This window comes from Myotis daubentonii, chromosome 12 (assembly GCF_963259705.1).
Source record: "Myotis daubentonii chromosome 12, mMyoDau2.1, whole genome shotgun sequence".
NCBI lineage: Eukaryota > Metazoa > Chordata > Mammalia > Chiroptera > Vespertilionidae > Myotis > Myotis daubentonii.
Window position 1 is genome coordinate 43250213 of NC_081851.1, and position 505000 is coordinate 43755212.

At 39.5% G+C, this 505000-nt stretch overlaps 5 protein-coding genes and 1 long non-coding RNA gene across 23 annotated transcripts in view; 2 read left to right on the forward strand and 4 right to left on the reverse strand.

Annotated features, from left to right (window-relative positions):
* Positions 1–47310: 47310 nt before the first annotated feature.
* LOC132213813 (uncharacterized) lies at positions 47311–77212 on the forward strand. Of its 2 annotated transcripts, none has more exons than XR_009448069.1 (3): positions 47311–47624; positions 67940–68113; positions 75710–77212. It is a non-coding gene; the product is annotated as an uncharacterized LOC132213813 (long non-coding RNA). The 2 variants fall into 2 exon arrangements; XR_009448070.1 differs by lacking the exon at positions 75710–77212 and adding an exon at positions 73812–75185.
* An 18085-nt stretch (positions 77213–95297) lies between these two features.
* Positions 95298–97679, reverse strand: LOC132213690 (ATP synthase membrane subunit K, mitochondrial-like). Its single transcript, XM_059660655.1, has 2 exons — positions 97419–97679; positions 95298–95431 (listed from the first exon to the last, which is right to left on the reverse strand). Exons 1-2 carry the CDS (start codon positions 97591–97593, stop codon positions 95298–95300), a joined length of 309 nt encoding a protein of 102 aa, XP_059516638.1. The 5' UTR covers positions 97594–97679.
* A 26222-nt stretch (positions 97680–123901) lies between these two features.
* Positions 123902–142698, reverse strand: MDH1 (malate dehydrogenase 1). The gene is made up of 9 exons (XM_059659669.1): positions 142539–142698; positions 137331–137429; positions 136672–136768; positions 134450–134625; positions 131975–132097; positions 126401–126577; positions 125800–125913; positions 125137–125226; positions 123902–124244 (listed from the first exon to the last, which is right to left on the reverse strand). The coding sequence occupies exons 1-9, from the start codon at positions 142539–142541 to the stop codon at positions 124119–124121; spliced, it is 1005 nt and encodes a 334-aa protein (XP_059515652.1). The 5' UTR covers positions 142542–142698; the 3' UTR covers positions 123902–124118.
* Positions 142699–142700: 2 nt separating this feature from the next.
* Positions 142701–415498, forward strand: WDPCP (WD repeat containing planar cell polarity effector). Of its 3 annotated transcripts, XM_059659666.1 has the most exons (18): positions 142701–143364; positions 207217–207301; positions 213422–213469; positions 214283–214333; positions 215855–215925; positions 216298–216357; positions 237708–237822; positions 240096–240229; positions 243605–243796; positions 257001–257610; positions 272981–273169; positions 276522–276645; positions 300478–300541; positions 329308–329410; positions 384671–384833; positions 399555–399613; positions 402697–402728; positions 415105–415498. In XM_059659666.1, exons 2-18 carry the CDS (start codon positions 207241–207243, stop codon positions 415153–415155), a joined length of 2127 nt encoding a protein of 708 aa, XP_059515649.1. In that variant the 5' UTR covers positions 142701–143364; positions 207217–207240; the 3' UTR covers positions 415156–415498. The 3 variants fall into 3 exon arrangements, with proteins under 3 accessions (XP_059515649.1, XP_059515650.1, XP_059515651.1); XM_059659667.1 differs by lacking the exon at positions 399555–399613; XM_059659668.1 differs by lacking the exons at positions 399555–399613; positions 402697–402728.
* A 38802-nt stretch (positions 415499–454300) lies between these two features.
* Positions 454301–461296, reverse strand: OTX1 (orthodenticle homeobox 1). Of its 2 annotated transcripts, XM_059659670.1 has the most exons (5): positions 461112–461296; positions 460658–460724; positions 458925–459125; positions 457832–457983; positions 454301–456560 (listed from the first exon to the last, which is right to left on the reverse strand). In XM_059659670.1, the coding sequence occupies exons 3-5, from the start codon at positions 459019–459021 to the stop codon at positions 455742–455744; spliced, it is 1068 nt and encodes a 355-aa protein (XP_059515653.1). In that variant the 5' UTR covers positions 459022–459125; positions 460658–460724; positions 461112–461296; the 3' UTR covers positions 454301–455741. The 2 variants fall into 2 exon arrangements, with proteins under 2 accessions (XP_059515653.1, XP_059515654.1); XM_059659671.1 differs by lacking the exons at positions 460658–460724; positions 461112–461296 and adding an exon at positions 459791–460631.
* Positions 461297–465472: 4176 nt separating this feature from the next.
* The window catches only part of EHBP1 (EH domain binding protein 1), a 326529-nt gene continuing 287001 nt past the window's right edge, over positions 465473–505000 (reverse strand). For all 14 annotated transcript variants that reach the window (XM_059659691.1, XM_059659690.1, XM_059659693.1 and 11 more), the window contains 4 exons: positions 474233–474332; positions 473045–473118; positions 466733–466847; positions 465473–466527 (listed from right to left, as the gene is read on the reverse strand). In XM_059659691.1, the coding sequence (XP_059515674.1) occupies positions 466437–466527; positions 466733–466847; positions 473045–473118; positions 474233–474332 (380 nt within the window). In that variant the 3' untranslated portion in view covers positions 465473–466436. The remainder of the gene's footprint in view (positions 466528–466732; positions 466848–473044; positions 473119–474232; positions 474333–505000) is intronic.

A 505000-nucleotide genomic window follows, 5' to 3' on the forward strand; every position in this document is an offset into this window, starting at 1 on the left:
GAACTTGATAGAAATGCAAATTCTTAGGGCTCACTACAGAAACTCTAGGAGACACAGGAAGCTGTGTTTTAATACGGCCTCTCCAGGAGATTGTGACCATGGGGCTAGGATGGCAGACAGCTTAATACCCTCTGCCTGCTGGAAACTCCAGCCACCTGACCTGTAAAGGAACTGAGGGCCTCATAGCCATTAGTAGGATACAGGAAATTACATGCAATTAATCAACTCAGTAATTTAAGGGAAGTTAAACTAGCTGATCAGTCTGCAGGGGTGACTTCTATAGTGAGAAATAATCAAACAGAAAATAACTTTAATCTTAATAGCAGTCCCGTTAGCTCCCCCCAATAAAAATTGTTCAAGGGTACACCAGTAATAAGTAACAAAACCAATATTTAAACCTAGGGCTATCAGCCTCCAAGTCTTCTCTCTTACCTGCCATCTTTTAAAAAACTGTTTTAAATTGTGATATAAAATACACACAGAAAATTGTATCAGCAGCACCTGTGTGCCTCTCTCTTCCCCCTGTAGGTAACCATTATCTTTACTCATGATAATTGTTTCCTTGCTTTTCTGTATTAAACCACATCTATAAGTACTGTATTCTAAAAAGCAGTATTTTTACTGTTTGAACTTCACATGAAATAAATTATACTGTTTATACCTTCTTTTGCATGTTTGTGGCATTTATCCATGTTGTTGTATGTAACATTCTTTGTTCATTTTTGTTGCAATATAATATTTCATTGAGTGAATAATAAATATCTTATTTATCCTGCAATTCATTCTTTTTTCATTCCCACTGACACTGTCCTAATTCAGGCATTCATTAAATGATTTCTTATATTTAAGTTATCCCAGTAGTCCCTGACTGTTCTTCTCAATTTCAGGCTCTCCCCAACTGCCACCAAACTAATCTTCTGAAGATCAACATGAATCATGTCCCTTCTGTTAAAAGAAGTTATAGAAGCAAAGGAAGAAGAAAGGCTGAGAGGTAGGCAGTGACACATTATTCTGGGCTTTGGAGACCATTTTAAGGATTTTGTTTTTCATTCCAAGGGCATTGAAAAGCCCTATCTGGCTGATAATATTTGATTTTCTAAGCTTAGAGACTCATTCCCGAGAGTCCATAGACCATCAGATTAGACCCCTTTGAAAATGATGCCTGAAAATATCCAACCAAATTGTCTAGACCAGTGGTCGGCAAACTCATTAGTCAACAGAGCCAAATGTCAACAGTACAATGATTGAAATTTCTTTTGAGAGTCAAATTTTTTAAACTTAAACTATATAGGTAGGTACATTGTTATTAACTTAATTAGGGTATTCCTAAGCCTTTGCTAAAAACGTCCTCAATCTGAGGGGTCGACCTCAGCGAACATACCCCCCCACTTCTTCTAACACCACTTCTTCAAAATAGACTAGCCCAGGCCGAAAACCGACTTCTGCGCATGGGCCACGAAGTTTCAATCACACTGTACGTGTGTGCCGGCACGTGGTATTTTGTGGAAGAGCCACACTTAAGGGGCCAAAGAACCGCATGTGGCTCGCGAGCTGCGGTTTGCCGACCACTGGTCTACACCCTCCTTAAGCTCCATCCCATGGCCCTTTGGGATTCCTACTGGATAAGTTCTCTCAGCCCCACCCCCTTCTGTTGCCAATTCTCTCCTTCATTTCTCTGTAATCAACTGTTAAGTTCAGGTGTTATTTTGCTGGTCAATTCATTTTGTTCATTAGATTCCAGGGGAGGGAAAATTTTACGTTTACTCTCTTAAGGTCCTTTTGGCTGGTCCTTGAGAATTAATTTGACATAAGATAGATCCAACAGGAGAAAAGCATACCAATTTATTTAATGACACAGGAGCCTTTATAAGGAATGAAGAACCAGAGAAATGGCAGAACCTACTTGCTTTTTTATTAGGTTGAATAAAGAGAGGTAACTATAGAAAAGTGATTAAACAATGTGGGGAGCCTAAAAGAAGATAAGAATTATTTTAGCAAAGTCTGTTTTTACAGAATTCTCTTGGTCCTAATTTCTTGTCCTTGATAATAAGAATGCTATTTTCCTTCTGGTATAGGGAGAACATCTCTCATATAGAAATTTCATTTTCTGCTTTTAAGAAAAATAAGTAAAGTCAGAGTGTTTCTCTTGAATATTCTGTATTTCCAAATGCCTTTAACTCAAAACAGTTAATATGCCAGAGTGGCATATTTTGGGTAGTATGTTCTGAACTCCTTCAGTTCCTAGCATACTGCACAGAGGGCATGTAAGTTAATGTATCTATAATAATAATAAAAGCATAATATGCATATTGACCAAATGGCTGAACAGCAGAACGACCATCCAGATGACCATGCTATGACACCCATTGGCGCCAGGCCACCCAAGGCAGGTGCAATACTATTGGTTGGGGACACTGCCATCGCCCTATGATCACCCCAAAGAGGGTGGCCCAGGCTACCGGCCGGAGGGGCGATCAATCAGGGGTTCCACGATAGCCCTAAAGAGGGAGTCCCTGGCCACCAACCAATGGGCTGCGGTGGGTGGTCAGGGCCTCCCTCTGCAGGGTGCTCGATTGTGGGGCTCCCGGACTGTGAGAGGGCGCAGGCTGGGCTGAGGAACCCCCTCTCCCCCCAGTGCACGCATTTCATGTACCGGGCCTTAGTATATTAATAAAAGGCCTGACTTTGTACATTGCAGTAGTGAACTGTTAATTATGCTAAAAAAACAGTAAATTAAAGAAAATTAGCTAAAAATGTACTAAAAATCATAAGATTTAGCTCAAAAATCTCAAAATCTCACTTAAGTGCCTAGGTGAATGACATTTTAAGTGTCTTAACAAACACTGCCAATTCATACTGTTGTATATAATGAGAATTACAAAATGTTAGACAAGAATGGACCTCCATAGCTATAGACATAGTTACAGACTATAATTTTAGTGCAGGTGTTGGCAAACTTTTTCTGTAAAGGGCTAGACAGTAAATATGTTCAGCTTTTCAGACCATACGTTCTCTGCCAAAATTACTCAACTCTGGCTTTGTAGGTTGAAAGCAGCCATAGGCAATATAATATGTAAGTGGTTGGGCCCGGCTTTGTTCCATTACATTTTTATTGGCAGCAGGTTACATTTTGCCCATAGGCTGTAGTTTGCCAACCACCGCCTTAGTGTATAATTTTAGTCCTCACTGCTGTTTGTAGTTTTGTTTTCAGTATTTTTTAGAGATCTAATTTACATTGAATAAAATGAAGCAGTTCTTAGGTGTACATTTTGATTAGTTTTTGACAAATGTATTCACCTATGTAATAACCATTCTAATCAAGGCGAAGAACATTAACCATTCCCACAGAAAGTGCCTTCAAACGCCTTTTTAGTCAACCCCCGCCCCCACCCCCAGAGGTTAGTCGCTCTTCTGATTTCTATTCCCATTGATTATTTTTGCCTGTTATTGAACTTCATATAAGTAAAATTATACCACGTCTGTATGACTGAGTGTATGGCTTCTTTCACTCAACTAGTTTGTGAGATTTGTCCAAGTTGTTGAGGGCATGCATAGTTCATTCTTTTTTTTTTTAATTGCTGAATAGTATTCTGTGGTATGAGTATACCACAGCTTGTATGAATATACCTGTTATTAATGTCCTAGGACTGTCATGAGAAATTACCACAAATTTTGCAGCTTAAAACAACAGAAATTTATTCTCACAGCTTTGGAGGCCACAAGCCCCAAATCCAGGTGTCGTCAGGGCCATGCTCCCCCTGAAGACTCTAGCAGACAAATCCTTCCTTGCTTCTTCCAGCTCTGGTGGCTCCGGGTGTTCTTTGGCTTGTGACCATCTGACTCCATCCCCTGCCTCTGTCTTCACATGGCCTTTTCCTCTGTTTCTGTGTCTTTCTTCTCTGCTCTCTCTTATATGTGCCCACTCTAATTGGGAATGATCTCACCTCAAGATCTTTAATTATAGCTTCAAAGATCTTTTTTTCTAAATAAGGTCACATGTACAGGTTTCAAGAGGACATATCTTTTGGGGACCCATTCTTCAACCCACCACAATATCATAGCTTATTTATCCAGTCACCTTATAACAGACATCTGAATTATTATTTTTTTCTATTATGAATAAAGCTGCTATTAATATTCTGTACACTCGTACAAGGTTTTATGTAGATATGTTTTCAGCTTCATAGTTTTTGATTTCTACTCCTAATTATCTTAATGTAAGATACGATTAATATCTTTTTAGTGATAATTACCCATAATAACATTTTTAATTCTGACAGGAATTATTGTAAGAATTGGTCAACCCAAATACACCTGACTTAAATATTTGTATAACTGAAAACACAATACTGCCAAGAGATAAGATATGGAATTCTAATAGGTATCTTTGTTTTTGTTTCTTAAAATACTATCAAGAAACAAATAAGTTTCAGATTAGGAAATTTTGATTTTAACTCTTTAAAATAACAGCAATACTTGATTAAAGTAAAAAACAAACATGCTTGACTACATTCTGTCAGTTCTTTTGTTACTATAAAATTCATTAATTCTTGCAGTCATCACCTAGGCTAAATTTGGGGACATTTATCTCATTATGGGCATCACTAATACCGACCATTCCACTGGTATGGGATTTAAATGCAGCTCCTTAATAAACTAACAAATAAAGCCATTTATCCTGATGTCTCTCTTAGATTCTAATAGGGTCAACCTTAACAAAACTCCTCGAACATGGTTTAGAGGCTTTCTGCGTATGTGGCTAGCTACCTCTCTACAATGAAAACTTCTTGGAGGGAAGGGACTTCCCTGTCTCATTCATCTGTGTATCCTCCAACTACAGACACAGCTCAATACTTTCTTAGCCTTGTGTTTCCTGACTAAATAGTGGCTGTGGATAAAAGATAAGAAGATGCTGATAACTTTACTCTTCATTGTAATTTCCACTAATGCTGAACAGTTCCTGTTAATGAACTGTCTTAGGAATTGTTTTAATAAACAATTCCTTTTTAAAAAAATATATTTTCATTTTTTAAAGTAATTCTTTATTGTTAAAAGTATTACGTATGTCCCCTTTTCCCCTTTTTAAATCTATTAGAAATCTATCTAATATTATTTATTACACTGATGGTTTCTTATTGAATATTTGCTTCATTTATTCAGCAATTCTAGGAACTGGTGATTGGCTACAGTATTCATTTATAAAAACAATTTGAAACACTACATAGGCCCTGATGGTACTTGGCAAGTGTAAGAGAGAAAAGCATACAGTTCTCATTATACTTTCTAGACAGCTTAAAAAATGTCCTGTAAAATAGTTTGATATTTTAAAAATAGGAACAAAATTTTGTAATGTCATTACCACCTCAGTCTTTTGCAATGTCTATAAATAAAAAATCTTACTTAATTTTTTTGAAAAGTGTAGCTAGAGCTCTTATTTTGGAATGCAATTACTTTGAAACTTTTGAGTGAATAAATTTGGAATTTTTACTAATTTTAATTTTTACAGTATTCTGCTCCTTTTATTTTTAATTTTAATACACCTATCTACGAAATCAGAGTTGGCAAACATAGTCTATTGAAATCATAATTTCTTCATTTTTGACACAATTACCCATAGGATGAGGTTTAACAGAAGAGAGTGATAACACTGTCAAATGTTAGGTAGTGTAACTTAATATGCATATTTTAAAAAGATACATAAGTGCTATTTTCAAACGATTTCAAAATCAAATTAGGCATTTTAAAGGTATTTCATAGCTAGCATTATTTATCAAATTGTATTAGTATCCAGACTTTTTACTCTCCTTTACTAGTTTGGGAATATTTTCAGCTACAAATAACAGAATAACACACGAATAGATCTTAAGCAAGAGGGGTTTATTTGTCTAACATAGAAGTCCAGAATGAGGTGCTTGTTGGCATTGATTTAGCAGTTTAATGTAAGGGCTTAGATTGGTATCTCTGTGATTTCCTTTGTCTTCATTCATAGTCACAAGATGAACGTAAAAGCTCCAAATATCAAAACCATTTTCAAAGGCAGAAAGCATAGGACACTACTGACAGAGCTTTTGACTTGCTTCTTTTGTTTTTGTGTGTGTGTGTTGTGTTTTGTTTTGTTTTTACTAGAAAAGACACATCTTTTTCAAATCATCTATCCAACAGTTCCCCTTGAATTTCATTGACCATAATGGTTTCCCCAGCTACATATGAGGCTGGGAAAATAAGTGTCCACTTCCACCTCTGTAATTAGAGAGAGGCAAGGGAGAATAGGTTGGGACCGACTTTTGGGTAACCATCACATCTTGCATGTACTATGTGCTGGGTAACCATTTGTTGAATGAATTAAAAAGTGATTCACATTGTTCAACAGAGCTAAAATTCAGGTATACACCTACTCTTTCATTATCTTTCCTATTAAATTTACATTTTCATTTTCTTATTTGTTCAGAAATATTAGGAGAAATCCTTCATTGTACAACTTATCAGCAAACATTTTTTAAGCTTGTGGAATACACTAGTTCTATGACATAGCTAGCTTTATTTTGCTCTGATTTCCAGCCAGAGATACCCTGGCATGGATTTTACATAAGCTCCTGTCACATGTGACAAGGAGATAGGTCTGAAGAAGAAGGGATTAGAAGAACAGAACTATTCCATCAAGAATTCTTTTAAGTCATTCTAAGTGCTCACCTACATTAGTTTGCAAAAGTGGGATCTGGCTACCTGGCAGTTAGAAGCATAAGGTCACATACACAGAGCTAGGATATGAGCAATTAATTGGCTTGTTCTCCAGGACATGTCGATGCCTCCAAATATCTGGAATAGGAACAGAAAAAGATGTTTCTCTTTAATGTGCTTGGAAAGGTATGGTGCCAGCCCTATTCTGGATATGAAAAGAGAATTGAGGCAGATAAAATTTTATAGTTAGACACAATTGCATTACCAAGTGCAGTAACATCTAGGATAAACCTGTTTTTAAATGAAACCTCCCCCCCCCCCGCCCCCTGCAAAAAAAAGCAGCTATTTCAATTAAATGCCAACTTTTCTCACATGTGCTTTTCTGGTGATAGAAGAGATGTGAAAATAGAAGATTGAGAGAACAGTGTGAAATTAAATATAAAAGCATTGTATTTAATTGTCAGAGATGCTAAGTATCTATCTAATACTAAACACTGAAATTGTGTGCATTTGTGTTCAATAATCTGTATGCCCAAAGCATATCTGAAAATGCCTTACATGTAGTTGAACACTGAATTTAGTATCTGCTGAGATTTAGGGAGATCTCAGGTCTGAACTGTAATCTTCTCAGTAATATCAATTAAGTGAGCTAGTAGGGAAATAACTTGTTTTTTCTTATTGTCTGCTGTAGACTGAATATTTGTGTCCTGCCAAAATTTATATGTTGAAACATGATCCCCAATGTGATGGTATTTGGAGGTGGGGCCTTTGAGAGGTGATTATGTCATGAAGGTGGAGCCCTTGTGAATGGGACTGGTTCTCTTGTAAAAGACACCGCAGAAAGTTCCCTCCCCATTTTCAGCATGTGAGGACACAGTGAAAAGGAAGGCCTATGGACCAAGGAAGCAGAATCTAGCTAGACACTGAATCTGCCAGTGCCTTGAACTCGAATTTAGCCTCAAAAACTGTGAGAAATAAATTTCTGTTGTGTCTAAGTCCAGTCTGTGGTATTTTATTATAGCAGTCTGAATGGACTAATTTTGTAAAAGTAATGAAACATAATAAAATAAATGTAATGTTTGAATAGTAATTTCTATATTAAAAGCTATTTAAAAAGTACCCAGAAAAATAATTTTAAACACCCAGGAAAAGAAAGAGGTAGAGGTTACAGCAGATGGTAAGTCCTGGAAAATTATGTAGCTTACCACTCAAAGTTACTAAGGCAAAGAGCCAAGTTTTCCAACTTTTGGTATATGCTAGTTCTGTATTACTCAACAATGTAGTATGAAATTATGATATTTTGGGGCTTACACTATACCAGTTCTGACAAAAAGAAATACCATGCTATTTTTAGCATATATGCCATGTTTATTGTTTGCAATACATTTAAAAGTTTATTGCAGGCAATAAATCTGATGACCAAATTTATTTTTTCAGTATTGAATCGAAAACTCTTTTTTCTTATGTTTGAAATTCATAGATCACACTCACAGCATTGTCTGCTCTCAGGGTTGGTGTGTCTGCCAATGAATGAATGCCAGAGTGAAAATGTCAGAATCTCATGAGACATAGTTCCCTAAATTTAGAAGCTGAATAATAAATTTCCATTGGTAGTTGATGATAAACATCAGTAGTTTGAAAAACAAATGCTGGTGCACAGGCACAGCCTCTTCTGACCACCTTTTTGAAGTGTTTTACTCTAGATAGTTTTTAAGGCTTGGGCTTTTGAAATGTCAGAATCTCTAGAAATGTTATAAAAGGATCTACAACAGGTCCTGGAATGATTTTGTTTCATTATAATGTTGATGAGAGAGAAAAAAAAGAATTGATTACTTGGCCAGGGCCATTGTCTCTGTGGAATTTTCCCATTCTCCCATGTCTGTGTGGGTCTTCTCTGGGCCTTCCGGTTTCCTCCCACACCCCAAAGATGTGCACTCAAGGTAAACTATTGTGTGTAATTGTCCCAATCTGAGTGAGTGTGGGTGTGGATGTGGGTGTGAATGCCCTGAGATGGACGGGCATCCTATTCAGAGTGGGTTCCTGCCTGATGTCCTGAGCTGCTGGGAAAGGCTCTGGCTGCTCACCACCCTGAACTAGAATAAGCAGGTTGGAAAATGATTATCTTACTTGTTTTTATTAATCTTCCTGAAATGTATGTATAGGTCACATTTATTTCAATGTTTAATATTGGAAGTGTTTTGGGTCTGTATTTAGAAGTTTGGTGATGTTTCTGTGACCAGAAATATGCTGTAGGAATTTATCTCTGGTTTACATCAAGTAACCTATGGTAAAATTGGTTTCATTATATGTCTTTTCACTTAAAATTGCAGTTTCCAAGACCTATCAATGGTGTTCAGTGAGGACTTACTGTAACTACAAGAAACCTTGAATATTTTGTGTTACGGCAATGTGAAAGAGTTCACTTCCTGAACAGGTGCAAGTAGTGTTTCCATTGCTTAGAGTTTGGGTAGAATGATCCATGCTTAGAGTAATGTCCTAAACTGCCTCCAGTAATTGGTTAAGAATGTGCTAAAGAATTAGACTTTTTCTGAACTCTTGTTCTTTTTCTTATAGGGGGAAGAAACAGAATACATTTCCACATTTCTTGTTTTTTAATCCATATAGGCTAACAATAATATAGACAACTTTTCTGATATACATTTGCTAGACTAGATGCAATGCAGCAAAATTCTTAGGTGAGAAATTGTTCTATACTGTATAATTTTTAAAACATCATTATCATTAGGAAATGTTCCTCTAAGAAACTCAGTCCAGTATTCCTCACAATGCTTTACCTTTAATCAGAGGTAGATTGAGGTCAGCAAGGCAGTTCTTTGGTATATTACTCAGGAAATCTGTAAACCTTATTGTGAAACTAAAATATCACTGGATATATTATATAAAGAAATCTGTGTGAATGGTGTTGGCTGTTTATATGTTGACTAGAGGCCCAGTGCGTGAAATCCGTGCACGGATAGGGTCCCTAGGCCTGGCTGGTGATCACGGCCGATAGGGGCCTTCCTGCTGCTAGCTGGGGCCTTCCTTCCCTGGCTGCCTTCCTTTGTTCCACATCGCCCCCTGGTGGTCAGTGCACATCATAATGAGTGATCAAACTCCCGGTCTCCTGGTCGAACTCAGGAGGGGACACATTGCATATTAGCCTTTTATATATACAGATGTTTTGATAAGCTACTTGGTGCTGGTGACTGGGACCTCCCCACAGCATGCATGCTGAGAATAATAAACCACCTTAATGCCAATGACAGGATATACAAGTTTAAAGTTAAAACTAAGTTGCTCAGGACAATAGAGAAGAAGCAATGTGTTGTTCCTTGCTATTTGTGGTGGTTTTAAGATATGTCCATAAATTCTTTGATAATTCTCCCTTGAAGAGGTGGTGCTGTTGTAGGTGGCAGGGATGGCACCATGTGTCTGACCAGTGGGATCAGACTGAACCTGGTTTCAGCAACCTCGGTACTTGGGTCTGGCTAGGACAGAATTCAGAGCAAGACCCAAACTGTAAGAGAATATTTATTTAGTAAATTACAGAGGTGGAAGAAGTGATTCCTAGAAGAAATGGGCTTAGGAATCAAGTTATGAAGGTAAACGAAGGGCCCTTAGGAGTGGGAAGCTAATGGTAACTTTCCTAGGGTAGGAGGGGGGAGATGGAGAAGGGAAAGTGAAAGGCAAGCCTGTGCTCCTGGGAGAGAGTGAACTGGGTCCTCCATCCTAAGAGTTTTAAGAGTGTAGATTTTAGGGGAGGTCCCAGGGGAAGATCTCAATAGAATATTCAGCAGTTTCCCACATGTGTCCATTCAGGGCTGTGATCTCCACTGATTGATTGGCTAGCACCAGGACAGGGGGTCATTATTCAATGCAGCTAGTCCTGAGGTCAGCCATGGCTGGTTTTGTTGCTCATCTGAGCCTGGAGTTGAAACACAACTTGAGGCATAGATGTTATCTCTAGAGAGGAGAGGTCAGGGGGTCCAAACCTCCTGATGAGTGATTTGCTAGGGGAGGAAAAGCCACCCTCAGGGCAAGGTCCCACCTACAATTGATTGTTCATTGCTAGGCACCTGGGGCCTTCCATGCTGATGACCTCTGTATCTGGCCCATCTTCCTTGCTCTGCTCATGTCTGTCTAACTGCCCACAGCATCGCTTACCATCTCCCTCTTTCCCCAGCTTAAGTGTGGGCTGGACTTTATATAGTTACATAGGTAACTATGGATAGGTACTATCTATATCATTATTATTCTATAAAAGAGAACATATTAATACTTCTTTATAAAGATATCTATTCTTGCTTAATTCTTCTAACCAGAGATTTCTTCTGGAATAAAAAAATGCTCTTTAAGTTAAATGGAAAAAGTAAATAAACACTTAGTATTGTTTAATATACAACAATGGAGAAGAAACAGGATAAGTACATTGGCATAAATATAGTCATGTGGCTATTCCTAAACCAGTCTGTTTCCAAAAGAATATACTATCAGGTTTAGGATCAGATTTTCTTGATTGAGTTGGACTTAATCAGGGCCTGCCTCAGTTGCCCAGATCAGTTCCTTCAACCAGATCACTGATGCACAATGTCAAGAGGAGGGATAGATGTGGAAGATATGACCTCAGTGTCTGCTACACAAATGGAAGCCAGTATTAAGGGATAAATGATAAATGGTAAAGTACAAATATGAAATGGGACAATTCAGAGTTGGGTATTGGCTAGAGCATGGCTTTTTGTATGATCTGGTCCGTTTGACCACATGAGAAATAGAGACTTCAACAACCAATATCTGACATTTTAACCTAATATTTCATCTGTATGTATGATTCAACAAATGCCTTTAATCATAATTCAGTTCACTTAAGGTCCTTTACCATCATTTCTCAAAAATTAAATTTTCTGATAGCATTTAGGATTAAAAATGTAATGTGACACATATATGTATATATACAAATATGTATATACTAGAGGCCCAGTGCACAAATTTGTGCACAGGTGGGGTCCCTTGGCCTGGTCGGTGATTAGGCCTATTGGGGGGCCGACCAGGCAGGGGGAGGGACCCCAGGAGGTTGGCTGGCTGAGGGGGAGGGGCTGTGGGAGGTTAGCCAACCAGCCGGGGGGAGGGGCTGTGGAGGCTGGCCATCTGCGGGAGGAAGGGGCTGCAGGAGGTTGGCCGGCCAGCGGGGGGGCAGAAGGACCATAGGAGGTTGGTCAGCCAGCCCCCTAATCAGGGCTGATGGGGGGCTGGCCAGCTGGGGGGAGTGGCTGCAGGAGGTTGGCTATGGGAGTGCACTGACCACCAGGGGGAAGCTCCTGCATTGAGTGTCTGCCCCCTGGTGGTCAGTGCACATCATAGCGACTAGTCGACCGATTGTTCTGGTCATTCTGGTCGTTCAGTCATAATGGTTGCTTAAGCTTTTAGATATATAGATATATTATAAAAGTACAAAGTATTTTACAAATTTGAGAATTTTAATAATTTTTTATTTAGGTTGTCAATAACATTTATAGAGTCCAGTGTAGACATAGTGCATTATATAGAATTTCCATTTATTAAGTCATTTTTAGTCAGACCCGTGACTACCAGGGGTGCATACACAGAATGTTAAGAGCATAGATATGGGAGCTCATGTAGGGTCCTAAAATTTCATTTTAATCACCATTGAAAATGTATAATTATATATTTTTTTAAATCAATAAATAAAATATATTTTTAAAAATGTTTTTCTTTTTATTATCCTAATACCTTTGGAATCATTTTGGCAAGGCATTTACATTACAAAATTAAAAGGAGCGGAGTATACTTCTTGACTAGCATATAGGCTTCTTCTAAGGTGGTTCTGCTTTGCTTTCACTGTTATTCAAATCCCAGATGTCACAAGTTCTTTGGAGTGATTTTTCTAAAACATAATCTGATCATGTTGCTCTTCTGCTTAAAACCCATCAGCTGCCACTCATAGCCCTTGGGTTTGATTCCAAACTCCTTAGCTCAGCGACAAGGGCCATCAGGAGAAACCCCTACTTGCCTTTCCATTTTCTTCTCTGACTTAAACTTCCTTACTCCATTATCCAACCACACAGTTTTCCAAATCCACCAGGCTTTTTCACACTTTTCCCAGGAGCGCCTTATATCCCCCTTACCTCCTAATCAGTTCTTTTCTTTAGGATGCTCTTCTAGTTTAGATCTCCCTCCTATGACTGGGTTGATGTCTGTCATTGCACTATCCACAGCATATTGGTTGAAGATGTCTATTTACCTATTCTTTTTCCCACTAATGAACCATTTCATCTTCACCTTTATATTTTCCCCCAGAACTCAATACAATACTTCGCAGCTTAATAAACATTAATTGGCTAAATGAATGAACTTTTTTTCTTAAATTTGTTAGTAATCACAATAGCTATAATTTGGTAAGCAGCTTTTTCATGCAGTTACTGTAGTAGATGCTTTACATTATTTATCTTATTTAATTTTCACAGTTGTCATCTAAGAAAGAATAACTCCTCTCATTTTTACAGGTGAGGAAATGGGCTTAGAGGAGTTCAGTGATTTATCTCAAATTAAGTAACAGAGCTGGGATCAACTCCAAGTCTGTCAGGTTTCAAATTTTTGCTTTCTTTTTCCACACAACAGCTCCTTAGGTATTTCTCCTCAGGTATTAGAAGGTCCTCCCTAATACCTAAGTGTGAAAAGGGTGCCAATCTAGTGTCATTCCAGGCAGATATTCAGGCAGTAAGCAATGTTCCAAAATGAGCAGACATCATTTCCATGGTTTAGGAAAAGAATCCTAGTCAGAAGCTAGAAGTATAGGAAATAGGATTCAATCTTTCAGGAGTCAAGATCCAGAGATAGATCAGCTGTCCAGCCAAGTGGACTGGGGCTTGGTGTAAGACTCCATCCCAAGAAATGAATTGGACTACTAAGGGAGGAACTTGAAGTAATTGAAACTTAACCAACTTGGCAGGGTTAGGGAGTAACATATGGCCACTCATGGCTTACCAGATACAAGGCTTATGACCATAAGGTTACTCTAAGTCTACTTATGATACATTGAATCTCCTACCCTACACCAGAAATTGAGTAATGATATGTGGTGGTAAATGGTGGATCTCAGTGAAGTTCAGAATTGGCACATCCTGTCTCCACGGTGAATCAGACAGTGAATCAAGAGGGGGAAAAATGTGCTGAGCAGCTTCCTAGATGAGGAATTCATGGCAAACAATTGCTAAATCCGTGTTTAAGAAGAGAAAGTTACTTCTTTTTTATCCTAACTTAATCCTTCCTGAATAAAAAAAAGAAAATGTCCTTAATTACAGTCTGTATTGACATTTCTTTCTTGTCTTATTATGTGTAAAGTAAACCTAAAGGATGTATACTAAAAAGAATCTGATTATTTCTTATTTCCACTAAAAAAAATATTTGCCCTTACTAAAAGGTCTTCTTTTTCTTAGAGATAGTTTAAGTTTTAAGTTATTTTTCTCCTGTTGTTAAGTTTTATGTAATACTAGAGGCCCGGTGCATGAAATTTGTGCGGGGGGTGGGGGGGTGGGGTGGTGTGAGGGCTCAGCCAAGCCTGTGCCCTTTCACAGTCCAGGAACCCTCAGGGGATGTCTGACTACATTTTTAAAAAATCACCCTGTACTTAATTTTCTTACTAACTCTTCCTTTTAAACTCCCCTCTCACATTCTGTTTCTTCTTTTTATTTAACTATTTTCCTGGCCTCACCCCATTTTAGCATCCTTCTCTTTCCTGCTCTCTTTCCTTCCCTCCCTTTGAATCTCCCTCCCTCCCTCCTTTCTCTCCCTTCATTCCCTGTGTCTGTCTCCTTCTTACTCCCTCCTTCCCCCCATTCGCCTTTCCCTTGTGAGCCTGAACCCTGTCTCCCTCCCTCCTTCCCTATTATTACCCCTCTGCCCCCCGCCATGTTCACTGGTTTCTCTTTTAAACCTTCCCCATTCCTCTCTGGGACCTACCTGCTTCTAGCCCTGCCTGAGCACACTTTGATATTAAAGCTTCTGTTTGGGGGGCATTAACCTCCAGCCCTGGCCAGGCCTTCACTGCCCCCCTCCTTCCCTGGCCTCCCCACCGCCATCCTCCTCCCATTCCCTGCCCGGAACACCCCAACTTCTAGTCAACCATGTACACTTAACTTGCCACCAACCTCACCCTGGCCAGTGTCTTTGGGGTCCAGCCCTCAGTGACGAAAGCGGTACCCTCCTTAGTGTCCGACTCCGTCCCAGCTAAGCTGTGCCTCTCCTCCCAGCGCAGGTGCCCAGTCCAGCGAGAGTGGCCAAGGCCTGCGCAGCCGGGGGCTGCTGCCACAGAGAAGGAACACCTCCGCCTGGAAGGCCTCTGACTATCCACCCCTCTGTCCCAACGGCTCCCCGCTCCATGCCGCCTGTGCCCTGCCCCTCAATGGGCAGGCTGCTCTGCCCCCCTGCGGTCACCACCTCCTCCTGCGTGCAGCCCCGCATTTCCTTCCCTTTTCCATTCCTGTGTCTTTTTCTTGTTCCCTTTCTGTATTTCTGTTTCTCCTCTCGGCCTGTCTGCATGCAGGCCTGCCTTCCTCTCCCTCTCCTTTCTTATCTCCTCCTATCATGTCCTATCCTACCTACTCTGGGCCTTGCAGCTGCCTGAGCAGAGGGTGGGGATGCAGCCTGCTGAACGTTCGTTACGTGATGGCATCCCAGACAATTTGCATATTCCTCTATTATTAGTATAGATGTTCTCTTTTGATGACTTATTTTAAAAGCCCTGTACATTGGTAGGGCCTTCCTTTACTTTATCATTAGTCAGCTCTTGCCTAATTCTAAGTCTCTACGGTACTCTTCTTCCCTCAGCTACTTGGTGCTAACCATGAGCCCAACTTACCCTACTGTCCAATCCAGATCTTGAACAGATATTTAAAGAGCTGTAGCTCAATGATGCAGGGTTCAGCATGTCACCTTTGTTGCTAGTCCAGTTCTTGACTACTTGCCCAAGTTATGATTAGCAAAGAAAGAAATGAGATTTGAAAATGTGAAGTCAACCAAGGAAGTAGAATTTGTATGCACTTAATCATTTTTGAAACCATTTGCAGAATTGGTATAACACAAAGAAAGCAGGATGTTTCTTCTTCTTCTTTTTTTGTTTTAAGTTGTACATCTAAACAACTGAACTATGGTAGTTTGGTTTCTTAGGTAAAAATAAAAATTTCCTTTCGATAATATTCATACTGATTATAATGAATAATGATACAAGTGCATAAGATAGGACTGTATCTGTATTTAGCATTAGGAAGAAAGTAAGTCATTAAAAGAGTTCTGAGAGAAACCCTAAGGATGTGGCTGCAAACAGTTTTCACAGACCTCCCACCACTGCTAAGTCTGTTAAGTATTGAACCATATGTTCTTGTCAAGTGTAAAAATATGAAGTTGGAAAATTTACTAAGAAAAATTCTCCTGTTTCCCATTATATCTGTTGATCAGACTCCTAGTGGAAAGTGCATTGACTAATGTCTTGAGAGTCGTACTCATCAATGGCATATTGCTCATTTTTGTTTTTTGTAATACTTGACTGTACTAGAATAGAATGCTCTGGAAAATTACACTACTGGGTTGTACATGACTTGAAGGGTTGCGTAATTATTCTGGTTATAAAGTGTTGCAACATATGTCTGCAGATGTGGTAAATATCATGAGTTCAAGCAAAGGTTAAAAAAAAAAGCAAATAATATAATATTGGCCCCCCCAATTTTATTACTCAAAAAGACTTAGTAAACAGATTTTGTCCCATGTTTATTTATTATTTAAAATATTTGCTATCACATTAATTCACAGAAGTTGGATTTTGGTCAGTCCTCAAGTTTTCCCCTAATTTCATTCAATGTTGCTCTGATGTATGCTTGTTATAAATTTATCTTTTAAAGTAGTCTGTTATGGAACAACCAATAAATATAAGTCACACATTTGATTCTACAAAATTTTAGAAGAGGTGTGTTTAAATAAAAATTACTTTGATCTAAATTAAAAATAAATTCTCTTCAATCATTTTATATTTAACCTTTTTTGTTCAATAGTTTTATCAATAGGTATAGGTAGAGGTTCATTTTTGTACTCTACTTACTTAAATATGCTTTGCTTGTGGTATTGGAATCCAGATGACCCTGGGCAAAATTATAAAGCAGGTAATGTTTGTTTTGGATGTCTGCCTCTTCTTTCCTGAAGTCACCTTTGCCTTTTGGGCCCTATCTCAGACATTCTATCCTAATTTTTTTTTCAGTTCCAAGTACCTCATTCTGTGAGATCATGAGTACCCCAATTTCTTTCCCCAGTTTAAATTTACCTGTCCTATGTTGATTTTCCTTAGGATCTCAGGATATACTAGTTCATGTAATTAAAAAAAATAAGTCAAAGTATATGTACTCATCTGAGAGGGCTAGAATAACCATGAATCAGGGAATATAAGAATTTACCAGAAATAATTCCCTTTCATCAACTATATTGTCCTGATCATTCCTTTACTAGATATATATATTTACTGAGCACCTGTATGTGCCAGAAACTGTTCTAGGCACTTAGAATACATTGGGTAACAAAGGATAAAATTCACTGTGCTTTTGGTACTCACATCTGTATAATTTTTTTTTATCTCTTTAGAGTATGAGCCATTCTTTTCCATATTATAAGTGGAAAAAAATAGCATCTAATAGCATCAGTGCATGCAATTCGGGTTTTTTGTTGTTGTTGTTTGTTTTTTGCAGACTGTTTCCTCTGATCATGCTCTGTCACATATGTATTACTTGATGAAACACAACTAGTGTCTCAGATGTGTCCAGTTAAGGGACAGTCAGTGACAGACTTGCTTCTCACCATATTAAAAACAAGGTGAGAGGCTGATAGGTTAAAGTTCACCATTTTCATGGAGTGAGGATGGAGAGCAGGATCTCACGAGGCTGTGCTCATATCCGTACTTGGTACCAGCAGTATCATGAACAAATCCTAGGCATTAAAATTTCTCCAGGAATCATGAAGGTTTGGATTAAAGTATTTACTCAGGTACTTTCTTCAAAATTGCATAAAGCTATCCTACAGACTATCCATAATGGGACTGAATTTTTTATTCAAATATTCATTTTCTGCTTAATTGACTATCACACAGAGAAACAAAATGAAATGGGAACATAAAAAATTTTAAGTAAGGAATTTGTCTGTGGAAAGCACCTACCTCTTTTTTAAAACATTTACCTAAAGCCAGGTCAGTGTGATTAATCTTGTTTTCAAAACATGAAGCTGTGCTACCAAATGTGTGCTCTGGTTTTCCTGATAAGTATGTATATATTATGACTATTCTGTCTTGATGTATTCTTTTTTTAAAAAGTATCTTTGTCTTGCTACACAATCATATAAAAACCCAATGGTAAACAATTTAAGTTTCTCCAGGTAAACTAAATTTAAAACTTGTAAGGTTCAAATTAAGGGACAAAAATGAATCTAAGAGGATTTTAGTGGTTCTTTTGCTTCAGGTAAGTTGAAGAGTGTATGCATCAGGAAGATACCTAATTTTAAGATGGAAAAAAAAAAAAGAGGAGAACAGAGGAATATGATAAACCTTTCCTAAAATATAGCACTCTAGAAAAAAATTTATCTGCATGAGTTTTGCCTTAAGAACTTTATAAATATTAAAATAGAATAGTCAGTGTATATAATTCATTTTTTATGGAGTCTTAACTTATAAATGCCTGTTAGGATCCTTTAACAATACTGACAAAAAGAATGACACTCAACCCTTCTTCAGTAATGAATGAGCTCAGCTCTCCACACAGAGAGGGAGAAGCAGTGGCTGTAAACTCACACTAAGTAGCCAGCTTAGGTGTGTACAAAAGAAGCAGACGGGGGTATAGGGGTTAAAATATATATACATCTATATAATAGTTTTCCTCTTTCTAAGTTCTTCTAGTTAGGCTAATAATGAAATTAAGAGACAGATTAACAGGAGAAAATTAAATTTTAATACATGTTAATGGGGAATTTACATAAGCATGAAAATTCTAATAACAGTGAGGCAAAATTGAGTATATATGACATTTTGGGCAAAGGAAAAACAGTTTAGGGGATAGGATCTTAGATTTTAGAAGTGAGAATGCGTGATTTACAGGTAGTGGAGGCAGAGAGGAACATACATGTCATGTAATTTCTTGCTAGGCAACTCAGAAACAATGGGACACAGGGTGTCTAGCGAACAGGCCCCTGACTGAAGCCCTCCTGTTTACCATACCTAATTCAAAGTAGGCTAAGGTGAACATCCTAAGATTTTCTTTCTGAAGCAGGTTTTTCTGTCTGAATCTTTTGGGCAGGAAAGGGGAGAGAGTCAAAGGTTTTCTGAGTCTTTTGTTTCTTTTTCTTTTAAAATATTTATTGTTGAGCCCTAACCGGTTTGGCTTGGTGGATGGAGCGTCAGCCTGCGGACTGAAGGGTCCCAGGTTCGATTCCGGTCAAGGGCATGTACCTGAGTTGCGGGCACATCCCCAGTAGGGGGTGTGCAGGGGGCAGCTGATTGATGTTTCTCTCTCATTGATGTTTCTAACTCTTTATCCCTCTCCCTTCCTCTCTGTAAAAAATCAATAAAATATATATTTAAAAAAATAAAAAAATATTTATTGTTGAAAGTATTACAGATGTCTCCTTTGTTTCCCCTCCATTCATCTCCCTCCTGCCCCTTCCCCAGGCCTTCACCACATTATTGTCTGAGTCCATGGGTTATGCGTATATGCATATAAGTTATTTGGTTAACCTCTTCCTGCCTCTTCCCCCCCTTCCCTCTGAAATACATCAGTCTATTACATGCTTCAATGTCTCTAGGTCTGTTTTGTTCATCAGTGTATTTTGTTCATTAGATTCCACATACAAGTAAGATCATGTGATACTGTCTTTCTCTGACTAGCTTATTTTGCTTAGCATAATATTCTCTGGGTCCCTCCATGCTGTATTAAAGGGTAAGAGATCCTTCTTTTTTACAGCTGCATAGTATTCCATTGCAAAAAATGTACCACCGTTTTTTAATCCATTCTTCTCCACATGGGTTGTTTTCAGATCTTAGCTATCCTATAAAATAAAAGCGTAATATGCAAATTGACCAAACAGCAGAACAACCAGTTGGCAGGGGGTGGGGCTGGTGAGCAGGCAGCACCAGGCCAGCCAAGACGCATGCGAGCCAGCAGAGGGAGGGGACAGCAATGGTGGGGGGGCAGCAACCAGCATCAGCGGAGGGGCAATGGGGGAGGGGGCAGGCCTTGCTGGCTGGCACCGTCCCCTGATCAGCCACCTGGTCACCTCCCACAGAGGGAGGCCGGCAGTGGCAGCAGCGGGGTGATGGGGGCAGCGTGGTCCCCTAATCAGCCTGCCTGGTTGCCTCCCACAGAGGGAGGCCAGACTGTGGCTTAGCTGTCAGTAGGACATCCCCTGAGGGCTCCCAGACTGTGAGAGGGCACAGGCTGGGCTGAGGGACCCCCCGAGTGCACAATTTTCGTGCACGGGGCCTCTAGTCTATACGTTTAAAAGCCCAAGCGACTGTTGTGATCAGTGGTAGTTTGTGCGCTCCCACTGCCAACCTCCTGCGGCCGGCCAACCTCCCATGGTCCCTCCCCCTGACCAGCTGGGGGGTCAGTGCACTCCCACAGCCAACCTCCCACGGCCGGCCAACCTCCTGCAGTCCCTTCCCCCAGTCCCTGTCCCCAGTCAGCCCCGATTGGGACTGGGCAAGATGGCCCTGAACGGCCCTGATTGCTGGCCAGGCCAAGGAGCCCCACCTGTGCATGAATTCATGCACCAGGCCTCTAGTTGTAAATAATGCTGCTATGAACATAGGGATGCATATATTCTTTCTGATTGGTGTTTCAGGCTTCTTAGGATATATTCCTAGAAGTGGGATCATTGGGTCAAAAGGCTGTTCCATTTTTAATTTTTTGAGGAAACTCCACACTATTTTCCATAGTGATTGTTCTAGTCTGCATTCCCACCAGCAGTTTACTAGGGTTCCTTTTTCTCCACATCCTCACCAGCTCTTATTGTTTGTTGATTTATTGATGGCAGCCATTCTGGCAGGTGTGAGGTCGTACCTCAATATCTTTGTAATTTGTATCTCTGGTAATTAGTGACATTGAGCATTTTTTCATATGTCTCTTGGCCATTGTGATGTCCTATCTGGGAAAAGTGTCTATTTAGGTGCTCTGCCCATTTTTTTAATTGCATTGCATTGAATCTGTATATTGCTTTAGGTACTAAGTACATTTTAACAATTAATCCCTCCAACTCATGAGCAAGATTTATTCTTCCATTTATTTGTATTTCTTTCTTCAATGTCATAATTTTCAGAGTACAGGTCTTTTACTTTTTTGGATAAATTATTTTTAGGTATTTTTTCTTTTTAATGCAATTATAAATGGTATTATTTTTTTAATTTCTCCTTCTGATCATTCATTATTGGTGTATAGAAATGCAACAGACCTCTGTATATTGATTTTATATCCTGCAACTTTACTAAATGTGTTTATTAGATCTAATATTTTTGTGTAGTCTTTAAGGTGTTCTACATATAGTATTATGTCACCTGTATATAATGAGAGTTTTACTTTTTCCTTTATGATTTGGGTGTCTTTTTATTTCTTTTTCTTGTCTGTTTGCTGTCACTGGGACTTATAATACTATGAGTAACAGTGGTGATAGTGGACATCTTTGTCTTGTTCCTGATCTTAGATGGAAAGCTTTCAGCTTTTCACCATTGAGTACATTAGCTGTGGGTTTGTCGTATATAGCCTTTATTATGTTAGTATGTGTTCCTTCTATACCCACTTTAAGATAGGCTGTGTTTCTTGAAGACAGAGACTATATTTTATTTACCTCTGTTTTCCTAGAACCTAACATAATAATGGTACATTGCCTAGAGTAAGCACTCAATAAATAATGCTAATGAATAAAAAACTACCACTGAGTACCTCTCAAAAATGCATGAAATAAAGGAGTTTTTACTGCTACTGGGGAAAGTTAAATGTGCCCTCTACTTGGACATTGTACTTATCTTCTCTCTACCATTCACCCCTTGGGCATGCCTGGGAATAATTGGCATGCTGATAGCTTGGGCATGATGCCATCAGTAGTAACACTGTTCCTATTAAATGGAATATCTTGGGTCAGAAGGGAAAAGAGATAGTCAAGTTTTTGGCTCATGACTATCAAGTATCCTAGAGAGTGCCTAGCATGTACTAGGCACTTAATTTAAATTCGTTCCTTCCTTTAGGATGGCTCTGTGCAGTTTTGAAGGGGCACCTGTGTAAGCATTTTAATCTAAATGTTCAGGAGAAATTTTAATACCTAGGATTTGTTCATGATATTGCTGGTGTCACGCACGTATGATGAGCACAGCCTCATGAGATTCTGCTCTGCAATCTTGCTCCATGAAAATGGTGAACTTTAACTTGTCAGCCTCTCATTTTGTTTTTCCTATATTTTGAAGCAAGTCTTTCACTGACTGTCCATTTAAATGACCACACCTGACACTAAATTGTGTTTCATCAAGTAATACAGACATGACATAAAGCATAGTCAGAGGAAACAGTATGCAAATAACACCCAAACTGCATGCACTGATACTATAACTTAAAGTATGAAAAAGAATGATTCATACTCTCAAGTCAGCTGACATCTATCCCATTCCAACATTTCTGGTACATATATTTGGCATATGCAACTTCTCCTGCGTGAACAGGCATATGTAATGGCAAATACGTGACGGTTGTGGAATGACTATACACAGCAAGTAACTACGTGACACTTTAGAGCTAGTCCAAGTCCTGACATTTGGACTGGGATTGAGTACAAAAATGATATAGGAAAGAAAAAGTATCATGCTGTTAAGGGTGTAGCTTTGAAGAAATAATTTAGGGGAAATAGCACTAATTGAACTGGCTCAAAGATCAATACACTTCTCTCAAACTAATTCTGTAACAGACCTAATTCTCCAGGTTTTCAATGTTGGCTCAATTCCAGCTGTGGTAGAGATCCCATCATTTTTGAAGTGGTTTTCTTTGTAGAGAAAGAATATAAGATGACTAGTGGATCTGGTTGTCAGGTCCCACATATTGTTTTTTTGTTTTGTTCTTTTTTAGAGCCTAAAAGTTACACTGGAGTCTACCTATTTTCTTTATCGCTTCCATTCTGCCTGAAGTTAGTTACCATAATAAATGTTGTTCTCCAAGCAGTGCATATATTATCCGTCACTGCTGGGAAACAAAGAAAGATGTGTTGTTCTGGGAAGACTGCTATTGTTAAACAAAGCAGGGGGCGTCTTGAATTAGAGCTCAGGGGCTGATTAAAACACTATGATGCTCTTCCTAAAGTTGCATTTTACTTGTTACACTTCAGCCTCTCCCTCTGATTAGGCCAAGTATGTCCTTGGGAGTTGTGTGCTTAGAAGAAAAAAACACTTAACAAGAAAAATATCTACTTCTCTGTAATTGAGGATAATAATGTTCAGCCTGGCTCACCAGCAGGGTATCCTTCTAGTGAAGAGCAGAATAAGCCTTCTATCTGTCCTTTCCAGATTATATTCTAGCAGCCATAGTCCCCCATGGCCCACAAGAGAACCCTTTCCACTAGCTTTTCTTTCTTCTTATTTTTTTAATTCTCACCGAAGGATATTTTTCCATTTATTTTTAGAGAGAGTGGAAGAGAGGGAAAGACAGACAGAAATATCGATGTGAGAGAGACACACATTGATTGGTTGCCTCCTGCATGAGCCCCGACATGGCCCTGACCCGGGGAGGAGCCTGCAACCAAGGTACGTGCCCTTGACCTGAATTGAACCCGGGACCCTTTCGTTCGCAGGCTGACACTCTATCCACTGAGCCAAACTGGCTAGAGCTCCATTAGCTTTACTACAGTGACTGGAAGTTTCATACAGGGTGGATCGAAAGACACTATATTCATTTATAAAACAGAAATGTATTGAGCCAGCCTTCCTATGAACCAAGTACTATATGCAGGATTGGAAAGATCATTGACTGCCAGTCACTCTTTGACATAACACATATGCAATACAGAAGGACACAGATGTGCATAGCTGAAAACCTGAGTGCAGAAGCACAGAGCTGGAAATAAATATAAAAGACAAAGTTTCCTAGGTTGCATGGCACCCAGAAAATAGTTGTGGGTATCTTGTAGGTAAAGTAGTTGGGGGAAAGATGGTGAGCACCTTGAGGGCCGGAGCCCTGTGTTATTTATCTTCGTAAACCTATAACCTATTTGATGAATTATTATAAAACTATGTCAAAGGTTAGGACAATGTCTTGATCCCAATAACTGGTTCTTGGAATCTTTTTGAAAAAAGAGGTGAGAGGATAATTCAGACACACAGATCTTATTTATCAGGTAGCCAGACTAAGCTTTAAAGTTCCATGCTCACCCAGTGGATTAGAAGTTGAAGCTGAATAAGGTTTTTTTCATCAGCGTTTTTGCCCATCTGAGAAAGTGATTTTGAAAGACTCTCTTGTACAACTGCCTTCCGTTTTTGCACTCAAGAATGGAAAGCATTTACCATTTATTCCTCACAAGGTAATTAATCAACATCTAGGCTTATTCTCTGCCCCAAGGAAATACACCCTTGCAGAGAGATCACAGTTTGTTCTCAGGCAGGAGGTGTGGGTCCCTCCCTGCTCCACAAGGGCTAACCAGGCCTCCCCCACCACAGCAGCAGCTTGTTGCCTCTGAGGCTCATGTGAAACCAGAAGATGCCAGGACAAGCATTTGCCTTATTCCTCAGCAATTTTACTTTGGCTCCTTACCAACGTAAAGGCTATAATTACCTAAGCACTATAAAATCCTATCTTTTACTGCAGGAATGGAAGTGAGACTTTAACCTATTGTTCCCTGAGTCTCCTCCAAAATTTATGTTTTATGGTTTGAGGCCATAGCAATTCATCCTACCATTATGCAGCCATTTATACAGCAGTTTACACATTTTGGAAAACAGTTCTAGTATTTTTCACAGTTCTCTAGAATTTTATGTAAGTAGAAACATACAGCATGTACTCTTTTTTGTCTGGCTTCTTTCACTCAGCATAATTATTTTGAGATTCATTCACACTGTTGTGTGTATCAATAGTTTATTCCTTTTATTGCTGCATAATATTCCATTTTATGGATGTACCGTAATTTGTCTATTCATTGACCTGTTGATGGACATTTAGGTTGTTTTACATTCACATCAGCAGAGTATGAGAATTCCAGGTGGTCAGCGTCCTTACTAATACTTGGTATGGCCATTTTTAAAATGTTATACATTCTAATAGATGTGGTTTTAATTTGCATTTTGTGATTTTAATTTCCCTAATGACTAATGATGTTGAATATCTTTTTTACCATCTGTATATCTTTTTTGGTAAAGTGGTTATTCACATCTTCTGTCCATGTTTGTTCTGGTTGGTTGTATTCCTATTACTGAGTTTTGAGAGTTCTTTATGTATTCTGGATACAAGTCCTTTTTATGATGTGTGATTTGCAAATATTTCCTCTCTGTGACTTGCCTTTTCTTTTTTTTTAAAATTATAAACAAAAGTTTATTTAGGAAGCCACAAAGGTAGAGGAAGCGAGCATAGAAGAAATGGGCTCAGGAAACAAGTTACAGAGCAAGAGAAGGGCCCTTGGAGCTTAGGAGAAAGAGAGGCAAGGAAAATGTGTCTGTGGGAGGGGGGTGGAGAAAGGTGCCTGCCCTCCACAGAGAGCCACCAGTTGCTTGCCTTTTCTTCCTCTTAACAGTATCTTTCAAAAAGATTTAAAATTTTATCAATCATTTATTTTATTGAGCAACTTGTGTGGTTTTGTTTCTATTTTCCAATACTAATGCCTGGGCCTCTTCCCTTAAGACCCTTATTCAGTTAGTCTGGAAAGAGGTTTGGGCATTTGAGCTTTTATAAAACTTCATCTGTGATTTTGTTGTGCAGCTACTGTAAAGAATACTTGAGAGAAAAAAAGTTTTCTCTGTGGCTATTTCTTCATTTTACATTTGCCCCGTGATAATAACCTGGTTCCATTGATTCTCAGACTGATTTTAAACATTTTGTGTCATAAAAAAACTTTTGTTATTATATTTGGCTTGAAAGTTATTTTTGTAATATTTTTTGCCCTATGTAATTTCTGACCTATCATTTCCTGGACTTTACTGATCTCATCTAATTATGTCTTATTTATTTTGTATTTAACCATGACATATTTTTATTAGAGTAAGAGGCCTTTTTAATTTGAGGTTCAATTTTTCCCAGACTTCTAACATAATATTTTTTAAAGTCTCTAAAATATACAATCACTTATTACATTTATAATTCTTTATATCATTATTTTCTAAACAATACTCACATTTTTATCAGTTTCCAATGCTAAAACAAAATGTTAAGTCCTGGCCTGTGTTTCCCAATGGTCAAAGCGCTGGCCCACACACTGAAGAGTCTTGGATTTGTTTCTGGTCCAGGGCAAGTACCTGGGCTGCAAGTTCAATACTTGGCCCTGGGGCAGGTTCAGGAGGCAACCAATCAATGTGTTTCTCTCACATTGATGTTTCTCTCTCTCTCTCTCTTTCTCTCTCTGCCTCCCTTCCACTCTCTCTAAGAAAAATCAATGGAAAAAATATCCTTGGGTGAGGATTAACAATAACAACAACAAAATTTAAAGATTTTTAAAGTTGTTTTCTCTATCATACTAATGTTAAGCTGAATTATGTAATTATATTTTGATCAGTATAATGGCACTGTTTGGTTGATCTCAAAAATATTTTTGTATTGTCCCTGAAATTTCTCTAGGTCTTTTTATTCAACAGTCATTCATTTGTTTCTATAAGTAAAAAAGAAATATTTCTTTCAATATCTTGTACAAATATATTTAGGAATTATTTTATTTTATTTTATTTTATTTTTAAAATATATTTTATTGATTTTTTACAGAGAGGAAGGGAGAGAGATAGAGAGCTAGAAACGTCGATGAGAGAGACATCAATCAGCTGCCTCCTGCACATCTCCTACTGGGGATGTGCCCGCAACCCAGGTACATGCCCTTAACCGGAATCGAACCTGGGACCTTTCAGTCCGCAAGCCGACGCTCTATCCACTGAGCCAAACCGGTTTCGGCAGGAATTATTTTATTGAAGTATAATATATATACACATAAAAGTACAAAATTCATAAGTGCTCAACTTGATAAATTTTTACACAATGAACATATCCATATTGTCTCCACTTACATCAAGAATAAACCACTACTGTCACCTCAGAAATCCCCTCCTTGTACCTTCCTACTCACTCTCCCTGCTCTCTAAATGGTAATTATTCTCCTGACTTCTAACTCAATAAATTAGTTTTGCCTATTTTTAAATTAAATTTGTTGGGGGTGGTATTGGTTAACAGGATCATATAGGTTTCAGGTGTAGATTTCTATGAAATAAGATCTGAATATTGCACTGTGTGCTCACCACCCAAGATGAAATCTACTTCCGTCGCCATTTATTAGGCCTCCTTCACCCCTTCGCCCCCTTCCCTCTGGCAACTACTACACTGTAGTTTGTTTCTATGAGTTTCAGTTTTATATCCTGTTTCTGAATGTCATATAAACATCAAAACAAAATATATTTCTGTGTCTGGCTTCTTTCATTTAACATAATGCTTTTGAGATTCTCAATGTTGTTGCATTTATCACTGGTTTGTTTCTTTTAGTTGCCGTATAGTATTCTATTGTATGAATATATCTCAACCCATTTTTCCATTATATTGTTGATAGGCATTTGGATTGTTTCCAGTTTCTGACTATTGTAAACATTTGTAAATGTCTTTTGGTACACATATATACACTTTTATTGAATACATATGCAGTAGTCAAACTATGTAAAGAAATAAGTGCTATTGGTTTCTCTGAAGATTCTTTTGGATTTTATATATTTAATCATAACTATGAATAAGCAATCACTTTTCTTTCATTCTAATATTTATTATATATTTTTCCTGACTTATTGTATTGGCCAAGCCCTTCAGAAAAATAGTGGATAACAATGGTAACAGTGGGAATCTTTGCCTTATTCCCAATCTCAGGAGAAAAGATTTCAATATCTCAAATTTCGTATGATGTTTGCTGTAGGTATTTTGTAACTATCACTTATCAAGTTAATGAACTTCCCTTCTATACCTAATTTGTTAAGAGGCTGTTGTTTATTTTTTATTTTTCTATCATGATTAATTATTGAATTTTAAAATTTTTGATGCTCTTTCTGTATATATTGAATTAAGCATATAAATGCTATCACTTATTTTATTAATGTCATGAATTATATTGATTGAATTTCAAATATTAACCAACATTGCATTTCTGAACAAATTCAACTTCATTGTGACATATTCTCCTATTATGCATCACTGGCTAATAAATATTTTGTTTAGTATTTTTGCATCTGTCTTGAAAGAGATTTGCTTGCAGTTTTCCTTATTTGTATTGTCCCTGTGAGGTCTTGGTATTAGATTATGTTGGTCTCATTAAAGAAGTTGGCGCCCTGGCTGAGTTGCTCCGTGGTTGGAGCGCCATTCTGTCCACTAAAAGGTTGCAGATTCCATTCCTGGTCAGGGCACATATCTAGATTTCAGGTTCGATCCAGGGTCAAGGTGCATACAGGAGGCAACTGATTTGTTTCTCACATGCATGGTTCTCTCTCTCCCTCTTTCTCTGTCTCTGTCTCTCTCTCTCTCTCCCTCCCTCCCTCCCCCTCTCTCTAAAAAGTAATAAAAACATATCCTCAAGTGAGGATTAAAAAAAAAATTCTAGAGAACACAAACTAATCTATAATGATAGGAAACAGATCACTTGTTGCCTGGGGATGGGGTAGGGTGGGACGGGAAGGGTTATTACGAAGGGATATGAGGAAACTTCTGTGGGTGATCCATCTGTTCATTATCTTTATTGTGGTGGTGGTTTCAGAAGTGCATTAATATGTTAACACTTGTATTGACACTTTATATATATGAAGTTTATTGTATGCTTATTATGCCTCGGTAAAGCTGTTTTATTTTTTCATAAGTAACAGTCCTACCTTGGAGTGTAGAAACACAACAGAGTAACATAATCTCATTGTCAAAAGTTAATATTGGGGCATATTTACTTTCAGTCTAATTTCTTTATAAATATACTTTAAAACATATCTGAAATAAAACTTTATGTGTTCTTTTTGATTCCCATGATGTGCAGGCAAGATGAGAACCACTGCTTTAGCTGCTGTTTTTCTCACATCTCTGTGAGCAGAGAAAGCTAATCTTTTGGGTTAGCTGGGAAGTGCTTTGGCAGAACTGCCTGCCCTGTTCTCAGCCTCCACTCAGTCATTTGTATTTATTGGCTCCCTACCGTGCAGTGTGCACTGGGCCAGGTACCAGAATATTGCTGCAAATAAGATGGACAGCCTTCATGGCTTACTGGAGCAAAGGATGGCTAGGGGTGCTATTCCCACCCATAGCAGTTCTAACCAAATATCTGTTAGGCAACCTGGCTCTGATGTAGCTGAGAGTTTTATGACTCATCAGGCTGTTCATTCCTGGTGGAGCTTCTCTGCGATGGAAAGCACAAACATGGCTACACCTTCCTCCACAGAGGAGTTAATGTCGTGAGGGGTTTCTCATGCAGACGGAGAGACACATTGAGCCAAAAGTTTAACCTGCCAGCATGTGCCTTCGTTTTAGCTCCTGCTCTGAGACTTGATCAATATTCTAGAGTAACCCTGCAATTTCTTGAAGATATTGAATTTCTATCTTGGGGACAATGTTACCTAGAAGCCTGAGGCATGTGAGGAGGCCAAACATTTAGCTGAAGGAAAAAATGGGGCACCTGCCAAATTCTTTTTCCAAGCCCTTAAGGCCCTAGTTCAGATCACACCCCACAGCCTTACAACTAGGAGGGACTCTCTACCCTGCCTGGGGCTGGATGCATTTGTAGCAGGACACTCGACTGTGCAAGTGCAGGGCAATAGCCAGCTCCTTCATAAGCTGTGTCTAGCTGCTTCCCTCTCAAGCCCGTGTACTTGAGCCCACTGGCCTCAAACTCAAGATCCTCCCACCTCACAAAGGGTTGCAACATTCTTCCCAACTCCTTTTCCTTCAGGTTTTCAGCTGAAATGTTGTTTCCTCATGGAAGCCTTCTCTGTCCTTCCAGACCTAGTTAGATTCCTCTGTGAAACACTGTGAAGGCCTACTGAACTATTCCTTTGTGCATTTTACGATGATCAGTATTTATGTAGTTTTTTAAAAAATATTTTTTATTAACTTCAGAGAGGAAGGGAGAGGGAGAGATAGAAACATCAATGATGAGAGAGAATCATTGATCGGCCGCCTCCTGTACGCCCCACATGGAGATCGAGCTCGAAACCCAGACATGTGCCCTGACCGGGAATAGAACTGTGACCTCCTGGTTCATGCTCAGCCACTGAGCCATGCCGGCTGAGCATATTTACGTAGTTTGATCTTACGTATCAACCTCTAGACTGTAAACTTCTTGAGATCAGGGACTGTTTAACATTCTATCCTTCATGTCCAACAAATGCCCTACACTTAGTTCTTCCCACACATATTTGTTGAATAGATGAACTGCCTTGGCCTAGTTTAGGACTCCTCCTTTTTAGCAAAGCAGCTCTTTTAATTTTCCATTTTTTACTCACCATGTCCCCCACCCTGTCCTAAACCAACATGAGCCCCAAGAGAATCTGGGCTAGGGAAGGAGTCTGAATGACAAATATAACACTGGAACCAGAAAAGCCATGCCCTTCTGGTGACTCAAACTTTGTTTATGGTCCAAACTCTTCCTCCAAGCTCTTCCCTTAGGATGGATTTCTTTCCTCCACAAGGTCTCTTGGCCCTTCCCCCAAATACGTGCGTCCCTGCCCGAGCACATTCTTCATCAATAGAGTCAGGGCTGTGGAGAGGCAGTTCCTGGAATCTGTTACTGCAGTGTTTGTGACGTTCTCACATTCCAACCCATTTAGAAACTTTGAAGCCATAGTTTTCTTTTTAACTACTTACCATATTTCCTGATTGCCTGGTTAATGATAATTCAAAATCACATATGTCTGAAAACCTTGAGTATTCTTGAAAACTCAGTTTTCATTGTGATCTTCTAGGATCACCCAGGCAACTTTCTCAGAGGCTGTAAGGTCTGTGCAGAGATATAACTGCTGCGCCTCTGGAGGGCAGATCTTACTCTCATGTTCAAATCAGCGGTGAGGATAGCGTCACCTTTGGGATCATAGACTGGCCCCTGGCTGGCCCTGTAAACCCTATTATTAAATAACTATTTTTCTTTTTCTGAAGAAAAATAATTTCCATGTTCTCTATTATAGAGTTGATAGGATACATACTTATTACATGGAGCCAAAGATTAAATAATTCTCAGGGTGACTGTTTAATAAGTAAGGGGTTTCATTTGGGGGTGATGAAAATATTTTGGAACTAGATAGAGGTGATAGTTTCCAACATTGTGCATTTAAAAGTCATGGAATTGTTAACTTTAAAATGGTTAATTTTGCCGTAACCGGTTTGGCACGGTGGATGGAGCATCGGCCTGTGGACTGAAGGGTCCCAGGTTCGATTCTGGTCAAGGGCATGTACCTTGGTTGTGGACACATCCCTAGTGGGGGGTGTGCAGGAGGCAGCTGGTTGATGTTTCTCTCTCATCGATGTTTCTAACTCTCTGTCCCTCTCCCTTCCTCTCTATAAAAAAATCAATAAAATATATATTTTTTAAAGTGGTTACTTTTATGTAATATGAATTTTACCTCAATAAAAAATATTAACAATTATTCTCAGGAAACATAAGACTTTCTCTCATGGGAAAAGTCTAATAATTTTAGTCAGTCATCACTGAGGTCATAGAATTCCCTGGAAATGTGGGTGGGCATTTGTACCCACCTCTACCCCCCACCCCAGGTATCATTTGAAGCCAGCTAGATTTAATCTACTACTTAAAGATTATGTTTTTTAAAACAACTTCTAGCAGCAAATTGTTGGCACAGAGGAATAGCCATAATGGAAGAAAATGAAAATAACTCCTGACTAGTCTCTGAAGATAGACTTTATAAGGCTATTTTTCTACTTAACTTTGTTTTGTTAATCAAAATATTTTTTGTTGTTGTTACATTTCAGAATATATGGGATAGATTTTGGTTTCATGAAGTTTTAGTCATACTAAATTAACAGTATATTCATTTTGGATTAATTTCTCAAGCTATGATGCTATTTTCACTGAAAATGAATTCATTTATTCAAGCAACAAGTATTTTTGAGTACCTTCTATGTGTCAATCAGGATATTAGATGCTAGAAATACAGAGATTAATATGGCACACCCCCCACTCAAAAATTTATGATCTAATCACATTAATTATGTAGATGATCATGTTTCAAATATAGAAAGCTATATCAGAAGATGCAGGTGAGCATCATAGTGTCAAGAGCTTGTTTGTCATGGTCACTGCAGACTCCCTAGCATCCATAATAGGTCTGGGCACATTGAAGAAACTCAGTAAATATTTTTTGATAAGTGAATGAAGCTTTCCACAGATTATGTTCTATTTTTCAGTTTTATGTGGTTCTTATAGAGTCTAGCTTTAACTCAAACCAGAAATGCCTAATTTATTGGCTATAATCTGGAAAGGATAATGAGTGCATTCTTTCTTACCCTCCTCTTACCCAGTGTGCAAATATCATTGCCATGTCAAATGTTTAGGTTGTCTGCTTTTAATTTATTTATCCTTCTCACATAAGTGGGCTGAGGGCCACAGAAAAACACCCGTGGGAAAGGCATCCATCCTCCTCTGTAGCCTCCTCACTCTTCTCTGTCATTAACTCCTCTCTCTTTTCCAAAGATTCTCACTTCCACACCAGCCTCTACTCTCAGCCCAGGCCCTTGGACTTAGTGGCCTGGTTTTGAGCTGCTTGCCCTGATTTGCCCCATTCAAGGAAACGCTAATCCTGCCCTGAAAGAAGTGGCGATCTTGAAATGGTCCTGAAGAACCAGGTTAAGACTTTTACTAATATCCCTATTTGTTTGATGCATGTGTTGTTGTTTTTTAAAGGTTAGTACTATTGCCTAGGAATTAGCAACTAGGGCCCAGTCCCAAACAAGATGGGTTAATACCATGCATTCATTGTAAGACAGTTACCAACAGTGTTGACAGCACACCTTTTCCAAGAGTCCTAAAATGGTCTGAACTAACTGATTTATCCCTATCATTATCTCACCCATCCATCCCACGCTTGGACTATGTTAGGAAGATACTAGAAGGAGGGAGACTGTCAGGCTTGTTCATCGCCTTTGAGGAAGAAGGGGAGACTTGCTCTCCTACCGCAAGCCAATGGGCAGGAGAGGAGCAGGAGAGCACAGTAAAAACAGTGATGCCCTAGCCAGTTGCTCAGTGGTTAGAGCCCTTTATGGTCGGCCCTTAGATTGAAGGGTCCCGAGTTCAATTCCAGTGAAGGGCACGTACCTCAGTTGCAGGCTTGATCCTGCCCTGGTCAGGGTGCATGCGGGAGGCAACCAGTCAATGTGTCTCTCACATAGATGTTTCTCTCTCTGTCTATCCCCTCCCTTCTACTCTCTTGGAAAAAAAATATCAATGGAAAAAATACCTTTGGGTGAGGATTAACAAAACAAAATAAGAAGAAGCCCAGTGATAAGAGACTGTGAGATGTACCATCCAGGGTCTGGGTGGTGGCTGTCTGTGGAATAGGTGGAGCTGGGTGGCATCTTCCTCTTGTGGAGTACAAGTGTGAGTTCTTCAGAGGCAAGACCTGGCCACTGCAGAGAACTCATACATGTTCTCTGTATGAGAACAAGGAAAGCAGAATTTGGGGGACTATCACACAGAGGGCATCTAAAGAACCACAGTGTTAACCAGAGAGAAGTGGCAACCCACTGAGAGAGGAAGAGATCCTTGTCTGGGTCAGTCGCCTGTCCTGCCCAACACTGCAGAGTTCAGCTTTGGACGAGGAAAGGGGAGTGACATCTTAGAACCAGGCTCTCTAGTAATGGGGGCCCCTAGTCAGTTCTCATTTTACCAGGAGGGGAAATGAGATTTCAATTGAGAATGAGATTAAAATCTTTAAATAGAGTTGTAATAACCAAAATGAGTAGCCGTTATGGAATCTGAATGTTAGGAATCTATTTTTCCTGGAAGTTCTAGAAATTGTTAGGGTCAGGAAGGGGGAGATTCCAGAGTTCTGTTGAAAGCAAGGGTTGGAGAAAAATAAATTCCTTTCATGTCTAAATCCTCTGAGTTGAGACCTAATCAAGCCTTCCTGAAATAGAGTTATATCAGTTGATAGGCAATAATGGCTATCAGCTTCAACTCTGGATGGCACATTCAGCTCTCAAGCAGGACTACTTTCATGAGTGCAGCCTCACAGGATCTCCATGCTTAGGATTTAATATTTTGTGATCATCATCTTGAAATTTTTAATACTTTCATCTTCAAAGTTGTGTTTTATAAATGAAATCTGATGGAGTGGTAAAGCATGTGCCCAGGGCTTGGAGCCTTGGCCCACGCACAATCCCACCACTCAACACCTCCCTGGATGGGTTCTCCACTGCCCACCCCCATGTTTCCTGATTCCCAGCGTCCCATCCAGCTTCCCCCTCACCACCCCCTGGCAACAGTGGCTGCTGCCGTTTGCCCTTCTGTGCAGGGCCAGTGTGCAGGCACAGGAAAGTTGGAGTCAGGCAGACATGGGCAGTGTCATTCCCACTTTGGGCTGATAGTTCCACAGCATGTTGGACAAGACTTGGCAGAATGAGCCTCTAGCAGACTATCCCTGATTCAGGAGCCTACTGCATCCGGGGTCTCTTTCCATTATAGGTTGGGGCCAGTAGGCCAATAGGAAGGGAGAGACTTTTCACCCCTGACTGGCATTGATCTAGTGACTGCAGGAGGGGACCCAGCAGTTGGTGGTCCATCTGGGTCCTGCTTGAGGGTCCATTCACTGCACCAGAATTCCCATGCCTGAGGGAGCCCTACATTAGCAAAGTAAAAACACTGCATTGTAAGGGGTTGATAGAGAAAGTGGGAGAAAATAAAAAGATTTATAATTTAGTCTCTTTAACAACACAAAATTTCTATTTTTCCAATGAAAAGCCCATTTTCGTTTTGTTCCAGGCCCTACAGTTATAAAGCTGGTCCTGCTCTCAAGTCTCCTTTCCCCAGAGAAGGGTTAATTTCCTATTGTGAGTGTCCTGCACCTGGCTGTCGTCTCCTTAAGTTGTTATAGGCCCTGGCTGGATAGCTTAGCATTGTCCCCATACACCAAGTTTGTGGGTTCCATCCCCTGTCAGGTTGTATACAAGAACCAACCAATGAATGCATAAATAAGTGGAGCAACAAAAATTGATGTCTCTCTATCTCCTTTCCTCTGTCTCTCTAAAATCAATCAGTAAATTTTTTCTGAAAAAATTGTTGTAGTAACAAGGCAACATGCAACAATTTAGAGAATATAGAAGTTTTACAAAGCACTATTTCTATCATTCCAACCAAGTACAGTCAAACAAGCTTATGTTTTTAAAAAATGAATATATATTATCCTTGAGCGGAGGATGGTAACGGAGGATGGGGATGGGAGACATCTGTAATACTGTCCTCAGTATTGATATGGGCCAACCTAGTTAAGAGTTGTTAAATATTTAGGACAAATGAATAACATTCTGGATTCCAGTTCATTGATGCAGAATATAACACAAAGCCAAAACAACGTTTGGGGCAAATTAGAAAGAAAAATTTCCCCCATTTGAGGTTCATGTTACAACTAAGAGATTATCTCTTCCTCATTAAGCAAAACTAATTGAAAATGCCTTGCAGTTGAATACTTAATCTTCTATCTGAGGTTTTACTGTGTTTTTTTTTTTGTGTTTTTTTTTACAGGAAATGCATTGGGAATTATCTTGTCTGTGACCTAAATTAGTGCATAGGAACCTTTTCTCCAAGGGAAATTCTCAAAGAAGGGGTAGGATATTTTGCTCTTTAATTACTAGTTTTCTAGGTAGTGAGTGTACAAATTATATTTTCCCTGTTGTGTATGTGTATTGGGTTTCACTAATGAACATTGGTAATCTGTGTACTATTTTTTAAGTAATAACTTAAAATAAATTGAAAACATTGATTAAAGCCAAGACTAGGATGTTGGCTTTTCAAACAACCTATTGGTATTTAAAAGTGTGTGCCTGTGAGATGCTGTTGGCAAGAACAATTTCATGAAATCAGAAAAAAAAATCTTAAGCATTATGTCGTCGTGATCCACACAGTTGGAAATTTGCTCACTGAGATCAACTTTTGTTGTTTTATTTCTGTTACTCATCTCTTAAATATTTTCTCTTCCTAATTCATTTTCCCAATTGTAGTAGAGGCTGCCAGATGTGCATCCCCCCTCCTTCCACTATAATAAAAAACACATGGTTGGCCAGCTATGCTATATGTCCTTTCTTTTCCTGCTATTAGATATGGTCATGTGAGTAAAAACCTCCGTGGCCCATAAAAACCTCTCATACATGCTTCTCTAGGATGATAGCCTGCCTCCAAGATGACCCCCAATGATGCTTGACTCTGGCATTTATATCCCTATGTAATCACTTCCTCCACTGCATATGGCTGACCTATATAACCAATAGGATATTGCAGAGATTGTGGAATGTGATTTCCAAGTCTAGGTCATAAAAGACATTGTGCTTTCATCTTGCACTTTTATTAGTAGATCACTTTCTCTGAGGCAGCCAGCGGCCATGTCATGAAGATACTCAAACATCCCAGTAGAGAGGCCTGTGCAACAGGCCTGTGCAAACATCCCAGTAGAGAGACAAGGAATTGAGGCCACCTGCTAAAAACTAGCACTAAGTGAGCCACATTGGAAGTAAATACGTACTTCAGCCCTAGTAGAGCCTTCATATGACTGTAACCATAGCAGACACTTGATGGCAAACTCGTTGAAAGACCTCGAGCCATAATTATTCAGCTAAGTTACTTTGAAATTCCTGCCCCACAGAAACTGAGATAATAAGTATTAAATTCTTTGTTTTATGCTACTAAATTTGTTATGCAGGAATAGATAAATGACACATCTAGTCAACTGGATGCCGATGCTCATGGCAGTCTTGGCAGCCACATGTTAAGGAGTATACAGCTGTCATTAACTCAGGTTCCTGAATGACCATGTAGAGGAGAGCCTTCTCCTCTAGGTTCTCCACTCCCTACACCAACCTGGACTTTTGAGAGAGAAATAAACTTCTTTATAGCCATTACATTTTGGGGTCTAAATTTTGCAATAGGTTTTTCTATCCTGACTAAAACACCAACTTTGCATTTTATTTCTTTCTTACATTATTATGTATCTATGAAGATATTATTCCTCTGAGCAAGGATTATTTTGGTAATTAAAAATTAAGACATGTGATTAAGCCAGCCGGTGTGGCTCAGCGGTTGAGCATCGACCTATGAACCAGGGGGTCATGGTTTGATTTCCAGTCAGGGCACATGCCCAGGTTGCAGGCTTGATCCCCCACTCTGGGGCATGCAGGAGGCAGCCAATGACTGATGCTCTCTCATCATTGATGTTTCTATCTCTCTCTCCCTCTCCCTTCCTCTATGAAATCAATAAAAATGTACATTTTTTTAAAAGACATGTTATTAAATATTCAGAGTGATGGTTGCCAGAGGGATTGAGAAGTACACATGGTAGTTACAAAACAGTCATGGGGATGTAAAGTACAGCATAGGAAATATAGTAAATAATATTGTATGGTGCCATACAATATTGGGGGGACAACTTCGTAAAGTATATGACTGCCTAACTGCTACTAGTATGTGGTACACCTGACAAAAGATAATGCAAAACTTTTAAAGAAAGAAATAGACTAGAAGATTCTATATCATAAAGATAACTTTTGTCACCAATGGAATCTACAGAATCAATACAATCTCAATCAAATCTCCAATAGACTTTTTAAAAGTAGAACCTCATCGTTATATTCTAAAATTTATATGGAAATACAAAGGATCCAAAAAAAGCCAAGTCATTCTTCAAGAGGACGAATAAGTTTAGGTGACTTTGGCTACAGATTTCAAGACATTAAAACATTAGTTCTTAAGATAGTGTAGTATTGGTGCTGGATAGAAAAATAAATCAATGGAACAGAAACAAAGCCCCAAAGTAGACACTGGCATATATAGAAAATAGATAAAATTCTGAAAGAAATAAAGACTAATAAGTCAGAGGCAAAATTAAAGCCTTTGAAAGGTAATGTAGGAAAATATCTTCATGGCAACAGAGTCCAGAAGAATTTCTTCAACTAAGCACAAGAAAGTCAAACATAGAGGAAAAGATTGAAATGCAAATTATATTAAATGAAGAACTTCTGATCATCAAAAGACATCATAAAAAGAGTGCAAAGACAAACTACAAACCAGAAGATATTTGAAGCACGTGCTACTAAAATTTAATATCTAGAATATATAAGAGCTGTACAAATCAGTAAGAAAATGACAAAATATGCAGTAATGAAGTGGGCAAGAAACCATTTAACCAAACATTTAACAAAAGAAGAAATTTAAATGGCCCATAAACTCATGAAAACATGTTTAACCTACGTAGTTATCAATGAAATGCAGATGCAATGAAATACCATTTCATACCCCATCAGACTGACAAAATTTTAAAAAATAGACAAATGCCATATCTTGGTGAGCATTTATATTAATGGGAACTCAGCTGTGCTGGTGAGAGTATTTATGGGCACAAGATCTTGGAAAAATAGCTTGACACTACTTCATAAACATGGATAGAGGCATACTTTACAACATAGGAATTCCACTGCTATGTATGTACCCCAGTAACTTTCTCATGTTCATCAGGAGATATACAGAACATTCATGGAAGCATTTACAATAGCCCTTGTATTAGTCAAGGTTCTCAAGAGAAACAGAATCAATAGTGTGTGTGTGTGTGTGTGTGTGTGTGTGTGTGTGTGTGTGTGTGTGTGTAGAAGGGGAGAGGGGGGGAGAGAGAGAGAGAGAGAGAGAGAGAGAGAGAGAGAGAGAGAGAGAGAGAGAGAGAGAGAGATTTTAAGGAATTGGCTCATGGCATTGTGGAGGCTTGACAAGTCCAAAACCTGATGGGGGAGGCCAGCAGGCCGAAGACTCAGGAAAGAGCTGCAGTTTGAGTCTAGAGGCTATTTGCTGGCAAACAAGGCAGGGCCAGTGTACCACATGAAGTCAAAGGCGATCTGCTGAACTCGCTCTTGCTCTGGAGAGGAGAGTGCTGTATTCTATTGAGGCTTTTAACTGATTGGATGAGATCTACTCACATTATGGAGTGCAATCTGCTTTACTCAGAGTACGCAAATTTAAGTTTAAATCTTGTCCAAAAACACCCACACAGAAACATTCAGATATCTGGTCACCATGGCCCAGCCACGTTAACTAAAATTAGCTATCAAAGCTCCAAACTAGAAACACCTAAATGTCCATCAGTGGTAGACTATATGACAAGCTACAGTAAATTAGGACATACATATAATGAAATACTAAATTGCTGTTGGGGTAAGCAGAATTTTAAATAGGCCCTTATGATATCTACCCGTGCTGTTACTGTCTGTGTAATCTCTCCTGAATGCAGGCAGAACTTATGACTTGCTTCTAACAAACAGAATGTGACAAAAGTCATAATGTTACTCTCTTGATTAGGTTATGCTATATGGCAAAAGTGATGAGCTATCATGCCCATGGTTGTGTGTGTTTCTCTATTTATGTGTTTATATGTATACATACATATATACAAACAAATATATCTGTCTATGTCCATATTTATTTAAGTATAAATATATAAATATGTAAGTATGTAAGTATATAACTATATATATAGACTCCACTCTCCTGCTGGCTTTGAAGAAGCAAACTTCCATGAATTTTAAAGCTGCAAAAAAGAAAATGAATTCTGCCAGGAACCTGAATAAGGTTGGAAGCAGATTCTTTCCCAGTTAAGCCTTCAGATAAGAATGCAGCCTGGCCGAAACCGGTTTGGCTCAGTGGATAGAGCGTCGGCCTGTGGACTGAAGGGTCCCAGGTTCGATTCCGGTCAAGGGCATGTACCTGGGTTGCGGGCACATCCCCGGTAGGAGATGTGCAGGAGGCGGCTGATCGATGTTTCTCTCCCATCGATGTTTCTAACTCTCTATCTCTCTCCCTTCCTCTCTGTAAAAAATCAATAAAAATATTAAAAAAAAAAAGGAATGCAGCCTGGCTAACCCCTTGACTGCAGCCCTGTGGGGCCCTGAGTAGAGGATCCAGTTAGGTCACACCTGGACTCTTGACCCTATGGAAAATGTGAGATAATAAATGTGGGATGGTTTAAGGCACCACATTTGTGGTAACTTGTTATATGGCATATAAAATTAGTAGTGCACTACACAGAAATAAAAATCAAGTCTACAGATACATGTGTCAATATAGATGAATCTTGTAAACATAATGTTGAGCTAAAGAAGCAAGTCATAAAAAATACAGACAGTATGATTCTATTTTCCTGATGTTTAAAAACAGATAAAACCCAATCAATATGCAACTTAGGGAGGCATACATAAGGGGTAAAGTTATAAAGAAAAGCAAAGAAAAAATTACAAAAGACAGGGAGTAGGTTATTCTGGAAGAGAGTACAGGACACACCGAGCTTCTAAGATGTTAGCAATGTTCTATTTCATAACCAGAGCTCGCTTTATAATTATATACATATACTTTTCTGTATATGTATGTTTTATAGTGAACCTAACATAATATTAAAAACAATTTAATGTATAAGATATACAGAGAGCATTCCTCTACTTATGACGAGCTTCCCACACCCTCCAGTCCAATCTCCCCCTCCTTATGGTGGAATGACTTGAGGTCAGACAAACCTAAATTCACATCTTAATTCTGTCACTTCCTTGCTGTATGATTTTCATGCGGAGCTATAAGATCAATATCCAGACTCCAAACCTTCCAGGTGAAAGGGCTAATTAAGCAACAGATGAAAATTCATCACTTTGTTCAGTGAAAATATAAAATCAACATTTACGAGTTCTAGCTATGTACATTAACACTGTGTGCATATTTTTTTAACTAAAGTGATAGTAATAACCCAACAGTGTAGAGAGACTGGCACTCATATGTTGCTGGTAGCATTGCAAATTTATAGTCTTTCAGTGGAATAGGTTTAATCATATAAGAAGTATAAAGTAGTACGTTAAAGAATTGCTATTCTTTGACTCAGGATTTCTAGTTTGGGAAATTTAAGGTTATATAAGAAAATAATCTTAAAAAGTCAGAGTTGAGCCAATGTGTACAATAATGTTTAAGGCAGAAATACTTATTTTAAAAAAACCCAAAACAATTCAAATTCCTTATTCTTTGTAAATTCTCAAAGTGTAGCATATTGACAATAGAAATAATATGATAAAAATATGTCTTGTATTGGTATATGGATATATTAAACAATACAAAATGAACAACCAGAACTAAGTAGGCTGTCTGTATCTTCAGAAGTATTAAAAATACCTTCAGAAGTATTGTAAATATCAGAGATAGTTGATATAAATAGTTGTGTTAGGTTTATGGGACTATTCAATGAAGTGATTATGATTTTTAAAATAAGTAGGTACACATTTAATCTGACAGAATATATTTAATGATGGAATTTCAGGCAGTGTTATAGACAGATGGTGAAACTATTTGTGCAGGAGGTGGGGGTGGCTAGGGGAAAGGGGGACCTAAAATCTCACCAAATGGGAAGTTTCTATAATCAGAGGGGTTTTTTCTGGGCTGTGCAGGCTGTGGAGCGAAAAGGGGAGACTCATACGGAAGACTTCTTTAGGATATAAGCCGGTTTCTTTGTTTTTTTTGTATTTATTTTTATAAAGCAATTGCAACTTAATTATTTACTTCAGTATATAAGAGAGACCCACAGCTTTCCAGAGTCTGAATCCTGTGTGCCTTGGTCTGACTAACTTGTTTCATTCCAACATTGAGAGAATTCTGAAAAGTGTAACAATGGAAGAACATAATTATTCAGAGAAGGGTGTCCAATTGCTTTGATGGCAGCAACATTAAGGTAATTATGTTCTGAGTCCTAATTCAGTAATTAATTTTAATAATTAAGTGTATTAGTATATTAAAGCAAAAAAAAAGAAATGAAGTGTCATTTGCAAGCACAGACCAGTATAAAAGAAGGCCAGGGAGCAAGAGGAGACTACATAGCTACTGCAGCTTTCGGATTAGAGTAGATTAGAAACAAGGGAGAAGGCATGGCTTCCTTCATTTGAGTTAATACAGTATTCTGCTTAGAGAGAAAGTGACTACAGTTAGAAGTGTGTTATGCATCCAAAAGCACTAAGACTTCCACAGGTTACCTCTTTTCTATCTCAGTTTTTGCCATTATAAAATAAAACGAGAAATGACCCTATCTCCATCATCTCTTCGTACCCCCACTATTCATACATCTGAAACATATTATGAATATAAATTAGAGTAATGGATGATTTTTTATAACATGTTGTACGAAAGTTTCCCAGTCATCAAGTGGCTTATTACACTTTAATCAAGGCTTCCTTCAAGATTTCTACACAAGTATTTTTTCAGAGATTTTTTTAAATCACTAAGAGTGACAAATGGTGAATGCATTTTTAAATTTTCCATGGTATTAAAATTGTAAGAAATATAAAAATATCACATAGACAATGAGTTTTTACCTTTAAGCAGCTCATGACTTTTAAAAAGATGCTTTTAATATCACAAGGTCTACAATGTAAGCTCCCTAATAAGGTCACTTGGTATCAAGTTGCTCAGCTGTGCGCATGACCTTTCAAATAGAACTTGATCTCTAAATGCTGTGAACTGTCACCCAAGTATTCCTAATTTGGGATTAAATTTCATATACATTATTTGAGAAGCCAACATAATACCAACAAAATAATTTTCAAAAAATCCTATTCCTTTTTCCCAGACATATCTTAATATATGTAAAGGGTGTCCCCCAAAAATGTATTCATACTTTAACAGCTGATAGGTCAATTTTGAAAATGAAATGTATTTTAATAAACACTGCCTTTATAATTATTCAAAGTGTGTGTATACATTTTGGAGGGTACCCTATATATATATATGTAATATGTATACTTTAAGTTGCAGTATTTAAAAATCCCTTTAGAATCTAAAGTTTAGATAACGTCACAAACTATTCAAATGAATTAATGTCTTTCCAGCAGCTGTTCTTCCATTTTCCCTGGCAGCATCAGGTGGCAGGGACAGGCAGTAACCAAATCTATTAGCGTTACGTGTGACTGAGAGATCACTGATGACCTTACTGAAGTAGTTGGATCTGATACTCTGAGAGTGATCAAATAGGAAAGCCATGTAGCAGGCTGCACATACCACACTCGCACCAAGCTTCATTTAGTGTATGGCTTGACATTTTGTTGGGATAACAGCTTGCAGGAAAGGTGAACAGTTCCAGAGAAAAGTGTTGGGGTTGAACAGATCTAGATTCAAATTCTAGCCCATCACAACTCCTCAGAGCTTTGTTCACTCATCTGTATCAAGAAAATACAAATACCAATTTCACAGGGTTATTTGAGGATTAAAAGGATGTAAATGATCTAGTTAGCATAAAAATAGAAGCTCAAGAAATGTCAGTTCCCTTTCTCTCATTAGCTTGGGTCATTTTGGCCTTATTAAATTTTCACTCCATTTTCAGTTATGTCATTCTTTGATTCTTTAGTTAACGAGATGCAGTTGATAGTATTGTGTTCTGTATTGTTAATGGAAGGCCTGAGTATAAAGTTTCCCTGGTGCTGCTTGGTTCATTGCACAGACATTCTACAAGGGCATGCATAGTCTGTGTTATTGTGCAGAGCATACAATAAACAATGGATTAACATTTTTTTCATTTTTTATGTGTTTTGTTTTTTTGTTGTTGTTTTTTTGCTCTGGGGTGATGTGTTGATGATCTAAAGATAATCTTATTAATATTATTAGAATTTTGTAGATTTTAAAAAAGGAAGCCTTGCCCTGGCCAGTAATCTAAATGGTTAGAGCACTGGCCCCTTGCACTGAAAGGTCACGGGACAGATCGGGGCCAGGCCAACTGGTGGGGAGGAGCCACAGGAGGTTGGCCACCAGCCCCACCCCCGATAAGGGCTGGGTTGGCATTGGGGCAAGAGAGGCTGCTGAAGGTTGGCTGGCTGGCCCTGCCCCCAATCGGGGTAGGGGTGCCAATCAGGGGTGGGGTCGGCCAGGGGGAGGGGTTGAGGGAGGTTGGCAGGCTAGGGGGAGGGGCCGCAGGAGGTTGGCTGTGGGAACACACTGACCACCAAGGGGCAGCTCCTGCCTTGAGCATCTGCCCCCTGGTGGTCAGTGCACATTATAGCAACCGGTGAACTGGTCATTCGTTTGTTCAGTTGTTTAGTTGCTTAGGCTTTTATATATATAGATGGTTATTTTCTGTGCTAAGAGGGAGTAATCTTTTGCTTTATATTTTATGCTTTTCTTAACTGTTTAACTTTTAAAAATAAGTACATCTCTTTAAAAAAATCAAAGTTGTTATTCTTTTGAAAGATAAAATCATTGATTTCCCACTAATCCAGCTTCTGGTTAAAAGTTAAAAAGTTACATTTTTAAGCAACTAAATATTAAGAGGAAACAAGTATAACTATTCTAATTGCCCAGGTGAACCAGCAAAATTTAAGATGCAGTGCATCAAAGCCAGAAATCACTCAAAGTAGGCAAGCAAAGAAAAGAAATAAACATTTAGCTATAGTGAAATCATAAGACTGATTTTGCTAAGGCCATTTCCTGATCATGAAACAATTATGTAAAACGTTTATTTATTACATTTGGTTACCAGAGATCCTGGGGAGAAAACCAGCCTAACTAAACAAACAAAAGGCCCCAGGGGCCCAAGATTGTTTCTCTAGCTAGTTTTTGTGTCACAAAAGGTGCCCTGGTTAATGCTTAGTCTCAGTGTTTTACAGCAAACTAAGAGGGGTTGCATAATATAAGAAACTTGTTACTGATCATTAGAGTGAACCTTTGGTCAGAAAATGGGCAGAAAGTAGACACAGTTACTACAAACAATATCTGCCAGTCACCAAATGCAAAGTTCTATTGGTTACACCTTTAGATGACAGCTAAAAAAACAGAGAATCATTCTCTTCCCATGCAGAATATATTCTGTGACTTAAAAACGAACAGCAGACAATACTTGGCAGGAGGAAAATTCACTTAGATAGCAAATTCACTAATTTAAGGTACCTATTTATAAGGTGACTAGAGGCCCGGTGCACAAATTCGTGCACAGGTGGGGTCCGGCTGGGGGGAGGGGCCGAGGGCAGTTGGCCAGCCGGCCCCGCCCCCTGGTCAAACTCCCAGTCGAGGGGATAATTTGCATATTAACGTTTTATGATATAGGATAGAAGAAAGATTAACGCCTCAATTACTTAAAGTGATAAAGGTTGTGCAATAAACTCATGACGTATGAAAATCAACTTAAAACACTAATGACTTATATCCAGGGAGGCCTATATTTCTTTACGTGAAAAGAAATATGAAGTGTGGTGAGAATGTGGAGAAATGGGAACATTTATACACTTCTAGTGGGAGTATGAATTGGTACAACCACTTTGGAAAAGTGTTTGGCAGCATCTCCTAATGCTGAATATACACATACCCTATTACCCAGCCATTCTACTACTAGGTATATACTTAACAGAAATGCATCTATATGTACAGCAAAAGATGTATTTGAGAATGTTTGTAGCAGCACTTTTTCTAATAGCCTCAAAATGTAAATGACCCCAAATCCCATCAACAGTAGAATGGGTAAATTATAGAATGATCACACAGTGGAATACTGGACAGCAATGAAGATGAACGAGCTACAACTCTATACAACAATGTGAATGACTCTCATAAACATAATATTGATCAAGGGAAGCCAGGCACAATGTAGTGTATACTTGTATGAATCCATTTGTATGAATTTCAAATACAGGCAAAACAAATCTATGAAGTTAGAAGTCAGGATAGTGGTTATCCTTGGGATTAACATTGTGTAAAAGGCATGAGGGAGATTTCTGGGGGTTGCTGATGTTCTCTTTCTTGCTCTGCGTGTCGGTTAGATGAGTAGCATCCAAACCTGTAGAGAATTTTTAGAAGAGTTTATTTGAGCCAAACTGAAAACATATGCCGGGCACAAGATCTCAAATGCTCCAGAAAATAATAGTTTGTAGCTTCTTTTCTGCATTGAAGAGGGAAAGTACGTGGAGGTGAGAAAGCAAGGCGGGGATTTGGTTACAAGATAGTTTACAAGATTATGTATTCTCTTGAGGGTTAACACCCCCTTGAGGGGTATTACTTCTGACATCTCAAAGGTTTGTTAACCTAGATGCACAAGAACAATGGACAGGACTGGCTTAAAATTGTTCACTACAAAAGTTATGGGTCTAGGGCATGACTACCCACTGTGACCTGCCCAGTTAGGAATTAATGAACAGATCACCCATAGAACCCTCTTCCCTTTTTTAAGTCCATAGATTTGTGTGTATAATTTGTGAAAATTCAATAAGTTGTATACCTAAGATGCATGTACTATTATGTTTATTTGTTTTACTTTAATAAAAAGTGGGTAATACAATCACCTCCATGAATCAGGCTGAAAAAGGGTTTTCACCAGAATATTGAGATTTCACAGAGTTTTCAAACTCAGAGGCAAGGCAGGTAATGCAAATAAGTAAAGCCAGATGCAATACCATGGGGTCTGGTGTTGGGAACTAGATAGAAATTCAAATTATCAGACCCCAACCCAGATCTACTGAATCAGAAACTCTGGGAATGGAACCAGTAATCTGAGTTTTAACAAGTCCTCCAGTTTTAACAAGCTTTCTTCTGATGCATGGTCATGTATGAGAATCACTCACCTAGATGTATTCTAAATCAAAACAGTTTTTTAAAAATCATGTGAGCTTTAAAAAATCCTCTGGCCAGATTTGGCCACAGGTCACTAATTTGTAACTTGTGATGAGAATAAACTGAAAGGGCAAAAACTTAAATTATCTGTATAATTATACCAATTCTGTATTTCCTTTTTCTAAAAAATAATGATAATAATAATATGTGGGAATGCTCTTGCCTCAGTTTTATCCTCCCTAGAATTCAGGTATATTTAGGCAGGCCTGGGGCCTGGTGGGTGTCGGCCTTCTGGAATTCTATTTATAAAACAACTCTAGCAACCTACAGGAAAGAACTACTCCCAATGGAAGAAAGAATCAAAGGTACAGAGGTTGCTTTAGAGCAGTAGATGAAGTTGAACATGTCTGAGTACATCATGGTGAATGCCACTCAGATTGTTTGCAGTTCAGCCTGCAGACTCATTCATTCTTTCAACAGATAGCTTTCGAGCACCAACCTAGTCTGTCCCCAAGCCCTGTGACCCCCAGGGTGGCTGTATATAACACTTAGTAAAAGCTAAAGGAATTGTTTTTTCTGTCTTGCTTTGTTTTTGTTTTGCAAATCTTAGGTCATGGAGAATGTAGCTTTATCTGTGACATGATTCTTGGGGCCAGGGGCAGCAGTGCTGGTGCCAGGACCCTCAACACCTCTGATTCCCTTGAAGTTGGACTTTGGGCCCTGGAGGCTCCTTGCACACATCAGCAGCTGCAACAGTGGTAGCATTGCCTTTGGTGGGCTGTGGTGACCTGGCTTGGAACATTGGCAGTAGCTGCTTACATCAGGCAAGGAGGATTGTAATTTGGCAGCTGGCAGAACTGTGCTTGGAGCACACCTGAGACATCCCGGAACACCCTGACCTATTGGAAGTGGGGGATGAACCTCCAGCAGAGGTAGGGAAATGTTATTTTGGAGCTTTGGTTGTTACTCTATGTAACATATGTTACACATAGAAGAATACTGAGTCCTTAAGGGAATCTATGACTTGGTTTTGGTCTTGGCAACATTTAAAGAAATTACATGTTGCTTCTTGTGATAAGGTTGAGGTAATGTGAGTGCAACGAACATGGTAGACTCAAAGATTAAATCTCAACATTTGGTTTTCTTTTTTTAAATAAAAAAGAAATCCAGCAAGATTATTATAGGTTCTGGGACATGAGGTTTTTAAAAAAATCTCAGCACATATTCCTAATTTTTTTTCCTCTTTCAAAACATCCCTACACAATGAAACAACCTGTAAAATGAAACAACATGTTGACGAGCTGTTCTTTGGCCCTGGCAGGCAGCTTATTGCGTATTGAAAAGGAAAAAGAACTTTGGAAACAGCCACTCCTTTTCTGACAGAATTGTGAGAGATTGATGCCCTTTTCTTCATTTCTGCAGTGCCTATCTGCTGCAGATTTTCAGATACTTCCTAAAATCCCAAATTGAATTCTATTAAAAACATACTTGTTGTTCTTTCCCAAAACATGCTTGGGAATTTGAAGACCACAAGTCTCTGTAAGACAAGGAATGCGCCTGAGTAACCAGCATTTCACTGTAAGAGTCTAGTTGCTTTATTGCACTTAACTCAGTGTTTTCCGCACCCAATGAGCAAGGTGTTTGGTATGTCAACATTCCAACTAGATAGCAACACCTTGCAGATTTCTGATTTTATGGTGGAGGCATTGTTTTTTGATTACTATTTATTGAAAACCAACTTTTTAAGCCCAGGCAAATGGAAAGAATGACTTTGTTTTGATACTTTAGTTCTAACCAACCCAACCTATCCACAGTGGAATGTGGGTTGTGGCATGGGGGAAGACATCAGGAGATTTGAGTTCCATCCAGCCCTGTTTTCATGGATAAGTCAATTCCCACTATGGGGCTCCGTTTCACTATTGGTAAAATTGGAGGTGGGGCAAATTGGCCCAAAGTTCTGTAATTAGTCCAGAGTTCTGAGGGGAGAGTTCTGAAATTTTTTTTCATTTGACTTTTTAATTTGATTTTTAGAGAGAAAGGAAAGGAGAGAGAGAGAGAGAGAGAGAAAGAAAGAGAGAGAAAGAGAGATGGAGATGAAAGCAAAACATCAATGGGCTGCTTCGTACATGCCCCCTACAGGTAATCAAGCCCACAACCTGGGCATGTGCCCTGACCAGGAATCTGTGTGTGTGTGTGTGTGTGTGTGTGTGTGTGTGTGTGTGTGTGTGTGTGCGCAAGGAACGACGACCAACCAACTGAGTCACACTTTAACCTTTAGATTATGAGAACACTCCCTGAAAGATTCTAATGATTGATTAAATATTTGAAAGAAAAATCACTTTGAGAGGACTCTCAGAGTCTATTGATATTATAGATTTCTTCTTTATAGAGAGTTGGGTACAAGTGACTGATGTTGTTACCAGTCAATCAGTAGTTTGTTTCTATATTAAATTAATAGAATTTAGTCTCTTGGAACGTAAGTTAATAATAAGAATATCAAACATTTATTGAATTATGTTTTCACTCCTTCGGACTCTCGCCTGTCCTATTTATACACCCTCCCCCCAAACCTTTTTTACACATGGCCTTATACTTGGGTTATCAAATTAATCGCAAGTATGGTTCTTCTCACATTACTTTCCTGTCAAAAGCCTTAATAACTCTGTTTACCACAATATAAAATACAAGCTCCTCATGGCATACAAGGTCCTGTGCCATCTGACCTACCCAGCTTCCCATCCTCATGTCTCGGAAATGTTCATATTCTGGCTTTGTGCCTTTGTCCTGCTGGTTCTTGCTTCCTATTTCCACCTGTTCAGATTCTACCTATTTTTAAAGTTTAAGGCCAGGATTCTGCTCCCAGCTGTTCTTGGTCTCTCTCAGGTGCAGGCAATCTATCTTTTTTCTGAACTTCTGTGGCAACTTAGCTTCATATTTCTCATAGCAGTTATTACGTTCTACTCTACATTTTAGATATTTAAGTTCATATCTTATATTCCTTACTAGATAATCAATTTCATGAAGTCAGAACAATATCTGTTCTGTATTGCTATTCCGCAAAGTACCTGGCACATAGTAGTTCCTCCACAAATGTTTGTTCAATGGATAAATGATATTGTAGTTACCATGGAAATCTGAACTTATCCCAACACTTTCAACAAAATTAGAACCACTCACAGGGAATTTTTTAAATTGAGAAATTTCTCCATTTACCATCTCTCATCTATCTATCTATCTATCTATCTGTCTGTCTATCTATCTATCTATCTATCTATCTGTCGATATCAGCTTATATCTGATTTTTTTAAGGAAAATTTGGAAAAAAAGAAAAATGTGAAAGATATAAAAACTACAGGTTTTTCAAATAATTAGTATCCAGTTCCTTTCCTTCAAGCCTTGTGCTGTAGTCAGCTTTCAAAAGCTGTCGTGCTGTAGTCAGCTTTCATGATTTAGATCCACATGAGTTTGTGTACTGTGATGCTCAAATATTTGTTAAAGCTTATGTAACTCTATGAGAAAGATCAACACTAACTCTGTAGGTGCTGCATACCAGTTTTGATCCAGTGAGATGAAGCACTGCTATATGTGGGGCACTGAAAAAGTTATGGCCTTGTTTTTGGGGGGTTGATGGGACCAAGAGTCCATCAACTCAATGGAACCATAAAAAGAATGAAGCACTGATACATGCTACAATGTGGATGAACCTTGAGAACATTAGAAGTAAAAGAAGCCAGGTTCAAAAGGCCACATATTATACTAGAGGCCTGGTGCTTGGGATTTGAGCACTGGTGGGGGACATGGCCTGCGGGGATTGGCCCGCTGTGGGAGCGCAGCTCATCCAGGTCAGCCGAGTGGCTGTGGACCCGCCCTCTGAGTGGCTGCTCCCTGGTCTGGCATTTTCCATGGATCCGGAGCACTCACCTCTCCAGGGGACCTGGTCAGGGCCAGGCCCAGGGACAATAGCACTGAGAGGTGGCGGAATAGGCCTCAGTCCTGCAGTGGCCACAAACCCGCCTTCCAGACTCTGGGGTCAGGTCTGCAAGCCCAGCGGTGTCCTTGTGCAGCCTGCAGTCATCCGGAGGAGGCAGCAGGGAGCAAGGAGGAGGAGCCTGGGCAAGAAGGCAATGATCGCAGCCTGGGTTCCTGCTCGTTGGCCCAGGGTTCACAGCGGGAGCAGCCGCTCATCCTGGTCAGCCAAGTGGTGCTGCCACTGTGATAGCACACTGATCACCAGCAGACAGCTCCTACGTTGAGTGTCTTCCCCCTGGTGGTCAGTGCACGTCATAGTGACTGGTCGACCAGTTGTTCTGGTAGTTCTGGTCTTTCCGTTGTTTGGTCGCTGGGCTTTTACTATATAGGATGATTCCATTTATATGAAACTTTCAGAATAGATAAATCCATAGAGATAGATAAATAGATAAATAGATAAATCCAAAGTAGATTCTTGGTTGGCAGCTGCTCGGGGTAGGGAGTAGGGAATGAAATGAGAGTGATGGCTAAAAGATGTGTGGTTTCTTTTTGAAGTAATTAGAAGAGAGATTGTTCCACGACGTGACCTCTGTCTTTCCCACAAGCTGAACCTGGGCCAGAACGGAAGTCGCTTTCCACAAACCCCTCCTAGAGGTTGTCTGATCATAATTGACTCCTGTAATGTGCTGGTTCCTGGAACAGCTGGTTGTTTGTCCTGACCTGGTCAGCATGTAAGGTAATTGCTGTGTCTGGTAGCATTTACGTACTAGTACCCGTGACATTCCCCCACTTTACCCTGTATACTAGTAATTCTCTGGTGCCTGCCAAGTGGTGCCAGGATCCACTTCATCTTTCAGCCACCCAAGATATGCCTCACATGTAAGTTTCCCTTAGGAAATGCTACTAATTACCAGACTGGAGTGGCCAATCTCTTCCTTCAGTCTTTCCCTGCCCTCCACTTATGGAGTCTTTCCCTGCCTAGCATTTTCAATGTTGGGGCTTTTCCTTGGGTCTTGTGTATACTAACAGGTTTGGACTTCATTAGAGGTTATAGTTGCACAACTTTGTGAATATACTAAAAACCATTAAATTGTACACTTTAGAGGGGTGAATATTATGGTAAGTAAATAAAAAAATACCAATAGAAGATTCTGTACAAGGAGGTTTTCCAGAGGTTTTGTCCAGCCAGTACTGAAGAGTAAAAAGATGGTAGTTGTTGAGACTTCACTATACTTGCTCTTAATGCTCACTGTGTTTTATGATAGTTGAGCAGAGATCTGCCAAATGCTTCTTCCCTCCTTGTATGGGCTGAAAATAAAAGTCCATAGCTGCTGGGTCCCAGTGAAATAAAACCTTTATTTGTGTGTTGCCTTGTAATTTTTCAAGTACTTTCATCTTCATTAATTCATCTGAGTCTTATGTTTTATTCTAAACATATTTATACTAGGGGCCCGGTGCACGAAATTCGTGCACTGGGTGTGTGTGGGGGAGTGTCCCTCAGCCCAGCTTGCCCCCTCTCACATACTGGGAGCCCTCAGGCGTTGACCCCCATCACCCTCCGATCTCCTGATCGGCCCCTTGCCCAGGACTGACGCCTCTGCCAGAGGTGTCAGGCTTGGACAGGGGACCCCCATCTCCCCCCGATCACTGGCTCTGGCCCCCGCCCAGGCCTGAGGCCTCTGGCCCAGGAATCATGCCTGGGCAGGGGACCCCCATCTCCCTCTGATCGCTTGCTCCACCCCCCGCCCAAGCCTGACGCCTCTGACCCAGGCTTCAGGCCTGGGCAAGGGGACCATCATATCCCCCCAATCCCCGGCTCCGCCCCCCACCCAGGCCTGATGCCTCGGCCAGAGGAGTTGACCCTCATCACCCTCCGATCACCAATCACCAGATCGGCCCCTTGACCAGGCCTGAGGCCTCTGGCCTAGGCGTCCAGCCCGGGCAGCGGGGACCCGCAGCTGCAGCGGCCCCGCGATCGTGGGCTACGCTTTAGGCCCAGGCAAGGGACCCCTAGCTCCCGGGACTGCCAGCTTCGACCATGCCCAGCTCCCATCGCTGGCTCCACCCCTACTTCCTGCTATCACTGGCCAGGGCAGCAAAGGCGCCTGATTCTCCCGATCATGGCCCCAGGGCCGCCTTTGCCCTGCCCCCCAGCTCTTAGCTCCCCCCTGGGTTTCCGATCACTGTCAGTGGCAGGGGGCTTCCTCCTGCTTTCCCTTTCGCCTCCCTGCATTGTGCCTACATATGCAAATTAGCCGCCATCTTGTTGGCAGTTAACTGCCAATCTTAGTTGGCAGTTAACTGCCAATCATAGTTGGCAGTTAATTTGCATATAGCCCTGATTAGCCAATGAAAAGGGTATCGTCGTACGCCAATTACCATTTTTCTCTTTTATTAGATAAGATTTTATATCTATTTATTTATAATCATTCATCCATCATGAAAATGGAAAAATTCTATTTCTTATAGATGCAGTATATTTCTATAAGATTTCTTTGCTGACCCTTTCTTTGCTTCATTCCCCCCATACTAATCTATTGTACCCATGTATGTCCACTTTTCCTGACTTCATGTTTCTGCTTTTCGAGCCTTATTTTTCAAGATGGTGATTTGTTCTTCATCTTTTCCTCTTCTTATGATTTATATCCATAAATTTTTTTCTTTGAAATCATTTTGGCTAGATGACTCCAAAAATATTCAATTATAACCTATGTAATGGCAGTTGCTGCACTATTTTGAGCATTTTTATTGTAGAACCATTTGTTAAATAATTTTGTAAGATTTTTCTGTTTTATATTTAATATAAACTATATTTATTTATATTTATTATTTTATTTTCTGTAGCCTCTTATGGATTTTTAATACTCACATTTATTATTTATTCTTTTATAAATATGCATCTCCTTTAAGAGTTCTTTGACTATCATACTATTTAGGTCCTCAATACTTTACCTTCCATTGATTATCCTTTATCATATCTTCTGCAAAGATCTGCAAAGATATCCCTCTTCTATTTATCTTGGACAGATGGAATTTGAAGCTTGGTCTCCAATTATTGCATTTCCTTTCAGAGTGTATGCCGGTTATATTCTTTATATCGTCAGTGCGATTGAATTCCTCTTTTAATTTTATTGGCATCCATACCTGCTCATCCTGCTCATTCTCTATTTGTTTTAAGTGCTCACACTCCTTTCATGGCCAAATGATGCCATTATAGCAATAATTGCAAAACATCCCCTTTTGTAGCTTCCACCTAAGTTTCTTGGATTTGGCCTGCACTTTCTGGAGAGAGGATCTACACACAACATCATAAAGGCCTATAGTCACATAAAGCCTTAGCTAGCTCCCTTTGTTCCTCATGTTTTCCTTGAGCACGGAATTTGGTTCATGTGCCCCCGTGACATCCTCACCTATTTCACAGTTTACCTGGCACTTTTCTGCTCTTCATAGTCTTAATGAGAAAATTATCACTGGTCTATGGCACAAGATGTTTCTGTTTCTAAACAGAACAAATAATCTTCCTATTACCTTCCTTGCGCATCTTAACCCTTCTCTCTCTAGTCCCTTTTCTTTTGTTTATCCATACCATTTGACTACATGTCTGAATTCTTCATTAAACTGCAAGCTCTTTTGAAGAAAGCAAACAGATTGGATTCATTTTGGCTACCTTCCACATTCTCCCTCCCACCGCCGCTGTGTATAACACTCAGCACAGTACATTATTCATTATAATAATTCAGCAAGATATTTGTTAAATAAGATTTTTAAAATATTTTGTTTTACTTAAGTTTATCAGTTAGCTATGTCTCACTTCTTGCCATACCACTGGAACTTTTGTCTGACTTTCTTCTCTTTGGCTACTTTTTCTAAGAGTATTTCTGTAAAACTGCATTATTATGGGTACAGGTTGCCTTTTGGGGTGATGAAAATGCCTTGGAACTAGTTAGAGGTGATAGTTGCTTAACATAGTATAATGAATGCAACTGAATTGTACATTTTTTAAAAGTTAATGGTTAATTTATGGTATGTGGATTTTATCTCAATTTAAAAACTGCATAACTATGAGTTAGTCATGCAAAGAGCCTCCGTTTTGTAAACAGTCTTTCTTATCTTTTAAAATGCTACTAACACTTTCTTTCATGGTCTTGGATATTTCACCTTTATCCCACATGTCATTAAAAACAAGAGCCAAAGGTTGGTCCCGGTAACTAACGGTTTGTGGAACTCATCAGAGAGATCATCAACATTTAATCATAAGTTAATTTTTAGCTATAGTTCCTACTGGTAAGTCATTCTCCTTTTAACCTTTTAATGATACTCTCCCATTAGTGCCCATTCTTTCTTTTTCCTTTTTTCAGTATCCTTTCTTGCTCTAGAACAGTGGTCACCAACCTTTCGGACCTCATGGACCATCAGTGGTCCATGGACCACCGGTTGACGACTGCTGCTCTAGAATTAATTCCATAAAGAATTTTGCCTTATCACAGTGAGTCACCTGTCTTCTGGAAACTATAAAAAAGACTAGAGGCCCAGTGCATGAAATTCATGCACGGTTAGGGTTCCTAGCAGCTGCCGGCCGGGGCCTCCCTTCCCCTGGCTGCCTGTCACCACCACAAGCCAGGACAGGGCCAGCCAGGGGGAGGGGTCATGGGCGGTTAGCCAGCTGGCCCCACCTCCTGGTCAAACTCCCGATCGAGGGGGCATTTTGCATATTAGGCTTTTATTATATAGGATAGTACTACCAGAGGACTGTGATCATTATGAAATTCTTTGTTCCTCATACTGACTTGACCATTCCTACATCTTTTAAATTTTTTTTTCTTTTTTATTATTAGTTAAGGTATTACAAATGTGTCCTCATCCCCCCCATTAACCCCCAACCTCCCCCCCCACACACAAACTCATGCTCCCTTCCCCCTGTTGTCCATGTCCATTGGTTTGGCTTATATACATGTATACAAGTCCTTCGGTTGATCTCTTCCCCTTACCCCCTCCCTCCCCTACTTTCCTTCTGGGGATTGATAGCCTGATCGCTGTTTCTCAGTCTTTGGGTCTTCTAAATTTTTTAATAAAAAATCCAGAAACAGAAGAGAGAGAGTTTTCCTCCCTGTGGATTTTTGGAGTCAGGCAGCCTTGTTCTGTCACATACTAGCTGTATGATCTTGAGTCAGTCATTTGGGCAAGTCATTTTCTTCATGTGAAAACTGTGGAAACAGTAGTACCTACCTCCCAAGGTCCTTGTGAAAACTGAGTAAGATAATGTGTATAAATGTCCCTTTGGGGAACACACATGCATGTATATGGGTGTCTGTGTTCACACTTATTCCCTTTCTGGTTCTCCCCTAGCATCAGAAAGTACTCCACCTTATTCATTACAAAAACTAAGCTACAGTTGCTTCTTTTGCTCCCTGTCTGGGGGTATGGCTCTTTTTCCCATTCCTTCTATGCATAAACAAATGCCTGTCAAAAAAGTACCGAGGTGGAAAGAGTGAGCATGGACCATAGTTGATGAATTTTAGTATTATAAAAAAAATATCATACACAGGAAGAAAAGCAAAAAGCCACCTCTCTTTGACAAAATTTATAATTCCTCTTTGTGGTCTTTATTTTTTTAGAGCATTTTTTTTTCATTGCGCAAAATGTTATAGAGAACTTAAAAATATTGTGCAGAAATTTGGTTATACTGTTCTATTCCTTTAACGTAGGGAGGAGGGAAAGCCTTGAACTGCCGATGAAAATTATTCTGCATGTTAAATAAGAAAATAGAAATATGATTGTGCAATATTTCTGATTTGTTTTTGGAATGGAGGTGAAATTTCCTGATCTGTTAGCAGCAAGGTTCAGGGAAAGAGGTCTGGATTGGAGATCAAGAGATGCAGGTTCTGACTTTGCCACTAACCGAATGACCTTGGACAGGCCATTTCTCCTAGCTAGGTCTATTAATTCGTCTGAAAAATATAAACACTGAATCACTCCCTCCCCCCACCACCACCACCACCTCTTATTACTCAAAAGTTGCTTTTCCACAGAACAGCTCTGCTCTCCAGGAATTTAAAATATAGGGTGGCCCCCAAAATATATACACACACTTTTTTTTTTTCAAATTAAATCTTTATTGTTCAGATTATTACAGTTGTTCCTCTTTTTTTCCCCACATAGCTCCCCTCCACCCAGTTCCCACCCCACCTTCTGCCCTTACCCCTGCCACTGTCCTCATTCATAGGTGTATGATTTTTGTCCAGTCTCTTCCCGCACCCCCCACACACACACCCCTTTCCCCCTGAGAATTGTCAGTCCACTTTCTTTCTATGTCCCTGATTCTATTATATTCACCCGTTTATTCTGTTCATCAAATTATTTATCTTCTTAAAGGATATCTTTCAGCATTTCATATAATACTGGTTTGGTGGTGATGAACTCCTTTAGCTTTTTCTTATCTGTGAAGCTCTTTATCTGACCTTCAATTCTGAATGATAGCTTTGCTGGGTAAAGTAATCTTGGTTGTAGGTTCTTGCTATTCATCATTTTGAATATTTCTTGCCACTCCCTTCTGGCCTGCATAGTTTCTGTTGAGAAATCAGCTGACAGTCGTATGGGTACTCCCTTGTAGGTAACTAACTTTTTCTTTTGCTGCTTTTAAGATTCTCTCTTTGTCTTTTGCCCTTGGCATTTTAATTATGATGTGTCTTGGTGTGGTCCTCTTTGGATTCCTTTTGTTTGGGGTTCTCTGTGCTTCCTGGACTTGTAAGTCTATTTCTTTCACCAGGTAGGGGAAGTTTTCTGTCATTATTTCTTCAAATAGGTTTTCAATATCTTGCTCTCTCTCCTCTTCTGGCACCCCTATAATTCGGATGTTGGTATGCTTGAAGTTGTCCCAGAGGCTCTTACACTGTCTTCATATTTTTGGATTCTTTTTTCTTTTTGTTTTCCCAGTTGGGCGTTTTTTGCTTCTTCATATTTCAAATCTTTGACTTGATTCTTGGGATCCTCTAGTCTGCTGTTGGGTCTCTGTATAATATTTTTTATTTCAGTCAGTGTATGCTTAATTTCTAGTTGGTCCTTTTTCATATCCTCGAGGGTCTCACTAAATTTATCGGCGGTTTCTAGAAAATTCTTGAAAAACCTTATACAGTGCCGGCAGCCGGGGTTGGTTCTTAATAGAGATTGCATGAATAATTAGATGAAGAGTAAGTTTATTGTAAGTTGTAAAGTATTTTCAGTTTGTGTTCATGAAACTGTCATTTACATACCCTGACATCGTGGAGTACACATGGAAACATGAGTAGAAGCCAACCAAGTTTGGGAGTCCTGGGCACCAGGTTAAGTTAGAAGAAAGCTGGCATTAGCTGAGGCCCATCAAATACCTATGAGCAAACACCTCTGACCTGATTTTGGTGCAGAGCTGACTTATATAATAGCCAGGATGCCTCCCCTCATGACACCCTTTCGAAGTAGACAGATAGGGTACCTTCATTGACATTTTATAGATTCATTGCAACAAATAAATCAAGGCATTGAATGGCTACTCCATTTATGCAGTCCTGCCCATTCTCCTTGACTCTTGTTTCTGAATCAGTGTTTGAATTATAAAAGCAGCGATTGTCGATGTAGATTCTTAAATAGAGAGATGCCTGTTTTGTTTTTGTTTTTTAAAACACTGTACATAATTTTTTTTAAAATAAAGAAAAAAACAAAAAAGTTGATGAAAACAAAAAAGAAGAAAAAGCTTTTTGCTTCAGGGCTTTCTGTTCAAATGTCCCTATTACCTATCACTTGAAATGTCAGGTGAGATATAACTTTGCTAGTTACATTTCAGGCTGTAGTTAATGACTATTGTAAAGTGTGGCAGCCTGGTCAGAGAGCTGTTAACTGTTTCTGACCAGGAGGATTTCAGCTTAAAAATCCATAAGGTAATTTAGATGTTCCATTCTTGGCATTCATTTCTGTGGGTTGTATTAATATTTAGTGTTTTGTTCTGATTATTTTATTTGTTCTCCTGATTGTTTAAATACTCTGCAAATGATTACCATCCCTAGCAGCAGTTCTCAAAAAACTAGAGCATGTACATTAGAGACCTTGGGACTTTTATGTTCAAGAGTTCAGTTTTTATTTTTTTCAGAAATAACTTCAATGGAAAAAGACACACTGGGATTACAATATTGTTTTCTATCTTGGAAAAAAATAATGAGGAGGGTAAGTTGAAATTTGGCATAGCATAGGGTAAGCCATGGCAGTTATTTCATTTTGGTTAAAACCCTACATGCTACAAAATTAGCTTGGGAATCTGCCTTGAGAATGGACTAAAAAGAAATTGAGGATAATATATATCAATTCCATTCAGCATTTTTTTAACCTTGGATTTTTTTCTTTTTAGTTTGAGATTATTTTTTACTTATCATTTTTTTTATTGTTGACAGTATTACAGATGTCCCCCATTTTCCTCCCTTTGGACTCCTATGCCCCTGTCCTTACTCCATCCCAGGCCTTCCCCATGTAATTGTCTGTGTCCATGGGCTATGCATATATACATATATATTCTTAGGTTAAAATCTTCCCATCCTCTCAACCCCCTCCCCTCTGAGATCTGTCAGTCTGTTCCATGTATCCATGTCTCTGGACCTATTTCATTCATCAGTTTATTTTGTCCATTAGATTCCACATATAAGTAAGATCATGTGATATTTGTCTTTCTCTGGCTGGCTTATTTTACTTAGCATAATAATTTCCAGGTCCATCCATGCTGTGGCAAAGGGTAAGAGATTCTTCTTTTTTACAGCAGCATGGTGTTCCATGGTGTAAATGTACCACAGCTTTTTCATCCACTCATCTACTGGTGAACACTTGGACTGTTTCCATATCTTACCTATTGTAAATAATGCTGCTATGAACATATGGGTGCATATATTCTTTCTAGTTGGTGTTTTGGGATTCTTAGGATATATAACCAGAAGTGGGATCACTGGGTCAAATGGCAGTTCCATTTTTAATATTTTGAGGAATCTCCATACTGTTTTCCACAGTGGCTTCCCCAATCTGCATTCCCATCAGCAGTGTACTAGGATTCCCTTTTCTCCACATCCTCACTGGCACTTGTTGTTTTAGGAATTTTTTTAAAGTAATGGTACAAATAATAGAAAAGATTCAGAATACCAAAATAAAACAAAACCCCAAACAGTATGTTACCCTCTTTGATGTAAGAAACATCCAAACCTGTGGAGTTTATTTGAGCCAAACTGATGGCATATGCCAGAGTGCAAGATCTCAAATGCTCCAGAGAACAACCAGTTTGGCAGGTGTAAAGGAAAGGGGACCCTCACAATAGTTGGTGAGGTTGCAGAGGGCTGTTTTGATGCTCTCAGTTTATTGGGAGTAGGAAGATGATTATACAGGGTAGGCAAAAGTATGTTTACAGTAGTTCATATGGAAAATAATACAATAATCAAGAACAATACAAGAATAAACTCTGTGTTTCGTGTACTCACAACTGTAAACCTACTTTTATCTCGTGTGTATATGTGTTAAGTAACACCCAGGCTGGTACATACATTCAGACATATGAAAGAACATTTGATTAAGCATTCTATGTTTTAACAGTCCTTCTCAGGGAGCTCAAGAGAATATCTAAATAAGCACCTTTCAAAAACATGATTCAGCCCAGCCGGTATGGCTTAGCAGTTGAACATCGACCTATGGACCACTAGGTCATGGTTCTATTCCTGGTCAGGGCACATGCCCAGGTTGCAGGCTCTATCCCCAGTGTGGGGCATGCAGAAGGCAGCTGATCAACGATTCTCTCTCATCATTGATGTTTCTATCTCTCGCTCCCTCTCCCTCTCTGAAATCAATAAAAATATTTTTAAATGATTCATTTACTTTTAACTTCCTCTAAATATATTCAGTTAATTACTAGACTCTCTCATCTGCTGGGAATGTCTTGAGTAGGAGCCACCCACACTGTTAGTATAATATAATCATTTCAAAAACCAAGTGATTATTTCAGTTTTGAATAATTGGTTCAGACTGATATTTTTCTCTTTTTTTTCAGGTGTTTAGTGAATGGTTCTAATGAGGTTAGAGCAAAGTCAATCACATTTGTTTCTGTTATACCAGAGGAAAATATTTCAGATCATCTTCTAATTATTGGGATGACAGTGAAATCCCCCCCATGGCCTCTTCCCTGTCCTAATCTGTATCCTCCTACTTGTTGTCTGCCCTTCAGTTTGGGGGCAGTGGACAGTACTCTGAATGAACTGGTCTTATTTGAGAGATTATAGATCTTTCTCTCTGTTTTTACCCCTCCCTTCCACTCTCTCTTTAAAAAAAAAAAGAATCAATGGGAAAAATAGGGATGGGGTTGCAACAGGTCATGTTGAATCTAGACCTCAACTGACTAGAAGTAATCACACTTTTCCCTGAATTCATAATTTATCTCTACCCCTCTGGTGGCATTTTTAAAGATAAATACCTGAGTTATAATTTTTTTTCCTTGTAGCCTAAATATTCCTTGAGGGCAAAGCCATGCCTGATTCAGTTTTGAATCCGTCAAAAACTTTAGCCAAATACTAAAGTGACGCAAAGAAGCCATTTAATAAACATGTGGCTGACTGTGTAAAGGTCACATAAGTAGGTGTACATGAACTGACCCTGTCAACCCCATACTGCATTATCCCTTTCTCTTCAGCATAGTCTCTTTCTATCTATGGCACATATACCTCTTCTCTGCTTCTCATTGTAATAATAATATTATTGCAAGTGGCACAGAGAGGTTAACTAACCCACCTGGAGACACACAGCTAATAAGACACAAAGCCAGGGTTTGAACCTAGGCAGTTTGACCTGAGATTTCATACTTTTAATGACTGTACCATTCTTGATGTAGTATCAGACACATGGGGGCTCAATAAACACCCATCTGTTAGTCTCAGCTGCATTTGAGAGGAACTCCAGATTCACAACTAAATTACTCTAAGAAAAAAAGGCTTATTCTCATTTTGCTTTCTTGTGGCCAACCTAGCAGTCCTTTAGAGTGTGGGCATGCCCAATGACTAATGGAGAAATAGTCAGTCATAAGTACAGTCACAAAACCAATTAGTTAAAATTAGAATGAACATCTAAAGGGATCCCCATCAGAAAATGTGAAGAATAACTGTTTTAATTCTATCACTGTCAGTTGCTTTTGAGAGAAAGGGGATGTGACTTGTTATTTTCCTCGGTAAGATTTTTTTATCTGGATATTATTTTTAATTTTATTTAAACACCAGCCCATATTTCTGGCTTCACCTCTAACCCCAATACTTTCAGTAGAGGAAATTATCAGTGCTAACAAAAAAGAGAAGAGGTGGCAATAATCTGAAATGACAAATTGCACTGAATGGTCGAAAGTTCGATTTGGGTCAAGGGTACATATCTCAGTTGCAGGCTCCATCCCTGGCCCTGGTCAGGGCACATGTGGGAGACAACCAATCAATATGTCTCTCTCACATCGATGTTTCTCTCTGTCTCTACTCCTCCCTTCCACTCTCTCTCAAAAAAAAAAAAAAATCAATGGAAAAAATATCTTCGGGGGAAGATTAACAAAATAAAATAAAATAAATAAAATAAAATAAAATAAAATAAAATAAAATAAAATAAATAAAATAAAATAAAATAAAATAAAATAAATAAAATAAATAAAATAAAATAAAATAAAATAAAATAAAATAAATAAAATAAAATAAAATAAAATAAATAAAATAAAATAAAATAAAATAAAATAAAATAAAATAAATAAAATAATAAAATAAAATAAAATAATAAAATAAAATAAAATAAATAAAATAAAATAAAATAAAACAATAAAATAAATAAAATAAAATAAATAAAATAAAATAAAATAAAATAAAATAAAATGACAAATTACTCAGACATAATTTATTTTGTCTTTGGAATGCAATCAGAGATTACACTCACTTGTTGCCAGCAGTCTTGGCCGATAAGAGGTTACAGCTTCATTGGGTAACATACAGGAACAGGCCATAGAAAATCCACTCAATAACTGAGGATTAAAAATGAATTCATATTATAGAAACATATATACTTAATTGTAATAACATTAATACTTTTCATGTCTGATTCCTATAACATGTTTGGTTATATACTAGATATTTTTATTTTCTTTAAATGGATTTTGAGTATATTTGAATTCATTTAATAATATTGAGTGCCTATTAGTGCTAGGCACTGTTCTTGGTGCTTAGGATACATCAGTGAGCAAAACAAAGATCCCAGGCTACAGGGACTTTATAGTCCAGCTTTAGATTAACTGCAGTAGTTTTGGTATTGGAACTCACATTGTAAGTTTATTCATTGAAGGCTTGGGTGTTTGATATACAAGAATGATATAAATTTTTAGCACAGTTCCAAATTACCAGGCACTTTTTATTCTCAAGAGTTCCCTTAATTAATACATTCAACAATAAAAAATACATGCAACAGTCCCAGTGTATAGAATGGCCCTGTCTTGGTACAATTTGAACCTGATCTTAAGAGATCCCTTCATCACCCCATAGATCATCACAAAACCAAGTTAATTAGAACTGTAGTTCTAATTCTTCTTACCACTAAGGACTCTTTTTAATTTTATGCTCTATGTTTTGAAAAATTTAATGCTTTAAACAAATCTCATTTACTTTAAACAAATCACACTTACTAAGTAATAACACATTTGTTTTCTCTTGTATATACCATTTCTGCTACTTCTGTAGTAGGTAACAGAAACCCCCAGCAGTTAGGAGTGAAGGAGGGATATAGATCTAAAGGATAGATTGAGCACAGGCATATTTCTGCTCGGTACTCTGACACACCCGTCTTCCACCTTAGGGGCCCTTGTTTGGGGCTGTTGCAGTGTGTGTGTTTGGCTGGGAAGACTGAAGAGATAGATGGTGGTGATAGACGTCATTGTGTTTTTCAGGGTACCCTTTCATAAGAATCACAGTATAATTGGTGTATTCGTTCTTAGGGCGGCCATAACAAATGACCACAAACTTGGTGGCTTAAAACAATAGAAATTTATTCTCTCACAGTTCTGGAGGCCAGAAATCTGACGTGAAGGACTGTGCTCCCTCCAAGGCTCTCGAGGAGAATTCTCCTTGCCTTTTCCAGCTTCTGGTTGCTCCATATTTTACTTGATTTGTGACAGCATAACTCCAGTCTTTGCCTGTCTTCACATGGCCTACTCCTCCTCTTCAACTGTGTTTTCTTTTCCGCTATCTCTTATAAGGATACTTGTCATTGGACTTAGGGCCCACCCAGCTAATGCAGGATGACTGTATCTTAATATCCTAAACTTAATTACATCTGCAGAGACCCTTTTTCCAAATAAGGGCACATTCACAGTCCCACGAGTTGCTACATGAACATATCTTTTAGAGGGCTATCATTCAACCCACGACAATTGGGTAGGAAAAAACAAAACAAACAAACAAACAAAAAAATCAAAATATTAGGTAATTGTTTTTTAATTCTCCCCACTTCCCCAATATCACATTCTTTGCTCTTGTCTAAGATATCTGGCTACCACTGCTTCAGCTCCCAATCAAATGTTGCCACTGGACTTGAGCTCTGCTCTTGACTCCATGATCTGGTTCCTCCTTTTGGTTCTCACCTTGTCTTAACTCCTAGAGTAACTCTTAGTATTGTCTCTTGCATGAATGACTTCTACTGATGTTGAAGCCTGTCCATGATGCCACCTGCTATGCTCAGCATGGCTTGCTACCCCCTTGGCCATTCTTATAACCAGTACATCATACCCATAGTGTTTCAGTTGGCCAAGTCCTTGTTTTATAAGGGCATAACCCAGTGACCTTCCAAGAGTTCTCCAAATATCCTGGGTGAAGCTAGAAACCACTGCCTCCCTAGAGTTGTGCTCATAAAGATTTATAACCCCATTTATTAATATGGAGCTATACTCCCCTGTGGTGATGGAAAGCAGGTGTTTGCCAGAGCCTTACTATTCCATGGATTCCTTTTATCCTGGAGTTCTTTTCACTCAAAAGGACTGCTGCTGACTGCTTGGGACTTACCCTATAAAAAAATAGATTTCAAACATAGTTTGAAATAGACCCATCTTGTTTCTTTCTTGTCCAAATTTCACATTCCATTTTTCTTGTTTATCTTTTGCTCTCTTGGTGATGATGCTCCCTTTTATCCTCCCTTCATAATGAAGCGATTATAATTTTTCCTTTGAAAATAAATTTCATCATAGTTTATTCCCTGTTTTCCAGCTCATTTGTTTTTCCATATGACTCAGATCTTAGCTAAGAATTTTATTAGCTCCAAAGTGTGATGCACTGTAATTCTTCTTGAAACTGAAAGGTATGGAAGCAAATCTAGCCTTTGGCCTGCGATTCTTATACTAGAATCCTAAAACTGAGTGTATCACATGATTTTGACAGACTTACATGCTGATCTTTCCCCCCACCAAAGAGGGGTCCAGAGACTTCATACTTCAATCACCAATATAACTTTTGTGCCATAAAGACACATAAGAATGCAAGTATTGTGAAAATTACTTGTTATTCAGATATTGAAGTTTATAGTCTGGCTTTGCATTATTGCTTTATAAGTCCTTTTAAGAAATCTTATAATTAAGGGAATGTGGAGATGTCAATTTGATCAAAACATCAAATTACTACCAGAATGGGATAATAAGATACTTTTTGCAGAGTGCTAATGCGAATATCATTACAATGTATTATATTAACTGGGCTTCCAATTATGGGCATTCTACCTAGTTCAGTAGACTGAGCACTAGATTGGTATTGAAGTACTTCTAAATTCTAACTTCAGTTTTACTGCTGGTTGGCTGTGTATAAGTAAACCATTTGTTGTTTCTTTGCCTTTGACCTTGTAAAATATGAAAGTAGAAAAAGAGTAAGACTTGGCCATTTAAGTTCATAATATCTAATTTGAGGAATTCTTGGCTGGAGGGTCAATTCTTGGCTCCAGGACTAGTTTTTATTTCCTAATAAAGTACTCATGTGGCAGCACATCCATAGCATTTCTCCTCCTTGTTCCCAGGCTTCCCTTCACCCACTCCCAGCCTCTTCCAAACGAGGCTCATAGAACAATAGCAACTGTCCTTAGAACCAAGTATGCGAACTACTCAAATAGATTTTGTTATTTTTTGCAAATTTATTCAGATAGCTTTTATGCTTCTTTTCTCAAGTTAGGTTGCCCAAACATATAGATTATTTCAGAGGATAATACTAGTAAAAGTTTTAAAATAGTGATGAGAATACCACAAAATGATCAAGTTAAGAACTAAAATTCTTTTACCCATAGAATGGGAAACTTATCTGGGGTAGGGATGAGCTATTTGTAGTCAGCTTCAACTGTGAAAGATTGTTTTATAAATAATGACTTTGTGTCTTATCCCCAAAGATTAGGACCAGAATAAAGTATTCATGAGGGAATTATGCTAGATTCAGGTAGAGAGGTCTATTAAAGATACCAGTCACATAGTTAACTTCTCTAAAGAAAAGAAAAAAAGATCTTGATCTGATCTGTTGCAGCTATCCCAGCATCAGAGAAGTGAATGGTCACTTCACAGCTCTTCACAGCTATCAGCTTCCTAGAGTGTAAATACCTCCTGAAGAAATTTGTAGCCTCGTTTAGTGTCTTCCTTCAGCCTCTTTTAATTCTTGCAGCAAGAAAATATTAATGCTGCATAAAAGCTCCTCTGTGCATTTAAGTTTGCTTCCTTTTTCTTCTGGAAAGGGAGGTCAGATGATCACTACACCCTGTGACATGCTTTGAACACTATATCCCTGTACCGTTGCCTTTCTTCCTTTCACTGGCCCCCCCTAATCCTAATGATTGTTGTTGCCCCTTTGATTTGATGGTGAATGGCAATTCTGACACCCCCTGGCCCTGAAAAGTAGGGAATTCTTGACTTTATCTTTGCACTAATAATTTAAATGCAATGGAATGTATGAGCAGAAGTAGGTCATTTTTTTTCTTTTGCAGATCACCAATTGCAAGATTTCTTTTCATAAGAACCAGTATATCAATTTTCTATTGGAAATACATTTTTAAAAGCACAAAAAAATTTAATCTCAAGCTCTACAGCTGTCAGAGAGATGAATGGCTAATCTGTTTGAAACAGCTGCCAGCAAATAAGAGGACCAAGTATCATTTCTCTCCTTGGTGAACTATCAGGCTTCTCTTGATGAATCTGGCATGTTACATGTGGCTGAAGTAGCTTCTCATTGTCAGGAACTGGTACAAACAGTTGTTTCTCTACCAATGGCTTATAATCTTGTTACCTAGGATGGAAGGATATTCTGAGTTGCTGCAGAGTACTTCATGCAGAGAATTGAATAAATTGCTGTTTTGTATTTATTTATTAAGGTGAAATTTACATGACATAAAACGTAGCCATTTTAAAGTAAACAATTCAGTAACATTTCATACATTCACAACATTGTTAAACCACCATTCATATTGAGTTCCAAAATATTTTTCTTGCCCCATAAAGACATCCTATACCTAACTACCTCCAGGCTCTGGCAACCATCAGTCTGCTCTCTGTCTCTATGAGTTTGTCTGTGCTGTATATTTCGTACAAATGGACTCATACAATATGTGACCTATCTGGCTTCTTTCACTTAACACATGTTCAAGGTTCATCTACTTTGTACCATGTATCAGCATTACATTCCTTTTTTATGATTGAACTAGAGGCCCAGTGCACGAAATTCATGCACTCGGTGGGGGTAGGGGCGTCCCTCAGCCCAGCCCGTACCCTCTCACAGTCGAACATCCTTAGTGCTGCCGCAGAGGTGGGAGAGGCTCCCACCACCGCCGCTGCGCTTGCCAGTCGTGAGCCCAGCTTCTGGCGCACTGACCACCAGGGGGCAGCTCCTGCATTGAGCATCTTTCCCCTGGTGGTCAGTGCACATCATAGTGACCAGTTCTTCCTCCATTTAGTTGATTTACATATTAGCCTTTTATTATATAGGATAATGTTTCATTATATGTTGATACCACAATTTATCCATTCATTCATCGATGAGTTGTTTTCACCTTTTGGCTATTGTGAATACTGCTGCTATGGACATTTATGTACATGCATTTGAGTACCTCTTTGCAATTCCTTTGTTTTTATACCTAGGAGTGAAACCACTGGGTCATACAATAATTCCATGTTTAACCTTTTGAGGAACGTTCAAACTGTTTTCCTACATTTACTTCTGAAAGGGAAAACCACAGCATTAATGAAATGAATTTGTCTTAGCAGGAGGAGCACAGCGCTCTAAATCTCTGAGGAGAATTCTGGAAAATCAAAGGGCACAGAACTGACTTGCCTCTGCTCCTGGATAGACAGAACCAAAATACACCCTGAATAAGGAAAGTAAGCACGGTCTCCATGAAGTACCAGGGGAAGAAATCTCAAATCATCCCCAAACTCCAGGTATGTTTTTGCAGTGGTTTCTTTGAGATGCTTCAATCAGTGCAGAATTATTGCCTTTTGGCCATGTTGCTACTATAATTAGCTGCAACCCAATTAAGAGAATTGCTAAAGGAAGAAGCCAATTCTGATGACGTTTATTCTGAGAAAAACCTGAAAAACAGTGTAAGGTTGCCAGAAGTCAGGTTTGTTCGGTTTCTTTCTGTCAGCATAAGGATCCACACTTTGACTAATTTTATGCAAGTTAATTGGTTAATTAATGTTTGATTAATTGTAACAATTTAATTATCATTGAATTATTACATAGGAAGTTATTTGCCTAAAAAGTTACTCTGTTGTTGATAAATTGGAAGAAGACTAATCTAATTTGCCTGTTGTAGAAATAGACTTATCTTTTTAAAAAATCCATGCCTATGTTCAGTTTTCTGAATGTCCCCATAGACATTTCCTTTTGTGATATTGATCTCAAAGATACAGTGGGGGCACTGGATGATATACACCCCACACCCATCCTATAGTGCTCATTAAAGGTAACATTACACTGTCTGATGTAGCAGACAGTTTACCATCCCTGTAACCCTATGCTTGATCAAGCGCTGCTGGTCGTGGTGTGCAATGGAATGACAACCATAACAGAGTTAAGTTGGAAGGAATTACAAACAAAAATCCTACTCTTTTTTGGAGGTTTCATTGAAGACCACCTAGCTGAGGTAATGTGCCCAAATACTGCACCCAGAAAATGAGCTCATCCATCATGGATTTTGCCATGTTCTAATTCAGAATTACCCCTGAGAATTACATAGCTATTACAGCCTGAGTGGCATGGCTGCCAGAGAATAAATCCTCAGAGAACCCTGGGTAGTCCGAGTCAGAGGAACCGCTCCTTGGCTGCTAATCCACTGTGCTAGAATAGTTCAGCCCTGATCCCTGACATTATGCTGCCTGAGTCACATGCTGTTGGAGATTGCTTCAAGTTTAAGTCGAAAGGCCAAAAGAGGACAGAGAGGTATGGCAGTTGGGGCTCCTCAGATGCACTCTTTGGTCAGATAGCATAGGAACAGATTAGGGAGAACAGACTGTGTGGAATCTCCTTCCTCGTGTGGAAAAAGACTTCTCCTTGAGGCAGGCTCCCAAATTCCTGAGAAGGGAATAATGATTATGTCTGTGGAGAAATAAAATGTCCCTGAAGTGGAATGTTTGAACCCAGTCACACATAAATGGTGGTAGCAACCAGGAGAGAGCCTGACACTTTAGGCTTCAACCATATTCAGGAGGATTTGGTTCATAGAAGAATTTACTACAAACCTTAAATCCAGTCTCTCTCGGGTTATCATCTTGATTTACTAAGCTAATTAGACCCGTAAAGTTTGATGAACATATTCTAAGAACAGAAGAAATTTGCATGAGAGTCAATAGTCTCTCAGAAATTTATCTTCTTGAGCTGTTAAAAAAAAGAACACCTCTTAATATATTAAGCTACTCTTGATATTTTTTAAAACCTTGAGAAATGTATCTTATCCAAGTTGATAACTCACAGCGATATTTTTAGATGATGCTTGCGTGCACTGCTTGCATAAACTTAGCCCAGCCTCCACCTCATATTAGAGCTAGTCAGGTGATGTCGTTTCAGCTGGCACACACAGCCCTTCCTTTTTGCTAGAGTGGAAGGCAAGTTCTTGGTAAACGTGCAAGGCTCATAAGACTAATGAAAGTTGCTTTGGCCCTTAATGAGATTCCGTTTCATTAAACCAAAATAGGAACCAGGGCATCACATCGACCTTGTGAAAGTTCCAAGAATTATTCTTGTCTTCAGTTCAAGGAAAATGAATTGCAGGACCTCAACAAAAACAGAAATCCATAAATGTTTTCATACCCACTAATCCTGTATTCTAACCCCAGCAGAAGTACCAAGGGAGTTTTGTAGAAGGGAAGTCTGGTTTCTCCAGTATTGGTCTCTAAAGGTCAGGACGTGTTTCAGCTTCTATCAGTAAACTTACTATCAATCCACAGACACAGTGTTTACTTCACCCTTTAAAAGCTATTTCTGTAACACATCTATTTCCAGCTTCTCAGTCTATGACTATAATGGAAAGTATCCATCCTTCCAGGTTATACCAAAATTAGGACAGCATTCTCTCCTACCAGCCTCCTTGCTGGAGTCACTTCTCTCAAAGGGCTCTCAACTATATCTGAAACTTTACTTGTGCTATTTTATAGATAAAGCTCTAAAAGAGAGCACCCATGCATCCCCCTCTGGACTTCTTCCCCCCCCCCCCCCCCCCCCGCTTAATCCTCAATCAAGGATATTTTTTCCATTGACTTTAGATAGATTAGAAGGAAGAGAGGGAGGGGAGGAGGAAGAGAGAGACATAGAAACATCAATGTGGGCGGGGATTGGGGATAGAACCTGCAACCCAGGTACGTACCTGTGACTGGGAATTGAACCCCAGGCGTTTGGTGTACAGGCAAATGCTCTAACCACTTAGAAATACTATCCAGGGCCATCTCTGGGCTTCTTAACTTACTGCTTTAACCTTCAGAAAAGTTCTGCTATCATGAGCTCAGTTCTCCCCATTGATGTCCACTGTTGTCCCACTTCAGCTTCAGGAAAGAAACGTTTTCCCTTGGTCCAAAATCAACATCTTAATCATGCTTCCTACTTCTTTGTTGGGGCTAAAATTCAGATAAAATGTCTTTCCAGGCTAGGGTCCCTTACCCCAGGGCCTCAAATGCTGGTTGTTTCCCTCTCTGAGCTTCTGTTGTCTCTGCTGCCATTCCTGACAAAACAAAACAAAACAGAGGCTTGATGTTGCTGCTACCCTGGGCAGAGTTCACTACCAATCTGAGCCTGCTCAGAGCCTCTCAATACCTCAAAGTCCAGGGCCAAATGGGTCCCTGATCCTGAGAGAGATAGAAGCTTCTCCTTTTATAGTTTATCATTTCCATTTTTTTCTACATGGGGATTATCTACTTTCTAGGATGACTGATGGTGGGAATATCCATTCTCTAAAGAAAAAGCCTATATTCATTTAATCATTAATTGAGCCTGGGGATGAGGATGAGGATGGAGGAGAGAAAAGGCACCTAAATATTTCATAAGGTTTTCAAATAAGGAGCTATTCATTTTTTATCTTACTTAATAATAGACAAACATGCAAATTGATGTCCCTCCATTACACCCACCAGCCAATCAGAGCAACTATGCAAAGTAACCCAACAAAGATGGCAGTTAATTTGCATACATAGGCACCCAGCAGCCTGGGTCCCTGGCCTGGGTCCAGGGAAAATCATTGGCACCCAGGTCACTCCAAGGTAGGCCCCGTGTGGGACCTGAGCAGCCTAGGAAGGGCCTGAGCCAGGGGGCTCCTGGGAGGGCCAAGCCAGCGATCGGAGCCAAAGGGGCCCCTGCCAAAGCCTAAAGCCTGGGCCAGAGGCTTTAGGCCTGGGCAAGGGCGGAGCCAGTGATCGGAGGAAGCTGGGGGTCTGCTGCCCAGGCCTAAAGCCTGGGCCAGAGGCTTTAGGCCTGGGCAGGGCGGAGCCGGCTATTGGAGTATCTGGAGGTCACCTGCCCAGCTTGGCTTTAGGCCTGGGCAGAGGCCGAGCCGGTGATCGGTGTGAACTACAGAGGAAATACCTTTTCTGACCACTCATTGGCTAAGCTCCCTGTATGCCACTGGTAATATTCTTAGTAACTTGGGTAATAAGAATCCCAAAAGGTGATCTAGGGTTTTTCCACCTCACTCCTGGAGAAAAAAAGAAGGTCCGCTGCTGGAGGGCTAAGAAATGTCATATTCTGACCTAGCCGGTTTGGCTCAGTGGATAATGCCTCAGCCTGCCAACCGCAGGGTCTGGGTTCAATTCTAACCAAGGGCATGCACCTAGGTTGCAGACTCCTCCCTGGCCGGGACCCAGGTCAAGGCTCTGTTTTTCCCTTTCTCTTCCACATTCTCTAAAAATCAATGGAAACATATCCTCAGGTGAGGATAAAAATAAAATAAAAAAAGAAATGTCATATCCTATGAAAGACACATCTTTAAAATGCCTAAAGAAAGTTGTCATTTTTTCATGGTGAAGGGACTGCAGTCCGTGTTGATGAAAACACGTTGGTGGCTGCAGTGACTGGCAGTGGCTGCAGCAGCGGGGTGATGGGGCTGGTGCCTTCCCCTGATCAGCCCGGTCGCCTCCCACAAAGGGAGGACAGACTGTGGCTTAGACCCGCTCCCCAAGGGGAGCAGGGATCAGGCCTAAGCCATCAGTAGGACATCCCCTGAGGGCTCCCAGTATGTGAGAGGGGGCAGGCTGGGCTGACGGACCCCCCCCCACATGAATTTCGTGCACCAGGCCCCTAGTGTTAATATAAAAATGTAGGGTTAAATACGTAAGGACAACCATTAGCAATATTAAAGACGGGAATCAAAGCACTAGATAGGAGAGAAAAGGAATAATAAAAATTTTACCATCTAGCAAAAATCAGGAAAGGAAAAATATGCAAACAAGAAAACATAAAAAGTTGGAAATAAAATATGAAAGGCATACCATATCCTTCTTCATTATTCATCTGGATTCATCTTTCCTCTCTCACACCCCATGTTTGTGTGGTTGATTTTTCCTTGGAAATAACTCTTGCATCTGGCTTTTTTCATTCCAACTACCACCCTTCTCATTCCCTTGGTCCTGTACTAATGCAGTAGCTCTAGCACAATGTATCCTACCTTGGCCTCACCACAGCAACTAGAGCAGTCATCATAAACATACTATTACACCCCTGCTCAAAAGGGCTCCCCATTCCTAACCATATACCCTTCTTATCTGATTTTCAAGACCTTCTATAATCTGACCCCAGCTAACTGTGTTTATCAATTCTAAAATATATTTTTAAAAATAAAAAGAACACTTAAAATATCTCTGAAATCAGAGTGCATCTTATTATTGATGGCGATCATGACATCAAAGATTTGATAAAATATGGTTCTTTTCTCAGTCCTTGCTTGGCTACAGGACACCTCTTTCTAGAAAACAGAACTTCTCATGTTGCTGTGCTATGATTCTTTCACAGGTCCAAACTTTTATTCAGACATTTTCCTCTGCCTGAGTGTTTCTCTCCCACAGCCTCCCTTCCTAAATGAGCCCATCTTTGTTCACTATCTCAGCTGGAATCAACCTTCCCTTTGAATCCTCTGAGTTGTTTTTTGTGGTTTTTTTTGGGGGGGGGGAGAGGAGGGGGCATGTTATAATTCCAGCAACTCTTATCACATAGTTCCTTTCAGTTAAATACTTGTGTACATATTTGGTCTGTACACAGGACTGCTAGAGTCCTGCAAATCCTTGAGAAGGCAGCTAAAATTGTGACATTTTCTGAAAGTCTATAGGTTTGTTTTGCTAATGCAATCCAGGACATTTCAAATAGTTTCTTTAAAAATCTGTGTCAGTAAGAGCTGTGAGTCAGAGGCCAGAAAACCATGGGATCAGCAAGAGATAAGATGCCCAGCTGGGATGGGGAGCTGCTAAGAGTGGCTGCTCTATGGGCAGGACTCACTGATTGGCCCTGTTCCTGGGAGTAGCCATTGCAAAGGTCAAGCTCTGAAAAAACATGTTGCTTAGAGTTTGCCAGCCTCTCCACCACCCTGTATTTCATCATGATGTCTTGAAAGGGTGGGGCCGAGTGACAGACTCTTAGTTTTTCAGTTTACCCTTCCCTCAGGAAGTCCAGATGAGACTGCAAGTCTAAGAACCCTGAGTTACCTCAACTGGCACCCACAGGGAAACTCTGAATGTAACCCAGCCCTGTTGGTGGGAGTAGCCTGGAAAGAGGACTGACTACGTGTGCACGTCATCGTCTGTGTATAATTCTTCTCTGTCGTTACTCATTTTGAATTCTCCCAAGTTATATGCATAAACCTTTGCTGCAATACATTTATAGGGATTTCTCCCAGTAGACTTTTATGGCCACAAGAAGATAAAAATTTGTTCAAATATTTTCTTGTTATTGCCATGATATTCTGTGGCTAAATTTTAAATGACTTGTGAAATTTCCTGCTCATTTATCCTCCCTAAGGCTAATGCCATTTTCAGTAAGGGTGTCCCAGTTGACCAACTTTCCGTGGGTAATCTCTCCAGCCTCAGTTTCTACCAGCTGAGGGGTTAGATTCAGAAGCTTGAAGCCCCTGCCAGCTTCAGCATTCTAACATCTGCTCGGGACTCTTCATAACCCACCTCCCAGGTTATTTAATGAGTTTGAAGCTCACTTTTCTCTGAGGCAAAGTGTGATCTGGGCATGTCCCTTGAAAGCCTTCCATAGGATATGACTGCTCTCCATGACTTCACACCAGAAGGCCTTGAGTAAAGATCACTATTGAGCTGATTTTGCCAAAAGAAACAGTTTTGTTTTAAGAATGTTTTCCTTCCCCAGTCGATGTGGCTCAGTTGGTCGAATGTGGTCCCATGCACTAAGAAGTTGCTGGTTTGATTCCGGTCACGGCACATGCTAGGGTTGCAGGCTCGATGACTGTTTCTCTCTTGTTGATGTTTTTCTCTCTCCCTTGCCCTTCTTCTCTCTCTAAAAAATCAATGAAAACATAAAAAAGAATGTTTCCTCACTTAAAAAGTCTTAAGTGGTTATTACAGACAATGTATACAATATAGAAAACTATAAAGAAGGAAATAAGAATCACTTAAACTCTGACCTCTCATTATTAATACTATGGCATGTATCCTTACAATAATTTTTCTTTCCATCTATAATCACATGATTTTAAAATGTTTGATAGAAAATCGGAACCATACTTTTCAAGCTGAGTTAATATCCTGGGTGCTGGTTATATGACTGTGTTCATTATGTGAAAATACAATGAACTATACACTCATGATAAGTGTACTATTTTGTATGCATGATGTACTTCAATAAAACATCTAAATAAACATTTTATATTAATAAACTGAATTAGACACAGGAAGATCCATCTCTGTTAAGACTAGTGGTTCTTTTCGAGATCTACCAGATTTAGCAAATAAAAATACAGGATGCCCAGTTAAAGTTGAATTTCACATAAACAACAAATTATTTTTTAGTATAAGTATGTCCCATGTAATATTTGGGACATGTTTATACTAAAACAGTGTTCATTGCTTATCTGGAAGTCAAAGATACTGACCATCCTGAATTTTATCTGGCAGCCCTAGTCTTAAATCTTCTAAATATATATATTTTATTTAATGAGAAAGTAAAAACGGATATGTATTAAATGGTATATATTCAGGACATATAGTCTTAGAAGGAAATATTAAAATGTGTAAGTAAAGTGTAGGAGACAGAACTGAGAAAATAAGTGCTCTAGTTTTTAATTTTCTTTATTCCTCCTTCATTTCATACCTCTCTTCTGTTGTGTTTGATTTCTCATTCCCACATTCATGTCAATAAAAAGGAGACAAATAAGCCAAAGAGATAAGATAGTGTCAAAATAATTTACGCTTTCATTTATTGAGTTTGAATTTGCAGCTCTGTTGCTGCCGTTTCTGAAAATTTCATTTCTGACTTGTCTGTGTTCTTGTTTCCTATTTTTTAGTAAAAATATAACTGTTTTCTATTTCACTCTTTTTCAGAACTCTGTAACCTTTGCCCAGATGGAAGTTGAACCCTTCGCAGTATAATCAGTGTTTTTTTTTTTTTAAGGCTAAACTTGAAAAATCTACTTATTGATCTCAGACAGGTCATTTTCCCCTTTTCTCTTTCCAACAGTGTTAACTCATATGTGCCTGGTACATTTCAACTATGGTTCTTACAATTGGTAGCTTTGAACCAAGTTTTCAGAATCCATCTCACTTCCTTTTCTATGCTTCCCACTCTTAAAGGTGAGGAAATTCCAATACAAATTATTTAGTACAACTAGACTCTGTCAGTAAATGGAATCAAGTCCCAAAGGTTTTATGCTTTGACACATTTCCATTATATATGGGTGGTAATAAAGTGAAATTATTTCCTGCTTCCCCAAAGGCTTCCAGGTCATAATTTTGAACACCCAGAGTGTTACCACTTTAGAGTAAAATTCTCAAATCAAAAAGCATTTAAGCAGTAAGTACATCTCCTAAAATACTTGAGAAGAGGATGAAGGAGAAAAAGAAGGAAACTGCATATCATAAGGTGTCTCAACAAACCATATTTGGAACCATTGCTTTAACTTTCTTTTAGAAAGTTAGTGGTTTTTCTGCAATATTGCCAACTAATGTATATTTCTGCTTGAATCACTTCACTAATTGTTGATCCAGTGATTTCTAAATGATTCCAGGCAACAACTTTTACTAATTATTTTTCACATAGGTGATTGAATTGACTGGTTATCTTGTTGTCATGGAGACTAAACCTTTTAAAAATTATATACTAGTATATAATTTATATATATTACTCCTGTGTTAATAACTTTTACTATTAGCAGTTACCTTCACTAAGGAGGGAAGGCAGAATGATAAAGGCCTAATACATATGTGCACAGGAGAATTTAAAAATGCACAAAGACACATTAGCATGAAAGCATCACAAATTATGCAAAAGAAAGCATTATGAAACCATATTGGTATAGATACATAAATCAAATAGCTCTGAATTTTTCAGTAAACTTCTTTCATAAGCAAAACCACAATGAGATATCACCTGACACCTGTCAGAATGGCTATCATCAATAAGTCAACAAGTGTTGGCGAGGATGTGCACTATTGATGGGAATGTAGATTGGTGCAGCTACTGTGGAAAACAGTATGGAGTTTCCTCAAAGAATTAAATATGAATCGCCCACAGATGATTCCAGGATCTGGTGGCATTTGCTTCTTGGTCACCACCAAACTCGACCAGAAAAAAAAAAAATTGAAAATGGAACTGCCTTTTGACCCACGATCCCACTTCTGGGAATACATCCTAAGAAACCCGAAACACTAATTCAAAAGAATATATGCACCCCTATGTTCATTGCAGCATTATTTACAATAGTCAAGATCTCAAACAGCCTAAGTACCCATCAGTAGATGAGTGGATAAAAAAGCTGTGGTGCATTTACACAATGAAATATCACTCAGCAGTAAAAAAAAAAAAAAAAAAAAAAAAAAAAAAGGAAATCTTACCTTTTGTAACAGCATGGATGAACCTGAAGATTATTATGCTAAGTGAAATAAGGCAGTCAGAGAAAGACAAGTATCATCTGATTTCACTTATATGCGGAATCGAATGAATGAAATAAACTAACAAACAAAATAGGAACAGAGGCATGGATACATGGAACAGACTGACAGCCATCAGAGGGGAGGGTGGTTGGGGGACTGGATGAAAGAAGGTGAAGGGATTAAGCAAACAAAACAAAACAAAACAAAAAACACCACAAAACATATATGCATAACACATAGACAACAATGTGGTGATAGCCAGAGGAAAAGGAGGATGAGGGGTAAGGGGAGGTGGGCAAAAGAGGCAAGGAGGAATGGGGGTGGAAAGAGACTTAGCTTGGGAGGCTGGGAGAATGATGCTGTGTGCAGATGATGTTTTATTGAGCTGTACACTTGAAACTTGTATGGTTTTGTGAACCAATGTTAACCCAATAGATTCAATTTAAAAATAAATTAATTTTTAAAAACTTCCTTCATAAGCATTACTAAAGGTCTGTTAATCAATAGAAGACTTATACAATTGCAGAACCTTTAACAAGTCTAATAGTATTTTCAAGTCTAATAATTCTCCTGTAAATGCAATTAAATAAGCTCCGAGGAATGTGCTGGGTTGTTAACAATTACCAGTTACTTGCCCTTGTAGTCTAACATTCCTATAACATAAAAGGTCTCAAAAGTCTGTCCCCACCTACTTTTCCAATCTTATTTACTGTAACTCCCTCGCCTGCCTTGAGTTATTTCTGGCCAGGTCTCTTTGTTGGCTCTAGAAAAAGTCTCCATCCCCCTGCCAGAGTGCCACCTTCTTCACTTCCTCCCTGCTGGCCAAAATACTTCCCACTGGCCATGCCCAGCTCAAAATCCACCACCTTCATTAAATCACATCTGCCCACTCTAGTCGACAGGCATCTTTTCTTTTGCCTGGCTGTATTATTAAATTACTGTCTATACCACTAATGTGGTATTTAATTAACATACTAGAGGCCCAGTGCACAACATTCATGCTGGGGTGGCGGGGGGGCGTCTCTCAGCCTGGTCTGCGCCCTCTCGCAGTCCAGGACCCCTCAGCAGATATCCCCCGAGGGGTCCTTAGTGCCAGCCATGAGTTGGCTTCTGGTTGAGTGGCGCTCCCCCGTGGGAGCACACTGACCACAAGAGGGTAGCTCCTGCATTGAGCGTCTGCCCCCTGGTGGTCAGTGTGTGTCATAGTGACTGGTCATTCTGCCGTTCGGTCAATTTGCATATTAGCCTTTTATTATATAGGACTAGCTTACACCATCTTCTGCAGCATTTCCTTAGAGTTCATATTCATGGGTTTGTGAACATACTTTTATACATTATAAAGCATCATACCAGGGTAAATATATTATTGTCTTCATTAACTAGTTTATAGCCCCCCTTAGATGAGGATTGTGCATACATTTTTTTTGCATGACATCTAGGAGAGCAGTGCATACTCCATGGCCCCTCAATTAAAATCTTCTGATGAATGAATGCATGGAAGACCAGCAGAATTGGAGGTAAACCACCAAAGTTCGCATTTGTCACTTTTTACCTGTCTGAATTTGAACTAGTTATTTAGTCTTTGTGTCTCAGTTTTCTTATCTGCAAAATGAGGATAATAATGGTATCTACTTCATAGAGATGCTTTGAGAATTAAATAAATTCATACATGTAAAGCCCATAAAATAGCTTGCTTAGTGCATAACAAGTACTCGATAAATATTAGCTATTTGAATGAATAAATAAAACAGGATAGGTTACAATGAAAATCTAGAGAAAACAATGGCTACTTTTTGTTACACCTGGAACCATGATTATAAAATGACATGTAGTATATATGAATGTAAAGGGAAATTAGTATATATCTTTGAGATATAAGGCAGGATGTATATAGTTATTCCTGGAGAGATTCTTCAGAATGGAGTTTATATTCTGTACTAGAGGCCCGGTGCACAAAAATTTGTGCACTCAGGAGGGAGGGGTATCCCTCAGCCCAGCCTGTGCCCTCTCACAGTCTGGGACCCCTCAGGGGATGACCACCTGCTGGCTTAAGCCTGTTCCCCGGGGTATTGGGCCTAAGCTGGCAAATCAGACATCCCTCTGGCAGCCCGGCAGCCCTCGGGGGATGTCCACTTGCCAGTGGGGAGCAGACCTAAGCTACAGTCGGACATCCTTAGCACTGCTGAGGAGGCAGGAGAGGCTCCCACCACCACCGCTGTACTGGCAGCCATCAGCCTGGCTTGTGGCTGAGCAGAGCTCCCCCATGTGGGAGCGCACTGACCACCAGAGGGCAGCTCCTGCATTGAGTGTCTGCGCCCTGGTGGTCAGTGTGTGTCACAGTGACCAGTCATTCCTAGTCTTTCTGCTGTTAGGGTCAGTTTGCATATTACCCTTTTACTATATAGGATAGAGGCCTGTTGCATGGGTGGGAGCCAGCTGGTTTGCCCTGAAGGGTGATCCGGATCAGGGTGGGGGTCCCGCTTGGGTGCCTGGCCAGCCTGGGTGAGGGGCTGATGGCTGTTTGCAGCTGGTCACACCCCCTTCAGGGTGAGGGTCCCCACTGGGGTGCCTAGCCAGCCTGGATGAATGGCTGATGGCTGTTTTCAGGCTGGCCACACCCCTTTCAGGGTGGGGGTCCCCACTGGGGTGCCTGGCCAGTCTGGGTGAGGGGCTGAGGGCTGTTTTCAGGCTGGCCTGCAACTGAAGCTCCCAGCCTCTCCGTTTTTTCTTTTTTTCTTTTTTATTCTGGGATTTATTTACCTTCTATAATTGAAACTCTGTTGCCTTCACTGGCGCTCCCAGCTCTGAGGCCATGGCTGGCTGAAAGCAGGTATCTGGGGTTTGTTTAGCTTCTATAATCGAAACTTTGTTGCTTTTGGAGCTGTTGCTTTCGGAGCTTAGAGCAGGCCACAGCAGGCAGGGAACCTTGGTTTCCTCCATCACTGGAGCAAGCAAGTCTCCTGCTCGCTTCAGCTGCGTGGCTGCCGGCCGCCATCTTTGTTGGCAGTTAATTTGCATATCTCGATTAGCCAATGGGAAGCATAGCGGAGGTATGGTTAATTACCCTTTTTGTCTTTTATTAGATAGGATTAGTTACTTTGCATTTTTAAACTAAAATTTACATAAGGTTTATGTAAAGGAAATTTTAGTACACTCATTTTTTTAGACATCACATTATTTTTAGATTGAATAAACAATTTTGCTGAATATTCCTGACCTTGGTTTACATTGACTAGATGATAGTACTTAAAAGCAGCAATTAATTCTAGATGATTTGCTCATGATAACTGTATTGACCTACTTTTGTATAATAATGGGTAAATTTTTAAATATAAATTTATAACAACTTCATGCTGAACTTTTTGAAAAATATTTATTTCTAAACTTTTATCTAGGCTAACTTAGCAAGTTACATATTTTCTTTTATACTATTTAAATTTATATGATTATAAAATAATTCTGTGTGTGTATAACAGATTCCCAGCATTAATTTCCAACACATATAACAACCCTAAATTCTTTTGATTTTTATTGCTCTGTAGAGCCATCTGCTGGTCAATGGTGTGTTTTCATATATACTATAAAAAATAAAAAAAAAAGTGTTTGCATAAATCAGGTTCTAACAAGATCAGATTCTCCCCATAGGGATTTGTAACTCAAACAAAACTTGCAGAAAATATTCTTCCAGATATCAAAATGAGAGCAATTTGGCAATAGGAAATGGAGAAAATAATCCCATTTAGAAAATGAGTAGATTTTATATTTTGGGAAATTATTTCATTCCTCAACAAGTTTTTATAAACTTCTTCCCACTAGTAAGATAGAAATATATATATTTAAATATATAATATATATTTTATAGTATATAATTTTAATAATATTTATATATCAATATCTTTCTACTTATTAAAATTAATAACAAAGTGAACTGAAACCTTATATTTATTCTTATTTTGTATAACAACTAAATTTCTGTCACTTTTAGTTAACATTTCTCTTTCAGCATCACTATGAAATTATAGCCTTTAATAGTCTTAACTTGTTCCAATTAACCATTATTGTTATCATCAATTCTTTTTAGATGCTTAAATGTTTGCAATCTGTTCAGATGAAGCTCGTTTTTGTAGTTTCGTTTGTCCTCTGAACACTTAGTTCCTTATTTCTGGCAAAAATCTGATGTCTCAGACCCAACATAATATCTCCTGCCCCCAAATTATGAAGTCAGCTATCCTCCAAGAATCCTGGTTCATATTAATGGAAAATAGTATTGGAGACTAAAATCTGAGTGCTAAGGGAGCCGTCATGAGGTAGTTGTGAACAAAAATGCCATTGTTGATGTTACTGTTATTCATGGCAGAGCTACATAAATAAATATATTTTTAAGGTTATGCATATGCATTTCTTTTTCCGCAGTTGATATACAGTGTTATGTTTCTATACTTTTTTATAATATGTGGCCGGGGAGTTTCTATTACCATGACATTCCCTTGTAATTTAACTTGCCATTTCTGGTAGATACTTCTGCCTTCAACAGCTCTGCAATGGGAGCATTACAGATAAATTTTACATATATCCACAACTATTAACTTAGAGCAACATGCTTAATGTTTTGTAACATGGATTGCCAAAATGCAGTGGGCCAAGGTTGTTAGTTACTGGGATGGTGTTAAAAGATCAAAGAGCCAGGATTTAAATAGGGATTGAATACCCAGCTCTAAGTAAATCACTTGACCTCATTGTGCCTCAGTTTTCTCATTTGTAAAATTATGATCATTAACCTTTGCAACTGAGTTTAACAGTTTTAACTATGGTTTTACAATAATTTTCTTTCCCACCTACTCCACCAGCTTATTTTGCAAGTTAGCAAAAATAACCAATTAGAAGTACTTTAAGCAGTGTGGAAACAGGCCGAACAAATGAAAGGGACAGATGGTCTCTTGACCATCCTTTGTTCATAGTTTCACTCAGCCAAATCTGCCTATTCCTACTCATGCTACCATTCTTGACCTCTTTAAACACTCATTCTGAGGTTTCCACCACCATCAGAAGTGCAAAGATGATAGGTACATACAGTAATAGGATACTGCTTACATCTGTCTTAGGTCTTCCTGAAAGGTCTGTGCTGGTTGCCTTGTAATGATTTTTTATGACATCAATTCTTGCTTCTGTGTTGTACGGTATGCTAATAAATTCAAGTTGGCCCCTTGGCAAGGAAGGTTAAATAGAACCTGGTAATACCTGGAGACCTTCATTTTGTATGACATTGAACAACTGATTAAGTAACCTTGAATAAGCCAAGAACTAACAGAGAATAATGGGAAAATGTCGAGTAAGGCCTTACTCTTTTTAAAAAATCTTATTGCCAAAACCGGTTTGGCTCAGTGGATAGAGCGTCAGCCTGCGGACTGAGAGGTCCCGGGTTCGATTCCGGTCAAGGGCATGTACCTGGGTTGCGGGCACATCCCCGGTGGGGGATGTGCAGGAGGCAGCTGATCGATGTTTCTCTCTCATCGATGTTTCTGACTCTATCTCTCTCTCCCTTCCTCTCTGTGAAAAATCAATAAAATATATATATAATTTAAAAATGCTTATTTAGCCCTAGCTGGTTTGGCTCAGTGGATAGAGTGTCGGCCTGTGGACTGAAGGGTCCTGGGTTTGATTCTGGTCAAGGCCACATGCCTGGGTTGCAGGCTCGATTCCCAGTAGAGGGCATGCAAGAGGCAGCCGATCAATGATTCTCTCTCATCATTGATGTTTCTATCTCTCTCCATTTCCCTTCCTCTCTGAAATCAATAAAAATATTTTTAAATGCTTATTTATTTTATAGTTTCTTGAGGTGCAAAATTAGGTTGTTTATTTCATATCTTTCTTGTTCATAATATAGGCATTTATTGCTATAAACTTCCTTCCTAGAATAATTTTTTTCTGTATCCCATAAGTTTTGCTATGTTGTATTTCCATTTTTATTTGTCTGAAGATATTTTTTATTTTTATTTTGATTTACTCTGTGACTCCCATTGGTTGTTTAATAGTATGTTATTTAATCTCCACATATTTGTGAATTCTTGTAATTGATTTTTAGTTTCATACCATTGTGGTCAGAAAAGATGCTTGATATAATTTGTCTTCTTCAATTTACTAAGACTTGTTTTGTAGCCTAACATAAGATCTATCCTGGACATTGTTCCATGTGCGCTTGAAAAGGATATGTATTCTGTTGTTTTTGGGTGGAATATTCTATAAATGTTTAAGTTCATCTGATCTAATGTGTCATTTAAGTCTAATGTTTCCTCGTTCATTTCCTGTCTGGTTGATGTATCTATTGATGAAAGTGAGGTATTGAAGTTTCCTACTATTCTTGTATTGCTATCTATTTCTCCTTTTAGATCTCCTAATATTTGCTTGGTATATTTAGGTGCCCCTATGTTGAGTGTGAAACCAGATGTCAACCGAGTCCAGAGCTCATGCTGCCTGTCAACACCCAGCCAAAAAGCAGAGACAGGGATTGGGTTATAAGTGCGTGTTTAATAAGATCAGATGCTGGAATCTGGGAAGGTGGCTGGTAAAAACCCTAACATCCGCCTTCCACTTAATCTTGTTAGGAGTAAGCTTATACTGTACAGGGGAATCATGGGAGGGAATGTGGGTAAGGAGCACAAAGGGGATCCTGGTGATTTCTGGCCCTGGAATTTGAATCCTTGTGGGAAGTCTTTGGTCTCGATGAATGTAGTCGTTGCTAGTTCCCAGAACAGGATGGTCAGAGTTCTGAAACCGGTCAAGCGGTGATGGGGTGTACATCATCCTGGTGTTTCTGAGACTTAATCGATCAGAATCTGTGTTCCTGGTGGCCAGGTGTGTAAGTTCAGGGCTGGGTTAAAAGCTTCTTTGTTCTTGTGTGGTCAACTGAGAACTGCAACAAAATCTTAGCCAGAACATATATAGTTGATTAATCAATTATTTACACTGCAACATGGAACAGAACCACAGCCATCTGCAACATGGAACAGAAACTCTGAACACTGGCCCTCCTGGCTCTGCTGAATTCCCAGCTGCCCCTCTTTCAGGAATGGCTTGGGACATTGCCAATACAATCTTCTACTACCTCTCATCTTCCTGTGAGGGCTTCTGAAAATTCCTATTTCAGCAATGCCCAAGAACCCACTCTCAGGAACAACTGAGGTATTCCACCGGAGAGAGAGAAAAACGTCAATGTGAGAGAGAACATCAATTGGTCACCACCTGCACGTGTCCTGACCAGGTAATCGAACCCCCAACCTAGGTATGTGCCCTGGGAATCAAATCTGCAACCTTTCAGTACACAGAATGACTCTCCCACCAACTGAGCCACACCAGCCAGGGGTCATGGGTATTTTTTTTAAGTTATAGGGCACTGATATCTTTTTTAATCTTCCTAGGTAATTCTAATGTGCATCCATGATCGAGGAAAAAATGGCAAACATTTAGGACTGAGTATAGTTTAGACTAAAAACCAGAGTAGAGAGAGTGCATGATAATATATAATAGCCTTTTATTTTCTGTGTCCACTCCCCCTAATAAAAAGAAAAGGGAAAACCCTAACCGGTTTGGCTCAGTGGATAGAGCGCCGGCCTGCGGACTGAAGGGTCCCAGGTTTGATTCCAGTCAAGGTCATGTACCTTGGTTGCGGGCACATCCCCAGTAGGGGGTGTGTAAGAGGCAGCTGATTGATGTTTCTAACTTTCTATCCCTCTTCCTTCCTCTCTGTAAAAAATCAATAAAATATATTTTTAAAAAAAAAAGAAAGAAAAGAGAACAAGAGATTGAAGATCAATCAGGAAGAGAATTAAATCAAGGATAGAGGCTTTACTTCAGAACCATCCCCTTTTTCACTGTATATGTGCCACCCACCTACAGTTAAAGCCCAGAATAAAAGAGTATAATAGAAATACCCAGAAAGCTTTGAGGCAATCCCAGCAAAGAGACTGTAGAACTCTTAGAGAAGCCCTGAGTTTAGTGAGTTTGAGCCAGGATTCTGAGAAACTCACTGCCTGGGAGGTAGATGAGCCATGCTGAGAAGGGGTGTGTAGGCAGATGGGCCTCAGAGGCACTTGGCAGATCCTCATACTCCAGGTGGTTCTGGAAGACACTGAAAGTTCCTGAGCTCCCAATGGAGGTGAAAAAGTGATGAGAGATCCAGAGGACAAAGAAAACAACAACCTTGGGTTGGGGCTCAGAAACACCCACAAGACCAGGGCGGGTGCGAACTTGCTGTACTCTCATGTTGACAAAGGCTGGCACAAGAACTAGATACCCCTGCCCTATACTAGGGTAAACTCAGGGTAAAAACAGCACGATTTGAGTATTTACTACATTTTAAGCCAAACTGACTGAGTTGAAATGAAGAGGTAAGACTGAGTGTTTTCTACCATCAAGAAAAGTGAGAATCCAAGAGCTAAATAGAATTCAGTTATAGCACCCCTGTTCTGTACATTTTAAACCGCTGTAGTACTCCTTTTTCAAAACGTTTTTATATTATGTAAAGTTCCCCTCTGTAGCTTTTCTTTTTCAGAAATGATTAGACTCATGCCTTTTTTATTCTATGTGATAAACTTTGATCACTTTGTGAAATTTCCCAAAGCCCCTGGGAAGTTTTCGTTACTACATATAAGTTTATATAGTAATCTGGAGAAAAAGAAAACAAAAAATGTTAAACCTGTCATAGTTGCAGCCAAAGAGAGAAGGAGTGATCTAAAGTCAATCACATTATTCTTTTTTTAAGAAATATATTTTGTTGATTTTTTACAGAGAGGAAGGGAGAGGGATAGAGGGTTAGAAACATCGATGAGAAAGAAACATCGATCAGCTGCCTCCTGCACACCCCCTACTGGGAATGTGCCCACAACCAAGATACATGCCCTTGACCAGAATCAAACCCGGGACCCTTCAGTCTGCAGGCTGAAGCTCTATCCACTGAGCCAAACCAGTTAGGGCACATTATTCATTTTATCCATGAGAAGAAACACTTGTTTTCCAGTTACTGGATTCAAACTACTGGGGCTCTGGGACTTGATGTGGGTTGGGTTTCTGGAAACCAGTGCTAAGATTTGAAATGGTGCAGGTCTGGCCCAAGGTTTTATGGACATGAAACAATTGGAAAAGCAAGAACAATATTCAAGGGAAAAGTCAGACCTGGGAACTCATAAAGTAGACTCAGCCTTGCATCCAACAGGAACAAGGCAGAAAGGCCAAACCCACTGCAAATGGAACAAACGGATTCATGGGGACAATTAGATGGAAGTTTGGTAAGATTACCTAGAAAGGGAAGCTGAGTGTCAGGCCCTTATAGAGTTTCCCCTGTGTTTGGTGGTGAAGTTGTTGTGGGGGTCAAGTTTGTTGACACGGGAAGAACTTTCTCCAATAAAACTTTCTCTAGAGGTACAGACATATGGTAGAAAGTGTTCTCTTAGCTTCACAACAATGAGTAATGGGTTTGGAGTAATGGGTTTTGGTAGGCTATGGTTTGAGGAGCGGGAGCATGGAGATGCCCCTTCAGATGTCCTGTTAAGAGAGCCTTTTGTAGAGAGCATGCTGACCCACAGTCTCCAGTGGCTCCTATTCAATGACTGGGCCAGTGGGTGTACTCAAGTTAGACCATTCTTATCTGATTCCTCCAATAGGCAAGTTTGGCACAGGGACTCCTCAGCAGCCTGGCCAAAACTTGTAGAGAACTGCACTGCATTCTACCCAATCTTCCTTACCTTTCTCCTTTCATATGTATCAGACCTACACTGTGGTCTGATACAAGCGCTTCCTACTTATTCCTTCTTCCTTTTCACTTTATCCTTCTCAAGCATTTCCCCAACTAATCTGTTGCATATCTACTCACGTCTTGGCCTCTGCTTAAACAGTTCTCTTTGGCACAGTTGTCCAAGTGGGTTTGTTACCTTAACATCTCCTTTCCATCCTAACCCTCTTCCCCTGAACACAAACATTTACATACATATATATTTATCAAGCATTTACTATGTGTCAGGTGCTGTGCTAATTAATTTACATTCATTATCTTGTTTAAATCTTGCAGTCACCTTATGAGGTAAATACCATAATTGGTAATGTTTTAAGATGAGAAAAATGAAATAAAGGCTGAATAACTCATTCAATATGACATTACTAACATAAAACTGGGCTGATATACCAGGCTAGCCTTGGCTCTGGATGTGACACTCTTATAGCTGAGCTAAATAGCTTTTAAGTGGCAGCTGCAGGCATTTATCAAGAGCACCAGGAAGAAATCTTAAAAGTTCTCGTCACAAGAAAAAATTTGTAACTGGAGTTATTATGGTGATCATTTTGCAATATATACAAATGTGGCATCATTATGATATACATCTAAAACTAACATGTTAAATGTCAATTATACCTCATTTTAAAAAAATCCTCACCTGAGAGTATGTTCATTGATTTGAGAGAGAGAAAGAAGGGAGAGAGAGCCACTTGGCCTGGAGGTCAAACCCTCCCTGGTATTAGCTACAACAATCAAGGTTTAACTATAAGACTGCGAACAAAGACCACTAGGGGGTGCACCAAGGAAGCATAACAAAATGCGGAGACAAAGAAACAGGACAAAATTGTCAATGGAAGATATAGAGTTCAGAACCACACTTTTAAGGTCTCTCAAGAACTGTTTAGAAGCCGCTGATAAACTTTATGAGATCTACAAGAAAACTAATGAGACCCTCGATCTTATATTGGGGAACCAACTAGAAATTAAGCATACATGGACTGAAATAACGAATATTATACAGACTCCCGACAGCAGACCAGAGGAGCGCAAGAATCAAGTCAATGATTTGAAATGCGAGGAAGCAAAAAACACACAACCGGAAAAGCAAAATGAAAAAAGAATCCAAAAATGCAAGGATAGTGTAAGGAGCCTCTGGGACAGCTTCAAGCGCACCAACATCAGAATTATAGGGGTGCCAGAAGATGAGAGAGACCAAGATATTGAAAACCTATTTGAAGAAATAATGACAGAAAACTTCCCCCACCTGGTGAAAGAAATGGACTTACAGGTCCAAGAAGCGCGGAGAACCCCAAACAAAAGGAATCCAAAGAGGACCACACCAAGACACATCATAATTAAAATGCCAAGAGCAAAAGATAAAGAGAGAATCTTAAAAACAGCAAGAGAAAGTAATTCAGTTACCTACAAGGGAGTACCCATACGACTGTCAGCTGATTTCTCAACAGAAACTTTGCAGGCCAGAAGGGAGTGGCAAGAAATATTCAAAGTGATGAATACCAAGAACCTACAACCAAAATTACTTTATCCAGCAAAGCTATCATTCAGAACTGAAGGTCAGATAAAGAGCTTCACAGATAAGGAAAAGCTAAAGGAGTTCATCACCACCAAACCAGGATTATATGAAATGCTGAAAGGTATCCTTTAAGAAGAGGAAGAGGAAGAAAAAGGTAAAGATACAAATTATGAACAACAAATATGCATCTATCAACAAGTGAATCTAAGAATCAAGTGAATAAATAATCTGATGAACAGAATGAACTGTTGATTATAATAGAATCAGGGACATAGAAAGGGAATGGACTGACTATTCTTGCAGGGGAAAGGGTGTGGGAGATGCGGGAAGAGACTGGACAAAAATCGTGCACCTATGGATGAGGACAGTGGGTGGGGAGTGAGGGTGGAGGGTGGGGCGGGAACTGGGAGGAGGGGAGTTATTGGGGGGGAAAAAAGAGGAACAAATGTAATAATCTGAACAATAAAGATTTAATTAAGAAAAAAAAAGAAGGGAGAGAGAGAGAAATATCAATATGAGAGAGAAACATCAGTTTGTTTAACAGAGTCCTTCCTGGGATGTGTCAGCTGTTTTGCAGCCATGTACTTTTCTGCTCCATTTCTGTGATGGGGTAATCAGCCCTATGTACTGACTATGCAGAAAGGTCACTTGGATCCAGTCGTGAGAGAGAGAGATAGCAGAGAGTACAAAAAAAAACAACCCAAAACATTCCTAACAGAATTGAGTATTTTCATTAAATTGAGTATTTTAATCAAAAGAAGGCCTTAAAAATGATGTCTATTGTTATTTATTATTATTCGAGACACTGTGGAAATATGTAACCTAGTATTCCCAAAGTCAGGGGTTATACATGCCCAAATAACAATAATTTGCACACACACCCCATCCTGTGTAATGGCAGGAAGTCTAGTTCTTTTCTGATATGAGTGTTTCTGGGAATCCCTGGAAAATGCTGACAAATTCCATAAGTCTGAACTGCTTTTTGTTGATCATCTCAACCGGCCGGCTTACTCTGCCCACTGCTTCCCTCTTTTCAGGCCACCTCTCACTAACTTTTTAAAAATCCTCACCTGAGAATGTATATTTTCAGAGAGAGGAAGAGAGGAGGGAGCGGGTAGAGAGAGAGCGAGAGAAAGAAACATTGATTCAGAGAGAAACAGATAATCTGCCCTGACCAGGGATAGAACCACAACCCAGTTATGTGTCTTGAGCGGGAATTGAACCCACAACCTTTTGGTGCACAGGATGATGCTCCATCCAGCTGAGCTATACCTCAATTTGTTAAAAAAGAGCATCAAGACTTGTGTCCAGAAGCTCCAGAAGCCTCTCTAGGTTTTCCCACCTGCCTTCCTCTTTTTCTGAAATTCTCTCCTCTGTTTCCACCCATTGCCTTCTGCCTGGCCATTTCGGGTGGACCCTTAGCTGAAGTATCTGACTGATTTTGATTGGTACTATCTCTGGCTGCCTTTATTTTGATTTTGTTTTGTCCCTGGGGTTCTTTTGATCACCCCATTTACTCTGCAGATCAAAGCCCAGTTCTATTTTCACCCTGAGCCCAACCCATGTCCTCAGCATACTGCCTTTCTTCTTCCTCCACCTTTCACTCCCCAAACCCTCTTCACCATTAAGCAGCAATTTCTTGTGAAATCATACTGATTAAAAATGGAGGACAGCTGGTTGCAAGCCCCCAAATAATTGAAAAACAGGTACTCAACAAAAACTTGTACATAATGGTTATAGCAGCATTATTGATAATAGGCAAAAAGTGGAAACAACCTAAATGTTCATTAATTGATGAATGGATAAACAAAATGTGGTATATACAGTTGAATCTCATTATTTATGGTAGTTATGTTCTATAAGTCACCATGAGCACTGAATTAACAAATACTGAACTATTGCTTATAGAGAAAATACAGTTAGGTTCCTGCTATCCTGTATATCATTGATTCATTAACATTGAACTCATGGCCAATAGCACTATAACTCATCCCAGAATGAAGCTTATCTAACACACTAGAGGCCCGGTGCATGAATTTGTGCATGGGTGGGGTCCCTCTGGGTGGCCTGAAGGAATCGGGCCAAAACCCACAGTCCAACGCCACCTACAGCTCCTACCTGCTGCTCCCACTCATCTCAGCCCCACTGTGCCTGCTGTGGCTCACACCCAATCAGTCCCAATCGAGAGAGGCTCAGGCTGCCACAGCAGTGCTCACCAGCCATGAGCCCTGGTCTGGCACCCTCCCAAAGGGAGTGGCCTGCATTATTGGGCTGAAACTGGCTCTCCGACATCCCCCAAGGGGTCCCGGATTGCGAGAGGGTGCAGGCCAGGCTGAGGGACCCCACCAGTGCACGATCAGGCTGGGGAGGGACAGTGGGAGGGCTCCAGGGCATGTCTGGCCCATCTCGCTCAGTCCTGATCAGCCAGACCCCAGCAGCAAGCTAACCTACCGGTCAGAGTATCTGCCCCCCTGGTGGTCAGTGCGTGTCATAGCAACTGGTCGACCAGTTGACTGTCTGCCCCCTGATGGTCAGTGCACGTCATAGTGAGGGGTTGAGCAGCCTTAGCATATCATTAGCATATTATGCTTTGATTAGTTGTTCGGTGGTTCTGCCGTTCGGTCTATTTGCATATTACCCTTTTATTATATAGGATAGGCATCAGGCATCATGTTGGGATTAAATATACAGGATTTTATTAGTAAGGGTACCTGTGAAAGAAAATGAGGAAGAAGCCCCCAAAAGCTGGGAAAGCCATCAATTCATGAAACAAGTCTGAGTCCAGGAGAAGGAGAGAGGGAAGAAAGGTTCAGCAAGGCTGTTGGGGAATCCTTATGCCAAAGTAGTCATCAGAAGATGCCTCTGTCTCCCACCAGTGGGCCTGCCTTAGTATTCCTGCAGCATTCTGTCACTGGCTGGGAGCAGCCTATGGGAAGCATCATCTTAGAACAAATTTAATGATGGCTTTCAGAGCAGAGGATCTGGGCCCTCCATCAGTTACAGTGGTAGCTGGAGGTCTGATAGACACATTCTCACGGCAGTCTCGGGGTGGGAGAGGACTATGCCAGCAGAAGGAAGAGGTTACTAACTGCCCTTCTGGACACTCTGAGGACTACTTTAGTCTCCAAAAAACTTGCTGCTGAGCCTGAGTGGGGACAGAATTAAGGGTTCCAGTTATGCAATGGGCATCACCTCTTTCACTCCCTTCTCTGCACAATGTTTTATGCTTGGCATTGGCAACCAGGCCTGCTAATTTCCTCAGAAGTAGTAACTTTTTTAGCCTTTTTCTTCCCCCTCCCTACCCCTCCCCCCCGTTTTGACAGTTTTCTTTCTTTTTCCTTTTTTCTAGTTCTCTCTCTTTCTCGCCTCTCACACTTCTGCCTTAGATTTGCCCTATTACCCCAAGTAATAGGAGGTTGCTAACCCTTGTTATTTACAATGTTAACTCAGTCCAAGGGTGAATGTGATTAATCACCTCAGATGCCATATCTCACCAGATATCTGATGCTGACGTAGGTTGATAAAGGGCAGATGGGAACATGGTATCCAGCATCTCATTTTCTCTTTCCCTGTCTCTTAAAATATATTTCTGTTGATTTCAGAGAGGAAGGGAGAGGGAGATAGAAACATCAAAGATGATAGAGAACCATTGATTGGCTGCCTCCCGCACGCCCCACACTGGGAATCAAACCCTGACCTCCTGGTTCATAGGTTGAAGCTCAATCACACCAGCCAGGCTCTTTCCTCTTTTTTTAACCACCTCCCTCTACCCATCCACATACACATTCACTCTTACGTACTCACTTTCATATAATCTTCCTGTTGCATTGTGATTTTGCTGCCTCGCAGCAACCCTAAGAGTTAGGTATCACTGTCATCCCCTTTTTACAGTTGAGGAATATGAGGCTTAGAGAAGATAAAAGTTGCCCTGAGTTCACACAGCTGGTAGGTAGCAGACCAGGATTCAAAGCAGGGGCTCCATGTACTGTCATGCAGGCTATGCACTGGACAAGTCCTGGGATAACCGTTCAGACCATGAAGTGCTCATTGGATTTTGCAGGGCAGGAGTTATATTTTTGATTTCAGAGAGGAGGGGGGGCGGGGAGAGAGAGATAGAAACATCAATGATGAGAGAGAATCATTGACCGGCTGCCTCCTGCACGCCCCCTTTTGGGGATCGGGCCCACAACCCAGGCATGTTCCCTGACTGGAATCAAACCACTGATCAACACTGGCCGGCGAGGGCAGGAGTCTTGGCAAGCCAGAGGGCTTAGGCACATTATTGGACTTTTGAGTAAATGTGTGCAATGAGAAGAACTTTTGAAATGTGTATAACATATTATGTATTCTTTAAATTAAAAATTATAGAAGAATCAGGTGGCTTCGATTGCCTTTAAGCACATATCCATGTTGTGTGTAGACTTTTTACTACTTTGCACTGTGTAGGCTTTCGTGGCTGTGTATATCCTGCCAGATTTCACAGTTTGGAGTTCCAAAGGGAAAGGGTAGAGTTCAGAGAAGTCAGTGTCAACTCTTTCCGCTAATATTTGCCTGAGTGTGGATGTTGGGACACTGTGATCTACTTCATACCAGAAAAGAACAAATGTCTTGCTGACCTATGCATCCTGGAGAAGTTTACCTGACACCTGCCAGGTTTTGAGCCTTTTAGATCACTAGGATCTGGCTGATAGGATGCTGGCAGCAGTTTCCAAAGCCCATGTTTTCCCTCCTGGGAAAGAAGAATTATTCTAGAGAGCAATTAGTGCTCTTAAAATTATACCAGCACTAATTTATGCATGATACACCAAAGTCAGATTTAGATCTGATGCCTGCCTATTAGCATCTCCCACGAAATAGGCAGTGTGTAGAAAAGAAAAGGAGGGACAACACTTTTCAGTTTGTCCTGTTAAGGAGGGGGCATAGGGCGTGTGATAAACAAATCTTCCACCATCCCATCCCCACTCACTCCGGGATTGCCAGCAGGGGAGGAAAGCACAGATAGCTTGATCTTGAGTCTTGCTGATGAATGTACTATATTTACATTATAAATAAAAAGTGTGATTTCACAGTTCTTATCAATAGCCTGGTTTTCTAAGGTACAGATCTGGATTTTCTTCTGGAGTAGACAGTGGTTCTCTTGGGGTGGGGGTGTAGTATTATGAATGATTCTTTAGTTGTGCTAAAGTCAAATCCAGGAAAATCAAGATAATGTGAGCTAAAACTTTTCTGCTGGTTGTTGTTGTTGTAAAAGGCTTGGTTTCTTTTGTGTTGTCTTTTTAGATTTTTTTAGTGTTCCTGGGGACACTGCCACTGGAATTTTGAGGCTTGGGAATAGTGGGAGTAGGGTTGTAGGAGCCAGTGAGAGACCACCCAGAGCCATAGGGAGAGATGACCAGGGACAGCCAATGACTCCCTGCAAAGGAAAGGTGACCTGCAGGCTCCAGGAACAGAGATACCTGACATCTCTTTGTGTCCTCTTTTCTTGCCTTATAATGGCCACCCATCTGTTGCCTCCTCCTCCACCAAAACCTTTAAGTCATCACATATAGACTTAGGAGAGCACTCACTGCCTTAGGGGATGCAGGTTTCAGAATAAAGAGAGGGTTCCATGTCCTGGAGAAGCAGTAGACAGGTAGATAAAAATGGGGAGTAGGAAGGAGTCCAGAATGTGCAAATACCTCCTGAGAGACCTAAGAAACGTGCAACCTGGGTGGGATTTCTAGCTGTGCAGCACAGGGCTCAGTAGATCACTTGGGATATTAGGTAGAAAGCCTGGAGAACGTGAAGACAATGACTCTGTTCCTGTATATTTTCCCTGTACCACCCTGTTCCCCATCTGACCTTGCAAAAGACACTCAAGGAGTGGGGTGGGAGAGGGCATTAAGTTTAATGTAGCTCTGAAAAAAGAAAGACATAACAAGGGGAAAACAACAGAACGTTTCTGAACGAACTGCTTTTACTAGTAGATGTGCATAATCAAACTACCCCTTGTAAAGTAAGGAAGAGGGGGAGCAACCAGACCTATCAGCAGTCAGCTGTTATTGTTAAAATGTTACCAAAACATCATTTCAGTGTTCCAGCCACTAAGCCAGAAGGCACAGGGCTGTTTGCTCAGGGGAATTTTCCAATCGCTTTGTTTGCAGTGTGAAGTATTTGCCTGTCCCAGCACCCCTGCCAGTCCTGTCCTGCCCTCAAGGACAGGCCTATTGCCAGCCTCACCCCCTGGTGAATAAATGGGTGTGTGAACATCAGTGGCCAAATTCTGAGCTATGACAATGTCAGTGAGAGACCACACACAAAACACAGGTAAGTTTGCTCAGGAGCCCACACCATTTGTTGTTGAAGTGTGATTGACATATCATAAGCAGCACTTATTTAAAGTGTACAATTCATTAAGTTTTAACAGATGCATGCACCCCTGAAATCATTACAATCAAGATAGGACCGCACCATTTTAATAAACATGCATGGATGTTTCTAGGAGACGGTTTCTTTTTGAGCCAAGACACTATCTCATCAAATGAAATCAACTTCCTAAAAATATTTATTTTTTTAACAAAAAGCATCTGCTTTGTGACTATCTAAGCTCCCTTTTTCTGTACATCTGTTTGGCTCTATCAGTGGGATTCGTGGCAAGTTTCCAATGTTGATTTCCTTGATTCTCCAGCAGAGAACGTCTGTGGAACGTGGAAAGTGTGGACATCTTTGTGTGGGGTAGCATTCATGGTAAGGTTCCAGCATGCTCAGCGTGGGCTCTCACAGTGATAAGCAGATGAAAGTGGTGGGGAAGAAACAGAAGGAAATGGAAAATGCCCGGCAATGAGCAACTTGGCTGTAGCAGGAACTTCAAAAGGCCCCAGCAGCCAGTGATCACACTCTGAGAGTCATTAGCACGCAGAACTAAGCAATTTCCAGCCTGAAGGCGGGAGCACAAAATCCAGTCCTGCGGAATCATGTAAGAAAAGAATTCACCAGAAACAGTAGGGAAGTTTGAAAAGGAATAAAGCATTTCTTTCAAACTGGAGTTTTAAACATACAGAGGAGAGCAATTCCATGTTCTCAGTCACGCATCTCTGTTTTCAGAGCTGCTCTGTTTCTGAAACACAGCAACTGGCCCCAGCAAAGAGAAATGAAAACACAGCAGGCACTGAAATCAGCCTTCTAAATCCTAACTCCTTCCTGCTGTACAGCTCAAAATCTCTGTTTGAATTTGCAGGTTTTTGAACTCTTGCATTTTAGAAGAGTATCACTAGACAGAGGAAAGAAAGTATTTTCAAGGAAGGAAAGTGTCTGAAGTGTTCTACTACTCATTGGAATAACATTAACATGGAAGGGGTATTTTGTAAAGGTCCTTAGTATATAAAATTATGTCTTCACTTTGGAACACAGAAGCCTTTGTGTAAATATACTTCCTGGAATTTCTTAGACTGACAGTCACTATGGCCACACTACCACATGTTATGCAGATGTCTGCCCAAAACCAGTTGTTGATTTCAAATCACAGTTGCTAAAGATTTGGCTTAACACAGAGGAAAAAACACCACCAAACCATAACATTTCTTTTTATTCTATTGAGTACACAGGGGTCTGCCTCCCTCTATAAAGAAGGCTATACCTTTCCTCTCACATCAAACTTATATGGAGAATTATCTGTGCATATTCCCTTCATGTCCTCTCCTAAGCCCCTTACATGCTACTGAAATTGTTCTTACCAACTCTCCATAACTTCTTAGTTGCCAAATCTAATAGTTTATTTGCAGTCTTCATTCTTCTTCTTCTTTTTTTTAAAAATATATTTTATTGATTTTTTACAGAGAGGAAGGGAGAGAGATAGAGAGAGTTAGAAACATCGATGAGAGAGAAACATCGATCAGCTGCCTCCCGCACATCTCCCATTGGGGATGTGCCCGCAACCCAGGTACATGCCCTTGACCGGAATCGAACCTGGGACCTTTCAGTCCGCAGGCCGACGCTCTATCCACTGAGCCAAACTGGTTTCGGGAGTCTTCATTCTTCTTGATCTTTCTGTAGCACTTGTATAGTTCACCACTATTATGCATAGGTTTAATTGTATCTTTCCCAAATTTATATGTTAAAGTTTTAACCCTCATATTTCAGCATGTGACCTTAGTTGGAAGTATGGCCATTACAGATATAATTAGTTAAGATGAGGTCATGCTGGAGTGGGGTGGGCCCCTAATTTAATATGACTGGCGTTATGATAAAAAGGGAAGATTTGGAGACAGACATACAAAGAGGGAAGATTATAAGAAGAGATATAAGAAGAATGCCATATAAAGGCAGAGATCAGGGTGATGCATCTACAAGCCAAGGAAAGCCAAAGATGGCCAACAAAGTAATAGAAGCTGCCAGAAAATCATGGAACAGATCCTCCCCTTACAGCCCTCAAAAGGAACCAACCCTGCCAACACCTTGATCTCAGACTTCTAACCTCCAGAAGTATGAGACAATAAATTTCTGTTGTTTAAGCCACCCAGTTTGTAGTACTTTTTTTTCCCCCCAGGTTCATAATTTATTGTACAAATTGAGTATCACATGATGAGTTGACATTAGCTTCTCCAGGCATGGGGAATTAACAGATGAGGTACAGTTTATAATCTTTTCATGTTGCTTTCACAGCTGGAGTTTTTTTTTGTTTGTTTTTTTTGTTTTGTTTTGTTTTTTTACAGAGAGGAAGGGAGAGATAGAGAGTTAGAAACATCAATGAGAGAGAGACATCAATCAGCTGCCTCCTGCACACCCACTACTGGGGATGTGCCCGCAACCCAGGTACATGCCCTTGACCGGAATCGAACCTGGGACCTTTCAGTCCGCAGGCTGACGCTCTATCCACTGAGCCAAACCGGTTTCGGCCACAGCTGGAGTTTTTTTGGACCTTAACTTGAAGTATAAAATCAGCAAAGCAATGCCTCCATATGTAGCCATTACACAATTCATTCTACCTGTGAGAGTATAAGAGTTGAAATATTTTTTGATACCAGTGAACTGGAATTGGGCATCAGCTTCTGGACCTGCCATGATTTCAATCTCGCTAAAAAGCACGAATTCCGCAGGCTGTGTCCTTCAACGTCCGTCCGTAGCTACCCCTCAGCCCGCCGGAAGAAGCGCTTCTGTAGTACTTTTTTACAGCAACCCTAGGAAACTAATACAACCAACTTTCGGTGAAACTCTCTTATCCCAGGGTTTCTGATAGAGCACACTCCTTGAGGTCCCTTTAGTTTTCTGATCATTTATTTTCTTTTCCATCCATTTCGCTTTCTCTCTCTAGTCCATAAATGTCTGTGTTTCCTAGAATTTCATCTTTATTCTCTCCATGGAGAGGCAGCATAACTTACACATGTTCTGGAGTCAGCCCTTTTTGCTGGGTGACATTGGGCAATGTGTTTCATCGTTCTGTTAATTCAGTTTCTCCAACTGCAAATCAATATTTTCTATTGAGAGAGTTGTTTTAAGGAATAAATTACTTCCTATATATAAAATGCAGAATATGTAAGTGTTCAATAGACACTGGCTATAATCAGTGTGTTCTCTCCTTATTTCCATATCTTCTCTTTCATAATCTCAGCTTCTATTCTTATAGTGGACATTTGTTATTCTTTTTGACCACACTCCACATTTAACCCTCTTCCCACTTTAAGAGGCCCTGCCTCCTATTAAAGCAGCCATATTGATAGTCACAGTTCCAGCCTCCCTTGCAGCTAGAACATAGACATTTCAACTATACCCACACCAAACTGAGTTGGAAGCTAGTGCAGGAATAAGGAGCCATTCATGGAGCACTTCTGGCAAAGGTGGAAATAGCACTTCCAATGTCTTAGGCAGCAATGACAGAGGTTGATGATAGTGTCCAATGCCATGTGTTGAGTGTTGGTGGTACCAGCAGGCCCAGCCCTGCACTGTGATTTGAGAATTGCTCTTTGTTGTAAGGTCTCTGAGCTTGGTTATTTTGTCTTTCTAGAGATTCTGTGAGCTACCTATTCTCTCCAATAAGTTATTTTTCCTGCTTAAACTAATCAGGGCTGGTTTCTGTTGTTTGTAACCAAGAATCTTGCTGGATACAACTTTGGTTTCAAAGACCATTTGTATACCGATGATTCCCAAACTTAGATCTTTAGCCTCTACTTATCACTTGGCATTCATTCTGGACCTCTCCATCTGTATATTCTAAAGATGACTTGAGGATGAAAAGAGGATAAAGTAGATAAAGATGATCAAATACCTGCTAAAGGAAGTAAAATAGATTTCAGGGGGGTAGTACACAGATGTTGAGTTATAATCTTTTACACTTGAAATTTATATAAAGTTATTAACCAATGTTATCCCAATAAATTTAATTTAAAGATAAATAAAATTTTAAAAATGACCTTGAAACAAACATATGCATAACCAAATGTAATGATTTAGTTATCTCAAATCTCTCAAAACTGTATTTTCTGTTCAGTGGGATTACCAGATGCACAAATGTCCCTTTCAGTATAGCTTGGGTTAAGTGTGAGATGGGTATTCATATTGGGCAAATGTTCTATCAACTTTGAAAACTAGGGAAAAAAAATATTTCCATTGAAAACATGAAAAAATCAACAAATAGATGAAATCAACATTAATTACCAAATTGAAACATTCCAGTTTTAGCTTTTCCACAATAACATGTCACAAATATTTTTTATCAAAATATAAGGTAAAAGCCCATTATTATAATATCCAATATTACAATAACCTCCCCCAATTTTTTAGTAACATAATACCCAACTTAGAAACCTAAGTCACTCTATACTCCAGCCAAGTCTTATAAATCCCAAATATAAAATCTTAAAACCTCCCTAGGGCACCCTTTTGTCCTTTCTCCATTTCTGTTGCTAGTTTAATCATCTTTCATCTGTAATCTGCAGTTGCCACCTTATGGGGGATTCTATTTCTGCTTCCTCCCTACCCTCTCAGTCTGGGCCAGGCTGGGAGCCAGTATACATTAACTATTGCTCTCTTCTCTTACTTTCCCTTCCAGAGATCTATATCTAGTCCTAGGTTAGGGAAGGAGTACATTGTATTACTTGTTTATAAGATCATGTCGTTTCTAAATATTGATTTCAAGTCTAAACCAGAGCTCTTGAAGAACTTGATGTCTTTGTTCTCTGATTGCTGGATAAATAAATTTCCCCAAATAATAGTACTCCTTTGTGTAGGGCCAAAGTTGGGAGAGGGCAGCAGACATACACAGGGGACCTATCATTTAATAGTTAAAACTGTTATCTCACTGCATCCCAGCTGCTCTCCAGAATCTCTCATCTGCAGAAAGTATATGTGTGAAAGAAGCCCAAGAAAGCAGTCCACAGATTGTTGAATCTTAGGCCAGGAACTCACCAAATGAAATAGTCAGTGGAGCTGTTCACCTTCGGGTATATAGTGGCCAATGAGCCTTTGATCTCTCCACAACAGTGGCATCTGTGGGGAAGGGCTCGAGAGGCCATTTGGAGGATAAAGAGCACTGTTTTTGGATTCCTGAAGGAAGCTAACATTTTCTGGATACCCTACTTTTGGGATACAATTCTCCATGAATGTTTTCACACTTCTGTACTACCTGGGCCTCCTAAACAAAGAGGACTGGCAAACTTGGTTAAAGAATGATTTAGTGGCAAATTGCTTAGGAAATTAGAGATAGAATATTGCTCTGGAAAGAGTTAAAGACTTATTTTCCAGGAGTCACTTGCCCCTCTCTCCTGGAGACATTTGCTTACATTACAGAGTAAAGATAATCTATCATCTATCTATCTATCTATCATCTATCTATCTATCTATCTATCTATCTATCTATCTATCTATCTATCATCTGTCTACCTATCTAGCTATCATCCATCTACACTAGTACATATCAGCAGCCTTATATAAGCTCCAAGTCTCATAATTTGCGGGTTCTTTTCCTGTGGTGCAACCCTGTTGCACAAACATTGTTGCATTAAGCTTTTACCATGTTGTCCTGTGGGGATTGGAGCTTAGGAAACCAGTGCTAAGCTCTGTAGGTAATAAATGTCTGTTCTCTGATCCAGACATCTTGTATTGCCTATCAGAATATGAATAAATATATATATATATATCCTGTATATACATAAACATACATAGATACACACATACATATGAAGACCATGTGGCAAACCTAGCACTATTTAATTCAGTCCTCAAAAAAACCTTTAAGTGGTATGAACTATTATTACCACTTTACAGATGATGAAATTAAAGTTCAGTGAAGTAGTTATTTGCCTAAGGTCAATTTGCCAGGTGGCAGAGCTGTGTTTCAAATCCAGTTATTTAACACTAAAATATATGCTCTTTGCACTGATTCTTCATTCTCAGCTATTGACTTGTGGCACAAAGGGCAGGTCACTTGTCCTCTTTATGCCTCAGTTTCCCCATATTTACTGTGAAAGATTAGATTGTATGACCACAAGCTCACTGCAATTCTATCATTTTAAGATTCTATGCTTTCCCTCCTGCCTTGTTTGCAAGTTCTCCCTATGGGCACCCTCTTCTCTTGACAACTCTTCTATTATGGATTCCTGAGCACAAAATATACACCCTTACTAGTATATTCAAGTCTTTGTCTAGCTACCAACTTCCATTCATCAAGGTCCTATTGATTTGTCAAGACACAGCAATCATTAGGAGAGCCTGGTGACTGCTCTCCAACAGCATCCACTGTCTGCAGTATTCATTTAACCTGTAAAGCACTTGGCTTCTATTACTTCTATTTTGTTTGTTTCATAGATACTTGCCGGAGTCCATTCATTGTCCTCACTAGCTGAGTTTAGACAGAGACCCCTCCAAAAGCTAGTAGCCCTTGAAAGTCCTAGTAAAGGTCAGGGCTTGAAAGTCCTAGCAAAGGTCAGGGCTGTGCACCACCCAGTTAATCTAGGAACCACTCAGTTAATTTAGGTAATAATAGTTGAAGCATCCCCACCTTAGTTCACTTAATTCCTTAGATACTTATGTAGATCCTTGTTGATTATTGTTAATCAGATACTCTGCCTACTCCCGGAAATCTATTGATGAGCTAATCAGATACTTTGTCTATTCCTAGACATTGTTTGCTGATCTGTGTGTCATTGAAACCTCCTTACCCCAAGGGCTACTCCAGATCAATAAAAGATTGGAGCAGCCTGAGCAGTGGGGGAAGTCCTTCGGGACTTGCCCGCCTGGTCCTCCAATATTGCAAAATTATCTCGTGTCTTTTTCTCTCATTTGTTGTGCGGCTCCTCTTTCAGATGCCGAACCCTACTCCATGCAGAACGTGGAGGGAGTCTTACTCGACAGATACTTCAAAACACAACATCAGTGTGTAGGTATTTATTTTCATGGCATCTTGCATTTGAATAGGTACTTAGGTTTGACAATAGAAAGTTGTAACAGGAAGAAAATGTGTGTGGGTTTTGTGTGCATGTGCATGTGTGTGTGTTTTAAAGATGATTCGCGCAATATATATATATCACAAAAGATAACAGAAATATCCTTTTGTTTTATTTAAACACTAGAGGCCCAGTGCACGGATTCATGCACTGGTGGGGTCCCTCGGTCTGGCTTGTGCCCTCTCACAATCCAGAATCCCTTGGGTGGATGTTGGACTGCCGGTTTCAGCCCGATCCCTGCAGGCCAGGCCAAGGGCCTCTAGTATACATATAAGATCTTTGGTTAATCTCTTTCTGTACCCCCCTTTATTCCCCCTTTCCTCTGAGATCCATAGGTCTGTTCCATGCTTCCATGCCTGTGCACTGAGCATCTGCTCCCTGGTGGTCAGTGCATGTCATAGCTACCAGTTGAACAGTCAGACACTTAGCAGATTAGCCTTTTATATATATAGATTAATACTTACAGCCAGTAAATATGTTCATTCTGCCATTATCTCAACAAGTATGTATTAAGTCCTACTCTTTGCCATGTTGGTGTTGGGAAAACAGTCATAAACAAATAAATGTGGCCCTGGCCTTTAAAAAGTTTACAATCGTCCTGGCTGGGTGGCTCAGTTGGTTGGAGTGTCATCCTGTACACCAAATTGGTGGGTTTGATTCCAGATCAGAGCATGTGCAGCAGGCAGCCAATCAATGTTTCTTTCTCTCTTTGTCTCCTCTCTCTCTCTCTCTGCCTCTCTCTCTCTCTCTCTCTTCTTCCCTTATTCCCTCCTTCCCTCCCTCCCTTTTCTCTTCCCCTCTCTGAACTTATCCTCAGTTGAGGATTAAAAAACATTTTAGTGAGAGGTGGCCTGAAAAGAGGGAAGCAGTATGCCAGAGCAAGCCGGCCAGTTGACATAATTAACAAAAAGCAGTTAGAGCAGCGGTTCTCAACCTGTGGGTTACGACCCCTTTGGGGGTCGAACGACCCTTTCACAGGGGTCACCTAAGACCATCCTGCATATCAGATATTTACATTGCAATTCATAACAGTAGCAAAACTACAGTTATGAAGTAGCAACAAAGATAATTTTATGGTTGGGGGTCACAACATGAGGAACTGTATTTAAAGGGCCAGGAGGTTGAGAACCACTGAGTTAGAGCGTACAGAATCTGTCAGCTTTTCCCTGGGGTTTCCAGAAACACTCATATCAGAGAACCCAATAAACAACTTGCCTTCCTACCATTACACAAAATGGGTGTGTGTGTGTGTGTGTGTGTGTGTGCGCGCGCACACGCGCGCGCAAATTGTTGGTATTTGGGCATGTAAAGGGAACTACTAGGCTACATGTATTTCCAGTGTCTCGATTTAATAATAAACAAGGGTTAGCATCATTTTTAAGGACTCCTTTTGATTAAAATACTCAATTCTGTTTTGAATGGCTTCTTCTTTTGTATTCTCTACTGTCTGTCCTATGAAGCTACTTTCTCTCACTACTGGATCCAAGTGACCTTTCTGCATAGTCAGTACACAGGGCTGATTACTCCACCACAGAAATGGAGCAAAAAACTATTTGGCTGCAAAACAGCTGACACATCCCAGGAACGACTTTCTTAGACCACCCACTCAGTCTTTTTCCAGGAGTGCATTTTGACATTGGATGGGGATTATCCAGGGCAGAGATCATCTGGAGCTTGGTCACTCTCCTTACACTAGTACAGGGTGTATGCGAAGCAACTCTATCTAAGCCATTTAAAACACACACTGTTTTTTTAACCAAGTGCCATAATCAGAGTTACAATGTGAAGCAATTGCTCTACTTAGGGCAATGGAGATGTAGAACACTACTCAGACCCAGAGAACAATGAGCATAATTATATTATTTCTGATAGCTCTTTTAAAGTTCTTATGTACTAACTCCATCATCCTTCATTTCTGGGTCTGTTTTTATCAACCAATTTTTTTCTGGGTTATGAGTCACACTTTCCTGTCATTGATTGTCTAGTAATTTTTATTGGACATTTCACATTACTGGATTGCTGGATATTGTTTTATTCCTGTAAAGAGAGTTTGATTTTGTTCTGCCAGGAGGTTATTTGCAGATTACCTTGATCTTTTCCAGACTTGCTGTGAAGGTTTTCTTAGGACATGTCTAGCATAGCCTTATTGCATATAGGTCTAGTTTAGCCCCACTATAAAGGTTTGACCTATCTGAGGTCTCTACTGAACCCCTCACAAGGTATTTCCAATCTGGTTGGTGGGAACCTGATTTAGTCTCAATGCTGTATGAATTTTGGGAACTATTTGGCTTACAGTTTCCCAGTAATTGTTTTTTCTCAGTTCTTTGTCCAGCCTCAGGGAATTTCATCCTTTGTATGTACAGACTGATAGTCAACATCTTAAAAGGACCTTTATGCAGGTCTCTGGATCTGTTTCTCTGCGAAACTCCCTCCTCTCCACTATTAATGATCCCTGTCTGCCCAACTCAGCAAGACAGGGATCATTAATGGTGGAGAGGAGGGAGTTCGCCCTCCTGAGCCACTGCCAAGAAATTACTTTTAGAAGTAAATACAGGGCAATGGTAGGGTTTATCTTTTTGATTCATTCTCTTGGATATAGTACGACATTGCCTATTTTCTCCAATGTCTTAAAACAATTGTTTCTTTTTTTGTAAAATTATCTAAATTTTTTACTTTATAGAGGATGAGGAAGAGTATAGATCTGTAGCAGTTACTCTTTTAAGGGCCATAGTCATACATTCAAAGTCCCTAATCAGGGATTTGATTATACCAGTGTACTTGACATACTAAATATATATAATTTCAGAGAGGGAAAAATAGAGATATCAATGATGAGAGAGAATCATTGATTGGCTGCCTCCTGCATGCCCCACACTGAGGATTGAGGCCACAACCTGGGCATGTGCCCTGACTGGTAATCAAACTATGACCTCTGGTTCATAAGTCGATGCTCAACCACTGAGGCACACCAGCCAGGTTGTACTCTATGTTTTGGCTGAGAACAAATAGACCAAGATCTATAGTCCACACTGAATTGCCCTTAAATTATCAACCAGGTACTACCAGTAGTTTAGCTTGGAGTAAATTTGTCTGTTTACCTTCAGCCAACTTCAATGCACTTCTGAATCCCTTCATCCTCAGGTTCCTGCAGTCTTTATTCTTTCTTGCTATCAAAACCTTTTTCTCAGAAAGTCTAAAACATTTTAAAAGGAAATGAAGCTCCAGTGCTGATCAATTTCAGCAGATGGCAGAGAATTTGAGACAGGCAAGAGAGCCATCTGAATTTCACAAATCTTGGGACCCACTTTCACCCAGAGGGTATGCCATCGAAGTTGGTGGATACCACATACAAAGCTCCAAAGTTAACTGGACTGTGTGTGTGTGTGTGTGTGTGTGTGTGTGTGTGTGTGTGTAACTTCCACTAGCTAATGTTCCGTTCTTGCCAGAACTTCACAGAAGCAGCTCTGAAAATGTCATGCCAGTATCCATGTATAGAACCTTTGGCCTCTTGCTCAATTCAATATTGCATTATCTGAATAAACCATCCCTCAGAATTGCAACATTTAGGTCACTGATTGAGCCAGACTATGGATTTATATAATCTCTGTCTTCTTATGAAGCTAAGCCTTAGTAACGCATGGCCAGATAATAAACCTGTGAAAATCAGCCTGATGTAAACCATGTGTTCATGGAAATCTTCTACATTCTTTAAGGCTCAGCTAAAATACCACTCCTGCAAGAAGCTGTGATGGTTGCTTTTGCATGTCAACTTGGCGAGGCAATAGTTCTGAGTTATTTATCAAGTACTAATTAATCTAGATGTTGCTGTGAAGCTATTTTGTAGATTAATTTTGTGATTAATATCTACGATCAATTGACTTTAAGTTGGGATAATGTGGATATGCCTCATGTAATCTCTTGAAGGCCTTAAGAGTAACAACAGGTTTACTGGAACAGAAATTCTGCCTCAATCCTGCAACATTAAGTCCTGCCTGAGTTGCCATCCTGCCAGTCTGCCTTGTGTATATTTTAGACTTGTCAGCCCCCACATCACACGAGCCAGTTCCTTAAAAGAAATCTCTGACTTTGTATATTTATAACATATGTTACACACATTTTATGTATATATATATAGTAGGTTCTGTGTCTCTGGAGAACCCTGACTGAAACAAGAAGCCTTCTCTGACATTTCTAGCCCAGAGTGATAGTGATTTCTCCTTCCTCTAGCTTAGCACCTTTATTTTCATGATCTCATGTTCTTCTATCCCCAAATATATAATGGCATATATTTATAACACATCCCGCATAGACTAAGTAGTTATAATTAGGAGACTCAAAATTACAGTGGCTTAATCAAAAGTTTTATTGTCTCTCTCAGCATTTAGAAGGGTGAGCCATCCAGGTTGAACGGGTGGCTCTGCTACACACGGTCAAAAGGGACCCAGGATCCATATGGTTATTCTGCTCCCTCATGAGTGTTGTTCTTTCTGATGATGGTCCAAAGTTTACCTCTTGGTATTTGAGGGAGATTTCCAAAGACCTGTGAGTTTAAGTCCACTGGACTGCTCCAAGTTCCCCACACTTCATCTTTTATCCCACGTAGCAAGACATTTTGGCAAGACATTTGCAAAGTATTTAATGTTGCTTCACAACCTTACCAACAATACTATAATTGTAATAATTTATCTTTCCATCATAGAGTTTTCCAACCCCACCGCACCGTACCTCTCAGTGCATGAGAACTATGCAAAGGAACTGTCCCCTTCCCTCACCCCAGCACGAGGGAAACTCTAGCAGCTGCTCAGTTGCTACGAAAACTGTTTGATGGTTACCAAGAAGGACCTCCAGGAAACCATCAGTCTGGCTAAAGGTCAGCATGAGAAATAAAAGCATCAGTTCAGGATCCTTCTCACTTCACTTCCTCCTATTTTTACTTACAGCTGCATCAGTTACTAGTATACTTAGACCCGTTTCCCTGCATTCCCGTTATCTCTCCAAAAGCCAGGTAAAATGACTATACAGGTCATACAAAACAAGGAAAGTAGCCATGGGAAACGTTAGTGCTAAACTCACTGGTAAGGGTAGGTCCTAAAAGGGTGATAGAGGGAACCACCTCCTCCCGTCTTCAAAATGCTTTCCAATGGGATAAAGCCATTCACTAAGGCAGAGGTTCTCAAAGTATGGCCGCTGGACCCGCAGTGTAAGCATCGCTGGGGAATTTGTTAGAAATGCAAATGATTGGGTCCTAACACAAACCTACTGAATCATACACTTGGGGAACAGAGCCCAGCAATCTGTGTTTTAGTAAGTCCTCCAGGTGACTGACTCAAGTAAAGTCTGAGAACTACTGTACTGATAAATCTGGGGAAACTCCCTCATCATCCCAACTTGAGCAAAGGTCTTAGAAGTAGCATCCAAAATGGATACCCCAATACCTCATTCCAGATCCATAAAGGAAGCCACAGCCCTTGCTGGTGTCTTGGCTGTCTATATCAATGTCTCCGAGAGTCTACCTGGAGCACCTTCTAGTTTCTCTTTTAGTCCTTGCTTGTCATTCCTGATCCCTTTGCTTCAGACTTGGTTCGGGCCTCTATGGCCAAACCCTCTGTATCTGTTGCCTTATCTGCTCTGTCTCTTTGGTTTCTGAACCAACCTCTTCCCTCAATCCTGTCTCTGTTTTCCATTTGCTCCAACTCCTGCAGCTATTGGTCAGCTCTGCTCCAGTCCAGACCCCACACTTTCTGGGAAAGGCAGTCAGAATGCCAGATTAAATTGTTTCTCTAAAAAAAAAAAAATCAAGTTACTAGGCTGGGCAATAAGGGGAGTGATTATCCAGTATTTCTTTGGAAAACGGTTTGGCAGTTCTTCAGAAAATTAAAGAGCTATTATATGGCCCAGCAATTTCATTCCTAGGTATATATCTGAGAGAATTGAAAACATATCTGTAATAACAAAAGCATAATATGCTAATTAGACCAGACATCCTTCCAGACGACCTTCTGAATGAAGCCGGGGCTATGAGGGAAGCCCGGAAGCCCGGAAGCCGGAGGGGAGCCTGGGTCCCGGGTGCCAGAGGGAAGCCGGTGCTGGCAGCTGGGGGAAGGAAGGCCTACTCTTGCATGAATTTCATGCATTGGGCCTCTAGTCTATATATATAAAGGCCTAAGCAACCATTACAACTGATCAACCAAACAACCGGTCCATTGGTTGCTATGATGCCCACTGACCACCAAGGGGGAGACGCTTAATGCAGGAGCTGCCCCCTGGTGGTCAATCTTCTCCCACAGCCAACTTCTTGCGGCCCAGGGCCGGCCAACCTCCAGTGGTCCTTCCCCCTGGCTGGCCGAGGGACCCCATCCATGCATGAATTCGTGCACTGGGCCTCTAGTATTCTCATAAAAACTTGTACACAAATGTTCATAGCAGTACTATTCACAGTAGCCAAAAGATAGAAAAGAAACCCTAAATGTCAATCAACTGATGAATGAATAAATAAAGTGTTGCATATACGCCCAATGGAATATTAATAAACCATAAAAGAGAATGAAGTACTACTATTACATTCAACAACATGTATGAACTTTAAAAGCATGCTAAGTGAAAGGAGTCAGACACAAAAGGTCACAGATTGTATGATTCCATTTATATGAATAGGCAGAATAGGCAAATCTGTAGAAACATTAAGAGTTATCAGGATGCAGGGAAGAGAGAATAGGGGCTAACTGCTAAAAGGTATGGGGTTTCTTTTCTGAGATGATGGAAATATTCTAGGATTAGATAATGGTGATTGTTGCAATTGGTGAATATACTGATGTGCACTTTATTTATTATTTAATTTTATTTTTAAAATATATTTTCATTGATTTCAGAGAGGAAGGAAGAAGGAGAGAGAGAAACATCAATGATGAGAGAGAATCATTGATCCACTGCCTCTTGCACACCCTCTACTGGGGATCAAGCTCGCAACCTAGGCACGTGCCCTGACCAGGAATCGAACTGCGACCTCCTGGTTTATAGGTTGATGCTCAACTACTGAGCCATGCCAGTCGGGCTGATGTGCACTTTAAAATAGTGAATTTTATGTTTATGAGATATATATTAATTGTAAAAATACTATAAAAGGAAAAATAAGTAAGTGTTGTATTTGGGTTTCAAATAGTAACTGACACCTAGCAACTAATGAACAGGAAAACATGTGAAATGCATAGAGCAATTAGTGCCTGGAAGGTTTTTTCTTGCTAGGCTGCCCCTTTCCTGCTCTTTTAGAGAGTAGGCCTATGTAAGATATTTTTATTTGCCTACAACTGTTGACATTTCCAGGTTGTTGGCTTCTGGGATATATAAGGCCATCTTCTTGCAGGGATCACTTTTTTCTCCCGCCATCTGTGTTCACAATCTCTCTGTGCCTGGTGCTCATGTACATGTAATGATCCCCTGGAAAGAAAATACAAGGAAAGCAGCAGGTTGGAGAAGCCATTTTGACTGGTGTGAAGTGATATCTCATTGTGATTTTAATTTGCATCTTGCTGAGAATTAGTGACATTGAGCATCTTTTCATGTCTATTGGCCATCTGTATGTCTTCTTTAGAGAAGTGTCTATTCAGACCCTTTGCCCATTTTTTTTAAAACTTTTTTTTTTGTTTTGTTTTGTTTGTTTGTTTTATTATCTTCACCTGAGGATTTTTTAAAAAATATATTTATTGATTTTTTACAGAGAGGAAGGGAGAGAGATAGAGAGTTAGAAACATCGATGAGAGAGAAACATCGATCAGCTGCCTCCTGCACATCTCCCACTGGGGATGTGCCCGCAACCCAGGTACATGCCCTTGACCGGAATCGAACCTGGGACCTTTCAGTCCGCAGGCCGACGCTCTATCCACTGAGCCAAACCGGTTTTGGCTCCCATTTTTTTTTTTAATTGGATTGTTTGTTTTCTTGGTGTTGAGGTGTAAAAGTTCTTTATAAATTTTGGATATTAACCCCTTATCTGATGTATCACTGATGAATATGTTCTCCCATTCAGTGAGTTGTTTTATCATTTTGTTGGTAGTTTTTTGTTGTTGTTTTTCTTGCTGTGCAAAATCTTTTTAGTTTGATGTAGAACTATTTATTTATTTTTAATGATGTTTCCCTTGTCCAAGGAGATATATCAGAAAAAAAATATTGCTACAAGAAATGTCCGAAATTTTACTGCCGATGTTTTCTTCTAAGATTTTTATAGTTTTGAGTCTTACATTTAAGCCTTTAATCCAATTTTAGTTTATTCTTGTGTAAGATACAAGAAGATGGTCTAGTTTCATTTTATTTTATGTAGCTGACCAATTTTCCCAACACAATTCATTGAATAGATTGTATTTACCCCATTGTATGTTCTTGCCTTATTTGTCAATTATTGACCATAAATATGTGGGTTTATTTCTGGGCACTCTATTCTATTACATTGATTTATGTCCATTTTTATGCCAGTATCATGCTCTTTTGATTCCTATGGCCTTATGTGATTCCTACAACTTTGTTATTCTTTCTCAATATTGTTGTGGTTATTCAGTGTCTTTTGTGGTTCCATATACATTTTAAAAATATTTGTTCTAGTTCTGTTAAAAAAGCCATTAGTATATTGAAAAGAATTGTGTTGCATCTTAGAAAGGGCCCAGAGTGCCCAAAACTACAAGTGTGAACACTTAGATAAGGATTCCATCTGGACACCGATATGAGTGGAACCTCTACACCTGGTGGGCTATAAGAACTCAGAGCTCCACCCTAGCCTGTTTTGCTCAATGGATAGAGCTTCATCCCTCAGACTGAAGGGCCCAGGGTTCGAATTGGTGAAGGGCATGTACTTTGGTCTCAGGCTCAATCCCCAGCCCTGGTTGGAGCCCGTGTGGGAGGCAACCAATAGATAAGTCTCTCTCACATTGATATTTCTATCTCTCTCTCCTTCCTCTCTGAAATCAATAAAAATACATTACAAAAAAAAAAGAAAAAAAAAAAAGAACTCAGAGCTCCAACCACCCAACATTAGAGCTTGGCTGTACCACAGGTCATGCTTGGAGCCCTGTCTGACTTCCACTCCACTAGGCACATGCTGCCATTGTACCCACCTTGCTGGAGATCATGCCTGCCTCTCTACCTTTAAACTTCATCAGTGGCTGGGACTTTGCACCGGATGCTCTCTCTGCTTGCTTCTATCACATAAGCTCCCTCTCTATGTACAACCTGCATGCAACTCCTTTGGCTTATTGGGGAGGTCTCCCCTAGTAAACCTGGCATTGTGGAAAGACACGAACATGTATGAGTGGCTCCTTTTGGGGATGCTCCCTGGCTCACCACACTTGCCCAGTTAGGAATTTGTGATCAGACCATCCTGTGTGGTTACTTTCACTGAGCATGTCAGTTCTGCCATGTGGCCCCACTGATCTTGTCATGTTTATTACATAGCCCCTTTTTTATTCAAACTATAAAACATTACAGTTATGATTTCAGACAGTTTCTTTGTGCTTGTCTAATGTAATCATTGACTAGACTATAAAAAATTGTCCATTAAATGCTCCTTGACTAAATTACCAAATATCATGACTATCATGACTCTATATCATAACAATCTTAAGGAAAGTTAAGAATATATGTATGTATGAGCTTTGTGTTTTGAATTAAAATTGTCTGTTAGAAGTCCTGTTCTTGGGAAATCGAAAAAATTTCAGGATTTGAGACTAAAGTCCTAGAAAACAAAATGGGGTAATCAAGATCAAATAAAGAAAGTTATCCCTTATGGAGATAGTCACCAACTGTGTTATTTAATGAATTCCTAGACTTCTCATGTGAACCAGTTCCATGGTGCTTGCATTAAAATCAATAATAATTATTAAAAGTTCATTAGGGCCCTGGCCGGCGTGGTTCAGTTGGTTGGGCATCATCCCATGCACTGAAAGGTGGCTGGTTTGATTCCCCAGTCAGGGCACATGTCCCAGTTTCAGGCTCAATTCCCAGTAGGTGCCTGCAGAAGGCAGCCAATAGAATGTTTTTCTCTCTCCCCCTCCCTCCCTTCCTCTCTCTCAAAAAATCAATTAAAGATATATTTTTTACAAAGTCCATTAAATATAAAGCATGGTGCTAGGCCATTAGAGAAGATATAGATACTGCCCTCAGGTGCTAAAGTCAAATGGTATAGGACCTAAATCCATAGAAAAGAAAACAATAATAGCAGTTAGGGTTCAAAGGGAGGCAGTATTGCAAGGCAACATGATTAGTGGCCACATGAGTTAATTATACTAAAAATATCTGTGGAAGTTTTGAGGAGGAAGAATCACTTCAGCTTAGAGATTTATAGAGATAGTGACAATTGAACCAAGTATTGAAGGGTAGGAGGGATATGGATAAATGGCCGTAAAGAAGTATGGGCATTTAAAGCCTTGAAATTCCTTCTGTTATTTATTTTTTTTTTTTTTTAAGGAAGCTGTTGGGTAATTTATGTGGATGATCTGAGCTACCTATGACCCAGCATACTGATATCAGCTTAAAACTCTTCTCTGTCCTTCATTCTTTTTTCTTATTCCCTAAATGGTCAGCAGGTGGACATGGGTTGGGGAAAAGAGCATTGGTCAAGAAAGAAAGAGGGCCAGAGAATAAAGAAACTCCTCCTGGGATAGCTGATAGTGGTCTGTGTAATTTTACCTCTCAACATGGATCAGTGTGGAAACAAACCCTCCTCACAACATACAATTTAAAGCCAATTTAAAACCTAATGATTATCCCTCTTTTATCAAGAGTAACACGTTTTGAAAAGGGCTGTGGTGCCTGTGCTTGGAAAAGTGAACGAAGGGCATGCGGAATTGGGATAACTAGAGCCCAAGGGTATCGGGGGAGAGATTGCTCCAGCATGCCTGGTAATCAGAGACTAAGTGATGAAGACAGGGGATAATCACTTATCATTTACATTTGTGGCAAATAAATTCGGAAGAAAACAAAGTAGGCCTGACACCTGGGCAATTAAATTCTTAATAATAAATTAGTGATTACACCTGACTGTATTGAAGGAACACAATGAAGTCCATTTCTACCTAAGTTGCAGATAGCACCTCCCTTTAAGCTATTAAATTCAAAGACGCAGTTTCCCCTCAGGAAATCAAGCATCTTCCCCGCCTTCCCAGTTCTCCACTCCACGCTGGCTTTTTATTCTAAGTTTTTATTCTAAGCACTTGCTTGAGCATTTTGGAGAATCTTCTTCTCAACGGGATGTTGGTATCTGAGCAGAGAAGAAAATTGTTCCATTTCCAACTCAAAGGTGATTGTATTTACATAAGCTCCTCTTTCATTTAAATCTATCTTAATCCTCAAGGATTTAGTAACTAAAATGCAAATGCATTTTTTTAATAAATGAAAAAAAGCATAAGAGACAACAAATAGTTCAGAGGAAGAATTTTAACAAATCACCTCTTTATTTTCATGTTGTCTTGCCTAAAAGTGGTGTGGTTTCAAGATATCTGTATTTTTCCAATATACACATGAAATAATTTCATCTGAAAGAACAATGTCATCATTTTAATCTTACTTTTCCATCTCTAAGTTCAAGATCATTCTGAAAATTTTTTGAATTTGATAGCTGAGTTGAAAGGCAACTGGTCTACATTATTGCTCCAACAAAGACATTAAACCATGGTTCATTATTATCTGATTAAGTTTTAAAAGCATGACCAGTGTAGATTTTTTTTCTTCCTAATGTGCAAGAATTTATTCTGCATGTTGCATGGCTTAGTTGAAAGTTCTTAAAAATTTCTTCCCTAGTGAAGTACTAGTTGCCCCCAGTTCTGCACAAGAGGACCCACCAACAGAGCAGAGACGTGGCAAAAGCTCCTGGTTTGCATTCATTTCTAACCTTACTTGCTTTCCCATTTAATTGAGCCCACTTTTCCTTGGGTATGTTGGAGAATGTATGCATTGTAATTTTATTTAGTTCTTTGCACAGTATCACTACTATCTTTATTTGTATATATTTTTCTTTATAATATTTTTTTCTTTTCTGCATAGGATGCTGTGTTTAAGTACTGTGAACAAAAAAGGGCTGTGTAATAAACCTGACAAACTACGGGGGTGGGAGTGGGGAGGCTACACGGCAGGCCTGACAAGCTCAGTGACCTAAAGTAACCACAAAGAACAGTCTGATCACAAATTCCTAGCTAGTTGGTCAGTGGGTAATTATATTCTAGGCCTCTAGCTTCCTTAGCAAAGGTCCATTTTACCTTAACTGAGCCCTGTCCATTGTTCTTTTTTTTATATATATAATATATTTTATTGATTTTTTACAGAGAGGAAGGGAGAGAGATAGTCAGAAACATCGACGAGCGAGAAACATCGATCAGCTGCCTCCTGCACACTCCCTACTGGAGATGTGCCCGCAACCAAGGTACATGCCCTTGACCAGAATTGAACCTGGGACCCTTCAGTCCGCAGACCGACGCTCTATCCACTGAGCCAAACCGGTTTCGGCAATGTTCTTATGCATCTAGAATAACATACCTTTGAAACATTAGAGTAATTTTCTTTTCCAGACCCCTCGAAGGCACAATTGCAGGCACCAGAGCACAAGACTACCAGAGATAGAGATCATAGAACCCCTCATTATTATCTTTCCCCCCTGCATATCATCTCTATACTGTAAATGTTAATTATCATTTAACCTTTTTTATATAACTATATTTATATAATAACTATATTTATATAATAACTATATTTATATAATAACTATTCTGTACCCAGCAATGTAAAAGAAGTTTGTGCTTCTTCATTTTGCTTTTTATCCAGTCCTAGAAATACCCACCTCCCCCTCCACACACTTTGCTATCTCCTGCCATCTTAATCTACCACCAGTGGGTTTTCTGTACCTTCCTTACGTTTTCTCCTTTGATTCTAAGCGCATTAAAGGAACTGCAAAACTGCCATTTTCCAGAGCAGCGGTCGCCAACCAGTGGTTCGCGGGTCACTGTTGGTCCATGAGGTACAAAAGGTTGACGACTGCTGTTTCAGAGCATTTTCTCAATCTGATGAGATCTTGCTTCTGGGCATGTCCTCAAAAATTTGGCTAAAACAAACTCTTATAAAACTTTCCTATAGGCTTGGATGTTCTTTCTTGTGGACAGTCCTTCTACCATATTTGTATTATAATACGAGGGGAAGGAAGTAGAGTAATATGGCCTCTTTTCACTGAAGATAAGCAAAACTGTCCACTAATGAACATTATTGGCAATACCAAAGGCACTAGAATATTAAAATTATTTTTCTTTGATATTCTTATTGTAAGCTATTGTGTAAAGGATATATAAAGTACTCAGATTAGACTTTCTTTCCCATGTTAAAAACATCTATAAAATTTCACTAGACTAGTTTGGTACCTTAGCAATGGATCGAACAATTTCCTTCTCTCACTAAGCACAATGTAAGTAGTGAAAATGACATAGTAGGCAGTTAGATGGGCATGAGTAGAGTAGGAATGAGAGGCCAGGTATGGAAGGTCACCAGGACGGAGAGCCCCATGCCTAGCAACAGGCAAAACTGGGAGGACAAGTATGGTAGGGTGGGAACTCACCCCCAGGGCGGCCTTTCCTCCCCTAGCATGTTGCTAGTCATGTGGTTTAGACCCCCTTAGAGGAGGAACAAGGAGGCCAGAGAAAAGCCTCATATGACTCCCATCCAAACTCTTGTAAGACCACTCCCTTAAGCATTAAGCCCTCAAGAAAATGAGGTTCTCACCCACATAAAATCATCTTAGGTGTAAGACCTCAGGTCTGTTGACCACAGAGACTGAGTTTTGGTCAAACTACAGATAACATCTAGGCCTCAGTTGTGTTTCAGTTGCAGGCCCAGAAAAGGGTGTGTGTGTGTGGGGGGGGGGGGGGGCCTGGGGGGGGTTACACACCATGGCTGACATCAGGACTAGCTGCATGACTAATGATCCCTTGCCCTAGTGCAGACCAATCAGTGGAGACCACCACCCTGAGGAGACACGCCTGGAAAGCTGATGAATATTCTATTGAGATCCTCCCCTGAGACCTCAGATAAAAGCCCTAAGACCATGGTCAGCAAACTGCGGCTTGCGAGCCACATGCGGCTCTTTGGCCCCTTGAGTGTGGCTCTTCCTAAGCCTTAGGAGTACCCTAATTTAGTTAATAACAATGTACTTACCTATATAGTTTAAGTTTAAAAAATTTGGCTCTCTAAAGAAATTTCAGTAGTTGCACTGTTGATATTTGGCTCTGTTGACTAATGAGTTTGCCTACCACTGCCTTAAGAGAAGGAACCAGTTCTCTCTCTCTCTCTCTCTCTTGTTCTTTCCTGCCTGCACCTTTCCTCCTCTCCTTCTTAGCTGAACTGAAGGACTGAGGTCTAATATCTGGTCCTATTTTGCTGTTAACAAAAAGGATTAACATTTGTTTTTTACCTACTAAGTCTCAAGCACCTATGTAAGTATTATCTAATTTAATTGTACCACAATCCTATGTAGGTATTATTAACCTTATGAAAACCCAAGATGCTATAATAGTGTCAATACGGCCCATAAAAAAAGTACCAGCCATTTTTTTTTTAGACTGTTTTTCAAAGTGTGGACCGTGTGTGTTTCTGGGTGGTCCAAAATTCAGGCAAGCTGTGTCCCAATAAACTCATATCTTGTATCAGGATAAGGTGAGGGTTTAGCACTAAGTGGTTTCTGCTTACTTCCCCAACTCCATTTTGAGCCCCTTTATCCAACCCCACAGTTTGCTCCAGGTCTATGGCCTTTTCTTTTCTGGAAGAGGAAGAGTTCTTTTCAAGCAAAATGCTTTTCCATTTATTTCCTTTGTGGGGGTGAAGAAGGAATTTCCCCTCTCTCCTCTTATTCTTTAGGTCTAGGCCTGAAATATCAACTCCACAGAAAGCCTTAAAGAACCATTCCTATTTTAGTGGATCCTCACCCTTACTTTCTTAACATTTGCACTATTTCCTCCAAAAAATGTATTGTAATTGTAAGTGTGTTGTTTATAGTACGTCAAGCAAAGATAGAACTGAACAGTGTACCTGGGACTCACACAGTGCTTTGCACTGACTAATTTCTCTGTTGAACAGGGGAATATTGACTCTGAGAGGTTTTATTCTGGAAATTTCCCAGCTCAAGCCTGAGAATATTATTATTAAGGTAATTCCAAGCCTGAAAAAAGGTAATGTCATGAATTCAGTTTTGTACTGACATAAATAAGAAAGCTTATTCTCAGGGCCATAAAACAAGAGAAGAAACAGGAGTGGGAAAGCATGCAGACATAAATCATGTACAGAACCAGGTTTAATGCCCTCTCCCTTTGAGCATAAAATAATAGTGCTCCTCTGGGCTTCATTAGAACTCAGTAAGGCCAAGTGGATGAGTAGAGTGAATAACAATGATACTCTGCCCAGATCCCTTTAGCACCCACACTCCCACCCCCTTAAGCTTTCTTTTGCTTCCCAAAGTCAGCACCTGGGGTTCTTTTGTGGAGGATTGAGCCTGGGCTGCTAGAGGCTGTCTTGCTGGCAGCACAGAGAGTGGGAGATGTCTGGAAAAAACCACCACCCATTCCTTTAACCCATGACTGAGAGGTTGGGGAGTATGAAAGCACTGGGCCCCTCACCTCAGGACAAGAGTCCCTGACTTGATCAGGTTGGAGTCATGATGGCTGGATGCACCATTGCTTGGCTTCCTCCTTTTCTCTGCCCCTGGTCTTCCCTCTTCCTTAGGGATTTCTCCTGGGAGCATTGCCCTATTAAGTTACATGCACTCAAATTCTGGGAACCTCAGCTTAAGATCTACAGCTGGAGAACTAATCTTAAGACAGTGGGACAGATGTTTTTAGAATTTTCCTTCTTAATCAATAAGCACAGATTGACTATTTATAATGCACTGTAGAGAAACAGAGATCATTAGAAGAACAAAAAAATAGCAAAATAAAGTTCTGTAACTATGAAAGTTAATAGCTGTCCAAGTAGTTTAATGCAGCAAGAGTGAAGGCACATTGGGGACAGGGAATGGCAGTTAAAGATGGGCTAGGAAGTGTCACTTGAGGCCAGATTATGATAGGTATTGAAGTGATGCTAGGAAATTTAAAAGAGACAAAAAAAAAAAAAAACACAACTAACAAAGAAATCAAGCCCTTACAATTGCTCTCCATTTAATCCTCACAAAAACCTTATGAAGGAGATACTGTTATTATCCTCATTTTGTAACTAAGAGAATCATAGGGACACCTACAAAGAGCTAGGATCTAAACCCAGGTTTGTCTGATTTCCGAGCACATGGGTTTTCTGTTCTACAGAAAATGGGAAGTAAAATATCATCCTTAACCAGTAGCTCCAGTGCAAAGTCTGGATTGGACTGGGGAAGGAATAGACTCCAAAATGAGCTCATTTCCATCTCTATTTTTTTTTAAAAAAATATATATATTATTGATTTTTCACAGAGAGGAAAGGAGAGGGATAGAGAGTTAGAAACATCAATGAGAGAGAAACATCGATCAGCTGCCTCCTACACACCTCCTACTGGGGATGTGCCCACAACCAAGGTACATGCCCCTGGCCGGAATTGAACCTGGGACCCTTCAGTCCACAGGCCGATGCTCTATCCACTGAGCCAAACCGGTTAGGGCTCCCATCTCTATTGCAGTAGTCTTTTTGAAGTGATGATGGGGACCTGGACCAAAGCAATGGTGGTAGGGATATAAAGAAACTGGATGATTTAAACACATCTGTGCTGCTTGAAACTCAACTGCATTACCCGGGTCAGACTGTTGGTTTGATTCAGCTCTAGGTCACAAGTATATTCCTACTGAGTTAGAGGGCAATAGAATTCATTCATTCAGTAAATATTCAACACTCACTATATTTTTAAGAAACTGTGTGATGGGTGATACCAATTAGGGGACATTAATGGGAAAATGTCTCAAAGCCTACATACTCCTATTGAGTCAATAACCCTTTTAGGTTGTATCAGAACCAATGGACATTCAGAAATCAAAACATGGATACATTTCTTGTTCTGTTAAGGTTGTTTAAAGCCAAGAAGATCATAAAAATTATGAGTTCTTATCCTAATTTCAAAGGGACAACTAAGAACCTTGTGGAGAGCGGCTATAGCGTTTGGACAGGTTCAAGCCTCGGACTGATGAGAGGGCACGGTCCTCTCATGGCAAAGCCTCGTGCAGGTCCCCCACAATTATAGCCCAAGGCTATGGTTGTAAGCTTGACCTTATGGTCCGAACCTGTGGTCCCAGGCGGCTGAGTGATGTGGGCTGCAGGAGGTGCAGCAAGTGCTGCCAGAACAAAGCTTGATAGAGTTCTCAGGTGCATGCAACTAAGTAGATTCGAAACTGGCAAGAACATTGTAAACATCTTGACCATGCCTTGCTTTGCCTCTTGGGATCTGACTATAAAATAAAGACTCGGCTTTCAGGCTGTGGCACTGTCTCTCCATCTGAGAACAGTGTCCTACCTAGCCCCAGCTATATTCTCTTGTCTGTTTTCTTTAATCCTTCACCGCCCCTCCTCAAGTTCACCACTGGCTGTGCTGAGTGCGGTTCAAACCTGTTCTGTTGCTTTTTGTTTCTCGTAGCCAAATTCTTAAGCTTATATACTAAAAAGGTACCTTTTGTCTGACCAGTGTGGCTCATGGTTGAACATCAACCAATGAACCAGGATATCACGGTTCAATTCTCAGTCAGGGCACATGCCTGGGTTGTGGGCTCGAACCCCAGTAGCGGTGTGAAGGAGGCAGCCAACCAATGATACTCTTTCATCATTGATGTTTTATCTCTCTCTCCTTCTCCTCCCTTTCCTCTCTGAAAGATATATATATATATATGTATATATATATATATATATATATATATATATATATATATATATACACATACATATATATATATATATTTAAAACATCTAGTTTTTAAAAATTTTATCCCACATATACACGTAAGCATGTCTCAAATAACCTACTTACAAATATAGTTCAGCATCTTTATAGTAGTAAAAAATTGTAAAGAACCTAAAAGTCCATTAACAGGTGAACAGCTATATAAATATGATATAGCCATTCAATAGAATATTATACAGCTGTTCAAATGAATGAGGCAGCTCATTAATATAGCTCTAAGATATATTGAGGGTGGAAAATAGCAAAGTGCAGAATAATGTATTAAATATGATTTATGTACAAAAACATTACAAATACCCAAATACATACATACTTGGGTTGTACACTGAATATTTCTGTACTGTAGACAAGGAAACAAAAATGGGGTGTAAGTGGGTGAGATTCAGGTAAGTAAAAGAAAGTTCACTGTATATCTCTTCACTGTATATTCCTTCCTGGAAGGATTAAAAAAAGTTCCCAAAGTGTTTATCCTTGGGAGGACGGTTTTTAGTTTTCATTTAACACAATTTCACTGATTTTCTGACATGTATTATTTTTACATAAAATGATTTAACTGGCAGTATGGTTATAGGGTTTTTCTCTCTATGCTTATCATTAAGGAAACATATCGACTTTTTTTTTTTTTTTTAAGCCATCGCTGGCCATTTTTGTCTGTTTAGGAGACGTTAACCGGGGTCATGATCTGCATAGGCCAAGGTTTATTAGCCTAAGGTTTTTTTTATTCAGATTGTACCTTTTCTGGAACATTTTGAATCCAACTTTATTGCTTTAAAACGTAAGATCCTTAGCTCTATAATTCACCCATGTGTCATTTCTTCAAGTTCTAGTAAAATGCTTATGAAAGGCCTGGGCTTTTCACAAGCATTTTTCATGCTGCTTAAGGGCACGATTCCCTGGGCCTGGACTCTGTTCATTAAGAGAGGAGGCAATAAGCTGCTTTGTTCTCTTGTTACGGTGACAGAACTAAATAGCATAAAGAGATAATAAATTTTCATGAGGATTCAAACACAAAAGCACAGTTGGTGAGAAATCACATTTCTGTAAGTAATCTACCAGGTCTCTCCAAAGTGTATTACCGTTTCATTTGTGTATGTGATCCCTGATTTTGAAGGATTGGTGAGGTTAATTTACAGAATGAAATTAATAGGCTATTTTACACAAATGGATAATAAAGTAGAGATGAACACCTTTTGGAGTTAATTTAGCTTATATTGTATCTTCATGTAACATTTTCTTCTTACTTTTACATGAAATTACCTTATCTTTATGCTTCCAATTAATTTCTCTTCTCAAGATATGCTTAACTTTTCTTCTTTCTTGGCTTATATAAAAAGTGAAGAGAAGGTAATGACAGGAAGCCAACGGAGAGGAGCAAGCACATGTTCTTCCTCAGCCTCGTTTCCCTCTAGCATCCTTCACTGGCAGACTTTTAACAAGGAGCAGGGAGGGACTGGTAGAGAAATGCTTGCAGAGTTCCAGACCCAGTGTCATAAGCAGAGTGTGGAAGAATGTATTTGGAACCGAGAGAATATACAATTTTTAAATTAAACCTATATGAAATTTTATTTTTAATGCATCTAATTAATAGGACTTATAAAAGTACTTTCCACTCATTTTTTCTTTTCTACATATGGAATATGAGATATAGGTAATTTAAAATAACATCCAACCAACTTTTTGAGCACCCACGCAGCACTATATATTAGGCCCTGGGAGATTTATATTGTCTTCTAGAGGCCCAGTGCACAGAAATTTGTGCACTCGGGGGGAAGGGGGGGGGCCCTCAGCCCGGCCTGTGCCCTCTTGCAGTCTGGGACCCCTTGGGAGATAACGACCTGCTGGCTTAGGCCTGCTCCCGGGTGGCAGAGGGCAGGCCCAATCCCTAGGTGCAGCCCCTGGTCGGGCTCAGAGCAGGGCTGATTGGGGAGTTGGGGTGCCGCCCCCTGTCATGCACAGAGCAGGGCGGATTGGGAGATTGCGATGCCACCCTCAGTCACGCTCAGGGTAGGGCCAATTGGGGGGTTGGGGCACCACCCCCTGTCACACTCAAGGCAGGGTCGATGGGGAGGTTGCTGCGCCACCCCACCACGCACAGAGCAGGGCAGATCAGGGGGTTGGGGCGCTGCCCCCTGTCGCGCACAGAGCAGGGCCCATCAGGGGGTTGGGGAGCTCCCCCCTGTCACGCACAGAGCAGGGCCCATCAGGGGTTTGGGGAGCTCCCCCATCACGCATAGAGCAGGGCCAATCAGGGGGTTGAGGAGCTCCCCCCTGTCACTCACACAGTAGGGCCGATAGGGGAGTTGGGGCACTGCCCCCTGTCACCCACAGAGCAGGGCCGATGGGGAGGTTATGGCTCTACCCCATCACACACAGAGCAGGGCCCGTGGGGGGTGGGGGCTTGGGGCGCCGCCCTCTATCACCCACAGAGCAGGGCCGATCAGGGGGTTGGGGCGCCGCCACTCACACTCAGGGCAGGGCCAATGGGGAGGTTACGGCTCTACCCTGTCACACACAGAGCAGGGCCCGTTGGGGGGGAGGTTAGGGCGCCGCACCCTGTCACACACAGAGCCGCAGGGCGATCAGGGGGTTGGGGAGCTCCCCCCTATCAGGCACAGGGCAGGGCTGATCAGGGTAGAGGGTTGGGTGCCTTCCCCTGTCACGAACAGAGCAGGGCGGATAGGGAGGTTGTGGCCCTGCCACATCACACACAGAGCCGCAGGGCCATCAGGGGGGTTAGGTGCTGCCCCGTCACGCTGATTCCTGTGCTGGGAGGCCTCGCGGCTCCGCCGATCCCGGTGCTGGGAGGCATATTACCCTTTTACTATATAGGATAGAGGCCTGATGCATGGGTGGGGGCTGGCTGGTTTGCCCTGAAGGGTGTCCTGGATCAGGGTGGGGGCCCCCACTGGTGTGCCTGGCCAGCCTGGATGAGGGGCTGAGGGCTGTTTTCAGGCTGGGACTGAAACTCCCAACTGCTCCTTTTTTTCTTTATTCTGGGCCAGCTTTAGCTTTGGCTCCAGCTCTTAGGCCTCCACTGCTGAAAGCAGGTATCTGGTTTGTTTGGGTTCTATAATCGAAACTCTGTATCAACTCCAGCTCTGAGATCCCGGCTCGCTGAAAGCTGGTTTCTGGGGATTTGTTTAGCTTCTATATTTGTTACAATGTTTCCAACTGCAAGCTCAGAGGCCGGCAAGGCAGGCGGGGAACATTGGAGTCCTCCATCACTGAAGCAAGCAAGCCTCATGTTAGCTTCCAGATGCCTGGCTGCCGGCCGCCATCTTGGCTGGCAGTTAATTTGCATATCACCCTGATTAGCCAGTGGGAAGGGTAGCGGTTGTATGCTAATTACCATGTTTCTCTTTTATTAGATAGGATTATGTAAAAGTTAAATACAAGGACAAAAGGATGGACAATTCCTGTCCTCATGGATTTTGGGGGGAAAAATACCTTTTTTTTTTTAAACAGCACTCACTGTGTTTCGAGTAATAAGCTTAGATTGAGAAAAATCCCACGAGCATAAATTCCTGTGGCAGCTATTGGTTGTGAGATGAAAAGATTCCTTATGTGCTTTAGAGGAATACCTCAAGGGAAGACTTATTACCTTTTTCTTCTATCATGAAAATGATTCTTCTAATTTCATGCAACGGTATTAAACTATTAACAGAGTATTGTCTGTAACCTATTTAACAGCTAATGTTAAAATCAAATTATACACAAAGCATGAACTAACTTTTAAGTTTTTAAAAATATAATTGTTGTTTAATTAGCTAAAAAAGGTAAGGTTTAAAAATATATTCTGGAGTAGATTGATTGATTATCAAAGACTGACTTTTCTATTCTATTTAAATATAAGAGAATTATGCCTTGCCTTGTGACATTTTTCATCTTTATTGCCTTCCTCTGGCTTAAAAAAAAGTCACAACCCCTTCAGCAAGCTAGGAAACATACAAGTTTGTTTTCTGAATGAATAGAAACAAAATATTAGTTAAAAATTAGAGTCTGATTCATCTTCACTTGAATATATATTTTATTTAGGATGTTGCAACACTAACACCATGTTAATAAACCGTCACAAATTTGTACCGAGAAGCACACAATCTTTAAAATGTGCTGTTTTTTCACAAGTGATTTAAGTATAGTATTATTATTACTTGGTACTAGAGTCAAAGACGACTTTTAGCTTCTTCAGCTTTGGGGTATCTAGTAACATCGAAATGATTGTCTAGTCAGGCAGAGGAAAGAAATTCAAAAGCAGTTTCTTTTTCTTCTGATAGTTCCTTTGCAGTAAGATCCATCTTCTCACGTGAGAAATCATTAATAGGGAGACCTTCAACAATCTTCCATGTCTTATTCTGTTTGAAAATAATTGCAAATAAGAGATTTACAATTACTGATCCTCTAGCAAGTAACAACTTAGTTTGAACTTCAATCTGTTTTAAAGTCTGATTCTAAAGAAGCAAATCAAAACCCAGATCTTAATTGACAGATAATTTTGATACAAACTCAACACTTGATTTTAAAACTTACTGACTGTAGAAAAAAATTGTTTAAATGAAGATTAATTAGCAGACAAAAAAACTAATGATTTTATAATTATAATAAACAGCAACAATATTGCGAACTTTTGCTTCATTTAGAAGATAGTACTTGTAGGTATCCAATATTAGAGGCATAACAAAATATGTCTAGTGGGAGGAGTTGAATCTTGCTTTCCAGATTAATTTCAGTCTTTTATTGATCTGAAGTTGTGCTTTATACGACTTTGAAGCTGAGAACATTTTCTAATTTAGTAAAGGAACAATTTTCTAGATTACATTATGCCATCCTATATAATAAAAGCCTAATATGCAAATTGACCAAACAGCAGAAAGACCAGTGGAAGGACCAGTCACTATGATGCACACTGACCACCAGGGGGCAGACCCTCAATGCAGGAGCTGCCCCCAGCCCGCAGGCCTCAGGCCAGCCAAGGTGGGGGCCCCCAATTGCCCCACAAAGGAAGGCAACTGGTAGGGGGGTGGGAGTGGGGAGTTTGGAGGGCGGGGCTGGCGAGTGGCTGGCCAGGCACTGCCCACTTGCTGCTCTCCCCCCCCCCCCCCAGTCACCCCACAGATTGGCCCTGCCAGCCAGGCCTAGGGACCCTACCCATGCACAAATTTTGTGCATTGGGCCTCTAATTATTAATAAAAACATACAATTACTTTCCCAGTAGGGAAAGGGGGAAATAATTCCCAAATACCTTACCTTGATTGTAACGGGGAACGAGTACAGCAGATCATCGGGAACACCATAGGAGTTGCCGTCAGAGATAATGCCCATGGACACGAACTCTCCCTGAAAAAACAACAATTTTTACATTCTCATGGTACTTAGGAATTAGTTTATATAACCAACTAACACATGGACTAATGAAATTAAAACAGGTGACACATTCTTACTATATGCATAACTTCATTACTGTATAAGGAAACATCACCAGGCACTTCTATGACAGGGTAACTTTCTTAGATATTATCTCATTCCACTCTTCCAATCAATGTATGAAGTAGGTCCAAGAAACAAAATCCTCATTTCGTAAATGATGAAACTATGACCCAATATAGGCTTTAAGATGGAAAAATGTCTCCCCTACCATGTGTGCTAAGTACTTTATAAATGTGTGTGTGTGTGTGTGTGTGTGTGTGTGTGTGTGTGTATATAATCATCTCACTTATCCCTTACAACCCATGTAAAAGATGACAAGACAGCTCAGAAAGGTTAGATAACTTCTCCAGGGTTACTCAGCTAGTGGACAGCTAAGCCAGGATATGAACCTAACCTGCCTGACTGCTAAGGTTATGTGCTTGCACATTACAGCATAGAGGACAAAAGTGAAAGAAAGGCCTGTGCAAACCACTGAGTCCTCACCTCTGGGGTCCCAAACCAGATGTCCCTGATGTGGTCACAGATGGCTTTCGCAGCAGACATCGCACTGGATAGTTTTCGAGCCTTGATGACAGCAGCGCCACGCTGCTGCACAGTCTGGGTAGAGTGGACAAAGACAGCAGTGTTACTTGATCATGACAGCAGCATTTTCCTCAATTCCAAACTGATCCTGGGGTGAAAGACTGCAACCATAGCTTAATGTGTCCCCTCCAAAATCAGGCAACTACCCAATGTTGGCCTTACTAACCCATTTTAGTTATAAGTACCAGTCTTGTTAAAAAAGAGAAAACTATAAATCTCCACAGAGAGTTTACCATATTTCATTCAAAAAATTTGATCTCTGTATAAAGATAACCAGATGACTATCGATGCTGGCTACCACACAACAGATTAGATCAGAATGGATCATGACTGGCATGGTAGGACCCCAAAACAAAGTGTGCAGTCATTAGACAACTGAAGAAGACCTGCTCTCCTTGTGTCCCTCCCTTCCCCGAGCCCTGGAGCACAGCAGGTCAGTAATGTGGCATCTCTCAGAGTTCTTTATGCTTGGCTGTTATGCAAGCTCCCAGATTTTTCTTACTGTGATGAATTCTCCCTTGAGCCAGCTGTCATTTTTCAGAGCTTCATAAACACCAACTTCCTTTCCTTGCAGTTTCACTTTGGCATGGTTGACATCTGGATACTGAGTTGAGGAATGGTTTCCCCAGATAATGACATTCTTTACATCCTCAGAAGTCACACCAAGTTTAAGAGCAATCTAGTTAAACAGAAAACAAATACATTACTTACATAAAGCTTTTTATTTCAAACTGTGACCTGTTTGTTTAAGAGTAGAGAGCATCATACAGTTTATGGTTAACTTATTAGTATAGTGGGTTTATCAAATATAAAACACAAAGCAAGAGGTGAATATTGCTTGAATATGTAAATGTGACCCTAGTTTTGTTGTTATTACTTACTTAGAGACTTGCCTTAGCACTTCTGAGCAATTAGGTATTTAGAAAGTTTCTATTGGCTGAAATGTTTATTATACACCAAATATAAATGAACTAATTTTCAAAAATTCCTAAATATGAAAATTTTACAGTTGGAAGGGACTTAGATGAACAAAGTCTGACTGTCCTGGTTTTACAGACTAGGAAACTGAAGGAAAGAGTTTAAAATAACAAAATGCTAAAATTATAAACAGATGTAACAATCTCTAGCTGGAAGTTCAGAAAGCACTTTAGAATCCCGTAGGCCTTGTGGTTACATGAACATCAATTATATAGTACAGTGACCACAGAAAGGGTTTAAAAGTTATGTTTTGAAAGATTTAAGTAAAACCAGTTGTTTGATTTCCCTGATAAGGTAATATGCAGAAAAAACATTATGGTTAGTTATGTGCATAATTTGTTCCTAATTAGACAGAAGAATTTATGATGAACCAGAAAGAAATGTTGCAAAAAGGAATTTTTAAAAGCTGATGTGTTAGGGTGACACTGTGGGTGATTTTTCTTTCCTTATTATAATCATGGGAGAAAAAAAACAGTTGTGTCAGAGTCCATAGCTTTTGAATATTAAATAAAAGCAGCACTGCATCGAAGTTCCTTTTGAGCATTAACCATATAAGAAAGGGAAAACACTCTCGTATTTTAAAGAAATTTTAAAAACGAGGATGGTAATAGCCCCAGACTGGAAACAACCCCAAAGTCTTTGAAGAACAGTTAAACAAACGGTGGAACCTCCATACAATGAAAGAAACAGAGTAAATGGAAAAATAAGTGTAAGTGGAACATACAACAACTTGGATGGATATTAAAGGCATTAAACTGAGTGAATAAAAGCTAATCTCAAAAGATTACTTGCCCCATGATTCCATTTTTGTAACATTCTCAAAATGACAGAGGTACAGAGATGGAGAACAGATAAAGGTTTTCTGTGTTTTTAGGAGTTCTTTTGTGGGTTATGGGACAGTTCTGTTTTGACTATGGTGGTTATTTATAGTAATCTATATATATGATTAAAGGTCATAGAATCATTCATAAAGACATACAAAAAGGTAAGCACGGCAGAAATCTGAGTAACTCGTTAGCGGTAATGTGTGTAGTCTAGTCAACTTCCTGCTTTAATAATGCCATAGAGTTATGTAAGATGGCACCACTGAGTAAAGCCCGTGATAGGTACATGGGATTCTCTGTACTATTTTTGCAACTTCTTCTACATCTATAATTATTCCAAAATTAGAAAGTAAAAAACAATAAAAACACAATTAACCAAACAACAAAATAAGGATGAAAAAGACCATTACCTAAAATGTTTGCAATGACTTTACTCATCTCACACTAATTTACTAAGTTAAGAAGTAAATTGTTTTTACTTTCATTATGACCCTTAAAATAAGTTGAGACTGCTTTAAAGAGATTTTTTTAAAATATATTTTTATTGATTTCAGAGAGGATGGGAAAGGGTGAGACAGAAACATGAATGAGATAATCATTGACTGGCTGCCTCCTGCACACCCCCTACTGGGGATTGAGCCCACAACCAGGCACGTGCCCTTGACTGGAATCGAACCTGGGACCCTTAAGTCCATAGGCTGATGCTCTATTCACTGAGTCAAATCAGCTAGGGCTTTAAAAATATTTTTTAATTGATTGATTTTAGAGACAGAGAGGAAGGCGGGAGGGAGAGAACGGGAGGGGGCGAGAGAGAGAGACACCAATTGGTTACCTCCAGAGACTGAACCCAAAACCCAGGTACGTGCCCTGACCGGCAACCTTTTGGTGCATAAGACAACACTCAACCAACTGAGCCATTCTGGCTGGGCTCATTGGTTGATTCTTATATGTGCCCTGACTGAGGATCGAACTCACAACCCTGGCATATCAGGACGATGCTCTAACACTAATCTACCCCACTAGTGCGAGGAGCCTGTTTTCTTAAATCTTAAAATAGTTAGATAATTTTAAGAATTAACTTAAAATCCTTAAGGATTTTTTACTTTTTAAATTCCTTCTGATCTAAACCCTGCTTCATCTAGAGTTCTGCAAGTATTGCTATCGTATCAGTCTTCACGAATCAGCTGGATGGCTGGTTTCTGGGGAACCCAGCTACTGACCTGCTTCCTGGCTGGGGCAGAGTGGTGTGCCATGCAATGAGTACCATTTTCTCTGTGTGCCATGATCTGAAAGGACTTGGGACGAACTGCCCTATTTATATTTAGCTGTCATTGTAGAGAAAAAGGAAAATTTATACCTGGGCAAGTAAGCCAAGATGTATATTCTCAAGAACTCAGAACATTCTGTTGAACGTCAGCTTCAGCTGCTCCGAAGTACAGTGAAGACCGACTGCCTCTAGTCTAGGCCTCTCCTCCCCACAGGAGGCTCCCCTTGCTTCTTTGCCCTGTTGCCTGCCCGCCTCTTGTTCTTTTGATCTCTTGAGCTAATCCACTTCTGTCAGGACAGCAAAGTCCAGTACTTGGCACCCAGCAGATGTAAATTCTGAATATCATTCATGTCAGAGCTGGTTTAAATTAACACGTATGCAGGACAGCAGTTTCTTGTTCCCTTACACACTTTTGTACCTGCCACACAGATCTATTAAATCGTTTTTTACTAATTCTCCAGCCCTAGCAATTTTCTTCCTCTGATGCCAGCTAACTGGTTTCACTGCCAAATTACCTTGTCAGCAGACACATAAGCAGTTCTGGGTTGCAAATACACAGGGGAGTTCTGCAGGTGATAAACAACTGCTGGGAAGCTAAGTCCTCTGAATTCCAAAACAAATCATGTATGACTGACTAGTAACCATTCACGTAAGAAAAATTCCTCTTTGGGTTTGTTATTTGTCACTGGATTAAAGAAGAAACTGCTTCTTCAGAAACTTTCTAAAAGTCGTCACTGTGCCAGGCTGGCATGGAACACTTGCCAAAAGTTAAAGTTTGATGAGACAGCTTCTTCTTCCCTCTTTCCTCATTCAGACTTTCACCCCTACAAGGAAAATGGTTTCAGGCACTGGGACAAAGCGTCACTCAGTAGTACCTTTGGAAGCAGTGTTTTCCAGTGCCTGCCTCCATCAAGGCCTCAGGTGAAACAGCAAAGATGGGAAATTTGTTGGTGGTGTCATTTTACCTTTTTCTCCTTCTTACAATGAAATTAAGTAACCATCCAGAATCTACAACGGCAACACCTATATCTTTTCCTTAATTGTGAAATAGTACATGTTCTATAGTACCCAAATTAGAGGCCATGCCACTCTTCTGGGCCAGTGTCTATAGTCCCCAAATCCCCTGCCTCCAGTCATTCAAATTCCTATTTCTTCCCAGCCACCAGACTCTGGCTAAATAATAAGGAAAAGGACCCAGCCCACAGCCTAAATCTTCTCAGGAATTATTTGCAATTTAAGTCTGTTATCCAAGAACCTTCTAAATTAACTGGAATATTCAGGGAGATATTTCTGAGGTATGGCTCTTCTCAACTCTTGCATATATCCCTCTTAATACTAAAAATTAATAGAAGCCAACCTTTATTGAGTTTTACAATGTGACAGGCACCACCATAAGGGCTTAACATAGATCTTATCTCATTTTACCCATATAACTACTGTGAGATAGATACAATTATTATTCCATTTTATGGTTTGAATATACTTTCTCAAGATGACACAGCTAGTAAGTTGACATAGGTCACTTGATCCCATTATGTAAGAATATACACAAGGGTTTGAACTTTGGCAAATCTAGGTGGCACCATCATTTATTAGCTATATGACTTTAAGCAGGTTCCCTGACTTTCCTGGGCTTCAGGTTTCTTATCTGTAAAATAGTGATGATAATGGATATTTCATATGGTTCCTATAAGAATTAAATGGTTGTGAGGGGGTGGGTGGGAGCATGGAGGGGGGCCCATGAGGGATAAAGAGGGAACATCTATAATACTTTCAACAATAAAGATAAAATTTAAAAAAAGAATCAAATGGCAAATTACATGTAAAGTCTTTAGCTTAGAGTAGAAGTTTAACAAATTATCTTCTCTTTCCCTGGTCTGAAAGATCAATTCTCAGCATACAGCAGACCTCACATCATCTTTTGGTAAAAATAGTTTTCTTGAAACTAAACAAAGTTGTCTTCTCTAGAAGAGGACTACATTCATACACCTACCTGGCAGTGATGACCTGTGGATAAGGAGGGATGGCCAGAAAATGACTGGGGAAGAGAAAGAGCTTATGTCCCAGAACTAGAATTTTGCCACGACTTCTGGGCATCAGCATTGTCTAGATCTGAGAAAGCCCAGGAAACCAGCACAGATGAGTAGCATGGCCTTTAATTTTTAAAAAAGCTATGGCTAATACCCAGGTTACTAGCCCCTTGGCATAATGTAAGGCTCCAAGGGGTAAGAAAAAAATGATGATAAAACTTAGCAAAGTAGTGAAAAGTAGGACATTTTATGGAAACATAAATATTAAAAAGACATAAAATTAAAAATGAGAATATAAAATTAACAATTAAAAATCTGAACTTGATTGCTTGGTTATAGGGGAAAAGGAAGCAGAACCACCCAAATACATAAAGCTAAAGATTTCATTTTACAATCTCCTTTATATCTGACAAAAAACAAAACAAAACCCTAAATATGTACCATTATGTGAATTATCTATACTAGTGAATACTTTTAAACCACTATCTTAAGAGGACATTAGCAACAACATTTAATTACAGGTAGCAAATGAAATATACTTGAGAAAATTAAGTAGGAAGTTCAGCTATGGTCTTTATAAAACCAGATTTAAAGACTCCGTAACAAATTGGAATAGCTTCCTTCTAAGCAAAAACAACAAAAAAAGCACAAACTAAGCTTCATCGCCTTTAAAAGTGAAAGAAAAGCCCGGCCAGGTGTGGCTCAGTGGTTGAGCATCGACCTATGAACCAGAAGATCACGGGTTCATTCCCGGTCAGCATACAGGCCTGGATTGCAGCTCGCTCCCCAGTGGGGGGTGTACAGGAGGCAGCAGGTTAATGATTCTTTCCCATCACTGATGTTTCTATCTTTCTCTCCCTCTCCCTTTCTCTCTGAAATTAATAAAAATATATTTAAAAAATATAAAAAGACAAAAAGAGAGAAAAAGGTTTTATAAAGTTGAACATTCATGAGACTTTAAAAGGCATTTTTCTTACCTGAGCTTTAGCTCGGTTATGATCCAAACGAGTCAAGCAACTGAAGTTCTCCTTGGGGATGGATGGTGCCGACTTAGAGGCAGTCAGGCAGTTGGTATTGGCTGGGTTTCCCACCACGATGACCTAGGATATAACCCATTACAGCCATTATAGACCATATTCTGCTTAACTAAACTGTCTCAGCATGACCGACAAACGTGTAACATGTTGCCTTTGTATCAAGTTTGTGCCAGGTAAATATGTAGTTTACAGTTTAGCTTCTTGTAGGTTTCTATCCTCCCTTCTGAAAACTTCCCCCCTCCCCCCCTGTTAGGATACCCTGTGACTACTGAAAACATTTCTTTAATAAAACCACCATTATATATATATATGTATGTCTTTTCAGGTAGCGCTGCTGTCCAAGATCTAAGTTACATGTCTGTCTGTTTTGTTTTGTGCCAAAATAGACAGCATTTATCTACTTGTCATAAAGAAAAAGTAATCTGAGGCTCTATCTCTGAGTTTGATTTATTGATAAAATTTTCCTTCTTATAAAAGTAGTCCAAGAAAGAAATTCTACTCAAGCAGTTTACTTTCCGACAATGATTTGTTTTTATGAATGAAAAGTGTTTTTCCATCTTGCTAATCCTATGAATTAATGGAGATATTTGCCAAAAATACAGATTTCCAAGTCCCATCCATTCTATATCTACTAAATCAATCTTTAGGAAAAAGCATTTTAGGCTTTTTTTTTTTTTAAATAGGGGAGACATGGGATATACTGAATTACAATACAGTATAGGAAAATGTATACAGGGACTTTTAAGTTTTAAAAATCTCTAATGAAATGATCATTTTTAAAAACGGTGGCCTGACTGGTGTGGTTCAGTGGTTGAGCATAGATCTATGAACCAGGAAGTCATGGTTTGATTCCTGGTCAGGGCACATGCCCTGATTATAGGCTCGATCCTCAGTAGGGGGTGTGCAAGAGGCAGTTGATCAGTGATTCTCTCTCATCATTGATGTTTCTTTCTCTTTCTCCCTGTCCCTTCCTTTCTGAAATAAATAAATAAATATATATTAAAAAAAACAAAACTGCCCTGACCAGTTTGGCTCAGTGGATAGAGCGTCAGCCTGCGGACTGAAAGGTCCCAGGTTTGATTCAGGCCAAGGGCATGTACCTTGGTTGCGGGCACATCCCCAGTAGGAGGTGTGCAAGAGGCAGCTGATCGATGTTTCTCTCTCATTGATGTTTCTAACTCTCTATCCCTCTCTCTTCGTCTCTGTGAAAAATCAATAAAATATATTTAAACAAACAAACAAACAAACCAACACTGTGAAATAATATCAAACTTAAAGAAAAGATGAAAGTATATTAAAGAGACTAACTCCCACATCTCCTTTACCCAGATGCTCTAATTTGCTAATTTGCTCTATTTCTCTCCCTCTCTTTACCCCATCCCTATCCCTTAGTGTTTTATTTTTGGCCCACTTGAGAGTAAGCTGCAGACATGATATCTTATGCCCCTAAGTATTCCATATCAGTGTGCATGTCCCCCAAAAGGACACTTGGCTGAAGGGCGACTACTGTGCAAATAGTACTACAACTCCAAGCAGCCTATATTTTAGCAATCCAAACAACCTTATAATTTTATGAACCAATGTCACCCCAATAAATTAAATTAAAAAACAAACAAACAAAACAAATAACCTTGTAATTTTTTACTAAGAGGTCTTTGGATTTCTACTCAGCTCATCTCTATTATTTTCTGCTAATGATTACAGAAAATAAAAGTTAATTATTTAAAATGAAGTCTACAGAAAGCAAACAATCAGATGTCTATGAAGTATTATAATAGAATATTATAACTCGCAACTTTAAAAATCTTATAAATTTATTTTGCCTTTCTCTGAAGTCAGAATACAGAAGTAGTATATCAAAATCAACAAAACCTCTAACCAGCAAACCTTCTCCTGTTGGTAAAAGGAGGCTTCCTTGCAATATCAAGACAAATTTAGGAACTAAAATAGTTTGATCATAAGGAGAACAGAAAGTCACAGACTCAACTCCTCGAGACAAGCATATCACAGAATGGAGAAAATCTGAGCATTCAGAAGCCACCATCTTCTGATGCTAAGAATGCAGTTTACAGCCACCTCCCTCTACAATCTCACACAACCCAACTGTCTGAATATTCCCACAGTTAAAAGGCACGAGAAAATTCTGTGCCTTGTGGATTTATAAAATAATATTAAAGTTACAAGTAACAGTAATAAGCAAAATATTTTCAAGCACCTCTAAATATAGATTTCTACACCATCAGAGGAAAACCCAGAAAGGGAGAGCTTATCAAGCAAAACTCTGTATCTGTATTTACTGGCTATTGCATAGACTGGGGGTGGGAAGCAAACAATTTTGTTGAACTTAAATGCTGAGAGCAGAAGTTTCAAATGCTAATAATGAAAAGCCCTATCAAATACTACTGCATTCGTCACCTTAACTGACTTCTTGGCATATTTGTCCAAGGCGGCACCCTGGGATTTGAAGATTTTCACATTAGCCTTGAGTAAATCTTTCCTCTCCATGCCATCCCTTCTTGGCATGGAGCCCACAAGAACAGCCACATCCAAGTCTTTGAAGGCAACCTCTTCTTTATCCGTTGCGATGACATCTGTGAACAACATGGCAATAAATATGCAAATACTTAAACACCAAAGTCTGAGGTTTTCTTTTTCATATTGAATCTATCCAGTAACTCCTTCATTTTGTAGCAAATGTTTCTTTTACATGTCACATTGATAAAAAATTTTAGGGGCCTAAGAAAGACAATTTAGAATTCAACAATAACACCAGCAGAAATGTCAATATGTTTATTTTATTTTCCTATGTAAATAATTATCTCAATTTCAAAAATTATGATACAAAGGTATAGTATGATAACTTTCAAGGCAACATTTGTTATTCAGGCTAATAATCACAGATAACACAAAAAAGAAATTAATTCACCTAATCTGTAAGTTAAAATTACTTTAAGTATTAAAAGTAATTAAAAAGGTCATGACTAGAGTTATTGACTGAATGTTTGTGTCCTCCACAAAATCCCTTTGTTGAAACTAGCCCTCCTTGTGATGGCATTAAGAGGTGAGGCCTTTGGAAGGTGATTAGGTCATGAGGGTGAAGCCTTCACGAACGGGATTAGTGTCCTTAGCACTGCCTCATCCCTTTCACCATGCAGGGCGGGGAGACGGTGGCCATCTATGATCCAAGAATTGGGCTCTCATCAGACACCCAACCTGCTGGCTCTTTGTTCCCTGACTTCCCAGCCTCCAGAGCTGTGAGAAATAAGTTTCTGTAGTTTATAAACCTCTCAGTCTATAGTATTTTTGTTAAAACAGCCCCAATGGACTAAGACAACCAGGATTAAGCATACATTTTTAGACAAAGTCAGGCTGCTAGAAGCCCCCAAATAGGTATATGTATGAACTCTAGATGGAGAAAAATAAATCCATCTTTTTCCCAGCCATACATTTTTATTTGCTGAGCCTTCCCTCCTGTCATACTCACAGTTGAGCAAGGACAAGCTGACTGGAACATGTGCCCATTAGAGAGCAGAAGGAACTCATCATAGAATGGAATAAAAATGGGGAAAAAGCAACATAGGAAGTTTATTTGGAAACAGGTGAAGAGCTTGGGTAGGGTAATGTGCTTTCTTACATAATTGTGCAACCTAATGATTTAGATGGCAGTATCCTTTCTAATAAATGTTTATTGAACATATACATGAATTCTGAACATGGCTTCCTTGGGTATATATTTTGCTTTGTGCAAACTTTTAGAAAAGTATTATTAATTAAATCCTCATCAAAAGAAAAAGATCATGATAAAGGTAAAGCTAAACAGTCAAATTAGTTTATGATTTGACTTAATATTTTAATAAACCTTTCAATCACATTGAAGATTTCTGTCTTACGTTTATATAATAGTTCAATGATTCTCAAAGGCTCTTTCTTATCAGAACCTTGGTGGACTTTTTCAAACTATGTAGTAGATGATTATCACAATTTATACTATGTCTCATCAGATGACTGGCAGATGGGATGGGACTATCTATATATGAGGGATCAACCCATATCCAGCCACATAGCAGCATATGGCTCTGGAAGACAGAGTTAAAAAAAGTTCTCCATTACAGGATGCTACTATTACTATTTAAATAGACTTTAAATAACAACACAGTGTAGACAATTTCAGGTGTACAACCCTTGTGCAATACTATAGTTAATTAGTAAAATCTATAATAATAAAAGTATAATACGCTAATTAAACCTGACGCCCTTCTGGACGAAGCTGGGGCTGCGAGGGAAGCCGGATCCCAGGTTCCAGAGGGAAGCCAGAAGCCAGGGAAGGAAGGCCTACTCTTGCACGAATTTCATGTATCAGGCCTCTAGTAAGTTATATATAAGCATGGTGGATAAAAGTATAGTCTTTTACTTTACACTGGTTATTTCCCGCTTTTACCCTTATTTATTCTTGGTATATAATTATACTTACTTATTTTTGATATACATCTTACCAAGTAGTTGAAATTTTAGAAACAAAGCCAAACGACATTTATGAAATAATTTCAAATTGACAGGTTAACAAAAATCTGAAATCTAGTTTTTGAAAGACATAAAATACTAAAAAAAATCCCTCTCTCTTCCACTCTCTAACGTACCTTTCAGGAGGGGAAGGGCACAGTCTTGCAGTTCCATTAGGACACCGTCCAGGACACCCATCATGGGAGTGATATCCAACAGCACAAGAATTATAGGCTGTCAAATAAATAGCAAGTTCAGTATCTGTCAGTGTAGGTTATGTCATTTAGTCACAAAAAAAGACGTTTTAAAAAGTTTTTGCTTATTTGGTGTATATGTGTATAATTCCCACTAATTCGTCATAATTATTTTAGGTCAGGTATCTAGTATGATGCCACTTTTGGAAAAATGAATGCTATAAAACCAGCAATGGCTGCTAACAGATATAGTAAGAGGAATCACTAATACTGAATTTTAAAGGAGAGATACATGGAATACATAAATACATGGAAGAAATATCAAACTGAAGTGACATGGCACCTGTATTTGTAGATCTGATTTGAGTTTATGAAAAGCTAAGTACAGTATTTGGCATGAAGGAAGAATTCACTATCCATGGATGAAGAAAATGGATAAATGAACACTTTAGAATGTATAAATACACATTTATAGCAGTGTGCCTAGTACATTAATTGGGATTACCCATTCCTTCACCATTTAAAACTTTCTTTGCACTACATAAATGCAGGGCTTTATTGACAATCTTATTAGTTTAAGATTTATAGGCAGTTGCCCTTACCTGGTCTTTACCAAAGACAGATCCATTTCCGATACTGTACAGCAGTGAATATGCGATTTGACCAGCTGCTCCAGTCACAAGGACTCTGACTGGTTCAGGCTGTAATGAAAGAGACCCATTAACATCTTATTAAAAAGTGCTATTTTACCCTAAGGATATTCAGGAGTTTCTCTATAGTAAGACAACAACATACTTTAAAAGTTAATGCAAAATTTTAAAGTCTCTTTGTGTGTGGATTAGTAGAAAACTAACTTATCCCAGACCTGTCCCAGGAAATTCAGTGTACACAAATTAGCTAAGCAACTTCTTGAACCTATGTCCTTTGGCTGCATATTTAGGTGGCATCATTTAACTCTTACTGTTATACTGGATTTACTTACGTAATCTCATCCATCTTTTAAAGGACATTTTACCACTAAAATAGGCCTACCAATGTTGAAGTGCATTATGTGGTGATTCAAACCCTGGCGGCCATTAGAACCCTACATATTCTCTTACGTAAATAACTCCCCACTTTTATCTGCTCAACAGAATCTTTTACACCAGGAAAAGGAGTGACAGTGGTTAAAATTTTCCATTCACAATGAGCCTAAAAGTTTTAATAAAATTATTAATCATGATTCAACTTATCTACTTGGTTGAGGAAAAAGAAGCCTTTATTTTTTGAGAAAAATGAGAAAATAATAACATCTTAATTATTAGTATAATAAGTTTTAATATTAAATAACAACAGCAACATGTAATGACAATTGACAACCTGATTCCAAAGGGAAATGAATTTTTAAAAGGGAGGAAGGGGGAAAAGTACAAAGAGCACACCTGTTACAAGAGAGAAGTTGCTTTATAGATCTCAACAGACCCCAAACAAAATAGGAACATGTGTACAAAAACAACTAATATTCAAAGTGATGATCCCAAGTCATGAAAATAAATTAAGCTCAGAGAAAATTAAGCTCAAAGAATTAAAAAGAGAAATAATTCTATTAAAAAGACCTAACAAAAATGTTTGGAAACAATGGATAAGTTTAAGTAGATGGAAAGTTCAATCAAGTGGATTATTCCTTTGACAATGCTGGGTAAATGGACGTCTACTTGACACCTCTATTTCTACTTGTATGAGAGAAGTGGCCTACTGATTAGGATAGAAGCATTTGATTTTTTTTAATATTTAGAATTCCCTCTTCCAGAGGAGACATGCCTCTGGGATGGGAGGAGACTACCACCTTGAAGAATCTTTCTAACTTTCCAACCCTCACCTCTGAAGTTCAGGAAATAAGGGCCAAGTTGTAGAGAAATGAATCTGATCATAGCAGACTATGAGTGCAATTTCTTCCTCAAACATGTGACCAGGATAGGAATGGAAAAAAAGGAGAAAACTATGGAGGTTTCTCCCTGATTTCCCATGTCTCTTCCCCATCCATATCTCTAAATATAGAATACGATAATTCCCCAAATAAACAAATTTTAATGCAAACACACATCTATGTACCCAAGTAGATTTTTGATTCATAAAGAACATTGTATATGGTTACTTTCTATAATATGGCATTCGCATGTTTTTAATTTTGTCATTTCCCCTTCTCCACTTGGAGTAGGTGAGAAAAAGGGAGTAAGAAATTATTCCTCTTCCCTCTTTAGAATGCAAACTCCTTAATGACAGGGGCCTTGTCTATTTTATTTATTGTTGTATTCCAACTACCTAGAACAATGCCCTGAACACAACTGGAACGCAATTACTGAAGGAATAGCTGGATCTTGTAAAATTACTACCAAAAACTTGGAACTGTAAAATAATTGTTGGGAAGCAAACCTAACACACTTCAAAAAGGTATTTAAGATATTTTATTACTATATACTTTGAATACAGCATTGAGAGAGTTGGAAACTTAGTGACCACCGTAGTCCCTGGTATAGTTAGCAAAATTATTTTTGGTCACTAGTTCCAATGATATATATAGTCTTATAAATCAATGGATGAACTGTTCTCACTTCATTTATTAAGCAATATACCACTGAACCTCTATTATGTGCCTGGTACTATTTTAGGGTTAGAGAGGCAGTAGATTGTAGTAAAGAGATGGCTTTTAGACTAGACTTCTGGATTCAAATCCTGACTCCACAACTCATTAGGTGTATCGTTATGTTCCTGACAAGTTCCCTACAGTGAAATGGAGATAATAGCAGCTGCTTAACAAATAAGGTAGTTTAAGGATTAAGAATTAACATACAAAGCATTAATAACAGTGTGTAGCAAGAGCTATAATTATAGATCTCTGTTGCCACAGAATTTTCCTTTAAGGATTCTCATAGCCTGTGGTTTCCTATTTACATGTCTGTTATTTTCTACTAGACTGTGAACCACTTCCACCCCCCACACTGGTCCATTTCAGACTGTGAACTGAAAGTGGTCCACCTTGGACTCAAATTTGCAGTCCATAGAGTGCTCAACAAATATTTGTTGACTGAATGAAAATAAGCATTAAGAAAACTATGAACACATACTACTTCAGTGCAAAGCAAGTTGGGATAAGAAATGAGGGGGAAGCCCTAGCTGGTTTGGCTCAATGGATACAACGTCAGCCTGCGGACTGAAGGGTCCCAGGTTCGATTCCAGCCAAGGGCACATGCCTGGGTTGTGGGCTCAATCCCCAGTAGGGGGCGTGCAGGAGGCAGCCAATCAATGATTCTCATCATTGATGTTTCTATCGCTCTCTCCCTCTCCCTTCCTCTCTAAAATCAATAAAATATATATATTAAAAAAAAGAAAGAAATGAGGGGGAAGTAAATATCACTATCTGTAAAGCTTAATCTCCCAGAAAGTCAGGCAGATGGTTATAACAGAACGATGCAATCAATTTTAGGTATTAATTTTAGCTATTAAAAAGATGTGTTCACAGTATCACAGTCCTTAGTGAAGGCTCTGTAGCCAACTAATGAACAGCTAGTAATTCTACCTCAGCAGTTACCTTCTGTACCTTTGAGTAAATTATTTTCACAGGTAGGTAATTCCATCTTGTTAAGAGTAGCATGAAGCCCTAGTTAGTGTCTGAATGTTTGATGATCAAAAGGGAAAGAACAAACTGCACATCTGGTTCTCTGCTCTTCAGAGCATTACTGTTGAAAAGCAGGAGGGTGGGAGATTCCCGCGGACTTTTCACAAAGTTACAGTGTGAAGACAGGTTACTATTCTTTGCTTAGATATCTGGGCAGTTTGCCAAGATCCAAAGAAGAAATGTCTTTGCTCTTGGCAGGGCACTAATGACCTTCCTACAGATGCAGGCTCTGTCTACACATGTGTTCAAGTCTCACTTGTAAAGCTTGAATTTAAGTGTTCCTTCTGCTATTCTACAGAAACACCCATGTATTCTTTTGCTTTCTAATTTATATATATTTCTGTAACATAAAAGACAAACAGTATTATTCTGATTTCTTCATATAGTTTATTCTTACTGTCACTTCCTATGGAGGAGGAATGCAAGCAAAGAATTGACTCCTTTAAAAAAATTTTTGCTTTGAATAGCTTACAGAAGATGGCTCTTTTCTAGCTCAGTGATTGTTCATACACTCTCCTGCGAAGGCAAGGAGATTCTGAGTCATGTGAGAATTTGCTGTCAGTTTCAGCAACTGGACAGGAGGATTGGTCCTCATAGAGGTCTCTGTGTTATCTGGTGCTCAGTGACCTTCCAGGGGTGAGGCTGGCTTGATCTACCGCATAGCAAATCAACACAAGAATGGGGATTCAAGATCTCTCTGTGACCTTGGGAAAATCATTTGACCTCACCAGGCTATATTTTAAGATTAAAGAATCTCCAAATTCCCTTCCAATTCTAGAATTCCAATATTCTGAATTGCAAGGAATAAAGCTATCAGTCATATAAATGCTGATACCATACTTTAGTTTATATTTGCAGCATGAGCTTGCACCTTTATCTAGAACCTCAGCTACTAAAAACAAAACTTCAGAATGACCTGCTAAGTATCTGTATGACACAATACGGTAAAATGGAAAGAGTGCGAGACCCTTGAAGGCAAACTGTTGTGTGACCTTGAGCAAACCACATTCTCTTTGGGGTTCAATAAACTCAATTTTAAGATCTGAAGTGGGGAGATTTGTCAAAATAACCTTTAAAAGGTTCCATCAATTTTAAAATTATAAAGTCTGAAGTTCTCTGATAATAAACCTCTGCTTTCTTGCCAAGATTAGGTCAGGAACCAATGAACCATTATTTAAATGATTGATTACGTTATTTGATGAAATAAGTTAAGAAATCTAGGTTTAACTGAGAATTAGTAGCTGTCCCTACTTTTCAACTTGGTCTATCAATAGCATTTTCAGGTTCTGGAAAATTTCCAATTCATTCAAATATTTTCCCACACTCCCCACCCATTTCAGTATTTTGAGATAACGGAGGAAAAATAGTCTCAACTATAAATACAAGTACTGAGGCAATTTTTCAGTGTGATGTCAAATGTCACCTTCAAACAGCGGGCAGATCATTACTACGTCAGAGTTCCCTCACCATCCCCCCTTCTCCTTTCAGCAGAGACAAGGTTACGTGGTAATCTACGCATCCAGATCTTCATGACACGATGGTTAAGTTGTGTAACATTTAAAAGTAGTAGCTCTCGATTTCAAAACATACAGATCAGTAAAGAATATCTGCACCAGTTATTGGGCTACTGATGCTGTCACTGCAGCACGTCCCAGTATTACACAGGATCAATGAGCAGGTTTTAAATGACATTAAATTAGATATGGCTGAAACTCGTCTCCCGAAAGCGTAGATCGTAATCTGGAGCACCAGGTAAACACTATCTTTACAGTCGAGGGCCTTCGGCTTTCAAGGGCTTTCTGACAAAAGCCCTTAAAAACACTGTGGGCATAAGAGTAGAAAAAAGGTTAGGGAGCCCCCCACCCCCTCCCAGTATCAAACCCCATTTCTTGCTTGGAGACAATCCACCGCTTCATATTTTTGTACCCCCGCCATGCAGCAGGACTGAGATCGCACCTTCCCAAGGACCCCCGCCCCAGGTGGAAAACAACCCCTTCCCAATTACTGGGTCACTGCGACAGTCCTCAGAAGATGAGTCGGGGTTTCCCAAAGGGCGCGAAGGACAGTGCTTTGCACAGCCATCCCCCAAAAGTCCTCCAAGCGCAAGAATCTCCACATAAGGGAATAAAGGCATAATCTAGGGTCCCACACTCACCATGATTGGAAACTGCGCGGACAATTCCAGCACCTGCACAATGAGACTCGGGGAGACAGGTCACCTCTACGGTGGGGCCGAATGGGGAAGAGCGAGCGCCGAGAAAGAGAGAGAAAAAGGCTCCGCTCCCGACCGCGACGCCCTCTGGGAATTGTAGTTTAGGCTGCCCCGATTCCAGCGCAGTCTCCAACCGAATTTCTTCAGGTGTTGGACTACACTTCCCGAGGCCACAGTGACGTCTCACGCTCTTCTCTCTGCGCTTCTCGTCGGTGGAAAAGTAGTCCCCGGGGGCGAGCCGCTGTGATTGGAGAACCGCGACCGGCGGATGGTTTGGGCAGCAGATGGTGGCGGGGGGGCGGCGTGCGTAAATGGAGGGAGTGGAGTCAGACCACTGAGCTACCTCACCCACACGTGAGCCCCTGAGACTTTATCCAACCCCCGGGGTCAATGTGGGAGGTAAAGAGACCTTCCGCTACGCACGGCCCCTCTCGACCCGGAAACACAATCTTTTAAAAAACTATTAACACTCTGGAGGGGCGGGAGGAATTGACGTGTCCGGAAGACTGGATGGCTTCTAGTGTTGCTAAGCGACGAGGCTGGGTAGTGAACGCATTCACGGGCCGCGGGGGGGACCCTGAGAAATCAGTGGCTGCAGCTGCTCGGAGACACTAGGCTAGACCGAGCCAGCGCGCCGCGCCCTCCCGGGTCCCACTTCCCTAGCCAGGGGACCCTGCACCCCAGGGAGTGTCCGGCGACGAAGTGAGGGGTTTGCGGGACGCCCCGTCTGAGGCTCCGGAGCCACGCGTCTTCCCCACTCCGGAGGCAGGTAAGCCGGGGCCGGAGGACAAGGGGTTTTTCTTTAAACTTTAGGGTCCGGGATGCAATTGTGCGCTGTCCAGCGTTGCCTTCTCTACCCGAGTGTTGATACCCCGGGCGGGTGCCGGTCGCCGGTCCTTCTCCGCTCAGAATTCCGTAGGGTCCCCTCCGCGCAGTTGTAAGATGCAACTCTTTTAAGTTAAATGACAAAAACTGAACGCCTGGTTTGTGGGAGGTGAACCCCTCCGGTCCTGGAGCTCATGGTCCACGGATCTAACTTTTTCTCTACGCCCTTTGTGGATGTTGACAATTTTGCCCATTCTCTTTTGGAAACGGTTCTCTAAACCATCTTTACCTTAAAATGACGCCACACCTGCATTTCTGAGGAAAGCGTGGGAGTGGAATGAGAGACACTGATTGTTTCAGGCAGTCTCAGCTGGTGAGACAACTTAAGAGGTTTTCATTTATAATTAATGCTGCCCAAGAGAATTGCTGTGCTCGCTGAAACCCTGCTTCACGTGGATTTAAAAATGAAGACGTATTGTTCTGCAATAGCATGTATGTAATGAATATGAATGAAATATCTATACCAGATAACAGTATAACTTCTGCTTTTCCTTTATCGTTGGTAAATGAACTCTAAGTGGTGTCTTTCAGTTTTTTTGTTCTTCAGTTTTGGAGGGTTTGCTGTTGTGGGAAAGAAAAATAATACCTTACTTTTCAACTTGATCTATCAATAGCATTTATGGCCGAATGACTCTCTCCCCCTTGAATTGCTTTCAGCCATACTTTTCTGGTTTTCCTCTTACGTTACTGCTTGTTTGCTCCCTCCCAGTGTTCCTTGCAAGTTCTTTTTACTTCTGACCTCTTAACACTGCAGTGCCTGTATTCTTTGCATGAGTTGCATGGTCGTGGTTTCAAACGCCACTTCTATGTCAGAAAACTCCCAACATGCAAACATATTCTTTAAGTTCCTGATTTTTTTTTTTTTAAAAAAAGGTTCTAGAACTGTGTTGCGCAAGACTGTAGAAGTGGTTTTTAAAATTTTAATTAACAAAAATGAACTAAAATTAAAAATCCATTTCATGAGTCACACTAACTACATTTCAAGTGCTCAGTAAGTAACCCGTGTGACAGAATGTGGAATATTTCCCTCATCACAGAAAGTTCTGTTGCACAGCTGCAAGGATTTAGTGGAAACAAGGCATCAACCAGAGCAGGAGCAGCTGCAACATGTTTTTGTTGGGGCATTTCTTTTGGCATGTGTTCCCGATAGAGTGCATAGCTGTTTCTGATACTGACTGACTACACAGGAAGAGTCCTGTCAGAGGCAAGAAAGAAACCCAATTCTTGTCGCAACCACTAACTTTTTATCGTGGAAGAACACACATTAGCAGTCTTTGTGTGTCAGTTTGAAAGAATGTTTACAAACATTACATTATCTTGGCTCTTGAGCAAGCCCAAGTCTTCAGGAGGTTTGGGAAAGAAGAGTCATTCCCTGGGTAACACTGAGCATCATTTGTCCACTATTTTAGAATACTTTTGTCCCTGGAAAAGCATGTGCTATATGTAGAGGCTTGAAATAGCGTGACAGGTGTAGACTCTATCAATAATGGGGGTTAGGAGAGAAATTCAGTTGGGTGTCTATATTTTAATGTGTGTAACATCCACGGTACAATGAATACCCTTTTTGTAGTCTGAGTTCAGTTAAGAAAAAGAAATATACAGGTTATTTGAAAATTGAATATGGTGAATTGTTAAGCAGAACAAGAGAAGGAATGGTTAACTATTCAATGGAGTAAAAGAGCTCTCAGTCTAAGGGTCCAAGCAGTAGCAGATGCAAAGTGTAGTTTCTCCTTTTAGGATGTGGAAGCAAAATCCCATGGGAGAGAGCTCGTCTTCCTAAAATATGGAAACAGACGTCTTCGGAAAGGGCATATCTGCCATGGCTACATGGTCTGTAGAAGTGACCACTGTCAGGGGAGACTGGGACCTGAGGCCACAGCTGGAACCTGTCTCTTCCCAAAGCCCTTGGCTTTCATGTTGAATAATAATAATGGAGGGCCGGAATCTGGAAGGGAAGTGTCTCTGTTGCTACCTCCTTACAGGGTCATTCCATTGCCCTCTCTTAAGGTGGTGGAGGAGAAATGTTTAGAGTCTCATTCCAGAGTCACAAAGCAGGGCAAAGGAAGGTAGATTTAGAGCTGAGAGATAATCAATTGATAATTGGCACACTCGTATGCCCAACACCTAATTTCTACAACTGTTAGGCATTTTGCCATATTTACTTTATCATATATCTATATATCATTTCATTCCTCAGCCTAATGATCACTCTTAGTTTTAAATTTTGGATTTAAAAGTTATCTACAAAACTAATTTTTGATTTAAAAAAATCACAGTAGTTGGGATGAGGATTGACTGGGAATGGGTATAAAGGAAATTTTTTGGTGACAATAATGTTCTATGCCTTGGTAGGAGTTTGGGTTACAGAGGCATACGCATTTGTACAAATCTGCAAATGGTACACTTAAGATTTGTGCATTTCATGTTTGTAAATTTTATTTAAGAACCATTAAAATTTAATTTAAACTCTAGTTAATGGTAGATATGGTAAAGTATTTAGGGGTGACACATACTTATGCCTGCAACTTTCTTTGAAATTTATTAAACATATAAGATGAATTGATGGATGTATAGACAGGTGAATAGTTATATACATAAAAAATAAAATATAGATAAAGCAAATATAGTAATAAGAGGAAATACTGTATAGTAAAATGTTAATTGTAGAATCTAGGTGCTGTTCACTGTATAGTACTTTCAGTGTTTCTGTATCAATGATAAGATTGATAATTTCCTTGAGTTCAGAGACTGCCTTACACATTTGTACATACTTCATAGAACACAACATGATATCTTCACAGTGGGTATAAGCAAAATGCCTTTAAAATTTCCACTGTGGAAGTTGGAAAAATAATATCAGCTTAATGAACCTAATCAGTTTCAAACTTTCCTAGCTTAGCAGAAACTTTACAAATATAAATTAAACTAAATATTGGAAAATGATTGGAAGAAGTTGCAAAATACTGAGCATATTAATAACTTTATAGATATAATTGGACACTTTAATAAAATTTTATATATTATCAATTTTTTGGTAAATACCGTATTATTAAATTATTTATCAAATCATTTAGTTAAATTATCAGGCTCAACCTTAAGCACAGTTTAGAATATAAAATATATACTTAGCGAAATTATCTTTTGTTCCAGTGTGATGTATTACCTAGTATGCTTGGTTTGCCTGGAGAATATTCAGTAATTGGCTCCATCTAAATGGACTTACTGAGAACTGTAGATAGAGGCCCCCCAAATGGGCATAAATTTCATAATCTTGCTGCAGGCCTTAGAATTTATGTTGCAAAATGCTTATTATAAATGTAAGAAGTTGCAAACTGTCCCCCAAACATGGGATTGAGTGGGTAAGGATTGCCCTTCAAAGATTGCTTCTGAATCTAAATTCCCTGCTTCTTTTTTATTGAACATTTCAGTGCCTTAGTTCCCAAATCTGTTTTTGTAATACCCTCCTATATTTGCTGCTTAATTTTAAAGAATTGTGGCACATAGGGAATTTCATTATTTATGTGTCCAATTTAAAATATAGACTCTGGAAATGAATCAGGTTTTTATGACTGACAGCTGGGGTTTGTCATGTGACGTCTTCCTTGGTCTGCTAGTTCATATAAAAAGGACTTTAAGGGAGGTGTTATTTTTCTAGGCCCTCATAAATTTAATTATATTGTATTACATTTTACAAAAAGCATATATATATGTGTGTGTGTGTGTGTATGAGTTTATAGTATATGGTGAATACATATTGAACATATATGTAATTTACTCTTGAAGTAGAATGAATATTATGCTCATTTTACAGTTTAGGCATGTCATTTTCAAAGGTACAAGCTCTTCCAGCCATGCTTAGGAAACTAAGACCTTCTTATTCATTTCTTAAAACCACATATCCCCTCTCACATTTTTAAATTAACATTTAAAATGCATCATGTTTATACAGTTGTAAAGGTTCTAATTTTCAACTTACTATAAATTATTGAATTTTTAAACAAAACTGTCCTTCAAAAAATATCCAATGTAATCTAAATATCTTACTATGACCATCCATTGAAAAAATAGGTAAATATTTTTTCTTTGACATTTAGAAGTAGAGGTTTCTATTCATCCTTAATCTCAAACTTCCAATACATTTCCCTGCATAATTTTATTTTACTTTAATAGATTTTCATACTAAAAAACTCTTTTATGATCATACTATCATCATTTTTATCACAAAAATATGAATATAAATTGAAATCAAATTTTTGTTTTTTTAATCTGTCACAGCTATAAGTGTAATGAACTTTGTATCATTACAATTCTTAGTGTAGACAATCTATCAAAACAAATACATTACAAATTTAGATACCTCCTCTCTCCTAACAGCTTCATATGCCTACCAGTGTGTTTTTTAGTTCCTACTTTCTTTTTGATAAATAGAATTTCCTCCTCTTTCTTGCAAGCTCACCTATTTTAAATTTACTGCAGAATTGTTAGAATAATCACTTCTGACAGCAAATATATGGGTTTTCTATACCAAACAATGATCCGGTTTTCCTCAGACACCAACTGGATGTTCTACAATTCATTTCAATTCTGACCATATGGGAGTTAGCAAGACCTCCAGGTTAAGGGTTCAGTCCCACAAGACTGCCCTCACTTCAGAGCCATCACAAGTCCAGGTCTCCCCTCCCTTACTTCTTGACCAACTGGCTATAAATTGGAAGTTTCTATGATCCCACCTCAGGTTCAGTAATTTGCTAGAATGGCTCATAGAACTGAGAAAACAGTTTATTTACTATTGCTGTTTTATCATAAAACGTATACTTCAGGAACAGCCAAGTGGAAGAGATGTATAGAGCAAGGCATGGGGGAGGGGTACGGAAACTTCCATGCTTTCTCTGGGCGTGTCACCCTCCCAACACCTTGATGCGTTCAGAAACCCTTCAGTTCTCCAAACCCTGTAGTTGAGAAATTATCTCATTATATCGGCATACTTCATTAAACCATTGGCCATTATTGATGAACTCACTCCCCAGCTGCTCTCTCCTCTTCAGAGACCCTGAGGTGCAGCTGAAAGTTCCAACTCTCTAATCAGGCCTTGGTCTTTCTGGAGACTAGCACCCATCCTGCAGGTACCTAGGAGCACTTCAGCCAAGACTCATCTCATACCGAAGGCACTCATCACTCAGGAAACGCCAAGAGTTTTAAATGTTCTTGTGCCAGAAACCAGGATGCAGATACACATTGCCAGCTAGACCCTCTAGGGCAGCGGTTCTCAACCTGTGGGTCGCGACCCCTTTGGGGGTCGAACGACCCTTTCACAGGAGTTGCCTAAGACCATCCGAAAACACATATGTAATTACATATTGTTTTTGTGATTAATCACTATGCTTTAATTATGTTCATTTTGTTACAATGAAAATACATCCTGCATATCAGATATTTACATTACGATTCATAACAGGAGCAAAATTATAGTTATGAAGTAGCAACGAAAATAATTTTATGGTTGGGGGTCACCACAACATGAGGAACTGTATTAAAGGGTCGTGGCATTAGGAAGGTTGAGAACCACTGCTCTAGGGTCACCACTTAGGGAACCCACCCTCTCCCCCAGCCATACTGACAAGGGGCGCTGGCCACAGGATCTTCCAATGAAAAGGATTAATATGTGTTCTGAAAACCATGATTCTTCTTCAACTACCTGCCAGAGCAGAGCCTTACTTTGTCTTAGACAATGTAAGCTAATTGATTTACTTTGAGTTATTTTCAGAATATTAATATGTGACATTTATTTTGATTTATTTTAAATAGTAATGCTGAAAATTGGTATAAAACTAGGTCAAGGATTTCAATAATTTAATATCTTGCATTATTCACTAAAAATATTGTGAAACCATGACTGTTAAGTCTGTTGTATGAATTTGGCCTGATTAAGTGGTATAAACGTAACTCAGAATATTTTCTTATAGTTTTCTGTTATCACAGCATCATCATTTAATATTATTCTTGAAAGAGCTATTCAGCACTTTGTGAATATCTGTGTAGACTAGCAGTTCGCATTTCCAGAAGCCAGAACTAGACTTCCCACAATGTACAATTTGCCTTTGAAAATTTCCTGCATTGAGTATCAATTTTTCATGTATTCTTGTTATTTAATATGACTGAAATATTAATAATTGCTTAAAGTACAGTATTTCAGTTAATTCCATGTATAATTAAAAAATTTAAATACATTAACATTTCACAACATAGTCTGTGATTGGGATTAGGACTGTTTGTGTTTGCTGTTCAAATACTCAGTATAATATTTGATATTTGGATAAAATGCCGCTTTTCATATCAAGTATATTTGTTTAAAATTTTAGAGGGGATATACTAGGGATCTTGGAAAATTTGCATTTAACATAAAATTATTTGATTATTTTCAGATATTAAAAATACAGGGCAGTTGTTTGGACTCTCACAGGTTTCAGTGACCATTAGATTGTGCAGGTTTGCATCCTTTAATGATATGTTTCTTTTTCTGTCATAGATAAAACATTTGATCTCTAGGTCATGCTGGAAATGAGATAAAGGGAGGGAAAAGGTAGATGAGACATCCTCTCAATTATTTTTTAGAGAACATAAAACTATCCCATTTCCTTTAAGCAGACACCCAAATGATTAACTTTATTTCACAAGAAGAAACACATCTTTATTTTAAAGTACAATACTTTCCTTGTACATCGTGTGAATTCTTAACTGTGTTGGCATTTTAAAAGCTGTCTAACAGAACCAACTATTTACAACAAGCCCAGGCCAGCCAGAACCACTTTAGAAGGGCACATAGACTCACTGAAGTTAAAACTACCACAAGGTAAGATTATTCAAGAGACATGAAGTCTGGCTTTTGACTTCAGGAAATATCACTTTGGAAATTGTTCTCTAGGTAGGATTAAATATGAAAGTTTGAAATATGCACTAAAATGAATTAAGTTACCATACTGAATAGAACTGATTACAAAGGAATTTTTGAAAAGCATTTTAGTTACTATTATTTGAAACTACTTTGAAATGCTTTAGAGTAAAAGCTTTAAAAGATCATGGTCTTTTCTGATTATGAAAATCTGATATTATTATTATTTTAAAATCTTTATTGTTGTAAGTATTACATATGTCCCTCCCCCCCCCCCATTGACCCCCTCTGGCCTGCCCCTGTGATTTTATTATTATAAGTTGATTATGAGAAAGCTATTAACTTGTGGTACGTATTCAATCTATGTCAAATAAAAAAGATAAAAATTGCTTAACTGCATGCCTATGAAAAGAAAATAAACTCTTAATGCCAAATTAATTGTGCTGTTCATTGTAACTCTCACAGCTAGGTGAGAGTTAAAATACAGAAGTCAGGATTCATAGTTATTTTCTAGATTCTTAGTCTAATTGGTGGAAATAATTATCCATTTAATATTAGGATAGTTCTCAATTTTATACCGTCTATAGCATATATATGTGCATATACACATATGCACATTCTGTATGCTGTGTGCTATGTATGTGAATAGTAATGTAAGTTTATATATACTAAGTATTGTATAAGACATATAGCCTACAGTATATGTATACTGTGTACTATGTAGTATATATGTGTGCGTATATATACATATATATAGTGTGCATGTGTAGAGAGACAGACATAGTGTCTAGTAGAGAACACTGCATTTCTAGGTTATTTCTGTCATGTAATATAAAGAAATAATTACTGTATCAGTAATACTAAGTCTCTTTGGTTAGAGCAGTTCTAAGCATCTCTCCTTTGTCATATTTTTAAATATTGTATTATAGAATTATTGGTAGCAGTGGTATATATTCGTCTTTTCATTTTAAAGAGAATATGATCATGACTTTTATACAAATATAAAATGAACATGAGTCAAATATTTTATTTAACTCATTAATTATGATATTATGATATTGTTGCCAGTTTGAAGTACCACATATTTATAGTCTAATAAGGAATGCTGAAATGAATTTACAAGTCAATGTAGAATAGGCAAAATTGATTACTATGCACTGGACAATAATCAGGACCAATTTGCATTTCTGTAGATAGGAATCATTTGTATTATTATCAATTTTCTACAAGTTAACCTCTCTCTTTACAGACTTATTTAAAAAGCCTTGACAATGACAGACAAATGGCTGGGCTAGCCTAGGCACCCATTAAATTTCACTCTTTCACAATTTTCCGTACTATCAGTACTGATTTTTTCCTCTGGTACTTATATTAGCTTGATTTTAGTAATTGCAAGAAAGAAACTGTTTTATGTCCACAGAATTATTTCAGTTTAATCATGTAAATTCTCTGAGGGTGTGCACCCCAAAATGCATAAACCTATAAATCAATAATATGATATTCTAGGTATACATGCAAAAGTTGGATGGTTAAAGCCTGTTTTCTGCTTCAGAAAGTAGAAAAAATAGGGATTTTTATCAATTTAATCTTATTTTATTTGCAGTGGAGGAGCCAACTATTTGAAGGAATCCAACAATGAATACTTTTCAAAAGCATGAGTCCTCTTCTAATGCAATTAATTCCTCCTTGGCTTATTTGTTTTGTGAGAGCTTTGTACATCAGATTTTAAGTAAGGTATAACTAACTGCAAAATAATTAGAAGCACTGAACTATAAGAGAATCAATAATGTTATTTTTGTGAAATCTTTATATTGTACGATTTTTTTCAGATGTTTGCTCCCTTGCCAATCATTTATGCTCTCCATTTTATAATAACAATATAGTAGAGCTAACAGTTGCATATCCTTCTTATTTGGGGGGAATATTAAATATGGTGAGGTAGGATCTACCTGTCTACTTCTGGTAGTTAGACTGTGAATGAATCAGACAATCTTTCTCAGGACACTGACTCTTAAGGAAATGATGTTAAATTGCTTAGATGACACAGCTGTGGAGAGTATGCCTGTATGAGGGTGGAGAATGGGGATGAGTATTCAGTGGGTTCCAAGGCTATGGGATCTGAGTATATGATTTAGAATTTTCATCATACCTTGACTACTTTGTTTTTTTCTGGAGCCTGATTCTCTAAGTTTCCATTGATTCTGTGATCTACCTGGTTTTCATGCAATAAGTTTCTTTTCGGTTAAAGTTAACTGGAGTTAGTTTCTCTTTATTAAACAAATGAAAAGAAAAAAAACAAAACTCTAGTAGAAGAAACAGCCAAGTACATGGTTATTTTTCTAGGTATATGATCATTATCACATTTACATAAGACAAAGTGAAGTGTATTGTATGTGAGGAAAAATAGAACTAATGCTGATACAATTTAGCTTGCTAAATTATAATCTGATAGACTACATGAATCAACTTATGGAATAAGAGTGACAACTATGAATATATAATTTGAATTATTATAATCCATCTTTTACCTATGGTTACATATCCAAGAATATCCTTTGAATATTTAAAACATTTCTGGCATCTTAAAATGTTAGCTGCTTCTAGTAATAGTGGAGTAGCTCATATTGAACTAATCCTCCTGCAAAAAACCATTATAAATTCTGGACAAAACACAAAAAACCCACAACTCTCTGGAGGCACTGGAGAGTGACCATAAGAAGGAAGAATTTGAAGGGAAGTCAACACTTGGAAAGAGAGAATAACATTGTACAAACAAAAATGAGACTTTGTTGCCAGCAAAAAAATGCTAAAGGTAGTTCTTCAGGCTAAAGGGAAAGGATACCAGATTGAAAGTTGATCATCTGGAGGAATGAAGAGCACCAGAAATGGAAACTATGTTGCTATTATTAATTCCATTTTGCCCTGAGGAAAGTGAGGCATGGTGGTGTTAAATAATTTATTCAAGATTTTATAACTAATAAGTATCAGAGCCAAGATTTGAACCCAGGATGCCTGACTTTAGAGCTTGTCCTCCTAACTCCTAGATTATACTTCCTCAGAAAATGAAACCTAAGTTAAGCTTCATGATCAGTATATTGCAAGTAAAATGTGCTATATGAATAACACTAAGGTAAAGTATTTGTTAAAATATGAAATACGAGAAACCTTCAATTCCCATTTTTAATGTACTTGGTATTCTATTTTCCCCATATATAATCTACACACTTTACTCTCTCCTATGTAAACTTGATAATGATCATCTACCTATATGCATTTCCTTGGTCAATCCCTGGGCAGATAATTTCTATCCCACATTCTTCATCTGTTGGCTTTATTTGTCCTTTAGCCCTTTCTTTACTCTCATGGCTACTTTTTGCAATATACCTGCCTGAAAAACAAGAGCTTCCCATAGCCTAGAGTAGGACGATTAAGTGCAGTGTTGGTGAGATGAAGGCTGAGAGGAAGAGGGAAGAATCACACTGTTTGGTAGGGAAGGACATAAGCATATTTTGAATTCCTTCTGTGTATCAGGTCCTTAAAAACATTCCATATTTTTGCCCTCTACTATTTCTGTTTGGTGATATATTATGTAGTTATATTTTCAAGCTTTTTTTTTTGTTAAATAGCAAATAACTTTTTTTCCCCTAAGTTAACATCAGTAGATGAGTGGATAAAAAGTTATGCTACATTTACACCATGGAATACTATCCTATATAATAAAAGCCTAGGTGGCGTCATGCCCTCGCACGATGTCATCACAAGAGGGCCACCACAAGATGGCTGCCCTCACGTCATCCAATATGGCTGCCACAAGATGGCGGGCAGGGGAGGGCAGTTGGGGGCGATCAGACTGGCAGGGGAGGACAGTTGGGGACAAACTGGCCAACAGGGGATGACAGTTGGGGGTGATCAGGCCAGCAGGGGAGTGGTTAGGGGGCGATCAGGCTGATAGGCAGAAGTGGTTAGGGGCAGTCAGGCAGGCAGACAGGCGAGCGGTTAGGAGCCAGCAGTCCCAGATTGCGAGAGGGATGTCTGACTGCTGGTTTAGGCCCATAGGGATTGGGCCTAAACTGGCAGTTGGACATTCCCCAAGGGGTCCCAGATTGGAAAGCGTGCAGGCCTGGCTGAGGGACACCCCTCCTGTGCATGAATTTTGTGCACTGGGCCTCTAGTGTAGCTATAAAAAAGAAGGCTCTCTTACCCTTTTCTATAGCATGGATGGACCCGGAGAGTATTATGCTAAGTGAAATAAGCCAGTCAGAGAAAGACAAATATCCCATGATCTCATTTACATGTGGAACCTAGTGAACTGGTTGAATAAACTGATGAATAAAATAGGTCCAGAGCCATAGATGCATGGGAACAGACTGACAGATCTTAGAGCAGCCGTGGGCAAACTACGGCCCGCGGGCCGGATCCGGCCCATTTGAAATGAATAAAACTAAAAAAAAAAAGACCGTACCCTTTTATGTAATGATGTTTACTTTGAATTTATATTAGTTCACACAAACACTCCATCCATGCTTTTGTTCCGGCCCTCCGGTCCAGTTTAAGAACTCATTGTGGCCCTCGAGTCAAAAAGTTTGCCCACCCTGTCTTAGAGGGAAGGGGAATGGGTAGAATGGGAAGAGATTAACCAAAGAACTTGTATTCATATATGCATAGCCCCTGGACACAGACAATAATGTGGTGAAAGCCTGAAGTGGGGGAGGCGTTGGTTGGAGGGGGAAATGGGGGATACCTGTAATACTGTCAACAATAAAAAATACTTAAAAACATTTTATTGCAATATATAGAACAAAAGTGATATTTATATGGATGTTTTTGTAAGTTCACATTTGTAATGTTTGTATCAAGTCAATGAGATTAATCATGTTTGCTAAAAGCAAAGTTTGGAAATAAGAATTGTAGATAATTTTGATCTTAGCTTTCACACCCAGTTATTTCTATATGATTTTAGTTGCTCAGTATTGAGATAAATGATGAAAAATGGCCCTACTAACAGAGGGGTGGAGAGACAATCATGCAACCACATCCCCACTCCTTTTCTTGGGTTTATCTTAAGTGGTTATAATTACATACAGATTAGACACTTGAGGTTTAAGGCATATGAGAGAGTCTGAAGGGTCTTTTTGAATTGTTCACTTGGGTTACCTCCTCTATTGTAGTCAGGTAGCTTATTTTGAGGGAAAGAGCCTTGTGTGTTTGGGACCCAAAAGAAGCTGGAGAGGCTAAGCTTAGAAAGGTGTGGGATCAGTGAAGTTGAAGAACTTGGAAAAGTACATGCAGGGGTTTGCAGGCCAAGTAGAAAGGACAACAGATGGGAATTTTAAATGGATTTGATGCTGGAGAGGGGCAGGATTCATCTTAAAGGATCTGCCTGCAGCACCGAGAAGGTATTGGATATAGATTAGTTGGGGAGGTGGTAATTAGTTGTGTTGGTGGCAGATAGTGGTGGCGCTGGAGATGGAGAGAAGTAGACAATCAGAAATAGACAGGACGGTGGGTGATGGTTATATTTGCACTTGTGGATAGTGAGAGAGAGAGAGGTGTTTTTAGTTTATCAACCTTCTTTCTTAACTTTTAAATTGTGTTTGTAGTTTTTTTATTCATTACTAGTGGCCCGGTGCATGAAATTCATGCACATCAAAAGGGAATTAATTAGAGGAAATATTTTAATATTGCTATTTGTCCTTTCTCTATAATAGAAGTGTCCAGCCAGTCCCACCCACATTGGGTGACACCAAGACTCAACTGGCCCCACTCCCATCAAGCCCTGCTGGGCAGGCGACACAGCCTCACGTCCCAGCACCAGGGGGGCGTGGCCTCAGGTCCCGCGGCCCCAGCATGATGGCGTGTCAACCATTTTCATATTAGCTCATTATTATGTAGGATGCCCAACCAGGTTTACAACTTTTTGCTATAGTTGTATAACTTGTGATAGAAATTAGTGCTTTTCAAATATAGATGCTTAACTAATGTGGGATTCCTGGTTATATATATACTAGGGGCCCGGTGCACGAAATTCGTGCACTGGGTGTGTGTGTGTGGTGGGGGAGTGTCCCTCAGCCCAGCCTGCCCCCTCTCACATACTGGGAGCCCTCAGGCGTTGACCCCCATCACCCTCAGGCCTGGGCAGGGGACCCTCATTTCCCCCCATCACTGGTTCTGCCCCCAGCCCAGGCCTTATGCCTCTGGCCCAGGCATCAGGCCTGGGCAGGGGACCCCCAGACCCCTCCGATTGCTGGCTCTGCCCCTTACCCAGGCCTGATGCCTTGGCCAGAGGCGTAGACCCCCATCACCCTCCGATCGCCTGATTGGCCCCTTGCCCAGGCCTGACGCCTCCGCCAGAGGTGTCAGGCTTGGACAGGGGACCCCCATCTCCCCCCAATCACTGGCTCTGGCCCCCGCCCAGGCCTGAGGCCTCTGGCCCAGGAATCATGACTGGGCAGGGGACCCCCATCTCCCTCTGATCGCTTGCTCCACCCCCTGCCCAAGCCTGACGCCTCTGACCCAGGCTTCAGGCCTGGGCAAGGGGACCATCATATCCCCCCAATCCCCGGCTCCGCCCCCCGCCCAGGCCTGATGCCTCGGCCAGAGGAGTTGACCCTCAGCACCCTCCGATCACCAATCACCGGATCGGCCCCTTGACCAGGCCTGAGGCCTCTGGCAGAGGTGTCAGGCCTGGGCAGGGGACCCCCAGTTCCCCGCGGTTGCAGGCTCCGCCCCTGCCCAGGCCTAACGCCTCTGGCCTAGGCGTCCTGCCCGGGCAGCAGGGACCCGCAGCTGCAGCGGCCCCGCGATCGTGGGCTCCGCTTTAGGCCCAGGCAAGGGACCCCTAGCTCCTGGGACTGCCAGCTTCGACCGTGCCCAGCTCCCATCGCTGGCTCCACCCCTACTTCCTGCTATCACTGGCCAGGGCGGAAAAGGCACCTGATTCTCCGATCATGGCTGGGGGGCAGGGCAAAGGCGGCCCCAGGGCCTCCTTTGCCCTGCCCCCCATCTCTTAGCCCCCCCCTGGGTTTCCGATTAGTGGCAGGGGGCTTCTTCCTGCTTTCCCTTTTGCCTCCCTGCATTGTGCCTACGTATGCAAATTAACTGCCATCTTGTTGGCAGTTAACTACCAATCTTAGTTGGCAGTTAATTTGCATATAGCCCTGATTAGCCAATGAAAAGGGTAGCATCGTACGCCAATTACCATTTTTCTCTTTTATTAGTGTAGATACCAGTTTCCTGCTTGCTTTTTAGGTCAGGTAGTAATATAATAATTTATTAAATCTTTGAGATTTTACAATGAGCAAGGCACTGATTAGACCAGTGGTTCTCCACCTGTGGGTCGCAACCCCTTTGGGGGTCGAACGACCCTTTCCCAGGGGTCGCCTAAGACCATCGGAAAACACATATATAATTACATATTGTTTTTGTGATTAATCACTATGCTTTAATTGTGTTCAATTTGTAACAATGAAATTGGGGGACACCACAACATGAGGAACTGTATTAAAGGGTCTCGGCATTAGGAAGGTTGAGAACCACTGGATTAGACACTGTGAGCAATTCAAAAATGAATTGAACGTAGGCACAATGCTGACTCACTGGCACCTTATTTTCCTTAGATGGTTCCTGGATGTCTTACTACAAATTCATACTGTGGGGTTGGAATATTCCTTTAATTTCCTCAGTTTATTTAAAATATTTACTCTGTATCTTCAGGGTTTATATCTTCTAGCCTATTTTTTATTGGTTCTGACCAGTGGTCATCCCTACATTCATTTAAACTCTTATTGAACTTAATTGTGCTTTTGACCATGTTTCATAAATGACAAGTTCATTGGTTTCTGCTCATTAAAAAATACAATACTAACTTTTTACAAGGGGTCTTAAAGACAATCTTCTATAAGTTTTGAGGGTTGCAGTTTTTAATTCTAATATTTTAGGATTTAATACTTATTCCATACTCAGCCTGTTTGTGGCCATTCAGTCTTAGGATAAATGCTAACCCATTTTGCTTTTGTCATTTAGACAGAAGTAGTCTTTTTTTATCTATATTTTTACAAAAAATGGTATCTTCTTGATTGTGTTAATTGCTGCTAAAGGGACTTTGAGCAGGTCTGTTATTTCCTTTTTGGCTTATTTGATGGTAATTTCAGTCAATTATCTGTGTCATGGCTGAAAATACTTATCTAACACTGGGCCTAGAACCAGTTCTTAAGTATTTATTATTTCCCTTTGGATAATTCTTATCCATTGGTAACACTTAGGAATTTAATTATAACTAGTTTGTAACCACCTATTAAATATGTGCTAAATGAAACCTGAAAGACTTCCTAAAATTTCTCTTTTGTTTCTATTTTTAAAAAGTGTGTTGCTAAGTATCCTATTTTTTGTAATATATTTTGGTTTTTTTCCTTTACTTTTCTAGAGGTAAAAGTTAGGTTAGTGGGCAAGTAACTTTCAGAATCATTGAATCTAATGTCCTACCTTCAGCATTCTGTGTCCCAATGGAATTTTCTTAATTAAGCACTTTTCTAAGTTTTCTGTTTGTTTATTTTTATAAATTCTTTTGAATGATAAATATTAACTCAGTTCTTTTAGCATCACACGATGCCTGTCATTGAACTTTTAGATTTAAAAAAGATCAGTTAACTCATCTTTAATTAGGCCTTTGCTTGTTTGTACTTGATTTTCTATCCAAACAATCATATTTCTTGTTTGTGTTTTAATTTTTGTTTTGGAAAAGCAAATCATCTCTATCTTTAGGACGTGAAAGTTTTTGTGTAGTTTATGGTCTTCTGAATTTCCTAACCACTATTTCTTCTTAAATGACTATGGCTAAATTTGAGATCTTATGTAAGTTAATAGTTTCCCAAAGTTAATAGCTGAGTGCAGGTGTAGGCTTTAATAACTTCAGAAGTATAAATGCTATAGACTTAGAAAAAACTTCATTTGAAATTTTAATTATTTAAATTTCTTCTATCCTTACATTTTTATAAATTTTGAATAACAAAATTTTCATTTTACTCCTTTTGATTGATGATGGCAGGCATTGAAGAAAAAGTTCACTGTGCCCTTGGTTAGCTGAAGTCAGGTTCATGTTTACAGTAAGAAGAAAATTCACTTCCTATTATGAGAAGGATGCTCCCCACAGACAGTTAATTAACTACTGGATGAAAAAGTCAAAGACTCAGGGCTTAGTTTACAACAAGCCTGGATCTGGGAGATGCCAGCAAAGCAGAGACTATGGCTGGAACTGAATCAGTGTTGGCAAGGAGTCCCAGAAACATGCACTGCACATCTGCTGAATCCAATATTCCAGAAACCACAGACTACAGAATTCTAATAGGGAACTCCCAAAGCATGCCTACATGTTCAAATGCTATAAGATTACCATGCTAAGTTAGATTACTGTCAACTAATGAAGTGAAAAATTAAAAATTCCAATTATATTCTTGACAAGTTGACCTTTTCTGATGAAGCACCTTTCTTCCTGCATGGCACTATTGTCTATCACATGTTATTGTGTTTGGTGTACAGAAAAGCCTTCAAAAATTTGGCAACATGAGAATCTTCAAAAGTTTATATTTGGTGTGCTACTAGGAAGTCCTGCCTTATTGGTCCTCTCTTTTCTTCTTTTTTTGTTTTGTTAATCCTCACCCAAGGATATTTTTCCATTGATTTTTAGGGAGAGTGGAAGAGAGAGGGAAAGAGAGAGAGAAACATTGATGTGAGAGAAACACATCGATTGGTTGCCTCCTGCATAAGCCCTGACCAGGGCCCGGGACTGGGAAGGAGCCTGCAACCCAGGTACATGCCCTTGACTGAAATCGAACCCAGGATCTTTTGGTCTGCAGGTCGATGCTCTATTCACTGAACCAAACCACCTAGGGCTGGCCCTCCCTTTTTTATTGAGAAATAATTCACATATATAATTCACCCTTTTAAAGTATACAGTTCAGTGGTTTTTAGTATACTCATGACGTTTGCAACCATCACCACTATCTAAGTCAGAAGATTTTCATCATCTCAAAAAGAAATTTCATAGCAGACATTCCCTATTTTTCCTTCGTGCTAGTTCCTGGCAATGAATCTTTTTGTCTCTATGGATTTACATAGTCTATATGGTTTGTATAAATGGGATTATACAATCTGTGGCCTTTTGTGTCTTTGAATTTTTTTTTTTTTAAGAATCTACAAATCAGTGATGGATCTTATTTAGCAGTATTTTAGAATTTTTTTCATTTTCACATTGCAGTAATTAATTAAATAATACCCTTTTTCAACAAGACAGAACAACTGTTATTATGAAATGCATGTGCGACAGTTTCAGCATGACACTTTCTCAGACTAGTGGATCACTAGAGGAGGTCTTCTTACTTGCCTTCTTCCCTCACCTGTTCTATCTTCATTAGACTTTTCTTTGTGAGGTCGTGTGAAAACTATTTTATATGTATCAAAACCTTTTTCTTTGGCCCTAGCCAGTTTGGCTCAGTGGATAGAGTGTCAGCCTGCGAACTGAAGGGTCCTAGGTTCAGTTCCGGTCAGGGGCACATGCTCAGGTTGTGGGCTCGATCCCCAGTGGGGAGTGTGCAGGAGGCAGCCGATCAATGGTTCTCTCTCATCGTTGATGTTTCTCTCTCTCTCTCTCTCTCTCTCTCTCTCTCTCTCTCTCTCCCTCCCTCCCTCCCTCCCTCCCTCCCTCCCTCCCTCCCTCCCTCTTCCTTCTTCTCTGAAATCAGTAAACGTATATTTAAAAAGAAAAAAAACAAACAAAACCTTTTTCTTTGGATGATTGTAAGACCAGAATTACAAATGCAATTTTTTCAGTCACTGAAACCGCAGTAGGCTATATATGTGTATGTATATGTGTGTAATTGTGTATATACCAGGGGTGGGCAAACTTTTTGACTCAAGGGCCACAATGGGTTCTTAAACTGGACCGGAGGGCCGGAACAAAAGCATGGATGGAGTGTTTGTGTGAACTAATATAAATTCAAAGTAAACATCATTACATAAAAGGGTACGGTCTTTTTTTTTTTTTTTTTAGTTTTATTCATTTCAAACGGGCCGGATCCGACCCGCGGGCCGTAGTTTGCCCACGGCTGGTCTATACCTACATAAATTTCCTAGCTCTGACCCTTAAGAGGGCCTGGAAGCAATGACAGTCTAGTAACAGTGAATATACTAGTGCTTGCTCAGATCTTGGTTTCTAAATATCATTTTCCATTAAAAGGAATCAGCACTCCTTGGAGAAATGGCTGCTTGTGCCAGAAATCAATGAAGTGTTGAAAGAATGATAAAAACCATGTTAAAAGTACACAGGCTTGAAGGAGCTCTCCCAGCCAAATCAGTAACATGTTGAACATCAAAACAAATGATAGATTGAACTCATTGAATACATTGAAATGCATGAGTACATACTGATGTAAATAAATGAATAAATAAATGGGGTTAAATGGAATGCTCTATGTTATAGGAGAATACCAACTAATAAATCTAGATAAATGTTGGAATTTGAAAATCACCTTTGGCAACCCTCATAGTAATAACTGCTTTAGGCAAAATCATCAATGGATGCTGTAACTAGTGAGTGAAAGGTTGATGAGAAGCAGGATATTTGCATAGTTTCAAAATATCTTCCTACAAAATACTTATTATGTTTTAATAAGTATCAAATACTTATTAACTTTACTGAGGGAAATTTTGGTAGGTGCCATCTTAACCAGGTGATAGAAATTACCAACCCCAATAATGGGACAAGTGAACATTGTGTGCCTTCTGATATAAACCTAGAAGAGCACTGGGTCAGTGCCGTGGTATTCTTGCCAAAAATACACAAGTACCATCTAATAACAAGGAAACATGAGAAAGATCTAAATTGAGCAACATTTTATAAAGTAACCAGCATTTATGCTTCAGAAACGTCAAGGTCATGAAAGAGGAAGTATTCCACATTGAAGGGCACCAAAGAGACATGACAGTGAAATGCAAAACATGAAAAACATGATCTGGATTAGGTCATGGACATTAATTATTGGAATTATTGGTGAAATTTGAATTAAGTCTCTGCTTTTAAATAGTAAGATCATGTTGATATTAATTTCTTTTTTTTTCTTCCCGCATCTCCCACACCCCTTTCCCCCCCAAGAATAGTCAGTCCATTCCCTTTCTATGTCCCTGATACTATTATGATCACCAGATTATTTATTCACTTGATTCTTAGATTCACTTGTTGATAGATGCATGCTTGTTGTTCATAATTTGTATCTTTACCTTTTTCTTCTTCCTCTTCTTAAAGGATACCTTTCAGCATTTCATATAATACTGGTTTGGTGGTGATGAACTCCTTTAGCTTTTCCTTATCTGTGAAGCTCTTTATCTGACCTTCAGTTCTGAATGATAGCTTTGCTGGATAGAGTAATCTTGGTTGTAGGTTCTTGGTATTCATCACTTTGAATATTTCTTGCCATTCCCTTCTGGCCTGCAAAGTGTCTGTTGAGAAATCAGCTGACAGTCGTATGGGTATTCCCTTGTAGGTAACTGAGTTTCTTTCTCTTGCTGCTTTTAAGATTCTCTCTTTGTCTTTTGCTCTTGGCATTTTAATTATGATGTGTCTTGGTGTGGTCCTCTTTGGATTCCTTTTGTTTGGAGTTCTCTGCGCTTCCTGGACTTGTAAGTCTATTTCTTTCACCAGGTGGGGGAAGTTTTCTGTCATTATTTCTTCAAATAGGTTTTCAATATCTTTCTCTCTCTCATCTTCTGGCACTCCTATAATTCTGATGTTGGTACGCTTGGAGCTGTCCCAGAGGCTCCTTACACTATCTTCATATTTTCGGATTCTTTTTTCATTTTGCTTTTCTGGTTGGGTGTGTTTTGCTTCTTCGCATTTCAAATCTTTGCCTTGATTCTTGCGCTCCTCTGGTCTGCTGTTGGGAGTCTGTATAGTATTCGTTATTTCAGTCCGTGTATGCTTAATTTCTAGTTGGTTCTTTATCATAACATCGAGGGTCTCATTAGATTTCTTGAGGATCTCACTACATTTATCGGCGGCTTCTAGACAGTTCTTAAGAGACCTTAAAAGTGTGGTTCTGAACTCAATATCCTCCATTGACAGTTCTGTCCTGTTTCTTTGTCTCCGCATTTTTTATGCTTTCTTGGTGCACCCCCTAGTGGTCTTTGTGCGCAGTCTTGTTGTAGTTAAGCCTTGATTGTTGTCGGCAATACCGGGGGTGATTTGACCTCCAAGCCAACTGGCTATGAGAGTCTGCTGTCTAATTTCTTGATTTTGATTATTGTACTGTGGTTATGTAGTTTCCTTGATTTTAGGAAATATACACTGAAGTGTTAGGGGATAATGGGCATCATGTTTGTAAGTTAATTACTAATAGTTCAGGAAAAAATTGTGTGTTTGGGAGAATGTAAGTTTATTGAGGATAACTGTTAAGCTGGAGCAAGGGTGTATATGAGATCTTCATACTATTCTTGCAACTTTTTCTTAATTTCAAATTATTCTACAGTCGTTTTTTTATGTGCTCTTCTAAAGTTGAGTATCTCTATGACCCAATTCACATAGGTTGTTTTAATTAACAAGGAAAACGTTTTTGGTGTTTTGTTTTGTTTTTTAAAAGATCAGATTGATATAAAGGTGAGTTCAAACTCACCTTTATAGAACATAGGTGAGTTTAAGCTTATGATTTGAATAAATCAAGGTTGACATGAGACTTTTGATTTTTTTAATCTTAAAAACTATATTCTAAAGTGAATAAAGCATTTTAAAACAGAGATGCTTGAAGGATAAATAGTATTCTGAATGACAAAACACTCTAGGCATTTATCTCCTGACCCAACCAAATGACAAACCTTGAAGCAAGTTCAAAGCTGCAAAAATAACTGGCTCAGACATGTACCAAGATTGGGGGAAATGCTTCCCATAACCTTGAAATAAATACTTAGTCATTAACGAGAATAAAAGAAAGAATAGTATCGGATTTCATAAATATAAAAATAGAATTTAACAGTTGAATAGTTCACATTATTAATTTTTTATTTTTTGTTACTTGGGGAAAGCTTGTAAATTACATCAAGCTTTTTAAAAAAATCCTCACCTGAGATATTTTATTGATTGTAGAGGAAGAAGGAGAGAAAGAGATGGATGGCATCCCATATGTGCACTGACCAGGGAATGTGTCCTGGTTGGGAATCAAACCAGGAAGCTTTTGGTGCATAGGACAACTTCCAATCAATGGAGCCACACCGGCTCTGGCTGAAGCTCATTTTTATATCCATTCTTCACCTCCTCATCCTCACCCACCTCCTTCAGGTGGTGTGCAAGGGAATTAAAAACACTTAATATAGTCATCACTTTCCCCAGTGTCAGTGAAAGTCTATTGGATGCTTTTATCCTTTAAGTACTTGTTACTTAACACATTTCGTACAGCTCAAAAGTTTTCTCGTGTTTCGCGCGCCATCTGTTAAGGACCGCTCACGAGTGTTCTCGTTTTTCACGCCCATGGAAAAAGGAGCGACTCTAGATACTTATGTAAATTTTGTTTGGTCCCTCTTCATAGAGGAAAATGTCTTATGCAGTACCATACGTTAAAAAAATACTAGGAACTTTAATTGTTTATGTAAATAAAAATGTTATAATTATTGAAAAACAACACCTAAAGTGCATTATGATGATTTAAATAACGTGCAGTTTGCCCAAAAGCATGCGGTCCCTGGCGTATGTCTTAGAGATTTCTATGCGGTACGCAATGTGTTAATATGGATATAAATCTTTTAAAATTGACATTTTATTTTGCTTCCTGGCAACTGTTTACATTTAAAATTATTTTAAAAAATGAATTAGAGTAGTTAAATTTCTTTCTCTGTGAATAACTGGAAAAAACAGCTTAAAAGAAAATGGGTAGAGCCCTAACTGGTTTGGCTCAGTGGATAGAGCGTCGGCCTGTGGACTGAAGGGTCCCAGGTTTGATTCCAGTCAAGGGCATGTACCTGGTTGCAGGCATATCCCCAGTGGGGAGTGTGCAGGAGGCAGCTGAATCAATGTTTCTCTCTCATCAATGCTTCTAACTCTATCCCTCTCCCTTCCTCTCTGTAAAAAATCAATAAAATATATTTAAAAAAGAAAATGGGTAGAGAAAATTTATCTTATATAATGGAAGTCACTGCCTCTTAACATTCTGTTTAAGAATGCCCAAATACAGGTTGAATATACTAGTGGAAAAATTTTCCCAGTTTTCGTTGGGTAATATAATGCAGCACTTGCCTTTTAAATAGAATATAAAATGTTTTAAAGAAAGGAAAAAGTACTTATGCTTACCTGTATACTAGGACTAGGGGCCTGGTGCATGAATTTAGTGCACCTGGAGGGGGAGGTGTCTCCTTCAGCAAAGCCTGCACCCTTTCCAATCTGGGACATCCCTCTCACAATCCTGGACCGCTGGCTACTAATCGCTCACCTGCCTCCCTGCCTGATGGCCCCTACCTGCCCACCCCCCACCAGTCTGATACCCCTAACCGCCTCTGCCTACTGGCCTGATTGCCCCTAAGTACCCCTACCCCTGCTGGCCTGGTTACCCCCAACTGCCACCCCCCCCTCCCGCGGGCCTGGTTGCCCCTCACTGCCCCCCCCTGCTGGCCTGGTTACCCCCAACTGCCACCCCCCCCTCCCGCGGGCCTGGTTGCCCCTCACTGCCCCCCCCTGCTGGCCTGGTTACCCCCAACTGCCACCCCCCCCCCTCCCGCGGGCCTGGTTGCCCCTCACTGCCCCCCCCTGCTGGCCTGGTCGCTCCACGCAGCCTGCTGTTCGATCATTGCATGAGGGTGTCCCGACCAATTTGCATATTCCTCTATTAGTATAGATAAGTATAGTTAATAAAGAAAGAATATGTTGGAGATAGGTTAAAAAAGAACAACTAGAAATCTAGAAAAATTAGTGCCTTTTATTTGAACAAATAATTTGCATGTGTGTATTTGGCTTTAGAGAGCCAAAATATGCCAGCATTTTGCTTTTACTATATTTAGGGCCAATTGATGTAATGTTATTTAAGATCAGTGTGGTCAAGATTCCTTGCTATTATAGTAGTTATATTTTTGATCAGCCAGATTTTTTTAGAAAACATTTTTTTATTGATTTTTTTTTTTTTTTTTTTTTAGACAGGAAGAGAGAGGGATAGAGAGATGGAAACATTAATGAGAGAGAAACATCGGTTGGCTGCCTTCTTCATGCTCCCTACTGGGGATTGAGCCTGCAACCCAGGCATGTGACCCGGAATCTAACTGGGGACCTCTTGGTTCATGGGTCAATGCTCAACTACTGAGTCACACTGGCTGGGTTGATCAGCCAGATTAAAAAAACCCAAAAAACTGTGTGTGGTTTTTCTTAATTGATTTCAGAGAGAGGAAGGGAGAGGGAAAGAGAGATAGAAACATCAGTGATGAGAGAGAATCATCAATTGGTTGCTTCCTGCATGTCCCCTACTGGGGATCAAGTTGGCAACCCAGGCACATTCCCTGACTGAAAATCAAACCATGACCTCTTGTTTCATAGGTTGACACTCAACCTCTGAGCCACATTGCCAGGCTAAATAGCCAAAGCTTTCCATATGAGAAATTTATTTTTTCTTTTTCAGCTATTAATTATTTTTGAAAAGTAATAGGCATCTGTAAACTCACTGTTGAGGGGAAAAAAGCAGTGATTTTGGTAACAACCCACATTTTAATATATTGTTAAGGTTTATCCATATTGTTGGGTTTCACTGTGGCTCATTTGTTTTAACTGCTGTATAGTATTGTTTGGATATTCCATGGTTTATTCATTTACTCTCCTGTTGATGGGCATTTGTATTGTTTTCAGGTTTTTGGTATTCTGAAGATACATATTCTTAGGCATCTCTCCTGTACAACTCTTGGGGAATGCATATCTATAAGTAGAAATGCTGGGCCATATGGTATATAAATGCTTCGTTTTAGGAGATACATAATGCCTAATTAAACTGTTTTCCAAAGTATTTGTCCCTTTGAGTTGGCTCCTGAGTCATTTTTATATAATCCCAGTAGCATTTGAGAGCTTCTTTGTATGACAAGCTGTTAAAGGATCATCTTACACATTTTTTTTTTGTTCCAGATCTGACACCAGCCTTCTTTCTAAGGACGCCTGGTTCTTTTGGAAATATATATGTAGAGGCCACAATTTGGGCACTAAGTGTGCCCACTGTTGGGTTGGTCAATGCTTGTAGGCCTTCTTATTGGATAAAGATAAGAAACATGTATGTTTTAGGAGAAAAATACACCAGGAATTCATACTGATATTTTCGATTCAATAATATAGGGTTTTAGCTTGTTTGATTTTATTTATTACTAGAGGCCTGGTGCACGAAATTTGTGCAGGGGGGGTCCCCTCAGCCCAGCCTGCACCCTCTCCAATCTGGGACCCCTCATGAGAGCAGTTGGACATCCCTCTCACAATCCTGGACCACTGGCTCCTAAGTGCTCACCTGCCTGCCTGCCTGGTTGCCCCTAACTGCCCTCCCTGCTTTTCCTGTCGGCCTGATCATCCCTCACTGCCTCAGCGTGCCGGCCTGATTGCCCCCAACTGCCTCCTCTGCCGGCCTAGTCGCCCCTCACTGCCCCCCCCCGCCAGCCTGATCACTCCCAACTGCACCCCCCTGCTGACCTGGTCACCCCCAACTGCCCCTCCTGCCGGCCTGGTCGCCCCTCACGCCCCCCCCCCTCCCGCACCAACCTATTGTTCAGTTGTTTGATCATCCATCACTAACCCTCCTACCGGCCTGGTCGCCCCACTCAGCCTGCTTGTTCATTTGTTTGGTCGTCCCTCACTAACCCCCCTGCCGGCCTGGTCATAGGCAGCCATCTTGTGAGGGTGTGAGGGTTAATTTGCATATTACCTCTTTATTATATAGGATATCTCTTTTCTCATGTTGAAACTTCAAGTGATTTTAAAACACAGGAAGTTAAGTGTATACAGACAGATATAGAAATAAATGGAAGCTAACCTAATTCTTATGAAAGTAGGAAAAGTTTATCTACACTAATAAAAGAGAAAAATGGTAATTGGCATACGACGATACCCTTTTCATTGGCTAATCAGGGCTATATGCAAATTAACTGCCAACTATGATTGGCAGTTAACTGCCAACTAAGATTGGCAGTTAACTGCCAACTAAGATTGGCAGTTAACTGCCAACAAGATGGCGGTTAATTTGCATACGTAGGCACAATGCAGGGAGGCGAAAGGGAAAGCAGGAAGAAGCCCCCTACCACTGACAGTGATCGGAAATCCAGGGGGGAGCTAAGAGCCGGGGGGCAGGGCAAAGGCGGCCGCCTTTGCCCTGTCCCCCAGCCACGATCGGAGAATCAGGCGCCTTTGCCGCCCTGGCCAGTGATAGCAGGAAGTAGGGGTGGAGCCAGCGATGGGAGCTGGGCACAGTCGAAGCTGGCGGTCCCGGGAGCTAGGGGTCCCTTGCCTGGGCCTAAAGCGGAGCCCACGATCACGGGGCCGCTGCAGCTGCGGGTCCCCGCTGCCCGAGCCGGATGCCTCAGCCAGAGGCGTTAGGCCTGGGCAGGGGCAGAGCCTGCAACTGCGGGGAGCTGGGGGTCCCCTACCCAGGCCTGACACCTCTGCCGGAGGCCTCAGGCCTGGTCAAGGGGCCGATCCGGTGATTGGTGATCGGAAGGTGAAGAGGGTCAACTCCTCTGGCTGAGGCATCAGGCCTGGGCGGGGGGCGGAGCCGGGGATTGGGGGGATATGATGGTCCCCTTGCCCAGGCCTGAAGCCTGGGTCAGAGGCGTCAGGCTTGGGTGGGGGGTGGAGCAAGCGATCAGAGGGAGATGGGGGTCCCCTGCCCAGGCATGATTCCTGGGCCAGAGGTCTCAGGCCTGGGTGGGGGCCAGAGCCAGTGATTGGGGGGAGATGGGGGTCCCCTGTCCAAGCCTGACACCTCTGGCGGAGGCGTCAGGCCTGGGCAAGGGGCCAATCAGGTGATCAGAGGGTGATGGGGGTCTACGCCTCTGGCCGAGGCATCAGGCCTGGGCAAGGGGCAGAGCCAGCAATCGGAGGAGTCTGGGGGTCCCCTGCCCAGGCCTGATGCCTGGGCCAGAGGCATCAGGCCTGGGCTGGGGGGCAGAACCAGTGATGGGGGGAAATGAGGGTCCCCTGCCCAGGCCTGACGCCTCTGTCAGAGGCGTCAGGCCTGGGCAAGGGGCCGATCCTGCGATTGGAGGGTGATGGGGGTCAACGCCTGAGGGCTCCCAGTATGTGAGAGGGGGCAGGCTGGGCTGAGGGACACTCCCCCCGCCCCACACCCAGTGCACGAATTTCGTGCACCGGGCCCCTAGTATTGTATATAAGAAATAATGAATTTTAGGGTCTTGGTTTTTGAAATCTTAGAATAAATGCTGGTACTTCATTGAAGAGATTTAGGTCAATTTGAAAGACATTTATAAAGTAGAATTTAGTGGCTAGTGATTGATTGAATTTAAGTAGCAAGGGAGAAGGAGTAAAGAATATGTAAGTTTTTTCCTTGAGCAGTGAATGAATGGTAGTACCATTCAAGACAATTGAAATTGTAGGGAGATGGAGAAGTTTGCTTGGTGAAGATAGTAAATGAAGTGAGAAGAGAAGAAGATCTAGAACACAATTTTGAGGAATACTAAGTATAAGCCAAACAAACAAACAAACAAAAAAGATGCTCTTAAGCAAGAGTGGTCAGAAGGCTAGGAAGTAAACTAGTCTGGGGAGCATAGGGGAAAAGAATTATTCCTGAAAGAGGGGATGGTTAATACCTCTCATTTTCCCCCACCCCCCAGTCTCCAGTAACTACCATTTACTTTCTGAGTCTGACTTTTTTAAAAAAAGTTTCCACATATAAGTGAGATTATGTGATATCTGTCTTTCTGCTTGTGGATTATTTCACTTCAGCATAATGTCCTCTAGATTCATCCATGTCATTGCACATAGGAGAATTTTATTTTTTAAGGTTGAATAATATTCCGTTGTGTATATATTCTAGACTTTCTTTATCCATCCATCTATTGATGGATGGACATGTCTTGGCTATTGTCAATAATGTTACTTTGCAGTCCTTTTATTTTTAACTTGTTTCGGTGGATATTTAGCACAAATTATATTTTTTGTTATTGTTTATTTCAAAACACAACATTTAATCTGAGTTTTTTTCTTTTACTCATGGTTATTTAGAAACTAGAGGCCTGGTGCATGAAATTTGTGCACGGGTAGGGTCCCTAGGCCTGGCCGGCGATCAGGGCTGATCTGTGGGGCAACCAGCGGGGCGATCAGGGCCCCTGCTCACACCCGCCTTGTCCTGGCGCTACCCACTCACCTGCTCCATCATCCTGCCTTGGTCCAGCTCTCGTTGGGCCCATCAGGACTGGCAGCACCTCCACTGTCGTCTGCTGCCAGTGCACGTCTAACTCCCAGTTGGTTGAACTCCCACTTGTGGGGACAATTTGCCTATTAGCCTTTTACTATATAGGATGTGTTTCTTGATGACTTACATTATGGTTTATTTCTATTTTTGTTGTTGATTTCTAGCTTAATTGCTCAGAGAATGTGTTTTGCATTATCTTATAATATTTGTTAAGACTTGTTTTGGCCCATTTGATTTTTTTATTTCCAAATTGAGTTAGAAAAGAGTGTATATTCTACAGCCTCTGAGTGTAATGTTCTCTGTATGCCCTTTGGGACAAGTTTGTTAATGGTGTTTTATATCTCTACTAGAGGCTCAGTGCACAAAAATTTGTGCACTGGCGGGGGGTGGTGTCCCTCAGCCCCACTTGTGCCCTCTCACAGTATGGGACCCCTCGGGAGATGACGACCTGCTGGCTTAGGCCCGCTCCCGGGTGGCAGAGGGCAGGCCCAATCCCTAGGTGCAGCCCCTGGTCGGGCTCAGAGCAGGGCCAATTGGGGGATTGGGGCACCGCCCGCTGTCACACTCAAGGCAGGGTCGATGGGGAGGTTGCGGCACCACCCCCTGTCACACACAGAGCAGGGCCCATCAGGAGGGTTGGGGCTCCGTACCCTGTCACACACACAGCAGGGCCAATCAGAGGGTTGGGGATCTCCCCCCTGTCACACACAGAGTAGGGCCAATAGCGGAGTTGGGGCACCACCCCGTTACACACAGAGTAGGGTGGATCAGGGGGTTGGGGCGCTGCCCCCTGTCACCCACAGAGCAGGGCCGATCAGGGGGTTGGGGAGCTCCCCCCTATCAGGCACAGAGCAGGGCTGATCAGGGGGTTGGGGCGCCTTCCCCTGTCATGAACAGAGCAGGGCGGATAGGGAGGGTGTGGCCCCGCCCACTGTCACACACAGAGCCGCAGGGCGATCAGGGGGTTTGGGTGCTGCCCCCTGTCACGCTGCTCCAGGGGCTAGGAGGCCTCGCGGCTCTGCTGATCCCAGTGCTGGGAGGCCTCGCGACTCTGCTTGACACCGGGGCAGTGAGGCCTCACTGCTCAAGCTGATCCCGATGCTGGGAGGCCTCTCGGCTCCGCTTGACATGCGGGCAGTGAGGCCTCGCTGCTCAGCTGATCCCTGTGCTAGGAGGCCTCCCTGCTTTGCTGATCCCGGTGCTGGGAGGCCTCGCTGCTCCGCTGATCCTGGTGCTGGGAGGCCTCGCTGCTCCGCTGATCCCAGTGCCGGGAGGCCTTGCGGCTCCGCTGATCCTGGTGCCAGGAGGCCTCGCGGCTCCACTGATTCCGGTACTGGGAGGCATATTACCCTTTTACTATATAGGATAGAGGCCTGGTGCACAGGTGGGGGCCAGCTGGTTTGCCCTGAAGGGTGTCCTGGATCAGGGTGGGGGTCCCGCTTGGGTGCCTGGCCAGCCTGGATGAGGGGCTGATGGCTGTTTGCAGCTGGTCACACCCTCTTTAGGGTTGGGGTCCCCACTGGGGTTCCTGGCCAGTCTGGGTGAGGGGCTGACGGCCGTTTTCAGGCTGGCGGGTGACTGAAGCTCCCAACCTCTCCTTTTTTTTTTTTTAATTCTGGGATTTATTTACCTTCTATGGCTTTCACTGGAGCTGAGAGCCGTCTTTAGCTCTGAGGCTCGGCTCCAGCTCTGAGACCTCGGCTGCTGCAAGCAGGTATCTGGTTTGTTTGGCTTCTATAATTGAAACACTGTTGCAACTCCAGCTCTGGCCGGCTGGCTGAAAGCTTGGGGATTGTTAGCCTCTATAATTGCAACATTGTTTCTTAGAGTGCAAGCTCAGCGCCCAGCAGCAGCAGGCGGGGAACCTTGGCTTCCTCCATCACTGTAGCAAGCAAGCCTCCTGTTCACTTCAGCTGCCTGGCTGCCGGCCGCCATCTTGGTTGGCAGTTAATTTGCATATCGCCCTGATTAGCCAATGGGAAGCATGTCAGAGGTCTGGTTAATTACCATGTTTGTCTATTATTCGATAGGATTCTCTGATTTTCTCCCTGGTTATTCAATTGGAAACAGTAGATTTATTTATTTGTTCTTTTAGTTCTGTTGCTTTTTAAAAATATATGTTGAGGTTGTGTTATTGGATACATACTCATCATAAATTATTTTTTTCATGGTGATCTGAAAGTTTATCATTAGGAATTGACCCTCTCTTTCTCTAGAAATACTTTTTAAAGTGTTTTTTGGCTAATATTCATGACTGCACCAGGCATCTTTTGGTTAGCATTTTCATGATAAATCTTTTTTCCTTCTTCTTACTTTGAATTTTTGTGTATCCTTCTATTTTTGATGTATCTCTTTTAAATATGATGTTTGGTTTGCTTTTTATTTGTTTTTTAATTCAGTCTGATCTCCATCTTTTACTAGATTACTTAATCCATTTGCATTTGATGGAATTACTTATATTTCAGGTTTATAGTTACCATCTTATTTTGTGATTTTTATTTGTTCTTCCTGTTTATATTTGTTTTTCTTGCCTTCTTTTGCATTACTTGGAAAAATACTGTATTTTTTCGAGCAGTTTTAGGTTCACAGCAAATTGAGCAGAAGGTACAGAGTTCTCATAAATCCACTGTCTCCCATCACACACCACCTTCTTGACCAGAATAGTACATTGCTTACAATTGAGGAACCCACACTGACACATCATTATCCAAAGTTTACATTAGGATTAACTCTTGGTGTTGTACACTCTATGAGTTTTGACAAATGTACTATGATACTTATCTACTATCAAAGTATAGTACAGAATAGTTTAATTGCCCTAAAAATCCTGTGTGCTTTGCGTATTCAACTCTTCCTTCCCCAACCCACAGCAACCATTGATCTTTTATATTATCTTCCTTTTCCAGAATGCCGTAGTTGGAATCATTAGTATGTTAGCCTTTTCAGATTGGCTTCTTTCACTTAGTAATATGCACTTTAGGTTCCTCCATGTCTTTTCATGGCTTGGTAGCTCATTTCTTTTTCATACTGAATACCTAGTCCATTGTCTGTATGTGCTGTGGTTCACTTATCCACTCACCTACGAAAAGATACCTTGGTTGCTTCCAAGTTTTGGCAATTATGATTAAAGCTGTTGTAAATATCCGTGTATAGGTTTTTGTGTCAACAAGCATTTTCATTTCTTTTGGGTAAATACTAAGGAGCATGATTGCTGGATTATTGTAAGAGTATATTTTATTTTGTAAGAAACTGCTAACCTGTCATCCAAAGTGGTGGTATTCCACCAGCAATGAATGAAAATCCTTGTTTCACATCCTCACTAACATTTGGTGTTGTCAGTGTTTTAGATCTTCACCATTCTAATAGGTGTGTAGTGATATCTCATTGTTGGATTGATATTTTCTTCTCAACTTTCTCCTTCCATTAGTTTGGAAGTTACTCATTTCTGTTATTGTCGTGGTTACCCTAAACATTAAAAAATATTAACTTTTTAAGATCTAAGATTGATTAATACCACTGATTTCTTCTCAGAATTCTCATTAAAATGAACTCAGATTTTTTAAATTACTTTTGCCTACTTCATGGCTTATGTGCTTTTGCTGGTTTGTATTTCAATTCTGTCTGATTTTTGAGACCTCAAAAGGTATTATTATTATGGGTTTAATAACAGGATTTCACACTTGTGTTTCTCACTTTTCTTTTTTCCTTTTTGCATTTCCAATATGTCCATGGAGACATTTGGTCCGTGCCAAAAGGTCCTTGAAATTTGGTCTTGTCCAAGATGTCCACAGAGACATTCAGTCCATCTATAATAATAAAAGTGTAATATGCTAATTAGATTGGACATCCTTCTGGAGCTGCTGCTTCTGGGGTGGCAGCTGGGGCTGCCGCCTTGGACCTCAGAGCCCCTTGCATGAATTTTGTGCATCGCGCCTCCAGTAGTTAAGATAAACCTGCTCTTCTGTAATATTCTACACCCAACCCACCTGTCTAACCTATGTGCCACTACCAGCTAGGTTACTGAGGCAGAAAGGTTTATTATTGGCAATATGGCCACAACACAACTATTGACGAATAAAATATGATAGTATATTTTATGTATTAATATTATAAACCAAAAGTAGAAATAAATATTAGGGGCTATTTGAACCGAGGGTCATTGTCTAAATCTGGATGTTTTGGATGGGACCAAATGTCCACTGATCTCAGATTGCCATCTGGTATTACTTTCCTTCTGCTTAAAGTATATTCATATTTAAATAGATCACAAAGTCTAAAATTTTGTTGTATCTCAAACTATCGAACTTTTATAAGTGGGACAAAGATAAGTTAAAGTTTGGATGGCAGTTGTAGTGTGGTGGTATCATGATGGTGATGGTAGTTTTTTATTTTGTTTTAAATACTGAGAAAGCTTTACTGAATTTGTAGTACTATTGGCTAATAAACACTAGGTGGTGCAATTGTGCAAGGACCATATAATGAAGTATGTGGACAATTTATTTTTTATTTTTATTTTTTGAAAGGCAGGAGGGTGAAATAAAAATTCTGGTTGAGGAAACTCTTTGTAAGTAAGAATTCTTAAAATATTAAAATGAATGGATAAATCTTTCTGTTTTATTAACTGTTCCACGATTTAAATGGGGGGCCTTTCTTTTGATTTAGACAAAGGTCTCAAAGTTTGAATATTGTTTATATTGCATTTTAAGCTCAACTAACTACAGAAAGAAAAAAATAATAAAAAACAAAACTGATTCAGTTTGGTTCTCTATAAGTATTTAAATATTGACTTGCTCTGTGACTACAGTTAAATAGGTTTACCCTATACTACCTCAAATCACTCTAAATGCCGTAGGATTTGAGCAATTATCCGTAATGTTATATGTTTCATCTTATCAAGTGATTGTTGATCAGTTAGAACTTGAAAAGTAGCTTTCCTCTTGGCATGTTTTGTCTTATATCCTTTAAATTAAAAAAAAAAATCACAACCCTTACATTCCTATGTAAGTTCAGGTCATTAAATTATCAAATTGAAGATTTAGTTTCTACAATGAAAATTATTATTGATTTACTTGTATAATAAAGAAAATAACTTCTACGCAGATAATTATTTGAAGTCTTAATTCTTAATTTTGAAAGTCGTCTCCCCCGCTTATGTTTTTCCAATTTGGGATACAGTTCTTTTTGGAAATTAAAAGAAAGTCATGTCTTCCAGCACTTTAATAAATTACATCATTTCAGTTACATTTGTATTTAAATATCTTTCAATATTTTGGAAGCACAAAATGAAGCTATCTTACCATTTTAAAATATTCACTGATAATCACAGAAAAATCAGAATCAATTTAAGTACTTAAGTAGGCTATCTGACAGAATTATACAAACTATATGTGTATTTTTCTAACCGTGAATCATATATTCTCTATCAAACACAGAGTTAAAACTGATTTTTACATTTTACTAATGTAGTGAAACAACTTAGGGTTTTAAAACTTATTTTCCATGTACAAACAACTATACAAAAATTATATTTTTAGAAATTTAGAAATTTGTTTTATAAAATTCTTTCCTTCTAATGTTAAATTACTTCAAGACTATCACATTTAGTATTTTTCTTTTGCGTTTTTTGTATTATACTTGGAATTAATATTGTTTTATTATTTATGAATACATTACTTTAGAATATTTAAGCTTCTCTTATATAATACCATAGGTTATATCTGTAATTAGCAGAGTAAGTTTGAAGGGCAGAGTAAATTTCCTTGTGTTTGTGAAATAGGGGTATATGTGTGCACAGATGCACAGACATACATGCATTAGGAGATGGTTTGGGATTACTGTGAGTCCAAGCAGTTGGGCCATTGCTCGTAGCTTATTTGATGATATATAGTATTTTTATTTTTAATTTATTTTCAGTTCCCTTTGAAACTTTTGGAATGTAATGTGTAATTAATATTCTATTGAAAAAATATAGATTTAGTATTTGAGTCATGCAAGCTAGTTTTAGATAAAAGTTATAGAAATAATTTATGGAATTAAAAAAATCAATATTTTTATAGTAGTTGGAAGCCTTTATAAAATGACTTGCTGCTCTTGCAGATATATCCATTTTCACAATTGTCACTATTTAATGGCACCCATTTTAGCTACATTAGCCAGGGGGCTGAATAGCCATGAAAATGGGAGTAACCTCCGACCTCAGAAAATCATTCTTTTAAAAGAGAATTGAAACATTGGTGATAGGAAATTTGAATTGCTCTCGCAGCTGCAGTGTTTGTTCTGTGAATACTTAATTTAGTTTAGAGCTATACTTTTTCTCCCAAATATGTCAGAGTTTCAGAAGCATCAGATTCCTTTCAGGAAGAAAAAAAATGCTTCCTTCCCAGGCCTATAGCATTTGAATGCGATATTCAGGCTTCAAACAGTTTCATTTAGGTAATACATATAGTCTTAAGAATGGGAATCCTCACATTGGACACGCTCTGTTAAACATATAGCTTATTCAGGCCTCAACCAAGATATTGCTATGCAGGCACTTATTTTAGATAATCCTTTTAATGACTGTAACTCAACTTCTTAGCTGTGTAGAAGACTGCTAGAGTGTCGGAGATACAGGCACACATGCACGTGTGTGAGTATATGTGTGTGTGGTGTAGATATATTACTAATGTATAAATATGATGTATATGTATTATATAAATTTGTTAAGATTTTATAAAGAACTTGGATTTTGTACTATATGTGTACATATTTATTTAGATATTTGAAAGATAAACTGTGCAAGCCTTATTTTTAATGCATGGAGAGTTACACATAGAATACTCATTAGGGTGAAAGGATTGCTATGGCCGAGTCTCACATGCCGACTACAAATTTAGCCCAAAGAGATTTAAAAGTGATGTCAAAAAAAGGCCAGTTGTTCCGTGGTCTCATTAGTTAGCAGTTACTAACTGATCTGGCTTTACACAACTCTTCTACCCTTACTTTTAAACATTTAATAATAAAGTTGTTGATCAGAGAATGAGGGGGAAGAAAGGAGCAGAAACCCAATATTTGCTGCTTTAATACCAACTGAGGCAAAAGTGAAACATTTGCTATATATTTTAATATCTGTTCCTCTTTTTTCATAATGTTAAGTGATTTTGAAATAAAACAAGAAAGAACATTATGTTAAAAAATTTATGGAAGTAATCTGAAGTTGTTTTTAACATATACAATTAAAAATGTGAAATAAAATACTATGTATGATTATAACTTAATTATACACTATATTGAATTATAAATCCTAACAGTAAAATCTGTGTGTAGTTTTGAAACAAAATCATAGTGTTTAAATTGTTTAAAAAATGGGCCCAATTAAAAGTTGAAATATATAATTTAATTGTTTTAATTAGGAAAATATGTAATATAGTTCTAGCTTGCTGCTTTTTTTGCATTTAACATAATCACATAGAGACATCATTATTTTCATGTACAATGTAAAACACTCTCATGTGTTTCCTGGTCCACCGTTAGCATTTCTTTATTTCTGAATGGTTGGGGGTGCCTCTTGCAAGCACCAAGCCCATTCCTTAGCCAACCATAAGAGAGTTCTGTACCAACAAGCTACTCGCTCCACATAAAAATCTGCTCTTAAAGTGAATTCATTATTCACTTTAATGAATTAAAATTCATGTAATGAATTTTCTGAATTCCATGCCTTTTTAATTCCATAGATTAATTTGTTTGCACTTGTTGTAAATACTCTGACTTTATAGTTTAACCTCATTGTAAGAGAAAAACAAATATTTTGATGTTTTATAAGAATGTTATTATCAGAGGCCAAGTAAATGTTTATGCCTGTTGTTTATAAAAATAATTTTAGTAAGTGAAATATTCTTTCTTAACATAGAGAACTTATTTTTGTCTTGGCTAGAATTGTTCAGACCATCTTTAAGCTACCTTTAAATAGTGATATAGAGAACAGTTTCTATATAGTTTTTAAAAGTCTAATTTTTAAAATTTGTTTTTCAAAATAATACTCATTACAAAGCTTCTGGGACAGAACCTTTTTATAGAATATCTTGCTTCTATTTAGAATACAGGTAAAAATGATGAAATTGCTAGACTATTTAAGAAATAAAAAAAAAATAAAGCATTCTCTGAAATGATTTATCAAGTCTATAAACAAATGACAATACTTATTAGAATTATTGGTTCAAATTCTTTGCTTATATATAATAGTTCAACTATTAGAAAAAAATATACTATTAAAATTAATTTGATACTAGTTGGAATAATCAAAGTCTTACCAGAATTTTTTCTTTTTAACCATCATGTGTGGAGCAGATACTATTTAACATACTCATTTTACTCAAACAACATGTTACAGAAGCTTTAGCAATGCAAAAGAATTTTATCTGCTTTCGCCTTGTAATACATGCATAATTTTGACTTCAAATGAAAAGGGAGGCTTTAGGTGTCAAAAAATTATCCAGATTACCATGAGTTAATACAGTTTTCTATATGTATAAATTGTGGATTAAAGTCTTAGAAGTTAGTATACATTTTTTAAAAAGTAACTGCATATTTTGGGAAATTTTTACTTTCTCAAATGTATTGTTGCGAAAATAGGTTTCCTTTAAATATTTTAGCAACAGATGTTGACACAATATTTTTTAACAGTTTATTAGAGTTCTAGCCAACTTGGGCTCAATAATTAAAATGGGGAAAATTGAGAAAAGTCTGAGAAATATACACCAGCCCATGATTCCAGTGATTAGCACCGTATTGTTTTGAAAATATCACACTATCCACAGTTATTTTGCATTTCACTTCATGTGATTTTTTTTTCCAGAACAAAATAAAAGAGACTGATTTCCATGAGTAAATAATTTACTTTTCTTAAATGTTATTACTTCATTAGAAGTGATAGGATTCTGACTTTCAAAATCATTAGTGAAATTCTATCAGGCTAGTTCATCTTTTATGCCAGCTTTATTACTTTAAAAAAATGTAAGCCCTTATAATTGTGGAGTTCTTGTCAGTTTGAAAATACATATCAAAATAATATATGCTTTAAAAACATTTTCCTTGAATAATATATCAGTGAATGTTTTTAAAGGAGGTGTTGACACGAGTGATTTTGATGGTTGATATTAAACTATAAAGAAAATATACAGGGTGATGTATATTTAAAGCAGACTTATGTCATATATGCTAAAATTGTTGGGTATGGAAATCATTTTCATGCTTGTATGAATTTCTTTCCCTTTGAATACCCAAAGCAATTTGTCAAAAGCAAATTTTTTATTTGGAGGAATGGTTTAAAATATTTTTAAATGATAAAAACTTTAAGTAGGTTACAACATCCCAATTCTACAGGATAGTCATATTTCTCCGTGTTTTTTATTTTTCTGTACTGGCATATTAATGAACCAATTCATGCATAGTGAGTTTTTACTTTAACATCTTATTTTGGATTCTGTACATCTAATTTTATAATTTCACATGTTATTTTAAATAATATTTCCAACAATAATTTATAATTGTTATATGTAATTAAGACTTTGATTATATTTTACTTGCCTAAAGGCAGAGGTCTGGACTGTATGACTCTTGAGGTTTCTTTCCTAGCATTTTGAGCTGTACTTTTACAATTTACCAGAGTCAGATTTTGCCATTGGGGGACGTATGTTCTTGTTTAGCAGAGATAAGTATCATTCATTCATTCATTTGACAATGAATGTTTATAAAACATCTAGTGTGTTCTATAAGTGTAAGTACGGTGCCTGTGGTGGCTCACGTTGCTCGCAGTCTTGTGGGTGAGACAGACAAGTAAATAGGTAATTAAAATCTAAATGTAAGTTGATGAGTGCTATGACTGGGAAAGCAAACAGTATTCTGAAAGTGCCTGTGGTGGAATTAGGTTTTGCCATATAACCAAGTCTTAGCAAGGCCTGGTGTTGGAGAAAGCTTCCTAGAGAAAGTTTTGGGTAACTTTCCTGAGGCTTAGTATGTGTAAGGGTTAGTCAAGAATAGGGTTGAAAGGAGAGAGGATAGTTAAGTGAATCTACCATGAAATAATATGTACAAAGGCAAAGAGGAGCTGGAGAACATGGCATGACTCATGGAACTCCAAGATTTTAGTGTTCAGAGATGAAGCTGGAGCTGTGAGCAACTATTGATCATTTATGCATAGTCCTGTGTATCATATTTTCATCCTTGGTGTGTAGTGGGAAGTTGTTTAGAAAGGTTGTGCTGGCAGTAGTGTACAGAATGGATTGGAAGGAGTCAGATTAGAGGCAGGGGTACAAAGTGAGGACTTTCTGAGTGATTCGTTAAGATGTGTTGGAGTCATAAACTATTTTGATAGCAGTAGAGATGGAGAAAAGGAGATGAAATTATGAAATATTTAGGTACTAACAGTAACAGTTGGTGACTGACAAGATGTGATTTGTGGAAGAATTAGTATTGATGGTAACACTCAAGTTTCTGACTTAGGTAACTAGGTGAATGAGACTTTTATTTAATGTGATTGGAAGCATGAAAGGGTCTGAAAGGAAAGAATATGAATTCAGTTTTAGAAACTGTGAACTTAATGTGAAACGCTGTATGGAGATGGCCAGTAGAAGTTAGATATATAAAGCAGATTCTTGGGAGATAAATGCAGACTAGTGACTAAGAGTCATCAGCATGTAGGCTGTACTTGGAATAGATGACATGTTTTGAAATAAAGAGAAGAGAGGAGGATTAGGAATAAGTCCCTGAGGGATCCAACATTTTAGAGATGGACAGATGATAAAGAACCATACTAAGGAAGAAAAAAAAAAATACTAAGAAGCAGCAGCTGGAGAAGTAGGAGGGAAATGAGGGGAGTGCAGTGTCACTAAAACCAAAGGATGAAAGTGATTAAAAAGCTATCAGCCAGTTACAGTAGAAAGAGCACACTATATGGAAAATATGATGAAGAAAAGATTTCCTGACTAGAGAACAGGAAAGCTTCATGGAGGAGGTGGCATCTGAAAAGCTTAAAGAAGCTACTGAATGGTGAGAAATATATTGCAGGTAGAGGGAACAGCATAATAAAAGGTAGGAAAGTAGCCCTGACTTGTTTGGCTCAGTGGATAGAGCGTCGGCCTGCGGACCAAGGGGTCCCAGGTTCGATTCTGGTCAAGGGCATATACCTTGGTTGCAGGCACATCCCCAGTGGGGAGTGTGCAGGAGGCAGCTGATCAATGTTTCTCATCAATGTTTCTAACTCTCTATCCCTCTACCTTCCTCTCTGTAAAAAAAAAATCAATAAAATATGTTTTTTAAAAAAGTAGGAAAGTATAAGGCTATAGATGTAACAAGTTATATGTCATCTAGTGACAGTTCTAGGGTTTGTATTAGAGGTAGGACTAGAAAGGTAGTGGTAAATGATTATGAAGGCCTTGATTGTCAATGTTAAATCTCTGTGTTCTTGGCAATAGGGTGCCATAGGAGGATTTTAAAGAGGATTTATTTCATTCCTTGTAAGGCTGAATAATATTTCATTGTATGGGTATACCACATCTATTTATCCATTTACTAGCAATATATTCTTTAGGGATGAATACATAAATAATCTATTTTGAAAATGGGAAAGGGAAGAATAACCCGAAATTTAAGGTGCTCATTACCTCTGGAGAAGGGAATGGAAGGGATGCAAATAGGGAGGGGGGGGAGGGGTCATAAGATTTTAAGGTTTCATAGTGGTCTGTTTCTTAAGCTGCATAGTGGGTACAGGACATTCATTTTATTATTCCTTAAATAGTACTTAAATGTTTTATACTTTAATTTGTATGATATAGTTCACAGCTTTTAAAAATTCAAATGATAGTGCGTTTAGTTTAATTTCAATGTCTTGTAAATGGAGGAATGATATGATGATATATGTTGTTTGAAAAGATTTATTTATCATTGGATTGGGTAGGGGCAAAGACAGGCTCTTTAGATAGATTATTGAAATAGCCCAGGGAAGGAGTAGGAAGCCTGGACCAAATCAAATGATAGCAATGGAGAAGAAGGACATTAATATAAATCAGGCAAAGAACCCCACAAAAAACAGTATTTATAAGCTGGTGAAAGGTACAAGGAAAAGAGGAGGTGTTCATTTCTAGTTTACTTTCTTGCCTTTTTCTCACTCATTTAGGCCTCCTGCTATTCTCCCTGCCTCACGCAACAGAAGACCTCTCTTCATTCTTCATTATAAAAAAAGTCATCAAGCTTTAATGTCTCATTTTTTTCTCCCAACTTCACATTAAGAAGCATGAAGAGTCTAAGATTTTACCCTACTTGCCAACTAAAAAGTTAGCCTGCCACAGCTTAATGGATGCTGATAGAAAACACGAGACATCTAGATCAGAGATGAAGGACAGTTTATTATTCACAGCAATAGAGTAGTTGAAGTATCAGCATCTTTGCACATGTTCTCTGAATCCTAAGCACCTTAGTGTGATATGAAGATGGACAAATGACACCTGCACAGGCAGTGAGTTGCATTAAAGGAGAGGAATCCTGAGCTTAACCAGGAATTAGGGAGGGGTCAGCTTAACCTGAGACCCTTTGGTGTGCAAGCTGATGCTCTAACCATTGAGCCACTGGCCAGGGCATAGGATTTATTTTTATGGCTAACATTCCAACTTTGATGGTGATGCTGTTCTTTACTTTTCTGAGACCTTGTGTTATTGGCAATGTCTTCTCTTCCCAAAGCTTTATTTATCAAATATTTATTGAATACTTATGATATAGTGAGGGAATATTACCAAGCAGCTTTATGAAGCATGAGAAGCATCAGATTTATACATAAAAGGACAGCACAAAGGCTCTGAACTAGTAATAGGCTTAATATTTTTTTTAAACATTCTTTTTTTAAAAATATATTTTATTCATTTTTACAGAGAGGAAGGGAGAGGGATAGAGAGTTAGAAACATCGATGAGAGAGAAACATCGATCAGCTGCCTCCTGCACACTCCTTATTGGGGATGTGCCCGCAACCAAGGTATATGCCCTTGACCAGAATCGAACCTGGGACCCTTGAATCCGCAGGCCGACACTCTATCCACTGAGCCAAACCAGTTAGGGCATAGGCTTAATATTTTTGAGGAACAGAAAGCAAGCCCATGTTCCTGGACTATGGTGAGCTAAGGAGCAAAGTTGTAAAATAAGGAGTTTGGAGAGGTAGGTCATGACATGAGGTTTGAATTTTATTTTTATATCTTTAACATTTATTACTCTTAATTTACTGATACTCTAAGGCCCTTTCCCCTTCTAATCCCTTTTAAAATATGCCACTACTTCCCTTTCTTTTCTAAATTCTTTCAAATGGGGGAAGAATTAAAATATAAATTCTCAACACTATTAGACAAAAAGGAATGATGCCATTAGAAATTGTGAGGAATTCCTGAGAGACAGAAAGCAGAAGTGTGGAAAATGTCAACTCAAAATGACAGAAGAGAAAATACCTGTACATGAGAGTAGGAATAATTATCTAAAGGTCTGTGCCTTAAGCAGGAAGGCTAGTATTTCTCCTTGCCCAGTTCTTCCTCTCTCCTCAAATCATGCACACACACACATGCATATTCTCTCCCTCACACACAGACACACATACATGTGCACACACATACACATTAGTAACAGAAGACAACAGTGGCATTTGCCCATTTCTGAAAATCAGAAGTCTTAACATAAGGTAAGCTACCTATCCTGGAAAGAATTCCAGTGTGGCTATAGGGACATGAGAAAAGAGTAGAAAATGAAGTAACTTGGGAGGACTTACCTATGTTACAGACATGGATGGGAGGAAAAATGGAAAGGAAAGGCAGTCCTGCCCAGGAGGAAAATACATTAGAGTATTTGTTTTTGCCAGTTGGAGCCTCCTCTGCTTGCCCCTGTGTGCTCTCCTGCACATCTTAATGTGGGCATGGTCATTTACATACCCTCCTGTACACAAAAGAGACCAAATGGGGAAAACAAAGGTCTCTGGCTATAGAGAAACCTGAGCCAGCGATATAAGCTAATCAGTTTACATCATTTTAAAATATGAATGGATTGTCAAGGATCATCTGACAAATAAGAAAACCCATAGCAGGAAAAAGAAGAGCCAAAAATGAACAGACAACTGATTGGGATGAAACATTTAACTCAAAGGACAGAAGAGCATATGAAGTATGTCCTAATCCAGCCGTTGCCAACCAGTGGTCCACGAACCACTGGTGATCCCTGAGGTCCGAAAGGTTGGTGACCACTGTTGTAATCAATACCAGGTAAGTTTTGAGAGATTCCAGAAGATATTGGAACAAGAACAGACCACTTTGTTTGAGGTGTTTTTTGTTTTTGTTTTTGTTTGTTTGTTTGTTTGTTTGTTTGTTTAGTATATTTTATTGATTTTTTACAGAGAGGAAGGGAGAGAGATAGTCAGAAACATCAATGAGAGAGAAACATTGACCAGCCTCCTCCTGCACACCCCCCACTGGGGATGTGCCCGCAACCAAGGCACATGCCCCCGACCGGAATCGAACCTGGGACCCCCCAGTCCGCAGGCCGGCGCTCCATCCACTAAGCCAAACCAATCAGGGCTAGAATAGACCACTTTGAAATTAAAAATGTGATTGTTAAAATAATAAAAACTACACACACACACACACACACGCGCACACACACACACACAGAACAAAGCAACGTAATATATTTTAACTACAGACTGAATAGTAATCTGGGAGATAAAATTAAAGAAATATTCTAAGTTAGAATTAAAGGATGAAATGTGAGAGAGAAGTTGAGCCAGAGCAGGTCAATCCAGGCAATGCAATACAGCTAAAAATTGAGAACTAAAGAAATCCCTCCGCCTCCTGCCACATAACCATTTGGCCACAGGATACTGTTTGTGTTAGTGGTTGGACTAGGCCCCTGGACCTTGCTTCAACCAGAACATCTCTACTTTTACAAATTTTATATTTTGAAGTTATTTGCAATGTTTTATTAAAGGAAAAAGTGTTCTGCCAGGAGAAAAAAGATTGAAAACTATTGACATATGGGATAAAAATCAGACTTGTTGCATATTATTTAAGGCTCTTTACGATTTTATCCCAAATTGTCTTTCTCTGGGTAAGTGAAGGGAGATTATGTAGAAGAGGGAGGGGCCAGCTCTCCCAGAGGTATGCATGCTCATATAAGCACTTTAAGACATACAAGGAGAAACTTTTTGAAGAGTTTTAGACAAATAAAATGATCTGATTTGTATATTTAAAAATATTTTATGTTTTTATTAAATACTGTATTATTATATATTAGAGGCCCAGCGCGCACAAAATCGTGAGCGAGTAGCTTGCTTCCGCTTGCCTCAGGTGGCTGCCCCACCCATCGCTGCTAGTAGCTCATGCCCCGCCCTCCGCCTCTCATAGCTCTCCACCACTAGTAGCTCTTTCCCTGCCCCATCTGCTGCGAGAGCCGCTGCTCATTTGGTCATTACCACGTTAGGGCCATGGGCCTTTTATAATATAGATTGTGCATAATATATTAACATTTAAAAAGATATTTTTATATTTAGTGGGAAATGGGTAATAGAGGCCCAAAACTTGGGAATGGAGAGCAGTTAGAAGGTTATGGAAGTGCTCCAGGCAAGATAATATGGTGGACTAGACTAGAGGTGAGAATGGGGTTGGAAAGAAGAAGGATCAGGATATATTTAAGAAGAAGCAGAGCTAAGAAGGGAAAAGAGGACATGAGGGTGGTGACATTAACAGGAAAGACATGAAAGGGTGGGTTTTTAGGTTTTTTTTCTTTTGCCCTTGTTTCCTTTTCCTTTCTCTTCCCCCCTCTCTCCCTCTGTCAGTAAGACAGTGAACATTTTTGTGTAGCTATAGTGTACTCCATATTGTTGGAAAAGGGAAAAGAGTTGGTGATAAGATTAGAAAGGCCACTTACATTCAAAATGAATTATCCACAAATTTAATAAACGAATATCAGAACTCTAAAAGATAAACATTTTTTTATCTTCATGGTTTCTGTACATCAGATATTTGTGAGTGGCCTAGATGGGCAGTTCTGGCACAGGATCTCTTATGAGGTTGCAATTGTCTGAAAACTGGTGGATCTAAGTCCTAGGAGGCTCATGTACTTGCTTAGCAAGGGGGTGCTGGTTGTCCAGCAAGATGCCAGTTCCCTCCTCAGATGTGGTTTTCTCCACAGGCTGAGTGCCCTCACAACATGGTGGCTGGCTGTGCCCTTGCCCTTCGGTGTGGAGGTGACGGGCATCTGAAGGAAGTCTCCGAGCCTCATGGAGGGTTGTGGAATATGAGGTGGAGTAGTCAGAACTTTTTAAAAAATTGTTTTAAATACCCTACAATAGAAGCAGCATGCAGTGACAAAATGATGGGTTTTGGAATTTGACAAATTTGTGTTAAAAATATAGATTCATCACTTTTCTGCTTTATAAAATAGGGAACTATTATCTCATGTGGTTATTGTAAAGTCTAAATGGTAATTTGCATATAAAGCACTCAGCATACAGTAGGTGCTCCCTACTTAGCTGAGAAGAGAACTTTTTTTCTCAGTTTGGTCTGACATAAAATGAGTAACACTAAGACCTTGGAGATTTTCCAAATTTGCTGAGCTTAGAAACAAATAAATGAAATTTCTAAAGACAAATTGTAGATATTTTCTTATTGGCATAATCTGTGATTTAGATATAGGAGGGTTAACAACACTCAAAACAAATGCAGTTTTCAGGAATCAACTCTCTCTCTGTAACAGTATTAAACCTTTTATTGAGTAGTTTTAGTGGAAAGTACTTTCGAGGAATATTGAATAATTTGCAACAAAATTACACCATAAAACTTATGTTTGAAATAACTAAATCATGTCCACACATCAGTTTCATAAATTAGGTACTTTTCATATGTGTAAGTTGGAATGTTCATGAAAAGAGGATTCATAGCCATAACTGGTTTGGCTCAGTGGATAGAGCGTCGGCCTGCGGACTGAAAGGTCCCAGGTTCGATTCCGGTCAAGGGCATGTACCTTGGTTGCGGGTACATCTCCAGTAGGGAGTGCAGGAGGCAGCTGAATCAATGTTTCTCTCCCATCGATGTTTCTAACTCTCTCTCTCTCTCCCTTCCTCTCTGTAAAAAAATCAATAAAATGTATTTTTAAAAAAGGATTCATAATAACTATTGTTCATACCAAATTTACCATGCACTCATATGTATTGAGCTATAAATAAAAATACTTGTAGTTAAAATAAGATTATTAGATATGATTTATTAGAAAATAACTAACTACTAACTACTGAACAAATAGCAAACCCTGCTTTGACCACCTAGTCACCTTTTCATTGGCTGGTGCCATCTGTGACAGGTACTGAACTGTATGTTTACAGACACATAGCCTGAGTAGTTGGCAGCAACACCAGTTATTGACTCCGAGTTCAACGAGCATTCTTATGACCATTACTTTTCCCTTCCATTTGCATGGAATATGTTTTAAATCTTTATTGTTGAAAGTATTACAGATGTCCTATTTCTTCCCCCCATTGACCCCCCTCCACCCCCCCTCTACTCCCTTCTGAGGCCTTCCCCAAACTATTGTTTGTCCATGGGCTATGCATACATGCATGTAAGTTAAATCTCTTCCCTCCACCCTCAACCCCCTTCCCTCTGAAATACATTGGTTTGTTGCATGTTTCAATGTTTCTGGATCTGTTTTGTTCATCAGTTGATATTGTTCAGTAAATTCCACATATAAATGAGATCATGCGATACTTGTTTTTCTTTGACTGGCTTATTTCACGAATACTCTCCGGGTCCCTCTGTGCTGTCTCAAAGGGCAAGAGATCCTTCTTTTTTCTTCCTTTTTCAACATTTTTTTAATACATATTTCATTGATTTTTCACAGAGAGGAAGGGAGAGGGATAAAGAGCTAGAAACATTGTTGAGAGAGGAACATCGATCAGCTGCCTCCTGCACACCTCCCACTGGGGATGTGCCCGCAACCAAGGTACATGCCCTTGGCCAGAATTGAACCTGAGACCCTTCAGTCCGCAGGCCGACGCTCTATTCACCGAGCCAATCCGGTTAGGGCGAGATACTTCTTTTTAATAGCTGCATAGTTTTTCATTAAGTAAATGTACCACATCTTTTTTATCCACTCATCTACTGATGGATACTTGGATTGTTATAGCTATTGTAAATAATGCTATGAATCTATGGGTGCATTTATGCTCTCAGATTGCTGTTGCAGGCTTCTTAGAATATATTCCTAGAAATAGGATCACTGGGTCAAATGACAGTTCCATTTTTAATTTTTTGAGAAAATGCCACACTGTTTTCAATAATGGTTGTACCAGTCTACATTCCCACCAGCACTGTAATAGAGTTCCTTTTTCTCCACATCCTTGCCAGCACTTGTTGTTTGCTGATTTATTGATGGTAGCCATTTTGGCAGGTGTGAGGTGGTACCTCATTGTTTTAATTTGCATCTCTCTGATAATTAGTGACATTGAGAATTTTTTCAGATGTCTCTTGGCCATTTCTATGTCCTCTTCGGAGAAGTGTCTATTTAGTCCTGAGCCCATTTTTTTAATTGAGTCATTGGTCTTCTTTTGTTGAGTTATATGAGTATTTATATATTTTGGAAATGAAATCCTTATCAAATGTATCACTGACAAATATGTTCTCCCATGCAGTAACTTCCCTTTTCAATTTGATGCTGGTTCCCTTTGCTGTCATCCTTCCATTTTCAATCTCTGTTTCTTCAGATCTGAAATGACTTCCTTGTAGGCACAATATGTATGGATTTTGTTATTTTATCCATGCATCCACCCTTTGTCTTTTGATTAGAACATTTATTCCATTGATATTTAAGATAATGATGGGTAGGTATATACTTATTGCCACTTGTTAATTGTTTTCTTGTTTTTGTAGTCCTCTGTTCCTTTGTGTTTGTTTGTTTTTTTTCATTTGTAATTTGATGACTTTTATTAGTATTATGTTTGGGTTCCTATTTATTTATTTATTTATTTAGTTAGTTAGTTAGTTAGTTAGTTAGTTAGTTTTGTATACCTATTATAGGCTTTTGGCTTGTGGTTACCATGAGATTCATATGTAATATCCTGTGTATATAGCACTCTGTTTTAAGTTGATGGTCACTTAAGTTTGAAAGCATTTGTAAGCGTGTGTCCCCTCCCACCCATGTTTTATGTTTTTGATATCATATTTTATATCTTTGTGAGTGTGTGTATTCCTTAACTTGTTATTGTAGGTACAGATGATTTTGCTATTGTTTTTTCTTAATAAGTGGTTGATCCAATGTCTTTACTGTATGTTTGCCTTTACTAGTGACATTTTTTCCCCCATGTATTTTATTTCTAGTTTTGGCCTTTTTTGTTCTTTAGAGAAGTCCTTTTAATATGTTTTGTAATGCTGGTTTAGTGGTGAATGATGTTGGTCCCATAAGATTATAATGGAGCTGAAAATTTTTTATTGTTTACTGATGTCGTAGCTGTCATGACATTGTGGCACAATGAATTACTTGCACATTTGTGGTGATGTTGGTGTAAACATACCTACTGCTTTGCCAGTCATATAAAAGTACAGCACATACAATTTTGTACAGTATATAATACTTACTAATAAAACAAACTATGTTACTGGTTTATGTATTTACTACACTGTACTTTTTATCATTATTTTAGAGTGTACTCTTTCTACTATCAAAAAAGTTTGCTGTAAAACAGTATGCCATGTTATGCCGGCAGTAGCCTCTTACAGCCTCTTACAGCCTCTTGTGTTTACCTTGTTTCTTGATTGCATCATTTTCTCTTGTGCTTCATTTAATCTTGTATTGATCCATTCATCACGGCTCTTAAGCATACAAAATCCAATGCAAATGTTGCCAGTAAGATGCTACATCTAGTGATAGACCTGGAAATAAAATTAAAAGTGACTAAGGACACCGAAGGTGGGAAATCAGTGATGGTTATTGCTCGCCAGTCAGGCATGTTCCATTTCACCACAGCTATGATCTTGAAGAACAAGAACAAAATGATGGAAGCTGTTAAAGCATGTGCTTCATTAGAGGCAATGAGACTAACAAAACTTTGAGCAGGGCCTAAGTACAAAAGTTGGAGAAAGTTGTAATTACCTGGATTAAAGACCAGGCATGGAAGCATATCCCTCTCAGCACCATGACAATCAAGCCAAAGAGGAAAATGTTTGCGCTGTTGGAAGAAAAGGCTGGACTTGACTACATGTTGAATTTACTGCTAGCTCTGGGTGGTTTAAATGATTCAAGGATTGCTATTCATTACACAGTGTGAAAGTGAGTGGTGAGTCTGTGTTGAGTGCGGATATAAAGGCAGCTGGAGAATTTGTGGAAACTCCAGATAAGCTTGATTGTGGAGGGAAACTACTTGCTAGAGCAAATACCCAAGATGGATGAAACCTCCCTACTCTGGAAACAGATGTCTGAAAGGATTTTATCCATAAGGAGGCCAGGCAGTGTCGGGTTTCAAGGTTTTAAGGACAGGATAGTAGTCATGCTTGGGGGCAATGTTGCAGGCTGTATATGGAAACCCTTTGTGATCTGGCAAAGTGAGAGCCCGAGGCCTATAAGCATGTCAATGACGGGCCTGCTGCCAACATACTACAGGAACCACAGGAAGTCATGAATGACCCAGCTCCTCTTCCAAAATGTCCTCCTGAGTTGCTATCCCAGCAAAATGTAGAAGTACTCTTTGAAGAATAACATACCTTTAAAGATTTTGCTTATTGTTGGTAATGTTCCCATATATCCTCTTTTTATTATTGACCTTTATCTCAATATTAAAGTGGTGTTTCTCTTTCCAGACACCATTTCTTTGATTCTCCTTGATAGATCAAGGAGTTATAACAGGTTTTAAGGTTTAGTACCTGCCGGGAGCCGGTCCATCCTTGCTGTTTCAAGGGACCTGGCGTATATGGCATACTGTTCTTAATATGTTTGCTCACCTTCTTGGCACTATGTGTTTTAACCAAGGTCACCTCTCTGAGAAAGGTTGTTTCCCCAGGTAGGAATTTTCCCCTGAAGTTAGGGAGGGAATAAAATCCTTTAACTAAGTGCCAGGAGGGTAATTAATCACTTTAACTACGAACAATCATGCTTAAGCTACATAATCTTTACTCCCTGGAATGGTGATAAGAAACGCCCTAACCTTTGGAATAGAGATTGATAGGATTGGAGTCAACTGGTATAAATACAGATGTAACAAGACAACAGAAGTCAGAACTTAGAAGACAGAACCAAGAGAGACAGAACCTAGGCACAGAACCTACACAGAACTTAGAAGGCAGAGCCTAGAGACGGGGGAGCTTCGCTGGAGAAAGCATGGCAAGGGATCCTGGACAGAAACTGGAGTCGGAACCTAGGGACAGAGCTAGAGACAGAACATGGCAAAAGATCCTAGACAGAAACTGGCAACAGAACCTAGAGACAGAACCTAGAGGCAGAACATGGCAAAAGATCCTGGACAGAAACTGGCAACAGAACCTGGATAGAACATGGCAAGAGAGCCTGACTAGAACCTGGTGACTGAACCTGGCTGGAGAACCTGGACAGAACCTGGCTGGAGAACCTAGTGAGGGAACATGGCTACAGAACCTGGCTGGAGAACCTGGAGAACCTGTCTGGAGAACCTAGCAAGAGAACATGGACACAGAACCTGGCTGGAGATCCTGACCAGAACTTGGCTAGAGATCCTGGCTAGGCTGTTGATCAACTGAATGCTGTCTCCGTGTCATTCCTTCTTCGCCGACTCCGTCCACACCTTTGGGGACCCCTGGACCTGCTGGGGTTGGACCCCAGCAAGTACCTAGGGAAGACATCTGCTCAGGCTATTGCTGCAACTGAGGAAGACACTGAGAAAACACAATTCTGGAAGGATTACAGCATCAGTGACTGTATCAAGAACATTGTTTGGGCTTGGGGTGATGTCACCAAGGAGTGTATGAATGGCATCTGAAAGAAGATACTCAAGAGGTTTGTCCATGGCTTCAAAGGATTTGCCAAGGGTGAGAAGGTTGTAAAAATCAACAGGCTATGATTGAGATGGCAAACAACTTAACTTGGGTGTGGATGAGAATGACATTGAAGAGCTCCTAGAAGTGATGTAACTGGAGATCAACCGAGTCCAGGGCTCGTGCTGCCTGTCACCACCCTGCCAAAAAGCAGAGACAGGGATTGGATTATAAGTGTGTGTTTAATAATATCAGATGCAGGAAATCTAGGAAGGTGGCGGGTAAAAACCATAACATCCACCATCCCCCTTAAGCTTGTTAGGAGTAAATTTATCTAGGGGAATTGGGGAAAGGGAATGTGGATAAGGAGTACAAAGAGGGTTCTGGTGATTTGTGGTCCTGGAAATGGAGCCCCTGTGGGGGTGTTAGGTCTTGATGAATGTATTCAGGATGGTCAGCCTTATGAAACCGGTCAATTGGTGATTGGGTGTGCATGTCCCAGTGCTTCTCAAACCCAATCGGTCAGCTTCCGCATTCCTGGTGGCAAGGCGTGTAAGTTCAGGGCTGAGTTAGAAGTCTCTTTGTTCTTGCCTGGTCATCTGAGAACTGCAACAAAGTCTTAGTCAGAATCAGGCAAGGTTAAACATATACAAATAATTAATCAATTATTTACACATTCTGTTAGTAAAAGGGAGGCAAAGAAAAGAGAAAGGAAGAGAAAAACAAAAATCATTTTTATTCTATCCTTGTACCCCTATCAGAGATTCCTGAGGAATTGACTAATACAGAGTTGTTGGAACTGGAACAGGAGCACAGGGCTGAAGAAGAAGCAGGAGAAAAGCAACCTGCAGAGCAAAAGAAGAACCCCTCCAAGGAAATTCACTGCAGGGTTTAGCAGCAGCTTTTAGAGACCTCAACAAGCTCCTTAAAATTTTTGAAAATGTGGACCCCAACACTAGAAGGTTGTCATTAATAGAAAAGAATGTTTATGGGGCTTTATCTGCTTAAAAGCAAATATTTGATGAAAAAAGGAAACAAATCAACCTCCCTGGCCGTCTTCCTAAGGAGAGTGACTCCTTCTCAGGAAGAGCCTCAGGCAGGTCCTCAGGAGGTGTCCGGAAGAAGGCACTGTTATCAGATGACAGCTCCCTGCATCTGGTCAAGATGTGGAGGTGCAAGGTAGTGATGCAATTATCCTGACCCTGTGTAAGCCTAGCCAGTGATGGCGAACCTATGACACGCGTGTCAGAGGTGACACGCGAACTCATTTTTTTGGTTGATTTTTCTTTGTTAAATGACATTTAAATATATAAAATAAATACCAAAAATATAAGTCTTTGTTTTACTATGGTTGCAAATATCAAAAAATTTCTCTATGTGACACGGCACCAGAGTTAAGTTAGGGTTTTTCAAAATGCCGACACGCCGAGCTCAAAAGGTTCGCCATCACTGGCCTAGGCTAAGGTTGTGTATGTTCTTAATAAAAAGTGAAAAAGTAAAACATTAAAAATAATAAAAACAAGCTTATAGAATAAGTATATAAAGAAAAATATTTTCATGCAGCTGTAAAATGTGTTTTAAACTGTTATTACAAAAGTCTAAACATTTAAAAAGTTAAAGTTTATAAAGTAAAAATGTTCCAGTATGCTAAGGTTAATTTATTTTTTGAAGAAAGGAAAACACTGTTGGTTTGTTTATTTTATTTTATTTTTTTAATTGATTTCAGAGAGGAAGGTAGAGGGAGAGAGAGAGAAAGAGAGAGAAACATCAATGATGAGAAAGAATCATTGATCGGCTGCCTCCTTCACACTCCACACTGGTGATTGAGCCCGCAACCTGGGCATATGCCCTGACCAAGAATTGAACTGTGATCTACTGGTCCATAGGCTGATGCTCAACCACTAAGCCACGCCGGCTGGGCCTTCTTATTAAGCTTAGTGTAGCCTAAGTGTACAGTGTGTATAAAGTCTCAGTAGTGTACAGTAATGTACTAGACCTTCACATTCACTCACCACTCACTCACTGACTCACCCAGAGCAACTTCCACTTCTGCAGGCTCCATTCATGGTAAGTGCCCTATACAGGTGTGCCATATGTTATCTTTTATATCATATTACAGTACCTCTTCTGTGTTTAGATACACAAATATCACTGTGTTACAAGTACCTACAGTCTTCAGTACAGTAACATTATGTGCAGGTTTGTGGCCTAGGAGCAGTAGGCTGTTCCGTACAGCCTGCACTGTGATGTTCCCACAATGTGAAATCGCCTAACGATGCATTTCTTAGAATATGTCCCCATTGTTAACTGACACGTGACTCTATATAATTTCTGCTTTGGTGATTAAAATTGTGTCAGATTCTAGAATTAATAAACTCTCTTCCCTGTACTTTCTTGGACATGATTCTAATTTATTTTCCATACTCTGATGTAACTGTATTTCTTGTTCTTCTCCTACCACTGCATCCCCCACTAAGTTATGACCTCTTCAAATGCAAATACCACTTGTCTTTTTTTCTTTCATATCCCTGAATACCTGGTCCAATGGCTGGCACTTTGTAGATGCTAGCAAATGTAGGTTGAACCAAACTAAAAATAGAAGATGAAATGATACCTAGTGAAATGCTAAAATAATTAGAATAGTTTTCTTTTTGAATTACTGAAATAGGCCTCTTTTATGGTTATTGAATATTCAGGAAAAGGAAACTGACATTTATTGAACTATTATCATTTATCACATATTTTCAAATACATTATCCTATTTACTGCATAGCTTAATATCAGTGCAGTTTTAAAAGCATAGGAAAAATTTTTTTTTTATTAATCCGTTTTATGGGCTTTAGGGTAAAACATAATCTAGGATCTTGTTTTAGTCGACTGATATTTAAATATCAGGTAATAATTTCCTACTGCATTGGGGAATGACTAACATTTTAAGCTGTGATGATGTATACCTGTGTTAAATATATTAAAGTGAAATTGATCCCTTCTCAGGGGACCTTCGTGGTTATTCACAAGCCTTTATTTCAATAAGAAAAGGCTGTATTTTCCTGAGTTATCTACTTTGGTTCTCTATTCAGCCACCGAAACAAAATAATAAAAGTATTATGTACATGATAACTCTGTGACAAACCATTAGTAAAGGTGGAAGAAAACAATCGGGAAGAAAGAGTATGAAGGGAAAAAAGTCACACTATAGAAGGATTCACTGCAGAATTCTCATAAACTGTGAGTATTTAGAGTTTGTTTGCATTTTATTAAGAATTTGTCATAGAGACTGAGGGGTTGAGAACTTAATGAGAGCCACTATGAAATAAGGGTAGTCAAAGTAGAAATAAAGCTTTTCTGATAAAATGTAGTAACTTAAAAGGAAGACATTAACTTATTTAATAGCTATAAAACATAATTCATGGTGGAGCTTATTTTTATATTATCTATGAAGTTTGCTAAACAAATTCTGTGAAGATTCTTTAGTATTTAAGAAATCCTGCTTTCAATCAGATGTTTTAAGTACATCAGTTTATTTACAAAATATTGATGTATTAAAAATAATCCTTAAACAGTTATTCAAGTAACTTCTTCCAGGAGCTTCCTAGGCAAAATAAAGTTAGTGAGAATATAGGCTCCATCTCTGTCTTTCGCCATGGATTAATTACACAAGCCTACTCTGACACTCGTCTCAGGGACCGAAGCAGAAGCTTAGCCACAAGGCTCTATTTAGCACAGCACTTAGGCGGAGAGAGGTAGAGTAGAAAGAGCACCGCACAGCTAATCTGTGGACAGGAATTCTAGTCCTCACTGTCCCACTAACAAGCTGACTGAACTTGTGCAGATTATTTTCCTTCCTTGGACCTCAGTTTTCATATCTGTAAATTAAGAGGGTTAGAATCTATCAGATTTCACTGGGGGATGCGGACAGGGGAAGCAAATGGACTTCTTGGAGAAACTATTTCCTGCCCAGAAAAAATACTTTACTTACACACACACACACACACACACAACATATACATGCAAATACACACATAATTTAGTATATAATTTCAGAAGGTTACTGTGAGGATTAAATGAAATAATGAAGTTCATTTAATAGGTTTTTAAAAATGTTATCCTCTTTCACTTCCCCAGAGTGGGAGAGGTCTTTAGCTCCTGAGTTTTGATAAAAAGCTAAAGAGAAAAGTTTTTCAGGTTTCATTTGGGGAAAAAAAGGATTTTCAAGTATACAACTATCAGGTTGCATGCGATATTCCCCTTTTTATAAGAAGCCATTTCTTTCAACAGTTACTAGGGTTAGTTTTTTGGAGCGGAGTGGCAATCTGTCATCAGAGAGTTGACAAGTGAAATCTGACAAGGTTGAGGTGGTATAGCTTTAGGCTACTTCAAAATTTTTCACTGTCTTTCCTGTTTGAAGAGAAAGGATCTCTATCTTTTTTATTCTCTCTCACTTTTCAACTGTCTTTGATTTATATACTTTTTAAAACAGTAACTCTAAATTGACAAATTATTTTGGCAGATAGCATTCGTTTAGATAAGAGCATTTCAGTGTTCTCTTGTCTGTAACTTGGCTCTTTAGGAATTATTCCTGAAATTCAGTTTATTTTTTTCTCAAAATCACATTTCTTTCTGTCTATTCAAGTGTAGCATAAAACTAGTATACTTATGGAATTAAAACCTAGAATTGATATCATTATCATATTGCCAGCATTTCTATTTTCCTTGTCTTTTTATTGTGATTGAGATATGTCGTTAAAAAAATTAAATTTATATTTTTTAAGATCAGAAAGGTGGGTACGTGTTGGAGGTGGTGGTAAGCAAAGATTATTTTATTGTTGTTAACATTATTAGTTATGCAAGCCTATTTTACTTTCTTTCTAAAATGCCTTCTATAAGCCATTGCAATTATTTTTCAAGGTCATGGGAAAAATGCACATCAACTAAATACAAGTCTCTTAGGAATATTGGAAATTGTATGCAGCAAAATATTTAAAATGAGCATCAGCAAACAAGATGTTTGAATTAACAGGAACCTAGAAAACGGCCATGCAAAGGTCAACACTGATCTTTAAATATTAGTGAAATTTAATTTGTTGCATATAATGAGTAGAAAGAAGAGGAGGAAACAGGCCACAGCGAAGAACCCATTGATACATTGTCTAAATGTCAAAACTGCTTACAGTAGGGAAAATGTTAAATTGACAAGATCTATTTAACTAAGTGAATTAAACAGTTGTACAATGCCCTAGAGAAATATTTTCCAAATTTAAGTATAACAGGAGATCTATCAAGAGTTTTGTTACAATTTATTTTGGGAAAGTGAAGGGACTTCTACTATTTTTTTCTAGGCACAGAATTTCTTCCAACCTCTTTTTAATTAGAATGATACACAAGTTTTGTTGTGACATAGGAATCTACTGCCTTTGCTTCATCTAGAAAGAGCACCGTCTGACCAATTTTTAGCAGCTGTGAAGACCATCCTCTGGCTATGGCACTTTGCACAGCACTCACTGAATTGAGTTCATAGAGCTTCCTGTTATGTTATTCCCAATTTTAAAAGAGTGAATTCTACAGTACCTTATTTTCTTCATTTATAAGTTGAAAAAAATTAGAAAGAACTAAATATGCCCAACGTATATTCCAAAGGATTAATATTCATATACAAAGAGAGATAAAGAACTCAATAAAAAGATGGGCAAAAGCTAGAAAAATGTCATTTATAGTGCACAATTGTTTAAAAAAATACATGAAAAGATGATCTTTTTAATGAATGGAAAATGGAACTTAAAACTAAAAGGATCCATTAATTTACCTACCAGATTGGCAAAGATTAAAACTTTGATAAAACTCCATCTTACTGAGGTCATAAGGAAATGGGCAGCCACATGATCGGTGGACTTGTAAATTGGTACAATCTTGGACGCCAGTTTGACAGTACCTCTCAAAACATAAGATGTGCACATATATTTTCATAGTAATAGTAGTATTTGTAAGGCAAAAAGTAGAAACAATGTTTCCCATTAAGGGAATGGTTAATTAAATTATGATCACCATGCAGTGGAACATCTTGCAGTTATTTAAGAGCACTGAGGTAAATCTGTCTATACTAAGAGGGAGAATATCTATGCTATAGTATTCGATTTAAAAAAAAAGCAAAGTGTAGGTATAGTAAAATCCTGTCTTTACAAAATGCAAACCAAGTCAGTATGGCTGTAGACATACTCTAAGCTCATCAATGTGTGGAAGGCCACAGGCTGTGCTGCCTGTGCAGTGGCTGCCTTCAGCATGGGGAGGATGATAGGGAGGAGAACATGTTCATTTTAACATTCAGTACTTCCATATTTTTTTGCATTTTTTAAACAAAAAGCATGCATTACTATGTAATATATTAATAAATGATAAAGTAAGAATAAACTGTTTTGCATACTCACAACTGTAAACTTACTTTTGCCCTGCCCTATATATTTAAAATAATAATTTAAAAATCACATTTGAAGATAAATGTTTCTAAGGAAGCTAGGACACTTATTTGATAACTGCTATTTGAATAAAATTAAAGGCTAAACTTTTCAGCATTAGAGGCAATTAGTTGTGCAATACCCACTAATAATGTTCAGCACTTTTCATCTTCAAAGCATTATACAACATTAATTAATACTTACAGCACTCTTACAAATGTAGGTCAATATTATTATCCCTTTTGCAAGTGGGGAAATTGAGGCAGAGGTTAAATGATTTGGAGCAAATTTGTCACAGCAGGATTAGAATGAAGAAATTATTGGCTCGGAGCCCAGCATTCAGAGCAATGGAACCACACCTACTTTAGAAGACTCTGTCTGTGTCCCCCATAAAAAATTACTTCTCATTAAACCATATCGAGGTCATCTCTACATTAAAATTTGGAAACAAGTTTGATCCTTATACCTTAAGCACACATATACCATTTTCTCTTCAATCTGGCTTTTTCATTTTTTCCTTGTTGGAGAATTACAAAAATATTTACCCTTGACTTAAATGTTCTTGTTGGACCTTATTTAGCGGTTTTAACTTTGCTTTCTATTTAGAAAGTCTCTCAATAGTTTTTATATGATCCAGGCCTCTTTCCTGTATTTCTAGCTACCAGCCAAACATTTTCTACCCATATCTACACTTATACCTTTAATTCCCACTGTTTCTAATATTCAACTTACCGACATTAGCAAAACTTGTTCCTCTTCTAGATTAACCTATTTCTAAGTATGTTTTAAGTCGAGTGCGGCCCTTGAAACTTGGACATACCAGGTGGGAACAGCAATGAGTAAGAGGTTCCTGGGAACCAGGTGTGGCCAAGGAAAATGGTATTTGTGAGTCCTTTGGGACAGTGAAGAAACTGAAGCATAGTCTAAGGAAGAGAAAGAGACAGAATTACAAACTGAGGGGGCAAGGCTAACGTATAAAGGAGACTAATAGCCAGGTCAGGTACCTGGAAAATGGAGGTGTGTGCGTTGAATAAGCGAGTCAGTCATTGTGAACAGAATGCACTGGAACCCTTTTACCTGGCACATGATGATGGAGGCATGTCTACTCAGGGGAGCCATGTTCACAGCAAGGGTCACTATCTGTGCAGTAATCAGATCCCCATCCCTTGGTGGTTACTCCTGATTCTTCCTTTGCCCTCACTTCCACTATTCATCAGTCCTCATATGCTGTTGATTCTTTCTTCACAAGATCACTTAAATCTGTTTCTTTATTTACATTCCATCTGCCACCATCCCAGTTCAAGTCTTTGTTAAGGAATATTGGTGTTATCTGTCACTTATTCCATTTCTAACTGGTCACTTGTATCAAATATTCCTCCCTCCTCTAATATTCCCACCCACACAGTTAATCTTCAAACAACAATTCTCATCTGTCGGTTACCCTTCCTAAAATACTTTACCAGATCAGACACTTTTCGTTACTCCTTAGTTAGCTACCTGATGGATATCGAGTCTTAATTCCTAAGTCTGGCATTCAAAGGCTTCCTTAGTGTGGCCCTGATTTATCTCTTCTGTTTGTGCACCAAACCAATTGCTTATTTTTTCTCAAATAATCCTTGCATCTTTCTAATATATGCTTTTGTAAATTGTTCTCTCCTTTTTATCTCTCCCTCTATCAAAATGCCCTCTACTTTCTAAGAACATTTCTTTATAATCAAACTAGAACATTTATGGAGCACCCATAGCCCTTTGTTTATGTTGCTAAATTAGCACTTACACAAATTCCATATTGTTATTTTTTGTGTGATTATGTTATCTGCTGCACTAGATACAGGTATTTGATAGTAGAGACCCTGCTTTATAAATCTTTCTATCTATGACGCGTGGTAAAATGTCATATACCTAAAATCCTCCAAGTATGTGTGATATTTAATTAATATTTAGATATAGAACTCTCAGGTCCAAATGACCCAGTATTCCTAATACTTCAGTCTTCTGTTATAATTAGCTCAATCCAAACTTGAAGTGTCTCTCTCTCTCTCTCTGTCCTTTAAAATTAACCTACCTTCCTTCCTTCCTTCTTTCCTTCCTTCCTTCCTTCCTTCCTTCCTTCCTTCCTTCCTTCCTTCCTTCCTTCCTTCCTTCCTTCCTTCCTTCCTTCCTTCCTTCCTTCCTTTTTCTTTCTTTCATTCATTTATTTTAACACTCACCTGAGTATAGGTTTTTAATTGATTTTAGAGAGAAAGGAAGGGGAGGAGAGAGAGAGAAACATTGATGTGGGAGAGAGACATTGATCAGTTGCCTCTCATATACTCCCTGACCAGAGATGGAACCCACAACCTAGGTTCATTCTGACTGGAATGAAACCTGCAGCCTTTTGGTGTATGGAATGATGCTCACCCAGCCAGGGCCAAGTTTGAAGTCTCTTTATTTTGAGACTCCTTTGTCCTTTCCATGAATTTTATAATTACTTAATTATTTTGTTTAATGTTGAATATGTCAATGTTTTTAGTTCTAATAATATGATGTAGATTAAATACATTCATGCATATGCTTTACAGGTATTAATATAATTTTATATTGATGACATTAGATAAAATATTATGGGGGAATATATTATGTTTAATGTAATTTGAAAATTATCTAATGATGACTAGAACACCTAACGCAACTAGCCAGGGGTTTATGTTAAATTCCTGCTCTTCAGTTGTCTTTGTTTTTGTACATTTTGAATCGATGAATAGATGTTCCTCAGAATTTCTCTTGATAATAAATAGCAAGTATATGTTCTAAATTCATGCCCAAGATAGTCCCTCAGGCCGTTTGAGGCATTTTGTTAATACACCTTCATCTTAAATGTCATGTTGGCGCCATAATGTCATTTATCTTTGTTAAACTGCACAATGTCTTCTCTTTGTTAATCCTTTCTTCCCCATCATGTTTTACATTAGGGTCTTATTTGCCCTCAAGCTTTTAGTTCTTCCCAAAGCAATCAAAATAGCTGACTTCAGAAACCAAGAAAAGCAAGTATTTTGCAGACTTATTTATTGGCAAGGTAATCTTTATCTCTAAAACATAGTTTTTATTTTTCAAAAGATTATCAAAAGTGTAACAAGCCATAGCATCAAGTACAGCTATTTCTATTTTGCATGTTACTTTCTTAAAATTCAGTTTATATGGTAACAATTACTCTTAAGTCAAATAAATATTAATTTATTGTAATTGGCTTTCTAGGATCCTCTCATCTCTGTCCTGAAAATTTGGGCTATCATAGATTACTCCCCTCAACAATCCCCACACACAAAAGAGCAAAGAAAATCTAAATTTAGTTTATGCTCAGTTTAAATCATGCTTCTTATTCTCCCTTGGAGATTGAAGTTTGGATTCAGAATGACCTTCTGAGACTATAAACAACTACCTTATAAAATTAAAGTAACAGAAAGTTGCAAATGTTACCAAGATGTTTTAAAATAAATGAAAAATTATGGGCAACTTTTATTTGTTTAAGTTCTTCCATCTACTATTCTTTTCATTTGGATAATTCTTTTCTCTATTCAATATTAAGACAGTTTGCTGTATTTTTAGTTAAATCATTCTTTCATTCATTTCCCTCCAATATAGCTACTTTTGTTCTAGTTCTAAGTCAAGTACATTGGGTTTTATCCCTAGAGAAGTGCCCAAGAGCACCGAGTAGGGCAGCATTTCTCAGCTTACTTTGTTTGACACTCCCTTTTTCATACCCCTCAACCAAAATGCAGAATTCAGCATTCTTCTGAAATTCTTCCCCCTTACAAAACAACTATTTATGCACTAATACAATATTTGAATAATGCGAGTTCAGTCTTGACTACTTCCTTCAGGCAGGATTTTTAAACGAAATTCTTTTCAACCACTGACATTCTTGAGTAAAATGCAAGATGTTTAAAGCTCTGCATCTTTCGAAAAAACTGCACACTATGGAGACAACAAGACATTTTGAGGACTAAAAAGGATATTGATTTGATCCCCTCCCACCATGTCCATCTAGTTGTTATTACAGATTTTTGCAAATTTGTTTTATTTACTCCATCAGTTCTCTTTAATTTTATATAGTATTACTAGCAGATACTTGTCTTTTGCCCTCTGATAATGCGTGATCCCTGCAAAGCCTTCTTCTTAATTACACACATTTTGCGGAGTCCACAGGGCTTGTCACGTGTTCATAAACAAGCCCGATCATTATTGGACATTGCCATTTTCTCTCTTGCCGTACCTGCTGCTCGTTAGGCCTGCGCTCTCAGCTGATAATTGTCGCCTGGGTATAGATTACTTCTTGGCCACCATGTCTACTCTAGCTGGGTGTGGATCCCATTTTGTCTGGATACCATCACCTCAATGAGCCCACTAATCTGAAGGGCTACCAGTCCTACTTTCTGCAGGGCACCACCCCTACAGTCAATTTCCCCCCCCCCCCCTTATACAAATGTTCCCTGTGGGGCCACATAGGGGTTCCTTATAAAGTAGAATGTCTTTCTCACCTTTTTGTCTTTTATTTTTTAATGGTAACTAGAGCAGTGTTGTTTGTACATCAGAACACTTTGAAAACCAGCTTATACATTTTTCTGTCTTCCCACCCTCATTGGAACCAGACATGAATTTTTAGGTCCTAAACTGGAAGACATGTCCAGATTATGGACTCTACACTGCACCATCCTCAGAATTTCCCATTATATCCAAATGCAAAGGGTTAAGGTCTATGAGAAGCTCCCCATAGACCTCATTTTGCTTATTTCCACCCAAACAACATGATTTCTGAGTAGTTTAGGAATTTAAAACTTAGTAAAGATATGAATAGTGGACTTATTGGTATTTTAGTTAAAACCATTCCTGCCTCTTAGAAATAGCCAATGTGGATTACAAAGGAAATTTTATTCCACTCTTCAATTCTGTCATCAGGGAAATTTTTGGCAGATTATTTATTATTGAATTGACTAACATTTCAAGTGCAGACTTCTGTTGAAGAGTAAGTAAAGGTATTGCCCTTTTGGTTTCAGTTTAATATTTTATCTATATTTAATTTGCGTGATAAAAATCTCTTTATGTAGCTACTAACAACTAAACTTCAACCTTGTCATTGCCAAAATTGCCATAAATTCTAATTATAGACATTTAAAAAACATTACATTGAGTAGTAACATGAGTTTTTATTTTCGTGTATAGTCTAGAAGTTGTGACTTTGATGCTCAATATCAGAGAAAGTATGCACTTGTTTCATCACTTCCTTTCTTCCCTATCCCATTGAAATATTAGCCCATTTACATGTCCCAATTCAAATACGTCCTTTTATATAGACACTTCTCCACACTCAGATGTTTTTCCTTCATAAAACCCCTATTATACTTAGTATTCATTCATTTATTCATTCATTCATTTCATCTTGTGAAATAACTATATAAAGTGAGAGACCATATTTAATACTTTTTTTGTTTTTTTCCATATGAATGTGTACATGCTAGACATATTGAGCAGCAGGGTCAATGGCAACAATAAGATAACTGAATAATGGTACCCTCAATACAGTCCTGAGGTAGGGAGAACCTAGAAATGGAGAAGTTAAGTAATTTATCCAAGTTAGTAAGCCGAGAAGTTAGAGTAAGAAACCAGGCAATTAGAATCTAGAGTCTACACATTAAGCTTTAAAAAAATGAAAAATAAATATTTAATTATTTAAATAAACATTCCAGACCTTACCCATCCCAATGAAAAGGGTTCAGTTTACATATTCAAATATAGGAAGTATGTGAGTTCAAAAACAAAGTATAATAACTATAATGTAGTCTTTATGAAATGAGCCCCATAAAACTAATGAACGCATTTCCAAAGAACACAGCAGCCTTGCTAGAGTCACTTCTAAGGTGACAACTCTGAATTGAAAAACTCGTAATTTGCTTAATATCTCTTTTCCCCTGTTGCCTTCTGAGAAGGAACTGTGTCCTCTTTCGTAGTAATACAGTCCACTAGCTCTGTTTCCGACTACCTGTGTGCAGTGGCAGCTAGCTTTTGGTTAGAGTCAGGCAAATCTGGGGATAGAAAGATCCTTTGTTTCATCTCTAACTTTTTATGGCACTTCCATATAAGGAAAAGAGTGAATTCATATCAATCCAGAATTTACTATTAGTATAGCCTGTTTCCTTTCTACCCTTTTCAACTTAATTCGTGTATCACTTTTCATCATGCATCTTTAGACTGTCTCCACTACCTGCTGGCTGTGTGGCCTATCTGTGCTTCGTTTTCCTCCTTATGAAGTAACTAGAGGCATTTGTGCACAGGTGGGGGTCCCTCAGCCTGGCTGGCGATTGGGGCCACCTTGCCCAGTCCCGATCAGGGCCAATGGGGGCCAGCCGGCGGGAGGTTGGCCAGCTGGCAGGAGGGCTCCAAGGTGTGTCCAGTCCTCTCGCCCAGTCCTGAGTGGCTGGACCCCAGCAGCAAGCTAACCTATTGGTCGGAGCGTCTGCCCCCTGGTGGTCAGTGCACATCACAGCGACTGGTCAAGTGGTTAACCAAATGGTCGCATGATCAGTCAGACACTTAGCTTATTATGCTTTTACTATATAGGATATTATATAGGATAATGGCACTTCTTCCAAGAGTAGCTATGAGGATTAAATGAGTTAATACATATCAAATGTATAGAATAATGCTTGTCATGAGGTAGGTACTTAGTATTATCTATTATTATCATCATCATTTAATTGGTGGAATCCTCTAGTTCTTTAAGGTTCTGCTAACATTTTACAACTTCTCTGTAGCTTTCTGAGAGACCCGCTGTTCCAGGCAGGCTCAGGCCCTTCTTTTATGCTGCTACATTGCTCACTCTGCTGTTTTAATAATTAGCTCAGTGTCTTATTAGTTGAACTGCATGTTTCTTGATGATTATAAAGGGATTGAAGTCAAATGTAAAGGTGAAGGAAGGCCCAAGAATTTTGTACTGTCTTAAGTTATTTTGTATTATCACCCACATGAATATTATGGGAAATATTATTAGTCACTCCTAATGTTAAAGAAGCTGAGATTTTATTTTTTCATCTAAAAGATGTTTTAAAATATTTTTAAGCTTCTTTTGTTATTCAGAAGTTTATTGGAAAGAACAATTCTTTTACGAAATCGAAAAAGAAAGTGCTGGTAGTTTACTATATGTATTTCTAATATGTAGTAAAGAATACATAGAGTATGGTACTAGATGTATCTCCAAGCAAATATTTGAAAGTTATATAAATTCTTTTTAAATATTTATAAAATGTTGACTTTTTTTCTGATTCAGATTGTTCTTCTTCCAATCAGTTAACATTGATTGGGTTCTACTTGATTTTAAAAAAAGTTAGCAATAATACCCATCACTAACCCCTGCTAGTAAAACTGGAAGGAAATACAGGATGTGCATTTTTTGTTGTTATTTTTAATGGAGTTGGAGTAGAATAACAAACTAACCTGAATACTAACATGGTTTCACATAGTGTACTTCTAAGTATATGTGTTTCTTATAATAGTAACTATATACCACTTACCTTGCAATTTTATTTTAATTAGCCCATTTGTATGTGAGAGATAGTAAATATTTGCTTTGTACATTAAAAATACACCACAAAGTATGTTTGTACTTAATAACTACCAAATAGATGTTTTCTTTCCTTAAAAAGTGTTTTTTAAAATGCTTAAGCATGAAATAATTTTAAATATACTCAGACTCTTAAAAACCACACGTCATTGCAAACTCAAATATATATTCTTCTTACCACAATGTGATGACAATAGTAAATCTAGGAAAATAAGTGTATTTTTTCATTTTTTTAGAGTTTATTCCTGGATGGCTAACCAAGGGTATATTAAAGTGTTTATTCTAATGAACCATATTTCAAATATCAGTAGTGGCAAATGATCCTGCTATTTCTAGGGATCTTGGTTTTATTGGCAATCGGAGATAATTAATTGGCACATTCTTTTAATTATTTTTTAAACAGGACAGAGATTCCTTCTGCCATCAGATGTCTTTCTGCTTGACTGAACTGCACCTGTGGTCTTTGAAGAATACCTTACACATTGGCGGTAAATGAGCTTGAATTAATTTCAATATTTTTCAAATATAAGTTACAACATTATAAATAAATACTAACAAAGGTTAGAGCCTAGATTCTCCAGCTGGAGTTGCATTATTTTCTTTATTCTTAATGAAAAATTGGCTAATGGAAAATAATTTCTTAACTCTGCTTAACTTATTTTTTCAGCTTGAGTTAGATTTTCTGTTGTGAAAATTAATTCTGTTGGCCTAATATTTTTTTCCTCTTAAAATACATAATGTTCAATATTTGCTGGAATTGTTCATAATGACTGATTTATATTCATAAATATTTTCAGGCTAACTAATGGTAAAGGCATTTATCAACACTAATAAAAGAGAAAAATGGTAATTGGCGTACGAGCTACCCTTTTCATTGGCTAATCAGGGCTTTATGCAAATTAACTGCCAACTAAGATTGGCAGTTAACTGCCAACAAGATGGCGGTTAATTTGCATATGTCGGCACAATGCAGGGAGGCGAAAGGGAAAGCAGGAAGAAGCCCCCTGCCACTAACAGTGATTGGAAACCCAGGGGGGAGCTAAGAGCTGGGGGCCAGGGCAAAGGCGGCCCTGGGGCCGCCTTTGCCCTGCCCCCCAGCCATGATCAGAGAATCAGGTGCCTTTTCCGCCCTGGCCAGTGATAGCAGAAAGTAGGGGTGGAGCCAGCGATGGGACCTGGGCACGGTCGAAGCTGGCAGTCCCAGGAGCTAGGGGTCCCTTGCCTGGGCCTAAAGCGAAGCCCACGATCGTGGGGCTGCTGCAGCTGTGGGTCCCCGCTGCCCGGGCCAGACGCCTCAGCCAGAGGCGTCCTGCAGGGGCAGGGGTGGAGCCCGCGCGATCGCGGCACCCTCCGCTGCCACTGCAGGTCCCCGCTGCCCGGGCCGGACGCCTAGGCCAGAGGCGTCAGGCCTGGGCAAGGGGCCGATCCTGCGATTGGAGGGTGATGGGGGTCAACGCCTGAGGGCTCCCAGTATGTGAGAGGGGGCAGGCTGGGCTGAGGGACACTCCCCCACACACACACCCAGTGCACGAATTTCGTGCACCGGGCCCCTAGTATTTAATATGAAAGTAATATTTCAAACATATAGCTAAGACATACAATTAATCATATTCATATTCTTTGCATTTCAGTTTTTTTGTGGGGGAGTTATAGAAGTGTCTTCTAACAATGCTTATTAGTATTATAAAGTATATATCATTAAGGAACATATTTTACAAAATCTTTTTTTTCTTTGATTACCCAAAGCAACTCTTGAATTTTAGAGGACAGTTGTATGTATATGGCTTTACCTTATAAAGTATCATTTATTATTATATTTTTTTAAAAAAATCTTTATTGTTGAAAGTATTACATAGGTCCTCCTTTTTCCCCCATTAACTTTTGCCAGCCCACACCCATACTCCCCACCGCCCCCAGCCCTGGTCCCAGGCCTTCACCACCCCATTGTCTGTGTCCATGGGCTATGCATATGTGCATACAAGTTTATTGGTTGATCTCTTCCCACCCACCCTCCCATGTCTTCCCTCTGAGGTGCAAGAGTCTGTTCATGCTTCTATGACTCTGGGTCTTAAAATACCATTTCTTTATCTCAAACATATAATTACAGATGAAAGTCATTTTAATTTCATTTTTTGCCTTGCTTAAAATATTAAGGATAGAACTTCCAGTTAAACAGGTGGATTTAACACACATTTGTTTCCTCCCCAAATTCTTCTAAAATGAGGGAAAGTGGATTAAATTAAAATAAAGAAGACATAAACCCACAAAGACTAAGAATAGGAGAGGAGATGGTTGCAGTTGATTTTTGGAAGATGGGATGAAGGAATTAGCAAAGCTTAAAAATCTAAACATCGAGTGTCTACAGAGCAGAATTCCAGTGACAGCCAGTCTGTTTTTCAAAACTCTAGAAAGATACAGAAATTTGAGGGGCCAGACACTATAGACGATGGGGATGTGATATGAGGGTGACAACCAAGGGACTTGAAAATCTGTTTGAGAAGTAGTGAGATACCTTCCGTACTGTGGAAATACTTGATGAGAGAGGCTTTAAACTTGGATCCCAGCCCCAGTGAAGAAGCTAGGGAGAGGTACTGAACTGAAAGCAGGGATGAGATGAAAGCCTGCACACTGATGGTAAGGTCCTCTTAATCCCACCTGGTTCTGAGAATGCCACAGCCGTCAGACATTCCCCCAGAAGGGAGGACTCCAGGGAATCCTCTCTGGAGTGACTGCATGGCCCCAGAGAGAAGACCCCACACTGACATTTGATGATGGGATCCTCCGCTGAAGCACTGGGGTTCCTGGCTCATCAGTGAAGCCCCCAGTTGGCAAGCCCTGCTCCTGTACACAGAGCTTCTAATCAGCTTTCTGTGACTCATTTTTAAATATGAACAGCAAGGAACAATATGCAGAAGCTTCAGAAAACACTGGAAAGTTATACTCATATCTTGGGAATTAAAAAAAAATATGTTGCAGAAAAAAATAAAACTCAAGAGAGTAAAAGAAAGCTTATTAGAAAATAGAAAAAACACACACCAAAGAATGAAAGTGAGCTTATCTCACTGCTGATGAAAGTGTAATTTGGGCCAACCACCTTAGGAAACAATTTGGCATTATCTAGCATAGTTGAAGAAGTACGTCACCTATTGACTAATAATTCGATTCCTAGGTATATAGCCAGCAAAAGTCCTGACACTTGTGCACCAAGAGATTTGTACAAAAATGCTTACAATATTACAGTTTATATTCCAAGGAATTAGAAACAACCCAAATGTCAATCAGCAGGAGAATGGATAAATACATTTATGCAACAGAGAAAGTGAATGAATTTCAGCTGCATGCAACAGTATAGATGAATGTCAGAAATGCGATATTAGGCAAATAAATTTAAAAATAAGTTCCAGAAGAGTTCCTATAATATGATAACATTTAGAGCAGTGCTTCTCAACCTTCTGGCCCTTTAAATACAGTTCCTCATGTTGTGACCCAACCATAAAATTATTTTCGTTGCTACTTCATAACTGTAATGTTGCTACTGTTATGAATCATAATGTAAATATCTGATATGCAGGATGGTCTTAGGCGACCCCTGTGAAAGGGTCATTTGACCGCCAAAGGGGTCGCGACCCACAGGTTGAGAATCGCTGATTTAGAGGCAGTTTAAAAACAACAGGCAAAATTAAATAGTGTCTTATTTCAGGAGACAAATATATATGTAATACTATAAAGAAAGTAAGGATTATAAACAAAATTTTAGTATAGTTCTGAGAAGAGAGGGAGTGGGATGAAATAGATAAGGGCACACAGAAGGCTTAAAAGGTGTTGTTCTTTCCTGGTTTGTGTATATTTTTACTCATATGTATAGTCTTTTGTATTTTATTATTTTTATCATTTTTTTAAATCCTTAACCAAGAATATGTTTTTATTGATTTGAGAGATAAAGGAAGGGAGAAAGAGAGAGAGAGAGAAACACATTGATCAGTTACCTTCCATATGCACCCCAACTGGGAATTGAACTCAAAACCTAGGTATGTGCCTGGGCTGGGAATCGAACCCTCACCTTTTTGGTGTACAGGAGGATGCTCCAACCAACTGAACCACCAGGCCTGGGTTATATTTTATTTTTTAACATTATTTATAAGCGTTTATTTACCCAGTAATTTAGCAATTATAAAACAAAAATGTTAAATGGTATTTTCATTATAGCACTTTAGTAATAAAATACATACAGAAGAAAACTCTGAGAGACAACAAATGTTATTAGTGGCTGTCTCTGAAGAATGGAAAGATAGCACATTGAACTTTTTTTAATTTTTCCCCCTCCAAGTTTATCCAATGAACATATAATTAAGAAAACATGCCCTGACCGGTTTGGCTCAGTGGATAGGGCGTCAGCCTGCAGACTCAAGGGTCCCGGGTTCGATTCCGGTCAAGGGCATGTACCTTGGTTGTGGGCACATCCCCAGCAGGGGGTGTGCAGGAGGCAGCTGATCGATGTTTCTAACTCTCTGTCCCTCTCCCTTCCTCTCTGTAAAAAATCAATAAAATATATTTTTTTTTAAAAAAGAAAACATAATTATGTTGAAATATACATGTGTTATAAAAATGAAATGAATGCTGTGACAAAAAAACACACAAAGATAATAAATAGGAAAGAGCATGTTAGCTATTCGACCTAGGAACTCTAAATTCAACTATTACTAACTCCATGAAAAGCAACAAAAAGGAGAGGAGGAAATTATCAAAGAAATATTTCTAGACTAAGAAAGTGAGTTTGTAGATTGAAAGGGCTGATGGACCAGGAGAAAATGAAGGGATTAAGCAATTGATTTCAAAGAAGCATAAAAGCTAGCTATATGGAAGTAAGGGATCAAGAGAGATGAAAAAAGTAGGCAATTATGATCAGAGAAGAAAATACTTCAATTTAAGATTCCAGCTAGAGCCCTTGCTGGTATGGCTCAGTTAGTTGGGTGTTGTCTCGTGCACCGAAGGTTGGTAGTTCAATTCCTGGTCAGGGCCCATGCCCGGGGTGCGGGCTTGATCCTATAAGGGGTGTGTAGGAAGCAGCCGATAGATGTTTGGCTCTCACATCAATGTTTCTCTCTCTTTCTCTTTTCTCTTCTTCTCTCTCTAAAAAAAATCAATAAAAATGTATATATATAAAAATATTCCAACCAGAGTACAATTCTGGTGGCTTTATTAATAATAATAAATATGATAACTAATATGTTTTGCTTTATGAACAGTTTCTGGAGAATGTCAAAATATCAAAGTACATTTCCATTAAGATTTAAAATTTCAGAAATGTATATGTGTTAAGGCATTAATCACTGAAAATTAATATCTGCAAGACAAAAATTTTATCTGTAGGTTATTGAATATATATATCACACTTCTTTTTAAAGAATAGTTACAGTCCTGCCGGTGTGGCTCAGTTGGTTAAGCATCGTCCCATGCACCAGGAGGTCACCGATTCAATTCCCAGTCAGGGCACGTATTTTTTAAAAATCAATCCATAAGCAATAGGGGAAAAAAGAAAGAAATAAAACATTACTAATACCTTAGGATCCCTACCCATGACCTTTCCCAATAATGCCTTATTAGATATTTTCAGCCTAGTAGAAATGAATTGCATTCTTTAAAACTGTATTTAAAATTAATAGCAAAACAAATATAATACAGCTTCAGTAAGTATACATGATTGGCTATTTTGAAGACTATATATAAATATATAGCTGTAATATTTTTTTTGAAGTTCCATCATTCAATTTGAGAAAGATTGGAGCAATCAGTCACTAGGGGGCAGCCTGTACTGCTTCCCTTCCACTTCTTTGGAAATAGTTATGTCCTTGTGTTAGTAGCTAGAATTATTTTGCATGGGAGGAAACAAATGTTATTTCAAAGAAAAATATTTCACTATTCATAGATAGTAAGAAAATGGACACAGTTGTTTTGTTCTTCTGTAATTAAATTGTAAGAACAGAATTCCTTGATTAAATCACTCTCAGCATTTAGGAAAACCTAGCTTTGCTTTTGTAGCCTCTGCAGAACATCCGACTTTGAATGGGTTTGGAAGGTTTTTCTTTAAGTCTAAACAGCTTCAGATAATTTATCCACACCTTACTCTAATCCTCTCTTTCTTTTCTACAGCTTCACCACTAAACACCCTCCCAGACTTGAGTTAAATAAGAGAAAAGGAAGCACAGCTCAGAATCCAAGAGTCAGGGCATTTTCTTCCATACACTGATTTCATTTGGCATTGCTTAGTGGCAGTTCCCTTGGGGTAGCACCCTGTGGAAAATGTCAGAGGGAGTGTGACAGAGAAAAGGTGGTCTTCCTTCATTGCAGTTCCTTACTCCTCTTTTCCTCATGCCATTTTAGTTTTGTGTAAATCTTTTCTAATTACACTGGTAAACTTTCCAGTATCCCTGTAATACCTGAACCCATGTCTAGATACTTTTAAACTACTTTATTTCTAGTAAGGTAAAGAGACCGCTTTTGTCCTCCTCCCTGCCTATACTCACTCCCACCCTGCCATATAGTCCGATTGGCTTCTTATTCTCCAGAATTTTTTACCATAATCTAATGTTATTTCTTCCTTTCTGTAGATAGAGATATTGGGATATACCAGTATTATGACAAGAAAGATCAACCAGGTAAAGTATCTGCTCTACTCAACTAAGTCTTATAAACAAAATATCCTAAACTATATAATACCATTAATAGATTATAGAATTAAGAAAAGTCACTTCAGTTCTTTAGAAAAATGCCGAGGTTGATATCTGTTCTATATAAAATAAAGCAATATTGAGAAAATGCTATAGAAGAACATGAAAATTTTCATTTTACTGCTGATCAGACTGATAAGTGGACAGCCTAGTCTCGTTTATTTATCAGTGTCCCAGTAGAGGGCATTGTTAATGCATGGCTCCACTGTGCTGGCCTGCCAGGTCCTCACCTGGTATCTGAAATAGGCATTTCTGTGTGAATGATCAATTTTCTTTATCTGATTAATCCTGTTAATCCCAGAAGTTTTTGTTGGGCCAAAAGGTCTTTCTAGCTAGAGTTACTTCCTGTTTTGGTCTCTGTTGAAGTGCGTTTGTGTGGGCTTCTTCTGTGCTTAGCTTGGCGTTAATAGGCTGACTTCGTGGTTCTGATGACAGACTGAAACAGCTTCTGTTCTGGGTTCGGTTGCAGTTCCCTTCCATATCTGATGAGATTGCAGGCTCAGGATATTGGCCCACCTGTTGTGGTACATAAGCCTTTTCACTGCAAATTTAGGAAATACCTCTATGAAATGAAAGCATCTATATTATGGCACTTTTTCAACTGCCTTTTAAAAAGTTGAGCATAATTTATTAATCTCAACAAGGTATTTTATAATACATTATATATGTGCATATAAAAATACAAAGTGTTAAAAAATAATTTCTACTTTTTTTTTCTTCTTTCCAACTCTTCCACCACAGTATCAGCGACAGAGCATGGTAACTTAGAAGCAAAGCAGAAACTGGCAGAATGTAAGCTTTCTTTATATATTTTATGGAATAATTATAAAACTGGAATTTTAATATCCCTGAAGATTCAGTTTAACAAATATTTTAAGCTTTCTGTACAAATAGGAAATGTTATATTCCTTCTAAATTTCTTATAATTATAAATTCTCATTCTTTAGCCATATAAACAAATGAGTAAGAATTGTATTTGTTAGGAATTTCTAATTTAGACCATTGAAATCTCTATCCAGTTTTTATATGTTTATATAAACATAAACTTTCTTAATGAATATTTATATCAGTTAATATACTTAAATGTATCGTGCTTAAATTCTGATAACATTTTATTATTTGTCCTATGCCTAAATCATTGTTTTACCTATTTTAAGAAAATAAGATTTGTAATGACCAATATTAACATTTTATTCTCTCTAGTTTTCCGTTCTAAAATATTTAAATGTGTTAATGTAATATCACTACAATATAGTACGGTTTTATGGCTTAAATATAATTTACTTTTTGTTTGGAGTATAGATGGCTCTGAAAATCCTACTTGTTCTCTTGTTTTAAATGGTCAAGTTGACATTTAATTTTTAAAAATACTCTATTAGGAGCTGTAACAGGTTTTAAAATTTTCACAGATGCTCTATACATCATAAATTATGTTTTAAAAATAAACTTGCTGAAATAAGACACATAGCAATTCTGTAAAATTTTAATATCTATATACTACATATTATATGTATATTCACATACATACACACATATACAGAACTCTTATTTAAAATTATTATGTAGGAGAATTCAAAGATTAATTTATTCCTATGATGAAATAGATATTATCAATTTAACATTTTGTTAATTTTTTTAAACAAAACTTATTTTTAGTTTGACTTAGGCTAACATTTAGACTCTACTAAATAATTTTATCTTTTAATTAAATGTATTTAAAATACAGCAAAGCTTTATTAATATTGAATTGTGGTGTAGATTTTAAAGAGGATTGTTTTACATAAAAAAGAGCATTATTAGTGCCTAATTTGTTAAAACTTGGATTTGTCTCCATTTTTTCCTTAATCTTAGTATGTGATGCTTAATTTAAAATTCATTTTTTTGTGTATATTTTGTTTTTGTATTTTACTTCTTTTCTCACTGTATTCATCTACTCATTAGGAATTTTCAGGTTTGAGAATTTGGATTTTTTTTGGATTGAACATTTAATGTTGTAAAAGAAAATGTTATTTTTTGTTAAAGAGGGGGTCATTTACCTTTAATTACTAGGTTCACAGGCCTGGGAAACTTTCCCAGGCATTCTCTGAGCCTTGTTGGTTGTCATCATAAAATTATGATCAGGAAGATTGTTTTGTGGTAAAAGTTCTGTTCTTATGATAAAGCCTTTCTAAAGGCTGTCATTCGATGATGGAAATGAAGCCCACTTCCTCTCAATTAAGGAGGTGTTTTATTTTAATCTTCCTTAGGCACACTGCTTAGTAGCGTTTCCTTAAGTCATGTTTAACTAACTGTAGTACATGTTTTATTTGCCAGCACGAGATTATCCGTGGACTCTCAAAAACAGACGCCCAGAAAAACTTCGAGACTCACTTAAGGAGTTGGAGGTATCTTTCCAAAAGTTTCAAAAATGGCAACAAACAAATCTGTTTTAAAACATCTTTCAACAGCTTTAATTTTCATAAAGGATCGGCTCTCCTGGTGATGAGAGCTTTGCTTTTGTCCAGTGAGGAGTTTCAAAACAGTTGCATCTTTGTGTGGCATGCTGATCTTTTTCTTTCTTTCTTTCTCTCTTTCTTTCTTTCTTTCTCTCTCTCTCTCTTTCTCTCTCTCTTTCTTTCTTTCTTTCTTTCTTTCTTTCTTTCTTTCTTTTCTTTTTTTTCTTTTTTTTCTTTCTTTCTTTTTGCAAATCAGAGGCACTTTAACTGATAATGAAAATGTGTATAGCCAACTGCACTCTCTTCTTCTGTTTCCTTCAGGAGCTGATGCAAAACAGTCAGTGTGTGCTGAGCAAATGGAAGAACAAATATGTCTGTCAGGTAAAATGGTTTGATGTGCGTTTGCAGTGTTTAACCAATGGAGCTGAAAACTATGCAGCAATTGGTATTCTTGTGTTATGATAGGTAATGGACAAAAACTTTTTAGGAGTGGATATTTCATAGTTTGAATTCTAGTCATTCTAGAACTAACATGAGACAGATTGACACAGGCCACCAGGCTACCTCATTAATCAGTGTAGTTGTACTGACACACTATGGGCACTACTAAAAATCTTTTCAGTGGTATTTATTGTTTGGAATTGTCTGACTGTTGTATTAAATATTTACCGGTATAAATTTAATCATAATTTTGAATGAATATAGAACTATAGGACAAAAGGTGTTTTGGCATACCACTCTGTAAACATTTGTGAATGCCATGCTTATGGAAATCAATAGACTAGAGTTGACCTAACATAATAAGACATTTGCTCTTTTTTTTTTTTTTTTTTTGAAGCTTCTAAGCTGCTGTTTAATATGGTAGCCACGAGTTACCTCTGGCTATTTAAATATAAATTTAAATTAAATTAAAAATTCAGTTCCTCAGTTGAACTACCCACATTTTAAGTGTTCAGTAGACAATGTCTATACAGTACATTTTCACCAAAGAAATTTTTATTGGACAGCACTATTAAGACCTAGATAAGGAGTTACATGTTGAATAAGCCTAGATTCAGGACTTCATCATAATAATTAGTGTTCATTGACCATAAAATAATGGACAAATGCCTCAGCCTTGCTGATTGGCTTAAAAATACTATTTGCTTAGAAAAATTTTACTTGCTTATGATAAAAAAATCATTAGTCATATTCTACTTATACATATAATTGAAGGTACATCAGTTCTAATAATTATAACTGTTTTATGGAATTTAATATCCTGTATCAATTTAAATTCTTATTTGTTTACAATTTGACTTACTTTAAGTCTACTGTTATCTGAAGTTCATGGCTCTATCTATAAGTCTACAACATTGAATTTGTAGTAATTAGGAACATAATCTTAATCTACTCAAATATAGACTATCATTTTAGTGGACTCTAATTTTTCCTCATTTTTTTGTTTAAACTCATCAACTTTACTCATGAAGGTAACTACTTAGTTACCTCCTCAACTGTCATAAATTATTACTTTCCAGAGACTGTTTAATAAGGCTGAATTAATATATTTAGAACCATAATACTTCTTAATTTCCATTTAGGATACTATTCAAAAGAATGGGATTATTTAAAAATTCATAATTTATTTTCATAAAAGTTTTAATCAGACTTTAAAACTTGAATATAAAATATGCTCCAGAAAGTTTTAAAGTTAGTACAATTCAAATTGTACTTCTCAATGCCATTACTCACCTTAAAAGCAAGCATAAAATTACTTGACTGGAGGGCATGCCTACCACCTATAGTATGAGGTGTGTCTCATGGCCTCCACCCTTACCGTTGCACAGGGTAAGTTGGAACATGTCAGGTATCTTAAAATATGCAGTGGAGCATCCCAATAGGCAATCTTTTTAAAATAGGTTTTATTGCATTTTAATTTAATAAGCAAGTTTGTGTGTATGTCTGTGTGGGGGAGCATGGAGAGGAATGTCCTTCACTAGTGAATTAATTCAACTCAGAAAAGGAATGTGCATGATAAATATATACAAAATTGCTTTTGTAAGTTACAGCCACTTGAAGTACTCTTTTCTTATGCTGTTATATCAATGAACCTACTTTTTAAAAAATCCTCATGGGAGTATGTTTATTGATTTTAGAGAGAGAGGCAGGGAGAGGGAAACATAGATGTGAGAAACAATGATCGGCAATTGGTTGCCTCCCGTATTTGCCCCCACCAGGGATTAACCCACAACCTAGCTATGTGCCCTGACCAGGAATCGAACTCCCAACCTTTTGGTGTATGGGAAGACAATCTAACCAACTGAGCTATTGGACCAAGGCGGAACTTACCTTTTTTATGTTTTGTGCTTTATTTTTATGATTGATAAGATATTCCTAAAATAGATCTTTTACAATCAGCATACTCTTGATGTGATATATTTTAGCAAGGTAACTTTACCTCCACCCTGCCAACAAGTCTGTTAGTCCCCACATCTTTAGGGCCATTGAGAGCCTCTTAACATAATCTATCCGCTTCCTTAGATTCTAGATAGGACTGTTAGCTAGATCTTCTAAAAATATGTCTATATGTCTTTTCCTAAAGATCTCTCATATCACAGTAAATTAAAATTTGGTGCGCAAGATGTTTAAAAGGATTCCCTTAAGCCTTTCTTAGTTGCAAAATAAATAAATCATTACCATAAGCTCTCTTAGGATCCCTCTTTTGTGCATCAGGTAAATATTTTTTCATCCTTGCCCTCCATGGCAAATTTTAGATTTATGGAATTTATCTTGTTGTCTTCTTCTCAAGGGATCCTTATTTCTACAAAAAGTCAAATTGTTTAGAAATCAGCAAGGCAACTGCAACAACTTAAAGGATTTCAGAAGATGCAGTCAGTGCTTGGATTTTCCCTCTGTTGAACAATGAGATTTTATAGGTTGTCATCATTACCAGAACTTAGTTCATGTTGTTGATCCAGTTACACATAATTTGTATCATTTTAAAAATAATTCTTTCCACTTACAAATTCATAAGTTTATAAATCAATATGTTCTGAATGAAAATTGCCTTTTGAAGTTGGTTTTCCAGACTATTCCTATTCCTAGTTTAAAATGCAATAAAAGTATGAGGTGTAATTCAGAGTTTAATTTTACTAGCTATCAAATACATTTCTCATTGTTTTTCAGTCTCCCAGAATGATTTCATTATGAGAAATGTTGAATAATTTCCTGCTCTGAATTTCTAAAATCATTTAACAAACTATTCTTAGGTAATAAAAGTTTCAGCATTAAGACACTGTTAAATTTATACCACGATGGAGAAGAGTATAGGAATTGAGACCAGAGGAAATGAGACACTAGTTATATAAGGCCTTGTAGGCTCCTGAAAGGACTTTCCTTAACTCCAAGTGTGATGGGAAACCCTTGAAGATTTTAGAGTGGAGGAGGAACTTGATCCGATTTACTTTTTTTTTCCTGATTTTTTAATTGGATCGATCTGGCTATTGTGATGGAAACAGATTGAAGGGAACAAAGATCAAATTGGAGATAAGTTAAAAGTCTGTTTCCGTAGTTCAGGTGAGTCATAATGATGGTTTTGACTTACAGGAATGGTTAAGTGGTGAGAAGTGGCCAAATTCTGAGTATAATTTAAGTTTTGAGCCATCAGAATTTGTCGATGGATAAATGTGGGGTATAGAAGAAATTTCTGAGCAATAGAGTTACCATTCACTGTAAAGGGAAGATTGAGAACAAGTTTGAGGAAACATCAGGAGCTCAGTTTTGGACATCAGTGTTTGAAATGCCCATTAGATACTCAGGTGGAGAAATCAAATAGACAGTTGGTTATAGGAATCTGTAGTTCAGAGAAAGGTCTGAGCTAGAGAGAGAACTTTTTGAGGAAACCCCACAGATGGTATTAAAGCCAAGAGGTTGCTGAAGATCACCTAGGGAGGGGCTGAAGGGCTGATCCCTGGGGTCCTCCAGCATTTGGGGATTGGAGAGATGGAGAAAGGAGATAAAAAGGACTAGCCTAAGAGGTAGACCACACCGAAGGCAGTATGGTGTCCATGAAATTAAGTTCCAAGAAGAAAATTTGGTATAACTGACATGTAAGATACCAGTAACAAGATGCCTGAGATTAACCATTGGATGGAGCAAGCATGTCAAACTCGCAGCCAGTGGGCCACATGCCCTGCCAGCCGGGAGTTGGACATGCTTGGGAATAGAATAACACATAGGTCATCAGTGACCTGGATATGAGCAGTTTCGGTAGATGGTGTGGGCAGAAGCCGGGTTGGAACGCATTTAAGAGCTAATTGGAGGAAAGAAATTAGGTTTACAACATAAGAAAGGGTTATGTTATAAAGGAAATAAAGAAATAGGGCAGGAGAGGTGGGGTCAAAAGATGTTTATTTTCTTACTTAGCTGGGAGAAATAACATCTATTTCTGTTGGTTTCATAATGGGAGTGATCCAGTGGGGGAAAATTCGATGCAGGAAAGGGGATAATTGCTGGAGTAATGTTGATGAAAAGCTACTTAATAAAGGAGAAGGGAATGGACAGTAGGTGCCTGGAACCTGATGATAGATAGCGTGGAGATGTCTTATCAGCCATGGACTGCCTAACTCCAGATTTCTTGTCCTCTTAGGAAAAACAAGCTCCCATTCAGTTAAGTAATAATTTTTTTAGGTTTATGTTATATGCACCTGAATGCAGTTCTAAGTGACCCCACATATTTAGAAATGTGGCAGTAGAATCAGAAGAAATTAATAAGAGTTGAAAATGGTACATTTGAGAGTAGTATGAGAGGTTGTGGTGAAATAAGACAGTACATGGCTGTTTTAATTTCAAGTATTCTTTGACATTTTAGCAATTTATATATGTATTTCTTTAGTTGAAATATTTTAAAACATGCCCAGAGTGCTTCTGAGAAACAGATGTCAAGATGGTACTAGGAATGGAAGGGACCTAGGGGGGAGATGTGAAAGTAGAGGGGAAGGGAACAGGAGTGGGTGGGGAGAGCTATAATGCTGGTCTGACCCTGTGAAGGGAGAAGGAAGAAAGGCTTGGCTACAAAGAGCCTCAAACTGCAGTATGGTGCCGAGAAAGTTTCAGCCAGGCCAAACGGGAGTACCTGAGCCAAATTTGCTCATTAGAGGAGTTTCCTATTGGACTAGTACCCACCGTACTCAGTCATTGGCTAGTAGTCCCTGGGGAAAGTGTGGCCTTTGTCAGTCAGCTATGTTCCCAGCTTCCATTCTTCCTGAAGGAACTCTGGTATATGTCCATGCTCATCACACCCACAAAAATTTACACTAAAAGTAAGAATGTATGTCTGTGTTTGTACACACATAGCACTGTACCTAGTAATCTTCATGTTCAGCTAGGAGGTTTAATATCATGTCCTGATAATTTTTCTTTTTTAGACAAAAAATTCATGTCTTTCAAGTAAAAATAGTTCACATTGTATCGTGACTACCTCAATCCAAAGTTTGATGATCTATGATAATCTATTCATGCATTGATTGATTACTCTTAAAAATACAGAAATGAACCCAGTTTTGCAACATGGTTATGACATAAAGAAAACTTTAATCTTCTTTATAATTATGTGTCTTTGTGTCATCAATCAAAATTTCCTTCCTGTTCTTTTCATAAATGGTTCTTTCTTCTCTTTTATAAATTGTTTTTATTTTAAAGTATTTCTTTAAAGGAACTCATAATTTCCTGCCTCTGCCCTTGGCATTTGTGCCTGCTAATGTTTTGGAAACTTCAAGGTATTTTGCCCCAAAGGAAACCAGTATAGAACTATGACTTTCCCTCATATATTCAGTTACAGTTAATACATAGAAAGCTAAATGAGTTCAAATCTGAATAATCTAGTTCCTTTATTTTGATATATATTTTACAAAGTAGAAACAAACACATACCAAACACCTGTTTTTTAAAGGGAAAGTAAAATGGCTTTCATAGCTAGCTAATGAGAAGACTTAAAAAAAAATTATATTAGAGGGAGAAAGAGAAACATCCATCAGTTGTCTCCCACGTGTGCCCCGACTGGGGATTGAACCTGAAACCTGGGTGTGCACCCTGACTGGACAGATCGCAACCTTTTGGTATACAGGACAATGCTCCAACCAACTGAGCTGTACTGGCCAGGACTAATGAGAAAAGTTTTAATGTATTATATTTAAATACCTATACAAACTTTTTACACAAAAACTTAAAAACATGACTTATTTCAAATTTAGAACTTTCTATTAGAGGCACAATTTGGAATGAGCCAGTTAGAAATATATAAACTAAAATAATCTAAGATTGGGTGTGAGAACTCATCAACTTTACATTACTGATATTTGAGAATATTATGTTATACATATACGTATATGCCAGCGTAGCTGATAAAGAAAACACAGCAAGTGCTTTTGCCAAATTGTAATTTATACCCTGAAGTTAAAAAAACAACTACTATTAGGTTAGCAGATATGCTACTTAAGTAACTATGAAATGAAAAGCAGTTATAACTGTGCTTCTCATAAAATAGTGTTGTATATAAAATATTCACAGTGGCTCCTCGCAGTGAAGTACCTATCATTTGGTAGTCTCCTTGGGCTAAGTAGAATCCTAGGTTGAATTGTGAGATCCCAGTTACACTGTGTGCCAAGCACATAAACCTCCACTATATCTGGGTCTATCATCCTGCCAGGGTAGAGCAAAAGTCCCTACTCCTATCTAAGGTCAAGGATTCCAGACCCACAGTTCTCAAACTGTGCACTGAGGCACCCTGAGGATTGCAATGAATTCACCAGAGTCTTGCAGGATAGTTAAAAATTTTGGAAAACACAAGGCTTCTGTTGGGCACTATACAGATAAGTGGCTCCAAGTTAGTGCAGAGTTTCACATTAGATGATACTGCATTCCTTCCAAGGGTGTCATATCTTTATGAAACTGGATTTTTAGGGCTTGTATAATAAAAAGCAAGTACCACTCAACAATTAACTTAGAACAGGAACAAGGGTGAGGTTGTCCAATCTGATTCCAAAGTTGGAGAAGTTGTATAGTGCCCAACTTCATTAATGCATGCAACTTATTAATATGTAGTTGTGGTTATTTTGGAATTAAATCAAACATTTTTTTCAGTTTCTGTTGTTAATGCTCTCAAATGGCTACTAAGTTGTTGGGACATAATGATTAAGTTGTTTGAATTTGTTTATTAAATGGCATGGCAGGTATTTCTTTTGGCCAAAAGGCACCATAAAATTACTGAGATGCAAAGGGTGCTATGGACTGAGAAACTGTGGGAACCTCTGGTCTAAACTTTGGACCCCATTGCCTCTGGCCTTCTCAGGACCCCACATGATGGTCACTTCTCTTGTGGAAAGCGCAAATTATTTCTTCTTGGTATCACTTTTGGCTTTATTAACTGTGTGACTTTGGGGAAGTTACTTAACCTATTCATGCCAGAGTGATTATAAAATGAAGATAAAATATCTAACTCATGGGTTTATTGTAAGAATTAAGTTAATAATTCCATGGGGAATGGGCCTAAGCCGGCATTCGGACATCCCCTGAGGGCACAGGCCAGGCTGAGGGCACAGGCGTGGCTGAGGGACCCCTCCAAGTGCATGAATTTCCATGCACCGGGCCTCTAGTATACTCATAAGTGGGGTTGCCAAATTAGATAATAGCTCTATTTTTAATTTCTTGCAGACTTCCATACTGTTTTGCATAGAGGTCACATCATTTTATTGTTCCATCAACAGTGCACAAGGGTTCCACTTTTTTCCCATCCTAACACTTGTTTTTGTTGTGTGTGTGTTTTATATAGTAGCTATACTAATGGGTGTAAGGTGATATCTTGTTTTGATTTGCATTTCTCTATTGATTAGTGATGTTGAGCATTTTTTTCATATGCTTGTTGGCCATTGAAATGTCTATTAAAGTTGCACATATTTTAATTGGGGTATTTTGGTTTTTGTTGTTAATGGGACCTTTAAAAATATATTCTGGCTATTAACCCTTTGTCAGATATGTGATTTGTAAATATTTTCTTCCACTCTGTAGGTTGCCTTTTCACTCTGTTGATTTTGTCCTTTGATACACAAAAGTTTTAAAGTTTGATGGAATCCCATTTGTCTACTTTTGCTTTTGTGATCTATGTTTTTGGTGTCATATCCAAGAAATTGTCAAATCCAATGTCATGAAACTTTTCCCTGTAGTTTCTTCAAGGAGTTTTGTAGGTTGGGGTCTAAATTAAGGTCTTTAATCCATTTTGAATTAATTTTTGTGTGTAGCTTGAGATAAAAGCCAATCTTTTTTTCTTTTTCATGTGGGTATTCAGTTTTTCCAGCACCACTTGTTGAAGAGACTCTTCTTTACCCATTGAGTGGTCTTGATACTCTTGTGGAAGATTATTTGACCATATGTGTGAGGGTTTATTTATGGGCTCTCTCTATTCTAATTTACTGGTCTGTAGGTATGTCTTTATGACAGTATCAACTGTTTTGATTAATGTTGCTTTATAATATGTTTTGATACCAGAAAGTGTGAGTCCTAACTTGCTTCTTTTTCAAATTTGTTTTGACTATTTGGGTCCCTTGAAATTCCCATTCAACTTTTAAATAAGCTCAAATCTTTTCTATTTAAACAAATCACAACTCTTATTTATCTCAAGTACCACCATGTCTTATTCCTTTCCTTCATAATCAAATTTCTTAAAAGATTTATCACGATTTGGATTCTCCATTTCATTATTGCTTACTTAGCATTCAATCAACTTCACTTGGGCTTTTCTCCTGAATATTACAGAAGAAAAACTTTCTACTCAGTTTGCAAAAAACAACAACAAAACAAAACCACTCAAAAAACACCCACAAAATAAAATCACACACACACATAAAACAAAACAAAAACACCATTTCATATTTCTAAACCCAATAGAATTTTTTAAAAATAGGATCATCTTAAATACACAGGAGAATTTAACACTACTGACCACTCCATTGTTCTTGAAGTATTTTTTCTGTTAGTTCCCATGACACTGCTCTTCCAATATTTTCTACCTCTCTGGCATTCTTCTCTGTCTCCTTTTCAGGCCCATGTGTCTTTCCTCTGTCCTTGAATGTTAGAATTTCTCAAGGCCCGATTCTAAGCCCTCTTCTCTTCACTCTGAACTGCTAAGTTACCAAATTTATATCCAGAGGTTTAGTGGCTTCTCTCTAGAACACAGACCTCTAGCCCAATGCTCCAAGTCCATAAATCCAGCTGCCTACTGGATTCTCCCCTTGAGCACCTTAAAAATATTTCAAACACACATTATCTTGAAAGTGGAATTCAGAGTCCCCTACCTGTTTCTCTTCCACCATTCTAATCTCAGTGAATAGCCTTACCTTTCATCCACTTATGGGAACCAGAAACCAGGAAGCCATCTGTTTATTCTTGAAATCATTCTGTTCTTCACCCAACATGCCACGTGCCCCCACGCACTTCCAACTAATCTCTGACTCTTGTTCATTTTATCTTCCAAATCCTTCTCACATCTGCCAGGGGCTCCCCCTCTCTTGGCTCATCACTTTAGTCAGAGCCACCTCACCTCTCTCTTCTAGACTCCTTCAACACTTCTTACTCTTCTATGCTTCCATCTTTGCTCCTTATCAGCCTGTCCTCCACACTGTAGCCACAATTGTTATTTTAAAAAACAAATCTGCTCAAAACCCTTCTACAGCTCTGGAGAATGTATAAGAAACTGTGATTAACTAGGACAGGGTAGGGAAGCATAGGTGGGAGGGGTACAGAAATAGGAATAAGACTTTTAATTGTTTATCTCTATAATTTATTGTCTTCTTTTGGAACTTTATGAGTGTATTATCTTTTCCAAAAATCAAGTCATTAAATTGAATTTTTAAAATGATAGCATCGCGCTATTCTTAAGATAAAGGCCAAGCTGAACTGGTCCCAATATCTTTACCTTTTTAACTTCATCTCTTAGTATACCCTCTTTCAATCTCAGTGCCCCAGCTGTACCAGGCTTCTGTCGCTCGACATTCTTTCTCTTGCTTCAGGGCCTTTGTACAAATTATTCCTGGCTCTGCCTAAAATGCCCTTTAGTCTCCTTTCACTGAGGTAACACAGTCTTATCCTTAGATCTCAGTCCACCAATTACCACTTCTTAAGGGAAGCTTTCCCTGACAAACTCGATTTCCTATTATTTGCTATTACAACACCGTGTACTTTTTGGCACTCACTGCAGTTCCAGTTTAATATTTATTGTGTGACTTTTAAATTACTATATACCTCATCAATTTGACTGAAAGTTCCAGGAGGGCAGGGACTGTACCTGGTTCTGCTAAAGACAAAATGATAAACTATTTGGGGGAAGTTGTAACGCTCACTGCTCAATATTTTGTGGTAGATTTTTGTTTTTAAAGATTTTTGTGGTTTTATGTGCCTAACTCAACAAAAAGCAGTAGTAACAATTTAAAAATACTTATTCTAAGAAATCCCTGCTATTCTTAAGCCCCTCATAATACTCTGTGTTGATGAAGTAGGAAGGTATCCCATAGCATATTAAGGGTGTGTGTGTGTGTGTGTGTGTGTTTAAATTAACTGAGGAAATAACCTTCCAGAGGAGGCTCTTATATACAGTGTCCAAGCCTGCTTTTTTGGAACATCATCAAAGATTAGCACCTCATGGACTATTCTTTGGAAATGCTACATTAGTATATACCAGGGGTCCTCAAACTTTTTAAACAGGGGGCCAGTTCACTGTCCCTCAGACCGTTGGAGGGCCGGACTATAGTTTAAAAAAAAACCTATGACAAATTCCTATGCACACAGCGGCGGCAAAAACACCCGGTGGGCCGGATAAATGTTTTCTGCGGGCCGTAGTTTGAGGACCCCTGTATGTACTATAGGGAAGGAGAAGTGGAAGGTGTCAAGGGCAGCTTTTGAAAATGGTTCTGTAAAAGAGGGTGGAAAAGGAGGTAAGTTAAAAATGGTAGAGCTGAGAAAAATCGAAGAGAATCAGAATTCACTGGTGAATTTTTTTAAAAATATATTTTATTGATTTTTTACAGAGAGGAAGGGAGAGGGATAGAGAGTTAGAAACATCGATGAGAGAGAAACATCGATCAGCTGCCTCCTGCACACCTCCCACTGGGGATGTGCCCGCAACCAAGGTACATGCCCCTGACCGGAATCGAACCCGGGACCTTTCAGTCCACAGGCCTATGCTCTATCCACTGAGCCAAACCGGGTACGGCATCACTGGTGAATTTTAATTCTTTGGGTAAAGGTGAGCAATTAAAAATAGCCATCTCAAACCAAAGGAACTGAAAAAAAGATTTAGTGGTGATCTTTATTCCCATGTTTAATGTTTTAAAATGTAAAATAAAAAACTAACTAAATAAATAAATAAAATATAAAATAATTAAGATTATTCCTGATCACTGTAAGATGGCATACATACAGATATGGTAAAAAGTAAAAGTACCCCTCTACCCCAAGTTCATTCCTCTCTCTGTGGGAACCACAGTCAACAGTTTTATGTCCTTCATGCATTTACAAGCACTCATCATTGTATATGTATGTATATACATGTGTTTTTTAAATAAATGGAATTTCTCTCTATATATTCTGTAAGTGCTACACATTACAGTGTACAACACACTGTCAGTAATCTACACCTACTTTATTTTCAGTAGGTACATGGTAATCCGTAGTGTAGATGTATCATACCTTACAATTGTTAGGAATATGGGTGAACAATCTAATGAGGCAGTATGATAAGAAAAAGGTATCTTAAATTGTTTTTTAGTAAGTGAGATTGCAGAGGAGAGGGACTCAGTTCAGTTTTCTACTTGTTGCTTTGGATAAGGAGCCTCTATTATAGTTCATTTTCAGTGTGATTCAAATTCTGACTTCTTAGAAACACATTATGTGGCATAAAAGCATCTGTTTAAAACCATCTCTTTAAAAACATAAAATAGTATATTTATGGACACGTTTTAAGAACTGTTTCTTTATTTTTAAAAAGTTTTATAGAAAAAACAACAACCAAGTAATACATAAAAAATAAAACATCATCCATAATTCCAATTTTAAAAAAGTCTATCAGGGTCCTAGCTGGTTTGGTTCAGTGGATAGAGCATTGGCCTGCAGACTGAAGAGTCCCAGGTTCGATTTTGGTCAAGGGCACATGCCCGGGTTGCGGACTTGATCCCCAGTAGAGGGTGTGCAGGAAGCAGCCAATGGATGATTCTCATCATTGAGGTTTTCCCCTCCCTCTCCCTTCCTCTCTGAAATCAATTAATATATATATATATATAATGTTTAAAATCTGTTAGGTATGCATTAAAGTTCATGCCTTTAGCTCCCCAATTCCATCTCTTTGAGTTACCTACTATCAACAGTTTGGATATATTTTTCCTGACATTTTCTTGGGTTTATATAGACAATTTCTGTAATATGTATTTATACACATACCACACCTGCTTTTTCCCTAATAAAATGGGATGATGCTATTCATGTAGGTCTCCAACTTCTAAAGATTTCCTCCCCACTTCAGCAGTGTATTTTCAGCAGAAAATTTCTGATTAATTAAACTTATCTATCTCTTATGTTATCTTCATTTGTTTTCTTGTACTAACAACATTCACAGTAACTAAACTACGAAGCAACTGATTTATTAACTGTCATTGTAGTTTACTAATTCACAGTGCGAGTTATATTTGGCATCACAGACCTTGCTCATTTGCTTGGGGCATTCCCACCTGATGGATGAATTACTCAAGAGACTAAGTTAAAGATAAGAAGGCTGATTGGTGAGCGGAGACTTGGAAAGAAAGCAAGGAGGTGTTCTTACAGGATATTTGTATCAAGCTGCCACAGCTATCTGACCTGCCTGGGGCTCTTTCTGTCTTGACAACTGGCATTAGTCATCAGAGCCATAGCCCTGAACTTGGTTAGAGACTATGGAACAGGCTTCCTCCAGGTCCTGTTCTGAACTGGGCAGTGTCCACCACTCTACTTAAGATATCTGACCAAGTTCTCATTTCTTACCCTTCCTATATGTGAGAAAAGTGTTAGAATTTGAGGACTCCCCAAGTCTGCTTGATGGAGATATGGAAAACACTTTTGCCTCTATAGCAACTTATTTATAAGCACTCTCTTAGGTGAGCCTCAGTAGACATGGCTAACATATAGAGGTTGTGACAAATCACAGTGTCTCCAGACATTGCCAGATGTCCCTGGGTAGTCCAAATCACCCCGAGTTCAGAACCAGTGGAGTAGAGGGAGATTAGTGTAGAGTATAGTAGCAGCTAAACAGACGGAAACCAGGTGAGATATTGCATGGAGGTCAACTGAGAAGTCAACAGCAGGAGAAAGAACATAGAATTTTTCCTGTCTTAACTCTACTTGCCCACAAATTATGAGATCTTTGGTTAGTTGCTCTACTCGCCTGACTGTGAATTAGTATGAGGATTAACCTAGTTACTACTATTTTTGTAACTCGTGTATTTATTATGTACCAGGGTTTTATTGGAATTTTATATTCATCATAGAAAGAGTATATAAGTCCTCTGTAAATTATAAAATTTTGAGCAAAAGTAATGAGTTGCTTGGCATGTGTTCTTGTTCACTTCCTGCCACTGTTTTTATCCAATTAGATCTTTAAAACTGCCAGCAAATACATGATTTACCTTTGTGAATTTGACCATGATTCTAAATTATAAATATTTTGTGGGAACAATTACTTTTATGTGATCTTTATATATGTAATTACATAAATATTAAATGTATATAATTACATAAATTATAGGTATATAAAATATAAAATATATCATTATTATATAGGCTAGATTTAAAATTACATTATGGATTAAAATGTAGCATCACTCATTTTACAATGAGAATAAGTGAAAAAATGATATTTCTTAATTTGAATTAAAATTATCAAGCAAGCCGAAACCGGTTTGGCTCAGTGGATAGAGCGTCGGCCTGCGGACTGAAAGGTCCCGGGTTCGATTCCGGTCAAGGGCATGTACCTGGGTTGTGGGCACATCCCCAGTGGGAGGTGTGCAAGAGGCAGCTGATCGATGTTTCTCTCTCATCGATGTTTTTAACTATCTCTTTCTCTCCCTTCCTCTCTGTAAAAAATCAATAAAATATATTTAAAAAAAAAGAATTATCAAACAAATTTCCAGGCATGTTTCTATTCCATATATTGAATAATTCCTTGGGAAACCCCGTTGTTAACATCCAGAAAAACTATTTTTTGTCCTTTTGTTTCCTGCCCTTATGTCAATTTCCTATAGTGAGTCAATTAATCTTTTTATCTTTGTCCTAGCTACATTCACTTTTGTCTCTGTACTTTACTGCATTAGTCAGGCATGGTTTCTCTCTATGCTCAATAAATGTTTACTGAATGAAGGAATAAATTACAGAAAATATGTTCTCTCTCTTCTAGCAGGTTATCTTCTAAAGTAATCAGTAACTACTCTTCATTATAGATTTCCCCAGTGTAAAATTGTTTGACTGTCTGTAGTTCTCCGAGTTTCTCCAGAATTTATCCCATAGTTTGTATTGGGGGGGGGGGGCAGTTTTGGAGGGGTGTTGGTTACTATCAGTATGCAAATTCATACTGATAGTAACCAACTATCTCCAGGGAGTATCTCTATGTACTTTAAATATTTGCTTCAGCCCTGTAATTTATTCCAAGAGTCCTAATACTTTGTTGCCTCTGTGAATTGTAGTGTTTAGTACCTGCTGTCTCCCACGTGTCTCCTAATGATTTCATGGGACCAGTCTTGGCTGCCTGGACATGAGTTAACTCTCAAATCCCTGATTGAACCTATCACCCATTGTTGATTTTTAGTATTGACCCTGAATACCTATACTTTTAATTTCCTCCCAGATGTGATAATAATCACATGGATTTGGGGGGTAGTTTTCTTAACCTATGAGAATGTTGATTGCAATGTGATTGTTTGTGGCCACTATCATAAAACAGCCCATTCACAAAGACTTAATGTACCCTCTCTTTTTCAATACTTGAGACCAAGTGTAATGTATTTCTCTTTTTTGTGCGTCATAAACTACTCTTCTAGGAAGCAGTCATCTATCCTAACCAAAACCCCCACTTCTCTCTGAGATTAGGTCTACACTATTCTACACATATTCTATCAATGTGACTGTTTATTCATCATTGTATTCCCATATATACTTGGCACATATAGGAGGCAGTTACCTATTTTTGACCTGCTGAATGAATGAAACTCAGATTATTGTGGTTATTTATGTTTTTTTAATTAATGATGTCATCCGCTATAATTTTCTCTTTCTTCTCCCAGTGTGCCGGGAGCCGGTCCATCCTTGCTGTTTCAAGGGACCTGGCATATATGGCATACTTTTCTTAATATGTTTGCTCACCTTCTTGGCGCTGTGTTTTAACCAAAGTCACCTCTCCGAGAAAGGTTGAATCCCCAGGTAGGGATTTTCCCCTGAAGTTAGGGAGGGAATAAAACCCCTCAACTAAGTGCCAGGCGGGTAATTAATCCCTTTAACTACGAACAATCATGCTTAAACTACATAATCTTTTCTCCCTGGAATGGAGATAAGAAACGCCCTAACCTTTGTAATAGAGATTGATAGGATTGAATCAACTGGTATAAATACAGTTGTAACAAGACAGAAACACTCAGAACTCAGGAGACAGAATTCAGAAGACAGAAACTACACGGAGCCTAGAGAAAGAAGAACTTCGCTGGTGAGAGCATGCCAGAGGATCCTGGAGAGGGACTGGCCTCAGAGCCTAGAGACAGAGCCTAGCGGGAGAACATGGCAAGGGATCCTGGACTGAACCTGACTACAGAGATTGGCAGGAGAACCTGACTGGAACCTGGACACTGAACCTGACTGGAGAGCCTGGACAGAACCTGGCTGGAGAACCTAGCGAAGGGAACATGGCTACAGAACCTCGCTGGAGATCTGAAGCAGAACCTCTCTGGAGATCCGGGCTAGAGATCCTGGCTAGGCTGCTGATCAACTGAACGCTGTCTCCGTATCATTCCTTCTTCACCGACTCCGTCCACACCTTTGGGGACCCCTGGACCTGCTGGGGCTGGACCCCGGCATATGGCGCCCGAACAGGGACCCCTAGGTAAGCCCCTCTCCCCCATTGTGAACCCCCACACTCGGGACGGATCAGACTCCACCGTAGGAAGAGGGTGGATAGTCTTCGCCGAATCCGTCCACACCTTTGGGAACCCCTGGAACAGGATTCCCTTAGGTAAGCCCCCCTCATTGAGAACCCCACACTCGGGACGGATAGGACTCCACCAGGGTGCTACAGACCCCCCTATAGAGGATAAGTAGGGTAAGAAGGTGGATAGTACAGAACTTAGATTGAGAAGATGTGCCATACTGAGTCCAAAGAAAGAAGACTCTGTATTGATCTTTAGATTAAGAAGATGTGCCATACTGAGTCTAAAGAAAAAAGACTCTGTATTGATCTTTTAACATATATGCTTATTAGCAGAAGAATTAAGGTTACTCCCAGTCAGACAGAACATTTTATACAAGAAATACGTCCATGCTTTTCTGAGGAAGGAAAGGTGCCGGAAAGGTAAATGTAGAGGCATGGGAGAAGGTAGGCCCAAGGAGCCTTATCCTTAACCCCACTGCAGCCTTTCCACCCCGGGAAAGTGCAGGATTGGCAAGCTCTCCCTGGGGTGATAGATCAGGGCTCAGGTAATAGCAGAAAGCGCCAATCCTACTCTTAAAATGGATACAAGAGAGCGTTTCAGGTTTTTCTTTTTAATGCTTGCTTTTAAAAAATAAAAAAGGGGGAATTTGCCGGGAGCCGGTCCATCCTTGCTGTTTCAAGGGACCTGGCATATATGGCATACTTTTCTTAATATGTTTGCTCACCTTCTTGGCGCTGTGTTTTAACCAAAGTCACCTCTCCGAGAAAGGTTGAATCCCCAGGTAGGGATTTTCCCCTGAAGTTAGGGAGGGAATAAAACCCCTCAACTAAGTGCCAGGCGGGTAATTAATCCCTTTAACTACGAACAATCATGCTTAAACTACATAATCTTTTCTCCCTGGAATGGAGATAAGAAACGCCCTAACCTTTGTAATAGAGATTGATAGGATTGAATCAACTGGTATAAATACAGTTGTAACAAGACAGAAACACTCAGAACTCAGGAGACAGAATTCAGAAGACAGAAACTACACGGAGCCTAGAGAAAGAAGAACTTCGCTGGCGAGAGCATGCCAGAGGATCCTGGAGAGGGACTGGCCTCAGAGCCTAGAGACAGAGCCTAGCGGGAGAACATGGCAAGGGATCCTGGACTGAACCTGACTACAGAGATTGGCAGGAGAACCTGACTGGAACCTGGACACTGAACCTGACTGGAGAGCCTGGACAGAACCTGGCTGGAGAACCTAGCGAGGGAACATGGCTACAGAACCTCGCTGGAGATCTGAAGCAGAACCTCTCTGGAGATCCGGGCTAGAGATCCTGGCTAGGCTGCTGATCAACTGAACGCTGTCTCCGTATCATTCCTTCTTCACCGACTCCGTCCACACCTTTGGGTACCCCTGGACCCGCTGGGGTTGGACCCCGGCACCAGTGCCATTTCATATCCAATTGAGTACTTTATCTAAGCACTGTAGACTTAGGGTTAAGAAAAACCAACTTGAAGAGCCATTTGAAGGTCATGGAAATCGTTTCACTGTTTCTTAAAGAAAAAGCACACCTCTCTATAAGCTTGAAGAAAATGAGAGGGAGAAAATGGTAAAGGCAATGGAAAGAAACAGGGTTAGAGCAGAAATAATAAGGAAAGATACTTTCTATCTGGGAGGGTGTCAGAGAAAAGGAAGTTTCAATTCCTATTTTGTGTCAGCAGTTTTCTACACAAATACCCAACATTAAAATTGGGAAATCCCATGGGCCTTCTCCTTGATTCATCCCATGGATCTCTTCTCATCTGCTCTGGAGGTACCTCCCTCTGCACTGGAATAGGACAGTATCTTAGTGCCCTTTTCCTTCCTGTCCTGCCCAATCTTACATAGGCCTGTTCCATTTTGGCAGGTTTAAGAACTAACCTTTTGGGTAAACAGGCAGAAATACTTTCCTGTCTGGGCTGGAATATTCTTTTCCTGAGTTTCAGACTATTTTTTCCTAATTCCAGTTATCTTCATTACCATCCAGAAGTATATTTGGCACCAGTACTTGGAAACTTTATCCTTCCCCACAGGCTGTTTTATAAAAATGCATTAATTAGCTTATTAATTTAGTTATACATTCTTATTACAAAATCTGGTGTCAAGGGTACCTATAGACTACAAGAGATCTGAAATGATGGCCATACCTTGATCCCAATGAGTACCCCAAATAGGTGTCAATAAGGCTACCCTGACTTTTTAACACCTCTAAAGATTCCAGAGTGGAACCTCTTGTTTGCCACTCTTTTGTTCTTTTTCCTTAAACAACAGAAATTTATTTTCTCACAGTTCCAAGATCAAGGAGCCCTCTGGGGTGGTTTCTGGTGAAGCCTCTCTTCCTGGCTTGTAAGCAGCTGTCTTCTTGCTGTGTCAAAGGTCCTCTTCTCTGTGTGGCGCATGGAGAGAGAGGGCCCTCTGGTGTCTCTCTTTTTACTTTTTATTTTTATAAGAATAGCAGTCAGATTGGATTAGGGCCCCACACTTATGACCTCTCCACTCATTTTTAAAGGAGAGCTTATCCAGTTTTACAACTTTACTACCTATATATTGTTGATGACTCCTGAGTATATATTTCCAGTCCTCACTTTACCTGAACTGCAGACTCATTTCTAATTGTCTACTTGATATATTTACTTGTATGTCCATAGCCCTCAAACTTAACATGCGCAAAAACAAACTCTTGATTCCCTCTAATATAAATTTGCTTCCCCTCAGTTCTTGGTCTCAGTAAACCCAGTTGCTTAGTGTAAACACCTTTGAGTTCTTCTCATGTATGCACATCCAGTCCTTCAGCAAGTCCTGGTTAATACCCTTTAAAATATATCTCAAATCTTCCAACATATCATTTCTTTACCATTGCTGCTCAAGGTCAGACCATCATCTTCTCTCACCTAGACCAGCCTCCTCATTGTCTCCTTGCTTCTATTCTTGCCTGATTTCTGCTTTAAAGCATAATTGGATTATAATTCTCTGCTGCTTCTCATCAAAAAGGTTCAACCCAAACTGGCCCCTGAATATCTCTCTCCTTTCCTCCTCTGAATATCCATCTCCCTCCTTCCCTTCCCTTCCCTTCTCTTCCCCTTCCTCTCCCCTTCCACCTCTCCCTCCCCTCCCTTCCTCTCCATGGGCCTAGCTTTCTACAGCACATTCTGACCTCACGGTTTTTGTATTTGCTGTTCTCTGCCTCAAACTCCCTTTCTCCAAATAGCCATATGGCTACTTACTTCACTTCATTTGAGTGTGTACTCAAATGTCATCTCTTCAGAAAGGCCTTTTTATTTATTAGTCATCCTTCTTAAAACAGCTTCTTCCTAAAATCCCCATCCTCACTGTGCTTTATTTTTCTCTGTAGTTCTTATTGCTATCTGACATTATATTAAGACTATGTATTGCCTGTCTCCACATTCGAAGGCAAGCTCCCTGAGGGGAGTAAGGGCAGGGGTATTGTCTGATTGTTCACTGCTGTATCTTCAACAGCTAGAATAGGGTCTGGCTCATAAAAAATATATATGCTACATATATATTTGTGGACTGAATCAGTTGAATGTGTAAATAAGTGGCTGAACCTCCTTTGAGGAAGATTATGAAGTAATGCCCAATGGTGGACTAGCTTTTCAGTAAAGTAGTGAGCTCCTGGTCTGGCAATATTCAAGCACGAGCTGGATGCTGGAAGGATACTTGAAAGGGATGCTGCAGAAGGAACTTCCAGGTCACGTGGAAGTGGAAGATTAAACCAGGTTTCCTTCCACCTATGAATCATCTGACCCTATGATAAGTTAATTATGATTATTACTCTAAACATTAAGTTAGCACCTACTTTGTGCCTAGCATTGTTCTAGACACTGAAGATAAAAACATAAAAGAGGCCTAGCCAGTATCCATAAGGAGCTAGTAGTCTCTGGATAATTAAGTGGTGCTTAAGAGTATAGGTATAAAGTTTTAGTAGATTAAAATTTATCTTTTTTTATTTATTTTTGAGATGTTTTGAATAAATGGGGAAGGTAGGAAAAAGCTGTTTCCAGGAGAAGAACTAGATAAGAAAGATGACCCTAACATTGACTTCCTGAGAAGGAAGAATTTAAGGGGTGAAGACCACATGCTATGTTCTTATGGGGGAATTCCCCAAAATGGAAATACCAGTGTTTCCCATTGAGGCATAAAACAGGGCTGGTTGTAATCCAGTAGCAAAAGTAATTTGAAATTCTTGGAACAAATGTGCTTTCTCCAAAACCAATAAAGATGATTAAGTCCTGCCCCATTCCACCCCCATTTGGGATGTTAATATGAAATGGACAGTCCATTAAATCATGTTGTAAGCACAAGACTGAAAAGAAAGCTTTCTGGTGAGTAGGACAAGGATTCTAACAGTTAAATACAAAGGGACCCTTCAGTTCCTTTTCTGATTCATATGCCTGAAATCTTTCAGGCAGTGGGGGAATAGTGGTCTTTTTTTTATATGACCCTAGTCTCTCATGCTGCTCATCTTATACACATGCCCCAATATGTCTTGATACAGAATCATCCTCTCTAGCTAGGACATGATGCCTAGGTAGGTGGGGGAAATTCCCGTTTTGTTTAAAAACCATAGTAGTCTTTGAGTTTGGCTGGCATGTTCATGATAAGTTTACTGACAATTGGTTTTTTTTCCTCTTATGCCATATGCTATTCCATGATTCATCTGCTTTGAGTCTGTTGCCTTGAAGGTGAAACAATTTCTTCCAATGTTGATATTTCATAATCTCATAGATAACAAGCATACCCATATGCATAGTCCTTCAGAAGTTTTAAACATTTGGAGATGAATGAATAATGCTGCCACAAATGGAAACGAGCAGCATAAAATCATAATGGTGACATTAAATCATCTTTTGTTGGGTGTTGGATGAGCACTGACATCGATAAAGCCTGGTACTTTACTACATTTCTCTATCTTTTCTTGAGAAATTGTTTCTGGTATGTGTTATTTATTTATGAATTTTAAAAGTTAACATTTTACTTTAATTGCCTTGACTTAATGTATATTAATATTTTAGATAGACAAGATCTTTATTTGTAAAATTGGGGTTTAAATTGCAAAAAAATCATTAACATTTGCTGTTTATGTTGTCATGGTGGCATACTTTCTATTTTGCATAGCAATGACTATTCAAACCTCAAGAAATCTTTTAATTTTTGATATAAATAGTAATCTTTCAAAATATTTTAATAGAACATGTTACATTTCTGTATGCAATGCAAAGCAGTTATTTCTGCATGTGTACCTTCTAAGTATTTAGAAGATTAGACTTCTAATAAACATGGACTACACTCGTTTTTGCATATAGCTTTAATCAACACACCAATTGTGTTTCATCATTTAACCACCTGTAAATTGTCAGTGATTGTTTTTGAAAATTTCATGGTGTACTAGTAGATGCATGTGTAAATATCTGTATAAGTTATACATTTGGAGAGAGAAGTTTAAAAGATTCTAATCCTCAGTATATCTTTCTCCCCTCCCTCCTCTTACCTGGTTTTAGCTCCTTTTTGGTTCAGGTGTGCTGGTGTCCCTAAGCCTTTCTGGGTCGCAGCTGGAGAAAGTGGTGATTGACAGAAGCCTGGTGGGGAAGCTCATCTCAGACACCATCAGTGATGGTAATTACCCCCATGTGCAAATCAATTGCTTACATTAACAGTGGGGAGGAGAAATAGTGTGTCAACAGGTAGACTAATTATTACCACTGGGGACCTGCAAACACAAGTAATTGCATGTAATAGCATAGTTACAACCTGTGGGACCAATACAAGTTTTGACTAATATTTAATATCAAAGTTTTTGTCAAGTGTTAAGCTCATATTCTGAATATTTTTCACTCTTAACTTAAAAAATGTGAATGTATTTTCAAAAATTTTTTTTTCTGGTGTGTACTTTAAAAATTAGTTCCCTATTGTTGACATTTCAAATATTTTTCATTTTCAAAAATGAATTTTAAGTAAATAACCCAATATGTCAACAGAGCCCCCAGTTAAAAAATATAATAATGTTTGCTTTGCCTCTTTAGGAAGATTCTTTGTTACCAAACTCTATGAATATTAACTTTTGAGAGTGTCTGGGCAATATTTCTTTCTTTTTAAAATTAGAATTGACATACAATATTGAATTATTTCCAGGTGTACAACATAGTGATTAGGCACTATTTCTAAATATCAAACATCAATGCCAAATATACTAGATAAATCTGGATTCTGTTTAGTGATACTACAATAGTATGTAGAAGCACAGAAGAAAAAGATTTTAAGCCAGATATTTAAAAGGTAGGATACTAACATTTACTGAACCTGAAGAGGCTTTAAGCTTTGCCAACCTACCCATTTTATTTAATTCAAAAAGCAACCTTTTATAAGGAATAGCTATTTTCAGTTTATCGATAAGGAAATTGAAGCTGCGATACTAAGGAACATGCTCACAAACGTGATACTAAGGAACAGCTCAGAGTGACTGAGCTGAAAGCTGAACCCGGGTTCTAGCTGCAGAACCCATTTTCTTTGCACTACACTATGCTGACTCCTGAAGTTTTAAGATTATGTTCTTTTATTCACAGTAAAAGGTCTAAGAAACAGATTTCATTTTCATTAGAGTCTGAAAATTGTCGGTGTCTTAAATTGAATAATCAAAGGGAAGTGTGGTCTAATGGGCAAGACAGAGGTGAGAATACAGACCGCCCTTCTGCTGTGTGCTCTCACTAAGCTACCTCTGAACAAGTCAGACCCAATTTCATCATCCTAAAGCAAAGCAGCCTGCAGGATGCCTACGATTAGCAACACTGCTGATGATAATACGTTGAGGGTAGGCTTGTAAGTGTGCCATGTTCTCTTCCTTTTAGGACAGTGGTGCTAAGGAAGCTTCCCTATGGAAGAGGTTTCATTTTGACCCCTTTGTTGACACTGAAATAAAATAGTGACTGTGATGATTTTATCATCCTGCTGCAACTCTATAAGAATTAAAAGGAGACTTTCAACATTATTCGTGTCTCTGAGATATCTTCTTTCACTTGTTTCTTTTATTTATACACTCTCAAGAGACAATGATAACAATGTGATTTCTTGGCAGTTCTCCAGATTCTCCTGTAATTGTGTAGATCTGCTGTTGGTAACTGTTTGAACAATGAGGGGTGTAGAAGTAAAGAAAAATATATAAAACATTCAATAATTTCTTTATGCTAGGAACAACATAAAACATTTCTCAGTTACTGTTATCAATTTTATGTAACATTAATGGCCCTTTCTGTAACCCACAAAAATTATCTACCTACTTGTATGCTTTAGAAATAAAGCTGTAGAAGTATTTTTGCTAATATTCCTTTTTAAATATTTAATGCACATATTGGAAATAATATGCTTTATTTCATTCAGCTTATACACTCTCAAAAAGAAGGTTCATTGATGAAACATTTAAAAATAAAAAGTAAGATTGGTGGGGAGTACTGATCTATATTTGTTAATCCAATTTATTCTCAGGTGGTTTATATTGTATGAACACAGGATTAAAGGCTAAGGATAAATAAAAGTACATGTTTTAATCTTTACATTCAGGTGTGAAATGGTCTTTATGCTTTTCTAGCCCTATTTCCAACTACATCTTATTTGGTGGTTGTTCCCAAACATCAGAGTATATTGACATGGTCTCAGAAAAGAAGGAAAAGTATCAAATCCATGCATGATTAAACTGATGATTATTATTTATTTCCAGTATCTTTAATATCCTTGTAAATTGTCATAATGATATTTAGGAGACTAGTTATTTCAGTTAACATTTATTTTCTAAAAATAGCCTATTGTAATTTCATTGGAAAAAAATCAATTCATTGTTATTTTATTCTAGCTTATTATTTGATGGTATTAATAAATCTTCCTTTTTTTTTTTAAAGCTCTTCTCACAGACAGCTTTATCATCTTATCATTTTTGGCACAAAACAAACTATGTTTTATTCAGTTTACCAAGAAGATGGGTTCTCCTGATGTAAACAAAAGATTGGAAAAACTCTCAGCTTTGGATTATAAGGTAGAGATTTCAATTTAAGTAGTCATATTGTTAATTATTAAGGTATGAGTTTCACATGAGGTGATACTATGCTCATTATTCCTGCACATTTCTAGATTTCAGAGTTATTATAGGATTAAGCTTGATTTATTAGAAACAGTGGCCACACCTAAGTTTTCTCTTTTCCTCTCATTATGGGAGGTCTAACAATGGAATGTTTACAGCAATATATACATATTTGAAAATGGTTTTGTCGGTAGTGGTAGTATATATACCATTCTTATTTTCCCCTAATACCCCATATTATTTTTCTAAGCAAGGATAGCTGGTCTGGCTTCTATTTCACAAAAGAAAGAAGGCACTTCCAAAGCTTAATAGAAAAGTGTAATAAACAAGGAATGGGAGATTCCCCCCTCCAACTATAATTGGAAAAAATGCAAAAAGAAATCTTCATGTGTTAGTCTCTCCCTTCACTAACTCCAGGTAATTTGTTTCTTTGAATCAGGGACTTTACATCTGTTAAGGCAGGATTTTTATTTTAAATGGTGTGTTTTAATTTAAGTTTTTCCACATTACATTTTAAACTGTTTTGAAGGCATACACTCTGCTAGGATGAGTATCTAATACATTTTCCAGGCTGTTTCAGTTCAAGGCCTCTTTTTAGCAATGACTTGTGTTTGCAAGATTGATCCAGCCTCTGTGACGTGGATTTGAGACAGTTCACTGTTCACTGGGAACAGAGCTGATATACAGCTTTCTTAAAGAAGATGCACACTTATGCCATAGAGTATAGAGCAAAGGCAAAGACTTTTAGAAGTCAGCTTTGTGGCTTGAAACTGTGTGTTTTTAAAAAAGTGGTATTTAAGCTAACCTTTTGCCCATTTGGGATTATTTCTTATTGTGATTGAGGTGGTAGTGGTGTGAGGGAGGATCTAATTTTATTTAGTAGAAATGTATTTTTATAAAAAATATTTTTAATATATTTTTATATAAAATATAAATAAGTTTTCTTTGTGGTACCTAACTACAATTTGGTTTTGTTTAACAGTTTTGTGGAGCTTCTGTAACACTTGGTGTAATATTGCAATTTCCTTAGCTGGAAATCAGTGGCACTCATATTTTGGTTAGTCAAAAAATTGCTATTAACACTTTCAATGGGATGTTATTTTCCAGAATGGCTAACTATAGATTTAGTTGAAATGGTATTTATTTATCAGTATTGTTCTTCAATAGGCACCAATGTGCATTCAAACTATTTTAAGTGTTTCTAATGCTTCCATATAAACTTTTACATGACTAGTTTCTCCATCTTAGGTTTGATGGATAGCTTAATAAAGTCTTCTCTGCCAAAGAACAGTGGCTGTCCATTAGTGAGAGCAGAGAGAAACTGTCATGACGTAATCTTTTCCTTATAAACAGATGTAGAAAATGGACCTGGTATGTGGGCCCTTATCCCTTAAGTAAAGGAATTATTTGTTTATTCTTCCTGCCTTGGATTTGGGAAATTAGGATATGAGTACTCCTTGTCATTTCTATAATTAGAGAAGTAATCCCTTGGGAAAACCCATGGATTTCATATTCTGGTTCAATATTTCAATTTGGGTATTTAATACTTAGTAAAAACTGCCGTTTGTCATTTGGAAAACTATTCTAAGAAACTTTTTTATTTCACTTGCCCTGTATACCATCGTGATAGAATATGACGCCATTCAAACTTATAGAAAACATGAAATTTCAGATAACATACATGATTTGCGTTACATGAGGACTGAAAGTATCAGTCTCTTGTTTTAACTCTATTTCCCCATGTAGACATTTTTAAGTAATACATTTACATGGCAAGTAGTACATAAAAATTATATGTAATTCCATTGTGATATTTCTCTAAAACAAGAAGGTAACTAATGATATTGAGAGCTTAGACATAAGAATTTGCACTTCAAAGCATAAAGTACATCCCTGTGGTCTGTCACTGCCCATTTGGATTTGAAAACAAGGAAATAGTGGAGAGTATTATAATTCTGCTTTTCTTTACAGCTGTACCATAATTTAATTCTTTCAGAATGGAATAATTTTGGCAGGGAAAATTGCAGGGTAAATATCTTGAAACTATTGGCCTTTAACAAGTTTTCCTGCCTGCATTTTAAAAATCCAATTCAATTTATTTAACAGTGAAGGGACAGTGCAAGGAGTTAAATGTTTACCATGAGAGAACAACACTGGTAATTACTTTGATTTCAGTTCCTTTTGATGTGCATTCAGAGGATGAAGAGGTCAATAATATTATGGCCATGCAAATAGAAAAGGGTTCCTTTTGACCATATTAAAAAAAATAGCAGAGGATTATTAAAGCATTAACCTTGATTTTAATGGCCTTGGTTGAGTGGTGAGATCACAATTTGGATGAGCCTGATTATTTACTAAATACAATACATAAATGCAACGGGTTCTTAACACCCATTGCACTCTGGCATTATCGCATTACTGCCATCCTTTGTTGCCTTGCAGACAGGAATATGAAAGCAATCTGTCATGTAGTGAGACTGGCTCCAGAAGCATTTCTCTGATAAGAAGACCCCCTGCCCTTTGCTAGTGTCTGGTCCAGTAGGCTTAGCCATGCGCTTAATCCCCAGAAAGTGGTTCGATTATTGCTGACCAGCAATGGCAAGATAGTTTTTTTTTTTTCTTCCAAGCTATCAACCTTCCATTAATTCCTTAAGCAGAAATACAGTGCAATCTATATTTCCTTGGCATGTGTCACCCAGATGGTGCTGTGCTTATGTTTTCAAATAACCGTGTTCCAAAATAACATAGTTTGAATAATAAATTCTACAATTTTTTCCTAAGAAAGAGAAGCATAATTCTCAGAAGCTGCATAAACTTTTACACACGGTGCTGTGGCTTATCCTTTTGTGCAGAATGTATGTGTATATGTCTCATATAGTCCTTAAAATGATATTTGCCTCAAGTTGTTTTTCCTTTTATTGTTGTCAGTCATTGTTAACATGTTATGTCTCAAACAGTATTTGGATGCTCTTGGTCAGCAGTACTGAACTTGTCATTTAATATAGCCGGTCTCAAATCCTCTGTGTAGGTCGATGCTGTCAAGCAACCATGACTGTACATTTTGGTATTGATTGGGATTGCTACAGCCAATTCTCCCTAACTCACATTTTTCCTTTCTCTTTCCTCTGCTAAAAATGGAAAGAATTTTGAACATATGTCTTTTTTAAATGTGTCAAAAGAATTTGGTAAATTCTGACACCTCCTTAAGCACATGTTTAACATGCATATTTACTTGCATTTATCTACATTTACAGATGCTTTAATTTTTATAATACTTTGGGGATTTTGCATTAAAAAATGCTTCTTGTATGCTTTTTTAAAAACCATTAGATTTCCTATTATGACATGCCTGGCCCAGTAAACAGGACAACAGAGCGTCGGCTAGCCATCAATAGTGCCCAGGATACAGTTGTTTGCTGGTGGCCACTGGTCAGTGATGATGCTTGGCCATGGGCCCCCATCTCTTCTGAGAAGGACAGGGCCAATTTGCTGCTCCTGGGTTCTGCTCAAGGAAGACTGGAGGTAATATAAATAAATATACATTTTATTGAAGAGCAAATAAAATAAGATTATTAATTTTTCCTGTGAAGTAAATACAAATGCTTTTTAAACCTATAATTTTTCCAAATAGTCAAAAGGAATATGAAATGGGATTCTTAAAAGTATTCTATCTAAAAGTTACATAGACAATTTCAGGGCTGGTACAATGATTAGAATAGCATAATGATTAGAGCAAGGCTTCTGGGTTCAATTCCTAGCTCTGCCACTACCTAGTTCTCTGTCCTTGAGCAAGTTACTGAGGTCTATATGCTGTGGTTTTGTTAATTTAAAAATAGAGTTAAGGAAGATAAAGGAGCTAATACATGCATTTAGAGCAATACCTACATATAAACTGTTTATCACTGATGGTTCTTGTTATCCTTATTAGTACTCTCATTCCTGTTTGCTCATGATTTTATGTCAGTCAAAGCTGTTACCAGTCACCTTCTTTGATCTTCAGTCAGTCAGTGAACAGTCAGATGCCTGTTTCGTGCACAACCGTGTGGTGCCAAACCAAGGCTGGGGCAGAATTTATAAGGAGGGCTCTAGGCAGTGGCCTCAGTCTAGCATCTTGCCTCGGACAGGATCACCAAAGGTTAATCTAAGAGGCGAGGACAGTGTCCTACCCTATTCTTGACATTGGTTCTATTGTCATTAATTATTGTGAACCTCTGGGTATTTCCAGCTTGTACCAGTACTCTGAGTATGAAATTCTGTTTTATTTTTTTTTAAACTTAAAAAAAAAAAAGCTTCACCCATTTATTAAAAAGTTTTTGCTTGGGTAAAATAGTATGTTTCTGTATTTTCTCTAAGTCTGTTACCTTTTAGGCTTTAAGAAGTATTTCTCAGAATTAGTATTCTGAGATGTAATGAACAAGTCCAAATTTTCTCTATCACTACCTACCTCTTCTGGTTTTATAAACTTTTAGTCTGTCTTTTAAGGCTGAAAAGCCCTTTTTGATTAATTAATTAATTAATTAATTAATAATTAACCTTTTTCTGGGAACTTTTTCAATTCTGTTGCAATAACTAACACCATTTGTAATGTTTTAGGTGTGGATTTTTTGAGGCTAAGGAAATGCTTTACTATTTACTTCTGTTCATGCCACCATTTTATTGATCTTGGGTTTTGATGCTAATCGAGTAAAATATTTCATTAAAATGACAATGTAATAAAGCTAGTTACAATTCTATTAACTGTTCTGTTTGATAATAAAGATAAAAATAATTAAATCAGCCTTTAGTTATACATTACACAAATTACCTTTATTTGAAACTAGATGCCCTCTGCATGAATTCGTGTACCAGTGGGGTCCCTCCTCCTGGCCTGTGGGATAGGGCCAAAACCAGTCTCCAATATCCCCCGAGGGGGCGCAGGCCAGGCCGAGGGACCCCACTGGTGCATGATCGGAATCAGGGAGGGACACAGGAGGTTGGCCATCCAGGGAGGAATCGCAGGAGGGCTCCAAGGCGTGTCCGGCCTGTCTCGCTCAGTCCCGATTGGCCAGACCCCAGCAGCAAGTTTGCCTACCGGTCGGAGCATCTTCCCCCTGGTGGTCAGTGCATGTCATAGCGAGCGGTTGAGTGGCCTTAGCATATCATTAATATATTGTGCTTTGATTGGTTGACCGGCCTACTGGACACTTGGCATATTAGGCTTTTATTATATAGGATGAGTGGATTATATGAAACTAGGATCATTCTAAAAGGGTGTACATATGGTTTAATATATTCATCTGTTGATGTCATGTAGATCATGGACTTTGGAGTTGGACAGACTTGGATTTGTCTGTTGGTTGGACAGTATATTAATTGTGTGGCCTTTAACAAGTTTAGTCCCTCTGAGCTTCTGCTTGCTGTTAGCTAATTCAGTGTTCTTTGGCCTTAGGTAGATCACCTATTTTCTCTGACTTTTCATTTTCTAATTTTTAAAGCGATGGATTTAAACCAGATAGGTCACCTCCAGTTCCCTGGCGGCTCTAAAACGTACTCATCTGGATGCTGCAGCACTCATTGATTTAGCCACTGACTGCTGCGAGGCCTTCAGTAGATACTGAAACTAAACTTAGTCTTAGCACTGAAAAGCCCACCCTGACTGGTCCTGACTTGCCTTTTCAGTGTTATACCTTATACAAACCTGTGTTCTAGCCAAATGGTTTACTCACTGCCTCATTATTTCCCCCCTCCTGCCCATACACATTACTGCTGTTTCTACCTGAAAGGCCCTTCCCTTTCTCTTTCTACCTCATTCAGAAACTACTGAGCATGACTGTAGAGTAAGCACTATATTTCATGCCATGAGATATGAATGCAAAACGATCCCTACCTGCAAGGATCTTAGTGTCTACCATTGAGAAGCAAATATGAAAACATTTAAATGCACTAAAGTGTTATATGGTGCTATGGATAGAGTATGTGTAAGCTATAGTAGCAGCCAGCCAATGGGGCATGATTGATTCTATGGAGATAGTAAGGAGGGAATATTAAAGGGGCTTCACAATTTGCTCAAATATGAGATTGATACACAGTTTTACTTTCTTTTACTATTTCTGAGTTTCATATCAAGGTTGTATTAGCCCTATGGAGTGATTTGGCTAGCTTTATTATTATTTTTTTTTTCCTTCTCTCTGAAACAGTCAAGAGGCATTATCTCATACTTGAATGTTTGGTAAAACACACCCATGAAGCTGCCTGGGTGTAGTGTCTTTCAAGGAAAGTAGATTTTTCATACTGGTTCTACTTTTCAAGGGTTGTTGGTTTTTCAGGAATTCCATATTATCCTTGTGTTGTCTTCCATAATTTGTATTTCTGGAAACTTATTCATTTTCTGTAAGTATTTGAATAGATTTTAATAAAGTATTTCTGGAAACTCTATCCATTTTATCTAAGTATTTGAATAGATTTTACTAAATGTTATCTGATACTTGCACATGATTTTAAATTATTCACCACTGATTGCATAGTTAATGTCCCCTTTTTCAGTCCTAATATGTTCAGGTATGTAATTCATCTTTTTGGCAAGTTACTGTTGTGTTGGATTTGGCCCTTTCAGTCATTCTCTCAAAATAAAACTGGAAAAATTGGAAAAAATTTATTTTCCAGAACCTCCTGTGAACTTCTGTATGCAAAAGGTGAATGTCTTTTGGAAGAAATGTTTAGGGAAATAATTGTTTCTTTTTTTGAGTGTAAAGACATAATCTATGATTTGTAACACTTTTTTTTTTTAGCATATCATGAATTAAAACCACAACCATGTAAAAGTAATGTTCAGGTGTATGTCTTTAAATTTTTTTCACTAGTGACCAATAAATTTCTTGAACTAATATTAGAATAAAGTATAATATATTCTTAAGCCCTAAAATTCAAACAAAGCAAGTAATAACCTCATAGAGAAGAAATTTAATCTTTGCATCTATTACACTACAGAATTTTTAAAAATGCATTTCCCACCTAGGTTCAATCAGAAAAGATAATTAGCTGCTTTTTTTGGTGTGTGTGTGGAGGGCTGCACTGGCAGGATCCTGGAGTAGCTATTCCTTGCCTTGGCAACACATTACCGTCACCTGCAGAGCTTTTACAAAGGGGCCCACCCAGACCAGTTACATCAGAATCTCCAAAGGGGAGGAGGCGTCAGTATTCTTTTACAGGTTCCCTAGGTGATTCACATGTGCATCCAAATTGAGAACCGCTGCTTTGCAGCACAGTAAGAAAAAAGTTAAAGCCATCTTTTTTTGCATAACAGACCATGGAAAGGATAAAGCCCACATACTGAACCAAATGAGAGTTTTAGCAGTAGATTCTAAGTAGAAAATTGGCTTACCAAGCAGCTAAAAAAATAAAAGAAAAGAAAACAAAGGAAACAGAACTAAGCTCTCTGTGACTGAATTATCTGTTTGTCAGAGCAGGAACATTTTTTATTTATTTTATGGATGTTAGAAAACTGCTTGTCTAATTTCACACTACAGAGCTTGAAACAACAGTACATATCTTAATTAGAACTACAAAGCAGAGAGTTATGTATGTAGTCTAGGAAAACAACTTTCTTTTGAAAAATATACAATAAATAGTGTTCAGAAAAAGAAAAATGTTATCAGTAAATTAATTTTACAATAGTTTTTAATAGTGTATGTGTGGATTATCATGTGTAACATGGTAGTATTTTTATTTGAATTTCACATATTCTTTATACTTCTTTTTGGAAAGTTTCTGCCATTACCTTAGAACCGTGGTTGGCAAACTGCAGCTCACGAGCCACATGTGGCTCTTTGGCCCCTTGAGTGTGGCTCTTCCTAAGCCTTAGGAGTACCCTAATTAAGTTAATATCAATGTACCTACCTGTATAGTTTAAGTTTAAAAATTTGGCTCTCAAAAGAAATTTCAGTGGTTATACTGTTGATATTTGGCTCTGTTGACTAATGAGTTTGCCGACCGCTGCCTTAGAACTACTTAACATTTCACTGTTAAAAATGAGATGACAGCATAATTCATTCTTCCCTTCCCTTTATATTTGAGCAGGCATTTTAACTTTTCAGCCACGTGGGTTTGGTAATGCTTTCTGAGTATGGTGTTAATTTCAAGATAACTCAAAACGGGCCACCTGAATTTGTTTATTGGAAAGTAATAAAAAACACATAAGCAGAGCTATTAAACCTAAAAACCTGTTTTAAGGACTAGGGAAATATAATCTTCCAAAGATAACTTTTCCTCCATAAAAGTTAAAAATTGTTTTTGCAGTGATTTAGAGGAACATCTGATGGGAAAGTAAAAATGTGACTTCTAATACAGTATGATTTGATAAAAGAAGCAATTAGAAAGCATTAGAAATACATCCAACTGAAAAGCCAAAGTACTTAAGCATCTTTTCCAAAGGAATGTATGTACTGCATTAGCTTTCAACCGAATAACAAAGATTTTTTTTTTATTTTAGGGATGATTTTTTAAAATGTCTTTATTATAAAACACATAAAGACAACCACACAAAATAAATGTATATTTTAATAAACTAATACAAAGGAAGCACTCCTGTGTCCACACTTAGGTCAAGAAATAGAACTTCGTCAGGCACCCAGAAATCCCATGGCATACTCTGTTGTGATTTCAACTTATTCCCAGTCCCCAGAAGTAACTTCTATCATGATTTTTTAGTCACTTTCTGGTAAATCCTAATAGTTTTTGTTACCTAAATATGCACCTCCCCCCAAAATGTAGTTTAATATTATCTACTTAAAACAAATGTGTAACTTTAATGTATCTCTTAAATCTCTTTTAATCTACAAATTCTCCCTCCAATCCTTTCTTTCCCTTAAAATTTACCTGTCAAAACTGCAGTGTGCCACCTCTGGATTTTATTACTTACATACTCATGGTGTGATTCAACATGTTTCTCTTAGTGTGTTTTTTAGTGATTGCTCTACTTTAAAAAAAAATGTTTTTATTGATTTTTAGAGAGAGAGAGAGAAAAGAGGAATAGAGAAATAGAAACATTGATTCTAGAAAAACATCATCGATGGGCTGCCTCATGCACACCAGAGGCAACCTTGGCATGTGCCCTGACTGAGAATCAAACTGGTGATCTCTTGGGTCCTGGGTTGACGTTAAACCACTGAACCAAACCGGCCGGGCTCTTTCTCTGTCTTAAAAATTCTGCAAGTTAATGGTTTTGGCAATACTATGGGATGGTGTTTTCTTTTATCAGAAGGCACGTAATGGCAGGCTCTCTCTTTTTCTGTGATGCTAGTATCGGTGGATGCTCAATGCCTAGATCCCTCAAGTCATTAGGGTTGCACAATGGTTATATCCTAATTTTATTATTTTTTTTCAGTTACTAATTGTGATACTTTTATGAAAAGACAGTTCCGCTAATCTCCTATTTGTTTTCCCATTGTTTGAATTCCTATAATCAGGATAAGTTGTCTATTTTCTTTACTAGTTTTCAAGATAATGAATTGGTTCCCTATCATTCCCTGAAGGGAACCAATTAGGTATCTTTTTAAATACCATTATGAATTCATGGATTTAAACATAGTTGACTTAATAGTTTTTCATAAATTGTAATTACTATCTTTTTAGAAGCTCAGATTGTTTTATCTTTGGCCAGTGGAAGCCTCTTCAAAATAGCTCCTCTTTTTGTCATGTTTTTGTGGTCTTGGGTAGCTTCCCTGTTATCTGGTATGATAATGTTCCATGCTCATCTTGTACATTTCCTGCCCCAGACATGAAAATAAACATTTCTTAAAAAAGCTCTAGTTTCTTTTTTAAATTTTCTTTTTCAATTACAGTTTATATTCACTATTATTTTGTATTGGTTTCAGGTGTAGAGCATAGTGGTTAGACTTTATAAAGTGGCCCCTTCAATATTTTAAGTACCCACCTGGCACCATATACAATTATTATAATACTAGAGGCCCGGTGCACAAAAATTTGTGCACTCGGGGGGGTCCCTCAGCCCGGCCTGTGCCCTCTCTCGCAGTCTGGGACCCCTCGGGGGATGACCACCTGCTGGCTTAGGCCCGCTCCCCAGGGGATTGTGCCTAAACTGGCAGTCAGACATCCCTCTGGCAGCCCGGGAGCCCTCGGGGGATGTCCACTTGCCAGCGGGGAGCAGGCCTAAGCTGCAGTCGGACATCCTTAGCACTGCTTAGGAGGCAGGAGAGGCTCCCACCACCACCGCTGTACTGGCAGCCGTCAGCCTGGCTTGTGGCTGAGCAGAGCTCCCCCTGTGGGAGCGCACTGACCACCAGAGGGCAGCTCCTGCATTGAGCGTCTGCCCCCTGGTGGTCAGTGTGTGTCATAGTGACCAGTCATTCCCAGTCATTCTGCTGTTAGGGTCAATTTGCCTATTACCCTTTTATTATAGGATAGAGGCCTGGTGCATGGGTGGGGGCCAGCTGGTTTGCCCTGAAGGGTGTCCTGGATCAGGGTGGGGGTCCCACTGGGGTGCCTGGCCAGCCTGGGTGAGGGGCTGAGGGCCGTTTTCAGACTGGCCATACCCCTTTCAGGGTGGGGGTCCCCGCCGGAGTGCCTGGCCAGCCTGAGTGAGGGGCTGAGGGCCATTTTCAGGCTGGCCACAGCCTCTTTAGGGTGGAGGGTCCTGCTGGGGTGCCTGGCCAGCCTGGGTGAGTGGCTGATGGCTGTCTGCAGGCTGGCCACAGCCCCTTCAGGGAGGGGGTCCCCGCTGGGGTGCATGGCCAGCCTGGGTGAGGGGCTGATGGCTGTTTGCAGGTTGGCCACAGCCCCTTCAGGGTGGGGGTCCACACTGGGGTGCATGGCCAGCCTGGGTGAGGGGCTGATGGCTGTTTGCAAGCTGGCCACGGCCCCCAGCCACCCAAGCTCCCAGTGGAGGCTGGCTGGAAGCAGGTATCTGGTATTTATTTATCTAATATAATTGAAACTTTGTGGCCTTTAGTGGAGGCCACAGCTGGCCAGGGCAGGCGGGAAGCTTGGCTTCCTTCATCGCCGGGGCAGCCAAGCCTCCTGCTTGCTCCAGCTCCCTGGCTGCCAGCCGCCATCTTGGTTGGGTTAATTTGCATATAATCACTCTGATTGGCTGGTTGGCGTGGCTTGGGCATAGTGGAGGTGTGGTCAATTTGCATGTTTCTCTTTTATTAGATTAGATTATTGAATATATTCCCTATACTGTACTTTACACCCCCAAGACTATCTTGTGACTACCAACTTGTACTTCTTAATCCCTTCACCTTTTTTACCCAGCCCTCCCAAATCCTGTCCGCTTGACAGCCATCAGTCTGTTCTTTGTATCTCTGAGTCTGATGCTATTTTGTTTGTTCACTTATTTCACTCTTAGATTTCACATTTAAATGAAATCATAAGGTATTTGTCTTTCTATGACTGACTTATTTCACTTAGCATAATATCCTCTAAATCCATCCATGCTGTCACAGATGTTAAGATTTTTTCTTTTTTATGGCCGAGTAATACTCCATATATATAATATATCTCACAGCTTTTTTTATCCACTTGTCTATTGATGAGAATTTGATTGCTTCCATATCTGCGCTATTACAAATAATGCTGCAATGAACACAGGGGTGTATAAATTCTTTCTAATTAGTATTTGGGGTTTCTCTGGATATATATCACTGGGTCATGAGGCTATTTTTAATTTTTTTTAGCAACCTCCATACTATTTTCCGTAGTGGCTGAAACCAGTCTACATAAGTCCAGCTATTATCTATACTAATGACCAACTGGTTATAAATCAGAGGTTTCCAAGACCCCCTCCTTGGATTCCATTATTTGCTAAAGCAGCTCACAGAACTCAGAGAAACATTTTACTTATGAGCATCACCAGTTTACTGTAAAAAGATATAACTCAAGAACAGTGAGATGGAAGAGATGCATAGGGCAAGGAATAGGGAAAGGGCCTGAAGCTTTCATGTCCTCTTCGGGTCCTTTGGATTTTTATGGAGGCTTCATTACATAGGCATGATTGATTGGCTGTTTGTTGATCCACTCTCCAGTTCCTCTCCCTCCCTGGATACCAGGGCATAGGACTTAAAGTTCCAACCCTCTAATCACAAGGTTGGCTCCATTGTATCCAGCCCCATCCTTAGATGCTTTCTAAAAGTTAACATAATAAAATACATCTTTATCACTCTCAACACAGGAAAATCCCAGGGTTTTGAGAGTTGTAAGTCAAGACTGTGGACAAAGATTGAAGCTATATGAGAAATATATTATTTTGGTCATCTGAATGACCAAATAAATACATATGTAGTTCTTATACATCACAATATTACATTCCCCCTTTAGTGTATTTCTTTTGGTAACATTACAGAGCCTAGTGGAGAGAGTCTCACAAACATCTGGGATTGAGCAAACCTGGGTCCTTCCCCATGGACCTTGAGCCTAAATTGTTCTGTGCCAATGTTATCGGAGAAATCGGGGTGTCCTCTTCATCACTGGGTGCTGGAGGTGGGGTCCTTATGCTATCTTGAGAAAAATAATGTTCTGAGACTCTCATGGGAGGGTGAGTGACTTTTATTTGCATGGAATTACATCCCTGGGTTTCCCAAGTCCCATTCCAGTCATAGAACAAGTGTCGCTGGGGTTTCAGTAAAGCTAGAAGCAAAGTCAGAGTCCAGAGTTTCCGTTCCATGTTGCAGCCTGGTAGTTCAGCATCAGGCTAGTTGCAGTCCATTAGTCCATCGTATGTGGGGGTCCACTTGGCCGTGGGCACCCCGAACAATAAGAGTCCTAAAAGCATAAGAGGAACCAAAAAAACCCAAGAGCACGAGAGCACGAGTTCCTTTGTTCAGGAGATTGAATCTCCCAAATTGCTCGCCCTTGCAGTGGCCATGCCCATTCGGGCCAGTGATCTGTTCCCAGGTGTGACTGACAAGCAAGTACCTTCCTAACATCACCTCAGTTTTACTGGGCATGTAACTATTCTCCAACCGGCCAGGCCCCCCACCCCCAAATTTGGGGGGAATAGACTGCTGGTTCCCTGGGGAATATAAAGCTTAGCTTCCGGGTAAAGGGGCCTAAATGACATGCCTATAATTTTTGGCCTTCCCTTTGTTCCTTTCTTGTTATTAATAACTAGGTTAATTATGATGGTATCTCCAAGACTGCCATCTAGCTGGGCTCCTCCTCTTAGTCTGTCTGCATACATACTGGCCATACTCAAAGTCACCTGGCTTCTCAGTTTTCTGCCCTGAGGCTTCCTTTACAAAACTTTAAGCCTCTGGAAGTATATTTTAACCAGCATTATAGTTTCCCTTTTTTAAAATTCATAGTTTTAAAACGTTTATTATACACCTACTACCAGCATAGCTTTGGGCTAGCCGCTACACGGACACACAAAAAAGTGTAAAATAGATTTAAGCTTACGGTGAAAATGAGGACATATGACCAAACATTAGAAGTAAATTAAAAGCCGAATGTCACCAGTCATTGGCCAAGCTGGAGTGGGGAAGGGAGTATGGAGGTGAGATCCAAGGAAGGAAGGAGGCCGCCTGGCTGGAAGGAATCCAGAAACTGGGATAGCCTCTGGTTTTGTTCTAAAAAGGTTGAGTGTATTTGGAAGGAAAAACTGAGGCACTGGGTTAAGAGTGTGAATTTCAGGTAAAGGACACAAGTAAAGTTGTTAATAGATAGACCGAAGCATAGTAAAAATTTTAAGAGCTCTTTGAACAAAAATCTATTCTAATCAGACATCGCCTGACTCAAAATGGCTAGAAGCACTCCACAGACAGGAGCCAGGGGAAAGATTTATATAGAGAATAATGGAGACGCAAAGAAAGGAAATTATTTGACTGGCTATAGCCTAAAGCCTGACTGGTTGTCCTTCGAGGTTTGGTTTTTAACTTTGAGGCATTTACAAGCTTAGATTTTGGTTTGCTTATTATGTAGGCCAGCATGGCACTGGAGCCACATCAGTCTTAGGGCCTCCTTGTTTAATTAATTTCACAAGTTACAGAGCTGGGAAAATGCAGGGCATGTTTTAGTTTGAACTCAGAGTAGAGTAAGGAGGGGAAGCTGTGGGAGTTAACACTAGAATTTGCAAGTCAGATCCTGTCCCTCCTCTGCTTATGACTTCTCATCTCATTTAGAGAAAAAGCCACAGTCCCTACAAAGTAGCCTACAAGCTGCTGCAGCATCTGCTTCCCTCCCCCGGTTTCACCACTTTCTTCCTTGCTCCTCCTCCTCTAGCAGGTCAGTCTTCTGCGGTTCCTTTCTCAGGCTGAGAGCCCCACCTCAAGGTGCTTGTTTCCTTTCTGCCCAGGGCTCCCTTCTCCCAAATGGCTGCATGGCTTCCCTTTCGCTTCTTTCAGATCACCTTTATCAGAAAGGCCTGTCCTGACTTCTCTGTGTAAACTCCCCTCCCCATTCCTGCTGCTCCTCATTCTGCTTACTTTGCTTTATTCTTCTTCTTAGTACTTAGGAAGTGGGTATCTAGGTTTACTAACATCCTGTGGATATTAGCTTGTGAATCGTTGCCTGTTTTCAGCCATTGGAGTGTATATTCTCTGAGGTGAGGACTTACTGTTGCATCCCCAGGACCAGTGCCTGACACATATGTCATACCCAAATATTTATTAGAAAAAAACACACAAAACAACACAAAAAACCAACAAGGACAGAGTGTGAGGAAGGGAAGGAGTTTAGATATAGGTCCTATAGGCTTTTGCATTCTAGGAAGAGGAATAAAATTTTAATTCCTTAGTGGGTGGGTAGCCAAGGCAAAGTTTGAATGGGGGAGTAAGAGCAAAAAAAACCACATTTAGTTTAGGAAGATTCATTTGGTAATGATGTTTAGGATGGATTTTTAAAGGAAAAATTCACATGATAGAAAGAAAGAAAGAAAGAAAAGGGAAGGGAGGGGAGGGGAGGAGAGAGAAGGGGGAGGGGAAGGGGAAAGGGAAAAAAAGAAAGAAAAGAGAGGGAGAGAGGGAGGAAGGAAGGAAGGAAGGGAGGGAGGGAGGAAAAGAAAGCCCGGACAGTATGGGTCAGTGGTTGAGCATCGACTTATGAACCAGAAGGTAGCCTTTCATTCCTGGTCAGAGCACATGCCTGGGTTGCAGGCTCAACCCCCAGTAGGTGCCGTGCAGGAGGCAACCAATTGATGGTTTTCTCTCATCATTGGTTTTTCTATCTACCTCTCCCTCTCCCTTCCTCTCTGAAATCAATAACAAAAAAATTTTTTTAAAGAAAATTAACATCAACTTCCCCCCTCCCCGCTTTGCTTCCAAAAGCCAGCACTATGTATACACTTTAAAACAGACCAGCCCTAACCGGTTTTGCTCAGTGGATGAGCGTGGGCCTGTGGACTGATGGGTCCCAGGTTCGATTCTGGTCAAGGGCATTTCCTTGGTTGTGGGCACATCCCTAGTAGGGGGTGTGCAGGAGACAGCTGATCGATGTTTCTAACTCTCTATCCCTCTCTCTTCCTCTCTGTAAAAAAATCAATAAAATATATTAAAAAAACAACAGACAAACCAAGAAACCTTTTCATTTTGAAATCATTATTTTCGAGAAACGGCTAAAATAATTGCTTAAATTGCTAACAGCAAATTCCCTTCTTATACTTTCCCCCCAATGATAGTATTGGGGTAAATACTATATACATTACCACAGTACACTGTCAAATCCAGGAAAATGACCTTGGTACAATACTATTAACTCAGATACAGGTCTTAGTTGGCTTTCACCTGATCTTACATGCACTTTTGTGTATGTGTGTGTGTGCATGGGTGTGTGTTTGTAGTTTTATGAAATGTTATTATGTGTACAGGTGTGCTTTTCTAATAATTCTGCACCTGATTTTGAAGATTTTGATAGTGTTAGTATAAATTTAAACCCACTTTAATGCTACTCTTCAGGTTCTTGTTCTCCCACATTTCCATATGAATAAACTGAATGGCCTGTTGTTTTTTGCTTTTATTCCTCTGCCTAGGTATTTCTTGTAGCCTTTCTGTTCTATACCAAAGATGCTTTTAAAATTTTACTTAACAATTTTACTTGACAATTCATATTACTTACTAAGTCTTAATTTTTTTTTATTTTAAAACTAATACATTACACTATTATTTTTCCTGTTGGTCATTTGTCTACGTAACCATTCGTATCTTTTCTGATAGTAAACTATTTCTACAAGACTCTTAATAGGGTTCTAAAGTTTTTTTCCCTTTGCCTACTCTGTACTACTAGTTAGAAATATATTTCTAGTAAATAATTTACCAGTAATTTCAGAATTGGGAAGGATAGAGGGTGGGAAAGAAATGCACTTAATTCTTTCAAGTTGTAGTGTCAACAATAAAAATAGAAGATTAAAGAAAAGGAGAAAAAATGAAACTAAAAACAAAACACCCCAAAATCAAACTTTTAGCGGTTTTAGATATTCTGCTAACCGTATTATTTTACTAAAAGCCCACCTTACTTGTTTTTATATACTGTGGGACATATTTGTCTTTTAGTTAATTAGATTTTCTAAAACAACATGGTCAAGTTAAATCTTACATTTTAATTTCTGCAGCTGTGCTCTGTATGTGCCATATATATGTTTACATATGTGTTCTATGTGATTACACATACTTATATATTTCTAATGTTTAAGGTGATCATGGATGATCTTCAGTAGGGTGCTAGATTAATATAAGGCCTATGTGTGGTAGCTGGAGAAAACCCAATTTCTGTGTGAACATACTTGATACCTCTCTTACAGATTCTGAGTTCTGTCCGCACGGAATGGGATCCACTGGATGTTCGTTTTAGCACCAAACAGACTTACCAGGTGTTGACAGTGGAGCGCTCCATCAGTGCAGACAAAGAGCCCATGGCTGACAGCTGCATCTATGAGTGTGTTCGGACCAAAATCCAGTGTGTCTCGGTCACCAGAATACCACTAAGATCCAAGGCCATTAGCTGCTGCAGGAATGTTACTGAGGACAAACTGATTCTGGGCTGTGAAGATTCCTCCATAATTCTTTATGAAACTCACCGTAGAGTGACTCTCTTAGCCCAGGCTGAACTCTTGCCTTCATTAATAAGCTGCCACCCAAGTGGCACCATTCTGCTAGCTGGCAGCATCCAAGGAGAGCTGCAAATTTTTGATATGGCTCTCTCCCCTATTAACATCCAGCTCTTGGCTGAAGACCGCTCACCCAGGGAGACTCTGCAGTTCAATACGTTTTTCAGTGTTCCCAGCAGTCTTGTTGAAATGCAGTGGGTAGCTCCACAAGCTGCTTCCCAGAAGCCCGAAAGTGGGGACATCTGTGATCTCCTCTTCCTCAGGTTCAACAGAGGCCCTTTGGGTGTTCTTTGGTTTAAACTTGGTAAGTAAAGCAAGTTGGTGAGTAAGTAAATTAAAGTGTTTATGATGGTGAGATTATAATTAAGACAACAAAACTATTCTTGGAATGTATTTTCTACTTGTCATCCCATAAATATGCTTGCCTTTCAGACATTTCATAGAGCTTCCTTAACGCTTTGTGGATGAGTTTCTAAATGTCAGGAAACATTCTTTAATATCATTAGATAATGATATTGAAGAATTTGGAAATTACACTAAGTATTCAGTGTGATGAATAAAAAGCCTGAAATTTCACATTTGACACTTTCCAAAATAAACTGTCTACCAAAAAAATCTTTAAGAAATAGGTATGTGATTATTTTGTTTAGCATTTTAAAATTTTTATTGATTGATTTTGGAGAGGAAAGAGAGAGACATTGACATCAATTTGGGGTTCCACTTATTAATGCATTCATTGATTGTCTCTTATATGTGCCCTGACCTGGGACTGAACCTGCAGCCTTGGTGTATCACGACAATGTTCTAACTGAGCTACCCAGCGAATATTTTAAAAGCACTTAATATGTCCATTAAAAAATTCTTTGTAGGACTGTAATACTTTATTTTTAAAAATCATTTTAGGTTATAGGTATCCATTGCTTACCAGATTGGAATTGTGTAAAATAAGTGTTTTGAAAAAAAGGAAAGCAAATGTTTAACTAGCTTTTGGTAAAGATATTTGTGTAACTTTTTTGTTACCCTTTTAGCTAAAAAATTCAAAAGGATTTATCAATATTATGAAATTTCTGTATTCATACAGTCCATTTCAATCAGGAAACGTTAAAACAAAGTTTTATTATCCTCCTATATAATAAAAGGGTAATATGCAAACTGACTGAATGGCGGAATAACCGGTCGCTATGACATGCACTGACCACCAGGGGACAGATGCTCAACGCAGGAGCTGCCCCCTGGTGGTCAGTGCGCTCTCATAGGGGGAGTGCCGCTCAGCCAGAAGCTGGGCTGACGGCTGGTGAGCACAGCCGCCCGCCTCTGTGGCAGCGCTAAGGATGTCAGTGGGACATCCATCCCCACAGGGCTCCCTGACTGCAAAAGGGCATAGACTGGGCTGCAGGGCGCCCCCCCCCCCCCCCCCGCTCACCCCCACAGTGCATGAATGTGTGCACCGGGCCTCTAGTTGCTGTATATTTGCCTTTTGTGGTTTTCCATTTCTAGCTCTCTCCTGGAATATCTGATATTCTTTAGGTAGTTTTGTATAATTTAAAATTCTTAAAAGACCTTTGCTTAGGTTTGAAAAAATAGACTTTAATTAATGCGCATTATTGCTACTTGAAAACTTAAAAAAGTAAATACATTTTAAACCCCTGACCGGATTTGGCTCTGTGGTATAAAACTAAGTTTTTAAAGACATCATAATAATGTTTCTGAAGTAGCTCTCAGTTTACTTTGTTTTTGTATGGATCTATTTGCCTCTGAAGTTGAACACATGAAATAAGTCCAGTGAAAATGACTTGATTAACCTGAAAGATATGGATATAATGTGAGGGCTATGTTTTTCTTCTCTCACATAATAAAAATGCAACTGGATCTATTCATAATGTTAATATTGTCGAAGAAAAAATGTTTGGAATTTCACTTATTATGAGATAATCCAGTTTGACTTTGCCCCACTGCATTTTTAACAGTTGTATGTCTCCATATACAACACTCATTAAAGTAGATGTTAGATGTTTTGCATTTATGTTAAAACATACACACACACACACACACACACACACACACACACAATAAATTACCCAGTTACCTGTCAAACAGAAGGCTGTCTGCCCACATATACCTAGCTCTTCTTCAGCCCTCCCTGTGGGCCTACTAACAACAGCTTTGCAAAAAGCACAGCTTTCTCTTCCTATCTCTAGCACATTTGCCTTCTTACTAAAGTAAACAGGCTCTCAGTGTAGGGATTTAGAGGGCTCCCTGCTAATTGCCAGCTTGTAAACTTAATTGGACTGTCTCCCTGGGCACTGTTCCTAAATCAATTAGGCAATGAGTTGGCTGTCACCTCTTTTTCCCAAGAAGGTCTCTTGGAAGAGAGTTATCCAGTAGAAGTCAAGCATTCGAATGAAAAGGTGATAACTTCTGCAACTGACATTTATCATTTATATTTTATTTTCAATATGACTGTTACATTTTATAGAATGGGGAAAATTTACAATCTTTAAAGGATCTAATATGGAGATTCCCAGGATTTAAAAAATGTGTTATAAGATTAATGTTTTATTACAGATTACTTTTTTCCCTAGGCAGAGTAGATTCCTTGAAACAGTAGATTCCAACTAGCAGATTTTTTAAAAGAAAACTCTGTTTAAATGACAGATTTTTCTTAGGCTCTGCTACTAAATACATCCAAAAATTTTAATATACTTCTTGAATTAACACAGTGCTGATTCTGGGCATCCATGTGGAATTTTCATGTATAATTCAAGTTACTGCATATATAAACAGGTATTTACATGTGCAGTTTCCCTACTGGGGAGCATTTATGAGTTTTTTTCATGTGCTTGTTATGCAAGCCTTTGGAAAATTTGACATGAAAGGTGTAGCTTACAATTTAAGAAGCTGAGAGAGATCATAGTTTAAAATAGAATGCTGTCACTTGTAAACGTGGCCCTGCCTGGTGCCAGCATCCTAAGACTTTTGGAGTTTGACACTTAGAATAGGTAAGTTAGTGTTGAAGGAAAACTGTTTCCAGGCTAACATTTCCATCTAAATCCTTATAATCATCAATCAGATCATTGGGGATTTACTAGTAAAGGCCATCATGACTGTTATTAGAAGAATTCAAAGAACATGTCTTTTTCAAGAGGGAGCTAGAAGAGTCATCTTCTACAGAGAAGCCAAGAAGTGTACTATTTTATACAAGGCAATATATAATTAGAATTTCTTTACCTGACAGTCAGTCACTATCCCGTATTTCCACATATATAGACTAGGATTAATTTTTTTAAAAGGGGTCCCTAATTATATTACTGAGATATATTAAAGCTTTTCCATTCTTATCAGTGCCTTTTCCAACCTTCACTGCTCTCTTTAAACTTAGAGAATTTCACATTTTAATTGGCTCTTCATCAAGCTTATCTGCTGCTCGCCACCCACCCACCCGACTAACCAATCACTTATGTACATTTACATAAATCTTACCTTCTCAATTCAATGAAACAGGAGTCCTTCCTCTCCTAGACTAGTTCCACCACTACTTCCACTCTGGATCCCACAACTTTCCCTTTGACATCTATACTTTGTGACCTTCCCCAGGTCCCAACAAATCTGGCTACATCAGCAGATACAGGCCAAATCATACCATGAAACAAACACATCGCTTTCTTAAAATTGTTTCTCCTCTGTTAATCAAATAAATGTTCACCTTCCTCTCATTGTCAACTCATTGAAATATTAGTGAACACTGACTTTCTCTGCTTTTTCACTTCCTATTCACTCTTCACAGCACCAAATTCTGGCTCTGTCCTTCATATTCTCCTAGAACTGTGCTTGGAAAGGTCACCAGTGACTTCCTCATTGATACATATATTTATTTTATTTACTTAATGATTTCTCAGCCTTTGATGGTTGATGACTACTTCCACCGTCATTAAACTCTTATCACACTTGCCTTCTATGATCCCAGAGGCAATTTTTCATCATTTTTTATGGCCTTCATTTACTTATGAAATGTTGAGGCTCTCTAAGGTTCCATTTTTTCGCTCTCCTCCCATTTTATACAGATTAAGAGTTTATTTTTAATATCCATCTCTGAGTTCAGCCCAGACCACATCTGACTCCACATCCACGTATTCAACCTGTCTTTATGGATACCTCCCCTTGGATGCACACAAGTGCTCCAGACTCATTGTGTACAGATACGAAGTCATCTTTCTCCCCAAACTTACTTCTCCTGTATTCTCCATGTTGGTGGATGGTACAGTTATTCAGATAGAGTCTCAAGTCAGAAGTCATTCTGGAATCCTCTCATCCTTAATAGCTTATCAAATTAGTGACCAGAGGTCATCAATTCTGCCTTCTAAATGCTGTCGAAGACATCTATTCAGCCTGGCTGTCATTCCCTTAATCTAGTTGTTTCCTGTTTTCCCAAGATCAAGCAGCAGCCAACTGTCCATAATTTTCTGCCTACCAATCTTCCCATCCCCTTCACCCCAAATTAATCTAACAGTGTAGATTTGGGTCAAGGATTCTCCAGCCTCACGTCCTTCAGTGTCTGATAAGCCCTTGTGAGCCTCTCAGGCTTCATCTCTCCAGCTGAGCTGCACTGGTGTAGCTTCCCAATCGCAGCATGTGCTCTCACACTGCCTCCTTCCCACAGTGGTGTTGATAGTATTCCTCTACCTGGAATGCCCCCACAATGCTCTCATGGAACCTACAAAGTTGGGAAAAGTTAATTGTTCAAGTGATGCTAACTTCTTCCCTCTTGTAGGACTGAAAATCACAGGCAGTATGTGTACGTGCTTGTGCATGTGTGTGTGGCTGTCACTCTCAAAAACAAATAGTATGACTTTTAGAACCTATTTAATCTGTGGAAATCTTCAATTTGGTGTGTGTATCTGTAAATTTTCCTTTACTGAGTAGTATTGCATTAATCAGCGGTTCTCAACCTGTGGGTCACAACCATCGGAAAACACATATGGCATATCAGAATTTTTTAATTTTGCTTTATTGCTTAAAATATTACAAAGAGTAGTACATATGTCTCCTTTTTATTTTCCCCCTTGACCTTCCCCCGGCCTCCCCTAACCCCCAGTGTCTTGTGTCCATTGGTTATGCTTATATGCATGCATACAAGTCCTTCAGTTGATCTCTTACCGCTCCCCCCACCCCCCACCCCTAAACCCTCTCTGGCCTTCCTGCTATAGTTTGACAGTCTGTTCGATGCTGCTCTGCCTCTGTATTTTTGTTCATCAGTTTATAATGGTTTTTATTATCCATAAATGAGTGATATCATGTGGTATTTTTCTTTCATTGACTGGCTTATTTCACTTAGCATAATGCTCTCCAGTTCCATCCATGCTGTTGCAAATGGTAAGAATTCCTTCTTTTTTACAGCAGCATAGTATTCCATTGTGTAGATGTACCACAGTTTTCTAATCCATTCATCTGTTGATGGGCACTTAGGCTGTTTCCAGATCTTCGCTATGGTAAATTATGCTGCAATGAACATAGGGATGCATATATCCTTTCTGATTGGTGTTTCTGGTTTCTTGGGATATATTCCTAGAATTGGGATCACTGGGTCAAATGGGAGTTCCATTTTTAATAGCATATCAGATAGTTACATTACGATTCATAACAGTAGCAAAATTACAGTTATGAAGTAGCAACGTAAATAATTTTATGGTTGAGGGTCACCACAACATGAGGAACTGTATTAAAGGGTTGCGGCATTAGGAAGGTTGAGAACCACTGCTAGATAAATCACAATTTGTGTAGCTTTTCACATGTTGATGGACATTTGGATTGTTTTCCTATTTAAGCTAATATTGCTAAAAATGCCATGTACTTTCATGTGCAAGTCTTTGTATGGACATATATTTTAATTTCTCTTGAGAAAAACCTAGGAATAGAATGGTTGGGCCATATGCTAAATGTATGTTTAACTTAAGGAGAAACTATTTTGGAATTCCAGTTGCTCCACCTCCTCAGTCACACTTGGCATTAATGGTCTTTTTAATTTTAGCCATTCTAGTGGATGTGTAGTGATGTCAGTTTGTATTTCCCTGATGAAGTATTGGAGTTGAGCATCTTTTTGTGTGCTTATTTTCCATATATCTTCTCTGCTATCTTCAAATCTTCTGCCCAAATTTTATTGGATTATTTATTACTGAATTATAAGACTTTTTATATATCTTACAAGTCTTTTAAAGATACTAGTATTGTAAATATTTTCTTCCAGTGTCGTTTATTTTTCATTTTCTTAACTGCATGTTTCAGGTAGCAGAAGTTTTTACATGAAATGAAATCCAATTCTTAAATTTCTATGTTTTATGGCTTGTGTTTCTTATGTCCCATCTAAGGAATCTTTGTCTAACTCTGTTTTCTTCTAGATTCTAGAATTTTTATGGTTTTAGTTCTTACAGTTAGGTTTATGGTCTATTTTAAGTAAATTTTCTGCATATGGTGTCAGGTGTGGGTTGAAATTATTTTTCTAATATTCATATTCACTTGTTACAGTACCAGTTGTTGGAAAGATTCGCCTTTCTTCATTGAGTTACCTTGACCGTGTGTGTGTGTGTGTGTGTGTGTGTGTGTGTGTGTATGTGTGTCTATGAATAAACTCTTTTCTACCGATCTATATATCTATATGTAACTAAGTATCACACTGTCTTAATTACTGTGGTTTTATAATGTCTTGAAATCAGGTTCTGTTAGTCCTCCAATTTTGTTTTTGATTTTTAAAATATATTTTTATTGCTTTCAGAGAGTAAGGGAGAGGGTGAGAGAGATCGAAACATCAGTGATGAGAGAGAATCATTGATGGGCTGCCTCCTGCACACCCCCTACTGGGGATTGAGCCCACAACCTGGGCATATTCATTCTGGAATCGAACCTGGGACCCTTCATTCCGCAGGCTGACGCTCTATCCACTGAGCCAAACTGGCTAGGGCCAATTTTGTTCTTTTTCAAAATTATTTTGGCTACTCTAGATCTTTGGGTTTCTACACAAATTTTAAAACTGACTTGTCATTTTCTGCAGAAAGACCTCATAGATTTTGATTGAGGTTATAGTCAATCTATAGATCAAATTGGGGTAGAAGAACAATTTAACAATATTGAGCCTCAAAACACAGTATCTCTCTCCATTTATTCAGGTCTTTAATTTCTCTCAGCAGTGTTCTATAATTTTAAGTGTAAAGACCTTGTACATATTTTGTTCATGTTTTTGGATGCTATTATAAATAGTATTTTTAATTGTTTCCTGGTATTACATAGAAATAAAACTTAAACTATGACCATATATCCTACAATCCTGTTAAATTCATTTCCTGGTCATGATTTTTTTGTTGATTCCTTAGGGTTTTTTACTTAAATGACTATGATAGCTGCAATTGAAAACAGTTTTACAACTTCTTATCCAACCTGTATGCCTTACTATACTAGCTAGGACCTCCACTGTAATATTAAATAGAAATGGCAAGAGAGGACATCCTTACTTTGTTTCCAATCTTTGTTGGAAAGCATTTAATCTTTCACTATAACTATGAAGTCATTAGATTAAAGAAGTCCCCTTCCACTACTTGTCTCCTGAGATGTATTATCTTGAGTGGATGCTGAATTTTTTCAAGTGCTTTTTCTGCATCTATTGAAATGATTGTATGTTTTGTTTGGTCATATGGTGAATTATATTGATTAGTTTTCAGAAGTTTTGGCGACCTTGTGTTTGTGGGATAAAGCTCTCCTGTTTATGATGATTATCTTTTTAAAGTATTATAGATTTGCTAATATTTTGTTAAGGATTTTGGAATCTATTTATGGGAGATATTGGTTTGTACTTTTCCTTTTCCTGTAATGTCTTTGTCATTTTTGGTGTCAGTGTAATGCTAAACTAACATCATGAAATTAGGAGGGAAGTGTTCCCTCCTCTTATATTTTGAGTTGTATAGAGTTGATATTGTTTCTTTTTTAAATGTTTGAGAGAACTCCCCAGTGAAGGCATCTGGACATGCAGGGTGTGTGTGTGTGTGTGTGTGTGTGTGTGCGCGCGCACATGCGCGTGCGCGCGGTATCAACACTAATAAAAGAGAAAAATGGTAATTGGCGTATGAGCTACCCTTTTCATTGGCTAATCAGGGCTATATGCAAATTAACTGCCAACTAAGATTGGCAGTTAACTGCCAACAAGATGGTGGTTAATTTGCATATGTAGGCACAATGCAGGGAGGCGAAAGGGAAAGCAGGAAGAAGCCCCCTGCCACTGACAGTGATCGGAAACCCAGGGGGGAGCTAAGAGCTGGCCCCCAGCCATGATCGGAGAATCAGGTGCCTTTTCCGCCCTGGCCAGTGATAGCAGGAAGTAGGGGTGGAGCCAGCGATGGGAGCTGGGCACGGTCGAAGCTGGCAGTCCCGGGAGCTAGGGGTCCCTTGCCTGGGCCTAAAGCGAAGCCCACGATCATGGGGCCGCTGCAGCTGCGGGTCCCCGCTGCCCGGGCCGGACCCCTCAGCCAGAGGCGTCAGGCCTGGGCAAGGGGCCGATCCTGCGATTGGAGGGTGATGGGGGTCAACGCCTGAGGGCTCCCAGTATGTGAGAGGGGGCAGGCTGGGCTGAGGGACACTCCCCCCGCCCCACACCCAGTGCACGAATTTCGTGCACCGGGCCCCTAGTGTGTATATAAAGGTTTTTAAACTATGGATTCAAATTCAGATAATAAAGGGTCATTCATGTGAACCTTTTTTTTTATCATGTGATTCTTGAATGAGCTTTGATAGTTTAGGTCTTTCAAGGAACCCATTTCTTTAAGTTATATTTATTTGCATAAAGTTAGATTATTTACTTATTTTTAATGCTTGTAGTTCTGTAGTGATTGTTGTCAATATTGGTAGGTTATGTCTTCTCTTTTTTCTCAATTTAGGCAGATGTTGGTCAATTTTACTTACGGTTTCAAAGAACCAGATTTTTTTTTGGGGGGGGGATTTAGTCTATTTTATTTACTGCTTGATTTTTTTTTACATTTCATATCATCATACAATTACATTTTCTCATTTTCTAACCTGCAAACAGATACCCTAAGTGGAAATATTTTTTAAAAATAATCAAGTTAGGTACATCCAAAATGCAAGAATTACACATATGGCCCTAACTGGTTTTGCTCAGTGGATAGAGCACCGGCCTGCAGACTGAAAGGTCCCAGGTTCAATTCCAGTCAAGTGGATGTACCTTGGTTGCAGGCACATCCCCAGTAGGAGGTGTGCAGGAGGCAGCTGATCGATGTTTCTCTCTCATTGATGTTTCTAACTCTCTATCCCTCTCTCTCCTCTCTGTAAAAAATCAATAAAATATATTTTAAAAAAAAAACAATTACACATAGGACAATTAATTCACAAAGTGTAATTTACCAGGAGGCAAGAACATACAATGGAGTCAAGACAGTCTCTTCAATAAATGCTGTTGGGAAAATTGGACAGATACATGCAAAAAAATGAAACTAGAACACCAGCTTACACCATACATAAAAATAAACTCAAAATGGATAAAGGATTTAAACATAAGACGGGAAACGATAAATATGTTAGAGAAATCCACAGGCAGCAAAATCTCAGACATATGCCAAAGCAATATCTTCACTGATACAGCTCCTAGGGCAATGGAAACTAAAGAGAAAATAAACAAATGGGACTACATCAAAATAAAAAGCTTCTGCACAGCAAAAGAGACCATCAAACAAAACAACAAGAAAGCCCACTGCATGGGAGAACATATTTGCCAATGTTATGATTGATAAGGGTTTAAGCTCCAACATTTACAAGGCACTCATACAACTTAACAACAGGAAGATAAACAATCCAATCAAAAAATGGGCAACGGACCTAAATAGATACTTTTCGAAAGAGAACCTAAGGCCAAGAGACATATGAAAACATGCTCAAAGTCACTAATCATCTGAGAGATGCAAATTAAAATGACAATGCGGTATCATCTCACACCTGTCAGAATGGCTATCATCAGCAAATGACAAGTGCTGACGAGGATGCGGAGAAAAAGGAACACTCGTGCACTGCTGGTGGGAATGCAGACTGGTGCAGCCACTACGGAGAACAGTATGGAGTTTCCTCAAAAAACTAAAAATGGGCCCTAACCGGTTTGGCTCAGTGGATAGAGCATCGGCCTGTGGACTGAAAGGTCCCAGGTTCGATTCCAGTCAAGGTCATGTACCTTGGTTGCAGGCACATCCCCAGTGGGGAGTGTGCAGGAGGCAGCTGGTCAATGTTTCTCTCTCATCGATGTTTCTAGTTCTCTATCCCTCTCCCTTCCTCTCTGTAAAAAATCAATAAAACATATTAAAAAAAAAAAAAACAACTAAAAATGGAACTCCCATTTGACCCAGTGATTCCTCTTCTGGGAATATATCCCAAGAAACTAGGAACACCAGTTAGAAAGGATATATACACCCCTATGTTCACAGCAGCACATTTTACCATAGCTAAGTTTTGGAAACAGCCTAAGTGCCCATCAGCAGATGAGTGGATTAAAAAACTGTGGTACATCTACACAATGGAATACTATGCTGCTGTAAAAAAGAAGGAATTCTTACCATTTGCAACAGCATGGATGGAACTGGAGAGCATTGTGCTAAGTGAAATAAGACAGAGAAAGATAAATATCACATGATCTCACTCATTTGTGGAATATAATGAACAACATAAACTGATGAACAAAAACAGATCCAGAGACAGAGAAGCATCGATCAGACCGTCACACCTCAGGGGGAAGGTAGGGGAGGATGGGGTAAGGGGGAGAGATCAACAAAAGGACATGTATGGAGGGAGAAACTAAGATGGCGGCATAGGGAAACACCGACATTGCTGCCTCCTACAACAACTTCAAAACACAATAAAAAGACAAAACGTACATCATCCAGAACTTACAAGAAGGCTGGCAGAGTGGAAATTCTACAACTAGAAGGAAAGAGAAAAGCACATTGAGGGTCAGGAGCTGCAGAAGTAAAGTGCAAAGGTAGGGAGGCTCGAGAGTGCGTGGAAAGGGGCTGGTACCTGAGGACGCGGCTGTCTTTTTGAATTGGGAGGGAGTCACAAGCTCCCGACTGCTCTGAACTCTGGTTCTGGGAAGTCTCTGGGGACCCAGGACTCATACGGGGAGAAACTGGACTGTCTGGCAGTGGGCAGAACTCGGAACTCGAGGGCGGCTTTCCCCCAGAGGTGCTTGCAGCAATTAAATTATCAGGACACTGAGACGCGTGCGGCCCCTTAGGGCAGGGCTGAGAATCCCCCATAGTTCCTTGCTCTGCCCTTTGCTTCCCTGAGACCCCGCCCCACCCAGGCTGAGGCAGAGGCAGAGGCTTTTGCATATGAATGCCCTGGCCCTTTGCAACCTGAAAATTACCTAACAAACTGAAGCTGGGCCACAGACCCAGAAATTCCAAGAGAAGGCCCAATGCCCCACAGCAGCTTGCATTGCTTCACAGCTGGGCCTCATCAGGGCACCTCCAAACTCCAAAAAAGGAAGGGGAATCTGCAGTTCTCTTCATAGCTCCTGCTGGGTAACCTCCAAGAGCCAGTGTACCCAGTGGTCAGAGGGGGACCATCCGGATTACAACTCCTCAGATCCAAAAGGGACACACCCAGGGGGCAGACTCAGTGAGCACCAAAGCCCCACTGAAACAAGTCTTGCCCCAGAAGGGTGTCTTCAGCACAGAAGTTCTCCCACTGCAGACACAGCCGATTCTCACTGCCAATTGGCCTGGAGGTCAATTCCTCCCAGTGATCCTACAACAATCAAGGCAAGACTGTGCACAAAGCCCACAAGGGGGTGCACCAAGAGTGTCCACCTCAGGTAACGGGGGAGGCTGAGCCACTGGGCCCTACCGGACACCTAGCACATGAAACCACTCTACCAACACAGGGAAACATAAAAAAATGCGGAGACAAAGAAACAGGTCGCAAATGACAGAAATGGAGGAAAGCAAACGACTGGATATAGAGTTCAAAACCACGTTTATAAGGTTTTTCAAGAATTTTATGGAAACCGCCAATAAATTTAGTGAGACCCTCAAGAAATCTAGTGAGACCCTCGAGGACATAAAAAAGGACCAACTAGAAATTAAGCATACACTGACTGAAATAAAGAATAATATACAGAGATCCAACAGCAGACAAGAGGATCCCAAGAATCAAGTCAAAGATTTGAAATACAAAGAAACAAAAAATACCCAACCGAAAAAGAAAAAAGAAAAAAGATTCCAAAAATATGACGATAGTGTAAGGAGCCTCTGGGACAACTTCAAGCGTACCAACATGAGAATTATAGGGATACCAGAAGAAGAGAGAGGGAAAGATATTGAAAACCTATTTGAAGAAATAATGACAGAAAACTTCCCCCACCTGGTGAAAGAAATAGACTTGCAAGTCCAGGAAGCGCAGAGAACCCCAAACAAAAGGAACCCAAAGAGGACCACACCAAGACACATCATAATTAAAATGCCAAGAGCAAAAGACAAAGAGAGAATCTTAAAAGCAGCAAGAGAAAGAAAGTCAGTTACCTACAAGGGAGTACCCATACGACTGTCAGATGATTTCTCAACAGAAACCATGCAGGCCAGAAGAGAGTGGCAAGAAATACTGAAAGTGATGAATAGCAAGAACCTACAACCAAGATTACTTTATCCAGCAGAGCTATCATTCAGAATAGAAGGTCAGATAAAGAGCTTCACAGATAAGAAAAAGCTAAAGGAGTTCATTACCAACAAACCAGCATTATATGAAATGCTGAAAGGTATTCTTTAAGAAGAGGAAGAAGAAAAAGGAACTCTTACCATTTGCCACAGCATGGATGGAACTGGAGAGCGGATAAATACCACATGATCTCACTCATTTGTGGAATATGATGAACAAGGACTGATCCAGAGACGGAGAGGCATTGATTGGACTGTCGGGCCTTGGAGGGAAGGTAGGGGAGGGTGGGGGTAAGGGGGAAAGATCAACCAAAGGACTTATATGCAAGCATATAGGCCTAACCAATGGACACAGACAACGGGGGTGGGGGGTAAGGGGGAACGTGGGGATAAGGACACATATATAATATCTTAATCAATAAAAAAAAATATATTTTTTTAAAAAGGACATGTATGCATGCATATAAGCCTAGCCAATGGACATAGACAACAGGGGGGTGAGGACATGAGTGGGGCATGTTAGGGGTCAATGGGGGGGGATAAGGACACATATGTAATACCTTAATAAAGAAAACAAAATTTAAAAAATCAAGAAAAAGTTAGCTAGAAACTACCCTCTTAAGTACTGCTATAGCCATACCTTACAAATGTTGATGTTATTTTGAAATTTTTATTCATTTTAAAATATTTTCTAATTCACTTTGTAATTTCTTCTTTCTTATTTAGATGAATGTTGATTAATTTCTAAATATTTGGAGATTTTCCAGCTATCTTTCTGTATTGATACCTAATTTAATTCTGGTGTGGTCAGAGAACATACTCTGTATGATTTCAAAACATTTAAATTTATGTTTTATTACCCAGTATATACTACTGTTACTGTGTGAAATGTTTTATAAATGTCAATTGGGTCAAATTTAAGAATTTTGTTTTTCAGTATTTTTCTATTTGTACTGACTTTCTGCTTACATGTTCTCTTAATTAGTGACAGAGAAGTACTGAAATCCCCAACTATAATTGTAGAATTTACTTTTTCTCCTGTTCTATCAGTTTTTGCTTTATTATTTCAGAACTCTATTTGTTAGGTTCATTTAAGATTATGTTTCTTCATGAACTTTCAATTCTTTATTATATGATACAGAATTTTAAGCTAATTTATTTCCATCTCTCAACATTTTAAAAATGTCTTGCTGTTGTCTTCTGGCTTGCATCATTTCAGAAACAAAGTTTGCAATTATTCATATCTTTGTCTCTCTATACATCATTTGTCCCTTTTTTGGTTTCTTTTAAAGATTTTTCCTTTATTGCCTTTTACATAATTTGATTATGATATTATATACTAGCTTTTCTTCTCAAAAATCAGTTATTTCTCTTGCTAGACATATAAGGTACAGATAGTCAAAGGGTTTGAATATTCTCAGTTTCCTGCAAAGTTCCTACACATTAATATCTACTGCCAAGGAGCCACTCTGATTTATGAGAACTTGAGTGCTTGACTGCAGGCTCACAAAGGCTTTGGACAGTAGCATTCACTGATTTTACCAACATAAAAAGAACAGCAAAGTGTTGTTGCTTAGTATAGCCAGGGCAATTCCCCAGATTCCCTGTCAAGTTGAGTCCTGTTAGATATAGCACAGGTTTTCTTTTTGATGTGACTTGAAGTTAATACGAAGAATTTTGGCATTTTTCTCATGAACTAATAGGTTTTTAAAATCCTGAAACCTATAACCTTTGCAATTAAATGATAATGAAAAAATTGCTATAATATTTTATATAATTTACAGCTTATGAATAATTTGAAATATTTTCTCATTTAGCTTCATGATGATTTGCACTGAGGAGTTTTTGTGGACTCACTCAACTTCATAAACATTGGCTGAATAAAAAAAGATTTTACTGCCAACCATTTTTTAAAGATTTAAAAAATAATAACCTGCTTAAGAGCCCTAGTATTTATTGTCATTTACACAGAAGTTGTTAGTTTTAAATGAAATAAGCCATATTTAAAAGATGATAAAATAAAACTAGATCAGAATGCTTCCCCATTTTTTTGTGTTCTTGTCTCTCTAAGATTAGAAGTGGATTTTCTTTTATTTAAAATGATAAAAAATATGTTTATATTTTACCACAATATTTTATAGTAAATATTAGTTGTGAAGGGACTCAACAGCAGGATTAATACTGATCATTGCTTACTTCAGTAGAAGAGAATAATCTCTAAATACCAAACCATACAGGCAATCCTCGAGTTACATCGGACTCGACGTACATCGTTTCGTGGTTATGCCGCCATCTCCCATTTATTTATAAAAAAAAAAAAAGTTCCGTCATTTTGATGTATGTACATATGTGCTTTATGTTTTTTATTATTTATTGACCACAAGCAAAGGTCAGGAATTGTTATCTTTCTTTTAAATTTTTTTTACTGTTTCACTTCATTACTGCTGTGCATGTGCTCCATGTGAGTGACATAGGCGCTTATGTAGGTGGGTTCCAACTTATGGCGAAAATTGCATTACGTCGCGATCGAGGACCTACTGAATATATAAAAGCCTAATATGCAAATTGTCCCCTCGGGAGTGTAACTGGGGGACCTGGAGTTCGATCTCTCGCTATGATGTATGCTGACCACCAGGGGGCGGCGCGGAATGAAGGAAGGCCCCGGCCAGCAGCCAGGGAAAGGAGGTCTACCTCAATATTCTCATGCTTATCCACTTGGTTTAAGCAGTGCCTACATGGAGTATGAATTAGTTAATATGTGCTGAAATGGTAAGGATAAGCTAGATAGGGGGTAGGTATTAGTTAAAATGAAGATTTAACTGCAGAGCCATAATAGTCTTGGCTCCCCAAATTTCACATTTCTAGCACTTACGCAAGAAACGATTACTGTTTTATTTTCTTTATCAAAAACTTACCTCTGTTTTTGTTATTCTACTTTTTATTTTTAAAAGATTTACTTGACTTTACACTTTTTTGTGACAGGTGTCTTCACTCGAGGACAGCTGGGCCTGGTAGACGTCATCTCCCAGTACATTCACTATGACGAGGTCTGTGAGGCGATAAGCATGCTGAGCAGCATGGACTGGGACACGCTGGGCCACCAGTGCTTCGTCAGCATGAGTGCCATTGTGAACCACCTTCTCAGACAAAAGCTGACTCCAGAGAGAGAAGGTCAGACTCGAAATGCATTCCATCAGTGGGTTTTGCATGTACATGAAGTACCTTTTATTAAGTCAGTTATTTTTGAGATGATTTTGAGTTATATTATTGGAAACTAAGACACAAATGTTAATGCCTTATTAAAACTGATCAGGTCAGATATCAAATAGTTACTCCTATATGGTATTGACTGTGTAGTAGTTATCAACATAAAGAGCTTTTGTGTGTATACCTATGTTGGAGCTCACAGTGCAGTTATTGTATATTCCAGTGTAAGTTCATGTGTGGAATAAGAAGTTCATGTACCGTCTAGGGTCGTAGACAAAGGGCCCCAAACAAACATCCTTACTGCTCCTTTACTTAGACATCAGTATTTTTCTCTCACACCCCAAGTCTTTTGTCCAGAAAATAATCCTTTCCCCTTACTGCACGCGCACGCGCGCACGTGTGTGTGTGTGTGTGTGTGTGTGTGTGTATGTATTTGTATTTTTGTCAGACTTGCAGCCCAGGCTGCTGCTTCTTATTTTCATTCTAACTTGTAATTCTAATACCCCTTTCCCTTCTGTCTGCTTTCATTTCACCACCTTCCCCCAGTAAATAATTTTTCCCAAAGGATCTCAGATGTTTATTGTCAAAGAGAAATAAAACACTGTAAAAAATAAAGGGGGGGGGATATGTGCCACAATGAAATTAATTTTTATATCTGTCATTTATCAGTATGTTATTTTTATTGATTTACTTATTTACTTAATGTAAAATGCACCTAACCATTTTTGCACTTGCTTCTTTATTTCAAATCTTTGCAAAAAACATTGACATTAATGATGGGAAATCATGACCAATGAGAAAGTGTCCCTAGGTAGTTTGCAAGAGAATATATCAAACAAGAAATATATCAAACATCTTTATTGGGAAGCTCGTTTTCCCCTACTATTTTCTTGGCATATTTATTGATGTTCTTATTCTATTTTATTTTGTTTATAAAGTAAACAAGTTGTTTAGATAGAATTCTGTATATAACTTTCATTTTAGTAATTTTAGAGAATAATAATCAATAAGAACATGTTTCTTCAGGAAGTTTGCATCATGGGACTTGGCCCAACTCACAGGAGGCTCGCAATAAGTATTTATTTAATGTTACTTGAATGTGCTTTTTTGAGGTAGCCCAACCCATCTATGGGAATTCCAGTATTTCTACAATGAGAAAATGCCTAGCACGGTGCTTGGCCCACAGTAGGTATTAAAATACTAATTAGAGCCCTGACCGGTTTGGCTCAGTGGATAGAGCGTCGGCTGGTGGACCGAAGGGTCCTGGGTTCAATTCTGGTCAAGGGCATGTACCTTGGTTGTAGGGTAGGCACATCCCCAGTAGAGGGTGTGCAGGAGGCAGCTGATTGATGTTTCTCTCTCATCAATGTTTCTAACTCTCTGTTCCTCTCCCTTCCTCTCTGTAAAAAAAATCAATAAAATATATTTAAAAAAATACTAGTTAGAAATAAAAAGAGTATGACTTCAAAATTTTAGGTACTAGATATTACTTTTATATTTCTGCCTGTGGAGTTATTTCAGTCATTTCTTAGCATTGGTACACTCTCAAGATTGGGTACATAATATTAAAAAAGAAAAAGAAGCAGAGTCCCTAAGAAAACCTGTTATGGTGCACAAAACTATACAAGAAATCCTAAATTTACAGATGAAGAAACGTGGAGAAGATAAAATATTTACTGTCACTCAGGACACTGAGAAATTACTAACACCTTAGTGAATTTGTATTTTAAGATTTCTGTATTCTAAGAAAGATTATTAGGTAATTCACAAGTGGACATTATCAGATTTTTGCATTAATAAAGTGTATTTCCAGGAACGATATTGGGGAGATATGGAAATAAAAAGCTTGTATGATTATAGGCTATTTAAAAACTGCTTGCATGATGCTAGGTTATCAGAATATGTACATTTAGATAGGTATATGTATTTTCCCCTAAGTAACTGCAAAACACATTTCTAAAACATTCAGAATTCTTTTCTATTGAGATTTATTCTATCTGAATCTAACAAATTTGACATGGTAATTTGTTTTTCTTTTATTAGTGGAACCCAGTGGGCTCTTTTATTTGTAGCCACATTGTGGTTATCTTCGAGGCCGTCATTTCTGTCTTAAACATCAAGCTGGGCTATCTAATGAATCTATAACTGTGCTGGGAGTTACGAGTATTTCATGTAGGCTTGAACGTTTCAGATGTACAAAACATGCTGTCAAGAAAACAAGCAATGGCAAGAGAATCTGGCTTGTTTTCACAATAGCATTACTGTATTCAATTTTAATCTAAATTGACTGCTGCTTTGAAAGAAAATACCTCTAAAGTTCATCTTACTTCACTGTCTAGATTTGAGATTAAAAAAGAAATTACTTATAGCTTAGCCAAGCCTATAGCAATTACTCTGATGAGCTATTTAATACTTTCACAACCAAAGATGCCTAAAACTAAAGAATTTTGCTAAATAAAAAACTGTTTATTCAACCAAGTGCTAGTAAGTAGCATAAGAATCAGTGGAGTCTTACTGTGAACTGTAGTGCTCTATCTACTCATACTCTCACCATTATGGTAACTAGATAACTTCCAGGTATTTCTGGGAGGAAATACAACCCTATAGGCATGTCTTGGTAAAGTTGTGAAGTTGGCAGACTGTGCCCCTTTCTTCTAGTTCTAAGCACTCTGGTTTATCAAAACCTGCCCTTTCCTAGGAAGGTGTCAGGTGACCCAGAGCAGATTAGCATGTCGTCCCTCCCAGGAGTGTTAGCTTTCACACCTGGACAAAACCAACAATCTTATTGTTGAGGACAGGATTTAGGGAAGATAAAGGGACTTGCACTGTTTCTTTAAAGTTTTAGTAGGTAGTAAAATCTCTATTACAATAAGGCTATTTTTATTTGTATTATTTTTTAAAAGATTTCTAATATTTCAGGGCTCAATGTGGACAAGTTAGTTTTTGCCCTTCAACTAAGGAGAGTAAATGTTTGAGCACGAAGTAAGTTGATTTTACTTGAAATACTAGTTCAAACTGTGTTACTTTGATGAGTCACTGTTTTAATTACCCATTTGTGGTGAGAGGTTGATTCATTATGGATTTCTTCAGTTTTGACAGCTTTTCGTTGTTCAAAGTCATTGTCAGCTTTGCTTCAAGTGAAAGTTTATACACAGGTTTGTTTTTGTACCAGCTGTCATATTCTAATTTCATCTTTCCTGCAACAAGCTCACATTTCATCCAAGTTTGCAAAACCTGACTGACTGCAAACATGAGTATTCTGTTGTAATTGAAGGAGTTTCACTTGTTTTAGTGCTGCTATGTTTGAATTCCACAGCACAGCTCGAGGCAAGCCTTGGAACCTTCTATGCTCCAACAAGACCACTCCTGGACACAACTATATTGGAATATAGAGACCAAATCAGCAAATATGCAAGGAGATTCTTCCACCACTTGCTCAGGTGAATGATATCTTTGGATTGATTAGTGTTAAACTAATACCTACATAAGGAGCCATGTTCTTTAATGGGAACATCCCATATTATGTGTACTGGTTTTATAACACCCTAAGGCAGCAATTTTCAACCTTTTTCCTTCTCATGGCACACATAAACTAATTACTAAAAGTCTGCGGCGCACCAAAAAAAATGTTTTTGCCAGTCTGACAAAAAATAAGGTATAATTTTGATTCATTCACATCGGATGGCTATTGTTGTGTTGGTCGTAGTCATTTTTTAATTTGACAGTCTAAGGGAAAAGAAGTCAGTGTCCTTGACTGCATCGTCAGGTATTGCATGTTTTAAAACTTCCTGCGACACACTAGTTGAAAACTGCTGCCCTAAGAGAAAAACAAATCTTCTCTTGATATCCTTTATTTAATTCATTCTTGTTTTCCTTTTAACTAATATATTTCAATGTTGTTTAGGGCTTTTACATCAACAGCACACTTTAATAGAACTCCCCCTTTAGTGTGAAAGCAAAAAATAACTGCCGGGTAAAGGCAATTTAAAAATATTAACATAAAAAAAAAACTAACTTAATTGTGCTTCGGGCACTAGAGAAATACTTTATTTTCACTGAAGCTAAAAATACAAATGTGCTATAAAAAGCTCTGAGACAGTCGTTGGTTTGCTTTACTTTCAAAATTACTGTGGAAAGATTTGTCCATTGTCCTCTCGTGTTGTGGCAAGTTGCTAGCTATACTGTGCCTCTTTTTCTCTGCTTTAAAATGGATATAATAAACATTTTTAACCTTAGGTGTTATATGAAAAATTAGTTAATGTCAGTAAGTTACTCTGAGAAAAGTAATGTAAAAGTTGAAGGACAAATACATATAGCATATCCCATATATATAAAGTTCAAAAAATGGATGGAAGATGAATGGGTTGACAGAGATAGATGATAGATCGGTAGATATAGTTAGTTTAGAAATACATATAAATATTTAGAAATACATATAAACTATACTGTATGTATAGGTACATATAATATAGTTTAGAAATACTATAAATGAAAACAAAGAAGTGATTAGCACAAAATCTAGGATAGTGCAGGGTGGGTTGAGAGAAATCTAGGAATAGTCATATGAGCCTCCAAGGTCTTAGTAACATTCCATTTCTTAAGGTCAATGGGGTATATATCGGAGCCAATTAAAAATGGCTATTCTTTTAGCTGAATGTGTACATTTTGTATACTTTTTATATATGATATATTTTATAACAGAAAGTAATAAAATTCTCCACTCCATGCACCAAAAAGAAGTAATTGAGTTTAGAATTTTAATTTTACTTAAAATATAAATTTGCTATAACTCTATTGAACTCTATTGAATATATATATATTCTCTTCTTTTTTTCTTAGAACAACCCTTTTAAGGGGATAGTATCAGTTGGCAATTGAGTGAACTATATATAAAGTGGTACTTTTATCTCTATCCAATAGGGAGGCCTTTGGAAAACAGTCATTTTAGAAGCGGAGGAATGTTAATATATTGTATGGGTTGTGATCTGAAATTGAATTTTGCCTTTTAATCTGAATTACATTAGCATATTTCAAGAGACTTTTCACCCTGAACGAGGCAGTCTTCTACATATGAACCTATGCCAAAAACACTGTCGCTGTCGTTGGACCGAGGGCTTTGTTCTTTGCTCTCACTATTATTTTGTTTTCCCTGTTCCTAGGAAAAATTAATGAGTTCCCTTCTTTCCTGAAGAACACAACAGATTAACATGAATGAAACGGGCGTTTTGGAGGCATACTCTCGGTGGCCTCACTGTGTCTCTGGCCTCTGTGATTTTGTGCAGGGATTAGTTTGTGCATTAGCATTATGTTTCATAATGTGATAGTCATTACTCTATGCTCCTGGCCCTAGAATGCTCATAGCCTGCTAATACTCACATATGCTACAGGTATGCACTTTTTTTGTTATTTTTTTTCCTCAAATGCAATATTCTATTTTTTTTATGTGCTTTGATGAGGTGTCTATTATTGTTGTTATTATTAGATTGTAGCTTTTCTGTGTGGTTACATCAGGAATTGAACGTTTTTCCCTTGGGATATACTAGGTTTTTCATGTTTCCTTCTATGCATGCTTTGCTACTATTTCTGTTATAATGACTGTTTATTAGTTCTTTTGATAGTAGGCTATACGTGGCATTATGAAAAAACAAAAGTAAGTTTAGAGGAAATTAAATGAGATAGCTTAAAGTTGGAGCCCTTCTTTTCTTTAATCTGCTGCCAAGAAGTTCTGCTTAAGGGAAGAGAAACAGGCCAAAGACTTTTTTGTATTTATGAAGTTCTAGCATCACATTACTCCCTGTACTTTGGCTAGGCGGTATTTTAATACTCTAAAAAAAGTTATTACATAATGGACTAAGTCCTAAACAGTAAACATCATTATACAGAATTTTAAGTTAAAGATGAGAAAAAAGGAATGCTGTGCAGAGTAGGGTTGTGCTTACGATCACTCATTGGCAAAGCCGTTGACTCAGATTGCCTGAGTCCAGATTGAACTGTTGATTAAGAAGAATAAAATATTAGATTGATTTTAATTTCATGCAACCATAGGAAGAGTGAGTATTATAGTGTGAATTTGTGATAATAAACAATTATACTGTGTGAGTTACTAACGTAAAGTTTTTTTGAGACAATTTTGTTTTTATGTTGATAATTAGAGGGAATCCATGGGCATCCCTATCCTGAAGGTCTGGGGCAGGGTACCCTCTAATCATGTGGTTCTTCTGATAACCAGCTCCATCTATAGGGGCTTTTGAAAATCACCTCATTAATATAAACTGAGGTGTGGTTGAAAGGAGATTGTTATGAATAACAAAAGACTTTACTTTCACCTTTTTTGGCTTGAGTGTGTGTGTGTGTGTGTGTGTGTGTGTGTGTGTGTGTGTGTGTGTGTGTGATGTGTTTTTGAGACAGCTCCGACTCCTGGCAACCCTATGAATGAGTGATGCCCACAATGTCCTGTCCTTAACAGCCCTGCTCAGCTCCTGTAAACTCATGCCTATGGCTTCTTTTATGGAGCCAATCCATCTCATATTTGATCTTCCTCTTCTCCTGCTGCCTTCTGTTTTTCCCAGCATTATCGTCTTTTCCAAAGAACCTTGTCTTCTCATGATGTGTCTAAAGAAAGACAACTTCAGCCCTAACTGGTTTGGCTCAGTGGATAGAGTGTCGGCCTGCAGACTGAAGGGTCCCAGGTTCGATTCCGGTCAAGGGCATGTGCCTTGGTTGCAGGCACATCACCAGCAGAGAGTGTGCAGGAGGCAGCTGATCGATGTTTCTCTCTCATCGATGTTTCTATCTCTCTGTCCCTCTCCCTTCCTCTCTGTAAAAAAAAAATCAATAAAAATATTTTTTTTAAAAAAAAAAAAAAAAAAGAAAGACAACTTCAGTTTTGTCTCCACCAATGTGTCAGGCTTAATTTGCTCTATGATCTACTTATTCCTCTTTCTGGCAGTCCAGGGAATCCATAGAGTTCTCCTCCAACCCCATATTTCAAATGAATCTTTTTTTTCCCTGTCAACTTCCATCACTGTCCAACTTTTGTATCTGTACACAGCATTTAGGAAGAGGAGGGTGTGGATGATCCTAGCCTTGGTCTCTAATGGCACAGCTCTGCTCTTAGTAATCTTTCCTAATTCGTCCATTGCTGCCCTTCTGAGTCTCCCCTCCTCTTGATTTTTTTGGCTGCAGTCTCCATTTAAATTGCTGATGTACCAAGGTAAGCAATTTCAGTGCCTTCATTGTTTGTTAGAAGTTGTGCATCTCTTCAGTAGTCATGATTTTTGTTGTCTTCATCTTCAAATGCAGTCCTGCTTTGGTACTTTCTTCTTTCAGTTTCATCAGAAGTCATTTCAAGTCATTGCTACATTCTGCCAGTAAGGTGATATCATCTGCATATATTTCTTTCACCAATTTTAACTGCTCCTTCCTCTGAGTCTAGTCCAGTTTTGTTTTTTTTAATATGTTCAGTGTACACATTAAACAAACAAGGAAATAAAAGGTGTGACACCTTCCCCTATAGGAAACCAGTTTCTCCATATTCTGTCCTGGCAGTGGCTTCCTGTCCACAATACAGGTTACACATCAGGGCAATCAAGTGCTGAGGCACACCCATTCTTTCAGAGCAACAACTGCCAGCTTCGCATGATCTACACAGTCAAAAGTTAGTCTAACCTTCTGATATTCTTCGGAGCAGTGCAGTATCCAGCAAGTGCTCCCAATCAGGTCTCAAGTGCCTCTTCCTTTTTGAACCCAGCTGAAAATCCTACATTTCCTACTTCATATAAGGCGGAAGCCTTTATGGCTTCACCTTGAACATCACCGTACTTGCATGGGGAATTAGAGCAACAGTCCTGTAGATACTGTACTCTTTGGCATCTCCTTCCTGAAAACTGGGAAGTACATTGAACCTTTCCAATCAGTAAGCCGTTGTTTTGTTTTCCATATTTGTTGGCATATTTTTGTGAGGATTCTGACGGATTCACTGCTGGTGGCTTGAAATAATTCTCTTTGTATCTCATTTACTCCTGGTGATTTATTTCTTCCCAGTTCATTCAGGGCAGCTTTTACTTCACTGTTTAGATTGCAGGTTCGTTCTTATAGGAATATTCTGCTAAAGTATCTGTCATCCTTTTGTCTTTTCTGTAGAGAATTTCCGTAAATAGAGGGAATCCATGAACATCCTTTCCCTTTATTTTTTCCTGGTCAGATAATGTGCTTCCTTATTAGTATTCAGCATTCTTCATCTAGGTTTGAATTTCCCTGTTATTTCTTGCATTTTCTGGTAGAGATCTCTGATTTTTTCTTTTTTGTTCTCTTCTATCTCCTTACATTGACTATTGTAAACGTTCTCTTTATTTCTAAATGATAGTTGTTGAAAAACTGCATTCAGGTTTCTAACCCTACTTTGGTCACCTTTTGCTTTTGCCTCTCCCCTGTCTCTGACAGTTTTTAGTTTTTCTCCTCTCAAGCATCTTTTTTTTTCTTTCTTTCCTTTCTACTTCCAGCATTGTCTTTGTGCATTCTTTCCAAATGATATTTCTAGTGTCAGTCTGCAGTTCTGGTTCTTGGTCACTTAAGTTTAACAGTGCAAATCTATATTTTATGTGAATTTTAAGTCCATTAGAAATGTTATTCACATATTTTGGCACTACAATTCTTTTATTACTCTTCAGCTTTACTCCAGTGTTTGATATTAACAGTTCATGTTTAGTACCAGTCTGCTCCTGGTCTTGCTTTGGCAGAAACAACACAATTTCTTCATCTTCTACTTTCAATTACATAGTCTATTTGATTTTTTATTGGCCATTTGGTGGTAACCATTTGCTCTATCACCTAGGAAATTCCAAGAGTTTTAGGAGCTCTGTACGAGGAACAAGACAAAGACCAACTATATATTTCTTATTATAAATCACAATATCAGAAAAGGCCAGTGCGCTTTGCCTAAATTAAGTTCACGAGGTGATTGTTTACTTCTCAGCCTCCATGAAATTGAATAGCACTCCAGAATTACTGAATAGGGAAATACCAACACGTAGGAGCTTTTATTATAAACTAGAGGCCCGGTGCACAAAAATTTGTGCACTTCGGGGGGGAGAGGTCCCTCAGCCCAGCTTGTGCCTTCTCACAGTCTGGGACCCCTCGGGGGATGACCACCTACTGGCTTAGGCCCGCTCCCCAGGGGATTGGGCCTAAGCTGCCAATCAGACATCCCACTGGCAGCCCAAGAGCCCTCGGGGGATGTCCACTTGCCAGCGGGGAGCAGGCCTAAGCTGCAGTCGGACATTCTTAGTGCTGCTGAGGAGGTGGGAGAGGGTCCCACCACCACTGCTGTACTGGCAGCTGGCAGCCTGGCTTGTGGCTGAGCAGAGCTCCCCCTGTGGGAGCACACTGACCACCAGGGGGCAGCTCCTGCATTGAGCGTCTGCTCCCTGGTGGTCAGTGTGTGTCATAGTGACCAGTGATCCCCAGTCGTTCTGATGTTAGGGTCAGTTTGCATATTACCCTTTTATTATATAGGATAGAGGCCTGGTGCATGGGTGGGGGCCAGCTGGTTTGCCCTGAAGGGTGTCGTGGATCAGGGCGGGTGTCCCGCTGGGGTGCCTGGCCAGCCTGGGTGAGGGGCTGTTGGGTGTTTTCAGGCTGGTCATACCCCCTTCACAATGAGGGTCCCCAGTGGTGTGCCTGGCCAGACTGGGTGAGGGGCTGATGGCTGTTTGCAGGCTGGTCACACCCCCTTCAAGGGGTCCCCACTGTGTTGCCTGGCCAGCCTGGGTGAGGAGCTGATGGCTGTTCGCAGGCTGGTCAAGCCCTCCCCTCAAGTGGGGACCCTCACCCCATGGAGGTTTGGCCAGCCCAGGTGAGGGGCTGATGGCTTTTTTCAGGCTGGCCATACCCCCTTTAGGGTGGGTCATCCCCACTGGGGTGCCTGGCCAGTTTGGGTGAGGGGCTGAGGGCCATTTTCAGGCTGACCAAACCCCCCCCCCCCCCAGCGATGGACGCTCCCAGCCTCTCCTTTTTTACTTTTTTCTTTTTTCATTCTGGGATTTATTTACCTTCTATAATTGAAACTTTGTAGCCTAGAGAGGAGCTCAGAGCCAGCCAGGGCGGGCGGGAGGGAAGCTTGGCTTCCTCCATCGCCAGGGGCAATCCAAGCCTCCTGCTCGCTCCAGCTTCATGGCCACAGCCAACTGAAAGCAGGTCTGGGGTTTATTTACCTTCTATAATTGAAACTTTGTTGCTTTGAGTGGAGCTCAGAGCTGGCTGCGGCAGGCAGGAAGCTTGGCTTCCTCCATCATTGGGGCAACCAAGCCTCGTGCTTGCTCCAGCTCCGTGGCTGCTGGCCGCCATCTTGGTTGGGTTAATTTGCATATAGTCTCTCTAATTGGCTGGTGGGAGTAGCTTAAAGCATAGCAAAGGTACGGTCAATTTGCATGTTTGTCTTTTATTAATGTAGATAAATAGAAACTATAATAGCAACTTCTAGGTATTAAAACATTTCAAATGCATGTGCCATATATGAAGCTTATTTTACTAACATGGAAATATAAAGGATTAATAATTTATTTTACTTATTCTCCTCTTAACTATAAGACTTGTTTTCTGACCCAAATGGTATAATGTGATTGTGACCGAGAGTCATGCTTTATAAAAACTTATGAAAGAATAAGCAAAATATTAGGAAAGGAAGCTTTATTACCTAGGAATAAAAATAGTTTATGACGTATTTGTGGGGAAGTGTATTGATGTCTGCATTTTCCTTTGCAATGCAATAAGAAAGTGATATGAACTGATGGATAGAAAGGGAGATTGGTAGATATGTGATTAAACAATATTGTAATGTGACAGTGATAGAATCTGTGTGCTAAATAAATATCTTTTCAACTTTCTTGAATGTTTGAACAGTTTTATAATAAGATACTGAGGGGAACTATATATTAAGTCAATATTTACACTTAGATTCGGGGTGGGGGGCACTAGAAACTCGTCTTTTGAAAGTGGTTCCTAGCTTATGCAAAATATACATGATAGGCAAAAAAATACTTGTTTTGTAACTAAAAATGTTATTAACTAATTCAATTTCTAAATGGCTTTTTCAGTTATACTTTTCAGTAATGGACCATACACAGTAAATGAAACAATTATATGAAATGCATTCAAAGAATACGAATACTAAAATAATCACCAAAGAATATTTAGGGAATAAGACAGAATGATCTTCAGAGAAAACTTCCTGGTTAGAAAATCTAAAATGCTAGCTAATGTGTTTAAAATACTTGTTTAAAGCATGGTTGACCTGGCAGAAAAGTAAGGGAAACACTCAAAGATTGAAATGACAAGGATGCTTGATTCCATAAGAGTAAGCAAATTCAAAGTTTGCCTTGAAGGCATCTGCTGGCAGTGAGGTGCTTGGTTTACAAAGGCTGTGTACTCAGTCAGAGACAAAGCTTTGGGCTGAAGTGACCTAGGAGATGAGGTCAGAGACCCCACATCAATCCACAGTCCTTGAAGGGCAATGTCTTCCCTGAGAGAACTAGAAGGAAGGAAGATAGGAGATGCAAGAAGGAATGGTGGGCAGCAATTAATTGGGCTGTGTGTCTTTTTATTGTTGAGAATTCTTTATCCATTCTGGATACTAGACCCTTTTCAGATATATTATTTGTAAGTATTTTCTTCCATTTTCACTTTTCGGATAGTGCTTGGTACACAAAAGGTTTTTCTTTTTTATGAAGTCCAGTTTTTTGACTTTTTATTTTGTGGTTTGTGCTTTCAGTGTCATATTTAAGAAACCATTGGCTGCCTGGTCTGGTAGCTCAGTTGGTTGGAGCATTGTGGCACAGTCCCACACACTCAAAGGTGGCATGTTCGATTCCTGTTAGGGAAATGTTCAATTCCTAGGTGGACTCCAGTTGGGGCGCATACAAGAGACAACTGATTGATTTTTATTTCTCACATCAATGTTTCTTTCTTCCATTCTCTCTCCCTCCCTCTTTCTATAAAAAGCAATGAAAACATATCCTTGGGTGAGTAAAAAAAAAAATTTTTAAAAAGAAGCCATTGTCTAATCTGAGGTCAGGAAGATTTATTCCTGTTTCATTCTAAGAATTTTATAGTTTAAGCTGTTACGTTTATAACTTTGATCCATTTTGAGTTAATATTTATATACTAGAGGCCCAGTGCATGAAATTTGTGCACTGGGAGCAGGGTCCCTCAGCCCAGCCTGTGCACTCTCGCAGTCCAGGAGCCTTCACTCCTTACCGCCTGCCTGCTCGCTGCTCCTTACCACTCAGCTCGCTCCTGCCTCCACTGCTGCACTCGCCAGCTTTAAGCCTGGCTGAGCGGCGCTCCCCCTGTGGGAGTACACTCACCACCCAGGAGCAGCTCCTGCATTGAGCATCTGCCCCCTGGTGGTCAGTGCACATCATGGCGACCAGTCGTTCTGGTTGTTCTGCCATAATGGTTGCTAAGGCTTTTATTATATAGACTAGAGGCCCAGTGCAAGATCAGGGTTGGGGGGCCGATCGGGGGCAGAGCTGGCTGGGGGAGGGGTCACAGGAGGTTGGCCAGCCAGTCCTGCCCCTGGTCAAACTCAGGTCAAACTCCCCGTTGAGGGGACCATTTGCATATTAGCCTTTCATTATATAAGACTAGAGGCCCGGTGCACAAAAATTTGTGCACTCGGGGAGGAGGGGGAGTCTCTCAGCCCGGCCTGTGCCCTCTTGCAGTCTGGGACCCCTCGGGAGATAACAACCTGCTGGCTTAGGCCTGCTACCGGGTGGCAGAGGGCAGGCCCAATCCCTAGGTGCAGCCCCTGGTCGGGCTCAGAGCAGGGCCGATCAGGGGGTTCGGGCGCCGCCACTCTCACACTCAGGGCAGGGCCAATGGGGAGGTTATGGCTCTACCCCATCACACACAGAGCAGGGCCCGTGGGGGAGGGGGGTTGGGGAGCTCCCCCCTATCAGGCACAGAGCAGGGCTGCTCAGGGGGTTGGGGCCCCGCCCCCTGTCACACACAGAGCCGCAGGGCGATCAGGGGGTTTGGGCGCTGCCCCCTGTCACTCTGATCCCGGTGCCGGGAGGCATATTACCCTTTTACTGTGTAGGGTAGAGGCCTGGTGCATGGGTGGGGCCGGCTGGTTTGCCCTGAAGGGTGTCCTGGATCAGGGTGGGGGTCCCCACTGGGGTGCCTGGCCAGTCTGGGTGAGGGGCTGAGGGCTGTTTTCAGGCTGGGAGTGACTGAAGTTCCCAACTGCTCTTTTTTTCTTTTTTATTCTGGGCCAGCTTTACCTTGAGGCTTGACTCCAGCTCTTGGGCCTCCCTGGCTGAAAGTAGGTTTCTGGCCTTTGCTTACAATGTTGCGAATTTGCTGGCTGAAGTCCGGCGGTATTTGTTACAATGTTTCTTAAACTGCAGGCTCAGAGGCCTGCAGCCGCAGGCGGGGAACGTTGGTTTCCTCCAACAATCCTCCGTCACTGAGGCAAGCAAGCTTCATGTTAGTTTCAAGCTGCCTGGCTGCTGGCCACCATCTTGGCTGACAGTTAATTTGCATATCTCGCTGATTAGCCAATGGAAAGGGTAGCGGTCATATGCCAATTACCATGTTTCTCTTTTATTAGTGTAGATGGTGTGAAGTAGTGATCCACATTCATTCATTTACATGTGGTTATCTAATATTCCCAGTACCATATTGCCTAGAAGGGAAGCAAATTCCATTTTTCTACTCAGCCTTCTCTGACATCATCCTATTGAGGGAAGAGGATTAGGGGAGGGTGTGGGACTCCTGTTTTAGTCTGGCAAGGTTGAAAGCCATTAGCTATTGCTGGTATGGGTGGGGCCACAGTGTTGCTTGGTGTTTGGCTGGTGTAAAGCAGTTATTTCTAGAAAGTTTTCTCTCTTGCTATGCTGTCCATTGCCTGGTCCTTTGGCTAGAGAAATCAGACTTTTGTTCGGGCTCTTTTTCTTCTCTGTACCCATTGGCATGTTTGGGTCGCTGACTTCTCTAATTTCAGTTCTGGAATACATGAGGCAAAATGAACATCAGAAACTTACCACTGGTTTTCCTTGGGTCCCAAGGTTCCTAAGCTGGCCTGCCTTCTCTCCACCTTTCATACTCTTATGTTTGTTTTTATATATAAGTCAAGGTTTTAAAATTGTACTTAGAGGGAGGGATTGGAAAAGTATTTCTATCACTCTTAGAAGTGGAAGCCTCTTAGTACATTTTTTAAAACCCTAAAAGCCCATCCATAGTTGCTTCTGACAGTACTGAGTCCTATTCATAGTCTTGAAACTGCACTGTTAACACAAATATCACTGATGACCCAGATAAGATTAACACATTTTCTGCACACTCTTTGATTGGTATAGTGTTTTACTTTCTAGGAACCTCTCTTCTCTTTCTCTCCCTTTTCTTGTCCTTCTTCCCCTACCCCCTACACACACGCACACGCACACACACACACACACACACACACACATACACACTCTTAACATATAAAAATGAGATTCTACTGATTTTACCAGGATATTCATGTGACAATACCTCAATAAAAAGGAAAAATTAAAAGCCTCCTCCACTCCAAATTTTCAGGTGAAATTCCTTGAGATGCTACTCTCTCTTCACTTCCCTCACTTCTACTGTCGGCAGAAGAATGAGAGATTAGGCTGGTGCTCGGCCAGGCCATCTACTACCAGCATAAAATGGAACAGGAGGAGTTTTCTACCCTACATGGTGTGACTAGACTCAGGAGGCTTTAGTTTCAAACTGCTTCTTTATTTTTGCTCTCTACAGAATCTTCTCCAAATTTTTCTTTAAAAAATTATTCACTCAACAAATAATTATTTACTTTGTGCCACCCACTATGCCGAGTGGAGAATAGAGCTCAAAGCTCTATGTTGTTGTGTCTGCTGAGGATGTAACCCATGCTTAGTATAATTTAGGGTCAGGGTTGGTGATCAGTTTCAGAATAGTCCAATTTATACATTTTTTATCTCACTACTATTTTTGCCACAATATTACTTGTCTATTAGTCTTGATTACTTTATATGAACCACTGTATAATTCTTTATGACATATTCTCACTTAGTTCTTCTCCATTTTATCACTTTTATATATAAGGTGTCCCAAACAAATGTATACACATACATTTTTGATAGCTCGATTTATGTTTCTTTCTTTTTAGACTTAACCGATTGGAATTAATAATTATTTAAAGTGTTTAGAACTGGAGAGCATTATGCTAAGTGAAATAAACCAGTCAATGAAGGAAAAATACCACATGATCTCACTCATTCATGGATAATAGAGACCATTATAAACTTTTGAACAATAATAGATACAGAGGCAGAGCTGCCTCAAACAGATTGTCAAACTGCAGCGGGAAGGCTGGGGAGGGTTGGGGGGCAGGAGGGAGGGGGGTAAGAGATCAACCAAAGGACTTGTATGCATGCATATAAGCATAACCAATGGACATAAGACACTGGGGGGTAGGGGAGGCTAGGGGACTGTCAAGGGCGGGGGGGGGGCGGGAAGGACACATATGTAATACCCTTTGTATTACTTTAAGCAATAAAAAAATAAAGTAAAATAAAGTGTTTATATACTTTTGGCAGACACCCTATAGTTTATTTCCTTTTCAGTGACTTATCTATAGTTACTCTTCAAGAGCCTTAGTCTTTTCTGACTATATGTAGGTGATTAAGGAAGGTCACTATAAATTCTGACCTGGCCTTTCTCAGTGCTAGATACATGTCCTTCCTTTTCTTCATCTTCCCCTGCCACGAGCACACACTATTGAGATCTGCAAGAGATGGAAGAGGGACATACATAAATTTAACTAATTGACTAAATTCATGTTCCCATAATTAAAATTGTTTAGATATCACATCCGGACAATTGACATTTATCATTAGAATGAAGTACATTTGGTTCCGTGAGCTGACTGTGTAGTCATCCTGATAGGTTCGCTCAGTAGAACATGGCTTTCCTGTTCAGTTTAAATGATCAATACAGTGAAAGACCTACAGCTGGAATGGAAGAGAGGCTGCAGAGAATTATTGAAATAAAGGATGGGATTTGACAGACTGGGGCTTGAGCACAAGAAGTGTGGAAGAACAGGTGCCTGGGTTGTTATCTGCATTTTTAATTAACATCTGTTTTTAGCCTGAAGCACCTTGCTGAGAATGCTGTACTGTACTTGTGTTCCGAGATAAACACCGACTGTTGAGAAGTTGCTAAATAGTAAGAGGTTAGTAAAACAGAAAGGTTTTCCTTGAGAGAAAGAAATAATGGTGGTTCACTCACTGGATATAGATGTCTAAGGGAACCCCCATTAAAACTGTTAGGTTTTTAAATCCTTTATTTTGATACTTAATATGTAAGTGGAAGGTAAGAAAAGTCACAATCCATAATAACAAAATAATAAAAGTGTTTACATCTGCTTATACCTGGGCTTGGGACTTGGAGGTGGTTCTGAAGGTATTTTTGCTTTGTATTCATTGTTGAATATTAAAAAGAACATTAAGTTCATAATTAAACTAGAATAAAAAATAGAAATCTGTATGTTTGGCATATTGTGGCAATTAAAGAATTTTTCTTGTTGGAAAAAATGGAAAGAATTTAGAAAATAAAAAAATAAAAGGTAATAAGGGTTTGAGTAAGGCAGGAAAAGTAGTTTCCTTGATTATCTTTTGATGATTAAAAAAATGTTTACTAACATTATCTAACAGTTGAGACTCTAACCGTAAGATAGCAAGTGCTTAAATTTCTCCAGATAACCAGTTCATAACTCTGAAGTTACCCCAAGACACAAACTTCCATTATTTGCCCTTTAGTCTGATGCAAAGCTTGATTTTTTAGCATTGTTTGGGGGGAAATATTTGAATGGATACCACTTTTTTACATCTGTCTATCATAATAAAAGCATAATATGCAAATCGACCAAACAGCAGGACAACCATCCAGAAGACCATGCTATGACACGCACTGGCACCAGGCCAGCCAAGGCGGGTGCAATGCAATTGGTCAAGGGGTCCCGCCATTGCCCCACGATCACCCCGCAGAGGGAGGCCCAGGCCACCAGCCGGTGGGGCGATCAATGGGTGGAAAGGGGGTGGCAATGATTGATTGCAGAGCCCCAATTGAGTGGTTAGGGCCTTCCTCAACTGGGCGATCGATCTGGGAGCCCTGCGATCAGTCACCCTGCAGAGGGAGGCCCAGGCCAGCCAGGTGATTGCACCCCACACCTGTTGCCCGCAGAGGAAGATGACCGGTGGTGGGGAAGGAGGGGGCAGTACTACACAGATGGCAAGCAGTGGCAGCAGCGGGGGTAGGCCCAGCTTCTGGCAGCCGGGGGAAGGAAAGCCCCAATAGGCCTTGATTGCCAGCCAGGCTTTGGGACCCTACCCGAGGGGTCCCGGATTGCAAGAGCACAGGCCGGGCTGAGGGACATACTCCCCCGCATCCCTGCATGAATTTCATGCACAGGGCCTCTAGTATCTACACTAATAAAAGACAAAGATGCTAATTGACCGTACCTTTGCTATGCCCAAGCCACACCCACCAGCCAATCAGAATAACTATATGCAAATTAACCCAACCAAGATGGCGGCTGGCAGCCACGGAGCTGGAGCAAGCATGAGGCTTGGTTCCCTGGGCGATGGAGGAAGCCAAGCTTCCCGCCTTCCCTGGCCAGCTGTGGCACCCCAGTGGGGACCCCCACCCTGATCTGGGACACCCTTCAGGGCAAGCCAGCCAGCCCCCACCCATGCACCAGGCCTCTATCCTATATAATAAAAGGGTAATATGCAAATTGACCCTAACAGCAGAGCAACTGGGAATCACTGATCACTATGATACACACTGACCACCCGGGGGCAGACGCTCAATGCAGGAGCTGCCCCCTGGTGGTCAGTGTGCTCCCACGGGGGAGCTCTGCTCAGCCACAAGCCAGGCTGACAGCTGCCAGTATAGCGGTGGTGGTGGGAGCCTCTCCCGCCTCCTCAGCAGTGCTAGGGATGTCCGACTGCAGCTAGGCCTGCTCCCTGCTGCCAAGTGGACATCCCCTGAGGGCTCCCAGACTGCCAGAGGGATGTCGGACTGCTAGCTTAGGCCCAATCCCCTGGCTGAGGGACCCTACCAAGTGCACAAATTTTTGTGCACTGGGCCTCTGGTATACTATAAAAGCCTAAGTGACGGGCCAGAAGCTATGACACCTAATGACCACCAGGGGGCAGATTCTCAACACACAGGCATGGAAACACGGAACAGACTGATGAATCTCAAAGGGAAGGTAGGACAAGGGAGGGCAGGAAGAGATTAACCGAAGATCTTATATGTATACTAGAGTTCCGGTGCACAGATTTGTGCACTGGTGGGGTCCCTTGGCCTGGCCTGCAGGGATTGGGCCGAAACTGGCAGTCTGACATCCCCCAAGGGGTCCTGGATTGTGAGAGGGCACAGGCCGGGCTGAAGGATCCCACCAGTGCATGAATCCAGGGTAGGATTCCTAGTCAGAGCTCATACAGGAGGCAACATAAATCTGCCAATCTGAGTCTACAAATAAGTGTTATTCTATAAGTACAATTTCAGAAATCGTGAATTTTACTTGTCAAGAGGCATTTTCGTTGTTTAGATGGGGCTGTTACATATAAAGCTTCTGTTAACACCCATGTGCAGGTTTTCATGTAGATAGGAGTTTTCACTTCTCTCTGATAAATGCCCAGGAGTGTGCTTACTAAGTCATATGCTAGGTAGTATGATTTTAGTACTATATAAGCTGCTATACTATTTTTATAGTGGCTGTGTCATTTTGCATTCTCATCAGCAATGTATGAAAGATCCAGTTTCTCCTCATCCTTGCCAGCATTGTCACTATTTTTAACTTTAGCTGTTATAATAGATGTGTACTGATATTTCATTGTGGTTTTATTTGCATTTTTCTAATGGCCAATGATGTTGAGGATCTTTTCATGTGTTTATTTTCCATCTGTATGCTCTGGTGAAATATCTCTTCATGTCCTTTGTCTATTTTCTAATTGGATTGTTTGAAAATATACTTTTTAAAGTTTGTGGATGTGCTTTGGAAATGAAAATTTTTATTTTGTAAGCATGAGAGAAATATTGCAATATCATTTGATGTCACTGTTGATGTTTAAATGTAGATGCAGGAGCCAGAATGTTGTGCTCAGATTATGCTAAGATGCAAACATTGGGGAGATAGTACTGAGAAATAAATGTAGAAGGGAGGGAGAAGGGGGAAAAGGAGACAGAGGAGAGATGGAGAGTAGAAAAAAGAAAGAAGAGATGGTATAGAGATAATGGGCAGAATGGAGAAAGGGGATAAGATATATAGCAACTCCAAGGAAGAAGATGAGGACTATGTTAAAGCTGAGTGCACTGTTGGAACAAGGGCTTTTCTCAGGGTCTGGAAAGTATCCCTAAGAGACTGAGGTAGACCATATAGAAGTTTCTGGGGTTTTTTAAATGAGTTGTAACCTACAAAGTGATGAATTTAACTTGCATTGTATCTAAACTAACTGTTTGTGGTGGAGTTGAAAGTTAATTGGAGTAGCCCTAGCCGGTTTGGCTCAGTGGATGGGGCATCGACCTGTGGACCAAAGGGTCCTGGCTACTTTTCCTGGTCAGAGCTCATGCAGGAGGCAACCAATTGATGTGTTTCTCTCATATAGATGTTTCTCTCTGTCTTTTCCTCTCTCTTCCACTCCCTCTAAAAATCTGTGGAAAAATATCCTTGGGTGAAGTTTAAAAACAAACAAGCAAACAAACAAAAGCTAATTGGAGTAAAGGAATGTGACTTTCCCCGCAGCCCCAATCACCATTTATCCCCTCTATGCCCTCTTCTTCCTCCACCTACACAACCTCCCCACCCCAGAAATTACCACACTGTTGTCCATGTCCATTAGTTCTCTCTCTCTTTTTATTTTCTTTATTGCTCAATCCCTTCTCCATCCCCCAACATGCACAACCCTACCACCCCCAGAGCTGTCTCCCTGCTCTCTAATCTGTGAGTCTCTTTATTTTGCTTGGTAGTTCAGTTTGTTCATTAAATCCCACACATTGGAAGCAGCCCAAGTATCCATCAGTAGATGAGTAGATAAAAAGCTGTGGTATATTCACATAATGGAATACTACTCTACCAATAAAAGGAAGAACATTTTACCCTTTGTGACAGCATGGTTGGACTTGGAAAGTATTATGCTAAATGAAATAAGCCAGTCAGAGAAAGACAAGCACCATAGGGTTTCACTTATATGTGGAATTTAAGGAATATGACTTTTTATACCAGTTCTACCAAACACTAAGAGATCTTTGACAAGCTCTTATCTGTAAAATGGGAAGTGACATCATCTGCCTTTCATATCTCAAGGAGTACTGTATCCAATAAAGCAATTACTGGGAAAATTTTTACATCTGTAAAGTAGTCCACAAATAAAAATTGTGAGTGATAATTTTAAAAAACCATGGAAAATAGGAGCAGGACTGAAATATTAAATGAATGCTTTAAATTAGTTTTACAGAGAGAAGTACTTCACCAATTTTCATTAAAAAGCTAGTACACTAGGACGTAAATGTAGCAGGAGTCTGTAAATTCATGTCAGATTCACCTGTTTGTAAGGAATGAACACACGCTTCCAAGGCCCAGAGCTCCTGCATGTGTGTCACTGGACTTAATGGAGGCGAGGGAAAGGGCCTGGCACCCAGAGGTTGTCTTAGTCCGTTTGGGCTGCTAGAACAAAATGCCACAGATTGGGTGGTTTATAACAGTAGAAACTTATTTCTCATGGTTCTGGAGGGTGGAAAGTCCAAGATCAAGGTACCAGCAAGGTCCCATTCTGGTGAGGGCCCTCTTCCTGGTTCTCTGTGTCCTCACCTGGTGGAAGGGGTGAGGGGGCCCTCTCGGGCCTCTTTTATATTAATCCCACTCACCAGTCTCTGCTCTCATGACCTAGTAACTTTCCAAAGGCTCCACCTAATGGTCTTAACACCATAATGTTGGGAATTAGGTTTTAAACGTATAAACGGGGGCAGGGAGGAGGACCAGCATTCAAACCATAGCAGGGGGCTATGCTCAACAGCCTTCTTTACTGCAGGAGACCTGGCTCTAGGCTCCTTTCCTCTTTGCTTTTGAGCCCAGATTAAATCAGAATATTAAATGGTGTTCTGCCTTCCAGCTGTTGTATTTTCAAGTATAACTTTCTGTGACTCCTCAAATTTATTCATTTCAAGATATAACTAAACATCTACTCAGTTTGTGTATTGTTTTGCTACTGAATTATAATACTATTCAAAATGTATCAGCAGTAAACATTGAAAATGGCTTCATATTAATGTCTGAAGCAGATTTATTTCCATATATTAACTTACTTATCACTGTAATCCCATAAAGTTGAATAGAAGAAATTATATTGTTTTTATCTATAAGAAATAGGAAGCACAGGAAAGTGTTGCATATTTAACATTGTTCCAACATCTTTTTAAACTAAAGATATATAGCATTTTACATTGTTCCAAAACAGTTTTTATTATTTGACCAAATTTCAGGCTTGGGAACAGGAAAGAAGAAAGGCCTAAAAGAGTATGTAGGTTGGCTATTTGAATTTGTGTAGGTAAAGAGCATCATAAAAGCTTATAACTTGCCTTGTTGTGCCTCAACAATGCCTGTGAATTGCCAGGAGATTCCTAAAGCCTTCACAAATCCCTACACAAAATAAAGAGTCCAGTTTAGGTCCAAAATGAAGCAGGCATGCAGAGCTGTACCCATTCCACCACAGCCCCTCCTCCTCAACACACCCTGTACTGGGCTCTGCAAAGGAAGAGGCCTACTCAGAGCAGCTACTCCCAGTGTAAGCATCAGACCCATACCTACCAGGAACTGGTGAGGGGGGTAGCTCAGATATACCTGTTAGAAAAGGAGCGTGAGCAAAACAGCAGCACACAGTGTTAAGGGAAGAGAATCCTCTACCTCTAAATTCCTGCATTTCAGCCTTTTGAAAAAGAATGGCAGGGATCTAGCCTGTTCCCTGAATGTGACCTAGGAGAGCCAACAACTCAAAAATAAGACCCTGCTGTTGTGTCACAGAGAGGAGCACCTCTGTGAGTGAGCAACCCCCGGGCACTCAGTCGCAGTTTTTATGAGCCTCCCTCTTTCCAAATGTACTCTTTCCCTTCAAAGGATGAAAATAAACCTGTTTATTCCTCAGCCAAATGACTTCAAATGTGTCCTTTTAGTGTACATTTATATATATTTTATATGGGGGATAAAAGGAGAGAACCAATTCCAAGTTTTCTTTCCAGAGGCTTCTAAATACCACTCAGTATTTATTGATTCATGAAAAAAGCTAATAAAACTTTCATTTTTGAAAACAAAAAATTAAAAACAAATAAGAAAGTTTTATTTTTTCGTATCTTATTTTGAACTGTAATAAGTTAATCAGAAATAGTTTATCTTTAAAAATAGTCTATAAATAGAGAAAAAAATATGGGTAGAAAATAGTTATATCCAGTGGTTAATTTGGCACAATGCAAAGTAGAGGGAAATTTTAGCTGGGTTTCAAATTAATTAAAATAGTAAAATTATAGGAAAATAAAATTTTAGTACTTAGTAAGTGATAGTTGTTATCACTGTTTATGGCTGTCTCTCCTACTAGACTGTGAGTTGCCTAAGATCAAGGACTAATGTCAACAGTTTTTCCAATCCTTTGATTCCTAACACAGAACCTCAAGCATTAGAGGTATTTTGTAAAAGAAAATGTACTTGTAGTTGACAGTATCGTGTGATAACTTTTGAATGACATTAGTTCTAAACTTGTAAAGTTCAAAATGATGGAATTTGGGGTTCCTAACATACTATAGAGCCAACAGGGAGCTGGCTGATCTCCTTTCTGATATGGAGCCAAACGTGGAAGCAATTTGATCATTCCTTTTTAATGAATGCAACATGGCATTGCTCATCTTAAACTCAGAAAACCCAACAACCAGAGCCCTGATCTGAAGAAGAAGGGCCAATAAGCCTCTAGCACACAGTTCATTCTTTTCCAGTAGCATTAGAGCAGCACTGTGGTAGAGGGTGCAAGTTTTAAAGCCAGGTGGCCGGGTTCCATGATATTATTAATCCCTTCTGAGTTACATGATATTGCTAATTAATATTTTCTGATCTTAAAAAATACCAAAACTTTTGTGTGTCTGTGTGCCATGCATATTTATCTTCCTGTATATTAACTGAATCCTTTTTTAAAAGCAATTGCTTCTCAGACTTTTTTCCTGAGGTCATTTTCATTTTTCCTGAGGCATGCTCCCTAGTAGTCCCATTATTGAAAATCAGTTGAATGTGCTCAGTTTTTGTAAACCTGGAAGGGTCTTTATTTTGCTTTCATTGTTGAAAGAGAGTTCCACTGTTACATCATACAAGATTGATGCTTATTTTCTCTCCATAATTTGAAGATATTTTCCTACTGTCTTCTACCTTCCATTGTTGCTATAAAGAGGTCTAGTGTCAGTCTATTCGAAGTTCCTTTGTAGGTGATCTGTCTTTTCTTTGGCAATGTTTAAGAATTTTTATTATTGGAGTTCTGCATTTCCATTACAAACATATAATTATATATTTTGTTCCATTTATCCTGCTTGATATACATTGTTCCTCTTGTGTTTATTGATTCATATCATCTCAGCCATTAATTTAATTCCCTGAGTAGACATGTTAAACCTTTTCATCTCTATCTTGCTCAACCTCTTTATATTTTTTATCTCCTGTCTCTGCAACATTGTAATTCCTTATTTATATATCTTTCAGCTTGCTAATTCTCTCAACTGTACCAAGTTATTTAACTTTAATAATTAATATTTTCATTTCTAAAAGTTCTGTTTTATTCTTTGAAAAACCTACCTAGTAATTTTTATTGTATCTTATTGTGTGTTTATTTTCAGTATAAATATCATATTCTGAGTTATTTTATATTCTAACTTTAATAATTCAATTATCTGAAACCCATGGATATATAAACCTGTTTATTTTCTAATTTTCCATTATGGTAGCTTGTTTCCTTGTGTATTTGATGATCCTTGTGAGGTCATATTTGCTTTATTTTAATTTATAGTAATCCTGGGGGCTTGTATCAAAAGTACTTTAATCTAGACATGAATTTTTAAATTGTTTCTGCCAAAGTTTAATAACGTAGGAAAATTTTTGCTCCTGCCTTAATCAGAAGACTCAGACTTATTAGCACCTTTAACCTTAAAACTTGTTCAAGGTCCAGTTTCCTGAGGATAATAGCCCTGAGTATAGCTCTGCCTTGCCTTCCCCAACCCCCATTTGTTCTCTGCTCAGGGATCCTCACTCTAGTTTCAATCAGGGATTTTGTTGAAGATTTCCTTTTTTTTTTTTAGGGTCCTGTGATATATTCTAACATATATTTTATAGCAATCAAGTTGGGGTCTTCTTTTGGTACTTCTGGTAAACCAGGTTGCCAGATACCAATGCCATTTCTTTTATTTTTTTTTTTTTATTGCTTAAAGTAATACAAAGGGTATTGCATATGTGTCCATTTCCCCCCCCCCCGCCCTAGACAGTACCCTAGCCTCCCCTATCCCCCAGTGTCTTATGTCCATTGGTTATGCTTATATGCATGCATACAAGTCCTTTGGTTGATCTCTTACCCCTCTCCCTCCTGCCCCCCAACCCTCCCCGGCCTTCCTGCTGCAGTTTGACAATCTGTTTGAGGCAGCTCTGCCTCTGTATCTATTATTGTTCAAAAGTTTATAATGGTCTCTATTATCCATGAATGAGTGAGATCATGTGGTATTTTTCCTTCATTGACTGGTTTATTTCACTTAGCATAATGCTCTCCAGTTCCATCCATGCCGTTGCAAATGGTAAGAGTTCCTTCCTTTTTAGAGCAGCATAGTATTCCATCGTGTAGATGTACTACAGTGTTCTAATCCATTCATCTACTGATGGGCACTTAGGCTGTTTCCAGATCTTAGCTATGGTGAATTGTGCTGCTATGAACATAGGGGTGCATATATCCTTTCTGATTGGTGTTTCTGGTTTCTTGGGATATATTCCTAGAAGTGGGATCACAGGGTCAAATGGGAGTTCCATTTTCAATTTTTTGAGGAAACTCCATACTGTCTTCCATAGTGGCTGCACCAGTCTGCATTCCCACCAGCAGTGCACAAGTGTTCCTTTTTCTTTTATTTTTATCATAATATTCATCATTACCTCTCATCTAGAATGAAGAGTACATCCTAACTTGTCCCAATTTCACTCTCTTGAATTTCAATGAGTCATATATGTGGTTGCCAAAGTGATGTATCAGTGGACATATTAGCCATGTTTAATTTTAACTGCCTGGAAGAGAGATGGATCCTAGAGATTTGTGAGTCACTGATGTAATTACCCAGGCCCTGGGAGTGGGTAATGTTCCTGGGAGACTGGATTGAGTAAATATAAGTAAAAGCGGACCATAGTATGCCAGCTCATGGAGTGGGCAGAGAAAAATGAACTAGGAAAGAGGACTAAGAAGATGAAATCTAAGAAATGGGAAAACAAAGCATAGCACTTGCAAATGCAGGAAAGAGAGGCTTTCAAGGAGGGGAAGTTTACAGAGTCAGAGGTGGCCCAAGGGCACACACAATGAGAACTGACCTTTAAGTTTATCATTAGAAGAAGATGGATGATTACTATTGCCAGGAAAGTTTCACTGGAATGGGAGTAAATGCCAGGTGGCAGTGAATGTATGGAAAAGTAGTACAACTTGCTCATCCTCTGTCCTCTGCCTCATTACATCCCACCCCCACTGAATTTACAAGGAACCAGGAGCTTCCAGGAACAAAAATAAACACAATTGCCTTCTGATCTCCTATAGTTGAAATGTATTCAGGTAAATGCTGGAGATACTAGTAAGAAGGGCCAGGAACAGATAACAGTCATCAAACATAACATGGAAACTGAAGTGTTTACAGTTCTGGACCTACCAGCTCCTGTGTTATAAGAATAAGCCTTGTTTGTTTGAATTTTAATTTCTTTAGCTATTTTACTAATAAAATTTGTATAATCTGTTAATATTCCATACTTCCTATATGTTTTTTTTGAAATATGATAAAATAGAGAACAGAGAACTTGGTAATTTACCTGGTCATTTCTAGAGTCAGAAAAATTGACAGTTTTACCTATGTAAATCTCAGCCTTCGTGCAAAATAAAGAAGATCTTTCCTTCCAAAACCCTGTGCAGAGTTGATCCTGAAACAATATGGCTTTGAACCACAAAGGGGTCCACTTATATGCAGATTTTTTTTTTCAATAGATACAGTGGGTCCTCCATGGGTTTTACATCCATGGATTTAACAAACTGCTGATTGAAAACGATATTTTCTGTCCATGGTTGGGAATCTGCAGATGTGGAGGGCTGACTATATGCATTATACTGTTTTATATAACACATGAGCATCTGCAGATTTTGGTATTGTGGGGGGTCCTGAAACCAGTCCTCCCATGGATAACATGGCCCAACTGTAGTTAAGCTTTGGGGGAGTCAAAGTTAGAGGTGAATTTTTGGCTCTGTGGGGGTTGGCATCCCTAACCCCCAGTTGTTCAACAGTCAACTGTATGTGTTCATGACATACTTTCCCCTCAATATCTTGAACTTTCTATAAAGCTAACTAATTTAAATTGCAGTTTCTTCTCATTTATCTGAGCCTAAAATTAAACTTACTCAAAGAAAATTATCAAAATTACGCTTTAGGGGAAAAGAAGATTGAAAAAAGAGTAGAAAAGAATTATTTTTTAAAAATAGTTAGAAACCACTTATATTGTCATTTTACAACAGCCTAAGATGTATTTTTTAAAAAACTCACAAATGACTCTTGTCAATATTTGACTTCTCAACTTTTAACTTAGGCGCACAAAGTATAATTAAAGTGTTAATTACTCTTATCTTGCTACAGTCTCTAAGTTTTTATACTTTTACAAGGCACAAATAGTAAAAAGTTACGAAAAAAATATTTCCTAAGCTGTCTTTCCCTCTATTCAGCAGCACCCACTCCAGGCTATGCTTGTTCTCGGACGTGGCACTGAAGGGCCTCCACAGGCACTGGCCTCAGTTCCTCCTAAGCACAACATCACCTCACACTAAAGACCCCCATGGACAAAGGCTCCACTGTTTGAAAATATTTTTACCATCAGAAGAACAAAAACAATAACACATAAATACATTAAACAAATGGCTCTCTCCTTGCCACTAATAGATAACCTTTCTTCCTTACAGGTACCAGAGATTTGAAAAGGCATTTCTGTTAGCTGTTGACATTGGTGCCCGAGACCTGTTTATGGTGAGTCATTCCCAGAGATGATTTTGTGCCTTCAGTTCTAAGGCTGAGTAAGTTGTCAGCTTTTGTGACCATTAAAAAGGATTAGTGTCATGTGTGCCTTAGACACATGGTGGGAAAGCATTATTCCATCTTGGCTTGCAGCCTTGCCTTCATGGAACTGGTCAATAGCCATCCAGTTTCTTTTGACTTGTTGACATTTTCCCTGCCAGAGCCCAACGGATTTTTTAATGTTTTCTAAGAATTTATAATTCTTGAACTTTTCTCCTCATGTACCTTGATGTGAGGAGATGACACCTTTCTATCTAATAAGCTTAAATGTCTTTCTAATCCATTCTCTGAAGTACAGATACAGAAGCTAGGACATAGGGTCCCATACATCTTAAATGTGCTCAGTCTGTCCCTTAGATTTTAGTGCAAAGTAACAAATTCTGAATGTTCTCACTTGTATTTTTAAAGTAACCACAGTGTAAAGTAGACCAAAGAGGTTATAAATTCACATACACTTTAGTCCTCCCATTTATTAGCTATAAACAGTAAAATCTAGTGTTTTACAGATCCTTGTGCTCTATATTAGGTTCTTATAAGATCTTTCACTGCAATGTCACAGTGAGATCACACAAACAAAAAAGGTAGGTTTCCTTTTCTGGTTTCTCAGTGTGTTCATTGTCGAGGGAACAATAAAACAAAAGCTTCTTGAAAACAACAAAAACTGGAAGGCTCTTTTACCTGAATCTTCTGCACGATGAAGACATTTGTAGTTTAAATTAAGCTTTGATGCTTTAGATGTTAAATATGAATTCACTAGAGGCCTAATGCACGAAATTCATGCATGGGTAGGGTCCCTAGGCCTGGCTGGTGATCAAGGCTGATCTGTGGGGTGACTGGTGGGGCGATCCGGGGGGCCCCCCCTGGCACCTGCCTTGGCCAACCTGGCGCTGCCCACTCACCTCCCCATCCCCTGCTGCCGCTGCCGGTCACCTCCCTATGTGGGGCGATCAGGGAGGGGCCCCCACTGGCACCCACCTTGGCTGGCCTGGGGCCTGCAGGCTGGAGGCATCTCCCGCTTGAATGTCTGCCCCCTGCTGGTCAGTGTGCATCATAGCAACCCATCATTCCACAGTTCAGTTGATTTGCATATTAGGCTTTTATTATGTAGGATGACGATAGGTCACTTGTCTTCAGATTGAGTTTATTATTTAAATTCTAACTTATCATTCAATTAAATTGTGCTTTCACTGATCATGAAAAATTCTAATTACTGCAAAAGTATGAACCTTCTGTTATTTGTTTGTCATCTGTATTTTGCTATGTCAAATTGAGTAGGCATATTAGTATACTGAGGTAAGGTTTTCTATGCATGCTGACATCACAGTGTCTGAAATTTAATTACAACAATTTTTAGTTTATAATCACATTGACTTTTCCTCTTTATCTCCACTTTCTCACCTCTGCTACTACTCACCCCAGTAGGATATTTTTTTTCATGTCTTTATTATTTTTATGTCTATAGTCCCAATCTTTTTCTAGCCAAGATAAGAACTGAAGAGATTGTATATTTAAATGTATAGTGTCTGGCAAACTTTCTCAATATATTATATTGTTGTATAATTTCTACTTCTTTGACAATTAATACATAATCATCAAAGCCATCTTCTAAACGTTTTTTAAAAAAATCATACCTGTTTCCGCATTTAGTCTCAGGTTAGCTAGTAACAATATAAAGTCTTCATGTTGTTTTAAACTCCTAGTCCAAACCTTTCTACAGAAAGGCTAACCCTAACCAATAAGGATTTTTATGTGTAAAAGATAAGAACCTAAAATAAGGGAAGGAGAGAAATAAGTTTACTTTCTTTTTTATTTGTAAAAGTGAACAATCATTGTCAGAAAGCTGCATCTTTACTCTTCAAATGTAACTTATTTGCAGCCCAAGGTATATCTTAAACATTATGAGCCTTAAGGAAGCATTATGGCCTCAACATTCCCATTTAGGTTCATGAATCTTCTATATACATTTGAGGCTCCACGTTGAAATTGTCTAAAAGCATGTTTTCTAATAGATCAACTATTCCTGTTTAAATTATTATCTAGCCAGAGGTCTATAGGTCTAGCCTATATACTGAGAACTATCACCTCTTTATATTTAAAAGTTTATAAAATAAACAGAATTATCCCTAATATAAATTATGTTCTATTCCCAAGATATCTTTTCCTGAAAAACTAAAATTAACACTACATGGAACACAAAGGGATCACCAAAAATATGTATTAGCTATAATCTGCAAATAGTCTTTTTGCATTAGCATCTATCAGTGGTAGAGAGATAAAAGACATATAGCATGATAGCAACAGACCTTGAATATTCAAAAGTCAATATGAACATTCTGGACCTGAGAAAATGTGTCTGAAATGATCCACCTCTTCCCTTTTCAGGGTAGCCTATGTGATCATCTAAACTAGGTGTCAGCAAACTATGGCCTGCCAGCCAGGTCCATCCCAGAAATGGTTTTTCATAGTTTTACATTTTCAAGACATATCAAAATAATAGTATTACATGACACTTAAGAGTATATGATATTCACCCAGTAGGGAGACGTGCAGGGGGCAGCTGACTGATGTTTCTCTCCCTCTCCCTTCCTCTCTAAAAACCAATAAAAACATGTTCTTAAAAAATATAAGGGAAGTTTTATTGGAACACAGGCAAACTCACTTGTTTATGTGCTGTTTATGACTGCTTTTGCTCTACAATGGCAGAGTTGAGTAGTTGTAAGAACCATATGGCTTGTAAATCCTAAAATATTTACTATCTGGGTCATTACAGAAAATTTTTACAGACTCCTAGTCGAGAAAGTGATAATTTATTACTTCAGTCCTCTATTTAAAACCCTTTAGTAGCTTCCTATTGCCTTTGGGATAAATTCTAACTCCTTAATATGCCTCTCTAGTCTCATCCCTCTGCTTTCCAGCTACATTATCCTTCTTTCAGTTCTGGGAAATACGTTGTACTCCTTATTATGTCCAGACCATGTTAAGGAGTTTAGGTTTATCCTTACCCCAAATCAGTCAGGCATAATAGGAAATACATGAAATTTGGGTTAGAAGTTCCCTTCAAAGCTAGTAACTTTGGAGTTTTGTTTTTTTTAATATAAAATAGATAACAACACAGTACCTACTCATAAAGTTGTTTTGCGTCTCAGTGGGGATAATGTATTGAAAGTTCTTTGTAAAATGGGAAGTACTATACAGATACCATGTGTTATTATATTACTGTTGAGAAAGGACAACTGTCATTATTACATGTTATGGCATGAAATAATGAAAACCTGAAACAGGGTATGAATTATAGAAATGTAAAGGAGAAGATATTTTGTAAGCAAAATAATTATGATTCAGTAAGACCTTAGGTGAAAATAAAATATTTTATTATAAGAATAAATACTATAATAAAAGAAAACAATATCATAAAATATAAAGATCAAAGTAAAAATTATTTGATATATTTCTATCCAGGAAGTTTTAGTAACTTCCATGTTGTCTTCCAAAATGGCTGTATCAATTTACATTCCCACCAACAGTGTACAAAAGTTCCCTTTTCTCCATATCCTTGTCAACATTTGTAATCTCTTACCTTTTTTGATAAAATTATCATAGCAGGTATGAGATGATATCTCATTGTGATTTGGATTTTTATTTCCCTGATGATTAGTAATGTTGCCTCCCCATGTGAATATACACATACTGTATACTATACTTTACATTTGTAAATTGATTTTTTTAATAAAAAATGTGACATGATAGACTGTTTTCCATATCAAAAAAAAATAGGTCTATATCATTACTTTAACCTTTACATTATATTCATTCTATGAGTTGTACTGGCATTAAAAACAGGCATATAGCGCTGGCTGGGTGGCTCAGTTGGTTGGAGTATCATCCTGTACACCAAAAGGTTGCGGGTTTGATTCCCAGACAGAGCACATACAAAAGTTTGCAGGTTCAATCCCCAATTTGGGTGCATACAGGAAGCAATTGATCAATGTTCTCTCTGAAATTGATGTTTCTCTCTCACATCGGTGTGGTGTTTCTCTGTTACATCAATGTTTCTCTCTCCCCTACCTCTCTTTCTCTTAAGTTAATTTAAAACATCCTCTGGTGAAGATTTAAAACACACACACACACACACACACACACACACACACACACACACACACACAAAACAGGCATGTAGACCAATAGAGGAGAACAGCGAGCCCAGAAATAAATCCATGCATCTATGGTCAACTAGTCTTTGACAAGAGTGTCAAGAACACACAATGGGGAGACAATAGTCAATAAATGGTGGTGGGAAAATTGGATGTACACATGCAAAAGAATGAAACTAGAATCCTACCTTACACCACTCACAAAAATTAACTCAAAATGCATTAAAGAACTAAATGTAAGACCTAAAACCATAAAACTCCTAGACTAGAGGGAAACATTGAAAAATAGTTCCTTTACTTTGGTCTTAGCAATGATGTTTGGATAAGACATCAAAAGCATAGCAACAAAAGCAAAATGAATGAGACTACATCAAATTACAAAGCTTCTGTACAGCAAAGGAAACAGTCGATAATTTGAAAAGACAGTATACGGAATGGGAGAAAATATTTGCAAATCATGTATCTACTAAGGGATTGATATCCAAAAAATATAAGGAACTCATACAACTCAACAGCAAAAAAGATCAAATAATCTTATGGAAAAAAAATGAGCAAAGGACCTAAATGGACATTTTCCCAAAGAAAACATACAAATGACCAACAGGTACATGAAAAGGTGCTCAACATTACTAATCATCAGGGAAATAAAAATCCAAATCACAATGAGATATCATCTCATACCTGCTATGATAATTTTATCTAAAAAGGGTAAGAGTTTACAAATGTTGACAAGGATATGGAGAAAAGGGAACTTCTGTACACTGTTGGTGGGAATGTAAATTGATACAGCCATTTTGGAAGACAACATGGAAGTTACTAAAATAATTAAAAATAGAACTACCATGTGATCCAGCAATTCCACATATGGATATATATCTGAAGGAAATGAAATCAGTATCTCAAAGAGAGAGCTATAATCCTGTGTTCAATGCAGCATCATTCACAACAGCCAAGATAAGGAAACAACCTAAGTGTCCATTGATAGATGAATGAAGAAAATGTCACACACACACACACACACACACACACACACACACACAGGAATATTATTTAGCCATAAAAATGAAGGAAATCTTGCCTTTTGCTACAACATAAATGAATCTGGAGGGCATTATGATAAGTGAAAAAAGCTGGATAGAGAAAGACAAATACTGTATGATATCAGTTATATCTACGGTATAATCTTAAAAAGGACAAAGCTGATGTCATAGATATAGAATAGAATGGTAGTTGCTAGAGGTGGTTAATGCTCCTCATGTCCTGTTTTTAAAATCTTTTACTACCCCAAGTTCTTGAAAATAGCCTCTTTTTATTATCTAGAAGTTTTATTATTTTAATGTTAACATTGTAGCCTACAACCTACCTATATTGATTTTTGGGGTATGGCTCAAAATTAATTCTATCATATACAGGGTGTGGCAAAAGTAGGCTTACAATTTTGAGTATGTGAAACAGAGTTTATTTTTGTATTATTATTTATTAATGATTGTATTATTTTCCAAATGAACTGTAAATCTACTTTTGCCCCACCCTGTATATGACCATTTATTGACAAGACTGTCCTTTGCTTATTGCTTTACAGGACCACCTTTGCCATAAACCAGGTGCCCATATCTGTGTATGTGTTGGTCTACTACTAGACTTTGTAACATTGCACCAATACCAAACTGTCTTAACTACTGAACTTTATAAGTATATCCAGTAGTGTAAGTCTTCCAACTTTGTTTAAATGTGTTGTCCTTATTCTAACTTCTTGTGATAGATGCTTAAATCATGGATTTTTCAGCCTTTATTGTCTAAAATATGCATTCAAGGTTATAATTTCCATTCATACATAGCTTTGACTGTGTTCTGATAATTTTTATGTTTTTTAAAAATATGTTATATGTTTTTATCATTATCGAGCTTAAAATATTTCTAACACTTTTGTTGTGAAATCTTTGCCCATGGTTTTTTAAAAATACCCTTCCTAATTTTAAACAATGAACTTTTTCTAGGAACACACACACACACACACCTTAACCTATTCTGTATTATATCAACCTTTTGAACTTTGTTGAAACTTCCTGTATGGCTCATTATATGGTCAGTGGTAAAATTTCAATAGGCAGAGCTGCCTCGAACAGACTGTCAAACTACAGCAGGAAGGCCGGGGAGGATGGGAGGGCAGGAGGGGGGCGGGTAAGAGATCAACCAAAGGACTTGTATGCATGCATATAAGCATAACCAATGGACATAAGACACTGGGGGGTAGGGGAGGCCAGGGGATTGTCAAGGGCGGGGGGAAAAAAAGGAGACATATGTAATACTCTTTGTAATACTTTAAGCAATAAAAAAAAACCCAAAAAAACCCAAATGTATACTTTGCAGTTTACAATTGCCAGGAGCAGAGTTCTATATCAAATCAAGTTTGTTAGACTGTTCAATATTTCTGTATCTTCTCTGAGACTAGTGTAGTGTATTAAAATGTGATTGTGGACTTGTTTATCTTTTTTGTTTGTTTTAGGTTGTTTAATTAGGTGCATACAGTTCAGAACTATCACATTTTCCTGGTTTATTGAGCCTTTATTGTTACGAAATATTCTATTTGCCTTAAAACTTCAGAATATACCTACACCAGCTTTATTTCAGTTTGCATATGCTTCACACATCCTTCCTATATTATATATCCACTAGAGGCCCAGTGCACAAAATGCGTGCATGGGGGTGGGGGGAGCAGGGGGTCCCTCAGCCCAGCCTGCACCCTCTCCAATCCAGGACTTGCAATCTGGGACTGCTGGCTCCTAACCACTCACCTGCCTACCTGCCTGATCGCCCCTAACCACTCTACCTGATCACCCCTAACCACTCTGCCTGCCTGCCTGATTGCCCCTAACTGCTCTCCCCTGCTGCCCTGATCACCCCTAACTGCTCTCCCCTGCCAGCCTGATTGCCCCTAACTGCTCTCCCCTGCTGCCCTGATCACCCCTAACTGCTCTCCCCTGCCAGCCTGATTGCCCCTAACTGCCTCTGCCTCGGCCCCCGCCACCATGGCTTTGTCCAGAAGGATGTCCAGAAGACGTCCGGTCTAATTAGCATATTACCCCTTTATTAGTATAGATGTTTCCTTATACTTATTAGATCTCTTATAAGCAATATAAAGTTAGATATTTTTAATCAACTCTCACAATCTTTGTCTTTTAATTGGATTATTTAATTAAAATATTACATAAATCATAGTACAGTTGTGTTTATTCCACCCTCTTTTCTATAGGTCCCACCTATTCTGTCCTTTTAACTAGTTAGAGATCTTTTCCTTTTCTGTATTAACTATACTATTCTGTTTTCCCTTTTAATACCTTATTAATTACATATTTACTATAATTTTTAAAATCCAACACACATACTTTATTCAAATTTCATCCATTGTTTTCCTTGTGCTCTTTATTAAGAATTTTTCAGGTGTAGGATCCAATCTAAGATCACCTGTTGCATTTCAGTTGTCGTGTCTCTCTAGCCTTCCTTCATCTGGGTCAGTCTTATTCTTTATCCTCTCACCTTTGACATTTTGAAGTGATGGGGCCAGTTATTTTGTAGAATGTCCCGCAACTTGGGTTTGTCTGATACTTCATTAGATTCAGGCTATGCATAGGTAGCAGGAATACCCCAGAAGTGACACTGTTTTTCTCATTGATCCTATCAGGTGGCAGATGACTGTGACTTGTTCCCATATTGGTGATGTTAACTTCAATCACCAAGTTCGGGCTTGTCCTCAAGTTTCTCTACTATAAAGTTACTATTTTCCCCTTTGTAATAACCTGTAGAACAAGCATGTCAAACTCGAGGCTGGTGGGCCACAGGCCTTGTGTTTGTGTCTGTGAATTAGACAAAACAGCAATCTCTCCTGTCTTGAAGGAGTGACCTTATGTAGAAACTACCTCTTTGTAGACTGTGTATGCCAAATGTCTTTAGCAAGCCAGCTGGAGCTCGCGTGTGTGTGGGCCACAGTGAGTGGAGTGGCAAACCTTACCCAGGGCTTAGAGCTATAGCTGGAGTGGGTCAGGACAAGGGGCAAGCTGTACTGGGACCACCTTGACAGGCCAGTTGGAGTTGTAGCTGGAATGGGCTCAGGCCTTGGGTAGTCCCTGGGGCAAGCCACACTGGGACCTGAAGCTGAAGATAGATCAGGTGTGAGCTGGAGGAATTTCCAGAGGTAAGCCTCCAGTGCCGTAGCTGAAGCCCGTGTGGTCTTCAGGAAATCCTAGGGACAAGCCACACCTAGGTGGGAGTTGTAACTAAGGAGGGTTTAAGTTGAGGGGAGTCCCAGGGGGCAAGTCCCACATCTGGAAGCGGCAGGGAGATGTTTCTGTGTGGTCTCTCTTGTGTTTGTTGTGCAGAAGCTGTTTGGTCAACCCTCAGTTCTTCAGGGGGAGCTGCTCTGTCTGTGGGTGTAAATTAAATGTGTTTTCGGGAGGAGGTGAGTTCAGGGTCTTCCTATGACACCATCTTAGAATGGAAGCCTCCTATAATTTTTTTTCTCTTGACTAATGTCTTCTTTTTTTTTTATTGTTGACTAATGTCTTTTTGATGGGTCTTTCTGTTGTTTAAGGTCATTTGGTCTTATTTCTTTCCTCTTTTTTAATGTATTTGTTTATTTTTAAGTATTTTGGGCATACAATATATTTTAGTTATAGTAGTTTCAGGTGTACAGCATAAGTATTCTACATTTATTATACCTTACAATGTGGTCACCTCACTAATTCTAGCAATCATCTGTCACCATGCAAACTTATCTGCTGGGAGCCGGTCCATCCTTGCTGTTTCGAGGGACCTGGCATATATGGCATACGGTTCTTAATGTGTTTGCTCACCTTCATGGCGCTGTGTTTTAACCAAGGTCACCTCTCCGAGAAAGGTTGAATCCCCAGGTGGGGATTTTCCCCTGAAGTTAGGGAGGGAATAAAACCCCTCAACTAAGTGCCAGGCAGGTAATTAATCCCTTTAACTACGAACAATCATGCTTAAACTACATAATCTTTTCTCCCTGGAATGGAGATAAGAAACGCCCTAACCTTTGTAATAGAGATTGATAGGATTGAATCAACTGGTATAAATACAGATGTAACAAGACAGAGAGAGACAGAACTCATGAGACAGAATTCAGAAGACAGAACCTACCCGGAGCCTGGAGACAGAAGAACTTCGCTGGAGAGAACATGGCAAAAGATCCTGGACTGAACCTGACTATAGAACATGGCAAGAGAACCTGACTAGAACCTGGTGACTGAACCTACCTGGAGACCCTGACAAGAGAACCCGGCTATGATGATCAACTGAATGCTGCCTCCGTGCCATTCCTTCTTCGCTGACTCCGTCCACACCTTTGGGGACCCCTGGACCTGCTGGGGTTGGACCCCAGCATATGGCGCCCGAACAGGGTACCCCTAGGTAAGCGCCCTGCACTCGGGACGGATCGGACTCCACCGTAAGAAGAGGGTGGATAGTCTTCGCCGACTCCGTTCACACCTTTGGGAACCCCTGGAACAGGATTCCCTTAGGTAAGCCCCCCCATTGAGAACCCCACACTCGGGACGGATAGGACTCCACCGTAGGAAGAGGGTGGATAGTCTTTGCCGACTCCGTCCACACCTTTGGGAATCCCCGGAACAGGATTCCCTTAGGTAAGCCCCCCCCCCCGCCCTTGAAAACCTCCACACTCGGGACGGATAGGACTCCACCAGGGTGCTACAGACCCCCCTATAGAGGATAAATAGGGTAAGAAGGTGGATAGTACAGAACTTAGATGGAGAAGATGTGCCATACTGAGTCCAAAGAAAGAAGACTCTGTATTGATCTTTAGATTAAGAAGATGTGCCATACTGAGTCTAAAGACAAAAGACTCTGTATTGATCTTTTAACATATATGCTTGCTAGCAGAGGAATTAAGGTTACTCCCAGTCAGACAGAACATTTTATACAAGAAATATGTCCATGCTTTTCTGAGGAAGGAAAGGTAAATGTAATGGCATGGGAGAAGGTAGGCCCAAGAAGCCTTATCCTTAACCCCACTGCAGCCTTTCTACCCTGGGAAAGTGCAGGATTGGCAAGCTCTCCCTGGGATGATAGATCAGGACTCAAGTAATAGCGGACAGCGCCAATCCTACTCTTAAAATGGATATAAGAGAGCATTTTGGGTTTTTCTTTTTAATGCCTGCTTTTAAAAAATAAAAAAGGGGGAATTTGCCGGGAGCCGGTCCATGCTTGCTGTTTCAAGGGACCTGGCATATATGGCATACTGTTCTTGGCACTATGTGTTTTAACCAAGGTCTCTGAGAAAGGTGGTTTCCCCAGGTAGGGATTTTCCCCTGAAGTTAGGGAGGGAATAAAACCTCTTAACTAAGTGCCAGGCGGGTAATTAATCCCTTTAACTACGAACAATCATGCTTAAACTACATAATCTTTTCTCCCTGGAATGGAGATAAGAAACGCCCTAACCTTTGTAATAGAGATTGATAGGATTGAATCAACTGGTATAAATACAGTTGTAACAAGACAGAAACACTCAGAACTCAGGAGACAGAATTCAGAAGACAGAACCTACACGGAGCCTAGAGACAGAAGAACTTCGCTGGCGAGAGCATGCCAGAGGATCCTGGACTGGGACTGGCCTCGGAGCCTAGAGACAGAGCCTAGCGGGAGAACATGGCAAGGGATCCTGGACTGAACCTGACTACAGAGATTGGCAGGAGAACCTGACTGGAACCTGGACACTGAACCTGACTGGAGAGCCTGGACAGAACCTGGCTGGAGAACCTAGCGAGGGAACATGGCTACAGAACCTCGCTGGAGATCCGGGCAAGAGAACCTGGCAAGAGATCAACTGAACACTGTCTCCATGCCCTTCCTTCTTCGCCGACTCCGTCCACACCTTTGGGGACCCCTGGACCTGCTGGGGCAGGACCCCGGCATCTGGCGCCCGAACAGGGACAGCAAGAGACAGAACTCAGAACACAGAACTAAGGACACAGGGCTTGGAAGACAGGACCAAGAGAGACAGAGCCTAGGCACAGAACCTACACAGAACGTTCTCTAGGGACAGAAGAACTTCGCCGGCGAGAGCATGCTGGAGGATCCTGGACAGGGACTGGCCTCGGAGCCTGGAGGCGGGGCCTGGCGAGAGAGCATGGCAGGGGATCCTGGACTGAACCTGACTGTGGAGATTGGCAGGAGAGCCTGACTAGAACCTGGTGACTGAACCTGACTGGAGTACCTGGACAGAACCTGGCTGGAGATCCTAAGCAGAACCTCTCTGGAGATAAGACCAGAACTTGGCTGGAGATCCTGGCTAGGCTGCTGATCAACTGAACGCTGTCTCCGTGTCATTCCTTCTTCGCCGACTCCGTCTACGCCTTTGGGGACCCCTGGACCCGCTGGGGTTGGACCCCGGCATCTGGCGCCCGAACAGGGACCCCTAGGTAAGCGCCCCACACTCGGGATGGATAGGACTCCACCGTAGGAAGAGGGTGGATAGTCTTCGCCGACTCCGTCCACACCTTTGGGAACCCCTGGAACAGGATTCCCTTAGGTAAGCCGCCCCATTGAGAACCTCCACACTCGGGACGGATCAGACTCCACCGTAGGAAGAGGGTGGATAGTCTTCGCCGACTCCGTCCACACCTTTGGGAACCCCTGGAACAGGATTCCCTTAGGTAAGCCCCCCCTCATTGAGAACCCCACACTCGGGACGGATCAGACTCCACCGTAGGAAGAGGGTGGATAGTCTTCGCCGACTCCGTCCACACCTTTGGGAACCCCTGGAACAGGATTCCCTTAGGTAAGCCCCCCCCATTGAGAACCCCACACTCGGGACGGATAGGACTCCACCAGGGTGCTACAGACCCCCCTATAGAGGATAAGTAGGGTAAGAAGGTGGATAGTACAGAACTTAGATTGAGAAGATGTGCCATACTGAGTCCAAAGAAAGAAGACTCTGTATTGATTCTTAGATTGAGAAGATGTGCCATACTGAGTCCAAAGAAAGAAGACTCTGTATTGATCTTTAGATTAAGAAGATGTGCCATACTGAGTCTAAAGAAAAAAGACTCCGTATTGATCTTTTAACATATATGCTTATTAGCAGAGGAATTAAGGTTACTCCCAGTCAGACAGAACGTTTTATACAAGAAGTATATCCATGCTTTTCTGAGGAAGGAAAGGTGCCAGAAAGGTAAATGTAGAGGCATGGGAGAAGGTAGGCCCAAGGAGCCTTATCCTTAACCCCACTGCAGCCTTTCCACCCTGGGAAAGTGCAGGATTGGCAAGCTCTCCCTGGGGTGATAGATCAGGACTCAGGTAATAGCAGAAAGCGCCAATCCTACTCTTAAAATGGATACAAGAGAGCGTTTCAGGTTTTTCTTTTTAATGCCTGCTTTTAAAAAATAAAAAAGGGGGAATTTGCCGGGAGCCGGTCCATCCTTGCTGTTTCAAGGGACCTGGCATATATGGCATATGGTTCTTAATATGTTTGCTCACCTTCTTGGCGCTGTGTTTTAACCAAGGTCACCTCTCCGAGAAAGGTTGAATCCCCAGGTAGGGATTTTCCCCTGAAGTTAGGGAGGGAATAAAACCCCTCAACCAAGTGCCAGGCGGGTAATTAATCCCTTTAACTACGAACAATCATGCTTAAACTACATAATCTTTTCTCCCTGGAATGGAGATAAGAAACGCCCTAACCTTTGTAATAGAGATTGATAGGATTGAATCAACTGGTATAAATACAGATGTAACAAGACAGAGAGAGACAGAACTCATGAGACAGAATTCAGAAGACAGAACCTACCCGGAGCCTGGAGACAGAAGAACTTCGCTGGAGAGAACATGGCAAAAGATCCTGGACTGAACCTGACTATAGAACATGGCAAGAGAACCTGACTAGAACCTGGTGACTGAACCTACCTGGAGACCCTGACAAGAGAACCCGGCTATGATGATCAACTGAATGCTGCCTCCGTGCCATTCCTTCTTCGCTGACTCCGTCCACACCTTTGGGGACCCCTGGACCTGCTGGGGCAGGACCCCGGCATCTGGCGCCCGAACAGGGACAGCAAGAGACAGAACTCAGAACACAGAACTAAGGACACAGGGCTTGGAAGACAGGACCAAGAGAGACAGAGCCTAGGCACAGAACCTACACAGAACGTTCTCTAGGGACAGAAGAACTTCGCCGGCGAGAGCATGCTGGAGGATCCTGGACAGGGACTGGCCTCGGAGCCTGGAGGCGGGGCCTGGCGAGAGAGCATGGCAGGGGATCCTGGACTGAACCTGACTGTGGAGATTGGCAGGAGAGCCTGACTAGAACCTGGTGACTGAACCTGACTGGAGTACCTGGACAGAACCTGGCTGGAGATCCTAAGCAGAACCTCTCTGGAGATAAGACCAGAACTTGGCTGGAGATCCTGGCTAGGCTGCTGATCAACTGAACGCTGTCTCCGTGTCATTCCTTCTTCGCCGACTCCGTCTACGCCTTTGGGGACCCCTGGACCCGCTGGGGTTGGACCCCGGCACTTATCACAATACTGGTGACAATATTCCCCTTCACCCTTTTCACCCACCTCCCTATCACCCTTCCCTCTGGCAATCATCCATTTGGTCTCTGTTTCTATAAGTTTGTTTTTGTTTTGCTAATTTTAAAAAATTGAATGTTGGACATAGTGTTATTTTACCTTCAGAAAGAATTTGCCTTTGCTTCTGGCAGATAGTTAGGGCAAGGGTTAAACACCACCATTCTAGGGCTGAGTTTATTTGAACCCGAGCTTCAGTCTGAGAGCTGGTTTGTTTCCACTTGATACTTTTATCAAGAGAGCCCCTCAGGAATCCTAGCTGAAAGCCCAGCCTCCTCCACAGGCCCTGAAGTATAACTTTGTACCCTCAGCCCAATGACTCTACCTGAAATTTTCTGCAGTTTCTTAACTTCTCAAACACTACTTTCTGCTAAGTTTCTCAGCCTATTGGCCGCCAATTACAAATTGGCAAGTGCTTTGAAAAGCAAGAGCAGCACCAAATGTCAGGCTTATAGTCTAGGTTTTGCTTCTGTCTAGGATCTTGGTCTTTAAATACTCACTGTAGTTCTCTCATATCTTTAAACAAAATTTTTAAAAGTATTTCATCCAGCTGTTATAGTTGCTCTCAGTAAGAGTATTGGTCTGATATATCCTTATCTGGATAACTAGAATCAGAAGCTGTGCAATATATTTTTGGAAGGTGAGTGAAGTATTAAACTTGGCACTAGCTGCTTTCCAATTCTAGATAACTCCCTGCAGTATGGTACTTATTATGTTTGAACTATTAGTTACTAAGAGACTTAAATGTCACAAATTCTACTTTTAAGCATGACATGTCATCAATTTTATGCCAAAATAGATCAAATGAAATTATATGAAGTGTGTTTACTAGGGTTTATCACTTGGTTATATTGAAAGTGCTAAAGAGAAAGACCTAATTTTTTCACATTTTAACTAATTTTCAATAAAATAAATACATTTTCAGGTCCTTAAGAATTGTTTTAATCTTGTAAGATTAACAATGCAAGTCTTTCCCTTTCATAAGAGTAGAAGATATTGGTGTTTATGCCTGCTTAAAATTTATAGTCTGTCTTGCTCAAGGGCATGCCAGATGCTCTGTAATTACCAGCAAAAAAAAAAATCATTTTATATCACAGAATTAAAGGAGTTAACTCTTTTTGATCACCTACAAACTGCCAGGCATTATGCCAAAGGCTTTCTACAAGTTACCTTATTTAATTTCCATAATAATCCTAATAGGTATAATAATTCTATTGAATAATTCTATACCTATTTTATAGTTGATAAAACTGAGCAAATTTTCCTTGCCAATTTTTCTCCAGGTTAGGGTGACATTTTCTTCTTCTCATGTCTAGTATATCTATTGGAAGCTAGATTTTATGAATTTTGAGTTAAGTGCTGGATTTTGTTGTATTCCATTAAATAGTATAAAGTTGGGAATATTTTTGCACTCATCTTTAGCCATAGAAATCCCTTCCAACTTGATCCTGAGTTTTGTTGGGATGACTCCAGTAGTATGATAGCATTCTTGTATGACAAGGCATCCCCAACCTGGAATCAACCATATGTATCTCTATATACAAGTAGTTTTGATTTTAGTAGGAAATAGTCAATAGGGTTCAGAGAGTGGGTGCTAGGGTGCTTAGTTCACTGAGTTGCTATTGTTTTCCAGGGAAAGAGCTAGAACAAGGATAGTCAGACTTTTTTGTAAAGGACAAGAAGGCTTTGCAGGCCACGCAGTCTTTGACACTATTCAACTCTACCATTGTAATTTGAAAGAAGACACAGACAATATATGAATAAATGAATATGGCTGCATTTTAATAACATTTTGTTTTCAATAATTGGTTGTAGGTTGGGTTGGGTTCATAGGCTGTTATTTGCTGACCTTGTTATACAACATTTATAGAAAATGGTTGCTAAATATTTCTACAAATATTATTCCTATTAGAATAGTCATGAAAACATTTTAAGATTTCTTTGAAATTCCTTTGTTCTTAAAGATATCCCACAAAAGATAAAATATGTCTATATTTTAAATAGACTCGAAATAGCTTTTTGCATGAAGTTGTGCCATAAATTTGATATACTGAGTCCATTAATTTTGTTTTTGATGTTCAAGGAATACTTTTTGTTTTTTATTTTATAACTATGTATAATTGGTTCTAAAATCAGATCTTTAAAAATGGTGCATTCCATGAGGTCTAGCTGCCGTCTTTGCTTTCTTTACATTTTTCCTCTCCTTCTCCCTTAAGCTACCACTTTTGGTTTATCCTTCACTTATAGAAAATATATATGCATATATATAAATCTAGGCCCCTGTTGTTTTTTAATAAAACCTCTGTTTTAGGAGCATACTAAATACATTGTTTGGCTACTTAATGTTTTTAATTCAAAATATCCTGGGGATCACCCCATAGCATTTTTTAGAAAGACTAGAATGTTTTTAAGGTTATGATAATAATATAGTTGACTCTTGAAAACTGAGGGCTAGAGAACAACTCTTCATGCAGTAAAAAATAATCTGCATATAACTTTTGACTCCCCCCAAAACTTAACTACAGTTAGACCTCAGCATCCAACGGGAATTGGCTCCATGATCCTTTGGGGACGCTCAAAACCGTACACACAAAGCACAGAATAATGCAGACAGTTGGCCCTGCGCGTCTGCAGGTTCCCAATCATGGACCAAAAATACTGCTTCAATCTGTCTTAGGTTGAATCCACAGATGTGAAACCTGTAAATACAGAGGGCTGATTGTGTTTATTGAGATAAGTGCACCCATGCAGTTCAAATCTATGTTGTTTAATGGTATATAAAACAGTGGAATAAATATGGAAGCGTAGTGAAATATGAATAATTTTCTATTAAAAATCTAAATGGCTAAAAATTAATTCAAAATAAATGAATTTAAATAGTCTAGTAGCCCCAAGGAGAAAATTTAAACAAGCCCCAAATATAACTCTTGAAAAGAAATCATATGTTTTATTTGAGTCCTATGAAAACTTCCAAAAACTTAGTCTAATATGAAGGCATGTGCCATTCCAAGTAAATTCATTTGGTAACAAAATATAAGTTCTTCCCATATATTTTCACATTTAAAAGGATTATTCATTGCTCTTACTTATATAAGAAAGAGTATGGAACATTATGTAGACATTAAGAACTAATTACTAAAATTTATATCAATATAACTATGATATAAAGTATTTAATATACTTGCTTATCTTGAAATTTACTTTTTCCTCATATCTACAAATATGAAAATTCTATAATATTAACACATTATCAAATATTTTATTCTTAATTCTTAAAATTTCTTATTGATCATATTTGCCCTAAGAAAAGAAATGTTATTTTTAAATAAGTAGAACAGGAATGGTACCAACATTTTATTTTATCTGTACTTGAAATAGAGCATCATGAACTTGAATTTTCTGGAAGCAAAATTTTGGGTGAAACTTAAACTTAGAAAGCTGAAGGTTATGGATTTAAATTTTCAATTAGCAATTGATTTTAACTAAGTAAAATACTGCAGCAGGGAAGGGTAGAACATGGTAATCTTAAATATGTATATGGCCATTTTGTAATTTACCATTTGCCAAGTTGACATATTAGTATCATCATTTAGCTGTTGCATGTCTTTCTTCGTGCTTCTGCATATCATGAATACTCAGACATGAAAATTAGAAAAGGTTATAACAACATTAATATGTTATAGTTGTCATTATCTGTCAATGACTGATCTACAGTATAATTTAAAGATGAAAAACCTATTCAAGATTTTTTTAGTGTTAAATGCTTTTTGTTGTAAATTTGCATATTCATTCTAGTAGTACACTCAAAGTCATCTGTGAAGGTAATGAGAACCCAGGAACAGCAAGTTTTTTATTTTAGATCTTAGATGATACAGACAGATATGTGTAAATGTAAAACATGGATCATGACCAGAGATTACTGGTATTTATCTTTTGTTCAGAGGAAGACAATTTCACTTAATTGTGCTAAATGATTATACTAATCATTTTAGTAAATGGTAAATTATAAAATTGTCATTGAGAAAGAATGGCAGAAATTAAATGGTTCATTCTTATGAATATTTTCCTGAAAACTTGTGTCCAAGTTAGTAACACTTTTATAATAAAACTAGAGGCCCAGTGCACAAAAATTTGTGCGCTCAGGGGGGATCCCTCAGCCCAGCCTGTGCCCTCTCACAGTCTGGGACCCCTCGGGGGATTACCATCTGCTGGCTGAGGCCTGCTCCCCAGGGGATTGGGTCTAAGCTGGCAATCAGACATTCCTCTGGCAGTCCGGCAGCCGTTGGGGGATGTCCACTTGCCAGCGGGGAGCAGACCTAAGCTGCAGTCGGACATCCTTAGCGCTGCTGAGGAGGCAGGAGAGGCTCCCACCACCACCGCTGTACTGGAAGCCATCAGCCTGGCTTGTGGCTGAGCAGAGCTCCTCCATGTGGGAGCGCACTGACCACCTGGGGGCAGCTCCTGCATTGAGCGTCTGCCCCCTGGTGGTCAGTGTGTGTCATAGTGACCAGTCATTCCCAGTCTTTCTGCTGTTAGGGTCAGTTTGCATATTACCCTTTTACTATAGAGGATAGAGGCCTGGTGCACGGGTGGGGGCCGGCTGGTTTGCCCTGAAGGGTGTCCCAGATCAGGGTGGGGGTCCCCACTGGGGTGCCTGGCCAGCCTGGATGAGGAGCTGAGGGCTGTTTTCAGGCTGCCCACACCCCCTTCAGGGTGGGGGTCCCCACTGGGGTGCCTGGCCAGCCTGGATGAGGGGCCTAGGGCTGTTTTCAGGCGGGCCAAGCCTGCAACTGAAGCTCCCAGTCTCTCCTTTTCTTCTTTTTTTTTTTTTATTCTGGGATTTATTTACCTTCTGTAATTGAAACTTTGTTGCAGCTACAGCTCCGATGCTGGGCTGTCTGAAAGCAGGTCTCTGGGGTTTGTTTCACTTCTATAATTGAAACATAGTTGCATTTCGGAGCTTTTGCTTTCAGGCTCAGAGCCTGGCGCAGCAGGTGGGGAACCTTGGCTTCCTCCATTGCCGGGGCAACCAAGCCTCATGTTCGCTTCAGCTGCGTGGCTGCTGGCCACCATCTTGTTTGGCAGTTAATTTGCATATCGCCCAGATTAGCCAATGGGAAGCGTAGCGGAGGTATGGTTAATTACCATGTTTGTCTATTATTAGATAGGATCATCCACCAACTAAGTAACCTTAGATGTGTGGCAATAAATGTTGAGATTTGTCAATATGATACTTTTGAAATACATTGCCATCTACATTGTCCATTTAGACTTGTTATATGCCATTTTAATTTTATATAGTCTCCAAAAAGAGACCAGCAAAACAAAAAAAGGGACTATAAAGCTTGTAAAAACAATGTCTCCTTGTGCCTTATGCCTCCCAGACACATGAGTCTAAACAATTAAGCATGTGGTAACACAGTCTACTAGTATGTAAGAACCTTGATTGTTGGGCATCAGGGGTAAATGCATGTTTTATAGAGCTTGAGGCTTATACAATTTGAGGAACACTTCTTTTTTTTTCTTTTTTTAAATATTTTTATTGATTTTTTACAGAGAGGAAGGGAGAGAGATAGAGAGCTAGAAACATCGATGAGAGAGAAACATCGATCAGCTGCCTCCTGCACATTCCCTACTGGGGATGTGCCCGCAACCCAGGTACATACCCTTGACCGGAATCGAACCTGGGACCTTTCAGTCTGCAGGCCAATGCTCTATCCACTGAGCCCAACCGGTTTCGGCAAGGAACACTTCTTAAGAAAAAAAACTTGAGATTTCAAAAAATTTTACATTACAAAATTAGGTACCAGCAAGGACATGTACAAATAGGTGGCAATGAAGTTTAAGCTTCATTAGCTTTGTGGTAAATTAACCTCTGTATCTGGCACATAGTAAACATTCCATAATTGTTTATAGAATATTTTTTTATTAACAGCTGTTGGTTAAATTTGAAGTCAGGATGAGTGGTAGGATATGACTACCCTGTTGGCCTCTTGCAGTATCTTTAATATAGTGTGATTTAACAGTACCTTAGTCTTAAGACTCAACCAGGTTTTGTTTTGTTTTCTTTATTGATTAAGGTATTACATATGTGTCCTTAATGCCCCATTACTCCCCCACTCATGCCCGCCCCCCCTCTTCCTCGGCCCCCCGGTTCTGTGTCCATTGCCAACCAGTTTTATTGAATGTTCTTTATCCTGGATGTGCTGGCCTATTCAGGTAAAATACATGAAAATGAAATATAAAGCCAAATGGTTATTATTTTCTTGACTCGTTTACAATGTGGCTATTCCCAAAGGTTTATGAACACATTTAATTGTATATATCAAACATTTAAACTAAATTCCAACACTAAGATTATCTAAAAATTAAATAAATGAAGCCAGAAGATAACTAATTGTAAATTGGATAGTAGAGTATATATTTGTGTGTGTGTATATATATATAAATATATGTTATATATATGTACTAGAGATCCAGTGCACGAATTCGTGCACAAGTGGGGTCCCTAGGCCTGGCTGGCAATCAGGGCCAATCAGAGCTGGATTGATTGGTGCCTGCTGGCCGAGGGGAGGGACAGGGTGCAGGAGGTTGGCTGCCAGCCCCAAGGAGGGAGCTGACCCTCAGCCTCTCTGGGAAAGGGGCCATGTCTGCTGTCACCCACCACTGGTTCCCCATCCCAGCCTGGGGCCTGAAGGCCCTGGCGGGGTCAGGAGAGGAGGCGATGGTTGCTGGGCCGGGAGTGGAAGGAACAGACACCAATGCCGCCAGCAGCAGGAGGTTGGCTGTGGGAGCACACTGACCACCAGGGGGCAGGCAGCTCCTGCATTGAGTGCCTGCTGCCTGGTGGTCAGTGCACATCATAGCGACTTGTCAACCGGTCGTTTGGTCATAACAATCGCTTAGGCTTTTATATATAGACTAGGGGCCCGGTGCACGAAATTCGTGCACTGGGTGTGTGTGTGGGGGGGGAGTGTCCCTCAGCCCAGCCTGCCCCCTCTCACATACTGGGAGCCCTCAGGCGTTGACCCCCATCACCCTCCGATCGCAGGATCGGCCCCTTGCCCAGGCCTGACGCCTCTGGCCTAGGTGTCCGGCCCGGGCAGCGGGGACCCGCAGCTGCAGCGGCCCCGCGATCGTGGGCTCCGCTTTAGGCCCAGGCAAGGGACCCGTAGCTCCCGGGACTGCCAGCTTCGACCATGCCCAGCTCCCATCGCTGGCTCCACCCCTACTTCCTGCTATCACTGGCCAGGGTGGCAAAGGCGCCTGATTCTCCGATCATGGCTGGGGGGCAGGGCAAAGGCGGCCCCAGGGCCGCCTTTGCCCTGCCCCCCAGCTCTTAGCTCCCCCCTGGGTTTCCGATCACTGTCAGTGGCAGGGGGCTTCTTCCTGCTTTCCCTTTCGCCTCCCTGCATTGTGCCTACATATGCAAATTAACCGCCATCTTGTTGGCAGTTAACTGTCAATCTTAGTTGGCAGTTAATTTGCATATAGCCCTGATTAGCCAATGAAAAGGGTAGCTCGTACGCCAATTACCATTTTTCTCTTTTATTAGTGTTGATATAGATCTATATATATCTTTTACATATATATGTATGTATGTATGTAACATATGTATATCTCTCTCTCTCCCTCTATACACACACACACACACACACACACACACACACACACACACACTAGTAAAAGGGTAATGTGCTAATTAGACCAGGAGACTTTCCGGACAAAGCCATAGTGGTGGGGCCGAGGCAGAGGCAGTTGGGGCAATCGGGCTGGCAGGCAGGTGAGCGGTTAGGAGCCAACGGTCCCTGATTGCGAGAGGGATCCCAGATTGGAGAGGGTGCAGGCCAGGCTGAGAGACACCCCCACCCCCCGGCATGAATTTCGGGCACCGGGCCACTAGTGTGTGTGTGTGTGTATACTATATATATCCCATGTTCAAAGGCTGTTAAATCACATTGTTTACCCATATCTTCAGAAAAAAATCACTTCTGTCATGGTAAACAACCTGCTTCCCTATTTATAATGGTCTGGCCCTCTAGCAACTTCAGCATGAAATTATAACTAATTTGCCTACAAACATCAGATGGTCATAATAATCTGGCCACTCAGTGTATGTGTGTGTGTAATATATATATCTATCTTGATATATGTCTTGCATTAGACCCTAAAGACTCATGAGCTCTGTCAAACCAAGGGGCAAGGAATGACAGAGATACACTGTCTACCTAGCTAAGAACACATTCAGAAACAGGCATACCTTATTTTATTATACTTTGCTTTATTGCTTCCAGATACTATGTTTTATACAAACTGAAGGTTTGTGGCAATCTTGCATTGAGCAAGTCTATTTCACCATTTTCCCAACAGCATTTGCTCACTTCATGTCTCTGTGTCACATTTTGGTAGTTCTCTCAATATTTCAAACTTTTTCATCATCATTGCATTTGTTATTGTGATTTGTGATTTTTTTGTGGGCTTATTCATTTTATTTTCATTACAGTGTGATCTTTTATATAACTATTATAATTGTTCTGGGGCACCATGATCATTCCCATATATGACAGCAAACTTAATTGATAAATGTGGTGTGTATTCTAACAACTCTACCAACTGGTGATTACCTCGTCTTTCTTCCTCTCCTCAGGCCTCCCTATTTCTTGAAGCACAACAATATTGAAGTTAGGTCAATCAATAACCCTACAATGGCCTCTTAAGTGCTCAAGTGAAAGGAAGAGTTACACATCTTTAAATCAAAAGCTAGAAATGATTAAGCTTAGTGAGGAAGGCATATCAAAATCTGAAATAGGCTGTAAGCTAGGCCTCCTGCATCAAACAGCCATGTTGTGAATGCAAAGGAAAAGTTCTTGAAGGAAATTAAAGTGCTATTCCAGTGAACTCAGGGATGATAAGAAAGTGAAACAACCTTATTATTAATATAGAGAAAGTTTTAGTAGTCTCGATAAAAGATCAAATCAGTCACAACATTCCCTTAAGCTACAGCCTAAGTCAGAGCAAGGCCCTAAATTTCTTCAATTCTATGAAGGCTGAGAGAGGTGAGGAGCTGCAGAAGAAAATTTTTAAACTAGCAGAGGTTGATGCATGAAGGAAAGAAACCAACTCCATAACATAAAAATACAAGATGAAGCAGTAAGTGCTGATGTAGAAGCTGCAGCAGGTTATCCAGAAAAATTTTAAGATAATTAATGGTGGTGGCTACAGTAAACCCCAGATACTCAATGTAGACAAACAGCCTTATATTGGAAGAAGATGCCATCTAGGATTCTAATAGCTAGAGAGCAGAACTCAGTGTCTGTCTTTAAAGCTTCAAAGGACAGGCTGACTTGCTTATTAGGGGCTAATGCGGCTGGTAACTTAAGTTGAAGCCAGTGCTTATTGACCATTCCAGAAATCCTAGGGCCCTTAAGAATTATGCTGAACCTATCCCACCTATGCTCTATAAATGGGACAACAACGCCGAGGTGACAGCACATCTGTTTACAGCATGGCTTACTGAATACTTTAAGCCCACTGCTAAGACCTGCTGCTCAGAAAAAAAAAAAAAAGATTCCTTTCAAAATATTACTGTTTATTGACAATTCATATGGTCACCCAAGAGCTCTGATGGAGATATACAAGATTATTGCTATTTTCATACTGCTAACACAACATCAATTCTGCAGCCCATGAACCAAGGAGTAAATTTGATTTTCAAATCTTATTATTTAAAAAATATGTTTTGTAAGGTTATAGCTGCCATAGATGGTGATTCCTCTAATGTATTGGGGCAAAGTAACTTGAAAACCTGTGGAAATGATTCACCATTTTAGATGCCATTAAGAACATTCATGATTCAACTATCAAATATCAACCTTGCCCTAGCCAGTTAGCGCAGTGGTTAGAGCGTTGGCCCATGGACTGAGGTGTTGAAGGTTCAATTCCAGTCAAGGGCATGTAACCTTGGTTGCAGGCTGGATCCCCGGCCCCGGGTTGGGGTGTGAGCGGGAAGCAACCAATTGATGTGTGTCTCTCACATCTATGTTTCTCTCTCTCTGTGTCTCTCCCCCTCCCTTCCACTCTCCCTAAAAATCAATGGAAAAATATCATTGGGTGAGGATTAACAACAACAACAACAAAATGCCAACCTTAACAGAATTTTGGGAGAAGTTTATTTCAACCCTCACAGATGACCTTGCGGGGGTTCAAGACTTCAGTGCAGATATGGTAGAAATAGCAAGGGAAATAAAATTGGAAGTGGAGTCTTGAAGATATGACTGAATTGTTGCAATCTCATGCTAAAACTTGAATGGCTGAGGAGTTGCTTCTGATGAATGAGCAGAGAAAGTGGTTTCTTGAGATGGAATCTACTCCTGAAGATGCTGTGAAGAACGACAGCAAAGGGTTTAGAACAGTATTAAACTTGGTTGGCAAAGTAGCATCAGGGCTTGCGGGGATTGACTCCAGTTTTGAAAGAAGACTTACTGTGGATGAAACGCTCTCAAACAGCATCCAGTGTTACCGCGAAATCCTTCATGAAAGGAAGAGCCAATGGGTGCCGCAAACTTCATTGTTGTCCTGTCTCAGAAATTGCCACAGCCACTTCAGCCTTCAGTAACCACCACTCTGATCAGTGCCCATCAACATCAAGACCCTCCCTCCACCAGCAAAAAGATTACAACTCATGAAAACTCAGATAATGGTTAGCATTTCTTAGCAACAAAGTATTTTTTTAACTAAGGTGTGTACATCTTTTAGACATAATGCTGTTGTACACTTACTAGACTACAGTATAGTATGAACATAACTTTTATGTGCACTGAGAAACCAAATTTTGTGTGACTGGCTTTATTGCAATATTTACTTTATTGTGGTGGTCTGGAACCAGACCCTCAATATCTCTGAGCTGTGTCTGTGTATAATCAGGAGGCCTACAAGTATCACCAAGTAAATAGACTGTATAGTGTGTTCAAAACAGAAAGATTAAGAAATGAAAACCTTCATGGTATAGATATAATAACTTAAGAAGTGTTAAGGTTTACCTTCCTCAAATTAATGATCCAATTCCTTATCACAATTAAAAAATAAAGAGGAGTAATCATAGAATTGAGAAAGAATGCCAGAGTGAGAGAGAGAAAATGTTCCAGAAATAATTTGTGGACCACAGATCTTAGAACCAACACCTATATCACTACTACTAGCATGAGTAACTCACAAAGAAAAACCATTTTTATATGGGTATATGTCTTTTTCTTTGGTCTATATGTCTGCATACCAGTGTTATATAGTCTTAATGTTAACCAGAATAAATCTTAGATAGTCTTGACTTTGTTTTTAAATATGAAGTTAAAATCTACTTGTAAGTCCCATAAATACCTTGAAGGGATTTTGATTGGCATTCCACTGATTTTTACAGATTCATTGGGGTCAGAATTGATATCTTCATTATGTATAGTCTCCCAGCCATAAACGGATATGTTTGTTTGTTTTTTATTTATTTATTTATTTGTTTGTTTATTTACTAGGGGCCCGGTGCACGAAATTCGTGCAATGGGTGTGTGTGTGTGTGGAAGGGGGGAGTGTCCCTCAGCCTAGCCTGCCCCCTCTCACATACTGGAAAGCCCTCAGGCGTTGACCCCCATCACCCTCCAATCGCAGGATCGGCCCCTTGCCCAGGCCTGACGCCTCTGGCCTAGGCGTCCGGCCCGGGCAGCGGGGACCTGCAGTGGCAGCGGGGGGTGCCACGATCGTGCGGGCTCTGCCCCTGCCCCTGCAGGAAGCCTCTGGCTGAGCGGCCCCGCGATCGTGGGCTTCGCTTTAGGCCCAGGCAAGGGACCCGTAGCTCCTGGGACTGCCAGCTTCAACCGTGCCCAGCTCCCATCGCTGGCTCCACCCCTACTTCCTGCTATCACTGGCCAGGGCGGCAAAGGCACCTGATTCTCTGATCATGGCTGGGGGGCAGGGCAAAGGCGGCCCCAGGGCCGCCTTTGCCCTGCCCCCCAGCTCTTAGCTCCCCCCTGGGTTTCCAATCACTGTCAGTGGCAGGGGGCTTCTTCCTGCTTTCCCTTTCACCTCCCTGCATTGTGCCTACATATGCAAATTAACCGCCATCTTGTTGGCAGTTAACTGCCAATCTTAGTTGGCAGTTAATTTGCATATAGCCCTGATTAGCCAATGAAAAGGGTATCGTCGTACGCCAATTACCATTTTTCTCTTTTATTAGTATAGATTGCTTAAAGTATTACAAAGAGTATTACATATGTCTCCTTTTTTCCCCCGCCCTTGACAATACCCTGGCTTCCCCTACCCCCCAGTGTCTTATGTCCATTGGTTATGCTTATATGCATGCATACAAGTCCTTCGGTTGATCTTTTACCCCTCCCCTCCTGCCCCCCAACCCTCCCCGGCCTTCCCGCTGTATATGTCTCTATTTTAATCAGGTGTTTATGTCACTCAGTAATGGTTGATAATTTCTTCTCAAATGTATTACATATCTTTTGCTTATTTTCAGCTAAGAATCACATAGAAATATTGCCAATGAGAAAAATAGAAAAAAGCCACCTAACTTATTTTATAAGTGTAGTAACCTTGATAACAGCTAAGGGATTGTTAGCAGTGAAACTCAAGTAAAGTCATAGACTTTTATTAATTATGAAATAGATGCAAAAGTTTTAAATGCAATACTAGCAAATTGAATACAGTGGCATATTTTAAATTATTATTTTCTTCATTGAATATAGGGACCTATTTGAAAGTATCATGATACTCTGGATTGGTGTATATTTGCATTGCTTCCAATTTTTCATTGTTATATAAGTTTTGCTCTCATCACCAATCTTGGACATATAGTGTCACATCATTTCCTTAGGAAGATTTCCCAACAGTGTATGTAAGCAGATTTTAAATTATGATATGTTGTTAAAATGTGGAATCAGCAGTGTTTTTCTATAAAGGACCAGATAGCAAATATTGCAGGCTATGGGACAAGAGGAAAAATTGAAGTTTATTATATATATGTATATATAACAAGAAAATAAATTTCCATAAATCTTTACTGATAAAATTAAAATATAATAATTGAGTACAGCCGAAGCTGGTTTGGCTCAGTGGATAGAGCGCCGGCCTGCGGACTGAAAGGTCCCAGGTTCGATTCCGGTCAAGGGCATATACCTGGGTTGCGGGCACATCCCCAGTGGGGGATGTGCAGGAGGCAGCTGATCAATGTTTCTCTCTCTCATCGATGTTTGTAACTCTCTATCTCTCTCCCTTCCTCTCTGTGAAAAATCAATAAAATATATTTAAAAAAAATAATTGAGTACAGTTTACAAGTCTATGAATGTGAATAATGGAATTTGGTGGGGATAACATTTCAATTAGGGTTGAAAGTCAGTGTTCTTTATTATCAAAATCTATTGCAAATGTTCATCTGTTAATGCTCATCTGTGATGAAGTTTTACATATTTCACCTTTACAAATTTCTTTCTTCAAAGATAGGAATTGCCATATGTTGATATCAATCTATGAGAGGTCATTTTTAGAATTCTATTAGCTAAAGACTCACCTACCTTTTAGCCTGTCATTACATTGCACATTAATCACTTCCAATTAAAGTTCTTCAATCACACTGTTAAGTAGATTTTGGAATATGGACATTTCTTTGCACTTGTATCAAGGCTGAGAAACTCTGCTGTGGATTAAAATTGGAAAGTATGTTGCTGGGAATTTGTGTAGAAATGGAGATCTCAGGTCTTTTTTTTTTTTTTTTTTTTTAGCTTTTGACAGTGCAGGAAATGTACCATAGCCTGACATTACTTTTAAGTCAAACAATGTTAGTTCTCATTGAAACTTTATCCCTGTATTAGGTTTCACATATAAGTAGTTTTGCCTTATAGTTTTAGGTTGAAACATTTTCAAGTCTATAGCATAAGCTAATTTGAAAGCCATTCAGAATTAAATAAGAGCACAGTTCTTCAACCATTTAAAAATGTAAACATCATTCTTAAGGACTGTACAAAAGGCAGGCTATATTTAGCCCATAGGCCATAGTGTATGAACCCCTGCTGCATAAATTCTTACATTCCCAGTAAATATTATAAGTGCTGATCTCCCCACAAACCTTGCAAACAGTAAATATTAACTTTAAAGTTTAATTTGAAATTAAATTTTTTTGATTTGTATTTGAGTATTAATACAGTGAAATGTTTTTCATGATTATAGGTTATTTATATTTCATTGTAAACTGACTGCTCATATTCTTTTTCCATTTTTATTGCAGTAAAATTATCGCTCCAATAATCATTCTGTGTAACAAAAATGTTCTAAGTCCATCCAGTACTCCTTTAATATTGAAAGACCTGCCATTGCCTAGTATAACTTTTATTTATCCTTCAAGACTCAGATCAAGGATCAATTCCTTCTCTTTCGCTTCATAGCACTTTAATTCTTTAACTGTTGCTTACAGTGGTCTCCCCACTGGGCTCAGAGCTTCTTGAAACCGGGTATTGTAATTGAGCTGTGTACTCCAAAAACCGCTGGCAGTTAGGAGGCAATGATTTGTTGACGGAATGAGTTCAAATAGTAGTAGTAATAATCTTAACAAAGTAATATGTGTTAGACACATAAATATCAGAGACAAATTTGGTACTAGTATTCCAAACAACTGAATTTTGAAGAAGCTGAGGTTTTTCATTAAAATCTCCCCACAGGGAAAACAGTAATTAAGATTTCTATTCCCTAACAAAACTGAGTATGTCAAACATTTGATTTAAAGATTTAAAATAACTTGTATAAGTAATTGCCATTAGTTATAGCTATAATCTCCATTTCAAGAAAATTAAAATACAAAAAAAGAATATTCATACGCCATGTCTGCTTTGTAATCTGAACAATAAATTCTTCCTTTCAAAATCTCCTTTGTAACTTAACCAACATTCATTTTGGATTAATCTTTTATTTTGCTTTCTTTCCAAAGGACATCCATTACCTTGCACTAGATAAGGGTGAATTGGCACTAGCTGAAGTGGCAAGAAAAAGAGCTCGAGACATTGATGCAGAATCAATAACCTCTGGAGTAGGTAAGAATTCATGCTGGGGGTTTTTTAAAGTGCTTTTTGTTTTAATCAATACTTATTCAGTATCATTTCTGTTTATGTTTGTAGGTCATGGTTGGTTAATTTGAATTACTTTCTTTGTAAAGATAGTGTCTTTAAAAAAACAAAACAATTAAGCCTGGCTAAGTAGTACAATATAAATATGTAAGTTGGAATTGTGTTAATATGAAAATTGATGATCAGCGATTAATCACCATTTAGCAAAAAGTAAAAAGGACTTTGTTCTCTTCATATGATTTTGAGAGAAACAGAGTTTATTATCAGCTGTTCCTGGCCCAACACAGGAATTTATATAATCCTTTATTTATACACATAGGCATGTCATATCTCAAAAGAATTCTCCCCTGTATCAGACAAAGTACTTCATATGGGATTTTTCTTAGAAATTCCTAGAGTCATTTTACAATGTAGTCTTCCAAAGAGAACAAATAAAAAGCCTAACTTGAATCTAAAGGTTCATTCAAAACTTCATAACATAGAAAAGTGATAGTTTTTATTTATTATTTTTTTAATTAAATCTTTATTGTTCTGATTATTACAGTTGTTCCTCTTTTTCCCCCCCATAGCTCTCCTCCACCCAGTTCCCACTGTCCTTATCCATAGGTGTATGATTTTTGTCCAGTCTCTTCCTGCATCCCCCACACCCCTTTCCCCCCAAGAATTGTCAGTCCATTCCCTTTCCATGCCCCTGGTTCTATTATATTCACCAGTTTACTCTGTTCATCAGATTTTTTATTCACTTGATTTTTAGATTCACTTATTGATAGATATGTATTTGCTGTTCATAATTTTTATCTTTACCTTTTTCTTCTTCCTCTTCTTAAAGAATACCTTTCAGCATTTATATAATGCTGGTTTGGTGGTGATGAACTCCTTTAGCTTTTTCTTATCTGTGAAACTCTTTATCTGGCCTTCAATTCTGAATGATAGCTTTGCTGGGTAAAGTAATCGTAGGTTCTTGGTATTCATCACTTTGAATATTTCTTGCCACTCCCTTCTGGCCTGCAAAGTGTCTGTTGAGAAATCAGCTGACAGTCGTATGGGTACTCCCTTGTATGTAACTGAGTTTCTTTCTCTTGCTGTTTTTAAGATTCTCTCTTTGTCTTTTGCTCTTGGCATTTTAATTATGATGTGTCTTGGTGTGGGCCTCTTTGGATTCCTTTTGTTTGGGGTTCTCTGCACTTCCTGGACTTGTAAGTCTATTTCTTTCACCAGGTAGGGGAAGTTTTCTGTCATTATTTCTTCACGTAGGTTTTCAATATCTTGCTCTCTCCCTTCTTCTGGCACCCCTATAATTCGGATGTTGGTACGCTTGAAGTTGTCCCAGAGGCTCTGCAACAGGGCGGAGCAAGCAGCTATGGCTGATCCTCAGCCCTGCCCTAAGGGGTCCCGCGTCTCAGTGTCCCGGTAATTGCTGCAGGCACCTCTGAGGGAAAGCCGCCCTCAAGTTCCGAGTTCTGCCTGCTGCCAGACAGTCCAGTTTCTCCCCGTATGAGTCCTGGGTCCCCAGAGACTTCCCGGAACTGGAGTTCAGAGTAGTGGGGAGCTTGTGACTCCCTCCCGATTCAAAAAGACAGTCGCGTCCTCAGGTGCCAGCCCCTTTCCCAGTGCGCTCTAGCCTCCGTACCTCTGCACTTTACTTCCGCAGCTCCTCTGAGTCTCAGTGTGCTTTTCTCTTTCCTTCTAGTTGTAGAATTTCCAATCATCCAGCCTTTCTGTAGTTCTGGATGATGTCCGTTTTGTCTTTTCGTTGTATTTTGAAGTTGTTGTGGGAGGCAGCAATTTCCAATGTTTACCTATGCCGCCATCTTGGTTTCTCCTCTTTTATTATTATTTTTTTAATCTTTAAATTCTTTATTAGTTAAGGAATTACAAATGTGTCATCATCCCCCCCCATTAAACCCCATCCTCCCCCGCCCCACTCATGCTCTCATCCCCCTGTTGTCCATGGCCATTGGTTTGGCTTATATGCATGCATACAAGTCCTTTGGTTGATCTCTTCCCCTTACCCCCACCCTCCCCTACTTTCCCTCTGGGGATTAATAGTCTGATTGCTGTTTCTCTGTCTTTGGATCTGTTCCTGTTCATCAGTCTATGTTGTTCTCTATAGTCCACAAATGAGTGAGATCATGTGGTATTTATCTTTCTCTGACTGGCTTATTTCACTTAGCATAATGCTCTCCAGTTCCATCCCAGCTGTTGCAAAAGGCAAGAGTTCCTTCTTTTTTACCGCAGCATAGTATTCCATTGTATAGATGTACCACAGTTTTTTAATCCACTCATCTGCTGATGGGCACTTAGGCTGTTTCCAAATTTTAGCTATGGTGAATTGTGCTGCTATGAACATAGGGGTGCATATATCCTTTCTGATTGGTGTTTCTGGCTTCTTGGGATATATTCCTAGAAGTGGGATCACTGGGTCAGATGGGAGTTCCATTTTTAGTTTTTTTGAGGAAGCTCCATACTGTTCTCCATGGTGGCTGCACCAGTCTGCATTCCCACCAGCAGTGCACCAGGGTTCCTTTTTCTCCACATCCTTTCCAATACTTGTTGTTTGTTGATTTGTTGATGATAGCCATTCTGACAGGTGTGAGATGATACCGCATTGTTTTGATTTGCATCTCTCGTATAATTAGTGACTTTCAGCATGTTTTCACATGTCTTTCGGCCTTCTGTATGGCCTCTTTCGAAAAGTATCTAGTTCCGTTGCCCATTTTTTGATTGGATTGTTTATTTTCCTATTGTTAAGTTTCATGAGTTCCCTGTAAATGTTGGAGATTAAACCCTTATCAGTGATATCATTGGCAAATATGTTCTCCCATGCAGTGGATCTTCTTGTTGTTTTGTTGATGGTTTCCTTTGCTGTGCAAAAGCTTTTTATTTTAATGTAGTCCCATTTGTTTATTTTCTCTTTAGTTTCCATTGCCCTAGGAGCATTATCAGAGAAGAAATTCCTTCGGCATATGTTTGCAATTTCACTGCCTGTGGATTCCTCTAGTATTTTTATGGTTTCCCGTCTTACGTTTAAGTCTTTTATCCATTTTGAGTTTATTTTTATGTATGGTGTGAGTTGGTGGTCTAGTTTCATTTTCTTGCATGTATCTGTCCAATTTTCCCAACACCATTTATTGAAGAGACTGTCTTGACTCCATTGTATGCTCTTGCCTCCTTTGTCAAATATTAATTGGGCATAGTGCTTTGGGTCAATTTCTGGGTTCTCTATTCTATTCCATTGATCTATATGTCTGTTCTTGTGCCAGTACCAAGCTGTTTTAAGAACAGTGGCTTTGTAATATAGTTTAATATCTGGTATTGAGATCCCACCTACTTTGTTCTTCTCAGGATTGCTGCAGCTATTCAAGGTCTTTTTTTATTCAGATGAATTTTTGGAACGTTCATTCTAGATCTGTGAAATATGCCGTTGGTAATTTAATGGGGATTGCATTGAATCTGTAGATTGCTTTGGGTAATATGGAAATTTTGATGATGTTGATTCTACCAATCCATGAACACGGTATGTTCTTCCATCTGTTTATGTCTTCCTCAATCTCTTTTTTCAGTGCCCTGTAGTTTTTCGCATATAAGTCTTTTACCTCCTTAGTTAAGTTTATTCCTAGGTAACCTAATTTTTTTGGTGCAATGGTAAATGGGATTGCTCTTTTAGTCTCCCTTCCTGTAAGTTCACTATTGGTGTAAAGAAATGTCTTAGATTTCTTGGCATTAATTTTGTATCCTGCTACATTGCCGAATTCATTTATTAAGTCTAATAATTTTTTGATGGAGTCTTTAGGATTTTCTATGTACAGTATCATGTCATCTGCAAATAAGGACAGTTTTACTTCTTCTTTTCCAATTTGGATGCCTTTTATTTCTTCTTCTTGTCTGATAGCAATGGCTAGTACTTCCAGTACTATGTTGAACAGCAGTGGTGAGAGGGGGCATCCCTGTCTTGTTCCTGTTCTCAAGGGAAATGGTTTTAGTTTTTGCCCATTGAGTATGATGTTGGCTGTGGGTTTGTCATATATGGCTTTTATTACGTTGAGGTATGATCCTTCTATTCCTACCTTGCTGAGAGTTTTTATCAAGAAAGGGTGTTGAATTTGGTCGAAAGCTTTTTCTGCATCAATTGATATGACTGTGGTTTTTATCTCTCAATTTGTTTATGTGATGAATCACAGTTATTGATTTGCGGATATTGTACCATCCTTGCATCCCTGGGATGAATCCTACTTGGTCATGGTGTATGATCTTTCTGATGTATTGCTGGATCCGATTTGCTAGAATTTTGTTGAGTATTTTGGCATCTGTGTTCATGAGGGATATTGGCCTATAATTCTCTTTCATTGTGTTGTCTCTATCTGGTTTTGGTATTAGGGTGATGCTGGCTTCACAGAATGAGCCGCGAAGTGTTCCTTCTTCTTGAATTTTTGGAATAGTCTGAGGAGAATATGTTTTAGTTCTTCCTTGAATGTTTGGTAAAACTCCCCTGTGAAGCCGTCTGGCCCCAGGCTTTTGTTTGCTGGGAGCTTTTTTTTTTTTTTTTTTAAGTGAATTTTATTTTATTTTTTTTAAATTAAATCTTTATTGTTCATATTATTACATTTGTTACTCTTTTTTCCCCCCCATAACTCCCCTCCTCCCAGTTCCCGCCCCACCCTCCGCCCTCACTCCCCACCCACTGACCTCATCCATAGGTGCACGATTTTTGTCCAGTCTCTTCCTGAATCTCCCACACCCCTTTCCCCCCCCAAGAATAGTCAGTCCATTCCCTTTCTATGTCCCTGATTCTATTATAATCACTAGTTCATTCTGTTCATCAGATTATTTATTCACTTGATTCACTTGATTCTTAGATTCACTTGTTGATAGATGCATATTTATTGTTCATAATTTGTATCTTTACCTTTTTCTTCCTCTTCCTCTTCCTCTTCTTAAAGGATACCTTTCAGCATTTCATATAATCCTGGTTTGGTGGTGATGAACTCCTTTAGCTTTTCCTTATCTGTGAAGCTCTTTATCTGACCTTCAATTCTGAATGATAGCTTTGCTGGATAAAGTAATCTTGGTTGTAGGTTCTTGGTATTCATCACTTTGAATATTTCTTGCCATTCCCTTCTGGCCTGCAAAGTGTCTGTTGAGAAATCAGCTGACAGTCGTATGGGTATTCCCTTGTAGGTAACTGGGTTTCTTTCTCTTGCTGCTTTTAAGATTCTCTCTTTGTCTTTTGCTCTTGGCATTTTAATTATGATGTGTCTTGGTGTGGTCCTCTTTGGATTCCTTTTGTTTGGGGTTCTCCGCGCTTCTTGGACCTGTAAGTCCATTTCTTTCACCAGGTGGGGGAAGTTTTCTGTCATTATTTCTTCAAATAGGTTTTCAATATCTTGCTCTCTCTCATCTTCTGGCACCCCTATAATTCTGATGTTGGTACGCTTGAAGCTGTCCCAGAGGCTCCTTACACTCTCCTCGCATTTTTGGATTCTTTTTTCATTTTGCTTTTCCCATTGGGTGTTTTTTGCTTCCTCGCATTTCAAATCATTGACTTGATTCTTGCGCTCCTCTGGTCTGCTGTCGGGAGTCTGTATAATATTCGTTATTTCAGTCCGTGTATGCTTAATTTCTAGTTGGTTCCCCAATATAATATCGAGGGTCTCATTAGTTTTCTTGTAGATCTCATTAAGTTTATCGGCGGCTTCTAAACAGTTCTTGAGAGACCTTAAAAGTGTGGTTCTGAACTCAATATCCTCCATTGACAATTTTGTCCTGTTTCTTTGTCTCCACATTTTGTTATGCTTCCTTGGTGCACCCCCTAGTGGTCTTTGTTCGCAGTCTTATAGTTAAACCTTGATTGTTGTAGCTAATCCCAGGGAGGGTTTGACCTCCAGGCCAAGTGGCTATGAGAATCAGCTGTGTCAGCAGTGAGAGAACTTCTGTCCTCTAGGGAGGTGCTAATCTAGCCTTTGCCTGAGGCTATCCGGCAAATGGTTCTGCGCTGGGCTGGGGCGGGTCGCACAGGATCAACAGGGTGGGCTGGAGAGAGCAGTTATGGCGGCTCTCAGTCCTGTCCCAAGGGGCTCTGCCTCTCTGAGTCCCAGAACCCGCTGCAAAGCTGGGAGAGAAAGCTGCACTCGCTCTGACCGAAGCCAGACAGACCCGCTTCTCCCGTTTGAGTCTGGGTCCCTAAAGACTCCCCTGTATCTGGAGCTCAGAGTCTGCTACTCCCTCCCGATTGAAAACAACAACCGCGCCCTCCGCCGCCAGCCCGCTCTGCGCACTCCGCACCTCAGAATTTGACTTCAGCACTGCGCCTCCTCTGAGTGTCCGTATGCATTTCTCTTTCTCCTAGTTGTAGGACTTCCACTCAGCCAGCATTCCTGTGGTTCTGGGTGATGTCCCTTCCGTCTTTTAGTTTTACTTTTGAAGTAGTTGTTCAAAGCAGCAAACTCCGGCGTTAACCTATGCCGCCATCTTGGTTCTCCCCTGCTGGGAGCTTTTTGATGACTGCTTCAATTTCTTCCATCGTTATTGGCCTGTTGCGATTTTTAGAATCCTCTGGGTTGAGTTTTGGAAGATTGTATTTTTCTAGGAATATGTCCATTTCCTCCAGATTGTCTAGTTTGTTAGAGTTGTTCATAGTATTTTTTAACAATTCTTTGAATTTCTGAGGGGTCTGTTATTTCGCCTCTTTAATTTCTGATTTTATTTGAGTCCTCTCTCTTTGCTTCTTGGTGAGCCTGGCTAGAGGCTCATCAAGCTTGTTTATCCTTTCAAGGAACCAGCTCCTGCTTTCATTGATCTTTTATATTGTTTTTTTGGTCTCTATGTCATTTATTTCTGCTCTGATCTTTATTATCTCCTTTCTTCTGCTCACTCTGGGCTGTTTTTGTTGTTCTCTTTCTAATTCTTTGAGTTGTAGAGTTAAATGATTTACTATCATTTTTTCTTGTTTTTTTGAGGTAGGCCTATAGTGCTATAAACTTCCCTCTCAGGACTGCTTTCATTGTGTCCCATAGATTTGGGGTTGTTGTACTGTTATTGTCATTAGTTTCCAGGGTGTTTTTAATTTCTACTTTGATCTCACTGGTAACCCAATCATTGTTTAGTAACATGCTATTCAGCTTCCAAATGTTTGAGTTTTTTGGATTGTTTTTATTGTGGTTTATTTCTAATATTATGCCCTTGTGATCTGAGAAGATGCTTGGTATGATTTCAATCTTCTTGTATTTGGGGAGACTTTGCTTGTGACCCAATATGTGGTCTATTTTTTAAAATGCCCCATGTGCACTTGAGAAGAAGGTATATTCTGTGGCTTTGGGGTGAAATGTTCTGAAGATGTCAATTAAGTCCATCTGATCTAGTGAGTCATTTAGGATTGCTGTTTCTTTGCTGATTTTTTGTCTAGAGGATTTATCCAGTGATGTTAGTGGTGTGTTTAAGTCCCCTACTATGATTGTGTTGTTGATCTCTCCCTTGTTATTTTCCAGGAGGTTTTTTATGTATTTGGGTGCTCCTGCATTGGGTGCATATATGTTTATAAGGGTTATATCCTCTTGTTGTATCAATCCCTTTAATCTTATGAAGTGGCCTTCCTTATCTCTTGTTATGGCCTTCACTTTGAGGTCTATTTTGTCAGATATAAATATTGCTACCTCAGCTTTTTTTTTTTTTTTTCATTTCCATTTGCCTGAAAGATATTTTTCCATCCCTTCACTTTCAGTCTGTGTGAGTCCCTTTTTCTGAGGTGGGTCTCTTGTAGACAGTATATATATGGGTCATGTCTTTTATCCATTCAGCCATTCGATGTCTTTTGATTGGAGCATTTAGTCCGTTTACATTTAAAATTATTATTGAAAGATACTTGCTTATAGTCATTTCTATTTTTGTGCCTGTTTTCCTTCTTACCTTTATATTTCTTCTTTTTACAGCATTCCCTTTAGCATTTCTTGCATTCCTGGCTTGGTAGTGATAAACTCCCTTAGCCTTTTTTTGTCTGCAAAGCTCCTGATTTCCCCTTCAATTTTGATTGATAGTCTTGCTGGATATAGTATGCTTGGATTCAGTCCTTTGCTTTGCAACACTTTGTATACCTCCTTCCATTCCCTTCTAGCTTGATGTGTTTCTGTTGAGAAATCATTTGATAATCTGATGGGGGATCCTTTGTAGGTGACTCTCTGTCTCTCTCTGTCTTGTACATTTGCCATCACTATTATGACATGTCTTGGTGTGGGTCTTTTGGGGTTCATCTTGCTTGGGACTCTCTGTACTTGTGTAACTTTTTTCTTCCCCACATCTGGGAAGTTTTCTGTCATTATTTCTTCAAATAGATTTTATAATCCTTGCTGCTCCTCTTGTCCTGGCAGCCCTATTATGCATATGTTACTTCATTTCATGTTGTCCCAAAGCTCCCTTAGTCTCTCCTCCTGCTTTTTAATTTTTTCCTTTAGTTGCTGTTCAGATTGAGCTTATTTCTCTACCTTATCTTCTAACTCACTAATTCAGTCTTCTGCTGCTTCTAGTCTGCTGTTGAAACCTTCCATGGTGTTTTTGATTGTAGCTATATCACTTTTCATTTCTTCCTGATTCTTGCATAGGTTGTTGATTTTCTCATCCATCCTGTGAATGAATTGTATAACCATTACTCTGAATTCTTTTTCTGTCATGTTGCATGCTTCAATTTCATTAATTTCCTTTCTTGGCGACTCCTCATTTTCTTTCCTCTGGGTGTTGTGTCGTTTTTTCATTCTGATCATCTCCCGATGGTTCAAACGTAGAGTTGCGTGGGCCTGGGCCGTATGCAGTGGGAGCCTCACACCACCCTAGTGTCACTGAAGAGCTCTGACACTAAGACGTGTGGTTGTTGTGGGTTGGTGGGAACCAGGCTCACTCAGAGTCAGTGTTGCCAGCGCTCAATGTGGCCTCGTGTGCGCCCTTAGAATCAGGGACCCTGCCTGCACCGTGCTGAAACAGAGACCCCCCCCTGGAGTGTGTTGAAAATCAGAGCCCCCTAGCGTGCGCCAGGAGTCAGAGTTCCCCAAGAATCCAGTATCAGAGTGTCTGTTGCTTCACGCGACCTCGCATTGAGAATCAGGTTCCCTGTGTGCCCATGCACCAAGAATTGGAGTCACTGGCTCTTAGTATGAATGCACAGGGAATCAGGGATCCCAGGCGCAGGTGATAAGAAACACAGTCAAGTCACTGGTGCTTGGTGCTGCCTCCTGCCCAGAGAATTGGGATCCCTGGGCCCGCACTACGTGGGTCAAATTCCTGGTGTTCACGTGTTAGCCTCCAGGCCAGGGCTCCTGTAGCCGGCACTGCGCGGGACTAGTTCCAAGGTGCTCGCGCACTTCCAGGCTAAAGTTCCTGTAGCAGCACTGAGGCCTGGGCAAGGGGTGGGTCTATCAGTTACTATGGCGCTGCCCGTGAGCCTGCGGGGAGGGGGATGGGCTCTGTTACTCATGGATCTGCCACGGGGATTTCTGGACTTTTGGTGTCCGTGTGTCTGTAGCTGTGGTCACAGGTCTCTATCCCCAGTGGCTGCAGGGTCCTGGTATGCGTCTGAGATCAGACTGGGTGGTGCTGAGGCCAGGATCCTAGTTTCGAGCAGCTCTGTTTCTCAAGATGGCGTGGTCACTGTGCCCATGCTGGCCGCCCAGGAGTGTCCGCGCTGGGAGTGGGGCTCCACCATCTAAGAGTGCCCAGTTTATCAGCCCCTTAAAAGACCTGCAGAATCTATCTGTCCCTAGCTCATACACACACACACTACACACGTTCACACACTCTCTCCCTCCCTACCTTCCTGCCAGTCACCATTTTTTCGTCTCCCGAAAAGTGATAGTTTTTAAAAACTATTATAATATCAAAGTCCTGATCTCTAGATACCCCAATTCATATTCTTGTATTTCCTATTCCTGGGTTAGGCAAAGCACCCTCAGAACTGTAACAGATTTCATTTCTTTGTGGAATTTCTGCAAAGTTCCTCTCCATTGATAGGTCATCTTGTGCTTTTTTTTTGGAATGCTGTTGCAGGAAAAGGGAGCACTTTTTAGCTTCTGTCTAACATCACCACCAGCCATCCCGGCCTTCAAGGTGATACTGACGGGCTCAAAGCCATTACCACCAGGGTAGCTATAAACTTCAATACCAAAGCTGACAATTGCTTACCAGAAAGATGATTCCAGTCTACCCTAACTCTGAAGGGGTTCCAGATTGATGCATAAACCACTTTCAAAATCTCTATTCCTAATCAATAAGAAATAGTATTAATATAATGTTACATACTATTAATACAATACTACATAAGAATAACTTCAATTGACCTATTACTGTATCTTGTTAACTATATTGATGTGCCTCCGAATAATAACAGCTAACATTTTTTACATGTTTACTATGGACCAGACACTAACTTAATCCTTACATTTCTGTGAGGTAGGTACATTTTTATGTGAAGTCACTTTTAACTAAATAATGAAACCATACCACATTAATAGAAAGTATGATGTTATATAATGTGGTTACAAATATCCTCCATCCCTATCCCTCTAGCCATTTGGGAAAATACAGGAGAAAGGTTAATTCATAGCAAATTTTATGGGAATTTTCCTTAGTTATGTACCCTGCCTTTTCCACCAGGGTATCAGATACAATGGAGGACATCTCTGCATTTACTAGTAAAAGCCATTTAAAGTTACTAGGGGTAAAAAGGAATATGAAGAGATTACCATGAGATACCAGAACAATGAAGACGCTCCACTGTGCACCAAAATGTGCATTCTTTCATCAGGTTGCTGTGGCCAGCTGATAATTCCTAACCAGAGAGCTTGGTGTGCCCTCTTTGAGCTCTGCTTCATTTCTAGCCAATTACTTTTTCTTCACTGAAACCTTGTTACTCCCCAATTTTCAGTGTTTTTAGGACTTACTCTTTGACCTGTATTACTATCCCTTAACAAAGATAGCATTCCATGCCAACAGTAACTATCAAAAGGTGCACATCTTAGGTGAATGGTCTACTCTACTTTTGTTCCAGAAAACTGGAATGTCTCCCAATGGAATTAGGAAAGAGTATCTGGTTTCATTATAGTCTCTTCCATACAGCCCAAATCGTGCTGGGGAAAGCAAATTTTCTCTCAGATTACCTGAGTTTAATTAAACTTTGGTCTCTCAAACTTTTCCAAAAGCAGAAAGTAATTAAGCTTTAGCTTTCAAAAGGGTTCTCTGCTGCAAGCAAGAGGACAAGGTATATAAGATATCAAAATGATATTTAATTGTATATATGTACCACATCTTCTATCAAAGGACACTGCAGTTGTTTCCATATCTTGGCCAAATATATGGTAACAAAAAATGATTTGACTTTGGATGGTGGGCTCACAATGCAATGTACAGATCATTTATCACTGGAAACCTATATAACCTTATTAACCAACTAGAGGCTCGGTGCACAAAAATTTGTGCACTGGGGGGGGGGGGTCCCTCCCTGTGCCCTCTCGCAGTCTAGGACCCCTCAGGGGATAACCACCTGCTGGCTTAGGCCCGCTCCCTGGGAGGATTGGGCCTAAGCTGGCAATCAGACATCCCTCTGGCAGCCCGGGAGCCCTCAGGGCATGTCTACTTGCCAGAGGGGAGCAGGCCTAAGCTGCAGTCTGACATCCTTAGTGCTGAGGAGGCGGGAGAGGCTCCCACCACCACCGCTATACCGGCAGCCGGCAGCCTGGCTTGTGGCTGAGCAGAGCTCCCCCTGTGGGAGTGCAATGACCACCAGGGGGCAGCTCCTGCATTGAGCATCTGCTCCCTAGTGGTCAGTGTGTGTCATAGTGACCAGTCATTCCCAGTCTTTCTGCTGTTAGGGTCAGTTTGCATATTACCCTTTTATTATATAGGATAGAGGCCTGGTACATGGGTGGGGGCCGGGTTGGTTTGCCCTTCAGGGTGGGGGCAGCCTGGGTGAGGGGCTTATGGCTGTTTGCAGGCTGGTCAAGCCCCCCTCAGTGGGGACCCTCTCCCCATGGAGGTTTGGCCAGCCTGGGTGAGGGGCTGATGGTTGTTTTCAGGCTGGCCACACCCCCTTTAGGGTGGGGGGTACCCATTGGGATGCCTGGCCAGTCTGGGTGAGAGGCTGAGGGTCGTTTTCAGGCTGGCCAACCCTCCCTGGCAATGGAAGCTCCCAGCCTCTCCTTTTTTTCTGGGACTTATTTACCTTCTATAATTGAAACTTTGTAGCCTTGAGTGGAGCTCAGAGCCGGCTAGGGTTTGGCTTCCTCCATCAAGAAATATATACCAGAATAAGTAGAACAGATGTGTCATTAAAACTGACCATATCAGGAATGATGATAATTTGAAAGAGTATTTTTAAGCATACCAATATTAAACCATGATAAAATGGTTCATAGTCAGTTCACAGCTTTAGGAATGACATCAGGAACACTATGCAGAGGTCCAAAGATGGTTAAGAATGACTCAGCACAAGGATCCTGGCACTCCTCAGGCGACTCTGAGTCCACCTGAGTCCTAAGTAAGTGGCTGCAAACGAAATTTTGTGCATTGATCCTTTAAGAGGGTGCCTGTGTCTCCAGCAGACTCTGTCTCTCCCTTGCAGACAGATACCCCACTGCTTTCCACAGCCAGATGTTATGTGAGCGCCTCTTCCCATCTCTGGGCCAGGGAACCCGGCTTGGGGTTTAGGCTCCACACTGCTCAGGGGAACCTCTCACAGCTAAGATATCCATCCAGAACCTCAGCCACTGCCCATGGGAGCAGGCCTAGCCTTTTTTGAGTCTCTGCCCTTACCAGTCTTGATGTGGCTTCTTCTATAAATCTTTGGTTATAGGACTCTCCATCAGCTAGTCTTCAGTTGGTTATCCAGGATGATTGTTCTATAATTTAGTTGTAATTCCATTTTGGTCCTAGGAAGAGGTGAGAGTAGCATCCACTTACCCTGCCACCATCTTGAAATCCTCCCAAAAAAACCAATAGCAGGCTGCTTTTACTACTGTAGCTTTGTGATAAAATTTGAAATCAGGGAGTGTGATGCTTCTATCTTTCTTTATCAAGATTGCTTTGGCAGTTCAGGGTCTATTGAATTCCATGCAAATTTTAGGACTGTTTATTCTATTTGTGTGAAAAATACCATTGGAATTTTAATAGGGGGTGTATTGAAGCTGTAGACTGGTGTGAGTAGTATGGATATTTAACAATATTAATTCTTCCAACCCATGAACATGGATATCTTTCCATTTATTTGCATCTTCTATCAAAGGGTTGTCATTTCAGTGTACAGATATTTCACCTCCTTAGTTGAATATATTTTGAGATTATTTTTATGCAGTTGTATTATTAACTTCTCTGATAATCTATTACTAGCATATCCTATCTAATAAAAGACAAAAAGGGTAATTAACCGTACCTCTGCTACACTTCCCATAGGCTATTCAGCGAGATATGCAAATTAACTGCCAACAAAGATGGTGGCCGGCAACTGAAGCGAGCAGGATGTTTGCTTGCTCCAGTGATGGAGGAAGCCAAGTTTCCCCACCTGCCGCGGCCTGCTCTAAGCTCCAAAAGCAACAAAGTTTCAATTATAGAAGCTAAACAAACCCCAGATACCTGCTTTTAGTCAGCCTCAGCCTCAGAGCTGGGAGCGCCAGTGACGGCAACAGAGTTTCAATTATAGAAGGTAAATAAATCCCAGAATTTAAAAAAAAAAAAGAAAAGAAAAAAAGGAGAGGCTGGGAGCTACAGTCACCGGCCAGCCTGAAAATGGCCCTCAGCCTCTCACCCAGACTGGCCAGGCGCCCCAGTGGGGACCCCTACCCTGAAGGGGATGTGACCAGCTGCAAACAGCCCTCAGCCCCTCACCCAGGTTGGCCAGGCGCCCAAGCAAGACCCCCACCCGTGCACCAGGCCTCTATCCTATATAGTAAAAGGGTAATATGCAAACTGACCCTAACAGCAGAAAGACTGGGAATGACTGGTCACTATGACACACACTGACCACCAGGGGGCAGAACGCACAATGCAGGAGCTGCCCTCTGGTGGTCAGTGCGCTCCCACATGGGGGAGCTCTGCTCAGCCACAAGCCAGGCTGATGGCTGCCAGTACAGCGGTGGTGGTGGGAGCCTCTCCTGCCTCCTCAGGAGTGCTAAGGATGTCTGACTGCAGCTTAGGTCTGCTCCCCTCTGGAAAGTGGACATCCCCCGAGGGCTCCCGGGCTGCCAGAGGGATGTCTGATTGCCAGCTTAGACCCAGTCCCCTGGGGAGCAGGCCTAAGCCAGCAGGTAGTCATCCCCCGAGGGGTCCCAGACTTCGAGAGGGCACAAGCCAGACTAAGGGACGCACCCCCCCCCAAGTGCACAAATTTTTGTGCACTGGGCCTCTAGTAAAAAAATAATATATTGATTTTTGTATCCTCCAACTTTAGTAATGTATGTGAATGAATCTTCTTCCTTTCTGATTTCGATGCCTTATATTTTGTTTTCTGCCTAATTGTTCTGGCTAGGACCTTGAGTAGTATGTCAGTCAAAGTAACCAGGGTTGAATGAGCTTCACTGGTAGCGTCCTTAGTGGTGCGATAATGCCAACATGTGTATTAGATATGAAACAGTATAGGCTTCTCCAAAGGGAGACTGTGGTAACTTGAAAGAATTTTCTTTCTTTTACACAAACGTCATCCTGGAAGATGTTCCAGAACTGGTAAGGTGTCTTGGAATCAGATAACCAGGCTCCTTCTATTGTGTTGCTTTGTCATCTGTAGGGTATAGCCTTCCAAATGCACTGTAGTTCCAAATACACTTATCTTATACTAGAGGCCCGGTATATGGGTTGTGCAGCAGTGGGGTCCCTCGGCCTGGCCTGCGCCCTTTCGCAATCCAGAACCCCTTGGGGGATTTCGGAGTCCCGGTACACAGATTCGGCCTGATCTCCAAAGGCCAGGCCGAGGGACCCCACCAGTGCACCAATCTGTGCACTGGGCCTCTCGACCTATATAATAAAAGCGTAATATGCAAATCAACTGAACGGCCAAATGACTGGTCAACAGGAGGCGCCAGGCAAGCCAAGGCGTGTGCCAGCGGGCAGAGGGAAGGGACAGCGAGGGGGGGGGGGTGGTGGCGACCAGTGGTGATGGAGGGGTGATTGGGGGGATGGGGCCAGCCACTTGCTGGCCAGCACTGTCCCCTGATTAGCCTGCCCAGTTGTCTCCTGCAGAGGGAGGCCACTGGTGGCAGCAGTGGCGGGGCGATGTGGGGTGGGGCGAGGCTGGCGCCATCCCCAGATCAGCCCGCCAGGGTTGCCTCCCACAGAGGGAGTCCAACGGTGATGGGGAGAAGGGCCAGCTGCTTGCTGGTCCCCATCCCCTGATCGGCCCGCCAGTCACCTCCCACAGAGGGAGGCCAGATTGCGGCTTAGGCCGTTTAAGCCGTCAGTCGGACATCTCGAGGGCGCAGGCTGGACTGAGGGACCCCCCCCTACCAAGTGCACGAATTTTCGAGCCCTGGGCCTCTAGTATGCATATAAGATTTGGTTAATCTCTTCCTGCCCTCCCCACTTCCCTCTGAGATTTATCAGTCTGTTCCATGTTTCCATGCCTGTGTGTTTAGCATCTGCCCTCTGGTGGTCACTGCATGTCATAGGTACTGGTTGAACAGTCGCTTAGACTTTTTTATATATAGATGATCTTACAGATACTATTCTATAAAAGGCTGTAACTTTATAAATTGCCATCTCCTTTTAACACTAGAAAGACTGAAATTTAGTATATACCTATATTGCCCAAAAGCAGTCAAAATGACTGCATTGTGAAAGAATATCGGAGCACTCTTCACTTATGTTCCTTAGCTTTTCCAATAACTCACTTCTATTCGACATTTCTTTCATGAATTTAGGGCGCAAAAGAAATAAAATAAACAACTTATTAGAACAAGTATCACTGCATAAAGATTCGAATAACAAATACTAGTTTAGCTTATTGAGCAACTGCAACTTATCAAGTATTGACAATTTATCATGTACTTGTATGTTATCATGTGACGGTAATCGAAAAAAAATGAAAACTGTTATTTCAATACAGAGCCGAACTGGTCATATAAGAAATTTACTCAATTCAATACTAAGAGTTAAAATTTCCCCCCCAAGCAGTCAAAATGACTGCTTTTGGGCAATATAGGTATAACATACATATATATATATACCGGAAATGAAGGGGGGGAGGTAACTACAATTATTAATAAACGCATTTATATGTTGTACAAAAAGTCACAAAATTCTAAGACATTGTGTCCTTATATACATAATTGTTTTTCTAATTGAAATTAAAAAGCAGTCAAAATGACTTCCTTGGGCAATCTAGTGTTAAATATACTTTTAAATTCTGATATAAAAGGTTATTTGTGCTTGAACTATACAATATTGAAAAACAAAGACTATCATCCTATTTCTGATTTTTTACAGAGAGGAAGGGGAGGGATAGAGAGCTAGAAACATTGATGAGAGAGAAACGTCATTCATCTGCCTCCTACACACCCCCCACTGGGGATGTGCCTGCAACCAAGGTACATGCCCTTGACCAGAATCGAACCCGGGACCCTTGAGTCCGCAGACCGGCGCTCCATCCACTGAGCCAAACTGGTCAGGGCCTATTTCTGATTTTTATTATGCATATATTTATCTTGCTTTTTGTAACACAGTGTCATCAAAAAATCACTCAAAAACTGATTTTTAATAATTTATCTTCTTCCTAAATGCCTCTGTTTCAGTATAAAAATCATGATATGATTGTGAAAATGTATCCAGTAGATAATATATGGACAAAGATTTGTTCTTATAATTAAAATATCTCAATATAAATTCTTCTAAAATTTAAGATACAAAAAAAGTTTTTAGTTCTCCAATTAAAATTATGATTAACTGTTCTTGAGAGACATTATATTACTTGTTTGACTTAGAAGATATATTCATTCCAATCTTCTATTTATCGTGTCATGATGTCAGTTTTGATCTATACCTTCCTTCCTTTAGGCATCTTTGCCTAAAGACATAATCCTAAACCTTTTGTAAGTTTAAGTACATCAAAGACTAACTGCCTTGCTTAGCTACAGAGATCTACACAAGACTATCTTACTTGTACAACTTAAAAGAGATTTATAGTTCTCAGTAAATTCCTAAGAATGCATGATTACTCAACCTTTGTTCCTTTCTTTGTGGTGACATAATGTTGTCAATCATAGAATGTGACATATTAAATAATACCAGTTTTTAATATCCTTAACTTTCTCTAAATTAGGTACTTACTTTCAGATTAAACTTTTCCATCGTTTAAATATTTAACAATGAAATCTAGTGAAATACTAGATCACTATATTATGAAATAAGGTGTCATATTTTCAGAATTCACTTTGTGATAAATTGTCAGTTGCTAACAAAAGATAATAGTCTTTTCCTGGGGAAAAAGGTACAAACATTAAACTATTTGGGCTTTAAACCTGCTTTTTCTCCTTTTCAGAAAGGAATCAATGTCTCACATATCAGGCCAGTAAATTGTGCTGATCTAGGACAAAATCACTGGCAATTAAATTTTCTGCAGGTAAATAATGAAGGTTTTTACTTGAGAATTACTATATTAAGAGTAATAAAACCATGAAGTTAAGAATACATAGAATATGTGTTAACTTGGCTAGTGTGTAGCACAGTAAAAATATCTTCTATTAATCCTAAAATGTAGTGGACAAATCAATGTGTACAGTAATATGCTACAAACTTTAAGAATATGAAGATATCTTACTTCTGGTCAAGATGGCAGAGTAGGTAAACACTGTGCTTGCCTCTTCACAAGCCACATCAAAATTAAATTATAGAACAACCTCAACGATAGCACAACCATCATTGAGAACCACCTGAACAGAAATCCTATAAGTAAGGGTATAAAGAGGAAGCTTTGACAGATTTGTAGTAGGGGTGGAGATGTGGAACAGGCAGAGCCCATCTCACTGGTGTGGCAATAACTCAGACGGAATCTCTGCTGGCAGTCCCTCCTGTGAAATAAGGGATCCCAGTGGCCCAGTGCTGGGAAGAGCAGTCCCTATCTGGTTATGAAAATCAGTGGGGATTGCAGAGGGCTGAAACAAGGGTTGCTGGAGTTCCAGGCATCCTTGAGGCCGTGCACAGACTCATTCATTCTGGGCTCCAGTGTGGGTACTGCAGCTCAAAGAGCACCAGGGACATATGGGCGGAACTGAATTAACTGGCTTCAGGGTCGGGGCAGAGCATTCCAAGGACAAAACTCTAGTAGGCACCATTACTCCTTTAAGTCCTCTTTCCACCCAGTTGACAGCCTCAGGTGAGCATCAAATCTGAATTCATAGTTAACCTGGCTAACATTCTTTGCCTGCCCTGGTGATTCTCTGACATACCACCCAAGCCACTTTTAGCAGTTTTTTCACATAAGCAACCTGCCTTGGCTTGTGCTACAGACACCCCTAAAATCTCTCAAGGCTCCACAAACCCCAAACAAGCAGCTGCTGGCTTCAGCATGCCCTGTACCACTTGCTAAGTGTTTCCAAGCCTGGCACAAGCAGCGACCATTCTCAACTTGCATTGTAACCGCTATCAGATGGTCCCAAGTCTGGCACAGTATGTGGCCTGTATTGGTGTAGAACATAGCTTCAACTAATTAGCCACAAACCTGGCTCAAGAGTCCTCTACCTCAGGTCACACAGTGGTGCCCATCAAACAGTTCCACGCATGGAACTAGTGGCATCTGGCCTCTGTTTGCAGCACATCCTCTCTCAGTCACCTCCAAGCCCAGCACAAGTGTTAACCAATGGCAGATTACTTTGTAGCCCACTAGGTGGCCCGAAGCCTGACACAAATTGTGGCTGATCTTGGCTTGCACTGGAGCCCGTGTCAAGAGTCTCTAAAACTAATACAATTGGTGGCTGGCTTTACACCAGATTAGAACCCAATCAGTTCAGAAACAACACAGGGCAGACTCAGCTGGTACCAGAGCCCTATGACAGCATCTCCTAGTCCATGGGGTCAGCTTACACACAATAGCTTGTGTGCTATAGTTATGGTCAATCCTAACAGCCAGTCAGCCTAAGGATCAATCCCATCACTAACATGCTAACAGCATTCAAAACTCAACTACAACAGAAGGGCACACACAACCCACAAAAGGGACATCCCTGGAGCACCCAGCTCAGGTAAAAAGACAGATTGTACCACAAAGCCTCACAGGACACCTAGTACAAGAGATTGACAGTAATGTACTCTCTTGATAAGTACTATACAATTTCACTCATGTAGTATCTAATGAACAAAATAAACTAACAAGCAAGATAGAGACAGACTCATAGATAGCAGGCCAACAGCTGTCAGGGAGGGGGAAAATTAAGGGGAGGGAGAGTGGAAGGATTGTGTGAAAAAAAGCTCATAGACATGGACAACAGTGCAGTGAGTGCTGGAGGTGTAAGGAGGGTAAATGGTGATGGACAGAGACTTGACTTGTGGTAGTGATCACACAATATAGTGTACAGATGATGTGTTGTAGAATTGTGCACCTGAAACCTGAATACTTTTGTTGACCAGTGTCACCCCAATAGAGTCAATAAAAAGGAAAAAAAATAGTTTATATTTTTAGGACATTTCACCCAAAAGCAGAATATACATTGTTTACGAGCTCATATGGAACGTTTTCCACATGTTACATCATAAAACAAGTCTCAGTAAATTTAAGAAGATTGAAATTATATCGAGAAAAAGATGGCGGCTGGCAGGACGGAGGTGAGGGATAGGAAGTGAGTGAGTGAGTGAGGGGATGAAAAGAGAAGGTGTGGGTGTGTGTGGTGTGTGAGTGAGGGAGGGACAGTTAAATCCGGCAGGAGCAGCAGAGGCTGGCAGACCAGGCTCTCTGGGACAGGGAGAAACTACCAACGCTGCGGGTACTCCCCGGACTGCCGGGACTCGGGCACGGAGCCCACACCATCTTGAAGGGGAGAGCGGCCTCTTCTAGGAACTCATCAGCACCACCACCCAGACAGGCCTGGGATACTGCCCATGACCCAGCAGCCACTCCAGCCAAAATCCTGCTGCCCACCCACAGACTCGCAGACCCTGGGATCTCCACCTCCAAAGGAGCACCGTGCCCGCGCCCGCAGCAGTAAGTGCAGCCTCCTCCCCCCAGTGGCAGACCTCCGACATCGCATTCGCGCATCTCCAGCACACAGGTCTCCGAGGCACACCACTCCATAGACTTCTCTTAGGAGTCACTGTTAGCCCCAGCTGGGTGTGATTTTGTACAGACACAGGCGCACTGCCCCCCACCCCCAGTAGAAATTCTGAATTACCTCTGCCTGAATAACAGCCCGCACACACCCAGCTGCGCAACCTAAGCGCCAGGGCCCTTCAGTGCCAGGGTCCCTCAGAGTGCGTCAGAGCTCAGCGCCTGGCCAAGGCACTGCCACAGTTGCTCACTCCCCCTGAGCCCATCTATCCACAGGGTACTTTGGGAAGCCGCAGTGAACCTCCGCTGGGTCTGATCTTGGACAAATAGGGACGCACTCCCCTGAGCAATAGAAATTCTGAATTCACCCATCCTGGATACCTGCCCAAAGACGCCCTGATTAAGCATGCCAGGACCCTTCAGAGTGCTTCAGTGCGCTGGCGCTAGCAAACTCACTGTGGGTGCTCCTGTGTGCCACCACCGGGAACACGCGCCTATCCACCACAGGTGCATCAGCAAAAACTGAGTTTCCCCACCCCCACAGCTGCAGAACTCTGGACACTACAGTTGCATGCTTTTCCAGTGTGCACGTCTCCCAAGACCACCGCTCCACAGGCAGCCCTGGGGCCCCACTGGACATGCACTTAAACAAATGGGTGCATTGCTGGGCTGTAGAAACACTGAATTCCCTATTCTGGGATACCTGTCCACAGACACTGCAATCCAGTGGCTTCAGTGCCAGGGCCCTTCAGAGTGTGTCAGTACATCCTGCTGGCAAACACACCATAGGTGCCCCTGTGAACTGCCGCTGGGATCACGTGTATCTAACCATGGAGGCAGCAGCAAAAGCAGAACTCTGGACACCACAGTCACACCTTTCCAGAATGCAGGCCTTCTGAGCCACACCACCCCAACAGATGGTTCCTGAGTGCCACTGTGAGTCCCCGCTGGGCACGCGTGATTTCAACCAAGGGCACAAGACAGCAAAAATTGGGACACCCCATCCACGGCTGCTAACTTCTAGACATCTCAGTTACGCCTTTCCAGCTCGCAGGCCTATATCAAGAGTACCCAAATAGCTCAAGTAAGGAGCTACACTAGACTACAAAGCCCAGGAGACCTGAGAGGTCACACCAGTAGCACCATACCCAAAAGAAACTGGGTAGCAAAGCAATCAGAGCTACAATTAAAACATTACAGCAAAACATGGCAAGACAAAAAGGCAAGACAAAAAAGCAATCCACGAAGGAAAGAAAAAAGAGGAATCACCAGAAAGGGAGTTAAATGAAATTGAGGCTACTAACTTATCAGAGAAAGAATTCAGAGTAATGGTTATAAGGATGCTCAAACGGCTGGATGACAAATACACACAACTCAATGAGAATTATAAGGAGCTGAATGAGAATGTCACCAACATGAAAAGAAACCAAGAGGAAATGAAGAACGACATAGCTGCAATAAAGAACACAATGGAAAGCTTAAACAGCAGACTAGAAGAGGCTGGGGACCACATCAGCAAATTAGAAGACAAGATAGGAAAATACACACAAACACAGGAGCAACTGGAAAAAAAAACCTTAAAAATCAAGAGGAGAGCCTAAGGGAACTTTGGGACAATGCAAAACAAAACAACATTCGCTTAATAGGGGTACCAGAAGGAGAGGAGGAGAATCAATGGATAGAAAACCTGTTTGAAGAAATAATGACAGAAAACTTCCCTGATACTGGCAAGAAAAAAACTACACAAGTCCAAGAAGCACATACAGTGCCAAACAAGATGAACCCCAAAAGACCAACACCAAGACACATCATAATTAAATTGGCAAACACCAACGACAAAGTAAGAATCTTAAAGGCTGCCAGAGAGAGACAGAAAGTTGCCTACAAGGGGTCTCCTATTAGAACATCAGCTGGCTTCTCAACAGAAACACACCAGGCAAGAAGGGATTGGAATGAAATATACAAGTGATGCAAAGCAAGGGAATGAATCCAAGAATACTATACCCATCAAGGCTATCATTCAAAATTGAAGGTGGAATCAGGAGCTTCACAGACAAAAAAGGGCTAAGAGAGTTTATTACCACCAAGCCAGCAATGCAAGAAATGCTAAAGGGACTGCTGTAAAAAGAAGAAACAAAGACAAGAAGAAACACAAACATTAAGAATAAAAATGACCACAAACAAGTACTTTTCAATAATAACATTAAATGTAAATGGATTAAATGCTCCAATCAAAAGACACAGGGTAGCTGAATGGATTAAAAAAAATGACCCATATATTTGCTGTCTGCAAGAGACCCACCTCAGAACAAAGGATTCACACAGACTGAGAGTGAAGGGATGGAAAAAAATTTTTCAGGAAAATGGAAATGAGGAAAAAGCTGGGGTTGGAATACTTATATCTGACAAAATAGACCTCAAAGTAAAGGCCATAACAAGAGATAAGGAAGGCCACTACATAATACTAAAGGGAGCAATTCAACAAGAAGATATGACTCTGGTAAACATATATGCACCCAATACAGGAGCACCCAAATGCATAAAACAACTTCTGAAAGATATCAAGGGAGAGATCGATAGCAATACAGTCATAGTAGGGGACTTTAATACCCCACTGACACCACTGGATAAATCCTCTAAACAAAAAATCAGCAAAGAAACAGCAATCCTCCCACTTCTAGGAATATATCCCAAGAAACCAGAAACACCAATCAGAAAGGATATATGCACCCCTATGTTCATAGCAGCACAATTCACCATAGCTAAGATTTGGAAACAGCCTAAGTGCCCATCAGCAGATGAGTGGATTAAAAAACTGGTACATCTACACAATGGAATACTACGCTGCAGTAAAAAAGAACTCTTGCCGTTTGCAACAGCATAGATGGAACTGGAGAGCATTATGCTAAGTGAAATTAGCCAGAGAAATATAAATACCACATGATCTCACACATTTGTGGAATATAGAGAACTACATAGACTGATAAACAGGGACAGATCCAAAGACAGAGAAACAGCGATCATACTATCAATCCCCAGAGGGAAAGTAGGGGAGGGTGGGGGTAGAGATCAACCAAAGGACTTGTATGCATGCATATAAGCCAAACCAATGGACATGGACAACAGGGGGATAAGAACATGAGTGGGGGGTTGGGGGTTAATGGGGGGATGAGGACACATTTGTAATACCTTAACCAATGAAGAAATTAAAATAAAATAAAATAAATGTGCTAATTAAAAAAAAGAAACAGCAATCCTAAATGACTCACTAGATCAGATGGACTTAATTGACATCTTCAGAATATTTCACCCCAAAGCTACAGAATACACATTCTTCTCCAGTGCGCATGGGACATTTACAAAGATAGACCATACCTTGGGACACAGGCAAAATCTCTTCAAATTCAAGAGAATAGAAATCATAACAAGCATCTTCTCAGATCACAATGGCATAAAACTAGAAATCAACTACAATAAAAACATTGAAAAAAAATCAAACACTTGGAGGCTAACTAGCATGCTATTATACAATGACTGGGTTACCAGAGAGATCAAAGAAGAAATAAAAAGCATCCTGGAAACAAATGACAATGAAAACACAACAATCCAAAATCTATGAGACACAATGAAAGCAATCCTGAGAGGGAAGTTCATAGCTCTACAGGCCTACCTCAAAAAACAAGAAAAACTGGTAATAAATGATCTAACCCCGTGGTCGGCAAACTGCGTCTCACGAGCCACATGCAGCTCTTTAGCCCCTTGAGTGTGACTCTTCCACAAAATACCACGTGTGGGCACGCACATACAATGCGATTGAAACTTCATGGCCCATGCACAGAAGTCAGTATTTTGTGGAAGAGCTGGCATTTTGTGGAAGAGCCACACTCATAGGGCCAAAGAGCCGCATGTGGCTTGTGAGATGTGGTTTGCCGACCACTGATCTAACCCTACAACTCAAAGAGAAAGAGAGCAACAAGAAAAGCCCACAGTATCCAGAAGGAAGGAAATAATAAAGATCAGAGCAGAAATAAATGGCATAGAGACCAAAAAACAATACAAAAGATGAATGAAACAACGAGCTGTTTCTTTGAAAGGATTAACAAGATTGATGAACCTCTCGACAGGCTCACCAAGAAACAAAGAGAAAGGACCCAAGGACCCAAATAAACAAAATCAGAAATGAAAGAGGTAAAGTAACAACAGACCCTACTGATATACAAAGGATTGTCAAAAAATACCACAAACAAAGCCAACAAACTGGACAACCTCGATGAGATGGACACATTCCTAGAAAAATACAAGCTTCCAAAACTCAATCAGGAAGAATAAAAAAACCTGAATAGGCCAATAACTACTGATGAAATTGAAACAGTAATCAAAAAGCTTCTAGCAAACAAAGGCCTGGACCAGATGGCTTCACAGGGGAGTTTTACTGAACATTCAAAGAAGAACTAAAGCCAATCCTTCTCAGATTATTCCAAAAAATTCAAGAGGAAGGCACACTTCCAAGCTCTTTCTATGAAGCCAGCATTACCTTAATCCCAAAACCAGATAAAAACACCAAAAAGAAAGAGAATTACAGGCCAATATCCCTGATGAACATAGATGCTAAAATCCTCAACAAAATTCTAGCAAACTGGATCCAGCATTACATTAGAAAGATCATACACCATGACCAAGTGGGATTTATTCCAGGAATGCAAGGCTGGTACAATGTCCACAAATCAATAAACATGATACATCACAAACAAGTTGAGAGAAAACAACATAATCATATCGATTGATGCAGAAAAGGCATTTGACAAAGTCCAACACCCTTTCTTGATAAAAACTCTCAGCAAAGTGGGAATAGAGGGATCATACCTCAACATAATAAAAGCCTTATATGACAAACCTACAGCCAACATCATACTCAATGGGCAAAAACTAAAACCGTTTCCCTTAAGAACAGGAACAGGACAGGGATGCTTACTTTCACCACTCCTGTTCGATATAGTACTGGAAGTGCTAGCCAAAGCGATCAGAAAAGAAGAAGTAAACTTGTCGTTATTCACAGATGACATGATACTGTACTTAGAAACCCTAAAGACTCCAGCAAAAAATTATTAGACCTAATAAATGAATTTGGCAATGTAGCAGGATACAAAATTAACACCAAGAAATCTATGGCATTTTTATACGCCAATAATGAACTTACAGAAAGAGAAATTGTAAAAATAAATCCCATTTACCATTACACCAAAAAAACTAAGATACCTAGGAATAAACTAAGGAGTAAAAGACCTCTACCCAGAAAACTACAGGACATTGAGAAAAGAGATAGAGGAAGACATAAACAGATGGAAGAACATACCTTGTTCATGGATTGGAAGAATCAAAATCATCAAAATGTCCATACTACCCAAAGCAATCTATAGATTCAATGCACTCCCCATTAAAATACCAACAGCATATTTCACAGATCTAGAAAGAACTCTCCAAAAATTCATCTAGAATTAAAAAAAACAACAACAAAAAACCCGAATAGCTGCTGCAATCCTGAGAAAGAACAACAAAGTAGGAGGGATCTCAATACCAGATATCAAGCTGTATTACAAAGCCACTGTTCTCAAAACTGCCAGGTACTGGCACAAGAACAGACACATAGACCAATGGAATAGAATAGAGAATCCAGAAATCGACCCAAACCAATATGCTCAATTAATATTTGACAAAGGAGGCAAGAACATACAATGGAGTCAAGACAGTCTCTTCAATAAATGGTGTTGGGAAAATTGGACAGATACATGCAAAAAAATGAAACTAGACCACCAACTTAAACCATACACAAAAATAAACTCTAAATGGATAAAGGACTTAAATGTAAGACAGAAAACCATAAAAATACTAGAGGAATCCACAGGTAGCAAAATCTCAGATATATGCCGAATGAATTTCTTCACTGACACAGCTCCTAGGGCAATGGAAACTAAAGGGAAAATAAACAAATGGGACTATATCAAAATAAAAAGCTTTTGCACAGCAAAAGAAACCATCAACAAAATAACAAGAAAACCCACTGCATGGGAGAACATATTTGCCAATGATCTCTCTGATAAAGGTTTAATCTCCAACATTTACAGGGAACTCATACAACTTAACAAAAGGAAGATAACCCAATCAAAAAATGGGCAATGGACCTAAATATACACTTTTTGAAAGAGGACATACATAATGCTGAGAGACATATAAAAACATGCTCAAAGTTACTAATCATCTGAGAGATGCAAATCAAAACGACAATGAGGTGCCATCTCACACCTGTCAGAATGGTTATCATAAATCTGCAAATGACAAATGCTGGAGAGGATGCAGAGAAAAAGGAAACCTCGTTCACTGCTGGTGGGAATGCAAACTGGTGCAGCCACTGTGGAGAACAGTATGGCGTTTACTCAAAAAACTAAAAATGGAACTTCCATTTGACCCAGTGAGCCCACTTCTAGGAATATATCCCAAGAAACACCAATCAGAAAGGATATATGCATCCCTATGCTCATAGCAGCACAATTTACAATAGCTAAGATTTGGAATCAGCCTAAGTGCCCATCAGCAGATGAGTGGATTAAAAAACTGTGGTACATCTACACAATGGAATACTACACTGCTGTAAAAAAGAAGGAACTCCTACCATTTGCAACAGCTGAAGAGCATTATGCTAAGTGAAATAAGTCAGTCAGAGAAAGATAAATATCACATGCTCTCACTCATTTGTGGATTATAATGAACAACATAAACCTATGAACAAAAACAGATGTAGAGACAGAGAAGCATAGATCAGATGCTCAAAACTCAGAGGGAAGGTAGGGGAGGGTGCGGGTGAGGGGGAGAGATCAAAAAAAGGACTTGTATGCATGCATATAAGCATTAGTGATGGATGTGGACAACAGGGGGTGAGGGTGAGGGCAGGATGGGGGGATGAGAGGACACTGGGGGAATAAGGACACATTTGTAATATCTTAATCAATAAAGGGAAAATAAATTTTAAAAAAAGAAGTTATATCAAGCATCTTCTTTGGTCACAATGGTATGAAATTAGAAATCAATTACAAGAAGAAAACTGAAAAATACACAAACACATAGAGGCTAACATGCTATTAAACAATGAATTGGTTAACAACAAGATTAAGGAAGAAATAAAAAGTTACCTTGAGACAAATGAAAATGAAAGAACCCCAAAACTGAAGGGACATAGCCAAAGCAGTACTAAGACAGAAAATTATAACAATATAGGCCTGCTTCAAGAAGCAAGAAAAATCTCAAACAATCTAAATTACACCAAAAGGAACTAGAAAAAGAATAAGCCCAAAGTGAGTAGAAGGAAGGCTATAATAAAAACCAGAGCTGAAAGAAATGAAATAGAGTCTAAAAAAATCAATAGAAAACATCAGTGAAACCAAAACTTGAAAACTTGGTTCTTGGAAAAGATAAACAAAACTGATAAACTTTTAGCCAGTCTCATCAAGAAAAAAAGAGAGAAGCCCCAAATTAATAATAACAGAAATGAAAGCCAGTCAGAGAAAGACAAATACCATATGATATCACGTATATGTGGAATCTAACAAATTAACAAAATAGTTCCTGAGGCAAGGATACAGGGAACACAGACTGACAGGTGTCAGAGGAGAGGGAGGTGGGGCAGACTGGATGAAAGAAGGTGAAGAGATTAGCCAAATAACATATATGTACAGCCCATGGACAAAGACAACAGTGTGGTGATGACCAGGGGGAGGGGAGGACAGGAGCCAGGTGGAGGTGGGCAAAGTGGGGTGTGGAGAGAGAAATCTGTAATAAAGTGAAAATAAAAAGAAGTGACAACCAATACCACAGAAATACAGAGGATTATACGGAAATACTATGAACAATTATATGCCAACAGATTGGACAACCTGAAAGAAACCGATACATCCCTAGAAACATGCAATCTTCCAAGGCTGAACCAAGAAGAAACAGAAAATCTGAACGGACTGGTAACTACAAATAAAATGGAATCAGTAAGCAAAATCTCCCAACAAACAAAAACCTTGGACTAGGTGTCTTCCTAGGTGAATTTTACCAAGTATTAAGGAAGAATTAATACCCATTTGTCTCAAACTATTCCAAAACACTGAAGATAAAGGAAGGCTCCAAACTCATGTTATGATGTCAGCATTACCCTGAAACCAAAACCAGACAAAGACACTACAAAAAAGGAAGATTACAGCCCACTGTAAAATAGATGCAAAAATCTTCAAAATATTAGTAAACAAAATACAGCAATACATTAATAGATCATACATCATGATTAAGTGGGATTTACTCCTGTGACACAAAGTTGGTTCAATATCAGTAAATCAATTAACATGATACATCACAAACAAAATAAAGAATAAAAATTATGTGATATTAACAGATACGGAAAAGGCATTTGATAAAAATCTATATCCATTTATGATAAAAACTCTCAGCAGAGTGAGGATAGAGGGAAAATGCCTCAACATAATAAAGGCCATGTATGACAAACCCACAGCTAACATCATAGTCAACTGTGAAAGGCTGAAAGCTTTTTCTTTAAAATCAGAAACACACGGATGATCCCTCATCATCAATAAGACAAAAGCAATAATAGGCATCCAAATTAAAAAGGAAGTAGTAAAACTCATTATTTGAAGATGACATGATACTATATAGAGAAATCCTAAAGAACCCATCAAATAACTATTAGAACTATTAAGTAAATTCAATAAAGTAGCAGGATACAAAATTAATATTCAGGAATTGGTTACACTTTTATATACTAATAACAAACTACCGAAAGAGTAATTAAGAAAGCAATCCCATTTACAATTGCATCAAAAAGAATAAAATTTCAAAGAATAAAATGCAGCAAGGAGGTAAAAGACCTGTACTTGGAAAACTATAAGACATTGAAAAAAGTAATTGAAGAAGATACAAATAAATGCAAGGTTATACCACGCACATGAATAGAAAATCATTACGATGTCCTTATTACCCAAAGCAATCTACAGATTCATTGCAATCCCTATCAAAATACTGGCATTTTTCACAGAACTAGAAAAAAAAATAATCCTAAAATTTATCTGAAATCACAAAGGACCACAGATAGCAAAGCAATCTTGAGAAAGAAGTTGAATCATAATTCTTTTATATGATATACAAGAATTAATTCAAAATGGATTAAAGACTTAAATATAAGACCTCAAACCATAGAACTTCTGTAAGAAAACATAGACAGTAACTCTTTGACATCACTCTTAGTAATATTTTTTTGGATATGCCTCCCCCTTCCCTCCGGCCTTCATCACACTTGTCTGTGACTGTGGGTTATGCATATATGTCCTTCGGCTGATCCCTTCACCTTTTTTCATCCAGTCCTCCTCTCCCCTATTCCTTCAACAGTTGTCTGTCTGTACCATGTATCCATGCCCCTGTTTATATTTTGTTTTTGTTTTTTATGATCTAGTTGTTAAACTTTTATCAGCACTTCACTGAGATTATGCTTCCTAAAGGCCATGTCTCTACATATCAAAGAAAGACCTATATAACTGCTCCTGATTCTATAACTACGGAACTGAATTTTTAACATTCAAGTATTTTTCAACTTCCTATAATTGAATTGAAAGGATAAAAGAGGGAATAAGACCCATATATAATTTATTGCATATCTTTAAACCTGTATAGCAGTGTTACCTAATAGAAATATAATGCAAACTACTTACGTAACTTTAAAATTGCTACTATATTTTTTTTAAAAAAATATTTTTATCGATTTTAGAGAGGAAGGGAGGAGAGAAGAGATAGAAACATCAATGATGAGAGAGAATCAATGATCGGCTACCTCTTGCATGGCCCACACTGGGGATCGAGCCCACAATCCCAGGCATGTGCCCTGACCGGGAATCAAACCATGACCTGGTTCACAGATTGACACTCAACCACTGAGCCATGCTGGCTGGGCACTACTACATCTTAAAATACTTATCATATAAGATGTTAAGTTTTCATTGGAAATACTTCATATTTAGATTTCATAAAATTTACAGTTGAATAGGTACTTTGTAGTATTTAGATTGATCTAAATGTTCTTAAAATTTATATAATTACTAAACTCAGTATCAGTTTTAAATTTTAAAATTATATAAAATCTAAAAGTTAGTTCCTCAGTCATACTAGCCACGTGTCAAGAGTTAAAAAGCCACACACAGTAGTGGCTACCATATTGGACATGGCAGCTCTACAGCATTAGTACTTCTCAGAAAGCTTGGGCTTTACTCTGTTCCAGCTTGAAGTGTAGAATCAAATTAGTTATTTCACTTCTCAGTGCCTCAATTTGTGAGATGATAATAACCTTAGAAGAATGATTGTTTAATAGTTATAATTAGTAAGTTCTAACGATTGCTATATCCAGGAAATCACTGGTATGATATAGCAACTCTCTTTTTGGCATGCCATGTTATGTTAACAACTAGCTGCATTTTGAAGAGGAACTTAACCTTGTTAGGCGTTTGTAGCAATAAATGCTAAGCATTTATAGCAGTGGTTCCCAACCTTTTTTGGCCATGCCCCACCTAAATATCTCTAAAATCCTGATGTCCTCCCCCATTACATATAATTCTTATTCAAAAAGTGAACTCCTGTTCACATGGAGGAAACTTAAACGGCCATTAGCTTGGTTTAAACAAGCTTCCAAAGAATATGGCATCCATGAAAGAGAAAAATGAAAGAATGAAAGGACAGTTGAAGTACTGAAGAAATCACTAAGAAATTGTTTTAATAATAATAATAATATGAAGTGATATGAAAAAAATAGCAGTTTCAAAACATATAATAGAGAACTGAAATGCATAACCATGTCACAATATATATTTACATACTGTATATGAGGCCCCTAGAATCATAAGAAATGCAAAAAAATTCACTGTTAACAACTCATTCTTAAATTGCTCCCTTAAAAATCAAATTGCCCCCCTGTGGGACATGTGCCCCACGTTGGGAACCACTTTATAGAGTTTTCCATCTTAAAAGGTTTTACAAATTTTAATTAAATCTAACATAATAATATATCATTCCTGTTAGAAGTGGATTCCTGAGGTCAAATAAGGCTTTCAATATACTTGTCATACACTACAATGTACACAATTTCAAGTCTTAATATCTTATTCCTGAGAGCACAAAATATTCATATTTAGTAACTTTTCTGATCCTTAGTACCATAATAAACTAATCTCAACCGAGAAAAACGTTGCTTCTATAATGTTCATCACTTGTGTATTGTCTGCAGAAGTAACAAAGGTCAAGCATAGCTTTCTTTTAGATTTTTAAATTCCCATTTTTATGATGCTTAACCTCTAAACTGCGACAGGAACCATAATAACACCATCCATTGTTAATGGGCTTTATAGTTTTCAAAGTGCTTACATGCATTCTTTTATTATCTCAATAAACCTAGATAAACAGGACAGGTGTAATGACCCCCCCCCTTTTTTTTTTTTTATGAAATTCAGAAAGGTTGGCCCAGCCAATGTGGCTTAGTAGTTGAGTGTAGACCTATGAACTAGGAGGTCAGGATTCGCTTTCCGGTTAGGGCAAATGCCTGGGTTGTGGGCTCCATCCCCAGTAGGGGGTGTGCAGGAGGCCGCTGATTCTGTCTCATCAATGTTTCTATCTCTCTCTCCCTCTCCCTTCCACTTTGAAATCAATTTTTAAAAAAAGAAAAGAAAAGAAAGGCTGAGTGACTTGCTCAAAGTTGCATAGTGATCAGCACAAGAGCTAGAGCCAAACCCCAGGAGTTATGATTTTAGCCATTTGTCAAGTGCTCACTATTGTTGGAGAATGTGTTGAACACTTTGTGTGTATTCCCTCATTTAATAGTCTCAACATATCATAAATGTATCTATTTTACAAATGAAAAAAGTATAATGCAGAAAACTGCTACCCATAGGTCCTTTTTCTTTCAAAACATGTTTTTAACTTCTCTACTGTGTTGAATCTAAAAATAAAATATCAGTTAGAAAAGAAAGGAAGTAATCTTTTTTTTTTTTTAATCTTCACCCAAGGATGTTTTTATTGATGAGAGAAAGAGAGAGAGAGAAACATTGATGTGAGAGAAACATCAGTTGTCTCCCACACAAGCCCCAACTGGGGATCTAACCCAAAACGTGGACTGTGCACTGACTGGGAATCAAACCCATACGGGACGATGCTCTAACCAGCTGAGCAACCTGGCCAGGGTGGGACTAAACTTAATTAAAAATAAAAACTACTATTTACTAGCACATATTATTTGCCTGGCATGGTGCTAAGCTCTGCAATTACATTTACAATAATAAGAGTTAAGGATCATCTTTCCCATCCTATCCTATCTAATAAAGACAAAAAGGGTAATTAACCGTACCTCCGCTACGCTTCCCATTGGCAAATCAGGGTGATATGCAAATTAACTGTCAACAAAGATGGCAGCTGGCAGCCACGCAGCTGAAGCGAGCTGAAGGTTTGCTTGCTCCAGTGATGGAGGAAGCCAAGGTTCCCTGCCTGCCGCGACCTGCTCTAAGCTCCGAAAGCAACAGCTCCAAAAGCAACAAAGTTTCAATTATAGAAGCTAAACAAATCCCAGATACCTGCTTTCAGCCAGCCGCGGCCTCAGAGCTGGAGTGAGCAGGACGGCAACAAAGTTTCAATTATAGAAGCCAAACAAACCCCAGATACCTGCTTTCAGCCAGCCGCGGCCTCAGAGCTGGGAGCGCCAGTGAAGGCAACAGAGTTTCAATTATAGAAGGTAAATAAATCCCAGAATAAAGAAAAAAAGGAGAAGCTGGGAGCTTCAGTCATGGGCCAGCCTGAAAACAGCCCTCAGTCCCTCACCCAGACTGGCCAGGCACGCCAGTGGGGAGCCCCACCCTGAAGGGGGTGTGGCCAGCTGCCAACAGCCATCAGCCCCTCACCCAGGCTGGCCAAGCACCCAAGCAAGACCCCCACCCTGATCCGGGACACCCTTCAGGGCAAACCAGCTGGCCCCACCCGTGCACCAGGCCTCTATCCTATGTAACAAAAGGGTAAATTGACCCTAACAGCAGAAAGACTGGGAATGACTGGTCACTATGACACACACTGACCATCAGGGGGCAGACGCTCAATGCAGGAGCTGCCCTCTGGTGGTCAGTGTGCTCCCACATGGGGGGGCTCTGCTCAGCCACAAGCCAGGCTGATGGCTGCCAGTACAGCGGTGGTGGTGGGAGCCTCTCCTGCCTCCTCAGCAGCGCTAAGGATGTCCGACTGCAGCTTAGGTCTGCTCCCCGCTGGCAAGTGGACATTCCCCGAGGGCTGTCAGGCTGCCAGAGGGATGTCTGATTGCCAGCTTAGGCCTAATCCCCTGGGGAGCAGGCCTAAGCCAGCAGGTAGTCATCCCCCGAGGGGTCCCAGACTGTGAGAGGACACAGGCCAGGCTGAGGGACCTCCCCCTCCCCCCAAGTGCACAAATTTTTGTGCACCAGGCCTCTAGTATATAATAAAATCCTAATATGCTAAGTGTCCAGATGACCGGTTGGCCATTCAACCAATCAAAGAATAATATGCTAATGATATGCTCAACCACTCACTATGATGTACACTGGCCACCAATGGGCAGATGCTCTGCCCAGTAGGTTAGCTTGCTGCTGGGGTCTGACCGAGATAGGCCAGACTCGCCCTGAAGCCCTCTGGCAGTCCCTTCCCAGTCCTGATCGTGCACTGGTGGGTCCCTCAGCCTGGCCTGTGCCCTCTCACAATCAGGGACCCTTCAGGGGATGTTGGAGAACCGGTTTCAGCCCAATCCCACAGGCCAAGCTGAGGGACTCCACTGGTGTATGAATTTGTGCACCAGGCTTCTAGTTAATAAATAAAGACACAGACTCAAAATGTCAGAGTCAGAATTTAAAATAATTCCTGTTTGATTTCAAATCACATACTTTGAACCACTTTGCCATTCTGCTTTTTTACATCAAGTCTGCTATTTCCCATATTAGTTGCTGCTCCAAAACTGCTTGTTAGGATTTTGTTGTTGTTGTTTTTTTTGAGTTATTTTGCTTTGGGTTTCATTCGTCTTTTGAATTTAAGAAGGATAATAAGAGGTTTTCTTTGTTGTCTTTGTTCACCATATTATACTAACATTGCCAAAAGTACGTACTTATAGCATTTTCATAGCATACTGCAGGGAATTAGCTTTGTGCACTGTCTCATACAGTCTCTAACACCCCTGAATAGTAAGTGGGCAGGTAATCATACTAATATGGAACTGAACTTCTTTACCTTGGATTTTGAGCTAAGTAGTTCCTTCACTTATTAAATGGTAAATGTCATCAATTCCTCTAGAACTAAAGGAAACTGACTTGTTCATTCAGTGGGTATATTTATTTACAGCTATACTTACAACAAAATACGAGATTGAGAACTAAGCATTGTTTAACAAATCTGCTTAATGTAACTAAATAATTTATATTACTGGAGACTATAGAGAGTGTGTGTAAAGGTGATTACTTATCCTCAGTCAGATTCTTTTTTCCTACATTACCTAACTATCCTCATGAACTCACTTTATTTGTCCTTAGTAATCAAAAGCAAGTGTTTACATCTTCCTAACACTTTTTTATTACAAATGGTATATTAACGTAACCACCATACATGTGTCCAGGGCAACTTTTCTTTTAAAATTAAATTAGTTCCTTTTTCTTTGTAATGGATTTTCTGACTAAATTACCACTATTCACCACGTTCCTGGTAAGACTGTTTCTAAGAAGGAAGCAAAACAAGTTTCTGCACATACATTCATACGCAAGGGCAAAAGAAGACAAAATGTGAAAGAGAAACATGTTATTTTTAGTAAAACTCTTTTCTAGAAGAGAGTTATTCAAAAAACATGCATTGTAGTACTATAGAGAAATGACTATTTTAGTTTATAAAATTTATAGTTTTTCCAAGCTAATAATGTACATATCTGGAATGCATTCATTTAAGCAGAAGAAATAGCTGGCAAATATTTTTATGTCAGGTGGTATGCATGCTAAATTTATAACCTTTCTTCTGTTTATTCAATGTAAGGTAACTTGATGTGACAGGGTGTGACATATCACAAAGAGGACTCAGCTCAGGAATTTCAAGAAATCTTGAAAACAATATTTTAAAGATCTGTGGAGTATGTTGTTTTTTCTTTCCTATTATCTGTCAGAGAATGGAGTTCAATTGCTTACTAGTAAATGCTTAGGAAAGTCTTTTGCTCAGGAAAAAAATATATCTGGCAATTGGGTTCTGGGAAGCATCTTCTATTCCTTTACAGTTAGATATATCTGCTGGTAGGTACTCTATTTATTTAGGGTTTACATATCTATAACCAGACAATTCAAGCAATACATTTATGTTTCACCTACTTTTCCTTTTTATCTAAAGCCTTTGCAGTTATTTAGCTGCCATTACAAACTCCTGTTCCAGAGCATGGGGTTTCAACAAAGAATATGGTTAGATCACAAGATTTGCTTCTAAAGTGCCAAATATTGTTTCTATTATAGGAAAATGAATGTGTGCTTTTTAAGGTAAATGTTAAAGTATAACATACATTTGAACGAGTGTGCATACTGTTAAGTGTTCAACTCAGTGAACACATCCATATAGCAAGCATACAGATAATTAAACTGAATTTTATCACCACCCCAAAAGCCTCCCTTATACCTCCAAAGTATAAACATTCCTGACTTATAATACGACAAATCATTTTACTTGGAAGAAAATTATGCCTCCTTATCTAGAAATAGGTGCACTCATAAATATATGCATTGTCAGTAATGTATAGAGATGACTAATAGAGTGTCTTTTGAGAAGGGTTGAGGTCTGATGTATTTCACTTAACATTATGTTTTTAAAATACACCCATATTACTATTATATTATTCCCTTGTATACTACAGATATGTTACAGTCTATTTATTCATTTTATCACTGATGGACATTTGAGTTATTTCCAGTTTGGGGCTCTTATAAACATTTTTCTACATGGCCTTTGTGAATACACCTATGCATTTCTACATACATTCAACTTTAGTAGCTACCTTCAAAGATTTCTCCAAAATAGCTGAAGCAATTTGCTTTTTTATCATCAGTATATGAAAATTCCAGTTCTTCACCATCCTTGCCAATACTTGTTATTCCCAACACTGTTTACTCATTGTGAATTTAATTTATATTTCTCTGATGACTCATGAAGTTAAGCATCTTTTTGTAAGTTTTTTGGAAATATGGATATATGTTTTGTGCAGTGTCTCCATTGGTTAGGCTTATATGCATACATATAAGTCCTTTGGTTGATATAACACAAATAATTTTATATGACATCAGTTTTACTTTGCTAAAATAAAATTCATAGATAATTAACATTTTAACACACAATTTAATAAGACAATGCAACCATAACTTTAATATAAGAAATAAATCAAAAGTAATTTATAATAAAAAAGTAAATCCTTGACCTAAATACTGCAAGCTTTAGGGGGGGATGGTCAGTCAGCATAGACTACCAACCATCTAGCTAGGTGTGCCACCTGCTCTACCCACACCTAGAATGTTGATCTGCTTACTTGAGGTCTTCCCAGACCAGGAGACAAAAGGGGTTACTTTGTCAATAGAACCGCAAGTGAGAGTCTTGGAGCTTAATGTGGCAAACAGTGTAGTGTTCCAAGCCAGAGGCTCTGTTCTTACATTCTTGATCTATGGTCATGATACATGAGATCTTCAGTTTTTAAAAATGTCTTGTTGTGGGGTGGCAGGGGAGGTGGGGGGAGCAGGAGAATGCCTGTTATGTCAATACCCTACAGCTCTGGTGGTCTGATGCTTAAAAAGCTAGATTTACAGGATACAATTGTAAGTGGAAAAGCCCTCCAGATTCCAAAGGTTGATCTTTTATATTAGGAGTAATCATATATCTGAATGAAATTTTGATTTTTAACCTTAGTTTCAACTTTATATGAGTCTGTCTACACAAAGCAATTCAGTTTTGGCAATTAAGACTGCAAGAATACCATTACTGTACCAACCCCTAAGAATGCATCTTTGAGAGCCTGAAGTTGACTCTCCTAAGCTCAATGTTCTGTCAAACTATGGGAAAGGATCCAATCCCAAGTGGGACAACCCGTCATCAAAGATATTTAAACTTTTCTGGGATTCACAGGTTATTTCATCCCCTATTTTTCTAACCTCGTTGCCCTATTTAATGAACAATCTCAAAAAAGTGAAGGCTTTGAGTTCTGGTCATACATTTTCCACATCGTTTTAATTAACTATTAAGAGCAAACAGTATGTGGACATGCACACATTGCAATGCCTAATATAATCAAGAACCTTTTAGAAACAAGCCCCTCAAGACAAGGGGTATAGACCAAGAGATGGGGAAGTTATCTGCCAATACACCTGGTTCTGTGTATCTTAAAAAAAACTTCAAACATAAGTCCTGCACTGGAGGGTTATACTCTGGCCAATAAGTAATAAGTTACACTCATTTACAGAATATCACTGCATACTAATCTTAACTTCCACACCTGCTTTTTTTCCTGCACTAACTAGATAACTTCACAACCCTCCCCAATCACTAGATTTGGAAGGACTTCAGACTAAGAAACCTAAAAAGACTAAGAAAAAACCTTCTAATGCACCAAGCAACAGACAGTAGTCACCAAGAGACATAATCAAAGTTAGAGACATCATTTTCTTCCAGGACACATCCATACTACCCATTTTAGCTGAAAATATCCTAGAGACTTCCAGCATAATGTTGTAACCAACAACCTCACTTTCAGCTGAAAGTTGTACATGTCCAATCAGATTCACCCACTTTTCTGCTGCTCTCTGCATCTCTCAAGTTACTTTCTCATCTCATGCTCCAATCACAGAAGACATGCAAGAAGTAATGAACTCCCAACAACTTCATGTCCAGTTTTGAAATCTGCTATAAGAACTAATTTTCTAAAACTAGAAAGTGCTAAAATACATGTAGAACTTTTATTGACTTAAACCCTGCTTCTGTCACCCATTTAAGTTAAAATATGTACCAGGTTACCCCACAAAAGATAGAATATAGACAAATAATAGATACATACATAAATAAGAGAGAATCACTAAGAATGCTGTGTTCGGAGCAGGAGGGGAAGGAGATGTAGTTAGCCATGCTATAGAGTTCATTGTTACTGTTACATTGTTTTCACTACATCTTAATATACATTAAACCATTAAAGTTATACGTATACTAGTGGCTGGGTGCACAAAATTCAAGCACATTAACATGGAATTAGAGGGAATATTTTAATATTGCTATTTTCCCTTTCTCTATAATAGAAGTGTCAGAGCTGAAAGAAAATTAGTAAAATGTATATGAAAGTAATCCCTCCTGTCAGAGTCTGGGGTACAGCGCTGGACCCAGAGTCAAGTCCCCGCCCACCTGTGCGTGCCTCAAATTGTGTGAGACCCAGACCCGGCTGGCCCCACCCCCGTCAAGCCCCGCCAGGCGGGGGACACAGCCTCAGGTCCCCCGGCCAGGCGCCAGGGTGTGGGGGGGGGGGGGGGAGACGACCTCAAGTCCCCCGGCTCTGGTGTGAGAGCACTAGGGTGTGAGGGCATGACAACCATTTGCATATTAGCTCTTATTATATAGGATATTTGTCATTTGTGTTAACATCCTATATATATAAAAGTTACTATAGAAAAACTAGAGGCCCGATGCATGTAATTCATGCACTGGGGGTGGGGTTGGGGGGTGTCCCTCAGCCCAGCCTGCACCCTCTCCAATCTGGGACCCCTCAGACATCCTTCTCACAATCCGGAACTGCTAGCTCCCAACCGCTCACCTGCCTGCCTGATTGCCCCTAACCGCTTCTGCCTGCCAGCCTGATTGACACCTAACTGCTCCTCTGCCAGCCTGATCACCCCCAGCTGCCATCCCCTGCCGGCCTGATCACCCCCAACTGCCCTCCCCTGCCAGCCTGGTCACCCCTAACTACCCTCCCCTACCAGCCTGGTCACCCCTAACTACCCTCCCCTGCCAGCCATCTTGTGGCTGTGGGCGCCACCATCTTTGAGGACATAGCAGTCAATTAGCATATTCCCTCCTTATTGGCTGTGGGTGCTGCCATCTTTGTGCAGCATGAGGGTCAATTAGCATATTCCCTCTTTATTAAATAGGATGTTGAACAATCTCCCAAAACTGAATCAGGAAGAATCAGAAAACCTGAATAAGCCAATAACAACTGATGAAACAGAAGCAGTAATCAAACAACTCCCAGCAAACAAAAGCCCAGGTCTGGATGGCTTCATAGGGAAATTTTCCCAAGCATTCAGAGAAGAACTAACACCTATACTCCTCAAAGTATTCCAAAAAAATTCAAGCAGGAGGAACATTTTCAAACTCTTTTTATGAGGCATTATCCTAATTCCAAGACCAGATAAAGACACTACAAAGAAAGAGAACTACAGTCTAATATCCCTGATGAACATAGATGCTAAAATCCTCAACAAAATATCAGCAAATCACATCTAGCAATACACTAAAAGGATCATACACCATGACCAAGTGGGATTTATTCCAGGGATGCAAGTCTGGGACAGTATTCACAAATCAATAAATGTGATACATCACATTAACAAATTGAAAGACAAAAATCACATGATCATATCAATAGATGCAGTAAAAACATTTGACAAAATCCAAAACCCATTTTTGATAAAAACTCTCAGCAAAGTGGGAATAGAGGGAACATAACTCAACATGATAAAGGCCATATAAGACAAACCTATAACCAACATCATACCCAATGGGCAAAAACTAAAACCATTTCTCCTAAGAGCAGGAACAAGACAGGGATGTCCACTTTCACCACTCTCACTCAACATAGTCCTGAAGACCTAGCCACAGCCATCAGACACCAAGAAGAAAAAGAGGCATCCAAATTGGAAAGGAGGAAGTAAAACTCTCATTATTTACAGATGACATGATACTGTACATAGAAAGACTCCGCTAAAACACAACTAGATTTAATAAATGAAATTGGCAATGTAGCCAAATACAAAATCAACACCTAAAAATCGATGGCTTTTTTATACACCAATAATAAATTCTCAGAAAGAGAAACTAAACAATCCCACTTACCATTGCAACAACAAAAATACTACGATACTTAGGAATATACTTAACCAAGGAGGCAAAAGACCTGTACTCAGAAAACTACAGGACATTGATAAAAGAGAAGAAGATATAAACAAGTGAAAGAATATACCGTGTTCATGGACTGGTAGAACCAACATCATTAAAATGTCCATACTACCCAAGGCGATCTACAGATTCAGTGCAATCCCTATTAAAATTCCAACAGCATATTTCACAGACCTAGAACAAATACTCCAAAAATTTATATGAAATCAAAAAAGACCTCTAATAGCTGCAGCAATATTGAGAAAGAAAAACAAAGTTAGAGGAATCACAATACCAGATTTCAAGTTATACTACAAAGCCATCATAACGCATATAGATCAATGGAATAGAACAGAGACTCCATAAATCAACCCAAGCCATTACGCTCAATATTTGACAAAGGAGGCAAGAGCATACAATGGAGTAAAGATAATCTCTTCAATAAATGGTGTTGGGAAAATTGGACAGATACTAGACCACCAACTTACACCATACACAAGAATAAACTCGAATAAAATGTAAGTCGTGAAACCATTAAAAACCTAGAAGAAACCATAGGCAGCAAAATCTCAGACATCTCTCACAGCAATATGTTTACAGATACATATCCTAGGGCAAAGGAAACTGAGAAAATAAACAAATGGGACTACATCAAAATAAAAAGCTTTTGCACAGCAAAAGAAACCATCAACAAAACGAAAAGGGAGCCCATTGTATGGTAGAACATATTTGGCAATGATACAGCTGATAAAGGGTTAATATCCAAAATACATAAGGAACTCATAAAACTTAACAAAAGGAAGACAAACAATCCAACTCAAAAATGGGCAAAGGACCTAAATAGACACTACTCCAAAGTGGACATACAGATGCCCAAGAGACAAATGAAAAAATGCTAAAAGTCACTGATCATCAGAGAGATGTAAATTAAAACAACAATGAGGTATCACCTCACACCTGTCAGAATGGCTACCATCAATAAAACAACGAATGACAAGTGCTGGCAAGGATGTGGAGAAAAGGGAACTCTAGTACACTGCTGGTGGGAATGCATACGTGTGCAACCATTATGGCAAACAGTATGGAGAATCCTCAAAAAATTTAATATGGATCTGCCATTTGACCCAGTGATCCCATTTCTAGGAATATATCCTAAGAAACCCGAAACACCAATCAGAAAGAATTTACGCATCCCCATGTCCATAGCAGCACAATTTACAATAGCTAAGAAACAGCCCAAGTGCCCATCAGTAGATGAGTGGATAAAAAAGCTGTGGTACATTTATACCATGGAATACTATGCAGCAGTAAAAAAGAAGAATCTCTTACCCTTTGAGACAGCAGGAGGGACCTGGAGAATATCATAAGTGATATAAGTCAGTCAGAGAAAGACAAGTATCACATGATCTCACTCACCTGAGGAACCTATGTAACAAAATAAACTGATGAACAGAGTGAATCCAGAGACTCAGAGCATGGAACAGAGTGCAGAATCTCAGAGGGAAGTTGGGGGAGGGTGGGTGAGTGGGAGGTAATCAACCAAGGACCTTTCATGCATATGCATGGCCCATGGCCACAGAAAATGGGGTTGGAGGCAGGGGCAGGCTGGAGGGGGTTAAAGGAAAAGGGGGCCATATATAATACTTCCAACAATAAAGAATTATTTTTTAAAAAAAAAGAAAATATTGAAAACAAGGCAGAACAAGTACTGTAAAACCAAAGTTTTAACAGTTTTGTTAAATTATAATTTTCATTCTTATAATACACTAGAGGCCCGGTGCACAAAAATTTGTGCACTCGGGGGGGAGAGGGGGGTCCCTCAGTCCGGCCTGTGCCCTCTCGCAGTCTGGGACCCCTCGGGAGATAACGACCTGCTGGCTTAGGCCTGCTCCCAGGTGGCAGAGGGCAGGCCCAATCCCTAGGTGCAGCCCCTGGTCGGGCTCAGAGCAGGGCCGATTGGGGAGTTGGGGCGCCGCCCCTGTCATACACAGAGCAGGGCGGATCGGGAGGTTGCGATGCCACCCTCAGTCACGCTCAGGGTAGGGCTGATTGGGGGGGTGGGGCACCGCCCCCTGTCACACTCAAGGCAGGGTCAATGGGGAGGTTGTGGCGCCACCCCCTGTCACGCACAGAGCAGGGCCAATCAGGGGGTTGGGGCGCTGCCCCCTGTCACTCACAGAGCAGGGCCCATCAGGGGGGTTGGGGCTCCGTACCCTGTCACGCACAGAGCAGGGTCGATCAGGGGGTTGGGGAGCTCCCACCTGCCACTCACAGAGTAGGGCCAATAGGGGAGTTGGGGCACCACCCCCTGTCACACACAGAGCAGGGTGGATCAGGGGATTGGGGTGCCGCACCCTGTCACACTCAGGGCAGGGCTGGTGGGGAGGTTATGGCTCTACTCCGTCACACACAGAGCAGGGCTGATCAGGGGGTTGGGGCACCTTCCCCCGTCATGAACAGAGCAGGGCCGATAGGGAGGTTGTGGCCCCACCCCCTGTCACACACAGAGCCGCAGAGCGATCAGGGGGTTTGGGCGCTCTCCCTGTCACGCTGATCCCGGTGCTGGGAGGCATATTACCCTTTTACTATATAGGATAGAGGCCTGGTGCACGTGTGGGGGCCGGCTGGTTTGCCCTGAAGGGTGCCCTGGATCAGGGTGGGGGTCCCCACTGGGGTGCCTGGCCAGCCTGGGTGAGGGGATGATGGCTGTTTGCAGCTGGTAACACACCATTCAGGGTGGGGGTCCCCACTGGGGTGCCTGGCCAGTCTGGGTGAGGGGCTGAGGGCTGTTTTCAGGCTGGCGGGTGATGGAAGCTCCCAACCGCTCCTTTTTTTCTTTCTTTTTTTTATTCTGGGCCAGCTTTAGCTCTGAGGCTCCAGCTCTGAGGCCTTCGCTGCTGAAAGCAGGTATCTGGTTTGTTTCGGTTCTATAATCAAAACAATGTATAACTCCAGCTCTGAGATCCCAGCTGGCTGAAAACAGGTTTCTGGGGTTTTGTTTAGCTTCTATATTTGTTACAATGTTTCTTAAACTGCAGGCTCAGAGGCCAGCAAGGCAGGCGGGGAACGTTGGAGTCCTCTGTCACTGAAGCAAGCAAACCTCATGTTAGTTTCAAGCTGCCTGGCTGCCGGCCGCCATCTTGGCTGGCAGTTAATTTGCATATCTCACTGATTAGCCAATGGGGAGGGTAGCGGTCGTACGCCAATTACCATGTTTCTCTTTTATTTGATAGGATTGTATGAATCACAAGGAAATTTTACTCTTTTTAGATGGAATAGAAGTCTGGGCTTGAGGACTTCCAACTTTACTCTGAAGTTTTCAAACACTGATAGGATTGCATGGCCTTTTAAAAGCCTTTGGGTATAAGACGATAAAATGTGGTTTTAGTTATTGGCATGCCTGTGCAACAAAGCTTTTGGGAGATGTGATTGACAGGCCAGAAGTGTGCATAAGGGAAAACCTATGCTTATGTCTGCTTCAGTGACTTTATTAGCCACACCCTACTTGTAAATTATAAACTGTCATTCAAATTAGCATAGTGATATTTTAAACAAGTCAGGTTATAATACCGCTATTTTTTTTTTTTGTCTTAATGCCTAAAGGTAAATTCAGAAAATGTTCCTATGTTTTGGCTCATAAAAGCGTCCATCTGGAAAAAAACCTAAATAATAAAACCCAAATGTAAAGAGCAATGCAAGAAAGATTTGTGATACTATGCATGTATATAAGTTATATATTTGAACATCACAATTAGCTAATTCAGCCTTCATTATACCAGCAACTATTTCAGATTGAGGATAAAGAATATAATTTTATTAATTGTTGGCACGTTTTGAACCAGTATTTTAAAATATCTTATAATTTGTTTCAGTATGACAATATACATACTAAATTTAAATTGCTATTAATACCAAAAGCTTCACTAGAGACCCTTGCTACCTTTATAAAGAAATATGCAAAAATCTGTGTTTTAAAGCAGTGGTTGCCAACCAGTGGTCCACGGACCACTGGCGAAAGGTTGGCGACCGCTGTTTTCAAGCATGCTATATTTTATAAGAAATGCTTAATTTTACATTAAGATACGAAAATTAATGCAAAAACAAATCTATACTTACATCATACTGCTCTAACAACTGCACAATTTTGAACCAACGATGAAAACAAATAATAGTTTACTGACTTCTAACTAGTAATATTCTAATGTCCTGAATATTCGATAATTTAATCTTAATTAGTCTCAATAATAAAAGTAATATTAACTCATCAAAAAATTCAACTTGTACTGAAAAGTACAATAAAATCCATGAAAATGTCTCTTCCCTTTTTTCCTAGATCAAAAACCTTACTTGCAATAAAATAACTTTTGTGATCTAATTTTAATAAGGTAATAATCCAAATATCTAAGCCTTTAGATAAGTATTAAAGATTTTAAACCTTTTACCACGAATTACCAATCTGAATTCTGGTCAGTGCTCAAACTTTGAGGTAAAGACCTTCCTGTGTAATTGCTTGGTAACTTAGTATTCAATAGTGACACTTCTAATTTTTCATATGTGAATGCATATGAAGGGTGTCCATGGACATTAGGGACGTTAGGTAGTCTAGTCTTTATCTGTGGATTAAATTGTAGGATTTGGGGGTTTTTCTTTATGAGGTGGACCAAACCACAAAACTATGTCTCAAGAAGCCTGTTTATGTGACAAGGAAGGAGAGATAAACACCTGTAAGCTGAAGTTTAAAGCCCAAACTAGTTTTGAAGTAACAAGAATGGGAAAGCTAACAGTTCAGATTTCAGTCACTTTTCATCTAAACCTATCAATGTGTGCACTGGTCCATTAATTATGTGGCCCAGCACTAAATGATATGTTATTCTTCCTTTTTACTCTAGGATGACAGCTGTAAGGGAAGATTTAATTCAGGAGAAAGAAAGCTATTTTAAGTACCTTATTTATTGGTCTCAAGAATTTACCTAAGTCATGAATGAAAAAAAACAACAACACTATTTGAGGATCAAATCAATTGTTTTGTTGATCACTCTGTCAGAACTAAAAACTGGAGAGATGATTCAAAACCTATGATTGTAATGGACCTAGCATTTCTAGGTTAATGAAGAATTCTAAAGCAGAGGTTGGCAAATTATTTTCTACAAAGGTCCAGCCAGTAAATATTTCAGACTGTGGACCATGCCATTTCTGTCACAACTACTCAACTCTGCCCTTGTGCAAAGGCTGCCACAGACAATGTGTAAATGAATGATCAAAATCAAGTTCCAATAAAATTATTTATGAACACTAAAATATAAATTTCATATAATGTTCACATATCACAAAATACTATTCTTCTTTTGACTTTCTCCCAACAATGTAAAAATCAACGGGTTACAGGTTGCAGAAAAACAGGCAGCAGAAGCTGGATTTGGCCTAGCCATAGTTTACGACTCTTGTTTTAACGAATTATTTTGGTTCTTGTTTGGTGGATTTCTATGCTTCAAAAAAAAAAATGTCACTGAGATTTTTTAAAAATCGTGCTTAAAGTATTTGATAGGTTTTTTTTAAAGACTGTCAATGACTTGCCAGAATAATTATGTGGAAGTGATGCCATTTAAAATATATCTTCTAGATGAACCCAATTCTATATCTTTAGACCACATTATTGTTGTGGTAGTCCTTAGTAGAAAACATGAGTTTTTAGTATAAAACCTTTGGTTCCATTTATTCCGTTTAAAAATTTCCTATGCTAATTCATTTTTAGAAAAAAAGCCATTAAGTCTGGCCATTTCCTAAATTACCTATTTCAGAGGAGGTTTAAATGCATGTGCGTATTTTTTTTAATTTTAAATTGCATTTTTTTCTTTAATAAAACATTGCAGCACACAACTGAGCCCCCAATGTGTCAGTAAAGCAAGGGGATGTAGATCCATATGAAGGAGAATGGGAACAAGTTTAATCTTAACCCCATTCCATAACCAATTCTATTTTAGTGTATTTTATCAAGTCTTTGAAGACACCATCACAGTTTTATAATGAACATTGCTGTGATCTGTTAAAGAATCTTCAAATTAAATAACCTGGATATTTAAGAATTTTAATTTTACTCTTTTTTTAAATGACTACAAACATGGTTCAGAATTCAAAAGGTATAGTATATAGTAAAAAGTTCTAATCTCAAGCCTACTCTGTAGTCACCAGTTTCCTCTTCAGAGGCAAGTAGTATTAATTTGTTACATGGTATATATATATTACATTTATAATTGTATATGTTAATTCTATGTTATGTAATTTTATAGTATAACCATTATGGGGTTTTTTGGTGAATTTTATTTTTTTATTGATTAAGTTATTACATATGTGCTTTTTAAATATATACTTTCTAATGGCAAAAGTTAATAATACATACACATACTATAATATTCAAACATTGATGGAATGCTTAATTTGGAAAATAAAAATTCTGTATAATCCCACCCATCAGAAAAGGAATCTTAGTAATACATATTTTTTTCTAGCTTTTCCCCTTTCACATATTTTGAACAAAATGTGGGTCATTCATTACTTCCTGTTTTACAAATCACCTTTTGAAAAGAATTTAAATTTTTTGCAAAGCTTTATGTGAATATATGTAGATCAACCCCCTTGTCTTTTTTAACAGCTACTATTCAATTGTATGGACATACTACAATTTTTTTTAACAAATGGATGTTTAGATTATTCCCTATTTTTATGAAAATCAGTCCTACCTGAGGATTTTGGGAAGATGGCATCAGTGTGGTATTTGAATCTCCTTGAATCCCTTAATAACCTCAAAAACCCAAGGACAACATCAGAAAAATCTAGTGAAAATATATTCTTATAATCCAAAATATAATGGTATGGACAAATCATCAACAAATACAAAATGCATAAAAACTTCATGGGATTGTGCAGGCCCATGATGTATGTTGACACAATGTGATTTCTACCTAGTGCTCTAAAAGTCAAAGTGAAGAAATTCAATGAAGCACAGATAAATGATGGGAGTAACTATAACTCTATTAAGGTTGTCAAATGCCTCATCATCTAATTAGTGACATGCATGAATGGATGAGCAAGATTCCCACTGTCCCTACCTACTATCCAGCAAAATGAAAGCCAAGAGAACAGGCTTGGCAGAAATCAGCAAGGAAAATGACTTTGCTGAGCTTGACTCTATTCTGGAACAATGAAGAGACTCAAGAAGTATATAACAAGTGGGAGGCTCCCAGCTCTGAGTGCACACACCCTAATTACCACATCCCTGCCTTAAAAGGGTGGGAATGGGGCAGCCTTATGGGCCACCTGTGAAATACCAATACTCTCACTGTTTTTTCCACAGGCCAAAGGGGCTCTTGCTTCTGGCTCTAAGCACCCAGTCACACTAGCCAGACACAACCCACTTCAGGGACATTGATCATTAGGGAGCTGAACTGGTATTGTACACCTGTGAAATGGTAATGCAGGTGTCCTAAGTAAAGCTCAGGGAGGACAGAAACCACTGATGGAGCAGAAGAGCAAAAGCTCACTTAATCTGGATTTTCAGTATGAATACAGACTACAAAAGTGGGAACATACACGCACACATAGTAAAAAATTCACGGGAGGAGGAACGATAAAGGTGCCTTTTGGGGGGCACTGAGAGATGGAGAACCATTATGAACTGAAAAATTTTGCAGGGCCATTCTCAGAACAGTACCAGAAACAGGAGATGGCACTGATGGTTATAACTTGTGGATACAAGAGAATTGTGGAAAGGTATGGAGGTGCTGAAATGGGTCCTACACATGCTTACAACTAACAAATCAACCATTTTTAGATAAATTTCCCAAACTGAGAAGAAACAGTGGGAGTAGAGCCCAAACTCAGCATAACAGGTACAATTAAGCCACAGAAAAGAAAGTTGAAATCGAAGGGAAGAATATAGATGCTATGGGCTGAATGTTTGTGTCCCCCCAAAATACATACATTGAAGTCCTAACCCCTAAGGTGATGGTACCAGTCTGGGGCCTTTGGAAGGTGATTAGATCACCAGGGTGGGGCCCTAATGAAGGGGATTACAGTACTGACTTTATATAACAAGGTCCAGAGAGATCCTTCACCCCCTTACACCACATGAGGACAGTGAGAAGTCAACAGTCTTCAGCCTAGAAGAGGGCCTTCACCAGGACATGACCATACTGATACCTTATTGGACTTTTAGCCTCCAGAACTGTAAGAAATAAATTCCTAGTATTTATCAGCTATCCAGCCTGGGGTATTTTGATATAGCAGCCTGAACGGACTAAGACAATAGGAAACCATATTTTTGACTACTTGATAAACACAACAGACATATGGGCTCCAGTTCTATGAAGATAAAGTCATCTTGGCCCATTCTGCCATCTTCAATGTCTAGAAAACCCAACTTCTCATAAAAAATAACTACACAGTTACTTTTAAAAAACAAAATAATAATTTCCCTACAAAGAGTGAAAACACTACAAAATGACATTACCAGAGATAAAAACAAACCCTAATGTTCTAAAATAAGCTTAAATAAATTAATATAGTGATAGCAGTTATGAAAAAACAATTCACAATGAAGATGTAACAGTTATGGAACTTGCACTTCTAGAAATCTAACCCAAAGACACCCTGATATATATATTTGACCTTTTAAATAACATGGGGATTAGGGACACCAACCCCCATGCAGTTGAAAATTCACATATAACTTATAATATCCCCCAAAAATAACTACAGTTGGCCCTTGGTATATGCAGGGAACTGGTTCCAGGACTCCTATGGATAACACAGATGCTCAAGTCCCTAATATAAAATGGCACAGAACAATGCATACAGTCAACCCTTAGCTTCTGCTGATTCCCAACCACAAATGGAAAATACCATTTTTGATTCCCAGTTGGTTGAATCTGCAGACGCAAAACCCACGTGGACATGGAAAGCCAACAGTTATTTATTGAAAAAATATCCACATATAGATGGACCTGTGCAGTTCACACTTGAGTTGTTCAACAGTCAATTGTATTTACATCTCCCCCAAAGAATGAGTTGCCATTATTTATTTCCAATGAAGAAATATATCAAAGCTCTCAAAAGATGACAAGAGAAACCCAATGCTAAAGGCAAACTTTCATTCATAAAACACTGTGATAACACATTATCAGTAATGTGCATACTTTTCCTGTTTGTGCTTAGATATTTTCTAATGAAAACATAACTGTTCAACACAATGTATTCTGTATTTCTTACATTGGAAGGCATCTGTATTTCTTACATTGGAAGATCTTACATATGATCTTTCATAAAGATCATATCAACACTTGGAAATAACTGAGACTAACAGTGTAAGACCCCTTAACATTAACCCTAAAAGTTGCTTATGCTGCCCTCTTTTAACCATTTGGCTCTTTCCTGTTCTTTCTTACTTTTGACATGCTGTTGATAATTGAGCATCCCAACACTTTCCCCCATTATCATAATAATCTCATGACTTTTTCAGGTTCTAAAAGATAGAAACATATTATTTTCCTTAAGAACAGCATAGAAAATATTGTTTTTGGAGGTACAAGAAAAAATGAACTTGAAGGGAGGGAAAATATTCTCAAAGTATTTTTAAAGGTTTGGGATAAAATTAAAAATTTAATAATGAAATTATAATGTGCAGTTTTCTCAAGCTATTAATAGTATATCACAGATTTAGAAACCATTACCAGAAGATTTTCCTTTCCATATAATTCTCTTACCAGTAGGTAGAAGTCATTGAATAAAATGAGCAAGTTCATATCACAGGAACATGTCCAAAGTCACTCTTCCATGTAACTGTCAAGATTTTGCCAAAAGCTACTTTCTTATATTTTTCACTTTCTTCATAAATAATCTAGGGTTGTAATAATTGCATATCATTGCTCTCTTTTGAGAAAACTAGTAAAAATTACCAAAAATACAGATTTTAATAATTGTTTGCTTTTTTAAATGATTTGTTTTTAAAAAGACAAAGTCAGCCACTCAGTTTATCTACAAAATGTGAAATTGGTAATAAAAATATAAATGTTCAGTTGCTTTAAACCATTTTGGTTTTCTTGATCTGTTTCCTATGATTTGTAATTATTTTCATAAAACCACTGGCTGAAATTCTAGTGCAATGAAGAATGCAAATTGAATAGAGAATTTTATATATACACATATAAAGTGTAAAATTATCTTTAAGAACAAGACTTATTTTTTAAAAACACATCTAAAACCTAACATCTCTTAAAGAATTATGTTTGGGGGCTTCCTAAATTGTTTAAAAGATCAGTGTGAAGAATTCTTGTAAACAGTTCTCACTGAGTCTGTGTCCTTTTAACTTAAAAAGGCTTTATATTATAATTGCTCTGTAAATATCAGAATTTTTTATATATTGTGCTATGTACACAAAGAAGCTGACAAATGGCTTATCTTGTACTTATCAACTTGTTTATTTTTATGCCTCCAAAAAGCCATATTTTTTTTACAAGAGCAGCTGCTACTTTGTAAATATTTTAATGGCTTCTGTTAAGTAGAGCTGTCATTTTTGCAAACAATATTATAAAAGATTTTCATTCTTCCATGTGATTGCATATCTTGAAATGTGTTTTACCCTGAAAATCCTTTGGAGATTTTAGACTGGAAAGGATATCTCCTTAGAATGCACAAAGCCAACAAAAGAATAGCTAGATTTAAAGAATAATGTATAAGATCACTAGGGAAATAGTGCCATTTATTTCAGAAGACAAATGTATAAAAGCAATAAGTTCTCTTAGCTCATTTCTCTTCTTTTTCTTTGGGCTATTTGAAGAAATGGAACAGTATTGGCTTTGAGCCAGACATACCAGATACGAACCTTGATTCTTTTGCTACTAAATAGAGATTAGCAGACATTTGGTGTGCCCAAACTGTCCATTGAGACATTTGGTCCACACTGAAAGGTCCTTGAAATTTGTCCCTATCAAAAACATCCATGAGCATATTTGGTTCATGCCAAATGGTCCTTGAGATTTGGCGCTGTCAAAGATGTCCACACTTAGAAAACACCCCTGGGTTCAAATAGCTCATAATGTTTGTTTATGCTTTTGGTTTACAAAATTAGTACATAAAAAATGCCATCATGGCCCTGGCTGGTTAGCTCAGTTGGTTGGAGCATCGTCCCCATAGCCAAGGTTGTGGGTTTGATCCCTAATCAAGACACATAACAAGAATCAACCAATGAATGCATAAAAAGGTGTAACAACAGATCTCTCTCTCTCTCTCTCTCTCTCTCTCTCTCTCTCTCTCTCTCTCTCTCTCTCTCTCCCCTCAATAAAAAAATACTATCATGTTTTATTGGTCCAATAATCATGTTATGGCTATCTATATATTGCCAATAATACCCCTTCTTGCCTTGGTAGCCTAGCTGGTAATGGCACATGGGGTTAGGTAGATAGGCCTGGATTCAAATATTGCAAAAGAGAAGGATTTATATTAACTATGCATACATAGCAAGAATCCTACAGTTAGAGAAATGCATAGGGGATGACACATCGAGGATGGGATCTCACAATGCGTGGTGTATTAATATGTCATGTGCATTTGGTGGGATATGTCTGGGTCATTCAGTAAGGGTGGAATTTGGAAGGAGGAGCTAAGTCAAGCTGCCAAGTAAAAGGGATGGTAAATGTGTTGACGTAAGCATTTTACAGACCGTCCTATTTGTTCAGGAGTGAGAATGGGTGTGGCTCTCCTGCCACATAGCACTCAGGTGTAGTGACCACAATGAGGGGTTATGTGGGTATTAAACATCCTATCCCATCACCCAGGGTTAATGGATGATGTTTCCCTTGAATCAATGACCTACAGAGGTACAATTGCAGTAGAAGGCAGGAAGCATCTGCCACAAATTACTGGAGAGGGTTTTAGTGGGTGTGACTTCCACACTTACCTGCCAGTAGTCAGGGACCCCCACACCCTTGGCTGGTTTCACCTACTGGCTGATCCAGTCCTGCCCAACTGGTGTCAAATCCATAAGACATTAGTGATGTTTCGCCTATCAATAAACCAGCAACCATTGGGCAGATGGCTACAGAAGAAAAATAGCAACCCTTCTTTTGCTTGGCAATATAACATCTTTACTTGAAAATCATGGTGGAATGTGGCAGAAGTAGGATACACACACACACACAGCCAATGCTACCTTACAATGGTTTTTGTTACTATTTCCATCCCTTTAACAGAGGTAGGAATAAAGGTACTAACAGAGGAGAATCTGCACTGCCCAAAGTACAACTAGTTAGGATGTGGATAACTTTAATGACTATTAAAGATGTGACAGGAAAACCTCAGCACTATGTTGATATTGATGGGGTAGTTAGGAAAACACTGAGTAGGTTAAAATGACATGCAGAAAAGAAACAAATGCAGCATCACAGTTACTTCAAAGAACTCACTGTTATATTCATGAAGAGGTCCTGCTAGTGCTACCAGAAAGAAACTTACTAAAGATGCAAGTAAATAGAATTCAAATCAGACAGCAATCTCCAAACCCAGCTTCACTGCATTAAATTCAATTCCAGCAGAGTATAAAGTGACCAGACGCGGAAAACTATTTCTTATAGTTTTCCAGTGCTCAAGATGATGAAAGAATTCTTACACAATATATAACAATGTTAGGTACTTAAGTGTTAGTACCACATTATTCAGTGATGGCACCAAGACAGTTCACTCGGTTATTTATGGTGTACGATGTAGTATTGGGCTATACTATGCCATTGATTTATGCACTAACAAAAGGCAAGAAGAAACTTACAGATATATAGAGTGTCCCAAAAAATGTATACACACTTAATGACTAAGAGTTCAATTGATGCATCTTTCTTTTCAGATTTAAATCATTGGAACTAATAATTATTTAAAGTGTGTATACATTTTTGGGGATACCCTGTATATGTATACATATACATATGAGGAAGTACTTACATTTGCATGGAAAAGAAATCTCAACATTAATCCTTCATTATGTATGATGGATTTCATGATTGCAAATATGAATGCAAGCCAACCCTCTTCTAACAGATTCACAAGTAAAAGGATGCTTGCTTCACTTTTTTAAATATGTTTTTACTGGGTTTTTTTTGTTTTGTTTTGTTTTGTTTTTGAAGAGAGAGGAAGAGAGAGGGACAGAGAGATAGAAACAACGATGAGAGAGAAAAATCATTGATTGGCTGCCTCCTGTACAACCCCTACTGGGGATTGAGCCCACAACCCAGGCATGTTTTCTGACTGGGAATCAAACCCATGACCTTTGGGTTCCTGGGTCGACACTCAACTGCTGAGCCACACCAGCTGGGCACTTGTTTCACTTTTCACAATCACTGTAGTGAAAATACCCTCTTTGGGTCTAACACATGAGTATATGACAATGGAAAGTAGCACCCATAGTGTGCATCTAGGTTGTTTGGACTTCCATTTGTGCCTCTGAAATATGTAAATGAGAGTTAGGGATTGAGAACCTACTTGAAGAAACAATGACTGAAAATTTTCCTAACCTGGTTAAAGGGAAAAGTCACATAAGCCCAGGAAACACAGAGAGTCCCAAACAAGATGAACCCAAAGAGGCCCACACCAAGACATATCATAATTAAAATTGCAAAGGCTAAAGGTAAAGAGAGAATCTTAAGAGCAGCAAAAGAATGACAGTTACCTACAAAGGAGTTCCCATAAGACTGTCAGGTGACTTCAACAGAAACATTTCAGGCCAGAAGGGATTGGCATGAAATAGTCAAAGTGATGAAAAGCAAGAACCTACAACCAAGACTACTTATTCATAGCAAAGCTATCATTTAAAATTGAAAGCAAAATAGTTTCCCAGACAAATATAAGCTAAAGAAGTTCATTACCACCAAACAAATATTGCAAAAAATGTTAAAGGGCCTTCTTTAAGGAAAACAAATTGAGGGGATAGGTATAAAGAATAAAATGATAATAAATATGTACCTATCAATAATCACTTTAAATGTGAACAAATTATATGCTCCAATCAAAAGATACAGGGTAGCTGAATAGCTAAGAAAACAACCCATATATATGCTGTCTGCAAGAGACCCACCTCAGAACAAAAGATACACTATGAATAATCAGGTTAGAATTTTTTATTTTTTCTATTTTGTTTTATTGCTTAAAGTATTACAAAGAGTATTACATATGTCTCCTTTCCCCCCCCCCCCCCCCTTGACATTCTCCCGGCCTCCCCTACCCCACTGTGTCTTGTGTCCATTGGTTACGCTTATATGCATGCATACAAGTCCTTCGGTTGATCTCTTACCGCCCCCTCCCAAACCTCCCAGGCCTTCCCGCTGTAGTTTGACAGTCTGTCCGATGCTGTTCTGCCTCTGTATCTATTTTTGTTCATCAGTTTATAATGGTCTTTATTATCCATAAATGAGTGAGATCATGTGGTATTTTTCTTTCATTGACTGGCTTATTTCACTTAGCATAATGCTCTCCAGTTCCATCCATGCTGTTGCAAATTTTTTAAATGTGAATTCAAAAAACATTCGTTAGTCAATTATCAGAAACCCCTGATTGAACTAAGTGTAAGAATGACAAAAGTAATAGGAGATGTGACTATATGTTTTCCACTGTGCACTACACAGTAAATTGCCATTTTTTTATTTTTTATTTTTTTTTACGTTTCATTGGGGCATATAGAAGCTTTCCTGTAATCATACTCAAGGGAACTATCTGTATTTGACTCATGTCTTATCATTTTTTAACAGAACTCCTGGGGCCTTTAGACAGAGGGGATATGCTAAGTGAAGCATTTGTTGGCCTATCTTTAACACGCCAAGGAGAAGACACATTTCCAGAACACCTCTCTCCCTTTTCTTCAATCCACAGACATATTAATCAACAAAGAACACTGAATGTCTCTTCTAGCAGGTAAAATAAGTTGAACTAAGAAAATTGCTGCATAAAGTGTTTAGTATTAAATGATTTAAACATTCCCTGTTTAAATGTAAACTAAGAGTTAAATGAAATTTCAGAATGTCAAAGGAAAAAAAATGCATTTTTCACATCTAAGACTTTGCAGTATTTTTGTCATGCAAGAGCAAGCAAGATGGAGGCAAAAGTGAATGTAGAAAGATATTGTTAGAATTAATGTTATTTAAGGCCAAAATAAAATTAATGTATTGAACTGTTTGTATTCTGTTGTTAAATTTTAGGACTGTTAGATTATTAGATTAAAATATTAATTTTGAATACTTAATTTAAATTATAATTTATATGTTATACTTATGCAAGCTAGCCATTAGTTTTTGAAATCTGATGATAATTTACTATCTATTCAGCTTGCCACATTAGGTTATTAAGAAAACAAACATGAAGGCGTTGGTGGTATAGTGGTGAGCATAGCTGCCTTCCAAGAAAACAAACATAAGGATAAATGTGAAATTAAAAACACTAAAGTAGGCCGAAACCGGTTTGGCTCAGTGGCTAGAGCGTGGGCCTGTGGACTGAAAGGTCCCAGGTTCGATTCCGGTCAAGGGCATGTACCTGGGTTGCTGGCACATCCCTAGTAGGAGATGTGCAGGAGGCAGCTGATCGATGTTTCTCTCTCATCGATGTTTCTAACTATCTCTCTCCCTTCCTCTCTGTAAAAAAATCAATAAAAAAAAACACTAAAGTAATAGTGTTACTTATAATGAAAATTATAATGTTATGATGATAATACTCTGAAGCAAAGGTCAGCAAACTTTTTGTAGGCCATACAAACTATGGCTTTGTAGGCCATACAAACTCTCACAACTACTTGTAATAGCCACTATATATATATATAAATGAGAGTGGCTGTTACAGTAAAACTTTATTTACAAAGCAGGAAGTGGGCAGGATTTGTAATTTGGTCTGTAATTTATACACCTGCCCTTAAATATCCTAACTCTATGCAATAATTATGAAGAGACCACATTTTTCATATATATCATATGTGATATATATGAATATGTGATCTGTGTCATATGAAATAGACAATATATGGCAATCTGTGATGTTCTAGGACAGTGGTCGGCAAACTCATTAGTCAACAGAGCCAAATATCAACAGTACAACTGAAATTTCTTTTGAGAGCCACATTTTTTAAACTTAAACTATATAGGTAGGTACATTGTTATTAACTTAATTAGGGTACTCCTAAGGCTTAGGAAGAGCCACACTCAAGGGGCCAAAGAGCTGCATGTGGCTCGCGAGCCGCAGTTTGCCGACCATGGTTCTAGGAGATTGCTCCCATCCTCCCACTACCCCCAAGCTAGTTCAAAACCTTATAGTTTTTGTAAAGGATGACAGGCTTCATGAATACCAATAGCTGATTTGATTTGGAGCTTAAGACAGGAAAAACTCTATCCAGATGCATTGTCAATAAAACAGCAAACTCACCATCAGTAAAAGTAACAAACTTTTTTCTTTTTTTTGTGTGTGTGTGTGTGTATAAAAATAATTGATTTCAGAGAGGAAGGGAAAGGGAGTGATGGAAACATCAATGATGAGAGAATCATTGATTGGCTGCCTCCTTCATGGCCCGCTACTAGGGATCTAACCCACAACCCAGGCATGTGCCCTTGAATGGAATAGAGCCGGGGACCCTTCAGTCCACAGGCTGATGCTCCACCACTGGAGCCAAACCAGCCAGGGCAAAAGTAACAAACTTGGTAATGAATGAACAGGGAAGGCCACAGTTCTACTTATTAGGTCAAGTGCCAGAATGGCAGGCTAGCCAGAAATTGAACAGGAAGATGCTGGAAATGAGAGAACCAAAGAGGAGCTAATTAAACGCTGCACATTCCTGATGGAGTTGTATGACCTCACTTTTTGGTTCTGTTTTGCAGAACCCTAAAAGTTCCCCTTATACTTATTTCCTCCTTCACACCCCGTTACCAAAGGTGCCTCTCCCTTTTTGCCTTTGACCACCCTTCTACCTCCCCTCCCCAGAAGCTAAAAACCTGACCCTTTTAATTGCATGGTACTTTTAATTTTAGGCCCTTCATGCAGTCCATACTCTGATCTGCAAGAACACTAGGAGTTGGAGAGATCAGACACTGGGCTTTGGTGTTTTTTCCATTCTATTTACAATTACAGTGGGGCCTTGACTTACGAGTGTCCCGACTAACGAGTTTTTTGAGATACCAGCTGTCTCTCGGCCGATTTTTTGCTTTGAGTTGATAGAGTAATTTGAGTTAACGAGCTCGGTCTCGGAACGAATTAAACTCGTAAGTCAAGGCCCCACTGTATTTTGGATTTTTGATATCCTATCTTCAAGTGGTGACAGAAGTGTGGTTTTTATGGAAGTTTCATTTCTCCCTTTATTCTGTTTTGTATTGTTTGTAGAGGAAATATTGGGAGATGAAAAGGAAGGCAGCCACTATTAATATCTTCAGCTACTTAGAAGTCCTTCCTCAATTTACTTTTAAAAAAAAAAACAATTTTACTGAGGTATAATTTACATATACCATAAAGTTCACCCATTGTAATTATACAATTCAGCAATGGATGGTAAATTTATAAAATTTGCAACTACTACCACTGTGTGGGGTTTTTTTGTTTTTTTAAAATTTTTTATTGATTTTTTACAGAGAGGGAGAGGGATAGAGAGTCAGAAACATCGATGAGAGAGAAACATCAATCAGCTGCCTCCTGCACACCCCCTAATGGGGATGTGCCCGCAACCAAGGTACATGCCCTTGACTGGAATTGAACCCGGGACCCTTGAGTCCGCAGGCTGACGCTCTATCCACTGAGCCAAACCGGCTAGGGCCACTGTGTGGTTTTAGAACATTTCCATCACCCCATATAGCTCCCTTGAGCCAATTTGTAGTCAATTCCCACTCCCATCTCCAGCCAAGACAATCATTGGTATGTTTTCTGTCTTAGAGAAATGTTATATAAATGAAAATCATACAATCTGGAAATTTTATATACATGGAGTTCACAATTCGTGTGTGTGTGTGTGTGTGTGTGTGTGTGTGTGTGTGTGGCTTCTTTCACTTAGCATTATATTTTGGAGGTTTATACATGCCACATCACGTAGTTTATTCCTTTTTAATTGCTGAATCGTATGATACTGCATTGATATAACACATTTTGTAAACCCACTAATCAGCTGATTGATATTTGAATTAATTCCAGGTTTTGGCTATTATGAATAATGTTGCTGTAAATATTCACATCTAAGTGTTTGCATAGATTTATGTTTTATTTCCCTTGGGCAGATATCTAGGAGTGAAAATGCTGGTTATATTGTAAGTTTATATTGTTAGTTTTAAGAAATTGCCCAATTGTTTTTCCAAAGTGATTGTATCATTTTACATACCCACCAACAATGTATGAGGGCTCCAGTTTCTTTACATACTCACCTATGCATGGTATTGTCAGTTTTTTATAATGATTCTAGTTGGTGTAAAGTAGTATCTCATTATGATTTTAATTGTATTTCCCAAATTACTAGTGATGTTTAGCATTTGTATGTGATGATTAGCCATTAGTATATCTTCTTTGGTGAAATATGTATTCAAAACTTTTGTCCATTTTTATTGAGTTGTCTTCTTCTTATTCAATTAAAAGAGTTCTTTATATATTCTGATAAGTTCCTTATCAGATATACAATTTGTAAATAATTTCTCCCAGTCTATGGCTTGCCCTTTCATTTCTAACAGCGCCTTTTGACTTGCAAAATTTTATTTTGTCAAAGCCCAACTTAGCTATTTTTTCTTTCATTGGTTGTGCTTTTTGTGTTATATATAAATATTCTTTTTCTAACCTAAAGACACAAAATTTGTCTCTTGTTTTCTCCTAGAAGTTTTAGTAGTTTGAGTCTATTTTGAGTTCATTTTTGTGTTTAATGTGATATAAGCAACTAAGTTCATTATTTTGTTCATGGAAATCCAATTTTCCCAGTACCATTTGTTGAAAAACTCATTTCCCCTACTGAATTGCTGTGGCATCTTTGTCAAAAATCAATTGGCTATAAGTGGAATGGCTTATTTCTGGATCTGCCATTCTGTTCCATTTAGTTATATCCTTACACCAACAAGTGCCTAGACTTTGCTCTACAAAGGCTGTACTGAACCAGAGTCTCACAAAATACATCATAATACCACAAAAATCCAGTCGGACAAAGATAACTATCACATGATCTCACTCATATGTGTGATATAATGATCAGCACAATTTGAAGAACAAAAATAGATCCAGAGACAAATGGCAGGGGAGGTGGGGGTGATTATTAGAGAGCAACCAAAGGACTTGTATGCATGCATATTAGCCTAACCAATGGACACAGACACTGGGGCGGTGCGGGCTTGCCTGGGGTGGGAATGGCTGAGGGGGTGGGGGGTCAATTGGGGGAAAAGGAGACATATGACCTAGTAAAAGTTTAGACAATAAATAAAAATAAACAAACAAACATTAAAGATGAACAGTTCCATAAAAATTTACTACAAAGTAACAGAAAATGAAGACCTACACACATCAATTGAGGAAAATTCTACCCCCACCCCAAAACAACAACAACCATGAAGTAGAAAAATACTGCAACAACACTCAAAGCAAAATTAAATATAACAAGCAACTGGGTACATGGAAATGCCCTCTGAATTAGAAGACAAAAAACTGAGAGGAGGAGAAGGATGTGGATGGAGGGAGGGAAGAAGCGATGGAGGAAGTTCATTGAACTTAAGAAAGAAAAGGAATAAGAAGACAATTATTACCTCAGAAATGAAAAATAAATTACAAGGCATCCAAATGAGAATAAAGTCCAAATAAAATTTAATAAAAAGCACTGAAAATGGCAGAAAACAAGTGAATGAAAATGAGATAAAGAGAGAAGTAAAAAAAAAAAATGTCAGGGAGAAAGTACAGTAAGTCCTCACTTAATATCAATGATAGGTTCTTGGAAACTGCCACTTTTAAGTGAAATAACGTATAATAAAACCGGTTTTACCATAGACTGACATAAAAAGGAGTTTAGTTCCTGCAGCATGTTTCTGAGCACAAAAACATCACCAAACTTCTAAATAAAGACCCAAAACACTTCTAATATTAAACAAATAAATGTGAGCTATACATACATTTATAAAAGATTAGCTAAACACAAGTAAGATAATTATTTTCCAACCTACAGATTCTAGTTCAGGGTCGTAGGTGACTAAAGCCTATCCTGGCAGCTCAGGTCACAGGCAGGAACCCACCTGGACAGGACACCCTTCCATCGCAGAGCGCACTCACACACTCACCCACACTCACTCATACTGGGACAATTTAGACATGTCAGTTACCCTAATGTGCACATATCTGGGGTGTAGGAGGAAACCAGAGTAGCCAGAAAAAAACCCACCCAGACATAAGAAGAAAGTGCAAACTCCATACAAACAGTAGCCCCACTCATGAATCAATTTTTTTCTCATTACAAAAGGATGTTGAACTAATCAATGTTATTCGAGGACCTGCTGTAATAGAATGGGAGATAAGGCAATGAAGCAATGGGATTTGAATAATTTGATTCCTTGAAGAAGAAAAATGAAACAATGGATCAGAATTAATATTTAAAACTATAATCCAGGAAAATGTATGTGAAATACATTTTAAAATATATATATACTAGGGGTCCGGTGCACAAAATTCGTGCACTCGGTGGCGGGGGGGAGTGTCCCTCAGCCCAGCCTGCCCCCTCTCACATACTGGGAGCCCTCAGGCGTTGACCCCCATCACCCTCCAATCGCAGGATCAGCCCCTTGCCCAGGCCTGACGCCTCTGGCCTAGGCATCCGGCCCGAGCAGCGGGGACCTGCAGTGGCAGCGGGATGTGCCGCGATCGGCGGGCTCTGCCCCCGCCCCTGCAGGACGCCTCTGGCTGAGGCGTCCGGCCCAGGCAGCGGGGACCCGTAGCTGCAGCGGCCCCACGATCGTGGGCTTCGCTTTAGGCCCAGGCAAGGGACCCCTAGCTCCTGGGACTGCCAGCTTCGACCGTGCCCAGCTCCCATCACTGGCTCCACCCCTACTTCCTGCTATCACTGGCCAGGGCGGAAAAGGCACCTGATTCTCCGATCATGGCTGGGGGGCAGGGCAAAGGCGGCCCCAGGGCCGCCTTTGCCCTGCCCCCCAGCTCTTAGCTCCCCCCTGGGTTTCCGATCACTGTCAGTGGCAGGGGGCTTCTTCCTGCTTTCCCTTTCACCTCCCTGCATTGTGCCTACATATGCAAATTAACCGCCATCTTGTTGGCAGTTAACTGCCAATCTTAGTTGGCAGTTAATTTGCATATAGCCCTGATTAGCCAATGAAAAGGGTAGCTCGTACGCCAATTACCATTTTTCTCTTTTATTAGTGTTGATTTGATTTACACACTGCCATTTGTGACAACGTGGATGGATCTTGAAAATATGCTAAGCAAAGTCAGACAGACAGGAAAAGTTAAGAACCATATTATTTCACTCATGTGAGATATAAAACAAAGCAATAAGTAAACAAATAAGAAAAACAAACAAAAATTCATACACACAGATAACAGTATGGTGGTTACTAGAGGGAAGGGGGTGGGGGTGTTAATAAAGAGATAAGGGGCTCAAATATACGGTGATGGAAGAAGACCTGATCTGGGGTGATAGGCACACAATGCAATATACATATAATCTATCACAGAATTCTACACTTGAAACCTATATAATTTTATTAACCAATGCCACCCAATTAATGTGATTAAAAAATAAAAATGTTATTTTGTAACCATTAAAAAAGGAAAAATAAAGATCATACAGGTACCTGAGAAAATTTATATTAGAATAATTGGTTCTAAGACATATCCTAACGAAGTTCTTAGATTCCACTGATTAATTTTAAACATCTTCAAGGCTTCCTTGTAAAAGATCAAGTAACTTACAAAAGCAGAAGAATTAAACTAGCATTAACCTTTTCAAAAATAAAATACAAGGCAAGGCAAAAGTGGAGCTGCAATTTTTAAAAACTCAAACCAAGTGTGAACCAGCTCCGAGTACAAAGGCTAAAGGAAAACAGTTTTCATAAACCTTCTTGAGGAATGTACTAGAGGAATGTACTTCACCCAACCATGACATGACTCAGAAAAAAAACAGCAAAGGACTGATTGTGAACATTTCAATACATATAAACAGTGAATCAGTATGGAAGACTTGTGTACAGATATTATATGTTGTGATTAAGTACAAATGATACAGCTGAAAAATGAGAGTACAGAGAGTGACAGAGAAAAGCAGAATAAGCTCACCAATTGTTGTATGCCAGTGGGAGTTAAAAATGCCAATAAGCAAATCACCTGATAAAAAGTTAAGGGACAAAGAGCATTAGAAAAGAGATTAGGACAAAGGTAACCACTAAAACAAAACTACAAACCTTTCTAAGTACCACTTCTAAAAATAAAAAAAGAACAAAGAAAACACATACACAGCTTCATAAAGAAACAAGCAAATATAATCAAATGCACATAATTATAAATATTCAGACAGACTTGGGACCAAGAATATCAGTCATATGCCTGGCTGGTGTAGCTCAGTGGTTGAACATTGACCCATGAACCAGGAGGTCACTGTTCTATTCCCCATCAGAGCACATGCCTGGGTTTTGGACTCAATCTCCAGTAGGGGGCATGCAGGAGGCAGCCAATCAATGATTCTCTCAAGTCATTGATGTTTCTCTCTCTCTCCCCCTTCCTCTCTCTGAAATCAATTAAAAGCCTTTTTATAAAAGAATATCAGTCATAAAATTAGAATAAATGAACTTACATTTATTACAAGATTTTTAATTTGCTCACAAACCAAGATCCAGCTATGTACTGTATATAAGAGATACATCTAAAATTAATTGATTCAGAAAAGATAAAAATAAAGAGATGGGGAAAAGATATTCCAGACAAATGAAAATTAGAAACCAACCATGGCAATCTTGGTTGCAGAGAGAATAGAATTCAAGCTCCAAAGCATTAAATATGTGGTCATCCAAGTTTCATAACTAAACTATAATGTTTACACATATGTATGCAGCAAGTAACACAGAAACCACCTCTATGAAGGAAAATCTATAGGAAATGCAAGAAGACAGATACACACTAATAATCAAAGTCTTTAACTCATTATTCTTATTACAAATTGTGATAATGGCAAATAAATTTTCTTCTAAAAAACCTGTGTAATACTCACCAAAAGTGATCGTATGTCAGTTGCCACAAAGATGGCACTACGTTTCTTTTTTTAAAATATATTTTATTGATTTTTTACAGAGAGGAAGGGAGAAGGATAGAGAGTTAGAAACATTGATGAGCGAGAAACATTGATCAGCTGCCTCCTGCACACCCCCTACTGGGGATGTGCCCGCAGCCAAGGTACATGCCCTTCACCGGAATCGAACCTGGGACCCTTCAGTCCACAGGCTGACACTCTATCCACCGAGCCAAACCGGTTAGGGCGTCACTAAGTTTCTTTTTTTTTTTTTTTAAATATATTTTATTGATTTTTTACAGAGAGGGAGGGAGAGAGATAGAGAGTTAGAAACATCGATGAGAGAGAAACATCGATCAGCTGCCTCCTGCACATCTCCTACCAGGGATGTGCCCACAACCAAGGTACATGCCCTTGACCGGAATCGAACCTGGGACCTTCCAGTCCGCAGGCCGACGCTCTATCCACTGAGCCAAACCGGTTTTGGCCGCCACTAAGTTTCTTAAGAAAGAACTATTTCAAGCTCTCTGATCACAAAGCAGTACAACTAGAAATGTTTAACAAGAAACAAAATGACCTTCTTCCTAGAAGTTTTAAAACCTTCGAGTAAACAACTCTTGGGTGAATGAGAAAACTGTAACATAAAACTTCTAAAAAATAATTCTAATAAAAACACTATATATAAGATCTATGGGACACATTCAAAGTAATGATCAGAGTAAAAGTGATCACACTAAATACTTTTATCAAAAAATATAATAAAATAAATGAGCCAAGACCGGTTTGGCTCAGTGGATAGAGCATTGGCCTGCGGACTGAAGGGTCCCAGGTTCGATTCCGGTCAGGGGCATGTGCCTGGGTTGCGGGCACATCCCCGGTGGGGGATGTGCAGAGGGCAGCTGATCGATGTTTCTCTCTCATCGATGTTTCTGGCTCTCTATCTCTCTCCCTTCCTCTCTGTGAAAAATCAATAAAATATATTAAAAATAAATAAATAAAATAAAATAAATGAACTAATTCTAATTCAGTAATTCTAAAAAATAACAAGAAACTAAACCAAAGTTAGTCCAAAGGAAGGAAATAATAAAGATAAAAGGAGAAACTAATGAGCAGAGTGGAGGTTGAGAAACTTTCCCAAATATCTAGAAGAGTAAATATTTTGGGCTTGTGAGCCTTATACAATTACTCAGCTCTGGTGTAGCACAAAGCAGCTATTTTCAATACATAAGTTAATGTACTTAAGGGTGTGTCTGCTTTTGCTCGCTTTTATATCCACATCATCCAACCCAGTACCAACCATAGTGAGCATTCAACAAATATTCCATCCAGAAATGAATGAATGAACCATAAACTATCAGCCTACTCTATAAAATGTTCTCTTAAGTTTAAATCCTTCCCAATGACTGTTTACATTCTTCATATGCTTACAAGTCACAGAGTGACATTTTAGTTTCTGGGTAGCCCATAATACAGTAAACTATATTCATTTAAACTAAATATCATGCAGAAAACAACTGAAAACTGGTTTTGAATAGATTGTACTGCACTTAAGTTTATAAACAAACTTTCTAGAATATAAACCAAATGAGGGTTAAATGTTTACCTTTTCTGTTTTTATTATTCACTGCTGTGACCTCCAGGACTTAGAAAAGTGCCAAGTATGTAACAGAAGCTTCATAAACATTTATTTAATAAATAAATTTTTATTTTATAAGAATATATAGGCTATAAGAATATATAGCTGAGTTCCTTCCTTGTTACAGCAACGTAGTATTCCATTTGCAACAGCATGGATGGACCTGGAGAGCATTATGCTAAGCGGAATAAGTCAGTCAGAGAAAGGTACATATCACATGATCTCATTTGTGGAATATAATGAACAACATAAACTGATAAACAAAAACAGATCCAGAGACAGAGAAGTATCGATCAGACCATCAAACTTCAGAGGGAAGGTAGGGGAGGGTGGGGGTAAGGGGGAGAGATCAACCAAAGGACTTGTATGCATGCATATAAGCCTAACCAATGGACACAGACACGGGGGGGGGGGGGTGAGGGCATGAGCGGAAGGGGGCGGGGGGGGAGGGCACAAGGGAGGATAAGGACACATATGTAATACCTTAATAATTAAAAAAAAGAACATACTGCTGATACTTAGTGTGTAGACATTTTAGATATATAAAGAATCAGGCACTTCCAAATTTAAAGCAATTACAACACCTACGGTATACATGAAGTAGGGTTTCTTTTTTTAAGTCACCATTTGTGAATTAACTAAGACCTTATACTTTCTGTCACTAATTTTATTATTCAAATCATTTGTTTTCATATTTTCTCTGTGGCTAAGATTACCACTATTTAAATGGTTGGTTTTCATATTTTTGACCTAGTCATTTAAAAATATTACAGAGCCCTAGCTGGTTTGGCTCAGTGGATAGAGCATCAGCCTGCGGACTGAAGGGTCCTGGGTTCGATTCCAGTCAAGCCTGGGTTGTGGGCTCAATCCCCAGTAGGAGGCGTGCAGGAGGCAGCTGATCAATGATTCTCTCTCATCATTGATGTTTCCATCTCTCTCTCCCTCTCCCTTCCTCTCTGAAATCAATAAAAATTTAGATTATAAATAAATCTTACCTAATAATAGACCAACATGTAAATTGACTGTACCTTTGCTATGCTAACCAGCCAAGCAGGAGAGTATGCAAATTAACCCAAAAAAGATGGTGGTTAATTTGCATATGTAGGCTCCAAGCCGCAGAGCCAAACCTGATGGCCCCGGGCCAACTCTGGCCAGAGCCCAGCCAGAGCGAAGGCCTGGGTCCCGGGTGCCACAGGCAGACCGGTGCCAGCAGCCAAGGGAAGGGAAGGCCTAGTGCACGAATCTCTTCGTGCAACAGGTCTCTAGTAAATGAAAATAAAAAGATTACACAACTCAAAAATCACTTTAGAAGGAAAAAAAACACCACCATTCAGTGTGAAAACAGCATTGATCCTAGGACTAAGGTAAAAATACTTAACTGCTAAAAGTTACTAAATTTTGGCTTAATATTATTTGATTCACATCTAAGCCACTTTTTTTTCACTTAGAATAAAAATATCCTTCTATTTAGAATCCTGATGTGTGCCTATAAATGTAATGGATGAAATTTTTCAGTATTTACATAAAGATGTCAACAGAATGCCTAGCAGATTTACCCGAAAAAAAAAATTGACAGACTATAATTCATGAAGACGGGCTCCATACAACTGCCCCTGCCAACTGGAAACGGGAAGCTTGCTGCCTCTTCCGGCTCAGCCGCAGCTGACCTTGTGTGTTCCTCTCGGCCTCGCAATTCTTGTTAACCTGGCATAAGAGGAACACGTCTGGCATATGTCTAGGAAGTTCAGTTCTGCATCTTAAACTGAAATAAATGTGGAATGTACGGAAGGTTTCTAGAACTGGTTAAGTTCATATTATTCCCACGTAGGTGTGTTATGATTTGCTGCCTGTAAAACTAGAAACTAAGTAGAGACATCTTTTTCTAAGTCTCAGTATCTGACTAAAAAACTAGCCAATCTTAAACATACTTCCAAAGAAGATAGACCATCTTAAGCTCTTTTAAACCAAAAAATTAAAGAGTATCGGCAATTTGACAGCCTGGAGATGTTTACAGGTTCTCACTGAACCTCTGGCTATGTTCAAGAAAGCTGATCAAGACCATGTGAGAAAGCAAATGGGAGCTGAAAAACAAAAAGAGGATTTCCATTTCCTCTCCGCCTAATCTGGTCTCCTATGAATTTTCTTATTTTTGCTTTCTGGCCCACTAAGTAAATCTTATTGTGAAGAGAAGTTACATTTCCCTGTTTCTGCAGTGGTTCTCAACCTTCCTAATGCCGCGACCCTTTAATACAGTTCCTCATGTTGTGGTGACCCCCAACCATAAAATTATTTTCGTTGCTACTTCATAACTGTAATTTTTCTACTGTTATGAATCGTAATGTAAATATCTGATATGCTATATGTGCTTTCCGATGGTCGCGACCCTCAGGTTGAGAACCGCTGCTTTAATGTGTCTCAAGAAAAGCTCTGGGGAAATGAACTGCTTTACAGATTCATAGCTCTCCCAAAACTCGAAAATCTATACATTCTAAGTGGCAGTGTTTGGGTTTGGAATGTATTCTCTTTATTAACTAAGCCAAATGAAAGTATAATTTCATGTACAAAGCCTTGTTAATGTTATATATTTTGAAACCTTAATCCTTTGTTAGTGGAATTCATGTGATATGTACTATTTGCATAGTATTTTTCTTCCACAAAACTCAGAGCTTGATTCAAACTTCATAACTTTGCATTGAAAATACAAAATTTCAACTATAGAACATCCTTACTTATTATCTAAAACTGTGGTTAAAGTCCTCATCATGTGAAATATTTTACCTGGAGAGTATTATGCTAAGCGAATGTTGAATCTCAGAGGGAAGGCAGGGGTGGATGGTTGGGTGGATGAGAAGAGATTAGTCAAAGAACTCATATGTATATATGCATAACCCATGGACACAGACAATAGTGTGGTGAAGGCCTGGGGTGGGGCGGGTGCAGGCTAGAAGGCATCAGCCGGGAAAAGAAGGCCATATCTTTAATACTTTCAACAATAAAGATTTTTTAAAAAAGAATGAACTACTTGTAAACTTAGTCCATTACTCCCCAGTGAAGACTAGCATTTCTCTTCACCTATTGATTGTTAGTTCATCAGTGCCTCACTGATTGTCAGCTATGTAAACAACCAACCTATAACGCAGACATATTTCGAAACAACTGAACATTTTGCACAAAACATAAAACTTGTTTCATGGCCCAGCTGGTGTGGCCCAGTGGTTGAGCATCAGCCCATGCACCAGGAAGTCACTGGTTCAGTTCCCCGTCAGGGCACTTGCCTGGGTTGTGGGTTAGACCCCCAGTAGTCCCCATCCAATCAGTGTTTCTCACAGATGTTTCTCTCTCTCTCTCTCCATCTCCCTTTCTCTCTCTAAAATCAATACAAATGTATTTTTTTAAAAAAAGACTGTTTCATGAAGTCAATAAAATGGGTAACTGTGTGTAGATCTCATTCAAAAACCACAAGGATAATAAAATTAAAAGAATTATAAAAGAAAATTAGTTTATTAGTGCAGTATTAATAGAAGCCTTAAAAATAAAATCCTTAAATACTTATTGAAAAAAGTCACCCCCTTTTATAATGTCTGTTGTCAAGTCAAAGATGCCATATACCTCATGCCCTTAGACAGTCTGGTTGGCTGTTCTTTTTTGCACTAGCACCTCTTCTCACCTGTCTAATCAATCTGAGTTACTCTTTGTGTCTTCTCAGAATTCATGCAGAATTGAAATTATAACTCAGTTTATATAAGATAAAAAAAAGCTTATCTATATGTTTTTACCTTTTACTTTTAGTCAAATTGTCATTACTTACTATGACTTTCAATTCCATTTTTAAAAGATTCACTTCAAGGGTTTCCCCACCCCCCACCCCCGAAAGCATATTCTCAGATGTGATCTCCTGCAGTTTGTTTGTTTGTTTGTTTGTTTGTTTTAAGAATTAAGTATTTTGTGAGGGGTTTTTGTTTTATTGATTTTAGAGAAAAAAGAAGGGAGAGGGAGAGAGAGAGAAACATTGATGTGAGAGAGAAACACTGATCAGTTGCTGCCATATACATCCCAACTGGGGAATGGAAGCCACAGTCTGGGTATGTGCCCTGACCAGGAATTGAACTGGCGACCCTTTGGTGCACAGGACAACGCTCAATCTACTGAGACACACGGCCAGGGCTCCTGCAGTTATTTTTAAATCTAGGTTCCCATACCTTTCTATGTCAAGAAAAAGAGAAACAATGCTATTCTTGAGTTTTCATTTCTGTAGGGCAAATATTCATGTCACATAAAAACCTGTACATGCATGTTTATAGCCATTTTACTCATAATTGCCAAAACCTGGGGAAATAAATATCCTTCAATAGGTGAATAAACAAATTGGTACTACTCGGCAATAAAATGTAACAAACTATTGATACATGTAACATCTTGGATGAATATAAGGGCATTATACTGAGTGACAGAAGCTAGTCACATACATTATGTGTGATTCAAATTATATGACATTCTTGAAAATTATGTATAAAATATTTTATTTGTATATTAAAGTTGGATTTAATACTCTTCAAAATGTCCTATGAAATACTTAGTGGTGGGAAAATTAAAATCAGTTTTCAGTGTTTTTAACATTATGGTATTTAAATTATTACATTGTTGAAAGGTTCCAAGGAAATTTTCAATTATATTTTTTAGAACTTCTGAAGTTTGAAAATATTCAATATTTAAACATCTATAACATATTTAACTATATAATTTTCTTTTTTATCCTTGACCCAATTAAAAAAAAAAAAAACTTACACAACAGACAAGTATTTGACAGAAGGAATGAACTTGAAAAAGACGCCTGTGCTGAATCTTTGATGGGTAAGGCCTGTTTTAAGAAAGGTAATGGCACCCACGGTACCCAAAGCGTTCAAAAGTAAGAGATAAACGGATGATACCTGGCGAGCGCATTCAGTAAATGAGTGAAAATAAGAAAGGCCTGGGCATTTGTAGTTGGGTTGCTATAAGACGGGGACTTGGTTGGTATCATGCAAAATACCTGCTTATAACAAAAACTTAATTTTAGTGAATATACAAATAAATGTGAGGATCTTATTATGATATTAATTCTCATTCTGTAGGTTGGGGGGGACCTATAATTCTGAATTTCTACAAGCTCTCGAGTGATGTAGATGCTGCTGGCCTGGAGATTACACTTTGAGAAACCAGGCTCTGAGGGCCACTGAGAAAAGTGGCGTGATTTTTGCCCAATTCAATAAGAAAGAAATGTACATAGTACAATAACATAAGGCATTCATGTAATATACTCCCTAAAACTGGTACCAAAAAAAAAAAAATAAGTAACACAGTAATCACCTCCAGTCCAGCTGAGTTGGTGGCCTGCAAAGTACAACTGCAACATGCAAAAGCAATCGCATGAGATATTATGAAAATGGAGGCACAAGTAACACACAGACGACGGGCTGTGAAGGGACAAAGGTAGTTACTCTTTTAAAGTTTTCACTGTCCCCTAAAGATGACTCTAAGCTTGGCCTACTCATTTCCTTACCTTTCCCTCTGATAACGGGCCAGTTCTGCTGGACTATATCTTTGAGATGTTGGAATGCAAAATCTAGAAGAAAGGAACTCACAGAGAAGGACAAGAGGGGCATGTGATGGCAATACAAACACCACATGCCTCTCTCGTCCTTCTCTGTGGCTTCCTGTCTTCACATGCCTAGCCTTTCCTTCTGGATAGGCCAGGGAAGGCAATCCATGAGAGCAACTTCAGCATCTGCGGGAAGTGGATAGGAGAGAGAGAAGAATTTTTAAAGCAGTGCTACATAGTGACAAGCATGTAGCAGCACTAACGTTTCTCTCCGCCCGCTCCCCCCACCGCCCCCGCTCCACACACACACACACACACACACACACAAACAGGTCTACTAACTGTATGTCACAAAGCCTGTTCCACATATGGTCCCATCTCTGACTCAAAATACTGTCACTCCAACACTGTTTTCACCTATGAAGGCACAATTTCAATGGAATGATTCTCATAAAGGATGGGCACTTGAATAAACAATTTAAAGCGATTTTTTTTTTGTATTAATGGTTTAAAGATATGGGATTCTCAGTAGGAAAAAAATGGTATTTTCCCTCTAAGTTTGTTCTCCCTTGAATTTTAAGAAAAGTGTAGAGTTCATTATATTCAACAAGGCCAGCACTAAAGTTGAAATGGAAAGTTCATGGTTACTAGCAACATAACAGAATATGAGACCCCTCACTCCCCGACAGAAATACTAAATTGGCAACCATCCATGAACAAAAGGGCCAATCCAAGAGCTTCAAAATCCAAATAGGAAGTTGCAAAGCCTAGTGGAGCCCAAGACCAAGGAAAAACACTTTGACGAGGTGCACCCACACCCTGGTAGCAGGCCTGAAGAATACAAACCTGACTGCAGGCCCAGAAACAGCTCTATCCCCCTGGGATCATAGCTCCAGCCCCACTCACTCATGGTCATACTACCAGCCCCATGGAGCAGGCAGGAACCACATCATGTCTGACCCCAATAACAGGTCCACTGTCTGCAGACCCAACTGTGGACCTGGAAGCAACCCTATGGCCAGCTCCAATTGCTCAATCTCAGAAGTAGTCTTCTCGAGGGACCTGGGGAGAGACATGCTGATCTGCACCCCAAGTAATAAGCCTGCCAACATGGACCCAGAAGTAGCCCCAATCACCTGGGGACCTGGTGCGAGATACACCGGCACAAGTAACAGGCCAGCCCACGAAGGATGTGACTGTGAAACTGGAAGCAGCCGCATGGCCTGGCCCTGGCCCTGCTCAGCTGTCATCCTGGAGGCAAGCCTGTCTATCTGGTTACCTGGCAGGAGTAGGTCTTCATCTGCCAAAAATAATCTGTAAAGAACAGAAGAGGTTCTTGCTCCTTCAAATTCACAGGCACCAATGCAAGACTATAAGGATCACAAAAATGTAGGCAAATACAACAGTATCAAAGGAAATTAATAGAGTTCTAGTAAGCGACCCCAAAGAAAGAGATCCATGAACTGCTTGACAAAGAATTAAAAAAAAAATCATGTAAAGAAGCTAGTCAGTTAAAAGAGAACACAGACAGACAGAAAACACACACACTATTACAGAAATGTCATCATCATCAAGGCACTTCTTGGTGACAGGATTACAAGGAGGAATAAAATGCTGCTGATAAGCTTCAGAAAACTTGAAAGTTAACATCAGCATAGTGCCAGATGGGTGGTACATGCATGCATGCACTAAGTACTGTATTGGGACTTATAAATGCCAGCAGTTACTGGTTTCAAGAATGAGAATATGTACATTGATGTCTGCCTGATACCCATCAATAGTGAGACATTAGATCGTGGCCGTAATGACAGTTCTTTTCTCTTAGCCTAATGACATAAAGTCTCTTTCAAAAGCATCATTTTGATGTCCTAAGCCAGGGCCAGCAGGTATATCACTGCTTTGAGAGCAGATTGCCATTAATCAAATACAGTATTCTTTTCCATTAAGCAAAGTGGAAATAAATAATAAATCCTCATAAAACTTCTCAACACAGTTCCACAGTTCCCTGGATAACCACCACTAATCAACCAGAATTGGCACGTAGATGAAACTTACTTGCTATGCAAGTTTTAAGGCACCATTTTAATGAGAAAAGGCACAACGTAGCCATAGTCTATTCATTTGATTTCAGTGTAGATATTGGCCATAACATGTATGTAGAATAATTGTTACTTTATTACTATTTTGAAGTTTGGTTATTGCTTTCTCTGAGTTTTTAGTATTTTAATGTGTTTACATTATGATTGTTTTAAATATTTCTCTGCTTATTGAGGATTTTAAAAGATTCTGTTAAAAATTTTTGTTAAGGTCCTTTATTAGGTTTTAAGATAATTAATCTTGTGATCTTTTACTTTAGAAGGAGAAATAAGAGAAGACTGCATAGGACAGGTAAAACACTTTCTATTACTGTTTCTTATAAGATCTTAAATTCCAAGAGAAAAGCATACTATATGAGGTTGTTGTTGTTGCTTTTTTTAAAATATATTTTTGTTGATTTCAGAGAGGAAGGGAAAGGGAGAAAGAGATAGAAACATCAGTGATGAGAGAGAATCATTGATAGGCTGCCTCCTGCGTGCCATCTACTGGGGATCGAGCCCGTAACTCAGGCATGTGCCCTTGACCGGAATTGAACCTAGAACCCTCCAGTCCACAGGCGGACGCTCTATCCACTGAGCCAAAGCAGTTGGGGGTGGGGGTATAAGTGAATTTAAGTCACATGAGTTGATAATTGATGAAAGTGGGTGATGAGTAATATAGCAGTTTACATACACCATTCTCTATACTTTGGTATAAGTTTGAACTTATCCAGAATTAAGTTTAAAAATGAAAAATTTGTGATAATGACAAGTTATCCTTGTCATTTTTATCACATCCATGTGTAATATTAATAAGCAATGCATGTGAGGTCCCTCGCCATATTATGCTACTGACATTACATTGAAGTTCATTTTGAGAGACGGTATCAATGACCTGTTAGACCAATTTCAGAAAGCTTAAGTGTAAGTCAGAGAAAGCCTCACCATTTTATTAAAAACTCATAGTGGATTACAGTAACTGATTCACTATGAAACTTGAGTTTGAAAGATAGTTCCACAACTACTAGCATTATAGTTTGGAAAAATCATTGCATCTCTATTAGCCTCAACTTCCTCATCTGCAAAATAGAGATAATTTCACATACACCACAGGATTTTCATGAAACTCCATTGTGACCATGTATGTGGTAGGACTTTGCTAACTGTATGGAACAAGTACATTATTAAACTTAATTCTGTATAATTTCAAACTTATACCAAAGTATAGAGAATGGTGTATGTAAACTTAAATTCACTTATATCTACTAATACTACTAATAATCGATATCATTGTTCCAGTCTTCTTTATGGACATATCTATATTGATATTCAATATTAAAACTGACTTTTAGCTCTGAATTTGGGGAGGCTAAGATAAAAAAAAAAGGGAAATGGTAGTGCTTTGAGAGGCATACTGGTATAACATAGAAAGAATTTGAAGGATTTGTAGGCAAACTGTCTCAGTTCCAGTTTCTTGCCCCTTCTTCCTCATTGCCACACATTTTGTATACCTACTTCCTTATCTGTAAAATGGAAGTAATTGTATTTAATATCATAGGATTATGTCAAATTAGGTAATATGAAAGCATTTTGTAAATTCTAAAACATTATTGTTGTTTTTACTGACTTAATTTTTAAAAAACATGCAAATAGTAAATTCATCTAAATAGAAACATTTCTTGCACTTGATTCACACTCAAGAATGCTGTGTTAGAAAACTGAAAAAACTAAACATGTCCTCAAATAGGGTTTTGAAAAAAAGACAGAAATCCTATTCACATTGCTCTTTTTTGCTTAATCCCTTCACTTTTTTTACCAGCTCTCAACCACCCTCCCCTCTGAAAGCTATCAGTCTGTTCTCTCTATGAGTCTATTTGTTTTGTTAGTTTATATTGTTCATTCCACATACAAGTGAAATAATATGGTACTTGTCAAGTTCCCGGATGGGCTTATTTCACTAAGCATAATGTTCTTCAGGTCTATCCATGCTATTTCAAAGGGTACGATTTCCTTCTTTCTTTATGGCCGAGTAGTATTCCACTGTGTAAATGTACCACCGTTTTCATCCACTCATCCGCTGATGGGCATTTTGGCTGCTCCACATCTTGGCTATTGTAAATAATGCTGCAATGAACATACGGGTGCATATATTCTTTCAAATTAGTGTTTTGGGCTTTTGGATAGATTCCAGAAGTGGAAGCACTGGGTTATAAGAAAGTTCCATTTTTTAATTTTTTGAGGTAACTCTATATACTGCTTTCCATAGTGGCTGCACCAGTCTGCATTCCCCCCAACAGTGCATGAGGGTTCCCTTTTCTCCACATCCTCAGGGTTCTCTTTTCTCCACATCCTCGCCAACACTTGTTGTTTATTGATATCTTGATAATATCCATTCTGACAGGTGTGAGGTGATATCTCATTGTGCTTTCAATTTGCATCTCTCTAATGATTAATGTCATTGAGCACCTTTTCATATGTCTTTTGGTCATATGTATGTCCTCTTTGGAGAAGTATCTATTCAGGTCTTTTGCCAATGTCTACACTTTTTTAATAAAAGATGACTGTATTAAATGAGCAACATGTCAAAATCCAGTTTGTAGCAAAGCAAACCTTAACTTGTCTGCAGTTTGCTTACGAAAGTTTGTATACATTTAAAAAGAAAGGTGTACATATTATGGATAGAAAAAAAATAAAAAATAAATAAAAAGAAAGGTGACCTGAGTTCACTGGGGCGGAGCTCTCTACCTAGTGGTCTCGAGGTCATTACCATCCTCTGACTCAGTTCCAAAAAATGAGTCCCACATTTTTAATATGGCTGAGAACTCTCTTCCCTGTGGATTCATCATAGAACCCAGACATTACCACTTGCAAGTGCTACAGGTTTTATGATGGCAGGGGAGGCTAATACCAACTAGCCCAGGAGTGCCAAGTTTCTGGGATCTTCAGACTCCATTCATTCAGCATTAATTTACCAACAGATCCAAGCAACAGCAGCCTCCTGAGCACCACACCCTCTGCTAAGGAACAGCAGCTGTACGTGAAACCGCCCCCCACCAGCCAGAAGAGCCACCACAGCTGTGAACAGCACCCACCAGAGGAGCTGCTGCCAACTGAAGAGCAGCTGCTACCGCAATCGCCCGAAGAGCAACCACAGACCAAGGAGTCACTGCCACCCAGGGAGCAGCCACTGAACGACTCAACGTCTAGATATGTCAGTGAGATCAAACATGGGTAGACAAAGAAACCCCCAAAGGACAGAGAAGGAGGACTCTCCAGAAAAGCAGCTAAGTAATACAGAAGCATGCAACATGACAGAAAAAGAATTCAGAATAAGGGTCCTAGAGTGCATAAACCGGATGGAGGAAAAAATCGACAACCTCTGCAAGAAGCAAGAAGAAACAGATGAAAAAATCAATAACATATGGAAGAAGCTAGAAGAAACAGATGAAAAAATCAACAACTTAAGTAAGACCCAAGAAAAAATGAAGAGTGATATAGCTGCAATAAAAAACACCATTGAAAGTGTCAACAGTAGACTAGGAGAAGCGGAGGCCCGAATTAGTGAATTAGAAGACTAGGAAGCAAAACACACCCAAAATGTACTGCAATTGGAGAAAAAAATTAAAAGACAGGAGGAGAGCCTAAGGGAGCTTTGGGACAACATGAAATGAAACAACATACGAATAATAGGGGTACCAGAACAACAGAAAGATGAACAAGGATTATTAGAAAACCTATTCGAAGAAATAATATCAGAAAACTTCCCTGAGGTGGGGAAGAAAAAAGTCACACAAGCCCAGAGAGTCCCAAACAAGGTGAACCCGAAAAGACCCACACCAAGACACATCATAATTACCATGGCAAATGTTCAGGACAAAGAGAAAATCTTACAGGCTGCAAGAGAGAGACGGAAATCACATACAAGGGATCTCCCATTAGATTATCAAATGATTTCTCAACAGAAACACATCAGGCCAGAAAAGAATGGACGGAAATTTACAAAGTGATGCAAAGCAAAGGACTGAATCCAAGAGGCTATCATTCAAACTTGAAGGGGAAATAAGAAGCTTCACAGACAAAAAAAAGGCTAAGGGAGTTTATCACCACCAAGCCAGCAAAGCAAGGAATGCTAAAGAGTCTGGTATAAAAAGAAGAAATAAAAAGCTCAGAAAGAAAACAGCCACACAAAAAAAGAAATGGCTACAAACAAGTACCTTTCAATAATAACTTTAAACGTAAACGGACTAAATGCTCCAAACAAAAGACATCGAGTGGCTGAATGGATAAAAACACATGACCCATACATCTGCTGTCTACAAGAAACCCACCTCATTAGAAGGGACTCACACAGACTGAAAGTGAAAGGATGGAAAAATATCTTTCAGGCAAATGGAAAGGAAAAGAAAGCTGGGGTAGCAATACTTATATCGGACAAAATAGACCTCAAAGTGAAGGCCATAACAAGAGATAAGGAAGGCCACTTCATAATACTAAAGGGATCAATACAACAAGAAGATATAACCCTGGTAAACATATATGCACCCAATGCAGGAGCACCCAAATTCATAAAAAAACTCCTGAAAGATATCAAAGGAGAGATCGACAACAATACAATCATAGTAGGGGACTTTAATACACCATTGACAGCACTGGATAAGTCCTATAGACAAACAATCAGCAAAGATACAGCAATCCTAAATGACTCACTAATCAGATGGACTTAATAGACATCTTCAGAACACTTCACCCCAAAGCCACGGAATATACGTTCTTCTCAAGTGCTCATGGGACATCTTCAAAAATAGACCACATATTGGGTCACATGCAAAGTATCCCCAAATTCAAGAAGATTGAAATCATAAAAAGCATCTTTGCAGACCACGATGGCATAATATTAGAAATAAACTACAATAAAAACAACCCAAAATACTCAAACACCTGGAAGCTGAATAGCATGCTATTAAATATTGATTGGGTTACCAATGAGATCAAAGAAGAAATTTAAAACATCCTGGAAACAAATGACAATGAAAACACAACAATCCAAAACCTATGGGACACAATGAAAGCAGTCCTGAGAGGGAAGTTTATAGCTCTACAGGCCTATCTCAAAAAACATGAAAAAATGGTAGTAAATCATCTAACTCTACAACTCAAAGAATTAGAAAGAGAGCAACAAGAAAACCCCAGAGTGAGCAGAAGGAAGGTGATAATAAAGATTAGAGCAGAAATAAATGACATAGAAACCAAAAAAACAATACAGAAAATCAATGAAACCAAGAGCTGGTTCTTTGAAAGGATAAACAAGATTGACAAACCTCTAGCCAGACTCACCAAGAAACAAAGAGAGAGGACCCAAATAAACAAAATCAGAAACGATAGAGGCGAAATAACAACAGACTCCACAGAAATACAAATGATTGTTAAAAAATACTATGGACAGCTCTACTCCAACAAACTAGACAACCTGGAGGAAATGGACAAATTCCTAGAAAAATACAACATTCCAAAACTCAATCAGGAAGAATCTAAAAACCTCAACAGGCTGATAACTATGGAAGAAATTGAAGCAGTCATCAAAAAGCTTCCATCAAACAAAAGCCCAGGACCAGACGGCTTCACAGGGGAGTTTTACCAAACATTCAAGGAAGAACTAAAACCTATCCTCCTCAGACTACTACAAAAAATTCAAGAGGAAGAAACACTTCCAAGCTCATTCTATGAAGCCAGCATCACCCTAATACCAAAACCAGGTAAAGACAACACAATGAAAGAGAATTACAGGCCAATATCCCTCATGAACACAGATGCCAAAATCCTCAACAAAATCTTAGCAAATCGGATCCAGCAGTACATCAGAAAGATCATACACCATGACCAAGTAGGATTTATCCCAGGGATGCAAGGATGGTACAATATCCGCAAATCAATAAACGTTATACATCACATAAACAAATTGAAAGAAAAAAACCACATGGTCATATCAATTGCAGAAAAAGCATTTGACAAAATCCAAAACCCATTTTTGATAAAAACTCTCAGTAAGGCGGGAGTAGAAGGACCATACCTCAACATAATAAAAGCCATATATGACAGGCCCACAGCCAGCATCATACTCAATGGACAAAAACTAACACCATTTCCCCTAAGAACAGGAACAAGACAGGGATGCCCCCTCTCACCACTCCTGTTCAACATAGTACTGGAAGTGTTAACCATTGCAATTAGGCAAGAAGAAGAAATAAAAGGCATCCAAATTGGAAAAGAGGAAGTAAAACTGTCCTTATTTGCAGATGACATGATATTATACATACAAAACCCTAGAGATTCCATCAAAAAGCTACTAGACTTAATACATGAATTTGGCAATGTAGCAGGATACAAAATTAACCCCAAGAAATCTGAGGCATTTCTATACACCAATAGTGAACTTTCAGAAAGAGAGATTATAAAAACAATCCCGTTTACCATCGCACCAAAAAAACTAAGCTACCTAGGAATAAACTTAACTAAAGAAGTAAAAGACCTCTACTCAGAAAACTACAGGACGTTGAAAAAAGAGATAGAGGAAGACATAAACAGATGGAAGAACATACCGTGTTCATGGATTGGTAGAATCAACATCATTAAAATGTCTGTACTACCCAAAGCAATCTATAAATTCAATGCACTTCCCATTAAAATACCAATGGCATACTTCACAGATCTAGAACGAACTCTCCAAAAATTCATCTGGAATAAAAAAAGACCCCGAATAGCTGCAGCAATCCTGAAAAAGAACAAAGTAGGTGGGATCTCAATACCAGATATCAAGCTGTATTTACAAAGCCACTGTTCTCAAAACTGCCTGGTACTGGCACAAGAACAGACATATAGATCAATGGAATAGAATAGAGCCCAGAAATTGGCCCGAACCAATATGCTCAATTAATATTTGACAAAGGAGGCAAGAACATACAATGGAGCCAAGATAGTCTCTTCAATAAATGGTGTTGGGAAAATTGGACAGATATATGCAAGAAAATGAAACTAGACCACCAACTTACACCATACACAAAAATAAACTCTAAATGGATAAAGGACTTAAATGTACGACAGGAAACCATAAAAATTCTAGAAGAATCCAAAGGCAACAAAATCTCAGACATATGCCAAAGCAATTTCTTCACTGATACAGCTCCTAGGATACTTGAAACTAAAGAAAAAATGAACAAATGGGACTACATCAAAATAAAAAGCTTCTGCACAGCAAAAGAAACCATCAACAAAACAATGAGAAAACCCACTGTGTGGGAAAACATATTTGCCAATGTCATATCTGATAAGGGCCTAATCTCCAAAATTTATAGTGAACTCAAACAACTTAACAAAAGGAAGATAAACAATCCAATCAAAAAATTGGCAAAGGACCTAAATAGACACCTTTCAAAAGAGGACATTCAGAAAGCCAAGAGACATATGAAAACATGCTCAAAGTCACTAATCATCCGAGAGATGCAAATCAAAACAACAATGAGGTACCATCTCACACCTGTCAGATTGGCTATCATCAACAAATCAACAAACGACAAGTGCTGGAGAGGATGTGGAGAAAAAGGAACACTTGTGCACTGCTGTTGGGAATGCAGACTTGTGCAGCCACTATGGAAGACAGTATGGAGTTTCCTCAAAAAACTAAAAATGGAACTCCCATTTGACCCTGTGATCCCACTTCTAGGAATATATCCCAAGAAACCAGAAACACCAATCAGAAAGGATATATGCACCCCTATGTTCATAGCAGCACAATTCACTATAGCTAAGATCTGGAAACAGCCTAAGTGCCCATCAGTAGATGAACGGATTAGAACACTGTGGTACATCTACATGATGGAATACTATGCTGCTGTAAAAAAGAAAGAAGTCTTACCATTTGCAATGGCATGGATGGAACTGGAGAGAGAGCATTATGCTAAGTGAAATAAGCCAGTCAATGAAGGAAAAATACCACATGATCTCTCATTCATGGATAATAGAGACCATTATAAACTTTTGAACAATAATAGATACAGAGGCAGAGCTGCCTCAAACAGATTGTCAAACTGTAGCGGGAAGGCCGGGGAGGGTTGGGGGGCAGGAGGTAGGGGGGTAAGCGATCAACCGAAGGACTTGTATGCATGCATATAAGCATAACCAATGGACATAAGACACTGGGGGATAGGGGAGGCTAGGGGACTGTCTAGGGCGGGGGGGGGGGGAATGGAAAAAAATAAAAAATAAATAAAAAGAAAGGTGACCTGGTATTGCCCAACGTTAGGTAACAGCAACAGGGTGTGGCTCAGAATATATACTTAACTATATGGAGAGCTCAAATGAGGGACTGGGGAAAACCCTTTTGTCGTATTAAATTATTGCATGAATTAACATGCCATTCAGTCAAGGGTGAGTGCAGCTTCAGAACTTAATCAAATGAAGATCAGTCTCTGTTGAAACTACAACTTCCTATTAACAAAAAAAAATCACCTCCTCCCAACTAGGGAAGAAACAAACCAAAACCACCACTTCTATACTGTTTACCCAGGCGCCTAACATTTCATGAATTTTGGTCCTTTAATTCCACTGCTAAAGCTCTATAGCAAGGAAATACTCCTAAACAAAGAAAACACTTCATGCCTAAGTGTCTTTCATAGTATTATTTATAAAAAAGAAGAAAATGGAAACTATAAGTTTAACAAAAAATAAAAGGAATGACTAAGGAGCACTATAGTATTTAATGAAGTAACAGTTAGCCATTCAAAACAGACTGTGTGAGAGAATTGAAGAATAAAGTGAAGCCAAAAAACCCAAGCCAAAAATACAGAGAATTGTAAATACAATATGATTTCTGCTGTTTTAAAAACAAATACAACATATACGTGGAAAAAAAGAAACTGGTTCATGTGTATTTGAAACCATAGTTTTCATATGACTGGTGGGACTACGGTAAATTTTGTATCTTTATGTTTTCCAAATTTTATTTAATGAATATACTTTGTTGTTAGTAATTATTAATTAACTGAGTATACAAAATACATTATTTCATTGATCATCAAAAATTCCTATAAAATACATAGAGTATCGGTCAATGTTACAGCATGAAACAGACTTCCTTGGAAATACTCTGAAGTCTTCTTTAAAAATAGGATGGATTTTATTTAATTTTCTTAATCTTATTTTTTTTTTCATTGATTTTAGAGAGAGAGAGACAGAGATAGACATCAATTTACTGTTCCACTTATTTATGCATTCATTGGTTGATTCTTGTATGTGCCCTGACTGAGGATCGAAACTGTAACCTCGGGATGACGCTCTAACCAACTGTTTTTAAATGTCTGGATAGAAGGAAGGCACTACAGAACATCAAGAATATGGCTGAAACAGATACTTCCCGGGTATGCAAAGTCTGGCCTTCAAGTGACAATTATATCCAGTTATTAGGAAAATAATTTACCTAGGATCTCTGCCAGTTACTGAACAAGACCAAAAGCTAAGTCCAGGCTTCTCAATGACTGTTATAGTGGTGTAAAAAAATAGATTTTGGTATAGTAGCTTATAACTATGAGTTGGATCTTATGGGTTTGTTTTTTTTAAATACCAGTGCTTATGTAAATGATTTTTGTTTTAAAATTGAAAGCTAAAAACATAAAATTGAAAGCTAAAGCCAGCATGCACACACAAGCCCCAGGCAATATTAAATTACTCATTCTTATTGTTACCTGATTCTCCAGGTGTGTGGGGGTTTTTTTTCTGTACATCAGGATCCACAAACACTTGCATACATATGTTTCCCTTACTTGCCAGCCACACTTGTTTTTTGTGGGGGTTTTTGAGGTACAACTATTTGAAATACTATAATTTAATGTCTTTCTGAAAGGCTTCTCAGCAAAAAGAACTTTCAAGATATAATTTGAGGAATAACTTTTAAATGTCTCCAATTATGAAATGTTAGTTTAAGTACAATCCTCAGCCCTACTCTCTTTACCTTTCTCCTTTACCATTTCAACTCTAAGTAGGCTATCTCCAAACTTTCAAAAATGTCTGCACTATGTCCAGCCAGCATGGCTCAGTGGTTGAACATTAACCTGGGAACCAGGAGATCACGGTTCAATTCCTGGTCAAGGCACAAGCCCAGGTTGTGGGGTCGATCCCCACGGTGGGGGATGTGCAGGAGACAGCTGATCAATGCTTCTGTCTCACCATTGATGTTTCTCTCTCCCTCTCCCTTTCTCTATTAAATCAATAAAAATATATTTTTTTAGAATGTCTCCACTGTTCTATTATTATAAAAGCATAATATGCTAATTAGACCAGACGTCCTTCCGGACAAAGCTGGGGCTGCGAGGGAAGCCCAGGTCCCGGTGCCTGCCAGTGGCCAGAAGGAAGCCCGGGTCCTGGGTGCCAGAGGGAAGCTGGTGCTGGCAGCCGGGGGAAGGAAGGCCTACTCTTGCACGAATTTCATGCATCAGGCCTCTAGTCCTATCGTAAAATCCTTGTTGGGGGTGGAGTCTTTAGGTTTTTCTATATAAAGAATAATGTCATCTGCAAAAAGTGACAATTTTACTTCTTCATTCCCAATTTGAATGCCTTTTAATTTATTCCTCTTGACTGATGGCTCTGGCCCAGACTTCCCAGTATTATGCTGATTAACAATGATAAGAGTGGACATCCCTGTCTTGTTCCTGATCTTAGAGGAAACGCTTTCAGTTTTTCATCATTGAGTATGATATTAGCTGAAGGTCTGTCATATATGGTCTTTTTTATTGAGTGTTTCAATCATAAATGAATGTTGTCAAATGCTTTTTCTGCATATATTGATATATTTTTATGCTTTGTTAATGTGGTGTAGTGTATTACATTGATAGATTTGCGTAGATTAAACCATCCTTGTGACCCTGTAATGAACCCCACTAGATTGTGATGTATTTTTTAATGTACTTTATATTTGATTGCTAGTATTTTGTTTGTGATTTCTTCATCTGTATTCATCAGATATTTTCCTTTTTCATGTTATTCTTGCCAAGTTTATGTATCAGGATTAAATTGGCCTTATAAAATGTGTTAGGAAGGCAAAATATTGCCTTTTCAATTTTTTGGAAGAGTTTGAGACTATCAATACTAAATCTCTTTGACTGTTTGGTAGAATTCACTAGTAAAGCCATCTTGTCCTGGACTTTTACTTTTTCAGTGGTTTTGATGGTTGTTTCAATTTCCTCACTGTTGATCCATCTATATATATTTTCCAGTTATTCTCAATTCAGTTTAGGGAGGTTTATATATTTCTAAGAAGTTATCCATTTCTTCTAGGGTATTGAGTTTGGTGGCATACAGTCTTTCATAGTACTCTAGTATGATGCTTTGTTTTTCTGTGGTGTCTGTGGTAATACAATGAGATACCACCTCATACCTGTTTGACTGGCTATTATCAACAAGACTAATAATAAGTGGTGGAGAGGTTGTGGCTATCATACGATCATATCAGTCACTACTGGTGGGAATGTAAACTGGTACAACCACTATGAAAAATATGGAAGTTCCTTAAAAAGTTAAGAATACAGTTACCTTTTAACGCAGCAACCCTTCTTCTGGGTATCTACCTGCAAATTTTGAAAGCATTTATTTGCAAACCTATATGCACCCCTATGTCATTGCAGCATTATTCATGGTGGTCAAGACATGGAAACAACTGAAGTGTCCTTCGATAGAGGATTGGATAAAAAATATGTGGTACATATATAAACTGGAATACTATTCAGCCATAAGAAAAGATGAAATACTGCCATTTGTGACAACATGGATGGATTTTGAGAATGTCATGCTAAGCAAAATAAGTCAGAAAAACATCAAGCAACCATGTGTGGGATATAAAACTGGAACAAACAAGAAAAACAAACAAAAACTCACAGATACAGACAGCAGTTTGGTGGTTACCAGAAGGAAGGGGCTGGGAGAGTAGTAAAGGGTAACTGGGGTCAAATATATGATGAGGGAAGAAGATTTGACTTTGGGTGGTAAACACACAGTATAATATACAGGTGATATATCACAGAATTGCACACTTGAAACCTATATAATTTTATTAACTGATGTCACATCAATAAATTTAATTTAAAAAATAAAAAATCCTTTTTGGGGAGAAAGAAAAAGAAATGAGAAAAGGATGAGGTTCTTGTTAGTAGCTCTTTGCAGCTTCATAAAATTTTATGTAGGGCTTATAAAACCATTATCTTTTCTATGAACCATTACCTCAAGAGCCACTGTTAAATACTTAGTAAAACATCAAAATTAAGAAATATATGCTGTATAGGACCTGTAGAACAGACAGTATTGTAAAACTCAAATAGGTGGCATCAGAAACGGTTACCCACAGTTTGCAACTTCTCATTGTAGGAGCCCTCAGATGCTTCCAAGTTTCAACTAACATCCTTTCCTTCCTTTGCCATTTCATGCCTCACATATTACTTCTCTTCACTGATTTTTACGAATGCTGTGTCAAAATTTAAGAGTAAGATAAACATACAGTTCTCTTGTGTGCATGTATAATGCATTTCAAACTTTTGTTTCACTGTTTTTAAATATTCAAAGTAAAGATATTAAAAATATAAGTATTAAGTTGCTTAATTTTACTCTCTGCTTAAACATGTTTTTAATTATTTTTATTTGTTTGCTTTCAGGAAATTGGAGATGGTGGTTCTCTAAGAATGGTTCACTTTGGTTTGGTGTAAATAATATGAAATTTGTGTTTTACTGACTAAAAACCTCCCTGTATGGAGTAAAAAGAGGAAAGACAGTATAAACTGGTTAAGAGTTTAAATTCAGTGTTTTCAGAGTAAAGTTTTATTCACTTCAAAAACATGTAGCATAATAGCAAATTATCCTAATTAAAGTGTTAAAGTGCTTAATTTATTTTCAATAATGTAAAATGTTGGAAAGTTCTTAAATTATGCATTATTTGGTGCTGCAAAAGTAGAATATTTAAACTTAGTTCTTCTAAGTATTTTAAACATTTGCTCTTGTGATCTTGTTTACATCATTACTTTGCATCACAAATAAAGTTTTAAGCAAAAATTTCAGCTCAGACCCATTGTTGAGAGACAGTTTTCCATGGGTTTCCTGAGTTATTGCTGAGGCACTGACTCCCCTTGGAACAAATTCTGTCCCCTGTCGAGCAAAGGGCAAGCAAGCTCACCGCCAGTGATAAAAGACAGGAACTCCCAGGTTCAGAATTCCTATCCTTTACACAGCCCATTGAGTGCGAAGACAGCATCTACCCCTCTCTACCTCACCCAGTAGGAATGGTGCCCGGGAAATCAGGGCGCCCCCTCTCCCCACAGAAAACTGATACCTTAGGTCAGTGATGGCAAACCTATGACACGCGTGTCAGAGGTGACACGCGAACTCATTTTTTTGGTTGATTTTTCTTTGTTAAATGGCATTTAAATATATAAAATAAATATCAAAAATGTAAGTCTTTGTTTTACTATGGTTGCAAATATCAAAAAATTTCTCTATGTGACACGGCACCAGAGTTAAGTTAGGGTTTTTCAAAATGCTGACACGCCGAGCTCAAAAGGTTCGCCATCACTGCCTTAGGTACTGTTATTGTGAGCAATAAAGTGTCCTTTATCTCTGATCCAGGAGTTTCATGTGATATACCAGCATGAAACTGTGGTTTGATAACTTGTTATCTTGCAAGTAGAGTAAAAATCTTAGACCTTTCAAAGTGCTTGATATCCATTCATTAGAAGAAAGCATATATTTTACAAGTATAAGCCTATAATAATGAACATCTTTTTCAAATATTATATATGAGGTAAATTCTAATTGAAATCTACTGTTAAAAGCTAATTAGACTGAAGGCTTTTAGACTTTAGGTTTTTCTCCCTACTTCCTATTCATCTGTATCTCTACCTCAGGGTATGAAACTCAAGTTACATTTTTCAGTTTTCTACTGCTCTGGAAAAGTTTTAGTAATACTTAGTATGTGAGCCATACTAAAAAGAGATGTAGAGCTACCAGCAAATTTTCATTTTACTATTCCTATCCTTCTTTATCACAGTAATCAAAAGTTAATCAATTTTTAAAGAAAAATTGTATTGAGAAAGATATGGTTTTTGTCAAGATGGCAACACTTTCTACAGATTTTCTAGTAAATAATCATTAACCAAAAATACAAACCACATTTCTTGATCTACCCTATCCTTTTGTTTTTCTAGCCACTGTTTTCTTCAACTAGGTGAGAGTCTAGTAAAAAAAAGTTCAGTACTATTTCTAGGTCCTATGTGAGTAGATCATAGTCTATAGTAAAAAGTAAACACTTAAATGATATATTAATATAATATAAATAAAACTTTTCTATATAATGATGATAAGTTTACCAGTTGTCTAGGTAAAACCAAATAAAACTTAATTCTTAACTAAATTGCCCATTTTTCCACTTCCCATGCCTCTGGAAATATTAACTCAAAAATATAGAAAACCAAGTGTCTTTGACAATGTACATGGTTTATAAATATGTTTTCCAAATGCTGGGAACCTGGGAGTGTTTATTAATTAAACATCCCCCTAAAATGATATTCCTGCTCTGCTAGGAACTGGCAGGACTACGAATGAGCTATCACAGCTCTAAAGTGAGAACAGTGGCGAAGACAAGAATACCAAGGTAGACATGCACTAGCACTGACAGGTCACAGTTTCTCCTTAAGGAATAGATCCGTAAGCTTTTTCAACTATTCGCCAAAATTCCCAGGCCCCAAATAATTCCACAGTAATTCATATTAGCTATGACACTGTGCCTGATTACTAGAGTAAACTAAGTTTGGAATACCTGAAATGGCTTTGGTTCATTAATAAGACAAATAACCAAAACTGAGATTATGCCCCCACTCCCCTACTCTGTCCACCTGGAATCATCCCTTTGTCTACGGCCGTGGTCGGCAAACGGAGGCTCTCAAGCCACATGCGGCTCTTTGGCCCTTCGAGTGTGGCTCTTTCACAAAATACCACGTGGGGCCCAAACGTACAGTGCGATTGAAACTTCGTGGCCCATGCGCAGAAGTCGGTAGTTTGTGGAAGAGCTGGTATTTTGTGGAAGAGCCACACTCAAGGGGCCAAAGAGCCGCATGTGGCTCGCGAGCCGTGGTTTGCCAAGCCGCAGTTTGCCAACCACTGGTCTAGGGTATCCATGCTGTATAGTAAGTCTTCACCTAACAATGTCAATAGCTTCTGCAATTTTAAGCGAAACAATGTATAACAAAACCACTTTTACCATAGGCTTATTGATATAAACAAGAGTTAAGTTCCTACACATCTTATCAATATTATAATGAAACGATACTGAACAACGTTCATTACTCAACAACCTGCTATATGCAGGGTAAGGCAAAGTGGGTTTGCAGTTGTGAGTGCATGAAACACAGAGTTTATTCTTGTATTATTAATTATTACTGGAGGCCCAGTGCATGAAATTTGTGCACCGGTAGGGTCCCTAGGCCTGGCCAGCAATCAGGGCCTTCCTTCCCCTGGCTGCCAGCCACGGCCTTCCTTCATTCTGCGCTGTCCCCTGGTGGTCAGCACATGTCATAGCTAGTGGTCAAACTACTGGTTGGTCGAACTCCCAAAGGGACAATTTGCATATTAGCCTTTTATTATATAGGATTGTATTGCCTTCTGTGCAAACTGTAAACCTCCTTTTGCCCCGCCTTGTACACTTCCTGCCCATTAATCCCTTAGTAGCCATCTCAGTTATCAGAGTGCTTTTGTTCAAATAACCCTTATTTTAATTAATAATAGCCCCAAAGCTCAAGAATAGTGATGCTGGCATTTCTGATATGCCAAAGAAAGGCAGAGAGGCTGAAAAGTGCTCTAAGTGAAAAGGTGAAAGTTCTTGACTTATAAAAGAAAGGGAAAAAAATCATAAGCTGAGGATGCGAAGATTGATGGTAAGAATAAATCCATGAAACTGAAGGGAAAAAAAATCTGTGCTAGTTTTGCACTCAAGCTGTAAATATTAGGGCCACAGTGAGTGATAAGTACTTAGTTAAGTTGGAAAGGCATTACATTTGTGAATGGAAGACATGAACAGAAAACATGTTCCGATTCATGGTAGTGTTATACTAGAAAACACTGAACCTATTATAGGAAAACTTCAGCAAGGACTCCCCTTCAACAAATGACATCAAGCCATCTACTGCAAGTAAGCGATGGTTACACAGACTCAGGAACAGGTATGGACTGAAAATATAAAAATTATTGGAGAGGCTGCATCTGCCAATAAAGAAGCTGCCACCACATTTTCAGCGCACGGTAACACCCATGCAATCACAGCTGCCTTCATTTCCCATGCCCTAGTTCAACACTCACCTATACGTATATAATGTTTACCTATTTCACTCAAAACATATTCATAAGCAAGTAGACAATGTTCTTATAATCTGTACTTGTCTGACAAGTAAATTAAAGTTTAAAACAATATAAAAACTTTTACATAAAAATAAAAGATATTCTTATCAAGTGAGTTACCCCAATAAAGTAGAAAGAATCCAAACAATATTTAATGGCGCTATTTCACCACATAAATTGTCAGACATCTTTTCCATAAATCTCTATGAAAGTCTGAGAAAAAGATGTTTGTGATGTTTATTTAAATTTAATTTGGAGGAGTATACATCAACCAGTCAAGAAGCATGTCATTCATCCTGCATAAAATTATTTATCCATTGAGCCTTTTTTGCTGAATTGCAGCCATACTTCTGTCAGTTCAAGTGCTGATCTATATATGAGGGATTAATCTGACACAAGACAGTGAAGCTTAATCCTTTAGTATATCATAATCTATTCTGCATGCTAAGAGGATTTCAAATTTTACAATTATACAAGAAGCAATACTATAAATGTACATAGAACAAGAATGATTTTCCTAAAATATCATTAATGTCTATGTAACATGAATAAACTTCTTTATTTATAAATGTCAAATAAATGTCACATGTAATTTTTATGAAGTGGAATTAAAGTCTTCACTTGATAACATTTTTTGTAAAATTTAAAAAATAAAATCTTAAGTACAGAGATTCACTTTAGGGGGGTTCTATCTAGAAATCAGCATGTTCTCATTTTGTGATCACTTAATGAAGTTGCCATGATCAAGAGAAGAGAGATGTGTTCACATAACTCACAAATAAGTGAAACGTTGTCAGACTAAAAAGAAGATCCCTTGCTTTACTCTATAAACATTCACATTATATATAAAAAATGAAAGTACTGCCCTGGAAGGTGTTCTCAGTGGTTAGAGTGTTGGACCTCAGACTGAAGGGTCTCAGGTTCGATTCCCAGTCAAGGGCATGTACTTGGGTTATGGGTTTGTTGGGGCATCACTGGGAGGCAACCAATGGATATGTCTCTCTCTCATGGATGTTTCTCCCTTCTACCCTCTCAAAAAAAAAAAAATCAATGGGAAAATATCCTTGGGTGAGGCTTTACAAAAAAAAAGAAAAAATGAAATTACTCATGATGTATACAAGAGATGCCAATAACTTCCTCTTTGAAAGCCTGCCCTGCTCATCACCCTGGAAGGAATGGACACCTTGTGCCATTTAATCCTAACCCTCCACTCCCAACCCTACCTCCAAAACACGACTGAAGCAATTTATTACTCTCTCCTGGGAATCTGGAATTAGAACAAGGAAACTAATCGTGGGAAGAAGAGCCAGAGTCATGCAGACTCTAGGTCTTAGGCTATCATTCTGAGATGGTCATGATAAGGCCATGTACAAGTGAGTGTGTGGGCAGGAAAGGCAATTTATAATGGATGGGAAGAGAGAAGCAAACATGCAGAGAAATGTCAACAAGCCAGCTGGTTCCAGAGGGCCGTTTCCTCAAGGTTGCAAGCAATTAAATAAAATGAAATGCCCTTTTATGATATCAACTCTCCCCACCCTTTTATTTGAAACTTATGAATAGCTAGAAAACTATTTTACAATCAAACTTTCCTTGGTTATGAAAATGAATTCATAAAATATGTCATATGCGGCATTTTAGGATATAAGGACTTCCAAAAACATGATAGAAGGAAGAAATGAAAAAATTCTTTCAAATTTCCTTTAAAACATTGAGAACTACTGATTTTTCAAAAGTGAGAAGGCAGGAGGGCAATGGCACCAGTAAATAGATATTGTCCTCCTATGCCTCAGCAATTCGCAGCAAGGCACAGTCCGTAAGACACCTTTTAGTCTTATTCGTACAAGATGTTAATGTCAATATTCCATTTGAGTGTCTACCTATCTCTTCCACAGTAGTGCAATTTTATTTTATTTTTATTTTTTTTAATATATTTTATTGATTTTTTACAGAGAGGAAGGGAGAGAGATAGAGAGTTAGAGACATCGATGAGAGAGAAATATCGATCAGCTGCCTCCTGCACATCTCCTACTGGGGATATGCCCGCAACCCAGGTACATGCCCTTGACCGGAATCGAACCTGGGACCTTTCAATCCGCAGGCCGACGCTCTATCCACTGAGCCAAACCGGTTTTGGCTATTTTTTAAATCTCTTAATCTTAGGTTATTTTATACTTTCTATCATTTGAACATACAAAAGTCCCCAACTACCTGCAGTTTCAGTTACATACATTCAACTTTGGTCCCAAAATATTAAATGAGAAATTCCAGAAATAAACAATTCATAAGTTTTAAACAGCACACCATTCTGAGGAATATGGTGAAATCTAACCCCATCCTACTCCAGTCCACCTGGGAAATGAATCATCGTTGTCCAGTGTTTCCGTGCTATCTATGCTCCCCACCCATTAGTCACTTACTAGCCAACTGGGTTATCAGATTGACTGTTGTGGTATCATGGTGCTTGTGTTCAAATAACCCTTATTTTACTTAATGGTCCCAGAGCACAAGCGTAGTGATGCTGGCGATTCAGATTTGCCATAGAGTGCCAAAGAGAAGCCATAAAGTGCTCCCTTTAAGTAAAAGGGATATTTTGAGAGACCACATTCACATAACTTTTATTACAGTATATTGTTATAATTGTTCTATTTTATTATCGGTTATTGTCGTCAATCTTTTTCTATGCCTAATTTATAATTTTAACTTTATCATAGGTATGTATGTATAGGAAAAAAACATAGTATATATACAGTTACATACTATCTGTGGTTTCAGACATTCACTGGGGGGTCTTGGGACATATTCCCTGCAAATAACTGGTGACTACTTATTTATTTTATCATTTACTGAAAGGAATGTTGAAATTCTCACCTAAAGGTGGGTCTGCCCATTTCATATGTTTGGGTTTAAGACTACCTTGTTATTGTTTTCTGTTTGCCCCTCTGTTTCCTCTTTCTTGCCTTCTTCTGGATTGAATATTTTTAGTGTTTAATTTTATTTATTGTGTTTTATTATATCTCTGTATGTTTCTTTATTATATCTCTATATTTCTTGTGGTTGCTCTAGGGATTACAGTGAACTAACTTAACTTTTCAGTCTTCTTAGAATCACTATTTTAACAACTCAAGTGAAATGTAGAAACAATACCATCATATATAGTCCCTTTACCCTTGCCTGTTGTGTTGTAGTTTTATCTCATACGTCAACATGAACTGAAAACCCCATTTGATAGTGTTTTTCAAAATTTCAACTGTCAAACATATAGCAGAGAATTCAAAAAAAGGAATTATTTATTACCATTCCAGTTGTTCACAGATATAGACAGATTGGTCCCACTGAAATGTATTATTACCTACCTCAGCCTGACCCTCAGCTCCACCTAGTCAGTAACCCTTCACTTTTCTAGTCAATCCCCTCCCATTCTTCACTACTTTCCTCAAACCTCACACCCTGCCAATTCTCCCCCTGGTCTGAGCAAATGTCTTTCCCTCCTAATTCACTGATAAGGAACATTAGCCAAGAACTCCTCAAACTCTTTCTAGTACAGTACCAATACCTACCCATTTCCCAGGGCTGGATTAAAGGGTTGACTGACCAAATAGCTGAGATTGAAAGCCAGTTTACAAGAAGCACTATAACATCAATCTATAACATCACTGGAATAAATTGAATAAATTGCTAAGGGGCCATTTAAAGTAACCGCTTCATAACCAGGCAAATGTGCACTGGTCTCTAAACCACCAAAGCTGACAGCATGTGTTAGAAAATTTTTAAGTACTTCTTACCAGCCCAAACCTATCGCCATCAAAAATTTCTGGAAAATCTATCAGATTGTACAGTACTACTGTACTGCAAGTTACCAATCCTGACCCAAATGGTCAATGGGCACTTGAAACTCAGTCACAATCTGCAGAAAATTTGAAATTAAACCATGCATTGCATGGTACTATTTACCAGGAACAAGTAATTTTTTTAACCTAAATTTGAAACCTTTAATATGCCTCACAGGAAGCTATCTAGTTCAGAAGCAGCATAAGAAAACTGACTATAGAACCCAAATATGGAAAAATAAGGAGCATGCTGCCAACATAAAAACCAGGAAAATAACTTTAAAATACATTTTGAACAACATTTTCCCACGTTAATCATCTATTCAACAATATTACTGAGTATCAATTATGTGGGAAACAAGGGGAACTTCAAGGTCCTTGCTCTTGGGGACTTAAATTCTAAGAGAAGCAGATAATAAATAGCAAAAGTACTATCTTTAAAAGATAATATATAGTAATAAACACTGTAAAAACCAGATGCTATGGTAGAGAAGGCTGAGCTGGAGAAGCTGCTGCTATAGACTCAAGTAGGGAAGGCCACACTGAGGTACAAAAGACCTGAAGGGTAAAGACACCGACCCTCAAAGACAGGGGAGGACAGAAAGTCCTGAGCAGAAAGAACGGCAAGTCCCAAAACAAAAGCAAGCTTGGCCTTCGAAGAATAGAAAAAAGGACTTGTCTGTGGCTGGAATGTAATGAGCAAGGAAATTCATCGTAGGAGATGGTGGCAGAAAGGTAGGGAGAAGTCAGATCAAGTAGGATTCTATGGGACACTCAATCCTTAATGAGTATGAGTAAATATACTATCTAGTTGCAAGTCGTAGGAAAACTAATTTTTTTTACAATGTGTAAGTTAAAATGTTCAGTATGTTCTGTGCATCTGGTAAATCTTTTATTATGAACATAATGAGACGTAACTATTTTACTAAAGAGTCAGTATCTTCCTATCATCAATAAAATAAATACTGAACAAATATTTGCTGGTGTATCTGTTTTGGTTTTTGCTTTCTACTTTCCTACTGTAATTATGGAATAGGAATCACTCCTCCTGAGCTCTGGGGCTCATCTCTACCCACCAGCCTCTGACAGCTCATGTGTACACTGCACAAGAGAAAAGTGCCTCCTCTAGGTACACAATCTCCGCACGGGGTATAAATTTAGCAGGCAAAGCACAGAATTCCAGCCCCTCCTCACCCACTTGGCCCAGCATCCTCATGCATAACTACTGAAGGTGGCCCTGCAGACACCTCCTCAGATGTCATACTCCATCAATAAACCCCTCTCTTCTGTAATTTCAACTCCCTCATAAGCAAAGAACATATTTGTCAGAAACTATTTAAAGTTATGCCTTTCCCCTCAAAAAGTGCTGAGCATTATTGTGTATTTACCACTATATAGTGCCAAAGCCTGACAGAGTGCTAAGGCTTTGAATGTTGTTAACTTAAAATACATAATCAAAGTTACAGTAGTTCAAAAGTTCCCATCCCCTTATGAGAAACCACTTATCTTTATTTTGGGTATCTTTAAAACCATGTATACACCTAGTTATTTGTAATCCACACCCTACTTCCTATGGGTGGGAGATATATCACAGTTTCCGAATGAATTTTTGGATCATCTATAATTCCAACTACCATATATCTGAATCCTGGCATTAAAACTTATTATCCTGCCAAAATAATGATGCAAAAACTGGCAGAGATACTGATTCGTCTGTCAAGAAATCTTTTTTAAATAATACAACATTTTTAACTGTCCTAGTCAACATTTAAAACTTTCAAATGTTTCACCCGGCCAGCACAGCTCAGTGGTTGAGCATTGACTTATAAACCAAAAGATCGAGGTTTGATTTCCCATCAGGGCACATGCTGGCTTGATCCCTATTTTTTATTTTTTGAGGAACCTCCATACTGTTTTTCATAGAGGCTGCACCAATCTGCATTCCCACCAACAGTGCACAAGGATTTCCTTTCTCCACACCCTCACCAATACTTGTTTGTTGATTTATTGATGACAGCCATTCTGACAGGTATGAGGTGATATCTCATTGTGGTTTTAATTTACATTTCTGATGATTAGTGCATATGAGCATCTCTTCATATGTCTATTGGCCATCTGTATGTCTTCTTTGGAGAAATGTCTATTAAAGTCCTCTGTCCATTTTTTTATTAGATCGTTTTGGGGGGTGGTATTAAGTTGTGTGAGTTCTTTATAAATTCTGGCTATCAATCCCTAATCAAACTACCATTGGCAAATATCTTCTCCCCTTCTCCCATTCAGTAGGTAGTCTTTTCACTTTGTTAATGGTCTCTTTTGTTGCACAAAAACTTTTTAGTTTGATACAGACCCATTTGTTTACTTTTCCTTTTGTTTCCCAAGGAGATATTGCCAAAATATTACTAAGAATAATGTCAAAGAGGTTACTGCCTATGTTTTCTTCTAGTAGTTTTATGGTTTTTGAATCTTACATTTAAGTATTTATCCATTTTGAGTTTATTTTTGTATATGGTATAACCAGGTGGTCTAGTCTCGGGTTTTTTGCATGTATCTGTCCACTTTTCCCAGCACCATTTATTGAAGAGACTTTAGTTTTTGAAACTAATCATGAGCTGCAATGTTAAGAGTTTTAATATTCAACTTCATCAAAAACCTTTCAGATAATTAACTAATGAAATGATGTGTTGTCTTCGCATCATTGCACTTTGTTTCAAAATAATCTTGAGAAAGGAGCAGTGAAACAAGAAGAAATATCACCAAAATAAGGCTAGCCACGTGTTACCAATAGAAGCTGGATGATAGGTACATAAGGGTTCACTAATTTTTACATTTTAGTTTATATCCAAAATATTTTAAATAACAAGAAAAAATGTACCACAACATCTAAGAATATACACGCTGAATAAAATGTTTTAAAAAGCACAAGGCTTATCTTTCATATGTTAATTCAAAATTCACCATTGTAAACTCATTATAAAAAAATGGACTAACCATATTGTCACTCAGATATCTATCCACTATATACCAGGCCCACTGTCTGATGATAATACACTAAGGCAGTGGTCGGCAAACTGCTGCTCGCGAGCCACATGCGGCTCTTTGGCCCCTTGAGTGTGCCTCTTCCACAAAATACCGACTTCTGCGCATGGGCCACGAAGTTTCAATCGCACTGTACGTGCGCGCCCACACATGGTATTTTGTGGTATTTTGTGGAAGAGCCACACTCAAGGGGCCAAAGAGCCGCATGTGGCTTGCGAGCTGCAATTTGCCGACCACAGCAAGGGATTCTTCAAACTACTTGCTGCATATAACACCTCTGAAGAAATGAAGAAGAGCTCATTTATTCACTTAATCATTCAGTCAACAAATATTTATTAACACGTTAAGCGCCCAGTCAGTCACCGGTGACTGACACTATACTTTCCGTCCGGAAGACAAAACAGGCTGGGTGCTTAACATGTTAAGCACTTATTCTGTGCCAGCCAAGTTCTAGGCATGGGGTTGTATCAGTAAATAAAACAAATAAAAATCCCTATGAATTTTATATCCTAATGGGGAGGGGGTAGGCAGATAATGAATATAATAAATAAATTATATAGTATTTTGAAGGTGATCATTGCTATGGAAAAAATATAGTAACAAAGAGTATCAATATAAGCAATTTTAAGTAGGGTGATCAGAGTCAGCTTCATTGAAAGGATGACATTTGAGTAAAGACTTAGAGTAGAAAAGAAAGAGGCCTGAGGCTATCTAGACAATCTTCTGGATTACTGAACAGCCAATGCAATGGGCCTGCAGTAGAGGTATGCATGATGCATTAAAAAAAATAATAAAGACCAGCATGGTTGGAGCCCGGGTTGTGGGCTCCATCCCAGTGTGGGGTGTGCAGGAGGCAGTCAATCAATAATTCTGTCTCATCATTGATGTTTCTATCTCTCTATAGCTCTCCCTTCCTCTCTGAAATCAATAAAAGATATGTTAAGAAAATCAACAACAAAAAATTTAAAAGACCCCCCAAATCTCAAGTATGTCACTTTATTGGAATTTTTCTATAAAGGAAAAGAGTCTAAAAATTTTTCCTCCTTATTTGAAATTGAAAACTTATACTGGACAGGGCAAAAGTAGGTTTACAGTTGTGAGTCTGCAAAATGCAGTTACTCTTGTTATTATTTGTTAGTTATTGTATTAATTCCCATACGAACATCTGTAAACCTTCTTTTGCCCCACCCTGTGTATCAGATTGAAAGAAATATCCTAAAATCATTTGACTATGTTTTAGTTGCCAGCCCTTGGATTTTATAGATGTGCAGGAATTTTTATAGTAATTGCTTCTTGTTCCTCCTTACTTTGTACCTTAGTTAACACATTGTTTGCGGGTAGTTTTTATCGTGCGCTAACAGGTGGCGCGGGCCATTTTTGCTAATTTTTTGCGCAAATGGCAACGTTCAGTAAAATTACGATAACTTTAGTTTACGTATTTATACGTTACCCGCATTCTACCACTAGTCTATAAAAAACATATTAATACGTGTCCTGCGCTCTACTACCAGTCAATGTAAAACGTATAAGTAAAACATATAAATACGTTTCCCGCATACAATGTGTTAATCTGAGAGAAACTATCAAGCAGAATGCATGATAACTGAATGTTCCTGTACTTGCTTTTATAAATGACTAGAGGCCCAGTGCGCGAAATTGCGTGAGACCCAGAGTCCCTCCCACTGCTGCCGCGGGACCCATCAATGCACCTCCTGGTGACCAGTCGTTTGGTCGTTCCAGCGTTATGGCGTTATGGCCACTGGTTTTTTATAATATGGACTAGAGGCCCAGTGCACAAAATTTGTGCACGGGGGTGGGGGGGTCCCCTCAGCCCAGCCTGCACCCTCTCCAATCTGGGACCCTTTGAGGGATGTCCAACTGCCCATTTAGGCCCGAACATCCCTCTCACAATCCAGACTGCTGGCTCCCAACCACTCGCCTGCCTGCCTGCCAACCTGATCACCCCCTAATTGCTCTCCTACCAGCCTGATTGCCCTAACTGCCCTCCCTTGCTGGCCTGGTCACCCTTAACTGCCCTCCCCTGCTGGCCTGGTTGCCCCCAACTGCCCTCCCCTCAGGCCTGGGTCACCCCCTACTGCCCTCCCCTGCTGGCCCGGTCACCCCTAACTGCCCTCCCTTGCCAGCCTGATCACCCCTAACTGTCCTCCCCTGCAGGCCTGCTTGCTCCCAACTGCCCTCCCTTGATGGCCTGGTCGCCCCTAACTGCCCTCCCCTGCTGGCCTGGTCACCCCTAACTGTCCTCCCATGCCAGCCTGGTCACGCCTGACTGCCCTCCCCTACCAGCCTGGTTACCCCCAACTGCCCTCCCCTGCAGGCCTGAGTCCCCCCAACTGCCCTCCCCTGCAGGCCTGGTTGCCCACAACTGCCCTCCCCTGCTGGCCATCTTGTATCCACAGGGGGTGACCATCTTTGACCACATGGAGGTGGCCATCTTGTGTGTTGGAGTGGTGGTCAATTTGCATATTACTCTTTTATTCGATAGGATAAGTGACACCTTTGATGTTCTTCCCCTCATTCTCTTAGAAATATATTCTTCCAGTTTTATATGCAGCAACTAAATATCAGTAGTTTGTCATTCACTGCATAAACTGGCAAGTGAAACAGAATTCTCCTGGCTCTCAAGTGGAGAAATTTCTTGCTGATGGAGGGGCAAATGATTTTTAAGGCAATGTTTCACTATACATTCCCAGGGGCCTCTCTGTAATCTTAAACTATTCACTCTGACTGACCGCTTTTCCCTTTTTGTCTAAAAGAGTGTAAGCAAACTACTGCTGTGGTATGGGAGACCAGGCTCAGGGTTATCTGGTGTATCACTCCAGGCCTTCATCTCCAAGTCTGGTCCTGACCAGAGTCAGGGTTCTGGAAGATTCCTTCAACTACCTGGACATCTTCCTGTTAACCATATTTTTCCTTCTGGACTCTGCTGATTTACTGTAAGAAAGCACAGATGCCTCAACCCTTTGGTATCATTACCATGGATTTTTCTGCCAGCTAAGCAGTTTGAAATTAGAATTCTGAATCCTATGTATGATAATCATGTATATGATTTACAAAACCACAATATTTGTCAACCAAAAAACAACCAGAATCATCTCTTTTCTCCAAGTAGATCTCCTATGCAAATACCTGCAATAAGTTTCTGGACTTCACTCTGGCAAGAAGTAACTGTTTCTACATATACTATTTATTTGTGTTCTTTCGTTCTTTAGTGCACATCAATCTCTTTGACTTTTCCATCTGATCTTCTTCAATGCTACCTCATATTTCTCCAAAGAATCTAATTTATTTCTATGTTTAGGTTGGTATCTTTTTACAGATACAGTCACATATTTTACATTTAGTTCTGTCTTCCCCAATTTGAAAGTAACCTCTTTATAAGCTGCTTGAACTATTAACAAAAGGAAATTTTTAATAATCCACACCAGATTTGAAACCCGTTTGGTCAACACAGGAGACCTGGTATTGGCCTATTTCACCAATTTTGGCCACTCCATCTTCCTGCCACTCTTAGGCTGATATCAAATTCAATTGTCCAGTAACAGTTATTTTCATAAACTTTTTCTCGGTTTATTAAATTTCACAGTTCAGGACTAAATTTTCCCATAATATTCTGGTGGAACAGAAGCACTCACATGTGGCAAGACTAAAAATGCTCTAGGTAACCCAGGCCTGCCTATGTTCCCCTATAAATACAGCAGATCGCATTTCCATCTTCAAAGAGCAACCCACAGAGTCTAATATGCTTAAAGGGGCTATGTTTTTAAACAATCTAATTCAGCAATTTGCAGGACGCCACAGTGGAACAATTTGGGGAAACACTGCATCTTCCTGGGGCAGACTGACAATATCATTAACACATTAAAGGCTATGAAAAGTCATGCAGTTCAGATAAAAATAAAAAAACTTTTCTTTCGACCATAGAATATTTCTCTCTCATGGGTATTTTATTAACATATCAAAACCAGTTTATCACAAAACACAGTTTGAGAAATGTTAATTTAATTTGAAAATCATTTCCAACATTCTTTTTCAATGGGACAGCATTCCCTAGGAAAAGGGATTTTTTAATGTGTGGAAATTTAAAAATTTTCATATATTTTTGAAACTTGTGACAATTAGGTTATTATAATTATGGGGATGGGTGTGGTGCTACTGATATTTAGTGGGCAAGAAGCAAGTAGGCAGGAAGTAGGACAGTTCCATAGAAAAAGGGCCGTTTCCATGACTTCCAAACTCCTGAAAGCCACATAAGGAAAAAATTTATTTATAATTACATGAGCCTAGACTCTAACTCCATATTATATATAAGCGCAATTTACTCTTGCATGGTATTGACATGTGCCGAATTTTTCAGGAATGCGAAGTTTGGAACTTTTCAAAGACTATTTCACCATCTCAGAAAATCACACTACTACATGAAACACCACTCATGGTATTTTAAACATATATACAACACACCTCTCGTTTGCATACATAGCTGTCTATTTCAAGAGTGATTTTGTTACAAGTGCAAGCATCTGACTACTTCCTTGGGACTTCCAGTATAGTTATGCCTGAGTAGATATATTGAATATATATTAGATATAAGTATCGAATATCTTATAAATCAGTTTCCTTTATTGCTTATTATGATTTCCAACACTATACTGTGTTTTGAAATTAAGTTTTTAGACAGGTTGTACTGTCTATAAATTTTGTTTGAGGACAATAAAGTGGATGTTACAAAGCATTTTTTTAAAAAGAGAGTGTTCAGTCTGGTGAGATTGAGAACCACTGATTTATAAGCTTTGGTTCCCTAAAGATAAGGATTTGAATTAGAACAACCTATGATTGACCCACAACATGATTAGATTAAGACAAATCACAAGTATGATGTGGTTAAGGTAAATACTGGAAAATATGGTATGTTTACTAGTAAAACATAACTTATCACAAGCCTTTTGTTAAGTACCTAGCACTTGATTACCCTAAAGCACAAAGAGGGATACAACAGGCTCCTGAAGGAAACATCAAACAATTAAATAACTGAATGCCAACTACCTCCTAAACATTGTGAAACACTTGTTCATGATTAGGCAATAGTCTTAGGAGGCTAGGATGGTCAGGAAAGGCTCAGGATATGGTAGGCCTTCTGTCATACATTCCAGAATTGACTGGACAGCATTACCATGAAAGAGGAGACCAACCTATCAGCCAAAGGAGGAAGGAAAGGAGTAAAGTTAGGTCCTGGGAGGATCAGGGAGAATGGTGGAACTAGATGATGAAAAGTCTTCAAAGGCATAGGAGCCTGAATTTAAAGTGACAGACAAAATGAAGCCTCTATGCAGTGGTTCTCAACCTTCCTAATGCCGCGGCCCTTTAATACAGTTCCTCATGTTGTGGTGACCCCCAACCACAAAATTATTTTCGTTGCTACTTCATAACTATAATTTTGCTACTGTGATGAATCGTAATGTAAATATCTGATATGCAGGATGTATTTTCATTGTTACAAATTGAACATAATTAAAGCATAGCGATTAATCACAAAAACAATATGTAATTATATATGTGTTTTCCGATGGTCTTAGGCGACCCCTGTGAAAGGGTCGTTCAACCCCCAAAGGGGTCGCGACCCACAGTTGAGAACCGCTGCTCTATAGACTCCTAGAGAGAATAGTAAAGATTAAGACTGACAATAACATATAGGACAGACAGACTTATAGAAAGAAAGACAGATAGACATGACCTCACAAAGTTGCGAAGAAGGGTCGGGGGTGTGACTTACAAAGATGAGTTAAGTTTTAGATTTGATGAAATTGAGATAATCAGTTTGAGTATCTTTTCTAGTAAAAGCCAACACAGGTGACAGCTGAATCTCCCACCACCCAGTGAATGAGCTCACTCACAGGAGCAATAAATATTGAGAAGCTCGAGTTGGAAGACACCCACAGGTTAGAGGACTAGAGGAACAACCAGTAGCCAAAAAAGATGAATATTACTTTACTACATACAAATGATGGAAAGCTTTACTCTTGCCAGGTAGATAACAGAACCTGAAAATAGAAGCTAATTATTTTTTAAGACTTGAGAAATGTTATAGACCACAGAGTCATGACTGCTTACTAGTATATTATGAAACAAATCCCTAAAGTTTTAGGTTAATATCAAAGATTACAGCCCTGTATATAAGTCACACATACATCTTCCTATAAAAGAGGGTTTTCTGTAAGAAAGACTACATACAGAAAATGAATTCTGTCATATACAGGTGAGTAAATTGACGCAGAGATGCTATTATAAAGTCTCAGAAAATAATAGTAAGCAGAAATGAGCTATAAACTCATCATCAATCATCACAAAAAGTTGCATCACTGTAAGGATTACTCTGGCTCAATGTAACAGGCAAAAAGGTTGCCTAAAGGGCACACTAGCTTAGAGAATAGATTTAGTTATATGCAATAATAGAGGTAAGAGCTACAGGGATCTCTATATGTTTCATAAATTATCCTTTATTATCTATGTTGACTTTACGTTTCTTAAAGTTATAAACCCACAACTTTAGATTGTTTTAGCAGCCAATTAATTATTTACAGAAATTGATCAATATGCCATCATGATGAAACAGTCCCAAGATTAAATGCTAACTACAGTTGTAATCTAGGAATGTGAAGAGCTCTATAAACAGGTTAATCTATGTCCCAGTTTGCTTGGGGCAGTCAGTTCACACCTGCTTTGCCGGAACATTAGTAGCACCCTCTTACACTCTTAAAATCTAGATATTACATGGGCCCTATAACAATGAAGCCAAGCACACAGAAACTTTTATGAATTACATTTATTTTTCACCTTATGTTTATTCCTAGTTTATAAAAATACATGTCATAATCTATGAACAATTTATTAAAATAATTTAGCCCTGAGAAAGCTAGGGACTGCCTCCTAGTGGTGGGGTGGTTCTTGGATGTCCCTGGCCGCACCTTGTTTCAACATCTTGTCAAGCCTGGTAATGTTCTATATGCCCACCTATTCGCTTCATCCCAACTCCTTCCATCCCATACTTCTTTCCTCTTGTTCATAATAAGCTCTTCTGTTTTTTTCATTCAAACCAAGCTAATGAAAAATGTATCCCAAATATGAAAGACCATTCTCCATATGCGAAAGATTATACTTTATAGAAAAAAGTAGGCTTTGGTTTCCCCTAAAATCAGAAACAAAACAAGGATTCCTCCATTTGCCACTTCTATTCTACATAGTACCAGAAGCTCTTGCCAGAGCAACTAGCCATAATAATAATAATAAATAATAATAATAATAATAGGCATTTATATTGAAAAGGAAGAAATAAAACTCTTCCTATTCACAGATGAGTCTTTAGAATACTCTAAAGAATCCAAGAAATAAATTCAGCCAAGTTACAAGATACAAAAATCAACAGGCAAAAATCAGTTGTATTTCTATATACTAGCATTGAACAATCTCAAACCATTAAAAAAACAATTTCATTCATAAGAGCATTGAAAAGAGTAAAATACTCCTTATACCCATTAAGATGGCTACTGTTTTAAAAAACACACAGAAAATAACAAATGTAGAGAAATTTAAACCTTTGTGAACTATTGATGGGAATGTAAAATGGTGCAGCCACTATGCAAAACAGTATGACAGTTCTTCAAATAATTAAAAGTAGAATTAGCATATGATCCAGTAATTCCAATTCTGGGCAATGTATCTGAAAAAACTGGAAGCTGGATCTCAATGTTGTTATGAACTGAACTGTATCCCTGCCAAAAGTCATACTGAAGTCCTAACTTCCAATACACCTCAGAATGTGACTATATTTAGAGTTAAGACATATAATGAGGTAATTAGGGTTAAATGAGATGATGTGGTGGGCCCTAAACCAGGATGACTGGTGTCCTTTTAAGAACAGGAAGAGATTCTAGGGATATGAATGCACAGAGAAAAGACCATGTGAGGACACAGTGAGAAGGTAGCCAACTGCAAACGAAGAAGAGAGGCCTCAGGAGAAATCAACCCTGATGATACCTTGATCTCAGACTTATCGCCTCTAGAACTGTAAGAAAATAAATTACTGTGTTTAAGCCACCCAATGTGTGGTACTTTGTTATGGCAGCAAAAGTAAACTAATATTATCCACAATAGCCAAAAGGTAGAAGCAACCCACATGTCTATCAACAAATGATTAGAAAAACAAAATGTGATACATACAATGGAATATTAGTCAGCTTTTAAAAAATGTATCTTTATTGTTGAAAGTGTTACAGATATCTCCCTTTTCCCCCCAATGACCCCCTCCACCCTACACCAGCCCTCCCCCAGGCCTGTATATGCATGTAAGTTCTTTGGTTAATCTCTCCCCCCAACACACTACAACACAGATGAATCTTGAGGACATTATGCTAAATGAAAAAGCCAGTAACATAAGACAAATACTGTATGGTTCCACTTTTATAAGATACCTAGAGTAGTCAAATTCATAAAGACAAAAAGTAAAAGGGTGTTTGCCATGGGCTGGGGAAAGGGTGAATAGGGAGTTGTTTAATTGGTGCAAAGTTGTAAAGCTTTAGTTTTGCCAGATGAAAAGAGTTATGAATATTGGTTGCAGAACAATATTAATGATCTTAACACTACTGACCTGGACAGTTAAAATGGTTATGATGGTTAATTTTATTTTATATATTTTTACCATAATTAAATTTTTTAAAGAATACTTAGAAATAAACTTAACCAAGGAGGTATAAGACTTGGTCACTGAAAACTATAAAACATTGCTGAAGAACTTAAAGAAGACATAAATAAAAGATATCCCACGTTCATGGATTAGAAGACTTAATGTTGTTAAGATGACAATACTACCCAAAGTAATATGCAGATTCAATGCAAAATCCCAACAACATTTTTGGCAGAACTTACTATAAGTTCATATGAAACTTCAAGGGACCCAGAAGAGCCAAAACAGTCTTGAAAAAGACCAAAATTGGAGGATTCACAGGATTTCAAAACTTACTAAATGCTACAGTTATCCAAAGAGTGTGAGACTGTGATAGACAGACAAATGGACCAATGGAATGGAATAGCAAGCCCAGAAAAAACACCCTTGCATATATAGCCAAATTCTTTTCAACAAGGGTCTCAAGAAAATAAAATGGGGAAAAGACAGTCTTTTCAACAAATAGTGCTGGGAAAACTGAATATCCACATGCAAAAGATGAAATTAAACAGTTACCTTGCCCCATATACAAAAATTAATTTGAAATGGATCAGAGACCTACATGTAAGACCTAAACTACAAAATTCTTAGGTAAAAACAGAATGCTGTATGACATTGGATTTGATAAAGACTTCTTCAAAGGGACACGAAAAAGACAGGCAACAATAGTAAATATAGATAAATTAGACATCAAAATTTAAAACTTTGTTTACCAAAGGATACTCTCAACAGAGTGAAAAGGTAACTCATGGAAAGGAAGAAAATATTTCAAATTATGTGTCTGATAAAGGCTTACTATCCAGAATATACAAAGAACTCACATAACTCTACAACAAAAAAGCAAATAACCTGATCTAAAAGTGGACAAAGGACTTGAACAGACATTTATACAAAGAAGATATACAAATGGCCAATAAGCACATGAAAGATACTCAACATAACTAAGCATTAGGGAACTACAAATCAAAACCACAAATAAGATACTATTTCATATTAAAATGGCCATTGCAAAAAATAATAATAAACCCAGAAAATAACAAGTGTCAGCAAGGATGTGGAGAAACTGAAACACCTGTGCATCGCTGGTGGGAATGTAAAATAGCACAGCCACTATGGAAAACAGTATGGTGGTTCCTCAAAAAATTAAAAATAGGGGGAGAACCAAGATGGCAGCATAGGTTAACACCGGAGTTTGCTGCCTCGAACAACCACTTCAAAAATACAACTAAAAGACAGAACGGACATCATCCAGAACCACAGGAAGGCTGGCTGAGTGCAAGTTCTACAACTAGGAGGAAAGAGAATAGCATACCAAGACTCAGAGGAGGCGCAGTGCTGAAGTCAAATACTAAGGTGCAGAGGTGCACGCAGAGCCAGCTGGCGGCAGAGGGCGCGGTTATCTTTTTCAATCGGGAGGGAGTCTCAGATGCTGAGCTCCAGATCCGGGCGAGTCTCTAGGGACCCAGACTCAAACGGGAGAAGCGGGACTGTCTGGCTTCGGTCAGAACTCGAAGGTAGCTTTCTCTCCGAGGTTTGCAGCGGTTGCTGGGACTCTGAGAGGCAGAGCCTTTGGGACAGGACTGAGAGCAGCCATAACTGCTTGCTCAGCCCACCCTGTTGATCCCCTGGGACACACCCCTGCCCAAGCCCTGCACAGAGCCATTTGCCAGATAGCCTCAGGCAAAGGCTAGATTAGCACCTCCCTAGAGGGCAGCAGTTCTCTCACTGCAGACACAACTGATTCTCACAGCCACTTGTCCTGGAGCTCAAATCCCCTCTAGTATTACCTACAACAATCAAGGCTTAACTACAACAAGACTGCGCACAAAGACCACTAGGGGGTGCACCAAGAAAACATAAAAAAATGCGGAGACAAAGAAACAGGATGCAAAGGTCAGAAATGGAAGATATAGAGCTCAAAAATCACACTTTTAAGGTCTTTCAATAATTTTCTAAAAACTGCCGATAAATGTAGTGAGATCCTCAAGAAATCTAATGAGACCCTCGATGTTGTGATAAAGAACCAACTAGAAATTAAGCATACACTGACTGAAATAAAGAATATTATACAGACTCCCAACAGCAGACCAGAGGAGCGCAAGAATCAAGTCAAAGATTTGAAATGCGAAGAAGCAAAAAACATCCAACCGGAAAAGCAAAATGAAGAAAGAATCCAAAAATACAAAGATAGTGTAAGGAGCCTCTGGGACAGCTTCAAGCGTACCAACATCAGAATTATAGGGGTGCCAGAAGATGAGAGAGAGCAAGACACTGAAAACCTATTTGAAGAAATAATGACAGAAAACTTCCCCCACCTGGTGAAAGAAATAGACTTACAGGTCCAAGAAGCGCAGAGAACCCCAAACAAAAGGAATCCAAACAGGACCACACCAAGACACATCATAATTAAAATGCCAAGAGCAAAAGACAAAGAGAGAATCTTAAAAGCAGCAAGAGAAAGAAACTCAGTTACCTACAAGGGAATACCCATACGACTGTCAGCGGATTTCTCAACAGAAACTGTGCAGGCCAGAAGGGAGTGGCAAGAAATATTCAAAGTGATGAAATGCCAAGAACCTACAACCAAGATTACTTTATCCAGCAAAGCTATCATTCAGAATTGAAGGTCAGATAAAGAGCTTCACAGATATGGAAAAGCTAAAGGAGTTCATCACCACCAAACCAGCATTATATGAAATGCTGAAAGGTATCCTTTAAGAAGAGGAAGAAGAAGAAAAAGGTAAAGATACTAATTATGAACAACAAATATGCATCTATCAATAAGTGAATCTAAGAATCAAGTGAATAAATAATCTGATGAACAGAATGAACTGGTGATTATAATAGAATCAGGGACATAGAAAGGGAATGGACTGACTATTCTTGCGGGGGAAAGGGGTGTGGGAGATGCGGGAAGAGACTGGACAAAAATTGTGCACCTATGGTTGAGGACAGTGGGGGGGTAAGGGCAGAGGGTGGTGTGGGAACTGGGTGGAGGGGAGCTATGGGGGGGGGAAAGAGGAACAAATGTAATAATCTGAACAATAAAGATTTAATAAAATAAAATAAAAAATAAATTAATTAATTAAAAATATAATAGAATCAGGGACATAGAAAGGGAATGGGCTGACTATTCTTGGGGGGAAACGGGTGTGGGAGATGCAGGAAGAGACTGGACAAAACTCGTGCACCTATGGATGAGGACAGTGGGTGGGGAGTGAGGGCGGAGGGTGGGGCGGGAACTGGGAGGAGGGGAGTTATGGGGGGAAAAAAGAGGAACAAATGTTATAATCTGAACAATAAAGATTTAATTAAAAAAAATAAAACAAAATGGTACTATAGACTTGAGAAAGGCTTCTACCTAGTTGTAGCCAAGTTTGAAAATCACTGCTCTTGGTAATAAATATATTTCACAAAATAAAAAAAAAATGTAAAAATAGAATTACTATCTGATCCAGAATTCCATTTCAGTGTATATACCCAAAATAATTGAAAACAGGATTTTGAACAGATATTTGTACACCTATGTTCATGGTAGCACAATTCATCATAGTCAAAAGGTAAAAAAAAAAAAAAACAACCTAGTATCCAACAACAAATAAAGGAATAAATAAAATGGTTTATACATACAATGAAATATTTATCCTTAAAAAGGGAGAAAATTCTGGCACATGCTACAGTGTGGATGAACCTTGAAGACCTGATGCTAAGTGACAGAAGTCAGACTCAGAAGGACAGGTATTTTATGTTTACATTTATATGAGATATCTAAAATGGGCCAATTCATAGAGACAGAAAGTAGAGTTACCAGACTCTGGCGAGGGGGGCAGAGGGGAAGAAATAGGAAGAGATTGTTTAATGGGACAATATCCTATTAATGAAAAAATTTTAGACAGTGATGATGCTTACATCTTATGAATGTCATTAACGTCACTGAATTCTACACTTAAAATAGTTAAATTGGCAAATTCATTATATATATATATATTTTTTACCACAATAAAGCATGTTTGAAATTAGACTTCAATTGGATTAATATAAAAAATCCAAATGAGCTGAAATCATTCAGTCATTCACTCACATTTTACATAACACATATTATGTGCCAGGCACTTGGCTACATTCTAGAGATAGAGTGATAAACAGGCACTTATGATAATATGTTAATAACACTAATAGCTAACATTTTTTAGTACTCTTACATGTCCCTAACAAAGTAGGTAATTGCTATTACTACCCTCATTTTACAATGAATAAACTGAAGCTTATAAAGAATGGGTAACATGCAAAATAAGATACTGCACAAACTCTATACCCTCCATCATTATTCCTCCAGTAAGAGCATTAGCTACTATGAGAGGACACAGGCGATTTTAGTCACCCAGGGTTTCCCCATATCTAAGTAGAGACTTGAAAGTTTAGGAATTTGATAGGGAAAGGGTATAAGTTAAAAAAGAAAGTGTTTCACTCAGCCAGTATGGCTCAGTGGTTGAGCGTTGACCTATAAACCAGGAGGTCGCAGTTCGATTCCCAGTCAGGGCACATGCCCAGGTTGTGGGCTCAATCCCCAGTGGGGGATGTGCAAGAGGCGACTGATCCATGATTCTCTCTTATCACTGATGTTTCTTTCTCTCTCTCCTTCTCCCTTCCTCTCTGAAATCAATATATATATATATATATATTTTTAAAAAGGAAGTTTTTCTAACAGGAGGAGTTAAAAATCTAGAAGAAAAAGCAAAGTTCATGCAGAAAACTTCAAGCTGCTTACTGAAGGTGGAGCTTAAAACTGTCAATGGTGAATTGCCAGAGATGAGACGCAAGCATGTCAAACTCGCGGCCGGCCGTGATTTTGACACACTTGGACTAGAGTAAACAGAATGGAAAGAGGTTTTGCTTTGGTTTTATCTATTGTGAAATAAACCACAAGTTTAGTGGTTTAAAATAGCAACCATTTTGTCTTCTCTGATTATTCTGTGGGTTGACTGGGCTCAGTTAGGCAGCTCTAAGGCTTCCTGTGATGTCACCTGGGCTGAAATCACCTGGAAGTGTTTTGGGGTGGCTCTCTCATTGGCTTGGCATCATGGCAGGGAGAAGTCTGAATTCACCTGGGATGCCCAGGTCTTTCTTTCTCTCCATGTAGTTTCAGGTACTCTCTCTCCATATAGTCCTCCAGCACAACTTATTACGAGGTATCTTGGGTGCAAAAGTTGAAGCTGTTAAACATTTGTGAAGCTTGGGACTGGCACAGTGTCACTTCTGCTTTACTCCATTACTCAAGTGAGTAACAAGATCAGCTCAGAGTTGGTATGAGAGGGGACTGAACAAGGGCATACATTCTGGGAGATGTGGCAACCTTTGGAAACTCGCGACCACAGGTTTTATGCATAGGTGCAAGAGTGGAGAAAGAGCAGCCCGTTAGAAGGCTGCTGGAATAGCCTAGGGGAGCGATTATCATGGCATTTTTGTATTTCTATTTGTGATGTAGACAGGTAAACCGAATTAAGAGCTATGCAGTGATAAAATGGACTGAGCTTGGTGAGTAACTAACAATGAGAATTGAGGAAGGACCAAAGTGGTTGGCATGTGGATGATTCTCTGGTTTCCTTCTCCTGCTTATGGACTGACTTAAGTTGTTATTTGCTGAGATTAAGAATAAAATAAGACGAATAGATTTGGTAGTAGAGGTACTGTGGTATGTCTAGCAGACAGAAATCGGGCCCACATAGGCCGTTTCCAAATCTTAGCTATTGTAAATTGTGCTGCTATGAACATAGGGGTGCATATATCCTTTCTGATTGGTGTTTCTGGGATATATTCCTAGAAGTGGTATTACTGGGTCAAATGGCAGTTCCGTTTTTAATTTTTTGAGGAAATGCCGTACTGTTCTCCACAGTGGCTGCACCAGTCTGCATTTCCACCAGCAGTGCACCAGTGTTCCCTTTTCTCCGCATCCTCTCCAGCACTTGTCGTTTGTTGATTTGTTGATGATAGCCATTCTGACAGGTGTGAGATGGTACCTCATTGTTGTTTTGATTTGCATCTCTCGGATGATTAGTGACTTTGAGCATGTTTTCATATGTCTTTTGGCTTTCTGAATGTCCTTTTTCGAAAAGTGTCTATTTAGGCCCTTTGCCCATTTTTTTTATTGGATTGTTTATCTTCCTTTTGTTAAGCTGTATGAGTTCCCTGTAAATGTTGGAGATTAAACCCTTATCAGAGATAACATTGGCAAATATGTTCTCCCATGCAGTGGACTTTCTTATTGTTTTGTTGATGGTTTCTTTTGCTGTGCAGCAGCTTTTTATTTTGATGTGGTCCCATTTGTTTATTTTCTCCTTAATTTCCATTGCCCTAGGAGCTGTATTGGTCAAGATATTTAGATTAGGCCTGCTGATATAGATTTAGAACTGAAAAGTGAGAGTGAAGGTTTAAGGAAGGGTGTCAGTATATAAGGAGACAGCCCAGATTGGAAATCTTGAGGAACATCAATATTTAATGCAGCAGAAAAGAGGGAATCACAAGACTAAGAAGAAAAGACATTAGGATAAAAACTGGAAGAGTAGAGTATCATAAAAAAGGGGGGGTATACTTCATAGGAGAGAAAATGACTAGTGTCAAATGTTATAGAGAGATTAACTATGATTAAGGCTGAAAATTGTCCCCTGTAATAACATACATGGTAGTTATTAGTGACTGGCAAAAGCAGTCTCATGGGTGGAAGCTTCATTGTAGTGAAAAAGTGAATAGAAGGTTAGAATGTAGAAGCAATGAATAGACAATTTTAAAGAAGCTCAACTATTAAACAGAGGAAGACTTAGCAGTAGGAACAGGAGGACAAGAAGAGAGGATTTTTTTATTATTATTACGGTAGCGGTTGGAGCACATTTAAGTACTGTTGGGACGAAGCCACCGGAAAAATGGAAAGACACTGAAGATGCCAAGGAGAGGCCTTTGAGGATGCAGAACCCAGCACAGATAGTCCTCGGCCAGGAGAAGACCAGCAGGCCCAGCACTGGACAGGCGTGTAAGAACGGCTGTGAGGAGGTGAGACTGTGAGTGTGGCAGATGCATGTGGTATATGGAGTTGAAAGTCAAGAGCATTCTTCTCTGACACTTCTACAGTATTTTCTCAGTGAAGTAGAAAGTAAGGTCACCTGCTGAGAACAATGATAGGAGGTTTGAGAAAAGTGAAAGGTTTTATTTGGCCAGTATCAAGACTAGGTTAAAGAGACGATTAGGAAAACACAGAAATAGAGGGTGGGGCAAAAGTAGGTTTACAGGTGTCCATGTGGAAAAAGTAATACAACGATTAATAAATAATAATATAGGAATAAACTGTGTTTTGTGTACTCACAAGTGTAAACCTACTTTTGCCCCACCCTGTACTGATAGAAAGCTGGGAACCCAAGGCCAGGTTAGTAATTAAAACTCCATGGGCTGCTTGGGCTGCGGGGTTTTCTCTTATAGCATTCAGACAGAGCTTTGGTTCCCTACGGAGGTCATGCTGACCACTTGCCTGGAAACCATCAGTATCTACACAGCCATGGCTGATGTCTGCTCTCTGCTAGCCAGGTGTGGCAGGTGGAGGCAACTGCAGGTTCAACTTTCTTTACTAAATTAGTTATCACTCTACCGATGTCCCAGCTTCCAAAATTCTGTTGACTTCTCATGTTTTCTTTGTCCTTATGGACTTCATGCCTTTCTTTATCCCTTGACTTTCATTTCAGTATGTTTTCAAGAGAGAGTGAAAATAAACACATATATTCAACTGACCATGTTTATCTGGAAGTTGCTTTTAGGATTAGGGGCTGATTTATTTCAAAATCTATAAATTGATCATCAGAAGATAACTCATCTGCACACAAACTTTTTCAAGCTTCTTTAAAGACTTACTGCAATCAGAATTCTAGATATTAACAATATATTATAATTTCGTGAAAAATCAATTTGCTCTTAAAATACCTCTACTAAGAGCATTGTGTATTTAGAATACTCTTGTGCATACAGGGAATCAGTTATATTAGCATGAAATGAGAGAAAAGTGATGTTATTGAGCACTAACCCTGCTTCCTCCAGATGAACTATTTTAAAAAAATGTTTAATCACAATGTAATTGTGTCATGTGAGTTGTGTGAGCCTTAAGTAAATATTTGAACTCTAGTTATCAGTTTTCATTTTTTTTATGGGACTCCGCAGAATTAACACATGCAGGAATGTTAACCTGTCACTGTTCTGGTTAAACCTAAGGAGTACCTGATTTACTGGCACCTTCCGGAGTAAAAGTTAGCAAGCACTGTCTAAACCAGGGGTGGGCAAACTTTTTGACTCGAGGGCCACAATGGGTTCTTAAACTGGACCAGAGGGCTGGAACAAAAGCATGGATGGAGTGTTTGTGTGAACTAATATAAATTCAAAGTAAACATCATTACATAAAAGGGTACGGTCTTTTTTTTTTTTTTTTTTTAGTTTTATTCATTTCAAACGGGCCGGATCCGGCCCGCGGGCCGTAGTTTGCCCACGGCTGGTCTAAACAGAGATATGTTCATGGTTTTATAAAAACCATCCCATTTTATAATGGGATACACTATGCTCATTAATATGTTCTCTGAAAAAGACAAGTTTCTTCAGCAGTATGGTGAATTCCTTACTTTTTACAAGCTTACTTTATTTAACTTTGTATTCTAAGTCTGTTTAAAATGTAAGTCCCATTTTTTAAAATAAAGATAATTCAGTTGATTTTGATTTGTTGGGTTGTTTTTTTTTAAGATTATTTTTGACCCTGCAGTTAGTATTTGGTCAAAGCAGCATGTTCTCATTTCTTAAAAAATATATTTTTTATTGATTTGAGAGAGAAAGGAAAGGGAGAGAGATAGAAACATCAATGATGAGAGAGAATCATTGATCGGCTGCTTCCTGCACACCCCACACTGGGGATCAAGCCTGTAACCCAGGCCTGTGCTCTGACCAGGAATCGAACCGTGACCTCCAGGTTCATAGGTCGATGCTCAACCACTGAGCAACACTGGCTGGGAACGTTCTCATTTTTTCAGCTGAACCCACTCACATAAAACAGCTCAGTGTAGCCCTAACCTGCTTGGCTCAGTGGATAGAGAGTTGGCCTGTGGACTGAAGGGTCCCAGGTTCGATTCTGGTCAAAGGCATGTACCTTGGTTGTGGGCACATCCCCAGTAGGGATGCAGCTGATCGATGTTTCTCTCTCATCTGATGTTTCTAACTCTCTATCCCTCTCCCTTCCTCTCTGTAAAAAAATCAATTTTATATATATATATATATATATATATATATATATATATATATATATATATATATATATTTTAAAAAAAACAGCTCAGTGTACTCCTTCATCAATACTTTTCCCATTTCTCAACTTTTAAGTCAATGCACACATTTCTATTTTCTTTTTTAAGGTTAGCACAATTTTTTAATTCAAACATTTATTGAGTACTATTTTGTACCAGGCACTGCTAGCTTCTAATAAAAAAGATAAGTAAAACATATTCTCTGCCTTCAAAAACCTCATGGCCTAGCATATGAGACAGATACATAAAAGTAATAAATATAAAGCAATATGATAAGTACTGCAATAAAGGTATGAACAAAGTGCTATAGGAAGCCCAGAGGCAGGAAGGATTAATTCTTTCAGGGAATGGTAGTGGAAGAAATAGGATTTTCCCGGTGGGAAGAGGTAGAAGAAGACTATTCCAAGCAGAGGGAACAACATGAAAAAGGGCACAACATAATGCAAAGCTTCTTTGGAAAATAAAAAAGTAGCCTAGTGAGACTAAAACATGAGATTCCTGCAGAGGGATGGTAGAAACCATGTGAAGGAATTTGAATTTTGTTATAATGCAGGCAATGAAAAGCCATACAGGCAGGAAAGAGATGTGATTTGTGTCTTCGAAGGACGACTCTGTGGCAGTGTGACTGACTGACTGGAGCAGAGGAACAGGAAGAAGGCAGGGAAACCGATTAGAAGGCTATTGTACCAGACCAGGTGGAACTCGGAGCAGTAGCTGTGGAACTGGAAGGATTTGACATGCATTTCAGAAGTAGAATCACTCAGACACGATGGCTATGTGATTGGAGAAGGCAAGGAAATAAGAATTTAAGATTCCATCATGTGTTTTGGCTTATATGATGATTTAATCTTAACAAAAAAAAAAAAGATTTTTTTTTTTTAACGAGCTTAAACTGAAATATTTGCAGACATCTGCAAGACATTCAAGTAGAGAGATCCAGGGGACTGTTGGAAATAAGAATCTCAGCTAAGAAGTATAGTCAATACCAAAAATATAAGCCCTGGCCAGGTGGCTTCGCTGGCTGAAGCATCATTCCATACACCAAAAATATAGATTTTTAGAATTAGAAACAAAGATAACATTTACAGTCATGTGAGCAGAAGTTTCAAGAAGGAGAGGAGCCATTGCCAAATACTACACATAACAAAAAGTCAGATGATAAATATTTTTAAGGTAAGTCTTTTACAAGGAATCTTTTATAAAAAATATGGAGAAATATTTTCTTGATCATGAGGTTAAAAAGGATTGCCTTAACAAGACACACAAAAGGCACCAATCAAAAGGGAAAAGATTAATAAATCCAGCTACTAAAAATGCCATAAGAAAGAATGAAGGGACAATAGGCAAAGTGGAAAAAATACCTGAAACATATATAACTGACAATGGGGATAGGTAAAGAACTCTTTTTTAAAAAAATATTTTTTATTGATTTTTTTACAGAAAGGAAGGGAGAAGGAGAGGAATAGAGAGTTAGAAACATCGATGAGAGAGAAACATCAATTCAGCTGCTTCCCGCACACCCCCTACTGGGGATGTGCCCGCAACCAAGGTACATGCCCTTGACCGGAATCGAACCTGGGACCCTTCAGTCCGCAGGCCGACGCTCTATCCACTGAGCCAAACCGGTCAGGGCTAGGTAAAGAACTCTTACAAATGAAAAAGAAAAGTTAAACCATTTACTAGAAAAAGAAGAAACTATAAGAACAGGCACTTCACAAAAAAAGAGATATCCAAATAGACAACAAATGTGAGAACAGAGGCTCAATCTCACCAGTAATCAAGAAAATAAAAATTAAAACCACAAGGTATTACTACACACTAGAATTGGCAAAATTTTAAAAGCCTAACAGTACTAAGCTTTGACAAAGACCTGGAGCGACTAAAATTCTCAGACATGATTTGGAATATAAATTAAAACAACCAATTTGGGAAACTGTGACAGTGTCTAGTCAAGTTGAAATATGTGTCCCCTGTGGCTCAAAAATTTCACTCCAATCATATACTCTAGAGATTTGCATCTTTATGTGCACTAGGATATACATGAAAAAATGTTCAGAGCAACACCATTATAATTGTCCTAAACTGGAAGCATCCTAAATGTCTGTCAACAGTAAAGCAAATCAATAAATGTGGCCTATTCACATAATGGAATCCTATACAGCGAAGAAAATGAAGAAGATACACGCAGTAACATGGATGAACCTTATAAATATAACGTTAAATGAAAAAAAACAAGTTACAAAATTAATGCAAAATAATCCCATTCATATAAAATTCATATATATATCAGTTTTTTTAGAAATTCATATATAGGTGGTTAAGAGAAAAGGAAACAATTACTATAATGACAGGATAGTGGTTACCTCTGGGGAGACAGGAGTGATTGTAACAGGCAAGGGATACTCATTGGAATTTTTTGATCCCAATAATTTTATACTCCTTGACCTTAACAGTAGTGTTAACAGGTGTTAAGTTGATAACCACTTGATAAAACATGCATATAAATTTTATGGACTTAAAACTATATATTGTAACAAAATGTTAATGAACAAAATTTTGAAAATGTCTACATTTAACAAGAGATGTAATAGTGAGAAGTAACTAAAGAGATTTTGATTCTAAGAGTGATTAAAAGAGATGAATAAAACAGGCTATTCAATCCATTTAAAACTTCGAGTACCACAAAGAAGATGGATCTGAGATAAATTACATTTAAATCTGTTTCAAGGCTGAGGACTGGATTTCATTCAACAAACACTGTTGAGACCTACCTTGTATCTGTCACTGTGCCCAGATCCGGGAGTACAGCAAGTCCTTTTTTATCCTCGTTATAGACTCTGCAGCTTTAAAAGAAACAGCATAAAATGAAGTAAACCAATTTTAGTACAGGCTAATTGATATAAACAAGAGTTAATGTCTTATCATCTTATCAATGTTACAACAAAACAACTATGAATAAAAAACGATATTTGAGGACCTGCTGGCTTATCTCTTAGGCCCCTCTTAGCATTAGGATCCTGGCAGACTTCTAATCTCTCTTGGGATAAAAGATTTAGCTATTTTATAGCCTGGAATACAATATTAGGAGGGTGAGGGTGAACTCAGTTCCAAAAGGTACAAATAAAAAGGTATGCAGGAATTAACAGGTGCTGATCTGAGTATATGACAAAGTGTAAGCCTCTACTGAGGAAAAGCAGGGAGAAAATATATGCTAATTGCTAGCTATATTCTTCTTCAAACATTAGACACAGACAACCTTTTTTTTTTTATGTCAGGTAAGATCAAGACTGAAGAAGTCAGTAGCAGAAGTAGAAGCATGAGATCAAGTGTTCTTAAAAACTGCCCTAGCCAGTTTGGCTCAGTGGATAGAGCATCGGCCTGTGGACCAAAGGGTTCTGGGTTTGATTCTCATCAAGGGCATGTGCCTTGGTTGCAGGCTCCTCCCCGGCCCAGGCCCTGTTTGGAGCTTGTGTAGGAGTCAACTAATTGATGTGCTTCTCTCTGCCTTTCCCTCTCTCTTCTGCTCTAAAAATCAATGGAAAAATGTCCTCAGGTGAGGATTAAAAAAGGAAAAAAAAAAAAAAAGCAATAAACAAAAGTCCATATCTTTAAAAAAAAAAAAAAAAAAGAGTACTTAAAAACTGAAGAAATAAAAATATAATTTAGCCCAGCTGGTGTGGCTCAGTGAATTGAGCACCGTCCCATGCATCAAGAGGTCACAGGTTCAATTCAGGGCACATGCCTGGGTTTCAGGCTCAACCCCAGTAGGTGGTATGTAGGAGGCAGGCAGCCCATTGATGTTCTCTCATTGATGTTTCTCTCTCTCTCTCTTCCTCATTCCCTCCCTTCCTCCTTCCTTTCCTCCTTCCTTCTCCCTTTCTCTAAAAAAAACCCCCCCAAATTAATAAAAACATATTTTTTAAAAGATACAATGTAAATGAGACTTTTGCTTTTCAATAAAAAAAATTCCAGATGTATGCAGTGATGTGATCTCTGAAAGAGAAAATATACCCTAAAAAGACAGGGATTTGCTAGGATCGGTGAGATTTTAAATATCTACTTACAAACAAATTATGCCTCATCTACAGAGATATTAATCTAACCTCAACTCCGTATCTGGTCACAACTTTCCCTGGATTAGAACTCCTAGAATGTAGCAAAGCAATATTCTAAGGAGCAAAAAGGCTCAACCAAGAACAAAAAGCACCATGCATAAAAATGAACCAACCAGTAAGGAATTTTAAAATTACTTAGAAACTAAAATTAGGAAAGAACTAAAATTAATAAGAAATAAAGATACCTGCTATCAGACTAACCTCACTTAATGCTCTAGTAATATTTTTCTGAACACTCATAAAAATGATATTGAGGTAATGTCCAGAAACTTATATAAAGGTATTACTGTCCCAGGAAATAATAGTCAGTTACCAAAACAAATTTTACAACTTGAACTTAGATAAAGCATGTTTTGCTAATGTCTATCTGGTAATCTGATTCTCAAGTGATTTTGTGTTTTTTTTTTAATTAATGTGTTTTAATATACTTTAGGTAGCTCTTCTAGTCAAAAGAACATTGGATTTGAAGACAAGTACCAGCTTCTCCCAGGAGCAGCCTGAGGTGACTTCTGAAAATGGTTCACTACGGTATTCTCTTGACTCAGAAAACTCCACAAAATCATGCAAATCAAGAGGATCAAATTTTCGAGCTCACTTTAAGAACACTCATGAAACTGCCCAGGCCACCAGGGTCTGCCTACCTGAAGGATGTCACTTTGCATTCCTTTGTCACAGTGGTGGAGTTGCTAAGTGTGCCCAGGCCACACAGTGGGGCTGGACGCAGGGTTGGTGGCCCCAAAAGATGCTTCATTTTTGCTGCACGAGCTTACAGATGCAGAGAGTCATGCTGCACTTAAGGGTTTAGATGTAGATTCTCTGGTCATTGAGCGCACCCAGCTGAACAAATTCCCAAGATGTGATGCAGACTTTACCGAGCTCATGGGCGGATTAACCCGTATGTGAACTCTCCCTGCCGCACTGAGATGATCCTACTGAAAAAGTGCAGATTCTTCCTAAACCTGAGAGGAAGTTGCACAAAAGAAAAAAATATCAGAAGAAACTGAACAAAAACTTATGGCCTGAGAGTAAGTTCAGCATAAAATAAGTGCTAATAAAAGAAATAAAGAAAAGACTGAGTATCAATCTTTTTTACCACCTGCCAACCATGCAACCTTGAGTAAATAACCAAACCACTCTGAGCCTCACACCAACCAACCACACAAGACCATCAGCCACGAGAGCAGACGAAAAGAATACATGTGAATAATGCCATGAGCTTCAAAGCATGGGAAACTCAATTTCCTCAACACACTGCTACAACCACTTTCTGCAAACTAATGATTTTATTTACTTTTTATTACAAAAGAATTATTATTATTTTGTTAATCCTCACCTGAGGATATCCTTTCCATTGATTTTAAGATACAGTGTAAGGGAGGGGGAGGCAGAGAGAGAGAGAGTGAGAGAGAGAGACATTGACATGAGAGAGACACAGCCATTGGTTGCATGGATTGGTTGCCTCCCCCATGCGCCCCCTGGAGCTGGGGATCGAGACATGTGTCCTTGACAGGAATTGAGCCTGTGACCCTTCAGTCCTCAGGCCAACGCTCTAACCGCTGAGCCAAACCAGCTAGGGCACAAAAGTATTCAATACACGAAACTATACTATAATGAAGTTATATGTCTTCTCACTCAGCTTCAAACAATCAACTCATGACTAATCTTGTTTCATCTATACTTCACCCATCCTTTCTCTTCTTCCTTCATTTTAAAGCAAATATTGATATCATATCATTAACTTCCTAAGAGCTAAAATCCAAAGGCCTCTTTTTAGTGTATGAATAGGTACCTGGAGTCCAACAGAGAGGTCTGACCTAGAAATATGGATTTAAGAGTCATCAGTAATAAATTCAAGAGCTGAAGCTCTATAGCTTTGGATGAAATCAAATAGCCATGCTTGGGAGACAAGAAGATAGTTTTTGGTGCCCTTTTATTAAAATTACAAATAAATATAAAACAAAACTTTTATATCCTATGATTTTATTTTTCTGCCTTAAAAAGGTGTCCTTTATTAACAGCCACTACTCTGAAGAACTTAAAACCCCTAAAACATAGACATAATTTATGTAACATCAAATTTAAACACTGATATTGTAACCAACTCCAAATCTACCTTTTCAAGTATTTAAGAACTTGTTGCTCCTAATAATTTTCCTTTCTCTTTAAAGTGTATATATTTGTCTTACTTTCTTTTGCATGTTTATTTCACAATAAAAATTTTTAAGTAAACTTTAAAAAGAAAATGATTCCTATATTTAAGTATCTATGACAGATAATGGCATATCTTGTAAGTATTTAGAGCTCTGAATATACATAAGAATATTTGTATCCTAAAAATGTTTTATGAGCTCTTTAGACACCAAGTCGTTGAATCCGAGACCATTTAATCCTACATTTAAATTAATTTTACCCCAAATGTCAAAAATAGTTGTTTATTTATACTCCAATCCTGAAAAAAAGTCTCAAGTTCCTTATATACTGATTTTGCAGTCCACTTTAAAAGAATTTCTAAATTTTTCTAAAAATAGTTTTATAAGCTATTCAAAAAAGAATAACCTTTGAAAAACAGAGTATTTATGACCTCTGGAATAGAATGGAATTTTGTGTCTTTGATTACGTTAGTCACCAAGTAAATTATCCAAAGGGGTAGGAGAAGTACAATTTTTAGAAACACAATAGATTTTCAACATTTAAATTTTGATGGGTTGACACTGATTAAATCAAGCCTAAATCCTATTTGATCAGAAAAAAACTCTAAAATATTTTTAAGTATATCCTAATCTTTGAAGTAATAGTCCTAGAAACATGAAAGTATAATTTCATAATTAGAGGGATATACACTGTAGTTATTATGTGCACACCATACACTTCCTCACTTTATTCTTTTCCTAAGGAAAAAAATGGATATATTTAAAAGCAGTTTCAACTTTGGCTATCTTATGTAATTGCCATTTCACCTAAATTACTGGAAGTTTCCTGGGAAACATGTTTTATTTTTAAAAACTTTTGAAAAGACTGAACTTAATGTGTTTTAAGTAAAATCCAACTCATTTTTAAAGCATGGTTAAAGAAACAATCATTATGTCAAAATGGCATGCTCTCTCCCCACCAAAAAATAAAATAAAATAAATCAGTCTTTTTTTTCCGGTCAATGTTAACAGGATGATTAAGAGGCATAATTGCTTTTTCAAGAACCATCTCCTAAACAGAGTGCCTCAAACCCTTCTCCCTTTCAATAAGTATATTCCAGATACCCACACATTTAATGAAACTATTCTTTCTTAAAGACAATGAATCAGTTTTCTTATTGTCAAACAAGCAAAGCATTGTTACTTGGTATTCATTTTCTAGTTAGTGGTTTTTACCTTAAGTATGATATTGTTGAATACAAATATTCCTTGTAGTAAATTTAAGAACTTTCTTCATTCTCATTTCAGACATTAAGATGTATGGGGGAAGGGAGGGAAAAGTGTGGAAAATATAAAATAACTTTTTGAGAAGTTCAGTTTCAATTAAGGAATTTTATAAAGATATCTTGTTGCTGTTCTTAAATTAGTTCTGCAACAGAAGCCAAGTGATTTTTTTTTTTTTGGTCTTGAATAGTAATGATACAGATTTTCTTTACCAATAGTGTATATATTAACTATATTTAATATGTCAGAAGTATTTTATTTCTATATCTCTAAATTCTTAGTACCTACCAGGGCTTAATGACATCAATAGCATTAATTCTGCCAGAGTAGTGAATTTACCATTTATTTTCACAACTTTAAAAAAAAAATCTCAACTTTCCTGTGAAACTGCTATTTTGAGCTAAATACATGAAAAACTAGTAATTTCGATACAGTACATGAAACCACTCAGGTTTTTTTGTTTCTGTAATATAACAGGCATGAATTTGCTGACATTCAAAGTCTTTTTACCTGTTTTTCCTCGCAGGTGTGAGGACTTTTTTCTTAAAAACAAAAGACGCACTCAATTTAGGGAAATGTCTCCACGTACCCCTGTAGCTACCATCAAGGAGTCCTGGAAAGCTCTGCAACAAACGGGGTTACTTCACCCGCTCTTTTCAGAGTTTCAGCAAATTAATGCGGTGCGCTCTCTCCAGGTGGTTTTAATGTTTGTTTTAATTTTAAAAAATTCACAAATATGACCTACCCTATACCCCTAAGGCACCTCAGACCATGCTCACTTAAGGGTGTACTTTCCCGCCCAGGTGTATGAAAGAAGCATACGAGCTGGGAGTAGAAAACATGCAGATTTCGTTGAGCACCCAAAGCAAGAAAACTGCTGAGTCTTAACGCTGCTAAATGTCCTGAAGTTGCTCAGTCTCCTTGAACTGCTTCCATACCAACTGCTTCGTGTGTGTCAGGAATACCCAAACCCAAACCCAACAAATCCCTCCTCCGGAGAAGGGGGAGCGAGGACCAGTCTCCCACCACCTGCCGGTCCACAGGTGGCCGGGCTGGGAAGGACCTTCGCCTCCCGGGGCTCACCTGGCCCGCCTGGTCCCCTGCGCCTCGGGGGGGCGGGGGGCCCCTCCAGCTCCCGCGTCCCCGAGGCCCCGCGCACCAGCCCCGGTGCTAGCAGCCCCGCGGGGCCTGGCACAGGCGGGGAGGCCCTGGGGAAGCACGTGCCTCCTCTCGAAGCCCCGTCGGGCGGGAACTCCGCCAGGCCTCCGGCTCCTGGCCACCGGCCCGTCTGCCCAAGGAGTGGCCGGGCCACGGGACAAGTCTGACCCACACACCGCCTCCAAGTGTGAAGTTCGGGGCGCCCCAGGCCCGGGGGGCCGGGTAACAAATGCGGCGAAAGCGAGGCCCAGGGGTTGGGTACCTTGTTCCGAGGCCGCACAGGTGTCCAGCAGGTGCAAAGCCGGGGCTCCCGGTTCCCTTCCACGGAGCCGCCAGGGGGGCCCGTGGGCCGCCGGGTACCGGCCTCGGGAACTGCCCGTGGGGCGGCCCGGCACCTGGGTCTCGAATGGCACTGGCCCAGCGGCTGCGAGCGCCAGGGCCCCGGGTGGGCCGGGCGGGGTCGGTGAGGAGCCCCCCGGAGTCCTGCAGCCGGGCACCCGGGCCCCTCTGGCGAGACCTGGACGCGCCTCGGCGGGGCCGCCGGCACGTGCTGGCCGCGCACCGAGGGGCCGACGCGCCACGCAGGGCCGTCCGGCCGGGCTTTTAAGGAGGAGCCCGCGCGGGCGCGACCGGGACCCGCGCCAGGGGTCTCCCTCCGGGGGCGGCGCCGCGGGGCGGGTTCGGCGGGGCTGGCGGCGCCCTCCAGCGGGCCTCCGCGGAGCCGGGCTGGCCGGGCTGTCCGCGCGGGAGCGCACGCGGCCCCGGCCGGGCCTGGCCTACGCGGTGCGCAGGGAGCACGCGCCCGGGAAGGCTTGCTGCCGCCGGCGCCCGCAGCCCGGGCGGAGCGGGACCCAGGGGAGAGCCTCGCGAAGTGTGCTTTTGGCCTCACACGGCACAGAAAGCACAGGGCGTGTTGGTCACTTCGCAGGGAACTTTTCGTTGTTTCCTTATTTCCTTCCTGCGCGTGGACCAGTTGAGCAGCTTCTCGGCCTGACACCCAGGAGGTTCCAGGCCAGAGTCGGAGACCTGGGCTCTGGGTTTCCTGCGGGCATCGCCCCACTCCATCCCTCCCCCATCCCACCTCCCTGGGGGGGGGGGCTCCTTTCCGACCTCCCGCTGCAAGCCCAAGTGGGACGCGTCCGCGTCCACGGTTTTAGACGTTGTGTTTGCGTTTTAACCTTCACAGCGCGAACCAGGTAGCTTGGCTACTTCTGGAGAGGGGCTGAGGCTTAGCACTCGGGCGGAAAGACTCGGGTCCCCCAGCCTTCTGAAGCCCCCCCCCGCACCCCCACCCCCTCCCCCGGCGCAGCTCGGCAGAAAGGAAGGTTGTCTGCTGCCAACGTGCAGGACACGGATCATTTGGGTTTTTTGGTGCGGTTTTTTTTGGTCGTTTTGTTTTCTTTTTCTTTTTGGCTCAGCTCTGAGAGCATTACAGAGCTATCCTTTCCCGCCTCCCGACCCACTTCCCCTCCCCCTCTCCTTTCTGGTGCAAGCAATTAGGGTGAAGAAATCATTGCCAGGCTCCTGCCTCTAAAGAGAAAGGAATCGCTTCGGGGAATTGAGTCCTGACACCTGTCTCTGTCCTGGATGGCAGGAGGGGATGCGGGGTCAAACCGCCTGGCCTAGGGCCGAATAGGGGAAGAGGCCTGGCTGACCGGGAGGGGAGGACACCCCCTAAAGAATGTTCCTGGGGACTCCTCCCGCCACGTCTTCCCGCCCTACCCTTCGGCCGGCCTCCAGCTGCACACAGATCATTAACACGCGGGTTATTAACACGGAGTGGCGTCCCCCCTCCACCCCCGCTTCAGGGCCCCAAGACCTGGATCCAGTGCTAGAATCAGAAGAGCCACACTGACAAGCCGTTCGTTCATGAATTTGCATTTATTTTCGGGAAGTTATGTAGATAAACGGGGTGGGGGGGGGGCTGCCTCACATTTCAACAAGTAATTTGTGATCTTTACATCGGACAAATTAAATTTACAAATTACTTTCCCACCTACTGGACGAAACGGCCAAAGCCAAAATTGATACACAGGCGCGGGCGGGCCGCATATTTGGAAGCGCGAGGTGCACTAAGAACTCACTAGACAAAACAGGGGAGGCTGAGAGAGAGAAGCTGGCGGGAATGGGAACTGGGGTTTGGGACCTGGGTTTGTTTGTTTTTCCATAATATGTTTTTCTTTCCTTTTTTTTTTTTTTTCCTTTTTTGGTCTCTCAACCAGAACTGCGACCCTGTGCTTAGCCCTGAAGGACACAGCCCTGCGCCCCAGCCCAGCCCCCTCCCCTCTAACCTGACTTTTCCGCTTCCTCCACACTCCGGGCCCTCCGATCCCCAGTGCCCAAACGGTTCTCTTTAATAAATACAAACAGGGAAAAGGTGTGAGGGCAGGGCAGCTTTGAACAACTGAAAAAGTAAAAGCGCCATCGTTTGAGGAAGAGAAGCAGGAGGACAGAGGGAAATATTTTTGCTTTTGTTTTATATATAGATGTGTATATGTATATATATATATATATGTTGTATATATCTTAAAGTTCTATTTCCTGGGCGCTAAAACGAGATATGCTTCAGTTCAACCAACAGCCACTAGAAAGTGTGAGTGGTCCTTGGAACGGACCGACTATGTACAGCATTCCCGCTGAGGCGGAAGCGTGAGCCTGGTCTACGCGGGGCGGGGCGGGGCTGAGCGTGAGAAGCGGGGGGCGCCTCCTCCCGGCCGGCCCCAGCGCATCCTGCGTCCTGGGAGGAGGAAGAGCCGAGAGCTCGGGCCTGCAGGCGGGGAGCGGGGGCCCAGGGCAGATGAAGGGACGGCAGCCTGCACGGGAAGAATACGCGGTGGGTGTTTGGAGTAGAGTGTGGGTGCACTCAAATGGGCAAACACATGCCAGTTAGTGACTCCAGTGTCCAGGAAGAATAAATAAAAGTGTAGGGCTCAAACAGCCGGTCAGAGCCGAGAGCCTCCGAAGGCTGCAAGTGCATACTAATTGTCCAGAAAGACTGGGAGAGGGTGAATTAGGAGTTCGGTCGGGTTAAAGGGGAGAGCACACAGCGCTCGCTCCCGTATAGAACTTGTGGGCCAAGCCAAAGCACCGGTCCCTTCGTCAAAGGGGTGGGTGGATTTGCACCTCCTACCCTAGCAAGTGGCGCGAAGGTGAGGGTGGCAGTGCAGGCCATGGGCATCGTTTAGGGGCATGAAAATCAGATCTGGAGAAGCCGAGGCAAAGGCGGGTGGTGCAGCAGCAGCAACAGGACGGGGACCGCAGGGAGCGTAGGTATTTCGTTTCTCTTCCTCCTCTCCCGCTCCTGGGCTCACAATACCTGGAACCGCCAGGAGGCTTGGTCTTTATAGTCCAGACAGTCGGGCGAGTTGAAGTTGAGTTTCCAAGCAGAGGAAGCTGCGGTGGCGCCAGGCTCCTTGTAATCCAAGCAGTCGGCAGAGTTGAAGGCGAGCCCTGAGCTGCCATAGCCCTGGTGGTGGTGGTGATGGTGGTGGTGGTGGTGGCCGGAGGACTGGCTCAAGGGGTGGTGTGCGTGGGGGTGGTGGTGATGGTGGCCTGCCATGGAGGATGGTGCCATGGGGCTGAGCTGGTGCGGGTGGTGGTGCGAGTGCATGGGCGCCAGATAGGAGCTGCAGTCCACACCGCCGAAGTAGGAGGAGGAGGGCGCGGGGTAGCCCTGGCCATAGCTGCCGCCCTGGCCGTAGGACATGGGATAGGAGGCTGCAGCCGAGGCCGCGCCGGCCGCTACCGAGCGCTGCATACACGACGCGTTGCTAGGTGCGGCCAAGGGCTCGGGCACCGACACCGACGCAGGTGCGGAGCCCGGAGAGATGGAGGCCGGACTCCAGATGGACGAGGCGGCAGGCGTACTCAAGGACGACGGCGCTGCCACCGCCGGGTTCCCGCCCAGGCCTGCGGCCGCCGCGGCCGTCGGGTTGGCGGAAGCGCTGGAAGCCGAGCTCGAGGACGAGGCGGAGCTGGACACGGCGGGCGGCGTGAACTGGCCGCTGCTTTCGGAGCCCGAGCTCTCCCGCACCGGGGACGACTTCTTCTTGGCCGGGCGGTTCTTTGTCCCGCTCCCGCTCTGCTGCTGCTGGCGGCATTTGGCACGACGGTTCTTGAACCAGACCTGCAGCGGGCCGGTCGGGGAGAGTGTGTCAGTAGGCGAGTAGAGCTTGCTGCTCCCTGCCCCTGGGGCCCACCACCCCGCCTAGGATCACGCCTCGAACTCCTACCGAGGCCTCTGCCCCTCCCCGTCTCTAGCCCGGCCAGCCCCTGCCCCAGCCCCAGCCTTCCCAGCTCCTCCGCCCGCCCCCATCCTACTGCTCAAAGACCCTCCTCTGGCCAAGTAGGGATGTGGACACATCCCCCTCCCCCGCACCCCCGGAGCAACTCTGCCCTAGGGTGGAGCATCTGCGTGGGTCCAGTCACAAGTCCAGCCATCTCTAAACTGCTGCTGTGGTCTGTCCCCAGCAGCCCGTGCACGTTTGGAGGCCCTGTCTGTCTTCTAGGGCTAGAGCGCAGGAAACAGCGGAGGGGCACGGAGCAGGCCGGGAAGTGTGGGACAGTCACCAAGTGTGAGGTCTGAGCCAGTGGGCCGGCGGGAGGCCCGGGGTGGGCAGGGCGAGAATTGGGGTGAGAGTAGGAGCAAAATGAGGAAGCTGAACAGAGGCAGTACTGGGAGACTAGGGAAAGAAGCCTCGGCAGAGTTTCTTTGGGCTTCTTGGCTCCGAGTGGGGAACCTAATAGTACAGTCAGTCAGGAAGCTCTCACTCATCTTGGAAGGCCCTGGAACTTGGCATTGCATTCCTGGTACTTTCTCTCGAGACTCCGAGAAAAGAAGGCGCGATAAAAGGCTCCCGAGGAGAGTTCTGAGTTATAATCCAAACAATATTTTTTTCGGGGCTCTTTCATCGCAAAGCCCAGAGCCCGGTTTTGCATTCGGCATCTTCTTGTGGCAAAGGAAGCGTCTGATTAAACTGGCACTACCCGCGGAGCCAACTCCCAGATAGGGCACCAGACTCCGGCCAAGCGCCACTCTTCTACTGTCAGGATTCCCGGGTTGCAAGGCCAGGGCGAGGCAGAATTCAGGACCCTGAAGGAATTGGGGCAAGTGTGGGACCCTCAGGGCACTTCACCTTCGGAGCCTCTTTGTTCCCCCGCAATCCTAAAAAGGACCTTTGATACCCAAAGCGCCCTGGGGCCAAGGGCCGAATCCAGGGCTCTAAGCTAGCTCCTTTAACTCTGTCCCCTCTTCCAGGCTCAGGACCAGAGTGGGGGTAGGGGGTGGGGGTCTGGGAGGGGCCGCCCAGTCTGTAAGCCCGCCCCAAAACCAGACCCCAGGCCCTCCACCACCAGGCCCAGCACCCCTATCCTGACCTGGAGCGCCCGCGTGCGCACCTGGACTCTAGACTCCGGCAGGTTGATCTTGAGCGCCACCTCCTCGCGCATGAAAATGTCAGGGTAGCGAGTCTTGGCGAAGAGCGCCTCGAGCACGTCCAGCTGCGAGCGCGTGAAAGTAGTGCGCTCCCGCCGCTGCTTCCGTGGAGTGGCTGAGGGGACACGCGGGGGCGCCTCGGGTCAGCGGGGCCGCAAGGACCCGCGCCAGAGGACGCGGACAGGCCCCTGGCAGGCCCTGAGCGAAGACATCGTAAAAGAAAGCCGAGCTCCCAGCAAAAGAGGCCGAGCCGAGAGGCCACAGGTGGTAGGAAGTGCATGTGTGTGACCGCGAGCCACTCTCTCCAAGGCTCCGGGTCTGCCCCCTTCCCTAACTCTCAGAGGTTAAGAAAGGAAGAGAAATTATGCAGTCTCCCTTCTTACACACACACACACACACACACACACACACACACACACACACACACACACACACTCCCTGGCTGGAGGTTGGGGAAGGGGTGCACAGAGACACCACCTGGAAAACACTTTTCGAGGGAATAAATGGGAGCGAAAGAGTGGGAGCTAGAAAAGAAAGCCAGAATCCGGCTCAAGCCATCCACATCAGCGGTACAACAGTTGGTGCGGACGACTGGTCTGGAGGACAATTTAGGGAGAGAGAATCCCCTTCCTCAGCGCAGCCAATTGCTTCCTGGAGGGACAGCTCTGCTCCTCCTGTCAGGGCAGGGCGAGTGTCTAGATTCCTCATTCAACGTGGGGGGGGGGGGAGGAAGGAAGAGATTCACACATGCACACACCAAAAAAAGCCACCCAGGGGAAACGAATCGGGATGCTGGTGGTGGGGCCACGACAGGAGACAGGTGGTGGGTAGGGCCCGCCCGGGGTGTGCACGTTGCCCTGTTTCCACTGCCCTGGCCCACCTCACCGACCTGCAACTCTGCCCTGTGAGCCTGCAGCGTGCCCCTGCATTACAGACAGACCAGGCAACCGGCTCCCTGGGCCGGCTCAGCAACAAAGTGTGTGCTCAAACCCAAGAGGCTGGAGGTCCCCAAGATTAACAGGAACTGGGGGTGGATGGGTGGGGGCTGGTGCTCACCCGGATAGCCCACTGAGGGGTGCAGGAGGTCCATGGCGGGCCCGGCCAGGCCCAGCCCGTTCATGCCATATGGGGGTTGTTTGAGGTAAGACATCATGCTAACAGCCGGGTGAAGGCGCCCCGACGGATCCAGGGGGCCAGGCGCAATGCGGGGCTACCACCGCGCAGTCTTTCAAGCTCTGTTGGGTCTTGGGGCTCGGCCTGTGGAGACAGGAGACACAAGGAAACAGTCATTCGCAGCCATCTCGGCTTCCTGGTCTTGTCAGAGGCAAGGAGCCACGGGGTGGGGAGGGGACACAGGCTGTGGACTGCGCAGGGCGGTCAATTCGGCTCTACAAGGCCTTAGTCCAAACACCAAGACTTCCTCAAAAAGCAAACTTTTCTGGATCGGCGTCACCTCTTTTCGTGCTTGGAATGGGCCAAAGACTCGTAGGGCATCGCTAGGAGTGAGGAGAAGTTAAAAGCTGGACTACGCTGGGAGGTCAGAGTCTGAACCACGGCGTGTGCGAAGTCCCAAGTGTAGGCAAAATTCTAGCCGGGGGAGAGCCGGCCCTACACGGCACAGCAAATGCGCACTGGCCCCCGCTGCAGGCGCCCAAAGGATGAGGGGTTGTTTCATTCTGTGTGAAATGTTTTAGGAAGCGAGACTAAAAGACAGAGATTACAGAGAACCAAGGTGAGGCGCTAGCAGCACCTGGGCCCTCCCAGACGCGAGGCGCACGGAGGAGAATGCGCTTCTTCAAAGGACTCAGCGGCCGGTGCGGGCCCCAGAGCCCACAGCCACCCCTCCAGCTGGCCTCTCTGTGCTTCGCCGCTGAAAAATTGCTCCCCCGAAATCCCACTGCACCCCCACCGCGGTTACTGACCCAGGTCCCCCACAGCCGGCCAGAAGACGCAGAAGGGGCCACTGTAGCCTCGGCGGGTCTAAGACTCGACCCCAGGTTAGGGGTGCCTCGTCGGAGCCGCAGGCCTTTCTTCACCAACTCAAGCGGTCCTTCTTTCTACCGGGTCCTGGTGTGGACAGTGGGGTCGGGGCGGGGACTGTGCCCCAAAGGGTCTGGCAGATTTGGGAGGTTTGAGGGCAGCAGGTCCCGGGCGCTCCCTGCCTACCCTACCGGCTGAGCCCGCGGCCCCAGCACCCTATCCGCGCCGGAGAACTAGGCCTCGGCGGCGTCGCTAGCGCTGACCCGGGCTGGAGGGTCGAAGCTTGGCTTCCCCAGTTGCCCCGAACCGGAGGCACCGCTCTCGGGGGTCAGGAAGTGGCGTGGATCAGGGCCCTAGAGGACCTGTCGCTTCTCCGAGCTTTTTGGTAACTCCACCCAGGCCTGGGAGCCGCGCTAGGGAGTTACAGGGTAAGAAGTTGGAGCCAAACAAGCCTCCCGCTCCTGTCCTTGGGGACCCGCGGCCTGCGCTGGGGAACCCAATTTGCAAGGAAGGGGATGAAAAGGAAACAGCCGGGACTCCTGGGCCACGAGGACTCTGCTAGGCTGCGGCGTGAGTTTCAAAGACTTTCTTCCAACTTAGCACTTCAGCTCGGTTTCTTCGGAGGAGGCGGGGGCGCGGGGCCGCGGCGGAGCTCTGGGGTCGGCGGCGCACCCTGACGGGAGCCAGGCCGCCCCCCAGCCTCGCCCACCTGCCGGGACCTGGGAAGCGGGGGCCCGTCTGAAGAGGGGGAGGCGAGAGCACCCCGCGTGTTTTCAGAGCCCAGGGCGGCCCCGCGGCTTCCTCCTTACCTGCCCTCAGCTGCCGGGACTGCTCACCATCTACTTCGCGCCCTCACCGACCCGCCAGGCAGGCAACCTGCAAGACAGAGCAGCAGAGGAATTCGTTACCCGCCGGCCTGGAGGCTGTCCGGGACCCCCGGGTTTCTTTCTTTCCCCAACTTCCCTCCTCCTTCCTCTTTCTTTCCACTGGCTTTGTGCCTGTCCCTCCAGGTTTCACTTTATTGCACAGACACTGTTTGCAAAGCCCTACACGCTCCCGAGACAGACGCTACCTCGCCCGGGACCACGCCGAGGGGCCTCGGGGGGGAAAGGGCGGGGGCGGGGGTAGAGGGGCAGAGGTGAGGGTGGCTCGCAGTTGCCCCTGCAGTCCCGGTGCAACGTGGAGGCGGTGGGGCGAGGGGGGCGGGGGGCTGGGGAAGTCCTGCAGAGGCACTTTGCAAACTAAATAAATCAAGCGATTTACCTTGTCGGAGTGGCTTGTCTTGCTCGGTTGTTTAGGTGATTGGAAATGTAGCCTGATGAAGATTGATCACCTTTCTACTGCCCTCCCCGGGTATGTGAACGCGAGGTGAGTGCGTAACGGGGCGAGACTGCCAATCCCGGGCCCCGCGCGGGCTGAGTGACAGGGAGCCGGGCAATGGCGGCCCGAGCCCGGGGTTACCTCCGCGCGCCCCCGCCCTCCCCCGCCCCCTGCACCCCGCCCTCGCCGCCCGCCCGCCCCGCCCCGGTCGCGCGCTAACTCCAGGGCTTGGCTGGCAAACGAGGCACAGAGCTAGGCAAGGAAGGCGTGCGCAGTGCCTGAGCCCAGGTCGCGGAGAGGGGCGCCGGTCCCTAGGCCGCCCTGGGCCCCCCGCCCTCCTCTCGCCCTTTCAGCGCCCTGGAGGGAGTGGCAGAGAGGAGGCGAGGTGCTGGAGAACCGGTTCTCTCGCTCCCCCGCGCGCCACCCGGCTGGGCGGCCGGGTTGTGGGCGCGAGGACTCCGGCGCCGCGTGCTGGAGGAGAGCGGGCCCCCGGCCCCGGCCCCCGGCCCCTCGCGTGGCGCCGCGGGCCCCAGCGTCTCCTTCTGAGCCGCCACCTGCAGACGGACGCCGCGGGCGGCTCGTGCCGGCACAGGCTGCTCTGCGGAGCGCCGGCACAGCCCGGGGTGCGCAGATCCCGCCTCGGCGCCTCGGTACTCCCGCGCTCGGGAACAGCACCCCGGGGGCGGCCGCGCCACGTACCTGGTCCTCGGTGTCTCCTGGGGTTCCCTACCCCCCGCCCCCCCCCCCACGAAGGGCGTTTGCAGATCTTAAACGCTTCTTCTGCAACGTCGGAGCCCGGCGTCTCCTCCCCCTTGCACACACTACTTCTGAGTCGAAAGATTGTGATAGGAAACTTTCTCTTTCCTTCTGCCTCCTTCTGCCAGGGACAGTCTGGTGGGAAACTTGGCCACAGACCCCTGCCTCATTTTCTTTCCCACGTGCCACAGAAGGAGCCTCCCTGGGGCGACTTCCCCGTGTTATTCGTACTGGCGAAGCCCGTTTCCCAGCCGAACAAACTTCTCAAACACATCTACCTGGGTGGACTCTGTAAAGTGCAAAAAAAAAAAAAAAGTGTTTTCGGCGCAATCCTGAGCAAGGCAATTCTTTTAAATGGCACCTCCTCCTGAATATTAGGCAGAACTTTACTGCCTTTCGAGGAATTCCTACCCCTTTTCCCTAATCGCCGCTTCCCTCCACCCCTGCGGGCAGAGAGAAAAGTTTGCACGGGAGTCGGTGTGCGGGCGAGTCCGGGAGCGGCCGGGCGCATCGCGGTGGGAAGCGCCGGCGCTGCCGGGGCCGCGGGGCCGGGCGCTGGGCGAGGAGAGGCGCAGGGGGAGCCGCTGAGTGAAAAGGGGCTGCGGCCGCAGCTCATCAAAGTGCTTCCCCCTCCCCCAGCGACACTCTCCTTTGGAGTCCGAATAAAATACGGTAACAGAATATGATGGAGGGCACACTGTTTCCTTAACTGCTTCTCAAAGGACCCGCGAGATCTTCTTAGGACCTTTAATAAGGCTTTGGTCGGTTCTTTTGTTAATCTCTCAAAATCAACTCCTTCTAATTGAAGTTGGAGCTGAAAGCGAGCTAATGTTCAAAGAAAGTGGCCGCCAGACCAACGAAATTACATTTTTTTTTTTGGACGATGAGGGAACATCTAATCAAAGGGGCCAAGGAGGAGGGGTGTGAATGGGGAGCATGAAGAGAAAAAGAGGTTTTACAAGATCCTTCTCTGGTTCACAAAAGTCAGCGACACGGGCGTTTCTCTCCAGAACAAAGACACCGCGGCCCATTCACAAAAGGGAGAGTAAGAGACACAGAGAGAAAACAATAAAAGAAGCGGGAGAAAAGGAAAAAAACATGAGAAAGAAAAGTTTAACAAGGAAGAGACTGTGCGGAGCGCAGCGCTGACCCGCCGGAGATACACCTTAGGCTCGCGAAGGCCCCGGCGGGGAGCAGCCCTCGGGGCCGGCGGCTGGAACTCCTCCCCCCCAGGCCCTCCCCACCCCACCCCGCCCGGAGCTGGGGCCGAGGTTTAAAGAAAGAAACGAAATACACCCCCTCCTTCATTCCAGGGAAAAGGCGCGGGCTGGAGCGCACTTGTTTGGGGGGGGAGGAGGGGCGGGAAGCGTTTGCGGGCGCCCTGGCAACGTCCGCGTCCAGAGCTGCCCCAGCCCGGGCCTGCGCGCCGCGCGCCTGGGTTAGCCCCTAGGGCCGGGGTGCGTGCCCTGTCTCCGGCCCGCCACCCCTTCCGGTCCCGCTTCCTCGGACCCTGTTTCGCCTACAGGTTCGGCGCGGGCCGAGGTCGGGGCGGCGAGGTGGGGCGCTGTGGGCGCTGGAATGTGCTCGGCGGTCCCCAGGGCCCAGCGCTCGGGAGCCGCCGCTCCCGCTTCCAGATGCTGCCGTGGTCTGGAGAAGTTGGGAGGAATCGAGTAGCAGGATCCCTCCTCCTCCACACACACACCCCTAATGAGGGTATTTATCTAATCCCAAATTGCAACCCATAAAACCCCGGGATTAAGAGAAGAAAAAGGGAGAGGAGAGGGGAGAGGGGGAGAGGGAAGAGGAAGGGAGGGAGACAGAGAGATGGAAAGTTTCTTGCACTCGGCGTGGAGGACTGAGGCGGCCGTCACTAGGCAAATGTCCAGGTGGGAGACGCTGGGCTAGGAGCCGCGACCCTTCCAGGGACGGGAGGAGAGGGGGCATCGCAGGGGCTGGGCAAGTAGACCCAGCCCAGACCCCGCGGCCGGGGAGGAGGCGTGGAGCTGGGCTCCGGAACCCGGATCCAGCATCCAGGTGACCTCGAGGCCGGGCCAGTCTCTGGAGGACACTCGGGACAGGGGGAGGGGCCGTGGGATGCTGGCCAGGGGCGGAAGTCTGGCCGGCCCGTGGGCTGTGCCCAGGCCAGCCCGCTGCCCACGCTCCTCCTCCGCGGGGACCCGGGCCCACAGCTCCTTTTCCCGCAGCGCGGGCTCTCGGTTCCCGGCCTCCTGGCATCTGGGTTCGCGCCTGCGCTTGGGGAGCGGCACCTGGGCGCACGTATCTGAACGAGGCGCCCTCGCCGCGGGCCAGGCCCGGCTAGTCCCGGGGGTCCGCGCTCCGCCGCCACTGCGGGGCGTGCGGGCGCCACGAAGCAGCGCAAAGGAAAACCCGCGAGGCGCGGGCCTGGGGCAGTAGGGGCAGGGACTGGCGCAGCGAATCTGGGGCTTGGTAGGTCGGAAGCGGCTGGGGGAGCCGGCTCTCTGGGAGGCTTTTGGAAGGGAAGGTTCCCCGAATCCAGCGTCAATGGGGTGGGTGACGCTGATCGCCCCAACCTCAGGCTGCTCCGGGCCGGCGATTTGCGTCTGCCGGCTTCCCGGGGCTTAGAGCGGGCTTCTGAGAGCCTCTGAGAGCCTCCCCGAGAGCGCGGCTGCTCGCTCTGTTCTCCTGCTCGAATAGAGAGCACAATTACCAGATTTCATTGAGTTCCGATAACTTTTCAATAACTTGTTAAAATCCTTGTCATGAAGAAACTACCGTAGCAAGTTTTTGTCATTTTAAAAGACTGGCAACTGAAGGTGGCTGCATGCTTTTGAACGGAATTTATGTGTATGTGTGCATGTATACATACTTGTGTGTATATGTATGTGTGCATATATGTATGTGTGATCGAGGCAAAAGTATAAATGCTAGTGGACTGTTCTCTGTCTCCAGACTTGTTGAATTAGCCTTCTTTGTTTTGAACACCTCTCTAGAGGAGTAATGGGAAACTACCATAAAATCGCCAATTTCTGTTGCCTAGAACTTCTTGTTAAAAGTTTTTTCCCTCATATCTCTCTCTCTCTCTCTCTCTCTCTCTCTCTCTCTCTCTCTCTCTCTCTCTCTCTCTCTCTCTCTCTCACACACACACACACCTACCTGCATGCACGCACTCCCCTCCAACAATAACTCTCTTCCTTTCACTTCAGCACCTACAGACTTGCCAGTTATCAGAAGTCATAGTTCACAGGAGTGCAAAATTATAACAATTTAAAATAATAACGTGGAAAATTCATCGATATTAGCTTTTTTTCAGTGCTGTGGAATAAAAAATTTCCGCAAATCTTTAACAGAGATGACCCTTTACATAAGATGATACTTTACACTGCTTAAGAAAATATGACTAATTGCCTTTCAAATCCAGTTCCTCTGTCAGCAGGGCCCCTCTGGGATGGTGTATCCTTGCCCTGTGTGCAGAAGGACCATTTTTTTTTTTTCCACATGAAGTCTTACTGATACACAAGCTTCTCTTCAAACCAGTGTTATTCTCATTGCAAGGAAGTAGCAGAGTGTTTAAGGTAAGAAAGTTTCTGCTTTTATTGAAAATTTATATATGACTTCAATATTGTAATAAATAAACAGATAACCATTTTCACACAAAAAATGACAATGCTATGCTAGAGGAGAAAATATTAATTGGGAGACTTACTCATAGTGGCAAGACAGACTTTTTATCAATACAGTATAAATATTAACAGCATTCTTGAGCCAATGTTGAGAGCTAACAAAATGTAGGAACCAAGCTAGATGTAATAAATAATTATCCAGAGAAAAAGATGGCGCATTCTCAGAAGATAAGAGCTCTTTGTAAACTGATGCATGTCAATTAGTCCCATCCTCAAAGCTCACCTTTAAATCACAGGACTAGTCTCAGGGCTATGTTAAAGGGCCATCCTCTGAGGAGAGGAGAGGAAAGGAACTCTATTATCCTTACAGTGAAATGCAAAACAACTGCAGAAAATCCCACTGGTAAATAGAACAGTTTAATAAGTAAATTGAATATGATCTAACTATAAAATTTAGGTAACAGAGTGAGGGTTACATACGGCAGGACTGGAAAAAAATCATTCATGACATTTTTCTTAATTCCCCTCTGACCCCCCTCCCACCATCATTATGCTATTAACAAAAAATGTTTTAAAATTTCTCTCATCAAAAAATGAGGGGTGTTCTTTTCTTTCTGCTTTGAACAGTTCCTCGAACACTCCCAATACCAATCATTCACAAGGTATCTGTGCAAATCTATTTCACATGATTTCCAGGAAATGATTAACTCACACAAAAATCCTTACACAAAGCTATGTTGGAGCTCTGTATATTTAATCTGGAAAGAAGGGAGGAAAAGGGGTGGTGGTGGTGGTAGCAAAGAAGTACAATCCAGCCAAATGAAATGTTAAGTTTTAAATCAACAACGAGTATGACTTTCTGGTCTGTGGACCCAAGACTAAAATTTTGGGATATAGTCTGGTCCAGTTGCTACTGAAGAACACATTTCTCTTCTTTCTTGGCCATCTTGCCTTTGTTTTGCTCCAGAGTTCGCTCCAAATGCTCATCTTCTTCTTCGGCCCTGGAAGTCAAACAGGAAGCGAAATTATTTGTCTTCGTGGAGGGCAGAGCAGCACGCCCCTCTTCCCAAGGCCCAGCGGGTGCAGACATCGCGGGGCCAGTGGGAGGCTGTCCGGCCCACCCGAGACCTCTGGACTGAAGTTTCAGAAAACTTCTCGGACCCTCAGCAGGCGCAGAGCCTCCACCCAATCCCACCGCACACTCACTGCTTTTCTTGTGCATCCAGGTCCCTGACGAGCGCGTCACGCTTGTTCACCAGGGCCACCAGCTCATCCAGCAGGAGTTGCTCGCGTCGCTTCTGGGCCTCAGTCTTCTGCCAGTCTGCAGACAAGGGGGCTCGTTATCCACCCGCAGGACCTCTGCACACGCTCCCTCCCCTTCCCGCCTTTTCCAGTTTCCTTGTATTTCTCCACAAACCATATTATAGAACTACTAGTTAGTGTTTTGTAGGGAGTTTGGCGATCGAGATAACGACTTCACCCCTAAAGCCCTGCTTTCTAAAATTTCCCGCAGATGAAGATGGCTATAGCCGGGCTGGAACCTGAAAAAGAGACCAGGTGTGAGCCAGTGGCCAGCCGGAGGTGCACACCCGATTTAGCCAAAGTGGGGGAGGGGGAGCTGGAGGCCCCGAAGAGGCCCGCTCGAGGCTAGGTGGTGGGGGATGTGGGTAAATGAGGGGGCGGGAAGCAGAGATGGGCGATAAAATCATTCTGAAAAGGCTAGAGAATCTGCCTGAGAACCTATCCTCCTCCCCGCCCCCATCCTCACCCCATACAGCCTATTCTTCACTAATTTCCTCTTCGCTCTATTTTAGCAGTTGGATGTATTTCACACTGGGCGCCATATGCTTCACAATAACTTTAAAAGTAGTGAATCGGCTAATTAGCATTTTTCTTTGAAGTAAAAAATAAATTTGCTCTGCAATATTACACTGCAGCTCTCGATCGCATCACAGCCAGTTTTCTTTTGGAGAGGTTGGCTGGGTGGTTTCGAATCAAAGCACTTTTGCAAAGGAAAAATTACATACTTCTTTTTGAAACCCCATGTTAAAGGTTGGAAAATCCGATGAGCAGTGTTCTTTACATGGGTAGGGGCAGTTTTTTGAAGGTTTTAAGTCCCAATAATATATTTCCAAATCTTTGCTGGTCTGATTATTTTCTTAAGATGAGCAGCAGTTTGGTTTGATAAAAACAGAACCTAATCGAACATTTAAAGCACTTTTGTAACCAAAGCCAACAGCTCTCTGGCCAGACTGTAAGGGCTTGTAGCTGTCAATCAATCCCCAGTCTACCCCGCCTCCCTCATTAGGAAGGTAAACAATGAAAAGAAGAAGTAGATGATGAGGCAGATAGCAGAACAAATGAGGACCTAGAGGGAAACAGGACACCAGCTTCAAAACAAAACAAAACAAAAAAAACAACCGTGGCCACTGACTCAAGCAGCCCCTCCCCCAGCAAATGCACTTTCCAAAAAACAGAGAGAAGTGCAATCCTTTTGGGTTTCTCTCTTCTCTCTCCATTGCCCTGGGCAATCATGTTAAAACTCACATGGCTGGTGCTTATTCAGATAAACCTAACAATGCACACCGCTGGTTACCATGTGAATCTTCACAAACCACACAAGAATGTGCTGGTTCAAATCCCCCCGACCCCCTCCAAAGCAAAATTTATTCAAGACAGCAAACTGCTCAGCAGCTTTATGAAAGCAAATGGTGCTAGAGGGAATTCTATCCTGTATTTACAAATTAAAAATTAGATACATCATCATGCAATAAAGGTTAGAATAGCAGCAAGAAGCTAGAATGGTTTATTCAATTTTATCATTATTCCTTTCATTATAAGCTCAAATACATACATACAAATATATAAAACATACCATATACTAATAATCCACATCCGATACAAAACATCACACAAATAAATGGTCACAACGCATTCTCATTAAAAAAGAAATAAAATATTCTATAACATGAAGAGGAATAAATTATTACTATGAAAAGGTTTTTTTCTAAATGTAAGAATTTAAAAATAATGAAACAGCAAGACTGAAGAAAAGCCATATTTTATCATAATTTTATTCTTTGAATTAAAATGCTGAGTTTCAGGTATACTGGACAATTTTCTAATCTGGATCTTGTTCTTAATCAGTCTCATTCTACATAGCAGATATTTTAATAGCGCTCTCCAGGGTGCAAGATCTTAAAGTTCATCTAATCTAATTTCAGGTAACTGTAGTTCTAGAAATATTAACTCAGAGAAAAACCCAGTAAATTAGTAAAAGATTTGTAACTAAATTTTATAATTATTACGATTACTAGTTTTGATGAATATTAATTTTTCCATTCCAACCTGAAGAAATCATGTTGATTATAAGCTTTAATTTATAATCCTTACTTCCAAAACATTTTTATATAACTGGGAAATTTTCTCTGCCATACACTTAAAAAGTATAACTAAATTGAAACGTACATTTTTTAAAATAAATTTTTTTTTTAAAAAAAACAGACATTGAATTATCCCTTCTCTGCATTTGACCGGTCACCTTTAAGGCTTTAATTAATAATTAGAAATATCAAGATTTCTTTAATTTTTAAAAAACAAGGCTTTAACAATACGCATGAGAGAAAACTTTTTAACACCTGATATATTGAAAAATTTTTAAAATCTTAACTTTTCCAAGCTGAATTCCCCGTAACTATAACAAAAACATTTTAAAATTATGAATATTTAGGTAATTTTCATCATTTCACAGTCAAATTTAACTGATATTAGAATTTAAATTGTAGAGCAAATAGCTATCTATGTATAGTGAGTACTTTTTACAGTAGCAAACTATTTTTACTTTGTACTTGCTTTTTTCATAGGAGTAAATTTATATACACACATATGTATTTGAATGCTAGCGTGGGAAATTAAGTAAAATATTTTGATGATTTAAAAAAATTAATACATTTAAAACTGATCAAAATTCACATCTGTACGGGCAAGTCTAAATTTAAAAATTTAAAAAAAATCCTTTTAAAATGGCTTCACCCAGACATAATGTTATGTTTTAAAAACCTGTATGTAAGTTTGTGTTACCTGTTATACATTTTAAGAAAGGATTATTCACCTATAGCTCCACTCACAGCTAGCTAGCTAGGTGACTTTGGCTTAGACAGACAACAATGTGGGTTCTGATTAATTTAAAGATTCCAGTGTACTTTTGCTACAAAAGCCATACTTTAGCAACAAATAGGATTAAGTTTTGATGCTGCATTTGAGCCAAATTGTTGAAATAAAGAGATTCTGTTTATGTTCATGTGCACTGAGCTGTTTTGTTAATTTGAAAAAAAAACTCTTTTTTATATATAGGGTCAATTATTTATTCTCTGATTCAGTTTATTTGCTGAAATTGATAATTACCTTGGAAAAAAGGCAAAAGAAATACCTATAAACACTTTAATAGAAAGGACCTACAGTTGCTGTAGTAAACCTTCCACCTTGCCACTATAAATAAGCCTAGCACTTTGATGAAAATTAACACTAGTTTTGTAAAGAGCACATTGGGGGATTGCAGTTGAGTCTTATCTTTAGTTCCAGTCAACTAGCAATCCTGAAAGAGTTTGCATCATCATCAGAGCAGGCCATTTGATAGGATTCTACCTCTGTACCTAATCAATCTATGGAAGACTGTGGCTGTGCTGTGCAACAAAGCTAAAATAGATTTACAAATGGGGTTTTAGGGGATAAGCTCCTCCACAGGATTACATATTGATTTTAAATATAAAAAGCTTATCATATAAACCATAACTACAAAAATAGTGAACCTATGCATAAATCCCTTTAGAAGAGCACCCACTTCAAACTCTAAGCCAAGAATAAATCAAGATGTACAAAATCCTAGAGAAGATCCATTCCTTGTGCAGAAAATGAACACACCACTTTCTAAAAGCCCACCCCAATGTGTGCAGAAATGAATTTACCTTTCCTGAGGGGGCATTAAGTAATCTGGAACAAAAAAAACTATAGGAAAAGTATCTGAATGATATTTGCTAGCTTAGGGGATCCTATAACTTAGCTCAGTAGAGTGAAACTCCTGCTATGAAAAAAAACTTAAGGAAAAAAAAAGGTAAAACACAGACCAGAGTGATTACGGATTTTCAGAAGAATGGATATGTTGAATGTTGTTATTATTTTGCTCTCAAACCAAGCTGTTAATATTTTGTTCCGTGTGCTATGGCTATTAATATTCCGTGCTCTTCTCCGGGTGAATGGTTTCAGCAGCAGATTTATTTGAAAATATTTTAGTCAATTTATTACAAAAACCATCATATGGCTACTAAGTAAATTTTTAAAAGAGATGGGCAAGAACAAAGCAAAGCAAAACAAAACCAACTAATGCGGCCTGTTAGTGTGTTTTTCTGTGGTGTTTTAACACTCCAAAAGGCTACTGACCTAATCACATGTATGTCCATTCTAAGGGTTGGCTCAGAGGACACAGTCTTCACAGAACTGATTATCAGGACTGTCAGTACCTCTCCAGGACAGCTCAACCCTAGTACTGCCCAGGCTAGTGCAACAGGCCTCTCTAAGAAAGGGTCTCTATTTGTAATCAACAGGCTGCTTCTTTCTTCAAGTCTCTTTTTTTCCCTTTAACCAGCAACAGAAACTTGTTGAGAGATTTGAGGCACAACCACATATGGGACAATTATATAATTTTTAAAGAAATCAAAATCGTTTGGAAAAAAAATTACTTTTTCCCCCTCTTAAAAATATATGGCTTTCTACCCGTCTTCCATGTGTACAAGAGCAGGCAGAAAAAAAATGTAAGATTATTTAAGATTGTATGTCTCGTATGTAGGGACAGGACTGCTGATGAAATGGGATCTTTTATATGTGTCATGGCCCTCCTTTTAAGATGGTATATGGTAATAATACTGGTTTTGGGATAGAAGCAATATCTGCCTTAAAAGTCCACTGTATTGTATCAAGTTGTGTTTTAGGGATGATTTAATTATTATACATGAAAGAGTAGGCAAATTCTTAGTACTCTGTATTGAGTGTAATGTATAATGAATCTATAAAGAATAAACTGAATAATGAGTTATATATTACAAATACTACATATACATACATTTAAAATTGCACATATATATATATATATATATATATATATACATACATACCATGTAAACATATCTGCAGTAACTACCTTTCACTATTTAGCTTTCCAATTTCTTAAAAATTATACAATGTCTACAAAAATTATATCCAGAGGAAAAATATCATTTAATATACTTCTGTTTTTTATTTCAATGATAAGTTTCAAAGAACTTCTTAAATATTTTGACAAATTTTATTCAGATAGATAATCATTATGCTTGCTATTAAACACACGATTTTCATTATCAGTGTATAATTTGATACATTTGGATAGCCACTTGAAGGAAATTAGCTATCTGAAACCTTTTAAAATCAGTCTGATTTCTAATGAGGATGTATAAGTATTGTTAGTCATATTTATCAAATGAGATAATGTACATAAAAGTAAAAATAAAACTTCTATAATTTTAAAATATGCTATTTAGATAAATAGCATGTATTTTATCCAATAACAGTGTTAATTAAAATATTTTAAAAATGTTTTCACTTGCTTTCCTCCTTACAACCTTAAACTTCTAGTTTTTAAACTAATTAGAATTGACTTATTATGGATCAGGTACCTTATCAGGTAAAGAAGGAAATTACCATGGACAGTCAATGGGTTAAGAGGTCAATATAGAATAGGAAAATCAATTTGCATTGATTAGACAAAAGGTCCATTTTACAGAGCCCAAAGGATTAGCTTTTAAGCAGACAGACATCTTTAACTATGAGACATTTTCAAATAATAAGGATAAAGAGAACAGCATTCTAAAACACCTAATTATTTTTAAAAAATCATATATAGTAAATGCCATAGTTAAGATAGCCAATGTTTACTGATATTATGAACTATGCTTAGGATTACTACATAATTCATTTAAAAGCTTTATGAAAAGTATGAAAGTGTTTCATTTATCTCTTATGCCAATCTTTGCCTGAATAATCGCTTAATAGGAGCTATAGTAGACTGACAGTGACATATTTCAGTGTTGACATCAATTAAATATTAAGGTAAAATTTAGATTTCAGATGTGAAAAATCAAAATGGTAAATCTTACCCAAACCTCTCCAGTGTAAACAACTTTAAATTGCACATAAAATGTAATTAAATCATTTAGCTCCTTATATTTTCCATTTTATTGACATTTAAGCTTACTGACAAAATTTAAGAAAATCGTGTGTTTAATAGCTAGCATAACAACTATCTGAATTACTAGTAAGGTCTTTAGGTTTTATATGACTAATGCTTTTTGATGCTAAGGCATTTATTTGCAAATTCTGTAGGTCCCTAGTCAGATCACACCTAGGGAGACAAGAAGTGTATTATACTCTTTAAATCTCTCTTGACAATTGACACCTCACATACCTCCACTCCACCATAGAATTTCTTACCTTCAATGGCTAGCATTGCCCGCAATTCCCGATTCAGCAGCTCATACCTTCGTTCTAAGTCATGTTCTTTTTCCCTAGGCAAGTTGCAAAAGTTCATCAATATGCTAATTACTAAATCATTAAACACTTAAAAGAACCTTTAGGTTACATTGATTTTAGGACTCATAACTGACTTTTTAACTTTAAGCTACTCCAAACAAATGATACACAAACCTAAAACCTTCCTCAGGTTGAATATTTACTAATGCTGTTATTTTTCTTCCTCAATTTTGAATTGCACAGAGGTATATTTTAATCTGAAAATAAATAGTCTCATCCTTCAATGCTTCTTGTACTAAGTGCCAGATATAAGGCTATTTTGTCTATTTTGTCAAAGAGTTTTCATAGTTCACAACAAACATGCTTTTGTCTAGAACTCCGTATGAAAAGAACACAGAAACATGGCAGCACTACAAGTGCAAATTTAATATGGACACGGTTATAAATCTAGGATTGGTTAATTTTTGTGCTTCTTTATAATTCTTTTATCAAGTTCGGGCATAACAGAAATGACAGAAATAGCTGTTTTCACTAAAATAAAACATGTAAGCCTGTTTCTTCCCACATTAGGTGGCATAATATAAGAACACTGCTAGTTAGCAAAAAGGAACAAACATTAGGTCCTATAGTAAATTAAATGCTAAAGACTAAGAATGCTTACATTTGGTTTAGTCTATATTTTACTGTAATTCTTGTATTATAAAAAGGTCACTTCTCTGTAACTCATTAATCTTTTATCCCAAAATTTAGGGTAACATCATCTGTAGAAGACAAAGGTACTTTTGTCCTTATTAAGAGTTAGTTTAATTTTTAACTTAGAATCTGATGTTAAATACATTTCAATTTATTTATAGGTACACCAAGTCTTTTTATACACAATGCTTTATTTCTTAAACACAAATATTGTTTATATTCATTGGCTTTCTGTATAGCAAACATATTTTCAGTATCTAGCACTCTATTTTTTAAATTCTTACTGTTCAGATAAAAACTGGTTATACGCTATTTTTTATTTTTATATAAAATAGACTTTAACCTCTAAGGAAAGAAAAAGTTAAGTCTAATAAATATGAAACCCTAAGAAACCAGTAACCAAAAGCCTAAGATCCACTGATGTTGCAGGAAAAACAAGCAGTTATGAGTACTTACAGGAGAGAGAGCTGGTTCATTCTCCTTATTAAGGCATTTTTCTTATTAACTAACATAAACCATTCCTGCATCATAGCTTCTTCTTCTTCGGTGTTTCTTCCTATAATTCAGGAAGAGTTATTTCTTGTTATATGACATTTGCAGGCTGATAACTGTTTAGCACAAGTGTTGTTTTTTCCTAACATAAAAACATTTTAGTTACCCGATAGTTCAAATTAAACAGTTTATAACAACATAAGATTAAAGTCCAAGGCCTGAAAAAAGAAATTGATAGTTAAAATTTCATAATCTTCTAAAATTCAATCTTCTAGAGCTGTTATTATTCAGCATGTCAAAATATACAGCCCTCCTGAACATATCTACAGATCATACTAACACTAACACAGTGTTAGTGTTAAAAGAAAAGTGTTCCAACTTTTAAATCCTCCCCAGAGGCTGATTTGTTATTATAGTTCAATGAGGAACTCATGGTGCTGACAGACATATGGTCATGATAAAGAAAAAATATTAAAAAATCATTATGAGAATTACAAGACTAGCAGGAAGATCAGAGAAGTCCAGAGATTTTGTGAAAGCTTCCACTTGTAACAACTTGTTTTTTTTCTTCTTTTTCTCCCCCAAAGTAAACTAAGACATACATGCATATACCATTCTGGAAGTTATCATCCCTAATAGGGTAAACACTTGCAAATTATTTTAAATGACCAAGTTACAAAAAATGCCTATAGTTGTCTGTGAAAAAACACATTATAATGAACATAATAATGTCAGTAAATCAGAAAACATTTGAATGGAGAGATGGTCTAACATTTTAGATTATAAACTTACTAATTGCACATTTCAAATTCACTTTTCCTAATATACATTCCATAATCTACACTACTGCCCCCCAAAGGCCACTGTATCAAGGATTATAAAATACAGTACGTATTTGATATTATTCATGTAGAAGTAGTCCACAATCATACTTAAAAATTTGCCCTAGCTGGTTTGGCTAAGTGGACAGAGGATTGGTCTGCAGACCGAAGGGTCCCAGGTTCGATTCCGGTCTGTGGGCTCGATCCCCAGTAGGGGGCGTGCAGGAGGCAGTCAATCAATGATTCTCTCATCACTGATGTTTCTCTCTCTCTCCCCCACTCCCTTCCTCTCTGAAATCAATAAACATATATTTAAAAAAGTTAAATATCCCAGCTAAGATTCAATATTCCAGTTAGTTCCCTAAATTTTATTTTCTTTGTGAGCAGGATATTTTCTTTTAACTTTCAAATACATTTAAAACATTTAAACAGTACAGAGGTATAACTGAGTAAAAAGTCAGGTCCTCTTTCACCAATCCCACCCCAACTCCCTTCCCCAGAAGTAAGTACTATTAAGGTTTAGCATGTCTCCTTCCAGACCACAGAGATAGCTGTCTATCACACACGAATATACCTCATCTATAGATTCATACAGATTTTTCTTTAATATAAGTGAGATCATATCACACCAGGGTGGGCAAAAGTAGGCTTACAGTTATGAATACATGAAACAGGTTTATTCTTGTATTGTTATTAATTATTGTAGTAATTATTATTATTAACCTACTTGTGCCCACCCCTGTATATTACCCAGTGATGTACTGTTGTCATATTGCTTGAAGATCTACCTCAATCTTTTAAATACTTAAATAAATTATGAATGTACCATTTAATTAACTATTTCTACATTGATATAAATTTGAAGAAAAATATAGAATGAAAATAGAGTATAAAGAACTGTTCTGTGTGCAAAAGATTATACTTCAGAGTATCCCCGTGAAATAGGTATCTGTTGTTCATCATTAGGGAGAACAGTGAGGATATATGTCTTCATTAAATGCTGTTAAAACTTTATGGTAGGGAGCAGACAGGATAGATTCTTTTAGAGTATGAACAAAAGTCTTTATTGTTTTACAGTATTTTTAATCTCTCCTTTAGGGTAGCTGGTTTTGTATTCACTTTAGACCATGTGATGTCTTGACACTAGTCATGTGATATAGGCTGTGATAGGAACAAATCCCTGGGTAGCAACAAAAGAAGAAAGAGTAAAAAGAAAAAGCTGGGGAAAAGCTTGCAATTTGGAAAAAGGCCAATTGTACCCTAGTGAAGGCCTTTTTGATCATTGAAATCACACATGTGTGCAATATTAATAGGTGCAGTTACTATGATATTTTATTTTCTGATGAAAGACTTAATTCTTGTGTTTATAACCTAAGTAGCTTCTAAAAATACAGACATTAAAAGTTTGTTTTGAGTTTAACTTAACTTATAATTGAGGCTTTCAGGGAATACTAGAAGCAACTAGCCTACTCTTAAATTAGCATCATTTTCTTCAATGGAAGACTGCTTCCTTGACAGTAACAATATTGATGTGGTCCTATGTTATTTTCAGTTTAACTCATGCCTGGGTAAGGATAAAATCCCTCTCCCCTAATTGTTAGGAAATAACTAATAATACAGAGTTTTATGTTTCAAAAGTAAATAAGCCTGACAATAATATGTAAAAACACATTTTACATTGTGACATAGATTATATGAATTAACTGAAAAAACATATTTAAGGTTAAATCAATTATGTACCACAAATTTCTTATCTGAGATTGTACACAACGATGGAAATCTATACTTAGCATGGCAATAAAAAAATTAAATTTTCTTCTAACACATCATTACACTATTGTTTTCAGGGATTTAAAAATTTTTAAATTCAAAAAGCTTTTAAAAGCCAGTAAGTTGAACCATTACAAATTAATCCTGACTTTAATAACTGGTTAAAGACCCCTTTAGCTTTATAAGTAACAAAAAATATTAAAGCCTGTGATCACAGTGAGCTTTTCTCATTTCTCCTCTAACCATTTGTTATTTAATCCAATACTAGTAATCCAATTTGTCCATCAGACTTTTAAAGGGCAGAATGCAACTTCCTCAGCTTAGACACTTTTCAAAGTACAATATATTTTTCAAATGAATGCTGGATGTTTCATTTTTCCCAACTGTTCCTAGCTCTAATGCATGAGGAAAAAAAGAACAAGATGAACATTGTTCATACTGATTAAGTAAGAGCTCATTAAAGAGCTGTCAGTGCGGTACTTTGAATATGCATGAAGCATATAATCAGATCTAGTACCGTCACTAGAGGAGAATACGGTAAGTACAAAGGATTGATTTAATTACTTAGAGTGGGCTGTGGTGGTAAAGCAGTCTTGTTAGTGCAAAAAAGAAAAAGAGGCTGTATTCTGGCACTGTTAGAAAAAAAGGCAGTTTTAGCGTCTGCCACAATACATAATCTCAGAATAAAGCACTTTACATTGTAGCTTAGAATGAAGAATGTCATTATTTTATAAAATGGCCATAAATAATTTTTTCTTGTTTAACCTTACCTGGTTAACTACTTCTATTTCGAAATTATTTTTGATTTGTACTTACCAGCTACATTTTTGTCATGTTAAGAGTCAGACACTAATACTTTTTTAAATTTAAATTTTTTAAATTTCAGGAACTGAAAGATTTAATATGTATTAAACTGAAAAATTTAATACATACTATTAAGGACCATTTTGAAATTAAAAAAAAAATCAAAATACTACAGTTCAGTATACAGTTACTAAAATGTGAAACCATGGCTGAATTGTTATACTTATTTTAAAACATAGCCTCATGTTTATTATACAAGCAATAAAAACATCTCCATAACATTTAAAAGTATTTGCCCTAACCGGTTTGGCTCAGTGGCTAGAGCGTTGGCCTGCGGACTGAAGGGTCCCAGGTTCGATTCCGGTCAAGGGCATGTACCTTGGTTGCGGGCACATCTCCAGTAGGGGGTGTGCAGGAGGCAGCTGATTGATGTTTCTCTCATCAATGTTTCTAGCTCTCTATCCCTCTCCCTTCCTCTCTGTAAAAAAATCAATAAAATATATTAAAAAAAAAATATAGACTAGCCCTAGCTGGTTTGGCTGATAGTGTCGGCCTGCAGACTGAAGGGTCCCAGGTTTGATTCTGGTCACGGGCTCATGCCTGGGTTGTGGGCTCAATCCCCAATAGGGGGTGTGCAGGAGGCAGCTGATCAATGATTCTCTCTCATCACTGATGTTTCTATCTCTCTCTCCCTCTCCCTTCCTCTCTGTAATCAATAATATATATATATTTTTAAAAGTACAGACTAATACAAACTCTGGTAATACTTTTTTCTACTTTGTTTTCTTAAAGACTTCTGTTTTTTATTTTGCCTCCAGAAATGCAACGTCTTTTCTGACATCACAATGTCTTAAATTAATATCAGTTTTTTCTCTGAATCAATTATTGTAGCTGGAGTATAATTTGTATAAATTTATAAACAATAAAGAATAATGATAATGGCAGAAAAAGTAACTATGTAAATATGACTTCAAATCATTCTTCCTATGACATGAACAAAAACCATTTAATAGAAAACAGCATAAAACAGAACACTACACATTTAATACATGTTAGTTGACTATAGTAACCACTTTTATATTCCATACCTAAAAAAAAGTACTTAAAGATTTAATTTCATTGCCGAAACCGGTTTGGCTCAGTGGATAGAGTGTCGGCCTGCGGACTCAAGGGTCCCAGGTTCGAATCCGGTCAAGGGCATGTACCTTGGTTACGGGCACAACCCCAGTGAGGAGTGTGCAGGAGGCGGCTGGTCGATGTTTCTCTCTCATCGATGTTTCTTACTCTCTATCTCTCTCCTTTCCTCTCTGTAAAAACTCAATAAAATATATTTAAAAAAAAAAAAAGATTTAATTTCATTGAAGAATTCATCAATGAATCTGTATGTAGTTTCATTTATTTTTTCAGAAGCAGTGTTTCAATGTAAATTTTTAAATGAATAAAAGTGATGTAAAAAACCTAAAATTTTGAAACATTGTTTAAAAGACTGTCTACTAATTAACTTTCCTAATTAATCTTTCATCATAAAGTTATCTATTTAGAAAGATATATTTTTCGACAGTGAATTCTTACATAAATGCAAAATAAGGAACAATACAATTTTAGCTGAAAAGAAGATGAATCCAATGGAAAAAGATGAAAACACAAAGATGTAGACTTGTATATATAAACAAATTCAAAATTTTCCATCATGAAAACATTAAAAAAATGCTGAAATCTTGCCATAGAACCATAGTGGATGGAGATGGCTGACTAGTGATCAGATCCATGGCCCTTAAAAGACAGAACACAGCAAACACAGCAAAGCCAAACCACACACAAAAACAAAAGAGTTGCCATTACAAATTGTCCTGTGCTATGATTACATGAATAAGATGACCTTTGGAAGACATTATATATTACAATAGAGAGAGACACATGAAGGTGTCAACTAAGCGGTACTGGAAAAACATACTTTAATAACAAAGGGAGTGAAATTTGGCAGTTTTAAAAATATATATGTTTTCATTGGTTTTAGAGAGAGAGGAAGGGAAAGGGATAGAGAAATAGAAAGTGATAAGAGAGAAACATCAAATGATCAGCTGTTTCCTGCACACCCCCTACTGGGGATCGAGCTTGCAACCCGGGCATGTGCCCTGACTGGGAATCAAACTGGTGACCTCTTGGTTCATGGGTAAGATGCTCAACCACTGCGCCACACTGGCCAGGTTGGCAGATTTTTTTTTAACATATGAAAACATAAATTTACTGCAGTTATGTAGGATCTTGGACAAACGAACTCCAACGCCAAAATTATTGCAGGACTCCAGGGCCACAGTTTTAGAAAATATTTTAAACTGAGGAAATAGAGCATTATTATAAAAATAAATTTTACTATATAAGCAAATAGCTAATGTTTCTACTCCATAAATATGCTCAAAAGCAATCAACATAAAAAAAGAAGCTCATAATCTTTATTGATGTTTTCGCAGCAATTGTCTTAAACTACTAAGCATGATATGTTTTTAGACTATTAAGAATATAAACTTTGAGGGAAATTCTGTTTCTTTTTGTTGAAGTAAAATAAAATCTAAGGCACTCTCTAGAAATAAACACACCTTCAGAATGTGGGGAGAGATTCAAGGCAACATCTCTCTACAGTTAACTTTTGACAGACTTCTTAATATGCATGTTATTTCTTATAGGAAACCTCACCAAACTTCTTCCCCTACAAACTTAAATGTAGGAAGGGACCTTTTCTAAAGGATGGAAATTAATAGCAGTCTTCTTGTACCACCAACTCCTTAACAGAGTCTGAACAGCTTTTCTATGCCAAAGGTCAGTTAGCCCTAGATTTCTCAAAAGGCAAACTAAGCACAAACTTAAAACAGAAAAAAAAAAATTAAACACATGGAAGTCATCATGGGAAAATTTTAACTGATGAAGTTCATTATATTTATTTACAGTTTATTATTTTTTTAAAATTACATATGGGACGGGGTTGACCCATAATGTTTCAGTGCTAAGAGCCTTTAAAGGTATTAATAGGACCCCCATATTTCAGGTAACACATGACTATCTTCACTATCTATAAGGCACTTAGCTAAAGGTAGAAAATACCCAGAACAGAACTCTGAAACTGTGTCTTTTTAAGGTACATAGAAAATATTTTGTTAAATGGAATAAATCAGTGAGTCATTTTTATAGGCATCATTCAACCAAATAAACTGTGGTCGACTTGGAAAACCAACTAGGCATACTCCAATACAGGGAAAATGTGAATTGTGAGCTACGTTTACAGATGGAGAGCTTCCCTAGTCACTTCTCCCCTCTCTTGAAGCCCTTTTTGTTTGGACTGGACTCGGCAGATTCCTCTCTATCCCCTCTCTGCCCTAGAGCCTTCTCACTGTCATGTCATGGAAATGACTTAAAGAGTGGTTCTAGAAGTGACAGAGACATTAATGTTAAAGATGACCATGCCGAAACCGGGTTGGCTCAGTGGATAGACCCTGCAGACTGAAGGGTCCCAGGTTCGATTCTGGTCAAGGGCATGTACTTGGGTTGCGGGCACATCCCCAGTAGGAGATGTGCAAGAGGCAGCTAATCGATGTTTCTCTCTCATCGATGTTTCTAACTCTCTATCTCTCTCCCTTCCTCTCTGTAAAAAATCAATTAAAAAAAAAAAAAAGATGACCATGAAGAGCTGAATAAAAGTATTTCTTGAAAAGTAGGAGTGGAGAGAAACAATATTCCTAGATTAATGTATTTTAAGATATGTGATTTTAAATACGTTATGTACAGGTACCTAAATTATATATTATAAGAGACTAGGGGCCCGGTGCACGAAATTCGTGCACTGGGTGTGTGTGTGTGGGGGGGGGAGTGCCCCTCAGCCTAGCCTGCCCCCTCTCACATACTGGGAAGCCCTCAGGCGCTGACCCCCATCACCCTCCAATCGCAGGATCGGCCCCTTGCCCAGGCCTGACGCCCCTGGCCTTGGCGTCCGGCCCGGGCAGCGGGGACCTGCAGTGGCAGCGGGGGGTGCCGCGATCGCGCGGGCTCTGCCCCTGCCCCTGCAGGAAGCCTCTGGCTGAGGCGTCCGGCCCGGGCAGCGGGGACCCACAGCTGCAGCGGCCCCACGATCGTGGGCTTCGCTTTAGGCCCAGGCAAGGGACCCCTAGCTCCCAGGACTGCCAGCTTCGACCGTGCCCAGCTCCCATCGCTGGCTCCACCCCTACTTCCTGCTATCACTGGCCAGGGCAGAAAAGGCACCTGATTCTCTGATCATGGCTGGGGGGCAGGGCAAAGGCGGCCCCAGGGCCGCCTTTGCCCTGCCCCCCAGCTCTTAGCTCCCCCCTGGGTTTCCAATCACTGTCAGTGGCAGGGGGCTTCTTCCTGCTTTCCCTTTCGCCTCCCTGCATTGTGCCTACATATGCAAATTAACCGCCATCTTGTTGGCAGTTAACTGCCAATCTTAGTTGACAGTTAATTTGCATATAGCCCTGATTAGCCAATGAAAAGGGTAGCTCGTACGCCAATTACCATTTTTCTCTTTTATTAGTGTTGATCTTTCTAAACTTTTATATATATTCAAGTAGGTCAGACTTTCTGGTAGGAAATCTAGGGATAATAAGGGTTCTCTTTTGTTGTTGTTATTTGGCACATAGTTTTGTATAGGGTGGTAGAGGACACAATCTATAATTTAAATATGGAATATCACCTGACTCGTAAATGAACATTAGAATAAATACCTGTTTTAAATTAAAGACTACCTTTCTGAGTGTTTACTTACATTAATTCCAAGATACTCCTACGGATAGCATTATAAATTCTGGTAGGTCAAATTTATCTACCATCTATAGTTACTGTGACTGGTTAGATCTGTTGTTTTGAATATAAACTGGTTAGATATGTTGTTTTAAGATGAACACTGAATCTGCATCCATAATGGTTTTTTGCCAGGTCCCTTGAAACAGCAAGGATGGACCGGCTCCCTCCGACCTTATGTCTCACCGCCCGCCATCTCTGCCTCATCATAGCACACCTGACCAGTGCCCGTCTGCAGCAGATGTGCAGCCCTGAGCTGGAACAATCTGTCCATTGGGAGGATCACATGTGCCTCCTTTTTGTCTTTCCACATGTCTCAGCTTTGCCCCACATCTCCTTTCCTTTTTCCTTTTTTTAAAAATCTAACTACTTGTTTGCTGGTTCTTTGGCCTGTCTCCTTCTTTCCTGAACACAGCCTTTTTTAGAATCTCCCTACCCTACTGTTCCAGGAAGGGCACCTCCCTTTTCTGCCATAACTAGGGGGTGTCTAGTATATGTCCCATACACGGAGTTGTCTTGTGCCAAGAGCCTGACATCCTGGGCTGAGAAAGCCCTATTCCAGGACTCTCCTTTGTCCTGTATTGGCGCCTCTTACCCTTGTGCCAAGAGGGACCCTCTTCTTACAATCCAATTGCCCATAAGCTGTTGCCTGAGCTCTCTGTTCATGCTGAGGTTGAAGCCTCATGGTGGCTGGTACCATGGATCTGTCTCTGGCCCAATGGCGTAAGCTGGGCCCTCTCTAGAGAAGAAACCTGAGTTCCCTATGATCAATGCCAGAGCCCCGCCAGCAAGCGAGGGAATCCAAAGGCAGTTACTGGGCATGGAGGCCAGAGGGACATAGGCTATCAAGGAGACAAAACTGAACCTCACATCACCCTACTTGGCCCAGAGATGGCTGGTAGTCAACGACGGGTAAGACTCCACAGGGTGGGGCAACCTAAGACAGGCACAGTTGGGGGCCAGTAGGAGAAAACTTGGGGTGCAACAAAGGTGGGGCACAGACCCCCCTCCCCAATGGTGCAGGGGCTTGAACACTCGCCCCTTCTGAGGAAGGTCTCCTGTCCCCATGGCTGCTTCCTGCTTCCCATGCCCAGCTCAGATCGGGACCCAGGTAAAGACAGAGACTGGCTGACAGCAGCTGCCCTCTCACTGCAACAGGACTTGTTTCCCATTTCTACCTGGGACCACAGGGAAAGGGGAAGCTGAAGGAAAGGGCTGTGTCAGGATGCTGCCTTCTTCCCTTTCTTCTCCCTCTTTTTTCTAAACACTTCCATGCCTTGTAGTTCTTTTGCTTTCTCTTCTTTTTCTACTACCCTCCATTTTCCATATCAGCTGGATCCAGAGGGCACAGCTTACTCCTCCTCGGACATCGACACCACCATCAACCACGGCCCTGATGGACCCTTTGATGCAGTCCTTCAACTTGCAGACGCTTCAGGAAGCCTGTCGCCAGTGACGCCGCCCACTAGCCAGACCAACAAAGACAATCAAACCAATAACTTGAGGACAGCTGAAATCCCTTGACTGAAGAGGCTGGCAACCTTCTACAGGAATGGGGCTCCTTCTGCGCTCCATCCACTATGTTTATAGCTATGCTCACTATCATTGCTTGCCACTCTTCTTCCGAGACTTAAATGGCCCAATCTGAGAGGTGGCCACTGATTTGCATGCGTGAGCATTTAAAAAATAAAAAAGGGGGAATTTGCCGGAAGCCGGTCCATCCTTGCTGCCTGACACAGTCGCTGCAGGAAAGAAACATCTGCACAGCATATGTTTCAAGGGACCTGGCGTATATAGCATACTGTTCTTAATATGTTTGCTCCCCTTAGCGCTGTGTGTTTTAACCAAGGTCACCTCTCCAAGAAAGGTTGTTTCCCCAGGTAGGAATTTTTCCCTGAAGTCAGGGAGGGGATGCCTCTCCTAGAAAGGTTGTTTCCCCAGGTAGGAATTTTTCCCTGAAGTCAGGGAGGGAATAAAACCCCTCAACTAAGTGCCAGGCGGGTAATTAATCCCTTTAACTATGAACAATCATGCTTAAACTACATAATCTTTTCCCCCTGGAATGGAGATAAGAAACGCCATAACCTTTGTAATAGAGATTGATAGGATTGAATCAACTGGTATAAATACAGTTGTAACAAGACAGAACTCAGAATCTAGAGACAGAGACAGAACTCAGAACTTAGAACAGAATCAAGAAGACAGAATCTACACGGAGCCTAGAGACAGAAGAACTTTGCTGGAGAGAACATGCCGGAGGATCCTGGAGAGGGACTGGCCTTGGAGCCTAGAGACAGAGCCTAGCGGGAGAACATGGCAAGGGATCCTGGACTGAACCTGACTACAGAGATTGGCAGGAGAACCTGACTGGAACCTGGACACTGAACCTGACTGGAGAGCCTGGACAGAACCTGGCTGGAGAACCTAGTGAGGGAACATGGCTACAGAACCTCGCTGGAAATCCGAAGCAGAACCTCTCTGGAGATCCGGGCTAGAGATCCTGGCTAGGCTGCTGATCAACTGAACGCTGTCTCCGTGTCATTCCTTCTTCGCCTACTCCGTCCACACCTTTGGGGACCCCTGGACCCGCTGGGGCTGGACCCCGGCAGTTTTTCCCCAGTTTGGTTTAAAAAAGGGACTGAGCCCTTTGATCTTAGACTAATGAACTTCTCTAAACATCAGTTTCTCCATCTCTATAAGAATAACTATATTACTTACCTCCTATGGTTATTAGAGAAATTAAATGAGAAATGTAAACCCATAGTGCTCAAAGCTAAAAATGCTAGCTATGATGATGATAATGATGAGGGTGATGATGACATGTTAAGCTAGGAACTACCTTAGGATGTGGTCCCTTTTTCAAAAGGGCTCAGTCTACTGTGGAGACAGACATGTAATTATGGAGTGAGGGTAAATTTCTAAACTCTATGGGCACAAATTATATTTTAAATGTTTCTTAGTTATAACAAAGTCTATAGTAAGTCACTGGTCATAAGTGAGGTAGGTGAAAATGTGGGCGAATCAGTACAAACTCATCCCTGCAGCTGGAAAAACAAAGTGAATGCCCTAATGGGTCATCAGTGTCACTGGTGCATGTGAAAGACATCCACAGCCAACAATGTGGCTATGCTCCAGGTAGCAACAGGCTAGCTATTTGCAATGAGTTTTAGAGACTTAAGAACAAAGTAGATCATAGAATACTGCTTAATATTTTTTTAAAAAATGAAAAAGGTAACTTTTAAGGTTAACAATTACAGGCTAATAGAACAAATATAAAAGTTTACTTGTTATCAAAATAAAGTTTAAAAAAATGACAATTTGAAGTACAAATTGATGTATTTTAAGAAAATCCTCAACAAGAAAACCAAATATTTATAAAGCAAAAAGTTTCACTGAGAACGTAAGTTTTCATCATTTTTACAGAAAAAGATTTTGATGTTAAAAGAGCATCTTTAAAATCAGCTTATGAAAATGGCAATATAGATAAACAGCTGACTTACTAAATGCCAGGTGAGAATGAGAATAGATTCTGTTGAGAGTGTGGAAAATTAAATACACATAATTTTTAAAATACAGAAGGACAAACCAGGTATAGAGGCTCCAAATACACTTCTAATAGTTTCTGCAAAGATGTATTATGCAGTCAGTTGGCTACTCCTTTAGGTAACCTCCTCCTGGGTTGTTTAAAGTCCTTAAATGTCTTAAAAAATCATACCCAGGTGTCCCCACAGCCTCCAGGTTCCCCTAAACCCCAATGTACTACCTGCACAGTAACTTCTTCTTCTACTCTGTACCTTCTTTGATCATGCTTGGGTTCAGACAACCAGGTAACACTGAGATATATTCTTCCTTCTGTGCCTTCTTAAATATCTTTATTTGGTGAGGGAAAGCTGAAGGAAATTATGCCTATTCCCTGCTAGTCTATGGCCACATCCATTCTCAAAACATAGAAGCCTAATGAAAGCAGGATACTGCAGAACCATTTCCAGCAGCTTTCTAACCTGCACAGGGTTTGAACAGCTACACCACACTGTGAATCAAATGCAATGAATGCTGATTCTCAGGACCAGGCCAGTGACTAGTGTGAGTTTCAGCTCTACACTACCTCATCCAATGCCCCTCAACCTTCATGGTCTCAATGGAGCCATTCTTTTCACAAGGATCCACAAGAGACACTCATGTTGGACTAGTGTTCACAGTGCTGTTTCTAAAGCCTTGGGAACAATAGCGTCTTAAAGAGGCCACTCTATGTTATATATCTCTCTTATTAGATCACTAACAACCAATAACTTTCTCATAGGCTGACAATAATAATGATAATGATGACAATAGCATCAAATATTGAATGAGATTATACAACTTACCTAAAGTAATAGAGCTAGTTAGTAGTTAGTTAATCCAGGCAGTCTGTTTTGTGAACCACCACCCTTAGCCACCCTACTTGACACTCATAGGTAACCAGTCTTACCAGAAAAGACCCTTTATTTAGAATTCAGGCCAACCTTGACAAAGCCTTCAGAATGGTGCTGATAAGCAAAACAGGAAAAAACAAAAAGCAAACCTTCAAATTTCTGATAAACAAAAAAACAAACAAAATCCCCATTCTGTCTACTTAGTGCATCCATTAGTAGAAAGGATTTTGTTTACTCTTCCCATGTAGGGCACTGGAACCTGACAATGATCTCAGAACAGGACATCAAGGGATATCAAAGGGATTCTGCCTTTCTTCCTGTGCAGATGTGTCCATAAGATCCTTGAATTATACTTTGGGATCTGATGTCTACCAGAAACAGGCAATTCCAGGAACAGATCTGCTCACTTGTTGGGCAACTATAAGCCACTATGACTCCAGTTGAGCATTTAAGGGACCAATGACAATGGCCAAAGAAGAATGCTCTGCTTAGCACTGGATTATCAGGGTACATTCCAGTTCCAGCGTTGCTCTTTAAGAGCTATGGGAACTTGGGCAAATTACTTAATCTCCCTATGCTTCAGTTTCCTCTTTTGTAAAATGAAGATAATAGTTCTGCTTCAAAGGTTTTTGAAAAGAGTAAGTGAGTTAATATATGTAAAGCATTTAAAATAGTGCCTGGCCTATAATAAATGCTATCCTATCTAATAAAAGAGAAACATGGTAATTGGCATACGACCGCTACCCTTCCCATCGGCTAATCAGGGCAATATGCAAATTAACTGCCAGCCAAGATGGCGGCAGGCAGCCAGGCAGCTTAAAGTGAACATGAGGCTTGCTTGCTTCAGTGACGGAGGACTCCAACGTTCCCCGCCTGCCACTGCAGGCCTCTGAGCTGCAACTCTAAGCAACTATGTTACAAATATAGAAGCTAAACAAAACCCCAGAAACCTGCTTTAGTCCGCCGGGCTTCAGCCAGCAGGATCGCAACATTGTTTCAAATACAGAAGGTAAACAAAGGCCAGAAACCTGCTTTCAGCAGCGGAGGCCTAAGAGTTGGAGCCAAGCCTCAAAGCTAAAGCTGGCCCAGAATAAAAAAAAAAGAAAAAAAGGAGCGGTTGGGAGCTTCAGTCACTTGCCAGCCTGAAAACAGCCCTCAGCCCCTCACCCAGACTGGCCAGCCACCCCAGTGGGGACCCCCACCCTGAAGGGTGTGTGAACAGCTGCAAACATCCATCATCCCCTCACCCAGGCTTGTCAGGCACCCCAGTGGGGACCCCCACCCTGATCCAGGACACCCTTCAGGGCAAACCAGCCGGCCCCAACCCATGCACCAGGCCTCTATCCTATATAGTAAAAGGGTAATATGCCTCCCAGCACCGGGATCAGCATGACAGGGGGAGCGCCCACACCCCCTGATCGCCCTGCAGCTCTGTGTGTGACAGGGGGCGGGGCCACAACCCCCAGATCGGCCCTGCTCTGTGTGTGACAGGGGGCAGCGCCCCAACCCCCTGATCCGCCCTGCTCTGTGTGTGACAGGTGGCGGTGCCCCAACGCCCCTATCGGCCCTACTCTGTGAGTGACAGGGGGGAGCTCCTCAACCCCCTGATCGGCCCTGCTCTGTGCGTGACAGGGTATGGAGACCCAACCCCCTGATTGGTCCTGCTCTGTGCGTGACAGGGGGTGGCGCCGCAACCTCCCCATCGACCCTGCCTTGAGTGTGACAGGGGGCGGTGCCCCAACCCCCCAATCGGCCATACCCTGAGCGTGACTGAGGGTGGCATCGCAACCTCCCGATCCGCCCTGCTCTGTGCATGACAGGGGGCGGCGCCCCAACTCCCCAATCGGCCCTGCTCTGAGCCCGACCAGGGGCTGCACCTAGGGATTGGGCCTGCCCTCTGCCACCCGGGAGCAGGCCAAAGCCAGCAGGTCATTATCTCCCGAGGGGTCCCAGACTGCGAGAGGGCACAGGCCGGACTGAGGGACCCCCCTCTCCCCCGAGTGCACAAATTTTTGTGCACTGGGCCTCTAGTATAATATAATGGTGGGTATTGTTATATTCTCGCCCTCTCTTCTTTTTTTAAAGATTTTTAAAAATATATTTTTATTGATTTTTTACAGAGAGGGATAGAGAGTTAGAAACATTTATGAGAAAGAAACATCAATCAGCTGCCTCCTGCACACCCCTTACTGGGGATGTGCCTGCAACCAAGGTACATGCCCTTGACTGGAATTGAACCTGGGACCCTTCAGTCCGCAGACCTACGCGCTATCCACTGAGCAAAACCGGTCAGGGCTCTCTCTCTCTTCTTTCCCTCTCTCTCTCTTCACCCCAACACCCCCACATACATACAATTCTTTCCCCCCCTTCTCACACACATAAACACACACACACACACACACACACACACACACACACGCAGTACATAACCATATTCTTTATTAAAGCTTTAGGATTCCCCATAACTGTATGATTCCTAGGACTATTGTTGGAGCAAGGCACAGTGATTCCTCCTGGCTGAATCTTACAGTTTTTCTGACAGCCTCTGCAAGCACCAAAAAGGCCTACCCACAGAAGTAAACATGTTGGCAACCTGGTGCAAGTCTTAAGATGTTAGTTCCGTTGAGCATGACATTTCTAATGTCTGTACATATCTATTTTACTGGACCAATCAACCAAAATACATCCTCCCACCACTAACTTTTTCATTACCCTCAAGTATGGATGCCCATCAACTGCCCATTATCCATTTTTCTTTCTTAAAGGAGCTACTCAAATGAGACATCCCTCTATGAAACATCCCTTTCCCAAGGTTACACAGGTTCTGTTAAATCTATTCCAAAGGTTCTCTTGCTAAAAGCAGTTCCTTCAGCAGAAATTCAGAGAAAAAAATCTAAAGTGTGACTTGCAGAATCTTTAGAATTACCAAAGTTAAAGTTATTTTCAGATTTTCTCCTCAATTTAATCCCTAGGATAAATTCAATCCCCTCTTTTATCATGATATACATTTTTAGATACTCCTTAGACTCTACCCCCAGAATCCCTCTCAGATTCTGGCATAAATCTTAAGTGCCAGCAGTTAGCTGCATGTCCTTCTGTTGTGTTGTATATTCTCTCCCTCTCTCTAAAGCTATACACTTAAAAAGAGTCAGAGCTATCACATCTAAAGCACTTTAGCCCACATTCCCACCCAAAGTCATGGTCAGCTCCAAGTCTGTTTATTCTTCTTGATATTACAAAGTTCAGAATTCTGCAAAATAGTTTCCTAGTCTACACTAACAATTTTGCAATATTCAGTGTAATTTTATTTAACCCTTTGAGATTCAAAACAAGAACTTGAATCAAAACAAACTGTATTAGAACTTTTAAATTTTGGCTCTCTCTAATTTTATTCTCACAAGAAATTAAAATATTATGACTACTTTAATAACTTATTTCGGTGGAAGTTATTTTATACCAGAAATACAAAATGATTTCTATTTTATATTAAAAAATATATCAGCCTAAGTATCTTCCTTGACATATTTTTAACTTTCCTTACAGAACTAGATCCTTCAAAAGCACAACATATAAACTTAGGACCAGGTCTGTCAAATTCCAGTTTAGAAGTGTCTAGTGGGAGAAAACATGTTTCCTGGTGGGGAAGAAATGTTGTTGCTCTATACAATTCCTCGCTTTGGCCACCAAGTGGTGCTATTAATTCAGAGTGAACTGGCATTGGGGGAGTGGGGTTGGGTGGCTTTGGGATGGGTAAAGTATATAACCAGTCAGTAAAAGCAGGACTCACAAGATAGATGTTCATAGCTCTGTGTACTGTAAATTTAAATATCATCTCCCCCCTTAATGTTACCAGCATAAAAACAGGAGAAAATGAATTCATATATGTTAATTTTAATTAATTTATTTTTTTTATCTTTACCTGAGAATATGTTTTTATTGATTTTATGGTGAAAAAGAGAAGGAGAGAGAAACATCCCAGGAATTGAACCCACAACCTTTTGGTGTATGGGACGATGCTCCAATCAACTGAGCCACCTGGCCAGGGCCATATACTTTGATTTTGATGGTTCGCTATATATATAAAATGTTATCTTTTCATTTGTAAAAGGAATCACAGAATTTTTATTAATTTTCCTCTATAACATTCATCTAAGTGCCCCAATTAAACAAGAAAACAAAACCTGTACAGAAAAAAATGACTCAGTAATAAACATTAAAAATTAATCAGTTCTAGTAAGCATTTAAAAATATCTAATTTAATTAAAAATATATATCAGCTCAACAGTTTTTCCTTAACTTTTATTGTAACCATTTCCTGAGGAAATAGCTCCTCTGAGTGGTTGAATGCCTTTCACATTCCAGCTTAAACATGACATGTGGACAGGGAACAGATGCAATGACTATATATGTTTAGTTTTCTTATGCAATGCACTGGGAGGTCTATGAAAAAATGTTAAAAACATAACTAGCAGCAAAACGAAAGACATAATTTACAATCCACTACAAGAAAAACTGGTAATGTCTCTACAATGGAATGAGCAATGGTTTGAAAGCAGAATTTTGTAAGCCTATAAACAATAAAAAGAAAGTTCATGCTATTCAACTGGACAGTTCTATCTCAAAGATTAAGGAGCTAGTAAGTGTCAGTATATATCCAATTGTCTCTGTACATTAACATCTGTACTTCTTTTTTAAAAAATATATTTTATTGATTTTTTACAAAGAGGAAGGGAGAGGGATAGAGAGCTAGAAACACTGATGAACATTGACGAAAGAGAAACATCTATCAGCTGCCTCCTGTACACCCCCCACCTGGGGATGTGCCTGCAACCAAGGTACATGCCCTTGACCAGAATCGAACTTGGGACCCTTTAGTCCTCAGGCTGACGCTCTATCCACTGAGCAAAACCGGTCAGAGCACATCTGTACTTCTTAATGGTTTCCATTTTGGGAAACTGGGAGAAAGGTTTTGGAGCAGAGCTTGCATCCTTCCATAAACTCTCATGATTTTAACTCTGGACTGAGGAGGCAATTCATACATGCTTAGCCATCTCTGATGCCATTCTTTGTAAAAGAAAAAAAAAGAAATCTTGGTTAAGCATCTTAGAATAGTGTCAGGATGAAACCAAGGAGATAATGCATTTGTAAAGTTGGTTCCTACATGGATGTACTAAAATAAATTTCTTAAAATATAATGTTTAAGTTGTTTGTTTCTGTATGTATTTTACAAAACTCAGTATATCAATAGAGGGACTTGAAAATGTTCCTACAATTATCAGTTACTTTTTATATATAAGCCAAGGGTTAAAAAAAAAGAAACCCACAACTTTCTAGTCTTTTGCCAAACCACTTCTTTAGGCATTTCTTGGGAAAGAGTGCATGTGCACGTGTGTGTGTGTGTGTGTGTGTGTGTGTGTGTGTGTGTGTTGAGGGAAGAGAAGAGTTATATGAAAGAATGGGAGATGTACTATGTACATATTACTTAGCAGCTAAGGAAAAATTTAAAGACAGAATCAGTAATAAATAATAAAATTATTCCTATGACTGATAGCAGCAACTACCTTTTTTAATAGAGTGCTAACCCTTTGCCAGGCTTTGTGCTAAGAGCTCATATAAATTTTATTTACATCTCTATCAATACATTTTAACTACCAATAGACTTCTGAATAAGTTTTATCAGCCTTTAAAAATATCAGACCATCCAGACAATGGCTACGGTCTTGCAGATTTTCAAGTCTATGCTCTTAAATCTATGCTCTACTACTTCCTTGGCACTTGTAACATTTTGAGTTTAGCATATTACAGCCCCCTTTATCAAAATGTGGTCTGTGGATCACCTATATTAGAATCATCTAGAATATGGGCCCACCCCAGATTCACTGAATCAGAATCTTTAGTCAGGGCCTAAGAATCTTTATTTTTAACAAACTCCTCAAGTGTTTTTGATGTAGACAAAAGTTTGAGAACCACTGTCTTAGCCCTTTCACAAATAAATCACTAAGATTTTTTTTTAAAGGAAGGGTGATATTCCATGTATGTTATTTTAGCATTGGCATGACATTACACAATTTTAATTTCACATGCAGAAGAAAAACATGTTGCTGCCAAATCAGTTCAAATGCTTAAATTTTGTTTCATAGATAGTTGCTGAGAAAAACACATTTTCCTGGAATTTCTTCTCTTTTAAGTGTTAAAATTTTTATTGCAGTCTAGAATAAGAATGTACCTCACTTTAGGCAATAGACATGTTCCAAACTAAAAATTCTGGTGATGTGATAATTCCTTAGGTTCAAAATCATGTTTTATACTTCCAATTCAAAATTTCTGGTAGTGGAAAATAGTTTCTAAATATCACTGGTAGAAATTATATACATTTGTTCTTGTGGATAAATGAACAAACATGAGTCAGGAGATGAAAATGTTACCTATACACTTAAAAACTATAGATAGTAAAAAGCTAGGATATACACTGAGTGTCAAGGAGAGAAGAAACAAATGTTTCTATTGCATGAATAAGAATGATTCAATAAAAGTTGATTTCTACTACTTCTAGATATAATTTATATACTTTAAATAATCAAAATAATGAAATGTAGATAGAAACAGATATTAAAGATGTTTGAATTAGTTGAATAAATTTTGAGAGTAAAGAAATTCTGGAAGTATGACACAAGGAAAAGACTATAGAAATAAAAGAATTTAGGAATATTACCAATTTTTAAAATTGAAGGTGTAAAAAAGTAAAGAGCAAAAGCACTTCAAGCACTTTAAATTATGTAAACTCTCCTTTTAAAACAAACTTTACTATTTTCTTTACATTGTATTTCTATTCATGATTGTTTGTTTTCAATAATCAAAGGCCTATACCAATATAATATATAATAATAAATAAAATGTATAAATGTACAAAAGATCCAATATTTACTATAAATATTTTATTTTATTTTTAAAATATATTTTATTGATTTTTTACAGAGAGGGAGGGAGAGGGACAGAGAGTTAGAAACATCGATGAGAGAGAAACATCAATCAGCTGCCTCATGCACATCCCCCACTGGGGACGTGCCTGCAACCAAAACACATGCTCCTGACAAGAATTGAACCTGGGACCTTTCATTCCGCAGGCCGATGCTCTATCCACTGAGCCAAACCGGTTAGGGCTAAATATTTTATTTAATGCTTGATGGTGATAGGTAACATTCCTAACATACTGGTGTTTTCCACTTTTTGGTATTTTTATTTTATTTTAAAGGAGACCTTGACAAACTTAAGTATTAAATAGATCATATAAATAATAATAGTTGACATTTACTGAACTTGATATATGTAACGAGGCACTGTGCAAATGCTTGATATAAGGTATCTAACTTAATTCTCCCAATTCTCTTAGCTGCTATACCATATTATATTCTTGACTCAGTGTGACTAAATTTAACTAATTATATTCACTAACCAGGGTTAAGTTTCTACTCTCAGTGTATAGTGCCTTAGGCATAGTAAGACTCAAAAAATATTTGTTGAATTAATGAAAATCACAAGACACAGAAGATTAAATGAATTTCATCCTTTATGGCTAATGCAGTTAGGTTCCTTGCCCCAATTTTCATTTTTAAAGCCATACTGTCCTTATTCTACTAAGGTTGAAACTGAGGATCACAGCTATGAAGCTGATCTAGTAAGCAGGAATTAATATAGCAAAGATTAGAATGGGAATCCCAGTCAGGGTTCCAACTCACCACTGGAAGGGCTGAGCCCGTGTTTTCAGATGAAGGTATACTGAGGATTAAACACTGAAGAAAAGCCTCTCCTGTAATTATGCTAACAGCAAAGGAAGACAGATGGGCTTTGGTCCTAATGGACAGGAGCATCGGAGAGAAGGTTCACATAGAGGCCTTGGAAAGCTGGGCCTTGGCTCACTATTTCTTCCACCTGGCTATGATTCTGCTAATCACGGATGTGACAAAATCAATTGTTTGACATGTTCTTTTATGCTTTTTATTTTTTGGAATATTGAATTAGAATATAATTGTATGAAATAGTATCACTTTTTGCAATTAGAAAATGACTTTATATTATTTTGCATTCTTGGAGTTAGATGACACAAAGTAACTAAAATCTTGACATAGCTGAAAACACACGGACATTCAAACTAGACTTACATCACCAATTTATGCTAAGTATGTTAGCATTTTACTTCCAGAGAGGAATGGATTTTATCAACTCTTAGAGTCTATTGAAGGACAGACTCCGGAAATTGCGTTAAACATTCACTTTGTAGAAAATTTTCCAACACACTAAAAAACCCCCCGCCTGATTTCTTTATTATGACACAGATTCAATGCCCTATGAATTGTCAGTAATTATTTTAGTGGGGAATAATAGGCTAAATCTATACTATTACAGAACCTTAAAGGTAATTTTATTTACTATATAGCACCAAATTCCTTTACTTATTTTGTTTCTATTTATGAAAAGTTCCTTTGCAAAGACACTATTATAATCTTGCCTATTCATTTCATATTTTATGTCAATAGAGATCAAATGGAAACATTCTACTTTATATGCTAAAAACTTCTATTTTCTATTTTACCATGGTACGTCATATGATTTCAGAAAAAAACTGTCATTATTGAAAATTACAGTAAAAAAATTTTTTTAGTTTTGTAACCAAAATGTCAAAATATATATATATCAGTTAGCTTAATGGATATTTTTCAATGATATGGCTTATTTTCTTATTGTAATTTGTGTAAAAACAGACATACTATGTCTAAAAAAAGAACCCTTACACAATGGAGACACTTTATTACATGAATTCTAATTCCATCTTACTTTTAAGGAGCATAGAGATATTGTGTTAAATGATAAAGAATATAGAATAACCAGATGCTAAGAAAACTTCTGTTATATATAGAAGGTAGTTTTTATTTTTTTACTGACTTTATTGATTATGGTTGTCCAAGTTATTCCTATTTCTATAGGGTTTCTGCCCCTTCATTTTGTTAGCAGTGTGACTAAATTAAGAGGCAATACCTTAAGCGATATGAACAGAGTTCAACATACAAAAATATAATTTTCCTGGATCAGATAAAACTTTAAAAATATAGAAATATCAGAAATACACATGTGTTAAATGTGAAAAACATTGCCATTTTCCCCACACACAAAACCTGAGTGTTACTGTACCAAACTTTCTTTCCTGATTATTTATTAGTTGTACTGACTCAGTTTAATGCTAAGTTTTGATATCTTTATATATAAATATGTCCCCAGTTTTGGTTTTGGTTTTCACCTTCTGGATATGGGTATAGTGAGAGATGGAGTTGACTACTTCTAATCTCCTTGTAAGTGTACAGTGAATGCTAGAGAAAAGAGATAGAGCTAGTGAAAAATGTCCCTTACAAATATGTAATTTAAATTTCATAAAAGTATGTTTTTTTAAAAATCAAAACATATATTTTTATAGTATCTAACTCAGGCAATTTTAACTTTTTGTTGTTATCTATACTCTAAACCATAAAAGCGATATAATTTGTCATTACCTAAGTCATAGAATCAAATATTTTATATAGATCCTGTTTTAATCTTAATGAATTTATAAACACAAATAGCTAGCATCAAGGCTACAGTGAAAAGCAGAACACTTCAAGCATTTAATACAGCTAAAGGGGCAGATTAGAGATCAATAACAAAATCACCTGGTAAAAAGGGAAAAAGGTGTTGTATTAAAAGGCTTTTTGCTTTACATGTGAAACAATACTGAGAAACCTGTATTTTAGCACTTGTACTCAACAGGCACTCCAAACTATGCAACGATGAGAACAGAAACCCATCCTTTCTAATAATCTTGTGACAAAAGCTAAAAGACATCATCCTATTAACTAGTGATCTCAACTGCTAATGCGGAGTACTTCCTGGTGCCTTTTATGTAGAATGCTGCTATTAAAAAACCACTAAACATTCACTGTGAACAACACAGAATCATTCATCTTTTATCAGCATCTCTTGTTAGAAGAGTATGAGTGGGGCTGAAGGTGTCATTGATATTATGGAGTGGAAATTAATCAGAAATTTTTCTCATATTTTCCTCATCTCACTAATTTACTTCTGTACAAATTTCCTCCTGTTAAAAAGTTCATACCCAACCCCCTGTTGTACTCTTTTAAGTTGAGAATATTCAACGAGTGCGTCCACTGAAAAGCACCAGGTCCTAACACAAAAAGCATTCGAAATTCTCATTTAGTTGTCTTTATTTTGCTAGCGCCATGTGGTCCTTGAAGATGTAGAAAACACGGGAAGCCGAGTAAAGATCAGAGCAAGCTCATTAGCATTCTGACAAAATTGGAGTGGTGGAGATGTATAGTTTGCCTAGTTTGTCGTTTTGAAAGCTACCGGTGGTAAGCTTTCTATTTCATTGTGCTTTTGTCTTTTTTGGGGGGTGGGGTGGGGTCGGGTGGGTGGGGGGGTGGGTTCAAAGCAGCAGGGTATTTGCTAGCTCTAGGTTTGCACAATGCATTGTGGGAACCTTTCCTACACATTCAGCCCTATATAGCATCATTCCAGTTTGAGTAAAAAAATTTTTTTTCATCATTTATAAGAAAGAACTGTGTGTGAATCTTAGTGCATTCCCTCAATGCATTTATCAGAGCTTTGCTTTTCTCTTTTGCCTGAATCATACAGTCCAAAAAGAGTCAAAAACAGAACCTATATGACATAATTTTCAATTTTTAAAAAATATTGCCATTCACTTCAGAACACATTATTAAAACACTAATTTATTTTCTGCTCTTTGTTAAAAATGACTAACAAGCAACATGCTGGACTTCATTCAGTTAGTTAAAATTCAAAAGCTCACTGCTCACTATAATAGACCTCAATTCTATTTTTGAAAATAATATAGGAAAAAATGATTTGTGCTTTAGAATTATGTAAATAAAGAATACCTCTTAGAAGACTTAAATAAGTTATTACCCTAGTCATTTGATTTTCTTCATCGTCATCTTTTCTTTCTTTTTTAAACATAAGGCTTACTTTGAACAGCTAAATAGGCTACATTAATGCTACTATTCAACATGAATGTTTCCAAGTTGCAATGAAATGAATAAAGGTCTATGGGGATGAATTTATCTGCTAAATCCTTGTGGTTGCCCTCCTATCTGGGATGATGACCCAAAAGAATGTCAACAGCTCATTTCCCCAGAGAGCTGGAAGGAGTCCCTATGCAAGCCATGATCTGCACATTCTCAAAGAACCATTTCAAACATTATATTTCACATGCAGTTTTAAGTGATTTTCCTCTCATCTCTAGTATCCTAATAGTACTTAGGGTATCAATAGTACCTTTGAAATGAGGGCTAAACAAGTTTACACAGGAATTCTACATATGGCATATACATTTTTAGATTTACTTTCAATATACACCTTAAAAACATGATCATCTTGTTATAATAAAATACTTATGGCATAAAGTGAAATAAATGTCTAAAGATTCGTATTTTAAAGATAAGTCCAGCTTAAAAAAAAAATCTTAACAATTACTTAATGAAAAGTACTTTTTCATTATTAGTCATTATTTTGCTTAGAATCAAATCTTACTTATGAGTAGTACTTATAGTTTTTCTTAATTTGTAATTGTTAAAGTCTAGGGAAAGCTAAAGAGCAGTGGTGAGTAAAATATATATTCTATGTGTAATCTGGTAAAATTTTAACATAAGAGAATAGATAATTTCTATATGAAGTCTCTAACATAGTAGCATTTGGTTATACCACATTTATTCCCTTTGTACATAACAAACCACTGGATTAAGTAGTATGTGTCATGGGGAGGTATAGTTTTTATAAATTAACTATTCATATTATATTAGAGCATACAATTAAAATGATGCAACTTTATTTCTATTTTAGGCTCTAAATTTCACCCCTTAAGGTCTTTCCTAGGCCTTCTACAATTTAAGGGTACATTCTTTTTTAAAAATAAAAGGCAGAAAAAAACCTGCCAGTATAAATCTGTGGTTATAGTGTGAACCTATTATATATTGTTAGAAAATTAAACTTGACTAACTTAACACTTAATATTTAAATGTATCCCAACATAAGGTGTTCTGCTGGTTTTAAAGCTATTTTAAAAAATGCTGTTACTATAATGACTGAATTGGTTCTATATTTTGCAATATTAGTATAGCTGCAAAATCATTTATCTACTTCACTGCATTCTACTAAAGTTTCTTGAAATATATCATTTGGACTAGCTATATCAAATTAAAGAGCAGTCAGGAGTGTCTAAGTCCAGCTTTAAAACAAACATCTTAACAATTACTTAGCCATATGGAAAATAGGGTATGTCTCTCCTGAAACTACTTTAAAAATATATTTACTATCTTGAATTTAAATTTCATTAGAAATCATTTCTGACATGCAATGCCAAGATTGCTGAAGTATCACTCTGCTAAATAACCATGAAAAGACATGTAAAAAAGCAGGACTTTTTAAAGTTGCCAATTAACAGTTTTCTAAATTTTAAAGCACATTACGTTTGCATTTATAACAACTTCAAAATCCAAAAAACAAAGTGGAGTGAAAGCATTATGACTAAGCAAATGCAGTAGTATAGTGAGATACAGCAACACACACACTCATACTTTTTTTTACATGATACCAAATTTGAAGCTTCTTCTCAAGTGTTCACATTGTACTTGTGTTTGGCATCCTATGACTTAAAGGCCAGATGCTTTTCACAAATGACCAACAATTGTAGAATAAATTAATGATTGATTTTTTTAGAGCTTTGATGGAATTAAGCATACTTCTTTTCTCAATGTGCCTATGTGAATGTTTGCCTGTTAAACTTTTTTTTTTTTTTTTGACAAGTGAGGCCACCCGGCAGAAAACAACTGCTGCAAAACCCAGGAGTAATCCCTCTGTTTAGTTCAACACTATGGTTAGCCTTAACACTGCCTCTATTATCCAATGGATTTAGAGAAACTTTCATTTATTTGTTGGCCTCAGTTTTCAATTCTGTTGCCCTCTTTAAGGAAACCTAGACTTATTCCTATGTAAATACATTTGCATACTGGTACAATGAAATTCTAGAATTTTTGTTACCCCTCTAAGCTAAATAGGAACTATGCACATATGTAGCATAAAAAATAAGTGAAAAGAATCAAGATATAGATGAGTATTCTTAATAAGGACTTTAAAGCACATTATAATTAACCTATAATGTTCATGGTATAAGACCAATGTAATTATTTCCAACAATATTTTAACAATATTTAGCCATCTAGTTTAAAAACCTGAAACAAGTGGAACCTAAGAAATGTATTCCATTATCACAAAATCAGTGCAAATTTAGTACATTAAAGTATGTCATTTTCATAGGAATCTTAAAAAAATATATTTTTATTGTATATATAATATTTTACATTCTCTAATGTTCAGAGTCTATACTATAAAATATTTACTTTATGTGAGCTAAATCAAGTAGACCATAAATTTTTCGTTTATTTAGGAGGTTCAAATCAAGGCTTCATTTAGCTCTGTATACACTAAAGCAAATAATACAATTTTAAAAATACATTTAAAAATCTACATTGCTTTTCGTGAAACATTTAGTTATTCAATTTTTTTTTTAAAAAAATTAACTGCATATCACATAGTATTGCTTAAGAGAAGGAAAACATGCTGAGATGGGAGTCAGAAAATAACAGCTCTGAGCCAGTCTCTTATTCTAGCCTCAGTATTTCCATCAGTAAAATAAAAGGTCTAGATTAGATGGTCTCTAAGACTTCACATTTTCAAACATTTATATCACTGTGGTACTAATTATGCAAAACAAACATATAATATTAAAAGTTAATAATTGGAGTTTGTTAAAAATTTTATTCTTAGAACCTTCCTTACTCCACAAATGCTTTTAAAAGTGAATAAAGTAGCTCTGGCTGGTGTGGTTCACTTGGTTGAGTGTTATCCCTTTTGGTGCACTGGTTTGATTCCCGGTCAGAGCACAGGCCCAAGTTGCAGGCTCAATCCCCAGTAGAAAATCTCAATCTCTCTCTCTCTCTCTCCCCCCCTCCCCTCCCTCTCTCTCTCTCAAAATTAATTGAGAGAGAGAGAGAAAAACAAACAAACATGGATGTGAGAAACATCCACCAGCTGCCTCCTGCACACCCCCTACTAGGGATCAAGCCTGCAACCCGGGCATGTGCCCTGACTGGGAATCAAACCTACAACCTCCCAATGCATTGGATAAGGCTCAACCAACTAAGACACACAGGTCAGGGTCAATAAAAACATATATTTTTTTAAAAAATATATTTTATTGATTTTTTACAGAGAGGAAGGGAGAGAGATAGTCAGAAACATCGATGAGAGAGAAACACTGATCAGCCGCCTCCTGCACATCTCCCACCTGGGATGCGCCCGCAACCCAGGCACCCGCCCTTGACCGGAATTGAACCTGGGACTCCCCAGTCCGCAGGCCGACGCTCTATCCACTGAGCCAAACCGGTTTCGGGAAAAAAAACATATTTTTTAAAAAGGTAATAAAATAGTACTAATTGTACTATGTATGTATATATTACATAAAATCAACATTCAGTAGCAGACTTTCATAATAGTCTCAACTTACACCTTAACTTAAAGAGGATTCAATTAGCAACACCACCCACACCTCTCTCCTTCCATTTTCCTTCCTTAGTTTTTCTCTTAAAACAATGATACTAGTTTCTGCAAATATTCAACTAAGAAAAGTTTCACATAGACTCAGACATTCAGATGTTTATTTAGGACTTTTTAATTTTACCAATAAAGTAAAATGGAAAAAGTGAATAGAAGCAGAGGCCTTTAAGTCAAAATGCACTTGGGTTTTACTGTATGTAGTATTCTCTTGGGAATAAAAAATAAACATACAATTTAGGGTTCTAGCTAGTCCTGTAAATTCTTCTATTGGACTAAGCACATCAATACAAAACAAATGAACTACCAAAGTGCCCTAATTAACATTTTTGCAAGTGAATACAGACATTAGCGCAACACTACTGCCATTAAAGTCTATTCCATGGCATATCTGTTTCTGTTAACATTTCAATAGACCAATTAAATGACCTTTACCCCCTTCAAACTCAATTAAGCTATTTGAACTTTAAATGCTACCTTGCCAAGTATTTGTACAAAATTTACACAGAGTAAATTAATTTTTTAGTTTTTAATGGGTTTAACAAGTTAATACTATTTTAAAATTAGCTCTCATAGAATTTCAACTAATGTAAATATCTTAGGATATTATCTGAATATGCAATTGGTTAAACTAAATCACTCCAGTCTAACCTTACATATTTTAATTTTTGATTTATTACTTTAACAACTTTTCAATCCAGTTATAATTTTTGAAATGTTAAATATACTAGTAACATTTATTATATTTAGGCAAGGTGAAAACTAAAAAAGCAGAAAGGCAACTACAAACAAAAAATACTCTCCCAGTATAATAAATCTTTTTCTCTTTAGAATTAAAATAAAAATGAAAGTTGCAAATTCCTAAGATCCTTAGCATTTAATAACCCCACACAAAATTTTCAGAATTTCTCGATGTGAGAGTAGAAACAAAGATATCAGGAAAAAGAAAAAAAACAAAAAAACAAAAAAAAAACAAGACTGATATCCTAACAATCCTATTTCAGCTTTCTGAATTTATTTCCCCAAAATTTAGTGGCACCACAGGAGAGTACAACAAAAGCATGCTTTCTGGGAAAAAGCACTGACCCCTTTAGAATGTTAATCTGCCATATCACTTGCTAGTCCACCCCAGCATGTACTTTTTTGCTCCTATCGACAATTAAAATAATACATTTATTAAGTAGTCTTATCACTGGATGTTTTAGCTTGTAATTCATACTAACTAGATAGTAAAAAAAATTATTTAAATTTTCATTTCTTTGTAAAACTTTGTAGATGCTGCCTATCTCATGATTAGGAACAACATATAAAGCATTTCTTCTTCTAATCTTCCTAAAATCCCCTTTCATCCAATTGTTTAAGAATGCTTGAAAGGCTCACACCAAGCCTAAGACCACTGCACATATGGGGGAGGGGAACCTCTGAGGTTAGCTAATTAAACTGTCTTCTGAAACATTTAACTGGCTTTGGAGATTATTCTAATTAAGAATGTTAGATATATTTTTTAATGTAGCTATTAACATTAATCATAATCCACCAATCTCATGTGTGAACTATGTCAATAGAGATGTGTTCAAAACCCTGCTAAATTTATTTGAGAAAGAATAATTCTGAAAAATACCACCACTATGCTTTTAAATTAAGTGGGTGTGGAGAAACCATAGTATATACTTTCTATTTATTTGGGTAAATTACTATAATCTCAGACATAATGCAAGATGTGGGGGGCGGAAAGGTGGATTATCAGTTAGTATTTATACTGTACATGGTGCCATGGGAAACTACATAAATAAGCATGTCCAAATTCATATGATGTCTTTGCATTAATATATTTTAAAGCATTCAAAATTGTTGCATCTCTCTCTCTCTCTCTCTCTCTCTCTCTCTCTCACACACACACACACACACACACACACACATTTTGTGTGTATATGTATATGCATGCCACAAAAAGAATTGGCATGCAAACAGAAAAAATGACTGAGACAAAAAAGCCAATAAACAAACTGGCTAGTTTTTTAAATAAAAGTATTTTCTCTCTTAAATAATTAAAACAAAAACTGAAACAAAAGAAACAAATTAATTATGATTGCAATATATACAACAGACAGCCTCTATTAGAATCAGAAGGGTATTATACTCTAAACACTTTTTATTCCCTTACTGCTGAAAGATTATACTGGTTATCCCATTAAAGTTGGTAAAATGCCATTCTTGTGTTTTAAAGCTCTAGCATTGGAGGTCAAGAAGTGTATGCTGCTTCTTACAAGGCTAGTGTGGATGTAATCTTCCCAAAGTTACAATAATTAATGTTAAGCTTCTTTAGCAATACGTTTCTGAAAGAACTTGCCTGATAATATACTTAGAGCCTGGCTAGCTGTTTGTGTTTCTGAGCAAGAAATGTATTCTATGCTACTCACGTACTTCAGCTTAAATCTGTAATCAAACTAGGATGATGATGATTAGTTTGACTTATGGACAGAAATAATATTTAAATATACAGAAATTAAGCACCTACGAGATCTTGACACATATAGAGATGTAACTTTCCTAATATTTATTAATTCTAACCTAAGAAATGTTCTAAATTCATTTAGCAGTCTTATGTTAGCATATGTAATACAATTTTTCAGACATATATATTCAACTATGATCATTGGTATTTTTACAAAAACTTTTAACATTGTAAATAATATCTCAAGAAAGATTGTGCTGAATGAAGATGGAAAGTTTAATTTTTACTTAAGATAAATATATATAACCTATAGTATAACTTCTTTTTTAATATAAAATATATCGGGTTTAAGCACTATTTTTAGGGTAACAAGATAGGAAACAAACTCAAGCCACTATTTTTGTTGGTAATCCTTTTTCATCTAATAGTTTTATAAATAAAGTAGAAGGGGTATAGGCAAGCAAAAAAAAAAAAACAAAAAAAACCACCCAGAATAAAATCCCTAAGAAACTACCTATATAACTAAAAGTAACTGTCATTAACTAGATTTTATATTTGTATCTCCTTAACTGACAGAAAAATTGGCACAATTTTTATTAAATGTTTAATTTATTTCTTTTCATGGAAAATTTATTCCTGGGATGTCAAAGAGTGGCACAGAGTAGGATGATGGGATTTTAAAAAATGAACTTTCTGCAAAAGGACAAATGTTTCACTCTGACTGATATTCATGTGTAAAGTACTGCTGGGTCTTTTAGGGAGCCCAAAGATAAATGAACAATACCCCTCAGGCCCCTCTACCTTAAGTTTGACAAGTTACTGTGGAGATATGCACAAGCATATAAATAATTCTAATACATTGTTATAACAAAGATTTTTAAAAAGTGTTATAAGTGAGGAAGAGAATAATTCTGGCTGGTAGGATAACCTAGGAAAGCTTCCTGGAGGCAGTTTTTAATAATTCCAGAATAGGTCAAACTCTTTTATACCT

Coding starts and splice junctions, on each gene's coding strand:
- LOC132213690 (XM_059660655.1), bottom strand. CDS start 97,593: ATGGCAGGTCCAGAAGCTGATGCCCAATTCCAGTTCACTGGTATCAAA. Junction 95,432..97,418: donor TCCAGCTGTGGCCGAAACCG/GTTTGGCTCAGT, acceptor AATGACTCTCAG/AGTGTGATCACTGGCTGCTG.
- MDH1 (XM_059659669.1), bottom strand. Junction 134,626..136,671: donor TGCCCTTCCCCTCCTGAAAG/GTACGTTAGAGA, acceptor TGTTGTTCACAG/ATGTCATCGCAACGGATAAA. Junction 124,245..125,136: donor CGTTCCCCGTTACAATCAAG/GTAAGGTATTTG, acceptor ATTTTCAAACAG/AATAAGACATGGAAGATTGT.
- WDPCP (XM_059659666.1), top strand. CDS start 207,241: ATGTCTTTCTGCTTGACTGAACTGCACCTGTGGTCTTTGAAGAATACC. Junction 214,334..215,854: donor AAAGCAGAAACTGGCAGAAT/GTAAGCTTTCTT, acceptor TTTATTTGCCAG/CACGAGATTATCCGTGGACT. Junction 300,542..329,307: donor GTGCCCGAGACCTGTTTATG/GTGAGTCATTCC, acceptor TTCTTTCCAAAG/GACATCCATTACCTTGCACT.
- OTX1 (XM_059659670.1), bottom strand. CDS start 459,021: ATGATGTCTTACCTCAAACAACCCCCATATGGCATGAACGGGCTGGGC. Junction 457,984..458,924: donor CCCCTCAGTGGGCTATCCGG/GTGAGCACCAGC, acceptor GTGTCCCCTCAG/CCACTCCACGGAAGCAGCGG. Junction 456,561..457,831: donor TGCCGGAGTCTAGAGTCCAG/GTGCGCACGCGG, acceptor GGCCCGCTGCAG/GTCTGGTTCAAGAACCGTCG.